General features: G+C 47.7%; 29 protein-coding genes, 2 non-coding genes and 1 pseudogene across 77 annotated transcripts; 9 read left to right on the top strand and 23 right to left on the bottom strand.

The window, feature by feature from the left end:
• Window positions 1-745: 745 nt before the first annotated feature.
• Window positions 746-26,362, bottom strand: CELSR3 (cadherin EGF LAG seven-pass G-type receptor 3). The gene is made up of 35 exons (XM_055557422.1): window positions 22,621-26,362; window positions 20,120-20,770; window positions 19,292-19,517; window positions 18,946-19,061; window positions 18,539-18,627; window positions 18,273-18,430; window positions 17,564-17,727; window positions 17,180-17,305; window positions 16,918-17,087; window positions 16,096-16,281; window positions 15,443-15,559; window positions 14,779-14,950; window positions 14,459-14,600; window positions 14,240-14,360; window positions 13,765-13,948; window positions 13,402-13,503; window positions 11,700-11,794; window positions 11,270-11,479; window positions 10,845-11,040; window positions 10,442-10,597; window positions 9,946-10,120; window positions 9,215-9,382; window positions 8,863-8,989; window positions 8,568-8,774; window positions 8,196-8,370; window positions 7,864-7,976; window positions 6,827-6,906; window positions 6,191-6,314; window positions 5,669-5,785; window positions 5,415-5,563; window positions 5,058-5,167; window positions 4,601-4,759; window positions 3,879-4,079; window positions 2,176-3,064; window positions 746-982 (listed from the first exon to the last, which is right to left on the bottom strand). The coding sequence occupies exons 1-35, from the start codon at window positions 26,360-26,362 to the stop codon at window positions 955-957; spliced, it is 9,945 nt and encodes a 3,314-aa protein (XP_055413397.1). The 3' UTR covers window positions 746-954.
• Window positions 26,363-28,509: 2,147 nt separating this feature from the next.
• Window positions 28,510-46,107, bottom strand: NCKIPSD (NCK interacting protein with SH3 domain). Of its 3 annotated transcripts, none has more exons than XM_055558008.1 (13): window positions 45,846-46,107; window positions 43,242-43,351; window positions 42,824-43,028; window positions 42,557-42,647; window positions 41,849-42,357; window positions 40,330-40,500; window positions 40,113-40,199; window positions 39,877-40,015; window positions 39,711-39,791; window positions 39,410-39,538; window positions 39,215-39,307; window positions 38,921-39,093; window positions 28,510-29,664 (listed from the first exon to the last, which is right to left on the bottom strand). In XM_055558008.1, exons 1-13 carry the CDS (start codon window positions 46,014-46,016, stop codon window positions 29,563-29,565), a joined length of 2,061 nt encoding a protein of 686 aa, XP_055413983.1. In that variant the 5' UTR covers window positions 46,017-46,107; the 3' UTR covers window positions 28,510-29,562. The 3 variants fall into 3 exon arrangements, with proteins under 3 accessions (XP_055413983.1, XP_055413982.1, XP_055413984.1); XM_055558007.1 differs by lacking the exon at window positions 28,510-29,664 and adding an exon at window positions 33,615-34,539; XM_055558009.1 differs by lacking the exons at window positions 28,510-29,664; window positions 40,330-40,500 and adding an exon at window positions 33,615-34,539.
• A 1,835-nt stretch (window positions 46,108-47,942) lies between these two features.
• Window positions 47,943-71,527, bottom strand: IP6K2 (inositol hexakisphosphate kinase 2). Of its 2 annotated transcripts, none has more exons than XM_055557403.1 (6): window positions 71,390-71,527; window positions 55,468-55,798; window positions 53,374-53,596; window positions 52,079-52,254; window positions 49,171-49,346; window positions 47,943-48,714 (listed from the first exon to the last, which is right to left on the bottom strand). In XM_055557403.1, exons 2-6 carry the CDS (start codon window positions 55,667-55,669, stop codon window positions 48,214-48,216), a joined length of 1,278 nt encoding a protein of 425 aa, XP_055413378.1. In that variant the 5' UTR covers window positions 55,670-55,798; window positions 71,390-71,527; the 3' UTR covers window positions 47,943-48,213. The 2 variants fall into 2 exon arrangements, with proteins under 2 accessions (XP_055413378.1, XP_055413377.1); XM_055557402.1 differs by lacking the exon at window positions 71,390-71,527 and adding an exon at window positions 56,284-56,301.
• A 16,760-nt stretch (window positions 71,528-88,287) lies between these two features.
• Window positions 88,288-159,099, bottom strand: PRKAR2A (protein kinase cAMP-dependent type II regulatory subunit alpha). Of its 2 annotated transcripts, XM_055558374.1 has the most exons (12): window positions 158,543-159,099; window positions 132,631-132,666; window positions 120,055-120,107; window positions 117,528-117,611; window positions 111,884-111,990; window positions 108,933-109,086; window positions 102,637-102,738; window positions 101,513-101,587; window positions 94,997-95,062; window positions 92,643-92,784; window positions 92,033-92,166; window positions 88,288-89,481 (listed from the first exon to the last, which is right to left on the bottom strand). In XM_055558374.1, the coding sequence occupies exons 1-11, from the start codon at window positions 158,793-158,795 to the stop codon at window positions 92,033-92,035; spliced, it is 1,206 nt and encodes a 401-aa protein (XP_055414349.1). In that variant the 5' UTR covers window positions 158,796-159,099; the 3' UTR covers window positions 88,288-89,481. The 2 variants fall into 2 exon arrangements, with proteins under 2 accessions (XP_055414349.1, XP_055414348.1); XM_055558373.1 differs by having other exon boundaries at window positions 88,288-92,166; window positions 158,543-159,098.
• On the top strand, window positions 156,110-156,449 carry LOC129635405 (60S ribosomal protein L39-like). The gene has a single exon (XM_055558375.1). It carries the CDS (start codon window positions 156,146-156,148, stop codon window positions 156,299-156,301), a length of 156 nt encoding a protein of 51 aa, XP_055414350.1. The 5' UTR covers window positions 156,110-156,145; the 3' UTR covers window positions 156,302-156,449.
• Window positions 159,100-164,540: 5,441 nt separating the features above from the next.
• SLC25A20 (solute carrier family 25 member 20) lies at window positions 164,541-199,637 on the bottom strand. Its single transcript, XM_055558717.1, has 9 exons — window positions 199,413-199,637; window positions 190,235-190,327; window positions 186,866-186,993; window positions 183,937-184,027; window positions 167,866-167,983; window positions 167,032-167,104; window positions 166,549-166,658; window positions 165,827-165,951; window positions 164,541-165,406 (listed from the first exon to the last, which is right to left on the bottom strand). Exons 1-9 carry the CDS (start codon window positions 199,515-199,517, stop codon window positions 165,344-165,346), a joined length of 906 nt encoding a protein of 301 aa, XP_055414692.1. The 5' UTR covers window positions 199,518-199,637; the 3' UTR covers window positions 164,541-165,343.
• LOC129635580 (adenosine 5'-monophosphoramidase HINT1-like) lies at window positions 193,137-199,368 on the bottom strand (annotated as a pseudogene).
• A 7,029-nt stretch (window positions 199,638-206,666) lies between the features above and the next one.
• Window positions 206,667-244,007, top strand: ARIH2 (ariadne RBR E3 ubiquitin protein ligase 2). 5 transcript variants are annotated; one of them, XM_055558713.1, is made up of 16 exons: window positions 206,667-206,805; window positions 209,487-209,548; window positions 210,921-211,263; window positions 231,451-231,518; window positions 232,018-232,081; window positions 233,279-233,429; window positions 234,335-234,456; window positions 235,610-235,719; window positions 237,032-237,149; window positions 238,090-238,140; window positions 238,231-238,252; window positions 240,266-240,417; window positions 241,252-241,395; window positions 241,991-242,059; window positions 243,193-243,276; window positions 243,496-244,007. In XM_055558713.1, the coding sequence occupies exons 3-16, from the start codon at window positions 211,015-211,017 to the stop codon at window positions 243,565-243,567; spliced, it is 1,476 nt and encodes a 491-aa protein (XP_055414688.1). In that variant the 5' UTR covers window positions 206,667-206,805; window positions 209,487-209,548; window positions 210,921-211,014; the 3' UTR covers window positions 243,568-244,007. The 5 variants fall into 5 exon arrangements, with proteins under 5 accessions (XP_055414688.1, XP_055414686.1, XP_055414687.1 ...); XM_055558711.1 differs by having other exon boundaries at window positions 238,090-238,252; XM_055558712.1 differs by having other exon boundaries at window positions 238,090-238,252; window positions 243,137-243,276.
• On the bottom strand, window positions 217,493-217,565 carry TRNAG-UCC (transfer RNA glycine (anticodon UCC)). The gene has a single exon. It is a non-coding gene; the product is annotated as a tRNA-Gly (tRNA).
• Window positions 244,008-246,973: 2,966 nt separating the features above from the next.
• On the top strand, window positions 246,974-260,730 carry P4HTM (prolyl 4-hydroxylase, transmembrane). The gene is made up of 9 exons (XM_055558716.1): window positions 246,974-247,345; window positions 247,514-247,595; window positions 255,323-255,513; window positions 256,307-256,403; window positions 257,754-257,916; window positions 258,448-258,633; window positions 259,365-259,455; window positions 259,653-259,776; window positions 260,300-260,730. The coding sequence occupies exons 1-9, from the start codon at window positions 247,013-247,015 to the stop codon at window positions 260,518-260,520; spliced, it is 1,488 nt and encodes a 495-aa protein (XP_055414691.1). The 5' UTR covers window positions 246,974-247,012; the 3' UTR covers window positions 260,521-260,730.
• Window positions 260,731-260,762: 32 nt separating this feature from the next.
• WDR6 (WD repeat domain 6) lies at window positions 260,763-269,411 on the top strand. Of its 3 annotated transcripts, none has more exons than XM_055558690.1 (7): window positions 260,763-261,126; window positions 264,949-267,442; window positions 267,523-267,606; window positions 267,868-267,984; window positions 268,073-268,191; window positions 268,283-268,878; window positions 269,010-269,411. In XM_055558690.1, the coding sequence occupies exons 1-6, from the start codon at window positions 260,856-260,858 to the stop codon at window positions 268,741-268,743; spliced, it is 3,546 nt and encodes a 1,181-aa protein (XP_055414665.1). In that variant the 5' UTR covers window positions 260,763-260,855; the 3' UTR covers window positions 268,744-268,878; window positions 269,010-269,411. The 3 variants fall into 3 exon arrangements, with proteins under 3 accessions (XP_055414665.1, XP_055414666.1, XP_055414667.1); XM_055558691.1 differs by having other exon boundaries at window positions 268,988-269,411; XM_055558692.1 differs by having other exon boundaries at window positions 268,968-269,411.
• DALRD3 (DALR anticodon binding domain containing 3) lies at window positions 268,939-274,330 on the bottom strand. 8 transcript variants are annotated; one of them, XM_055558702.1, is made up of 13 exons: window positions 273,684-274,298; window positions 271,724-271,974; window positions 271,349-271,644; window positions 270,963-271,219; window positions 270,779-270,858; window positions 270,567-270,695; window positions 270,251-270,321; window positions 270,097-270,158; window positions 269,912-269,994; window positions 269,628-269,810; window positions 269,432-269,551; window positions 269,261-269,329; window positions 268,939-269,174 (listed from the first exon to the last, which is right to left on the bottom strand). In XM_055558702.1, exons 2-13 carry the CDS (start codon window positions 271,877-271,879, stop codon window positions 269,055-269,057), a joined length of 1,626 nt encoding a protein of 541 aa, XP_055414677.1. In that variant the 5' UTR covers window positions 271,880-271,974; window positions 273,684-274,298; the 3' UTR covers window positions 268,939-269,054. The 8 variants fall into 8 exon arrangements, 6 of the variants coding, with proteins under 6 accessions (XP_055414677.1, XP_055414675.1, XP_055414676.1 ...); XM_055558703.1 differs by having other exon boundaries at window positions 269,036-269,174; window positions 269,432-269,525; window positions 273,684-274,303; XM_055558700.1 differs by having other exon boundaries at window positions 268,939-269,329; window positions 273,684-274,295.
• A 504-nt stretch (window positions 274,331-274,834) lies between these two features.
• NDUFAF3 (NADH:ubiquinone oxidoreductase complex assembly factor 3) lies at window positions 274,835-276,045 on the top strand. Its single transcript, XM_055558718.1, has 5 exons — window positions 274,835-275,011; window positions 275,090-275,282; window positions 275,441-275,507; window positions 275,602-275,702; window positions 275,781-276,045. The coding sequence occupies exons 1-5, from the start codon at window positions 274,935-274,937 to the stop codon at window positions 275,895-275,897; spliced, it is 555 nt and encodes a 184-aa protein (XP_055414693.1). The 5' UTR covers window positions 274,835-274,934; the 3' UTR covers window positions 275,898-276,045.
• Window positions 276,046-276,846: 801 nt separating this feature from the next.
• Window positions 276,847-281,728, bottom strand: IMPDH2 (inosine monophosphate dehydrogenase 2). Of its 4 annotated transcripts, XM_055558707.1 has the most exons (15): window positions 281,522-281,727; window positions 281,037-281,085; window positions 280,719-280,820; window positions 280,526-280,600; window positions 279,981-280,187; window positions 279,412-279,499; window positions 279,140-279,339; window positions 278,968-279,058; window positions 278,774-278,869; window positions 278,451-278,522; window positions 277,659-277,802; window positions 277,429-277,573; window positions 277,190-277,333; window positions 277,025-277,108; window positions 276,848-276,923 (listed from the first exon to the last, which is right to left on the bottom strand). In XM_055558707.1, exons 1-15 carry the CDS (start codon window positions 281,617-281,619, stop codon window positions 276,902-276,904), a joined length of 1,617 nt encoding a protein of 538 aa, XP_055414682.1. In that variant the 5' UTR covers window positions 281,620-281,727; the 3' UTR covers window positions 276,848-276,901. The 4 variants fall into 4 exon arrangements, with proteins under 4 accessions (XP_055414685.1, XP_055414682.1, XP_055414684.1 ...); XM_055558710.1 differs by lacking the exon at window positions 279,981-280,187 and having other exon boundaries at window positions 276,847-276,923; window positions 281,522-281,728; XM_055558708.1 differs by lacking the exon at window positions 278,451-278,522 and having other exon boundaries at window positions 276,849-276,923; window positions 281,522-281,725.
• Window positions 281,729-282,010: 282 nt separating this feature from the next.
• Window positions 282,011-324,497, bottom strand: QRICH1 (glutamine rich 1). 5 transcript variants are annotated; one of them, XM_055558694.1, is made up of 11 exons: window positions 324,322-324,497; window positions 322,775-322,834; window positions 314,657-314,986; window positions 297,746-298,783; window positions 292,556-292,733; window positions 291,816-291,970; window positions 290,565-290,679; window positions 285,268-285,376; window positions 284,760-284,911; window positions 284,339-284,429; window positions 282,011-282,904 (listed from the first exon to the last, which is right to left on the bottom strand). In XM_055558694.1, exons 3-11 carry the CDS (start codon window positions 314,963-314,965, stop codon window positions 282,712-282,714), a joined length of 2,340 nt encoding a protein of 779 aa, XP_055414669.1. In that variant the 5' UTR covers window positions 314,966-314,986; window positions 322,775-322,834; window positions 324,322-324,497; the 3' UTR covers window positions 282,011-282,711. The 5 variants fall into 5 exon arrangements, with proteins under 5 accessions (XP_055414669.1, XP_055414670.1, XP_055414671.1 ...); XM_055558695.1 differs by lacking the exon at window positions 324,322-324,497 and adding an exon at window positions 323,639-324,048; XM_055558696.1 differs by lacking the exon at window positions 324,322-324,497 and adding an exon at window positions 323,679-324,048.
• A 1,169-nt stretch (window positions 324,498-325,666) lies between these two features.
• QARS1 (glutaminyl-tRNA synthetase 1) lies at window positions 325,667-333,184 on the bottom strand. Its single transcript, XM_055558699.1, has 24 exons — window positions 333,028-333,184; window positions 332,736-332,883; window positions 332,257-332,366; window positions 332,039-332,114; window positions 331,762-331,826; window positions 331,157-331,210; window positions 330,971-331,031; window positions 330,559-330,630; window positions 329,555-329,640; window positions 329,292-329,378; window positions 328,751-328,850; window positions 328,558-328,636; window positions 328,374-328,482; window positions 328,144-328,274; window positions 327,945-328,037; window positions 327,699-327,836; window positions 327,524-327,611; window positions 327,291-327,434; window positions 327,076-327,180; window positions 326,819-326,911; window positions 326,577-326,704; window positions 326,417-326,483; window positions 326,217-326,342; window positions 325,667-325,805 (listed from the first exon to the last, which is right to left on the bottom strand). The coding sequence occupies exons 1-24, from the start codon at window positions 333,142-333,144 to the stop codon at window positions 325,755-325,757; spliced, it is 2,328 nt and encodes a 775-aa protein (XP_055414674.1). The 5' UTR covers window positions 333,145-333,184; the 3' UTR covers window positions 325,667-325,754.
• Window positions 333,185-335,396: 2,212 nt separating this feature from the next.
• Window positions 335,397-344,987, bottom strand: USP19 (ubiquitin specific peptidase 19). Of its 15 annotated transcripts, XM_055558675.1 has the most exons (27): window positions 344,857-344,987; window positions 344,549-344,587; window positions 344,238-344,366; window positions 344,019-344,152; window positions 343,636-343,938; window positions 343,293-343,515; window positions 343,010-343,166; window positions 342,851-342,922; window positions 342,630-342,745; window positions 342,308-342,528; window positions 342,029-342,224; window positions 341,819-341,952; window positions 341,563-341,721; window positions 341,368-341,478; window positions 340,804-340,914; window positions 340,618-340,719; window positions 339,766-339,906; window positions 339,546-339,664; window positions 339,204-339,341; window positions 338,795-339,108; window positions 338,585-338,695; window positions 338,276-338,492; window positions 338,042-338,194; window positions 337,785-337,945; window positions 337,526-337,704; window positions 336,289-336,545; window positions 335,397-335,895 (listed from the first exon to the last, which is right to left on the bottom strand). In XM_055558675.1, exons 1-26 carry the CDS (start codon window positions 344,978-344,980, stop codon window positions 336,318-336,320), a joined length of 4,092 nt encoding a protein of 1,363 aa, XP_055414650.1. In that variant the 5' UTR covers window positions 344,981-344,987; the 3' UTR covers window positions 335,397-335,895; window positions 336,289-336,317. The 15 variants fall into 15 exon arrangements, with proteins under 15 accessions (XP_055414650.1, XP_055414658.1, XP_055414661.1 ...); XM_055558683.1 differs by lacking the exon at window positions 336,289-336,545; XM_055558686.1 differs by lacking the exon at window positions 336,289-336,545 and having other exon boundaries at window positions 342,308-342,522.
• Window positions 344,907-361,335, bottom strand: LAMB2 (laminin subunit beta 2). 2 transcript variants are annotated; one of them, XM_055558673.1, is made up of 34 exons: window positions 361,203-361,335; window positions 361,023-361,111; window positions 360,729-360,901; window positions 360,509-360,644; window positions 360,353-360,426; window positions 359,768-359,956; window positions 359,607-359,670; window positions 359,187-359,389; window positions 358,978-359,098; window positions 358,112-358,300; window positions 357,727-357,906; window positions 357,495-357,607; window positions 357,164-357,243; window positions 356,943-357,075; window positions 356,602-356,760; window positions 356,395-356,522; window positions 352,206-352,338; window positions 351,830-352,022; window positions 351,609-351,752; window positions 351,158-351,389; window positions 350,911-351,074; window positions 350,600-350,824; window positions 350,291-350,508; window positions 350,096-350,192; window positions 349,627-349,999; window positions 349,360-349,544; window positions 349,045-349,286; window positions 348,619-348,967; window positions 348,081-348,288; window positions 347,842-347,983; window positions 347,583-347,759; window positions 347,332-347,491; window positions 346,637-347,250; window positions 344,907-345,116 (listed from the first exon to the last, which is right to left on the bottom strand). In XM_055558673.1, the coding sequence occupies exons 2-33, from the start codon at window positions 361,108-361,110 to the stop codon at window positions 347,114-347,116; spliced, it is 5,409 nt and encodes a 1,802-aa protein (XP_055414648.1). In that variant the 5' UTR covers window position 361,111; window positions 361,203-361,335; the 3' UTR covers window positions 344,907-345,116; window positions 346,637-347,113. The 2 variants fall into 2 exon arrangements, with proteins under 2 accessions (XP_055414648.1, XP_055414646.1); XM_055558671.1 differs by having other exon boundaries at window positions 361,023-361,278.
• Window positions 361,336-364,601: 3,266 nt separating this feature from the next.
• LOC129635064 (laminin subunit beta-2-like) lies at window positions 364,602-368,100 on the bottom strand. The gene is made up of 3 exons (XM_055557690.1): window positions 367,645-368,100; window positions 366,994-367,090; window positions 364,602-366,482 (listed from the first exon to the last, which is right to left on the bottom strand). The coding sequence occupies exons 1-3, from the start codon at window positions 368,098-368,100 to the stop codon at window positions 366,079-366,081; spliced, it is 957 nt and encodes a 318-aa protein (XP_055413665.1). The 3' UTR covers window positions 364,602-366,078.
• An 86-nt stretch (window positions 368,101-368,186) lies between these two features.
• Window positions 368,187-377,872, bottom strand: LOC129635063 (laminin subunit beta-2-like). Its single transcript, XM_055557688.1, has 17 exons — window positions 376,385-377,872; window positions 376,112-376,226; window positions 375,958-376,031; window positions 375,660-375,848; window positions 375,528-375,591; window positions 373,987-374,186; window positions 373,779-373,899; window positions 373,508-373,696; window positions 373,230-373,409; window positions 372,995-373,107; window positions 372,327-372,406; window positions 372,083-372,239; window positions 369,521-369,713; window positions 369,284-369,427; window positions 368,969-369,200; window positions 368,718-368,891; window positions 368,187-368,199 (listed from the first exon to the last, which is right to left on the bottom strand). The coding sequence occupies exons 1-17, from the start codon at window positions 376,526-376,528 to the stop codon at window positions 368,187-368,189; spliced, it is 2,382 nt and encodes a 793-aa protein (XP_055413663.1). The 5' UTR covers window positions 376,529-377,872.
• Window positions 377,873-377,987: 115 nt separating this feature from the next.
• On the bottom strand, window positions 377,988-381,760 carry CCDC71 (coiled-coil domain containing 71). Its single transcript, XM_055557806.1, has 2 exons — window positions 381,668-381,760; window positions 377,988-379,698 (listed from the first exon to the last, which is right to left on the bottom strand). The coding sequence occupies exon 2, from the start codon at window positions 379,644-379,646 to the stop codon at window positions 378,261-378,263; it is 1,386 nt and encodes a 461-aa protein (XP_055413781.1). The 5' UTR covers window positions 379,647-379,698; window positions 381,668-381,760; the 3' UTR covers window positions 377,988-378,260.
• Window positions 381,761-385,150: 3,390 nt separating this feature from the next.
• KLHDC8B (kelch domain containing 8B) lies at window positions 385,151-390,244 on the top strand. Of its 2 annotated transcripts, XM_055557358.1 has the most exons (7): window positions 385,245-385,286; window positions 385,698-385,761; window positions 386,219-386,728; window positions 387,788-387,952; window positions 388,282-388,506; window positions 388,608-388,709; window positions 389,140-390,244. In XM_055557358.1, exons 3-7 carry the CDS (start codon window positions 386,353-386,355, stop codon window positions 389,334-389,336), a joined length of 1,065 nt encoding a protein of 354 aa, XP_055413333.1. In that variant the 5' UTR covers window positions 385,245-385,286; window positions 385,698-385,761; window positions 386,219-386,352; the 3' UTR covers window positions 389,337-390,244. The 2 variants fall into 2 exon arrangements, with proteins under 2 accessions (XP_055413332.1, XP_055413333.1); XM_055557357.1 differs by lacking the exon at window positions 385,698-385,761 and having other exon boundaries at window positions 385,151-385,286.
• Window positions 390,245-390,705: 461 nt separating this feature from the next.
• Window positions 390,706-397,954, bottom strand: C20H3orf84 (chromosome 20 C3orf84 homolog). Its single transcript, XM_055557687.1, has 4 exons — window positions 397,940-397,954; window positions 396,630-396,743; window positions 391,536-391,589; window positions 390,706-391,126 (listed from the first exon to the last, which is right to left on the bottom strand). Exons 1-4 carry the CDS (start codon window positions 397,952-397,954, stop codon window positions 390,710-390,712), a joined length of 600 nt encoding a protein of 199 aa, XP_055413662.1. The 3' UTR covers window positions 390,706-390,709.
• Window positions 397,955-403,290: 5,336 nt separating this feature from the next.
• Window positions 403,291-431,505, top strand: IHO1 (interactor of HORMAD1 1). The gene is made up of 8 exons (XM_055558372.1): window positions 403,291-403,324; window positions 407,870-407,940; window positions 413,594-413,768; window positions 415,146-415,309; window positions 424,113-424,161; window positions 424,349-424,436; window positions 429,902-430,005; window positions 430,348-431,505. The coding sequence occupies exons 2-8, from the start codon at window positions 407,885-407,887 to the stop codon at window positions 431,503-431,505; spliced, it is 1,794 nt and encodes a 597-aa protein (XP_055414347.1). The 5' UTR covers window positions 403,291-403,324; window positions 407,870-407,884.
• A 4,205-nt stretch (window positions 431,506-435,710) lies between these two features.
• Window positions 435,711-442,683, bottom strand: C20H3orf62 (chromosome 20 C3orf62 homolog). Its single transcript, XM_055558370.1, has 4 exons — window positions 442,156-442,683; window positions 441,406-441,853; window positions 440,629-440,729; window positions 435,711-439,161 (listed from the first exon to the last, which is right to left on the bottom strand). The coding sequence occupies exons 1-4, from the start codon at window positions 442,157-442,159 to the stop codon at window positions 438,896-438,898; spliced, it is 819 nt and encodes a 272-aa protein (XP_055414345.1). The 5' UTR covers window positions 442,160-442,683; the 3' UTR covers window positions 435,711-438,895.
• Window positions 442,684-442,818: 135 nt separating this feature from the next.
• Window positions 442,819-482,708, bottom strand: USP4 (ubiquitin specific peptidase 4). Of its 3 annotated transcripts, XM_055558367.1 has the most exons (22): window positions 482,447-482,696; window positions 480,549-480,676; window positions 476,186-476,316; window positions 474,697-474,823; window positions 473,960-474,105; window positions 473,768-473,829; window positions 464,264-464,404; window positions 463,130-463,247; window positions 461,837-462,010; window positions 459,945-460,103; window positions 458,566-458,790; window positions 457,539-457,622; window positions 456,563-456,657; window positions 453,830-454,021; window positions 453,086-453,174; window positions 449,881-450,102; window positions 448,283-448,353; window positions 447,913-448,031; window positions 447,430-447,579; window positions 446,298-446,401; window positions 443,799-443,887; window positions 442,819-443,400 (listed from the first exon to the last, which is right to left on the bottom strand). In XM_055558367.1, exons 1-22 carry the CDS (start codon window positions 482,545-482,547, stop codon window positions 443,242-443,244), a joined length of 2,886 nt encoding a protein of 961 aa, XP_055414342.1. In that variant the 5' UTR covers window positions 482,548-482,696; the 3' UTR covers window positions 442,819-443,241. The 3 variants fall into 3 exon arrangements, with proteins under 3 accessions (XP_055414342.1, XP_055414343.1, XP_055414344.1); XM_055558368.1 differs by lacking the exon at window positions 464,264-464,404 and having other exon boundaries at window positions 482,447-482,695; XM_055558369.1 differs by lacking the exon at window positions 446,298-446,401 and having other exon boundaries at window positions 443,262-443,400; window positions 482,447-482,708.
• A 7,779-nt stretch (window positions 482,709-490,487) lies between these two features.
• LOC129635666 (U6 spliceosomal RNA) lies at window positions 490,488-490,590 on the top strand. The gene has a single exon (XR_008706420.1). It is a non-coding gene; the product is annotated as a U6 spliceosomal RNA (small nuclear RNA).
• A 2,050-nt stretch (window positions 490,591-492,640) lies between these two features.
• Window positions 492,641-493,797, bottom strand: GPX1 (glutathione peroxidase 1). Its single transcript, XM_055558308.1, has 2 exons — window positions 493,461-493,797; window positions 492,641-493,199 (listed from the first exon to the last, which is right to left on the bottom strand). The coding sequence occupies exons 1-2, from the start codon at window positions 493,719-493,721 to the stop codon at window positions 492,843-492,845; spliced, it is 618 nt and encodes a 205-aa protein (XP_055414283.1). The 5' UTR covers window positions 493,722-493,797; the 3' UTR covers window positions 492,641-492,842.
• Window positions 493,798-494,875: 1,078 nt separating this feature from the next.
• Window positions 494,876-545,537, bottom strand: RHOA (ras homolog family member A). Of its 3 annotated transcripts, XM_055558310.1 has the most exons (7): window positions 545,293-545,537; window positions 541,303-541,381; window positions 514,051-514,169; window positions 504,822-504,979; window positions 500,527-500,647; window positions 496,640-496,770; window positions 494,876-496,138 (listed from the first exon to the last, which is right to left on the bottom strand). In XM_055558310.1, the coding sequence occupies exons 4-7, from the start codon at window positions 504,975-504,977 to the stop codon at window positions 495,965-495,967; spliced, it is 582 nt and encodes a 193-aa protein (XP_055414285.1). In that variant the 5' UTR covers window positions 504,978-504,979; window positions 514,051-514,169; window positions 541,303-541,381; window positions 545,293-545,537; the 3' UTR covers window positions 494,876-495,964. The 3 variants fall into 3 exon arrangements, with proteins under 3 accessions (XP_055414285.1, XP_055414284.1, XP_055414286.1); XM_055558309.1 differs by lacking the exon at window positions 514,051-514,169 and having other exon boundaries at window positions 545,293-545,524; XM_055558311.1 differs by lacking the exons at window positions 514,051-514,169; window positions 541,303-541,381.
• Window positions 545,538-545,700: 163 nt separating this feature from the next.
• TCTA (T cell leukemia translocation altered) lies at window positions 545,701-547,839 on the top strand. The gene is made up of 3 exons (XM_055558312.1): window positions 545,701-546,120; window positions 546,463-546,517; window positions 547,499-547,839. The coding sequence occupies exons 1-3, from the start codon at window positions 545,898-545,900 to the stop codon at window positions 547,539-547,541; spliced, it is 321 nt and encodes a 106-aa protein (XP_055414287.1). The 5' UTR covers window positions 545,701-545,897; the 3' UTR covers window positions 547,542-547,839.
• Window positions 547,840-549,070: 1,231 nt separating this feature from the next.
• On the bottom strand, window positions 549,071-553,775 carry AMT (aminomethyltransferase). The gene is made up of 9 exons (XM_055558304.1): window positions 553,326-553,775; window positions 553,055-553,222; window positions 552,446-552,526; window positions 552,003-552,134; window positions 551,531-551,609; window positions 551,103-551,248; window positions 550,836-551,016; window positions 550,068-550,223; window positions 549,071-549,966 (listed from the first exon to the last, which is right to left on the bottom strand). Exons 1-9 carry the CDS (start codon window positions 553,413-553,415, stop codon window positions 549,788-549,790), a joined length of 1,212 nt encoding a protein of 403 aa, XP_055414279.1. The 5' UTR covers window positions 553,416-553,775; the 3' UTR covers window positions 549,071-549,787.
• A 144-nt stretch (window positions 553,776-553,919) lies between these two features.
• Window positions 553,920-558,229, bottom strand: NICN1 (nicolin 1, tubulin polyglutamylase complex subunit). 3 transcript variants are annotated; one of them, XM_055558305.1, is made up of 6 exons: window positions 558,013-558,229; window positions 556,606-556,782; window positions 556,217-556,330; window positions 555,712-555,783; window positions 555,291-555,395; window positions 553,920-555,216 (listed from the first exon to the last, which is right to left on the bottom strand). In XM_055558305.1, exons 1-6 carry the CDS (start codon window positions 558,142-558,144, stop codon window positions 555,175-555,177), a joined length of 642 nt encoding a protein of 213 aa, XP_055414280.1. In that variant the 5' UTR covers window positions 558,145-558,229; the 3' UTR covers window positions 553,920-555,174. The 3 variants fall into 3 exon arrangements, with proteins under 3 accessions (XP_055414280.1, XP_055414281.1, XP_055414282.1); XM_055558306.1 differs by having other exon boundaries at window positions 556,606-556,722; XM_055558307.1 differs by lacking the exon at window positions 555,291-555,395.
• Window positions 558,230-560,599: the final 2,370 nt, after the last annotated feature.

The following is a 560,599-nucleotide window of genomic DNA, read 5'->3' as shown; positions in this document are numbered from 1 at the left end:
GGCCAGGGAGGCTCCTGTAAACATGGGAGGCAGTGGCACCTACATTCTGAGTCTTTAATTCCCTTGTTTTTGCTCCCTTTGCTCCCCCTCAGACATCACCCTTCAGAATAAATTCTAGCAGGGGGCAGTGTCAGGGAACCAAATGGCACCACGACATTTGTACACGGCAGGGGCAGGGGTTGCGAGGACTCCATCCACCCTCTGAAGGAATGTCTGAATAGGGGCCTGAGCCCCTCCCCGTGGGAGAAGGGAAGCCTAGATCTGTAAACATGACATCTGCTGATCCACCAGCGCCCCACAGCATCAGTCCTGGGACATAAGGCAGTAAGTGGCAGGGACTCCGCATAATAAACACACACATCCACGGGGAGGGGCAGCATGAGCGAGCCCCTGTGAGGAGGTCAGAGGACCCCTGTTTTTAAGACCAACCCCCCCCCCGAGTCCCCAAAGTGTGCCCTGTGGGACATCCAAGCAAAAGCAAAGATTAATTCTGCACTTGGGGCCCCGACAGTATGCAGATCAACCAGGGAATAGGGGGGTGGGGGTGCATTTACCCCTCCTGTCTGAATCCTCCCCGTTAAGATGAGAGGAAAGAGCCAATAATTTGCCAGGGACCCAAATGGGCCCAAACTCTGTACCTCTTTCCCCTCTGTCCCCCTCCCCCTCCCAGCCCAGCCTCAGAACCCCGGGAGACAGAAAAGCTGAAAAATAACATAAGCATATCTCTCTGGTTACAAAGGTACAAAATGTATAAAAGTCCTTCCCCAGCTCCCTCACTCCCCGCGCCTGTTACACACTTGCACACGCTCACAGATGAGCATGGACAGTCAGCGCTGCAGCAACAGGGAGAGCTGGGGGCGGGGCTGTGGGAGGCCGAGTCCCGAGTCCAGAGTCACTTTTGTTAGCCCAGATCCTCCATTGCCCCCCGCTGGTCCTCTTCTGCTCAGCCGCTCCTCAGGAGTGACCCTCACTTCTGGGAACTCTGCAGAGTTGAATGTGGAGATGGAAGGCGGTTGCTGAGAGTCAGGTCCCCCTGGACACCCCACCATTCCTGACCCGGGCCGCCTCCCCCATCACCTTCGCCTCTCAGACTCCCCAGCCAGGCCCTTTGGCTGCCACCTATGTCTTTTCTCTAAGCACTGAGTGAGCACCTACTATGTACAGGTTCTGTTAAACACCTGACCCCAAAAAAATCTCCCTAATCTCCACACCTCAACAAGTTTGCTACCGCAGGCCTATTTTGCAGATGATGAAACAGGTTCAGAGAGGTCAAGTGTGAGTCCAGAGCCTGAACCCCTGCTCAGTCCTCCCAGCCCTGTCCAACAGTCAGACCCCAAGGCTAGGCTGCAGGAGGGCCCAGGGGGTGCTCCCAGCTCCCTCATCCTCACCCCACCCCCTTCCAGAGCCTTGGGCACCTCAGATCTCCTCCTGCACCCTCTCCTTCCTGTCTTCCCCCCAATCTCTGCTCAGGTTCTGATGGTCTCCTTCCCCAGTCCCAGGGTCTCCTTCCCTCCGAAGGCTTTTGTCACCCTACGGACCTCCACAGAACCTGGCCTAATTGTTCCTCCTCCTTAAAACTCAGCTCCACTTTCGGCTTCCGAGGCCTGGTCCTTTCTGGCTCCTCCCCACTACCTCTCTGACTCCTGTACCCAGTTTAATCCTCTACCCCACAAATGCCCGAGATGCACCAGGTCCCAGCTCAATTCCTGTGTGGCCCACCCCACAGTGCCTCCAGGTAGGAGGAGCTGCACATTGACTGAGTGAGCAAGAGAATGAATGATTTACTCTCAAACTGAAGTTCGAAGCCTGCACCTACGTCTGACTTCTCCTTATCCACACTCCACCCTAAGCAAAGTTCCCAAGCAGAGACTCCTCCCTTCCCCTTCCACGTTCCAGGCTATCTCCTGCCCTCCCCCTCCAGGACCTCAAGCCCTTTGGAAGGTACCTGACTCGCCTCCTGCATCCAGGAGGTGCAGGCCCAGGTCACATAGCCACCCAGTTCCTGCTTATCACCCCACTCACTGCCAGACTTCTGCCCTCTGCCCGTGCCGAGCCCAGGGCAGCCCACGCTCTCTGCCAAACCTCACCCCATCTGGTGGCGGAATATAGGGCAGGGTGCATGGGAGATTGCCCTAAACTGACAGGGGTGTGAGCAGGTGGCTGAATGCCACTTACTCTGAGTCGGGCGACAGCTCCGAGATGCTATGGGAGGTGGCGGAGCGTGGCGTGGAGGGTCCGAGTGCAGAGGCAGTGGCAGAAGGGGTGGGGGTGGTGTGAGGGCCCGAGGGTGTGCCTGAGGACTGCACGGAGGAGGAAAGAGCCGAGGAGGTGAAGGAGGCAAGGATGGAGGAGAGGATGTCTAGCTGCTCTGTGGAGGGTCCGTGGCTAGGGCCACTGGCGGGCGCTTCCCGGACTCTGAGCAGCTGTGGGGGTGGCCCAAGGCCTTCTCGTGAGGGGTGCCGGCTAGGCGCATGGTCCAGCTGCTCCCCTGAGTTCGATCGCTTGGACAGAGAGTCCAAGGGCCGGGATGGCAAGAGGGGGTCCCTTGAGAGTTGCCGCTGGGGAGACAGGGGCAGAGGCGGGGGCTGTGGGTCAAGGTCCCGGGCACCACGGGGCGGGGGCAACGTGCGCAGCCACTCGCAGGGTGCCCCTCGGTCCAGCGCATCCCGTGACCCGAAGCGGCCCGCTGTGGCACCAGGGTGGTCCCTGGGTGGCTGCCGCCGTGGTAGGGTGCTTCCCCGATCCCTGGGCTCCGGGCGGCCTGGCACGGCGTCCAGGCATTCCTGGGAACCCGGCCGGCTCAGGGGACGCAGGACCGGGGCGGGGGCCTCCTCCAGCCGCTCGCGGCTCAGCTGCCGCCGCAGGAGCAAATCCAGCTGTTCTCGGGAAGAGTAGCGGCTGGCGGGCTGCGACAGGCTGCCGGTGCCCCCGCCAGCACAGATGCGACCGTAGGAGGCAGCCGGCACTGCACGATGGCCCAAGGTGGCAGCACGGCACCAGGACAATTCGGGGGCGCCTCGGGTCTGTGGCACCAGCGGGTACTGCAACCGGTTCTTCAAGATGCCTGCGGGAGGAACATGCGGGGGACAGTGTGTGTCTGAGGGCCAGGAACTCCCCTGGGGCTAGGGACGCAGCAGCGTCTGGGATCCCTGGGTCACAGACTTGGGGGCAGAAACCATTTGGGGAAAGGGTACAGAGGCCGCTCCTGGGAATCGCAGAGAGGTTGCAGGACAGGGGTAAGAGTGAGGTGGCAGTAATCCATGGTCTCAGGAGAGGGGTGGTCCCCTTGCTGTGGGGGTAGGGGCAAACCATCCCCCAAGATCAGAGGAGGAGCAGCCCCCAGGTCAGGGTCAAAGGGACAGGGATCCCAGGGTTGGGGCAGGAGCAGTCCCGGAGGTGACGCAGGAGTAGAGGCAGAGACCCCTTGAGCTGAGACAGGGACAACCCCTTGGGACCCCTGGAAAGCACGACCAGGGGGAAGAAACCTTCCAGGGGGACAAGAAGGAATCCCTTGAGGTAAGGCAAGAGTGGCCCCTGGGGTCTCTGTGGGGCAAGCAAGTCTCAGGCCAGAATGGGGCTGTCCTGTGGGACCGTGAAGCAGCATAGAGGAGCAGAACCCCCCACACAAGGGAGATAAGTCCTCAGGGTCCCTGTGAGGCTGTTTGGATTAAGAGGATGAAATCCTCTGGCTCAGGACTTGGCCACTTCCCAGGGTCCCTGGAGCACAGGCTAAAGTCAGTCTTTTGTTCTGTTTTGGTTTTGGCCGGGGCATGTAGGATCTTAGCTCCCCCAACCAGGGATCGAACCGGCACACTCCCTGCATTGGAAGGTGAAGCCTTAACCACTAGACCCCCAGGGAAACCCCGAGGGCTCCATACCTTTTCTCTGGCGCTGGGCCCCACCCAAGGAGGTTTCATCGCCACTGGTCAGGGCCAGGTCAGGCTGGTTGTTGTTGGCTGCGTCCTTGCTGGTGTCCAGCCCCAGGCGCCTTTCAGAGCCCCAGGTCTGCAGAGCACAGGGAGCAGCCTCGCACTCCCCCAGGGCTGGCCAGTAGGACAGGAGGTCATTGCCGTCCACGTCTGCAGAGCCAGGGTCGATTACAAGAGTCACCGCAGGGTCTGGCAACCCCGCAATCCGGACTCCGTAGCCCCCTAACCCTAATGATGCCTGAGATCTGGGCTTCGCTGATGCAGCAGCAGTAGGAATAGGAGGGTGTCTCTCGGAGATCCATGGAACCATCCAGGGATTGATAAGCTCCCCCTACTCTTGACTTGAGACAGACAGAGACTGGCGGTGCGGGAACCTGATGACTGAGGGGTCAGGAAGACCAGGCTGAACCCCAACTCTCAGGGAAGAGGAGGGATGACACATTACCCTGTGATGTCCCTGACCTTGCTCGTCTGTTGCCTGGGCCCCTTCTGGGTTTCTAGCCAGCAGAGCTCTGGTGAGAGGCTGGATGGGGAGAGGTGTGGGGGCACCCCACGATGACCCCAAAGTCAGTCCCAGGAATCTTCAGGGGCTAGCGGGGCTCCTGGGTTCACACCCAAGTGGAATATGGGGTATCTCTTGGTCACCCATGGGGTCAGAGGGGTCCTATTACCTTTGGGGTGGGTAAGGAGCCTCTCGCTCTGGGCTGCCCGGCGGAGTGGACGCTGGAAACGGCCCCGCGTCCGGCCATTGTCCTCACTTTCTGAGGATGGGATGGACAGACTTCTCTCCTCCTCCAAGGACAGGTCACTGTCAGAGTCGGAGTCTGCGCCTGGAGGGGGGAAGGTCAGGAGGAACACACGGCAGTGGCCGGGGAGGTGAGGCCCGTGGGGGGTCTTGAGGGAGGCTCTGGGAACTCGGGGCAAGCTTGGAGTAGGGGGCAGGAACAGGAGGGCTGGGTCATGGCCAGGAGAATTGGGGCTGTCTGGGTAGGTGCTTCCTGGAGCTGCGACCTTGGGGGAGCTTGCCCCAGCCCTGTCAGCTGCTGCTCCCACCTGGGGGCAGAAGAAAGGGGAATGGGGGAGAGACCCTCTGAGTCCCTCCTCCCTGGCCCGGGCCCCCACCTCCACCAGCATCTCGATGGAACATGGCCGCGTCCAGGTCAGTGGGGCCAGCGTGAGCCTGGAGGCCATGGTCAGTGTGGTCAGCAGCCGAGCCATGTCGAACCAGGACGTTGTCCCTAGAAACGCAGGAGCCCCCATCAAAGAGGGATGTGACGGGGTGTTTTGGAAGCAGGGCACCTGTGAGTACCCAGCCAGCCGCACACGGTATGGCTCTGAAGGTGCCCCTGGGTGTGTGGCAGAAGACACTGGGGCAGAGGCAGCAGAGCAGAGGCACAGATGGCCAAGACGGGTGGAGCCAGCCCAAGGACCTGGTAATGCCAGCCCTGGGCCGTATGCCCCCTCACGAGGCGGCCCTGCCCTCACCTGAGGTAGCTGCGTCCCCGCTGGCTGTCTTGGTCCTGGGTCCGGCCGGACCGGGCACTGCTCACCGAGGAGACAGTGGAGGCACCGAGAGTGATGCGGATGAGGCCGCTCTCCTCGAAGAGGGCCGTGTTGTTGTAGGCGCCAGGCCCCTGGGGTGGTGGAGGGGACAGGCGCGTGAGCCAGCCCTGGGGAAGCCTCCAACGCTGGCCTCCCGGGGACCCTACCCCGACTCCTCTGCCCAGAGGGCCCCTCACCGTCCCAGGCGCCGGCCTGGCCTCCTCGGGCGCTGCCTTCCTGCCCAGACAGGCTGGTGTCCAGGCAGCCCGGGTGTCTGCGTTCAGGACACAGAAGAGCAGCAATACCACCAGGCCCTGCGGGTCAGCGAGGATCAGAGAGGGGACAGTGAGGGCCATGAGAGGTCAGAGCAGGGCTGTGAGGGGGTCAGCTAGGGCCAGTGGAAGTCACTGAGGGTCAACAAGTGGGATCAGTCATTGCAGATGAGAGTGAGGCTGTGCGGAGCCCCCGGGGGGTGGTAAGGGAGTGAGGGAAAGGTAACAGAAGTAGTGAGAAGTCATGAGTGACTGGAGTCAGTGAAGGTCATGTGGACCAGCAAGCAGCCAGGAGCCTCAGCACTGATGAAGGGCAGTCCAGGCTCAGCAGCAGTCAGCTGTCAATCATCGGGTGGGCATCAGCTCCAGGCCTGGGGTTAAGGCCCCAGGCCCCACCCTGCCGAAGCCCCATTGGGTCCAGAGTCAGGGGGGCGGTGTCAGGGTTACCTGGAGCCCACAGAGTCCAGCGTGGAGGTAGTGGAAGGCCAGGATGCTGTGGTTGACTGCGAGAAGGCCAAAGAGCCAGGAGGCACTGATCAGTAGAAGGAGCAGAAAGGAGCTGCGAAGGGTCCTGCCAAGGGAACGTGAAAGGACAAGACACGCGAGGGTCACGCAGGGCTCACGTGGGGGACATGGGAGGACACACAGGGACGTGGAGGGAAAGGAACTCACACGGAAACGTGGGGGTCTCAGGAGGGCACTAGGGGAGTCTGGAGGTCACAGGCGGAACCAGGAGAGTACTCAGGGAGCCACGAGGGGACATGGGGAAAGCCGACTGGAATTGGGAGGCGGGGCATGAGAGAAAGCATGGAAGGCACATGGAAACGCAAGGCAAAGGGCAAAGTGAGCCATCCAGGCATCGGGAGACTGGAGAGACAGCAGGGTGGAGACAGACGTGTGGGGCCGAAGTAAGGCAAGGGTACCAGAGAGGGACTGCTGGCTAGGGGATGAAGGGTGACTTCATCCCCTACCCAGAATCTGGAGCCCAGCCTGAACCAGGGGTGCTCCAGGAAGCCCCCCAACCCCACCCAGGAGAGGGCTGCCATTCTGAAAATTCCCCACTCCCCCAACAAGCTAACTCACAGCACAGAGGTCTTCTTGGCCTCCCTCTGCCCAGTGGAGCAGGATGTGCGGGCCGCGAGGAGAAACATGGTCCCATTCATCTGGACCCACAGCCAGACATGTGGATCAGGAGCAGGGCAGAGAGAGACAGAGAGAGTGAGAGACAGACAGAGAGACAGGGACAGAAGACACTGAGACTCACAGACAGAGAGGCAGAACCCGTGAGAAATATACACAGATATACAGACACACACATAATAACCAAGGAGAAACAGAGAGCTTAGAATCATGGAAAAAGTCAGAGATAGGGAAACAGTTCAGTTCAGTCGCTCAGTCATGTCTAACTCTTTGCAACCCCATGGACTGAAGCATGCCAGGCCCCCCTGTCCATCATCAACTCCTGGAGTTTACTCAAACTCATGTCCATTGAGACAGTGATGCCATCCAGCCATCTCATCCTCTGTCATCCCCTTCTCCTCCCACCTTCAATCGTTCCTAGCATCAGGGTCTTTTCAAATGAGTCAGCTCTTCCCATCAGGTGGCCAAAGTATTGGAGTTTCAGCTTCAGCATCAGTCCTTCCAATGAACACCCAGGACTGATCTCCTTTAGGATGGACTGGTTGGATCTCCTTGCAGTCCAAGGGATTCTCAAGAGTCTTCTCCAACACCACAGTTCAAAAGCATCCATTCTTCCGCGCTCAGCTTTCTTTATAGTCCAACTCTCACATCCATACATGACTACTGGAAAAACCATAGCCTTGACTAGACAGACCTTTGTTGGCAAAGTCCAACAAGGGAAGTCCATCAAAGGGAAGCAGAGAGGGATGGAAAAATAGAGATGGAGAGATAGACAGGTAGGGAGAGCAGCCGAGCCTGTGACCCCACATCTCCCATCTCCATGCCAGCTGGGCAGGAACAGAAGAGGAGGCTGAGCCCAGGAAGCCTGCAGACTGCCACCTGGCACCCCTCGGCTGATACCACCACACCGGCTGCAGGGCCACCTCCCATTCCATCCCACTGAGGGGAGCACAAGGTGGGACTGAGTAGAGGGTACTCACCATGAGCACAAGGATGACAGGGCCAGCGAAGCTCCAGATGAGGGGGTCGTGGATGGAGATCCAGCAGAAGTCAGGGTTCCCGTAGCCCTCGGGATCCAGGCCAACGGCCAGGCCTGCAGAGGAGAAGGTACAGGATAGAGGGGGTGTGTTCCAGAGCTGCCATCTCTCACGTACCTGGGGAGAAGCTGGGGTGGGGGCAGGGCAGGCTCCTCCCTGAACAAGTGGCACAGGGGGCTGAGGCTGGGGTCACGATCAGGGGCAGGGGTCAGCCCACGTGATGGATGGAGGTCAGGGGTCACAAGCCTGTACAGGCCAGGGAGCAAGGCCCTCACCCAGCAGCACAGCAGGCACGCCCCAGCCCAGGGCGTGGTAGAAGCGCATGGCGCCGCGGTCCACATTGCGGGGCTCCACCTGCATGCGGTAGAGGTGCAGCCCCTGCACGAGGAGCCACGCAAAGGTGCCCAGGAAGAAGTAGTGCAGGAGGATGGCGACCGCGGTGCACAGCAGCTGGTGGGGGTGGGGGGGACATCAGGACCTCTCCGCCTCACTCCGCCTCTGAACCCCCAACCACCGCACCCTACCCCAGCATCCTGCCCCAAAGTGACTGAGCACCCCTGACCTCTGACCATGCACTCTGGCCCCCTCCACCTTCCTGGGCCATATGAGGTCAGCAGCACACGGGTCCCCCGACCCAGCCCCTGCACCTGGTTTTGGGTCCTGTGGATCCCCAGCAGGAACAGGAGCTCAGCCACCCCCAGGGCGGCAGCCACGTTGGCATGGATCCCCCGCATGTTGGACTTGAGGCTGCGCAGGCTCAGCAGGACAGCCGCGGTCAGCAGCAGCGCAGCCACAGACACCGCCATGACCACGTGGGTGAACACCGCCAGAAGCTCCAGGTCACCCTCCAGCCGCTGCGGGAACAGGGAGGGTCGCGGGGACTGTCAGGCACCCCTGCCCTTTGAGCCTCCCACTCCCTCAGCTCCCTGAACCCAGCCCCACCTCACGGGGGGAGGCATCCATGAGGACCCCGAAGGTGCCCGTCCGGCTGCAGCGACACCGTGCGTGGGACCCGTTCCTGTGCACCAGCTCACAGTCCCGTGCGGTCCACAAGCCATGCTGGTCCGCCCTGTGGCCACAGCGCAGTCAGACCGACCATCCCCTCGGGGGAGAGCCCCGTCGCCAGGCAGGGGTTTATGAGAGGCACTGGGAGGGGCCGCGGGCGCCTGGAGTTCGGGAGCTGCGTTCCTCATGGGTCTGGGTGCACAGGGGCATGGGTGGGGGCCCCAGGGGCAGGCTGGGCCTCCCAGGGGCTACCAGGGGGACCAAGGGTTTCCAGAGTGGAGGTCCTCACGGGCCAGGCGGGTCCCACTGCACACAGATGGCCTTGCTGCGATTCACTGTCTGTAGCAGGCGGAACTCCAGGCTGATTGGGGACTCCAGGACACCTCGTAGGAAGTTGCGTCCGTGGAACACAGCCACACTGACCACCGGGGAGTTCATAACTGGGTTCTGGGGAACCCTGAGGAGACACCCCACCTGAGCTTGGATGCCGCCGGCCTTCCCAAGCTCTGACTGCCCACCTCCCTGTCTTCCCTTGCCCAGAGCTTGGGGCACCCTGGGCTGGGTGTTGTTTCTGAGAACCCCTTCAACCTCTACTGAGTGGCCTCAACACCAGGAGTCCATGGCCTGGTTCTGCAGAATTACAGCTGAGGGGCTTTGGATCCATTGCCCACATTGGAGCCTGCAGCCTAAGCAGCTGTAGACTTTGTGTCTCCCTGCATGCCCCCAGCTGGCCCCTTTCGGTCAGCCCATCTCCATTGGCCAGTCTGCCTGTCTGGCTGGCTCCTGTATCCTTTATGTGACTGGCCCAGCTGTGGCTCTGTGTCTATCTAGTCCCCCAAACACACTGACATGGCGGAGCCCGGCACGGACGAGACTCGCAGAGCAGGAGTGTGGCCAGGCGCATCTCTGGATGATGGTGAACCTGCTTGTCTGTCCACCATAAGTGTGGGGGGGTCTAAGCTGGGTCAGAGCGAGCAGGCAGCCCAGGGTTGAGAGGCCTGGGGGTAACTCTACTCATACCTGGCACCCCGGCGCTCGGCCTGGAACTGGGCAGGGAGCAGCCCCCCAAGGGTGCGGTAAACCAGGAGGATGACAATGGAGATCCCAGGCTCGGGCTCGGGCTCTGGAGGGGCTGGTGGGGGGGCCATGCTCGAGGTGGTGGCATTTTCCATGCTGCTGCCACTGGGGTACAGAACTGCCGGAGGAGGGGGAGGAGCCGCTGTCAGTGACCTCTGACCCCCAAGCACCCACAGACCCAGCTCTGACCCGGAGCCAGCATCAAGCATGGGAATCTCTTCCCTGAGGGTCCAGAACCAGGGAGTGCAGGGAGCAGGTGCCAGTGAAGAACTCACAGGCCCCTGGGGCTGAATCCCGAGTATCCAGGCCTGTGAGAGGTCATTTGCAGTGAGGAGGAGGGTCTGGGCAAGGGGAGAAGTGACAGGAGGGCCATGCGAGGTTCCGCTTTGGGCAGGGGTGGGGCAGGGAAACGGGACCCGGCCCAGGGGTGACCTCTCACCTTCAGCGGGGGACGGCCGTGGGGCCTGGGAAGACAGCAGCACATGCGTGTGAGGGTCCCAGGCATCCTGGCCCCGGAAAAGGTTGCTGTGGTAACGAGGGTAGCGACGGGTCCCCCGGGTGGGACTGGGGTGCTCCATGCGGTCGATGCTGAGCACTGCCCCGGAGGAAGAGGGGTGAGACCCAGCAAGGATCTCCACCCTGTGCTGAGGGATCTCCCCCTCCCGCCTCCCCCGACTCTGGACCCAAGTCCCAGCACCCATATGGCCTCCTGGCTACCAGCGCAGAGCCTGCGTCCCTGCCAAGCACAGTCTCGAGCCACTAATGTTCCACCCAGAGCCCCCGCCCCTCGGACCTCCTGGTCTGAGTTCACAGGCCCCTGCCCCAGCCCACCCTCCACATACTGATGTTGGGTGTCACCAGCCCCACGGGGTTCAGGTACGTGAGTTCCATGTTCCTCGCAAGCGTGGCTGCATACTCTTCCAGGCGCTGCACCAGCCCGGCGCTGCCCGGGGAGCCTCCGGGGGCCCGCTGCCCCAGCGCAGCCCACAAGTCCCCGGTCTCCGGAGCGAGCAGTGCAGAGCCGGCCCACAGCAGATTCTGGGAGGAGGGAGGTAAAAGCGGGCCCAGCCAGGTAAGGACACATGAGGGGGTGCCTGAGGGGTCTGGCCAGGTGCTTAGGGGGGCCCCAGTAGGCAGGGAGTAGGTCTGGAGTGGACAAGGCGGGAGAAAGAGCCCGTGAGCTTCACTTCCCGGGGATCAGGAGGGGCCTGAGCAGGGGGGCGGGGGTCCGGGGCCAGGGGATCGGGAGCCCCGGGCGCGGCCCCACCTCATTGAAGTGGGCGTCCTGTGTGGCTGTTAGCCCGAAGCCCTGCTGGCGGCTCTCAAAGGCCAGCAGGTGGGCCAGCAGGCGGGCAGTGACTCGGACGTCCTGGCTGAAGTAGTGGTCGGTGTGGCCGGTCACCTCCCGCAGCCTCTGAGCCAGCTTCTTGGCCTCCACCGTGTCCAGGACCGTCTTATTCAGCTCCAGGCCATCCAGCTGCCGGATAAAGAAGAAGTGGTCACTCTGTGGTCTCTTGGGCCTTTCTCAAAAGCCTCATGGGAAGAAGGGTTTGGCCAGATTAAAGGGCTACACAGAAAAGCCCAGGATGTCAAGGGCTGGGGCATGATGTGTAGGGCCCATCACGGGCCTGGGGAGACGGGCCAGGGCCACTGCTGGGGCCAGTCTCGTGTGCAGGGCAAGGTGCAGGCAGTCTCACCAGCAGATTGAGTTCTCGGAAGGCCGGGGAGGTACAGTTGAAGAGGTCAGGCTCCAGCCAACCCTGGTCCTCGTCGCACAGCCGCACGGCCGCACCTGAAGGCAGGTGACTCTCAATCAGTCCTGGGGCCTGGACCCCTTCACTGAGGAGGCAACCGCAGCACCCTCCTCTACCCCAGGGGAAGCCCTGATGCAGGGACCAGGGAGTAGGCATCCATGGCTGCACCCCGGGATGGAGAAGACCCAATCCCCAGCAAAGATGGGCCCCAGGCGCTTATCAGTCAGTTCCTAGAGGTCTGGGGACCATTTCAAACAGCCATGACATAAAGGAGAACACAAGGGCGGGACTGTGTGTGTGTGTGCTAGTCGCTCAATCGTGTCTGACTCTTTGCGACCCCATGGACTGCAGGCCACCGGGCTCCTCTGTCCTTGGGGATTTTTCCAGGCCAGAACACTAGAGTTGGCTGCCATGCCCTCCTCCAGAAGATCTCCCCCACCCAGGGATCGAACCCAGGTCTCCCACACTGCAGGTGGATTCTTTACCAACTGAACCACCAGGGAAACCCAAGAATACTGGAGTGGGTAGCTTATCCTTTCTCCGGGGGATCTTGCCGACCCAGAAATCAAACCAGGTCTCTTGCATTGCAGGCGGATTCTTTACCAGCTGAGCTATCAGGGAAACCCTGTGTGTGTGTGTGTGTGTGTGTGTGTGTGTGGGTGCATGCGCACCCAAACACACAAGCCAATGCTCTCACCTACACACAAGTAGATGCTGTGTGACCCAGGACAAACACACAGACACACAATGCTCCCTCTCTCTCTCTCTTTCACACACACACACAGACATCCAGGTTTTCCAGTAGAATTTTGTGACCAAAATAGGGTGGGGATCAAAATTCCCACACAAAATTCAACTGCCCCAAAGACTTTGCTGCCATCTCTCCCTAATCTGTGAGACTGGAATGAAAGTTGAATGAAATTGACCTGGTCCTTAAGAGAGCTTGTCGCCACCAGCAAGAGGAACACTGACTTAAACACAGAGACCCCTTCCCAAAAGACAGACATAGACACGTGCAGAGGCACAGGAAAACACACACAAGAGCATGCACACGCAGACAGCTTTGGTCCAGCCATGGCGGGGACCTCAAGCAGCAGAGAGGGTTCTGTGAGGACCTCAGGCAACGGAGAGGAGTCTGTGGGGTCCTCCAATGGAGGGCAGAGGTCTTTCAAGACCTTGGGCAGTAGAAAGAGGCCTGCAGGAAGCTGAGGAACTGAGCAGGAGTCTACAAGGACCTTAGGAAATGTGTATGTGGGGAAGGGCCTCCAGGGACTTCAAGCAATTGGGAGGAGCTTTTAGAGACCTCAGGCAGTGGGGAGGGGTCTGCAGGGACTTCAGGCAGCAGGAGGGGTCTGCAAAAGCTCTGGCAGTGGGAGGGGGCAGCGCACCTGAGCAAACACGTACCCCTTACCTGCACCCCGCAATCCTGCCCAGAAGCCAAGAGAAACAGACGGAGGCTCAGTGAGGGTCAGGGGGAGGGAGCCAGAGCCACAAAGAGGTAATGAGGAACCAATGTCGCCCCCCACCCAGCTCCCACCTCTTGGCAGGAACAAGGCCAACCACCTCAGGAAAAGAGGTGGCTCTAGCGGTCAGAGGACAGGCCGATCGCCACCCTCAGCAATGTGCCTGTCCCCCACGTACTCACCTAGGGCCCCCCGAGGACAGGGCACTGAGGCTAAGATGCCAAACTTAGTCTGCGGCCACCACACACCAGATCTCAGGGACTTGGGGCAGGCGTCATAGAGCACTAGGGAGGAAGAAGACAGTGAGGTGGGCAGCCAGGGCTTGGGGCCAGGGATGGCCACATCCACTGACCCCTCACCTACCCCAGGCCCACTGCCTACCACTCTGCTGCTGGCCTCAGGGGAGCTGGCCCATCAGATTCTGTGACAGGCCATCAAAATACTTGGGGCCAATGTGGGAGCCCCTGGGCAGCACAAGAAGCCATCTAGAGCCCCTACCCAGAGAGCCAAGCATGCCATGGGACTTGCCCGGGGGGCCTGCTCACCCCGGCAGCCGCTGGCCGTCACCTCTGCAAAAGGGCTGTCACAGCTGTTGCACTGGCGGCCGAGGGCTCCTGGGCGACAGGGGCACTGCCCACTGTGGGGGGCGCAGGAACGTGAGGTGGAGCCCACTGGGTAGCAGTCGCATGGCAGGCATGAGTCGCTGCCCCGCGGTCGGTAGTGGAACTCCTGTTTGAGACAGGGTCAGGGGCCGGAGGTCAGGGGTCAGGGCTTAAGGTGAGGATTTCAGGTCAGGGCTTGGGGGGTGGGTGGAATCAAGGGCAAAGGGTTGGGAGAACAGTGCTCACAGGCCAGAAGGAAGACGGGCCTCAAGGGAATGTAAGGGAGTGGTCAGATGTCAAGGACAAGAGGTGGCAGTTAGGTCACAGGGTAGGGGTAAGGGGTCAGGGGACGCGTCAGAGGTCAGCAAGCCTCACAGAATGGCTACAGCACAGGTGAAAGGTCAGGGGCCAGGCGCACCTTGCAGTGACACTGCCCGTCTGTCTTGTTGCAGTTGGGGTCAAAGCCCTTGTGAACGTCGCAGTTGCAAGGGCCGCACGTCGGGCTCCCCCACCAGCCCCGTGGGCACTGCTGGTCCATCCTGGGGTGGAGAGCCAGGTGAGATGCCTCCGCCATAGCTCAGCGACCCTTCCCAACCCTCTCCAACTCTTTCCATCACCTCAGCCCCCAGCCCCTTACCTGTGTTCACAGTGGTGCCCGAAATAGCCACCTACACAGTCGCAGGTATAGCCATGGGGGGCCCCCGGGAGATGCCGGCATGACCCCTGGTTCTGACAGGGGTTCAAGAGGCAGGCGTCCACACAGCCTGGGCCATAGTAACCTGTGGGTTGGGTCAGGGAGCTGAGGACACTGGCCACAGGCATGGGAGGAAGAAGGCACCTGTCCTTCTCGGCGCCTGCCTCCTCTCCAGGTCCCCCAGTCTTCACCATGAGCCCCAGATCACCCTGCCCCCACCCAGGCCCCACCCAGCCAGCAGGTACACCCCACCCAGGCCCCACCTGGCCAGCAGGTACAGGAAAAGGTTTGCCAGAGGTCTCGGCAGTCAGCATGGGGAGGGCAGGGTCCAGAGGCACAGGCGTTGGTCACGACACAGCCAGGTTCCACGTTCACCCGGTGGCTTGGGGGAAGCAGGGCTGGGGACCCCGAAGGCGTGGAGCCAAACCATACTCCCTGCGGGCATAGGCGGCAAGGTGAGACCCATGTCAGAGCACCTCAGCCCCGAGTCCAGCAGAGCTACCCACATGGTCTCCTGACCCCTGACATGCAATCTCCGTACAAACCCCGGTGTGCTTAGTCGCTCAGTTGTGTCCGACTCTTTGTGACGCCATGCACCGTAGCCCGGCAAGGCCCCTCTGTCCATGGAATTCTCCACAAAAGAATACTGGAGGGGGTACCCTAAACCCTGATCCAATATTCCCATTTTGTGCCCCCATGAGAACCCTAATTATGCTCTCCCTGACATAGGCCTCTAATGGCCCTTGATCATCTAAGCTGGACTCACCTCCAACAGCACAGAAGGGCCTGACCTGTCTCTGATGGCTCTGGTCACCACTACCCCTATACCAACGTCCAGGTGAATGCAGCATCTCGGGTCTCAAGGCACCCCTGATCTCTGACCATTCACCCTAATGCCCCACCTCATATTTGCACGCTGACCCTCACCTGGATACAGCCAACCAGACCCTGAGGAGCCTCCTCTTCAGCGCCATGGGGCAAGCCTCCCACATGGAGTCGCTTTACCTTCAGGCCCTGCAGCTCACTCCCCACTGCCAAAGTGTCCTGGGGGAAGGGGACAGTTAGCATGGTGAAGGGGGGACCGATGAACCCCTGCCTTACCCCAGTGTCAGCCTTGGCCTTATCCTAGCCTTGCACCATGCTCTGGACCTCTGGACCAGAGGGCTGGTCTCGGCATGAGATGCTCCCGAGTACAGAGGACCTGCTGGAGCACAGGGGATAAATGACAGGAAGGTTTAGTCTGGAGCTGGGCTCTGGATTGGGCCCTCTCTCCTGGACTCCGAATAGACCCTGAAATTCCATGATTTTGAGCTGGGACGATCAGGAGACCAGAAGAAGTTTGGCAAAGTGCTAGCTACAGAGGTACCCCAAGACCAGGCCAGAAATCTGCATAGCCTCCCTGACATGAGGAGGGCGGAGCAGGGTGGGCTTAGAGCAAGGACATGAGGAGGGGGACTCGGGACACAACATCAGACTATGTGCAGTGGACGGAAGAAGAGGAGTTGGACTGAGTGGGGTTCTGATGAGGTGGGTCTGGTCGGAAGGCTGAGAATGGACCACCCCAGGGTTAGAAGTCAGACCTGGAAGAGGCTGAAGTCCAATGAGACCATGAGGACATGGTGGCCCCGCCGGCCACCTGGCTCCTCCTGCAGCTCCAGCCGCAGATCGTGCCACCGGCCGTCACTGACTATCACCTGGTCCAGGAGGAGGTGGGCAGCCTGGCCTGAGGCCCTGGTCACTGTTACAGACAGCAATCCCCGATCCAGCTGCGGGCAGAGAGGCACAGCCCTGGGGTCAGAGCCCCACACTGGGCAGGGGCCAGGAGTGTCAGGAGGTGGGGTCACGAAGAGCAGAGGTCAGTACAAGAGGGACAGGCTATATTTGGCATGGAGGGCCCTATGCCAGGGCACTCTATGCTTCTGAGAGTAAAGTTAAGGGGCAGGGGTCATGGATTAGTGCAGGTGGCAGGGGAGAGCTAGTCTGGGATGCTGCACCTGCAGAGGATATGATAAGGAAGAGGGTCAAGGGCCAAGGTCGAGAGCAGGGTCAAGTATGATCAGTGCTCCTAGTAGAGAAGTATGCTGTGTATGTGTGTGTGTGTGTGCACACACGCATGCACGCTTAGTCTCTCAGTCATGTCCTGTTTGCGACCCCATGGACTGTAGCCTGTCAGGCTCCTCTCTCCATGGGGTTCTCCAGGCAAGAATACTAGAGTGGGTTGCAATTGCCTTCTCCAGGGGATCTTCCCAACCCAGGGATCAAATGCAGGTCTCCTGCATTGCAGGCAGATGTTTTATCATCTGAGCCACCAGGGACCAGGCCTGAAACCACAGGAATGGTGCTGGTGGCCTCAAAGATTGAGAGCTGGGGGTCTAGGGAAGGGCTCAGGAGGACAGACACACCTGACAGAGGAGCGTGTTATGTGGCCCAGCCTGGACTTGCATCAGGACCCCCTGCTTCACCCGCGTCCGAAACGCCAGCCCCAGGTACCACGGCACAGACACGGCCACGTCATTTCCAAAGTCCCAGCTCAGTGTGCCATTGCCACGAAAATGGTGGGGATGGGCCATAGCTGGTGGGGTAAAAGAAGCAGAGTCACAGGCCTCACGTTGAGAACAGAAGCTAAACTCCACAGGCCCTTCCTGCCCTGGGCTGCCCACTCACTGAGCCGACAGTCTTTGCCTCCGAAGCCCACCGGGCAGTCGCAGCTGAAGCCACCCCAGCGTTCTGAGCAGATGCCGTTGTTCTTGCAGGGGCCCGAGTCACAAAAGTGCAGCTTGGCCTGGCAGCCTGAGAGAGAAAAGTACGTGGAGGCCATGAGAACACGAGAGAGGGCACGAGCGCTGGACAAAATACAGGGCCTGGGGGGCTGAAAGGGCCCAAGACCTCAGCCCCATGTTCTTGCAGGGGGTGGAATTGGTAGGACTCAGGTCCTAAAGGCCAGACTGCAGCAGAATGCTTGCCAGAAGAGGTGACAAGGAGGAGGTCAGAGTTTGAGTCCATCCATAAAGCCCTCCACCTTTTCCCTATGATAGGGACGTGGCCTACCTGCCACGGTGCCATTGTTTGCGACAAAGGATGCCATGTCCACTCGGCGGCCATCGATATGCAGGTCCCGCATGCAGCCAACGAAGTCCTTGTGGGACACGGGGAAGTTCTCGGGAAGGTTGGGGACACCCCCCAGGAGCAGAGGGCCTGTCAGGTCCAGGGACCTGGGGGTCAGGGGTCCAGGTCATTGGTGGGACTGGGGCCAGGGTAGGCTTGCTCCTGGGTTGGGGGAGGGGATAGGAAATGGAGGGGGTAGGACTCAGAGGGTAAGGTGATTGAATGGGGAGGGTAAGATCAGGCTGAGGAAGGACTAGGGCCTGACTTCAGTTGTGGGGGTGCAAAGGAGAGTTTCTGATGGGCAGATGGTCTGGGGAAAGGTGGAAGGGGCTGGGGTTGAAGATGAGGATGAAAAAGGGAGCCAGAAGGGTGGCTAGGGGGGTGATAGGGGTCAGGTAGACCTGTGGGGCATTAGCGAGACCAAGAGAGTAGAGAATTTGGGAGAGTGGGTGCCTGGCGGAATGTGTACAAGCAGGGAGTCTGGGGTAGAACACAGAGATGGGGGCTAAGGTGAGGTGGAGTTTCAGCATTCGAGTGGGGAAAGGAAAATCTGGTGGTTTGGGCAAGGATGGGGAGTTCGGAGGCAGTATTGGAAAGGTGGGGTGGGCTCTGGCAGGCAGGGGGCTTGGGGCTCAGGGGCTGGGGAGCTCACTTCTTGGAGCTTGTTTGCGTGCCAGCAGCCGCGCAAGAGTAGTTGCCAATCTCAGCCCCAAACTGCAGAGCCACAGCCACATCGCAGTCATCCACGCTCAGCACAGCCACCTTGTCCTTGGAGGGGCCCTGAGCACCCCCCAGGGCATCTGTCCGGGGCTAGAGACCTGGCACGTCACTCAACAGGACCCCCAGGGGTCACCTGGTATCCCAGAACCTGGTATCCCAGCTCCTTCCCCACGCTCCCAGGCCAAGGGCGGTGCCCACCTTGTTGTAGTATCTCAGATGCACTGTGTGCCACTGCCCATCACTGAGGCCCCCTGGAACCATGGGGCTGACCACTGTGTTGGACTCACCTGCAGGGCAGATGTGCATGGAGGCTGGTCTGGAGCTGCGAGGCCTCCCCTCCCCCTACCCAGTCATGCAAGCACAGCTACTCCCAGGGTGACCCTGGATGCATCAGATAACGTCCCCCTGCTGGTGGCCACACTGGCCAGACCAGAGTGCCTCTGGACACGTGGGAGAAGCACAGCCTTCATGGAGAAAGTGGTCTGTTGGGCATGGGTGGAGCTACATGTTCAGGAGGGCCTGGGGGGTTCACACCCCCCCCAGCCAACTTCCCCACACATGCACCCTCTAGCCCCTATACTGACCCACGGGGCGGGGGCACCCACCGGTGGAATATGTGAGCCTCACTTGCCCAGCCACGAGCTCCAGGGCCAGGAAGTCGTGCTTCTCGTTCAGGCGTCCGTTGTAGAAGAGCAGCCCACTGGGCTGCACCGTGGCGAACCTGGGGTCGGGGAGGGGCCCGTCACAAGTAAGACCCCCTCCTCACACCCACCATCCCTGTGACAAGAAGGTCTGAGGGAGCCCACCCAGGCTAGGTGAGGGAGGAAGTGATGAGGGAGGGCGGGGAGGGGGCGGTGTCCCATGGGACGCCAGGATGGGGGCAGTCAGGAACCCGGGTCTTGGAGGTGGTGGGGACCCCGTGCGGGCGCGCAGATGCGGGCGAGCACCTACGAGAGGGACAGCGTGAGGTGGAAGCGCTGTCGCAGGCCGCGGAACATGACGAAAGAGCTGGGCGGGAAGGAGCGCGCCGCCACTTCGCAGCGCGGACCCTCGAAGGCACCGCCCGCCGGGCACTGGCAGCGGAAGCCGCCGTCCGACCCGTTGGCGCAGGTGCCCCCGTTGCGGCAGACGCCCGGGACGCAGCGTCCGGCCTCCGTGTCCAGCTCGCAGTCTTCGCCTAGGGGGTCAAGTTGGCGGCAGAGGCGGGGTCAGACCACGCCCCGCCCCCGGCGCCAGCGGGCCCCGCCCCTCCGAAGGCCACGATCTCCAGGTGAGAGCCAAGAAGACGCAAAAGTCCCGCTCGCTGTGAGCATGCCCCTATTATACCAGACCCTGCCCTCTCTCCCCTTCCGGCCACGCCCCTCCCCAGGGTCACGCCCCCTCCTCTTCCTCCGCCCAGTTAAACTGTTAGATGCTTGCTCAGTGGTGTCTGACTCTGCGACCCCATGGACTGTAGCCTGACAGGCTCCTCTGTCCATGGAATTTCCCAGGCAAGAATACTGGAGTGCGTAGCCATTCCCTTCTCCAGGGGATCTTCCCCACCCAGGTCTCCTGCACTGCAGGCAGATTGTTTACCATCTGAGCCACCAGGGGGTTGGCCCAGCCAAGACCTTTATTTCTTCGCGGCCTTTGGCTCCCTCTCTGCCGGGTTCTACCGCTTCTGGAATAACCGCGCCCAACTTGACCCCGGGTGGCTCAAGAGTGATGCCCAATGCTCACTTGCACTGACTTCCGCCCCCCACTCTGCCTGATGTTCCCCCAGCCCCGCGCCCCGCTCACCCGTGAAGCGCGGCCGGCAAACACAGGTGTAGCCGCCCTCACGCCGCGAGCAGGCGCCGCCGTTGCGGCAGGGGTTGGAGTAGCAGAGGTCGAGCTCCGTCTCGCAGAAGTCTCCCGTGAAACCGGGCGGGCAGCGGCAGCGCAGGCCTGCGATGGGCTGGATGGGTCTAAAGAGCGTAGAGGCGGAGGCCAGGAAGGGCGCAGAGGAGTCAAAGCGCAGCACCGACACGCACTTCATGTAGTTCTCACAGGGCTCGCGCAGGCACACGTTGTCGTCGAAGGGCAGCACGTCCAGCAGCGAGCGGGCGGCCAGGGCGGCGCGGCGCACGTACAGCTGCTCCTGCAGCTCTTCGGAGCTGAACCAGGGGCCCGCAGAGCCGGCTCCAGCCCCGCGGGGCGCCAGCGCCGAGAAGCTCACGTTGAGCACGGTGCCCCCCACGTCCGTGTCGTTCTGGATGTTGAAGATGAAGACGTCCTCGGCGGGGGTGGCAAGTACCGCAGCCACACCTTCCAGGAAGTGGCCCAGTAGTGGCGACAGGAAGCGTTCCTGCCACATATTCTCCAGGCGCACGGTGAGGCTGTTGGCCAGCAGCTCCTCAGTTATGATGACCACGCGAAGCACGCACTGGGCCGTCACACTGTGCAGCCCATCTGCCGGTGGAAGTGGGAAAAGAGGTCAGTCTGGGGTCAGCGCCTGCCCCTCCCAGGGACAGAGGAGGGTTACTAGCCCAGTCCCCCAGCACCTCTGTGTTAGTGGGCTGACCCTACCAGGACACAAGGGGGTCTCAGCTTATGATCACCAACTCTCTGCACCAAGGTGTCAGCAAGGTACTGTTTCCTGTCTCCTCCCTCCGGCATGGGGAATGGCCTGAGCCAGGGATCAACCCACCCACTCTCTGCCGGCCAGTAGTGCCCATGGGTCAGCAGGTCATTCCTCTAAAAGCACACAAGATGGTCCCTAAGTGATCAGTAGCCCACCCTTCCCCAGGTTTATGGTCAGCAGGCCAATCAGGATAGAAAGGGAGCAAAGGCCACTGATGACTGACTTTCTTTCCTCCCATTCCCCAGCACTGCAGAACTAGCAAAACATCCCCTCTGAGAATATCCTCCAGGTGAGGGATCACCTATTCCCTATCTCTGGTTATCCAACTGTCTTCCCAGCTCACTAGAAGGGTCCCTAGGCCTGTGACCACTCAACCGCATCTCCCAGAACCCTGGGTCAGCAAATTCCTTCTCTCCAAGAGAATCTTGGACCCTGACCTCCTCCGCAGCATCCTTGGATCAGCAAGCTGCCCATCACCCCAGACCTGGGTCCTGCAATTTCAGTGGCCACCCTCAGAAATGAGGATGAGGTGCATATATGCCTCGTCTCCACACATTGGGTGGCCGACAGGGTTTGTTGTCCAGGGAATTGAGGGATGAATGAAGATGTGCCTTCTTTGGCAGTGCCAGGAGTCCTATGCCTCAGAATTGGAGAATAAGCACTGGTAAAGCCTGTCCCAACCCCTGCAGCCTCCAGTATTTAGGCCTGCAAGAGCTTTTCCCACCCGCGCTCTCCTTTGAGGGAACAGTTTGTAAAAGCCTTGGTCCACGGCTGCAGAAGAGACAAGTGGATCTCCAGACTTTCTCCCAATGGGCAGGGGCTCAGTCAGCCCCATCGATAGCAGCCAGGCTAATATGGGTCTGCTCTCTGTCTGAAGCTGCCAAAGGAAGATGCTGTTCCTGACCACTAAATGATTGGCCTCCCTCTTCTCCACAGGCTGAGAATCAGAATGGACCCAAAGTAACCCTTCATCTGAACAGGGGTATGATGCTGGCTTTTCCTGGGACATCCAGAGCATTACTCCAGCCTTTCAGAAGGAGGAGAGCAATCCCTAGATTAACAAGCAGACGGTTCTTAGGCTTCCCTGGTGGCTCAGTGGTAAACAATCCTCCTGCCTATGCAGGAGACAAATGGGATTTGATCCCCGATCCAGGAAGAGCCCACGTGCCACAGAGCAACTAAGTGCGTGTGCCACAACTTACTGAGCTGTGCTCTAGAGCCCGGAACCACAACTACTGACCCCCTGTGCTTCAACTACTGAAGTCCAAGTGCTCCAGAGCCCACGCTCTGCAACAAGAGAAACGATTGCAATGGGAAGCCCGCATGCTGAAACTAGTGAGTAGACCCTTCTTGCCACAACTGAAAGAAAGCCAGCACAGCCAGAAAGAAATAAAAAAATAGAATAATTATTTAAATAAAGTAGTTTAAGAGTCTTTATGAGGTCTGCTCATAATGCCCTAGAATCTTTGGGGTTCAGTGGAGACTGTCCAAGACCCTAAGCAGAGACTATATGACCCTAACCTGGGAGGTCTATGGCAGATCCTGTGGGGTGCAGGAACCCAGCACTTAAGGGATTCTTGGAAAGTCTGGAAACCCCTCTTTGAAGTGCCTTGTGGGGGACCCTGAGGACCTGACAGGCTAAGGTCACTGGCTCACTTGCTTAACCCCCGCCCCTCACCTGTGACAGTCACCAACATGGAAGCCACCAGTGGGCGGTTGTTGTCTAGTTTGCGGCTGAGTCGGAGCTCCCCGCTGGTCTGGTTTACCACCAGCAGCTGCAGCTCATTACCCCGCTCAAAGGAGTAGAAGAGGTGGTCAGAGACATCTGGATCATAAGCTGGGATGCGTCCAATGATGCCTGAGGGGAAGGTGTCCGAGCGGTTGGATACGTAGTTGTTGAAGAGGATCTGGAAGTTGTTGAGCACAGGGCTGTTGTCATTCTGGTCAACCAAGCGGACGTGTACAGTGGCCCGACTGACTAGAGGGGCTGATGTGGCCTGCACAACAATTATGTATTCCTGGCGAGCTTCGTAGTCCAGGTCAATGAGCGCTGTCAACTCTCCTGAGAAGATGTCCATTTGGAACAGCTCAGGGATGTTCCCTTCCACGATCTGGTACATTATATGAGCATTGGGGCCTTCATCCGGATCCACTGCAGTGATCTGGGCCACCACCGAGCCCACAATGCTGTTTTCCTTCACTTGCACCTCAAACTCCTCAGCTGGGAAGACCGGTGCATTGTCATTGACATCCTGCACTGTCACCTGGATGCTAACTGGAGTCCGGAGTGGGGGCACACCTCGGTCCACTGCGTAGGCAGTCAGTTCATACACCGGCACTGCCTCCCGATCCAGCCGCCTCACGGTGCGGACAATGCCAGAGGTGGGTTCAATGGTAAAATCTCCATCCCCATCTTCCCCGTTCTGGAAAGTGTACTGGACCCGGCCATTGGCATGAGCATCCCGGTCAGTGGCTGAGATCTGCAGGACGCTGGTGAAAGGCGGAGCATCCTCAGAGACCAGCCCTGTGTAGTGGGAGGCCACAAACTGCGGAGCGTTATCATTCACATCATTGACCATCACCTCCACATAAGTAGTGTCTGCCTTCTGTGGGATGCCATTGTCCCGAGCTGTAATAGCCAGTGTGTAAGTAACCTGGTCTTCATAGTCCAGGGGGGCCTGCAGGGTAATGGCCCCTGAGTCCGCGTCAATGCGGAACTGGGGCAGGTTGTCTTCCAGGAGATAAGTGATGCGAGCGTTCTCACCCACATCATCGTCAGAGGCACTGATGACCACCACGGTGCTACCCACTGGCCGATCCTCATTCACACTCACTGAGTAGTGGGCACTTTGAAACACAGGCCGGTGAGTGTTGGCATCTGTGATGTTGATGTGCACATAGCAGTGATCATGAAGGGCACGGTCAGATGCAGTTAGCACCAGCTTGAAGTAGCGTTCCTGCTTGTAGTCCAGGGGCAGGGCCAGTGTCACCAGACCTACACCCCCCTGGGTGCTGATAGCAAAGCGATTCCGAGTGTTACCTCCTGTGATCTGGTAGCTGATGGCACTGTTGGCATCACGGTCTACAGCAGTCACACTGACCACACTGGTGCCCACGGTCGCATCTTCATTCAGTCGGAGGTGGTACTCTTTCATGGTGAACTCAGGCCGATTGTCATTAACATCCAGCACAGTCACTGTAACGCTGGCTGAGGCTGAGAGTGGGGGCGAGCCATGGTCTCGGGCCTCCACACCAAAGAAGTAATGTTCCACAGACTCACGGTCCAATGGACCGCTCACAGAGACCCAGCCAGTGGCACTGTTTATCACAAAGGGTGTATCGGGTGCTACACCAGTTAGGGAATACTCCAGTCTGGAATTCTCTCCATGGTCTGCATCCACTGCCTGAATGTGGATGACTGAGTGGCCCAGGGGTGCATTTTCCAGGACAGAGACCTGGAAGGGTGTGCTGACAAAGATAGGAGTATGGTCATTGATGTCCACCACCTGGATGCTGGCCAGGCCAGTGTTGTTGGACAGCGGGGGGCGGCCTGCATCCTGAGCCCGGATGCGCAAGGCATACTCTCGCTCTGCTTCAAAATCCAGAGGGGCCACCACCTGGATCTCGCCTGTGAGGCTGTCAATGGCAAAGTGGCCGCGGCTGTTACCACTGATGATGTTGTAGTGCACTAGTCCATTGGCATCCTTATCCCGGTCCGTGGCTGTGACGCGTAGCACCACCGTATGGGGGCGCACATCCTCGCGCACCTGTGCCACGTAGCGTTTCTCGCTAAACTGAGGCGCGTTGTCATTCTCGTCCAGCACGGTTATGTGCACACGCACGGTGGCAGAGCGCGGCCCGGGCTCTTGGCCCTGGTCGCTGGCCTCCACCACCAGCTCGTAACTTTCCATGTGCTCGCGGTCCACACGACCGCTGGTGCTGATGAGGCCCGAGCGCGGATCAATTTCGAAGGCATCAGAGGCGGCGGCGCGCGCAGCTGGCGGCCCCACAAAGCGGTAACGCAGGTTGGCGTTGGGGGGCGCGTCACCATCTGTGGCACGCAGCTGCAGGATGGGGTAGCCCTCTTCCACGTTCTCGCGAAGCGTCTCCCGGTATTGCGCCTGCTCAAATACAGGCGCGTGGTCATTGCGGTCGGCCACTGTAACGGCCACCATGGTGGTGGCAGAGAGGCGCGGTGAGCCATGATCCTGCGCCGTCACGCGCAGGTAGTGGCGATCCATGCTCTCGCGGTCCAGAGCAGCCTCTGTGCGGATAAGGCCGCTCTGCGGATCGATGCTGAACAGCTCTAGAGAGCGGCTGTTCATGAGCGCAGCCAGAGAGTAGACCAGGCGCCCAGCCTCTCCGGTGTCCGGGTCCTGCGCCACTACGCGTAGCACCGCGGTACCCGCCGCCTCATTCTCCGGCACTAGTGCCTGGTAGTTGTACTGCGGAAACTGTGGGTGGCGGTTCGCGGCGCGACGGGGGCGGGCCCGGCCCTCTAAGGGTATTCTCCAGGCTCCAGGCCGGGCCGGGGCCCCAGGGGGGCGCGGCCCGGGGCGCTGCGGGAGGAAGCGGCGGCGGAAGAGACCTCGGGAGCGCATGCGCTCGGGCGTAGGCTCGGGAGCTGTCCGAGACTCGCGCGGTGCTGAACCAGACTCGGGAGCTGTCCTCGCTGTGCGAGGTGCTGAATCCAGTCCGGGGCCAGATCCCACGGCCCCGGGAGGGCGGTCCGACCGGGGGCCTGTCCTCCTCGCTCGGGATATCGCTGTTCTCTCGCTTTGACCCCTGCGCCCTGGTCCCCACAGTTCCCCGCAGCAGCGCGTGGTTCCCACTTTTGGGGAGGAGCCTCTACCAGTATTCCTCCGAGAGGACACGGGCTGAGAACCACGGGGCCGAATCAGAAGGTCCGAAGGGAAGGGAGGGTTGTTCTCCGGGCCTGGGACCCCTGGGGACAAACCCTCTGGTGACAGACTATCTCTTCGCAAAGGCCCTATCCGCCTGCAAGAGGAGACCTCTGGGCGCCAGCATAACAGAGACCCTGGTCCTTGTCCGGTCTCCCGCCCTCGGCTGCCAAATGTCTTGACCCCATATTCCGCTCCCAGCCCCGGCTGCTCCGGGGGCCCTCGACCGCTTTGGGCGCTTTGCCTTCCCCCTCGGAGCCCCACGAAGACAGGTTCCCTGACTCCCAGGCCAGGCTCTCCATCCTCTCGGACCCCGGGAGGCTCGGGACAAAGAGCTAAGGCTCCGTTGCCGATCCGCGCCCCTGGTCCCGTAGCAGCAGCTACCCCCGGATCCCAGCCGTGGCCCCCACCGTCCCCCAGCTCCTCCCGGCTAAGAGGGAACAAAGAGAGGAGGGAAAGGAGCAGGAGTAGCGGGGTCGTCGGCCCCCTGAGATCCCACCACGGCTGCCGCCTCGCCATCACCCCCCACTTCCCCACACTGCCTCCACTGTCCTCCACCCCGGTCCAGGCCTTGGGCCCGCCTCGTTGCTCGGACCCCCACCCGGACCCCTGCCGCCACCCCAGTCCCCTGCCTCTAGGCCTGTCGCTCCACGCCGCCGCCACCCTCTGGGCACCATCTACTTCGCGGCCAGAGGCCCTTTGGCGAGCGGCCCCGGCTTTTGCCGCCCCCACCACAGCATCCCTGACGCTGCTGCCGCCTCCCGCCGCTCCAACATGGCTCCCGGCCGCTGCGATGGTTCATTCCATCCCCGCCCCGGAGCTCAAAATCCGATGGTACAGGCCACCGCGCATGGCAGCTGCCGACTTAGACGTCATGATCGCCATCTTTATTGAGGGCAGAACGCAAGTGCTGCCCACGGTGCTGAACCGGGCAGGGAGATTCACCGCCCCTGGTCCCACCCTCCTCTTCGTGGCCACCGCCCTCACCCGCCTCCCTCCCTCTAGGGCGCTGTCTCAGCTCTGTCTTCGGCCTTCTGCTTGCGGATCTCTTATGCCCCGCCTTCCTGACCACTAGTTCCGAACCCTGTCCCGGATTTTGGTCTGAAATTTTGGTGCCTACGATGTGCAGAGTTTTCTCTCAACTCTTGGGTGGAGATACCATCATGAGGTCGGAAGTGACTTGGGGTGCCAGCTGCCCAAACAGCCTTAACCGTTCGATCAGTGAGTTTTAACTCATGAAACATGTCGCGACCATCTGCTTGTTTGGAGCGCCCCAACCGAGCAGGGACCAGAGGTGACCCGCCCGAAGCCGGAACAGAGGCTAAACTTCCCTGGTTTTTCGGCCGGCTGCTCTTCCACTGGAAATTACACCCCTCTCTTAGGTAGGGGGTCTCCAGTGTTCTGGAATACCACATGAACCCTGCGTTGCCGCAGGACTGAGGCTCGGATTCCTCAGATCCCCTCCCTTGCGCTCTAAGACTGCGTCCCTTAACCCCTTGAAGGAACTAATGGAAAAGCTCAGTTTTGCCCGCGCTGTTCTACTCTAGGCTCAAGTAAGACTCAAGTAAGATCCAATGGGCAGACGCCGGGGAATAAACGTCACCGAAGACGAGCGGGGGCGTGGGGCGTGAACACCGAGCGTTCCAATCAGAAAGTCACTGTTTCTATTGGGACAATGGGTGGCTCCACCCCCACGGCAGACTCATTGTCTGGGGGGAGGAGGCTCCACTGGTTCCAGAATAGCCGGGAGAGACAATCCAGGAGGTGTTCTACGGCCCAGCCTGCAAAGCAGCACCGACAGTGGGCTGCAACGCCACAGTCAGAAGGCATCGGCGTCCCTGGATCGAGGAGAGGTTTAGGGCTAAGTCCCCGAACGCTCCAAGGGGCGCGGCTCCTGCTTGGAACCAGCCGAGAACTCGGGCTACGGCCTCTGGCCCGCCCCAAATGGTACCTATGACATCACCACTAACCAATCAAATGGCGTATTCTTAGGCCCCCTTATTGACTTTTTCGCTTCCAGGAGGCAGGATTCCCCGTTCCAGCACCTCATGTGACTACGGAGAGCCGGTGGGTGGGCTCCAGTGGTGCCCTCTGGTGTCTCAGAATCTGAGGACTTCCTAAGGTCAGAGCAAAGTAAAGTACGGTCTGGGTTACTATGGGCGTTGGAGAGGTGCTGAAGGCAGACCTTGGTTGGATGGGAGCTCGGTGCAGGGGCTGGAGGAGGGAAGCCAAAGACATGGTTTCCATCGCACCTTCGCCCTCAGGGTTCACGATCTAACGAGAGGAAGGCGGAAAGCTTTACACTAACGAAGGTGGTAGATAGGTGGGACGCTAGGGAGAAGGATGCTGGATCCCAGAGGAGGTGCCTGAGCCAGTGTAACCATCTGCCTCAGTAGATCTTTGAATAACCAAAAGATGGAAGAGCCACCTAGGTCTTGGAGGCTGTGTGGGCAAATGTTCTGAGGTTTAAAGGGATCGTGGCCATGTTATGCCCTGCTCCCTGTCCTAGGGCTAGAAGACTGGGACCTTGCCTTAACACCCTTGGTGCCTGCAGAGGACGCTCCGTGTCCTCCCTGAAGTTCTGCCTCCACTGCTGTCCTCTCTTTTCGGCTGCTTTTCCGTGGAAGCCTGTCCCTCTCCCTCTGCCCTCACCTCTATGCCCCACCCCCGGTGACAGCTTCTCATGCTCCCTGTAAAGGCAAAGCAAGTAGAGCTCCTCTTTCCACTGCCCTCTAGGACATTTCAGATCCTCTCCTCATGCCTTTTCCTCTCTACCCTGTATTTGCCCTTGTCACCTGCATTGCAGGGGGATTCTTTTCTCATGAAGCCACCTGGGAAGTCCTTACCTTAACCATTAGCCAGTCTGATAACAATTCTCCTACCCTGGCTCTTCTTAGACAAACTCACTGGGCTAAAATTTAACCCTAGTTAAAACAGACTATTTGTGAATTCCTTACCTCTGGAGCAGCAGAGCATTACTAGAGAAAAACAACACTTTGAATTCTTGACCTTAAGCCTTAATATTATATTGGAGGGCTTCAACAGTGCAGTAAGGTAAAAAAAGAAAAAAAAAATAGTAAAAAGGTATAAGGATTAGAAAGGAAAAAAAAAAAGTATTCACAGGCAACAGGAATGTGTATGCAAAAAAGTGAAAAGAACTTACAGATAAGTTATTAGAGTTTAGCAAAGTCACTGGATGCAAAGTCAATATATAAAAATCAGTTGTAATTTCTATATATCAACAAGTGAAAACTTTTCTTCATGATGCAATTTACAGTAGCATCGTGCAACATAAAATTCCAGGAATAAATATAATGCAGAATGTGCAATGACTCTTCACACATACAATAAAACATTGACGCTGAACACTATCATAATCATTTCATGATGTAAGTCAAATCATTATGTTGTATACCTTAAACTACATAGTCAATTATATCTCAATAAACACTGAAAGAAAAAATAGAAACATAAAGACACAAATGGAATGCAAATCTATGTTCAAAGATTGGAAGATTTAATACAGGCATACCTCAGAGATACTGTGGGTTTGGTTACAGACCACCGCAATAAAGCAAATATCACAGTAAAGTGAATTATACAAATGTTTTGGTTTCCCAGGGAATATAAAATTTGTGTTTAGACTACAGTCTGTTAAGTGTGCAACAGTACTATGTCTAAAAAAAAATGTACATACCTTAATTAAAAATACATTATTGCTAGGACTTCCCTGTTGGTCCGTGGTTAAGACTCTGCCTTTCACTGCAGGAGGCACAGGTTTGATTCCTGCTCAGGGAACTAAGATCCTTCATGACAAATGGCTGAAAAAGAAAAAAAAACCAACAAAACACCTTTTTGCTAAAAAATTCTAACCATCATCTGAGCCGTCAGTGAATCATAATCAATTTTTTTTTTTTTTCATCCTTGGGTGGGCCTAAGCATCATCTTTTTAAAAGTAACATCAAGGAATTCCCTGGCAGTCCAGTGGTTAGGACCCTGCACTTCCACTGCGGAGGGCCAAGTTTGATCCCTGGTTGGGGATCTAAGATCCCACATGCTTCCTGGTACTGCTGCTGCTGCTAAGTCACTTCAGTCGTGTCTGACTCTGTGCGACCCCATAGACAGCAGGCTTCCTGGTACAGCCAAAAATAAATAACATTAGAGATCATTGACCACAGATCAGCATAACAGATATAATAATGATGATAAAGTTTGAAATATTATGAGAATTACCAAAATGTGACACAGAGACATGAAGTAAGAAAATGCTGTTGGAAGACTGGTGACGATAGACTTTCTATCATCTATTATCTATTGAAGGTATGCCACAAACCTTCAAAACCTTTCAATTTGTTGTAAAAGATGCAGTATCAGTGAAGTGCAATAAAATGTGGTATACCTGTATTGTGCAGATGCTAATTCTTCCCAAATGATATATGGATTCAATGCAACTCAGTAAAGACTGTGTAGTGTACGTGCGTGTGTCAACCGACAAACTGGATTCTAAAATGTATGAGGGCCAAGAACACCCAAGACAGTCCAAAGGAAACCCAAGAAGAAGAACAACTTCCTCTACTAGAGATCAGGAAAGCTACAGCGACCAAACCAAGACTGTATGGTGCTGGTACAGGAATAGACAGACAAACAGAACAAAGTCCAGAGAGGGGCCTACAGGTGCATGAAGGCTTGAATGTTTACAAGCATGGCTCTTAAGAGCCAACACAAGCAAAGGATGGGCTTTCCAGTAAATGATGCCACATCAACTGGACATCCATGTAGACAAAAATGAGACCCCCTATTTCATACTACCCACATAATCAATTCTAGATAGATCTGACATCTGAATGTGAAAGGAAAGACAATACATCTTTTAGAAGAGAACATAAAAGTTCATGACTTTTAAGCAAACATTTTTTAAGAGGACACAAAATGGACTAACCATAAAGGAAAATACTGAAAAACTGGATTACATTACAATTAAGAACTTCTTTCATCCAAAGACATTAAGATAAGATAGGTTAAGATAAGGTTAAGACATTAAGATAAGATAGGGAGAAGATAGGTTAAGATATACAATCCAAGGACTCATATCCTGAATACATACTATAAACCAATAAAAGATCCACATCCCAGTCAATGAATGGGCAAGAGACGTGAAGAGGTGCTTCACGAGAGAAGATTTAAATAGCCAGTAAACTGATGAAAAAATGCTCAACCTCTTTAGTCATCAGGGAAATTTAAATGTGAAAGTAGGTATTACTGTACTCCACCGGAATGACTAAAATAAAAATGACTGACAATACCATGTTTAGGGAAAGAGACAGAGGAGCTGGCACTCAGACACCAGTGGAGGCGCATACATTGGTACAACTACTCAGGAAAGCTATTTGGCATTTTCACTGCAACTCCACTTTTGAGAATATACACTCCCCCAATATAATGCATATGAGCAACCAAAAGACGAGTACAACAGTGCTCCTGACAGCATGATTTGTAATAGACAAAAACTGGAAACAACGGAAAGATTGTCAACGTGGATAAATAAACGAGGGTGCACCATACACGACAGTGGGAATGAGCCAACCGCAACCGCGTACTATGGTGGGTGAACTGTGAGATCTGACGGTGAGGGAAGAAGCCAGTACTAACGTGACTCCATTTAGTGAAGCTGGAAAACGGGCAAAACTCCTGAGGAATTACCTCTAGGGAGGAGGTCTGGGGAGAAGGGAGGAGGTGGTGATTCAGGGGGCTGCACGGTGGGCTTGGGGAGCTGGTGACACTGGCTGGTGACGAGATAAGCATCTTGTCATTCATATTCGCGCTCTGCAGTTTCACAGTATGTTCTTCTTCCATTAAACAGGAAAAAAAGAAAAGGTTGTACTCTCGGACTTGGAGCCTGAGTCTGTATCTTTTGGGGGCTGAGCAGGCAGGTGGTCTTCGCCTGACCCCCTTGCCCTGGAGTTGCCTTATGCACGTGTAGCCTGCCGTCCTCAGTTGTGTTGCACGGACGTGTGCCACACCTGTAGGGACCCACTTCTAGCCTAGAGATTGGCCCAAACCCCCAGCCCGCAGGGCCCCTCAAAATTGTGAGTTTTCCTCAGCCCCACCCAAACACCCCTCTTTCCTTGAGTGGCTTGGTTCTCTGTCTCTGCCCTTTCCCCTAACCATATCCATGTCTACCATCAAGCAGGCAGAGCTGTTCTCCCAGATAGTTCCTTCCCTGAGGAATTCTCTGGCTAACTGTTTTCCCTGGTGCTTTTAATTTTGTGCGGTGAGACCACCATCAAGGTGTTTGCTGAGGGGTCCTAGAGTCCTGGCCCCTGTTTGCTGCCTGGAACTGGCATTTCTTTAAATTTGTCCGCTGGGGCTCAAGTAGCCCTGATGAATACGTGCAAGGACCCCTTGGACAGTCACTCACGCAGAAGCAGGCAGGGGCTCCGACCCTCCCACCACAGGGCTGAGCTTTGTTCCTCACGGGGGCCAGCACGGGGACAGATGGCACAGCCTAGCCCTGCTCTTCCCACGAGGTCAGCGTGTGCAGCCTGGCAGTGAACAGAGCAAGGCACGGAGGCCACCGAATGTCCCTGTCCCAGCTTCCTGAGGGCCTGGGCTCATCCCTGATTTACACGCTCTCAGGAGGAGAACCACAGGGCTCTGCCTTCAGCTCTCCGATGAGAAAGGACTTGTACCTGGAAGTCAGCGGTGTTGATTCTGGCTGTGAAAGGGAGGCAGAGGCCTCCAGGATGAAGTGACTGTGCTGTACCACATGGAGCTTTCCTGCAGGCCACTGTGTCAGTTCCTCCTCCGGTCCAGGTGAACCTGTACACCTAACCTTCTAGAAGAGTCAACAGTTCAGGAAGGATGTCTCATTGTCTTCCTGTGCTTTGCACCCACAGATCTGTTTTCCTGGGACCCCCACCCCAGGGGGTTTTCTTTGCTGCATTTCGCTCTGCTGGGAGAGTAACAACCCCCTGCTGTCAGCATCCCATTAAGAAAGGAAAACTCATGGCCAGAAGTCACAGTATCTGATTTTTGAAGTGTGGAATCCTCTGAGAATCATCTTGAGTAACAGAATGAAAGGGACTGTTGGAAACCACTGCAGTCTGGTGTCCGCCTATGGGTTCTGACTTTTCTCCCCGACTTACAGCAACAAGCCCTTGATAACTCAGCAGCCCACAAGGGAAGTTTTTGCCCAACGCTGGCCTCTGATTCCCCTGACAGCAGTGTGCATCTATAACCCCGTATTCGTTGAGATACTCTTTTGGTTCTACGGTAATTACCAAATCCCTGCTAAGGCTGCAAGGTGAGGGGATCTTGCTGGATCCAGTGGAAGACAAATGAGGAATGGAAACAGCTGGGCAGGCCGAGGAGTTCAGGAAGGTTGGGGCGGGGGGGTGGGGGTGGGGGGAGATGCTTCATTTGAGAATAGCTGTAAAGGATTATAGGGGTTTTAATGGGGGAGAGAGACACAGCATTCAAGGCAGAGAGAGATGTAAGTGAAGTCTGCAGGGGCAGTCACCTGCAGATGGACCGCTGGGCTCCCGGTGGCTGTGGCTGTGGCCCAGGAGAAGTGGGAACCCAGGCAAGATGTGGGAACTCAAGGGACCTCGATGGAGGGGCCTGTCAGGGACCACCTGACAGGTGGTCCTCAGGTCCTGACAGACCACCTGGAGGCTGGAGAGGGCAGGGCAAGCTACTGATGAGGTCCTGAGGTTCCCGCACCCCTGCCCACCCTCTCCCAGCACCCCTCAGGATCATACAGGGAGGCCTGTTTCCAGATGCCTTGTGATTTATTTCCAAAGGTGAGCTGCAGCACACAGGAAAATACACATGGCTTCTCAGTCTACGTTTTTCCAGAGAAAATAGATTCTGTCATTGGCTTTATCAGTGCCATCACCCCCGCCCCACCCTGTTCTGTGAGGCTCCAGGAGGGATGGCCTGTCTCTAAGATTCTGCTCTCAAAGCAGCAGCTTGGCCAAGACCTCTGGGGGTCGTAGTGAGGGGCAGCGACTGCCCCCACGGGGCGGGGCTTGGGGGTGGGCAGAGCACACGAGCGGCACTCACTGCGAAGCTAAGGCAAAGAACAGAGCTGGCGGAGGATGCCCCCTCTCACCCCAGGGACACGGCGTGCCGAAGCCCAGGACACAGACCAGGCGGGCGCGGGGGCTGAGGGCTCGGGCCCAGCCTGGAGCAGCAGCAGGACTGTGTGTGTGTATAAGGGCGGGGGTGGGGGCATGCTGAAGAGGCAGCCTACCAGGAGATGGAGGGGCTTCAGTTCACACGCTCCCCGTGCCCCAGCAGAGCTCCTGGCGTGTGGTCCCCAATTCTGTGCTTGGCCCCTGGCGTTAGCTCTATGTCAGGTGGGGGTCCCTGCTCAGGTCCCTTCTACCATCACCTCCCCTCATACTATCTGTGCAAAACATTCTTAGGGCCAAGCCTCTGAGTCCCCTGCACCCTGCCCAGGGCTGCAGGGAAGGGAGGAGAGGAAGGTGCTAGCTGGGGGCCTCGCCCAGCACCGGAAACTCCTTGCACATCTCCTGGACGATCATGCGGTCCATCTGGCACTGGGGCGAGGCTTCCTCCTCAGCCAGGATGCGTCGCAGTGTGGCCTGCAGGTCGGGGAGCCGGTGGCGGTGCTGCAGGTAGGGCGTGGAGCGGACCACGGCATGCATCAGGGAGAGGTACTCCATGCGCAGCTGTGGGGAGAGCAGGCAAGCTCAGGGACCCAGGGAGGTGCTGTGTGCCATTGCCACCAGACAGGGACAGACAGGCCACTACCGCCTTCTGGCGGCCACATGGATGTGACCGCCTGACACCACTGAAGATCAGGGTTGCATCCCAGCACCCAGCATGTAACCTGGCACCGAGCTGGCCTTCGACAGTCACTGCGTGAGTAAATAAGTAAGTCCTCGCAGTCCACACGCAGTCCCAGAACGTGGCTGGCCCAGGAAGTCCTGGCTCAGAGAGGTGGCAGGAGGAAGTGGTGAGCCCCTACCCGTGTCTGATGCTGGGCCCTTGTGGGGCTGCTATCTGTCTGTTGGAGGCCCTTCTGCTTCTCTCCTCTCACCCTGGGAGATCTCATTCACACCCACAGCTTCAAACAGTGACCCACACTCAGACTTCTTTCCTAGATTCTCCAGGGAGCTGCAGATGAGAATTTTCAGCTGCCCACTGGTCATGCCCTGCTTATCTCAGAACTCAAACTCCTGTGTCTACCATCAAACTCACAATCATCCCTATCTGCCCAAAGCTGAAGGCTTTTCCTGTGTTATCTTAATAAAGAGCACTGCTATCTGTTCAAATGCTCAAGTCAAAACTACAGGTGTCCTCTCTGAGTCCTTTCTCCCCACATCCCAAACCCAACCCATCCCTGAGACCAGGCGTCTTACCTTCTACCTGCTCTGAATCCATATCCAACCCTCCTTCCCAACCCACCTTCCCAGCACCTCTGGCTTTAACGGCTCTAACAGTCCCTCCAATGTGACACCCCAGGGGCTCCTTACCTTCACTAGACCCTGATCCGCTGACTTGGCCCCAGTACTTCTTCTCCATCTGCTCCCTTACCATCTCTCACGTCTCCTTAGAGGAGTCAGTACCCAAACCTTTCTTAGGCAGTATCACCCTGCTAACTCCCAACCTTGGTCAGGCCAAAAAGCACCTGCCCATCAAATTTTAGTATAAACAGCTAAGCAGCAGACCATTACGGAGCCGTGCACAAGCCTGGACACCATTCCCCACCACAAACCACACTGCCCAGGACCGCTGCCACTTTTCTCCACCGGGCCCATCGCTCCTTAAAGGGCCACTGCCCACCTTCTCTGCATCTGCCAAATCTAAAGTCCCTGACCAGCTGGCCTTGTGCTTCATGGAGAAAACAAGCACAACTTCAGGAACTCCTGGTCTTCCCTTGGCATCCTCACCTCAACTACTGTCCTGCTACTGAATGGACTGCCCAGGTCCTGCCAGGCGCCATCCCTCTATGCAGGCCTGAACTCTCACCAGCCGCCTGACCTACTTTTGACTCCCACAGTGGCTGACCCTCCCAGCACCTCAGCCTCTTCGCCATACTTGGCTTGCTGGATCAGTCCCTCTGGCTTAGACATCCACCAGCATCTCCCACCTTTAAAAGACCTTCTCTTGGAGTTGGTGTTCTAGTGGTTGGGAATCTGCCTGCCAATGCTGAAGACACAGGTCTGATCCCTGGTCCAGGAAGATCCCATGTGCCTCAGAGCAACTAAGCCCGTGCACCACAACTACTGAGCCTGTTGTGCTCTAGAGCCCGGGAACTGCAACTTCTGAGCCCCCATGCCTAGAGTGCATGCTCTGCAACAAGAGAAGCCACTGCAACGAGAAGCCTGCACACCGCAACTAGGGAAGCCTGTGCGGCAACCAAAGCCTCGCATAGCCCAAAATAAAATACATAAATAAACTTACAAAAAAAAAAGACTTTCCCTTGATCCCATGTCTCCCTCCAGTGATCCCCCACCTTTTCTACTCCCCTTTACATAAACAGAACAGAAGCAAAAGAGATTAAGAAGAGGTGGCAAGAATACACAGAACTATACAAAAAAAGAACTTAATGACCTGGATAGCCATGATGGCGTGGTCCCTCACCTAGAGTCAGACATCCTAGAGTGTGAAGTCAAGAGAGACTTAGGAAGCATTACTATGAACAAAGCTGGTGGAGGTGATGGAATTCCAACTGAGCTATTTAAAATCCTAAAAGGTGATGCAAGGTGCCGCACTCAATATGCCAGCAAATTTGGAAAACTAAGCAGTGGCTACAGGACTGGAAAAGGTCAGTTTTCATTCCAATCCCAAAGAATGCTCAAACTACCGCACAATTGCACTCATTTCACATGCTAGCAAGGAAATGCTCAAAATGCTTCAAGCTAGTCTTCAGCAGTACATGAACTGAGAACTTCCAGATGTACAAACTGGGTTTAGAAAAGAGAGGAATGAGAGATCAAGTTGCCAGCATTCGAGGGATCATAGAGAAAGCAAGGGAATTCCAGAAAAACATCTACTTCTGCCTCATTGACTATGTTAAAGTCTTAGACTGTGTGGATCACACAAACTGGAAAATTCTTAAAGAGATGGGAATACCAGACCACCTGACCTGTCTCTTGAGAAACCTGTACGTGAGTCAAGAAGCAATAGCTAGAACCAGACATGGAACAACAGACTAGTTTCAAATTGGGAAAGGAATACAAGGCTGTGTATTGTCACCCTGTTTATTTAACTTCTATGCAGGGTACATCATGCAAAATGCCAGGCTGGATGAATCACAAGCTGGAATCAAGACTGCCAGGAGAAATATCAACAACCTCAGATATGCAGATGATATCACTCTAATGGCAGAAAGTGAAGAGGAACTAAAGAGACTCTTGATGAGGGTGAAAGAGGAGAGTAAAAAAGCTGAGTTAAAACTCAACAGTCAAAAAACTAGGATCATGGCATTTGGTCCCATCACTTCATGGCAAATAGAAGGGGAGAAAGTGGAAATAGTGATAGTTTTATTTTCTTGAGTTCCAAAATCACTGAGCAAGTCATGAAATTAAAAGACTCTTACTTTTTGGAAGCAAAGCTGTGACAAACCTAGACAGTGTGTTAAAAAGCAGAGACATCACTTTACCAACAAAGGTCCAAAGAGTCAAAGCTCTGGTTTTCCCATAAAGAAAAACCATAAAGGAGGCTGAATGCTGAAGCATTGATGCTTTTGCACTGTGGTGTTGGAGAAGACTCTTGAGAGTCCCTTGGACAGCAACGAGATCAAACCACTCAATCCTAAAGGAAATCAGTCCTGAATATTCATTGGAAGGACTACTGCTGAAGCAGAAGTTCCAATACTTTGGCCACCTGATGCAAAGAGCTGACTCACTGGAAAAGACCCTGATACTGGGAAAGACTGAAGGCAGGAGGAGAAGGGGATGACAGAGGATGAGATGGCTGGATGGCATCACCGACTCAATGGACATGAGTCTGAGCAAGCTCTGGAAGATAGTGAAGGACAGGGATGCCTGATGTGCTACAGTCCATGGGGTCGCAAAAAGTTGGACAGGACTGAGTAACAAGTTCAAGTTTACATAAAAACACATGAGGGTTGTTTCCATTCAGTGCTCCCACCTTCCCTCTCTTTCCACTCCCCTCCAACGTCAAATCTTCTCTTCAACTTCCTACTTGGACTCTCTTCCCTCCACTCCATGGACACTGCTGGTCAGTCACGCCTGACCTCCGTGTGGCAAATTCTGTGTCTCCCTCTCAGGCCTCGTCTCACTCAGGCTCCTAACTGTGGCAACGGCTCATCCCCTCCTCTTTCACACACAAGTCTCTGGGTTCCTGCTCTCCTGGTTTTCCCTCCTGAGTATCTCCTGTGTGCCCCGACTGAAGCCTAAGCTTCCCTCTGACCCATGCATCCTACACCCAAGGTGACCGCACTGTCACGGGCTTCCCAGCACACGTATGCACAGCGCACTCCCAGTGTCTCTTCCCCGTCCCCACTCACACCCCAGCGCCTCGCTGACGTCCTCTGTACCTGGATGTCCAGCAGATACCTTCTCAATCTCGACGCATCAAAACACAACTCTATTCAAAAGGTCTTCCCCACCAGAGGGATCAGCACTTCCTCCACCAGGCTGGTCCAGACCAATTGAGCAGCGAGTCCTGCCAACCCACCTCCAACACATCCAGGCCTGACCTCCTCTCCCACTCCACATGTACCACCTGGAGGGCGGCGGCCGCTTCCGCACCAGCCTCCCGCTTCTGCTGTGATCTCACAGCCTCCGTTTCATTCAGGATGGTAATCAGATCACTTCCCCTACAAGGTAACCACCTCCTGCCGCAGCCCCCAAGGCTTCGAGTAAACTCCACTTGCTCTTCTCACCTCCCACCACTCCTCCTGTCTCCAGACAGCGCATCCCCTGATCACCACACGGCGGGCTCCCCTGGGTCTTGGCACACCTGTCTTGGCTGAGCGGCCTCCCCTACTTACCGGCTCCAGCATGCCCCTCACCCTCGTCTCAGGTCCCCCCCCCAGGCTGTGACAGCTCCCACCCCGCTGCAGCCACGTCCAGGCACCTTGTCTCCGGGCGACAGGTCCGCGATGTGTCGCACGGTGATGTCGATGAGCGCCATCATGTCCGTGTGGTAGAAGATCGCAGCCGTGGTGGGGCTGGCGAACACGTCCTGCAGGAACTTGAGGATGGAGTGCGGCGGCTGTGGCTCGTGCTTGAAAATGCGCACGGGGTCATCTAGAAGGTGGGGAAGAGGGCTCAGGGCAGTCCTCTGGGGAGCGCCAACAGGCATCACGGCAGGGGCGTGGTGGGGAGTCACAGGACCTAAGTGGCCCTGTGCAGATTCCTGGGCACTCACCCCCTCTGTTCAGGAGCAACAGCAGCTTCTCGGAGAAGATCTTGACATTGGCGTGTTTGCTCAGGGCGGCCATTATGACGTTCTGGTCCGGGGCTGAGGAAGGACATGGGTGTGCACGAGGGCACCGGTGCTGAGCCTGGTGGGTCCTCCTCCACCCTTGCAGCGCGAGGCAGCTACCCCAGGCCCCGCCCTCACCTGGCAGGTGCAGGTTGAGAGCCAGAAGTAGATTCACGCAGAGATCCGGCAGCTGCTCCGTGGTGTCCAAGGGCAGCCCATCCTCAACGATGCTCAGCAGGAACTGGGCGAAGGGTGTGCCCAGGTGCTCTAGGAGAGGGGCACACTGAGGTCTGCAGACCAGCCCCACCGCCCACCCCGCCCAGCCTCCCTGGGTTCCCGTGAGCCCTGGGGATGCTCCATGCGACCCCGGTCGGGGGGGTCCCCAGCCCTCAGGCTGTGGGCTCCCTGCAGTCAGCTGGGCCGTGACCTGCCTTCTTACCATAGTGTGCGTAGGGCACTGCCTCGCCCATGGAGAAGACCATGGCCAGGATGAGGGCTGAATAACAGAGCTTCTGGTGGTCTGCAGGGGTGCAGAGCAGGTGGTCAGAGCCCCTGAAGGTGGCGGGAACCCCCAGGGGGCAGGGAGCTGGCCCTCACTCGCTCACCCTGCGTGTCTGTCTGCATGTCCCGTGCCAGCTCCACGGGCAGCACGGACGACACGAGCGTGGAGATGATGGCCGCGTCCAGGCTGCACATGGCACCGAAGCACTTGAGGAGCAGCAGCCGCAGTGACACCCGGTGCTCCTGGCAGGGGACCCCGTGTGCGCTCAGTGCCCGGATGCCCCACCTCTGCCTGGGTCCCTCCGTGTCCCCCCACCCCCCCTCGCTCTCACACACACACCATTTGGTAGTAGGCCACCAAGGCCAGGACAGACTCGAACTCGTTCCGCTTGCACATTTTCTTGCAAACTTCAGGGTCTGCATCCGTCTGCAGGGGGGAGGAGATGTGAAGGAGTCGCTCAGTGTGCGTGGCCGCCCGTGAGCGTGCCGAGGACCAGTAGAGGAGACTCCCGAGCACGGGGGAGGGGTGGGGACACCTGGGGGCCCCCAGCCCGCACCAGAATGTGCAGCAGCTCCTCCAAGTAGCAGCGGATGACGCCCTCATCCTCATACAGGGCCCAGCTGCGCTGCTGGGCATCGTCCTTCCGCCGGGCAAGGTCTGCAAAGATCACCTCCAGCCGCTGCTGGTCATGGCAGACCTGCCCTGAGGGCAGGGCGGTGCTCAGGTCCTGTGGGCAGACGGCGAGGGGGTGCTCAGCACACCTGCCCCGCACCATGTCCAGGAGGCCCTCGAGGCCTGGGTCTCAACCCAGACCCCGAGGTCCAGGTGTGCGCTCCTGGCCTGTGCCAGACCAGGGGCCCTGGGCCTCACCTACAACGGCTGCCTGGAGCCAGCGTCCTCCCAGGACTGGTGAGCGGACCAGCCCCTGGTTTTCTTCCCTCCTCCCTGCTGTTCCCCATCAACTTCCCATAGCCCATCCCTCAACATCGAGGCCCCCAGGGGCACTAGCCCTGTTCTGCACACCCTCTCCAAGGAATTCTACTGCCTCCAAGTCTTCCCCCCCATCCCCCGCCACCTCCCCCAATAAACCAGCAGCTTATGGGATTTTATTTTCCTGACCATCGATTGAACCCTTGGCAGTGAGAGCATGGAGTCGCAACCACTGGACTGACTGCAAGGAATTCCTGCGCCCCCAAGTCTTAATAACCTCCTGAGACAGGATTCTGCACGAGACATGTCTGCGGGGAATTTTCCAACAACCTGCCTCCTGTCCCTGCATAAACATCCTCTGTGAGGAAGGCCATGGACTTCTCACAGCCTGCATGTGACTTGAGATTGTACTCTCTGATTCTACACAAAGTGGGACAGGCCTGTCAACCTGCCTTCCATGTTCTTCTTGAGCCTGCTGGCCACTGCTCCTGCACAGGCAAGCCCATGGCCTCACTGCTCCCCACACCCCGAACCAGAGCTGCAGCTCCCAAGGAAGGAGGCACTTCCGGCCCATCTGGCCCCCAGTCCTGCTCCCTGATCAGTGCCCCCCACCCTTGGCAAGGGATGCCACCCATCCCACGATGCCCACACCCCCCCACCATCTGAGTCAGCATTCAGGCCTCCATCATAGCTCTCGAAGCACCCAGTGCTCTCCACTGCCAAGGCCAGCGTGGCACTGCCCTCTTTCACTCCCTCTGTCCATTCCTTCCCTGCAGCCCGAGAGAACCCCTGGCCACCCACAGCTGTCTCCTCTGTCCCCTGCCCTAGGTCTCACTTCCAACCACACCTCTTGCTCCCTCCCTCCCTCCCTTGTGGTGTTCCAGCCATGCTGGCCTCGTTCCAATCCCTCCTGTGAGCTGAGCATGAGGTGCTGCCTTATGGCCCTCATCCAAGCTGAGCCTCTGTCTGCAGTATTCTTCCTCCCTTTCTTCTTCACGGATTGTCCCCAAAAGTCCCCAACACCCAGCACAAGGAAGCCGAGAGCTCGAGCTCAACAAATACCTGTCAGGTAAAGGCTGGATACATGTGCGGGCGGGGAAGGGGCAGAGGTGGCGGGGCGGCCCCTGGCCCTGGCCCACCCTCACCTTGCCCTCCACCAGCGAGAGGAGGACCTGCTCCATGACAGGTGAGCTGGCCGGCACGGAGGCCTGGATGTGGCCTACCACGACGCCAATGGCCACGCGGCAGAGCTCGTGGCTCAGGCCAGTGTTCCTCCGCACGAGCTCCATCAGCTCTGCCCCGATGGTCCTGGGCACGGCGGGCTCAGCCACTGCCTTCTCCTCTGTGGCCCCCAGGTTCAGTGCCCCCAGGGCCTCCAGCTCATCAAGGGCCGGAGCTGGGGCTGTCTCCACCACTGCCGCCGCTGCCTCCTCCTCTGTAGGGGGCTCGGGGTTTGGCACCTTGCAGGGAGGGGGCTGAGCTTGGGACACAGCGGTAAGCGCGCCTCGGCGGGGCACAGGTGGGGGCGTGGGTGAGCAGCTGGGGCCCAGCTCGGATGAGCTGGAGCCGGTGTAGAGGGTGTCAAGGGAGGTGCTGCTGACAGAGCCGCCGCTGGACACAGAACTGCCCCCGGAGGGCGTGGTGTTGTGGCCACCTGTGGGCAGAGAGGGGATGCTGTGCTGGGGCAGCCCCCCGGGGACCCCTATCCCCCCAAGCCCAGAGCCCCCAGCCATCCAACCCCTGCCCTGTCTTCACCCCCAAGCCTGGAGCCCCCAGTTTTCTGACATAGGCAGAGCAACCGTTCTAAGCACAGGGTGTCCCATCCCCCAACTCCCCCATCCCCGCCTTCTCACCACTCCCCAAGACCATCAGGGCGTCACGGTCTCGGCGCTTCACAGGCGGGGGTGGCGTGGTAGGCGCTGCTCGGCGAGGCTGTGGCGGGATCTGGAGGACAGAAGTGGGATCTGAGGGCAGACTGCCATTTGGGGTGAGGCCTGAGCTCGGCGGGGCAGGACCAAGGCTCCAGGCGGCACTGCTGACCGGGGTGGACGCGTGGAGCCTCCAGACAAAGCCTTAAGCCCCCCGCCATCTCCCTTGCCCAGGCTGCTCTCACCATGTACCTGGTAGAGGCCTCCGTCCGCCCCGAGATACTCAGAACTGGGCAGGCTGTGCTGCCGCTCGAACCCAGCTCGACACATGCCATTGGGCTGCCTGGTGGCGGCGGCATCCAGATGGTGGTCACTGGTGGACGGGGTCATAGCTGCAGGGCTGGGGGCAGAGGGGCCTCTGCGGGACAGGGTCTCTTTCCGGTGGTGGATCAGCTTCCTGAGGCAGGGGCAGGGAGGTTACTGGGGGAGTCACCCTACAACTCCCCAAGTCTGCCCATGCTCCCTGAGGGACACTGCCCACCCTAGCCCAGGGCCCCCATCACCTTCATGCCCCACCCGTCTCTGCACTAGCAACCCTGCCCTTTAGAGTCCCGGAAGGACCCCATCCCCCGGGGCTCACTGGGAGCCCCCCCCACCAACACACACTCACTGGAGGATCCCGCGCTGCTCCAGGCTGTATTTGCCACCATCCCGCATGGCCGCGTTGTGCACAGCCTCAATGGCCCGGTCAATGGCTTGGAGGACATCCTGCTCCAGGCCCTGTGAGGAGGGCAGGAGTGGGGTCTTAGCCCTGGGGGCCAGGTGAGGGCACAGAGGCCAGAGCCAGCCCTGGAGGGAGCCTGGCGCAGCCAGAGGGCCACAACTGCTCTTAAAGCCTGGAATACTAGAGATCAACACAGCAAGATGAACTAGAATATCAATCGGGGTTCTCAAACTGCGTCACTCAGGAAGCTGGGCCACAGGGAGGGGCCCAGGCTGCTGCTTTATATATCGGGTCCCCGCTCGGGATTTTACCTATGGCGAGGCTCTTGGCTAAGTCATCTCTGAAAGTCTGGGCTCTGAAGCAAAAACACAGCCCACGGACCCCCAGTTTGAGGCCAGGAGTGCACACTTAATCTATCGCCAGGCTTGGCTCAGATCCCAGGCTGAGATGCCAAGCAGGGAGCCTCTAGGGTCTGGTGCTCTGAACAAATCCCTCTGGATCTTGCTGACCCGTCACAAAACCAGGACAGACCCATCCTCAGAGAGCCTTCTGCAGGCCCTGGTAGCTGAGGACAGGCCAAAGGGACCTCCTCTTTGCACCCGTGTTGCCAGCCCTCATCCCCTCTAGCTGTGAGAAGGGAATCCTCCAGAGCTGCGCTGGGAAACAGCAGTTCTGGGTTTGTGGCAGAAGATAGACATAAGCGTGGAACCTGGCCCCTGCCCCAGATTTTGTGTCGCCATCCGCAGCAACTCAGGGGTCCCCTTGACCCAGCCTGGCTGGCATGGGGTGGGGGGAGTAAGGGGCTGGCAACTGTGGGACCAGTCACTCCCACCCCTCCTTTGCCCTTGGCACCCATGGTCCATCAGGCACAGGGGCCTCAGAACTAAGGTGAGATCACACCAGAGTGGGTTGGAGAGGCTTCTCGGATGGGGACAGACAGATGGACTCAGAGATCAGCAGAGCCCCAAAGGTAACAGGGGGCGTGTCAGAGTGCAGGAGACAGACAGAAAAGGGGACAGAGACAGAATGGCAGAGGATGCACAGAAAGCAAGAAAGATGGTGAGAGAGAGAGGGAGGGAGAGAGAGAGGAAAAGAGAGAAGCAGAGAGAGAGAACACAGAAAGAAATTAAGATTCGGAGACAGAGAAGGGGAGCGAGTTGGAGGATGTGGACACACACAAGGGGAGAGTCAGGATGACACAGAGACAGCCAGGGAGACGGAGACGGAGGGAGATGTGCAGCAAGAAACCAAGAGACAGAGAAGACGGCACCCTCTCTGCCCTCCCCAAACACCCAGCCCAATAGCCAAGGCAGGCCCTGGGGGGAAGTGGGGGACTCTCCTTGGAGGCCTCCAACAAGCCCCCAGCCCCAGAGAGACTGGCTCTGACATGCTCACTTCCAGACCCAGCAGCCCTCGTGTCCGGGGCTTCCACTCTCACCCAGACACTCCTGGATGCCATGAGGCCAAGGGTCCAGGGCCCCAGGCCCATCCCCTCGAATAAAGGCCACAGATGACATCTCCAAATTTATCCTGTTATTTCTGTCCTGAACTGGGCCGGCTTGGGATGTTTCCTACAGCCAGAGACTAGGATGGGGCGGGGGTGTCTGGCACAGGGCAGGCCTGGAGGCTCTGGGCCCTCCTTCCCCCTGAGATCAGAATAGACCAGCTGGAGACAATGCAGCCCAACCCCCACACCAGGACTATTCTGGGGGAAACAGGAACTGGGGCTGTACCTCCAGTGGAAGGAAACAGGGGGGCTATGGCCACACCAGGGAAGCCGTGGGGAAGTCCCACTTCCTTGCTAAGGGAGCAGCTCCCCACCCCAGGCTGGGGACAAGGAAGGCTCAGGCTCCCTCACTTTCCAAGAAAGGAAGTCTGAAAAGTCAGGGCCTGAGGCTTGTAGTGCCAGGGAGTGTCAGCAGGAGCTGGGAACCCAGGCTCAAAGTAGACTGACAAGGGTGTTTTTGGAAGAGCTTAGGGGCTGACTAAGTACAGGACAATAAAAGATATTGAGGTCTCAGGGCTTGGGGGGTCACTTAGGGGATGGGGGTGTCCACGGCTCCCTGGTCCAAGTGCAGGGGGTGGGATGGGAGGGTGAAGACGTGGAAGATGGCTGGGGAAACAGAAAGTGCCCAGGGGTGCCGGGGGGCTCAGGGGTGGAAGCTGCGGAAGAGGAGGCAAGAGTGTTGGGATCCTGGTGATTCAGGCGAGGGGCCAATTAAGTCAGGGGTCTCAGTGACCGGGGGAACTGCTCAGAATCTGGTGTACTGGAATCTCGGGGCTGACTCTTGAATTGTATTCGGCTGGGGATTCAGATGTTGGGTCTGGGGTCTCTGTCCCAGAGTTAGGCTTTAGGTAGGTCTGGAGTCCTCAAGAGTTGCCTGTCAAGGGCCTGGTCCTCTGTAGGGGGAGCGGGCTCTCAGGGTCCCAGTCCTCGCGGGGTCTCTCGGTCAGGTTCTCAAAGTCCTCATCTGCTGGAGGTCCCGACCGGCCGGTGATGGAGCTCAGTCTAGGGGCGGCGGAGGCCGGGCCGGGGAGGGGCACACTCACCTGCAGGCGGCGCAGGTAGGCGGGCGGCACGTAGCCGGTCTCACCGCTGCGCGCCCGCGCCGCCAACCACCAGTGCGCGCTGCTGCGCTCCAGCACCAGGAAGGTCTCGCCCGCGGCGAACGCCAGCGCGTTGGGCTCCGCCGAGCGGAACGCGTACAGCGCGCGGTACATGAGGCCGAGTCGCGCCGGGGCAGGGGAGACGGCGGGGGGCTGAGGAACCAGGACGCCAGGCCGGCACCTCCTCGCCGCGCTCGCCCTGCCCCGTGACACACGGCGCGTGCGCGCGCGCGCCCGCCCGCCCGCCGCAGTCCCGCCCCGACAGTGTCGGCTCCTGCGCGGAAGCGCGGCGCCCCCTGGCGGCCCCAAGGGGCGCGGCTCTCGAGAGTCCACCGCCCTTTCCGAGGACTTGGTCGTCTCCAAGCTCCAGACTCCCTGACCCGGCACCCCGCCTAGAGCCCCCAGCCCCAGCTGCCCCTGCCCGGCCCTCCACTCCTTTTACCGGCTCAAGCCCTAATACTGCGGCCCACCCTACTTCACGAAGGAGAGTCCGCCCGCAGCCCAAAGGCAGAGCCTGTGTCCTGTGCTGATAAGCCTCTTGCATCTATGCCACCCCAGAGAAGTGGATCCTGACCTACTAAATTAAGGACAGCGACCCCGGGTCTCCTGTGTGTCTCGAGGCGTGCTGAGCTCACTTCTTTAAGCTCCAGCGGTGGGCAACGGGGAGCAAGAGTGGAGAGGGGGCTGCAGAAACAAAAACCAGGTCAGGCCATTTCGCTGTCCATAGTCCTCCCATCCTCAGTCCCCATCTCTTCTCCTCTGCCACTAACTTCTCTCTTCCTCTCTAACGTGGGTTCTTGCATATCCATTCTTCTGCCTGGGACGCTATTCCCCTCCTCACAGCATAAGGTCAGGCTCCCACCCTTATCAGTCACTTTCACATCACTCTCTTCTGTTGTCTTTGGAGACTTACAAATCCCGGTTATTTCTGATGCTTCCTTCTGAGAGCAGATAGAAGGGCTGGTGGATGGGGAGTGGGGTACCATGTGGCGTTAAGAGCCTGTTTGGCCCAACTTCCAGTCAGCCCTGACCTGGTGAGGTCATTTGTAGTCCTATGAAGCAGCAGGGAGCAGGGAAAACCAAGGGGACCTGGGTTTAGGTAAACCCAGTGTCCTTGGGACCTCCTATCACCGTCCAGAGGCTGGTCCAGCCACATTCTTCTCTGGAAGCCTGGACCCAGGCAGCAGGTAGGCACAACCCGGCCAGTGTATGCAGTTGGGTGATTTTGGATATAGTGGATATAGGCATAGTGGATCTGGGAGAGGTGCTGAGAGGTTCAGGTAAGAGGTGGGGCTGCTAGACCTGGACATCCAGATCCTCCTTTCTTGGCACTAGTTCTGTATCCTTCTCCCTCGTGCCTGTGTCAGCAGTTCAAGATCTCGTGCCACACTTCTCCCTGAAACCCTCTGAGAACAGAGCAGAAACAGCTCTCTTGGGGGCTGCCCAGGCTGGAACCACATGAAGGATGGCACTGGCATGGCTGCTGTGGGCTCCAGGGCTGGGTAGGAGTGCTAGCAGATGGTGTGGCCAAGATGCCCACTCGGCCCAGAAGACGCCCTCCCATCAAGCGCCCTACCTCCTGGGACCTTGACCACAGAGCCAATAACCGCCAACAGACCAAAGACTGGTGGCCACCTAAGGTCCCAAGATTGGCTCCAGGATGCCCGACATCACAATGTCCCATCAATTAGCTGCTGCCAGTGGCACAGGAGCTGGACCCAAGATTAGGCACACCTGCTGTCCAACTCTGACTAAACCTACGTGAGGGCAGGGAAAGACCTGTGTCAAGAGTCAAGTGCAGTTCTCTGCATAAGGGTGCTGGGATGGACCCATTTAAGGTTATGCCTGTGGGTGCTTGGTTAGTGGACTGAGGACTTAGCCAAGAGGCTATGGTGACTTCAGGGCCCATGGGGTGGGGGCAGTGGCAAGGGGGACACTGCTGGACCAGGGTGGAGGTTGTGGTACGTTGGAAGCTTCCGAGGGTTGGGAGGGGGGCTGGCTGCCGGCCCCCTATCCCTGGCAAGAACGACAGCAGCACTGTTACAATTAACAAAAAGATTTGTATTAGAACATTTACACTCAGGGAAGAAAGAGGTATCTGCATCATCAAATGTGGAATGTCGAAGAAACAGTTAAAATAAATAAAGACTCCGAGCGCGGCTGGGGCTGGCTCAGGCTGGGACTCCCAGAGGCCTCTGCGCATCAGCTCCAGGCTGCAGGGCCACCGCCTGGCCATACTGGCCGCCTCCCCGACGCAGCACAGCTGTGCCCGGGACACACAGAGTCTCTCAGGTGCTGGTGCAGCCAGAGCTCACTCCCCGCTCTCCTCACTTATCTCTGTGACAATGTCTATCAGGCTCTGGAGCCCAAAGATATAGCCAGCATCCTGGCCTTCGTGGACCACACTGTCCTCACCATATAGCCTGCACGTGGTGTGCGCGAAATCGATCATGCGCACGTCCACCGAGCTGGTGCCGAGGGGCTTGTAGGCATAGGCGCCGGCTGACTCGTCAGCAGACTCCTCCGACAGGTCCTCCAAGTCCTCCGCGTCTGAGTCCAGGGCCACTTCAGGCCGCTCCTTGCCGTCATAGATGATCAGCAGGGAGCTTGAGTAGAAGCGGTAGGATTCTTGTCGCTCCAGCACGCCCTTGAGTTCAGTCAGCTTCCTGAGCACCGGGCCCAGGAGCTCCCGGCGCAGGTACCGGCCATTGTGGAAAAACTGGAAAAGTGCCTCTTTGAAGCCCTGTACGGACAGCTTCCGTCCGTGGTACTTGTTCATGAACATGAGCTGCCCACTGCCTGCCTGGTACACCTGTGGGAGGGAGACCAGCAGGTCAGGGACCGACAGGCATCTCTGGCAGAGATGGCCCAGCCCCAGGAGAGTGGCAGCAAGACGACAGCCCTGGACCCGATCCTTCAACTCATTCAGTATACCAGTCACACAAGGCCCTGTCCTTGCCAGTCAACACCCCTACAGCCCTCTGACTTGGGCGCCGTCGCCAGCCCTCTGTTTAGTGTGTGGCTTGGTGGAGAGTGCCCAATGTCTCCCCTTTCCTCTCTCTCCGGTCCATAGCTTCTGGACTCAGCCAGTTCGGCCAGCCCCAGAGAGCATTACCCACGCACACAGGCTTTCCTTCCTCACCAGAGAGCAACAGGATCAGTCCAATCTGGAATCTTTTGAGAAAATGGGGCTCTGCCATGGTGGGAGAGTGGCAGCTCCCGGCTGCCCAGTCAGCCCACGCCCACCACGTGCCGACACTACTCTCACCTGCATGCCGCACACGCGCACACCGATGACTGCCGACGTGCTCTGCTGGCACTTGCGGATCTGGTTAGCTGCCTTCTCCTCTGAAGCATCGTCACCATGCTGGCGTGTCCCCATTTTGAGGTCCAGGACACAAGGCACCTCATAACAGGAAGTCAGGTTCTCCAGTAAGATAAATTCTGAGTGGTTAAGGATAAGGCCCCTCTAAAGAAAAGGTGCTGCCCCATGGCACTCCCAGGGTGCAGGGCCTACACATGGCGTCCCAGAAATCCTGCTCTACCTCCCAGGCGGGTGGCCCAGGGCTGACCAGAAGGCTAAAGGGAACCTGCAATTCTGGCCAGGGAACTGGCGTGAGAGAAGCATGGGAGACACACACACCATTTCCTGACTCAGCAAGATGTGGACCACAGTCCAACAACAACCTGTCCTAAATCAGACACAGAACATTAGGAAGTTCTGTAATCCCAGTCTTAAACAAGAACTAGAAATGTCACTTAGGAACTCATCAAGTTTTCTCTTTTCAAATAAATATGTATTTCCCAGATGGGGGCACTGAAAAGGCCGAGAAACAATGACCAGATGTATGAGTTCCCCTGGGGCTTCCCAGGTGGCACTAGTGGTAAAGAACTTGCCTGCCAAGTCAGGAGACATAAGAGACGCCGGTTCAATCCCTGCATCAGGAAGGTCCCCTGGAGAAGGGCATGGCAATCCACTCCAGTATTCTTGCCTGGAGAATCCCATGGACAGAGGGGCCTGGCGGGCTCTGATCCACAGAGTTGCAAAGAGTCGGACACGACTGAAGCGACTTAGCACAATGCCCAGACCAGCTCCTACAGCGGGGACTGGTGAACCATGGGCCCCTGCTCACTGTTTTACAGCTGATAAGTTAGGAACAAGTGGTTCTTATAAATCAATTTTTTCTTTTTCTGGTCACATGGCCTGCGGGATCTTAGTTCCCTGGCTAGGGATTGAACCCAGGCCCTCGGCAGTGAGAGCATGGCATCCTAACCACTGGACCACCAGGGAATTTTCAGTTTTTGCATTTTTAAGAGGTCAAAAAGTGTATATAATATTACATGACACATGAAAACGGAATGAAATTCAAGTCTCAGCAACCATAACTAGGAGTTTATCTGGAATACAGCCACGTTCATTTACATCATCTATGGCTGCTTTCATGCTACAGATGACAGAGCTATGATAGTGTATGGCCTGCAAAGTCTAATATATTTACTATCTGGCCCTTTACTGAAAAAGCTTGCAACCCCTGCTTTAAAGGAATGACTGAATGCACATCTGGAGTATGAAACATACCTGACCCTGTACCATCTCTGCATTCCAGAAAAGGAAGGCAGCTGCACAGACAACTGGGCTTGTGTAAAAATGACTCAGGAGCCTAGTTTTTTACAAGACTCCCACTCGCCACGCATAGGACAATTTGAGCATCAGAAATAACTGCAATGAACTGAAACACGTCAAGTATGTTTAGGGAATTCCCTGGCAGTCCAGCGGTTAGGACTTTCTACTTCCACTGCAGGGGGTACAGGTTTGATCCCTGGTCGGGGAACTAAGATCCCACATGCCGCATTCAAAAACTTAAATTCATGGGTTCATGATGATGCAGAAAACCTCACTGGTTACCTTTGGAGGATGTTAAGAAACCATCTCGTTATTTCAAATAGTAAACTAAGGAAAATAAACATTTAACCTGCCTTTCCTATTTGAACTATACTTCATGATAAGCACTTAGTTGATGAGGAAAAGCTTCTCTTTCAGCAGGATTCCAGCTCATGAATGAAAAAGGAATGACAAAAAACCACCTACTTAAAAAACTGATGTAAGGCAATGGCAATACAAAAGAGAAGGACAATGAAACTCCGCTTCCCAATCAACGGGTAAATACCATTTCTGAAGTAGTCTTGCCCTGACTCCCTCAAACTGCCCCTGAATCTAATCAAGCCTGTAGATCAAATTATCAACTTAATGGAAACAGAGGGGAAACAGTAATGTGTAAAAGACACCACAGGATGTAATCAGTAAAAACCAGAGGGTGGGTAACTCTAGAAGACCCAGTTTCTCTGACAAGAAATTTCCAAGAAGAAAAAAACAAAAACGTATTTTACAAGACTTAAACGTTTCAACTGAATGCAACATGTGAACATCATTTGGACCCGCATTCAAGCAAACCATAAATAAAACATTTATGAGACAATTAGGAAAATGGGAAAACAGGTATTTGACAGTAACGAATTACTGTCCACTTTCAAGGAGTAACGATTGTGTTTTAAAATATCTTTATCTTTTAGAGATATACGCTGAAGTGTATACAGATGAATTATCTGACACTTGCTTCACAGCGAGTTCAACTGGGGGTGCTGGGTATAGAGAGACAGGAGACTGACATGAGCGGGTTAACCAGATGCTGGAACTGGGTGACGGTACCATTAGGTTCAGTGCATTCTCTATAGTATGCATCCAGGTTCCCTGATTGAAAAAAAGAAAGGAGCCTTTCCCTTGTGATTTCTTCATGTGGCAGCCTGGTAAACCAGACTGAAAGATCAGTCCAACCCCACCGCAGACCCTGGCATTTAAGCTCTACTTGGGGACTTCTGCAAGTGTGTGAAAACATAAACCAGCTCCTTGCATTCCAGGGTAAAGCACCCCGAATGCAAGTTGGCCCCTCCATGAGGTGACCCTCACCCCTAGGAACCCATCCAACTTCCTCCCCAGCACGTGCATTCCCAGACCAGCGCTCAGCCCAGAGGGAAGTGATGTCTGCCCAGTTATCACACAGGGTGTCCTGGCACAACCATGACTTTAAAAAATCCAATTTCTCTCTCCAAGCCTGAAGGGTCTCCTCCCTTGTGCTCCCCTCTCCCCAATGCAGAGATGCCCTGTGAGCAAAGGATACTGTACTGGTTCCGGTGTTTCGCATTCTCCTTCATTCTCTGTAACTGTTGCTGGTGACACTTCATGCTCCAAGGGTTGTAGTGTTTAAGCTGAGAACTTACATTCCCCTTTTTCTCTACACTGTAGTACAAAACTTCCGACTTCTTCAGCCACTCAAATTCTTCTTCTAACTTATGGCTATAAAGAGACAAGAAGCTGATAAATCATAACATCTCATCAGAAGTCAGGGGCAAAGAGGCATGAAGGAACTTTCTGCAATGATAGGAAGTTTGATGCTCTGATGTGGTGGCTGTTTCAGTGGACACATTAAACATTTCAAATGGGTACATTTTACTGTAGTATACCACACCTCAAGACAGTTGATTTAATAAAAAAATTAAGGGGTTAGCTTGTTGCTTTAGGAAAACCTAAGATGCAAGGACAGCCTCTCCCTCCAGCCCACACCCCACAAGGCAGCCTTCCCTGCTCCCACCTTCTAGGCAGTACCACCCCCTGGCCTCGAGTACATCCAAGTTCCCTAACTCAGGACGCTGGAGACAGAGGCTGAAGTGAAATTCCATGAGAATAAGTCAATCCACTTGGCTACACTAAAAAAAAAAGTATCTTTGGCTGCTCCGTGGGCTTTCCTCTGGTTGTGACAACTGCGCTCCAGCCGCAGCTCACAGGCGCCCCCTTGCGGCGGCTCCTCCTGCTGCGGTGCTGGCTCCAGGGCGAGCAGGCTCAGCAGTTGTGGGCCACTCGGTTCAGCTGCTCCGAGGCCTGTGGGATCTTCCCAGACCAGGGATTGAACCTGTGGCTCCTTCACTGGCAGGCAGATTCTTTATCACGAGCCACCAGGGAAGTCCTTAGCTATGTTTTTAATACATATGCATACACAGTTTATCTTTTCATAAGCTCTGTCAAGGTGTGCCACTTGGGAGGGCTCTGCCTAGGGGGATCCCCCAGATGCATCCATTTTGTCTCCCACTATCAGTGAACACCTGCGGTAACGGGATGGCTTCTGTCTGGGTCACTGCTACATTCCCAGATGCCACGCGGGGCCTGGCACAGGACAGCTGCAGGAGGAATGAGTGACTCAAACTCTCTTACAGCTGCCACGACAGTTGTTTCACCCAAAATGGCACAATCTAACTCAGAGTCAAGCAAAGAGAAGCCGGGCACGCCACGTGGGAACCGACCCGAGTGACACGGCACCTACTGAGTCCATTATGTGAGCCCTCAGCCCCGGGGCACTGGGCTGTAACTGAGACCCCTCCCCTCCTCCCGCGTCCAGTCCCCTCTCAAGTCTATACCCACCTCTTCACTTTTTCCTCTTTCCGGTGTTGCCGTACCCAGTCCTTAGAGGTCTTGTCTGTTTCTAGAACGTGATGCTTTTTGTTTGTCCACCTGAGCAGCTTACTTTTTGGTTCACAGTCTGAATTATCTACACTGTCCACAGTTCCGTGGTCCCCTTTTACTGGATATGCTATTAAACACAAGTTCCTGTCTTCGTCTTCTTCGAAGCTCACGGATACCACACCTAGAAGGAGGGTGAACACGGAGGACTTTCAGTTCCACGGGAACATGTGTTACAAATAACATGATTGGAACATTTGTTTTTTTCTTACCCTGTTCCTTAGTCTCTATGTTGCCAGAGGCCCCAAACTCATCTGCAAACCTAACAAATATCAAAACAGCTAGAAAAGATGACACCATACAAGACAAGCGATTAGGGAGCAAACATGGCCGAGAGTCTTCCTCTATGATTCACTCAACGAGGCAAGAGCCAAAGAATTACAAGACACATTTTTCCATCATTGAAAATGTTTATTAATTTTTATGTAATTCTTCTAATCCTGAGAGAGACATGAGGACATTTGCTTTTTAAATCTTGTGGGATTTTTTTACTACCTTAAACAGAATCTCCGACGGCCTTGAGGCTTGCTTTAAAGCAGAGCCTAAACAGAGATTTGCCTGAGGGGTAAGAAGTGTCCGAGGGTAAGGGAAAACTGGGCAAGCAGAACAAAATAAAGGAGCAAACAAAACAAAGCACACAGCACAAGACACCCGGCAAAGGCTTCTTGCGGCGCCCCCACACGGTGGGCACCCAAGCCTTTCGTCCTTCTCAAATATATTCCTTTATTGGTCTTTGCAGTCTCATGTCACAAGAGAACAAGATGAACACAAGGCAAACGGGGTTGGGCTGGGAGCACAGACGCGTAGTGGCCTTGAAAGCAGCTCTCCCCGAGTCTCTAGAACCTGCCATGTGTAATGAGACAGTCTTTGAGGAGGGGGCTGTCGGGTGGGAGGGTTTCAGCAGGTGCCGACGAGTGCCTTAAAACCGACTGGCTGAACACCTTTCCTCCCAGGCCTCTCTGGCCTGGGATCACTCAATTTGCTCAGTTCTTGCTGCCTGCCCGCTTGCTCGCTCGCTGCAAGGGAATGCGTGCTTAGAGAGACGACGCTTCTGAGGTGGTACCCGGCTCTGGGCACAGAGGAGCTGGGGTGGGGAATTCAGGGGACCACACTTTCCTGTGGTGGGAAAGAACCAGGGAAAAAATGGGGGCAAGGGCAGCCAGCTAACAAGGGACCTTTCGCTCTGTCCTGGAAAAAACAACAGAGAGGACCAAGTGAGGGCCCCAACTCCCCCACCCCCACCAAAGCACCATGCATGTTCAGAGTACAGACGGAGGCGACTGTAACATTCTATCCTCAAAGAATATGTTTCGACAGTCCCAGAAGAACCCAAGTTGTTCAAGAGTCTTTTGCCTAAGCAGGCAATGCAGCTTTACAATTAATTTCCTTAAAGGATTCTTCTTTGATTTACAAAGGATCCCCCCTCCCCAGGAAAGACCACACCATGCTGATTCCCCCCATTAGAAAAAGGGAGAGAGTCACCATATGTGAATCAAAGAGTTGCAGTAATATAGCAATTTCGGGGACATTCCGTAATAGCAAAGGGCTTCAACTAATCAGCACAAGCCTCCCACTCCTGCGCTCCAACTGACTCAACCCTGCTCCCAGCCTACCTAATCACCAGGGCTTCTGGTTTCCTGGAGGACAAAAAGCAGGCGGCAAGTATTCTGGGTAAAATCCTCTCAAAGTCTTCCCCGATGTCCCCTCATGGGGGACTATAGGTTACCGTGATCAAGAGACACCTGAACATAAAACACAACTACACTTCCACCAAAAATAAAACAAACCCACAAAACAGAATTGAGCAATCTTACCAGGGCTTGTAAACTGAGGGTGTGAGGTGCTGGGCGGAGGGCCAAGAGGAGGAGGAGGGAAAACACAGAGCGGGTGGGAGGGGTGAGGGCTCCAAGGGTGGCTGCCCGGACCTCCTCTGGCCGCGGCGCCTCACGTGTCCTCGCCAGGCGCTGGCGACCCCTAAGGCAGCTGCGGGCTCACCTTTGTACTGGGGAGTGAATTTGCGCATCTCAGCTGGGAGAGTCTCGTAGAACTGGTGCTCCCTGGGGACCAGGGGCTTGCACAGGGTCGTCTCGTTGAAGCGGAGCACACACGAGTGCCCCCCGACCTGGTGGACAAAGGGCTCCAGCAGGATGCCCTTGTCGCGGGGCTCCACGTCCATGGCCCTGAAGGCTGGGCTCATCCTCCAGGTGCGGGCAGCAGGGAGAAGGGGGGGCAGCGGGGTCCAGCGGCCAGCGCGTCCTCCGTCTGTCGTCTGTCCGTGCGTCCGTCTCCCTGGCCTCAGCTTCGCGGTCGTGTGGGCCAGGACGCTCTGCGGAGAGTGACAACGGAGTTGTTAACAGCCGGGCACCGCCTTAGAGGCGCTGGCCGTCCTCTTCGAGAAGAAAAGACAAAACAGCCTGAGCTCCCGCGGAGTCCCGCCCACGCCGCCCACTCGGCCCCGCCCCGGTCCCGCCCACTCCCGCAGAAACAAACAGCCGCCGTTGTCCCGGGAGGGGCCGGATGCCGGGCGGGGCCGGATGCCGACTCGCAGGGACTGGCTGCGAAGCCCAAACAGCTCCAATCTCCCCCACCAGGCCTTAGAAAGCCACTACCACGAAGCCACGATGAGGTGAAATCACAATTTTAAACCTAATAGTCGCATTAAATCGTACCATTTTCTACTACAATTGTTAGATTTAAGAGTAATTGACATCCAAGGCTCTCCGTTAATTAATATATTTTAATAGACTTTATATTTTACAGCAGTTTTAGGTTCATGGCAAAACTAAGAAAATACAGAGGTTTCCCACATACCCATCTGCCGCACACATGCATAGACAGCCTTCTCCATTATTAATATCCTCCATCAGAGTGGTACACTGGTTACAGATAATGATGAATCTATACTAACACAGCATGGTTTACATGGTGGTAACAGGGTTCCCTATTGGTCGTTATTTATGTTTTTATAAAATGCATTTAAAGGGAAACCTGCTTATGCACCTAGTAAGATTACCCACCATCCGCCCCCAACAGGTGTGCGCACTGCCCCTGCTCAAGGCCAAAAACAAGGCCCATTAACCTTATTAGCAGTGGAGCTTGGGCCCAGCTTTAATGATTAACCTCTGTATCTAAAAACAACAGATCACGGCTGGCTAACTCTTTTAAAAAAGATACACAGTGTTCTAGGTCACAGACTATTTTTACTGGTTCTCTCCCTATCTCCAAAAGCTGGGGCACACCTTTAAACCAAAGCTGCATTCTTGGGGCCCTTGTCCACTGAGGTCCAGGAACTTCAGATCCCCAAGCACACTGGATCTCAGAAAGCACACCTCCACACGTTAGTGAACCGTTTCAGGGTATGCCATGTTCATTCTGTTTTCCGTCTAGAATTTACAGACTGAGTACACAGGTGCTACTAGCAATACTAACGGGGGGCTTGGGCTATGCTTCAGTATCTGTAAGGGGTTCTTGCTGGGAACTCCTCCAATTCCCACGACTCCAAATGAGACGGTGGTGGTGGTGAGAATGGGTCGGATGGAGGTTTGCCCACTGTCCTCTAAGGTGGGTAAAGCACCCACTCTGTGCTAGGCTCACTGCAGGGACTTAATTTGATCCTCCCGATACTTTCTATGAGACATTATTCTCCCTGTCAGAAACAAGGAAGTTGGTTCGGGGAGCTGAGGAAACTCATCCAGGGCTAGAGCCAAGAAGCCGGAGTTTCCAAACAAACTTCAATTTGTTGTCTGTCCCTCCACAGCTGCCTCTGGGGCCCAGGGTCTCTGGCACATGTGCTTCCGCACTCAGACGTACCTGGGGCACTTAGCTTGTCCTGTGATGGTGTTTTCACCATGTTTTTATATTTTCTATTTATAAAGCAGCCTCTTTCAAAGAGTTTAGTTGGTGTTACTCTTTTCTTTCAGAGAGAACTGACAGTGGGCTCCCTCCCACTGGACTCAGGGATTAAAAATCAATACGCTTTCCTACATGCAAAGAGCAGAAAGTCAAAGGTTCTGATTTCTCACACCCGGCACTACCTTCTCATTACAGCAGCCCTCAGGAGGGTAGGTGCTGAGAAGCGTCCCAAGACACAACACAGGCGATCAGCTAAACGGACGAGTACCTTCCAGCCATTCCAGACTCTCTACAGAAGGTGGAGCTCTGAGATGCGTGGCCACACAAGCCCTTTAGCTTTATAGAGAGCTGTTCACACCAGTTTTTCAGTAATGAAAAAGACCTCTGGAGTAAGAGCCAACCCCAAAGGAAAGCTACTGATTCAAGATCGGTCTGCCAGTACCCAAGAAAGAACTAGGTACCATAATTATTAAATTATGAAAGCACAAGATGTTCTTCATCGGCCAGGCTTTAGAAACACAGTTCAAACCTTTCACAAATGTGAAAACTCCTTTTGTTGCCACAGCAATGCTAACACCAAATGCCTAACACCCTTTCTAATAACTCTGTTCAAGATTCCTTAAATGTATTCAATTAAAAAAAAAATCTCTCTCCAGGCATCTCTCTTACTCCAGTGAAAAATCCCAAACAGTAACTGGCCCTTCATGAAAGCTCTCTGGAGTATGGTTCATGGGTGTGGCTGGAGGCTGAAAAGCCCAGTGAGGGTCTCCACCTTCTCCCAGGTCTCCCATGTGTTCATTAGTGGCTGGAACCTTGGTATGGAACCTTGCCACCCTCCCTCCAGCACCCAACTCTGGCACTTCGCAGAACACTGCTCCCTGGAGAAGAATCATCACCTTACACAGAGGCAAGAAAACTAAGGCCCTTTCCCGCCTGTGCCAAGTCTGATGATGGAGGAAACTCCTAAATGGCAGAATTGGGGAGAAAACTGATCCTGTAGTTAGATGGAACCAGATTCTAGCCCCAGTTCTGCCATTTCATTGCTTGGAGAAAGACTCCCAAGTCACTGGCTCCCTTTGGGTTCCAGTTTTCTGGTCTGTAAGGTGGGAAGGAAAGACCTGAGGTAGACATCTACTCTGAGGGCTTCCCTTTGTGCTCAGTCAGTAAAGAATCTGCCTGCAGTGCAGGAGATGTGGGTTCAACCCCTGGGTCAGGAAGATCCCCTGGAGAAGGAAATGGCAACCCACTCCAGTATTCTTGCCTGGAAAATTCTATGGACAGAGGAGCCTGGTGGGCTGCTGTCCATAGGTCGCACAGAGTTGGACACGACTGAAGTGCCTTAGGATGCATGCGTGCATTGAAGAAGGAAATGGCAACCCACTCCAGTATTCTTGCCTGGAGAATCCCAGGGGCAGAGGAGCCTGGTGGACCGCTGTCTATGGGGTCGCATATAGTTGGACAAGACTGAAGCGACTTGGCATGCATGCATGCATTGGAGAAGGAAATGGCAACCCACTCCAGTATTCTTGCCTGGAGAATCCCAGGGGCAGAGGAGCCTGGTGGGCTGCTGTCTATGGGGTCACACAGAGTCGGACACGACTGAAGCGACTTAGCAGCAGCAGCAGCATATCTCTAGTGGCTTCAGCCTGGTCAGAAGAAAAATGCCCCAAGAACCTGCTGCATTTCACGGCTAATCTTTTCCCACGTGTGGTTTGAGCAGGTGGGCCTCTTAAAGGTTGTTCAACATCTGAGTCGTCTAAGGCCTGGTTTCCCAGGAATCCTAAAACATTAATGGTTGCTAAGAAGTCCATGTGATGGACCCTGAACCTAGTGTGAAAGAGAATAATCGGAAAATACTGACTTCACGTTTAGCATCTGTTTTAGCTTTCCACATTGCCTCACATTTGTCCACGAAACTATCAATCGGTGAGAAATGCAGAACATGATTCATCCTAGGACATGACACATATTTCCCCCACAGCTCATGCCCCTAAGCCTGTTTAAGGTTCTGCTGGAAACAATGCCTTAATAGTTGTATCCTTTAAAATACTGAAAATAAAACAACTAAGATCCTTGGGCCCTTAGCTCACACATCTAGAATTTGGTTAACGTGGGAGGCTACAGACGGGATCTGCTGGGGCCACTTACTCTGCCTCAAGAAAAGCCCCAGGGTTGAGCAGTCACAGGGGACAGCAACAAAACAACCTTTACCAGCTGAACCTCCTCCATGAGCCTCAGAGCCAGTGCCCACATCCATTCACAACCCATGACTATACCACCAGGGTCAGTCAATGTAATTCTCAAACACTGTTGGTAGGAAAAAAGAAGTACAGCCACCATGGAAAACAGTTTGGCAGTTTCTTATGAAGTTAAACATATACTTATTACATGACTCAGTAATCCTACTCATAGGTACTGACCTAAGAGAAATGAAAACAAATGTCCACATAAGCACACTGTACTTGAATGTTCACAGTGGCACTAGTCACAATAACTAAAAGGTGGGGAAAATCCCAGTGTCCATCAAATGGGGGAATGAATAAACCAACTGTAATGTATCCATATAATGGAATATTATTCAGCAATAAAAGGAATGTACTGATATACACAACAAAGATTAATCACAACAACAAAGATTAATCCCAAAAACGTTATGATTAACTGGAAAAAAGCCAATCACAAAAGAATGTCTGCTGTATGATTCCATTTACATGACATTCAAGATAAAGCAATAGCAGAAAGTACATAAGTAGTTGCCAGGGGGCAGAGGGTAGGGGACCAGGACTGACTGCAAAGAGGCCCAAGAGAACATTCAGGGGTAATGAAAATGTTCTATGCTGTGACTGGACAGTGATTATATGGCTGCATAAATTTGTCAAAACTCATCAAATTAGAGATTTAATGTCAATGAATCTTACTGTATATAAATTATATTTCAATAAAGAGCTTGAATTTTTCCTTATACTTTTTTAATTTACAAAAATTTCAGAACAAGTACAAATTAAAACAATCAGAAAGATTGTAGTTAAAAGATCCTATCAGCTGACAAATAGTTTCTACATGCAAACACACTGGCTGGAATTCACCCCCTATTACCCTCCTGTCTATTCTAACTGGGCTCACTTGCCTCCACTGAGCATCTTGAGTCACTCATGCAAGCAAGGTAAGCCTGGGTCGCCATCCTGGTCAAAGTAAGGGCTTTGCCCTTTCTGTGAGAGCGCTCCCTGACGGTAGAGACTTTCAGGGACAGCCATGTTCTCTCTTAAATCCATGACACCCACTGCTAATCCTGAAGCCATCTGCTCACCTTCAAAGCCTAGTTTTTAGCAGGCTTTTACTCTTAATACTAAGAGTGGAGAAGGAAATGGCAACTCACTCCAGTCTTCTTGCCTGGAGCATCCCATGGACAGAGGAGCCCAGCAAGCTACAGTCCATAGAGTCACAAAGAGTTGGACTGGATTGAGCACACATACCCATTTAGCGCGGGCGGCTGCGACCGCATGGACGTGAGTCTGAGTGAACTCCGGGAGTTGGTGACGGACAGGGAGGCCTGGCATGCTGCGATTCATGGGGTCAAAAAGAGTCGGACACGACTGAGCGACTGAACTGAACTGAGCACGCACACACGGCTAATACTAGGAGACCTATACCAGTTGCATAGTTATCTTTTTTAATTCTTGCAAAGTCAAAGCAAAAGCATCCTTTACACACAAATAAGCAGAAGAGACACAAAATGGTCCAATAAGCCTTCCAGTAAAACACCCATCACGAAAGGTCAACAGAAATCTGCTTCAATTATCCTGGCTTTCTTGTTATTTCTCAAACATGCCTGATACACACTTACCTCAGGGCCTCTGTTCTTGCCATTCCCTCTGCATGGTACACTCTTTCCCAGATATCCCTCTGGCCCACTCTCTTACCTCCTTCAGCTCTCTATCCAAACATTACCTCTTTAATGAAGTCTTCCTTAGCCACCCCATCTGAAGGTGCCATATCTCCCCATCCACATGCCTTACACAACTCAGCTTTATCTTCTCCTCAGCACTTATCACCATCTAACATGCTGTATATGTTTTATTTGTCCTGTTCATTTTCTGTCTCCTCCACCCTGCCCCTACCAGAAAACCAAGTCCATAAAGTTGGAGATTCGTGACTGCTCTGTTTACTGCTCAATCTCCATAGCCCAGAAGAGCACCAGCACAGAGTCAGCACCCCATAGGAGGTGCCTCAAATCACCTCTGCGTCGTGAGTATCTGCTGCACACAGATCAACAGAGATCTCGAAAGGCACCCGCTGCAATGATCCAAACCCACCCCAATCATACAGGGAGTACCACCATTAAATAGCCACACCCTTCACCAAATGCATTCTCGGCATCGACTAGGTGTTAATTTTGTATTTATAATCTCCCACTGTATTAAGTCTGCATTAACCGGGGCGTGTAAATGAAGGGCCCTGCACCTGAACACTCATCTGGGACGGGCTGCTGTGGAACCGTTTCATGTCAACAGAGCCTAAGCTCTTAATCTAATAAGAGCCAATCTCTTGGAAAATTCTCTCTGTAGAAAATCAGGCAAAAGCATGGTCACTGAATAAAACTTTAAAATGTGGATACAAGAAGATTAAAATCCTCTCGCCATTTACAAATATACTAATTAGCATTCAGAAATTCTGCGTTAGCATTGAGCTGACATCCCAAAGACCCAGCTTTCAGGTTGCTAAGTTATCACTTAAAAAAGTAACACTGACTCACAGGGGTCATGGCTGTTCATCTCCTTCCAAGGCCCTGGAGTCACTGCATAAAAAAAAATATTAAATTTTTAACCACAGGATCGCCAGGGAAATCCCTATGTGACCTTTTTATAGAAAAATTACGACACTGCTGTCATAAAATGAGGCGGTCAGCACAGTGCCCTGAAAGGCAGGGGCAAAGTACTATAGTATTAGCACTGCCCTAGAGGTCCAGTTGTTAAGACTCCACACTTCCACTCAGGGGGCATGGGTTCGATCCCTGTTCAGGGAACTAAGATCCCACGTGCCACTCACCACAGGAGAAAAAAAAAAGTATTGTAGTACCGATTTTTTAAATGTATGACTTTTTTTTGGTTTCCTTCTTTCAATCCAAATTTACTTTCTTACCTTACTGGTGTTTTTTTCTTTTATTAGCGTATCATTGATTTACAATGTTAGGTTAGTTCCAGATGTACAGCATAGTGAATCAATTCTACATATAGACATATCCACTCTTTTTTAGATTCTTTTACCACATAGACCATTACAGGTTACTATGTAGAGTTCCCTGTGCTATACAGCAGGTCCTTATTACTAACTATCTTATATACAGTAGTGTATATATATATGGCAATCCCAATCTCCCAGTTTATCCCTCCCCTCTTACCCATGGTAACTCTAAGTTTGTTTTCTTCATCTGTAACCCTATTTCTGTTTTGCAGGTAAGTTCATTTTCTTATTTACAGTTTTCATAACTGTAAATTCTTTTGTTTAAAGATGGATGATACTTATATGTTTATATAAATCAATTACATATATTTATGTTACATTATATAAACCTCAGCCACCAGAAAAGCTGGATCTGCCCTGTACTAAGTGGTAAGATCATTATTCCCTTCTCTTCAGTTTCCTGAATGCTTCAAACTTCTTGAAATGTTTTCAAACTCGGAGCATGTCTATTATCTTTATAACTGAGACTGAAAACATTAGGAGGAAGAACAAAAGAATTCACTATGACCGAAACAGAAAAATACAGATGGCTGCTCAGCTCTCGAAGGTTATGAACTCATCCACAAAGACACTGATGCCACCCACACTGCAAGCTCACAGCTCTACTCCACAATGGAGACACTGGGAGACCAACGACATGTAAACAAGTGAGGATAATAATCCCAATAATCCTGCCCCCAGAGTGTGTACAAGGTGCTGAAAGGTCAGAGGAGGAAGTGACCAACTCAACCTTCAGTGACGATGGGATACAACCATGCCAGAGACAAGAGCTACTGTTTACCAAGCCCTTAGTCTGTTCTGTAACTCCTCCCCTCCTCCCACAGCCTTCTGGAGTAAATACTGCGATCACTCCCCTACACACGGCTGCACTGAGGCACCAGACCACCTAGGCCTCATCATGGAAAACAAGATGTTCTCTGAGATGAACGAGGTCACCCTCATGTCACAGCAAGCAGTGGCTCCACCAAAGAACACAGCAGGGCTGGAGAGACAACACAGAAGCCCTGCAACTGACCTGACACAGATGCCTGGGGTCCAACACCAGGTGTTCATTTCCCCCCGCATTAGCATCTTCTTCTAGTTTTAATAAAGGAGAAACTACAAGTTGTAAGTGTATTTCATGATAGTCACAACAATGCAGATCCTTCCACCAATTCTGAGGAACAAATAAAACAGCAGATTCTGTTCCAAAAATGCAGACAAACTTTTCCATAAGGCGAACAGCAGCCTCCCAGAGGATTCTCTGAGGATCACACTGGTCGATCTCTTTGCCTCATCAGACCAGATTTCTGGAATGAAAGACTTGAGGGCCGCAAGATGGAGGGGGGACAAGGAGAAGGAACTTGCCGCCAACCCAGAAATACGTTTATCAGTTACAATGCTTGAATGACAGAGTTTGAGCAATTTAAAAAGTTTTTCAAACTAAAACTGGAGCACTGCTCCTTCAAGAAAATCTAAATTGTTGATTCTAAGTTATCACATGTCCCCTTTACCAGAATATCAAATCTACTTATAAATAGAGATCAGTCCTGGGTGTTCATTGGAAGGACTGATGCTGAAGCTGAAACTCCAATACTTTGGCCACCTCATGCTAAGAGTTGACTCACTGGAAAAGACCCTGATGCTGGGAGGGATTGGGGGCAGGAGGAGAAGGGGACGACAGAGGATGAGATGGCTGGATGGCATCACCCACTCGATGGACATGAGTTTGGGTGAACTCCAGGAGTTGGTGATGGACAGGGAGGCCTGGCGTGCTGTGATTCATGGGGTCGCTAAGAGTCAGACATGACTGAGAGACTGGACTGAACTGAACTGAACCTAAATGTATTCCATACACAGACCAAGAATTCTAAGTCCTCCTTAAAAAGCCTGTTACCGCTCTTCAAGGGCCATTTTCCATCTGGCACCTCTTCCTCCTTGATGCAACTGCAACTCCTACCACTGTGTAGGCAACATACCCAACAGGAACAACAGAAGTGATGCTTGAAGACTGGCCAAAACTGATCTTGATCTATGGGGGACTTTCCTACCCTGACTCATGGTTCTCTCTTGTGCCAGTAAAGCAACAGTCCATTAGCTTCAGGCAAGATCATATGCTCCCTGCCTGCGGTCAGTGTTTACCCTGCTCATTTCTCAGCAGTTCCCAAACCAGATGACACGTGAACCCATTCTCTGAAACAAATGGTGCCAAAAATGATTCAGTCCTCATGGGCAGCCACAGAACCCAAGCAGCCCCAACCTGCGCAGGCCAGCGCAATGAGTGCTATGCCTGCCGGTGGAGGAACCAAGGCATGCCCTGCGCTATACCAGATCCCGTGCTCGGAGGGCAGTTTCCTCCGGGTCTCACAATACCTCGTTCAGGTGAACGCTCCCCTCAAGGGTATGCAAAGCGTCCCATGCTAACAGGACCAATACAGCAGCTTTGGACGTCCCTGGTGGTCCACTGATTAAGAACCTGCCTGCCTATGCAGGTGGCCCGAGTTCGACCCCTGATCCGGGAAGATTTCACACGCCGAGGGGCAGCTAACTCTTACTGAGTAAGTGGGAGTCCTCAACCTCCAATCTCCCATGTGGAAAATGGCAAAATGGTAAAGGGCTACAGCCTCCCTGGTCACAAGGCAACGGTCTCTGGAAGATACCACCACAGCTGACAGCAGGGTCAGCTGGGCAGCGCTGACTTCCTCTCTCCAGTTCTGGTGGGACACAGTGCAGTGGTGTCCTTTCAAACAAGCCAGGGTGCGAGGCCTCTCGGGAAGGTGGATGGGTCAGCGGGGAGGGGGCAACACGGCGGGTGGGGGATACAGGGTTTTTTTTGGGATGAGTCACATGAGATGTGAACTGTATCTTAATAAAGCTATTATTTTAAAATATCAACACAAAAAAGGGCGGCACTGCAGGGGTCACAACCAGCTTGGAGAAAGGTTCCAGTGACAATGTCAACACTGAGAGGAGTGGAAAGTATTTAAGAGGAGAGCACCTCCAATTGTGGCCACGGTAATGGCAGAAATGCACACAGGCAACTCAGAGAACCAATTCATGACCAATCAGTGAAGCTGCTCAGTTGTGTCCGACTCTGTGATCCCACAGACTGTAGCCTACCAGGCTCCTCCATCCACGGAATTTTCCAGGCAAGAGTACTGGAATGGGTTGCCATTTCCTGTGTGGATAAAAAGCGTAACTTCTAAAGGAAGTTATTTATTTATAAAGAGATAATAACTAAACACGTATGTGCAATTAAAAATAAATATTAGAAGAAACCCAACTTTCAATACCTCTCTGTAAGTCTGCACACTTAAATTGTACCAAAAAACTCTTTTACAAATCTTCTCCCTGACATATTGGGCCTGTCTGATGCTTGGGTATAAACGGTGCTTCACGTACTCTCATGTCTCTATCTGTACACCAGGCACGGTAACTTTAAGGAGGTGCCATGAGATGGGAACACAATGAAAAATCCAGCCTCTTGCCTCGTTTACGGGTGGGTAATGCACTCCTCAAACGTGAGCTGTCCTCTGTCCACTGTCCCAGTTCCTACAGAAAGTCCAGCGGGAGATGGAGGTCAGAGGATGGACTTGACAGTGTAAGTGGATAAGGGCGTATTAAGCCTGCCCTGGTGGAGGCGGAGGGTGAAGAAAGGGGTGACAGGTAAAGGAACAGAGCGCCAAAGCACATCCTGTTCACTTCTTACAAAAGAGACTTTTAAACTGGTTACAAGTGTGATAAAATGACCACCATTGTTAGCTTGGGGTCTCTTCATCCTGTCGATTTTCTTCAGTGCACTTTTCTATTCTTTCCAGAAACAGGATCAGGCTATATACGTTGTTTTGCCTTTCTTCCCGCCAGTAAAATCAGCTTTATTTTTCTCACCTAATGTTTAAAAAATACTGATAAAATACACACAATATAAAATTTACCTTTTTAACTATTTTGGGGTAGACAGTTCTCTGGAGTTAAGTACATTCACAATGTTGTACAATAATCACCACCATCTCCAGAACTTTTTCATCATCTCAAACTGAAACTCTATACATGTTAAGTAGTAACTTCCCACTCTGCCAAGCACTGCCCCCTGGAAACCACCATTCAACTTTCTGTCTCTATGATTTTGAGTAAAATTATTCAACATTTGTCTTCTGTTTTGCCACTTTTTCCCCCCAACTAAACTATATGGCTTAGACAGCCTGCTACATCTATCTATACATGATTCCTTTTAAAGGCTGTGTAATAGTCACACAAAATCGTAATGTATTTATCTACTTCCCTACCGACACTATTTCCAACTTTGAAATTACAATAATAATGCAGTGAGCATGCCTGTATCTGTCTTTGCATACCTGTGAAGTATTTCTGTAAGAAAAAGTCCTAGAAGTAGAACTGCCACTGGGACAGAGCATAGATTTTAAAAGATTGCACCTATTCTTTACTCTGACCTGACCCACAAGGTATGTGAGCTACTGCATCCTGGAGCACTAGGGTAACATTTTATATCAGGAAAGTTAACCAGGCAGAAGAGACAAGGAAAAACGTGGCTTCAGAGAGGTCCAGCCGGTCACTACTACAGTGACATGAGTGGAGGGTGGGGGCAGCAGGAACCAGCATTTGCCGGGAGCCTTCTCCATCTGCATTCTTACCTAAGGAACAAAGGAAGAGATACCAATCTTCTTCATATTTATTAGAAGCTCATGTGTAAAAGGGGTTCGAAAGAAGAAAAATCCTTAAGCTTTTAAAGAAAAACTGAGTGCCTTAGAAAACTCTCTCACGCTTCTCTGTCATGTTTCATACCACAGAAATATTTCAGGTAACTTTGTAAGCTTATGAATTTAGTATCTGGTTACTGGAAGATGTCAAAACTAAAGGTAAAATAGAAGGAGCCAACACACCCTCCCAGTCCCAAGTTTGGGAGTTCCCTGGAGGGAGGATATGACAGTAGGAAGAGCCGCCCCCCAACAAACAGGGCTGTGACCCCCAGGAGGCCATCAGGACTGCAACCAAGCTGATCTCTCCATCATCTCACCACCTGGGCTTCCTCCTCTTATGAGTCTCTCTGCATCTGTTTGTCCCAAGAGGGCAGGTGAGAAAACATCCTGACAGCCCCCAGGCTCCAGGACCACTAAGACATCAGAACTGCCATCTCCAGACACCTGTCTCACCTGGAGTGACCTCATTATCGTCTTCTCCCCTACTCAGTGGCACACATGGCAGGGCACAAGGCCTCCTGTCTTCTCCACTGCACCCACAGAGCCCAGCCCACACAGGGGAATTAAGGAGGGAGGGGAGAAGATAGAGAAGGATCTGGTGGAGGGTGAGGTGTAGCACGCTGTAGCCCCCCTAAACCCTTGAGGGGGCAGCTGACCCGAGAGAAAATCTGAGACAACTGTAGGCCTCTGTCCTGAAAATGCATACCCTCCCTGAACTCTGCATAAGATGTGTGGAGCTGGCGAGCACAGACCCTCTCTTCAGAACCCCTAATACATGGAATCAAATTACAGGAATGAGTCAGATACTAAGTCTTCAAAACAAGTCAGAACAAGGATGTTTTGTTCATAAAGTCAGATACAACTGAGAAGATGTGCGTTGACCTGCCAACAATTAAATATAAGGGATGATCAAGCCATCAAGAAGAAATGTACCGCAGGTAATTGGTAAGGTGGGCGTGAAGCCTAAGTGAACCTAACTTGAAAACAGATTTGGAAATTAGCTGCAAAGGAAAGAGCAGATGGCACTCGAAGTAACATGCAAAGAAAGAAGAGCTCTGGGTCAAGATGCCTGTAAATGAACAGCCTGTGGGCAGAGGGTGCAACACTAGTGAGAGGAGGAGGTCTGTGAGGAGACAAGGAGCAAAATCCCTACATTCTCCTGGAGGCCAAGGGTAAGACTCACTGTTCCACATGGAAAATTTGGACCATATGACACAGAGGGAGGAGGAGGGTCTTACACTGTGTGGCCCTACAGGTCCCTGACAGTCCTCAAGAGTTCACGGTTCGGGGCTCACTTTTGATTGAGTCCTGGCTACTCCATCACAACTTCTTCACTAAAAAGATATACAGGTGTTGTGACCCCTTCAAATGTGGCCACCATTGTCAAAAGGTCTCAAACGCAGGGTGTGATCAGTTAAGGCCAGAATGGGGGAACCCCTACAAGATAAATGACAGTTGTTTCAACAGATTAATTACAAAACAGAGTGACCATATACGTATCTCCGGGAGTTGGTGATGGACAGGGAGGCTTGGTGTGCTGCGATTCATGGGGTCGCAGAGTCGGAAACGACTGAGCGACTGAACTTAACTGATATACGTATCTAAGAGACACTTCATCAGATGCAATTGCAGACTTTATTTGGATCCTAGTTTGAACAAACTATTAAAAAAAAAAAAAAAAAAAAAACAATGAAACAATCAGGGCCATCTGACCATGACTAAATATTTGAGAAAAATCAAGAAATTATGGCATCACCAACTCAAGGGACATGAGTTCAAGCAAACTCCAGGAGATAGTAAAGGAGAGGGAAGCCTGGTGTGCTGCAGTTCATGGGATGGCAAATAGTTGGACGTGACTCTGTAAGTGAACAACAACAAACAAAAGGCCTACTGGTGTAGAAACTGTGGGTAGCCCCTTGTCTTGGTGATATGCCATGAAATACTTATGGATATTATAGTTTGGGGACAGGCCTCCTAAAATTTCAACTTTTTTTTTAAGGGGAGGGGAGGAAGGCAGAGTGTAAAGATCGGATAAAAGATCGGATAGGAGTTCCTAACTGCAGAGGCTGGTGATGGATGGATGGTTAACAGACCTAAACCACCTTATCCATCATTTTCGGAGACTCTTTTCCTTCAAATTCTGAGGATTCTGAGGTAAACACTTAACTCAATTTTGGGGGAAAAGGCTTCTTCCTTGCTACCAGAATATACTGCAAACACTAGAACTGCTTATTGCTAGTTGGTATGCAAATAAGCAAAAATATAATTTATTTAAAAAACAAAAATATGCTTTAAAATGTAATCACATGAAAGCAATCATTTACTATACAAAAATGTGTTCAATGTCTTTAAGGTGATTACCCCACGAGGTAAAATAACTTCACTTCAAGGAAAAATTCATCCCCAGCGCATCCTTTTGAGCCAAACAATGGAAAATTTTCACCTCAGCAAGCTGGCCTTGGGGAGGCTCAGTCTTAGCCCTGTTGCCTAGCGACGGGTGACATCTTCAGTGCTTACAGAAGTCTCTGGCACCCCTCTGAAAAAAAGACTGGCTACAGTTCATCAGTCAGTAGTCGTGCCTTCCTCAGACTTTCCACTGCTCAGACAGATATAGGGCTGGTGGATGTCACCTGCAAAGCCTTGAGACGAAAAGAAGTTTATTACATCTGCTAAACTGGCTTTTACAACTGTATCAACCCCAGTCCTAGCTCTCATCTGACTGATTCCTAACAATTCCTGCGAATTCTACTCTAAAGTCTAAAGTTACAAAGCAGGTAAACCAAGTAGAATACCAGCTAACCATTCAACTTTTTCCTCCAGAAAAAAATACCAAGTGATCAACTGGTTTATTACGTCAACATGATAACATATTCATTACGCCAATTTGATAAAAGTATATATCTTGCTCAGGTTTCTAATTTTGGTAGTGGTTAAAGTTAAAACAATAACAATACCAGCCTGAAACTTATCTTTAAATCCTAAACACCACGTTACAGGATGAAATTACACAAACTCCACAAGAGCAATCTATGTAAATAAGCATTTTAGTTCACTTAAAATGTTACCCTGCTAAAAATGCAAATACAGCAAATAATTAAATACTAGAATTCATGAAAACTACTGTAATCATGGTGCTTTATACAAAGTATCATAAAACTTGTGATCTGCAACATTTTTTGTGATCACTTTTCAGAACTTCCACTGCTTAAAACTATTCTTTCACATGATTATATCTTATTCTTGTTCTAGGTACATTTCATTACCAAAATGTTTCATTCCAAGCAGTGATTAGTTTTACTTCCCCAGTATCTAAGAGCACTAGATTTTACTGGTTTCTACATTTTCTTTTCACAACATTTGGACTCATTTTTCTGCAATTCGGCTATAAGAAATTGAATAAAATCCAAAAACGAAACTAATCACTTGGACGCAAGAGACAAAATGCAGTCTGCAATCAACCCAACGTGAAAGATCTGCACGCTCCATCCATGGTGAAGCTTATCACTATGAAGACGTCCTCGGATCCATTTTAGGGCTTTGGGGGATAAGACGGTTAGGTTTGCAAATACCCCCCTCTCCTCCCGCTGACACCAGCTGACAAACCCAACTGACATTCAACACTCAAAATGGCTGCACAGCTGCCAGCCTCAGGTAACCGTACCTGAGGCACTGAGTTCTCCAGAAGACTCAGGGAGACCCCCATCAATAACCCGAGATATTGGACGCCAATGTCCTGGGGAGACCTCCCTCAACGACCCAGAGATCTTGCCCTCTTACAAAGAGCGGAGACTCCAATGACCAACAGAGACCCCGTATCACCAAAATATTCGGGAGACCCCCCCCCCCCCCGTCAATGACCAGGGAAGATTCTGCCTCTCAAAATCAGGGGAGATCTTCTCTCCCCAGTAACCTGAAGAAATAATGCCTCTCTCAAGTGACCGGGGGAAATCTGGCCCCACAGGGACCCTGAGAGATCTCTCTTACACCCTTAACCGGGGAAGAACCCCTCCCACAAAACCTGGGGACACCCCTAATGACCAGAGACTTCGCTCCCTAAAGACCCAGAGAAACCCTCTTCCAAAGTCCCCGGGGCGGCAGGGCCGTAGGCCGAGGAAAGGTGGCATTACCTGCTGCCTCAGCCCGGTCCCTCGGAGCTTCCTTCCTATTGTTTCTCTCCCAGCAAGATGGCGGCCGCCGCGCCGAGCCCCGCCCCCTGCGTCTCACTCCCTGAGCCCCTCACTATTGGCTCGCACCGGGAGCCCAGCTCGCGGACTGGGCGGCCCAAAAAGCGCTGTTGCTAGGGCGCCCGGATTCGCGGTAGCCGCTTCCGGAAGGGGCGGGGAATGGGCGGAGTTAGGGAGAGGGTTGGACTCTTGTCTGCCTTCAAGGGAGAGGGTGGCCAAGGAGGTCAGGGTGGGTGGACAGATGGGCTTCGAGCCCATGGGTGTAATAAGGGATGCCAGGGATACAGATGGATGAGCCAACTGTATCATTTTTCCTAGGACCGAGGAGTTTCCTGGGATGCAGGACTTCACATCGAGAGTGTGTGCAGCAACTTGGGAAGTTGGTCACCCTAGTAGATGGATGGACAGAGGGCTGGATGAGGTTGGATAGAAAGATAGACAAAAGAGTGGCTGTAGACGGGAGATAAAGGGCAGTTGTATGCATAGGCGGACAGATGACCGGATGTAGATGGAAGGACAAATGACTGGGTAATAGAGGGGTGAACAGAGGAAGGGCTGTTTAGTCCCTTTGTGGACTGGTGGGTGAGCCAGGGTTCAACCCAGGTTCCACCAAGCTCCACCCTTCAGTGCTTGTTTGTCCTATGCCCTGTTGTTGGCCAGAAGGGCTCCCACCTGAGTGAATGTCAATGTGGCTGTCAAAGGCAAGGCAGGACAAGGATGCTACTGAGAGTGGGTAGGGCCTCCTACCTGTTCTCTGCTCTTAAGAAAAAAAAAAAAATCAAAATCACCTGTGCTGGGAGCTCACAGAAGTGTGGATTCATGAACATACCCATTCATCCAACAAGTATTTATGGAGCACCTACGCGCCATACTGGAAATACAGCAGTGAGTGAACAAAAGCAGTAGGGGAAAAAAAGAAAAAGCCTGCCCTTATGATGACAGGCTGGAAAGATTTCCTGTGACCAGCTGATCTCTCCTCTCTTGGAAGCACCTTCCCTGTGTGGCTCCCAGGGCTCCATGCTTCTGGTTTCCTCTGCCGTCAGTGGTTTCTCGTCTGCATCTTCTCTCTGTCTACACTATTGCTCTCATAATCTTACCCAGGGTCATGACTTCAAATCCCACCTACATGTCAATCAGTCCCAAAGGTGTATGTCCAGTCAGACCTTTTCTGAGTGCCAGACTCAATCAATGTCCAGCTGTGGACTAGGCATCTCACTCTGACTTTCCTCTTGGCATCTCAAACTCAACTTGTGCCACCCTAGCTCCAGCTCATCCCCCAAAGCTACTCTACCCCAGCTCCACCAGCGCAAGTGATGGCAGCTCTCTCCTTCCTACTGCTCAGGCCAGTCACCTCAGAGTACATGTTGATGACTTTCTTTCCCACTTAGATTCAATGCATCAGAAAGTTTCCATAGAATCATCTACCCACAATGAAACCACTTCTTACCAGGTCCATGGCTTCCACCTAGGTCAAGGCACCACCATCTCTACCCAGGACAATGTCTCAGTCATGTCCCAGTTTCTTCCTGCTGCCCTTGCCACCTTCAGTTTGTTCTTCTCACACCAGCCTGCTGCTGCTGCTTCTGCTAAGTCGCTTCAGTCGTGTCCGACTCTGTGTGACCCCATAGACGGCAGCCCACCAGGCTCCCCCGTCCCTGGGATTCTCCAGGCAAGAACACTGGAGTGGGTTTGCCATTTCCTTCTCCAATGCATGAAAGTGAAAAGTGAAAGTGAAGTCACTCAGTCATATCTGACTCTTAGCGACCCCATGGACTGCAACCTACCAGGCTCCTCCGCCCATGGGATTTTCCCGCCAAGAGTACTGGACTGGGTTGCCATTGCCTTCTCCGCCTCTCGTCAGCCTATGTATATATAAATCAGAACCTCTCCTACCCTGCTCAGAAGCCTGCAGTAGCAACTCCCTCAAAGGAAAGCCAGAGTGGAAGGGGCAACATTGTTCCCTATCACCTCTGCCAGCATCTCCTTTGTTTGCCTCTGGCACCATGGCTCACCTCCTAAAATTTCTAACATCTCACATTCTGTGCACTCTGGTGGCTCAGATGAAAATCTGTTTTGCTCACAGATGTATCCTGTCCCTTCCTCTGCCCACCCAATCTCCCATTCCAGTGCTCCTATGTGTGGGGAGGAGGCTGGACAGGGCGAGGTCTCCCTGGAGGCCATTCAGTTTTAATTCACTCTTCCATTCCTTCCATAAGTGCTTAATGCAGGCTTCCCCAGGTTAGACACTGGGTACCTGGCAAGAATGGACACAGCAGAAATTCAAATGATTTACCAAATCCTCATCCTCTCTTTAGTTAATGCAATGACTGTAAATATATAAAACTACTACATAGCTTTCTTGAAAACTATTACAATAGAGAAGAGAAAATGTTAAGGTGATAAATATAAGAAAATATAATTAAAATAAGAGCATTTACTAAAAATAAGCAAGAAAAACAGTTAACTATAAAATATTTAGGAATAAAATTATCAAGAAAAGTATAGGAACTATATAGGTGAGAAACCTCTAAAATATTATTAAATGACATGAAACTTAAAGAACATTATTAAAGGATAAGATAAGAACAAGTGGAAAAATATTAAATTCCTGATGTGGTGTGTGGTCCAGATCTCAACTCTCAGCTCTCTCTCTGAGAATGGTCCTCAGCAGAAGGCAACCACCTCACCCAAGGTTAATCACCGCCACCCTGAAGGTAACCCCTTGGCATCCTAGTTACTATTTCTCCTGCAAAGGTAACCACTATTCTGATTTTCATTACCATAGACAAATTTTGTCCATCTAAAATTTCATATAGATTGACTTATACAATATGTACTTTTCATAGGGCTTTTTTATTCAACATTATATCTGTGAGTTTCATCCATACTGTTGTGTATTGCTTTAGTCTTTTCTTTTCCATGTCTTCATAGTATTCCACTACATGACTGCATATACCACCATCATCCTTAGCTTATTGACTTTTGTCTTCATGCTTGTGGACCCAGCTTTACAAGGTGGTAATTGTCTCTCCAGACATCACATTAGTATGCAAAGCAGAAGAAAATCCTGCTGTTGGCACCACCCACATCTTTCTCCTTTATCTGGTAAGCAAACACCTTTCCAGAACTCCCAGTAGACTTATATTTATTTCCCAATGATTAAAACTGGGTCATCTGTGGCCATTCCTAGATATAAGGAGATTAAGAGATGAGGGAATGAGGTCAGGGGATCACTTGGGACTGGACACTTGCTGCTCTGGACAAAATTCAGGTTTGTTAGCAAAGATCAAGGGGAAAAGGGTATTGTGAGGCAAGCAACAAAACCTTACAAAGTGAAAAGATGTTCAAATTCATCAGAAAGCAAGGAATGCAAATCAAAGTGAAAACTTTAATAATGGAAAAACTATGGAGACAGTAAAAAGATCAGTGGTTGCCAGGCATTTGATAAGGAGGGAGAGATAGGTAAAGCACAAGTAATTTTCTAGGGCAGTGAAAATACACCCTATGATACTATTGATACAATGGTGCTTGTTGTTTAGTCGCTGTAAGTCGTGTCTGACTCTTTTGCCAGCCCCTGGGGTCCAGGGGGTTCTCCAGGTAAGAATACTGGAGTGGGTTGCCATTTCCTTCTCCAGGGGATCTTCCCGACCCAGGGATCGAACATGCAACTCTTGCATTGCAGGCAGATTCTTTACCTCTGAGCCACCTAGGAAGCCCTGAAATAATGGTAGATACACGTTATTAGACTTTTGTAAAAACCTATGAAATGTACAACACAAAGAACAGACTCTGTAAACTATGGACTTTGGTTGATGATGTGTTACCACTGGGTCACTGACTGGAACAAACTATGATACTAGTGCAGGGTGTCGATGGTGAGCAAAGCTGTGTGTCGCAGGAGAAGGGGTTATATGAGGACTCTTGGTACTTTCCGCTCAATTTTGCTGTGAACCTGAAACTGATCTAAAAAAGTCTATTTTTTTTTTAAGAGTAATAATGAGAATAAGTCACTTTAAACTGCAGGGGGCACAGGTTCAATTCCTGGTCAGGGAACTAACATCCCACATGATGCATGGTGTGGACAATAAGAAAAAACAAAGGAAAAAGAGAAAAAGAGCTACACCAGGTCTGGCTTTCAGGGATGTGAGGAAAAATATTTAGCAAACACTGTTGCTAAAGGTAAGATCAGTTATAGCCTTTTTGGAAAGCAATTGTGTGTGTGTGTGTGTGTGTGTGAGAAAGAGAGAGAGAGAGAGATGCCCAGGCTTAGTTGCTCCATGGCATGTGGGATCTTTCTGGACCAGGAATCGAACCTGTAGCTCCTGCATTGGCAGGTGGATTCTTTACCACTGAACCACCAGGGAAGCCCTGGAAAGAAATTTAACAAGCTCCAATAAAATAAAAATACATATGCTTTTGAACTCTAATCCCAATGTTAAGATTCTCCCTTATAGAAATAAGTATAGTAAAAAGAAAATTGCAAAGTGATGGCCCATCCATGGGCACCGTCGGGACATTTGGTATCTCCATAGTGTTCTGGTTACTAGGTTGTGTAATATATTACCCAAATTTAGTGGCTTAAAACAATATTTCAATTTTGCTCACAAACCTGTCCTTTGTGAAGAATTCAGTAGAGACTGCTCTTCTCTGCTGCATTTTAAAAACTAGGGCTGGAATCATTTGAAGGCTCCTCACTTGAAGTCTGGTGTTTGATGTTGGCTGTCAGCGAAGACTGTTTTCCTCTGGCCACGCTGCATGACTTGTGAAATCTTAGTTCCCTGACCAGGGATGGAACCCGGGCTCTCAGCAGTGAGCACCCCAAGTCCTAACTTCTGGACTACCAGGAAATTCCCTGTGAGTTAAGACTTTACCTGGAGCTGGAACACCCATACGTGGCCCCTCCATGTTCCCTGGGCTTCCCCCACAACAGGGTGGCTAGGTTCCAAGGATGATTGTCCCGAGAGAGAGGAAAGGAAGCCAGACAAAAGCTGTATCATCTTTCTTTCTTTTTTTTTTTTTTGGCAAAAACAAACTTTGTATTGAAATATAGTTGATTTACAATGTTGTGTTAATTTCTGCTATACAGCAAAGTGATTCAGTTAGAGAGTCTTTTTCATATTCTTTTCCATTATGGTTTATCACAGGATATTGAATAAGTTTCTGTGCTATACCATAGAATCTTATTTTTTATCCATCCTATCTATAATAGTTTGTAGTTGTTAATACCAGTAATCCCAAACTCCCAATTTGTCCCTCCCCCTTGACAACCACCAGTCTTTCTGTACATCTGTGAGTCTGCTTCTTTCACCAGTGAACCAGCAAAGTCGCTCAGTCATGTCTGACTCTTTGCGACTCCATGGACTATAGCCTACCAGGCTCCTCCATCCACGGAATTTTCCAGGCAAGAGTACCAGAGTGGGCTGCCATTTCCTTCTCCATGTATCATCTTTCTAACCTAGACTCAGAAGTCACAGAGTCATTTCTGCTTCATTCTCTTCATTAGAGTCAAAGTCACTAAGACCAGGCCTTATCCAAGGAGAGGGAAATTAGACTTCACATTTTGTGGGAGAAGTATCGAAAAGTGTGGGGACCTGTTTTAAGTCACCATCAAAAAGGAGGACTTGGAATAAATAATGCCACTTGATTTAGGGGACCTACCACAAAGTTGAGATGAGAAAAGTAAGATAAAGAAAAATGTATACAAAAATGATCTAAATATGTAAAACAAAGACAAACCACTCTGTAAATGTGTGTATATAGTATGTATATATATATATACACATACTATATGTGTGTATATATGTATAGTGTATATATATATACACACACACACTATATATATGTGTATACATATGATTATATAAGCAAGGAGAGATATAGGGAACATATTCTGGTAACCACAGGTTCTAGAGAGTAGTGATGATAGAAGGGAGAGGCAGAGGAAGCAAAAGAGAGAAAGACAAGACTGTTCAAAACTAGCAGTGAGGATGGCTTCTCCTTTCTGCATTTAATTACAGGTATATATTTCACTGTATGAGGAAAGTGATTCCTTAGATATGTTTAGGTGGTAAAAACGAATCAAGAAAGTGATGACCACCTTACCTTAAAACTCAGGATAGAGCAGGAGGGAATGACTGGTGGGCCACAAGAGGGGCTGCACGGCCCTGACGGTGTCTTCATCTGGGCTGCACTCCAAGTTTCTGGCCTATGGGAAACCATTGAGTGGAATGTCTTTGTCTTGCACAGCTTTGGTATATTCCACATTTTTAAAAATTAAAGGGTGGTGGGAGGGAGGCTCAAGAGGGAGGATACTTAGAGCCAATTCATGTTGTGCAGTGGAAACTCTCATAACACTGAAAAGCAATTATCCTCCAATTAAAAAAAATTTAAAGAATAAAATTTTAAAAAGAAAAAAAAATGAAAGAAAAGCAAACCTTTCAGCAAGTTCCCAGTAGGAAGAGTGGAGAGCCAGGAGAAGGACCCTGACCTGGGGCCACCAGACCCTCAGATCAGCGGATGTCCCAGGTGGAGGTCTAAATCCAAGGTGTTCAACAGGGAGGTAACACCCCAGGGCTGTCCCTGCTGAAACCTCCCAAGGAGGGAGAGAGCAGAACCCAGAGTGGAGCCCTGGGGCATTTCAACCTTTAACTATAACTATATTTAACTACATTATATTTCAACCTTTAACTATAGTCCACACCTGGCAATGGAGGTGGGAAGAAAACCAGGAGACCTGGATGCTCCTGGGAAGGTGGTTCTTGTGGTAGAAGGGAGAAGTCTGCCATGGTGGATCAGGCTGAGACTCCAGAGGGTCGGCTCTGTTCTCAGCTGCTCAGCAGCTCTGTCCGCCCCGTTAGCCACCGGGAAGCGCAGAGCAGGGCTGGGCTGTGAGGGACGGGAGGTAGGGCGCAACTGCAGGCAAGTCTTAGGGCTTTTGCCAGTGAAGGGAGAACAGTGGGGCAGGAGCGAGCAGAGCATGTGGCGATCAGAGGAGGAGCCCGGCGCTTCCAACCCATTGCTTCTCTTTTCTGCCTGAAAATCAGGAGAGGCCATTGCTAGGGGAGGGTGAGCAGGGATTGCAAGAGGCTAGAGGACAGGGCTGGACTGTGAGCAGCGTGAGGGGCCTGGAGGTGAAGGATGGAGGGGAGGTGCTGATCAGAGACCTCATCTCAGGGACGTATAAGTAACCAGGCCCCAGGCAGGAATGGGCTGTGAGGTCAAAGAGGCCGTCCGAAGGTGCAGGGGACCAGCGTTGGACCAGGAGATCAAGGCAGCCCTTCTATGCTGGAGAGGACGGCAGCAGAGAGCTTGAGGTATGTGTGTGAACAGCTGTGGCGCCTTGTCTTCCCGCCAGCCCTGGGCTGGGGCTGTGAGGTAGCGCTCCTCTCTGCCAGGGCCTGGGCCAGGGGAGGGCCGGGGCTGGGAGTACATAGAGTTGTTCTGGAATCAGATGTCTCTTGGAGTTCCTTTCCCTTCTGGTTTCTCAAACTGAGCTGGCCATTCTCACTCAACCCTGTCTCCTCCCGCCTGGAGTCCTCCCAGGACCCCTAGTCCTCAACGGTTGGATGAGCATCTCTGAGTAGGGAACATGATGTTCCCACCCGGGCAGGGGAGGGGCTCAAATCCCAGATGTCTCCCTCTCACCCCTGGCCAGCCCTGGGATTAGGCCATGGTGGGAGGGACTGGCTGCAGATCACTCCTAAGATTTTTCTTTTTTTCCCTCAACACATACATCCTTGACACATACACCCTTGTCACCAGCTCATGCGGGGAGTAGAGAGTCTAGTGAGGCAGCTGGAAGAATTTCCATTGTGCTGGAAGCCAGGCTGGTCGGTCGTGGTGGGCCCTGCATCTCTACTCTTACGGTACTTTCACCAGCATGTTGTCAACCTGGCACTTCAACCTAGTCCGGAATGTGAGGCTCACCCTCCTGTTATAGTTTTACCCATGGATCAGGTATGAGGATAACTCACCCTAGCCTGAAATTTTGAGGTCAGCTCTGTCAGGGAGTAGGGGCTGCTTTTCCTGTGAGCTGGTGATGTCCAGCTTAAAGTGAGCACAGCGGGAGACCGCACCAGCCACCAGGCCCCAGCCCCTGACAGTAATTATGCCTTGGCCCAGCCCAGGCAGATGAGAGGCAAGGCTGGGAACCTCCTGGACTGTTGCCTGTGGGCAAAGCCAAGGGCAGGGGTTGTGTGGATGCCTTCCCATGAGTCTACCTCTTTCTTCACAGTGGAGCAAGCCAAGGCCCTAGATGAGGGCTCCAACTCACCGTTGTCTGGTGGGGCCTCGGGCAGGAGCTGTCAGCTGGGTGGAATCATCCTGAGTTCTCAGGCAGACGCAGTACCTGAGTTTGGGGTCTGTGGGGGTCATATACCCTCTGTCCCCCAGCTCCATCCTGCTTGGGAAAGTGTTCAGGCTTCCAGAGCTGCCAGGGGGCAGAGCCTGTCATCTGGGGTTCAGGCCAATTCCTGGGGGCCTTTCAGCCCATGCATGGCCCCATTTCTCACCCTGGGCCAGCTGCACAGCTCTGGGACAGGACACCCAGGGGCCAAGGGGTCTCCTGCAGGATTCCGACTTGCCTGGAACTAAGGCGCATGTGCCTCAAGAGGCCTCTTCCCCCGCCTGTCCCGCAGGCCTGAGGCTCAGTTGCTCCTTCAGCTGCCTAGGATGGGCTGAGGGCAGGCCTGGGAATGTGTACTAACTACAGGTGTCCCTTCATGCCCAGAAGAAAAACGTCCAATTTAACCATGCTTGAAAGTGCTGTTTTTGCTTATTGGGTGGGCCTGGACTTTAGCTCTCCCTTTTCAGTTGTGTGTTAAAACAAACAAACAAACAAATCCAAGTGCACACCCCTCCTTCCTCTTTCTGGGCGTGGAGGGCCTGGCCAGAGAGGAGATTGCTAGATCCTTGCTCTCAGGAGCACACACAGTAGCCTCTGACCCTTGCCCTGCAGTTCTGCCGAGGGAGGAAGGGCCGTGAAGCCCTGGCCGATACCATCTGTTTCCATTGCCTTCCCCAAGAGTGGACTGGCATGCACCCATTCTTCCGCCTGCGGGGATGGACTGACTGATGAACAGTCAGGTCCTGCTGGCTTCTGAGCGTCGGGACAGCGCCCAGTCCCCCTTTGATTTCATGTTCCAGCCTACTCAGCCTCCAGCATTGTAGTCTTCAGATGGGCTGCACACTGCTTGACCCTGTGTACTTAAAGACAAGCCAGATGACCAGTTTTAGAGGATAGAAAGATTCTCCAGGATGGAGGATTCTGTTGGGGAAGAAGTCAAAGAGGAAGGGGAAGAAATGTCACACACTAAAGACACGGAAGCAACCAGGTCAGCAAGGCATCTCTGGCCAAATTTCATCTGGATATTTAGGGTGACTATGGACGGAGGAGCCTGGTGGGCTGCAGTCCATGGGGTAGCGAAGAGTTGGACACGACTGAGCGAATTCCCTTTCACTTTTCACGTTCATGCATTGGAGAAGGAAATGGCAACCCACTCCAATGTTCTTTTTTTTTTTTTCCACTCCAATGTTCTTGCCTGGAGAATCCCAGGGACGGGGGAGCCTGGTGGGCTGCCGCACCACCAGGGGTCGCACAGAGTTGGACATGACTGAAGTGACTTAGCAGCAGCAGCAGCAGCAGCAGCATGAAGATGACAATTTCTGAGAAGTCCTTACCTGGAGGGAGCCTTGCGTAAAAATCTTAAATCTTGTCTTTCTCTTTGGCCGGCTCCCCAGATGCTTTGGGAACCATAATCATGTGATGCAAGTCAAGGCAGTGAGGGACGCTGTGTGCTTGTGTGTCCAAACTGCTCACTTTAAGAGGCAAAGGGAGGGACTTCTCTGGTGGTCCAATGGCTAAGACTCTACTCTCGCAATGGAGGGGGCCGGGGTTCAATCCCTGGTCGGTGAACGAAATCCCACACGGTAAAACTACTAGTTCACCTGCTGGGACTTCCCTGGTGGTCCAGTGGCTAAGACTTCACACTCCCAATGCTGAGCACCTGGGTTTGATCCCTGGTCAGGGAATTAGATACCACAGGACACAACTAACACTCAGCACAGCCAAACAAGTAAACAAATAAAAGTAAGTATTAAAAAAAAGAGCCCACTTGCTGCAGCAGAGACCTGGTATATATAAATAAATATATAAATAACAATTTTTTAATAAATATTAAAAAAAAAAAAAGAAAAGGCTGTGAGAGTCATATACAGAAGAGGAGCATGACCAAGGGCAACCACAGGCACTGGGAGCGTGATCATCCTTGAGGCAGGAGACTAGAGCTGCTCTCTATGTGAGTCCAGAAACACGAGGATAAGCTCCAGAGCACTGGAGGAAAGGTCCAGGAATGCCCTTCAGACCCCAGTATCATAACTCTTGATAATTTCTGGAATTTAAGCACTGTCAGGAATATCCACGGCAGGTAATCAAGATTTTGTTCCATGAGCAAATGAGCTGAGTCAGACCTAACTGTTGTTTGTTGTTCAGTCACTCAGCTGTGTCCAACTTTGCGACCCTATGGACTGCAGCACACCAGGCTTCCCCGTCCTACACTATCGCCTGGAGTTTGCTCAAACTCATGTCCATTGAGTTGGTGATGCCATCCAACCATCTCATCCTCTGTTGTCCCCTTCTTCTGCCCTCAATCTTTCCCAGCATCACAGTCTTTTCCAGCGACTCAGCTTTTCACATCAGATGGCCAAAGTATTGGAGCTTCAGCTTCAGCATCAGTGCTTCCAATGAATATTCAGGACTGATTTCCTTTAAGATTGATTGGTTTGATCTCCTTGCTGTTCAAGGGGCTCTCAAGAGTCGTTTACAGCACCACAGTTCAAAAGCATCAATGCTTTGGTGCTCGGCCTTCTTTATGGTCCAACTCTCCTGTACATGACTACTGAAAAAACCATAGCTTTGACTAGAAGGACCTTTTTGGCAAAGTGATGTCTTTGCTTTTTCATATGCTGTCTAGGTTTGTCATAGCTTTTCTTTCAAGGAGCAAGTGTCTTTTAATCTCATGGCTTCTGTCACCATCCACAGTGATTTTGGAGCCCAAGAATAAATAGTCTGTCACTGTTTTCGTTTTTCCCCATCTATTTGTCATGAAGTGATGGGACCAGATGCCATGATCTAAGGTTTTTTTTTTTAATATTTATTTTCTTTTGGTTGGGCCAGGTCTTAGTTGCAGCACTTGGGATCTTGGATCTTAGTTGTGGCAGGTAGAATTTTGTTGCAGCATGTGGGATCTAGTTCCCTGACCAGGGATCAAATCCAGTCCCCCTGCACTGGGAGCACACTGTCTTAGTCACTGAACCACCACCAGTTAAGTCCCCATTTTAGTTTTTTTGAATGTTGAGTTTTAAGTCAGCTTTTTGACTCTCCTCTTTCACCTTTATCAAGAGGCTCTTTAGCTCCTCTTCACTTTCTGCCATTAGGGTGGTATCATCTGCATATCTGAGGTTATTGATATTTCTTCTGGCAATCTTGATTCCAGCTTGCGCTTCATCTAGCCTGGTATTTTGCATGATGTACTCTGCACAGAAGTTAAATAAGCAGGGTGACAATATAGTCTTGACATACTCCTTTCCCAAGTTGAAACCAGTCCATTGTTCCATGTCTGGTTCTAACTGCTGCTTATTGACCTACAGGTTTCTCAGGAGGTATGTAAGGTGATCCGGTATTCCTACCTCTTTAAGGATTTTCCATAGTTTGTTGTGATCCACACAGTCAAAGGCTTTAGCATAGTCAATGAGGCAGAAGTAGATATTTTTCTGGAATTCCCTTGCATTTTCTATGATCCAGTGGATGTTGGCAACTTGATCTCTGGTTCTTCTGTCTTTTCCAGACCCAGCTTGTACATCTGGAAGTTCTCAGTTCACATACTATTGAAACCTAGCTTGAAGAATTTTGAGTATCACCTTGCTAAATTGTGCGGCAGTTTGAACATTCTTTTTGGCATTGCATTTCTTTGGGATTAGAATGAAAACTGACATTTTCCAGTTCTGTGGTCACTGCTGTGTTTTCCAAATTTTATTGGCATGTTGAGTGCAGCACTTTAATATCATCTTTTAGGATTTGAAATACCTCAGCTGAAATTTCATCACATTCACTAGCTTTGTTCATAGTGAAACTTCCTAAGGCCCACTTGACTTCACATTCCAGGATGTCTGGCTCTAGATGAGTGATCATACCATCATGGTTATCTGGGTCATTAAGACCTTTTCTGTGTACTCTTGCCAACTCTTAATATCTTCTGCTTCCATTAGGTCCATACCATTTCTGGCCTTTATTTTACCCATCTTTGCCCTTCATATCTCTAATTTTCTAATATATATATTTTCTAATTTTCTTGAAGAGATCTCTAGTCTTTTCCATTCTTTTGTTTTCCTCTATTTCTTTGCACTGTTCACTTAACAAGGCTTTCTTATCTCTCCTTGTTATTCTTTGGAACTCTACATTAGAATGGGTGTATCTTTCCTTTTCTCCTTTGCCTTTTACTTCTTTTCTCAGCTATTTTTAAGTCCACCTCAGAAAACCATTTTGCCTTTTTGCATTTCTTTTTCTTTGGGATGGTTTTGATCACTGACTCCTGTACAATGTTATGAACCTGCATCCATAGTTCTTCAGGTACTCTATCAGATCTAATCCCTTGAATTTGTCACTTCCACTGTATAATCATAAGGGATTTGATGTAGGTCATATCTGAATGACCTAGTGGTTTTCCCTACTATCTTCAATTTAAGTCTGAATTTTGCAATAAGGAGTTCATGATCTGAGTCACAGTCAGCTCCCAGTCTTCTTTTTGCTGACTGTATAAAGCTACTTCCACTGGACATGGAACAACAGACTGGTTCCAAATCAGGAAAGGAGTCCATCAAGGCAGCCTATTGTCACCCTGCTTATTTAACTTATATGCAAAGTACATCATGTGAAATGCCAGGCTGGATGAAGCACAAGCTGGAATCAAGATTGCCAGGAGAAATATCAATAACCTCAGATATGCAGATGACACCAGCCTTATGGCAGAAAGCAAAGAACTAAAGAGCCTCGTGATGAAAGTCAAAGAGGGGAGTCAAAAAGTTGGCTTAAAGCTCAACATTCAGAAAACTAAGATCATGGCATCCAGTCCCATAACGTCATGACAAATAGACGTGGAAACAATGGAAACAGTGACCTTATTTTTTGGGGGCTCCAAAATCACTGCAGATGGTGACTGCAGCCATGAAATTAAGATACTTGCTCCTTGGAAGAAAAGCTATGACCAACCTAGACAGCATATTAAAAAGACATTACTTAAAAAAAAAAAAAAAAAAAAAAAAGACATTACTTTGCCAACAAAGGTCTGTCTAGACAAAGCTATGGTTCTTCCAGTAGTCATTTATGGGTGTGAGAGTTGGACTATAAAGAAAGCTGAGCGCTGAATTGATGCTTTTGAACTATGGTGTTGGAGAAGACTCTTGAGAGTCCCTTGGACTGCAAGGAGATCCAACCAGTCCATCCTAAAGGAGATCAGTCCTGAATATTCAGTGGAAGGACTGATGCTGAAGCTGAAACTCCAGTACTTTGGCCACTTGATTTGAAGTGACTAACTTCCAGTCAACTTTCAGTTGACTCACTTCCAGTGACCCTGATGCTGGGAAAGTTTGAAGGAGCGAGGAGAAGGGGACGACAGAGGATGAGATGGTTGGATGGCATCACTGACTCGATGGCCATGAGTCTGAGCAAGCTCTGGGAGTTGGTGATGGACAGGGAAGCCTGACATGCTGCAGTCCATGAGGTCGCAAAGAGTCGGACATGACTGAGTGACTGAACGTACTAAGAGCTTCTTCATCTTCAGCTTCAATGAATATAATCGATCTGATTTCAGTATTGACCATCTGGTGATGTCCATGTGTTGTTGAAGAGGGTATTTGCTTTGACCAGTGTGTTCTCTTAGCAAAACTCTGTTACCTTTGCCCTGTTTCATTTTGTACTCCAAGGCCAAACTTGCCTGTTACTCCAGGTATCTCTTGACTTCCTACTTCTGCATTCCAGTCCCCTACGAGGAAAAGGACATCTTTTTTGGTGTTAGTTGTAGAAGGTCTTGTAGGTTTTCAATGAACTGTTCAGCTTCTTCGGCATTAGTAATTGGGGCATGGACTTGGATTACTGTTATATTGAATGATTTGCCTTGGAAATGAACCAAAATCATTCTATCATTTTTGAGATTGCAACTAAGTACTGCATTTCAGACTCTTGTTGACTATGAGGACTACTCCATTTCTTTTAGGGGATTCTTGCCCACAGTAGTAGATATAATGGTCATTTGAATGAAATTTGCCCATTCCCATCCATTTTAGTTCACTGATTCCTAAAATGTCCGTGTTCACTCCTGCCATCTTCTGTTTGACCACTTCCAATTTAACCTTCAATCATTGACCTAACATTTTAGGTTTCTCTGCAGTATTGTTTGTTACAGCTTTACTTTCAAACACATCCACAACTGGGTTTTGTTTCTGCTTTGGCTCAGCCTCTTCATCCCTTTTGGATCTGTTTCTCTGCTCTTCTCCAGTAGCATATTGGACACCTACCAACCTGGGGGATTCATCTTTAGGTGTCATTTCTTTTTGCCCTTTCACACTGCTCATTGGATTCCCTGGTGGCTCAGATGGTAAAGAATCTGCCTGCGATGCAGGAGACCCAGATTTGATCCTTGGGTCAGGAGGATCCCCTCCGTGGAAAAGCGAAGGGCTGCCCACTCCAGTATTCTTGCCTGGAGAATTCCATGGACAAAGGAACCTGGTGGGCTATAGTCCATGGGGTCGCAAAGAGTTGGACACAACTGAGCAACTAATACTTTTAGACCTAATTACTGACATTCTAATTCAGAACTTAGATAACACTCATCTGAATTCACAAATGATTATTTAGTATGTTCCTGGCTGATGCTCTGCATTTCTCCAAACAATCAGATAACGGCATGTATTGCTGGCCATCATCTGTGATGGGACATTTGTCTTGAGAGAGAATGTGTAAAGAAAGCAAAATTCATATTTAACATGAATGATGTGAAACAACTCTAATCTCCTTTATCACATTATAAGTAATATAGTTTCAGTTCTGTTGTTAAAAAGTTGATGCACTAAAATCACTAAAGATATATTCAGTTAATTTGATGGCACAACTTTCTAGCTTCCTGTTAGAACATATAATAGAAAGCAAAGTCCTCATATAATGTTCACTTTTCAAGGCAAAGGCTGTGGACCATATGATCCTGTCATTTTCCTGGCACTTCTTAAGTGTTCATAGTAATACCACCACCAAAACCACAAAGGCCAAACCACATTTAATGTTTAAAGCCTCGAAACAAGGCCAGTTTGGCTTTGCATAGCTCAGCAACCAGTTTCTCAGACGCCTATCACGTGGGTGTTTTGTATATTCACCTGTTACTTAGCCCTTTTGTAATGTCAGGTGAAGGCAAGATCGATGTGGAACATGATTTTGTTATAGAATGAGCTTCCTTTGGTCACCAGGAAAGAAACTGTAAATACAGTGGGCTATCACAGAGGCGTTGCTAGTTCTGTTTGTAACAATGCTGTTGTTTAGTCGTTGTGTCTGACTCTTTGTGACCCTGTTGACTGTAACCTGACAGGCTCCTCTGTCTATGGGATTCCACAGCAAGAATAGTGGATTGGGTGCCATTTCCTTCTCTGGGCATCTTCCCAACCCAGGGATAGAAATTGTGTCTCCTGCATTGGCAGGCAGATTCTGTATCTCTGAGCCACTAGGGAAGCCAATAACTACACTACAGAGAAGGAAGTAATTAATATTGTCAGATAGGAGATGTTCTCTACTGGGCTTCATTAGTGAGCATATCATTCCCCAGCAAGAGACATACTGGATGCCCTTGTATACCATCCCCAAATGATTCAAATAGCATGCTGTGGTGGTTTATTTTATGTGTCAACTTATGGGCCATGGGGTGCCCAGGTATTTGGTCCAACACTGTTCTGAGAGTTTCTGTAAAGGTGGTTTTGGATGACATTAACATTGAAATCAGGCTTCCCAGGTGGCGCTAGTGGTAAAGAACCTGCCTGCCAAGGCAGAAGACAGAAGAGACTCAGATTCGATCCCTGGGTTGGGAAGATCCCCTGGAGGAGGGCATGGCAACCCACTCCAGTATTCTTGCCTGGAATATCTCATGGACAGAGGAGCCTGGTGGTCTATAGTCCATAGGGTTGCAAAGAATCAGATACGACTGAAGCAACTTAACATGCATGCACACAACATTCAATCAATGAACTCAGTACAGCAGATTGCCCTCCCTAATGTGGGCAGGCCTCATCCAATCAGTTAAAGGTCTGAACGTAACAAAAAGCCTGGCTCTCCCAAGAAAGAGAGAATTATCCTGCCTGACTGCCTTCATAGTGGGATGTCATCTCTTCCTGAGTCTTTAACCTACTAGTCTTTGGATGAGAACAATGCTATTGACTCTCAGTTCTCAGGTCTTCAGACTCAGCCTGGAATTGAACTATCAGCATTTCTAGGTCTACAACTTGCCAACTCGCCCTGCATATCTAGGGACTTGCCTGTTTCCATAGCTGTGTGAGCCAATTCTCTATAATCTCTCTTTCTACCTGCCTCCCTTTTTGGCTGCAGGATCTTAGTTCCCTGACCAGGGATTGAACCTGTGCCCCCTGCAGTGGAAGCGCAGAGTCCTAACCACTGAACCACAAGGGAAGTCCCCTTTCTAATTTTCAAGAGCTCACACCCAAATCTCAATAATGTATCCGCCAGATGAATGCTGTGATGGCCTAGAGTCCTGAAAGGAGAGGACAAAAACAACACAAGGTTGCACCAAAGATTCAGACGTGATTTGTCAGCCTTTATTAACCAAGAGCAAAGCCGAGCCCTAGAGTTTCCTTTTAAAAAACCCAACCTTCTTTATGGCAAACAATGATTTTAAGTATATGTTCAATACTACAGAGCAAGAATTGATTACTTTCTAATCACTTATTCTTCAGAGATTAAAATACAAGTGTAAAACAGGTTAAAACAAGATTCTCCCCCGTGATTTAAAAATAATTCCAATTGAAAGACATTTCAAACAGTATGTGTAGAACTCAGGACCAAAAAGACCTTACAACATTTTTACCTTTGAGGTAGCACAATAATGCTGAATTAGATTTCTTTTACTACAATGAGCTCAGAAAAACAATGAGGAATCTACCTTTCACTCAAGGTGGCCTAAATGGTTTTTTGCAAATCCCCCATGAGTTTGGTGACAGTTTTCTCCTATTTTTTTTTTCCCTTGAAGTATAAAGATAGCCCTGCAGTGTGTAAAAGGAAACCCACGGGAAGGCTGCTTCCCATAAAATAGACATTAGAATCATTGAGCAACGTCAGCAGTCAAGACAGGAGGAACAAGAGGTAATTGTAGTGAAAAGCCAAAACAACTTGTATCTTGGCGAGATTGGTTTACAAGTGCATGTCAAGAACAAAAATTCCAACATTGGCCAACTGAAAACAAAATATAAAAGATGACATTCATGGGTCTTTTTCCTTTTGCTCTGTGCAAAAATGCTCTTTTAATTTCCATAAATGAGAAGATTGTTTGTACACTATGACAGGACATGGAGATGCTGTGTGTCCAGGGGGTGCTGGGCGCCAGTGGCACCTCACTGACCATTGTGACTAGAGAATCTGGGCAGTAAGAGGATGAACAGTACCTCTCCTGGCTGGAGAATCATCTCTTGACACTTCGCTGCTGAATTCACTCATTAAACCATTCAAAGAAAAGCTCCGCCCGGATTTCTGAGAATCTACTGCAATCATACATAACACATTAACATGTAAGTATGAAGGATTAAGAGGACAGGGAAGATGAAACCTTCCTTCAGAGAATACAACCAAAAGAAGAGGGTGAGGGGGGTGTGATAAAGTGGGGCCAGTTGGAAAAATAATACTGCAGATTAGACCTCAAGGCTCTCAGGAACAAACTCCACCATGCAAAATCAATAGCAAAGCCAGAACGGAGGGCATGAAGCTCTAACCCATCCTAGAAGAGAACGATATAAAACAATGATCAGAAAGATCTCTTCCCAATAGATGCTCCTCCCCGTGAGGCTCAGCTCTCAGCACAGGGCTTGCACAACATGGTGTGGACAGTAGCGTCCAGAGTCAAACTTGGTCTGCTGCCTTCGACTCCCCGTGCTGTAAGGAAAAACTGGAACACTGTCAGGCTCATGGTGCCTTGGTAACAGCTGTGTCCTTTTCACTCACACTGGTCCCTTGACTCCCTTCCTCAAGCCAGACCCTCAAGGGGCCCTAAAGGCAGTGAGGGTTTGGACTGATGATCCATATGTCCATCTGCAGTTAGAGCAGGAAGACTTAAACCTGATGAACTCTACTTTGTAAAACAGAAACCGTCAGTATGCTGGGGGTGTCACAGAGCTCCTATGAAGGGGAAGACTGAACTGGGATGTGAAAGAGGGCAGGACGAGAAGTCCTACCCCTAGCAGCCTGCAGGAGTGACTGGCTCAGAATTCACAGCTGGCCCTAACTAATGCTGGCATGGGGATAGAGTTGGGGGGTGTAAGGGGGCACGTGTTCACAGAGTCCTTACACAGTCTGGGGGGGGCCGAGATCTCTGCGTCACTCCTGAAGCCCAATGTACCTGTTACCTGCGTGAGAGACAGGCATGGCTCTTGTCTGCTAAAGTGCAATGTCTGCTTTCTTAATTTATGTGATAATAAAGCAATGCCATACAAAAGAAGAATGTTGGAAAATCATGGGGAAAAACCACACAGGCTTTCCCGGTGCTAGCTGCCGGTTTTGGAGTATTAGTTACAACCTTTCCCAATTCTGAGAGCTGCAACGCAGGCTGCTGACTGAGAGTCTTTCTGCTTTCAATTTATGGAGAACAAGGAAAAGGGAGAACCGAGCAAGGCGATGATGAGCCGCCGCTCTAAAGATCTCTCAACTATACTGTCTGCGGCAAAAGCAGACAGCCTGGTTTAAGAGGGCAATGGTGACTGCATGGGCTCCATCGCTGTCTACAACAGGGATGACTTGAGCCCCAGCATGTTAATCTCCCAGGGATTCACTGAGATATACAAGTTTAAAAAATTAATATCAGAAAGGGCCTCTTGATTTAATATAAACGTGGCTATAACATCCAAATTTATCTTTAGGTAAATGTCACACTGCTCTTAGGATCTCTTGTAACATCTGATTCTAGGTCATTCTGAAGAAAAAAATTTCATTCTGAAATATATCTAGTTAATTATGATAATTCATCAGAACTCTACCTGATATAATCAAAAGGTTAAAAAGAGCTAAGTTACTTTCCTGTGGGATTAACAACTGGAACCCCAAATATCCCAATATCTTAATTAGAAAGGTCTTTGCAGTAATTTTACGAAATTGTACACTATACCAATTTTTTTAAAACAAAAAGAGTTGATCTTTAGGATGAATGCTTGAGTCAGCTGACAAACTGATATAAAGGAGTATGTGCAAGGGGAATTCTCTAAATAGAGGGGAAAAAAATTTTTTTTTCCATAAAGATAGCTGCTTTTTCTTTAAAGAGTTTAAAAATTGATGGTTCAACAGCAAAGCTACATAACCACTCTGGAGTAGAAGGGAAGGGCTCTGCCAGCACAATGCCATCAGCTGGTAGAAACGACTAGAAACGAGACAGGCAGGAGTGGCCCAGGAACATATTTAAGTCAGATACAGCAATGGCAGTCCCAGACCCTGGCTCTTTATAGATAGACAGCAATCCACTCATGCATACTGCACAGAGATTAAACAAAACGAAAAGTAATGTGCTAAAACAAAAGAAAACACACCCCTCAACCCAGAAAACCTTCCCTGGCTCTCTGCTACCTGAAGAATGTGCCAAACCCCAGTTTTCTGCTCTAACGTGGATTCCGATGACTGATCAGTGAGCTCTGGGGTGCTGACCTGCTGGGCCCTGGGCAGGACCTCTCCCTAAGCATCACTGAGAATTGGGGGACAGCTGTCGTGTGCCACTGTCCGCAGACAGTACAGTGCCACAGGCCCACAGGCCTCCATCACATCTGCCACCACTTTAAACGGTACAATCAAAAAGGCTACAACTGTGAACAAATGTGGACTTTCTCCAAAGACAGATGAGGAGACTGAAGGCTACAACATGTCCCTCCTTGAGAGGGGTTGGGGGAAGGTGTCTACAGTTACACCACAGGTTTGTGCCAACCTGTGGTAACTTTCAAAAGCCATAGTAGCAGCAAGAGAGGAAAGGAAGATGTTTACACTTTGGACTTCGTATCAGGCACTTAAATTGTTGGAGAGACATGCCATTTGGAAACAAAGATGTGAAGACTGGGTTGGAGTGATTGTGACGAGTGGTCTAACAACGGACTTTCAGAAGCAAAGTGGAGGTGTGGGTTGAACCTCTCCCATCCTTTAGTGCTGACTTTCAGGTTTTCTAAGTGCCCACGGCCATGGCAATGGCAGCGGTGGTGGCAACAGCAGGAATGGTTCTGTCATGTCTTCTGTTTGTGTTCTGTGGCTGACCGGAAGTTTCTGGTGTCACACTGAGAAGGCTCTGGGGTGTGGCACACCTACTGCCCGGGATCGATCAGATCCATGCTGGAGCCAAACATCTTCACCAGCTGTTCCTCATAGTGCGAGATGTTCCTCTTCATGATGTCCATGCAGGGTCCCAGCAGCCTCTCGAACGCTTGCACATCCATAACTGTATTGTTAGAAAGAGGTGAGGGAGAGAATGAGTTCTCCACACCAGCAAGTCAAAGTCGCTTCCCTCATGTAAACCTTTCTTAAAATATGTCCATTCCTGTCGGAGGAATCAGACTACTGGATACTGGACATTTGAAAAAGACGGGGTGTTATGTGGACACAGCCCTGCTATTGAGACTTTGCGGAGCATAGCAGCACCCATTCTCTCTGTCCCCGCACAGCCCTGGATACCAGTCTGCGTCTCTGCTCTTTCCACACAGGCTGGGGGCTTCTATGCCAGTCTTATTCACAGGCTATTGTCAGTGCTCACGAATGTTTGCTAAAAGAACACATTCACCCATTTCTGGTTGGTCACACAAACTGTGCAAGCATAGATGTGAGAGCTGGTGGAGTAAGTCAAGGCATGTTGATGGGGAAAAAATACTGCATATTAGGAAAAAAATAAATAAATAAGGCACAAAGCATCTTTCTTACCTAAGCACTTCACATCTCCCACTGCATAAGCTGAAGCAGCTCTGGGTTTGTTGGTGACCAGTGCAAGCTCTCCAAAGTACTGCCCCTTGTGGCAGCGCGCAATCTCGACCTCCTGGTTCTCACCATCCTTGTTGACTTTAGTCTAGAATGGGTAGAGAACACGACTGATTCCAGAATCACAAGTAGGCACGCCCAGTTGCACATCCTTGTGGTCCCTTCTCAGTACACTTACCATGATTACCTAGAGATTCGTGTTGCAGAGACTGACTACACTGTGTAAACTGCATGGGCTACTCCCAGGGGCCTGGTTTAACCAAAGGAGCTGGCTTTTACCAAGAGGTGAGGTGTGTGTGTATATATATAAATATTATTGTAGTATATATTATATACTAATTGACATATTAATGTAATACAGTATATAAACCAACATATAATAGTATGTCAATATACTTTAACATATATTAAATGTATGGAATAGTTAATATATTATATGTACATTTAAATATATATATGAATGCAATCCATTTGGTAGATGCTGACTTCTGAGACACAAGGAAAAAGACAAGGTCTTTTGCTAACTCTTCCTAAATAATGCCAATGCTTCTCTTGGTTAGAGTCACAATTCAGAGCTACTTCTTTTTGACTTAAGGCCCAGCAGGACTCAGACAATACATTACAGAGACCAATTTCATGTTTATGTACTTACATTACAGAGACCAATTTCATGTTTATGTACTGTCTGCATCTTAAACTAGTGGCCCCACTACATTTGTTTAGAAGAGTTAAGTAACTAAAAACTTATAGTAGTTTGAATTTTAAAACAATAGTTTAAGAAATCAAACAGGTTATATTTTGTGCTTTTTGAATTACTGAGAATAATGTACTATATTTTACTTACTATCTAGTTTTTTTTTCCTAACAAATCTATCTGCTAAGCTAAGCAATAACTTGTTTAAATGAAAAAATACTTATTAGTAAGAATTAGTTTCAACCTGTAAGAGCCACTTTATGGCAGGGGCAGATAAATAATTTTTTGAAGGTTAATTTAGCAAAATAAATAAAAGCACCATGCTCACTTACATGGTTGGATCTTCCCTCCTTCCACACTTCTGCCCTGACCTGTTTGCTCTAAAGCTGATCTACCCCTTCCGAGCCAATGCTCTCTCTCCAGTGTCTGTCGTATTCTCTGGGACTGCAGACATGCTCATGTCCGCCTAGTCCCTTCTCTAGAGGAGCACTTATCCCACTGTATTGTGAACACCAGCCCCCTGTAGGTTTTGATATAATGCAGATTCTGATTCGGTAGGTCTGGGCAGAGAACAAGACTGAATCTCTGACAAGCTCCCCTTCTTTCCCAATCCAGTGCCACAGTGCTGTTGGACCTACAAACACAATACTATGCTGTGATCAATAGGTGTCAATAAATACAAGAAATGTACGAACATATATCAGTAGTCCAAAAACTATAAGTAAAAAAATTTTAATTAGGAATCAAGCCATCGTATGGCAGTAATCTTATTTTTCTTTCTCCATTCTTGCTGTTTAGTTGCTCAGTTGTGTCCGACTCTCTGAGACCCCATGGACTGTAGCCTGCCAAGCTCCTCTGTCTACAGGATTTTTCAGGCAAGAATATTGGACTGGGTTGCCATTTCCTTCTCCAGGGGATCTTCCTGATCCAGGGATCCAACCTGCATGTCTTGCAGTGGCCAGCAGATTCTTTACCCCTGAGTCACTGGGGAAGTCCTCTTTCTCCACACTTAACTTTTACAAAAAATATTCTGTAAAAGGTTTCACACTAAGTTGATTTAGTATCATATAGTAAGTCAGTATTTTTTAAAATTCTTTATTCTTAAAAAAAAACTGAAACAATATCTAATGATGATGAATTTATCGTAAGAATCACTCTTTCCACCTATAGGTCATTGTGTTTTCTGGGTCTCCCTATCCATCAAATGGCCAAATAATAACTGCCCTAGAGACTCCCTTCCTAGCATGCTAAAAAGGAAGCTTTTTCATAACTAACACTCACAATGTATTCTTTGTTATATATTCAATAATCTTCCAATTTTCTATTAGGGTACTTACCCTTCTTCTTATTGATTTATAGGTCACTACTTCTCATATCCTTAATTACGTAACAGAGGTAAAAGCAACAAAAAAGATATATATACTAAATATTTATCAATGAAAGGGCTTAAACCCTGGTCTCTGTCAGTCACATATCTCACGTAACAATTATGATTCTGGCACATGAAACACACTTCACACTATTAAAGTAAACAGTTACATTCTGTGCATATACCTGGCATCTGGATCTCCCCTGGAACAACCCACATCATCATACATAAACTCACCTTGCTTTTGATCAAGATGCTCACTTCACCAGACTCTATAATGTAAAAGCTATCAGCCTTTTCACCCTGAAAAGGGAGAGGAGGTGAGGTCAGAGCCATACATATGTACTAAGGGACACAGAAATAGACAATCTTCACATTGCCTGAGTTCCAATTTTATTATTTTCCAAACCTACAAACCAATCGATGGCTAACAATTCAGAACAAAAACAGGAGGATCCTGATCACCAGGGATGTCAGTCCAACTACGACTGACAAACATCTCTCCTTCCTAACATGCAATATTCCCATCTGTCTCTGTGAATATACTCAGGCTGGCAACTGCACAGATCATATTCTTACAGCTCATGTTGGTCAGCTAACGAGACCTATGATAAGGGGTAAGTAGCCAAGTCGGCTGCAGGCAGTATCAAGGTGACTCCTGGCTAACCCTGGGTCATGAAGCCCAGCGATGATCTCCACCATCAAATACAGCCTTCCAGAGGACAGCAAGGAGCTAGAGAAAGCACCGCCTTGGTGAGGCAGGTGTCTTCATGAAGGCTGATGTCACTCTTACAAGCCTCAGGCTTTGCTTTACTTGTTTTGATGTTAAACCACTTAGTTGAACCAGTTATTCAGGTAATTCAACAAATAATTATTATGTGCTAGGCATGAGAGATAAATCAGTGGATAAACAATATCCCTACCCTTGTGAAAATTACAGTCTGGTAGAGTAAACAAACTGTAAATGACCAACATAATGAATCAGTAAATTATGCTGCTGTACTGGAAGACAATAAGGGCCACAGGAAAAAAGTAGAGCAGGGAATGTGGGATCTGGAGTGGTGAGGGAAGAGATGTTATATAGCATACAGGAGCACCTCAGTGAGAAGGTGAGATGCGAGCAAAGCCTGGAAGGAGGTGAGAGGTAGGCAAGCAGATATGGAAGAGGAGGCTCTCAGGCACACATCAGTCTCTGACTTCTCAGTTAACTTCTGAAGCAAAGACCATCTACATTGAATAATCCAATACTAATCATGCGCTCTCATTCCATGTGACAGGTTGTATGTCTTCATAAGACTTCATGTCCTTCATGCATCACACAGGGACCACACACAGCTGAGGCTGACATTCCTGAGTTAATCTAGTCCTAGGTTACCATATAACTATCACTGCTCCATAGCCTTATAAGGGGCTGTCTGTGGATTTCTGTGTTGCTATGTTGGGTAGGTACCCTGCGTCCTTTGGTAGACAGATTAAACCATCCTTTGGTTTGATAGATCACACCAGTCCATCCTAAAGGAAATCAGTCCTAAATATTCATTGGGAGGACTGATGCTGAAGCTGAAGCTCCAATATTTTGGCCACCTGATGGGAAGAACTGACTCCTTGGAAAAGACCTTGATGCTGGAAAAGATTGAAGGCAGGAGGAGAAGGGGACGACTGAGGACAAGATTGTTGGATGCAATCACCGATTTGATGGACATGAGTTTGCGCAAGCTCCAGAAGCTGGTGATAGACAGGGAAGCCTCGCATGCTGCAGGCCACAGGGTTGCAAAGAGTCAGACACGACTGAGCGACTGAATTGACCCTACATCCAGCAGAACCAAATCACCAATAAGTTCTATTCGTGTAACACACATAGCTTTAGGATGTAAGTTGATGAAAGATGGGAAGCCATGAAAGAAACTGAAGAGGAGCCAGACACAGGGCCACCAAGAAGGAAAATCGTTTCTAGGTCCAAGAAGGGAGTTTCATAAAGGAAGATGTGATTACCAGTGTTCAGAGCTGCCAGGAGGTCAAGAGTAATAGTCAAATGTATGGAAACACTCTGGTGATCAAGACGAGAGTAGTGAGCGGTAGAGAACTGGAGAAGTGAGAAGTGGTCAAGGGCGGTGTCTGAGCCCTTTGTTTAGAAAGATATATAACAATCATAATTTAAAGTGCTCATTTCAATGCTGCAGCTTGATGAATTTTTACACTTCCCAGAATTTTTACACTTACAAAGTTCCCAGATGGTTGTTACACCTGTGTGACCACCCCTAGAGCAAATGAAAACTGCCTAGGTGACCCCACTTTTACATTCTTGTGCCCAAATTCCTACTCTTTTGTTTGTGTGTATGTGTTAGTCGCTCAGGCGTTTCTGATTCTTTGTGACCCCATGGACTGTAGCTCGCCAGGCTCCTCTGTCCATGGGATTTTCCAGGCAAGAATACTGGAGTGGGTTGTTGTTTTCTTCTCCAGAGGATCTTCCCAACCCAGGGATCGAACCCAGGTCTCCCGCATTGCACACTCTTTACCGTCTGAGCCACCAGGGAAGATACTCTTCTGTTTGAGGTATACCAGTGAGGAGTAAACCTGAAAAGCCCTGGGCACCACAAGCACCATCATCCCAGTAAAGGCAACTCCAGGTCAGTACATGCGCATGTATGGACTTTCCCCTGTGAACTCACTGTGCGGCTCTGGGCCTGCCCCTCAGGACCTGTGAGTAATAAACCTTGTTTTTTCAAAGTTCCCAGATGGTTGTTGCTCAAGGTGCATCTTGCAATCATAATAAGAACCAGAAGGGCTGGGCCAGCTATGGCGTTGGCTCTGCCAGGGTAAATGTTTGTGAAGGCTCACCGCAAGTATTAACAGCACGGGCAAAGATGAGTACCCCAGGCATTCCTAGCCAACAGCATCACTTTCAATAGGCTGAGGCTGTCCCAAAAGGCTCACTATTAAGATGTCAACTACTCCCCGAACTTATCTATAGATTCAACTTATGTAATCCCAATAAAAAAGCTCAGCAGGTTTTTTTGGTAGAAGTTGATAAGCTGGTTGTAAAATGTATACAGAAATGCACAGACAAAATAATTAAGACAAAGAACAAAAAATTTAGAGGGCTTTAAACTATCTGATTGAAAGATTTACTATATAAAGCTATTATAATCAAGACAACACAGCATTAACTGAGAGACAGGCATAGATCAGTGGAATAAAAGAGACCAGACATAGACCCAAACATATATGGGCGACTGATTCTCATTCCAAGTGTCCAGGCAGTGGAATAGGAAAATGGTGCTGAAGTAACTGGACAGCCATACGAAAAGCTCTAATCTTCTCTATCTTGTAATTAATTCAAAATGGATCACAGATCTAAACGTAAGATCTAAAACTAGGAGACTAGAATTGCATGGTTCAGTTTCGGAGCCACTAGTCACATGTCACTACTGGGCACCTGAACTGTGGCTTGTATAAATTCATAGGTGCTGTAAGCGTAAAATATATGTTGGATTTTAAAGACTGAATATCCTCCAAATGTAAAATATCTCATTATTAAATTGTTATATCACTTAGATGTTGAAATGTAATATTTTAGATACAGTAGGTTAAAATACCCTATTAAAATTAAAGTTCACCTGTTTTTTTTTTAATTTGGCTACTAAAATACTTTAAATTGTTTGTGGCTCACATAATATTTCTACAGAACAGTACTTGCCTAGAAGTTAAATAAGAGAAAATCTTATTGATTATGCAAACTTTTTTTTTTTAAGTAGGACATAAACAGAGTGAATTACAAGAGGAAAAAAATGATAAACTGGACTTGTCAAAATTTAAAACTTTTGCTTTTTAAGGTATTACTAATAAAATGTATTACTAATAAAATGAAGAGACAAGCCTCACAGCCACATTCTGGGAGAAATATTTACAAATCATTTGCCTGGTAAAGGATTTTTTCTCAGAGTACATAAAGAATTCTTACAACTCAGGGGATTCCTTGGTGGCTCAGTGGTAAAAAATTCACTTGCCAATGCAGGGGACACAGGTTCAATCCCTGGTCAGGGAATCCCACAAGTTGCAACTAAGCCCATGGGCCACAACTACCGAGCCAGTGATCCAGAGCCAGTGCTCCACAATGAGAGAAACCACTGCAATGAGAAGCCAGGGCACCACAATTAGAAAGTAGCCTCCGCAACAGCAGAAGGGCTGCGTGCAGCAATGAAGACCCAGCACAGCCATAAGTCAATCAATAAATCTTTTTTTAAGAATTCTTACAACTCAATATATTAAGAAGCCAAATAACCTAATTTAAAATAGGGCAAAAGGTGTACTTCACCAAAGAAAACATATGGATGAAAAGCAATCACAGGAAAAGATGCTCGCCATCATTAGACATTAGGTAGATGTAAAATAAAACCAAAATGAGATATTCACTCTAGGATGGCTAACACTATAAAGACCTGGTACTAACTGCTGATGTAGATGCACAGCAGCTGGAACTCGTGAACACTGCTGGGGGAATGCACAGTGGTGCAGACATCTTAAAAAACATTTTGGCAACCTGTGAAACAAATATTTACCATGTGACTCAGCAATTCCATAAAAGCATATATCCATGCAAAGACTTGTATGTGAATGCTTATTGCAGCTTTATTCATAACTGCCAAAATTTGGAAAGACCCCAAATGGCTCTCAACTGCTGAGTGGAAAGACAAGTTATGGTATAATGGAATACTATTCTCCAACAAAAAGGAATAATCCTCTGAAACATACAACATAGACAAACCTCAAAAACATTATGCTAAGAGAAATAAGTCAGACATGAAAAAACTACGCATTATATGGTTTCATTTGTGTGAAATTCTAGAAAAGGAATTTCTAAAGTGATAGAAAGCAGATCAGTGGTTTTCAGGAATAAGTGGGTGGGTGAGGGGATTTACTTAAAATACAAACAAGCAGCTTTTTGAGGTGATTAGAAAAGCTCTACACTATGATTATAGGGGTGGTTATAAAACTCTCAAATTGTATACTTAAACTTGGTAATTTTATTTTATGTCAAATACAGGGTAACAAAGCTGACCAAACAAACAAGCAGACAAACAAAACAACATAAAGTATGGTTTTTGCAGTTGGTCTGGCGTGGGGCCCAGGAACCATAATTCCTAACAATTTCTAACATTCTGATATAATGCTAATACTGCTAGTCCTTAGAGAAGTCTTGGTCAAGAGACACTGCCAAAAGGGGTCTATCAGGTGGGTATCATCTTAATTTGTGACCATTCTGCACCACCACCTAGCACTCCTAACTTCAAGAACACACATATCCCAGAAGACACTGTGGGTTTTTATACCTCTTGATATACCTCCTGAAGGCCTGGGGCTTTCAGGACAAAGTAGAGGTTCTATGGGGGTAAATTAAAGCGCTGCAGGTTCAGAAACAAATGTGGCCAGTCAACACATTCCATCTTGGCAACTCAGCTGCATGTTCTTCCCATACCAGGACACCTGGCCTGGAACAAAGCTCACACCCACGGCCTTTGCTTACACTGTTCTCTTGCCCTGGAAGATCCTTTCCTGACCTCAACTGCTGAAAATGCACTTGTTCTTTCAGCTTAGTTCAAAGGTTGGTTCCTCTTTAAAACCATATGGAATACTTCCTTTTCTACATTCTCATTGTCATTCTTTTCCCTCTCATTATAGCACTTAAATCTGGTCCTACTTGTCTATCTTAACAAATACTTACTGAATCAAACCAACTTCTAATTAAAGGAATTATTAACAGTGGGGCTATCTGGAAAACAAAGGCATTTGGAGATGCCACTTAGACACCATTTATTCGTTAGTCCTTTCTCTCTGGGAGCATCTCTCTCTCCTTCTGCCATCAGTCTGATTAATTTCTGTGGCATTGGTTGGGTCAACTCCACCTCCAGGCCCCAAGGGTGGTCTGGGGATTTAGGTTTGTTCACTCTGAGTCTTCCTTCTATCCCCAAGTTGAGGTTCAAGGAGGGCACATTCCTCAACCCAGACTAACCAGATATCTCCACAGTGCTCCTTTTGTTTTTTTAATTAAAAAAAATTTTTTGGCTTCAGTGTGTGGCTTGTGAGATCTTAGCTCCCAGCCTGACCAGGGATTTAACTCATGACTCTTGCAGTTGAAGCATGGAGTCCTAACCACTGGACTGCCAGGGAAGTCCCCTTCCCAGTGATCTTGCCAGAACCACTCACAGAGAAGTTTATAATATGGAAACGGAAATATAAAATTATAGATTTGAAAAATCTATAATGCCTTTTACATATAACTTAAAAAGCAAACATAGTAGATAAGGAAAATTATTACACAGCACTCATTATAATGTTCAAGTCCACTGTGTGGCAATCCTTACAGTACCTGAAGTAACAAAGGAAACAATGGAAACACTAAAGGCACCATACACACCTGGTCAGTCACCGAAGCCTGCTGTGTACTGGGTTAGCTAAGAGACACTCTGGGCCAAACAGAGAGAGAAAATACACAACCCTCTGACCTCCAGGTTTTAACAGTGATGAAGGAGGCTTACTCAGGGTTAAAAGAAAGCGATATCCAAAAGAACAAAACCAGAAGCCTAGGAAAGGTGAACAGAGGCCAGAGGTGAACACTGATGGGCTTCAGAAGATCCTGCAGGAAGTGTACCTGAGTACCTCGCAGCATGAGTTCCCCAGGATGAGTGGCAAATGACACACTAGTCCTACAGGAGGTGACTTCCGAGAAAGGAGCTGCCCAAGGTCTCCACTCACCTGAGTGATTATGCGCTCTCCATCCTTATAGACCTTTTCTCCTATTACATCCACGATCTTCATTCGTTCTGACACCTGAAACAATGAACACACAAATTCTAAGGAAGAGACCTTCAATAAAAGTCACAAATACTGACAGTATCCATAAAACATTGAAATGGGCTAGAATAGTATGAATTACCATTTCACGCCAGTCAGAATGGCTGCAATCCAAAAGTCTACAAGCAATAAATGCTGGAGAGGGTGTGGAGAAAAGGGAACCCTCTTCTACTGTTGGTGGGAATGCAAACTAGTACAGCCACTATGAAGAACAGTGTGGAGATTCCTTAAAAAACTGGAAATGGAACTGCCTTATGACTCAGCAATCCCACTGCTGGGCATACACACTGAGGAAACCAGAATTGAAAGAGACACGTGTACCCCAATGTTCATCGCAGCACTGTTTATAATAGCCAGGACATGGAAGCAACCTAGATGTCCATCAGCAGATGAATGGATAAGAAAGCTGTGGTACATATACACAATGAAGTATTACTCAGCCATTAAAAAGAATACATTTGAATCAGTTCTAATGAGGTGGATGAAACTGGAGCCTATTATACAGAGTGAAGTAAGCCAGAAAGAAAAACACCAATACAGTATACTAACGCATATATATGGAATTTAGAAAGATGGTAACAATAACCCTGTATACGAGACAGCAAAAGAGACACTGATGTATAGAACAGTCTTTTGGCCTCTGTGGGAGAGGAAGAGGGTGGGATGATTTGGGAGAATGGCATTGAAACATGTATAATATCATATATGAAACAAGTCGCCAGTCCAGGTTCGATGCACGATACTGGATGCTTGGGGCTGGTGCACTCGGACGACCCAGAGGGATGGTACGGGGAGGGAGGAGGGAGGAGGGTTCAGGATGGGGAACACGTGTATACCTGTGGCGGATTCATGTTGATATATGGCAAAACCAATACAATATTGTAAAGTTAAAAAATAAAATAAAGCTGAAACTCCAGTACTTTGGCCACCTCAAAAAAAAAAAAAAAAAGAAACCTAACAAGAGAATTGTTTTAACAGCTTTTCTTAAGTTCCCATATACAGACTCATGTTAAAATAGGCTTTACCTCTAGTGATTTAAGAAGCGGCACAGATTCAATAAATGATTCAAACATCTTCCTCTTCTTTGCATTGTTTTTCACTATGATTCTTCTAAATGTCACACGGTCCTGTAAGAAAGAATATGAAAATTCTGGTGAGTGCCCGTATAAGAGAGCATCTGTCATTTAATTAATACTATGCCACAGCAAAGATTAGAGGTCTTTGGAAGGTACTGGATCAACTTGAGTGTTTAATGATATTTCAATTTGAGTCATCACTGGAAGAAAAAGATCTGCAGCCTGGACAAGACAGATGTCTCATGTTGTCACTTGCTGTCAAGTACTCAATGAGTGCCACCTATAGGTCAAAAATAAAATAAAAAATTGAAAAAGCTCACAGTCACTATTCAAGGTAAAAAGATACACCTTCAAAAAAAGGAGATAAGACAGTAAGATGGTTCTTGCCCTCAAGGACTTTATAATCTCAATGGGGAAGTAATACAAAATTTATAGGAATTAAAAAAACCACAGTTCAAGACTGCATATGAAATTTGCTAAATGAACTATACAGACAAAGTAAGTCCCATAAGAATTCTGAGGAGACAGTGCATTCACAATAGTCTGGAGTGATCAAGGAAAATTTTGTTGCAAAAATATAAATTTGTTCAGTATCCGAAGGGGAGGTTTTATAAATTAATGGAGAGAGAAAGTAGGAAACTCAAGATGGAAGGCAGGCATGTGAAACATATCTTGACCCCAGCAAGTCAGGGATTCAAACTCGAGACAGCTAACCAGAGTTATGGTCAGGTACTTCTCCAATACATGTATGCGTGTATGGGGAGGGACATGAGCCAGGAGAATGTTAATTGCTTAGGCTCCTCCAAGGTTAGGCAGTTTTTTATACCTAAGTTAATTGCACCTTTCTTCTACCTTGGGCTCTCAGGAATAGAAAAAAAATTTTTTTGAAAGTATACTAATGACATCCTAAAGGCTGAAAGAATGAACAACAGTAAGGGGGTAAGGGCAAATTTAGGTGTAGGTTTGCTATTTTAGTATTCTTGATGACGGGGTGGGAGCTGGGTGGAGGAAACACATAGAAGACAACTGCGAAGAGATGTCTAAATAGATTTCACTGGCTCATACACCATCAGAGTTCCCTGGTCCACTCCCATGCCAAGTTCCATCTGCAGAAGTCACCTCCTGTGCCCTGTGCTCCTAGTGTAAAACGTGGCAGACTCCTACCCTCCCTTCCTAAACTGACGTACAAATGATGTCTGCTCTCTGGCATTAAGCCAGACTCTGCCTTCATTTTCTTTTCCATCTGTCTACTTGCAAAGAGCCATGCAATCCCTGATTGCTCTAATGGGCTGCACCACTCACCACTACTTTTTTGAAGTCCAAGGCTGGAGATGTATTAATATCATTTAAAATGTTACTACTGTACTTTGGAATATCACTCCATTATCTTTAGACTCAGTTTCCATGTGTTTTCTGGGCCAATCGAGGCCAAGGGTACTGTGGAAAGAGAACACTCAAGATTGAGACAAGGGGAGTTATGAAGTTCCCTTCCTTATGTTTGAGTAGACATTGTCAAAAAACTAGTATTTCTAAATCCATTTATAATGTTACAAAGTGAAAGTGTTAGTCGCTCAGTGGTGTCTGCCTCTTTGAGACCCCATGGACCATAGCCTGCCAGGCTCCCCTGTTTATGGGATTTTCCAGGCAAGAATACTGGAGTGGGTAGCCATTCCTTTCTCCAGGGGATCTTCCCAACTCAGGGGTCAAACCTGGGTCTCTTGCACTGCAGGCAGATTCTTAGCCATCTGAGCCACCGATAACATAACAAAGATTACCAAAATTGCAGCAATGAACTGTATTTCCAGCTAAAGAGAAAACAACTGCTATCTCTTAGAGTGACTTATCTGTGTTCCAATCTTTCTGTGTATGCTTTTACACTTCCCAGAGCTCCCATGCTGAACAAGCCCAGCTCCTGTGACTGGAGGGTATAAAAAAGCACCACCCCAGCTTGCAGGGAGCTTCCAATGGAGCTGTGAAGAGGAAACTCCTACTTGTGAAATGGTAGCTCCCTCAGCAAACAGCCTTGAAGTTCAAAGAGAAAAAGAATGCCACCCTTTCCTTTGACTGCAGAAGTTCCCTGATAAAGATTCTACTGACTTTCATGCAAGCAAGACAAAGAGGGAAGAGACTAAGTGTAGCAGTTGCCCCTAGTAAAAGAAAGTGAAGTCATTTAGTCGTGTCTGACTGTTTGCGACTCCATGGACTATAGCCTACCAGGTTCCTCTGTCCATGGGATTTTCCAGGCAAGAGTACTGGAGTGGGGTGCCATTTCCTTCTCCAGGGGATCTTCCTGACCCAGGGATTGAACCCAGGTCTTCCGCCTTGTAGGCAAATGCTTTGCCGTCTGAGCAGTACGGAATCCAATCTGAGAAACTCAGTGGCAACACCAGGTCCTCCCTGCTTTAGCCACAGAAGGCATTTCCAAGACCTTGGGAGGCACAAGTGAGAAGTCACACTGTGGAGGACACTCTGGGGGTCACTCTCCTGAACAAAGTACTGGAGCATTGGAAGGGCTTGGACTGTAAAGCAGGAGAAAAAGACATCTAAAAAGATCACTTAAGGCAGCAGGGAGATGAATCTCACTTAAGATAGCAGGAAGAGGAAGAAAGTCTGCACAGGATAAGGCGAGGAACTAGAAAGGCAGAGCAGGGATCTTAGGAGAGGGAGCTTCAGGAAGAGAGGGGTGGGGAGAAGCCCCACAACCAAGGGGCGCGGGTGTCCCCACTCGGTAGCACCCAACATATGCCAGGCACTAAGGGAATGGCTTGTCTTGTGTCCTTCTGTTTAATTCTCATATCCCAACCAAAAGGCAAGCAGTTTTACAGTTCAGTTTTAATAAATTTCTATTGAGACTTTCAGATTACTTATGAATGGGTTAATTTCCAAGTGTTTGGAGATTTTCCTGTTATCTTTCTGTTACTGATTTCTGGTTTCATCCCATTGTGGTTAGAGAACAGTTCTTTTGAATTTGCTAACTTTTTATATCCCAGGATATATGAAGTTTATCTCAGTAAACATTCACGGGCTTGAAAAGAATGTGTATTCTCTGCTGTTATGCAACGTGTCCTATAAGTTTCAATTAGACCCTTTTGGTTGATGGTGGTGCTAAATCCTATAACCTTCCGATTTTCTTTCTAGTTGTTTTATTCATTGTTGAGAAAGGGGTGTTGAAGTCTGCAAATACAGTTGTGGATTTATCTATTTTTTCTTTCAGTCTATCAGTATTAGCTTTACATATTCTGAAGCTCTGTTGTTTGGTATATACAGCTTTAGGGCTTCTATGTCTTCTTGGTAGATTAACTCTTTCATTATTATGAAAATAATAGGGTTAGAGTTTGTTGCTTCTGGTAATTTTCTCTGCCATGAAATCTACTTATCTGATACTAACTTAATTTCTCCTGACTTCTTCTGGTTAATGTTTGCATAAAGTATATCTATTACTGTCCTTTTACTTTCAACCTACCTATATTATTATATTTGAGTGAGTTTCTTATTAATAGCATATTGTTGGGTCATTTAAGATAATCCATTCTACCAGTCTCTGTCATTTAATTGGCATATTTAGATCATCTATAGTAACAAATCATATGTTAGGGCCTACATCTACCATTTTATTCAATGTTTTCTGTTCTCCCCTCTCTTTTCTGTTCTTCTATTTCACTTTTCTTGCCTTTCCGTAGGTTACCTGAATTACTTTTTAGAATTCCTTTTGATTTGTACAGCTTTTGAGTATATCTCTTTGCACAGGTTAATTTAGCGGTTACTCTAGCAGTTATTCTAGGTATTATATTTACATATGCAACTTACCATGGTCTACTGGTGTCAACATTTTAGAAGTGTGAGTAAAGTGTAGAAGCTTAACTTTCATTTCAGTTCAGTTCAGTCGCTCAGTCGTGTCCGACTTTTTGCGACCCCGTGAATCGCAGCACGCCAGGCCTCCCTGTCCATCACCAACTCCCAGAGTTCGTCCAGACTCACGTCCATCGAGTCAGTGATGCCATCCAGCCATCTCATCCTCTGTCGTCCCCTTCTCCTCCTGCCCCCAATCCCTCCCAGCATCAGAGTCTTTTCCAATGAGTCAACTCTTCGCATGAGGTGGCCAAAGTACTGGAGTTTCAGCTTCAGCATCATTCCCTCCAAGGAAATCCCAGGCCTGATCTCCTTCAGAATGGACTGGTTGGATCTCCTTGCAGCCCAAGGGACTCTAAAGAGTCTTCTCCAACACCACAGTTCAAAAGCATCAATTCTTCGGCGCTCAGCCTTCTTCACAGTCCAACTCTCACATCCATACACGACCACTGGAAAAATCATAGCCTTGACTAGACGGACCTTTTTTGGCAGAGTAATGTCTCTGCTTTTTAATATGGCATCTAGGTTGGTTATAACTTTTCTTCCAAGGAGTAAGCATCTTTTAATTTCATGGCTGCAGTCACCATCTGCAGTGATTAGGACCCTTTGAAATATTTCCTCTACATACAGTGAGAATCACGTAAGAGAATGTTATAACTTTGCTTCAAGCATCTAATCTATTTTAGAAAACTAAAGAGGAGGATAGACTTTTATGTCTATCCATATGTTTACTCTTTTGGTTGTCCTTTCTTCATTCTTGATATTCCAAATCTCCTCTTATCACTTCCTTTCTGTTTATAGAACTTCCTTTAGTCATTCTTTCAAGGTAGGCCTGCTGGTGACAAAGTTTCTGAAGGAAACTTAATTTCTGAAGGATAGTCTCACGAGGTATAGAATTTTCAGTTGACAGTTCTTTTCTTTCAGTTCTTGAAAAATGCTGGGATACATGGCAATTAGTAAGAAAACCTGGGGAACTCACTGTTATATCTTTCCTTAAGCCCTGAAATCCCTCACCAGTCCACCTTCTTGCTTCCCTCTCTCAGGGTCACCTATGTTCGCCTGTTGTATGATATCCAGAGTTTTCTAGCTTTAACAGGGAAGACTAGGGAGGAATGGGGCTATTCTGTCTTGGCCTGGACTAGAAGTTGTCATCTACGTATTTTAAAACTGAGTTTATTTTCCCCCATTATTTCTTGATCTATGTTGAATATTTTAAGTACTGGGTTCCCAAATGTGTGATGTATTTTTCTTAAGCCAGTTTATTACTCATCTCTCAGGACCAATCGTTTTGTTTTGTTTTGTTTTTGTGGCTGTACCACACCACATTCAGGATCCTAGTTCACTGTGGGAACTAGCAATCAAACCTGAGTCCCTGCTGTGGAAGCAAGGAGTTCTAACCAGTGGACTTCCAGGGGAAGTCCTGCTCAGGAGCATTCTTAATTCTGCACTGCTGCTGCTGCTGCTGCTAAGTCGCTTCAGTCGTGTCCGACTCTGTGCGACCCCATGGACTGCAGCCCACCAGGCTCCTCCATCCATGGGATTCTCCAGGCAAGAGCACTGGAGTGGGGTGCCATCGCCTTCTCCACTAGTATAGCACAATAAAGTGCTTCAGTATGTCTTTAAAATGTGATTTCATTTGAGGAAATATGTTGATAATTTTAAGGTATACATTTAATTCTGCTTGTAGGAATTCTGCTTGGACTGGTGAGGGATTTCAGGACTTAAATGGAAACAAATTACCATAGAGGTGAATACGTTAAAAACGAAATCTGGAATTTGAACAAGAGGATGATTCTTTTAAGAAGGAAGAGAGTTTTATATTTTGAAGGCTTGATACTGAAGGATGCAAGGCGGGTCATCTATAATACAGGTTAGGACCTTAGCAGACCATGCCTAAGATATTCTGGGAAAGTTCTGTTTCCCAGAATACGGCTGTCAGCCTTTCTGGTCATCTAAATCTACTGATTATTGGCATGGACCAATGAATAAACAGATGGTCAAACACCATCTGTTAGTGAAAAGTTAGTCCTAGGATAGTTAGAGATGGAAAACACTTTCGGCAGCGCTTTCAACGACACTCATTTTTCTAGACTGGTCTCTTCTGTAGTTATCCTTCCTCTCTCTGCTTGTCTGATGAAAACATAAAGAGAAAATGCAATAAGAGCTGACACAACTGCTAGGCCACAAGACCCAGTCTTTTCCATGTAATTTGTAATAAGCAGTCTGTTGACAAATCACTTCAGGGAAATGGAAAAACACATTGGTCAAGACCTTCCAAAGTGTCTTTCAGATAATCAGCCATGAAACATACCGTGAACCAACAGCCAAGGACAGAGACCCAGAAGTAAGGGAGATTAATACCATGCTATGCAAGGAGGACCATTTCTCTAACTCACCAGTCCCCAAAGGGAGCCTTCTGAAGTGGCAACAATGGTAGCAGCTCTCGGGGTGTTGTACATCAGAGCTAGTTCTCCAAAACTTCCATGGTTGTCATACTGACCAACAGAGCGGGTTTGATTATCTTTTGTTACTAAAATATCATAGGTTCCCCTGGAAATACAATAAGAAACAATTTCATTTATAATGGGCAGGTATATATGAATAGAAGGTACATATGATATACAATATTGTTATTGGGGGAATTCCAACAGATTTTTTGCTGGCATATAGAAACATAATAGATTTTTGCATCTGACTTAGTATTATGTGACCTTGCTAAACTCATTAGTTCTAATGAGTGAACTTGGCATTTTCTAGAGGATCATGTCATCTGCAAACAAAGACAGCTTTATTTTTCTTCCTTTCCAACCTGTATGCCCTTCCTCCCTCCCGTCAGTTCTTCTTTCCTCACTCCCTCTTTCTCTTCGCTTTATTGCATCGGCTAGGACCTGCAGTGTAATACTGCATGAAGAGGTGAAAGCAGACATGCTTCTCTGGTTCTCCATCTTAAAGGGAAAACATTCAGTCTGTCACCATTAAGTATGAGGTTAGCTATAGATTTTTTAAAATAAATGCATTTAATCGGGTTGGATAAAAGTCCCTTCTATTCCTATTTTGCTGAGTTTTTACCATGAAAAGGTGCTAAACTTTGTCAAATGCTTTTCCTGTAGGTATTGAAATGACTGGTTGGGTTTTCTTTTGTAGTCTGTTGAAAACTAGGATGTAGAATTGATGAAAATTTTTTAAAAATACAATTTTCTCTCTATTGATTGTTCATTAACAGTGGCTAAAGAAAAACATTCACAATGGATGGCATTTGGAGAAATAGGCACTCTCAATGTACCACTGAAGCAAATGGAAATTTCCAAATTTCTCCAAGATAATTAACAACAGAACAAATTCCTTGAAGAGACCCTTTTAACAGTAATTTCATTTCTAGGTATTCTAAAGGAGATAATAGAAGATACTGGAAAATATTTAACTGCAAGGATGCTCACCAGGTAATATTTATAACAGCAAAAATCACAATTTAATCTCCTAACAATAAGATAGGTCAAATATATGTCTATATTCATATTATGCAGTCAATATAAATGATGACATAGAATAATATTGTATCCTATGGCAAACCACTTCAAACAGATTTTTAAAATGAAGTCAATGTATATGAAAGCAATATATATAAATTTAATAAAGAGTTAACTACATTTTACATGTTTGATTGTTATCAGCTTTGAAGCCCTACCACTCCAATATTTCCTCCCCTTCTGTCTCACATCTGGGAAAGTTGATAAGAAAACCTAGATGCCCCCTCATTTGGTGTTGATGGGAAATCCAAATCACACAAGAGCCTGCCCGTATACAAGAGTACTCTACCTTCTACACCATGAAATACCAAGCCAGTCACCTCTCTGTGCTGTCTTAAGTCATTTTTGAACCTCTTGGGAACCTACCCTGTTCGCCTTTAAAACACTCATTATGAGAATGATCAATCTTTTCATATCCTCTTAGTCTGTGTGTATGGTATGATCAGTCTTGATATCTGAACCAAATCTGGGGTAATGGATCTGACCTAACTGTAAGGCAAAGGGAGGAAAAAAGAAAGAATATACTCTGGCGATAAAATTAGGGCAAAATTACTTTCTTCTCTGTTTCGCTTGTTTTTTTTTCCTTAAATTTCGTACAAAGAGCCTCCACTTGTCTGATAAAAATCACTAGGTATCACATGTTACACAAGAAGCAAAAAAGTGGTGATATAACTTAAAAATTTTTTCTGCCACTACTTATAGAATTCTATGAAGGAAGCCTAAAGACTCTTTAAGACGATATCATTTGTATCATCTTTCCTCTTTAAATAAAACATTTCCTTCCTAACTCTAATTGGAACCATTTGTCACGGTATCAAGGGCCCAAAGGTTATCCAAGGAATACATTCTTAAACATTTTTCTGAACGAGCAAAAGGCTTTGATAAGGAAAGGGACTAGTTGAATCTAGTACAGCTACTTGGTACAGATAAAAAGACCATTAAAAATCAGGGAAACAATTGGAAAGAATTGAGTAAGGTCTGCACAGTAGATGAGAGTACTGTATAAAATGTTAATATCTGATTTTTATAATTGGTCTCTGCTTATGTAAGAAAATGTCCTATTTTAGGAAATATATACATGTATTTGGAGATAAAAGGGCTTATACCTGCAACTTACTTTCAAACACAAAGCTAATCTGGTAAAACATTAACCCGGGAACCTAGGTTTCTAAGAATTTTTTGTACTGTTTGTGTAACAATTCCATAAGTGTGAAATTAGTTGAAAGGAAAAAATGAAAAATAACTAATGGAAGACACTGGTGAAGAAACATCTTATTGATCCTAAACTCTGGTGAGTGTTCTTTTCAGGACTGAGAGGGAGTCAGAGGGAGTCCCCCAGATATACCAATAGTAATAGCTCAAGAGGTGAGAACACACCAGGGTGAGCAGGTTAAACCCTCACGTTTCATGTCTCCCAACAGACCTAAACCTGGAACAGAGCCAAAAGGGGCCAGCGGTATGGAGGTTGAGGAAATATACCGAAGTGTAAAATCAGGCTAGGATTGAATGATCCAGATGACAATAAAGTGTCATGGAAAGTACTTCTCTTGGACACTTGCAAATAACATGTTTATAAAGCGCATCTTGCACAGCTCACCTAATTGTAGATAGTGGCAACCCAAGTATGCGCTGTACTCAGGACTCAGGACAGCAGAAGATAGAGAAGGGCAGGCTGTGGACAGAGAGCAGCAAACTTTGAGGAGCTTGTTAACCTGGCCCTAAGTCCTGTCTGGGCTGAACAAGGCACAGGGTAAAGCACTTGCCCTGAACCGCGAATCTTACTAAGTACAGGTGTACAAATGCAAAACACCATCTCCTACCGTTCAATGACATAAAAGTTGTCTCCATCATCTCCTTGGTCAATGACATGCTCATCAACTTTTACCGTCCTTTCAAACATGGCATCAAGGACTTGGGATAGCTGTTCCTGCAGGGAACACACAAGGAGAAATGGCCTTTATGTTTATGAGGAAAAAAATTAACTGTGTTTATCTCAGGTGGTGACTACATGGGAGAAGTCCTCACATCAGACTATCCCCCACATCCAAGCAGAAATGCAAGGGTCTGAAACAAATGCCTTCCTGTGGCCATCCAGCTTTGCATGTCCACATACACAGCCCAGTTGCCAAGCTCTCTGGGGCAGTATTGTTTTTGAAAAAAGAAAACAAAAACCCACAACATTCTACAATTTGCGTGAAAACAGCATCTAAACCATGGTGCCTATTCACCCAGCCACACAAGACTGTCACCTGCCTTGATGACGCATGTATAGCCATGATGGCTCTACTGTATCATGTGTAATGTTGTGACGCCACCTTCCTACAGGTGTTGATCTTAACAGGATCGTCGAATCTAACAGGCTGAGATGTTTCAGAGGTTATCTCATGGAGCAGCACAGCTGCCCTTCCTAGTCAAGCACGTCACTTAATCTGAGTCTGTTTCTTTATTACAAAAAAGTGTTTAATAAATAGCTTCCAGCTCATCAACTTTCATGACTAAAGGATAAAAATCTATGGAAAATATTTATCATATAATAGGTACTTAATAAATAAGCTCTATTACCAGGACTTAATATTGCTATAGATATTTATATACAACACATACAATCACTTACCAATATCACCTGCAATAACCAGAAGGTAACTGTACCAACAAATATTAAAATAATCAAAACAGTGCTATTCAATTCTAACAATACAGTGGTCTCAGTCTAGGGCCAGCATCCCTCTGTCAGTGACTGCTGAGCGTATGTGCATGCTAAGTCACTTCAGTTCAGTTCAGTTCAGTCGCTCAGTCGTGTCCGACTCTTTGCGACCCCATGAATCTCAGCACATCAGCCTTCCCTGTCCATCACCAACTCCCGGAGTTCACTCAGACTCACGTCCATCGAGTCAGTGATGCCATCCAGCCATCTCATCCTCTGTCATCCCCTTCTCCTTCTGCCCCCAATCCCTCCCAGCATCAGAGTCTTTTCCAATGAGTCAACTCTTCGCATGAGGTGGCCAAAGTACTGGAGTTTCAGTTTTAGCATCATTCCTTCCAAAGAAATCCCAGGGCTGATCTCCTTAAGTCGCTTCAGTACCGTCCAACTCTGTGTGACCCTATGAACTGCAGCCCACCCAGGCTCCTCTGTCCATGGGATTGCCCAGGCAAGACTACTAGAGTGGGTTGCTGTGCCCTTCTCCAGGGGATCTTGCCACCCAGGGATCAAATCTTCATCTCTTACGTCTCCTGCATTGGCCGGCAGGTTCTTTAACACTAGCACCACCTGGGAAGCCCCAGTGACTGTTAGGGAGCACTAAAGACCAGTTTCAACTCACAGAAAGACTTTCTCTTTGGAGGATTGTGGATTGAAGGCCTGGCAAGGAAATAACTTTATTGCTGCATAATTCCATATGATTTAGCATTCTGCTACTTAAACTAATGTATCACCAACAAGCAGCTCCTTAGTTCCCTAGTTCCATGGGTGGTGAATACTGTACAAGCTGACAGATACCATAAAAGAAGTCCTGCTATTCGTGTGTCCACATTCATGTGGAGTGTGAGCCCAGCATTGCCTGAAAGCTCCTATTTAAATACAGGTAACAAATTCAAATTTTCACATACAACACAGGCCAAACACATACATCTACACCTGGTGTGTCTGGCCTGTGGGCTGTCCATTGGCAGCCTCATGTTCTGAGTAACAAATCTTCTAGCCTAGAAGATCTTCAAAAACATCAGTGTCGTGAGACATAGAATAAGGTACGGGGGGAGCATTCTGGGTTAGAGGGACTAAAGTCATGCCATAACAACCAAAAGCAACATGTGATTCAGGACTGGAAAACAAAACGAAAAAGCTATAGAAAACTTCCCTGGGAAAAGCTTAATATGGACTGTATTTAGGTAATATTATTACAACAGTGTTAAATTTCTTGGGCTTAATAATGATAGTGTGTTAATGGAGGAGAATAGGCATTTAGTGGCTAAGAGCCATGATGTCCTCAATATATTCATAAATGTCTCAGGACCTAAAAAAGCAGTTTATACGTACCTATATATGTGCATACATATACACATAAGAGACAGAGTAAATGTGGCAAAATGTTAACAACTGGTCAATCTAGGTAAAGAATATATGCAAGTTTTGATTTTTCCATAAATTTGAAAATTTAAACACAAAAGTTTGAGAAGCAAATTGTTTTTAAAGTGGAAACAAATACACTCACTGGAATGACTAAAATTTTAAAAGACAGATAATATCAAAAGTTGGTAAGGATATAGAAAAACTGGGAATATCATATATTGTTGGAAGGAATACAAAATGGTAAAACCACTTTGAAAAAGATCCAGCAGTTTTTTATAAAATAAAAAATACATCTACCCTATGACTCAGGAATTTTTGTCCTCGGGTGTTTTACTGAAGAGTACAAAATGTCCACAACATTATTATCAAGAGTTAAAAAACAAGAAATAGACCAGGTACCCAATGTCAGAAAAATGAATGAGCAAACTGGCATCTTCATATAATGGAATACTACTCAGAAATAAAAGGGAATGAACTAACATCATGAACAATGACACATTGAATGGATCCCTCGACTTGATTCTCTGAGAAGGACACAATATAATTTCTATAGTAGTCTGGCCAAGATGTATAACCACATTTCAATCGTGAAGAAAGAGCAAACAAATTCAAATTGAGGTATATTCTATAATGTAACTAACCAGCACTCTTCAAACTGTCAAGATCATGAAATACTAGAAAGGACTGAAAACTATCACAAACTGGAGGAGAGTATGGAAAAATAGCAACCAAGTGCAATAAGGGATTCTGGACTGGATCATTAACTATGGAAAAAAAAACATTAGGGAGAAAACTGATGAAAGCTGAACAATGTTTTTAGTTTAATTAATGATACTGTAATAATGTAAATTCCCCGGTTTTGATAACTGTACCGTGGTTATGTAAGATGCTAACACTGGGGGAAGTTAGATGAGGGCCATATGGGAACTCTTTACTATGTTTACATCTTACTTGTGAGGCTAAAACTAGTTCAAAACAAAAAGTGAAAAAAGAAAATGGAATGCTGAACAACATGAAAGAATCTCAAAAATACTGTGCTGAGCAAAAGGAGTTTCTCACAACGGAGAGAAATATTGTATGATTTATTATGTGAAATCTTATATGATTTCATATCATGTATGATTCCACTTACATGAAATTCTAGAAGGCAAAATGAATTTATGGTAGAATAAATCAAAATAGAAGTTGCCTCTGTGGGGAAGGGAATAAGAGTTGATCATGAAGGGGCATGAGGGAAGTTTCTGAAGTGGTAGTAATATTCTGTGTCTTTTTTCTGGCTGCATACATTGTGTGGCATGCAGAACTTTAGCTCCCTGCTAAGTGCCTGCATTGGGAGTGCAGTCTTAGTGTTAGTCTTAGCCACTGGACCGCCAGGGAAGTCCTAAGTTCTATAATCCTCTTTCTTTTAAAAAAATATTTATTTGTATGTATTTGGCTGTGCTGGGTCTTAACTGTGGCATGAGGGATCTAGTTCCCTGACCAGCGATTGAACCCGGGCCCTCTACACTGGGAGTGCAGAGTCTTAGCCACTGAACTACCAGGGAAGTCCCCGAAATTCTATATTCTTGACAGGGGCTTGGATTACTTAAGTGTATACATTTGTTGAACCTAAGTGAATGTACATTTAAAACTCATGCATGCGTTTCATTACATGAAAACTTTACACTAAAAAGCAACAAACAAATACTGAACTCCAGTTCATGATATGAACACCAAAATATTTAAGGGAACTATACTGAGACTATCCAAAAAAAATAAGATGGGTTAATGAAGGGCAGCAAACAGCTGACTGTAAACATTTTACTGGAACACAGCCATACACTTTCATTTATGCATTGCCTATGGCTGCCTTCCTGCTACAATAATGAAGTTGAGTAGTTGTGACAGAAATGTTTCATATTTGCTATGGGCTTCCCTGGTGGCTCAGATGGTAAAGAATTCGCTTGCAATGAGAGAGACCTGGGTTTGATCCCTAGGTTGGGAAGATACCCTGGAAGAGGGCATGGCAACCCACTCTGGTATTCTTGCCTGGAGAATCCCATGGACAGAGAAGCCTGGTGGGCTACAATCCATGGGGTCCCAAAGAGTAGGACACGACTGAGTGACTAAGCACTGCACACATTTGGTTCTTTAAGCAAAAGGTTGCTAACCCCTCTGTTGAGGGTAGATGGTATATAACACAACAAGCATAGCAAAATGTTAATGTCAGAATCAAGGCAGAGGATAAATACATGTTCTGTAAAACCCTTCTCACTTCATTGTATTTGAATATTTTCATGACAAAATGTCAGAAAAATATAATTAAATCTGAAACTTTTATTTTTCAATACCGAAATGATAAAATGATGTTCTTCATCACTGAGAAAAATCTGAATACTAGACTGACATAGCAACTTCCTTTAGAACATCTGCTAGTATAACATTTGCAGGGGTTTTATTCACAGTCGATAAAGAAGTCCCTTTTCTATTGATACAGATGGGTCTTCCAGGGAAAACAGCACACAGACTAATATTTCTTACAACAGCCTTTCTTTCAACTCACTGTCCTTGTTTTATTCAATCTCAGACTACTAAATTTCTGATTAAAGTTCCAGCTATTCCTATAACCACAAAGCTACCAAACAGTCTGGTTTACAGACTCCAGGAATACATCATGGACTCATGTCTGACCAATCCAATTCCCAGAGGGCTGTGGGAATATCTTCAGAAGATTTTATTTGCAGGAACTGGGTAGTAAGAAAATTCTATTTCCCATCCCTCCTGTCTCTGCACATTCTGGGATTCCCTAGCAGGCCCAGCACTTCCGTCATCCATGGGCCTTCAGCACATGGCCCTCAAAGTACTGAAGAAATAGGAAATTTGAAGCATCTCTGTGCTCAGGAGGCAGCCCTATTCTCCATCTTCACCGAGAGAGGGAAGATAGGCACACACAGATCCTGTGCAGAGCCCTATAGACACATACCATTCTGTGTGTCCCAGGCCTGAGGTCTTCACTGAGAATAATCACAAGAGATGCCTCACACCAAGGAGGTGAGAAGCAGTCACCCATTTCCACTGTGTAACTGCTACCAGTAAGGAGGACACCACACTGGCATCTTTAGAGAAATTACTCTGCAGCATAAATAAAGACCCTCCAAACTAAGCCAGAGTCATGCAAACCTGAGCATTTCCTTTTGACATGACCCAAATGCATGGTTCACAAATGGTACTGCCTTGGAGGAAGTACCAAAGCAGGTCAGAGAAATATTAAAAGTCATCTGTGTTTAACTACAGTGCTAAACACAATGCAAAAGAAGCAGCTAAGGTTTTATTGCCTCATATGGCTGTGGCTAAGATGCTAAAAACTGTTAAAATGATGAAAAGCTAAAAGACAAAAATATTTTAAAAGTCAGTGTTACCGGATCAAGATTTTTGAAAAGAAGAATATCTTTGCAAGCTTCCTGAAGTCTGCACCGCTGTTGATCAGTTTTAGGATGAATCACCTGCCAATCGAAAGAAAACAAGGGAAATTTTAATATTCTATTTTAAAATATTACTTAACTTACAAATTAGAATATTTCTTTCTCCTAAAAATGGGAAAAATTAAGAGCACATTTACCATAATTTTAATTTTATACAAATACCAAGCAGTACCCTGATCGTGGACAGGCAATGGGATGGGGGTATGGCTGGCACCAAGTCAGCTATCTGCTGGGAGCCCCAGAATCCCCATCCATAAAGCAGGAGGTTACATGTTCATTCATTCAATAAACATTTTCATCAACTAGGTGCCAGGCACCATCCCAGCTCTGGGGACAGAGCAGTGAACAGAAGACACAAACACCTGCTCTTACCATCAATAAATACATAAAGGATGGTAGAGAGTGACAGGGCTAAGGAGAAAAATACGGTAGGGAAGGGTGATTAAAAGTGTGTGTGTACGTGCAGGCATGTGTCCAGATGAGGCCTGAGAAGGTGACATTTGTGTCAAGATCCTAAGGAACTGAGGACAACCTGAGGGAATGAGTCATGTGGACATCTCTGTGAAGATGACCTCAAGCAGAAGGAACAGCAAATGAAAACAATATGATGGGTGAACAGCATGTTTGAGAAAAACCAGGAGACAGGTGTGACTGACAAAGAGCGAGGGGAAAAGATCAGGAAGAGACCTGGTTTTGGGCTTAGGTGGAGGGCAATGTAAATCATAGAACTGGAACTTTTCTCTAGTGACATGGGGGCACTGAGGAAGGAAAGAGATCTGACAGATGATTTTAAAGGCTTAAGTTGGTTCCTAAGTGAAGAACAGCCTTGACGGATACAGGAGCGGAAGCCAGGAAGCGTCTGTGATTATCCTAGTGTTAAACTGGGGATTAAGACCAAGGTGGTAGCCATGGAAGTGTTGAGAAGTACTGGAATTTTGGATATGATCTGAAGACCAAGCCCATTGGATTTGCTGAAAAATTAAATGTGGGTATAAAAAATTAAGAGGAGCTGAAGGTGACTTTAAAAGTGTGGACCTGAGCAACAGGAAGGATGGAGCTGCCATTTAATGAGCTGGGGAAGACTGTGAGTGAAAAAGAATGTCTCAGTGGAAATCATCAGGAGCTCACTGTAAACTGTCTGTTGAACTCTAAATGGAGATGGCAAGTAAACAACCACTATATAAGCTGGAGTTCAAACATCAACAAACTTAGTATTACCAGTAATAATACTGGTGCCTACAAAATCAGAGTTGCCATAGAATTAAATGAGCTGATACAGGCAGTGTTTAAAATAGAACCTGGCATTCAGTAGGTGCTCAAAAATTATTACTACTACCACTAATACTATAGATAGTCAATACATGTTTTTTGAACTAAAAAAGAATTATTGCCCAGCATTGCTGTTATAATTGAAAAACCTATTAAGCACCATCCTAAGTATTGTCTTCACCCTAAAAAATCTACATCACTTAATTTAGACCAGAAATAACAAGATGTCAAAAGTGCTAAGTAATTTAAATTTATAATATTAAATAGTCAGTTGAAAACGTTTTAACTTTTAAAAGTCTTTTCAAAATTTTATAACATCAAGAATGAAAAATTTAAAAACCTACATGTCTATTATATTCACACAATGGTAGCATTTTATTATTAGAATAGTTTAGAAATCTTTTCTAGTCTGCTCACTTTAAGACATATTTGAAAGATCATTAAAGCTTCTTTATAACATCAATCTTTTTAAAAAGATGGTTCAAGTTTGCTTTTATGAAAGTAACTTGTTAACTATATAAAAGTTGAAAAATCTGAGTTTTTGAAAAAGCAACCCCCAAATCAACTGTAGTCTTGCAACAACTACTGTCAAAATCTGGGATGTATCCTTCCAGGCATAAATCTTTGTACAAATAAGTAAACAAGTAAATAGGTATGAAGATGGATAGATATTTAAAAATTTTTTACATTATAAAATGCTGTATAAAATGTGCCTCAAATTTACATCATTCCATGTCATTTAAACCCAGTCCTGTACCATCATTTCCAATGGCTTCAGATTTTCTTGATTTGAATGTGCCATAATTCAACCCCTGGAAACCCCTATTTTAGATCATTTATGTTGCTTCCATCTCTCACTATTATAATACTGCAATAACCTCCTCAGAAAGCATCCTTAGGAAGGACGCAACCGGTAGGCATGTTTTTCCTGCAGGTAACTGCTGAGTCAGCTGGCTCGACTAAGTGTAAAGCTGACAGCCACAGCTAGGCACCCCTTCTTACCATATCCTCAACCAATCTTGCTTCCTATTCTTCTTAATAATTGTCAGTCTGTTAGATAAAAGATGGTATCTTGCTGAGATTTTAACCTGTATTCATTTTAAATATCAGCATGATTAGCCTTGGTATATAGAGGAAAAGGGGAGTGAGTGGGGACTGAAATTATTCTACCTAATACCTTTGCTGCAGTTCTTACCCTTGGATCAGTATCTTCCTCTTCCTCATCAGGGTTATAGGTCTCAGCACAGACTAAAGTTGGAGAGAAAAAAATAAAGAGAAAAATGAATAAAACAGATGTGTATTTTACTGGAAAATAGGAAGTAAACATAGTTTCCTTTTGTTCACTGTTTCTAAAGCTATAATTAACTTTGCAACCCCTTCCTTCAATTAACAAATATACTAAGTACCTAGTAATGCCAGGCATTCTGTTTGTGATGAAAAGTCAGCTATCCAGGGGTTGGTAGACCAAATAGGAGAGAAACCATAAAAAACATCACCTACTAAATTCTATGGTAGTGGCAAGGATAAGGAAGGAAGTGCTGTCTCTGCTGAGCTATGAAGCAGGAACAGAAAACCACCAAATACAGTACATGCAATATAGACATATGGATATGGAATTGGAGTACTCACCAAAAAAAGCAAAATATCTCAACCTCCTTATGTATTAGAATGACTTAAAAGAATGAATTTTAACAAAATGAATATAATACTATTTGTCAGGCTCTGTTATAAATACAATATTATATAATTTAAAGCCAACTCGGTTTTCTTTGTAGGTAATCTGTGTTTGCACCAATGGGCTGCAGGACTTGTCTTTATCATAATTCAAAGATTTAAAAAATGTTAACCAAAAAAAAAAAAAAGCTAACCAAACAACTGTTTACAATACCAGAATATCATAAATGATGTAAGTATGCATTTGAATAATTCAGCTATGAGAAAGATTGAGAAAGACCCCCTCTGGCTAATTAACAGCCAGCTCTATGGGAAAAAAGGCAAAAAAAGAAGGTGAAGAATATACTATTAATATGTAGCAGACAGACTGTCCTTCCATAAAGAAGGACTTCCATGAGAAAGAAGGAGAGCTAAAAATGATGGGGAGAGGGAATAAATAAGTATGAATATATATACACACACACACACACATATGAGAGAGATATATACACACACACATACACAAAAGTGAAAGTGAAAGTCACTCAGTCGTGTCTGACTCTTTGCAACCCCATGGACTATACAGTCCATGGTATTCTCCAGGCCAGAACACTGGAGTGCGTAGCCTTTCCCTTCTCCAGGGGATCCTTCCCAACTCAGGGATCAAACCCCGATCTCCCACACTGCACTCTTTACCAGCTTAGCCACCAGGAAAGCCCATATAAAAAATTTTAATGTATTTATTTTTCCAAAAGGAAACAAGAGAAGGATAAACCAAAAAGTAGAAAAATTGCTTCTTAGAAGGTAGGTAGAAACAAAAAAGGGACAAAATTTTACATAGTTTTGACATTTAAGCCCTGTTAAAAGGCAGAAAGTGAAGAGGAACTAAAAAGCCTCTTGATGAAAGTGAAAGTGGAGAGTGAAAAAGTTGGCTTAAAGCTCAACATTCAGAAAACGAAGATCATGGCATCTGGTCCCATCATTTCATGGGAAATACATGGGGAAACAGTGGAAACAGTGTCAGACTTTATTTTTTTTGGTTCCAAAATCACTGCGGATGGTGACTGCAGCCATGAAATTAAAAGACGCTTGCTCCTTGGAAGAAAAGTTATGACCAACCTAGATAGCATATTGAAAAGCAGAGACATTACTTTGCCAACAAAGGTCCGTCTAGTCAAGGCTATGGTTTTTCCTGTGGTCATGTATGGATGTGAGAGTTGGACTGTGAAGAAGGCTGAGCACCGAAGAATTGATGCTTTTGAACTGTGGTGTTGGAGAAGACTCTTGAGAGTCCCTTGGACTGCAAGGAGATCCAACCAGTCCATTCTGAAGGAGATCAGCCCTGGGATTTCTTTGGAAGGAATGATGCTAAAGCTGAAACTCCAGTACTTTGGCCACCTCATGCGAAGAGTTGACTCATTGGAAAAGACTCTGATGCTGGGAGGGATTGGGGGCAGGAGGAGAAGGGGATGACAGAGGATGAGGTGGATGGATGGCATCACTGACTCGATGGACGTGAGTCTTAGTGAACTTCGGGAGTTGGTGATGGACAGGGAGGCCTGGCGTGCTGCGATTCATGGGGTCGCAAAGAGTTGGACACAACTGAGCGACTGAACTGAACTGAACTGAAAATGTTTTATATAGTCTTAACAATAAATTTGATAAGGATGGAGGAACCCAAAATTTGAATACAAAGAGAAACAAATGAATCTAACCACATATCAAGTTGATAACATAACAGAGAAAAGGAAAGGGGGTGATTTTAAGTAGCTTCTGAAAATAATAATCTGACCAGTGGGATGTATCCAATGACAAAAAAGAATTGATGTTGTCAGTGGTTCAATAATTCCAAAACTCCTCTGTGTACTACAGTTTTGAGTAAACAAATATATACTTAGTTTTTCACTGGAGAAAAGGGGAATATTAATACAAATACAGAACACAAGATGAGTTCGAATTGGAGATGTCAATACAAGTCATGCTTTTAAAATCTTACCCTTAGGGATGACAATAGTAGACACAATGAATTATGTAATGCATAAAAAAGTTAGTGTACTCATAGACTATTTTGTCAGGAATGTCTAGATGTGATCACTGGTGTTACCCAGAAAGTAACAAACCTGTTCCTTCCTCACAACAGCTTTAGTATACGTCATTATAGCTAAGGAAAAGTTTTTCTTCTAAAAAATCCTCAATTATTTGCAATAACTGTGTGACCTGGCTTGGTTTACTTCATATCTCCACCTTCTCTTCTGCACACTGGAGCTAACAGCAGTGATTCCCCTCTGAGGACTGTTGCAAGGATTCAAGTAAACAAGTGCCTGGCACACAGTAAGGAGGCAGTAAATGTCAACTCGTTGAACTATTGCTATGATCACATTTCATTTGTTCTGGTTTTCTGGAACTTTAATTACCATTATCTTGGTTCTACTCTCTACGTGAGCTCTTTCAACAACTGTGCTCTCTTCAAGGCTGGCTTGTATTACAGATTTTGCCCTTAAAATTTTTACTTCTCTTGCCCTCTCATGCAACTATGCCAAAGCCTTTGACTGTGTGGATCACAACAAACTGGAAAATTCTTTTTTTTTTTTTTTTTTACACCTGTGCAATGGCTCACATTTTTTTTTTTTTTGCTGTATCAACTTAAATATTAATCATTTGTTTATACATTTAAATTATTTTAAAAAGGTGAACATTTATAGCTCACAAATCAACGGAGTGACATTTCCACCCAGATACATTTTTCCATCTTAGTTCCCAGTTTTAACAACGGACATTCAGAACCAGAGGGACAGCACATCAAAGGTAAGTGGCAGCACCTTCTGTGAGCAGCGCCAGGGTGTCTGAGAGATACACTGAAGGTTTACATTCTTCATTAAATAAAAACAATTTATGCAGGAATATTCTTAGACCTATTTGCTTTGTTTTTACATTCTCTATGAGCTTGAAGTTCGGTGGTGGCATTCTGAGCATTAGACCTCTTACAAACGACATCTCTAAAAAAGTCTTAATTAAAGGTCATTATCACTGTCATATGATATTTTCTTGTATAACAGACACTCAGTCTTTCAGAAAGCAAAATAAGCAATTTTATTTGATTTTTCACCCCACCACTGATTTGCTTAATCCAGATCTTGTTAATCACTGTAGAAACCCTATAAGTCATTAGGAAGATGAACTTTGTTATCTACTAGGGGATTTTACAACGAATGCTGCCAAGTCGCTTCAGTCGTGTCTGACTCTGTGCGACCCCATGGACTGCAGCCTACCAGGCTTCTCTGTCCATGGGATTCTCCAGGCAAGAACACTGGAGTGGGTTGCCATTTCCTTCTCCTGGAAAATTCTTAAAGAAATGGGAATACCAGACCACCTGATCTGCCTCCTGAGAATCTGTACACAGATCAAGAAGCAACAGTTAGAACCGGACATGGAACAACAGACTGGTTCCAAATTGGGAAAGGAGTATGTCAAGGCTATATATTGTCACCCTGGTTATTTAACTTATATGCACAGAGTACATCATGCAAAATGCTGGGGTGGATGAAGCAAAGCTGGAATCAAGACTGCTGGGAGAAATACCAATAACCTCAGATATACAGATGATACTACCCTTATGGCAAAAAGTGAAGAGGAACTAAAGAGCCTCTTGATAAAAGTGAAAGAAGAGAGTTAAAAAGCTGGCTTAAAACTCAACATTCAAAAACTGGGGCATCTGTACCCATCACTTTATGGCAAATAGGTGGATAAATGATGGAAACAGCAACAGACTTTATTTTCTTGGGCTCCAAAATCACTGCAGATGGTGACTGCAGCCATGAAATTAAAAGATGCTTGCTTCTTGGAGGAAGAGCTATGACCAACTTAGATAGCATATTAAGAAGCAGAGACATTACTTTGCTGACAAATGTCCGTCTAGTCAAAGCTATAGTTTTTCCAAAAGCTATGGTTTTTCCAGTAGTCATGTATGGATGTGAGAGTTGCACTGTGAAGAAAGCTGAGCGCCGAAGAATTGATGCTTTGGAACTGTGGTGCTGGAGAAGACTCTTGAGAGTCCCTCAGACTGCAAGATCAAAACAATCAATCCTAAAGGAAATCAACCCTGAATACTCATTGGAAGGACTGATGCTGAAGCTGAAGCTCCAATACTCTGGCCACCTGACGTGAAGAACTGACTCACTGGAAAAGACCGTGATGCTGGGAAACACTGAAGGCAGAAGAAGGGGACAACAGAGGACAAGATGGTTGGATAGTACCACCAACTCAATGGACGTAAGTCTGAGCAAACTCCAGGAAATGGTGAAGGACAGGGAAGCCTGGCGTGCTGCAGTCTATAGGGTCGCAAAGAGTCAGACATGACTGAGTAACTGAACAACAAATCAGCATTTTGTAGTGGACCCTTCTAATCTTCATTCTTCTTATATCCTTAATCCACCAAGTTCATTTACAAGCCTTATGTTGTTTGTTAGGGTTTACGTCTTATTTGTGAGCAGGCAAGGAATATGACTGGTTCTTGACCCTACACTCCATTCTTCTGTATGATGGCTAAAAATCTCTATGTATCTACAATGAAGGGATGAGATGATATGTACCACTCTCAATCCCTGATTTCTGAGAGACATTTACTCCCCGCAGTGCTGGTCTAGCTGCCCTCCAGCTTCCTCCTTCCCACTGATTTTCTGAACTAATGGAATACCTGAGAAATGGTGACTCCCACATGAACTGCAGATAGGATGCCCTTTCTTGACCAGCCTATAGGTGTGGGCCATGCCTTCTGTGCTGTACTGCCATCAATACTCTGCCTAACAGGAAACCAGGATCCTTAAATAGATGGAGAAAAACTCGGGAGAAGGGAGTAAGAGAACAGACATCATTCTAATCCCTAAAACAGCACCAGGTAATGTTCTGTAGAGCGCTGCCGAACCCCTGGTAGCACAGGCTTTTGGAGCTGAGCCAGGTAAGGGATGGAATATAATGACTCCCTATCTTTCGCCAAGCCATTCTTGTTTCCACAAGGAAACACGTTTATCTCAGGTCTGTCCTAAAGATTAAGGCAGACACCTTCCTGAGGTCTTAGATGTTACTGCTGTCACTTTTCACATTTTCATAGGTATTTGGGTAGGGGGCTGAGGAAGCTGTGTTGAAGGCAGCTCTCAGATAGTATGTTAAACTGCAAACCTTTTGGTTCTCTGTGATCTTGATTAACACTGTCATTGTCAGCCCAGTTTTCTAAACTAGAAATTTGGAACTCACCATTACTGCCTTCTTTCCACCTGTTACCCAATGAATACATCAAATTCTGCCTCAGAAATATTCTCATACTTGACCTTTATTCAGTCTACCCTGTTACTCCTTGGTCCAGGATTTCAAAATGTCTTCTTTGAAAAATGCATTTTAAAAACCCTCATTTTGGAGATAGGTGGGTACACGGGGATTATTATACTAACTTTTTCTACTTTTGCATATGTATGGAAATTTTTCATTTAAAAAGTTGAAAATAACAAGTCTTTTAATGATGAGACTGACAGGATTTTACTGATAATGACACTTAGTCTTGAGCTCGCTTATTTTCAGGCTTCTTCTGATTTTGGAGGAAAGTACTGTAGCACTTAGCTCATTTTTGTACTTTTAGACATAAATGTAACTGAGGCAACAAATGTTACATCTTGAAGTCTTAAGACACAGCACTATGATTTAAACAAAAGCAATTATTTTCATTAAAATTATTAATATGTTTCCTATTTGTGAAAAATGGAGAAGGAAGTAGCAACCCACTCCAGTATTCTTGCCTGGGAAATCCCATGGACAGAGAAGCTGGTGGGCTGCAGTCTATGGGGTCGCAGAGAGTTGGACATGACTGAGCCACACAGACATTAGTGGAAAAACAGTGTATCTTTTTTTTTTAACTGGTTTGGATGTTTTCACTTTTTTGAACATCAGACTCAGCTCCTTTTTCTTCTTCCTCTGTTTACCTCAACCTCTCTACTTCTTCCTGGTCCTGATCCCAAATTACTTTTCTCATTTTCTATATAAAAATCTATTTTTAGGTCTCTGTAATTGCTGTCCCTTATGGTTCTAAATATCAGGAAGCTTATCTCAGTGTAAAAGTTACTTGGGGAGTCCCAGGGTCAGTGTGATCCCCTCTGCAGCCTCAAGAACTACACTGAATGTCATGAGATACTCAAAACCTACTGAAGACAAAAGCTAAAAGAGCAGCACAGCCTCTCACTTGAGGGTATTAACTTTGCCACCACTGTCCAGCAGATGTCACTAGTTAGTAATAGGGAAGTGTACAAAGTAACAATAGATTATCCAGCATAACTTCCTCCTCTAGATTTTAACTGCTGCTTTACTCATCCAGAAATGTGAATCACTAAAATGTATTTGTGAGAGAAAACCCCTTCATTTCTACCAGGCCTGGTCACTGGCTTCAGGCCCTATGGTGTCCTGCTGGTTCCTGTGAAGAGGTGATACAGCCTGGTATATTAGAGAGTTAGGGTTGCCATAACAAAACACTACAGACTGGGTGCCTTTTTAAATAGCAGTAATAGCGGAGACATTACTTTGCCAACAAAGGTCTGTCTAGTCAAGGCTATGGTTTTTCCTGTGGTCATGTATGGATGTGAGAGTTGGACTGTGAAGAAGGCTGAGCACTGAAGAATTGATGCTTCTGAACTGTGGTGCTGGAGAAGACTCTTGAGAGTCCCTTGGACTACAAGGAGATCCAACCAGTCCATTCTGAAGGAGATCAGCCCTGGGATTTCTTTGGAAGGAATGATGCTAAAGCTGAAACTCCAGTACTTTGGCCACCTCATGCGAAGAGTTGACTCATTGGAAAAGACTCTGATGCTGGGAGGGATTGGGGGCAGGAGGAGAAGGGTTTTTGGTTTTCCTTTAAGTTTTTAAATTAACAGAATCAAACTAACGTTTCAAACTCAAGGACAGTCAGTGCTAATCTAGGATGAATTCAAGAAATCTGCCTTTAAAGAATTTATGGACTGTCTTCAATTGATGTATTCATCACTTGATGTAGAGGGGCTGTTCTGCTAGAATGTAGGACTTGGAAGCTGCAGGTTTTCAATTCCAGTACTTTGCAGGAGAGAGGAGGCATCAAAGAGGGGAAGGCCTCATCTCGGAAGCTACACACACTACAGTCTGAGAGTGGATCCATTATTCCACATTCACTATTTCTCTACGTCCCCAGTCCTTGGTCTCTTCAACGGTATAAGGGTGTAACAATACTAGAACCTTGTTAAAGGGTTAATAATAGGAGGAGACATTTAAATACAAGGCCTGGCTCAAGAACTGCTAGCTCTCCTCTGCTGCTTTACCTTCCAGGTTATTATTCAGTCAGACATCCTGAGTCATTGAATTCTCTTCTGCAGTGTCTGACAAAGCACATGTATTCACACAAATAGTTTAGCTGAGATCCTTGGATCATATCAGGAGCCCATTCCCTAACTCTCTTTCCAATTTATTTTATTAAAAATTTTTTTTCCTTTGGCTGTACCTCATGGCACATGCCGGAGAAGGCAATGGCACCCCACTCCAGTACTCTTGCCTGGAAAATCCCATGGATGGAGGAGCCTGGTAGGCTGTAGTCCATGGGGTCGCTAAGAGTCGGACACGACTGAGCGACTTCACTTTGACTTTTCACTTTCCTGCATTGGAGAAGGATAATGGCAACCCACTCCAGTGTTCTTGCCTGGAGAATCCCAGGGACAGGGGAGCCTGGTGGGCTGCCATCTATGGGATCACACAGAGTCGGACACGACTGAAGTGACTTAGCAGTAGCAGTAGCAGTAGCATGGCACATGCAGATCTTCCCTGACCAGGGATTGAACCCATGCTCTCTGCAGTGGAAGCAGAGTCTTAACCACTGGACCACCAGAGAAGTTCCTCCAATTTTATCTCCTCTCCTATGGCCAGAGCAGCTGGGTCCCGTTTATCCTCCTTCAAGTTTTAAGACATTCTTCTACCTAGAATGCATCCTTCTTGGTACTAGCCCAACAGTAACCATATTTTTCAACTTCCAGTGCAATTTCCTCCTTCCAAGAAGCACTTCTTGATTTTTTTTCTGCCTACAATAATTTCTCTTCCTGATTCATGATCCTTCCTGATCTGGCCATATTTACTGACACTGTTCCAAATGTTAACTATACACCAGTGAACAAAACAGATGAAATTCCCTGCTTGACTGGCGTTTATACCCTTGCATAGTGAACTAGATGGTAAATGGGATAAGTAAATTAAAAAAGGAAGGGCACTAAGGAGAAAATAAAGTAGGGAGATAGGCTGTGTTTGTGTGCTGGGGAGGGGCGAGGATTTTAGGCCATACTTAAGGCCTGAGAAGGTATCCTTCACATGAGGGTCTGAAGAATGTGAATGAGCAGTCCACAAAGGTAGCTTTGGTGAGATATGGGAACAAAAGTCTGACTAGAACGGGCTCAAGAGAGAACAGAAGAGAAACGGGAAGCATGTATGGACCACTCTTTCAAGAGGTTTTGCTATAAAGATAGGCAGAGAGAAAGAGTGGCAGCTGGAGAGGGAAGAGTGATTTGTAAACGTTTTATTTTAAGAAGGGAGTGCCAATGATATGCTGCTGAGAAAAACCAGCTGAAGGATGAAGATTATGCAGGATAAAGAAGAGGTAACTGCTGCAAGGATGAAGGGTTGAGATCTAGTGTACAGGTGGACAACTGGACTCACAGGCAGGTGGGGAAGGACAGATGTGGGAGTCTATGGAAATTCTCTTCCATTATTTCTGTTTCTTTAGTTAATTTGAGAAGATTATCTGCTAGGAATAGGAGCGGGAGGAGGTGTTGTAGGTTTGGGGAGAAAGAAGGTATGAAAGACTCATCTAGGAGAACAAGAGAGTGAAAGAAGTATAGAAACAATATACTTGTGGTTATCAAGAGCGTACCAGACGTTAATGATCATGAACTGAGGGCAAGATCAGTCAGCAGGGCTGTGTGTTTTCCCTCCACCAAATACAGATGCGGTGCAGACACAGAATATGTGGGGAAGGGGTTTAACCAGAGTGTGGCTTAGCCAAGCAAATATAAAAGGAAAAGAGAACTGAGGGAAGTGGTTATAATCACTGATCAAGAAATTTAAGGTTAGTAAAGAGGAATTGAGAAAGAATGAAAAGGAGACAGGATCAATGAGCTGTGAGAGCTGGGGGAGGACAGCAAAGGAGCTGTGAGAAGGCAGCGGGCAGTGCTGGGAGGCCTGGACCACTGACTGAGAATACGGAGAGCAGTGATGCTGGTCCTACCACAGTACAACCACAGCAGTGAGTGGTTGAAGTAGGTGGAAGACCACAACCCTGGAGGAGAAGAGGTCAAGGAATGGAAGGACCAGACGCTGAAAGGATTATTTATGTGGAAATGAGAAGGAACCTGGGAGTTATTAGAGGACGACAACAAGGAGGGGCTGTGGCTGGGAGAATATAATGTGAGGTTTGAGGCTGAGGGCTTTAGGGAGGAGAGAGAGAAAGGTCTAGAAGCAATGAGGAAAAACAGAGACACTCACATCTGCCATGAGTGTTACAAGGAAAGGGAAAGAGACGTGACCTTGAGGGCAAGCCACGCTTTAGCTAGATTACGAAGATGAAGACCAAACTCAGAGTGTGGGCTAAGAAATTTACGGGATTTAGCTGAAGACTGAGCAAGAGTTCTAGAGGGTACAAGAATGGGTACTTAGGGATGGGAAGGTTACTACTTAGGCTTTAAGCTATCTTTGGGCATTTTATCACCTTGACTGCTTCAAGTTATGTAAGCTCTGCTTTGCCCCAGTTTCCCCACCTGAATAATGGGGTAATCAGAGCATGTAACTCATAGTGTTAGTGTAAGCATTATATTCAACAACACAAGGCAGGCATTTAGCAAGACCTTAAAAATGTGTACTGAGTACGAAGCCGGCACTCAAAAAACCATTAGCTCTTGCTAACAAGCTATTTTCTCTGCTGCATAATCATTTTTGGTTCTGTTAAGAATTCTTTATTTTCATTTAACATTTGAGTGATATTAACAAGTTTTAACTTTGCAGTAAGACTGTAAGAGCTAAGGGTAAGGGATAATACCAAGCACTTGTCTGCGTTCTGCAGAGTTCAAGGACTGAACCACACTGACAAAGAGCCTACGCAGCAATTCATCTGTGACCCTCTGTGACCTCTGGAGGAGGTGTCACTGCACTCTCCACTTCCTAGGCCTGTCCCACAGATGTCAACAGCTATTATTACTAAACTTTGGGTAAAACAAGGTGCAGGGAAGAACAGAAATGGGAGATGGCAGCTCATAAGTCTCATACTAGCCTTAATTCCTACTCTATTTCCTCTCCATAAATGACTTTTTTTTCTTTTTTAGCTGCACCTCGAGGCATAAAGGATCTTAGTCCCTTTTCACCCCCAACCAGGGATCAAACCCGTGCCCCCTGAAGTGAAAGCTCAGTCCTAACCACTGGACCACAAGGGAATTCCTATTTCCGTAAATGACTTTTTATAGTAAACAACACATTCTTCCATCTCCTTTCAACAGACTTTGGTGTACAGTCTTAGCAAAAACTTTCTGAAAACATAAATGAGCAGATTCTCTCAAAGAAAAGGATTAAGAAGTAGAAAAGGGATTTGGAGCCTTACTAGATATTAGGTCACATGACAATTTAAAACCAAGAAACTTTCCAGAACAAGGGGATATGAAAGAATGATGGGACACATATAGCTCGCATAGCAATTTTGAAACACATTAACATCCCAGCTATACGACCAAATAAACTAGATATATTCAGAAGCTTAGCATTTTAATTATAAGAAAAACTTTCAGAAAACATATTTATCAGCTCTGTGAAAAAATGGGGCCCTTCTCAGCTTAAGAACAATCATGAAATAAAGAGAGATGTATATCAGATCAGATCAGATCAGATAAGTCGCTCAGTCGTGTCCGACTCTTTGCGACCCCAGATGTATATAGTCAATACATATTTACTGAGTACTTGCTGTGTGCCAGGAAGTATTCAAGGTACCAGTCACAGATCAAAATTTTTGAGTCAATAAAAAAGAGCAAAATTAAATTATCTAGACCACACCAGTTAAATGGGAAATGTATTATTAAACTAGTTGCATATAAAAAAATAAAAATAGACTTCCTGTATTTGGAAAATATTCATTTTTTGTTAATAATCAAAGGAATGCCAGATAAAACAATCCGAGGCACTATTTTACTTCTAAATTAAAGGAGTACATTTGTAAGTCAAGAATATAAAAATATATTTAAAAAATAAATGAAAGGAGTCAGCACCGCCTATATTAGTGAGATGGAGGTGAAGAACAGGTCTTGGCAGGGCATCTTTCTCCCTGTAGCCTATTTTCTACTGTCTCTTGAAAGTAGTACAAAGAAGCAGCCAAGGCAATGCTCAGTCTCTGACCAGAGACTGCTACTCCCAGAGCTACAACTGAGGAAGTAATTTAAGGGGCTCAACAACATGAGCAAGAAGTTTAGGCTGACTTCCCTGGTGGTTCAGTGGTTAAGAGTTTGCCCACCAATGCAGGAGACATGGATTCAACCCCTGCTCTGGGAAGCTTGCACGTGCCAAGCCTATGCTCCACAACCATCGAGCCCAGGCTCCAGAGCCTGCAAACTGCCACTACTGAAGGCCTGGCACCCTAGAGCCCCTGCCTCACAAGAGAAGCCACCACAGTGAGAGGCCCACGCACCACAACACAGAGCAGCCCCCTCGCCTCAACTAGAGAAAGCCCACGTGCAGCAACGAAGACCCACCACAGCCAAAAAATAAAAATAAATAAACCTTAAAAAAAAAATTAACGGCAAGCATAATCTAGAATGCCAAAAATAGTAATGTGAAAAGTTGTTTTTAGAAGCCATAATTATGAACATGGAAAAATATCAATGACATAAATGAGACAAACTTACTTTAGTAATCTAAAAATAAGCACATATATATTTAAAATAAAATGAAACAGAACAAAGGCATCACAGGTAATTCTGATAATGTTCTATAATGCTATCAACTTACCTTATTAAAAAGATGAACTGATTTTTATTTAAGATAATCCCATCTTAAAATAGCATTTTAGTACTATGTTATGAAAAAGAATACATACCTGACACTCGCCGATCAAATCTGCCAGGAATTGGAACTGCAGAACAAAAAAAATAATGTTTAGTCATCATTATGTCACACGACCCATCTTTATTTCCCCTTTTTGTAAAGATCTTTCATAGGAGAACCAGGAAACTCAATACCAAGTGGTGGATCAATTCATATTCTTTCATCATCAACCACAGACAGTGGTTCAACATGATCACATAAAGACAACCTAAAGAATATATATATGTCTTTGAAAACAAACTCTTTATAACTTTAACATGAGTGGCAATTTTATTTCTACTCACATTCAAGTTCTATCTAATTTGTATCACACCAGATAAGTAAGAAGTCTACTAAATTTACTGGTAATGTCACGATATCAAACATTTAAATTTTCTTCTTTTAAAAATAATTACAAGACCTGCTAACTAATAGTATTTACATTTCCTTTTAAAATAATTTAATGAGTATTACACTAAAATAAAAAAATGAACCATTAAGTTATACTCTCCTTCAAAATGGATGGGTTTTCTCTACCCATGGTCAGTGTATTAATTAGAAAAATGTATCACATGTCTTTAAGTTAAAAAAATTTTTTTCTTTTTGCTAATTTTTCCTGCTTCTCACCTGCATCATTCCTTGTGTTTGATGGTTATCTGAATTCTTACTACTGAACTATATTATTTGAACAAGCTGGGTTTTTCTATAGTTAAAGATTAATCTAATTTTAACAAACATACAGAATATGCCTTATTAATCTCCAAAAAACAGAACTTTGAGGGTTACTGAAAAAGAAATTGAAGATGGCTCTGAGAGCCAAACTCTAATGCAAAGTTTCTGAAACAAATACAGACCCAGGAAGGAGGGAAATGCTCACCTTACTAGGATTAGAATTATCATTTTGCATAGCACAGGGTCAAAGGTATGTTACTGGAACAAATAGGCAAAAATCGAAAGAAAATCCCAGTGGTTCCTGAAAGTACCTACAATAATTTGTCACTACTTCCTCAATAAAAGAGTGGATTAAAAGTATAAGCAGAGTACCTAGCACATGCCATGCAGTGTAGTAGACAATTTAGAAAACATTAGTGAACAAAATGAAGATCCCTGATTTTATGAAGCTTGAGAGAGATGCGGGAGAGTTGACTTTGATCATTTGAAAATACACGTCTCATCACTCAGGTAAACAGATGAAAATACACCAGCATAAGCCCTCAATCCAAGCCTCATGGGGTTTCCATAATTAAAACTCCACCAAATATTAGTATACAATCTGAAATTATAAACCACATAGTGATACAATTTAGCATGGGTGCTATCAGGGGATACCTCAAAGGGCTAGACAGAAAAATTATAGACTTATCATAAAATAAGAACTGTATGTTTAAAACAAAGACATAAAGAAGGAATCCAAATTTTTAAATGTGAACTTAAAATCACTATTTCCATCTATCATGCAAAAAAAGACAAAATTATTTTTTAAAATTCCTAAAGCATTCCCACTAACTGAAAGAGTTCAAAAGTGTTAAAAAAAAAAAAAAAAAAGTTGACTTGCAGTGTAAAATGTAATTAAAAACAAGAGACTTAAGGCATTTAGCTCGAATGGATCACTGTGTGGATGAAAAGGTAAACAAAAGGGGCACAGACATGCTGCCTGATAAATCTATGTGTTATTTCATTTTAAATTAGTACATGTCTTAAAAACTTTTATAGGGTCAGAGGAAACAGCTGCAGTTGGAAGAAGATAACGCCAAGGCACACAGAGGATGCAGTCAATAACCACAGCAGTCAGAGACCACCCATTCTAATTTCACCACTGCTTAGAGAGCTCAAACACAGCAGATCAGACTTTATGTGAATCCAAGTATTCAACCAGTGTAAATCTGAGAAAATCTTCCAGCAGAAAACAATGCCTAAAATGCTCTCCTTTCTATCATAAACAAAGACTGACAGGGAGTAGGAAAACTTAAAATTTAGGTTATCTGATCTGAAAACATGTGCCTCAAAAATATTAACAAATGCAGTCTCAATGGAAACTAAAAATCATTATTACTGATTAAATGAACTCCTAAACACAGACATACTCTGAAAATTAAAACATGGTTTTTTGAGCATGTAGAATATTTTATGTGGCAAATATTAAGAACATTTGGAGAATTTGAAAACATGTCCCAAAGTCTCTCTTAAATTAAAATATGACAGACAAGATAATAGAATTTTCCCATAGCAGGAAATGGCACAAAAGCCTGGAGAACAAAACCCAAGCACGATTAGGTAGCTCAGACGGTAAAGAATCTACGTGTAATGCAGGAGACCTGGGTTCAATCCCTGGGTTGGGAAGATCCTCTGGAGAAGGGCATGGCAACCCACTTCAGTATTCTTGCCTGGAGAATCCCACGGAGAGAGGACCCTGGCAGGCTACAGTCCGTGGGGTCCCAAAGAGTCGGATACGACTAGCGACTAACGCTAGAGCTCAGGATGAAAGATTCTGTGACTCCTGGGAAGGCAAATAGGCACACTCAAAGCCAGGCTGGTAGGATGTTAGCAGCACCAGCTGTGTACAGAGGCAGAGAACAGAAGCAGGACATTAACAAGGGCCTTGTGTCTGGGGGATCTCAGCCTAGTATAACATAGCACAGCATAGCAAATCTCAAAAGTGGAATACAGAGCAGCTGTCAGAGCAGGCCCTTTAGCACGGTTAATCACAACATGGAGACTGCCAGGAAGGGCTGCCACCAAGGGTGACATTGTGCTGGGCCCTCATAGGCCAGGGGGTGAAAGTGCATCTCTGGGCAAAGCTTGAGGAAAGCCCCAAAGGCAAGGTTTTTGGATTGGATAAATATCCCAGGGTGCCTGGAAACAGATGAGGGAGAAGTAGGGTGTCAGGGGAGGACCACTCAGCGAAGCAAGAGAAGCCCAAGAAAAAGTGCTGGGTAATGGCTCAGTGGTAAAGAATCCATCTGCTGTGCAGGAGACACAGGAGACTCAGGTTTGATCCCTGAGTTATGAAGATCCCCTGGAGAAGGAAATGGCAACCCACTCCAGTGTTCTTGCCAGGAAAATCCCATGGACAGGGGAGCCTGGCAGGCTACGGTCAGTGGGGTCGCAAAGAGTCGGACATGACTGAAGCAACTGAGCACAACCCAATTAGAGACCCAATCAGTAAACTGTAGGACTCACTTTGGGTTCACAATTAAGAAAAAAGAGAAAAGAGAAGGAAAAGAGAAAAGATAAAGTATCTTCCATGAGTTCACACACAAATTAATTCTGCTTTCTCTGAGGGTCAGAAGAGGGAAAGAATGCTGCTATCCTTTCTTCACTTTTTCTTCCTAGAATCTTGTGCTGGTTGAACAAGGTACATGGTCACTGAAGTTTAGAGCAAAAACTCCAACAGTATGTTTGCCCTGGTATGGTAGTTTCTGCCAGTACCTGTGACTATATGACGATAATGAAGTCCATCCCATTGAGCTATTTCTCTAGTCTGTCCAACATCTGATATCCATCTTCCCACAAGCTACCCAGAGAGAACTCCTAGCAGACCCTGCTGGGCCTCTAGCTATATCATGCACATAAAGACTTCCCTCCAACATCAAACTTCTCAAATGAGCTGTTTTGTGAGCTGACCACTTTTTTTTTTTTTTTTTGAGGCTTTTGCAACCTGGCTTCCAACTATTATTAAAGTAGCCTCTTCCAAAATCACAATTTTCCTCTATATTATTCTTCTGTATTGATTATTTCCTCTATCCTTGAGCTAAATAAAAATCATTCAATATTGGTTGGTGCCAAATACATATTCATTCATTCAACAAATAATTACTGAGCCCTTCTATGACAGGCACTGTGCGATCTAGTGGGGAAATATGAATAAAAGTGATTCAGATATGGCCCCTGCCCACAAAGATCTTGAAAGTGAAAGTTGCTCAATCATGTCCGACTCTTTTCAATCCCACGGACTATACAGTCCATGGAACTCTCCAGGCCAGAACACTGGAGTGGGTAGCCTTTCCCTTCTCCAGGGTATCTTCCCAACCCAGGGATCGAACCCAGGTCTCCTGCATTGCAGGCGGATTCTTTACCAGCTGAGCACAAGGGAGGCCCAACAAAGATCTTAGGAACTATCTAAAAATGACCAATAATTATCATCATAATGATGTGATATCTACTGATACTACAACAAAGGCAAGTACAGAGTGCTCTGTGAGCACATACGAAGAGTGCCTACAGAAGGCCCAGGAGGGTCTGGGTCTGTAGTCAGGTCTAGGCATGGCTGGGATGGAAGCTGAGTGAACTGAGGATTTGGGGAAATGAAAGACATATGATATGGCATGAGCAGTGTGGGAAAGGAACAGAGATGTGGGAGAAGAGGTGAGCAAGGGTCATTTTGGAAGCCAATCTGTGGCAGAGCCATGTTCAGAAGTAATGAACTATAGTTATTTCTATGTCTTTTCTTTTTTGTTCAGCTGGGGGAGAAGAGCAGGAACAAAGATTTAACCTGATAAAGATTCCCTTGGATATGACTGCAAAACCAGAAGGGAATATATGGAGCAGAGTGACCAAGGCTTAATGAGAGAAGAAGTACCAGTTGAGAGAAGAAGAAAGGATTCCCTATTCCAATACTAGGGAGTGGCAGGAAAGTCTTCTAGTAGAGAATAGCCGTCCCTTTGCTCCACTGATTCCCCACCTGAGGGCTCTCTACTTCCCCCCAGTCTTGAACACCTGTGAGACCAACAGAAAGAGGATGGGGGCTCAGCCACCCCCAGACAAGGTGGAGTTGGAGAAAACCATTTGGAAATGATCCCTGTGAGTGGATCAGCTGTGGATACAGCATTTCTGTTCAATATGAAGAAACTGGAGCAAAGGGAGTCATCACAGACTGGATTTTATAAAGATCACTCTTGACTGCAGCTGGTGGAAGGAGGTAGGGCACTGGTCAGATGTGTCGCTGCAGACAGAAGGAAAATAAAAGGAGTCTAATGATCTACAGAAGATTAAAATTTATAATGTTTAGTGATAAACTCAATGTTTGCTCCATAACAACATCAACTGAAGTTATACACCTACAATTATAAAAGAAAAAGTATTCAATATGTGCTTCAGTCAATCTATAAATAAGGGTGCTGCCATGGATCCCCAAGTTATAAAATGTCAGAGTGGCAAAGCATTTATGAATTCATCTAGTCTGGTCATGGCAAGCAAGTTTCATCTCACATGACAACTCTAATTGATGTCACGGGTGCACCTGAATCATCCTGACTCCTTCCTTTCTTTCATTACTCACATCTGCTTCATTAATAATTCCATCTGTTCTCCCACCCACTTTGTTTCTTGAATCAGTCTACCTTTCTCCATATCCACCCTAGTCTGAAGGGCATCATTTCTTGCCAGGATGATTGCAACAGCCTCCAAACCTGTCTTCCCACAGCCCATTTTGCTCTACATCAATCTATTCCCCACACAGTCATCAAAGTGATCTCAAAATTTTGGAAGAAAATCTGGCAGTTTCTGTCAAAATTTTTACTGTGAACTGCCTTTGACCTAGCAATAATTCCACTTTCAGGAATATGTTTTATATATGTATATAAAATACTATATGTAATACTATAATCACTATAGTATTTTAGGTAATAGAAAAAGTGAAAATAAAAGTTGTCTAGAAAAAGAAGTTAAGGATATACTGGTATAGCTAGAGTATGAACTTCTATGCACACATTAAAATTTAGGATGCTACAGATCTACATGAAGTGCCAGGGAGACCTTCAAGATAGATATACTGTTAAGTAAAAAAAAAGTTTGACAATCATTACATGAAATAACCCTAATTTTCTAAAAATCTTGTCATCAAACTTTAACATGTCATAAATTTAAAAGCCAGTTAATACTATAAGGCTGTAACGAAGAAAACAACGTCAATAAAACAGAGCCCTCTTCTAATCCGTCTCTCCCTACCTGCAATTCCTGCTCCCCAGGGGCAACTGCATCAACTCTTTTGGCTATGTCTCCTGAGATTTATTTTACCTTAACACACTTACACTACGAATTCTATGTGTTTTAATTACCCTTTGTATTGCAGCTCTGGAAAAGAAAAGGAAAAGGCTTGCAAAGTAGCAGGACATGGATCCCTAACCTCATGAAGCCCCCTGTTCTACTGGTCCTGAACTTCAGGCTGCCAATTTTTTGCCACTTACAGACAAACCTAATCTTTTTCAAACTGAAGTATATATAGTTGCTTTACAATATTACATTAGTTTCAGCTGTATAATGGACTTCCCTTGTGGCTCAGCTGGTAAAGAATCCACCTGCAATGAGGGAGACCTGGGTTTGATCCTGGGTTGGGAAGATCTCCTGGAGAAGGGAAAGGCTACCCACTCCAGTATTCTGGCCTGGAGAATTCCACGGACTCGCAAAGAATCAGACACGACTGAGTGACTTTCACTTTCAACTGTATAACACCAAAATGATTCAATAAATTTTATAGACTATATCCATTTAAAGTTGCTGCAAAACATTGGCTATATTCCTTGTGCCACACATTACATCCTCATATCTTATTTACTTTATACCTAGTAGTCTGTACCTCTTAATTCCCTTCCCCTATCTTGCCCTTCTTCCCTCAGCCCTCTCCCCACTGGTAACCACCAATTTTCTATATCTGTGAGTCTGTTTCTGTTTTGTTATATTTATTCATTTGCTTTATTTTTTAGATTTCACATATAAGTTAAAACATATCATATTTCCCTCTCAGTCTGACTTATTTCACTGAGCATAATACCTTCCAGGTCCATCCATGCTACTGCAAATGACAAGATTTCACTCATTTTTATGGCTAATATTCCACTGGGTATGTGTGTGTGTATGTATACATCACATCTGTTTTTTTTTTTTTTAGTCCATGATTCATGTGGGATCTTAGTTCCCCAACCAAAAATGGAACCTGTGTCCCCTACACAAGAGAATGCAGTCTTAACCACTCAACCACCAGAGAAGTCTCTGCACCACATCTTTATCTACATTCATTGGCTGATGGACACTTAGGTTGCTTCTGTATCTTGGCTAATGTAAAGAATGCTGCTGTGAACACAGAGGCGTATGTATCTTTCCAAATTAATGTTTCTGTTTTCTTCAGATATATATCCAAAAAACCTAATCTTAGTCAATACAGAAGCCAAAAGGAAATTCTGCTGATCCAAATAACAAACAATGCTGGAAATTATGGAGATGAAATAAATAAAAACATATAACATTTACGTGCCAGGATGGGACTTCCCTGGAAGTCCAGTGGTTAAGACTCTGCACTCCCAATTTGATCCCTGGTCAGGGAACTAAGATCCCACATGCATCTTGGTCAAGAAAAAAAAAGTTATGTGCCAAGATCTGCCCTGAACACTTCATGGTTATTAAGTCACTTAACTCTAATACAAACTTTATGAGGTACTATCAAACTTACGAAGTCATTAAGTACATAAACTTACATTACACTTAGATAAAGAATCTAAGGCAAGAAAAGTTAAATAACTCATTCTACTAACAAAGGTGGAACCAGACTGAGTGCAGGCACTCAGCTTCATAGCCCATGCTCTCAGCCATGGAAGGACAACATCCAAAATCAGCCCGGGGATGCCAGCAGGGTAACCAGGTTAACAATCACATCAGTGTAACTGTGTGAATGCACCTTCTTTCTTGAAATGTCTAAAATGTCTTTTCAAATGATGTTTAAAGCCTCCGGTAGAAATCTGCATTTGGAATCTTGACATGAGACCAATTCAGTTTATCAAATATTAGTACTTACCAACTAATCAAAATTTACTGATGAACCTGGTCCAAAACTGAGTACTTTTCTAAGATCAGCATTAACAGTTCTTTTAAAAACTTTTTTTTTTTCCCACTTAAGTTCACTTTAAGTACAAAGACTGAGTCAATATAAAGAAAAACAGAAGTAACCATAACTGTACTTAGCCATAGCTTAACCTCTCAGGGGGGCCTGGAATTGCAATAGCTAGAGATAAGATGGGAAGAAGAAAAAAAAAAAGCTTTATTTTTCTTAATGTGATAGCCTTATTGAGATATAATTCACATATCACATAGTTAACCATTTATACTATACAACGGTTGTTAGTATATTCAAAGAATTGTGTCTCCATTACTATAATCAATTTTAGATCTTTTTTCAACACCTCAAAAAGAAACCCTATATCCATCAGCACTCCCTCCCCATTCCCCCCAATCCCCTTGGCCATAGGCAACCAGTAGTTTACTGTCTCTATAGATTTGCCTTTTCTGGACATTTTGTGTAAGTAGAATACAATATGTGGCCTCTCATAGCACCTTTTAGTACTTCATTTCTTTTTGTTGTCAGACAGTTTCATTGTATGGACATACCACATTCATCTATCCATTCATCAGCTGGTGAACACCTGGGCTTTTTCCACTTTTTGGCTATTAAGAATAACATTACTATGAACCTTCATGTATACACATTTTACACATTTTCATTTCTCTTGGGTATACATCTAGGAGTGAAACTGGTGGGCTGTATGGTAACTCCATACTTAAGTTTTTGAGCAACTGCCAGACTTCCATTTTCCACTCCTACTAGCAGGATGCGAGGGTTCCAGTTCTTCCACATCCTGGTCAACACTTGTTAATATTTTTTTATTGTTATAACAGTGGGTATAAAGTAGTATGTCATCATGGTTTTAATTTGCATTTCTAATGACTGATGTAAACAGTTTTATTTATTACTGCTAAAAATCCTTATTTCTGAAAAGCTAATGATTTTATTCACTATCATCTTAAAAAAAAAAATCCTCTCTCCTCTCCTCTGTGACTTGATGCTGAAAAACAGTTCTCACGTCCATGATCAGTAAGCCAGTCTGGACTTCACAATAACTGCTTTCTTGCTGGCCCTGAATCTTTGTTCTTCAAAGGATTATCTGTTACAATTACTGATAATAGGCAGAAGTTACTGTGATCATTTATTTTTCTTTAGAAACACTAAAGTTAAAATGTTTATCTAAATATTTGTGAAAACATCTGCAGGGGCATATTCATTCTCACTGATTAAATAATGGCTTATCCTGAACATCTTCATTTGCTTTGAAAAATGTATCACATATCCAGTAGGAGGAGGTGTGACAAAAACCACCATCCGACAAGAAAATATAATTCATTATTCAACTGTTTCATTAGCTTCCACTCTGCTACCATTTCTTTCCATTCCTTCAAGGTCAAAATTAGTGTGCATGCTACTTAGAACCTCGGAGCAAAATCTGAGATACGGGAAATGTTTAAGACCTGGCTTATAAAACTGTAGCCCAACAGAATCAAATTTGATCCCCCATGCCATTTTTAGTATAATGGTGATGTACCTCTGCTTCTATTTCCTTCTCTCCCCGCATCACCAAATACTCTTCTGGAAGACAAATGTTTAGGGAAACAGCTTTGGAGGAGGAACCCTAAAGAAGGTTTAATTAGATAAAAAATTCTTAATTATATGAAATTGGGCAGTTGATGATTATGTGAAAGCAGAAAGGCACCTTAGTACTCTCAATCTATCCTGTTCAATTTGTTCAAATACCCTATTAAGCAGAATTTCTATATAAGGTCAACAAACACTCCTCCATGAACACTCAAATCTAATTGAGTTGATTCCCAAGCCTACGTGGTGAAGAAATGAAAGCCTGCAGTGAAGGCACAGGACACCCACTCTCTGGCCTGGATGCCCCTGAGATGGACAGTGAAGGAAGTGCTGAGGCTAGGCATGCTGACCAAAATCGGAGCCGGACCAGGGCACATGTGCTCGACCTTTTTACAGACATGCTCCATTTAATCTTTTTTCTTGAAGACTCTCATCCCTAACGACCAGCTTCACTTCTTTTTCATTTGATAGAAAAAAAATTTACATGGAATGAGCTTTTTTAAAAGTATTAACTACTTTATTACTGTTTCTACCACTTTGCCACTTTTGTGATTGAGCTCATCTTGATTTTGTGGGGTGAAATTATAATACATTTAATGAACTAAACTAAAGGAAGTCAACTGGAAAGGAAGCAGGCAAAGTTGGAACACTTGTATTTTTCTACAGCAATGAGAGAAGTCTAAAAAGTATTCATGCTGACCACCTGTAGAAACTAAGTAACATGAAGATGATAACTCTCTGCATAGTGAGACTTTGTAAGATACAAAATAGATGTTTCTAAGCATTTGAGGTCAGCAAATTCAGAAGTAAATGTTCTTCATGATCAAGGCCGTTTGTCTGATAAAGCACTGTGGAGGTATCCACTGGATAGTAAGATTTCCTCCTGAGTAGAACTCAGACACCAGACGCAGCGGGCCGTGCTCCTCACTCCCTGGGAGGCTGGCGGCTCACCTTTCCTGTCTGTCCCTTCCTCATTCCACTGCATCTCCCTGACACCTACCATAGTTGGTGAGGGTAAGACAGTGAGATGGGTGGGGGACAAACCTGAATCTGATCAAGCTGACATAGCAATGGTCCTCAAACTTTAGGATACATCAGAATTATTGAGAAGACTGAAGGCCTCTTCTTCAGAGTTTCTGATTCAACAGGCCTGGAGTGAAGCTAAGAATCTGTACTTCTAATAAGTTTCCCAGATGATGCTGATGTTACTGATCCTGGAACCTCATTTGAAAACTACTGCTCTAGTGCCAATTATGAAATGAGAGGAAAAACAGGGGATGGGGAACTTTGATGCAAACATCATGGGGATGCAATCAGCCAAACTCTACAAAATAAACTTTATTCTACAAATAATCTTCAAAGGAAACAAGAAAGAGATCAAGAAAGATCCTACAGACTAAAAGAGACTTAAGAGATAAGGCAGTCAAATGTAATTCTTGACCTTATCTGAAGATGTGTGGAGAAGTGTGAACAGAGATTGAATATTTGATATTAAGGAATTATTGCTTATTTTAGATATGATGAAAGTTTTGTGGATATATTTTTAGAACTAGTCCTGAGGGACATAAACCTAAATACTTATGGATAAAATTATTTTTGATATTTAAAAAAAGTAATCAAAGAGGAAGGTGGTCTGAGTCACGAGCTGGGGTCAGGAGAGCTGATTCTGAAAATCTTTACCTAACTTCTTGTTCAGTGAAATTGTGTGGTAGCTTGATACTGGTATAGTAAATACATGGGTAAAGACTCCCCAAGAGAAATTAGCAAACATTATAAATCAAGTCACCGCCCAAGAGTTAACAGAGTTGGGGATAAATAGACGATGGGGGTTATTACACTATTCATTTTACTATTGTCCATCGACATTTTCCATCATCAAAAAAAAAGGTAGAAAAGAAATAACCAGCATTCCTGGGAGGGGATGGGGGAACCAGGGGACAGAGAAATTCTGATACAGTGGTCCATTTAACCTCTCTCCAAAAACACTGCCCTAATACACACATCCAGCCAATAAATAGAGTCATTTATTCTGAAACAACCATTGGCACCCACAACCCCCTGTCCCCATCCACTGGACATCTCTCTGGTCCTAAAGTACCCACTGCCTAGAAAACCCATCTCTAACCCAGCCCCAGTGTCCTGCCAAAGAATGAAAATGCCATTCCAAGAGCTGAGATTCCTTCTCTACCACAGAATGCAAAAATTCCATGTGTCTACTACATTACATTAAAAACTCCTAAGGAATAAGTATGGGGACGTTCCTACCACCTTTTGTCTGGCACAGACCTTGTCATATACAGACACTAAATGTAGATGGACTGAATGTATGAGGCCCTAATAAGCCAGAAAGGACTAAAAGCCATGCCCCTCTTCCTGGGTATATCACCTCATCAACTCACATCTGGCCACTAATTTAAGTTGAATTATAACAGAAATATAAAACTACTCTGACACCAACTGGTAAACTTCAATACAATTCTGATGCTAACCCTCAGGGTAGCACCAGAGTCCACGTTTCAGGGACATGGTCCCCAACAAGACTGCCTTTACTCCAGTTGCTAGTTGCACTTTGGTGGTCCTGGGCCACCATCTCTAACCAATTGGCTACAAATTCACAGGTTCCCACAACTCTCAGGTTTGACTTGCTAAAACAACTCACAGGACTTTAGGAGATGGCAACCCACTCTGGTATTCTTGCCTGAAAAACTCCATGGACAGGGGAGCCTGGCAGGCCACAGTTCATGGGGTTGCAAAGAATCAGATACGACTGAGCACGCACTCACACATACCTATTCCTGGGGGTTTCCCTGATAGTTCAGTGGGTAAAGAATCCACCTGAGAATGCAGGAGACACAGGAGATGCGGGTTCTATCCCTGGGTTGGGATGATCCCCTGGAGAAGGAAATGGCAACCCACTCCAGTATTCTTGCCTGGAAAATTCCATGGACAGAGGAGCCTGGCGGGCTACAGTCCACGGGGTCGCAAAGAGTTAGATGACCGAACACACACAAGCAAGCACATACCTATTATTACAGTTTTATTATAAAGGATACAAATCAGTATTGGCTAAATGAAGATACACACAGAGCACAGTCTGGGAGGGCCCTGAACACAGAGTTTCCCTGTCTCTTCTCACAGAATCAGGGTGCTTCACCTTTCCAGCATATCATCAACCAGGAAGTTCTGCCAAGCTCTGATGTTCAGAGCTTTGTTGGGGTTTCATTCCATAACTACGACTGACTGAATCATGGGCTACAACATTAAATTCAATCTCCAGTCCCTCAACTTTCCCCAGAGGTCAGACTGGCTCAAAGCTCCAACGTTCTAATTACATGGTTGATTTTTCTGGTGACCAGGCCCCATCTTGAATCATCTCATTAACATAAATTCAAGTCTGATCCAAGGGGGCTTCAGATCAGATCAGATCAGATCAGTCGCTCAGTCGTGTCCGACTCTTTGTGACCCCATGAATCGCAGCACGCCAGGCCTCCCTGTCCATTACCAACTCCCGGAGTTCACTCAGACTCACGTCCATCGAGTCAGCGATGCCAATCCAGCCATCTCATCCTCTGTCGTCCCCTTCTCCTCCTGCCCCCAATCCCTCCCAGCATCAGGGTCTTTTCCAATGAGTCAACTCTTCCCATGAGGTGGCCAAAGTACTGGAGTTTCAGCTTCAGCATCATTCCCTCCAAGGAAATCCCAGGCCTGATCTCCTTCAGAATGGACTGGTTGGATCTCCTTGCAGTCCAAGGGACTCTCAAGAGTCTTCTCCAACACCACAGTTCAAAAGCATCAATTCTTTGGCGCTCAGCCTTCTTCACAGTCCAACTCTCACATCCATACATGACCACAGGAAAAACCATAGCCTTGACTAGGTGAATCTTTGTTGGCAAAGTAATGTCTCTGCTTTTGAATATGCTATCTAGGTTGGTCATAACTTTCCTTCCAAGGAGTAAGCGTCTTTTAATTTCATGGCTGCAGTCACCATCTGCAGTGATTTTGGAGCCCAGAAAAATAAAGTCTGACACTGTTTCCACTGTTTCCCCATCTATTTCCCATGAAGTGATGGGACCGGATGCCATGATCTTCGTTTTCTGAATGTTGAGCTTTAAGCCAACTTTTTCACTCTCCATTTTCACTTTCATCAAGAGGCTTTTTAGTTCCTCTTCACTTTCTGCCATAAGGGTGGTGTCATCTGCATATCTGAGGTTATTGATATTTCTCCCGGCAATCTTGATTCCAGCTTGTGTTTCTTCCAGTCCAGCATTTCTCATGATGTACTCTGCATAGAAGTTAAATAAGCAGGGTGACAATATACAGCCTTGATGAACTCCTTTTCCTATTTGGAACCAGTCTGTTGTTCCGTGTCCAGTTCTAACTGTTGCTTCCTGACCTGCATACAGATTTCTCAAGAGGCAGATCAGGTGGTCTGGTATTCCCATCTCTTTCAGAATTTTCCACAGTTTATTGTGATCCACACAGTCAAAGGCTTTGGCATAGTCAATAAAGCAGAAATAGATGTTTTTCTGGAACTCTCTTGCTTTTTCCATGATCCAGCGGATGTTGGCAATTTGATCTCTGGGTTCCTCTGCCTTTTCTAAAACCAGCTTGAACATCAGGAAGTTCACGGTTCACATATTGCTGAAGCCTGGCTTGGAGAATTTTGAGCATTACTTTATATTTCCATTACTTGGGAAATTCTAAGAGTTTTAGAAGTTCTGTGCCAGGAATCTGGGACAAAGGCCAGACATGTTCTTTATTATTCAACAAAAACAAACTGTGAAAACTCCCTAGCCAACTTACAGAAATAAAGCAAGCATGAAAAAAGCTATACAAGACCACTCATTTTAGGGTGTTAAATCCCTCTCTCACTTGTCGGCATTTCAGATACCAATCATCTGCTAGACCTACACAACACTTAAAAATATGGTATGCATTAAATTGAACCATACTCTGAGAATTATCTATGGATCACTATGAACAGGAAAAAAAACAAAAACCCGGAGCATCACCAATCAGACATGGCTTCTCTGTGAGTTGAGAAACGAACTCATTAGTTGAACATTGGACTCTTGGTTTGGTAACAGTAAGACAGAGCAGTTGCCCTGTTAATGATCACAGAGTCACCAAAGAAAAAGCTTTAATAATCTTTGTGAAGAGAATCATCAAGCATTCACAGCATGAAGCAAATTCTCCTCTAATGATCATTTTACTTTTGTTTAAAAATAATGGATGTCAAAAAAACACAGAGGTTTAATAATAACATTGCAGAAAAAAAAATAATAACATTGCAAACTGAACAATAATTCTCCAGCCACTGGTTTACCAAAAAAATCTTCATCCAAATCTTGACATCTTTAGTCACTGTCTTCACACACATTATCTTGTGTGTATCACATCTTAAAACGGTTGTTAACAAATTCCCTGGTAGATATCAGGGCTTGGACTAAAAAACTCAAGCCATCTATTTTTTAAACTTAAATTCACTTAAATAAAATCTCAAATGCAAAAGAAATAATATAAGATAAACATGCCTGTTTGTTTTTTTCTCCTGGCCTCACCTGCAGTAGAGGCATGGAGTCTTAACCACTGGATCACCCGGGAAGCCCCATGATTTCCTTTTTTTAATTTCAAACAGTCATACACTAAATTTTACACTAAACAGGAAAAAAATACTTACATGAGAAAAACGTATTGTGACGATACAAAATACCAGAACAGCCCTAGCAGATGTTATCTTTTTTAATTTGAAATATAATTGACTTTCAATATTATATTAGTTTCACATGTATAACATAGTACTTTAATATTTTTATATGCTACAAAATGATCACTATAGTAACTTGCTACCAACTGTCAACATAAAAAATGATTATCATCTTATTACCTATATTCCCTTTGCTGTACGTTACATCCTTGTGACTTACTTGTTTTATTATTAGAAGTGTGAACCTCTTAATCTCCCTCACCAATTTCACTCTTACCCTGACTTCACGCCCCTATGGTAACTACCAGTTTGTTCTCTGTATCTGTTAGTCTGTTTCTGTTTTAACACATTTGTAAATTTGTTTTATTTTTTAAGTTCTACATACAAGTGAAACCATACAGTATTTGTCTTTCTGTGTCTGACCTATTTCATACAGCATAATACCCTCTAGGTCCATCCATGTTGTCATAAATGGCAAGCTGTCATTCTCTTTTTTAGCTGAGTAATATTCCACCTGTAAATATATACCACATCTTTATCTATTCACCTAACAATGGGCACTCAGGTTGCATTCTTATCTTGCTTCTGTAAATAATGCTGCCTTGAGCACAGCGGTGTGTTTATTTTTTTGAATTAGTGTTTTTGTTTTCTTTTGGAAAAAACCCAGAACTGGGATTGCTCAGTCATACAATAGTTCTCTTTAAATTTTTTTGGAAAACCTCCCTACTGTTTCCCCTTAGCTTAGATGTTCACCTCTGAGATTCAAGTAAGTAAAAGACAAAGCCTTGAATTAAGAGTACACAGAAGTAAAACCTTAAATTATCCTTTAAATTAAATAACAGCTAAAGCAAATAACATTCCTCTCCCGTTTCTGAATATGAGATGTCCCCACTTTTCCCCTCCATTCTAATCCACCTCCCCACCCCCGACTCTAGGACCCTGCTGCATCAGACACTAGCTCTCAACGGGCTCCTTTCCCTCTGCATGTGAACATGCTTATGGTGACTCTAATGGAACAAAACAGAATCAGAGACCTGCCTTCATATCTGTACTTCTTCAAGCTACCACCAAGTCCTTTCTTCTTCAAAACATACTCACCATTTTTTATCTCAATCTTCTGCAGGCTCTGTCTTCTTTCCTTCTTTATTCCCTCCTTCATTCCCTCCCTCCCTCTCTCTCTCTCTCACACACACACTCCCTGACCCACTGGCACCTGACCTCTTTCATCACGACCCCACTAGAGCCTCTATCCCCAAGAATCACAGCTGAGTCAATCATTTCAACACTGGCTTTATCCAATTTGACCTCTTCACTGCTTCCAACACCACTGATGCCTGTTTCAGTCACCTTTATTCAGCATAGTACTGAAAGCCCTACCAGAACAATTAAGCAAGATAAATAAATAAAAGAGCATTCAAATCAAAAAGGAACAATAAAACTATTCACAAATTACATGATCGTATATACAGAAAATCCTAAAGAATCCACAAGTTGCAGGGTACAAGATCAACATACAAAAATCAGTTGCAGTTGCATATATTCACAATCAACAAACTGAATATGAAGTTTAGGAAAACAAGTTTTGTGTTTTTGTTTTGCAGAAATGGAAAACCTGATCCTAAAATTCGTATAGAATTGCAAGGAGTCCTGAAAATTCAAAAGAATCTTGAAAAAGAACAAAATAGTGGTGACAGTTACACAAAATAATGAATGTACTGAATGCCCCTGACCTGTATACTTTAAATGGTAACAGTAAATTTTATGTATATTCTACCAAAATAAACAGTATAATGGCATTAAACATAGCCTAAAGTCAAACCCTGCTTATTACATGGTCTTGGATAGTTTCTAGGTCTCAATTTCCATATCTGTAAAATGGAGATAATTATAGTCCCTGCTGCTAAGTCGCTTCAGTCGTGTACAACTCTGTGCGACCCTATAGACAGCAGCCCACTAGGCTCCCCCGTCCCTGGGATTCTCCAGGCAAGAACCTTTTTCAAAAGATTAGGAGGATTCAATGAGATGATGCATAATAAATAATTGAGCACTGAGACTACTAAAGAATAAAGGCTTAATAAACGCAAGCTGTCCTAATCGCAGAACAGTATTTATGGGTAAATTACGTAAAATGTAGAAAAAGAGAAAAAAAAAAAAAGTCTCCTCCAGCTGATATTTCCAGAGCAAGATGAAGGAATACATAGTGTGTACACTTTATGAACAATCACGCTGCACATCTGTGATTTGTGCACCTTTTTGCACATATGTTTTACTTCAGAAAAAGTTTACCTGACTCAAAAAGAAAGGTGGCCGCACAATACTGTGCAGGCACTGTACTGACAGCACTGAACTGTACGCTCACAGTGGTTAAAATGGCAAATTTCACATCACGCACAGTTCACCACGATTCCTTACAGGGAGGTAAAAGGAAAGAATGCTGATTTTGGTGATTTGGTGATTTGATTTGGGTGGGAGACAGATGAGTGGGAGACCTACAGGATGCATCCAGTTAAAAAGCAATATAAGGACTTGCCTGGTGGTGCACTGGCTAAGATGCCATGCTCCCAATGCAGGGGGCCCGGGTTCAATTCCTGGACAATGAACTAGATCCCACGTGCTGCAACTACAAGTTCACATGCCACAACTAAAACCTGGTGCAGTCAAATAATTTTTCTCTTTTAAGAAGTAATAAAAAGCAAACCCAAGGCAGGGAAGGGACAGTAGGGAAGGAGAAGATGGGGGAACCCAGAGATCAAAATAAATGAAAGTGAAAGTGCAAAAGAGAGAAGAAAGTGATGGATTTCTGGGTTTCTTGCTGAAGAAATCAGAAAAAGGTGATCAGACTGCAGAGAAAACAGAGCTGTGTGACAGATAAGTTAACAACATTAGTTTTAGGTATCATGCGTTTGAGAGATGAATGAGAGGTGACCAGCTGACAAGACAATCATAAATAGGGTGTGTGTCTAACAGCAAGTTTTGATTCTGAAAATTCAGGTTCAAGGCAGGTTCAATGCTTAGGAAGAGAACTGTCACTGAGGGAGAAACAGTAAACAAACCAAATTCAGGGGATCATCAACAGACATTTAAAGGACAGAGGTGAGAGAGTCAAGACACAGGGCAATAAAGACACCAATGCCAAGGAGGGAGAAAGTTTCAAAGAGGGCTGGTTCAACTGTGTCAAAATCCTCCTGAGAGACCCAGCTATGTGAACTGTAGAAATATTATTATTAAGCAAGTCTCAAAAAAGTTCCAATAAGGCAATTTAAACCAACTCCAATTGTTATGTGGTATATACTGTGCAATAAAAAATGCTGGGGAAATATACTAAGGAATCCACTAAAAAACTAGAGAACTAATAAACAAGTTCAGCAAGACTGCAAGATACAAGGTCAATATCTTAAAAATTAACTGTATTTCTATACATTTGCAATGATCAATCTGAAAATGAAATTAAGAAAACAATTTCATTTACAATCACTTCACGAGAAATAAATTACTTAGGAATAAATTTAATAAAAGAAGTGAAAACTTTATATTCTAAAAACTACAAGACACTTGTGGTTCTTTAATTTAGAAATTATAGAAAATCTAAATAAATGAAAAGACATTCTATATTCACAGATCTGAAGACTTAACATTGTTAAAAGGCAATACTCGCCAAATTAATCTACAAATTCAATGCAATTTCTGTCAAAATCCCAGTTGGCCTTGTTGCAGAAATTGACAAGTTAATCCTACAATTCATATGGAAATGCAAATAGGCAAAACAACTCTGAAAAAGAACAAGGTTGGAAAATTCACATTTCCTGATTCTAAAACTACTACAAATCTACAGCAGTCAAGGAATGCAGGAGTGGCACACAGGCAGATATACAGATCAATGGAATAGAACTGAGAGTTCAAAACAGACTCTCGCATTTACAGTCAATTGATTTTCAATAAGAGTAGCAAGACAATTAAATGCAGGAAAGAATAGTTTTAATAAGTGGTGCTGGGGACTTTCCTGGTGGCGCAGTGACTAAGACTCTGTGCTCCTAACGCAGCAGGCCTAGGTTCAATCCCTGATCAGGGTACTGGATCCCACACGCCGCAACTAAGTTGCAACATGGTGCAACTAAGATCTGGTGTAGCCAAATAAATAAATACTAAAAAAAAAGTGGTGCTTGAAAAACCACATATAAAAGAATGAAGTACCTTACTTCCTAAACAAAAAATAACAAAAATGTACTACAACATAGGGAGGTCCCTGGTAGTCGAGTGCTTAAGATTCCACACTTAAGGGCACAGGGCACAGGTTTGATCCTTGCTTGGGGAACTAAGATCTCCTATGTTGCACGGCCAAAAAAACCCCCAAACAAACCCCAAAGTACTACAACCTAAATGTAAAGCTAAAACTGTAAAACTCATACAAGAAAACAGAGAGGTTAATCTTCATGACCTTGGGTCTGGCAATGGCTTCCTAAATAAGACACCTATGGCACAAACAACAAAAGACAATGATACACTGGACTTAGTAAAAATTAAAAACCCATGCTTCAAAAGACAATATCAAAAAAGTAAAACGACAACCTGCTAAATGCAGAACATAGTTTTTAGTCATATATCTGATAAAGGACTTGTTTAGAATATACAAAGAACTCTTAGAACTTAACAATAAAAACACAAACCAATTTTATAAAATGGACTAAGGACCTGAATAGACATTTTTTCAAAGGTACACAAATGACCAACACACACATGGAAAGATGCTCAATATCATTCAGTTCACTTCAGTCGCTCAGTCGTGTCCGACTCTTTGCGACCCCATGAACCGCAGCCTGTCAGGCCTCCCTGTCCATCACCAACTCCCGGAGTTCACTCAGACTCACGTCCATCGAGTCAGCGATGCCAATCCAGTCATCTCATCCTCTGTCGTCCCCTTCTCCTCCTGCCCCCAATCCCTCCCAGCATCAGAGTCTTTTCCAATGAGTCAACTCTTCGCATGAGGTGGCCAAAGTACTGGAGTTTCAGCTTCAGCATCATTCCCTCCAAGGAAATCCCAGGCCTGATCTCCTTCAGAATGGACTGGTTGGATCTCCTTGCAGTCCAAGGGACTCTCAAGAGTCTTCTCCAACACCACAGTTCAAAAGCATCAATTCTTCGGTGCTCAGCCTTCTTCACAGTCCAACTCTCACATCCATACATGACCACAGGAAAAACCATAGCCTTGACTAGATGAACCTTTGTTGGCAAAGTAATGTCTCTGCTTTTGAATATGCTATCTAGATTGGTCGTAACTTTCCTTCCAAGGAGTAAGCGTCTTTTAATTTCATGGCTGCAGTCACCATCTGCAGTGATTTTGGAGCCCAAAAAAATAAAGTCTGACACTGTTTCCACTGTTTCCCCATCTATTTCCCATGAAGTGATGGGACCGGATGCCATGATCTTCATTTTCTGAACGTTGAGCTTTAAGCCAACTTTTTCACTCTCCACTTTCACTTTCATCAAGAGGCTTTTGAGTTCCTCTTCACTTTCTGCCATAAGGGTAGTGTCATCTGCATATCTGAGGTTATTGATATTTCTCCCAGCAATCTTGATTCCAGCTTGTGTTTCTTCCAGTCCAGCGTTTCTCATGATGTACTCTGCATATAAGTTAAATAAGCAGGGTGACAATATACAACCTCGACGAACTCCTTTTCCTGTTGTTTCATGTCCAGTTCTAACTGTTGCTTCCTGACCTGCATACAGATTTCTCAAGAGGCAGATCATGTGGTCTGGTATTCCCATCTCTTTCAGAATTTTCCACAGTTTATTATGATCCACACAGTCAAAGGCTTTAGCATAGTCAATAAAGCAGAAATAGATGTTTTTCTGAACTCTCTTGCTTTTTCCATGATCCAGTGGATGTTGGTAATTTGATCTCTGGTTCCTCTGCCTTTTCTAAAACCAGCTGGAACATCTGGAAGTTCATGCTTGGAGAATTTTGAGCATTACTTTACTAGCATGTGAGATGAGTGCAATTGGGCGGTAGTTTGAGCATTTTTTGGCATTGCCTTTCTTTGGGACTGGAATGAAAACTGACCTTTTCCAGTCCTGTGGCCACTGTTGAGTTTTCCAAATTTGCTGGCATATTGAGTGCAGCACTTTCACAGCATCATCTTTCAATAACATTAGGAAACTGCAAAGCAAAGCTACAATGAGGTAGCTACTACTTCCTACCCACTGCTGCTGCTGCTGCTAAGTCACTTCAGTTGTGTCCGACTGTGTGCGACCCCATAGACGGCAGCCCACCAGGCTCCCCCATCCCTGGGATTCTCCAGGCAAGAACACTGGAGTGGGTTGCCATTTCCTTCTCCAATGCATGAAAGTGAAAAGTGAAAGTGAAATTTCTCAGTTGTGTCTGACTCTTAGAGACGCCATGGACTGCAGCCTACCAGGCTCCTCTGCCCATGGGATTTTCCAGGCAAGAGTACCCACTAGGCTGGCTATAATAAAAAAGATAAAAAGCGTTAACAAGGATGGGGAGGAATCAGAATCCTCAATACACTACTGGTTAGAATATGTAAAATGGCACAGCCACTTCTGGAAAACAATTAGTTCCTCAAAATATGAAGTATAAGAGTTACCATATGGTGCAAGAATTCTACTACTGTGTATATACCAGAAAGAAATGAAAACCCGTGTCCACACAGGAACTTATACACAGGAGTGTTCACAACAGCATTATTCGTAATAATAAACAAGTGGAAACAACCTAAGTGGCCATCAACAGCTGAACGGACAAACAAAATGTGGCAGATTCACACAATGGAACAGGATTCAGCAATAAACAGGGATGAAAAACTAATATATGCTACAATATTGATGAAGTTTGAAAATATTATGCTAAGGTGAAGAAGCCAGAAGCAAAAAGACCATATATTTTATGATTCCATTTAAATTAATTGGCCAGGACAGGCGCATTCATAGAGACAGAAATCAAATTAGCAATTGCCTAAAACTGAGGGAACAGAGATGTGGGCAGGGGATGGCTAAAGTGTACGGGGCGTCTTTTGGGGGGGTGATAAAAATGTCCTAAAACTGACTGTGGTGACAGCTGCACGTATCTTGTAGCTACAGTAAACCAATGAACTATACACTTTAAATGGGTTAAGTATGCGGTATGTGGATTATGTCTCCATACACCACAAAAGAAAAAAAATGCTGAGACCCACAAATATAAATGTTTTACTGTAATTACAGAAGTGAATCAAGTCTAGATGCCAAGTTATTATTCTTAGGAGGATGCAGTCAGAGCAACTTATTAATAAGTCAATAAAGTCTGAACTCTTCAGGCTTTCCCAAGAATGAACTATTCATTCTAATACTTCATATTTGATGTGTTGTTTGATATCAAACGGTTGTTAAACTAAACCAATAACAATTAATGAAGCTTTTTGAGTGTTTCTAGTAGCATACAGTTTCATAAACTGAATTGGTAGTTAGCCATTCAGGACCTTACTAAGTAAAGTGAAAGTGAAAGTTGCTCAGTGGTGTCCGATTCTTTGCAGCCCCATGGACTATACAGTCCATGGAATTTTCTAGGCCAGAATACTGGAGTCGGTAGCCTTTCCCTTGTCCAGGGGGATCTTCCAACCCAGGAATCGAACCCAGGTCTCCAGCACTGCAGGTGGATTCACCAGCTGAGCCACTAGGGAAGCCCAGGAATACTGGAGAGGGTAGCCTATCCCTTCTCCAGTGGATCATCCTGACCCAGGAATCGAACAGGAGTCTCCTGCATTGCAGGCGGATTCCTTACCAACTGACATTGCAGGCAGATTCTTTACCAACTGAGCTATCAGGGAAGCCCTACTAAGTAAAGTCTCTCTGATATATTATGGTTCTAAACTATATATATACTATACATATAGTATATATATACTATATATCCTATTTCTAATTTTAGGTACTGTGGACTTATATGTTCCTAATCACTGGATATGCAATGTGTTCTGTATGATGTTACAGAAAAGCCTGAATGAACTTTTCAGTCATCCTAGTATTTCTTGTCTTTTCAAAAACATATGTTTTCTGCATAACATAAAATTTACCATTTCAACCATTGAAGTGTACAATTCATGGCATTAAGTACATTCACAACATTGTGCAACCATCACCCCTATCCAATCTCAAAACTTGGTCATCATTCCAAACAGAAACTCTGCCCTCATTAAAAGGTAAGTCCCCACTGTCCACTCTCCCCAGCTCCTAGTAATCTCTGTTCTGCTGTCTCCATGAATTTGCCTATTCCAGGTACCTCATATAAATGGATTCATACAATATTTGTCCTTTTGTGTCTAGCATATTATACTAGCATAATGTCATCAAGAATCATTCATGCTCCTCCTCTTTTCTCCGCCATCTTATGTGCAGTTGAGTTCTCTCCTCACCATGTCGTCTCACAAGACTTTCAGGATCAAGCGATTCCTGGCCAAGAAACAAAAGCAGAATCGTCCCATTCCTCAATGGATTCGAATGAAAACTGGCAACAAGATCAGGTACAATTCCCAGAGAAGACATTGGAGAAGAACCAAGCTGGGTCTATAAGAAGCCTCACATAAAAAGTGGCACACATGTTAAGACCACTTGTTTAACCAGCCAAATCACAGCGAGAGCATCACTACTGTAATACTTGGCTCCTGATGTTCTTTGTTTCCTCACTATCAGTCTATGAGACTCAGTAATAAATACGAAACGTTGGAAAAAAAAAAAGAATCATCCATGCTGTAGTATATATCAGAATTCCACTCCTTTTTAAGGATGAATAGTGTGCCATTGTACATATATACCACATTTTGTATACATACCACATTTATCCATTTATCTGTCTATAGAACACTTGGGCTATCTTTTGGCTATTGTGAATAATGCAGCAATGAACACCAGCATACAAGTATCTGTTTGACTCCCTGCTTTCAGTTCTTTGGGGGTATACACATAGTGGGATTGCTTGATCACACAGTAATTCTATGTTTAACTTTTTGAGGAAAAGTCAAACAGTCTTCCACAGCAGCCAGGACATTTTACATTCCCACCTGCAGTAAGCAAGAGTTCCAATTTCACTACATCCTCACCAACACTTGCTCTTCTGTTTTGTTTTTTTTTTTTTCCATAATAGTCAACCACATGGGTATGAAGTGGTATCTCACTGTGTGCGGTGTATTTTTAGTCTATTATCTGTAAATAGAAGTTCACCTTGTGTTGACTGCTATAATTATACTTAGCACAGCCACTGAAGAGATATAAACAAAAAAATTAAATACCAGTAAAATAAAGCACAGGGTTACAAAGATTTAAGTCAATCCAACTTTGAAAAAGATATAAAAAGTGACCCCAAAATGAAGATATGAAACAAAACTTGGAAATTCAGTATTACTCACTTGGAACTAATAGCTAAAATAATAACATTTTGGGTAAACAAAGATTGTTGCAAAGCAATTTACAACTTTGTGATTTATTGTTATGACAGTGAAACAAATGCAGAAGTTACTCCTGAAGTAAATCTTTTAAAAACACATTTATTCCTGGGAGATTGTGGTCACTAACCCTATTTTAAAGATAAGCAAATTTGAAATGAGATAAGTTCCATGGTTTGTCTTAGACCACAAAGCAGTTCTGTGGCAGGGGTTTGTGAAATAATTTCTGATTTCCAGGTTTAAGGTGAAAAACCCGTAATTTAATGTGTATTAAAGCCAGGGTAACACGGATGAACAATTTCCATTCTTAGCATGAATAAACTACGGGAAGTTGTCCACAGCACTGAACCTTACAACCTCCAAGAGCAATGACCAATAATTAACTCCCCTGCCAGCCTAACTGACATGCCGATTTAACTCAAAACTAGGTTGTTGGGGTTTTTTTTTCAGTGTGAGCTAGTAAACACTAAGTCTCTAACTTTGTCTCTCAGATGTTTTCATTGTTTTGTTAAATTCTGGCTGTTCAAAACTAGGGTAATTCTATCGTTAAACTGACAAAGTCTATGTTGAAGCCATCAAGGAAAATGGAATTGCTTTTTGACAATCTTGCTTAAATCAGATACAGAAGGGTTACTAGTCTTTCCTGCACCACATATGAGAAAAAATGTATTGCTGACCCTCACCACATTTGATCCAATCATTTTAGGCAAATTAAATATATCTTTATACATATACTGAAGCATCCAAGGCTGAAAGAAAGTGAAATCCTGGGACTTGCTTTAAAATACTTAAGCAAAGGAGAGAAGAAAAAAAGTATAGATGAAACATTTGTGACAGATATTTCAACTGTGTAACGTGGGTGACGGCATATAGGGAGTTCAGGTCACCTTTTCTATTTCTGTCTACGCTTCAAGTTTTGCACGATAACTTTTCACAAAATGAGTTCTTTCCCAAGTTACCGCCCTGGTTAGGAAACCCAAGTCGATGTAGGCGAACGCTCTTGTCTTCGCAACGAAACCGGGCGAAGCTTCTCCAGCCGAGGTAAAGCGGCCGTGGGCTCCACGCCCCTCCGGCCCCGCGCCAGCACGCGGGCCGAAAGCGCGCACGTTTCACTCGAGCTGAATCTGACAACTCGCTCGCTGCTTTCCGGGGCTGGCATGATCGCCGAGCTCAATTTGGAAGTGGTGCACGCGGGGCTCACGCCGGCGGCTTGGGAAACCCGGACGAAGTCCCCGCGCGGGCTCCAAAGTCCCGGCCCAAGGTGGCGGGCCTGGCCCCTCGCAGCCCCTCTCTGGATCTCGAGAGACCCCCGCCCCCCGGCACCGCTCCCTTGGTCCCCGTACCGCGAACCCCCGCCCAGCCCGCCGCCTACCGTCCAAGTCCTCTTCGTCCTCCGACTCGCTGTCCGCCACGGCGTCGGCGACCAGGCCAGCGCCGGGATCGAAATCCTGGGAGCCGGAAGGAGGGGCGGCGGGCGGGGTGGAGGCTCTGGAGCGGGCCTCGCGCAGGCGGGTGAAATAGTCCACCGCGAAGTCGACGAGGTCTGGTGGCCGCTGCCGCAGCACCTCCACGGTGTAGCCCTGAAGCAGCTCCGTGAGCCCGGGCGGGATCTGAATGTGGCTCATGCCGGCGGCGGCAGGCGGGACCGGGCCGCCGGCGGCCACCGCCTAGGCGGGTGCTCCCTCACGCCGGCCTCTCGCCCGGCGCCCCGCGAGGTCTCCTCACGCGCGACCCGGATCGGGCCTTCCTCGCGCCACGCCGCCCTTTGGCCGGGTGTGTGTCTCCAGGCCCCACCACCCTACGCTACTCCGGCCGGCCTGGCGCCGCCGCTGTCACTGGGCAGCCGCCGCCGCCGCCGCCGCCACCGCGGGCACCGACGAGCGGGCGAGCGGGACGGGCGGGGCGGGAGCCCGGGTTGTGACGCACGCGGCTGCGGGCGTGCGCGCTCCCGCCGAGGGCCGGCCCTCAGTGCGCTTGCGCCAAGTGGCCGTCTGCTCGCCGCTACCCTGGCGATCTCCAGTCCAGGGGCAAGGATGAGAGGTCTACCCGCTAAGCGGAGTGTTAGTGCCTCTTATCTTTCATTTCTTCTTTCAGCACACGCTAAGATCCAACCATCTGCCCGCCCTTACTGGGTACCAGGGACATAGCCGAGAGCCAGAGGCAAGAATGCCACCTTACCATCTCGGTGTGGTTCCAGATATGGTGGAGAACAAGGGGACCCTCTTTAGGGGGTGACATTCAAGCTGAGTCCGAGGCTTGGGCTGGATCTAACCACACGAAGAGCCAGAGGAAAGCCATGTGGGCATAGAGGAAAGACCTGGGAAAGTCACAACCACCCTGTTGGGTGGCATGGTGGCATGACCATAGGACCCTCCAAAGTCTGGCAGGAGGTCTGTGAGATGTCAAAGAAAGAAGGCCTTGTAGACAGTAGAAGTTTCGATGATAGAATAATTTGGGAGCCACAGGCAGATAAATCTGGAAGAATGAGTTCGAAATATGTTGAGAAAAGGGAATAAAGCCTAGTCATAAAGCTTTATGACCACTGTGCCTGTTTCTCTGCTTGAGGATTCCCATCAGGATTCCCAGGACTAGGTCTGCACACCTATATTCTCCCCATACTCTGCCCTGGACCCTGGGCCCTGGGCCAGCATTGCTTGATGGTGTTTCAGCAGATGGCAAGGCACTGTTATCCTTTGTCCCTAGGAAGAGGCCTAGGCAAACTGGAGAGGCCATGCTATTTCCCAAGCTGCACTTTCACCTACAGCAGATTGGAAAGGAAGAGAAAAAAGTGGAAACCTTCCCAGTGTGTCCATAACACAGCTCAGGTGCTGACCAAAGTCCCAGTAAGCATGGGACAGCATTCTGTCTCTCTGCTGGGCCAAGTCAGAAAGTGACTAGATATAGCCTTGGGAAGCTGAAAGGCATTTGGGATGGTTAAGCTCTGCCTGGTAATTACGCAGTATTAATTAAAGCCTCACTAGGACCTCTCATTTTGTCTTGGCACACATCCAGGAGCTCAGTGCTGCTGGGAACTGAGCATCTAGAAGCAGGAATACCTGATCCCCACTGGTGCAGAAGCCACCCAGGCCCCAGGCCAGGCAAGCCTGTGATTCCAAAGAGCAGTGTCTCCCTGGACAAGTTTCTTGACTCCTGGGAGAAGTCCTGAACCATCAAATTTGTTAGGGGTGGGGTAGTGTCCAGCTCATTCCCTGCTGGGGTCCTTATTGCACAGTCTTTCAAAAGATTTACTAAATAAATGAATAATAAATTTTCACACAGCAAGAAGAGCCAGTGAGACTGCTCTCCTGACCTCAGTCTCAGAACTAGGATCCTTTGATTCAAAGCTATGTGTCTGATCTCAGAATATAAAGACTTCAGTAAGGATGGGGCAATGAGAAGCTGGGGGGCAGGGTTCCTCAACTCTTCTCTGCTCCTGTGTAGACTGACCCTTCCAAGTTTCCCAGGGGTCAGTCCATACTCAGGAAACCAAGGTGGGACTCCCACTGCCCTGCCACACCTGGGGATATGACCCACTTCAAGAAATCCTACCACTAACCTTTTAGAAAAGCAAATTCGCAACTCCATTCTCTAGTTTGCTCATTTGTCAGGTTTTATACATTTGAAAGGGGGAAAGGCAGCTGTACAATTAGGACTCCAACTTCAGTTGCAAACAGGGTAGGAGGAAGCTACTCCAGGACTGATGACAGAACTGACTGTGGGCAGGTTCTCCCAGTCACCCCAAGGACCCCCTCTCAGCCTCTGCCTGAAGGAGGTTGGTCCTCCTGGCTTAGTCTCAGGTACCCTAGCTTGGCCAGCCAGCCAGCAAACATGGCATTCAAAGGCATCCTCAGACCTGGAGGAAATGAGGACCACAGAAATCGGAAACTGCATAGCTGCTCCTCACCTGTGTCCAAAGCCCAGCTTCAGAGGGAGGATGGAGAGCCAGCCTCCACGTCCAGCTTGACTCTCCTCCCCGTGCACCTGGTCTTCAGAGCAGTGATCCATCTCTGCCCCTCTGGGGAAACCCTTCAATAGCAAAGGGGAGTTCCCAGCACCTTCATGAGGGCCCAGCTGAGCTGGCAAAAGAACAGGGCCTTGGAACAAGAGAGAATACAAAAGGCCCAAGCCCCACATCTTTGATCCTCACCCTTCTGGCATTGCCTTCATTCAAGCCTGTCCACTGGCACCACTGGGGGTTACCATGGCAACTGAACCCACAGGCAGCCAGTAACTGGGAAACAGCTGCCAACAGCCAGTAATGGTGGGTGGGAAAGGTCAAGAGCAGAGACCCTCGAAAGCAAGAGAAATACAGAGACCATGGTAGATAGAAGAGGAGGCCCCAGAGTCCTGCGAGGTGCTCTACTCAACCCAGATATACTCACCACCCAGAAGGTAGTCATCATTTTGCCCGGGCTGCCACACTACCAACCTCAGAACCGACATGGACACCATGGGGCCAGTTCTCAGAATTGTTTACAACTATGCTTACTCAAGTGGGGCACCTGTCTAGTCTAAGAGCAGTGAGTCTGGTGATAATGAACATGGGTAGGGTACCAACTGCTATTTCCAATGGAACAGTTATTTCCTGTGCTCTTGACAGGTTCATGATTTAAAAGGTTTTTTTTTTTTTTTTTCCTGACTCTTTCCAGGAAGAAGGGAGACGCTCATAGTCCCCTAGACTTCTCTGGAGGACACCCTGCTCTTGGCCCAGACCCCCTGGTTAACTCACTGTCTGCCCTCTGATGCCCTCCACCTGCTCTGAGGGACTCACCCCCAGCAGGAACACCTCCCTCTCCTCTGCCCCAAGGGGCTGCTTCTCTAAGCCTAGCCCAACCCCCACATCTCCTGGGACTTGTTCATCTGACCCGCTCTACATACCAGTCCCCTGGCCCAGTCTCCCTGCATACTTAGTATCTACCACCACCTGTTTCTATTTTGCATTAGAAGTGTCCATGAGCCTCCAGTGGCCAGAGGGAAGTAAGGAAGTGCACTGTTTCCTCTGCCCTCACCAAGGCTCCATAGTGCATCCCCCATGAAGCCACTGCCTTTGGTCCAGTTATTTTAATAAGCATCCATGCTCAAGAGAGCAGTTAACTCTTGGGCTGCTTATTTCTGCACTTGTGAGCCATTTATGACCACCACTCCCCCCCCCCACCCCCCGCCACCAACCCCAGATACTGTCCCTAGAAAGTGTCAGTCTCTACAGTGGACCTAGGGTCTGCCTCTGAGACATCTGAGAGCAAGGACAGAACCTGGGAAGCAAAGAAGAGCCCTGGCTGGAGAGCCACAGGCCTGCATGCCAACTAGAGCAAAGAAGGTAGAAAAAAGGAGCCCTCGGGGAGCCCTTGACCTTCCTTGTAGACGTCTGCTGGGACTCTGTGTGCTGTCCCTGGCTTGACTCAGGCCAGCTGCCCAGGCTTTGATCCTGCAGTACAGGCAGGCTCTTGGAGTTTGGGTCAAGCAATCCCAGGACTGCTGATAAGGTCACAAGCCTTTCTTCAGGCCTGTGGACACTGAGACACCACTCTGTCAGCCACACTCTGATATCCACTTGGCGATGATCTTGGTAGATCAGTTTTCCCTATCTGAGCTTTGGCTTCCACATCTGAAAGTGGAGGTATAAATCCCTACCCATTAAACACTGAGTTTGTTGCTGTTTTTAAGTTGCTAAATTGTGTCCGACTCTTTGTGACCCCATGGACAGCAGCCCGCCAGGCTTCTTTGTTCATGGGATTTCCCAGGCAAGAATACTGGAGTGGGTTGCCATTTCCTTCTCCAGGGGATCTTTCCAACCCAGAGATCAAACGTGCATCTCCTGCATTGGCAGGCAGCTTCTTTACCACTGAGCCACTAGGGAAGCCCAAACACTGAGTTACATCAGGTAAAAAGATGAGAATGAATCCCTGAAGAGGTTAGGAAAGGAATAGGGGGCTCTAGCCTAAAAGAATTGTGGGTAGAGATGCTATGACCCTACAGCAGAAATGGTGCTATTGCTTCTAACAGGCTGAGGTTGGAACAACCTCCCCTTTGTCCTTTACCTTTGACCCAGTTATACTCCTCTTTGTGCTTGGATAAGGCTGTTCGCACTGGCTGCTTGTTTTAACCATTACTGGCTTCTACTTAACGCTGTCTGTAGCAGTCTAAGAAATTCCTTAAGGGGGACCCAATCTCTCCCCTACCCTTACCCCCATCAAGGAGAGGAGAGATATATCAGGAACAGGTGGCATTTCAAAGTGCATCATAAACAGGAAGTGCCAGCCAGAAGGGGGTCACTCACCATCTGCTCTGCTCCCTTCACACATATGCCTCCAGGGGCTTCCCTTTTTTGACTTCACATCTCTTGAATCCCCAGAGGGGTAAAAGAATCCACCAGCACTAGCATCAAAAAATCAAAATATTCCACTTTCCAATGGAAGCTGTTTCAAAGGGCAAATTATTCAGAAGCAGGAGACTGTAAAAGTGATCCTGAGCCATGGGAATGGCTGGCATTTAGCTAGAATGCAAATGCACTCCCAGGGCCCCCCGGAAAAGGTTGAGGTCTCAGGACTGTCTCAAGGACTGAGCAGTGCCGAGAAGAGCTTCAGGAGACACCTCGGAGGCCATCTCCTCATCAGTGAGAGATTAAACAAAGATACCCTGCAGCATGAGACAGGAAAGCGTAACACTGAATTAATTAATCTTCCCAGGAAGAGAGCAAACAATTTTTATCCTTGAAGCAATTATTTCTTTTTTTACTTGACCATCATCCAGAAATATCTTCCCAGGAATAAAGCTTCCTTCCTTAAACCCCCAAATCTTCAGCTTCTGGGCAAATTGGCCACACCCACTCCCAGATGGGGGTGGGTCCCCTCCCCTCTCACCCATTTATGCTGAGTGATACCTCTGAAGCCAAAGTCCAAGGATCTCTGTGCAGCTGCAGTGAGGTGGGAAGTGCCAGCGGAAATGTGACTGCCAGATGGGACAAAGCCAGAGAAGCCCAGCTCTGGTAGCTTCTCCCTCCCCCAGCTAAGGACGGACTAGCTAGCCTGTCACTCTCCACTCTGACTCCCTCATCTCCCCTGGCTGCACCCAATCATCATCTTCAGCCTGATAAGTAAGGCCAGACATCAGATCATACAGCGACCCCCAAGTGCTATGGGAACAGTTACCAGTCAGATTGCCTTATCCCACCCCACCGATCTAACCCTCCAGGAGCTGGGGCCGGGGCAGTCAGGGAAGGCCGGGTGGGCCAAGACTTCTTCCTCTTTCTCTTGCTAAAATTGCTGCCTGAATTCCATCCAGGGAAGGTTGCTAGATGCCTAACAGCCTCCACCGAGGCCCCTGGCTGCTTGCTGAAATGACCCAGAATCAAAAGAAAAAAATTTCACACGTTGTGAAAATTAGAAACAATATTTATTATTTCCTGTCCAAATAGGGCGCTCTCATGAGAAAAGAGTGTGCAAAAAGAGTCTTCCTACACCCTGGGCTTTCTCACTTTCTCACTTATCCTAGCAAGCTGGGATGGTCTATTCAAAACTCTCCTCACTGTGTAGGAGGGAAAGCTTTTCACCAACTCCTGGGAAATTAGGCTACTCTAGTTTTAATTCTGATTACTTGTATGCATTAAACAAAACAAAACCCGAGTGTTAACAGGCTCTCCGCCCCTAGGCACATTTGCTCAGTCTGCATAGACAGACAGATGCAGGCCTCAGGTCCACATTCCCATGTGGACCTGGAGCTGTGCAGGCCAGGATTAGAGGATACCCTGGTGGGTGTTCCTGGCTAGGGATCCAGGAAGGCCCCAGCTCCTAGTCAGCTGGCTGAAAACATGCAGAGTGTCTCCAGTGAGAGGCTGACAGTCCCTCTTTGTTGAAGAGTATTCTGGGTGTAGGAGGGCTAGTAGTCAACTGGCAGACAGCACCCTGGCCACAGGTGGTATGTGGTCTAGAAGCTACTTATTCCACCTCCAAGTCCTCATGAGATCCCTTAAATTGACAAGAGAGGATTCAAGTTGCAAAATGGCAAATTACACCAGGTAGAGGGTGTGATTAAGACAATGGTCTCGACAGGTCCATGCACAGAGCTCTCATCCCACCATCCCCCTCTCCCCACACCTCAGGACCACCTAGTCCTGCCCACTGTTCTTCCTGGATGACAGCTTCTGGCATCCTGAAGCCTGGAGCAGCCTTCAGCCTCACAAGTTGGGCACGGCCCAGTTAAGGAACTTCATGGCAACTTCAAAGCCCAGGAAACAGGCCTGAGAAGGGGTTGGAAGGAAGAGAAAAGCCAACAGGAGTTGTGGCTACTCACAGAGACCCCCAGCCTTGTGCTCGGCTGGCCCTGTCAGGACCAAAACCCGTTCCTAATCTTACCCCCTCCTCAACTCACGGAATCAAGCTGTGCTTTCTCATCCCTAATAGGGAAAGAAAATGCATGTCCCACAACTGGCCACTTCTGATGGCCATGCCAGGAAGTCAAAGCTCCTCACCTTGGAGAATCACAAAGGTAATTCATCTGACAGGTTTAGGAAAGGGGACAAATAAGGAGGCTCTGGCTGAGGGTGGGACTCCAGAAAAACTGAGCCCCCAGTTCAATCTCAGAAGCAAGCAAAATCGGACCACCTGCACTCTGCTCTGAGCCCCAAATGGAAAAAGCATAGCCCCCGCCAGTCACTCACCGCGTTGGCTGGGAAGGCTCGGATCATCACTGCATTGAAGCCCTTGTACAAGGATGTGATGCCTTCATCCCGGATCAGCTCCCTCAGCACATCTCTGAAACCATTAGGATATTTCCCAGGAGGCGCTGTGGGCAGAACCCAACCGTTAAGGCTTCAGGAAGCTTTCTGACCTGACCATGGTGACCTACATGGGGACAATTTTGTAGTCAAGTCTTCCTGCAGGGCCACAGCACCAGGGAGAGGCTACTGTGTGGGTCACCCAGGACCAGTCCACAGACAACACAGTTCACCCTGGAACAAACCAATGTCTGGATTATACTAGTGCCGAGGGAACGGGGAAAAGAATGAACAATGAAACAGTCCTTCCGCTCATGTGGGGGAGGAAGGCTGACGTGACTTCTTCTCTCACTTTTTTTGGGTCACATTGCGCAGCATGTGGATCTTCGTTCACCAAGGATTGAACCTGTGTCCCATCTAGTGGAGTATTAACACTGGACCACCAGGGAAGTCCTTCTCTCAGTTACTTTATCTTTAGGCTGACAAGAAAATGAGTCTCACATTCTCAGGACACAAATGACTACATGGGAGAATTCTGGCCAGACACTCGCTGAGGGCTACTGTGGAGAGGGAGTGTGCCTAAGACCTTAAGAGCTCCGTATCCCAGGGGCAGCCAGTTTGGGGGCCCACTCCAACCCCATCCACCCCTCCTCTCCCCTACTAACCAGTCTGGAAGCGGGACTTGAGCACGTCTGGGGGGATTGCCACAGCCCAGTTGAAGATCCCCGCAAAACCCCCAGCCACCAGGATCCGAGGCACGCTGAGCTCATTGACGCTGCAGAATATCAAACACAGCCCTGGTCACACAAAGGCTGTGAGAGTGGCATTCAGATCATCCCTCTCTGTGCAGACCTGGCAGCCACAGAGAAGGAGGAACTGGCTGGAGGGAGGTGGTCCAAGGCCAAGACTCCTGTGACAAGGTAGCTGCCATTCTTTGGAGGAGGTTTTCTGTACTTGTTTCAAACCCTTGCTCCACTGGGTGAGGCACAGAGTAAGAGGTATTGGTATTAGCTGGGGCTCAACAGTAACAAGAGGAAAGCAGACATGGAGACAGAAGCAGGTCCCATTTCTGCCTTCAGACCCACTAATGGGCAAGGGAAACCTACCGGTAATGAGGGAAAGTGGCTTTTAAGCTCTTCTGTTCTCACCTCTTTCCCTCTGGAGTGAAGATATTTTTCAGCCACTCATATGTCATGAAATACATGCCACTGGCTGGAACATCTGTTAGTGGCAAGAAAGATGTAAAATAAATGACAGAAAAGCCTCACAGATTTCTTGATCTTAGGAGAGCCAACCTTGGCATTGGACCCTTGAAGGTTTCCTGAGAAGTTCCTCAGCAGCACTTCCTATCTACAGTGATCAGAGGTGGCTCTGGGGCCAGCACTGGTGTCAGTGAGCACAAACAAACATGACATTATTTCACCTTCAGAGGCCCTCTGAGTGGTCCCCACTAATATGCCCACTCCAAGCAGTTTTAACTGGAGCTAACATCCGGCCTTCCTCCGAGCTGCCATCTCAGGGCTATCTCTGGCGCCTGGTGCAACCCCCGTAGGACATGCCTCTCAAGCCAAATAGAGCTCCACTGTTACTAAGTCATTCTTCTTTTTCTGGCTACACCACATGGCACCAGGGATCAAACCCATGCCCCCTGCATTGGAAGCTTGGAGTCTTAACCACTGGACCACCAGGGAAGCCTCGTATGGTATTCCTTTTTCCCACTCATCCCTCCAGCCATGCTTTCCATCTACTTGCTACTGCCACTGTCATGATTTCCACCCTTGGGGGCCAGCCGACCAGAAGGATGGAAGGTCCCCCCATTCTCATGTGTGTCCATGCTGGCCAGAGGTGAAATGGCCTAAAAGCAGGACACACCGTGCCAGCCCTATCAGGGCTGTGGCATGTACGGTGCCAAGGCTAATCCAGAGATCCAGGCAAGACCTCCCTGTGGCAAATCCACCACAGGTGGAGGGCTCAAAGGTTACCTCGCATGAGCGTGAGTACAGTCCCCTTGTAGATCCCTCGGATCCCAGCCTCCTTGTATAGCTTCTTCGCGCAGTCCAAAGGACCAGTGTACTTGGTCTCCCCTGAGGAAGCCTGAATCTGAGAGGGCGGAAAGAATCGTCAAGTCAGCAAGAGCAACATCCAAGTCAACAGACTCAGCAGGCTACGAAAGAGTGCATAGTGAGTGTGCCAGTGGTCATTATGCATTAGATCAATGACAGACTTCACTGGCACACCGACAGTTGTTTAGAATGTATAATGTTGGTGGAAGTCACTATGAACTAAGGCTAGGTGAAAATATGACAAAATACATACACACTGATTAGGAAAAAATAAAAAACAGCAGAGGAACTGGAAAGTAAGTTGAAAAATAAATTCCCAAGCATCTTTATCCCCAATAAACGTAGTTGGAAGTTCTAGAAAGGACTAGACAAATATTTCAGTCATTTACTTATTCCTTCAACAAATATCCATGGAATACTAAATCCATTCCAAGCTCTAAGTGATCATGAAGCTTGGTTAAGAGACGGTGAGCTGGAAATTGTATTCAGAGCTCTAAGTGCTTGGACAGAGGTCCTGTGCAGAGCCAGGGGAGGGTCAAGGAGAGGCCCTCTGTCCCAGTCTCTTAATTAATTAAGAAAATTAAATGTGTATTAATTTTTTTAAATACCATCCTTGTAGAGAAGGGCGACAAAAGGAAGCAAATGTAGAAAAATATGGGAAACCTATTGAAAATGTGTTCATTTCCCCAAGAACCTGAGGGCAAGCAGGAGGTATTCCAGAAAAGATCTGAAAGAAAGAAAGCCTGTACAGGATCCAAAGCAAGTACAGAGTCAAGAGGAATCTGAACATATGAGGGCATCAACCAAAGAGTAATTAAAGTTGGAAAGGGAGTTCATATTTAAGAGTTCCCAAGGAGAAATGCTTACAAAATAAATATATAAATTTGACAATTTTTGTACATACCAACAACTAGTTGAAGAATAATGGAAAAGAATCTCATTCAAAATAACAAAATATATGTGCATCAAGCCATAGGATTGGCGTAAATAAAACTCTAAAAACTTTCCAAGGGATATAAAAGAAGAGGTGAATAAAAAGAGAGTAAGAGTTTTGTTGGGCTTCCCTGGTGGCGCACTAGTAAAGAATCCATCTGCCAATCCAGGAGACACGGTGTGACGCCTGGGTCAGGAAGATCCCCTGGAGAAGAAAAGAGCAACCCACTCGCATATTCTTGCCTGGAAAATTCCATGGACAGAGGAACCTTGAGGGCTACAGTCCATGGGATCTCAAAAGAGTAAGATGTGACTTAGCAACTGAAGAATAACAACAACAGTTCTGATTAGGAAAAGTTTTCAATCAGGAAGATGTCAATTTATCTAAAAATAATAAACTTAAGACAATATCCGGTTGAGTATCAATGGCTTTTAAAACAAAATATGACTTCCCCAGATGATCCTGCCACAGGTGAACCTGGTATGTCTGAGGGACGGCAGGGTGGCCCATGTTATCAGAAGATGCTAGAGTTGACTCACAGTGACCTGCGGGGACAAAGAGGATGGAGCATGGAGGTGCCATAGGAACAGAATCCATTCACTGTAATGTATGGTATAGACCATAAACAGGAAACAAGTGAGGAGGACCTTACAGTCACCCAGAACAGTGAGGAAGGTGACCTGGGGCCACCGGTTTACAATGGAGGTGGTGGGAAGGAGTAGACTTGGGATACGGTAAAAGCCAGCTTAACTGTTCAACAAACAGGATGTGTTCAATGAGACAAAAAGGAATCTAGGAGGACTCTGGGGTTTTAGGGCTGAACAACTAGACAGATGGTATTGCCCCCAACAGAGCTGTAGAAGGCTGTAAGTGAAGCAAGGACTGAGGAAGGCCAGGAGTTCAGCTTTGCACATGGTGACTTTGAGGCGCCTATTAGTGTCCAGAGGGAATGTTGGATGAACTAGTCCAGAGTGCAGGAAAAATCTGTGCTGGTGATACAAACTGGAAAATCGTCATCATACAGATTGTGTCTAAAAGTCATGAGACAAGAAGAAATCATCGGTGAGATGAGTGTAATAGCACTGAGTCTCGTGCACGTGAACATTAAAAGATTGAGAAGATGATGATGAATCAACAAAGGACATAGAGAAGGAGCAGCCAAGTAGGTAGAAAGTCAGGAGAGAAGCCAAGTGAAGACAGCTCTTCAAGGAAGAGTAGGGGACCAGTTGAGTCCAATTCTGTTGATGAATCAAGATGGATCTATGTCCAGGTTCAAGAACTGAACACTGGACTTAGTGTAAAAGTCACTAGTGACCTTGATAAAAGTAGTTTTGTTAGTGTTGTGAGGCAAAAGCCAGTCTGATGTATGTTTAACTATTAGAGAAGAGGTACTGGAGACAACGAGTGGGGAAAAAAACAACAAAAATGAAAAACTTTTTCCAAGAGTTTCAATGTAAGAGGGAGTATAGACAGAGCTTCCCTGATGAAAGGATAAAGAATCTGCCTGCAATACAGGAGACAAAGGAGATTAGGGTTTGATCCCTGGGTCAGGAAGATGCCCTGGAGGAGGAAATGGAAACCCACTCCAGTATTCTTGCCTAAAGAATCCCATGGACAGATAAGCCTGGCGGGCTATAGTCCATGGGGTCACAGAGTCAGACATGACTGAGTGACTAAGCACCCGTGCACGAACATGCACAGAGCAAAAACAGGAAGCCCAGAAATGGAGGTGGAAGGTAAAAGAGAGAAGTCTGTATTTTTAAGGTGAAAACAGAAGCAGGTTCATGCCTTTATTGCCAAAGAGAACAATCTACTAGAAAGCAAAAACTGATGCTGACCTTTATTGCCAAACAGAACAATCTACTAGAAAGCAAAAACTGATGCTGAAGGAGAGAAAGAAGAACTGCTGAACAAGGTCTCTGAATGGGCAAGAGGGGTTAGGAGATGGGGTCAAGCAGAAGCAGAAGCATGGGCCATTCTTGGTGGAAACAGGCCAGGCAGCCACAGATGTAGTCAGGTGCCAGTGGGGCAGTGGAGGGCATCTGGTAAAGTTCTCTTCTGGCGGTTTCAGTTTTCTCTGTGGAGTAGAAAGCCAGGTCATCTGCTGAGAGGGTTGGGGTTTGAGAAGAGAAGAGAGGTACAAAGTAGCCACCCAGCAGAGTGGAGGAGTGCACAGGGACTGTCTCATCTAGGAGCAGAAATCAGGGGGACTTCCCTGGTGGTCCAATGGTTGAGAGTCCGCCTGCCAATGCGGGGGATACGGGTTCAATCCCCGGTCTGGGAACTAAAACCCCACATGCCACGGAGCAACTGGGCCCATAGGCCATAATTACTGAAGCCCGCGTGCCTAGAGCCTGCGATCTGAAGCAAGAGAAGCCACTGCAACTAGAGAAAGCCCTTGAGCAGCAACAAAGACTAGCACAGCCAAAACTAACTAAATTAATCAAAAAAAAAGAAAAGGACTTCAGGCATAAAAGAAAAGGAAGAAGTCATGATGGAAAAGGCTAATGGACAAGGCTACTGAAAAGAAAATAAATATTCACTAACTCAAAATCAATATACAGACTTCTAGCAAGTCTTTATTCTTCCTGCTAAATACCAAACAAAAAAAAAAGCCCTAACATTATTTGTTTTAAACAAATATAAGAGGGCTCTGAGAATTTGGAGAGGAGACGCAGACTTACTAAGGACTTTCCGCCTTGAGCAATGACATCATGGTAAGTTCGCTGTATATTCTCATTTGGAATATCTCAGACTTGAGGCAGAAGATACTGGTGATCCAAGAATGCCAACAGGCACAGACTAAAAAGAAGGCCCAATGAAAGCCTGCATTCCCTAGACAAAGGATCAGAAAAGGAACAGCCGAGAAAGACAGAACATCTTTATACAAAAAACACTCTACTCCAGCCATACATCATAGAAAAAACTGTAGCCTCACCCTCACCACATGAGCAAAGACCATGTGGGGAGCCCAACTTCCTCCTTCGCAGGGCTGTAACGAGGTACCCAACGGGCTGCCTGGGTGGAGTCAGAGAAGGCCAAAGAGGGAATGAGGACTTTCATCCCTGACAGCTGTAACCAGGGCTCTCCTGTCCTGTGTTGTCAGTGGAGTCACCAGAACTCCCACACCCACCCAACAGCGAAAAGCAGTGCCCCACCCGCAAGCCTCAATAGAGGGCAAGTGGGGCCCCTGCACTTGCACTCACTTGGCAGTAACAAGGCAGCAGCCCTCGCTGCCTACTGGCGTGGTGTCAGAGAACGCCAACAGAAACAGGAAGTTTACATAGGATCCAAAATCTCAATAAAGTATGCAAATATCTGGGTTCCAACTGGAAATTGCACTAACCAGGAAGATCTCAAACGGAAAGAAAAAAGAAGCAGTAGAGGCCAACACCAAGACGACAGAGATATACGAATTCTTTGACAAACATTTTAGAGCAGGCATTGTAAAAATCCTTCAATGACGAATCGTGAATATGCTTGAAATAGATTCAAAAGATTAGAAAGCCACAGCAAAGAAAGAAAATCTTCGCACAGAAATAGAAGATATGAGGAAGAACCAAATGAAAGTTTTAGAACTGAAAAACAGCCAAAATTAAAAACTCAGTGGATGGCTCGCTCAACAGCAGAATACAGGGGAGAGATAAGAAAAAAAAAAAAAAAAACAAACAAACCAGCATTAGAAGACAAAACAGTGGAAAGTATCCAATCTGAACAAGACACAAAACAAACTGAAACAAATTAAACAGAACCTCAGGGACTGTAACCCCATGGGGCTATATCAGAAAATCTTAATATTTGTGTCCTCACAGTCCCAGAAGAGGAGACAACAGGGTAGGACTTAACAAGTATTCAAAGAAGTCACTGCTGAAAACTCCCCAAATCTGGCAAAACATAAACACAGGCAGCTTCCCTGACAGCTCAGCTGGTCAAGGATCCGCCTTAGCCCCAGGCAAATAGCAGGGAGGGAACACAGCTCCATCCATCAACAGAAAATTGGATTAAAGATTTACTGAGCATGGCCCCGCCCATCAGAACAAGACCCAGTTTCCCCCTCAGTCTCAGTCTCTCCCATCAGGAAGCTTCCATAAGCCTCTTATCCTTCTCCATCAGAGGCAGACAGACTGAAAACCACAATCTCAGAAAACTAACCAATCTAATCACATGGACCACAGCCTTATCTAACTCAATGAAATTATGAGCCATGCCATGTATGGCCACCCCAGACGGGCGGGTCATGGTGGAGAAGTCTGACAGAATGTGGTCCACTGGAAAAGGGAATGGCAAACCACTTCAGTGTTTTTGCCTTGAGAACCCCATGAACAGTATGAAAAGGCAAAATGATAGGATACTGAAAGAGGAACTCCCCAGGTCAGTAGGGGCCCAATATGCTACTGGAGATCACTGGAGAAATAACTCCAGAAAGAATGAAGAGACGGAGCCAAAGCAAAAACAAAACCCAGTTGTGGATGTGACTGGTGATAGAAGCAAGGTCCGATGCTGTAAAGAGGAACCTGGAATGCATAGAAACCTGGAATGTTAGGTCCATGGATCAAGGCAAAGTGGAAGTGGTCAAACAGGAGATGGCCAGAGTGAACATTGACATTCTAGGAATCAGCGAACTAAAATGGACTAGAATGGGTGAATATAACTCAGATGACCACTATATCTACTACTGTGGGAAAAAATCCCTTAGAAGAAATGCAGTAGCCATCGTAGTGAACAAGAGAATCCGAAATGAAGTACTTGGATGCAACCTCAAAAATGACAGAATGTTCATTTCCAAGGCAAACCATTCAATATCATGGTAATCCAAGTCTATGCCCCAACCAGTAATGCTGAAGAAGCTGAAGTTGAATGGTTCTATGAAGATCTACAAGGCCTTCTAGAACTAACACCCCCAAAAAATGTCCTTTTCATTATAGGGGACTGGAATGCAAAAGTAGGAAGTCAAGAAACACCTGGAGTAACAGGCAAATTTGGCCTTGGAGTACCGAATGAAGCAGGGCAAAGGCTAATAGAGTTTTGCCAAGAGAAAGCACTGGACATAGTAAACACCCTTTTCCAACAACACAAGAGAAGACTCTACACATGGACATCACCAGGTGGTCAACACTGAAAACAGGTTGATTATATTCTTTGCAGCCAAAGAGGGAGAAGCTCTATACAGTCAGCAAAAACAAGACCGGGAGCTGACTATGACTCAGATCATGACCTCCTTATGGCCAAATTCAGACTTAAATTGAAGAAACCACTAGACCACTCAAAGTGAAAAGTGAAAGTAAAGTCGCTCAGTCGTGTCCGACTCTTTGTGACTCCATGCACTGTAGCCTACCAGGCTCCTCCATCCATGGGATTTTCCAGGCAATAGTACTGGAGTGGGTTGCCATTTCCTTCTCCAGGGGATCTTCCCGACTCAGGGATCGAACCCGGGTCTCCTGCATTGCAGACAGACGCTTTACCTTCTGAGCCATCAGGAAGTCCAAGACCACTCAGGTATGACCTAAATCAAATCCCTAACAATTATACAGTGGAAATGACAAATAGATTCAAGGGACTAGATCTGATAGAGTGCCTGATGAACTATGGACAGAGGTGCGTGACACTGTACAGGAGACAAGGAGCAAGACCATCCCCAAGAAAAAGAAATGCAAAAGAGCAAAATGGCTGTCTGAGGAGGCCTTACAAATAGCTGTGAAAAGAAGAGCAGCAAAAAGCAAAGGAGAAAAGGAAAGATATACCCATTTGAATGCAGAGTTCCAAAGAATAGCAAGGGGAGATAAGAAAGCCTTTCTCAGTGATCAATGCAAAGAAATAGAGGAAAACAGTAGAATGGGAAAGACTAGAGATCTCTTCAAGAAAATTAGAGATAACAAGGGAACATTTCATGCAAAGATGGGCTCAATAAAGGACAGAAATGGTATGGACCTAAAAGAAGCAGAGGATATTAAGAAGAGGTGGCAAGAATACACAGAAGAACTGTACAAAAAAGATCTTCACAACCAAGATAATCACGATGGTGTGATCACTCACCTAGAACCAGACATCCTGGAATGCGAAGTCAAGTGGGCCTTAGGAAGCATCACTAGGAACAAAGCTAGAGGAGGTGATGGAATTCCAGTTGAGCTATTTCAAGTCCTAAAAGATGATGCTGTGAAAGTGCTGCACTCAATATGCCAGCAAATTTGGAAAACTCAGCAGTGGCCACAGGACTGGAAAAGGTCAGTTTTCATTCCAATCCCAAAGAAAGGCAACACCAAAGAATGTTCAAACTACCGCACAAAGGCACTCACCTCACATGCTAGTAAAGTAATGCTCAAAATTCCCCAAGCCAGGCTTCAGCAATACGTGAACCGTGAACTTCCTGATGTTCAAGCTGGTTTTAGAAGAGGCAGAGGAACCAGAGATCAAATTGCCAACATCCGCTGGATCATCAAAAAAGTGTGAGTCCAAGAAAAACATCTATTTCTGCTTTATTGACTATGCCAAAGCCTTTGGCTGTGTGGATCACAATAAATTGTGGAAAATTCTGAAAGAGATGGGAATACCAGACCACCTGATCTGCCTCTTGAGAAACCTATAAGCAGGTCAGGAAGCAACAGTTAGAACTGGACATGGAACAACAGACTGGTTCCAAATTGGAAAAGGAGTACGTCAAGGCTGTATATTGTCACCCTGCTTATTTAACTTATATGCAGAGTACATCATGAGAAACGCTGGGCTGGAGGAAGCACAAGCTGGAATCAAGATTGCCGGGAGAAATATCAATAACCTCAGATATGCAGATGACACCACCCTTATGGCAGAAAGTGAAGAAGAACTAAAGAGCCTCTTGATGAAAGTGAAAGAGGAGAGTGAAAAAGTTGGCTTAAAGCTCAACATTCAGAAAACTAAGACCGTGGCATCTGGTCCCATCACTTCATGGGAAATAGATGGAGAAACAGTGGAAACAGTATCAGACTTTATTTTTTGGGGCTCCAAAATCACTGCAGATGGTGACTGCAGCCATGAAATTAAAAGACACTTGCTCCTTGAAAGAAAAACTATGACCAACCTAGATAGCATATTCAAAAGAAGAGACATTACTTTGTCAACAAAGGTCAGTCTAGTCAAGCCTATGGCTTTTCCAGTAGTCATGTATGGATGTGAGAGTTGGACTATAAAGAAAGCTGAGTACCAAAGAATGGATGCTTTTGAACTGTGGTGTTGGAGAAGACTCTTGAGAGCCCCTTGGACTGCAAGGAGATCCAACCAGTCCATCCTAAAGGAAATCAATCCTGAATATTCACTGGAAGGACTGATGTTGAAGCTGAAACTCCAATACTTTGGCCACCTGATGCAAAGAGCTAACTCATTTGAAAAGACCCTGATGCTGGGAAAGATTGAAGGTGGGAGGAGAAGGGGACGACAGAGAGTGAGATGGTTGAATGGCATCACTAACTCAATGCGCATGAGTTTGAGTAAACTCTGGGAGCTGGTGATGAACAGAGAGGCCTGGTGTGCTGCAGTCCATGGGGTCACAAAGAGTCAGACATGACTGAGCGACTGAACTGAACTGAAACATAGAGATTTAAGAAGCTGACCAAAACCTAAACAGAATGCCCCAAAATAAATCCATGCCAGAGCACATCACAAATGAACTTAGTCGAAAACTGAAAACAAAGAAAGAAGCTTAAGAGTAGCCTGAGAAAAATAACACACATGGATGTGAGTTGGACCATAAAGAAGACTGAGCACCAACGAATTGATGCTTCTGAATTGTGGTGTTGGAGAAGACTCTTGAGAGCCCCTTGGACGGCAAGAAGATCAAACCAGTCAATCCTAAAGTAAAGCAGTCCTGAACATTCACTGGAAGGACTGACGCTGAAGCTGAAGCTCCAATACTTTAGCCACCTGATGTGGAGAGCCAACTCACTGAAAAAGACCTTGATGCTGGGAAAGATTGAAGATAGAAGCAGAAGGGGGCGACAGAGGAGGAGATGTTTGGATAGCATCACTGACTCAATGGACATGAATTTTAACAAACTCTGGGGGATGGTGAAGGACAGGGAAGCCTTGTAGTCCATGGGGTCACAAAGAGTTGGACATGACTTAGCAACCGAAGAACAACACTGAAATATTTAGAATGACAGCAGAAACCGGGGAGAGTAGAAAGGAGTGGCACAGTATCTTTCAGGAGCTGAAAGCAAAGAACTGTCATCCCAGGATCCTATGTCAAGTGAAAATATTCTTCAGGAATAAAAGGAAAAGCAGGCATTCTTAGATGAAAGAAAACTAAGCGACTTTGTCATTCGCAGATATATCCCAAGAGAATGGCTAAAGGAAGTTCTTTAAACAGAAAAGAAAGTTTAAAAGAAGGAACTCTGGAACATCAGGAAGAACACGGTAAGCAAAAATATGGAATATTATATAATGGTAATATGAAGAACATTTACACAATGAGAAAAGGGCCAATCCACCAAGAAGACATAGCAATTCTAATTGTGTATACATTAAACAAAAAACTGCAAACTATGTGAAGGGACACTAATAGAATTGAAAGAAGAAACAAACTCACAGTAACAGCTGGAGATTTCTAATTCCTCCATCAACAAACAGAACAACTGGACAGAAAATCGTCAAGGATAAAGAATTCAACACCATCAATCAACAGGATATAATCGACATTTACAGATTATGCCACCAAACAACAGCAGCACACACGTTCTTTTTAAATGCCCGTGGCACACAAACAAGATAAACCATATCCAAGGCCATAAAGCAACCCTCAAGAAATTTAAAAGAATGTAAATGATACAGAATATGTTCTTCAATCACGATGGACTCAAACCGGAAATCAATACTCTCCAACGCTTGGAAACTGAATAACACTCTTCAAAAGCAATTCAAAAAGGAAGTCCCAAAGGAAACCTGAAAACACACTCAATTGACTGAAAACTGAAATATATTGGAGTTTGTGGGACATAGCTAAAGCAATGCTGAGAGGAAACTTTATAGCACTGCCTGCACACTTCAGAAGAGAGGAAAGGCTTCAAACCAATATTCTAAGCTTGCACTTCAAAAGCTTAAAAAAAAAAGAGAGAGAGAGAGAAAAGAAAAGCAAACTAAACCCAAAAACAAGCAAAAGGAAGGAGATCATAAAAACAGAAGCAGAAACCAATGGAATTGAAAACAGAAAAATAATAAAGAAAATCAAAGAGGGGAGTTCCCTGTTGGCCTAGCGGTTAGGATTCTGGGCTTTCATTGCCATGGCCTGGTTTCAATCCCTGGTCGAGGAACTGAGATCCTACAAGCTGCATTACACAGCTGAAAAAAAAAAAGAGAAAGAAAAATCTTTTTTGAAAAGATCAATAAAAACTGACAAACCTCTAGTGAGTCTGACAAAGAAAAAAGAAAGAGAAGTCACAGATTACTAATACCAGGAATAAAACAGAAGATAATACCACAGACCCTGCAGACATAAAAAAGACAATAAAGGAGTACTACAAACAACTTTACACACACATATTTGACAACTTAGATAAAAAAACAAAAACTATCACAATTTTCCCAATATGAAATAAGTAATTTGAATAGGCCTGTAACTTTAAAGAAAGCTGAATTCATAATTTAAAAATTTCTTCCCCCAAATCTCAAGCCTATATGATTTCACTATAAAACTGTACCAATTCTACCAAATGTTTACAGAAAAATCAACACATATTCTATACAGTAGAAGAGGGAACAATTCCTAATTCATTTTATGAAGCTAGTATTACTCTGATATCAAAACCAGACAAAGACAATATAGAAAAAAAATGACAGACTAATATCTCTCATGACTATAGATGAAAAATCCTTAACAAAATATAAGAAAATAGAACTCAGCAATATATAAAGGGGAGTTTATTCCAGTAATGAGGAATTGGTTCAGTGTTCAAAAATCAATGGAAGTAATTCACTATATTAAGAGTTTAGGAGAAAAATCACACGATCACATTAATAAAGGAAGAAAAAACATTTGACAAAAGTCAATATCCATAAAACTCTCAGAAAAAGAGGAAGAGAAGGTAACCTTCTCAAGTTGACAAAGAGTATCTAGCAATGCGGGAGACCTGGGTTCGATCCCTGGGCTGGGAAGATGCTCTGGAGGAGGGCATGGCAACCCACTCCAAAATTACATCTGTGTCTCTTATACTGGCAGGAGGATTCTTTTCCACTGAGCCACCTGGGCTTCCCTGAGATTATATTTAATGGTGAAATGCTGAACACTTCCCCATAAGATTGGGAACAAGGAAAAAATATCCATTCTCATCAGTCTTATTCAACATGGTACTGGAAGTTCTAGCCAGTGAAATAAGGATATAAAAGGTAAACAGATCAGAAATGAAGAAATAAAACTGTGTCTGTTTGCAAATAACAAGATTATCTACATAGGAAATCCCAAAGAATCTACAAAAAAATTTTTTTTTAGAATTAATAAGAGCGTTCCTGAAGGTTCACAAGATACAAAATTAACATACAAAAATCAATTGTATTTCAGGCTTCCCTGGTGGTCCAGTGGTTAAGAATCTGCCTGCCAATGCAGGGGACACTGGTTCAATCCCTGATCCGGGAAGATCCCACATGCCACAAGGCAACTAAGCCCGTGTGTCACAGCTACTGAGCTCACGTGCTGCAAATACTCAAGTCCAAGTGCCCTCGAGCCTGTACTCCACAACAAGAGAAGTCACCGCAATGAGAAGCCGGCACACTGCAACTAGAGACTAGAACCCACTCACCGTGACTAGAGCAAGCCCTTGAGCAGCAACAAAGACCCAGCACAGACAAAAATAAAAATAAATAAATATTTTTAAAATGAATTGTGTTTCTACAAACTAGCTATAAACATGCAGACAACAAAATTAAAATTATAATACCATTTACAATGCCACTTTACAGAGGACTTAGGTGTGTAAGAAAACACATTAAGAGCTTATATGCTGAAAACTACACAATGCTGATGAAAGAAATTAAAGTTCTAAATAAATGGAGAGGTGTAACATGTCTGGGTATTGGAAGACTCAAAATAATGTGTTAATTCTACCCAAGTTGATCTATAGATTCAACATACTCTCAGCAAGAATTTTCTCAGTTTTCTAAATTATCCTAAAATTAACATGGAAAAAACAAAGAAATTAGAACAGCGAGAACAGTTTTTAAATTTTTTATTTTGCTTGGCTATGTTGAGTCTTAGTTACAGCATTGGGTCTTGGTTGCAGTGCGTGGGTTCCAGGGTGTGTGGCCTCAGTAGTTGTGGTCTTCAGACTTAGCTGCCCCGTGGCATGTGGGATCTTAGTTCCTGCACCAGGGATCGGACCCACACTCCCTTCCTTGGAAGGCAGATTTCCAACCACTAGACCACCAGGGAAGTCCCAGTTTTGTTTTGTTTTTAAAGAATAAATTGGGAGGGATCAGTCTAGACAGTTTCAAGACTTAGCCAATGGCTATACTAATCAAGACTGTGTAATATTAATGAAGGGAAAGTTGCATAAATCAATGAAAGAAAACAGAGTACACAGAAGTAGACCCACACAAATATACTCAACTGATTTTTAACAGAGGTGCAAATTAATTCAGTAGAATAAAGGTAAATCTCCAGGAAATGGTATGGTGCAACTGGATAGCCCCACGGGGGGAAAAAAACCCTCTGACCTAATTCTCATACATGATACAAAACTTAACTCAAAATGGACTCACAAACCTACATGGAAAAGGTAAACTATAAATAAAACTTTCAGAAAAAAGCATATAAGAAAATCTTTGGGATTTCAGGCTAGGAAAAGATTCCTTAAGATCTGATGTCCTAAACATCCAAAACCCTACCTATAAAAGAGAAATGATGAACAAACTGGACTTCATCAAAATGTAAACGTTTGCTCTAAAGACTCTGCTGAGAGGATGAAAAGACAAACTATACACTGGGAGAAAATAATATGCAAACCACATATCTGACAAAGCAATAGTATCTAGAATAAAGGACTCTCAAAACTCAGTAATAATAATAAAAAAATCCCAAATAATCCAATTAGAAAATGGGCAAAACACATGAACAGACATTTCACCAAATAGGATACACTGATAGCAAATGAGCACATGAAAAGATATTCAACACCTTCAGCTATTAGAAGAATACAAATTAAAATGAGGTATCACTATACATCTCTCAGGATGGCTAAAATTAAGAATAGTGACAACACCAAATGTTGGTTAGGATGCACAGAAACTGGATCACTCATACTGTGCTCATGGGAATGTAAAATGATACAGTTACAGTAGAAAAAGATTGGTAGTTTCTTTAAACATGCATGGAATTTCCCTGGAGGTCCAGTGGTTAAGACTCTGCACATCCACTGCAGGGGACATGGGTTTGATCCCTGGTCAGGGAGCTAAGATTACACATGCCATGTGGCGTGGCCATAAGAAACAAAAAAAGAAAACTAAACATGTAACTACCATATGACTCAGCAATTATACCTCTGGGCACTTATCCCAGAGAAACGAAGATTGATTTTCCCAGAAAAATCTCTGTACATGAATGTTTATAGCATCTTTATTTATAACAGCCCTAAGCTGGAAACAACCCAGATGTCCTTCAATGGATAAAAATTAAACATATCTGTAGTACACCCATACTATGGGACTACTAAAAAGGAATGAAATATTCATACATTCCACAATCTGTACAACTCTCCAGAAAATTTACGCTAAGTTGAAAAGGCCAATCTGAAAAGGTTACATACTGTATGATTCCATTTACACATGTCTTGAAGTTACAAATTTATAGCAATGGAGTTCAGATTAGTGATTGCTGGGGTGGTTAAGAACTGGAGTGGAGGGACTTCCCTGGCATTTCAGTGGTTAAGACTCCTCACTTCCAATGTAGGGAGTGTGGATTCCATCTCTGGTCAGGGAACGAAGATCCCACATGCTGTGCAGGCAGCCGAAAGAAAAAAGGACTGGTGTGGGGAAAAGAAAATGAAAGTGGCTATTCAAGGGCTACATGAGGCATCGATGGCATGATAGAATTGTTCTGCATCTTGACTGTATCAAATGTCAGTATTCTGGTTGCGATATTATACTACAGTTTCATAATACGTTACCTCTGTGGAAGAACGAGGTAAAGAGCACGTGGGATGTCTTTGTATATTTATTTCTTTTCTTCCCTTTGTATTATTTCTTACAACTGTAAGTGAACCTTTAATTATCTCAAAATAAAACATTTAATTTAAACAATGCACAAAATTAAATGACTAATGCAAAGCATGAAAAAGATTTGCCACATATGATAAGAAATTAATAACCTTAACATTTCCAAAGTGTTTAGGGGTGGAGGAGTAGGAGGTATTAATTATTGGGTGAAGACAGGCTACAAGGATGTATTGCACAACATGGGGAATAGAGCCAATATTTTGCAATAACTGTAAAAGGAGTGCAACATCTAAAAATTGTATAAAGATTTTTTTAAATCAGGGACTTTCCTGGTGGTCCAATGGTTGACTCCACACTCGCAACGGAGGGGGCACAAGGTTCCATTCCTAGTTGGAGAACTAAGATCCCATGTGTCGCGTTTAATATTATTACGATAATATTAAATCAAAACATGTCTAAAGCTTTTATAAATCAAACAAACTGACAAATGAGCAAAGAATACAAAGAGGTGTTTCATGAAGGATAGATATAAACAGCTAATATGAATCAAAGTAATTAAGCTCACCGACAATAAAAAGCAAGAAAAACTAAAACAATGCAAATTTTTCACACAACACACTAGCAGAGATTGTAAATTAGATGCTGCAGAATCTGCTGGGAAGTGAGAGCTCTTCTTCCACTGATGGGAATAGAAAGTGACAGACCTTTCTAGGAGGGCCACTTAGTAACCTACATTACTAACGCACATACATTATGTGTATGTACTCAGTCACCCAGTCGTGTCTGACTCTTTGCGACCCCACAGGCTCCTGTCCAGGGGATTTTCCCAGGAAGAATACTGGAGTGGATTGTCATTTTCTCCTCCAGGGGATCTTCCCTACCCAGGGTTCGCACCCAAGTCTCCTGCATTGGCAGGCGGATTCTTTACCATTAAACCACCAGGAAACCCCAACGTGTGTTGAAAATTCTTTTAAAACTGCGTATCTTTAAATATACTAATTTCAAGTCTAGACATTTATCCTAAGAAAATAATCAGGAACACATGCAGAGACTTATTCATAAAATCTTCACTATGATATATAATTTGGATTATCCCCGGATAAAGGATTATTGGGTAAATTACAGCCCTGAATTGACATAAAGCACAGAAAATGATGTCTGAGAAAAATAATCACAAAAATATTGTGACAAAGCAAATGAAAAAAGCTGGTTACAAAACTATGGCAGTATGTGACCCCAATTTTATTTCAAAAGATAAATTTTTTTAAATATACATGTTTACTGAAAAGATGAAGAATTCACACAGAAAGTATAATGGTGCTTACCTCATGGGTGATAAATACATTGTTTTCTTTGTGCTTCTCTGCATTACCAAAATTTTTCTAGCAAAGACTATGTACTAAATTGCTTCGGCCGTTAGAAGAAAAAAGCAGTGCTGCTTTTTTTTTAAAGGGAGCCCTGTGTGGTAAGGCAAGCAGCCAGTTCACAGCCTTAGCCTGGGAACAAGCTCAGGCACTCTAAGGGTGCTGAGCCTTTGGGCAGTGGGTGCAGACAGACGATGTTGCCCAAGAGTAGCCTCCCTTCCACCTCTGAAGACACACGACTCACCTTTTGGAGTTCTGAAGTAGCTGCTAACAAGGGTGGATAAGTCTGAGTTGACCCATCACATGAGTGACATTTGGTTCATTTGTTACACTGTCCTGGTTCTTGACTCTAGTACAACTGCTTCCATGTTCCTAAAAACCTTGAAACTGTTTGCACACCTGATCTGAAGCCTTTATAAAGGGTAAAAGGACATACACATCCACCCAAAATTGTATACCCAGTAGAAAAGCTAGCTGCCTGCCTCCAAACAATATCTTCCCCAACCCTGATCACATCCTCACCTGTAGCAAGCACTTGATTCGCTCTCCAGGGGTCATAATTCCTGTGGTGAATACTCCAGACAACATCCCAGCTGCAAATATCTGGGGGTAGCTGTATTGAAAACAAAAACAAAAGGCAAGAACCTGTGACTAACTACTCAGAACAGAGGCAGCCCCAGCAAAGAAAAAAAAAATTAAATAAGTACTCGGACTGGGCGGAAGTCCAGCACAAATAGATTATGTTTCACACCAAAGCCAAGTTCTATGTATATTCTGACGTCAAATTTCCCAGGGCAGGGGTCTCAGTGCCGAGAACAATATGAGCTTGGTCACAAGGCCCACGGGCACACTCAGATGGCCTCAGTCACAGGAGAGGTTCTCCCCTGGCCGGCCATGCAGTGACTATGGATGAGTTTCCAGGCCTCTCTGAGCCTTGATCAGCAAAGTTCAGGGTTGTTGTGCGAAATAGCCTCTAATCCAGGATGTAGACCTCAGTTAACCCCAGATCTCCTCCAATCTCCCCTTCTCTGGATCACCAAGAGCCTGATAACACTTTAAGCCAAGACTCACACAGGACAGCGTCAAGGCCAGGGGAATGGCTGTGGCCATATCCACAGGCCAAGTTGTGAGGTATGTGCTGTAAGCTGCTGGGAAATGCCCTGTCATGGATGGCACCCAATCAGGCGTGATGGGTCCTATGGCTTCTGTGCAGGGAATAGTCCTCCAGTGGCCAGAGATCTGGATCCTCACCGCAGCCCTCACAGAATGAACCACACTGAGTATGTGAAGGAACAGGAGGCTCCTAGCATCACTGCCTGTGCCGCCTCTGACCTCTCCTTTTCTTTCCGAGATTAAGGAAAATCTGGTCTCCAGGCAGACTGGTCTCAGAGGCAATGGAGCACAGAGTTACAATTTTGCATTTCAACAGAGTTCCCACAATTGAGCACAAGTTGATGAAAAACTTCACCCTCTTGCCTGACCCTCAGGCCCCTCCCGACCCCAGGCCTCCAGAAGCCAAGCCTTTAGGACTATCCCACCCCACAAGGAGCCCAAAACCTGGAGAAGAGATGTCAAATGGAAATAGGGAGACATCCACTTCCAGTCCTGACATCAAGTTTCCCAGGGCGGAGGTCTCAGTGCCAAGAGCAATACGAGCTTGGTCACGAGGCAGGGCACTGGTCTCAATGGCTGTTTTTCCTGTGCACTCACCCCAGACAGGCCTCACACAACTACCTCAGGCGTGCAAGCCCAGCACACAGGCTGTTTGCTCAACCATTGAGAGACCTGCTTTCATGGCTGGCCTCCTTCACAGTTTCAGTTCACACTGCTGTCCCTGAGAGGTACCCTTTCAGCAACAGAACTTCCCCTCGTGAGACCAACATCTGTTCTTCCATGGATGCCCAGACCTTAGGCTGCACATATCTCCTGGGACTGGGGACGCTCCTCTGAACAGGGTCTCTGCATGTACACAGGGTACCATGTAGACAGCCTGCATGGATGGCCCATTCCGCCACCCTTCACTCACCCCAGGGAAGCATCTGTGAGGTCTGGACCCTCGAGCTTCCATCCAAGGTCCTGGTAATGTTCCTTTCTGAACTATGCCCAACACTACAGTGGGGAGGAGAAGGTGGCAGGGTTGACATTCAGGATTCAGAACATGGAAGGATTATGGGGCGGGGATTGGAGTGTCTCAACCTTTGCTCAGGCAGGAAGGGTACTTCTTTGAGCACTGAAGTGATGGTACAGGGAATACAACCCACAGCTGAGGCAGTATCAGTCACCCCATGAAAGTTCTTGGGCATGGCCCCGGTTCATGATAGCTGTGAGCTAGCACATGAGCTAAAACCCCAGGTGCTCAGAGAGGACACGTGTCCACAGTCTATTTGGACTATCACAGCCAAACACATGGCCTTCCCTAGTGGCCCAGGGGCTAAGATGCCACATTCCCAAGGCAGGGGGCCCAAGTTTGATCCTTGGTCAGGGGACTAGACTCATCGCAGCCAAATAAATAAAAATATATATTTTAAAAAACAGTCAAACACAGCTTCCAAAGGACCCCGCCCCCTACACTCACATTTGGGGCCACCTATGGCTTTTTATAGAAGCTGGACACATTCAGCAAGTCACGGGGACTCCAGAAATAGTTTCATGTTACGAGCATTTCTATTTACGCCTCGCCCCTTACTCAGCCTGCTGCGGCCTGAAGCAGTGATCGAAATCAACCACAGGGCACCCTGGGCTTCCTCCCTTGAGCTCTAGAATCCAAGCCTAGCCAGCTGCTGTGGGTCCTGTGCTGTATGCAGCCCCACCCAGGAGGTGTCATCCCAGACTGAGTGTGCCTTGTCATCCCGGTGTCAACTCAGAATGCCCCTGCATCCCAAGAAGCCCATTTTCATTCACTGCTTTGTCCGTTCTGAGCCCTAATTCTACCTCATCTGCCTCTCCATACCCAAATCCAACTTCTGAAAGTCTACTGGAAGGAAACATACTAATTTCTTTCACTGCAACAGAGACATCAATACTTGGAAATAATTATAATCATGTTACGAAAATGAAGGAAGACAGAAGCTGAAACCTTTGCTTCTCCCATCCAGGGGATGAGAAACAAGGCTGCTGCCGTCATTACTGTAGCACCAGGTACCTTCGTGGTATCTGACACACACTTTAGCATTCGGACCTCCCAGTGCTGTGGGGCTGGTATTACTAATATCCCCAGTAAGCAAGACTACTTCACGTAAGAAATGACAACAATCTAGTTAGGGGGGTTGGGGGAGGGCTTTGGGTTTATCTTTTCCCCTATTGGTCCACAGGGCAAAGGAAACTCAAGTACCTCCCTGATGTGGAGAAGAGGACAGCCATTGCCGATCTGACAGTTCTTTCCTGAAACCTGCATCAATCACATCACTGGCGAACAGCATCGAGTGCTCCGGGCTGGTAAGTAAGTACTCACCTGAGCACATCCTCTGGGTGTTTCTGTTGCAGTTTCTTCCCCAAACCAAACCCAAAGAAGCAGACAGCAAACATGGGGGTGACCCCAACGATGGGGGCAGCCATGCCCCGATATAGACCCCTGATGCCCTGCAAGGAAGCACAGGAGGGGAAGCTGTTTACAGACACTACTAACACCTACATCACTGAAGCAGGAAAGTAGCCTGTCCTCTGACCTGTGGCCTCCTTTCCCCAAGCAAGGAGAGCTTTAAAAGGAAGAATCTTCCCACACTTATCAGAAATGGCTGTCTTCTTATATACTGCTGGAGAAACTGAAAACAGCTTCTAGTCTGGAAGGCAAACTGGCAACATGCTGCTTACACCTCCATCAGAAAACTACCTGTCTAGAAACATATTCTAAGGGAATACTCAAAGATATAAAAAAGAATGGCCTCACGCATTTATTAAACACCGCATTTTAGAACATTCCCAAATAGGAGATTAATGAGACAAATTACGGAAACCTCATATTGGACTATCACACAGCCATACAATCACATTGTAACATGAGAAGAGATTACTAAATTGGGGAAAAAAAAAAAAAAAGCAGGCTACAAAACAGAATGTACAATATGACTTGCTTGGGGGTGAGACATAGGTGCTTAAGAAATTTTTGTATTTCCCAAGAATTAGGACCTGAGGGGAGTTCCCTAGTGGCCTAGTGGTTAGCATTCTGGGCTTTCACTGTGATGGCCTGGGTTCAGTCCTGGGTTGGGGAACTGAGATCACTCAAACCACCCAGTATGCCCCCTCCCAGAAAAGACATAAGATTCTTATTGTTAAAAACAATAGCAAGACTGCACATCAATTTTCACTAGTACATTTAGATAATGAAACTGACTATGTAGTAGCCAATAAATAGACAGACAAATAGACAATCCAACCGAACAAGTTAGTACAAAAAGGACAAGGAAGATCTGGGACCCAGAGACCAAGGGTTTGGCCCAAGAGAGGGGAGGGGTGTTCCCAGGAAGGTGTTGGGTACAGCAGGCCTGGGAAGAAGCCAGTCAACATGGGAGTATGAGACCCAGGACTCCAGGAGGAGTTTATTTGTTTTCTAAGAAAAACGAAGCAAACAACAAACATCGGAACAACGGATGATAACTGGCAGTCAGTGTGAAAAACCAAACAAAAAGGTATTCTACAGCACATTTAGGACACAGGATGACAGAGGCAGAGATTCAAAGAGACACAAGCAAAAGAAACCGACACAACTGTTCACCCAACCTCAAGAAAAACAAAAAGCTGTACAAGTAATGAAATGCGCCCTGAAGGACATTACTTTGTTAACAGAGAAAAAACATACATAAAGTTGTAATCATGAAAACAGTGAACTGTATTAAACCACAAAGGATGATGAAAATTACTGGGCAGAGCAGAAAGAGGAGCTAAGGAATGCAAGAGTTAAAACCATCTACCACAAACAGGTAGCTAAAACAGTTTTAAATGGATAAAATACGTGCATGCAGCTCGGTAGAAGACAGCATTAATAACTGAGAGAGCTGAGGAACTTCCCTGATGGTTCAGTGGTTAAGACTCGGTGAACTTTCACTGCAGGGGGCAGGGGTGCAATCCTTGGTGGGAGAAGTTCCCAAAAAGGGAGGAGGAAAAACAGTAATTGAGAAAGTAGAAAGTAGCAACTTCTAGAGGATTGGGGTGGGGGGCTACTTTCTTACAAGTCCTTCTGTAACAAACTAAGTGCTTATATCATTTTAATACAAAATAAGGGCTAATTTTTAAAAACATGTTACAGTTGCTCCCCACAGGAACTGGCAGGAGAAATGGGCAGGGGAGGGGGATGCTACTACACGCAGCGGAGGCTCCACAGACCTAGGCTGGAGAACCTGCCTCACTGCAGACTCCAGGCACTCACAACCCATCTTCTTTCTAGAACTAAAGGGCACAACTGTACTTCTCAGCATTCCTCCCAGATCCTGCAAAGGTCTACCACTGCTACAGGCTATAAGCAGACTCTCCAAGTGCAATGTGCACAGAAGGTAAAGAGGGAAGGGTGAATAGGAAGAGAAGGTTCTGAGAAGGATCTGCAAAAGCCCCTCAGGACAAAACCCTCCCAAAGCCCCTCCCACAGCTTCCCACCTGGCTGAGAAGGCTGCCCAAGGCCGGAGGGCCAACAACTCCCAACTTCTCCAGCCTTCCTTTCACTGTCTGGCCCACCCAGTTCCATGCAGTACAACCAAGATCCGTCCAGTAGTACCAGAAAGTGAGCTCAATCTAGCACAGCAAAACCCAGAGACAAGCACAAATATAGACTGAGGAAGCCTTTTTGACGCTGCAGGGAGTTGGGTTTATACAAGCCATTCTCACCAAGCCTCCAGCACCCAGCACATTGCCGAGGCACTAAACAGGTGCTCAATAACATTTGCTGACCAGGGCCATATAATCCTGTCTCTCTGTGAGGGCAGAGAACTCTTAGCAGACTGGAAGCTCAAAGCCTCCACTGGACACTGATCAGACTCCATTCTGGGTTGATGAGAGAAACACAGCCTTACAGAAGAAAAGACGGCACCATCTCCAGCATGGATGATTGGGTAGATTCCACTTCAAAATCTTCCTCCCACACCTAGGTCCTGCAGGAGCCCCGGGGAACAGCTTCTCCTACACTGAGTCCATCACTTACCAGCATCCCCTCTTTGTCTGGGTGATACCTGCTTCTTACTTCTGTATATTTAATAAAAGACTATATATATTTACTATTTATTCACATTGGAGTTATATTTTAGGCAACAAAGGAAAAGTTGTTAACAAGGTGCTGTTACCTATGTGCTAATGAAGTCAGTAATAAGCATCACTAGTCATTAAAACTTTTTTAAAATTCCATGTTTTCACTCTAAGAAATACCTGAAAAATGATTATACAATTCAATAACCTCACACCAATTTAGTTTCCTTGTCTATGGGTTTGAAGACTCTCTCTCTCTTTCACTCTCTCTTTTTCCCTCAGACAGGCTGACCTCTCCTCCAAATTTTATGTGAACTTCTGACACTGATCCCCCAACTTTGCATTTTCTTTTATTTCATGTCTCCAATTATTCCTCATGAACTCCCTGTGGTCTAAATTCTGCCTTCCAAGAGAGACAGAACCATTTTATTAGCTTCATTCATCCACATAAAACAGTAACTGGAACTCTCAAACACTCCGGAGCGATGGCAACAGAGGGACACAGGATGACATGGGGTGAGAGAGCCAGGCGTGTGGGCTGGACCTCCTGCAGAACCATGCAGTCCCCCGGGTCCCCGGGGAAGTAACACGCCAACCCTCTGAAAATGCGTTCCTCTGAATAGGAGAAAAGCCCAGCACCATGATTCTGTACCTCTCTCATCAGAGTCTTCCGGAAACAGTCAAAGGTGCCAGAATACATGGGAGGCTGTCCAGGCAAACTTGGGGGCTGCGTCTGCAGTCGGACCTAAAATCAGAAGTTAAAACACAGTCATTTCCCAGAAGCAGAACTGCCTGATGGGGGCAACGGCCTGACCATCTGCCAAAATCTCAACAGAGAAAGCAGCACCTGTGTGCACGTCTTCAGCATTCCCCTTATCTGCTGGATTCAGACTTCTCTTTCCTCCAGTTTATTCCAACCTTGTACTCACAAGTCATCAGTAGCATGCTTTTGAAGAGCGAGACAGTTCCTCTGATTTCCTCAGCCACTTACTTTTGCTATTTATTTCTTATCTAAAGGATTCCATGGTGACCAAATGGAATAGGTATGACCAGTTTACAAATGAGGAGACTGGGTTCATTGAGGTCCAGTGATGTGCCAGTAACTAGACCTGGCTGATGCAAAGCTCAGCTCAATTCTAGGCACTCTCCACACTCATCTGAAGTGCTTTGTTGGGGGTTAGGTAACATCCTCGACAAAGATGTTTCAGAATGAGGTGGATTTAATATCCTGCTTTCCTTGGTCCTCATCCTTCTCCACCTTTCGGTGGATCCAATGCTTCCAACTTTCTTTAAACATCCCCTCTTAGCACTCCCTCCTTTGTCTCCTTTTCTATTCCAGGTGCCCTCCAAGGCTAAGCAGCCTACTCAGGGGGTCCACTATCCCTTTCAGAAAACACGTTCCAGGGCTTCAACTTATGTTCAGTGATGACTTTTACTCAGCCATCTTCAGACCTTCTCACCTCACCTTTTGGGCTATATTTCACTGCCTGAGGAAGCTCTCCCTACTCAAATCACCTCCAAAATCTCATCCTTTCGATGAATGTCCCATTTGTCCCAGAGCCACCAGTCTACCATTTCTCAGGATTTGAAACTCTAGCATCCAACTACTTCCTGTGTTTCTCCTCTTATTCATGTGGGCACCAAGGCTAATGGAAAGTTCTTTCAAGATGCTTCCAGGATCCTAATTTCTTCCTCTCTCCATCTGAAGTCTTCCTCCAGGCAAAGTGCTTGCCCATTCTTACCCAGTGTGGTAGTTTTCCAAAATGCCCATTAACTCTTTCATACTCTTGCCCTTCAGAAGCTAAACCTAAATCCCCCCCCCCTTGGATGTGATCCAGACTCAGTGACTCACTTCTATCGAACAGAATGTGATGATATTGATGCTATGTGACTTCCAAGGCTAGGTGACAGAAAGGTCAGCTTCTGCCTGTGTCCATCTCAGGTTATTTGCTTTGGGGAGTCCGTCACTATGCTATGAGGATACTTACACAGCCTGAAGAGGCCATGTGTAGAGGAAACAAGGCCTTCTGACAACAGCCAGCACTAAATGCCAGCATGTGAATGAACCACACGGAAGTCAATTCTTTGGATGAGTACAGTCCTGCCCAACATCTTTTTGTTGTTTTTGACTGGAAGGGAGGGTTTTTGATTCAGTATTTTTTTAAAAAAACAAACAAACAAACAGCTTTATTATGATATAACTTGTATACGATAAAATTCACCCGTTTTATACAGTTGGAGGATTTTTAGCAGTTGCAGAGTTGTGCAACCTTCATTATAATCAATTTGAGAACATTTTCATCACCCCAAAAAGAAACACCACACCCATTAGTGGTCACTCTTCTCTTCTCTCAGCCACTGGCAATTACTAAGCTACCTTCTGTCTTCGTGAATTTCCCATAATCAATTTGAGAACATTTTCCTCACCCCAAAAAGAAACACCACACTGATCAGTAGTCACTCTCCTCTTCTCTCAGCCACTGGCAATTACTAAGCTACCTTCTGCCGCCATGAATTTTCCTATTCTCTACATTTCATATAAATGAAATCATACAGTATGTGGTCTTTCATACCTGGTTTCTTTTATTTAGCATAAAGTGTTCAAAGTTCATCTATGTTGCAGAATATATCAGTTCTTCATTCTTTTTATCGGTAAATAATATTCTACTACACAAATGAACTATGTCCTGTTTATCTGCTCATCAGATAATGACAAATTACATTTTTTCCACTTTTATTATTATGAATAATAGTGTTACAAACTTTTGTGTATAGGTTTTTGTGTGGACATACGCTTTTAGTTCTCTCGGGTGTTATATGGGTCAAGATTCTCCAGAGAAACAAAACCAATAAGCTATGGAGAGTTATTTATTTATTTGTTTGTTATAAGGAATTGACTCACACAATTATGGAGGCAGACAAACCGCAAGATCTGCAGTCAGCAAGCTGGAGACCCAGGAAAGTCAATGAGATAGTTCTATTTCAAGTGTTAAGACCAGAGAACCAGGACAGCTGATGGTCTAAGTCCAAGTTCAAAAGCTGGCAGGCTCAAGACCCAAGAGAGCCAACGTTTCAGTTAGAGTTCAAAGGCAGGAAAAGACCAACATCCCAGCTCAATCAGTCAAGAGGAAGGAGTTTTGGCCTTTTGTTCTATTAAGGCCTTCAACTGACTAGATGAGGGTCACCCACATTAGGGAGAGAAATCTGCTTTACTTAGTCTACCTTAAATGCTAATCTCATCCAAAAACATCCTCACAGATATACCCCGAATAACGTCTGACCAACATCTGGACACCCATGGCTCAGTTGACACATAAAATTAACCACAACAGGAGAATTGCTACGTCAGATGCTAACTCTATGTTTATTCAACCTTTTGAGGAACTGCTAGACTGTTTCCCAAAGAGGTTGCACCATTTACACCCCCACAAGCAGTTTATGAGTATTCCAAATTCTCCACATCCTTGCCAACGCTGACTGTCATCTACCTTTTTTTTTTTTTTTTTTAAATTATAGCCAGTGTTAGGTGGATATTAGGTGGTATCTCCCTGGGATTTTGATTTATGTTTTCATGATGGATAATGATGTTGAACATTTTTCATGTGTTTATTGGCCATTTGTGTATCTTCTTTGGAAAAATGTCTATTCAGATTCTTTGCCCATTTTTTCCTTCCCAATTTTTTTTCTGTCATAAAATACACATTAAATTTACCATCTCGATCATTTTTAAGTACACAGTTCAGTGATATTGGGCTTCCCTGGTGACTCAGCTGGTAAAGAATCTGCCTTCAATGCAGGAGACCTGGGTTGGGAAGATCCCCTGGAGAAGGGAAAGGCCGCCCACTCCAGTATTCTGGCCTGGAGAATTCCATGGACTATATAGTCCATGGGGTCACAAAGAGTCAGACACAACTGAGCGACTTTCACTTTCACTTTTCAGTGATATTAAATACGTTCAAAATGTTGTGCAACCATCACCATCATCCACAATTCTTTTTATCTCCTCCCACCAAACAGTAACTTCCCATTCGCCCTACATCCAGACCCTGGCAACCAGTCTACTTTCCGCCTCTAAGATTTTGTGTACTCGAAGTACCTCACATAGGTAGGATCATAAAGTACGTATCTTTCTATGAATGACTTAGTTCATTGAGCCTAATGGTTTCAACATTCATCCATGTGGTTGCAAGTATCAGAATTTCCTTCTTTTTAAGGCTGAATAATATTCTATTATATGTATAGGCCACATTTTGCTTATTCGTTCTTCCACTTGTGGACACTTGGGTTGCACCCATGTTTCGGCTACTGCGAATAATGCTGCTAGGAACAGGGTGTACAAATATCTCTTCAAGACTCTGCTTTCAGTTCTTTGGAGCAAATATCCAGAAGTAGAATTGCTGGATCATACGGTAATTCTATTTTCCCTTTTTTGAGATACTGGTATACTGTTTTCCACAGCGGCTGTACAATTTAACATTCCCAATAATAATGCATGAGGGTTCCAGAGTCTCTGCATCCTCCCTGACCCTTGTTATTTGGTTTTATTGATAGTAGCCATTCTATTGGGTATGAGGTGGTATCTCATTATACTTTTTATTTGGATTTTCCTAATGATTAGTGATACTGAACATTTTTTCATGGTTTTTTCCAATTATATATCTTCTTTGGAGAAATATATATTTAAGTACTTTATTTTTTCCTCAGAGCATGCGACAATGTCTTTTATTATATATGGGTTTTAAAAATTATTTTTGTAATATCTCCATACACAGGCAAAAAAAAAATTGTTTAGCATATTGGAACTTGCAAACCTGATCACTGCAGAGAGAAGGCAAAATTATCCCTACAGCATGCTTAACCAGGCCAGTTCATCTGCCGACCTTCAAGAACATGGAGATGAACATGATAGACAGACTGGCCCCCACCTGAACCTTCATTCACCACCATTTGATAGCCCTTCTTCAGGCCCAGATCAGCAGCACATTTCTTGCCAACAATCATCAAATGACCAAAAAGACTTTTCATCATCATCTGCTGCTGCAGAAATCTGGGATATATGTTTTTTGGGTATCACCAGAAAATGTGTCGGTGCTTGAGGGGAAATGTCAAGGAAAGCAAAACACTGGTCATCCTTATAAATGATTTTGGCTGGGATTTCTTTGTGAATCATCTTCCTGAAGATGGTGTCGCTGCCAGGCCGGGCGACCTGAGCCTTGGTGATCTCATCTGCCATCTCTGCCTCCCTCCCGAGTGGCCGGCTGGGGAGAAGGTTGGGAGGAGGCTTTGCTTATTCTTAAATTGGGTTGTTTTTTGTGTTATTGACTTGTAATAGTTCTTTTATATATTCTGGATCCCAGACAGCATCTGCAACTTCACAAGAAATCCTTGAGCCAGACTACCCACCTAAGCTGCTCCCCAAATCCTATCTCACAAAGATCAAGAGAGTTAATGAATGCTGTTGTTGTTGTTTTGGCTGCACTGTGCAGCATGCAGGATCCTAGTTAACCAACTATGGATCGAGCTGGAACCCATGAACCCTTGCAACATGGAGTTGCAACCATTGGACTGCCAGGGAAGTCCTTATTGTTGTTGTTCTAAGCCACTAAGTTTTGGGGTTAAGTTGTTACATTGCAAGATAACTGATACACCCAGTCATTATATTTCTGCAGTCTTTTTCCTGGTCTGTGTTCTACTTCCTAATCCTTCTCAGTTTGCTATCATACTAACCTTTCCAAGACACCATTTTCATCATGCTGTTTCTCTATTTATTTAGGTTGGTGCAAAAGTAATTTTGGTTTTACTTTGCCATTTGATATTGAAATACATTCTTTTTTATTTTTTTTGTTTTGGAATACATTCTTAAATGTGGTTATGTTACACATCTTTAATGTACATTTGATGCTTTATGTTTTTTGCTAACAAATTGTTACTTGCTGTTTACTTTGTATGTATCTTAGACTATGCAAAAGATGTTAGACAAAAAGCAAATTTGAGTGATTTTCTTATACTAGTTCAACATGGGTCATACAAAAGACGAATCACAACACCAACACTGCATTTGGTCCAGGAACTGCTAATGAACACACAATGCAGTGGTGGCTCAAGAAGCTCTGCAAAGAAGATAAGAGCCTTGAAGATGAGGAGCACAGTGGCCAACCATCGGAAGTTGACAACGACCAACTGATGGGATTTGAGCGCTTAAGAATTGATGCTTCTGAACTGTGGTGTTGGAGAAGGCTCTTGAGAGTCTCTTGGACAGCAAGGAGATCAAGCCAGTCAATCCAAAAGGAAATCAGTCCTGAATATACACTGGAAGGAGTGATGGTGAAGCTGAAGCTCCAATACTTTGGCCACTTGATGTGAAGAACTGACTCATTGGAAAAGACCCTAATGCTGGGAAAGATTGAAGGCAGGAGGAGAAGGGGATGATAGAGGATAAGATGGTTGGATAGCATCACCATCTCGATGGACATGAGTTTGAGCAAGCTCTGGGAACTGGTGTTGGACAGGGAAGCCTGCCATGCTGCAGTCCATGGGGTCACAGAGAGTCGGACACGATTGAGCAACTGAACTATACTGAACTGAATTGAGAGGATCATCAAAGCTGATCCTCTCACAACTACATGAGAATTTTCTCAAAAACTCAAGGTCAACCATCCTACAGTTGTTCAGCACTTGAAGCAAACTGGAAAGGTGAAAAAGCTCAATAAGCAGGTGTCTCATGAGCTCATCACACACACACAAAAAATCATCATTGTGAAGTGTTGTCTTATCCTATGCAACAACAGCAAACCATTTCTCGATTGGATTGTGACATGCGACCAAAAGTGGATAGCATACAACTGGTGATGACCAGCTCAGTGGCCGGACTGAGAAGTTCTAAAGCATTTCCCAAAGCCAGCTTGCACCAAAGAAAGGGCGATGGTCACTGTTTGGTGGTCTGCTGCTGGTCTGATCCACTACAGCTTTCTGAATCCTGGCAAAATCATTATATATGAGAAGTATTCTCAGCAAATCAATGAGATGCACTGAAAACTGCAACACCTGCAGCCAGCATTGGTCAAAAGAAAGGGACCAATTCTCTTTGACAACGCCTGACTGCACATTGCACAAACAAAACTTCAAAAGCTGAATGAACAGGGCTACAAAATTTTGCCTCATTGGCCATATTCACGTGACCTCTTGCCAACCAACTACCACTTCTTCAAGCAACTCAACAACTTTATGCAGGAAAAATGCTTTCATAATCAGCAGGATGCAGAAAATGCTTTTCAAGGGTTCATCGAATCCTGAAGCATAGCTTTTTATGCTACAGGAATCAACAAACTTATTTCTCATTGGCAAAAATGTGTTGCTTGTAATGGTTCTGATTTTGATTAATAAAGATGTGTTTGAGTCTAACTATAATGATTCAAAATTCAGGGTCCGAAACCACAATTACTCTTGCACCAACCTAACAAATTTTTCATTCTTGATTTTGTGAGGGCTTTTGTTAGTCCTGCGCTCTAGGCAATGGAGGTGACATGCAAAGCTAAGAAATTTATGGAACATAACAGTAGACATATCCAGAGGCTCCCACTGCTTTACATCCAATATCCCTTACTTGGCCTTCAGATTCTCCATGGTCAGGCACAAACTCCTCAAGTTAGTAGGAGAGAGAGATGAACCAAAAGTTCTGACTGATACCTTTCTTGTGATTTTGTATAAACTCATACCTGCCTCATCATGACATCCATCATTTAGGCCCAGCAAGAACATTAAAGTCCTCCATGGCTGGTCTTCTTTTACAGCCTGGTTCCCACTGCCAAGCCTATATCCACCTTCACTCCTGCCTTCCCTCTGCCTGGAATATCTGGGTCTCCCTACTTCTCCAGTTAGAACTCAGCCAGCCCTTCACCACCTGCCATAAAATCTTTCCAAGCTGAAGAGCTACAGCTCCTGCCTTTCCAGACCACTGTTAGTCGCCTTGGGTCTCTGAAAGTGTCTCTTGGCCAAGCTTTGACCAGAGCCCACCTGGCTCCCTGAGGTCAAAAGGACAGTAGTCAGCAATTTGTGGGTTTGGCTTAAATCAAAGGGAGAGTTTCTGATTATTAAAAATGCAGTGAGGGTTTCCCTGGTGGTCCAGTAGTTAAGAATCCACCTTGCAATGTAATAGACGACAGTTCGATCCCTGGTGAAGGAAGTTCCCACATGCCATGGAGCAACTAAGCGCTAGTGCCACAGCTACTGAGCCTGGGTGCTGCAACTAGTGAAGCCTACATGCCTGAGAGTCTGTGCTCTGCAACGAGAGGAGCCTCTGCTATAAGAAGCCTGTGCACTGCAACCAGGGAGCAGCCCCCACTCGCTGCACCTAGAGAAACCCACACAAAGTAACAAAGACTCAGCACAGTCAAAAGTAAAATTAATTAATTGATTTTTAAAAGATAAAAGCTTAAAAACAATGCAGTGAGCATTTTCAGTCATTTACATCTCAGTACACAGATCATCCTTCCCTTCCTGGGAGTGACATCTGATGGGGAGGAAGGGCAAAGGATATGGAGGTAGGAGCAACACTTGTATTAGGGAGCAACAGGATTTTGTTTTTCTTTAAAGAGAGGCCCCAGATAACTAGAATTAACAAAATCAAGAGTAGAAAGAGAGGCCAGACAATTCTCCCCTACATCAGTGTTGCTTAAAACGACTACTGTTGGGGAAGCCCTAACACACATGGCATTTATCAACTACTGAATAAACATCTGATTTCATGTTTCACAGTGTTCAAACCAGCCCGATGGCTTTAATCTTAGTCTTGTGATAAAATGACCCCAGATCTTCCTCTAGGTGAAAGGTAGCAAAGAGCCTACTGCCCAAACTTGCTCAGAGAACATCACCAAAGCAATTTTCTTTGCTTTGGTGGAGGAAACCCAATTCAACAATCCAAGAATTCCTCTACACAGGCTTCCCACTCTGCAAGACTCACGTCTGCTCCCCATAGGCTCACCCTGGCCATGAACTGTCAACTTTCTCCAAGTGTGTGCAGAGATAAGGTTAGAAAACTGGGATGAAGCTTTGAATGCTAAGTCATAGGGTATGGACTTTGGTCTCCAGTAAGGCCTTGCTGTAAGTGCTGCAGGGTAAAGAGTTGATGTGCAATATGAGGATAACCAGGGAACAAGCCTTGATGAGTTTCCACCTTCCCAGAGCCTCAATCTGACCATGGCTTCCACACCAAGTTGTTGTGAGATCAGCCTGGCCCTGGGCAAAGCTGATCACTTGATTTCCTTGGAAGGGACTCGGTCACTGAGGGCACTGTCGCTTCCCACAGGAGACCGCTGAGGTTAACATGGGGTGAAAGACTGAAGATGGTTAAGAAAGGTGCAAAAGAGACAGTGGCGGAGCACTCTGGCCCCAGAGAAATGTGTCAAAACACGTATCTAGAGTAACCTGCTTTTAGCTCTCTTCCAGAAGAAGGATTTACAGATGACCTGTTTCAACCTTGCTGATGTTAGGGTTTGCAGAAGTTAGAACTTTGAGCAGGCGCTTTTTCTTTACCATCCCCAAAGTAGGGGCCCCAGATGAAAAAAGGTTGCCGGACAGAGAACTTTTTTAAAATCAAGAGTCTTCGGTGGGCGATTAGAGGCTTCTCACTTTGCGCCGTCTAGCTCCTTGGGGCGCAGGAACAGTTTCCTCCACACCCGAAAGGGTCGAGAGGGAGATTCCCCAGACTTCTCACGGAAGCTCCCCCGGACCCCACTTCTGTCCCGGACCAAGCGTCGCGAGAGACCCTGCTTTCCGCGCCCTGCTCGGTCGGGCCTCCTCCCTCCAGCCCGCGCGCCCCAGCCTCCTCGCACCTTGACAGTGTCCAGCGGGTGTCCCACGAACACCAGGCACATGCCTCCAAAGCCGCCGGCCAGCAGGTTCTTGAGCGGGCTAATGGGCTTCACCTCGTCTGCCATGGTCAGTCAGTCCGTCACAGTGCCTGTGGTTTCCCGGCCGGCTCCGCTCCACTGCTCCAGCAGCGGCGCCGGCGCCGCCGACCTTTCACCCACTTTCGGGTGGGCGGGGCATGAGCCCGGGGCAGGTCGGAAGGAGGGCCTAGACCGCTTGCCCGGCCCCGGCTTCCGCCGGCGGCGCTGCTTCCGGCCATAGCTCCTCCTCGATGGGCGTGGCTTGCGGGAGAAGGGCTGGCCCCTACGCCTTTTGGGCGGTATTTTGGAGTGGCGGTTGGTGGGGGTAGACTTCAGTTCAGTTCAGTCGCTCAGTCGTGTCCGACTCTTTTGAGAATAGACTTAAGAAGCAGGGAGACTTGAGGAGGCTAAAGGTCATAGTTAGAGATGCTGGATTGGATTGGATCAGAGAACAGCAGAGGAGGTGATGAGATGTGTTTGGATTCTGAATATATTCTGAAAGAAGAACCTAAAGAAATTGTTAATAACTATAACAATTAGGAGTTAAGTGAAGCCGCTCAGTCGTGTCCAACTCCTTGCGACCCCATGGACTGTAGCCTACCACGTTCCTCCGTCCATGGGATTTTCCAGGCAAGGGTACTGGAGTGGGTTGCCATAAAGGTGATGTTTATGTTTTTGACTTATTCACTCTCGGTGCATGGTATTCAGGTATCCACTATATAACTTGTCATTTCTGTATGTTTGAAATTTGTCAAATTAAAAATTTGTAAACAATAAGCATACCCCTACTCTGTAGCAGGAACCTCACTGCCCAGCTAACCTGATAGCAATCCTCCTCTGCAGGCACTCCCAAGCTAGGAGGAAGACTAGAATGGGGAGGATGGGCCATGTACACTATGGGTGGAAAGATTAGTGACAGGAACAAAATTGGGATCAGGAAGTGATGGGGCCTGACTGGGGCAGAAGAACCTGTAAAGGGAGTGGAAGGCAAGGAGGCTGGGGCAAGGCTCAAAAGTCTGTTTACCCTATGCTATAGGCTTTTTCTAGATGAGGATGGGGAACCATGGAACAATTTTAAGCACAGCGGTGACATGATCATATTTGTTTTAGAAAATCGATTTGGGATGGATGAATCTGTGTTAGGAGAGAATGGAAGCAAGGAGAACAGTTAAGAGAAAATTACAGTGGTCCAGGCAAGAGGCAGTGAAGGCATTAATTGAACAGGGTGTTCATCACTGGATTGGCCTTATTGGAATGTCCAAGATTCAGGGTTTGGTAATGGGACCATGTTTATTTCACTTGTGACTTCTAACACTCCGGCTGCAGAAGAGGAGCTAACTTAGAGTCAATCTGCATCAGAGCAGCTTCAGGAAGAGGGGCTGTTTGTACAGCCCTCCTGATAAACTCTCCTGGTAGACCCCTCTTGGTAAACTTTGACAGTCCTGAACATGGACTCCACTCAAGCCCACCAAGTTCTATTAAATCTTCATAGGGTAACTGATGATCCCCCAAACAAATGGTCTTCCTGTTTCCTCATCTGATAAGCCTTTACACACTGCTAGAAAACTTACCTGAAATTTAACCCGACTGTCATTCCCTGGCCAAAAAACCTCCTCAGCTCCTCACTGCATCAGAATAGAAGTGGTTCAGGGCAGACAAGGTTTTTCATATTTCATGCTAGCTTACTGCTTCAACCGTGTTTTCCCCTAGACTGTATCTTCCTCTCTGAGCAAACTTAGCTTATACTGGTTTACCACACAGCCAGCCCTGTTATTTAACTGACCTCACCCTCCACCCCCCAGTAGCCAGGCCTTTACATATCCTGTCCCCTTCAGCACAAGGTATCTTTCCTCTCCCCACTCCAGGTAACATACTGATGCAGGAGATCGATACCAAGTTGCCCATATGCTAGACATTGTCCAACCAGTGGTTCTTAGCCATCTGGGAGGTGGAGAATTCCTGGCACCCTCTCCCCAGAAAAATGTACACATGCATATGCTCCTCCAGGTTTGCTATCAGTTCCACAAGCTTCATGTCGGGTGGCATCCCTGACTTGATGGACATGGGTCTGAGCAAGCTCCGGGAGTTGGTGATGGCCAGGGAAGCCTGGCATCCATGGGGTCGCAAAGAGTCTGAGCGACACGACTGTGCGACTGAACTGAACTGAACCACAAGCTTCACAAGGAATGTGAAGCTATCTTTGTGAGGCAAGAGGGCCCTGCCCAGGGTAGATACTGCAAGATGAAAATAGGAGGACAATTGAGGGAGGAGGCTGGGCTCTGCCTCAAGAGGAGAGGCCACTTATTTCTCATTTTTGAAGTAAGGTGACCTCCCTGACTACACATGCACAGAAAGGCTCCTTGGAGGTCAAAAGGGGGAGTGATGCTAGGTGATGCTAACTACCTCTACACCTCTAATGTAGAATCTGCCTTGGCTGAGACGTGTGTGCACATATAAGAGGATCCTAAGGTACACCAATTATGGACTCTGAGCCAGGGAAATCAAAATGGTTGGCCAAAGGAAACCCAGAAACAAATGCTGTATATAAGTGATCATACCACCACGAGGGCATGACTCTGGGACTCTGAGTCCACCCATGTGTCTATCCATACGTACTCTTTTTTTCCTCCTAATAAACACTTGACTTCTCTCACTACTTTCCGTCTTTATGGCAGTTCTTTTTCTGCAAAGCCGAAGAGCCAGGGCCTTGTCACTGACCATTGGTCTGGCAGCTAGGATTTGGTGCTCTCACTGCCCCTCCCCAGCCTCAATGTCCGGCCAGGGAACAAGGCCCAACGTCAAGCTGCTGCAGGCCGAGGCCATCTGAGATCACTTGGCCCTCTCTTGAGAAGCCTTCTTCCTAGACTTTGGGAATCAAACATGAATGAGGGGGACCTTCCCTTAGGTCATACCCTTCCCAAGACTGTCCACACCCTGTGACTGAGCAAAGGAGAGATTTAATGCCTAACCACTCTGGCATAGTATCAGATACTCTGACAGGTAGTATTCACACTCCAGTGCTCTCTGCTGGGTTGGCTTCATTGGGCCTGCATCACAGTTTATCTGCGGCCCCTGCCTAATTCTGCTTCCTGCCCTCTCCCTTTACATACGCTGGTCCCTAATAAGTATCTTATTCCCCAAGCTCCATCTCAGTACTTGCTTCCAAAGAGTCCAACCTGCAACAGTAGTATTCAACATCATTCCTTACCAAAAACAAGATAAAACCAAAAGGAAAAGAACATAAAACTGTAAATTTAAGATTTGAAGCAAACTCCCTTGTAATAGATAAAGAGTAACAACTTTTTTTTTTAAAGCAAACTAGTAACTACCATATTTTTTCTCAGCAAAAAAATTTAATGGTGAACTATTAGAAGCTATCCTATTAATGATAGGAGAACAAATAGAGATTTTTTTAATCATGATTACTGCTTAACGTTTTACTGGACTTAGTAGCTAATGCAAAAATATCAATGGGGGGGAGGGAAAGAAATAACCAACTAAGGAAGAAGTGAAAGAAAGTGAAAGTTGCTCAGTTGTGTTTGACTCTTTGTGACCCCCATGGACTATACAGTTCAGGGAATTCTTCAGCCCAGAATACTGGAGTGAGTAGCCTTTCCCTTCTCCAGGGGATCTTCCCAACCCAGGGATCAAACCCAGGTCTCCCGCATTGCAGGCGTTTTCTTTATCAGCTGAGCCACCAGGAAAGCCCATAAGGAAGAACGAAAGAAGAGTGTGGGTTGCAGGGCGGGGGGGGCAGAGGGAGATAGGAAAAGGAAGGAAAGTAATAAAAATTTTAAATATTAAAAAGTAAGAGTCCTTGGAACTTCCCTGGCAGTCCAGTGGTTACGACTCTGTTTTTCCACCGCAGTGGGTGTGGGTCTGATCTCTGGTCAAACCAAAAAAAAAAAAAAAAAGAGTCCAAAATATTCCTATTTTCAAGTGATCCAAATGTTTACTTTGAAAATTCAAGAGAATCAGTTGAAAACTGAGCAAATTTAAGTAAGGAGACAGATACAAGAACAGTATCAGAAAGCAATCACTTTTTGATCAGTTCAGTTCAGTCACTCAGTCGTGTCTGACTCTTTGCAACCCCATGAACTGCAGCACACCAGGCTTCCCTGTCCATCACCAACTTCCAGAGTCCACCCAAACCCATGTCCATTGAGTCTGTAATGCCATCCAACCATCTCATCCTCTGTCGTCCCCTTCTCCTCCTGCCCTCAATCTTTCCCAGCATCAGGGTCATTTCAAATGAGTCAGCTCTTTGCATAAGGTGGCCAAAGTATTTGAGTTTCAGCTTTAACATCAGTCCTACCAATGAACACCCAGGACTGATCTCCTTTAGGATGGACTGGTTGGATCTCCTTGAAGTCCAAGGGACTCTCAAGAGTCTTCTCCAACACCACAGTTAAAAAGCATCAATTCTTTGGCACTCAGCTTTCTTTATAGTCCAACTCTCACATCCATACATGACCACTGGAAAAACCATAGCCTTGACTAGACAGACCTTTGTTGACAATGTTAAAAATAACAGATCACAAACAGGAAGAATCAATCCTATTCAGAATAACAGCAAAACCCATAATGTATGCAGGACTAAACCAAAGATCCATGTGAATAAAGCTATATAAATTCATATACACAAAAGGCAAACAAAAGAAGTATAAAGAAACAGTAATATTCCTTGGATGCAAAGACTCAATAATAAGGCTATCAGTGCTACCCTTTAAGTTATTCTTAGAAATTCAGTGCTCTCCAGTGGATTTTCAAAAATGAAAACACATCAACCTGAATCTAAGATTTATACAGAAGAAAAGTTGTATGATATTAGTGAAGAAATATGAGTCTTCTAGATGAGGCCCCAGAGTTCAAGGAGCTAAGACCAATCATTCCCACTATAGGGAATGATTCTGTGACACAGAAACTGAGAGACATTGTATTTTGTTTACATATCTTATATGCAAATTTATTTTGAAGACAGAATACTACACATATCATTTCATATCCTATTTTTATCACTTAAGAGTATATTACAGGACTTCCCTGCTGGTAGAGTGGCTAAGAATCAGCTTGCCAATGTAGGGGACACAGAGTCCATCCTGGTCCGGGAAGATTCCACATGCTGCGAGCAACTACTACTGAAGCCCATGCACCTAGACTTTTGCTCCACAAGAGAAGCCACCGCAAAGAGAAACCCGAGCACCAAAATGAGAGTAGTTCCTGCTCCCTGCAACTAGAGAAAGCCCAAGCACAGCAATGAAGGCCCAGTGCCACCAAAAATTTAAAAAAAGAAAATTTTTTTGAAGAGTATATCTCAGACACCCAAGCACAGCCAAAAATAAAAATAAAATAAAAAAAATGGTATTAGCAACAGCTTAATAAACATCTATATAACACAGTAATGTTGAAAACAAGGATGGATATGTGACCCTAAGAAACTCACCTTGGGACTTTCTTGGTAGTCCAGTGGCTAAGACTCTGTTCTCCCAATCCATGGGGCCCAGGTTCAATTCCTGGTCAGGGAAGTATATCCCACATGCTGCAACTACAGATCCTGTGTGCTACAACTAAGACCCAGGGCAGCCAAATAAATATTTTAAAAAAAGAAAAGAAACTCACCTTCAGCAGGCGAGAGACAGAACAAATAAGGATAGTACCTGGGATTCCAATATATTGTACATTTGTATGCTTGATATGTGAATGTCCTCATTCACTATTTTGCAAATGCAATAATTATACAGAAAAACTGATTGTTCCCTTTTATTTATTGGGGAGGATTTATTACCAGTAACCTAGAACGAATGCACCTAATTAAAGAGATTTCATTAGCCGAAAATATAGTTTGGTTCCTTCACTAGTGTCATGATACAAAGGGCTATGTTTTGTTATAACAAATAAGTACATCGAACTACAGGCTTCCCTTGTGGCTCAGAGGACGGTAAAGAGTGTGCCTGCAATGCAGGAGACCTGGGTTAGATCTCTGGCTTGGGAAGATTCATACCAATGTTCTTGCCTGGAGAATATTCTTGTCCATGGGGTCGCAAAGAGTGGCACACGACTGAGCAACTTATAGACAAAGTTTTACGTTGCTAATATATAAAATTCACAACCCTACAACATGTCACTCACTCATTGTTAGTTTTCACTCCAAATTAAGGTGTGTGTGTGGGAGTGGTTTTCTAGTATTTGAATGCACCTGATTTGGGTTGCTGCTAAGTCACTTCAGTCGTGTCCGACTCTGTGTGACCCCACAGACGGCAGCCCACCAGGCTCCCCCGTCCCTAGGATTCTCCAGGGAAGAACACTGGAGTGGGTTGCCATTTGGGTACATACTCCTAATTAAACAGGAAGCTGAAAATCATGTATACAAATACATGCAAGAACTGAAGAGAGTCCATTACACATCAATATCCTGAATATTAGCACATACACGACTCATGCATGGGTGGAAATGGTTTGGGTTATCTATGGACTTGCACAGCGAGGAAGCTCCCTAACATCACTTGCTTCACTCTGGCGTTTCCACGTTGTGCAGCAGCAACTTAAGTGAGGCTTCATGTCTGTCTATCCATAACACTCGACAAAGGCCCCAGAAGGTACTGAAAGGCATAATGGCACTTCCTATACTGTGTGAATACACTGTGCAGCAAGGTAGTTAAGATTCAATCTCGGGTGATTGGGAAGCCAAAGAAATTAGGCAGCGAACTAGGCCACGGAGAGGGAAGCGGAAGCCTGGCGTGGTTCTACGAATCGGCCTAGGTAGAAATTCCCGGCCCGGCTTGCTGACACGAAGACCCAGCTCTCATTCGATCAAACAGCGGCCATGAAATATCAGTCCTTTATCCACTCCACGAACGACTGGAGGTCTTCTTCGCGCCGGACACCGAGTACAGTGAAGTGAGGAGAGTCCGTCAAAAAAACAACAAAAACCCTGGTTGAAAGGATCCAGGCCGGGGGCGCTGGTAGGCGAAAGCCCGCGGCGATGCCGTGACAGCTTTCCAAGAAGCCTCTCCTTTGCTAGCCGTCGGCGCCAGCCGTGCGGCGGGCGTACTCCGGTCGCTGCGCTGGGCTGGAGCGAAGTGTCCGCAGAGAGGCGTTATTACCCAGCGCCTGTCGCGACCCCGGCGACCGCGGGGCGACCCCGGGCGGGAAGTGACGCAACCGCTCCGAGCACTTCCGGAGCTGCGGCGACGGCTCCGCCGGAGGAAGCAGCGCGGGCCTTGACCAGCGTTGGCCCGCCGCCTCCGCCGCCGCCGCGCCTGGGTCCGGTTCTTCTGGCCTGGCCCGACCTGGTCTGGCCCGCCCGGGCTCAGCGGCTGCGGGGCTGCGGCTCCCGGTAAGTGCGCGGCGCCAGTCGCGGCCTTGTTTACCCCGGCGGGCCGGGGGAGGGGGTGGGCTCTCCGCGCACCTCCCTAGCCCTGCCGGGGCTCCGCCTTCGTCGCTGCCTGCGAGGTCCCGGCGCCCCCGGCATCTCGTACTGGGTCTCAGGGCTCTCCGCCATCCCGCTGATGAGCTGCCGGTGGCCGAGGCCAGGGCGCACCGGCGCCTGATGTCTCTCGGTCTTTCCGCCTCCCGCCGCCTGCAGTTCGCCGAGAGGTCGCAGGCCAGCGCCTCTGACCGACTGGTGCCGGGCGCATCTAGGCCCTCCCCGCCGGGCGTGCCTGGGAAACGCGGCGCCTCCGGGGGCTCCCCACTCGGGTCATCATCGGGAGCTCTCGCAGTGCTCCCCTCCCCGCGCGGTTAGTTAACGCCTGCCGGTGAGGGGCCCCCTGCGCGTGGGCTCCGTGTCCTCGCGGATATATTCCGGCGCCTGGGATTGGGACCGGCGGCCCTGGAGCTGCGTCGCCGCCTCACCGGACGCCGCTTGTGGTAGCCGCCGGAGAGGCGATCGGGTTCTCGGATGACTTCACCTCAGTACTGATTGTTACTCTGTCCCATAGAACTTTCTGCCACACTGGTCCTATTCTGTACCTTTGCTGTTCAGTAGGATAGCCACTAGCTGCTACACGTGGCCATTGACTTATGGCTAGTGCGACTGAAAATCCAAGTGTCAGGTTTTATTTAATCTTTGAGTTAAATGTAAATGACCACAAGTGGTTAGTGGCTACCCCATTAGACAGGGTTCATATTTTTGTACCAACGAGTTTTCTTCGGAAATGTGGATTTAGTAAATGACACTTAAGTGCTAAATATATCTGGAGTAAACAATGATATCAAAAAGTCTGTTGTCTTGTTCTTGTCAGCCTTATACTGAGAATTCTTCCGTTTGAATTCCTTAGCCCAGGATGGTTGGCAGCTCTTATGAACACGTGATTTTGATGCGGGGTGGGGGAGCGCAGTAATTTCTGTTACTCCTTGCCTGTTTGGGACGTAAGGCTAATGTTTAACATCCGAAGGAAATCAAAGCGTTATCTATCATCTGTTGTGTTAATGAAGCAATAACATACTGGCCCCTTGAAACAGTGTCAGCACTCTTTCAAACGGAATAGGGATATTTAACTTTGAAAAGATTAGTAATTAAGATTTTATTTAAATCTGGACCTAGAGCACCCAGTAAGTATGAAATGGTTTTCCCCTTTTTGGAGGGGAGCCTGAAGTTTTCCCCTGCTTCTTGAATATTTAGCTGGTGAGAAGCCCCAGTCCTGGCAAGACATCCAGAGAAAGTGAAAACTGTGCTTTTTTTGTTGTGGTTGTAGGTAGCTTTGGATAGTATTCGGCTCTGTGGGAGGGTGAATGGGGCATTGTGAGTCCTCATAGATCATAGATCTGGTGAAAAGTATGATGCTGGATTCTACTGGTTGTCAGCACTGTGGTCCTGGGCAAGTTGCTTAATCTTTTTGAACTCTAGTTTCCTCATGTGTAAGAAGAGGACGATCGCCACTTTGTAGGGTTATAAACATTTAATGAGAATGAGTCTGACCTGAAATTGGCTCTCATTAAATGAAAGCTGTCTTTGGTAGTGATTATTTTATAGATGGGAGCAGTATTTGTAATGCTATTTATGCTTATATGCCTAATAAGCAGTATCTTACGTAAAAATGCAGATAGAAGAAAACAGACTTAAAAAATCAGTTGTTCCTCTACTATTTTGGAAATCGTCTTCCACAATCATTGTTTGGACTTTGGTTTTCATTTAGTTTATATTTGCCTGTCTGTGTTAGAAGTATTTCTTTGAAAGTTATCGCTGGTTTTCCAAGAAATTTAAAAGAATAAAAACATGGACCTAAAATTTTGGATTAAGTAAGTGAGTGGTACTTATTTAGTCTTTGATAGAGGGATCTGTAGCTCTGAGAAAGTCAAGTAGGCCTTGAGCATGTCAGAAGAGTAGTACAAAATGGGTGTTAATATTGCCTATTGGGTATTGTACTAGGAACATTTTTTTTTCCTTTTTTTTAAGCCCTAACCACTAGAAAACTAGGAAATTGCACCCTCCCCCCGTTTTTTGTTTTTTTAATTTTTGTTTTATTTTCTCTTGTGGACTTTTTTTATTTGAAAATAATTTTTCATAAATAAAGTGAGAGCTGAAATATTGACAGTATTCTGTAAGTGTTAGAGTACAACAATGGAGATGACTTTATGATAAAAGCCCAGTTCAAGTCAGTTAAAATTTGCTTTGTCAATCTCTGTCATTTAAGATTGAAATTGTAGTAGTTAACTTAGGAAATCTGAATGATACAAGTGAGGTAGTACACAGCACTCTAAATCAACTACACTCCAATACAAATGAAAGAAAAAAAAGTAAAGTAGTGGACTTTCAAACAGAGGGAATGCATGAGAGGGAACTGGTTACCCGAGGTTAGATTATTATTAGCTGTTTACTTTAAATACTTTCTTTTTTTAGAAGGCCATGTAACTCTTGTCAATATATAATTATGAAGTGGATTTCTGTGGGACTTATAAGAAAATAATTTCTGGTCCTTTGCTGCTTGTTCTTTTAAATGTCTTTATTTTTAAAATTTGTGAACGCAGGCTACCAATTTTACAGTATGTAAATAGATTTATCTTTTTTCATTTTAGATGGAAATTATATGAATGACTATTTAGGTGACATCTTCCTGCAAGATTTTCAAGAATTACAGGTATTTTTAATTTAAAGATTAATTCTTTCTCTTAAAGGAAAAATAGTTAAGTTCAGTTGTGATAGGTGGTTCTAGCATATAACACAATTTGTTAAAAGTCAAACTGAAAATATATTATTGCTCTCTCATTAGTGTGACTTTTTTTTTAATTTAAGCATTTATAGGTAAAATATCAGAGGTAGATTCACTGATATTTTTATAATATTAAAATGTGATTCTGTAGTCCTTTAGACTGGTTTCATATTCAGTAGACATTCATTTTAATCTTTTTTTCATTATTAATTTTTTGGAGAGATTATCTACTTCAAATAGGTTTTAAATTTACTTTGGTATTTCATCCAGATTTGGTTATATAAATTATCTCATTCCATTCAGTCTACATGCTCTTGCATTTTAAGGTCCTCTTAGTTTTAGATTTAAATCACTGTTTGATACTGTTCCTTGGAAATAGTCCCTTGAAATAGTTCTTGTGTAGAGAAGTTAATGGGTATTTGCCAAAATCGTCTCTAAGAGTTAAAATATGTGACTGTTTTACTTTTTCAACTAGTATTTTCTTTTCATTTATATGTAATTGAGTCACATTTTGATCTATGAGGATTTTTCAGTAGCTGTTGCCATTTGATCTTGTTTCTTTACTCTAGTAGATTCTGTTTTTCCCTAGGCTCAATCCTGCCAAAGTAGTATATCTGTAGTTTTCCTTCACTATTGGGTCAGTTTCTTTGCCTCTCAGTACCTCTTTTAGAGGATTAGTAGAACCCTTTAAAGTGGAAAAATCAGTTACCTTTGCAGACAAGAGGAGGATGTTGATGTTGAAGAGCTGTGTGGTTTTTATTTTTTCTTTACTATGCACTTTTTCCCCCATATATCTGAGAGCAATGTCTGTAAAACTCTGGTATTATTTCCCCAGAAATTGTAGTGGGATGGAACTGTGTCCCTATTTATGTTCTGTGTCACCACTCAGTAGGGCACGGTTGGCTGAGAAAATTTAAACATTGGCTCTTTAGCCTCTAGGATACTTCCACTCTGGGCAATCAGCTGTGGGAATGTGCTTCTCTCTTAAGGACCCTGGCAGGAAGGACAACTCTGTGGGAATTTGACTCCTTGACATGGAACAGACAGCCTTACTCTTTCATGCCAGACCCTTCATGTGAAGTTACCATTGTTAACTGCTTCTGCCCCTCCAGGAAAGGGTTTCCCTTTGAAAAGCCTGGGCAGGGAGATGATGGTGAGGTTTCCTGGATGAGAGGAGAGTTGGAATAGGCCATCATAGGGGTAGGACCAGTGCTGTGCCATTTTGGTTCCTGAATGATTTCTGTTACACCTTTTCACAGTGAAAGTAACTAACACATATTTTTTTCTTTTCCTCCCTTAGAAGACAAAAACACTAATGAGTTTGAGAAAGTGGTGAAGTTTGGGGGGAGGGAAAAAAACTGCTTTCCTGATCTGCAACTTGACTGGATGTTAAGATGTCTGTGGACATGAATAGCCAGGGGTCTGACAGCAACGAAGAGGACTATGACCCAAATTGTGAGGAGGAGGAAGAGGACGAGGACCCTGGGGACATAGAGGACTATTACGTGGGAGTGGCCAGCGATGTGGAGCAGCAGGGGGCCGACTCCTTCGACCCTGAGGAGTACCAGTTCACGTGCTTGACCTACAAGGAGTCCGAGGGTGCCCTCAATGAGCACATGACCAGCTTAGCTTCTGTCCTAAAGGTGAGCAGTGTTGTCAGCTCCCAAGTGTAATCCCTGAAATTAAATCTAAATATGAGCTGTTTTAAAGTCTCCTCCGGCCTGGTTAGATGGCCTGTAGCTTGAAACCTAACTGAATTATGTGTTGCATCCTCTGGACACATCTGATATATTTGTGTTGTCTAAGGTACATATCAGAGGACCTCAGCTTCTCAGACTACTAGGAATTAGAAAGGTGGGGTGGAGTGGATTCAGGGGAAATAGACCAGAAATACACAGAAGCAGAGCTGTGTAGATTAACACTTATTTCAGAAAGTCTTATGAAATTTTATGAGATTTTATCCTCATAAAAGAGGATAAGCATCAGAATCACCCAACAAACAGTGTGTGGGCGATTGATAAATATCTTAAGAGAAGCTCCTAGATCTCCCTGTTTGCTGTGAGGAATCAGTGCTTCTAGGCTAATGAGTTCATTTGTTTCATATACTGGTGACTAATGTCTGATGTTGAAAGGAATTTTAGCAGTAACTAAGAATAAAGTAAGTTCTCATAGCTTGTATTTCATTGATTTGAGGGGGTGTGAAATTGTAAGTAACAGAATTGATGATTATTTTTAACACTTAAACTAGCATGGTTTTCAATGTCTTGCACCTTAAGCCAGGTATTATCCTCACAATGGACATTTTGTATTACATAATATCGAACTAGTACAGAGTAAAACACACGGGACACCATTGACTGTGAATTATGATAGTCGTTTAGACAGTGTCCCAGCACGTTTGTCCTCTCACGTGGACCATCATGTGAAAGTGGGAACATTTCTCCTACTTTACTGTTTTCACTGACCTTCCTTTCAGGAGCTGTTGCATGGATTTTGTTGTTCGCTAAAACTGAAGATCAAGAGCACATTGGCATGATTTCAACCAAATAATGTTCGTTTTGGTATTGAAATGGAAATAACGAAGGTGTGCCGTACTGTAAAAGTTGCTTTATCCTACTAGTCTAGGAATTTTTTTTTTTCCAGGTGATCAGCAAATGTTAACTAATACCTTGGATTTGGATACTTAGGCCTTTATTAGCAGCTAGCTAGAAGCTGAAAGCTAAAGATTTTGTGCAACTCACTTCTAGAAATGGGCAGGTTTCTTCTCTCGCGCTCAGCAGAAAACTCGAAGAATGAAGACCCATTGGAACCTCTGGGTTAGGGATTTCTGCTCATAACAATAGCAGAGTTGCTGGGGCATTTCCCTGGGAGAAAAGAGATCTCAGATCTCTTCCTTTGTCATTATTCCCACCTCTCCCTCTCTGGTCAACTAGTTTCTTTTTCTTCAACCATATTTTACATGGTGTTGGTATTTAAAATTAGAGAAGGAATTGTCGGGTATGTGGTTCTGGACAGTATCAGTTGGCAAAGTTCATCAGGATGTTTCCACCTATGCACAGGAACTCTCAGTTTGTTAAGCCCCCGTGCCAACTTTCTTTCTCTGCTGGAGACAGCAGAGGGGCACAGGCCTTTTCCTCCTTTTTTTTTTAATTGTAGTAAAACCCATAAAATATACCATTTTACTGCTTTCCTTTTTATTAGGCTATCTTGTTGTGGGCCTGGGGAGGCCCTCTCCTTAATTGTTCGGACCCTCACGGCTCTTTCAGGCCTACCTTGTGCCCTCCCTGAGTAAGCCTCCTTGCAACCTTCTAGAACACAGTGGTTGGCTCCTGTTGTGGACCCAGGGCCCACATGTTACAACCCAAGTCTATTAACTCATATAGTGCAATCTTCTAACTGCTTGATGTTGTTTTTATGTTTTCACATATTTGGGGATGTTCTCTTCACTGCTTGTCACTTGACAGAGGGCAGAAACTACTTTTTTATCTCGTCTCCCCCGTCATTCCTATCACAGTGTTCATCCATAGCAGGCATTGAATACTTTGGGGGCACTGTGGATTTTGTCAACTGCTGATGATGTCGCTGATTTTATTGGTATGAGCTCGATTCCCTAGTCCGTGCTGCCCATCCTCTACTGTTGTAAAAGGGCATTATTCTTGCCTGCAAGATCAGGAAAAATAGGACAAAAAGAACCGGGAACAGAGATGAAGGAACAAAGAGAGAAGGAAGAAAGTTGAAACCCCAGGAATGGGTTAAAGGGAAAATAATGCAGAGAGGAAAATAATCCATGAAATTCTGGATGATGGTAGAAAAGGAAGCTGGATTTTTTTTCCCCTCCCTCACTGAGGAGTGTATTAACACCATTTCCATTCTGGGCCTGGGCAGCCAAGGTCCTGGCTCTTCTGGTGGCTTGGCTGAGTGTAAGGGGGCTCCGTGGTGTTCTAAGAGGTGCAGGAATTTGACCAAGGAGGACAGGCAGAAACGGCTTGGTCAAGAGTACAGGAAGAAGGAATCACACATTCTTCCTCTTTCAGGCTGGCTAAAACCTAGCATTGGTTTTACTTGTGCATTTGAAATTTTTTGAGGTAAGAGGAAGTCATTGAAGTGTTGAGTTTAGAGAATGGTGTTCACGGGTGCTTTAGCTACTCACACTCCTGTTACATGTGTCTGTGAGAAAGGAGCTCAGTAATCGTCACCCAGATCACTGCTGATTTCCCTCACCAATCACGTGCTGTTTGCACACTCGTGACTTATTGAGATATTTCTTTAACACGGTTTAGGTGTTATTTGGCTAATAGGAAATGTGATGTGTGTGTAGTTTCACGTTAGAGCCTCATGAACAGCTAGCTGTCCATGAGCAAAAGCTGAGTTGGAGAAGTGGCATCAGTTAGCCACTGATCGGTGTTTTTTATTCTGTTGTGTTCTGGCAGTCGCCTGTGGATGAGCTGTAGACTAACTATAGTTAAACCTTCTGTTACCTTTTGGGATTTCCAGTCTCTTAGGCAGAAAATTCCCAGCTGTCTGGGACACTGGGCTTTTGGTTTAGTGAGGGCCCTTGCTATCAGAGGGTAACTTCCTATATGTATTCTGCGACCAGTTCTTAAGTAAGATCATTAATTGAGAAAAGAAAGTGCCCAGAAAAATCAAATTCAGGGCTGAGAATAGACAAAGGAGAAAATGCTTACCTGTTATGGGGTAGAGGGAAAACTGCTGATGTTCAAATAATGGCAAAACAGAAGCCTTGTTTAGAGAATGAGCTGTCATCCTACACGAATGGAATAGTTATGAAAGATGAAATGGTTGCCAGTGAGGTGGATTGTGATATAAGAGGGGGAAATCTCTGACGAATATTTTAGTGATATTCAAGTCTTCAAAAAATGAGCAAAGTTACCTGGTCTTTATATGAAACTTACACAAAAAAGTATTGTTGCTGCAATAGATTTGGGAGGCCTTCTCTAGTAATAACAGGCCCTTTTTATTACAAAATGTGGGCTTCCCTGGTGGCTCAGAGGTTAAAGCGTCTGCCTGCAATGTGGGAGACCTGGGTTTGATCCCTGGGTCGGGAAGATCCCCTGGAGAAGGAAATGGCAACCCACTCCAGTATTCTTGCCTGGAGAATCCCATGGACGGAGGAGCTTGGTGGGCTACAGTCCACGGGGTTGCAAAGAGTCGGACACGACTGAGCGACTTCGTTTTCACTTTAACTTGGAAGAATTTCATCATTCAGTGAATCCTGCTGGTACTTGTTCCCTGAATCTCAGGGGGCATTTGCTGTCAGGCTGCTCAAGAAGGGGCTCAGTCACGGTCCAGCCCCAGACAGAGCCCAGGCTGGCTTTGACTGCTGATGGGCTGGAGGTGCCTCCCGCATTGTGCTCCTTCTCTCAGCAGTTTGTTAGGGCTGTGGGCAGGGAAGGTGGGAAGTTGCTGCTCAGAGCCCCGCCCGGGCTTCAGAAAGGAGAAGAAAGAGTCCATTTTGGACTAGATCTGGTCCATAGAGCTGCCGTGAGCTCTGTGAGCTTTATGTTGTTAAGAGAACCTCAAGATGGGATGTGGCAGGAGTGGGAGTAACAGAATTCCCCGGGTCAGTTAGGCATGGGGCCGGGAAGTTACCTTTTGGGCTGGAGTGGAGACTCAGATGTTTAGGTAAAAAGGAATAAAATAGAAGATCATGAATGCCACCTAAAGTGTCTTTACTGTTGAAGGAAAGAATTAGATTTTTTTAAACTTCAGTCCTGAACTGTGCTGCTCACTTTTCTCAAGCCTGGTTTTCTTCAAATAGGGTTAGAGATATAAACTGATTATTGGGAGTGTTTTTACTATAGTTCTTGCCTCACAAATTGCTGTATTAACTGCAGTAGAGCTGGGGAATGTTCCCCAGAAGACTATTCTGCCACCCTCTTGCTTGAATTTGTTTTAAGATCTAGTGCTTGCTGTTCAGCAAATTGTGGCTGGAAAATCTCTCCAACTTCTTCTGTGGGTCATTTTTCCCTTTTGTGGGTGAATCATGAATTACCTTATATTTATCTTTTCTCTCAAGTAGCACTAAGTTCTTATATAACATCTGGAAAAGACTAATTGTATTTATTAAATTAACTTTCTTGTATCCTGGTATAGCTGAATGTAAGAACATGTGTTAGTTTTATTTATACATTCATTAATTAACCCCAAGTAATGGTTGTTTTCATGTTACTGCTCATGGGAAAGTGTCTTTAAGCTGGGCCCAGTAACACTATAAATGTTTGTGTGCTGAGCGCCCATCTAATTTCTATTTTTATGATCTGATGTCAGGTTCCTTTGCGTGCCTCTATCTCACTAGAATCTAGATTAAATTCTTGTGTTTCAAATAGTTGGTCATTAGTGGATGTGTTGACATACTTCACCATGCTTTTTAGTCTGGAAGTCTGATAAGTGTTTTACTGGTGTGTAAATGTATTTTTTAAAGGGAGATGAGAAATGTCCAGAGTGACACTGAGAATTGCCTAAGAGCGACTAGTGCTAGAGTTATCCCTGTCTGGCCAGCTTAGAAAGGTTATTGTTATCATTGACTTTGTGCCCTCACTGTGTACCTGGCACCACGTACCACATGCTCCCTGCCTTTTGGAAAAGAAGCTCTCCATGAGATTCAAGGCCAGCTTTCATTCTGGTCTTTTGTTGTACTTGCACACTGCCTTAGGAACTGTGTGATCAAGGGGGTGATTCTAATTCCACTAAAGAATACCATTCATAATTTTGTTAGCCTAAAATAAAAGCTTTCCTCCTTGCTTATTATCCCATAGGTCTTGTCCATATTCACAGATAGGTTACTGTTCCGCAATTCATTCATTCAGCTAGTATTTATTGAGCATCTGCTGTGTGTTAGGCACTGGGAAAATAGCTGGGAACAAAATGGAAAAATCTCTACTCTGGGTGACAGTACATTCCAGTATTCATTATGTGCATGTATTTATATATTCTGTCTTTAAAAATGTGAATTTCAAACACTTCCTCTTGTTTATACTTCATCCTCATATGTTGTTTTATGTATAACACATTGTCTTGTTTTTGAACCATAATTTGCTCCGGCTTTCCCCGTCAGGCATTTAGGGGAGTACTTGTGTGTCACAGTTGCGGGGACTGGTTATATTGCTGTGAGCATGTTCATGGGCGCGGCCCGTGTGTTGTTGAGTCTGCGCTACTAGTGGTCAGGCTAGCCTGAGCCCCGCTTCCTCTTCTGCCGTGTAATATAACATGACCATGGGCAAGTTTCTCAACATCTGTAAGCTTCAGTTTCCTCATCTATGAAGTAGTGATCATTAATACCTTCTTCACAGCATTAAGTGAGATAATGCACGTAAAGTGCCTGGCACGTGAGTGTTTAAACATGGTCACGGTAGAAGCAGGGCAAGAGTTGAAGAACGAGAATATTGCTGTCACATGTGTGCTGTGGTTCCTTGGAACACATTCTCAGGATTGTGCGTTTTGAGTCACAGGGTAGGAACCAAATTGCAGAAGGTTCTGGGTGATGTGTTACTGACTGACGCTTCTGAGTGTGCCTGCAGTACTTGGATCATGGACTTGGGGCTCTCTTGCCCTCATCCAAATACTCTGATGTCCTTCTCGTGGGGCCTATGATAAGAAAAGTAAAAATAACACAAACTGAATTTTGAATTGGGACCAGAAAGAGGTTATAGGGGAATATGGTCTTGTCTTTTGTTTCTGCATTTCTAGTTAACTGCAGTGTTGGTCTCGTGCCTGCGTTGATGGCACTCCTTGCTGAAGTGCTTAGCTTGCATAGCTTACTTCATTCTGCGATCCTTTACTAAGGATCCTGTTTTTAAGATGCCACCTTACTTTTTTTTTTCTGCCTTGCCACACACCATGTGGGATCTTTAGTTCCCCAGCCAGGGATCAAACCTGTGGCCCCTGCAGTGGAAGCACAGAGCCCTAACCACTGGACCACCAGGGAATTCCCAAACACCCCCAAGGACTTTAACTTTTGCTCTGCCCCAGTTTTGCTCCCCTGCTGCCCTAGGAAAATGTAAAGGATTTGATTTCTCTGTCTGAAAGAGGGAAGAGTTAGAGCAAAGATTTGAGAAGAGGTATAGACTGAGACAGCAGGAAGCTTTGCATCCTGCTTAACCTGAACTGTGTCCTGCTGTGGCTTGATTACTTAAACTGACATGAATTTCAGAATTCGAAGCTTGTGTTGTGTTCTCTTTTCTCTAGCCTATCATAACCCTTTATAACCATGAAATGGTTTTGCTGTGATAACCACAAGTAATCAATCATAAATAGAGGAAGAAACATGCAGGAAGAGCGAGATGTTTGTTTGGAGAGTTTAACAGGACAACAGAGCTGTTCTTATAGTCGTGAACAAAGAGTGGTCTCTATCTGGGAATGCTGCTCTCTTTGACTAGCAGTTTCTTTCCTGCCCAGTACATGCTCTAACCACACATTTCCTTTTTCCCTTGTTTTAGACTTTTACTGGTCTCTTCAGTGCGCTCACCATCATTTTCCAGTCTTGCTGCCTTTTACAATATTCCAGTGCCATCCAACCTGGCTTTCTGGATTCTCTATCTTTATCAGTGATACCACCATCCACCAGGCTGGAAACTGGGGACTTACCCTTGGCTCCCTTCTCCCGTGAAGCCCTCTCTGATCTCCAGGCAGATTCAGACACTTACTCTGCCCCCCTTTTTGCATGTTTCTTGATATATACTGATACTAGTTGTTTGTATGCCAGGAATTGAACTCTTTGAGATGAAGGTCCGTACTTTTTCTTTGTAAAAACAGCACTGAGCAAAAATGCCTGGTTATGTTTTGATCTCAGTAAGTGTTGCTTGTTATTGATATGACTGTCTAAATAAGCCCAGGCCAATAATTGTAAAAGTTGAGCATCTAACCCCAAGGCTCTACTTCTGTATGTTTCCGTTTGACGATATGCTTGTTTAAGAGCTTCCATGATGCCAGCTGACTTTCAAATATAGATGGTATATACCTGGTAGGTGTATGGTTCCTAGCTTGGTGTGCGTGTCAGATTTAGCTTTGGCAGTTCTTACATGGAAGACGTTTGAACTTCGTGCAGATGTAATAAAACAATCTTCAGAGGTGAGATGAGGTATTTGACATTATATTCCTGTGGAAATACAAAAAAAATTGTGAAACGATCCAGTTGAAATGAGGAGTGAGTAGTACATCCTCTTTTGGCTGCGAAAAGATACATCCAATATTTGGAGTGAGCTGGTTTTGTAACCAGAATGGGAGTAGGATGTAAACTGCCCACCTGTACTCACAAATTGGATAGGATTCCTGTAATATTTTTGATATCTAAATATAACTTCATATTTCCTTATCAAAATAAAAGTGGGTTCTTATGTCCGCATTGATAATGAGTAGCTGTGAAAATGACTAATAGTATCTGCAATCATAAATACAGTGTGAATACTTTAAAGGCTTTTCATTTTATGACACTCTAGTAGAATACAAGTCTTTGCTTCAAGTTGGTTGGCTGCCCTCACATACATTTGTCCCTTCTGCATTTGTTTTTGTTTGGTATTTGGCTCTCTAGAGCAGTTTGATTTGCAGTAGCCAAAAACTGGAAACAACCTAAATATCTACAAACAGATGAATGAACAAATAGTGGCTTACCCGCAGAACAGCACGCTCTCATCAATATAAAGAGAGTGGGCTGCTCATACAAGTACCATTGATAAATCTCAGAATATTCTGCATGAGGGGACTCAGGGGTGGTGGTAGGGGGGAATAAGCAATTTATGATTTCAATCATATAACATGCTAGAAAATACAAACTTATCTGTTTTAAAGGAAAATAAATTAATGATTGCCCAGTGAGCTGAGGAGGGCAGAAAGATTATTAAAGAGCATGAGGTAAATATGGAAGTGCTTCTCCATTTTTAAATACCATGAAAATGAAGGTAAAGGCAAATATATGTTGCTGCTGCTGCTACTAAGTTGCTTCAGTCGTGTCTGACTCTGTGCGACCCCATAGACGGCAGCCCACCAGGCTCCCCCGTCCCTGGGATTCTCCAGGCAAGAACACTGGAGTGGGTTGCCATTTCCTTCTCCAATGCATGAAAGTGAAAAGTGAAAGTGAAGTCGCTCAGTCGTGTCCGACTCTAGCGAGCCCATGGACTACAGCCTACCAGGCTCCTCTGTCCATGGGATTTTCCAGGCAAAAGTACTGGAGTGGGGTGCCATTGCCTTCTCCGAAATATATGTTACAAACACAGAATAACAAAGAGAACATGTAGGGGGAGCATATGGAACATCATTGCACATGGGAGCCGGTTTGTCCAGCATGTCTTTGAAGAGGTTGTGGACTTTGATCTGACTGACTTAGACTGGAGAAGGTAATGTGCTGCAGATGGGAGGATTAATTAAAGGTCTGTATGTGGGACAGTCAGCCCTGCCCCCACTTGGTTTCTATCTTGGCAAAATAATCTGGATAATCTTAGGGACATCAGGCACTTAGAGAAGATCAGATTTAGCTATCTTTATTTGTCATTTTGGGAGCCTTTGAGTCTTGAATAATAGCTGCTTCTGATCGTTCACCCTAAAGAGAAGCCTGGCAGTTGCATGGTTCTGTTCATGTGCATAGAGTTAGGGTTCATTTCCTGAGACTCCCTTTTTACAAATTGTAACATCCACATAAAATTCACTTTTGAAAGTGTACAGTTCAGTGGCATGTTAATACACTCATGGTGTTGGGCAGTCATCTTCTTCATCTAGTTGCAGAACATTTTCATCACCCTCAAACGGAAACTTGATACCCAGTAAGCATGTATACTCTCCACTCCCTGTGTCTCTGGCAACAACAAATCTGCTTTCTGTATCTCTGGATTTACCTATATATGTTATAGAAATGGAATCATGAATATGTGACCTTGTGTGGCTGGTGGCTCTCTTAGCATAAGTTTTTGAGGTTCTTCCAAGTTGTAGCCTGGTATCAGTACTTCATCCCCCTTGTTGCCCTTCATTTTGTTTATTTTGAATGGTGATTCTAACCAAGAATCCCCAGACATTTGAGGAAAACATGCATAATGAAAGAGAAACAGAGAAATTGACTGTAACTGATGTAGACCAATAAGTAATTTTGCTTGTTTTTAAAAGTGCACTATGTAGTATTTCGGAGAAGGCAATGGCACCCCACTCCAGTACCCTTGCCTGGAAAATCCCATGGACGGAGGAGCCTTGTAGGCTCCAGTCCTTGGGGTCACTAAGAGTCGGGCACGACTGAGTGACTTCACTTTCACTTTTCACTTTCATGCATTGGAGAAGGAAATGGCAACCCACTCCAGTATTCTTGCCTGGAGAATCCCAGGGACAGAGGAGCCTAGTGGGCTGCTGTCTATGGGGTCGCACAGAGTCGGACACGACTGAAGCGACTTAGCAGCAGCAGCAGCATGTAGTATTTGCCAAGATACTCAAGAAGATGTGGCTTCTATAAAACAATCAGAGATGCCATCAGGAAGAAAATCAAAGCAGAAAAGAACCTGTGAAGATGAATTATGGGTTTGCCAAGTTAAAAAATATACCATAGATAGATCAGAAGATAAAACCAAGAAAATCTCTCAACATAAAGCCAAAATACAGGCCATATATATATATATATATGTATTTGTGTGTGGGTGTGTGAAAAAACAGAGACATGGAGATCAATCCAGATACCCAGGATTTACCAGAATTTGTGGCAAGTGAGAACAAAAAAAACTGAAGGAAAGAAAAGATGAAAAAAGTAAAAGAAGAAGATTTCCAAGAGCCAGAGGGAGGAACAGTTTTTGTATTGAAAGTGTCTGTCTGTTGCCCAGAAGGGTAAAGAAAGAGCCATTGCCAGAATTGTCCCTATGAAATTTCAGAAAAACAAGAACAGAAAACCTTAAAGGTTTCCATAAAGTTATACCAGGTCTTCTAAAAGACATGGGACTCATGTCTCCAGTCTCCAGCATTGACAAGCAGAAGACAGTGGTGCAATGGTCTTCCAAGTCCTGAGGGAAAAGAGTTTTTAATCTACAATTCTGTCATTGCAAAAATAAACTTATTTTCAGATGAGCAAGGACTCCAAAAATTTACTTCTGTACCTTTGCTGAAGTGATTCAAGATGAAGATCAAAAAAGAAAAATAATAATTCAAGAAATAATTAAACTAACTTGGCAGTCTAATGAGAAATCCCATGTTCTGCTTGTAGCAGGCCTGGAAAATGGTCAGCCCAGATTGGAACAGAAACTTGGTGGGATCCAAGAAAAATTTCTCCTGGAATAGGAGTGAGGTGGATTCCTAGCAATAGATAGAATGAAGAAGTTGGAAGATGGTGAGAAACCATAGAACTCGTCATAAGGGGGAAGGGAATTAGAATTCCCATGGAAAGCAGAAAAACTACACACAAAAATCACAAGTCAAATAAATACAAAGTGAACACACCATGTGGCACAAGTACGCGTGATTGGCAGCTGCTACTAATGTATTTATGCCAGATGTACAAACATTCTTTGAGTGGGCCACGGAGAGTGCCATTAGAAGCTCAGGGGTGGAAATGCAACTCTGGTCCTGTAAACAATGTCTTAAGATTACACAGGCTACAGATAGAGGAACTGAAAATAGTGATTTAAATATTCAGAAGTTGGGGCTGGGATGGGAGTGGGTAGGGAGTGGCATAAGTAGGCTAGGTCTGGTGGAGAATTACGGGCATGCTCAGTGATGTTGGTAACAACCAGAAGAACCCAGACAAGTGACTGGGAGAGATTTGTCCTGGCTAGGAAAACTGGGAGAGGATCAGGATGGGGTGGGATGGAGTGGCAGGTATTGTTCCTTTTCATCAAAATGCTTTTTATGAACATTTATTTTTTGTTCAGTGATAATTGGAGTAGGTTAAGAGTTTGCTGTAATTGGGATAGGTTGAGAATTTGATGATTCTCAATAAAACGTGTTTCTGAGTATCTTCTGTTGTTTTAACTTTTAGATAGATGCTAAGAAAGATGGGGAAAGAACAGTTTAACCTCTACCATAAAATAATTTAAAGGTCTCTTGGCCTTTATTTTCTGCCTCCTCCTTTTTTAGAATGATAAGACAGAAAGCAGGTATGCATAAATAAAACCTTTTCTGCTTCTATTCCATATTTTCTGACACAGCCGCTGAAAACACTATTTTATTTTGCTCTGTTGAGAAACTTGAAGTGGTTTCTCCAGATTCCAGCCTGAACTCTTTCCTGCTCTGCTCCCTAATGTTTGATTTTTGGCTCCTCAAACCTCCTGTCAGCATCTCTGCCATTCCTGTCACATTAAAAGACCTCTCAGTTCACCGTCCTTTTTTTTCCCCCTTTAAACCTTCCTTTCTAGATCCGTATCTGGCCTCTCCTGCTAGATTGTGCACCCCCTGAGGGCTTGGAAGGCTTTGATGCCTGCCTGCCTGCCTGCCGGGGCTCTGGAGAAGGCTGTGGATAGGCAGTGATTTCAGCTGAGACCACAGGAGCCAGGCGGAGGGAAGTGTTAGAATATGGGACCTAGCCCTGGCACAGGCATTGTTCTAGGTCTTAGGTATGACAGAGGAGGGAAGTGGTGTGAAAAACCTCTTCCCCTAGAAAACAACTTCATTCCGATGGAGGTTTATTTACATAAACATATAGGTGTATAGAAACGTGATATGTTTTGAGCATAGTTAACAGCAGCAGTCAGTGGCTCTGTCTTTGAAACATGCTGTTGGAGTTTGCGGCTTTGTCACTAAGATATGCTGGGCTCTGAGGTACCCTCTGGACAAGAGAGGTGATCTGGCTGGAACTCCCTACAAGTGTCTGGTACTCCCTCTCCTTTGCCCTCCTCACAGTCGCCATAGCTGGAAGAGACAGTGCATCATTTGAAATCACATATAGACAAGATGGGCTTGTAGCTACAGGAAGATGGTAGGAGACTTGGCCTTTAGTCCTACTGTGTGTTATTCATTGGCTATGAGCTCCTATCTGCATTTCTTTTGGTTGTGATTAACGGATAGGACTTTGGTTCACTAAAGTAGTAGTCATCCTACCTGTATATGGCTCCTCCCTGAAAAACCATATGGAATTCTAGAAGGGGCTGTAATCTGCCTTTTGTACTAAGTATTTCCCAGAAGATTTTCATTGAAATGCAAACCCGAAAAGATATGCTGGCTGAGATTTACCTTGCAATAATCTCGAGGGTAGTGGGGTAGGTAAGGTATAGCCTGGTTCTGAGTTGATGTTGGAACTAGGTGATGGGTACATGGGTTTCATCATACTCTTCACTTATGTAGATGCCCAGAGTTTTTCATAATAAAGTGCCCTCAAGGTCAAGGAAGGGATGACTTTTGTATTTTTGTTTTATTGTATTTTTCATAAGTAACTGTAGTTAGTCAAGTCTTTAGATGTTTTTGGCATTGATTTTAATGATCAGAGACCATAACAGAACTAAATTAAGGTTAGACTGGAGAGAAATCTTCAAATTAATGTTCATTAATCAGATTTTGTAGAGCATTTATAACATGTGGGTGCCTCAGTTACCAGTCAGCTCTCCCTCCATGGAGAGAAAATGCAAGGAAGCAAAGTTAGAATAAGGCGCCGGAGAGCGGACCTTTTAGAGCCCGAGAGTATGGAGGTGTGAAGTACGGGAGAGGTGAAGGCCCACCGCCGAAATTAGACTCGAGGGCTGGGTCTTGCCACTACCACCAGCACCGCTGATTTGCCCCATTCTGGCCTGGTGTTCACCTTCTCTTTTGTCTCTGTGCTTTAACCTTGCTTCTTTCTCTTATTCCTTCAGTACTTTCTCACCTCACCTTCTACCCTCCAAGACTTGAATCCATCCGTCTTGATCTCTTTCGGATAGTTTTCCCATATTACATCCCTTCCTACCCTAGACCCAGAAGCTGGCCAACAGTTCACTCCTTTCCTTCCTCTCTGCCTTTTGGTGAATGACCACTAGTGTTTGTTAACAAATGTGATTGGACCATGAAGTGGCTTAACAACAGGCTGAGGCATGGAGCCCTATTCGGGTAGCCTTAAAAGATTTCAGGCAGTTGGCAAGTAAGAATTCTAAATAAAAATTGAAACTACCACCTGTATTTTTTCAGGCCGTTGATGCTCTCTGCCATCGGCTGCATCCTCCCTATGGCACTGGTAAGTGTGGGAAGGGCTGGTGACAGTTCTGGTGGGCTGCTGAATTTCTGTTTTCTGGGGGAAAAAAATCTATTTGCAAGCTGTGCTGTTAACTCGTCCCCAAGGACTAGACAGCTTGAACCAACTATAGGAGATGAAGAAGATGAAGAAGCAACTAACAATGCTCAGGGTTTTCCTGGGGAGCTGTTGTCAGGAATGGAGGCTTTCAGTATGTGCCTCGATCCTTACATCAAACTAGCATGTCCTGTGCATTATTTGAACAATAAACGTATACAATCCAAGTGCTCTGGGATGTCAAGTAATAACGGTTAATTTCCTGAACTTCTGAATACGTTTTCCCCAAAGATAGATGCTGGCTGTGGATTAGAAAGGATCCAGAATGTTGTATGTACTGAGCGTCTCCTTCCATGGCAGGATTTATTTCCCTCTGGTATTTTAAGTGCTTTGTGGTCAGGGGATCAAAAACGTTTGTTCCAGTGATTAATTTATAAAATTCTGATACTCGAATTTTTCTGGGGAAAGAGTTTGGTGGAAATCAGAAAAGAAATTTGAGGCTCTCATGTACTAATGAACTTCAGGTGGACTCGGGGTCCTGTGATTTGAAAAACAGATTCACCACAGTCTGCTTTCTGCTTGGGGACCTAACAGAGAAAATACATATAAGAAAATTGAAACATAGAGTGGGGAGGCAAGTCATAGGAAGGCTAAAATGTAAGCCAGTAACCAAATTGCTGCTGGAGTTGTGTTTTCTAAGCTCCTGGAATCCTGCATTTGTCTCCTTGTAATGAGTGGGTCAGAGGCCGCATAGATCCAGAAGTTTTATCTTATCAAGATAGTCTCCATTCCAAGTTGACAGGCCCTAATTCACTATTTACACTGTTTCACTTCTCTAGTCTCTGAAGCCCTTAGATCACAGAAGAAAGTGTGTCCAGAATATCTTCTGAAATGCTGAGGTTGTGGATTTGTGGCTGTTAGCCATGTCAGGAATGGCTTGCTGATAACAGCAGTTAAAATCCTCATGTACACGTCACTGCATCTCTGTGAGAAAATCTTAGCTTCATTGGCTGCTATCCAGGATTTCCCCCTCAGGTCCATCTCCTCCGCACCCACTGCCCCAAACCCTGCTTGTGAAGCTGGAATAGAATTGTATGGACACTGTATATATTCTTTATTAAAAAAAAAAACAGAAAGGAGAACTTGACTCCCCAGCAGTCGTCTACGCCTTTAGGTGTCTGCACAGGTGGTAACTACTGGACATGTTTTGAGGGCCTGTATCTGGGAAGTAGCTTTTTAAAGGTCTCTCCCAAACACAAATTAGGGAGGATGACAGAAGTTTGCCTGCAACCTCTGGGAAATAGTGATGTCTAGTAGCCAAGTCCTTTTTGACATTCATGTAGCCAAGTGCTTCCTGAAATAAAGATCTGAAAACCATCTGAGGGTGTTGAGATTGTAAATGTCATGGCAAAGCCAAGCCAGATTGGATGGGCAATACAGAGCAGAGTCCAGGCTGGATGATGACGGGTGTCCCCACAGTCCTTTCAAGCTTCACGGAATGCTCTCCAGAGCCTTCTGACCCATCGTGGGTCAGGTTTGAAGGCACAGGGAATGAGAGGGAAAGGCAAGGAAGGTGGGCTACACTTGACCATGTTCTGACTCCATCTTTGACTCTGAAAGCCTTCTTTGGACCACCCAGGGACTTCAGGACCCTTTAGTGTTTGATGAACTGTATACCACTACTTTCCCTCCCTCCCTCGAGGCTTGGTGTGGGAGGTTTAGAGGGAGCCGGAGTGTTGTGAAGTTACTGGCATTACAGGCCTACTTATACTAAAATTCACATTGTCTAGTCAGTTCATCTTTGGTCAGAACTATGTATGTTCAAAACTCTTGAGGGGGATGTTTTCATTCTGAGGAGTACGTAAAAGATCAAAATGAACTATTTTGATGCAATGGTGTAAGGGTCAACTCTCTGTTTCTTGTGACATTTGTTTTTTCAGAAGATTGCCATTGAATTAAAGTTGGCAAACTTTCCCTCCAACTTCATGAAAAATTTAAAATATACAAAGACTTTTAAAGCATTGCACAGTAGGTATCCATTTATCTACCATCTAGATTATACAGGTGCTAACTTTTTCCTGCGTTTACTTTATCATGTGTCTGTCCATCGATCAATTTTATTTTTAGCATTTATTGAAGTATTACTTACATTCCATTAAACTCATCCATTTTAGAGTGTACCAGTAGAAGAGTTGTAGTAAATGTAAACGAGGGTACAGCCATCACCACAATCCAAGGTATAGAACATTTTCAGCAGCCAAAACATTCCCTTATATCCATTTGTAGTTAGTCCCCTCTCCCAGCCCCAGGAAACTACTGATCATCTTACTGTCTGCACAGATTTGCCTTTCCTAGAAATTTCATATGAATTGAATCTTATAGTATGTAGTCTTTTGTGTCTGGCTTCTTTCACTTGGCATGTTTTCAAAGTTCATCCATGCTGTATCACATGTCAGTAATGCTTTCCTCTTACTGCCCAGGGAGGATTTTCCATTTTATGGATATGTACCACGTTTTGTTCATTCATTCCTTCATCAGTTGATGAACACTTGGGTTGATTCCAGTTCTTGGCTCTTATGAAATATGCTGCTGTGATGGTTTGTATAACAGAGTTTTGCATGGACATGTTTGCATTTCACTTGGATAAATATCTAGCAGTGGGATCGCGTTTAACATTTTAAGAAACTGCCAAACTGTTTTCTGAGGAGACTCTGCTATCTTACATTCCCACCAGCATTATGTAAGTGTTACAGGTTCTCCACCTGCTTGCTAGCACTTAGGTATTGTCAATTTTCTGTATTTTTCTGTATTTCTAGTGAATGTGAAGTAGTATCTCCTAGTTCTAATTTGCATTTCCCTAATGACTAATAATGTTGAGCTTTTTGAGTTGTGTGAGTTCTTTATATGTTCTGAATTAAGTTCTTTATCAGATATATGATTTGCAATTATTTTTTCTGTTGCAAATCATATATTTTGTGACTCGGCTCGTCCATTTTGTTAATAATATCTTTTGAAGAATGAAATTTAATTTTGATGAGCTCCAGTGTATCATATTTTTTCTTTTAAGGATTGTGCTTTCAGTGTCATAGCTAAGAAATCTTTACCTAAAAAACCAAGATTGCAAAGATTTTCTTCTGAAAGTTTTATAGTTTTCAGTTTCATTTAACATTGTGAACTACCTTGAGGTAATTTTTCTGTGACATGAACTAAGCATTTAAGTTCTGAGTTTTGTATAATGATGTTCAGTTATTCTGGAACCATTTGTTGAAAAGACTGTTTTATCATCTGTTGAATTACATTGGTACCTTAGTAGAAAATTAATCATAAGTGTATGAGTTTACTATTCTGTTACATTGATCTGTATATATGTCTGTCCTTAAGCCAGTACCCCACTGTCTTAAATACTGTAGCTTTATATTAAGTCTTGAAGTCAGATGGTGTAAGTCTCTTCAACTTTGCTCTTTCAAGGTTGCTTTGGATATTTGGGGTCCTCTCCATACATTTTAGGATCAACTATTAATGTATACCCTAACCCCTGCTTTGATTTTGATTAATTGTGATTGCTGTGTTCTGTCTCTAGCTGCGTTGTCCATTATGGTAGCTGTGATCACATGTAGCCACTGGGCATTTGAAATGTGGCCAGTTGTATTGGTATGTGCCATAATTCTGAATACAATGGACTTTGAGCAATTAGATGGAAAAAAAAGATGTTAAATGTAGTTCATTAATAATTTTCAGTGCATTAACATGTTGACATATTTTAGATATATTGGGTTAAATAAAATATATTTATCAATACATTTTAGTTTTATCAGTAAATTTTAATTTTTATTTGCCGCTATGTAGAAACACATTTGTGATTTTTATGTATTGGCATTCTATTTTTTTAACCTTACTAAACTTATTATTAGTTCTACTGGTAGTTTTGTGTCTTTTGTTTGTGTGTCCTTTTTTTTTGCCCTCCATGCCCTATTAGGGCCTTCAGCACAGTGTTAAATGAAATGATGAGAGTGGTCTTCCCTGTCATGTCCCCGATCTTAGCATTCACTGTGTTGTTACAGAGTATAATGTTTTCCTTAGACACCCTGTATTAGATTTAGGCAGTTCTATTTTTCTTCCTAATTTGCAAAGAATTTTTATCTTGAATGATTCCTTGATTTTGTCAAATGAGTTTTCTTGTATCTACTATAATGATCATTTGGGTTTTTTTCTGCCTTTACTTTGTTAATTCAGTGAATTGCCTTAGGCGTTTTCACATGTTAAATCAGCCTTTTATCAGGGTTATGTTAGCTTCATAAAGTGAATTTGGAAGAAGTATTCTTTCCTGCTCTCCTTTCTGAAAGTGTATTCAGAAATGGAAAAAAGCCTCATACATAAATAAGACTTTTAATTTTCTTATTACATGTTGATCTTAATAGAACCGCACATCTGTCTTGAACGTGACATGGTCATGTGTCCTTCCCAAGTCATTAGTCTATTTTGGCTATCAGTGGTTGTTTATCACCCTTTTTGGAAGAGGTTTGACCTCATTATAGGTTCTTCTTGGGGGGTTTCCCTGGTGGCCTAGTGGTTAGAATTCCGGGCTTTCACCACCATGGCCTGGGTTCAGGGAACTGAGATCTCACAAGCTTTGTGGCACAACCAAAAGTGAATGAATGAATGAATACTCCTTCTTGATAATGCATACATACGTACATACATAGATACTTTTAAGTCCTTCTTGGTAATACATAATCCTAACTACTCACAGGTTATTAGTTGCTTGATCAAAACAGTCCAGCAGTAGTTTGTCTTGGTTCTGCTGGAAGACTTTTGTTCTCCGCAGTTGAACACATAAGAGGAGTGGAAGACCTTCCTCAGATACAGAGTGGTAGATACTGTGATAGATTCAGAGTGTGTCCAAGCTCTTTGAGCATTGCGCAGGAAAATGGTATGAGTACTTGGCTAGTTCTTTCCTGAGCTCAGCTGTCTGCACTCTGAGAAGGACAGACTTTTATCTGTAATGTTTTAATATCATATATTTGTCTTGGCCCTCTTGCTAAAGGTAACTTAAGTAGTGCCCCCTCCCCCCACATCACCTGACATCTCTTCCTCTGGGAGACCGCTGCGGGTGACAGTGGGTGGTGAAGTCAGTTCTCTCCTGTGGCCCAGATCAGGGAGGAGGCGGCCTCTCTTCGGAGACTACCTGTTAGCATAAAGTCTTCTAGGTACTCTTCCTTAACCCTGTGCTGCTTTTTGCTCAGAGGGCCCTTTGTATCCTGACTTCCCTGTAGATCTTCCTCGGTGTCCATTACGGGGCAAGGTGCCGTCATTCTACATTTTGCTTTAATTAACGGTCTCAAAATTCCTTCACATTCATAATGGATTAATTGGGGGAAACTGAGTCCTTGGCAGTCTGTGATACACTGTGGCCATACTGTGGGCAATCACAGTGCCTCCTGTAGGAGACTGGTGGGAGGTGCGTGTGCCTACAGTGTTGTATATATTGATGTATCCTCAGCAGTTGGCTTTGAAAGAATAGATGGACATCTATCCACTTAATAAAGTGCTAGACACATTGCTGACTCGATGGACATGAGTTTGAGTAAGCTCCAGGAGTTGGTGATGGACAGGGAAGCCTGGTGTGCTACAGTCCATGGGGTCGCAAAGAGTCGGGCACGACTGAGCGACTGAACTGAACTGAGACACATCCTCTCTTCACATTATCAGTTCTCACCAGAACTCTGCTGGAATATTCTGAGTTGGTCATTAGTGGACTTGTAGTCATCAGTAAAATTTTCAGTTTCAGCGGAGGCCTGTGTCGTATTCCATACATGGAGGGGCTGCACCTGGTATGCTAATTCTGAGGCTTTGTTGCTGTTGCTAGTGCTGTTGAGATCAAGGGATCAGACCAGGTATGGTGTTGAAGTTCTATTTCTTTGGGAAGCTCAAGAAATTTCATTTTGGGAATTGCCTGGCGGTCCATTGGTTAGGACCCCACTCTTCCACTGCAGGGAAGTAAGCTCCCACAAGCGGCGCACTGCAGCCAAAAATAAATAAATAAATAAAATACAACAGTATAATTTTCAGGTTGTAAAAATATAGTTGTAGCCAAAAGCTATTCTCAAGCAAATTTTAACATTTATACCAAATACTTTGTTTGTGTTTTCATGTAGTCTTTATGGATGAATAGTTTTGTTATAGAGTCAGAGGTTTTAACCAGGGGTGAGTTTTGTTTTGTTTTGTTTTTCTGGGTTTATATAAGAAGTTCAAGCCTGGAGAGCTTCTGCAAGTAACATGCCTACCTGGAGGTGCTCATGTATGGCCTCCTACAGCAGCTTCAGCAAACATAAATCACCTTAGGGAACCTACAGCTCTTCTGCTTACTTTGGATTCTAGGTCCTTATTTACTGTAGATAGGATGGTTTTGTGTAAGTTTGAAATCAAACTAATTTCTTTGAAGGGTTGCTAATGAAAACAAAGGTTGAAAAATCGAGAGATCCAGGAAATTGTTTAAGACTCTAAGAGTCTGAACGTAAAAGATAAAACAGAACCAAGAGGAAGATTTAAAAAATCAAGCCTGGACCTGCAGTAGAGAGGAATGTATGCATTTCTCAAAATGTAAGAGCACTCTGAAAAAAAAAATGCATTATAATTTGATTTCTTTTTTTCTTCTTTCTAGGTATCTCATTCAGTTGCTAAACTTATATTAGTTAATTTCCACTGGCAAGTTGCCGAGATACTGGACAGGTAAGGTGTTTTGGGGGAGGAAGAGATGGCACTGTCTGTAACTTCTCTCTGCCTGCCCACCCATTGGTAATAATTGTCTGTGTTATGGAGAATATCCTTACAATGTGCAGAGTACATTTTTAAAACACTGGGTCATATTGTATAGCCTTTTTTCTCTCAGTATATGGTGAACATTTTCCAATGTTTTCAGCATATTCTTTCTGTACCCCCAGTTTTAATGAAGGTACAGTGTTTTACCATATTGATGTTCCATCCTATTCCAAACTCTTGTTGTTGGACAGTGAAGTTAGGTCAGAGTTTTTATGCCGTCATTAATGTTAAATCAGTGCTCTTGTAGATAACACTTGGCAATATCTCCAGTTATTTCTTTCAGACACATCAAGTGGGATTAATACATCATGGCATAGTGCTTATTACCTTCAGAGAGAAAGGTCAGCTCATTTACCACCATACCTCCAGAACCGGAGCTCTGATTCCCTTTATGCTTTTTGTTTTGTAGATACAAGTCTAATTCTGCTCAGCTGCTCGTTGAGGCCCGAGTTCAGCCCAATCCATCAAAACATGTGAGTGTCCCTTCCTGATACACGTGGCTTTTGCTGTGGCTCACACGGTTATTGAGAACCGTCTTACTTTGTTTATCGTGCAGCATCCCCAAGATACTTGTTCCAGTATAGGCCTAAATCTTCTGTTTCCGACGTCATTTGGAAATTTTCCTCATAGGCAAGGAGTGCATCACTGCCTGCGCTCTCCAGCCTCACCCGTCTCCTGCACTTCCATATAGCCTGTACTCTGTCCCTGCCGTGTTCTTGGGGTGCCTGTTCACTGCATGCCACTTTAACTCTGCTGGTGCCTTCCTTGGCGGAAAATGTCCAGATCCTGTCCCCATCTTTGCTCGTGAGAATGGAACACACCTTTAAAGACCCGAATCCAAGCCATCTCTCCCAAAACCTGTCTCCTGGGAACACTTCCCTCCAAACTCCTTTAATTATGTCTTTCAACCTTTACATGTACATTGCAGTGATTCACTCATAGCTTTTAGCTCCCATAGTAGACTGTAAGTGCTTTTTAAGTTTAGGAATCGTATCCCACAGTGTATACCAATTTCCTGTTGCTGAGAGTTCAGTCAGCATTTGTCAAATGAATGGGGGAGAATTAGGGCTCAGATCACCACATAACTTACACAGCCTCTTAGAGAATTTCCAGGAGCATACTAGACAGAGTATGGTCCTTTTCCTCAAATTATTTTCTGTATCCAGTGAACAACAAGAACCTCATGTTGGGTTTTCACTGGTTTATGGCTTTGGCTGGTGTCCCCAGACTGTCTTTGCCAGTTTGTGTAGCAGAGAATGGGTTCTGGAGCTATTAGAGGCTCACACTTCAGCCCCTAAGAACCTATTGGTTGGGTTTATAGTACTTGTTGAGAAGCAACTCTGTGCCATGCTGAATGAGGGCAGTTTTCAAAAGAAACCCAGTAGCCTCCAAAAGAAGGCAGATTGAATGACCTCTCAGGACCTTGACAGTTCAGAAATCCTGGTCTTTTCAGCCTGACCTTATAAACTACTGTAAGATCTCATTTCCATCTTCTCTCTCCCTCTCTAAATCTAGGGGTTCACCAAGCCTAGCTTCACTACCACCTCCTTCGGGAAGCCTTCCTGATAATATTTTTTTCCACTCAGAACTGGCACGCGCAGAGCCCACACATGGCAGTTGAGTTCTGACCCTTGTTGCAGGCGGGCTCACGTCCCTGTACCTCCCTCCAGGTGCCCCCGGCCCACTCCCCTCACCACTGCGCAGTGTGTATGCAGTTTGTGCGGAAGGAAAACCTCCTCTCTCTGGCCTGTCAGCACCAGTTCTGCCGCAGCTGCTGGGAGCAGCACTGCTCCGTGCTCGTCAAGGACGGTGTGGGTGTGGGTGAGTCCGCCGTAGGGTTCATAACCGGCTGGCGGGAACTGTTTAGCTTCAGCCCTGCCCCTTCTGCTACTCAGGTTTTCTTGTGAGCCTAACTGAAGTTTTCCAAATCAGAACCATTGGTTTCCAAAATGTCAGTCTGAACAATGGCAAAGTTTACCCTAGGCCTGAGCAAGATGCAAGAATTAAGGCTAATGTTTGGGCGTTTATGTAAATGCTGGTGTGACAGCAAGGCTACCTTCTCTTGCCTTTTGGGAGAACTGTCCTTTAAGCTGCCTGCCTTGTCTATCTTGATTCTCAAAGTGGTAGCCATACCTCAGAAACTCCTAGAGGGTTTACTGTGATTTAGGTAAGCACAAATCAGACTTAGTGATGAGTTAAAGGAGTCTTTGTTAAATTATGATTCCATGATATTAACATTAGCATTATATCTGTAAAAGCTCACTGTGTTGACGGTAGTCACATGCACATAATAGTAAACATCACAAAACTAAATTGTAAGTCAAGAACCTGCTGGGATTTTTTAAGCAGTTTTTTTTAATTGGTGCTCTTTGTGATATATACTATTTAATTGGTCTTGTTTTTGTTGTTTGGTTGGTTTTGGTTTTTGTGGGGTTTTTTTGTTGTTGTTGTGCTGTGTAACTTACAGGATCTTAGTTCCCTGACCCAGGGCTCTGGCAGTTAGAGTGCCAAGTCTTGACCACTGGACCATCAGGGAATTCCCTATCATTTTAAAATTTGTAATAATATTTTAGTTGCATCACATTGATTTCTCTCTTCTTTGAATAAATTCTGATGCTTCCGGGGTTCCCTATGTAAAACGTGAATTTGTTGGGTGAACTCAGCAGGTGCATTATAGGTGTGTCTTCTGTGATACAGTTGTCCATCCGGTTGTCTTTGTTAAACAGGTGTCTCTTGCATGGCTCAGGACTGCCCACTTCGAACACCAGAGGACTTCGTGTTTCCGTTGCTGCCCAATGAAGAACTGAGAGATAAATACAGGCGCTACCTCTTCAGGGACTATGTGGAGGTATGCCCAGCTGCTGTTGTGCCTGGTCTTCCTGAGCCTCCTTTCGATCAGATGCTCACCAGTTACTGTGCAGAGGAGGCTGCCAGCAGATGCTTTCGATCTGAAGAAAGAGCTGCACAGCTTTTAAAAAGTTTGAAAACTCGAGAGCACTAGTAAATCCCAAGTCTGTTTCTTCCTCACTCTGTATCCTTTGACCTCTTAGATTCCTTCTCTGAGCCTTGGATTCTTTCCTGTGTAGAATGGTCAGGCACACCTGCTTTGTGAAAGTGAAAGTCGCTCAGTCATGTCTGACTCTTTGCAACTCTGTACAGTCCATGGAATTCTCCAGGCCAGAATACTGGACTAGGTAGCCTTTCCCTTCTCTGGGGGATCTTTCCAACCCAGGGATCAAACTAGGTCTCCAGCATTGCAGGCAGATTCTTTACCAGCTGAGCCACAAGGGAAGCCATACCCCCTCTACCTTCCGCAGAGTTACTTAAACAAGCTATTGTATGTCAGGGGGTAAACATAAGTCAGGCATATCTCAGGAGTTGCTGTTCTATTCCCTTCACCTTGTGGTTCAGCCCAAATAAGGGGTGTTGCTTCTTGGGCGATTTGGCAATTTGTTTAAGTTCTCAGAGTGGTCAGTTTTGGAGTCCTTCCCCTTTGTTGGGTTACCTATTCAGGCTTGCTGGCTCCATGCAGCATAATTTTGATCTTTGCCTATTATTCCTAAGCTTATTGGATTGACTGATGGTCTGGGTCGTCTCATGCACAGGCTGCAGGAAAAACAAAAGGCCTTGTTCCGGGTGCTGTTTGCCGCCTTTGGTAGATGCCTGAGGGTTGTTGAGCTCCTCAGAGTCTCATGCACAACTGACTGGGCCGTGTTCCTCTCCAGCCCTAGTCCCTGTGCACTTTCGTCTCAGAGACGCGATTCTGTAGTCCATTCTGTCATCTAAGCTTAGGTCATTCCGGTGAGTTGCTCCCTGGTTTAAGCTAAACATTCAAAGGGCATTTTCAGGACCTGCCTAATGTCTGGTCTTCATGACATCCATCATGAATTCCTGTAGCCCCTTGATGGAAGAACAGGAGGCGTTTGAGTACTCATGGAGGTCTAATTTGGAGGCACCAGCTAGGGGACGTCCTCATTGTTCCCCCCTTGGTGTGTTCACAGAGTCACTACCAGCTCCAGCTATGCCCTGGTGCAGACTGCCCCATGGTTATCCGGGTACAGGAGCCCAGAGCTCGCCGAGTACAGTGCAATCGGTGCAACGAGGTCTTCTGGTAAGAGTGAGTGTGGATGCCGAGCAGCCCTGGCTGGTGCCTTCTCCTCCTCTCGAGCATCACTGCTGTGGCTCTTGTGAGGGCGGGGCTGGGAGAGGCAGGGCCTTTGGGCCAGAAGAGCAGCGCTGTTCCACGTGGGCAGATGTTTGATGATACTCAGTCTGGAGACAAGAAGGAGACACAGACTCTTAGAGGATGTGCTGGGGTTTATGCTACCAAGACTCAGGGCCCAGAGACTGCGTGTCTGTGTGGAGGTAGATCTGTCTGCACAGATAATTCACATATTGCCGTATATGAAAGCTCCAGCCACCAGCACTTTAATCTTTCTCTCTGTTGGCCATTCTGCTAATTTTATAACACTGCAATTCATAAACGTGGTTTACATCTATCTGGGGTTTACTCTATTCAGTGAACATGATGGAACTAGCTGAAGCATACTGAAGGCTTACCAGCGGAGCCACTCTCTCCTGACCACTTTCCCTTCATTGTCAGTGACTGTGTGTGATTGGTACTGCTGTTCCCCTTTCTTATAGGTGAGGAAAGCGAGGTGCAGTAATGGCAGAGCCTTCATTTAGGTCCAGAAGAGTCACAGTGGGGCTTCAAGGAAAGTAGGGAGAAAATGGGGTCCGTGTGCATATGTGCCTGCCTTTCAAGGCACGGTCAAGGGAGTCTGTGACTCAGCAAACGTTAAGAACCACCAGTGTGGTTGCTCCCACCCTTTGTGTCCTACGTTAAGGCTTTCTTTCCCTGGGACATATGGTAGGCTACCTGCCTGAGAGCCTTTAACCAGAAAGTCACATTGGCTTGGACAGAAGGGGAATTAAAAACACAGGAGCCTGGCCTGACGAGTGTCAGGGTTTTTCTTTTCTGATTCTGAGTTTCAGGCATCGTCAGAGGTAACGTGCCCCTCACAGACTGCACAGGTGCCGACAGTGTGCATCCGGTGGGTACCTCGGACTCAGACAAGCCAGGGCTCCCAGGCCTGGATCTCATTCCTGCCTTGGGTTGGAGTTGAGTCCTCTTCTCGGAATACCCTCCCCGAGCCCTTTGAAAAGCTGAGTTCTGAATTTGATATCCTGTTAGGAAGGATTGACATCACCTAAGATATTTAAAACAAATGTCTCATTTGGGTTTATTGAGAGAAGTCCCCCCAAGACTTCAGAATAATCCTGGGTAAGTCAAGGTCTTGGACGCCATGAGAGGTGACATTTTACCTCTTGAAAAAGCTCTTAATTCCAGATCTGTTGGCTTGGACAGAAGGAAAAGGAAAAACACAGGATTTGACCTAACGGTTATCTTTTCTGGTTTTAAGTTTCAAGTGTCGTCAGATGTATCACGCCCCCACAGACTGCGCCACAATCCGGAAATGGCTCACGAAGTGTGCAGACGACTCTGAAACAGCCAACTACATTAGTGCCCACACTAAAGACGTAAGGACTGTATCTTACCTGTCCTGGGTCTGCCCTCCCTAGTGCCACCCAGGGCCATGGGGCTCGTGATGGAGGTGGCAGACCCTTGCCCCGGCACGGCAGAGTTTGCAGCAGTTGATTTTAGCATGCACCAGGCGCTTTTCTTTTAATGAAATGCTGAAATGCTTGGAGAAGTTTGACCTCAGGAAAACTCATTCGAGAAAAACTAGGTTTTACTGAATGCCTCCCCAGCGTTAACAGCCCTGGGAGGGAGGTGGTTGACAGCCACATCAAATAAGTAGCAAAACTCTAATGCAAGCCCAGGCCTGCCCAGTTCTCATTCTGGAAACATCCCACGGGAAAGCATGGCCCGCAGCCCCTAGAGTGGTGCATGACTCAGCACTTGGGGCCCTCGCCGGTGCCAGTCACACACTGAAGCGAGGCACCCTGCAGTGCAGCTGTGACCATGACATCATGAAGTAAGGTCCTCTTCATGGCCATGAAGCACCCGGTGTCAGACTGGTCCCCACTGCTGTCGTCTCTCAGATGGGAGCGAGCTTTAGAGGTGATTTCCGTGCCCTCTTCTGGAAGCCGAAGTTCAGGCAGGCTGAGCGGGCCCCAGCCCAGGGTGGCAGCTCGTAGGCTGCGCTGGTGTTCCTCCCAAGCCAGCCAGTTTTTTACTGACTCAGCTTGAGCTTAATCCAAGCAGCCTCCTGGCAGGGACAGATGGTGGCAGACTTAGCGCGGCTCAGCTTGGAGTGTTTCAGGGCCAAACCTGCTGACCTCATTTCCTTGAATTGCTGTTCCAGCCTCAGCGACCCGCCACATTTAAGTGAGAGGCTCCTCCCCAGAAGTGCTCGCACGATGAGCTGCTGGGCACGGGTGCCAGGAGCTTTGTGTAATTTGTCTTAGAACCGGCCTGATGGTGCGTGAGCCTAACGGCGCCCTTCTGTCTCCTCAGTGTCCCAAGTGCAACATCTGCATTGAGAAGAACGGCGGCTGCAATCACATGGTGAGCAGAGGCCTGTGCGTTTTGCTTGTGTGGCCTGAAGCCTTTGGTCAGCGTGCCCTTAACATGTTCTCTTCTGTTTCCCTCCGACAGCAATGCTCCAAGTGTAAACACGGTGAGTCCCAAGCTTGCTGCACCAGGCCCAACAGCACAGTCTCTGTTTCTTGTGCACGGGTCTCCACTGCTTTTTTTTTCCCCACTGCTTTTATGATACAGTGATCAAACACGGTGGCTTCCGTCACTTACAGTCATGAGGACCAGAGTACAGCAGCTCTAGGTTTGCTGATTTATTATTTCTTGGTCCCTTAAATAATCCCGCTGCCAACTGTGGGATGGCTCTTACACCCACACATATCCTCAGTCATCCAAGAAGAAAGTTTTAGTGTGTTCTTTTGATTTTTGCCAAGGCAGGTAAGTAGCATGGGGCTTTTCTGTGCTGCCTGACGGACACCGTTTAGAGCAGGCTGCCCATGGTTCTCCTGGAAGCAGTCAAATCCTAGTTTGCCTTTGGGGTTTTATAAAAGTTTTCAGAGAGGGTTTCTGGCCTCCTTCATCTGGCCAGTGTTCCACAGAACCGTTGGTTTTGCTTTCCTTCCTGCCAGCTCAAGTAAAGAAATAAAACTCTTTCAGGTAGAATATGTGTCCAGATAGACTTCTTCCACAGCTGCTGACATGCCACCGAGCTGGCCCTGAGGGTTTCTTTTTGTAAGAGCCTGGCCACTGCTGTCCCTGGGTCCTCCCAGGGTCACACTGTAATCAGAGTAGTGAAGGCGAGGTTTTAGACGGGAACTGTGATGCCGAAGTGTAGAATGAAGATAGGCCAAGAGTAGCGGCGTGTTTCCTTGGTGAAATTCCACCCTGTCTTTTCTGCGTGTGTTTGAATGAGAGGGACGTGCACGATCCACTTAGAACAGTGCGTAAGACATGCATACAGTTTAAAGAGAAATGCCCGCATGCACACCCCAGCACCCACCCCAGTCCTGGTACTGAAGAGTCCTCGGTATGTCCTCTCCCCATCCTTTACTGCCCAGGGTTAACTACCATACCTCGCGTTGCTGAATAGTTTACCATCTGGATGGGCAACCCTAAGCAGTGTAGCAGTATTTAAGATAGTAGCAACCACAACTTAACTGACTGAGGCGAAAGCCGTATTGCACTCTTCCGTGAAGCCTTCCAGGAGAAGAGAAGTGAGCGACCTCTGGGTCTCTCGTTTTGGCTCTAGCTTCCCCAAGTTTTACACAAGCCCCTATACAGAAGTCAGTGAGCCAGCTTATGACAGTGAATCATGGGAAACAGTCTTTACTGCTGTCTGGGTCTCTGGCAGAGTCAGAACACACAACCATGATTGGCCCCTGTCCATTAAGGCACAGTAATTGTTCAGATATATGGCGTCCATAGGGGATCTCTGTTTTCCCCCCTTGGCTTCCTCAGTGTGGAAACAGAGTCATAATTCTGGGCATGAGCTATAGGGTAGCAGTGGGCTTGATAAAAATTTGCTTTTTCTCTTTTTTTTGTTGTTTTTTGTTTGGTTGGTTGGCTTTTTTTCCGTCACACTGGCTTGCAGGATCTTAGCTCCCCAACCAGGGATTGAACCTGGGCCCTGGCAGTAAAAGCACTGAGTCTTGACCACTGGGGAATTCCCATAAAAATGTGCTTTTTAAGGAAGAAAAAAAGGGGGGAAAGGCTTCATCCCCAGTTTCATGTACAGCACTTAGGACGGGTGTTGAGAGTGGGAGGTCGACAGGAGGGCAGAGGTGTTCTCTGAATGGCCCGGTGGGCTTCAGTTGGACACGTCATTCTGCTGCTCAGGAGGCACTGACGCAGCAGACCAGCGGCCTTTGTATGGTCAGTGTCTGCCTGCGTTGGATTAAAAAGGCACTAAGCGTATGTGTTCTTGAAACGGAGACCATCTGTAGGCTGTCGTTCGGATCGGCAAGGACCGGCTGCTGGGACCGTGGGCCGTGACAGGCATGAGACGTGTCCACGCCCTCTGGAAAGAGGCGGCCGGGGAGAGCTCTGGTCAGGAGACCCCCTCGGAGCCGGCTCTGTCCGCCTCCTGCTGTGCCTGTGCCTGTGGAGGAACGCGGGCTTGTGTCGTGGGTGTCAGTGCTGCGTTCTGTCCCTGCAGACTTCTGCTGGATGTGTCTAGGAGATTGGAAGACCCATGGCAGCGAGTACTATGAGTGCAGCCGATACAAGGAGAACCCCGACATCGTCAACCAGAGCCAGCAAGCCCAGGCCAGGGAGGCCCTCAAGAAGTACTTGTTCTACTTTGAGAGGGTAGGTGTCCTCTCCTGCACCTGCTTCTCGAGGGTAGGCTTCTTCCACTTGGCCCTGCTGGGCGAAACTCGCAGTGACCGGTGGCCGCAGCGGCGTGTGCACACCGGAGTCAGGGCGTGGAGCGCCGGCCCGGCCCGAGTGCTGCCTCCAGGCGCGGCTCTCGGCTCCCCAGGCACAGCCAACAGGGAAGGACCTGCCAACCTTGTGTGACGCTGAATTGTGAAGGATAAGGAAGGACCATCAGGTGGTCTTTATCCATCCACTGCCACGTTTGTTGTTTGTCTTTAATTGAGGTGTAACTGGCTTACAATGTTCTGTAACTTTCAGATGTACAATGTAGTGATTCAGAATTTTTAAGGGTTATACTCCATTTATCAGCATTATAAAATACTGGTTACATTCCCTGTGCTGTTCAGGATATCCTTGTAGCTTATTTATTTCACACACAGCAGTTTGTATCTCTTAGTCCCCAGCCCCCATCTTGCCATGCCCCCCAATCCAGTTCCGTGTTAATAGTCAGATTCAGAGGGCAGGTTTTCCCAGAAGCCCAGAGAGCATGGGACCTTTGGTTTCTAAGCACAAGAGACCTGGGAGTACCTAGCTTTGCTTTGTCCTCGGGGCTAGAGTCCTGTTGCTCTAAGCGGATAGAATGATCTGGCAGGCAGATAGTGGCTCTAGACAGGGTTGGTAGTGTGGGCTAAGGAAGGCCCCCTTGTGCGCTCCCGAGGACACACAGCCTCCTCAGCTAGATGAGGCTGTGGCCATTCTGAACGGCTTTTGAATCCCTGCACCTTCCTGGATGCCTGCAGCTTTCTCTCTCCTCTGACTCCACAGTGGGAAAACCACAACAAGAGCTTGCAGCTGGAGGCACAGACATACCAGCGGATTCACGAGAAGATCCAGGAGAGGGTCATGAATAACCTGGGGACCTGGATCGACTGGCAGTACCTCCAGAATGCAGCCAAGCTCTTGGCCAAGGTTTGTCCCGCCTCAGTCTTCCCATCCCTGGTTCTCTGTGAGGCCCAGACCTCTGAGGGTGGGAGGCACTGTCGGGGGCAGGGCTCACCCCCTGTGAAGTCCTGCATGTGCCTGCTCATGGGTCCACAGCTTCCTGGGCTGTGCCCACTGAGGACCCTGCCCTCCCCGCACATCCAGGGGACTCAGTATTCTGGTGCCTCTGCCTGTGGGGACAGAACCACAGGGAAAACGAGAGCCCTTCTCTTCTTTTGTCCCATCCATGCATCACTCAGAGGAAAATAAGAGATTGTCTTTGGACAAGTATTGAGATAGATGTGTGGACTCTGAGGTCCGACTCAAGAGGGAAGAGCCATTGAGGCAGCTGCTGGTAATAAATCGCAGTGTGGAGAGGAACCATGGGTGTTCTGTGACCATTTCTGATTCAATTTTTGCCATGTTGTCCCCCAGTTCATCTTTTATTTGCCTTGGCCTCATCTCTTTCAGGCCCATGCCCGTAGAGCCAGGCTGATTTGCATGGTGGGGTAAGACCTGTATCAGCACGTGAGGTCCATGGAGCTAGGAGTCATAGACACAGGTCCCTTGTGTTCTGTTGCAGTGTCGATACACCCTGCAGTACACGTATCCATACGCCTACTACATGGAGTCCGGGCCCAGGAAGAAGCTGGTAAGGGAAGCCGTCCTTCTGCTCTGTTCTCTTAGCTTCAGAGGGGCCTTCTCTGCCCGCATCTTGCAGGCGAGCAGGGACCAGACCCCTGGCAGCTGGGAGGACAAAATCAAAACAAAACTGGCCACTGGAAAATTTTGTTCCTCGGGCCCCGACTAGGCATTTCCAAAGCAGATCTCAGGTGCTGCCATTTTGTGTACTAGGAAGGCAGGTGTACTGAAGCCATTAACAGCTGTATTTTTTAGGGTGGCTGGCTGAAAATATCTGTGACCACTTGGGAACCAGTGCGTATGTTTGGGAGGATACCCAGCATGCGTGTTCCTAAATACTGTGGAGCTCATTTGCATCTTTGTGTACTTTTCATCTTAGATAGGGATTTTTTCCTCTCCAATTAATAAGGTGATTCACACTGATTGTTCAAATGTTGAAAAAAATTAGGAAAACATTTACATCATCCATCATCCCCCCAGAAAGAAATGAGCACTGTTAGAATTTTCCAGCCTTTGAAAAGTAGTACCGTTTCTATAATCATGGTTATATATATGACATTTTTTGTTACAACAGTTTTTGCAGCTGTCATTATTCACCAGGCTGGAAAATGCCATTTTTTAATAGTTGCATAGATGTCCCATTATATGGTCATACCATCATTTGGGGTATTTATTCTTTCTGTTTTTCACTATCACAAATAAGACATTGGAAAACCTCTTTGTGCAAGAGGCATATACTTACTAAGTGAAATGATTTGAAAATTTTGAAGACTCTTGATTTTCAGAAAGGCTGAAAAAAACGAAGTATTCAGGGAGCACAGTGTCAGTGAATGTGCACTTTGACTTGTGTTTGCAGCGGCCATTTCCCCGTATGTTGGGAGCATTCTCCTCCGTGGCTTCGGCCCTTCCCCTTTCTTTGGGGGTGCAGGGCAAGTGCAGCCTGGCCACCTGGCTGCCCTCCGTGGGCAGCCATTGGATCGGCCTCTGGCTCTGGGTACAGGAAGTAGCACTGCCCTCTGAGGACAGCATCCAGCTGTCTGGAGCTCCTGCGAGCCTGAGGTGCTGCCTCTGCCCCTCCCGTCTGCAGGCCCTGCCCTGGCTACCGTCCCCTCTCCTTTTGACCCTCCTGCTCTACCCATACAGTTTGAATACCAGCAGGCTCAGCTGGAGGCTGAGATCGAAAACCTGTCGTGGAAAGTGGAGCGGGCGGACAGCTATGACAGAGGGGTGAGTGACTGCTGTCCTCTAGGACCCTCTGGCAGGCAAGGGAGAGCTGCTGTGGTGATCGGTCCATGGCGGCTGGCCTGGGGGCTGGAGGCTGCCGCTGAGAAGGGTGGGGAGGGCCGTGCTTTTGACACCTCGGAGCCTGTGGCAGGGGGCGGCTTCAGCTAGCCCGTCCTCACGGGGCTGGGCCATGCAAGCCCGTGTCTTGCTTCCCTGGTGCAGGACTTAGAGAACCAGATGCACATAGCAGAGCAGCGGAGGAGAACGCTGCTGAAGGACTTCCATGACACCTAGACTGGGACTCGGGCGTGCCGGCGTGAGGACGATGTGGCTGCGAGGTCTCTCGGCTGCCGTGCTGGATGCTGCAGGCTCCCTGCCTCTCACGACCCCAGGCAACAGCCAGGACCCCACTCCTGAGAGACACTGGCCACACACCTCTTAGTCGATTTCTGGTTGTTTTTTTTTTCCCCTCCTCTTTTTGCTTTTTGTTTCCACCAGGGTAGAGGCCCCGTTGAATTGGCCTCTTCTCAGGACCGTCAGTTCCCCCTGGATAGTTGCTGGGAGGGAAGGAAAGTTTTTCTGAATGACTATTAATAGTATTAGATCATTACAACTTATGTAATTTTCAAAGGTTGTACAATTATACAAAAAAAAAAAAAAAAAACCGGGGGGCAAACAAACCATAGAATGACACAGAACCCTTTTTAAAAATAAACTGGCATTGGAGTGTTTTACCCTCTAGCTATTTTACTTAGAATGCAACATACGCTGTCCACCCCCTTGCCTCAGGATGTCTGCTGCATAAGGGCCCCGGGTGGTACTTGTTTTCCAGATTCACACGCCTTTGGCCACAGCTGGAGCCCCAAGGGAACAGCATGGGTGGCAGATGGTGGAAAATGGGGTTGGCCTGTGTAACACTGTAGTGTGCAGAGAATCACGCCCAGCCTCCTGCCTGGTCCTTGGAGACCCTTCTGTGATCAGGGTACTGCCTCACGTTGGCAGTTAGGAGACATACAGAACAGAATCTTGCCCCCGGTATCATCATGTCCAATGGCACTGCGTGTCTGTGGACTCATTTATCTTGAAAGTGAGCTTTACCTGGGTCTGGCCACTTAGGCCAGAGCCCACAGCAGAGCGCATAGGTGAGCTGTGGTCCTCCGGCCCAGGGGACGTGAGTTCAGCAGAGTTTTCTTTTGTTTGCTGAAGAGAGAGATCCACTTTCAAAGGGAATAATTCCCCCAAAGCCTTGTTTTACCTCGGCCCCTTCTTTTGTGCCAGTGTTCCCGTGGAGGGACCCCGACCAGGTTGACACACAGCTATACCTGATGCTGGCCTGCTGCGCTCTCCTCTGGTGAATGTCGAGGTCAGAGTTCAGCAGAGCCATCCCTAGGGCAATGGTCTGCCTGGCTCAGGGGCTGTGTCTGCACAAACTGTTTTCATGTTAACCGGGAGTGTGTGTCTCCATGACCTGCTCTGGGGGTGGGGTGTGCTCCCCCTCGCCTGGTTTCCAGTGTTGGAGGGCAACACCTCTGGGGTCTGGACTCTGAGGCTGGTGGAGGAGGGGGGGTTCCTAATTTGTTGTCCCCGCTCCTATACCTGGAGGCTGGCCAGGGAAAAGGCCAGTCTTTTCACAGTGCAAAGGAACAAGCGGTTTGCATGGTATCCTACTTGTCCTGAACCTGGTCCTGTGGGCCTTTCAGAAGTTAAATCTGTGATTCCTGGGGTTCCTGCGGCTCTTATTCAGGGCCGCCTCGACCTCCTGGAAGAGTTGCTTGGAAATCTGTGAATAAATATTGTGTTGGGAATTCTTTGATATTCCAACATTTTCACCTCAGTCAGTAATTCCCCCAGGTACCATGTTAGTTGCAAACTGAATCGCTCTTGGAAGACAGAGAACAGTTGTAACTCTTGTGGTCATGGGGTCCATGGTTGGCTGCAGGCCCCCTTTCTCCCCAGTCATGTTTTGCCTCTTCCTGTCATCGCCTGCAAGGAAGGGACCATGGGGTGGAATGAGAGGACAAGTTAGTATAACAGACGAACCCAGAATTGGAAAGCGCTGAGCCAAACGAAGGAGGAGAGTGTCTACCTAGAGGTGGGGTATGCCTGCTCTGTTGGCACATGGAAGGTCCTAGAGTCTGGAATGTTCGCCTCTCCGTTGAGTCCTCTGGTCACCGCCGTGGCAGCAGCAGGACCTGAGTTGCAGCTCTGCACCTTCAGCCCCACCCTGCGCATTGTCTGCACTGTGTGACTGCCACGCAGTGCACTTGCAGCCAGCTGTGACCCCCAGCCTCCGGAGCTGCGAGAGGGTCTGTGCCCAGACCGCAGCCTGCAGCCTTTGACCTGTGGAGAACTTCCTTCCATGCCCCAAGTGGCTGTCTCTATCATCAGGAGCATGGAAAAAGTTCAGGCAGAATGCTTCTGCCCTGCAAAGGAAGGCACAGTGTTTTCACAAATTTACCATATATCTTTGTTTTCTTCAAAGAAAAAGTTGAGGCAATGTCATCTGCTCAAAGTTGAGTGGTTTACTCAAAATAAAGTTTCTGATTATAAAAGTGCGTGTGGCATCTAGAACTTACTTTGTTGGACAGTAGTTTCTCTAGAATCCTAAGGATATTGGTAAGATAGACCCTAAGGGTGACTTGACTGAGTGACTGGATGAAGCCATGTATGGCACAGTGATGAAATCTGCCATGTGAATAGAATCTTCAAGAGAAGGTGGGCCTGCCCCACTGAGAAGCCCAGAAACGGTACACATTACTTTTCTGAGAGGAAGTTGGAGGGGCTGGGGAGCCTAAACAGGGTAAGGAGAAACCACCTGTGGGGACCGTGTGAATGATGTTGCTCTTGTCTGCATATCTCCAGGGTAGGGGGGTGGGGGTGGTGTGGAGCAGAGCACTGGAGAAAAAAAAGACCAAGCTTTGGTATGTCCTCTCACCTCCATATTTGGGCATAAGCTGAGTTTAACTTGCTTCCAAGACGTTTAAGACTCATTTATGGAAAAGTCCCTTTCTCCCTTTCCGAATGTGGCAGCGGTGAGGCAAGGAGTGTTCCCTGTGCACCTGCTGCGTTCCTGCAGGTTACTGTTACCGGTGCCAAGGGTTCCTCCAGGATGCCCCCTGTGGCCGCTCCAGACCGGGTCCCCTAGTCTATGGGACCCCGCACATCAGACAGTTCCTAAAACCTGACTCCTGCAGACCTCCCTGGGAGGTTCACACCTACTGCAGAGTAGACCTTCAAGGCGCTCTTGACCTCCTGCACTGGCGAGCGTCAGTGTCGCCATGGGTCCCACACCATCACTTGAGCAGTAATTGGCCTCCAAGGCGCCCCAACCCGCCGCAGTACTGAGTCATATTTTGGCCCAGCCTCCTTATTGCCACCCGACTCCGGGAGCGAGAAAATGCAGACCATACTTTTCCCGGAAGAGGGAAGTGCGTCTTAAAAAGGAGAAAACTACCACTGGGGTTGCCAGTACCTGTGCATCTGCGTTTGTGGGGGGCGCGGCTTCTGCCCTGGGGAGTGTGCATCTCTGCCTGTCAACAACCCATCTCAGGAAAGAGACACTTTACTGTGGGTCGGGGTCCAGGGCCGGGAGATCTCGAGTGCAGCGCGGGCGCGGCGTCCCCTGGCACCCTCTCCCGGTGACGGCGGCGCGCGCCGGCTCCGCGGCCGTTGTCCTGGCGACGGCGAGGCGCGTGCGACCCGCGGCCCCTCCCCTGGGTGCGCGCGCAGCCTGGGCGCTATGGCGGCGGCGGCGGCAGGCCCGCGGCCTGAAGCGCCGAGTCCACAGTGGCCGGCACGGCATCACAACCCGGCCGAGGCTGCGGCGGGGCTGGGCGACTGCGAGGACGCACCGGTCCGGCCGCTGTGCAAGCCCCGCGGCATCTGCTCGCGCGCCTACTTCCTGGTGCTGATGGTGTTCGTGCACCTGTACCTGGGCAACGTACTGGCGCTGCTGCTCTTCGTGCACTACAGCAACGGCGAAGACAGCAACGACCCCGGGCCCCAGCGCCGCGCCCAGGGCCCCGCGCCCGCGCCCACGTTGGCTCCCCTCACCCGGCTGGAGGGCATCAAGGTGAGGCCCTGCACCACCAAGCCCGAAGCGGCTGGCGCTCTTGCCAGGGGCCGCTCCGTGCGCTGCCCCCGGTCTGCCGCGCGCACCCCCTCACTCGCCCGCCGCCGCTCCCCGGACCCGGGCTCCCTTCCCTCCTCCCTAGCTGCCCGCTGTGCCGCTTTCCCTTAGGTGGGGCATGAGCGCAAGATCCAGCTGGTCGCCGACAGGGATCACTTCATCCGAACCCTCAGCCTCAAGCCGCTGCTCTTCGGTAAGTTCGCCGGGCGCCCCCCGGGAAGGGCCATGGGCTGCGATTCGGTGGCTGCCTTCAGGCTCCTTTGACCACGTGACTTCTGTTTTGAAAATGGCTGCTTCAAAGTAGCCCTGTCTTTTCCACCCAGAGGTCGCCCCCAAGTGAGGTACCCGCCCCCACCTCTAAAATAGGGTGACCACTGACCTTTCTACACTCCCTTCTGTGACTTCTACTTTCTGCCGCTAATCCTTCCATCACAGGGCTGGGCCATGTGACCTAGAAGCTAGTGCCTATAAACCTTTTATTGAAACTGTCTTTGGACCCTCTCTGAGGTGGTTAATGGGGGAAGGGTTGCAGATACTGATAACCAGGTCCTAGCTGATATGAGGGGAAACTCCACTCCCAAAATGGGCCGTCTGGTCTGGTAAGGAGCAGGCTGTCCAAATGTGGATAAGCTGGTGCCCCCAAAACCAGCCTTTGCTTTCTGCGCTCTGGGATTCTTCTTAGGATGGCGTTTTCGTTCAGCCATTACAGTAGGCAGAGCCTTCCAGGGTGACCTCACTGGGAACCGGCACCATAGCTCACATTTTCTGAGCTCTTATGTGCTAGACTTCATGTGATCGTTTGGCTTAATTCTCACAACCCCCCTGTGAGGTGGGTGGAGATCCCACTGTCAGGCTGGTGGGGGTGAAAGCGAGGCACAGCGAGCCCCACTTGCTTGCAGGCTCACACAGCCAGATCAGGGCGAAGCTGGGATTCAAATGAGGCAGGCTACCCCTGGGGTCTGCGCTGTCGAGCCAGCGTGCTAGTTGTGAAGACTCTGAAGTCCTTCAGAGTCTAGTAGTATCAACAAGATGGGGGTCCCTGGACCTATGACCTTGCCCAGGATAGGTTTTCCCAGACCTCATCCTGGGTACCCAGCCTCAGTGACACACTTACCTGCAGATCTGAGGTGTTCCTGGCTCCTGGGGAATGGAGTGGGAAAGGGGTTGTCTGGAGGGAACTGGGGACCGAAGCAGAGCATCTGAGCACCGCTGTTACCCCTGGGACAGAGGGCACTGGTTGGGGATTATCCCAGACCTGTGAGAATGATTTCACACGCTGTTTGAGGGGAAATAGGTTAGGATGTGAGTCCTATGGTGGGAGGGGCTCTCAAAGATTGTTATTGTACAACGCTGAAGTCTGTGCAAAGCACTAGTCGAGCTGCTGGGAACACAACATTGGACAAAATAGGAAAACAAAAAGAACACCTGAAGCTGACATTCCAGCGAGGAGACAGACTAAACAAACACACCTGGTGTGTGTCAGATGGGATAAGTGGTCACAGACAAGTAGGGCAGAATTTCAGCTGGGGTTGAAACCCTGAGTGTGGTGGCCAGGGTGGGCCTTCCTGAGAAAGATATTTGAGCAAAGACCTGCAGGAGCTGTGAGGTGAAGTTGTCAAGGAACAAGTGATCCAGGCAAAGGGAACAACTCTCCCCATTACTGCTACCCTGCTGTGAGACAGACACGATGAGGTGGGTGTGCTTTCTTCTCTCATCCGCCTTTATTGGACCCGTATGTGCTTAATTCAGACGTATGTTTGGTTAAGTGAACCATGAGACATAACCCCTAACCCCCTAACAAAGTTGCGTCCAAGTCCTACAAAGCCGAGAGTGAGAAGCCCAGACCTGAAGTCACCTAGAGTACATGACAGGAAGCAGAAGAGATTTGACCAAAGGTAAACTGATTCTGGTTAAGCCAGCAAATGATGCTGCAGACACATTACAAAGGGCACGATTGGGAGAATCGGGCAGTTGCAGCAAGATCTTCCTGCTTCTGGTCCTCGTGTCCTCCGAATCTCCTACCCTACATCTCAGTCTTGGTGAAAGATGCCCCACATTTTACCCAGAAAGTCTGGGGGCTTTCTGCTTGGTGAAACGAGGCGAGACGAATCAAGAAGAGATCTGTGATCCGTGATTGTAAGAAGTCCAGTTGCGAGACAGGCCAGCCACAGGGGAGAGGGTGTCCAAGGAGAGGCAGTACCTGAACGCAGTGTTGAATGAACCCAAAGAAGGAAGCCTCACCCCAAGAAGGCACAGTGTCCGCTTTCTGGGCCTGTCTGTCTGTCCACTTGCTGTCGCCCTAGAGAAGCAGGCAGGGCCCAAGGAGAAGGGGCCTGCTGTCACCCTCAGGGGCCCAAGATGCTTGGGCTCAAGGGTAGGTGTTCAGGGTGTAAACAGGGGGCTGGGTTTTACCCCAGGGTGCCTCCACCTCTGTGGAGCATTTCCTGTTTCCCACCTCTGTTCTTGGAGACATTTGGCAAATGGGACCTGGGCCACAGAAGGCCCATTCTGAGTTCCTGGCAGATGCCTGCTTGACTGTGGTAGGCATTTCCCAAGGGTTCAGAGCATTGTCCTGTTAAGGGAGGCATTCCAGTTCCGAGTCACCATCAACCTCTCTGCTTTCTCTCACGTGGCTTGCTTCTCCCTCCGCCTCACACTCATTCTGTATTTAAACAGCAGATCGGATCTGCTCCCTTCCTTAAAATCCTCCACGAGGCCCTCACCTCTCATCTCCCACCACCCCCCTTTCCGTCACTCTCTGTCCATTCTCAGACTCTGAGCTCGCTGCTGCCTTGGCGCCCTTGTATGCACTGTTCCCACCACCGGAAGGCTCAGGCTTGGTTCTCATGGAGGGTGCCTTTACCCCCATCAGGCCTCTGCTCAGGCCTCCCCTCCTCAGTGACCTCTCTCCACGTCAGACTGGCCTTAAGAGGTTTCCAGTCTCTCTGTTGCATCAGGCTGCTTGGTCTACTGTATTTATTTGGCAATTGTGTCTGCCCCTAAAGGTGAGCTACACACGTGGGGGGGCCTGATTGGATTTGCTGTGTGTCCAGTGGCCAGAGTCTACGGCCAACAGTTACTGGTCAGCTGGAGGGCTTCACTGGGTGCCCTCAGTCTCTCTGCACAGAGTGGCCGCCGCCACCACCCTGGGGAGGGGCCTCCTGATTCCGCACCCTCTTCGAGAGCAGCAGGGGGCACTCCCAGTGGGCCAGCCAGAGTTTTATTCCACTTTCTTAACCATCTAAGGTAAACGAGTCATTGACAGCCTCCCACAAAGCACTGTGTTTTAAAACCATGGCCTCTTTATTGTAGGGTTTCCAGACATATCCTTTTTTCAGCTTAAAAAAAAATTCAGTAGCTACCTAAGACCACTGTGTTCTCTTGACAAGACACTGGACATGCAGAATTAGAGAAGGGATTTTAGTGTATGTGTATGAGTTCAGGTTAGTGAGGAGCTTAACAGTTTTCTGCATGGACCCCCGCCTCTGCTGTTCCACAGGCCTGTTGCTTGGCAGAACTGTGGACTCGGTAGAGGTCAGGAAGATATAACCGAGTCTATCTGGGGCTTGACAAGCAGCATCGTGCCTGGGTGAGCGTCACCCAGGGCTTCGCGCCTGCCCTCAGGCTCAGCGTGGGGTGCTGGTGGCAGTAGCAGGCGTCAGCCAGGCTGGCATCACAGGGCTGGGAGGTGCAGAAAGCTAGTTGTACCCGCCCGGCACACGCAGCTGCCTGCCTTTTACCCGGCAGAGCACTGCTGGTTCAGGAAGGGGCCCCTCATTCTGACCACAGAAGCGGGCTTCTGCCCTGCTCTTGCTGGTCTGGGCAAGCTTGGAGTGTCTCTGGACCCTGGTGTGCACATATCCCCAGAGGGCAGCAGCAGGAGGGGTCTGTGTGTCCAGGGGAGCACATGGTGTGCGGGGCCCCTGCACAGGCTCCAGCTGTCACGTCCCAGGCCCTCCCCACCTGGGTCGCCTCTGTTCTGGGCACTGACCCTGCTGCCGCCAGCACACGGCCAGCCGTAGATTGCGGCGGTCCCCGCTCCAAGCACAGGCCATGGTGACTGGCCGACGGTGACCCTGCACCTCCCCGCTCAGCACAAAGGTCCCAGCATGCCTTGCGTGCAGGAGGCCGTGCACACGTGGCATCTGGATGCCGCCAGCATCGCAGACCAGGCGCCAGCTCCCCAGGGTGGCTTGGGCAGCAGGCCTACCCTCAGCACCTCTAGCTGAGAGTCTGAGGGTCTTGGGACCCTCACCCTTGCGCTGGGAGAGGCTGACCTTCACAGCTGGAGGGATCAGAGGGGCCATGTGATGAGCCTGGCATTTCTGAGTACCCCCTCCTCCCCTCCACCTGGTGAACTGCCCCCTCTTGTCTGATGATCTGCTCTTGGGATCAGGGTTCTGGCGAACGCCTGTCCTCCTGGATGTGGTTGTGTTTGCAATGCCCCGTACTTAGGAAGAGAGAACCAACTTCTTTGTTCTCAGCAGGCACAACATTTGGGCATGCCCTGTCTCTTTTGTCTTAGTGCCCAGCCAGGCGCTGTAATGAACGCACCTGAAAGGGGTTGGAAGGGGTGCTGGACGCCAGGGTTCACCAAAATCGCTGGTGCAGAGTCTGTCTAGGACCTCCTTGGACCAGCTGGTGTCCTGCAACCCGCAGTCCCTGCAGCCGGCGCGTGATACTGGGGGGAGGGGTTGAGTGAGGCTCCCCTGGGCCCCGGGTGGAGGAGGGGAGCCCTCAGCAGAGGTTCCTCCCACTGTCCTCCCTTCTTCCCACCAGAGACCCGTTTACCTGATCCTGGGGAGTTGTGATTTGAAAGGGTGGGTTGCAGCCCCTGGGGCCGAGCAAGGGTGATACCAGCCAAGAGAAGCAATGCAGAGACTCTGGTGGGCGGCTCGGGTGGGAGCTGTTGGAGATGACAGGCACAGAGGCTGTGGCTGGTGGGGAAGTGTCTGCAGGGCAGGATGGCTGACTGGGGGTGGCCGTGGCAGGCTTTGATGGGCTTGCAGCTGGCTGCGGCATGGGTACATGAACCTGTGGGGCAGAGGCAGTGGGTACTCAGGACCCGGTTCCTGGATTCCAGGCTGAGGCCTCTGGGTGCTCCTGGCTAGAGGCCCAGCCAGACACTCCATGGTTGCTGAGCAACGACACCCTGGTTACCTAGCAACAGCCCTACAGCTGGCCTGGCTCCTTTGCTTGCTGAAGTCTTAGCCCTCAGCCCGTATCTCCCCTCCCAGCCTCACCCCTCCCCTCACCCAAGCTGCTTTCCACCTTTCTAGCATACCCCCACCTCCAGCTCCAGTGGATGCCAAGTGCCTGGGAGAGGGGTGCGGGGGGGTGGGGGACCAGCACTCTGGGCCTTCACTCCTCACCTTGGAGGGAGAAAGCAGGGCCCTCCCTCGCGACCTGAAAGGCCTGCCGGACCCTGCAGTTTCCGGCCAGGACTAGGGTTGGCAAAGAGCAGAGGGGCCCCATCCTCAGGTTCTGAAAGAGCCCATTCTTGCTGCTGAGGCTGCACCCTGAGGCTCTAGGCAGGGCCCTGCTCTGCAGAGAAGAAACTGAGGGGGCTGCTGTTTTCAGGATAGGTGAGACTGGGGAAGGGGAGTCAGTCGTGCAATCTCGGGACTCTGGCAGAGAAAAAGCCACCACATGAGCCGTGGTTCCATCTCTTGGCAGGATCCTGTGGGCAGAGTTTGCACACCTCCCTGGAGAGGGTGGTCAGCCCCACAGCCTAAAGCAGCCTGCTCACTGTCCCGGCCTCAACATTCAAGAGCCCTTGTTGATTTGCAGGTCCAGACCAAGGGTGCTAACCAAGGATAGTCCCCTGCCCATATCTCCTCTGTCCCCTGGGCCTCTGCTCCTTCTCTGCTGGCAACACCCTGACCAAAGAGTCCTTCCTCTGCCTGTCCGCCCCTGGCACTGGTAGGCACACGGCAGTGAGTAGTGAAGAGCTACCAGAACTGGCCCCCGCTGGGGAGACGCCCCCCACCCTTCCCTGGAAGCCTCTGCCCCACCTGTCAAGGCAAAGCAGGGCAAAGATGAGGCAGGAAGAGGCACGTGTCAGGGTGGCACCCCCCCTGGCCAGCAGGGGCAACCAGCTGACTGACTGCTGGACAGCCTTGGCCACCATGTCATGGTCCAGCAAGCTGGGTGCCCGCATCTCTGTGTAGCCAGTGCCCTGGCACAGCACCATGGCTTGAGGAGTGGGCATGCGCTCTGCAGGGCCCCAGGGAGCCCCTGCCCCGCCATCACCACTCAGCATCACCAGTGCCACCGGCAGCCGCAGCCCTCGCTCTGTCACCCAGTTTCTCTGCCTGGGTCTCGGTGGACTGAGGTTGGGAAGTTCATAGTGCTATACCCACCCCCCAGGAGCCAGTGTTTGCCCAGCTCCCATGAGCTTAGACCCTCCTGGTTAGGTCGTATGTGCTGGCCTGAACTGTTTGATTTGATTAGCACATGGCAGGGGACTGTAGAGAGAGTGGCATCTCCTTTGGGCCTGTGAATTACTGGCACCTAATAAACTGAAGAAACCTGGGCTTGTGTTTTCTTTCTCTGGTTTACTTTTCTTGTTCATTTATGTTTTAAAGCCATTGGGAGGTGACTCTGTGGATTAGCAGTTTGGTCTAACCCATTGTCCTGCAGCGCTCCCCCCGCTCCCAGTGCGTGGCTCACACCCTTTCCAGGTTCGCCAGGTTGAGGGGATCAAGCTGGCCAAGGGCGAGGGCTTGTATCCTGTCCTCGGTGTCGTTGGATCTGGGCCCTTCTCCATGGAAGCAGAATCCGGCTGTGAGCCTGGGTTCTGCAGGACAGCAGCCTGTGTCACCCTGGCCAAGTCGCCAGTGTCTCTGCGCTTGGGGCTTCTCTGGGGGAGGAAGGGTGAATTCGTGGGGCCTGGTTTTCTAGGACAAGGATACAGATTACAGAGTTGATGACGTGCTTAGGACAGGACACAGAATCTGTGCTCCCTGAGTGTGATCTGCGGTGATTACTATTAAAAACAGCTCCAGTCCTGGCTGAGTGGCTGTTTTCCATCCCCTTGGCAACAACTGGAACTTCATGCTGAGAGAAAAGCCAGAGGAGCAGCAGGAGTTCTCGGGGGTCACAGCGGCAGCCCAGCTCTTTCTCCAGTTAGTTCCTGGGTGGGCCTCTTGTGACCTGTCCAAGGAAGGCGTCTCTCCCAGGAACAAGAGAATGAAGCGAGGCCCAGGCTCCAGCCTCTGGAAGTGCTGGGATATGGGCTTGCCAGGTGTGAGGTTTGCGATCCAGGCACCACTGAGCTGTTTGAGCCGCTGGGGTGGGGGCATCCAGACACTGGAGCCAGGGCCCCGGCCTGAGTGGCCTTTACTCGGGCTTATAGGCATGGAAGGAGGCGTTCAGTACACGTTTGTTCCCAAAGCAGAGAACACTGGGGCATCTTCTCAGAGCACATGCCAAAAACCCGAGTGACTCCCACTGACCTCCCAGCCCCCTTGTGCAGGAGAGTGGGGTGGGGTGGGGGGTGGCACGGCCAAGAGCACCGGGCGTATTCACTGTGAACACTGCTGAAAAGCATCAAGGAAAGCACACACCTGCCAGCATCCTCTCCCCGCTTAAGGCCTGGAGGTCAGCCCTCTGGCCCTCAGGTTCACCCTGGAGCCTTTGGTCCCACCCCAGGGTGGGTTGGCCCACCCCCGGCATAGCTCTGGCTCCCCTCCCAGGACTCCCCCGGAACACACGTGTTCTCAGCATCCAAGAGAGAGGCCCCGTGTCCCAACGCTGGCCAGCCTTTGCAGGACAACTTGACCTTGGACTCCGAGTCCAGAGCAGATGTAAAGGGGTGTGTGAGGTCCTCCTGGCTGGGTGACCGGCAGGGGACAGGACCTAGCCCGGGCACCCTGCAGACCGGAAGGCCCTTGGCCTCACCCCCTCCTCTCCTGGCAGAGATCCCCGGCTTCCTGAGCGACGAGGAGTGTCGGCTTGTCATCCACCTGGCGCAGATGAAGGGGCTGCAGCGCAGCCAGATCCTGCCCACCGAGGAGTACGAGGAAGCGATGGGCACAATGCAGATCAGCCCGCTGGACCTCTTCCAGCTGCTGGATCAGAACCACGATGGCCGCCTGCAGCTGCGTGAGGTGGGGGGCCTTGAGGAGCCCCCTGCCCCAGGGTGGGAGCGCCCCCAACTTGTCTTTCTAGTGGCCGGGTTACACGTGCTGCTCTGCCCCAACCACAGGAGCCTGATGCCACCTAACCTTGGGCATGAGCAGGGCCAGGGTCCTCCTTCCCTCCCAGAGGGCCCCCTGCTGCCCTGGGAACCCCGGAGGACAAAGGGGGCATCTACTGGGGCCAATGGCACTTACTGCCACAGTGCCTGGGGTGCCATGCTGTCTGCGCTCTGGTTTCCTTGCCACCATTGCTGAGAGCCCCACAGGATTCACTGTCTGTGAGGCGGCAGCAACGAGGAAGCCAGACGTCTGCTTGCCTCTCTACATGCCCCTCACACCCAGGCTTCTGAGAGAGGTCTCGGTGGGGTGTGGGCTCCCTTGCCTATACAGGGCGTCTCACAGAGTCCGATCTTCCTAAGGGGCCCCGTGGACAGTCCTCTCCTGACCGTGCCTCTTCCCTCTTCGTACCAGGCCCTGGCCTCACCCACCTCACCTGGGGTGTGTGGGTGGGACGCCGGCCTGGCCTCCCCTTTGCCTCCAACAAGCCAACATTCCTCCGGGTGGAGCCACAGCTCCCCCAGGGCTGAGGATGCTCATGGCCCTCCCGTGTCTGGACTGGGAGCCCGGGCCCTGGCCTTCGTCCTCACCCACGTCCTGTCACCTGAACCCTCCGCCCTCCAGAAAGAACAGGGCAGCTGTGTGTGCCCTGGCGACTCTCCGTCACCGGAGCCAGCCCCCTGAGGCACCATCTTGTGCTGTGTAGGTCCTGGCCCAGAACCGCCTGGGGAATGGACGGTGGATGACTCCAGAGAACATTCAGGAGATGTACTCTGCCATCAAGGCTGACCCTGACGGGGATGGTGAGCTCATATCTTGTCACTGTTGTGTCCCAGAGCCTCCTCCTGCCCCCAGCCAGGTGGCCCCTAGGCCCAGCTGCTAGAGTAGCCGGAGGTGAGGGGCCAGCCGTGCCCTTACCCCAGAAAGAGGCAGGAGCTAGACCTGCCCGCTCCCCCTTGGTGGCAGTCCAGAGGGCACCCTCTTGGCCTCGTTGGGCAGCATGTGGGGTACAGGAGGTATGGCTGCTGGCTGGCAGAGGGCAGAGCGGTGGAGTGGGAGTGAAGGAACAGTGAGGTCAGCTTGGCATCCGCTTATCCAGCCAGGCACATGGTCCCCGCCAGCTGACTGGTCTAACCAGGGTTCCCCTTGCCTGCCTCTTGCCTGCCTGGAGTCCTCTAACTGCCGGGGGTGGGTGTGGGCAGGAGAGCTGTCCTAGAAGCACCCTCCCCTTTGGTAATAACCCCCAGGAAGTATCTCAGGCGTAGTCATTTCCCTCATGCCCAAGTTCTGCACCAGTTGAGGAAACAGGACTTGGAAGGATGACCTTCCAATTGGTGAGCCCCGAGTGAAGAATCTGGCCCGGACCCGCACCTGGAGAGGCACTAGGCTGCTCCCGCTCCCGCTGTGACACACTCACAGCCCTCGAGTGCCCCCACCCTCAGAGAAGCCCCAGCCAAAGCACGGGAGTGTGTCATTGGAATCAACCAGGGTAACTTGTAGCAAAGACACCAAGCCACTCTTCCGGAACCCCTAGAGGGTAGAGCCCACCTTTGTGGCTTGAGCAGGAACAGGGGAGAGTGTTCTCTTTGGGGAGAGCAGCCTGACTGTCTCTGCTGAGGGAGACTGTCTAGCAGGCAGGACTGGCCTGGGGTGTTCCACCCAGGATGAGACCTGAGGTCATGAGAGAACTCCTGGGGACCGGTTCCAGCTTACATCCTCCAGTGTGGAAGGCCTGGGACAAAATCCAGCACTGAACACTCTCTTTCTTCACCCTCTACAGGACCGGAGGGTGGCCACCACGCTCTACAGAGCCAGGCTGGAGGGCCGAGGGCAGTCCTTGGCCTAGGGTCTTGGCCATATGGCCTAAGCTTCCTATGGAGAGCCCACTCTGGCCAATCTGACGGGGTTGGGCTTCATCCTTTTGGGGGCCAAATCAGGGCTTAAACTGAGGACACGAACTTCTCTGGGTCTTCCTGTAGGGCCTGATGTGACAGAAGCCAACTTCATCTGACCCGAGTCCAGGTTGGGGGACAGGTGCACATGGCCCCCAGTGCCTGAGGCCAGGGGTAGGTAGGAAGGTGCAGCCTCCCCACTCTGCCCTCCCCACACGGGCGTGGTGGGCATTGATGGTGGTGGGGGGATGCCCTGTGCAGGAGTGCTGAGCCTGCAGGAGTTCTCCAACATGGACCTTCGCGACTTCCACAAGTACATGAGGAGCCACAGGGCGGAGTCCAGCCAGCTGGTGCGGAACAGCCACCACACGTGGCTCTACCAGGGCGAAGGCGCCCACCACGTCATGCGCGCCATCCGCCAGAGGTGAGCACCCGAGCCTGGGCTCCCTGATGCAGGGAGGAGACCACGCAGGCCCCCACAGAGGTCCTTGGCTGGGACCAAGAGAACAGAGCTCAGGACTGGAACTCACTGGAGACAGGCAATTAACAAAGGCAAATTAGCCCTAATGGTGGGCAAACAATACACACGTGCGATTAGTACTAGATTGAATATTTGTTTTCTGCTAACTAGAGAAATGATCTCTTAACTCTGTCAACAGGACCCCCTGCCCCTGAGTAGCCAGGGGTTTTAGATAAACAGCATCTTCCTGGAGGGAGTGTCTCCCTCCCCGCTCCTAGGCTTAATGGAAATCTAATTTTTCCCAGCCAGTGGATGTCTCTGGTTCATCAGGAGTTACCCCTTCCTGCTCTTATAGGGCCAGTCCAGGGTGGCTTAGGGAGCTCCCAGGGGAAATAGGGGCAGCACTCATGGTGGGCTCTCGACTCACCTGGCCAGCTCCTTCAGGGTGTCACCCCTGGCATGGGGCCGCCCAGCTGAATGCCTGCTGCCCACCAGGGTGCTGCGCCTCACCCGCCTGTCACCCGAGATCGTGGAGCTCAGTGAGCCGCTTCAGGTCGTGCGGTATGGCGAGGGAGGCCACTACCATGCCCATGTGGACAGCGGGCCCGTGTACCCAGAGACCATCTGCTCCCACACCAAGCTGGTAGCCAATGAATCTGTACCCTTCGAGACCTCCTGCCGGCAAGTACTCCCAACTGGGGGTGGCTCCCAGACCCGGCACCCCCCTGACACCAGCACAGCCCTGCCCTGTGGGTGTTCCCCTTGGTATGGGGCCAGGAGAATGCTGAGCATCCTGCTTGAGAATTCCCCCCACCACATGTCTCCCCCAAGGCTGTTTATCAAGGGCTCCAAAAGGGGTGGTCGTCTGGTCTCAGCGGCCAGACCAAGGTACCCACAGACACTGCAACTTACCCCCAGATCCCTCAGGAAGGGACAAGGCTGGACCCGATTCTTTCCGCCCCCCTCCCCAGGTTGTTAATCCTGCCTGCACTGCTGGAGACCTCAGCTTCTCTTGAAGCTGTGTCCCCCTCTTCCCCTGCCAAGGCATGGTTGAAGGTCCTCCCTCTTCATGCTCTGGCTCAGCCCCCTTCTAGTCGCAGCCAGCCGTCTGCATGATTCTGCTGCTTCTGCTAGCTCAACTTTCCCAGCAGGCCCTCAGGCACGGTCACATAGTTTAGCTAAGTGCATGCACCTGTGATCTTGGCCACACCAAAAAAACTGTGACACACAAAAAGGAACTGGGTCCATGAGAAGTATGGGCTAGGGACATTTGGTACAGACCTCCCCTGTTGTCAGTGATCCCAGCCTGCCCCTCCGGTCCCTGGGAACCTGGGCAGTTTATCCTGCCCACAGGTAAGCCCCTGGGAGCATCCACAGCTGGGGACTTGCTCAACAGCCCCCCTGCCTTACAGCTACATGACAGTGCTGTTTTATTTGAACAACGTCACCGGTGGGGGCGAGACTGTCTTCCCTGTAGCAGACAACAGAACCTATGATGAAATGGTAAGGGCCAACCGGGCTGTTCCTCTGGTGGGATGGCAGGGCCTTGGGCAAACAAAAATAGTACATACGCTGCCAGACCTGGGATGAGGCCTCGACTATCCCCTGGGCACATCCAACTGGTTTCCCTTGAGCCACCTTTGGCTGCCTGGCCCTACAGTTCAGGTGGTTTGAAAACCCCACCACTCTGCCGCCCACAGAGTCTGATTCAAGATGATGTTGACCTCCGTGACACTCGGAGGCACTGTGACAAGGGTAACCTGCGTGTCAAGCCCCGCCAGGGCACAGCTGTCTTCTGGTACAACTACCTGCCTGACGGGCAAGGTGAGGACCTTGGCCAGGCCAGGGATACCTGGAGGGAGCTGCCTTCCTTAACCCAGCCCTGATTGCTACCCTGGTGAGCTGGTTCTGGCAATCCCCCACCCCTTCATATATTTTCTGGGTTTTTTTTGCCCCTACTGCCTCCCAAAGACCATCCTCAGTGACTTCAGCAGGCTGCACCCATGCAGCCTCCTGGGTTATCTGGAACCCTGTGATTCTTTGATGCCCCAGCCTTTCAGCTCACTGGGGCTGAGGACACATGCCCCTTAGTAGCCCAGACTGGGAAGGGCTGTGGACAGGCCCTGCAGCAAGAAAGCTGATTTCAAAGGGCAGTGGTGTTGAAAAGGCATTCGTTGGAGAGAGATGCTGAGCCGCCAAGGAGGCCCTGGGGCCAGATGTTTGCCACGGAAGGTGTGCACAGCTGGGCCTGCCCTAGCCACGCACTTGAGCAATAGGAGGCCAAGCTCAGGCCGGCCAGCCCAGCCTAGATTCCCTCTGGTCCCCTCACACCATCCTCCTCTCCTAGGTTGGGTGGGCGACGTGGACGACTACTCGCTGCACGGGGGCTGCCTGGTCACGCGCGGCACTAAGTGGATCGCCAACAACTGGATCAACGTGGACCCCAGCCGGGCGCGGCAGGCGCTGTTCCAGCAGGAGATGGCGCGCCTGGCCCGCGAAGGTGGCGCCGACTCGCAGCCGGAGTGGGCCTTGGACCGGGCCTACCGCGACACGCGCGTGGAACTCTGAGGGGTGACCATCCCAGTCTCCAGCCGCAGGTCACCCTAAGTCGGGGGCCCTGCTGTCCCCCTGTCCAGCTGCAGGCTGAAGGCCTGGTCGATGTCTAGCCCTACCCCCGCCTCCTGCCGCGATTAGGGCACAGTCCCTACATCCATGTTATTTATTGTGTACAGACCCGTGCTTCCCGGACAAATAAAACTACGCGGCGTTGGAGCTGCAGGGCCGAGAGGCTCGGAGTAGACTGTAGGTACAGTGGGCGGGGCGGGGCGCCGCGGCCGGGGGTGGGGCTTGTTGTACGTCATGTGACGGGGGCGATTCGGCCCGGCCAATCCCAGCCGGACGGCATGGGGCGGAGGGCGGTCGTCATTGGACCTAGGCGGCGGCCGCCCCTGCCTCTGCTACCTGTTGCTACGGGCGCCGTAGAGCTGCAGCGCAGCAGCACGCGGGAAGGCTCGTATCGCGAGAGCTCTGCTCCTTTCTTGGCCGTGGCAGCTGCAGCGGCTCGGGGGACCGCCATGGACGCTCACGAGGACTACGTTTGGCCGCGGGCAACCTCGGAGCTCATACTCCTCCCGGTCACGGGTCTGGAGTGCGTGGGGGAGCGGCTGTTGGCGGGTGAGTTGTGGTTCGAGGCGCGGGCTAGCGGAGAAGAAACAGAACGCTCGCCTGGGGAGGGGCCTTAAGAACAAAGGGATGCCCCGTGTAGGAGGAGGACGGGCGGCGGGCGGGAACCCACGGCATGGCGGGGCTGAAGCGCAGCCTGAGGAGCCCAGGAAACAAAGAGCTGCGGTGGTTCCCGAGGCCTTTCAGAAACTGCAGGTGATGCGGAGAGGGCGGCTGGGGGCGGCAGAAAGGTGCAGGGAAACGCGGTCGGCGGGGGGGGGCGGGGGAAGGGAATAAGAGACGCTTGTGGACGAGTCGGGCAGGGGCTTCATCGTTCCAGCGAGGATGCGGGGGGAGCTCCGTGATAAAGCCCCCAGTGGGCGAGTCCAGGGTCCGGGGCGTGGCCTTTAGGGGGTGGGCCAAGCCCAGAAGGGGGTGTGGCTTCTCGAGTGTGAGAGAGGGGTGAGTGATGCTCTTCCCTAGATGGTGGGGGTGAAGAGCCTCTGAGCAGCATGGAGTCGCGGGAAACCGAGGATGAGACCTTTCTGAGTAGGCCAGTGCTCGGGGAGGCGGAGGCTGAGGCCCCTCCCGAGATGGTTGGAGTCCAGGAAATCCCATGTCAGTGCCTCTTCTGAGGAGGGTCGGCTCGGGTAGCAAAGGACAGGGACCCGAGGCGACAGAGCCCCATAGAGCGGTGGAGTCCGACTGGAAGCTAGTGCTAGTGATTTATGTTAGAGCTGCTGAGTTTAATAAGGGTCGCAAGGCAGGGCACTGGCTGGCAAGCCTTGAGTGAGCTGCTCCGAGTCCTAAGAGGGGTGGATGTATGGGGGTGGGAGATTAGGGCGGGCGATGACCCAGTTTTGATTTGCTGTGAAGGCTCTGGGAGCCCAAGGTTCCTACCGTGAGCTAAACTCCTAAGGCTCCTGGAGGAGGGAATAGGTAGGCAGAAAACTGAAGAACCACAAGAGTAAACTCGGGGAAAACAGAATTTAAGACAGAATTTGCCACTTTATGGAAAAGAGGCCGTTCTTGGGAGGATTTAGCAGGCAGAGCGGAAGGGCTTGTCTAGGTGAAGAGGCTGGAGAAATGAGCAGAGACCAGTCCATTTCAGCCGTCGATCTGACTTACCTTTAGGGGCATAAAGCCCCATTGGTGAAGCCTGACTGAGAAGTTTTAAGCAGGGCAATGGCTTGTGAAATTTAGTTTAGTAAGCTTTTAAAGTGAATTCACCTACTTCCATTATTTCCAAAGTGACTTTTCTATTGACAGTTCTCAAATCCCACCCCTGTGAACCTATAGCCTGAATCCCCAGCCCTGTTCTCATGTGAGTGCCAGGCTCAAGTGCACAAGGGCCTACAAATTGGAATACTCCTGCTGGTGTTCGAGCTCAGGTGGGGGAATATCAGCCATGCAGGTGCCCAAGCCGGAGAATCTGCCTCTCTCACCCGCCAAGCCAGCCTGGTTGATGCTGCACTTCATACATGTAGCATGTGCGTGTCTTTTTCTACCTTTATTGCCATCATTTGAGGCCATGCAGCTATGCCTCCCCAACCCCCTCAGTAGCATTCTCTTGAGCTCATCCTTGAACCTTTTGTTTCCTGTTCTAGCCATGTTCCCCAAAGCTCGAGCTCATCTCAGGGGCCTCAAAATTGATGCTTCCTCTGGAAAGAAAGGTTCAAGCCCTCTCCCTCCTGCCTGTTCGTCCTTTGACTAACAACTGCTGATTCTTGATTGCTGCACCTAAATGTTATGTTCTCAAGTCAGCTTCCCCTGGCAGTCACCCAGTCTGCTTAGATTAGACCAGGGTTTCCCGGTCTCACCTCTAGTGATTTGTTGGATCATGTCATGCTTTGTGTGAAGGGCTGTCTACATTGTAGGATGTAACTGCATCCTGAGGCTCCACTAGATGCCAGTAGCACACACAGCTCCCAGTTGTAACAACCTAAAGTGTCCTCAGACATTGCCATGTGTCTTCTGGAGGGAAAGTGTCCCTCTGTTGAGAACCACTAGAGTAGCTTTCCCATTTTGTTTTTTTGTCTTTTTGTTTTGTTTTTTTAATTTGGCTGCAGCGCATAGAGTGTTTGGTCTTCATTGCAGCTTATGGGATCTAGTTCCCTGACTAGGGATCGAACCCCTCTGCGTGGGGAGCACAGTCTTAGCCACTGAAACACTGGGGAAGTCCCTCCCTCGTTTCATATTCTTAAAGCAACCTATATAGTTCTTTCCTGGAACATATCAAAATGAGAACTATGTAGTGTACCTGTGTGATACTGTTATAGAGCTTAAATATTTGTTTATTTGGCTGTGTCAGGTCTTAGAAACAGACTGTGCTATACAGTAGGTCCTTGTTGGTTACCTGTTTTTTATATAGTAGTGTGTATATGTTAATGCCAAACTCCTAATTTATCCCTTGCCTACCACATTTCCCCTTCAGTAACTACCATGTTTCCCCTTCAGTATCCCTAAGTTGGTTTCTGAAACTTGTCAGTTTCTGTTTTGTAAATAAGCTCATTTGTATCTTTAAAAGCTTTCTGATTGCACCCTATGGCATGTGGGCTCTTAGTGCTCAGCCCAGACCAGGGGTTGAACTCAGGCCCTCGGCATTGAGAGCACAGAGTCATAATTGCTGGATCACCAGGGAATTCCCTGTTTGTAAAACTTTTTGATGATTATTCTGCCTGGTGTAGTGATAACCTCGTTGTAGTTTTGATTTGCATTTCTCCGATAGTGATGTTGAGCTTTTCATGTGGGTTTTTTTTTTTTTTTTGCTATCTGTTGTGTGATAGTGTTTAACATCTGCCTAATCCTCAGAAGCAGGGTTTTATTCACTACTCCAGCATATTGTTCATTGTCTGGTTTATAATCAGACAATTAAATTTAAAAAATTTAAATTAAAAAAACAACAAACACCTTTTTTTTGGCTGGACCACACTGCTTGCGAGATGTTCCCCAATGAGGGATCAAACCCAGGCCCCAGCAGTGAAAGCTCCAAGTCCTAACCACTGGAATGCCAGGAATCTCTCAAATAAATGTTTATTGACTGTCAAAAGATTGAGATTGCAGGCTGGGAATAGCATGAGGGATTGCTACTGTCATCTCTAGTTAAGAGGTATGTCCTGGACCGAAGTCACTGTGGTCGATTGGATTTGCAAGCTCTTTAGAAAGTGAAATCTCCAGAATTTGGAGATTAGAGATGGGCTTCCCAATATGGGGCTGGGGTTGGGCAGAGGATGGTAATATTAGGTCACTGGGGTGAGGAGCATGGAGCGAACTTGAGGATGAGCTAGTAGATGAACAAGCCTGCAGGGCAGCCAGGCGGCAGCTGAGGCTCACAGGAGTGTCTGCTTCCAAACTGCGGGCTGCCTCTCCCCACTGTTATTGAATGTGCTCACATCTTCTGAGATACAGAGAAGCTCCTGGAAATCAGGAGGGGTTCTGCTGTGGTCCAAAGGTGGAATGCTTGACTTATCAGTGTGCCTGTTTCCTAGGGGAGGAGTTAGTGTGAAGAAGGTCAAGTGAGGCCGAGGATTTGAGGACTAAAACTGAGGATTCCCATCTGAAGCATGAGAAGTTCGGTGGGATGAGGAGGAGATGGGAGTTTGACGAATTCATGGTTGAGCTGAGTGTCATGGGTAACTGACAAGGGGCTCAGAGAGAGCGCTGAGAATACAGCTGAAGCTGAGAGCAAACTCTGAGAGCAAGCTCAAGCCTGCAGGATTGAGTGACCTAATACGTTCATAAGCTACCTGCTGAGCAATTCCCTTGCTCCCTGTCTCTTCTTGGCCCATGAGAATTAGAGGAGGGGTTCTGATGTGGCTCTTCGCCTCTGTCCAGGTGAGGGGCCAGATGTCCTGGTATACACCTTGGATTTCGGTGGACATCTGCGGATGATGAAGCGAGTGCAGAACCTGCTTGGCCACTATCTTATCCATGGGTTCCGAGTGCGACCAGAACCCAACGGAGACCTTGACTCGGAGGTCATGGTGGCGGCGTTTGGCAGCAAGGGCCTCCGAATTGTGAAAATTAGCTGGGGACAGGGCCGCTTCCGGGAGCTGTGGCGCTCTGGCCTGTGGAACATGTCCGATTGGATCTGGGATGCCCGTTGGCTCGAGGGGAACATTGCCTTGGCCCTGGGCCACAACTCGGTGGTGCTGTATGACCCCGTGGTAGGGTGCAGCCTGCAGGATGTGCCCTGCACAGATAGGTGCACCCTCTCCTCGGCCTGTCTGATCGGAGACACCTGGAAGGAGCTGACCGTAGTGGCTGGCGCTGTTTCCAACCAGCTCCTGGTCTGGTACCCAGCAGCTGCTCTAAAAGACGATAAGCCCGTAGCCCCCGACCGACGGGTCAGTGGGCACGTGGGGGTCATCTTCAGCATGTCTTACCTAGAAAGCAAGGGCTTACTGGCCACAGCTTCTGAGGATCGAAGCGTTCGCATTTGGAAGGTGGGTGACCTGCGGGTTCCCGGGGGCCGGGTCCAGAATATTGGGCACTGCTTTGGGCACAGCGCCCGTGTCTGGCAGGTCAAGCTCCTCGAGAATTACCTTATCAGTGCAGGAGAAGACTGTGTGTGCTTGGTGTGGAGCCATGAAGGTGAAATCCTCCAGGCCTTTCGGGGCCACCAGGGCCGTGGGATCCGTGCCCTAGCGGCCCATGAGAGGCAGGCCTGGGTGATCACTGGGGGTGATGACTCAGGCATCCGGCTGTGGCACCTGGTAGGGCGTGGGCACCCAGGTTCGGGAGTCTTCGCGCTCTCCTTCAAGTCCCACAGCAGGCCAGGTGTCCTCAAGGCTGTGACGCTGGCTGGCTCGTGGCGAGTACTGGCCGTGACTGACGCAGGGGCCCTGTACCTCTATGACCTCGAGGTCAAGTGCTGGGAGCAGCTGCTGGAGGACAAGCGCTTTCAGTCCTACTGCCTCCTGGAGGCAGCCCCTGGTCCCGAGGGCTTCGGACTGTGTGCCCTGGCCAACGGGGAAGGGCGTGTCAAGGTTGTACCCATCAACACTCCGACTGCAGCTGTGGACCTGACCCTGTTCCCAGGGAAGGTGCACAGCCTGAGCTGGGCCTTGAGAGGCTACGAGGAGCTTCTGTTGCTAGCATCGGGCCCTGGCGGCGTGGTGGCTTGCCTGGAGATCTCTGCGGCGCCCTCTGGCAAGGCCATCTTTGTCAAGGAACGTTGCCGCTACCTCCTGCCTCCAAGCAAGCAGAGGTGGCACACGTGCAGTGCCTTCCTCCCCCCAGGCGACTTCCTGGTGTGTGGGGACCGCCGGGGCTCTGTGTTGCTGTACCCCTCCCGACCAGATCTGCTCAAGGATCTTGGGGTGGTGAGCAAGGTTGGAGCGATCACCTCAGCGCCCAGAGCAGGCAGTGGTGAGGGGGAGCCCTCCTTGGCTGAGTGGGGCCCTGTGTCCACCCTCCCTTCTCTGCACGGGAAACAGGGTGTGACCTCAGTCACCTGCCACGGTGGCTACGTGTACACCACAGGGCGTGACGGTTCCTACTACCAGCTCTTTGTGCGAGGCGGGCAGCTCCAGCCAGTGCTAAGGCAAAAGCCCTGTCGGGGGATGAACTGGGTGGCTGGGGTCCGTATGGTGGCCGATGGGAACATGGTCATCCTGGGTTTCCATGCCAATGAGTTCGTGGTGTGGAGCCCCCGCTCACATGAGAAGCTGCACATCATCAATTGTGGCGGAGGGCACCGCTCCTGGGCCTTCTCTGACACCGAGGCGGCCATGGCCTTCGCCTACCTCAAGGATGGCGACGTGATGCTCTACCGGGCTCTGGGTGGCTGCACGCGGCCACATGTGATTCTCCGGGAGAGCCTGCATGGCCGGGAGATTACTTGTGTAAAGCGTGTGGGCAGCATCACCTTGGGGCCTGAGTCTGGGGTGCCGAGCTTCCTGCAGCCTGACCACCCGGAGCCCGGCGAGCCTGTCGCGCCCGGCAGTGAGGGCCCTGGCCTGATCGACATCGTGATCACGTGCAGTGAGGACACCACCGTCTGTGTCCTGGCGCTCCCCACAGCCACAGGCTCAGCCCATGCGCTCACAGCGGTCTGTAACCACATCTCCTCAGTGCGTGCAGTGGCTGTGTGGGGTGTTGGCACCCCAGGTGGCCCTCAGGATCCTCGGCCAGGCCTGACCGCCCATGTGGTATCTGCGGGGGGCAGGGCTGAGATGCACTGCTTCACAATCATGGTCACCCCAGACCCCAGCCCCCCAAGCCGTCTTGCCTGCCACGTCATGCACCTTTCATCACACCGTCTCGATGAATACTGGGACCGGCAGCGCCACCGGCACCGGATGATCAAGGTGGACCCTGAGACCAGGTGAGGTGCACTCCCGACAGCAGCGAGGGCTGGGCACGCAAGGCCAGGCTCCGAGTGACGTCTGTCTTTTGTCCCCGCAGGTACATGTCCCTAGCTGTGTGTGAGCTGGACCGGCCTGGCCTTGGCCCGCTTGTGGCTGCTGCCTGTAGTGATGGGGCAGTGAGGTGAGTGTAAAGCACTGGTCCCCAACCTTTTTGGCACCAGGGGCCAGTTCATTTTTCCACAGTGGGTGGGGGCAATGGGTGGGGATGAGATAGTTCTGTTCACTTCCTGGTCTGGTTCCTAACAGGTCATAAACCAATACTGGTCTGTGGTGCAGGGGCTGGGGCTTCTTAGTGTATAGGACCCAAGAAACCTGGAGGCAAACGAAAGGGTGTACAGATGTTCAGAGTGGCTTCTGAGCTGGACTACCCCCCGCACCCCAGACTCTTTCACTTGCAGGACTCTGGGCGGCGACTGCAGCTGCTGGCTGAAACCTTCCACCACAAGCGCTGTGTCCTCAAGGTGCACGCCTTCACACACGAGGCACCCAATCAGCGGCGGTGAGAGGGCCTGTGTGGCGGTCCCACATGGGTTGGGGGCCTCCTGTTGCTTTCCGTTTCCCTCACTCAGCTGCTGTCTGGTTTCCAGGAGGCTGTTCCTGTGCAGTGCAGCCACCGACGGCAGCGTGGCCTTCTGGGACCTCACCACCATGCTGGACCAAGGCCCCCCTGCCCTGGAGGCTGCAGCGGACCCTGGGCTGCCCTTCCGTGAGTAGCTGCACTGCCACTGGCTGCGCCCGCACGCACTCAGCCGTGTGGCGGGCTGGGTCCCGACAGCTGTCCTCTCCTCTTCCTCCAGAGCTGGGCAGCCCCTGCCTGACTGTGCAGGCTCACAGCTGTGGTGTCAACAGCCTGCACACCCTGCCCACCCGTGAGGGCCACCTCGTGGCCAGCGGCAGTGAGGACGGCTCCCTCCACGTCTTTGTGCTTGCCGTGGAGATGCCGGAGTTGGAGGCGGCGGTGGGGGGTGCTGAGCTGCTGCCGCAGCTGCAAGTGCTAGAGGAGCACTCCGTCCCCTGTGCGCACGCTGCCCACGTGACAGGCCTCAAGATCTTAAGCCCCAGCCTCATGGTCTCGGCCTCCATCGACCAACGGCTGACCTTCTGGCGTTTGGGGCATGGTGAACCCACCTTTATGAACAGCACAGTGTACCACGTAGCAGATGTGGCCGACATGGACTGCTGGCCCGTGAGCCCCGAGTTTGGCCACCGTTGTGCTCTGGGGGGCCAGGGCCTTGAGGTCTACAACTGGTACGACTAAGACATCCCGCGGTGGCCGGCACGCTGGGCATGGGCCCTGCTCACAGACAGAGTGACTGTCTGTGCCCATGCCTGGTGTGCCCAGAGGGGAGGAAGAGGCAGCCGCGGGTCCCTGACTTCAGAGCAGGAGCTGAAGGTGAGTAGGATGCCACCTGGACAGACCAAGAATACGCCCCACTCCCACCACGGGACAAAACCTTGTCACACAATTTATTTTGGCTCCAGATTGCTAAAAACAAATCCAGATCTGCCCCCCGCCCCTTTCAGTTGCTGACTTGGTGGACATTCCTGGATTCTAAGGCCTCTGTGGCCTTAAATGTGACTCAGCGGAGGGAGACCCAGCATGGCCAGCCCAGCGTGGAGCACTTCTCGCACGGCCCGCAGAAGCTGCAGACGGGCAAACATCTGACCAAACAAGTGTGGCCGAGGCTCCTGGAGAAGAGGAGGAGGCTGCTGGTCTCATCCTTTGCTTTTCCCTGTACCACCCACCCCCATCTGCCCTTTTGCTGTGCACTTACCCCTAAGATGTGTACCCGGTTATAGTATGAGCTGAAGTCCATGCTGAGCTGGACCAGGAACTTGCATACCTAGACACAGAGACCAAATTGAGGCCCTGGCCCACCCCTCCTTTTGTCCCCGGATCAGAATAAAGAACAGTGTGTGCAGTGAGTCTGCTCTTCCGTCCTCACCGTCTCTGTGCGCGCAGTGATGTGAAGCCCTGGGGCGGTGCGGGTCAGGGTCAGGGCTGCCATCTGCCTCAGCAGGTCTGGGAAGGGGAGGATGCTGTTGAAGAGTAGCAACCACTCACCCTGTGGGGGAGAAGGGCGCTGGGAGGGAAAGGCCCGAGCTTCCTACACATGCCAGCTACCCAGGAGGGGTGCTCACCTCATCACGCAGCAGGGAGAAGTCTAGACTGCTCACAGGCGGGAAGGTGGGGTACAGACCTTGTTCCATGCTACACTTGTAACCCTCAAAGAGGGTGGCGAGACGTGCGCAATTATACATGACAAAGGTGCCACTTTTGCTGCCCTTGGTAGAAATGCTGCTGTCAGCCAGGGCCAGGTGAAGCTGAAGAATAAAGGCACAGCTGCACGGGGAGGACTGCCACCGCACAGCCTGTCCCCCAACTCCAACCCCCAGCCCTGGTCTGGCAAGATGCCCAGGCTCACCTGACTCTGGGGGGCTGTGCTGAGCATCTCAAATTTAACGGTGGCCACAGAGAGAACCCTGAAGATATCCGTCCAGGCTGCGTCTGAGAGAGTACGGATCAGTCAGTCTCTGCAGGCAGAGAACAAGGGGCATGTGTGCAAATGACCTCCCCCTACCGGAAGCACAGCAGGTCCCCCAGGTGCACCTTGTTCCAGGTCCTTGCCATGCTTCAGTGATGACGCCTTGCACACCTGGGTGTGCCGGAGCCTGCATTGAGAAGGGAATGAGGAGGACTGGTGGGCAGAGTCCCCCCACCTCCACCGGCCTGGCGCGGTGACCTGCCTTCCAGCCTCACTCACTCGTAGTACTCGGGGGCAGTCAGGGTGCTGGGCGCACCAGCTACTTTCACTGGGCCACAGACCAGGTGCTTCTGTCAGGAAGATAGCAGGGGTCAGCCACTGATGATACCCTCCAAGAACCTAAACGTGTTCCTGGACTCCCCGAGCTTCCAACCTTAAGACTCTGTCTCAAGTCCAGAGCCCTCTCCTAGCGCCTGCTGCATGTGCCTAAGGTCCCCGTCACGGTCAGGTGTCACCTTCTGGACCCATCAGCTAACAAGTGGGTTTTAAGGAGTCCTCTGAGGTTGCTGTGGGAAGGTTACCATCACTAACCTACCTGTGTGAGAGGAGCCTGATGATCCAACTTCCACCAGAGCAGATCCAACTTTTGTTGCTGGAACTCCTCCTCACAGCTCACTACGTGTAGGACCACGTAGCTATCTGCACCAGCATCTGGGGCTGCAGCCTGTGGGGTAGGACAGTCACTGTGGGGGATACACTACACCTGGATTGCCAGAAGCATACCAGGGTGGGGCAGCAGTCACTAACCAGGCCTAGGGAGCTGCCCACGGCCCCAGCCTGCACAGCCTCCTGGAGCTCGGCCAGCAGAGAGAGCAGATCCTCCGTCACTGGGGAGAGAACACACGGCTGAGGCTGGCCCGGGAGTGCGGGGGTGGGGGGGAGGGGGCGGTGGCGGCGTCCCGACTTTCTGGCCCCTAGGTCCCAGGCCTACCCAGACAGCTGTCCACATTGGGGTCATAGCCAGCTGTGCGTCCCCGTTCTTCCATTAGTTCCTTCAGGCACACTAGACCCAGGGTGCCAGGGGGCAGGGCTCCAGCATCACCGGCAGGGGAGAGCTCTGCAATCGCGCGATTCCTCAGGGCTTCGGTCGAGGCTTTCTCTGAGACCTCGGGCCAGTCCACCCGCAGCTGCTGCAGGAAAGTCGTCATGTGCGGGTCCCGCACAGCGGGGACTCGGCGCACACTCACCCTGCGAGAAGCGAGACGGCCGCCTCAACCTGAGCACCTGGCTCAGCCCGCTCCGACTTCCCATTCGCAGAGCGGTGCGGCCTGCCCCCGCCTAAAGCCATCGCGCACCTTCGTTCTGGGCCCCACTCACCTGTGAGTTTGCAGAATTCGCGCCAGGTGGTCCGCCACAAGCACGGCACGGAGCTGGCTCAGGCGGAGGGCGCTGGGGCTGCCGCGCAGCGCCGGGCAGTGCAGGACGATGCGCGGGGTAGGGGCGGTGGGGGCGGCGGGCGCGGCATAGGCGGCCACGGAACAGAGCACGCGCTCGAAGACCACGGACCGCTGCAGCCGAAGAGCCAGCCCCGCGGGGGTCGGCGCGCAGCACAACACTGGGGCCACGCCCGGACCCTGTAGGCCAACGATGGCGTGAACCACGCCCTCGGGCACCTGCGGGAAGCCAGGCAGGTGAGCGGCCGCTGCGCTCCCACCTGTCTCCGGCCCACGTCCCCGCCATGCGCGCGCCTACCTGGTCGTCCCCAAAGCGCGCCTGCAGTGCGCGGCGCGGTGCCAAGAAGTCTCGGGCACGCAGGTGGCGGGCGTGCGTCTCCTTGAACCACACTGGTCCGCCAGGCCCCAAGGCCGAGTTCAAGGCTCCCAGCGTCTCCTCTACCCCGAGGCGCATGGCTACCGGAAGGGGCAGGCGGGACCGGAAACAAAACGTCGAGGCGGGATTTCCGGGAAGGCCAATTGGTTGGGGCGGGGAACTGGCAGGGACTCCTGAGTGGACAGTGGACAGTTGCGCTCACTCCCCTACAGCCGCGTGGTCCACCTGACTAGTCCGGACTAGGGTAAGAAATCTCGGGGTCTACTCCGGACTTAGGGCTCTCTCGCTGTTGCCCGCAGTAGCAACAAGGGAAAGAATCCACGCAATCCGGTGGGGCCCAGGCAAGGTTCTCTCTATTACATTTATGTATTTGTATTACGTTTCATTTCCTCCATGTACACATGATCAATGGGGAAGGAAATAGCAACCCACTCGTTCTCTTGCGTGGAGAATCCCCATGGACAGCGGAGCTAGCGGGCCACAGTCCATGGGGTCACAAAGAGTCGGACACGACTAGTGACTAAGCACACATGATCAAAACGCCTAAAGTTACAAGTGGACTCTGAAATAGGGCAGGTAATATAAAAGCCACGTTCATGACCTACTGAAAAAAAGTCACATTTTAAAGGGAATTTGTGGTCTTCAGTTTCAGGTTATTTGCAAGCATTCCCTCCTTTGAGATAGGGGTTGTCTTACTCCTAATGTGTCCACTCTGATAGAATTGCCGTTTTTCTTCTCTTGAATCTTGAATAATTAGAACCATCATAATAGTTTCCAGAAGCTTTTAATGCTTCTCCTTTAACATGTTGTAGTGTAACAAGGACCCTCCCATTTCCTGGTTTAGACTACCAGCCATTGTGGGTCAAATAAGCAATGTGACCTGAAAAGACCCAGCTGAAGAACAGTTTTCTGAGCGTCCAATTCCTCTACCAACTCTTTCCTCTTTCCCATCAGGGCTGCTCAATGTCTTCACTTAACCCTTGTTCTCTCTTTACTTAATAGGAATGGAACGTGAGGCACTAGAGCACTGCAGCAGAGCACCGACAACCCCCTGACCTCTGCCCTGGAGCAGTGAGTACACAGAGCTCAGAATATAGAGGAACCCAGGGGCAGGAAAAGCCTGGCAAGAACCCCTTCTGCGCTAGGGCTGCAAGGCCCCGCTGGGAAGCTCCGAAAGAGCACTGGGCGGACACGACATTCCCGATGGCTTCTTGGGTGCCCACTCAACGGGAGTGATCGTGTCATTCCAAAGCGCTTTCCATACCTCGTGAGCAAGACCAGGGGATGGCTGCTAACAGGACTAGGGGTCTGGAGGCCAAGCTGGGGACTTCAGCTACTCTAAGTGCATTAAGACCGTTGAGGGTGGTTTTACCCCAGGAAGTGAAGGGCTATCTTTAGCGAGCTGCGGGCTGAGGCGGCCCTGTAGGACTCACCGCCACTGCAGCCCTATCCGGAGGCCCTGGGTCCTCCCTCCCTTGCCAATGCTATCTCGGGCTCCAAAGGTGGCCACCGCCTCGGTTCTCTGACGTCTACGCCTGTCAGTTCCAGCCTGAGGGCTCACCTGAGAAAGAGACGGAAACCAGAGCGACCCAATAAAGTATGTCTGGGGGTCAGGGGCTAGCCCACCCCACCTGAGTCAGGACGCTGCTCAGGCAGGAGAGCAGGGAACGAAATCCAAGCGCAGCTGGAATGCTCTGGAGACAACAGCTGCTTTTGGGATTCCGTTGCCCGCTGTCCAGCCATGGCGGGGCGGGGAGGGCGGGAGAGCAGTTTGAGAGGATTATCCTTCTCCCTAGGAAAATCAAAAGCCCCCATTCCTATCCCAGGAGGCGGACCCAGGAGTAGACGGTGAAACCAAGACGAATGGGAAAAAGCCGCTCACCTAGGCCCCCAAACAACAGGTGTGGTGGTGGGGCCTTCCCTGGGATCAGGTCTCGATTCGGATTAGATCCGCAGGGTACAGTTAGCCCTGTTGGTCCCACGCCGGCAGGGCCACTGTAGTGACGGCGGTGGGGCGGGCTTCGGGATCAGCCAAGAGGGAAGCGCGCCCGTGGGGTCGGAGAGGAAGTAAACCCTCCTTGGGGACTCCCCCGCACCCAGGGCCCTTTGTCCGGTGACGCTGCCAGTACCCGGAGCGCTAGAGGCCCAGTCGGCCCGCACTGCAGCGACGGGACTCCCGGAAACCCCTTGCGACCGCCCTCGGTTGTGCCGAGCCTCCCGCCAGCCCGGCCCAGCGGGTAGGAGACGCGGCAACGTGCCCCTGAGGCCAACACACGGTGGGCGCGCAGAGATGCTGGAACCTGCGCGGGCGCCAGCGATTCTCACGCCAGTAGGCCTTCTGATTCGGCTCAAGAGGCGGGGCACGGGATTCTCGGAGCGCGAGCGAAGTGCGCGACAACAGGACGAGGCTCCAGCCACTGTCTACTTCACCGTCTGGTCCGGTCTGGCCCGGTAGTCACGACGAGCAGCTTAAACTTCCCAAGCAACGCGTCCCCTTCCGCTTGCTCCGGGCGCAGAGTTGGAGCCATTTTAAGGCGAAACCCCCAGCCACGCCCCCTCGGGCTCCGGAGAGGCCAATCCAGGCGCAGCCCCGCCCCGTACGACTCGCGGCCGCGACGCCAACGGTCGCGCGGGTGACGGTTAGGCAGGGGCGGGACTCGGAGGGCGAGCGACGGAAACCTGAGCTGCCCGCCCCGCCCTCGGAACCCGAAGCTCTAAAGCCGAGATTAGAGGCTGGGGGTTGTGGGCGGGCGCCACGCCCAGGCCAGGTGTGCGCGACTCCAACAGGTGCTCGGCCGCCCTCCCCCGGCCCTGGGAGCCCGGCGTAATGGCTGAGAGCTGGGGGCCAGGCAGTGCCCTGCGGCCGGCCGCGCCTCCAGGTGTCCGGCTCCCCCAGGGCGGCCTGCGGGCACCCGGGGCGGGGAGGACGGCAGGTGCTGACACCGGAGCCGCGCTGGGGGACGCGGCCTCTCCTGGGACCGAGGGCGCTGGCCCGCTCCCTCCCTTCTCCCGCGCAGGGCCGGCCGAGCCGCGCGGCGTCCTCCGCGACGCTGGGGGCGCTGCAGCCGCGCTGGGCTGCGGGACGCCGCGACCCCGTTGACCCTGCGCCAGCCTCCCTGCGCGCCGGTCCGCCATGGCCGCAGCGTTTGTGCTTCGGAACCTATACCGCGCGCGACCCGCGCTTCGCAGTCCGCCCTCGGAGCTGCCATGGTGAGCCCGGACGCGGTGTCCCTGACCACCCGCCCCACGGCCGGCCATTCCCGGCCCCCTGACAGTACCTCTCCGCAGGGCCCCGCGGCGGGGACATCGGCTCACGCCGGCGGATGACGAGCTGTATCAACGGACGCGCATCTCACTGCTGCAGCGCGAGTCCCCGCTCGCCATGTACATCGACAGCTACAGCAGCCGCGGCTTCGTGGTCAACGGGAATCGCGTGTTTGGACCCTGCGCGCTCCTCCCACAGTCGGTGGTGCAGTGGAACGTGAGCGCTTCCCTACAGTGAGGAAACCGAGAGCCCGAGTCACGGGCCTGCCTGTCCCTAGCAAACCTGGCTTTTCTTTCATCCCGCTCTGGAGCAGGTACAGGGTCTCTGGGAAAACCTACGTGGGCTTATATTTAACTTGCCGCCTTCCCACACAGGTAGGTTCCTACCAGGACATCACCGAGGAAAGCTTCTCTCTCTTTTGGATGCTGGAGCCCCGGATAGGTATTGGAGGAGGGGAGGGCTGAAGTGCTGAGCCCCAGAAAGGCACCCTCTCGACCGAGCTGGTTGTGGACTAGCCGAGCCTATCCTTTCCTAGAGATTGTTGTGGTGGGCACTGGAGACCGGACTGAGCGGCTGCAGCCCCACGTGCTGCGAGCCATGAGGCAGAGGGGCATCGCGGTGGAGGTGCAGGACACAGTACGTCCGGGACTGGGGATCGTGGAGGGGAGCCCAGGCCGAGCCCTGGCCCGGCTGACGCTAGCTTTCTCTTTGCAGCCCAATGCCTGTGCCACTTTCAACTTCCTCTGTCATGAAGGCCGAGTGACAGGAGCTGCTCTCATTCCCCCACCTGGAGGGACTGCACTCACATCTCAGGCCCAAGCTGCAGAATGAACAACCAGAACTTAACCCGACTTGTTCAGGAGGGCCTTGTCACCTTCTGCAGGATGCAGCGGTGCCCAGAGCTTTCACTAGCCCCTCCCCTTTGGCACTGTAAGACTTGTTTTGCTTACCGGCAAATTAATAACTTAAGCCGCTTGTCTGATTGTCTACTAGCTGTGTTGCTGGCCAGGAGCTGTTGGCTCAATGGGTTCTTGGAGGGGGTTGTGAACCAACCAGGGGGTCATGGCTTGGCCTCTGAGAGGCCAGGGGGCAATACAGGCACCTGTTCTAAACTGTAGGTCTATTTGCTCACATACAGATTTGAGGGGACCTCTGTGCTTCCTCCATGATGTCCCTTAGAGACTTACATTAGAGAATACGTGAAAAGTGAAAGTGTTAGTCACTTAGTCGTGTCCAACTCTTTGTGACCCCATGGACTGCAGCCCACCAGGCTCCTCTGTCCATGGAATTCTCCAGGCAAGAATACTGGAGCGGGTTGTCATTTCCTTCTCCAGGGGATCTTCCCCACCCAGCGATAGAACCTGGGTCTTCCACATTGCAGGCAGACTCTTTACCAACTAAGCCATCAGGGAAGGTTGAGAGAACATATGTGGGTCTAAACCTGGTCCCATGTGGCCAAACTTTGGGCTAGCAGGAGGTCCTGTGGATGCCAGTCCAAAGCCCCATGGACTTTTCCATGACCCTTTGTAAATACCCACAGTCAGATTCTCAGTGTGAGACCAAACTCTTGGGGGCTAGAGCTGGTCTGAACTGCCTTTTGAGTTACCCTAGAAGGAGCTTTTGAATCTAGTTAGCAACCCCCACTTCCAGCTCCTTAGAGCATCCTTATCTCAAGGCTAGAGGCCTTCTGTGGAAGGACAGTGGTGTGTGTGTGTGTGTGTCTGTGACAGAAGCAGCTGCAGAGCCCCCCCTGCTTGTTGACCTCAAAGATCAGGCATCACTTTTTTTCAAACTTTTATTGAAAAATCGACAGGGGTGTGCTGTATAATCGCTTTTCAGAAAAGACGCTTCTCATACCTGTAGGCAGAAGAATCAGCTGTGAAATGAGGGCATGAGGATGGAGGCAGGGGAGAGACCTCTATCCCAAGGACAGAGGAGTAGAGAGGGTTGCCACTTACGAATGGAGGCTGTGGACACCACCTTCCACCTGGGCTGAGGATGTTCTCTTCTCAAACTTGAGCTCCCCAGAATACATCATGGCTCTGAAGAGGGGCAGATGTCAGATGTGGACAGCTGGCCCTGGGCCAGCCCCGCTACCCAAGGTCCCAGCTCCCTAAGCTTACCGAACTTGGGTCAGACTCTTGGCACCAATATCCTGGCAGGAGTGCTGGATGCCAGCAATCAGGTAGGGAACAAATTTGTGGATGGATCCTTTATCCTGAACAGCCCCAGACACCCCCTGGGCCACCTTGATTTTGTCTGCTTCACTGCAGGGAGAACCAGGGAAACATGGGTAAAGTCAAAACATGGATGATGATGCTGGTGCAAGATTAGCAAGGGGTAACTGACCTGCCTGTCCCACCTGAAATATCGGTTCTGGCTGCTGAGATGCTTGTCCATGGCATCAAGAGAACCCATACCACGGTACTTCTTTAGCCGGATTCCATCAGAGAAGAAGTACTCGCCAGGGGCCTCAGTGGTAGCAGCCAGGAGGGAACCCATCATAACTATGGACAGAAGGAGTGCTGGGGGAAGACCCTGAATGGCATTAGGAAAAGAGTCCCACCAGGCTTCCTGAGTGCTGGGTCTCACCTGTGGAGGCTCCAAGGGCCAAAGCTTTGGCAATATGGCCCACATTTTGGATTCCTCCGTCAGCGATGACAGGAACACCAAAACGCCGCGCGTATTCTGACACCTTGTAAACAGCTGTTGCTTGGGGCCGCCCGCAGGCCAGCACTGTTGAGACACGGAGGACAAATGGAGGGCTGGAGTTAGTGGGGACAGACAAGAGGCTCTGGTGCCACAAATCAGCATCCAGGAGCTCTCAGCTCCACCTGCACCAGCCTGGTTGAGAAGAGTCTTGTCTGGGATGGCTGCTGCCCCATCTGCCTTAAATAATACAAATAGCTGTGATGGCCTCCACTCACCCTTGGCATGTGCGCGTGCATGTGTGCATGGCCCAGGGCAGCCTCAGGCACGTGCAGTCAGCAGCCGGGAAAGCCCCACCCAACTGGTATCAGATGGGGTAGGGGTCACCGTGCAGTTAGTACCCAGAGACCCACCCCTTGCTCCCTGCATGGTGGGCTGCTCAGGCAAGATCAGGGCAGTGGTCGTGTGGAAAGGGAAGCCCAGAGTTGGTCCTGAAGCTGTGCCTACTGCAGAAGATGTGGGCAGAGCAGGGCCTACCTGGAGAAGGGCCTGCCCTATAAACACCCCAGAAGAGGAGGGAGCTGTGTTCTTGAGCAGCTCCCAAAACCATGGTCTGTCATTCACTTTGCCTTGCCCACCCGTCAGCACCACAAACCCCGGGAGCTACAGCTACAGTCAACCAAGCAGCCGGGCAGTGGGCAGCTGGGCCGGGCCAGTGGGCCGGGCCGGACTTACTATAGCAGCCCGTGACAGTAGAAGGGCATTTGGGGCTGTGGGACTTTATGTCTGGAGGGATCTTGGGAGCCGCTAAATAAAACAAACAGACCAGAGTTTAGAGAGGGCACGGAGCAGGAGCGAGGAGGCCAGGCGGGGGAAGTGGCAGGTGAAGGACGAGAGCTTGTCTTGCTGTTACCCATCCAAGGGGCCTGTGTGGCCCTGGGGCTGCCCCTACTGGAGGACTCTGTAGCTCCCAAAAGAGCACTTGGCTCTGAGGCATGTGGGGCTAAGGGCCCTGCTAAAGCCTGGTCTTTGAGGCCCTTGCCAAAGCATTTTCTTACCTTCCTGAGTGATGCAGATGGAGCCACTGCCCATTCCCACCCGCAGGGCATCTACGCCAGCATCAATGAGGTTCTTGGCCTGAGCAGCCGTGACCACTATAGGGAGGAACAGGGAAAGGCTCATGTGAAGATCTACATGGGACCTAGCTCCCCAACTCTCGCCTCATATACATCAGTGCCCCCTCTTGTCTCACCATTCCCTCCAATGACTTGGAGACTGGGGTATTTCTCTTTGATGTACTTGATCATGTTGATCTGGAAGATGGAGTTTCCTTGGGAAGAATCCTGGGACAGAAATGTAGCCCCAGTGAGACTGTGGTATGGCAGCTGCACCTACCACCCCACCTTGCCTGTGCTGCAGCTCACCAAAACCACTACGTCCACACCGGCCTGGGACAGCAAGTCTAGCCGATACTTGTCATCCTCATGAGTGCCAATGGCTGCTCCACACAGCAGCTGCTTCTTGGCATCTTTGGAGGCCAGTGGGTAATCTCGGTTTTTCTTCAGGTCTGTCCGGGCAATGATGGCCACCAGCTCATCATTTTCATTTACAATGGGTAACTTTCCTGAGGGTAGGCAAGACATAAATCAGGACATTGGTCTTTGGTTCCTAAACCCTTCCTACCTTGAGGACTCACCCTTCTTGCTACGCTGCAGAATTTCATTTGCTTCTTTCAGTGTGATGCCTGCAGGGGCTACCACCAAGTCTTCCCTCTTTGTCATGATCTATGAGAAAGGAGAGTTATGAGGAGGGACAATAAGAGATCAAGTCTCACAACAAACTCAAGGGTGAGGTTCCAAACACCACCATGTTTAGACACCTGCATCCAGCCTACCCTCGTCAAGTAAACACAACAGTCTGTCTATTGGCAAAAGAGAGAATTTAGTAGAAACGACACCAGGTACATGGAGCACGTGACACAGAAATTGCCATACCAAAGCAATGACAAAGAAGAGGCTTAAGTTGGTCCTTGAACACTGGCCCCCTCTGGGAGTGGCAAAGAACTGGGGTATGCCTGCAAACATTTTGGCAGATTCAAAGCTTTTGGTGGGGAAGGGATGCAGGAGTCCTATTAAAGGGTCAGAAACTTGAGCATTCATCCTTCCTGAACACTAGCACCCTCAGAGATGCCACTTGGGCAACAGAAATAGAAGCCTTCTAATCTTTAGCTCTGGGCTGTCAGGGTTTGGATGTGCTGTTACCCACCTCTCCCAAAAGCCGGTCATGCTCCTCCTCCTTGAGAAAATCAATGTCCCTTGAGGAGATGATGCCCACCAGGTGGCTTCCCATCCGGCCTGTGTCAGTGATGGGGATACCACAGAACCCATGCCGGGCCTTGGCTTCAAACACATCCCTCACGCGATCCCTGGGACTGAGGACCACAGGGTCTGTGATGAATCCCTGCTCATATTTCTGGAAAGGGTGGTGAAAAAAGGTACTTCTGAACCATTTTCATCAAGCTCTTGGTCTGAAGCCTGGGATCTGTGCCAACTCCCCCTTTGGCAGTGCCACAGGATCAAATCACAATCACACAAACACTTCAAACCCAGAGTTAGGAAACATGAGTGGACTGTAGGCACTGTCCACGTGGTCCTCTTCTGCAGCTGTAAGACACAAAGTCTCAGGCTCCTCCTCAGGAAATGAACCCCCACAGTGAGAAAAAAGTGAGGAGAATAGATCACCCATCCCCACCCCACTCCACCACCGTGAAATTCCCAGGAACTCATGATCATGATCCTTGCTGTTCTGACCTTCACTTTCCGAACTTCATTGGCCTGGAATTCTGGTGTACAATTGTGATGAATGAAGCCAATACCACCCGTAAGCTGCAGGATACACAGAAAGAAAACAGGGAAAAAGTGACCAAAAAACTGTGTCATGATTGTATGCCTCTGGGAAAGACAGATGTGGCCCCTGCTTCTGCCCTCACACCGTAGTGCTCACCGCCATTGCTATGGCCATCCCAGCCTCTGTGACTGTGTCCATGGGTGAGGAAACCAGTGGGGTCTTCAGAGTGATCTTTTTAGTCAGAGCAGAGGTCAGGTCCTAAAGAAATAAAACAGACTAATGTGCAACAGCACTTTATATACCTCAAGGCAGTACCATGTTCCCCACAAAACAGGTGCTCTGTATGACCTGCATGCCAGTAAAACCCTTCCATAGGCATCCACCCCCAAACACAATCTACTGAGGTAGCCGAGAGGGGACAACAGCACCTTATCCAACCCTGACACTCAGGATCCTGCTCCTGTCCATACTCACCACTTGGTCTGCAGTGAAGTCGATGTACCCGGGGAGAATGAGAAAGTCACTATGGGAGGGGAATTGGGAATAAGGGTTAGGCTTACGGCAGCCTGCGATGCCATCCTCACAGATCATCTCTGAAGGCATTTGAGCAGAAAGGGCAATGATCTAAACCGAATATCACAAGCAAGGCAGAAGTAGAGAACAAGGTAGAGATGGAGACCGGGGACCTTTTCTGCCACCAGCTGTCATCAGCACCCCTGGCAAACTGACAACTCCATGTGCCCAGAGAACTGAGTTCCTAGGCTGGAAATCCCGGGCGCTACCAAGATGCCTTCTCCATCCCGCCCGCTTCAGACCTGAAAAACCAAACCTCAGATACCAGTGGGAATTTCTGGAACCCTCCCCCCACGCCCAACCTAAGCGGGCTCAATGGAGGCCCCATCCGGCCTCCCTAGCGCGCCGCCCCTCTCCTTGCCCAGGTGAGCCCGCGAGGTCCGCACTTGTAGGTGAGGCCGTCCCCGCAGTTGAACAGCTGCTGTGCCGTGAGCCCGTCGTCCGGCACGTAAGACGTGCCCCCGCTAATCAGGTAGTCGGCCATGGCTAGGCGGGGAAAAGCCGCGTGTCTCCAAGGACTGCGCCGCAGAGGCCTCTGTCTTCTGGGCCGCGCGAATATAAACTCACCGATATCGTCACTGCGCCATGCGCGTCGCTTACGTCAGGACGCAGCACGCAAAGGCGGAGCCCATTGGCCTCTAGGGCGGGGCTGGCAGGGGGAGCGCATGCGCACAGTACGCCCTAACCGAGTCGCCGGGGAGTTCGACTGTTTCCCGTCGCAACCCCCTCCCGGAGGACCTTGCCCTGAGCAATTAAAAGGCAAGGCTTGGCTTCCACTGTCCCGCCAGACTCCTCCCAAATAAAGAGGCGTTGTTCACTAGCATGTTGAAAAGACGTGCTTGTCATTCTTAATAAACAACTAGATTAAGAATACATAAGAGAAACAGAGTGGTATCTTTATATGATACACAAGTGTATGTTACAAGAATTCCATCAGGCACAGAAGCCTCAGGTTTAAGGCCTCAGTGTTAGGCCAGGGTACGGGGGGAAAAAGGCATGGTAAAGTTTTTACTTTAACATCTAAAATGTCACTTGTCATAAAGGAGGGTGTAATAGAAATTGTCTTTAATAAATCATAATTGAAGTTCCCCTCATTTTCCTTCCATTAAGATGCTAGGTTTGTGTCTGAGCATGAAGAAAGAAAAGACCGTGGCTCCCCCGTGGTCAGCGAAGTCTGCCAGTCAGAGTGGAAGCCAGCTGGGGAGATTCCCTGGAGGGTCCATCCATCATTAATTCCATCTTTCTGGAGGAAGGGAAGGGGCCACATTTCTCCTAACAGTCCAAGCCCTTTCCTCAGGCCCCACACACAAAAAAAAGTCAGCCAGCAACTTTCCATGACATCTGGCTCTCAGGAAACCCTGAGCCCCTATGGGCTGAGGAGTCCCCACAGCAGGTTTATGAAGATGCACAAGGGGGCAAAGTTTCCTTTTACATTTGAAACAGAAGCAGTCTGAAAGGCTTCATAACTACACCAATAAAAAAGAAAAGAAAAAAAATGGAGGCCTCTTCTTTAGTGTGAAAGTCTGTCCGTTTTTTTTCCTGGATGGTCTCCCATGCACCATGGCTGAGGGGTCTCTCAGTGCATGGTGCTGGCGCTGGCCACCGCAATGGCCTCCTGAATTTCTCGTATCACCAGGATCCGAGTCAGCATCTGCCCCATCTGCTCTCTGCTGATAGGCTGGACTGAGTACCAGATTGGGCTGTTGGGGGCCACCACCGGCTCGGGCGTCAGGTAAAAGGTGTCATTCCGGCCTTTCACACTCTGGGGGCTGGAGAATATATGGGTAAAAAGCTGGGTAAAAGCGTCATAATCTCAACCTTCCCACCTTGAACCTCCTGGACAGATGCTATCTACAAAAGATGGGAAGTTCTGGAAAGAATGGTGGCATAACTCCTAAGCTCCCCACAGCCAGGGCACACTACCTCTAAGATGTCCCTACTTTCTGCTCCCCACCTCGCACGCTGAGTCTTCTGATTAGGCCTCCCCTGGCTCAGCTACTTGAGTCCAGCCGTATCCAACGCTGAACCAGTTTCACCACCTATCTATCTCCAAGTCTTTGCTTATGCTGTTTCCTCTACCCCATCCATTGATAATTTCTCAACTTCATCTATCTGACTTCTCAGCTTGCTGTGATGCTGTGGCCTCTACCTGGACTCACGCCCACCCCCAATGTTGTGCTGTACTTCTCTTAAGTACTTAGCATATGCCATCCTCTAACAGTTATTCATCCACTGATTCAAAGTTTATCAAGGGCTACTGTGTGCCAGGCCTGCACTAGGTGCTGATGTTAAAAAAAGTGAATAAGACCGAAGAGTTCCCATATAATCAAGTGTAGTTACAGGTAAGAGGGGAGACAGACAGCAATCAAAACAGTTACATAAAGACAAAAGAACAAGCAGTGGTAAGGGCTACAGAAGAAACAGCCAGAGGGAACAGGTAGGCAATCTGGAAATACTTCTCTAATAAAGTTCTTTTAGGAAGAATGGATAGGATGAATAGGAACTAACTGACCAAACGTTGGGGGTGGCATGGTGAGCCCAACAGGGAAAGTTCTGTACACAGGTCTTGAGGAAGGGAGAGTAAGATACCCTTCAGTAGAGGAAAGCAGTGTGACTAGAGAGCCAAGAGCTATGAGGACAAGAGGTTAGCAAGGGAGCGTGCATGAAAGGCCCTGTGGTAATTAGGGCAGTAATTAGGATTACTGTCTTTCTTTGTAGAATAAAAGGAAATCACTGAAGGTTTTCATCTAAGTAACACAGTAAGACCTACCATGTTGAAAGATCTGCTGGCAGTGTTGTGAGGATGATATGCCCAAATGCAGAAGCAAGAAAGAGCAAAAGCCAAGAAGAGGATCTCCCCTAGACCTACGGTGTAGTGACCAAAGGTCAAGACCAGGAAAACACAGGGCTATATGCTCAATATGTGACAGAGGCAGCCTCTCTGTACCTTCCCCCCTTTACCTTCACCCCCCTCCACCAAAGTGGACCAGCAGGGAGCAGCCCTGGGCACATGCTTTGGGAAAACCAGTAAGTGTGCTTCTATATTTAGCCTTTTGAAATCTGCTTTTACTTAGCCTGGGAACTGAGAATGCTTCTGTGAGCACATGTGTGCACACACACCCACACGCAGATACACACATGCACACACACACAGGCGCGCACATACCCACACCCACACCCCCAGTCACACTCAGCTTCCTCACCATTTAAAGAGGTAGAAATCGTAGAGCTTGATTGGGCATCTCAGTGGGTTCTCTGGATTTTCCGTCTGCTCTGCATACATGTCATCTGTAACTATAAAACATACCCCCCACCACAGACACGGCATCAGACTGCCTTTACTTAGGCTCAGATTAGGAACCTCAGGCTTTCAGCCATCCCAACTAGGAAATACTGGGAAGGAAAAGGGTATGAGGCATGGGCGGTGAATATGAAAGGAAAAGGCAGCTATCATTTCTGGGGCATCTCTGCTTCTAGAAGAGTTTGACGTCAGTGACTGGGGAGAAGGGAAGGGAGCATTCCTATCTGCAAATCCCCTAGAGACACTTGTCACTAGCCCCCCAGGCACGAGGACTGGGCAGAACTAGTAGCACCTGTTTCTGCAACCCCTGCCTCCTTCCCTACCTTTCTGGCCAGTCTGGTGTATCCCAAGTGCCTTCAGGTACCGAATACTCGTGCTTTTATCCTTGGGATTAGAGGGGTTCTTCTTTGTCTGTCGTAAGACCTTGGAGAAGGCCAGCTTCATGTGCTGGTCCACTGTCTTCAACAGGAAGTATCTGCACCACAAGCGAAAGCAAGGCAAAGGGAGGGGTGCCAGGAGGAGACCATGACTTACCCTCCGCCATCGGTGCTTCAGAAGAGCCGCTGCCCACATTCCCAGAATCTGGGCAGGCCCACACCCAAATACACTGTCCAGTGGAGGAGTCTCATAAAGACTGATGGTAGGGACCTGGCAAGGCTGTCTGCCTTACTGGTCGCCACACAAAATGTAGCCAAGTGGGGTGGAGGGCTTCACTAGCCCAAAGGCTCTCAAGCATGTCAAAGGATCTCAGAAATCCATCTGGATAGTTTCTACCCTCTTCACTGGGTAGATGCTAGCAGTGGCTAAGCATGGAGCCTCTGGAACACTTACTTGGTGTTAAAGAACATGAGGGTGGTCAGCAGGGTGGAAGGGGAGTGAGCCCCGAGCTGCTTGCACTCCCACAGCATCTCCTCAGTCACGTGGCTGGGCAGGACATAGCCTAGGAGGAACAGAGTACTGCTACAACAAGAGGATGGCAGGATGGGAGGCGTGAGGCACAGCAAGCACCACATGGGAGTACAAGTTTAACTGGAGAAGTCTTCCTGGGATATAGCAGAATCATCTGGAAAGCTTGCTAAAACACAAACAGCTGAGTCCCAACCCAAGTTTCTGGGGGAGGACCGAAAAATGTGTGTTTTCAACAAGTTCCTAACACCACACTCTGAGAACCCCGGCCCTCCATTATCGCTCTCACTGGATGTTAATTCTTCCTCTAATCCCAGGTTAATATCAGGTAAAAGGACATCCCTCAGAGAGCTGGCAAAGTATAAATCAACCTCTGCACATATGCAAACTTCTCTGAAAAGAGCATACAGAGCTTTCATCATAGCTTCCAAGGTGTCCAGACCAGGGCCCAAAGAACTGGTATACATGCCCCTGTTTGTCTTTGTTAAACCTCTATGTCATCCATTCTCATTCCCCTCTGGAAATAGAGGAGAATGATATTCAGATCCCTGATAGGTTTTACTTTCATGAGCTAACTGAAAGCTGGACAGGGACAAAGGCAGTGGTTTGATCAAGGGCTCTGGACACGCAGGTCTATACCAAAGATGACACAGGTTGATCACCAAGCCCCCTTCATGTGTTCATAAAACAGTCAATGTCCAAGTGTGTGTGTACCAGGCACCGAGAACATGGTGAAACAGCAGCAAACACCAGCATTCTCCTACAGGAGTTTCAGGATTCTCCAGGCAGGCACCAAGGGTGGCACTTTCTAGAAGCAGGGGAAAACATGTTCTGCCCAATACATTCCTTCTCTCTGGTCTTGACAAAGCTGGCCCTCTGATTTCATTAGTACCCTTCCACCTCTTTAGGGCTCGTCTGCCTCTACTCTTCCATTCTGTGGCCCAATAGCAATAAGATAAACTTCCTCGCTGCTGCTGTTTAGTTGTGAAGTTGTGTCTGACTCTGCGACCCCAACAACTGTAGCCCGCCAGGTTCCTCTGTCCATGGGATGTCCCAGGCAAGAATACTGGAGAGGATTGCCATTTCCTTCTCCAGGAGATCTCCCTTAGTCTCAGACAAATCTTAAGCAGGATGAGTGACAGAAGACGCTCTCCTTGGGGAAGGCTAGCCCTAGGAATGGTCCAGGCATACATTTAGGATTGCTCTATTTTCTCTGGGTTCTCTCTGCCACCTTGTCACTTCCCTACCTTTAATCACTTCTGAACAGCACAACTTAAAGTGAACTTCAGTATCTGAAAATCAGAACTCCTAGCGTGGGCGACAGGAGTTACAGATAGAAACAACATATAAAAGCCTCATAGTTCTGAATCTGAACTGTAAAGTATCAAAATGTTCTATTTTATATTTGTTTTTGTAGTTCTGCCTAGAAACTATGACCAACCCAAGAAGCAATGAGCACCCCTACCACCCAGATGGTGGTTATGAAATACCATTTAACACTGAAAGGAACCAGCCTCCATGGAGAGCTGATTGATTCCACACTGGGAGACAGAAAATGGCCAAGATAAGCCTGGAACATTTTTGGTGAACCAGAAATCAAGGAATACGTAGGGTCATGCCAAACAGACTTAAGAGCCAATTTAAACAGGCTCCAAATGGCCAGACAGAACAATTTGTACACCATTAAAGAAACCAAGTGCAATGAACTGAATCATTAAATATGTTTAAATTAACTTGCTCACAATGATTCTTTAAACAAACAAAGAAATCCCAGCTGAAGGAAGCTGGTAAACCAACTCATTACTGTCAAAACTGCTAAACAAAAAAAAAAAAAAAAAAAACAAAGGAGAAGAAATAAGCCCTCATCCTGCTTCTTCTATATAATCTCTACTGCTAGGAAATCAAAGAGCTGAAGAGGGAAATTTTCTCTTTGTATTTCAGCTAATAAGGAAGTAATAACATTAGAATACCAATGCTTGCAACTCCTAATGAACCAATGGATCCAGACATCATGGGCACCCACCTATGATGTAACCCTGCCAAGAAGAAAACACACAGAAAAACCAAAACCTGATTTATCAAGTCTTTATATGCAACTACCAATAAACTGTAAATACAGGGGACAGAAGAATATGTTAAATTACAGCATGGAGATATTAATAGCAAAAATTAGACTGTAATAATTTAAAAGCCTCATTTCTTCCATAAATAAACTGTAAGAAAAGTTAAGTTTATTTTTGAATTTAATTAAAAGTTATTAAATTAAGATTAAAACTAAACATTAAAAGGTATCTATGCAATTTCAATGTGTGGACCTTATTTGCACCTTGACTCAAACAAAAAAAAGTGACATTTATGGGACAATTGGAAATGTGAAAAAGGGCAGATTTTGATGACATTGTGGACTATTCTTTTTCTAAAAAAGTAAAATAATGGCACTGTGGTACATCAATTATGCTAAAATATTTATGGATAAAATGTCTGGGATTTACTTCAAAATAATATGGGAGGGAGAAACAGATAATGTATAAATGGAACAAGATTTGCCATGGGTATATGGGAATGCCATTATTCTGTTCTGCTTATTTTTATATGTGCTTGAAATTTCCTTAACAAAACTTTTAAAAAAGCGAATTTTATACAGCCACACTTGGTCTGAAAATCCGCAAATCACGTACAGAAATTCACTTACTCAGGTGTCTGTTCTAATGATATCTGCTTAGAGAGGCTTCCTTCCTAACGCCCTTAACACTTTCCCTTCTCTGTGCTTTGTCCTTTGAAGTACTTAATTATCATAAATTAACTTGATTATTTATACAGTCTCCCCATATTAGACTGCAAAGCTTCATTTTTTCACCACTGAATTGTATAATCTCCACCTGGAACCGCCTGGCACATAGTAGACACTCAAAAGACATTTGTTTAAATGATCCTTTTTTTTTTTTACCAGTTAAGCAGTAATTATGATGACAGATGATAACTAGACTACATCGTTTCACAGTATCACCAACCGTATCAAGTCACTGTTGTACACCTGAAAGTACTACGTCAATTTTATCTCATTTTTAAAAACTTAATCAGTATACATTTTATTAAATGCCAGAGCCAGGATTAAAACTCAGATATTTGTGTGGACCTAAGTTTTTACATCATCTGGGTAAATAATAAGAAGCATGACTGGTGCTTCCTAAGGTAACATAATGTTTGGGAATTCAGCCATTCTAACAGATATATAATGATATATCACTGTATCCATGTATGTATGCACATATGTATCAATATTTATGCCAGCCGCTTGCTGAATCTCAGTTCCCCGACCAGAGACTGAACCCAGGCCACAGCAGTGAAAGCATCGAAATCTAACCATTAGGCCACCAGGGAAGTCCCATCACTGTTGTTTTAATTTGCAACTGACTGATGATATATGATAAGTATCTTTTCAGATACTTATCTGCCACCTTCTTTGGTGAATCATGTGTTCAGATCCTTTACCTATTTTTTAATAGGTAAAGGTTCTTTCTTTGTTTTGTTATTGTTGACTGTTAAAAGTTCTTTATAAATTCTGGATATGAGCCCTTTATCTGGTATGTGTTTTGTCAAGATTTCCTCCCAGTTTGTGGCTTGTCTTTCATTCTCTTAATAATGCCTTTCAGAGAGCATAAGTTTTTGCTTTTTAATTTTTAATCAAGTCCAACTTACCAATTTTTTTCCTTTCATACAGTATTCTTTTTATGTTGTACCTAGAAAATTACCACCAGACCTAACGCCACCTAGAGTTTCTATTTTACCTTCTAGGAGTTTTTTAGTTTTACATTTGGGTCTATGATTATTATTTTTTTTTTCAATGTGGTTGTCCAGCTGTTCCAGCAGTGTTAGTTGAAAAAACCATCCTGGGAATTTCCTGGAGGTTCAGTGGTTAGGACTCGACACTTTCACTACAAGGCCTGGGGTTGAATCCCTGGTCAGGGAACTAAGATCCCATGAGCTGCAAAGTAAAGCCAAAAAACAGAGAAAAAGAAAAAAGGACTATCCTTTCTCCATTTAACTGCCTTTGCCCCTTAGTCAAAGATAAATTGATTATACTCATGTGGCTTTATTTCTGGACTCTGTATTCTGTCCCATGGATCTGTCTATTCTTTCACCAAAGACCTGCACACAATGTTTACAGCTGCTTTATTTATAACTGCCAAAACATGGAAGCAACCAAAATGCCCTTTAATTGGTGAACAGAAAAACAAACTGTGGCACATTCATAAAATGGGATACTATTCAGCAATAAAAAGAAATGAGCTATCAAGCCATGAAAAGACATGCAGGAACATTAAATGTATATTGCTAAGTGAAATACTGAAGTATTAATCAATACTGAAGTATTCTAACTACGTGACATTCTGAACAAGGCAAAACTATGGAGACAGTAAAACAGATCAGAGGTTGCCAGGGATTCAGGGGGATAAAGGGAGGGACGAATTAAGTGGAACCCTGGGGATTTGAGAGCAGCAAAACTTGTATGTGATACTGAATTGTAGGTACATGTCATTATACACTGTCAAAATCCACAGAATATAAAACAGAAAGGTGTGAACTCTAATGTAAACTACAGACTTTAGTTAACAATAAGGTATCAAATGTTGGCTCCTCGATGTTAACAAATATAATACAAGATACTAATAACAGGGGAGACACAGTGTGATGGAATATATGGGATGCCTTGTATATTCCACTCAGTTTTCCTGTAAACCTAAAACTGCTCTTAAATATATTATTAAAAAAAATTATAATAAACAGCTCAAACATTCTCCTGTGAAACTCATGTTCTTTCCAACACAATATGCTGCCTAGGTTATTCATGGGTAAAGCAAAAATTATGTTCTATATATGCAGAGAAAAGCCCTATATGTAATATAATTAATCTACAGATGAAACAGTTCATAATTTGTAACTTTTGCAAGGATTCTAATTTTAATCAATAATTAAATAGAAAAAAATGGAGTAACCACTCCACAGTCCGCATGCCCCTGTGTCTTTGCCACACCACACCAGCCAGGTTCCCTGGTGAGCCATGCCCCTCCATACTGGGCCAAGCAGCACAGAGACCAACGCTGGGGCCTGCAATGTACAGCCTCCTCACCCACATGCTATTATCACAGCAAGCCACACAAGCAGCTCATCTTTTTTAAACCCAGGTTCAAAAGACATCCAAGGACTAGGAAGAGTCTTACCAAGTGGAGTGACTCGGGGCTGAACGTCCTTCAGAACTTCATGCAGCCACTCCGTAAATCGAACATAATAAAGATCGGAGAAAATGTCATCAACCCGTCCATTCTCAAAAAGATACTAAAAGGAAAATAATCAATAAAAGCTGTTGGTAGATTCTTGACAAGATGTTGAGGGAAGCAAATAATTTTCGAGCAGTACCCTCACATGTCCCTACCCATTCGTCCCCCATAAACAAACCAGCACACTGAGTCAAAACCGCCCAGTGCACAGCACTTCCACAGCATACTTCAGGATGGGAACTAACTCTCACAACACTCTTGAAAGTTGGCCAATGGAGCAGATTTCGAGAATGCTACTTCACCCAAGCAAGGCACTGTCTTATGGTAGCAAAAAAACATGATGCAGGCTCCAGGGCCAGTCTCTTACTAGCTATGGTGTAAGTTATGTAACTCACCTGAGTCTTTTAACTTTGGGGGCTCAGTTTCCTTGTTTGTAAATGGAGAGGACTATGCCTGCCTTGCATGAGTAAGAGAGCATGGAATGAGACAAAGCATATACCGTAATTCACCCAGTGCTCCCAGTGACTGCTAAGAAAGAGTAACAAAATGGGAGATGGGTTTTTCTCAGGCCTCAGCAACAGGGTGAGTCCCAGTCAGCAAGTGTTCTTCCATCACACCGTGGGCTTCTCTACAATAGCATTCAAACACTAGGAAATCCCCCTCTGGTCTCTGAAACTGCTGGTCCTAAAATGAATCTCCCTGTCCATCTTTGTCTTAGATATCCTGAAAATCTAACTACAGTTGTATATTCTAGCTAGACTCTTTCAAATAATTATTTTGCATTAATGCAGGAAACAATGAGAAAATGAACTATATGTCAGCACCAGACTGTTCCGGGAGGATTGCTTTTCTGCAAACTAGATGTTTAACAAAAAGTGTTACATAAATGTTTCATGATTTTTTTAAAAAGTCTCTAATGTAATATATCATATATTTTAACAAACATTTCTCCAGATTGAGGGATTATTTTATTATCTGATTTTCTAAAGTGAACATGTAGATCTTTTCCAATCTAAAAAAAAATACATTTAAAAACATTTCCAATTTTTTAAAAATGTACATTTAAAACCTCATTATATAGTTGGAAGAGAGTATCTTTATTGTTACCACTTTTGTCATATTACTAATCTGACTACACAGCAAATACCCAATGGGAACACAAGGCAAATAGGTTCCTATGAAGCTGTTTCCTACCTTTTGAATACACAGGAAAATATAGTACAGCACATCTGGGTCATAGGGTTCACCTTCTCCATTTCGAGCTTCCCGTGTCATCAGACAGAGCCCATAATTCAACTCAGCCACAGCAGAAGAGATGAGATCTTCCTGGAATCGTAGCAACTGACGCCCTACAACATAAGTCCCAAAGGTCAGTGAGGGTCCTGGCAATAGCCATTTCTTTACTGGTTTCTTATATCCCTGGAAAGAGGCTACAGAGCAGACACCACCCATCAAGGCACTGGGGTGAAAACAATCACTTGTATCTGTGATCAAAACTAGCCTACAAAGACAATAATCCTGTTTGCCCTATTACCAAAAGGGTTCCCTTCCCATCTCACATATCCCCCAATTATTAGGGCCAAGAAATGAAAGCAAAAACACAAAACCCACTCTCTGTAATATGAGGAAGTATGAGGATAATGCTAAGTAAGAGGGGCCCTAAGAACACTCACTAGTTCCTGTCTCCTCCCAGAAGTCTCTGCCCCAGAAATACATATGTACAAAAGTGCCTGATCTTGGGCACACCCCACAAATCCCGCTTGTTTATAGCAGGTCCAGCCTGCCTCTTGTCTTGGATTCAGCACACTATTTCAGATGGAGCGCCCAAGTGCCCAGAGCCAAGGGATACACTTTCCTGCCATCTGTCCTCCTGCTGCTTCAGTGCCACTGCATTTCACACAGAGTCCAACCCCCCTGCCCTCCCGAACACTTACTTCCAATGGGTGCCAGTCTGTTCTGAGCATCCTTCTCCAGCTCAGCATTCTTGGTCTGCGCCCAGTTTTTCCACACTTCAAGCCCTTCTTCTGGCTTCAGAGAATTTGGAAGCAGAAGTTCTGGTGAAGGCTGTGGCTGTGACTGCGGTTCAACTTCAGCAACCTGGACAGTCTGAGCCTGTGAGAGAGAAATCATCAAAACGTGTCAATACGTCATTTGACAAAACTGCCAGAAAAATGCTCTCTTTTAACTAAAAACCTACACTTCTGCTTGCTGTCCTAAACTTTGGAGTCCTGTTCTTTATTTCAGAGACAGCAATGGCTAGTGCAAAGCTTCTTAATCTTAACTGTACTTTTGAATCTCTTATTTTAAAACATCAATACCTGAGCTCCACCCCAGAATCTCTTTTTAAAGAGGTATCAGTCTTTTTAAAATCTTCCCATGTAAAAAGGCAATTCTAATCTTTAGTCACTGCCCAGAGCTACTGGCACAAAGCACTGCTCATCAACTACAATGTGCAAATAAATTTTATTAAAATGTGGATTCTGATTAGGAAGAGCTCACGTGGGACCTGAGATTCTGCATTTCTAAGAAACCCCCAAGGAAGGGAGCTAGTCTTCAGACTACACTTTCAGTACCAAGTGTCCAGACTGTTAAACTTAGTTGCACCTTAAAATCATCTGGGAGGCTTTTAAAAAATATCCATGCCTGGGCCTTGTCCCTAGGGATCCTGATTTAATTGGTCTAAGGTGGTGGCCTGCCATCGGTATTTTTAAAAGCTCTCTGGGTTATTCTAATGTCCAGTCATGGTTGAGAATCATCATGTTCCTTCTCAATAATACTGCTTTGGCTCATAAGGACATTTTCTGAAGACAGGAAGCACTGTCTGAGCTTCCCGCCTCCAAATCAAGAACAGTCCCATCCTCAATGGTCTGAGAGCCAAACTGTGCAGACAAAAGGACAGAGAATGTCCATGACCCTCAATCACAGTCCCCATCAGGCAGGATAGACACCAACACAGATACAAAGCACAGGTTCTTGGGTCTCACAAACCTGTCTACATTGTAAAACAAATTCCCTTGAACAATTTTCTATGCCAGGGCCTACCTAAAGGGCTGAAAAATGCCAAATCATTCAACTTAAAGGCTAAACAATGAATATATGACACATACATTTGCTTATCAATCAATAAAAATAAAAACTGTCCTACTAGCTTTGATATAAGATACATTATTAAACAAGGAGATAAACAAGGAGATAAACAAATACCAGTGCCAGACTCTTAAATGTCTGTCAACCCTGGAGGTCCCCTCCAGACACACTTCTCAGTTCAACCACCATTCTTCTTGGTGAGTCTCCAACACTTGCCCCGTTAGGATCTCCATGTTTGTGGAAATGATTGCTAACTACGTGCCTCTAAGCTAGACCACGCCTTAATATACTCAATGGGTACTGTGTATCTCGGACTGAACATCCCAAAGCCACCTCAAACTACTATCTAGGGAGAGAATTCATCACTTTGCCCACCCAGAAGTATTCTCCTCAGACTTTCCTCTCTGTTGCTCAATGGCAACACCATCTACCCAAGTAAGAAATCTAGGAGTCTGACAGGGTTAGTAGGTGAGAACAGTGCTTCTCTACTGTCTTAGCAGCCAGGTTCTCTTCACAGTGTGCCTCCACTCACTACATGTAACACTCCCAATCACCTTGACAACCAGAATTCTTCCACACACATTCAAATGTCTATCAGTGGGTAGGGGAAACACAAGTTTCATCCAGGTTAAAAACTACTGATGCAAGTGCACCCCTGGTGTAGAGTTTTTCCTATTTAAAATGGAGCCCTTAAAGAGTTGGGAAGTGACATAATCTTACATTTTAAGAATATTATTCTTGATCTATAGAAAATGGAATAGTGGAAGTAGGTGCTTGTGGCCAAGACCAGGATGGTGGCAGTGAAATGATTTAAGAGATTCTGAGAAGTTTGGTGGCAGAACCAATGTGGCTTGTTGATGAACTGACTGTGAGGAGGAAGGGAACGCAGACTCAAGGACTCTGGCTTACATAACTAGGTAGATGATGGTATCATCTTTTGAGATGAATAGTTTTTGATAGTGGTAGAGGAGATGCTGATGAGCTGAGATATCTTTACCAAATGTAGGTAAATAATAAGTGGGCTGCTGAAAGTATAGTAAGGGTCTGAAGGGGAAAGGCACAGTCTAGGGATAAAGAGCTATGCGTCACTGCAGTACATGGACTGCACACAGGTTAAGACATGGGCTCAGGAGCCCACCTATCCAAGGCTGAATGTCAACTCTGCCACTTGCTAAAAGGTGACTTTAATCTCTGTACCTCAGTTTCTTCACTTGTAAAATGGAGATAGTAGTTAGTACATACCTCTTAAGGTTGGTGTGAGAATTAAAAGAGTTATTACATGTAACACTATGGACAGTGCCTGGCAGAAGGTGTCAGGGATTATTACCTTCTGCAGCAGTCATCTAGAGGATTCTGAAAATCATGGCAATGGACAGAAATCCCCTGGGGGGGAAAAGAGCATTAGTACTGAGCTCTGAGAAATACCAACGTGTATGGTTCAGACAGAGGAGATAGAGGCTTTAGCAAAGTCTCCTGAGAAGGACAAATAACCAGTAAGGTGGGAAGAAATAACACAGAAGTCCAGAGGAGAGTTTCAAGAAGGCAGGCTTGGCCTGCTCTGCTGTGTGTTGCTGTGAGTGAGATAAAAACAGACATGCCTGCTGGATCTGGCCATGGGGAGGCAGGTCAACAATGACCTTGACAAGAGCAGACCTGGTTGGTTATGAGCTGGAAGAGAAAACTGGTCAGCGAGTAGAGACAGCCTGTGCAGATAATGTTTGTGAAAACTCTGGGAATAAAGCAAAGTGGAGAAACAGGGGAACAGATGGAGGTGGGTGTGAGGTCAAGGGAGGGAGGTTTTGTCACAAATCTGGTTTTAAAGACAAGTTATAAAAAACCTTTCAAAAGGGGTATGCCAGGTGAAGGAACACATCAGCTTTCCCTAGGGTTCAACTCACATCACAGCACAATTATCTTCACATGGGCTATGAGGGCTCCAAAGGCAGAGGCTGTCTTATTTGTCTCTGTTCCCCAAAACCTAGAACAGAGCCTGATAAGGGGAACAGAGGGATATCTGTGGTGTAAATGGGCAAGCTAATCTTTCCTGCATGATGGGCATTCTTCCCAATATTTCTTTTCCTGGCAATAATCCTTGACATATGTCCCTATAAAGGGACATGTGTGTCTCCTTTGCTAAAGGAGATACAGCCTCTGAAGAACATGAAGAGCACAGGCTTACTAAAATGGACTCTAGAAAAAGATTTTCCAGTTGAAGGGCCCAGATGTACAAATTACTAGCAGAGCCCGCTGAGCAACAAAAGAGCCCTGAAATGCAAACTGGATCATCAGGCCCAGGAGAGTGGAAGAGAGGCTAAAGTTCAGCACAGTGCACCATGAGAAGTCTCTGGGTGGTCTCTCCTACACGTGCATCTATTCCACACACCACTATCTGATTCTTCTGAGTACCATCACTCAGGCAGGATTCTGGAAATTTTCCCACCACAGACCATACCAACTCTTCACTTCAGGAAGACAGTCCCTTTGCCCCCTCCACTAACTCCTCTCCCACAGTTTTCCCTCCTCTCATGTTAACCTAGGCATACCCCTTGTGCCCACCCCTAGCTCTGCATTCATGCTGCGCCATTCTGTCAATCTAAGCTATAAACAAGAGATCAAATGCCAGTTTTTCCACAAAGATGCTCCTGTTTTAACCCAGAACAATTTCTGAATTCCCGCCTGACTTTTGTGTGAGTAGTATACATTCACACTTGATTATGTTGCTCTATAAAGAGTTTATAAAGAAACGGAAACCATGCGTTCTTACTTCCACCAGATTATCAGCCACCTGAAGCAATGACTCTGTCCTATTCTACTCCTAGGCCTGACAGCTGGATTTTAACAGGTCCTTAATAAAGTCACCTAAGATTAATACACTGTTGCCTCTATGAAACCACTTGGCCAGCTGTCGCTTATCCAATCATTTACGGCTTGAGTTTCTGAGTGTGGTCCCTGGTCTGACAGTGCTTTGTTGGTGCCAGCTCCCTGAGATGCACTCCCAGAGCACCTGTGCTAAGGCACATTGCCTTCAGCAGTCTCATGAGACCGGAGGTTCTACATCTAGTCTAAATGCCTGCTAGACAGGGGACCAGAAACTTTACTAATAGTCTTAACAGGCGGACCTATGACAGCCTCAAGAAGACTAACAATTAGCAAAAAGAGCCAAGCAATTTTAAAATTAAAATTTCAACAGGTCTATTTTAGCAACTTATCTATAAATCTAAAATCATTTCAAAAGAAAAAGTTAAAAAACTTAGCTCAACATAGATGCCATGACAGAAAACTCATTAACCATGACTTATCTTAGTATTTTTAAGGAACATAAAAATATCGTTGGAAAGTCCCACTTGTAAAGGTTGCTTATTTAAGAGTCCCAAAGATAATCACTTTTTTCTTTTTTTCGGCCATGCTACAAGGCTAGAGGATTTCAGTCGTCTGACCAGAGATCGAACCCATGCCATTTGCAGTGGGAGCACAGAGTCCTAACCACTGGACTACCAGGGAATTCCCCAAAGATAATCACTTTTAACAGGCCCACCAAGAAATCTTTTAGATCTCCTAATTCACCTATACTGTGTCCAGTGTAGTCCATCTTTAGGTGACAACTAAAGAAGGAACAATTTAACAGCTTCTCCACTGTAATGAGTTTACAGCCTGTGTGTTCAACTACAGAGGTTCCACTAGATCTGTTCATTTGCGATGCAGAAAGCAGCTTCTGGGACAAAAATAACACTTGGGGTGACCCATTAGTCTCAATCTAAAACTTTACTTTTCCTAAAAAGAGATCACAAAAAAGCACTCTGAGCATTTACCCCCAAAGCAGTTTCTGGTCATTTACCTCCAGACACCAGGCTAGAATGCCTGCCTATTCCATAGCCTCACCCCGTTCCCTCTCCCCAATCCTAATTAAAACACTAAATACTGTATTACTACTGCAAGGCCAACATCACTCTAGTAAACAAGCCAGAGGTTGCCAGGCAAGTTCGGTGTGGCACTAGGCCCCAGGGAGGCAGGCTGCCCTACAGGTAAGTCTCACTTACTGAACAAGTAACCTGGAGCTGCTGCTGCTGCTGCTGCTGAGGCGGCGGTGGCGTCTGTTCCTGGGGGGTCTGTTGCTGTGGCTGCTGCTGGGGGTCCCATATATGGACAGTCTGAGCTGTATTCTGGTATGTGCCTGCCACGGCTTGCACAGCCACTGGAATGTGGATGTTGCCATTCATGAACTGTGCTGGAAAGAGAGAGTTTGCAAGGGTCTGCACTACCTCTTCATGGGAGTTTTTCACTACAGATGTGGTGCCCACCATCTTCTCCTTGTCATCCTCCAGCTTCACAGCTGCCAGGGCTGTGGGTGAGCCACTGACGTGAACTGCGTTGTAGGCTTCCTGGGGAATGGCAATGTGGGTAATGCTCTGCTGCTGAGGGTCCCCCCGGGGCTGGGCAGAGTAAACAGGTATGGTCCAAGTTTCTCCTGTAGGGCTAGTAATGGTCCCAGTGGCACTGTACAGGTGGGCACTGTCTACCGTCAGTAAGTCGGGCCTCAAAGACACGTAACTCTGCTGCTGGCCCTGTGGAATGGCCAGTACAGTGGCCACTGGCTGCCCTGAGATGGCGTAGGACACAGTGATGGGCATGTCCACTTTGCGCTTCTTCACTGGCTGGAGGACACTGGCTGTGCCAACCCGCCGTTCCCCTTCCCGAGGTGAGCCCTGCTGAGACGGCGGTGGGGAAAGGGCACCCACAGTCTGGATTTGGATCTGCTGACCCCCAGCAAGAGACTGGCCAGCCACCAGCTGAGCCTGGATCTGCTGGTGCGGGATGTGCTCCTCCGGGATCTCTGGAGCCTGGATCTGCTGGGCCGCCTGCATGTGCTGCACCTGGATCTGGGCCGCCTGCAGCTGCGAAGGGCTGGGGCTCTGCAGAGATGGGGTCTGGATGGAGGGGGCTGCCGGCTGTGCTGCTTGGCCTTGGATCTGCACCTGGACGTGGATGGGCTGCTCAGCAGGCTGGTGAACGGTGAGTTGCGGGGAGAGCTGCTGAGCCGAGACCTGCTGCGGAGACTGCTGTACCTGTACCTGTACCTGCAGCAACAAGATGCGGCAGTGAGTGAACCGGACAACACGGAGAACCCAGTCCCGAAGGGCAGAGATCTCAGGCAGGAGCCCTGTGTACTGTGAGGAGGAGGGGTTGCCATACTCCAGCCTTCTGAGGAGGCCGTAATCTCGGAATATGCTGCGTTCAGAGCAACACACAGCCACCTGAGAGCACGCAAGACTAGCACACGAGAAATATCAAAACCCTTGCTCATTTCTTACCTTCTTTTTAAAAGTCAGCCCTTTTGTTTTCGCATACTCATATAATAGTATAAGAATACAATGTATAAATATATACTTAGGTGTATATTCAAAAAATAGTTTATCCATGTGGTTAGTGATTGAAAGTGTGGGGACCTTGTTCTAAAGGGTCAGAAAGAGAAGTACATTCCACAGGCATTCAACTCCCAACTCAGGATCAAAACTACTCCCACCACAGACAAACCACAGTAGAGACAAAATACTTGAAATCCCTTTATGAGACATCTCCAATTTTGCTGCTGTAAGACAGGCACAGATTCTTTAGAGTGCTTATTTACGGTACCTTTATTTTACACGAGAAGCCACTCGATTCCTGATAATTTAATCTAACTAAGGTGACTATATCCCAGACAACACATTTCTGATGATAATGCAGTTCATGTCTTACTGCTGTCCTTCAGCATACAGAAAAGCATGAAAAGATGCTACACATAGTATGTAACTTTAAAATAGACCATATTTTTCCATTAGACATTTATCTAAATTATTCTGAATGCATGTAGGAATTAGGAAGGTAGAAAATAAGAAGGTAGATCAGTGATTGTATACATCACAAAAGATAACCAAAGATGATGCTGGGACAATTGGCTGTCCACATAAAAAGAATGAAGTTGGACTTTTTTCTCACATCACACACAGAAAATGGTAAAGGATCTGAACAATTCTCCCAAGATAAGAAAATGGCTGGCAAGCACATGAAAAGTTGTTCAACATCATTAACTGTCAGGGAAATGCAAAGCAAAAGAAGATACCATTTAAACCCACTAGGACAACTGTAATAAACAGATAACAGGGGTTTCCCTGGCGGTTCAGTGGTCAACACTTTCAATGAGGTGGGCATGGGTTCCATTCCTGGTCTAGGAACTAGGCTCCCACATGCTGTGTGGCACAGTCAAAAAATAAAATTAAAAAAAGAAAAAAAAAAGACCACAATTTTTTTAAGAATAAAAGATACTGTTGGCATGTATGCAAAAAAAAATTGGAATTTTCACACACTGCTGGTGGGAATGTAAAATTGGTATAGCTGCTTTGGAAAAAAAGTCTGGCAGATCATAAAAAAGTTAAACATAGCATATGACAAAGATATGAAAAACAAACCCTATGACCCAGCAGTTGCATTCCTAGGTACATACTCAAGAGAAATAAAAACTATACTCACAAAAAACTTGGACATAAATGTTAATAACAGCATTATTTATAGTAAGTGAAAAGTGGAAACAACCCAAATACCCATCAACTGATGAATAAATAAAATGTAGTACTTCCATACAAAAGAATGTTGTCTAGTAAGAAAAAAATAAAATGCTGATAAAAAGCTACAACACAGATGAACCCTGAAAACATTATGCCAAATGAAGTTAATCGCAAAAGACTACGTATTGTATAATTCCATTTATATAAGTGTCCAAAATAGGCAAATCTCCAGAAATAAAGTAGATTAGTGCCTGTCCAGGAGATAGGGATTGGGGGAAATATGAAGTAATGGCTAAAGCCACAAGCTTTCTTTCTGGGATGATGGGAATGTTCTAAAATTGATGTGATAATGGTTGTACAACTCTGTGAATAGACTAAAAACTATGAAGTTGTACACTTTATATGGAAATGAATGAATTGATATGAGAATTATACATCAAGAAAGCCATGACTAATTAAAAAAAAAAAATCATAGGCAAGGAGGAAGTTATATAAAGAGCATAGACCTTGAGAGCTGACTTGAAATGCTGCTGTACTTTCCTGGCTACAAGTCCCTGAAGCTTCTGTTTCCTGAGGAACAATAAAAAGGGCCTACCTGCTTACCTCCTCACAGAGTGGTCATGAGCATGAAATAATCTTTATTGACATATAGTAGGTGTTCAAACGGAGAAGGCAGTAGCAACTCACTCCAGTACTCTTGCCTGGAAAATCCCATGGATGGAGGAGTCTGGTAGGCTGCAGTCCACGGGGTCACTAAAAGTCGGGCACAACTGAGCAACTTGATTTTCAGTTTTCACTTTCATGCATTGGAGAAGGAAATGGCAACCCACTCCAGTGTTCTTGCCTGGAGAATCCCAGGGACAGAGGAGCCTAGTGGGCTGCCGTCTATGGGGTCACACAGAGTCAGACATGACTGAAGTGACTTAGCAGCTTAGCAGCAGCAGCAGGTTTTCAAAAAGTTGGTTTTCTTCCTCATAAGCAGTATTTCTTTACACCACTGAGTCTCAAAATGTAGTTTCCAGGCCAACATCATCATCACCCATGCAACTTGTCAGAAATATACACTTTTAGGTGGAACAATTAAAACAGAATGGGATCAGCAATCTGATGCATGCTCAAATTTGAGAATCAGTGCTTTACACCAAGGACATAAAGGAAAGTATGAAGCCAATTACTAAAGAAGAGCTGCTTTCAAGTTTTCTGGTCTCAGGACCCTTTTTAAAAAATGACTGAAGACCCCAAAGAGCTTTTCTATAGATAGCAATATTTACTACATTAGAAATTAAAACTAGGAAACTTAGAAAAATATTAATTCATTAAAAATTACCATATAAACCAATAAAAATGTCAACATAAATCACAAATTCTTATGAAGAGTAACTTTATTTGCCAAAACAAAAAATCTGTAAGAGTTGCATAAAATTTACATATTTGCAAACCTCTTTAATGGCTGACTTAATTGAAGACAGCCGAATTCTTTGTATTTGCTTTTGCAATCTGTTGTGCACAGGTCACACATGGTCTCTGCAAAACCCCACTGTACACTCATGAGAGAATGAGAGTGAAAAAGGCAAATAAATATCTTCATATTATAATAATAACAGCTTTAACTTTAAGGAATCACTCTTAACACTGTAAGAGCGATTAAAATTTCAGAGTGCTGGGAACTACCAGTCCCTGAACTACCCTTTAAGAATCACTGTTGTAGAGTTAAATACACAGTATGTTTTTTAACTATATTATTACTGGCTTAGAAACAAAAGTTCAAAATCTGGTTATTATCATTGAATTGTAGTTCATATTCTTAATGATTTTACTCTATCTCTTTACAATGACTTTTCTTAGAAACCATTTATCAATATTCAATCTTCCAACACAAACAAGTTAGCAAAGTACTAAGGAATCGGAACTGAAGGCATTTACCAAAATGAGGCATTTACTCAAATCAGAACAAACAGGTAAAGATAATCTGATGCTACTTTATATCCTAAGTAGTTAGAATTTACAATTAAAAGAGTAAAAGTTAAAGCACTTTCTGACATTTCCTTACCAATGTCAACATACTGTACAGGGTATCAATTATGTTTATAACCTTTACCCATTAAGAATCATGTCAATAAAAAATTAAATATTACTTGTAATACCTTTCATATCTTTATTTATATAAAAATATAACTTTTTATCTGATTAGGTAATTACTACAGAGTCACTGCAAAATCACTGCAGAGGGCAAATGCAACTATGAAATTAAAAAACACTTGCTCCTTGGAAGAAAAGTTATGACCAACCTAGACAGCATATTAAAAAGCAGAGACATTACTTTAGCCAACAAAGGTTCATCTAGTCAAGGCTATGGTTTTTCCAGTAGTCATGTATGGAGGTGAGAGTAGAACTATAAAGAAAGCTGAAAGCCAAAGAATTGATGCTTTAGAACTGTGGTGCTGGAGAAGAATTTTGAGAGTCCCTTGGACTGCAAGGAGATCCAACCGGTCCATCCTCAAGGAAATCAGCCCTGAATATTCATTGGAAGGACCCATGCTGAAGCTGAAACTCCAATACTTTGGCCACCTGATGCAAAGAACTGACTCATTTGAAAAGACCCTGATGCTGGGAAAGATTGAAGGCGGGAGGAGAAGGGGACGACAGAGGATGAGATGGTTGGATGGCATCACCGACTCAATGGACATGAGTCTGAATAAACTCTGGGAGTTGGCAACGAACAGGGAAGCCTGGAGTGCTGCAGTCCGTGGGGTCGCAAAGAGTCGGACACGACTGAGCGACTGAATTGAACAGAGTCCAGTGAAAATCTGTAAAGTCAGTGAAGTAAAAAAAGTTTTTTAATTTTTACTTGAACTTATGAGGAAATGAAATTAAAACTGAAGGAAGAGCTGAACTTTGAATATTTCTTCACACTAAGAAGCTCTGACAAGATTTCTCTTAAAAAGAAAAAAAAAAAAGACAAAAATCTAATACAGATATTCAGAGCTGATACTGTCTTTATTAACTACTTAATTTTCAAGGTAGGTAAACTGTCTCAGAAAACAAACTGACAGACTGAAACCTTAACAAAAAATTAAAGAGAAAAAAAAAGGCAGTTTGAAACTTAAGCCTAGATTTGAAATGATTCTAAAGAAACACAAAAAGAAAAAAGACCATCCCAAAGATATGCATGTACTAGTAAAGTGATATATTGATGGGGGAGAAGGACATTTCCGGAGAAGGTGAATTTGGTTTTATTGTTTTAAAAAGCACTATTTCTTACCTTCTATCAATCCCTCATAAATCACACTATATTTCAGTTCCCTTCACATCTGAATCCGTACTTTTCATTCAGCAACCCCCACCATCTTTCCCAGAGTTTTTCAATTGCTCTTCTTCCCCTCTGTTGATCAGAAGAGATACACTTTATTATCCATCTGGGCTTTTGATGACATAGTATGTACAATGCTAATTACTTTCTTCTTGAGCATTCTGACTTCCTATTTCAACCTGGACAGACTGCATTCTAAGTCTTCTGTACAGACTTAAGATTTAGATTTCAATTCTGAGCTGGTTCTGTTTCTTTTATTCTCATGACTTTTTAAAAAATTTATTTTTTAATTGAAGGAATAATTGCTTTATAGAATTTCATTGGTTTCTGCCAGACATCAACATCTCATGACTTCTTTCCTACATTTTTTTTTTTGATTGAGTATATTAAGTTTTTAAGATATGTTTGAATGTGGTCTTCAGATTAGCAGCATCAGCACCAACCTGGAATTTGTTAGAAATGCACATTTTCTGGAAATGAAAAAACTGCTGGACAGCTATCTGCATTGCCAAATTCACATCAGCATTATTTACAATGGCCAAGACATGGAAACAATCTTAAGTGTCTGTCAATACAATGAATATTATTCAGCCATATAAAGGGGGGAAATGCTGTCATCTGTGACAACATGGATGAATGGTGAGGGCATTATGCTAAGTGAAATAAATCAGAGAGAGAAAGACAAATACCACATGATCTCATTTATATATAAAAACCTAAAAAAAAAAAAAAAAAAACCACCCCAACCAAACTCAGAAAAACAGATCAGATTTGTGGCTACTGAGGCAGAGGCAAAGACAAGAGGAATTGGATGAAGATGGTCAAAAGGTACAAACTTCCTAGATAACTAAGCACTAGGGATTTATTTATTTAGTTGGCTATACCAAGTCTTAGTTGCGGCATGTGGGATTAGTTCCCTGACCAGGGATGGAACCCAGGCACCCTGAGCTGGAAGTACAGAGTCTTTACTGCTGGACCACCAGAGAAGTTCTGTTCTAGGGATATAATGTACTACATGATAACTAGTTAACACTGCTGGATAGTGAACGTGAAAGTTAAGAGAGTAAATCCTAAGTTCTCATTACAAAGGAAAAAATGTTTCTTTCTTACTCTGTATATGAGATGATGGATGTTAACTAAACTTATTGTGGTCACCATTTCATGATATATGTAAATGAAATAATTGAGCTGTACACCTTAAACTTATACACTGCTGTATGTCAACTATATGTCAATAAAACTGGGGGGCAGGGGGATATAAATTCTCAGCAGTGACCCCAGACCAGCTGAATTTGAAGTGGGAGAAGGATGGCCATTTCTGTTTTAAGAAACCCTCCAGGTGATTCTAACGTACCCTGAAGTTTGATAACCAATAGTATAAAAGTTTTATTGGACCTCACTAGCTTAGGTTCTTCGGAGCAAGCAATGGCATCCCACTCCAGTACTCTTGCCTGGAAAATCCCATGGACGGAGGAGCCTGGTAGGCTGGAGTCCATGAGGTCGCTAAGAGTTGGACAGGACTGAGCGACTTCACTTTCACTTTTCACTTTCATGCATTGGAGAAGGAAATGGCAACCCACTCCAGTATTCTTGCCTGGAGAATCCCAGGGACGGGGGAGCCTGGTGGGCTGCCGTCTATGGGGTCACACAGAGTCGGACACAACTGAAGTGACTTAGCAGCAGCAGCTTAGGTTCTTAACCTGTTTGCAGATGAATAATCTATTTCCTTTTCCTCAGTGTCATTCAGAACCTAAGTAATACAGAGCTCAACACAACATAAGGACTAAGTACTCCAACTAAAAAGCAACGAGAAAAACCAAGAAGTAATACATGTATTACCCCGCTTAGGAATCTTTTCTTCCAATCACTGACACTAAAAACAGTAATATTTTTTGTTCTGTTCTGTTTTTGGCTACTTTGAGTATAAAGACAGTATTTTATGTAAGAATAAACCGGCTGAGTGTGCTGGGTCAATTCTGAAATTCCAGCCCATAAACAATTTTAAAAGTTACTTTCTTATTTCCACAAAAAAAAAGAATAAACAATTCTTCTCTCGTATTTCCCTAAAGCTGCATTTGTTACACATTTTTAGCAATCACTTAAAATGTGGTTAGTCCAAATTACAATGTGCTCACAAGTTCAAAACACAAAAAGATTTCAAAGATTTGTGCCAAAAAATGGTAAAATAATTTATCAACAATATACAACTTGAGTAATGCTGAAATAATACATTAGTTTAAATAAAATGTGATTTTATTTTTTTAAACGTGATTTTAAAAAGTCAATTTCACCTCATTCTTCCCTCTTTTTCCATTTAAAAATTTTTTCTTGAAATATAGTTGATATACATCTTTCCCCTCTTGTATAAAACAGGCTACTAAAAATTTTGGAGAAGGAAATGGCAACCCACTCCAGTACTCCTGCCTGGAGAATTCCATGGACAGAGGCGCCTGGTAGGCTACAGTCCATGGGGTTGCAAAAGAGTCAGATACAACTGAGCAACTAACACACACACACACACACACACACTAAAAATTTTAGAATAACAAATGTGACTTACATTCAATTTCATCCTCTGAGTCTCACTGAGGAGGGACTCAGGAGAGGACAGTGCTCAGTGTGGCAGAAGAGATCCCACTAAGTGAGGAATCACAGCACCTGGTATCCAAATACACCTGTGCCTTTTAACAACTAGCCCGCAAATCCTTGGCTGAACTTCACTGTTCAAAAAAACGCTCTTCTGAAAGTGGTAAAAATCTTTATCCAAGTATCAAACATTTACCAAATTCTTATTATACAAATGAATAATCTACATATGGTGAGGGAAGAGATTTAAACATGGGTAAAAGGCTAACATGTCCACTGACAGATAAATGGACAAAGATGAGATATATATATATATTTATATATATATAAATACACACACACACACACCAGTATTACTCAGTCATTACAAAGAATGAAATAATGCCATGTGCAGCAACATGGATGGACCTAGAGATTACCATACTAAGTGAAGTAAGTTAGAGAAAGACAAATATCATATATATCACTTCTATGTGGAATCTAAAAATATGACACGAACTTATCTTCAAAACAGAAACAGATTCACAGATATAAAGAACAGACTTGTGGTTGCCAAGAGGGAGGAGGGGGGGAAGAGGCAAGTATTGGGACTTTGGAACTAGCAAGATGTAAAGTATTATATATAGGATGGATAAACAAGGTCCTACTGGATAGCACAGGGAACTATATTCAATGTCCTGTGATAAACCATAGTGGAAAAGAAAAATATGCATATATATGTATGTGTATGTGTAACTGTGTCACCCTGCTATATAACAAAAACTAACATAACATCATAAATCAACTATACTTCAATAACATTAAAAAAGAAAAGACTGGACATGAAGGGCCAGAAAAGGCAGCAATAAACGGCCCACCAATCTGAAGTGATGATCAGGATCTCCATCAGCTCACAAAATGCCAGTGAGAGAATAGCTGATTTTAGTCCTCTATTTTTGGCTGCAGAATACACATTCTGACTTCTGCCTCCCCCAGGCAGAAACTGGAATCACTCTTTCAACATCTCCCGCAGCTAGAGTGCAGGCCTGTGACCAAGACTTCCCAATTTAGACACAGCATGAAATTTGGACTCAGAAAGGAGCAACATGAGGCAGCAGGAACCACAACCTCCTTTTCTGGTGAGAGCGGAGGACTGTGGCAGAAATGGAACAGATGGCATAAATCCCAATGAGAGACCATGGTAGGACAAGGACCTGTGCCCAAGGGTGTGGCTGCACGTCTTTGGCAAAGCCAGCCAGCAATGTGACCTAAGTCCTTTCCCGGCCCTGCAGCCTCCAAAATCCATTCTCTGACCCTCCTATAAATTTCCTGAGCTAACTACTACCCTTTAGCCAATTCTTCTGAGTAAACTAGGAGGAGGGAGGTGGGGGACTAATTGCCTGATACTTGTAACTAAAAGTCAAAACTCAGATGGATACAGAAAATATAACAAGTTGGAAACTTTAAAACAGTATTCACCTTAGGAGAGGAGGATGTGCAAAGCAGTACTAGAGATCTTAACTGCACCTGCAAAATTTTATGTCTTAAAAAAAAAAAGGCAAACTGCCAACACAGCACAAACACTTGTTAAAAGGTTTGTCTGGATACTTTTCAAATGTCTGAAAAGCAACTAGGGCCCTAGGTAGGAATGGAACTAATGAGGAGAGCAGGAAGAAAAAACAACAGTAGCTATGATTTATTTATTGAAGGCTTACTATGTGCCAGGCGGTGTACTTAAGACGTAGTATTTTATGTAATCCTTAAAATAACTACAATATAAATTATTTTATTCCTATGATATAGATAAGGAAATGGACTCAAAGAGGTTAAATCACCTGCCTGTGACCACATATCTAAAGAATCAGAGGAGGATCAAACTCATCTTTGTCTAAGAGCCAAGCCTGGCTTGTAATTACCTTCTTCCTCACTCTCAGCAACTCTACATGGTGGTGAGGGGTTGCTGCTGCTAAGTCACTTCAGTCGTGTCCAACTCTGTGCGACCCCATAGACAGCAGCCCACCAGGCTCCCCCGTCCCTGGGATTCTCCAGGCAAGAACACTGGAGTGGGTTGCCATTTCCTTCTCCAACACATGCAAGTGAAAAGTGAAAGTGAAGTCGCTCAGTCCGACCCTCAGGGACCCCATGGACTGCAGCCTTCCAGGCTCTTCCGTCCATGGGATTTTCCAGACAAGAGTAATGGAGTGGGGTGCCATTTTCTTCTCCCGGTGATGGGTTAGGGAGTGACTATACCAGCACAGAGGGAATGTGCAACAGCAAAAGAGGAAGAGGGACAGAAGTTGGGATGACAAATGAAGAAGAGCTGCACTTTGATCTATGAACCTTGAGATCTTTACTTTTAACAACAAAAGAGTTGAGTGCTAAGAAATCCCCTTCCTCAAAGCATCCTATATTGAGTAGGACCAGACTGAACCAGCCTTATCTGAAGCCTCAGTTCCTGCCCTGGAGAGAAATGCAGGGAAGAAACAACCAATTCTGTGGGTGCTAAGTAGAATCACTCCTAGAATTCACCAGTGGGTCTTCTCTCTGGCACACAGATTTAATTCCATGCGTACGCTTCAGGAAGTACCCAACTCAAGAGGGTTCTTGAACGTGAAGTTCCAAATGAACCATTTTCACCTAGCTCAGGCAGACCTATCCACAACAGGAAACTTAAACCTTTCCTAGTATTGTACAAACTGTTAAGGTATTTACATGAGAGTGCTACCTTTTGCCTTCAGATAGTACCCCCCTGTCTTAAATAAACATATGCTACTTGATATAATGAGAAATAACAACTTTTGGTCCTTTCTCTGATTCCTCGTCAGAGCTCCTAAGACCTTTGTAATTTTCGAAGTGATAATATAAATGCTAGGACCATATTATGTTCTAAGGAGGTGACTCTTGGTGGGTTCCTGGATGAGGGCTCATCACCTCAAAGACCAAGCTAAGACTAGAAACTTGATACTTTCAGCCCCACCCCCCTTTCTCTGGAAAGGGAAGAGGGGCTAGAAATTGAGTTACTAATCGATCATACCTACATGATGTAGCCTCCACAGAAATCTCCAAAGTAAGAGGTTTAGGGAGCTCCTGGGTTGGTGAATATATCCATGTGCCGAGAAGGTGGTACACCCTACCTCCATGATGAAAGAAGCACCTGTGTTCACAACCCTTCAGAACCTCACCCTATGTGTATCTTTATCTGGTTGTTCATCCATATCCTTTATCATTTCCTTAATTATATAATAAACTGGTAATGTGTTTCCCTGACTTCTGTGAGCTGTTCCAGCAAATCATCAAACCCAAGTAGGGATAGGAAGAACCGCAACTTATAGCCAGTTAGTCAGAAGTACAGCTGAGATAATCTGGGACTGGCAACTCTGAACTGGGGGTGGGGGTGGGGGGGCAGTTGTGTCAAACTGACCCCTTAACTTGTGGGGATCTGACACCAACTCCAAGCAAATCGTGTCAGAACTGAACTGAATTATACACAAGCCAGCTGGTATGGAGAACTGGTCATTGTGGAGGAAACCACATTTGGGGGCCAAAACTGTTGAGGGTGGTAGGAACAGAGACTGAACAGACACAGTGAGTTTTACTCTGACAGCTACTCTAATTAACCTTTGACACACACCTTTCTCTCCCATCAATTCACTGTAACTATTCTAGGGATATAATTACTTTGTCAAATATTATGTGGCTGCTTCTAGACTGGAAAGATGAGAAATTTATGGGGGCAGAACAAACTCTCTGGGATGGTGACAGATGGTTTTAAAAAAGCAATCTAATTTTATCACTTTTTTTTTAAGGTAATCTAGAAAAGTGCCTCTGCCCTCAAAGCAATAAAGTGTTTTGAAATTTCAAATGACGTTAAGATAGGCATAATTTTACATTCTTATCAAAAGGGTTAGGTTGAGACACAATACTATGGGCAAAGAGTCTTAACAACTGAACTGAGAAGGCAGGCCTGCTCAGCTCCGTGTTTCAGTGGACACGTCGCCTCTCTAGTCTCATCCTTTTACTCAGTGCACTCTACTTACACAGCCATTCTGCTGTTTTTTCAAACGAGCAGGCTCCCCGCCTTAGCGCTTTCTGACTTCGAATGCTCTTTCCTCAGATAGCCATATGGCTCATTCACCAACTCTCTTTGGTCTTAACTCACATGTCACCAGCGTATTAAGGATCACCCTGGCCACCTGCATCTGCTCTGTTTCTCTTTTTCATTTATCACTATATAACAAGATTTTTTAAAATCTTATGTATCATCTTACCCCTCCCAGCTATAATACATGTTCCACAAGGTCAGGAAGCTTCATCTTGTTCGATGTTGTCCCTAAGCATCTAGCAAAGGGCTTTACACCTAAACACAAATACATGGAGGTGTCTAGGAAAGAGAAGAAAAGGTTAAAAAACCATAGTCCTACACAAGTTCAAAGCAAAATATTCCCAAGCAACACCTTTTTTTTTAATTACAAAGAAGTTCATGTTTAATCAAATAATTTAATAATTTAAATAATCAAATAATTTAATAATTCAAGAACTCTTTCTTAGTCTCCTACCCCTTCAATTCCTCTCAGGCTTTATTACTACTATTTAAAGACTACCACATTCTACATATGTTAAAAGCCAGTGATACTAAACTGCTTATAACACTCTACAATCTGTTAAACATCCCACTTTGTCAACATACATAGATCCACCTCATTCTTCCAGCTACACAGGACAATATACTACAGATGTATCATTATTTCCCATTTCCTTTACTGAAAGTGACTTGTTCCCAGTAGCACTACTATAAGTAATGCAGCACTGAATATCCTTATACACACATTTATCTGTGAACACAAATGTAAGGCCAAAGGTATGCATACTTAATACATTTGACAAGTATTGCCAAATTAACTGTCAAGAAAATCCCACTAATTTATCCTCTCATACCTTTACTGCCCTGGGTAAACTCTTCATAAATGTTTTCCTATCTAATAAATAAAACATATTTCATTTTAAAAACTTACACTTCCATAGTCACCAGAAGCATGAAGTGTCTTTTCATATGCTTACTAGTACAATCTGTATTTCTTCCTCCATGAACTACCTATTTATATGCTTTGTTCATATTTCTAATTATTTTTTCTATTTTGCATGTTCCTTGTGTAGTAGAACCAGTAGTTAGGAGCACAGACTCGAGTTAAAACAGCTTGAGTGCAAATGCTAGCTACGGGAAGATGAGTTAACCTTCCTATGTCCCATGTGCTTATTTTAGTTTCAAAAATATACTTTAAAGAAAGAATATATAAACCTATAAAAGATATCAAAAAACCAACATGTGTATAAAATAATTTTATAATTGCTAGGCCCATATTTGAGCCTGCTATCACTCAAAAAGAAAATGTTTTTTCAGTCTTACATAAAGTTGTATCTTTAGTCATATATTTATGCAAATCATCTGGTTTAGTTTTTTTTTTTTTTTAAAAAAACAAACAAGTTTTTATCATATTTAAGACACTCAGGGGGTTTTTTTGGCTGCACTGCATAGCTTGTGGGATCTTAATTTCCTGACCAGGGACTGAACTCAGGCCCTTGGCAGTGAAAGTTCAGAGTCCCTAACCACTGGACCTCTAGGGAATTCCCTTAAAAGGTCATTTTTAATTTTAAATATGGGAGGGGGGGACTGCTATTGCACATATCATATACCACAAACCATATCTCAGCAACTTTTACAGTAGAAATTTATAATAAGATTTTTAGGACTACTTGAATAAACAAAAACAAAAACCCCTTCAAATAGAAAAAAAAATTTTTTTTAAGGAAAAAATGAGGTTTACTCTAACTACACAAATAACTTGAATTAAAATCAATGACCTGTGTGAGAAAGGGAACCACACATAAAACGTAGCCTAACAAGTTAGCCAAAATGTAGATACACAGAAAAAAAATACAATTTTTACCAAAAGAGCATTGATAATTATTACTCAATTACTGTATCAACTGCTGATCAAGCTAAGATTCCATGAGCTGTATATACAATTAAGTTTTATGCAGGAGTTCCCTGAGACCTCAGAATTAGTTCAAAGATTCTTTCAGGGTAAAAAAAGACTGAGGAAAACTATTTTAGAGTTTACTTTCTTCCTTAGGAAGGCTTTTCACAACCTAAAAACCACAAAAACTTTCTATACTGCCCTTTCATAATTCATTGCTTTCTTTTTATCTGACTCTTTAACCCACCTGGACCTAATTTGTATTATGAAAGATATCCAACTTTATTTCCAAAAAAGGAGTAGATGCCTTACTCTACTAATAGAATATATCTTTTCCTCACTGATCAGCAGAGCCACTTTCATCCTATACCTGGTAGCTACTCATTATGTATACCAACACATAAACGTGCTTTGAAATCCTTGGTGAAGTTCCAGCTTCTCAGGTTAGGGGACCCTAAGAACTGCTCTATCTTTCGTAAAAGTTTCTCTCCTACATGAATTCCTCTATCACCTGATGCTGTTTGCTTTCTCTCTTGTAGCAATTTCTTAGATTTAGTGGATTAAAAAAAAAAATCATTCCCTATTATTTTTATTGAAGTATCAGATCAGTCGCTCAGTCGTGTCCGACTCTTTGCGACCCCATGAATCGCAGCACGCCAGGCCTCCCTGTCCATCACCAACTCCCGGAGTTCACTCAGACTCACGTCCATCGAGTCAGTGATGCCATCCAGCCATCTCATCCTCTGTCGTCCCCTTCTCCTCCTGCCCCCAATCCCTCCCAGCATCAGAGTCTTTTCCAATGAGTCAACTCTTCGCATGAGGTGGCCAAAGTACTGGAGTTTCAGCTTTAGCATCATTCCTTCCAAAAAAATCCCAGGGCTGATCTCCTTCAGAATGGACTGGTTGGATCTCCTTGCAGTCCAAGGGACTCTCAAGAGTCTTCTCCAACACCACAGTTCAAAAGCATCAATTCTTCAGCGCTCAGCCTTCTTCACAGTCCAACTCTCACATCCATACATGACCACAGGAAAAACCATAGCCTTGACTAGACGAACCTTTGTTGGCAAAGTAACGTCTCTGCTTTTGAATATGCTATCTAGGTTGGATAGCTACTATATAATTTTATAAGATACAGGTGTACAATATAGTGACTCGCAATTTCTAAAAGTTAAGTTTTAGTGGGATTTTTGATGGCATTTTTTGTTTCCAGCACGGATAGAAAAAAAATTTTTAAGTATCTTTGTAGTCACTAAGAATGGGAAAATCTGAGTCCATGATATTGGAACCTCTCTCATGGATTTTATTATTGTATTTCTTCGTCCATTTACAAGAGGTTTGGGTTACAATGATGATGCTAGTAAGTGATCTCAATTAGCCATCTTGAATATAAAGTCTCAAAAAACACATTAAAGTCAAATTCCAAACTATTTTAATCTTATGAAAAAGATCCAAGCTATAGATAACAGAATAATTTTTTTTTTTTAGAATAATTTCTTAAACTGACAAGTCAGCCTTCTCTTTTTACTTTTCCTGTATCCTTCCTTTCTCATAAAGATCAGAATTAACAACTTCATCCCTCCACGTGCCAGATGTTTTCCTGCTATCTCTTTCAGTCTCACTGAATGGTACTATCCCTACCAACACATGAAAAAACTGGAACTGAGAAGATTAAGATCATATTAACAAATAAGAGGTCAGGTCAAATTCAAACCCAGGAATGTAACGCCAGAGCTCAGGTCCTTCCAATACACCCACTTACTTTGCTAAGGAGCAAAGTCTTCTATCTTACCAAACACACATCTTCACACTCGGCCTCTCCATCATGTTCCACTTCCTATGCTATTCTCCTGGTAGAAATCATCGAGGGCAAAGTGATATGGAACCACAGTAGAAAGTAGCAAGAAAGCAGCATTTGTAACTGGAGGAGACTTTCAGTTTCATGTGTGAAAGTGTTAGTCAGTTCACATAAGGACTCCCTAAAGAAGACAACTTGTATCTTCTCAATAAATGTATTAAGTTTCTTCTTCTTCAGTAAGCTTATTATCAATTAGTATTATCTCTTGAGGCGTATATCAAATGCAGGCCTAGAAATCTATAGGTGACCTGAGTCATGGAACTATACAACTAAATGAAGGTCACTAAAATATAATAGCCTTTCCATTAAAAAAAAAAAAAGTTTAAAATATTCTACTTTTAGTAATGAGCTAAGATGAGCCCTCCTATATTCCTGATCGGCTCAGGGTGACACAGACAAGAAGGGAAGCTTTGGTCATATGCCGTTGGGACATATCCAAATCCAGTCCCAGAAGACCTCTTCATGTCTGTACTGCTCAATTCTCCAAAGTAAATGGTAAGTTCAGTTTACAGAAGTGCCAAATATTTTTAGTGTTAACGATGAAAGCCCTCATGTAAAATAATATGTTTTGAAAAATAGAATATTCTTCTTAGTGAAAATAACCTCTGACATTTGTACACAGATGTGATGCTTTACTAACCAAAAACGCAATGGCAAATTCCATTCAATAGGATGCACCTCAACAGTGATTTCCCCTTTACCTGAACCTGCTGTGGCTGTTGAACCTGGATCTGCTGTTCTGGCTGGGTTTGAGGCTGAACACTCGTGGTGACTGGACAGGCAAGTTCAAGCAAAGACCCGGCCACTTCGGTGCTGTCTGTGTAAATGCAGTTCCCACCCTGCTGGTACACCATGGTAGTGGTGGCCGTCTGCTGGAACTCCTGAAGGGCTTCTGGCCCCTTAGAGGCTAGCGAGTCCAGAAATTCCTTCATCCTGTGTTGCGGGACAGACCGCGCCTTCACTCGGATGTATTCTTCAAAGGAGATGGTGTTCTCCAGAGAATTATTCATATTGCAGAGTCCTCAGGGTTCCTAGGAATAAAATAAATGAACAGAAATCAAAACTATGCCATGGTTTTAACATACTGAAATGCACAGAGCAACCATTCTAGCATTGGATGGGAAATATTCAGGGCAGCCGCATACATAAGGAATCCGAAGTACAATTTTATTAAATAACCTTTTTTTTTCAATTATTGGCATCTGAAATTTGTTTCCATTAACACTTCTTAAACTATCATACTGAAAACAAAAAACAAAAGCATTTGTCACAGTACTGGATGAAATGGGCTGAAAACACACTCTCCACCCAGCACTTGGCCAGGCCAATCCCATCTTCTCTGCAGAATCAAGCACTAGACAGTGAAAGCCACAGGCAACACTACTCTGTAACCATCAGAAGACTCCAAGGAAGGTAGGAGCTGGGATTCCTACCAATATGCTCTAGTTCCACTGCCAACTATGTTTTACACTGAAGGGACACGTATGCCACCTAGCTGTGGCATGACCCTAGACACAAGGGATGTGTTCATCTCCCCCACTCCCTTAAACACCACAAAACCTCATTTTGCTATCAACTGCTCACACTCTTTTGTTGCATAGCTTACTGGTTAAGAGCATGGATTTTGGAGCCCAACTTCTTGGGTTTAAAACCCAGCTCAAACTCTCCTTTGCTGTGTTATCTTGGACAAGTCAGTTAACTATGGTTTTGTCTATAAAAGAGGGATTAAAATAATATTTGCACCATAGACATGAAGATTAAATATGTGTAACGCACTTACAAAAGTACCTGACATATAGACAGTGCCATATAAATATCAACTAATACCACTTAAATAAGTAGAAGACGGAAATTGAATAGTACCTTAAGTAACTAGGTCACTTCTAAAACTCAGAAATCAGTTCTGCAAGTTTTTCATCAGGGTGTTTACCTTAAGGTACAGGGGTGGATAATAGCCCTCAAGCAGCTGGGGGACAACCACGCAATCTATCCGTGAATGCTGAGTGTCCTGTACACTTTCATACCATTCTCTCTTGACCACTACCACCTCCCAAACAGAAGCAATGAAAGGGTATGAAAGTAACATAAACCAAGTGAGTCTCTTTGCCCAAAAAAAGACTCTCAGTCAATCTCAAATGTCTAAAAAAGTGATTTGTTCCCTTGAGCCATCAGACTAGAAATATCAGTCTTTCACTGCCCAGATGCTGTCTTCTGTTAACAGATACAAAGTGGGTGGGTAATCCTCTCATTATTATCTTCCACCTGGCTCTAAACTCTAGTAGACAAGACTGTATCCTGGTCCTCTCTGAATGGCTGACACACGTAGGTACTTATCTGTTGCATCTGGAATTCAGTGTGGAACAAGAAGGATTATGACTCTTTGTTCCTGTAACATGTATAACTTACAACAATAAAATTTTCTGCTTTTCCCTAGTAAATGGTTAATCTATACCCTGAAGGGAAAAAAAAACCCACTATATATTCAGGGCAAGAGACCAAAGGAAAAATATGATCCGTACTCCTATTAATTTCCTGACACTGGTAATACTTCTGTGGGATGCTGTTTAAGTATATAGTATACAAATTATATTCAGGTACTTTCAAACAGAACAGACCCCAGCAAGAAATCTTTTATTATGAGGCCCATAATACATTGCAAATATATTTCTCCATAAATAAAGAATACTATGTATACCTTATCCTGTCTAAGATGCCTAGACCACTACTCTCAGGGAAGCCTCCACACAACAGGAGTGAGGAAACCCCAAGCACAACAGAGTACAGAAAATGCCAAGTACAGGTCAGGGGAGTGAAAGGTGAAGCTGTTGCTGATGGCCTCTTATCGTTTGAAACTTAACTCCTATCTGTCCCTTTCTCATCTCTTCTAACTACCTCTCCTGCCCAGGTCTCCCTTCTCCCTGATGCAGAGACTCTCAGTTATCTTTCCCAGAACAGAAAATTAGGAGGTCTGCTACGAGACTTCAAGATTAAACTATCAATAATGCCCATGGCACATAAAACAGGGGCAGCATCAGGGTTTCCCAGGTGGTGCAGCAGTAAAGAACCACCTGCCAGTGCAGGAGACTTAAGAAACATGGGTTTGATCCCTGGGTTGGGAAGATGCCTTGGAGGAGGGCATGGCAACCCATTCCAGTACTTCTGCCTGGAGTATCCCATGGACAGAGGAGCCTGGAAGGCTATAGTCCATTGGGTGGCAGAGCATCAGACCCAACTAAAGCAACGGCATGCACACACTCAAGGCCAAGCACTTCATATTCAGAGCAGGCCACTCCAGCACAGGTGATCCACAGTCACTAACCACATTGGCACAGACAGTGTCAAACCTTCCCTCTGATGAGAGCATCATAACTGAAACTTCCTAACGAAGCATCTCTCATACTATAGATCTAATAACATTACAAAGTTCACAGTATGTGACCCTAATACTCAAGTACATACAACCTTCTGCTCAAAAAGGGATAAAGGAGAGAATTGTGTGAACCACCATTTACCAGTTCTTTACTATGCCGGTACATATTTCAGTTTTTCACCTCCATTACAGAAGACCAGCAGGGGGCAACTGAAATTTACACTTCTCCAAATTCATTTTTTTCAATAATTAGTTGTATTCCTGTAAAATACTTAAGAGATGGCTTGAAATGTGAAGATTGTCTGTGCTAGTATGGTAGCTATTGTTTCAAAGCAATTTTTTAAGAAGTATAGAAAATCATGCCAAAAAAAAAACCCTTTTCTTGCTTCAAATCTGGGAGAAGGTAAGTATGAACAAGCACAAAGAAACAGAGTAAGTTAACTTTACAGAATCGGAAACCTTCACACAAATACCGCTTGGTAAAGGTAGTCCACAAAATCTTCGGAGTGACCTTGTTTCCCTTCACTCTTTCAAGTTTCAGTAATCAAGGAGGCTTAAACCTCATCTGAAGTCTGACATTAAGTACAAGCAGAATTATACCAACTCTTCTTCCCAGAATCAAGCTTTCTTCAGTTTTCAGTGTAGAATTCCATCTGGTTTTGTTTCCTATTTTTTGTCTTTGTTTTTTTGAAAGTGAAAGTGAAGTCGCTCAGTCCCATCCGACTCTGTGCGACCCCATGGACTGCAGCACCCCAGGCTTCTCCGTCCATGGATTTTCCAGGCAAAAGTACAGGAGTGGGTTGCCAACCCAGGAATCGAACCCGGTCTCCCACACTGCAGGCAGACGCTTTAGGGGGGAGGGTTAAAGTAACACACCTATTGTTTTTAGGAAAACTGCTCAAATAGTACAGGAAGGTATAAAATGAAAAGTAAAACCAGCTAAGTATGCTATGACCTCTGCTTTCTGATCTATGAATTTTAAACACTCATCTATCCTCTAGGAAAGGTAAGTTTAGGGCATTTAAAACACCTTCCTCTCACTAACCTCTGCCAGCCATATTTTAGTTTTTGTCACGATCAGTTTCACCACAAGAATAGTCCAAATATAAATGTATTCCCTAAGCAGGACAGCAAATAAAACACTCATCTCTCAGAAAGAATGGGATAAAACCTTGGAAAAGTATCTGCTATAAAGCCTCAAAGTTCATTCTTTAAGTTTCCATCAAAAAAAAGAAAACACCAACAGTTTTAATTAGGAAAAATTCTATAAAACTTAGAAAATGTTGATAAAGGTTCATAAACAAGTTCATTATATTCTTCTCTGTTCTTATGAAAATATTTGAAATAGCCTATGACAAAATCACCTTTTGGTTTATAGCCAGCCATGTATTTTAAGTAGCTGAGACTCTCAAGTATAAAACCCTCTGCAGTGCTTCAAGCTTAGTCTATCGTTGGCTCTAAGCAGAAGCCATTACTTCCAATTCCCATTGCTTTTTCCTTTCACTAAGCTTCCAGAAAGTTCTTCACTGGCTATACAAGTGCACAGAATCATCTGAGAACCACTAAATCAGAGGAAGCTAAAGAATATTAACAAATAATGGATTCGATGCAGAACTTAAAAATTATATAATGGAAAAGCCCAATTTGAAACAACATTTCAATCTGCTCATTTATACACAAGGCTTCATTTCTTGTCCTTTTAACCTGCTCACTTGGCATTATCTACCAGACCAACACATCCCAATAATGAAAGTACACTAAGTCAGCATTTGACCTGATACAAAAGTACTGCTTAGAAGGGGGTGGAGAAAAAGGCTTCAGAAATACATTTAAATATTTGAGACCAGACAGTGATTAAAAACAACACTGAGATAAATTAAGGAAATTCTCAATAGTAGTGATATTTCTTTGTTTTTATGCTCAGAAAAAGTCCACCTTTACCATAAACTTATTCACCTACAATTTTTTAATTTATAGTATATCTTTTATCAAATGCTTTGATTTAGAATTTCTTTTGCATCACCTGAGGTAAAACTCTTAAGTTTATTTTTTTCAAAGACCCAACAACTTGTCCCTGTATCATTTACTAAATTACTGAAATTTCTTTGCCCAATGATTTAAAATGCAACTCTGATTATACACCAAATTCATATAAAGGTCTGTTTGCTTCCAAGCTTTTTGTTGATTCAGCAGATCTTTCTGTAACATAGTAACTTTAAAAAAAATTTTTAAAAGCATATTAATACCTACAAGATCTACTTTCCCACAACCAAAATGTGTGGTTTCAAACTAAGAAAATGTAATGACACAGAAAGTACATTATGTGTGAAAAAGAAGGCTAATACAATTGTATTTATATATCCTGGTATGGCTTAATTATATACCTAAGAAGAAAAACTGGCATAACAGCAGCTATGCCTGGGTGATGTGGAATAACGGAAGACTTAAATTTCTTCCTGTTTAATACACTCCTGCATTTTCCACAACTTGTATTAAATTAAAAAAAAGTTAAAAAAAATAATCCTTTTTGTACAGTGGTTATACCACAGTAAGAGACACACAAAACAATTTTGGTTGATCATAGTTTGATTCCCCCCCCCTCCTCAAAATCTGGAACTCTGAAAGACAAAACCATCAAGCTACATAAGTCTGCATAATAATGAAGACTGTTCACTTCAAGATGTTGCTCACAAGATACAAAAGGCTGAGCCTTGGTAACAGAGAAAGAAAAATGGATAAACTTTATGAAACTTCAACTTATAACTCCCAGAGAAACAAGATTCTTAATTAGCTTCAAGGCAAAGACTTAAGTGAGGAGCAATAAATAAACTGATTAACTAAAATAGTTCTGAAAAACATGAAGCTGGAGGGATAGTTGAGTACTCTCAATTTTTGGAAGTGAGAAATGAAGGGGGAAACACTCTGCAGCTCTTTGAGGTACAGTCTGTAACTAAGCATTTGCTTCTGAATGAATACTTTAAGTACAGCTGCTTTGCAAAACAATAAACAGATGAACCAACCCCCCACCAACAGACCCAGGAAATTTTCCCTATAACCGCACATATTTTTATGGGTTATTTCCCCTGTACTTCCTTCTACAAGAACTAAGAGCAGGTCCTCACTATACCACAGTAATCATCATTCCAATTACTTTACCTCTAGTCCACAAGAGGAAAAAGTCACTCCAAAGCAACAATTCTACATTTCTGTTTGCTGATTTTTTTTTTTTTTTTTTTCTATTTAGGTACCACGGGAAGGCCTACGTGCTCAGGGGAATCACCCCTTCTTGAGTGCCCTCAAATCTGATAGCTCTTCCTGGCTCCCCCATGCAGCTCTGCAGAGTGGGTCTTGAACATGTGATGAACTAAGAGAAGATGCTCAGAGCTGCCTCAGAGCCCTCCTCTTCCTATTTACCCAACGGTCATGCTTCTGGGCTCCCTCTCAAGGCTCACATCTACTAGCAATGGATCCTGATAGCTTGGTTCTGGTTTGAAGAACACATTCCAAAGGAAAAAAAATCAATTTCCATTTTAAGGAGTCAAGAGTCACAGTCACATTTGTCCTAATTAACAACTAAGGAATCATTTCAAAGAAGTAAATTGGGAGACACTGTTCTATTCTTAAAGATATCAATCCACCATAGGGTTTGTGATAGAAATTAGCCCATTAGGACATTCACTAGACAGAGAAACTCCTCATTTAGGGGTATTTTCACTATGGATCTAGTTTTGGACAACACACTTTCAACCAGGAACTTAAATTCACATTCCTACCAACGACTGACGAAATGTAAACTGGTACAACTGTTTGCATTATCTAAGTGAAGCTGAAAATATGACCCAGCAATTCTATCCCTACATGTACACGACACACACCCATACAAAGGTACATAAACAAGAATGTTCATAACAGTATTGTTAACAGCCCCAAACTGGAGGGAATCTACATGTCTATCAATAATAGAATGAATAAATTATGGTTTGTTCGAACAGCAGACTACTACACAGAAATGGGAATGAATGAACCACAGCTGCACACAATGCTGAAAGATACAAAGCACAAGCACAATGCTAAAAGATACAAACAGCATGACTCCATTTATATAAAATTCAAAATTAAATAAAACTATGTTGTCGAGGGATACAAAGGTAGTAAAAAGAAAAACAAAGAACAGGATTATTACAGAAATCAGAATAGTAACTGTCCCTAGGGAGTGAGAAGCTATAACCAAGAAGGGACTCATGAAAGGTTCAAAAGTGCCGGCATTATTCTATTTCTTGAAGAGGTGCTAGTTACACAGTGGTTCACTTTAAATTTTTTCACTAGATTGTACACAGACCAACTGAATTAATATGTATAGATAGATATTTCACATACACATGCCAAAAAAAGAGCTTTCTGACACAGCCTAGCAGCTCTACATACAGTTGTGCACTAGCCTAAAGTGTGACACCAAAGGACCATTCTTGTCCCCTTTTCAGCAAAGCAAGGGGTTAATCTATCATTTCTTCATGCACTTACAATTAGAAAGCACAATGCAATGTGACAGGAAAAAACTAGCTAAGCATTTAAGTGAAGCCTGGACTTAAAACATCTGGAACAAAATGCAGGGCAACTACCTATAATGAAATGGAAAAGAACAGGAGTTCACCTAACATTTCATTCTGAAGCAAAGAAATAAAAAGACCATTACAGAGAGAGGCTGGCCATTTAAAAAGTATACAAGCAAGATGCATGGCACATCAAAAACAAACTAGTATTTGATTCAACTTAAAGAAGGCATGCAAGCCTGAAGGAAGAAATCACTGATTCTGAAGTTGTCATGATGGAGGACAGCCACACCCAAAGCCCCTTAACTTTGGTTACCTTTTGGAGCAATTCAAATTTACATGAAACTTCAATCACTATTTGATCTTTTCTTTAAAATAGCAACATATGTGGAAAGGGGTTGTGGAAAGGCAGAGGTTCATGGAGAGACACACTAATTATGCATCACAGAGGAGTGGAAGTAGGACATCTTGTAATGGGGAAATTTTAGCTAATGAGCTTATGGAAAAGTATTATCTACAGACACCAATTTAAAATGCAGACTTCAAACGTAATGGTTAAAATTTTCAGAAAAAGTAGGCTTAACTGGTATATTAATATTTTTAAGTGTATCCTAGATAAATTTGCTGCTTGTCTTTGAAACATTCTGATCCTTTGAAAAGGTGATGCCTTGTCATGCTAAAGCCTGAAAGTTGCACTGACATAGTTTAAGAGGAAAAAACTGTTCAAGCAGCAAACTGGCTGGATTCGAAGATGCAGTTCTCCCACATACTCAATTTTCTAGCACCAAGTCGTTTCTGGCAGACAGCACCCAGAACGATTGGCAGGATTTGTAATGTTTCAATATTATCAGGAAAAAAACTGCACACATATTCCCAGCATATGAATAATTTTAACTCACCAGTCACCATGGTGCATACATTTCTGCTGCTTGTCCTGAGTTCTTAAGACTTGTAACATTCTGAAGAAGACAGAACAAAGAAGTCCTTCCATCCCCAGCCTCTTTTCAAATTTTAACATGTTCTTAAGATAATATCGTATATTAGGAAAAACTACCCCCATCATTTTCAAATTTGATTGCTAATTTTAGTTCCTCTTAGCTTCTTTTCCCTTAAATTTAATGAAGCAAGACTGTAAAACATAAACTAGCAGATAGTCCGACTTAGAAAAAAGAAGTGTCTATTTCTCTGAACAAACCTAGATTTTCCCTGGAACCAGAACACAGTGCAGGGATTTAAAAAAAAAAAAAAAAAAAAACACGCTGAAAAGGACTGAAATCCTAAAGTGAAATCAAAAGCGACTTTTCCAGGCAGATTTCAGGAATTTCTGCTGAGGATCTTCAGAATTACGAAAGAAGGCAAAACACTGACTCGGGTTGTTCAATTCTGTTCTGGGCAACTTTTTGGCTGAGCAATAGCGGGCCCTTTAACCTAAGAGAGTACAAGTAAGCCCCTCCCAACCACACAGAGGAAAAGGCTGCATTTCAGGATTTAAAGCGGCATTTTAGAGCTCGGGTAGTTTCACAGCGTCCACAGAAGCGGATCCCCTTCCGGAGCGCACAGAGGTGACGTGTAAGAATTGCGCTTTAATGAAGAATTACTTTCTAATGACAAGAAAACAGGTATCACTGACGGGCCTTCTAGGATTTGCCTTCCCTTTCCAACACAAAGCATCAAAACAAGGTGAGAAAAGTCGAGGGGTTTCGCTGCCCTCAGACAAACAGCGATCGGTTTCAGAATCAGGGTAGCACCCTCCAAGCACCCACCCCGCACATGGGCCTCGGGACACCGCATTCTGAAGAGTACCAGCAATCTCGCCCACTTCGCTGAGGAGCGGGGCCGCAAGCTAGCCCGCAAAGCAGGTTGGTTTCTTCTCAGGCCTAGGCCCCGGCGATCCGGGGACGTCACCTGAGCTGCAAGGGTCCAACCCACAACCTTCTTTAAACTGCAAGCCGCCCGTCCGCCCGCCGCCCCTCCCCGCAGCTGGGGTGTCTTGCGCGCCGTCGCACCGGTGCCGCCACCCAACAGCACGGCGCGCGCCTGCCCGCGACCCTCGACTTCTGGGCGCGCGCCCCAGGAAGCCGCTGCGGCCCACGGGCTGCAGCTCCAGGAGCCGAGATATCCGGGCCGGGAACGCGCACGTCAGCGGCCACGCGCACCGGGAGGGCCGCACAGCGCGCGCGCGCCCGAACGTATAAACAGGCCCGGCCGCGCGCGCCCACCAGCGCGCATTCGCGCGCCGCGCCCACCCGAATCCCCGAGCCGCCCCTCCCCCACCCAGGGGGCGGGGGCGCGCGAGCCCAGGGACGTTCTCGGCTCCGGAGCCGCCCCGAGGTCTCCTGGGCCCAGCGGCAGCGGCCCGCCCGCCCCCGCCCGCCGTTGTGTGGGGTGGGCCCGCTGTCTCAGGCCCGCAACCCCGCTGCATCCCTGCCCCCACTGGAGTCCTCACCCGGCGACGTCGCCGCCGCCGCCACCGCCGCCGTTCTACCCGCCGGCCCCGCCGCACCGCTCGGGGCCCCGGTTCTGCCGTCGCCGCTCCAAGACCGACAGGATTTTCCCCTCACAGCTCCCTGGGCGCCATCTTACATTCAACCCTCACAGCCAATGAGTGCCGAAAGCCTCTCTCGCGATAATTGGCGCGTCGAATCCCGCGAGAATTAAGGCTGCCTCCTGGCCAGACTTAAAGGGAACGCTTCTGCCGAGGAGAGAGGCCGAGCGTAGGGCTGCAGTAGCGGCAAGAGCCTGGGGTGTAAGGCGGAGCGCCCCGCCCTCAGACGCCCCTCCACGTGGGGCGGAGCCAGGGCCGGAGATCGGCCTAGCCTTGGAGCCGGGGCAGGCCGGGGCTTGAAGCTTAGTCTCAGGACCCTTCTGCCGCCTGCCCGGGCCTCCTTAGCGCAGCCTCACGCGGTGCGGAGAGCGGCCTCTTACTTAAGGTGGCCCCCACAACCTCTGACCTAGGCCCGGCGCCTCCAGCTGCTCAACCCACCTGGGAAGCCCCAGGTCACTCTCCTCCAGGACTCCCTAGCATCTGGGACCCACGCCTCACCCTCCATCTGCTGTCATCCTACTTGAACCTTCCGCAGCCCAGTCCACCTTAAAGCGGGCCTCGGGTAGTCCGGTGTTTGTATACAGGGAAAATGTGGATGGTGTTAAAGCTGCAGGCACATGTGGGCCTCACCAGTAGCCCACACTGCCCCAGAGGGGAACAGACTGCCATATACTCTTTCTTAAAAAGGCCTCTGGACCTTTGCACTTGTTCCTCCTTCCTGGCAAACCCCTAGTCTTTTGGGGTTCCCCTCAGGAGGCACCTCCTGAGAATAGTCTTCTGAGGCTCAGGCTGGATCAGGAACCCCGGATCAGTGTCACACAGGCCCCAGGGCCACGTCTTCTGCACAATGCCTGGTCACCCTCTGTCTCCCCAACTAGATGGTGGACTTAGAAGGCCACCACACAGGTCTTCCTCATTCTGCTGTGCCTGGCACATAGTAAGTGCTCAATAGTTTTGGATGATTGGACTAGGAGCCAGACCTCTCCATCTGCCTAGGCATGCAGGCAGACACAAACCTTCTAGGTTCCTCTGACACAGGGCTTCTAACGGTGCAGCAGCATCCAGGACCCACGGTTCCCTCAGACTAGGAGCAGAAGGTACCAGTCAGGCCCAGGCCTCTCCCCCAAGTGCACCGGTGATTTCAAAGCTGTCGGTACTGCTCTGTGTGCAGTATACCTTCCCTCCACCCCACGGCATGACTCCAAGGCCCTCGGGTGCTAGGAGAGCAGAGAGATAATACACAGACTCCAGGGGATTTAGCTGTTCTTTATTGACATGGAGTCTGGGTACCCCTAGCCTCCAAAAGGATGAGGTAGGTCCACAGGACTTGCAGTTCACACTTTTCCTGGGTCCTCCTTCAGTGTGACGGTTCGGTTGAAGACAAGCTGGAGGAGAGAGGGGCAAGAATGACCACCAAGCCCGAACCAGGCCAGGAGGCCCGGGTGAGTCTCACCAGACACCCCACTCCAACCCTCACTTCATCCCAGAGGAGCTGAGCGCCAAAGAACTCTAGTTCTCAGTAACTTTTTGACTTTAGTTAAAGGACTGGCTGGCTCTGGGTCTCCATTTTGTAAGAGTTATAACAATCCCTATGCCAGCCTCCTATCTTGAGGAATAAGTAAGGAAGGGTTCATAGAAAATGTTATGCATAGCCTTAACCTCTGAGCCTATTTCCTCAGTGGAACGTGGATTCCACTGCAGGTGGGGAGGATTAAGTAAGGAAATGTCAGCATAGTGCTTGGCGTAGAGAATGGCGGCTACCACCGGCATTGTGGTGGAAAGGTAGATTCAAGCACCTGTCCCTGGTTGCTGTCTGGATCCACAGAAAAGTAACCAAGGCGCTCAAATTGGAACTTGTCGAAGGGCTTTGCCAGGGCCACAGAACAGTCCACTAACGCAGCCTCCACCACTTGTAGCGAGGCCTGTGGGCAGAGAACTCAGGTGGCTATCGAGCCAGAAAGGCCCACCACCCTCACCCCATACCCCATGAGCCTACCGGGTTCAGGTCACTTAACAATCCACCGGGCACCTCAGCAGGATCCTCGGGGTTCTTGTGCTGAAATCTGTAGCCAGAGTGAAGGTCAGACTGCACTGGGCAGCCACAGCAAGCAATGCCCATCTCATAACCTGCCCCAACCCCAGCTCTGCTCACTCACAGTCGCTCGTAGAGGCGGATCTCACATGTCAGAGGCTGTGATACCCAGTGAATAAATGCCTTGGGCTTTTCACCAGCATCTGCGCGCCTGCAGGTCACCTTGAGGCTTTCCACACAGCCACTGGGGCCCTGGGAAGTCACGGGGCCTGTGATCAGACTTGGACCCCACTACCAGGACTGCACGCTGCACCAGATCCTCACCCCAGCAGGCACTGCAGCAGGAAGCCTGCAGCTGGCTCTCACCTTGACAACATGCTGCAGCTCGATGACGTAGCCTGTATGCCTCAGGCCCACGGGCTGGCCCCATGCCAGGCGCTTATAGCCTGGCTCTGGCTCCTAGAGTTAGGAAGGTGGAGAAACACAAGAGGCTACAAAGGTCAGAAACACAAGAGGCTTCTTCCACCCCTATGTCTGGCAGAGATTGGTTTGAAGAAGGGATGATGGGCCCTCAGGACTGAGCTCAGGAGCAAACCAGACCCTTCACCCCACCCCCAACTCACCTCTTTGAAGTCCGTCCTTTCAATGAAGACAGTGGATCCAAAAGGAACCTGATGGAAGCCCTTGGTCTCATCAGCTGGGAAGTTGGGCACCTGGATGTCCAAGGCCTGGCGCAGAAGTGTGAGTCACACTAGGCACTGGGATGCCCACACCCAAATCCAGGTGCACACCCCCTCCCCTGCCCCCCCCCCACACACACACCTTGAAGGAGACTTACCTTGGTGGCAGGAAAATTGGTGATGACCACCTGTAACGGCTCCAGCACAGCCATGGCCCGAGGGGCTGTGTCATTCAGCACATCACGCACACAGGCTTCTAGCAGATGTGGTTCCATTGTGGTCTGTGCCACTGTCACTCCCACCTAGCAGGAAAGGTCAGCTTCAGTCGCAGCCATGACCACACACTGCTGTGCTCAGCCCCCAGCTGCCCACCCAGACCACTGGGCTATACCCGAGCACAGAAGTTGTTGATGGCCTCGGGCGGAAAGCCCCGGCGTCGTAAGGCTGTGAGCGTGAAGAGCCGGGGATCGTCCCAATCCCTGTGGGCAAGGAGGGGATGAGAAGGCCACTGGCAGCACATGCTACTAGTGCCGCCAACCTTCGATAAGCCAAAAAGCCACACGTACCGCACAGCGCCAGCCGCCACGAGCTGGAGAATCTTCCTCTTGGAGACGACAGCATAGTGCAGATTGAGGCGGCCGTACTCCCACTGCACGGGACAGTAGACGTCCAGCGCATTGCACAGCCAGAAGTAGGAGGAGCGTCTGGGGGGGGCAGAGTCAGGGCTGGCCACCTCCAACCCAGGACAGACTGCCGGAAGGGCTGCTGGAATCCCACTGGCCCGCCCCCCCCCACCGGCCCAGCTCCCTCACCGGGCCTGGAATTCCTTGGTGCAGAGTGAGTGGGTGATGTGCTCGATGGAGTCACAGAGGCAATGCGTGTAGTCATAGGTGGGGTAGATGCACCTGCAGGGCACAGGCAGTGGGCCCCACCATCCAGCCCCGCTCTGCCCGACCATGGCCCACCCCGCCACCCCACAACTCCGCAAGCCCACCCCAAGCTCACGCTCACCAGGTGTCCCCTGTGCGGTGGTGCGGCGTGTACTTGACGCGGTAGGCCACGGGGTCCATCTTGCCATCCTCCATCACCAGCTTCATCCGCAATGTAGCCTCACCCTCAGCAAACTTGCCCTTGCGCATTGCCTGAGCGGGAACAAGGGTTCGGGCTGCAACTCAGCCTGACGGCATCTCATTCCCAGCATTCTGGCCCACCCAGACCCAACTGCACCCCCAGATCCCCACCTCGAAGAGCAGCAGCGACTCCTCTATGGGACGGTCTCTCCAGGGTGAGGGCAGTGGGCTGTGGCCTTTGAGCTCCTCTCCTCGCTGGTGGCACACGTAGGCCTGATCCCTACGAGGAAGGGGTGTGAATGCCCGGCATGGCTGCACCCTGGTCAGCCTGTCTGGCTCCATACTGTGGCCTCACCTGCGGATAAGCTCCACAGCCCAGGCATACAGCTGGTCAAAATAATCGGAGGCATATGTCACCTTGTAAGGGGTGTAACCTGGGGGACAATGGGACAGTATTAGCAACCAGGCAGGAGCACCCAATGGCAGGCTGTGGCCCAGTGAGAGGCCCATGGATAATCAGTTTGGCCCAGGCCCTCCCCAGCCCATACCCAGCCAGGCCACCATGTCGTAGATGGCAGTGAAGAACTTTGCTTCCTCTTTCTCAGGGTTGGTGTCATCAAAGCGCAGGAAACAGATCCCATTGTTGGCCTAGGAGAATTGCAGTATCTGTGAGCTCCCATTATCATCAGCTCCTACGATCCAGCTCATTAAACTGGGACCTTCTCAGAGCTCACCCATGTCAGAATTGAAAATATCTTTCACTCACCTTCCTATATCTAAATGCCCTAAACAAGGCATCTCATACGAATGTGAGATACAACACAGTCTCATCCTAACTCCGAGAAGTGGCACTGGGAATTTCCCCAGATTTGAACTTACTGCCTCACCAAGATCTTTTTCTCAATGAGCCCAATTGGGTGGATTCCGAGGTATCTGTCACACATTTCTAGGTATCCCCTTCAAGGCCTCTTTCTGCTCTGGGACACTTTATGGGAACAGCAAGAAAAGTAGGGAAAGACACCCCTCTGGTACCTGCTCATGGGAGCAACAAGCAGTCATCCTGCTTGCCAGGTCCCCAGACACACTCACCTTGGCATAGCCAAAATTGAAATTGATTGCTTTGGCATGTCCAATGTGCAGGATTCCATTGGGTTCTGGCGGGAACCGGGTACGAACCTGAGATTAGGGGAATGGGAGCAGAGGAAGAGGAAGCAGGTCAGAGCTTAGACTACACTAAAGGATAACCCTTCCTGGGGAGGCCATCAGGACAGGTAAGGTGGAGTAGCATGTAGGCAGCCCAAACCGCAGGCAAGTGATGATGGCATAGCCTGCCTGCTAATACTGCCACACACCTGTCCGCCGGTGATCTCCAGGTGCTGCTTCAGTAGATCCATGGTATGAGGAGTGGTCACATAGCCCGGGGTCTTGTAGTTCTCACCTGCCAGGGCCAGAACAAGCCTGATGACACCAGGCTACAGCCCAGGGCTTCCAACCCCAGGGACTTGGCTATAAGAATTGCTACTAAGACCCAGCAATTGGTCTAAGACCTTGGAGGCACAAGAAAAAGAACCTCTCTTACAATATTGAGAATGTCAACTGGTGAAGCCATATGGAAAATAGTATGGCGGTTCCTCAAAAAACTAAAGAGAGTTGCATATGAATTAACAATCTTACTCATGGGCGTGTATCCAGACAAAACTATTATTTGAAAAGATACACACACCACTATACTCAAAGCATTCAATAGCCTTGTCTTGGTTACATTTAATAGCCTTACCCTGGCTACGTTCAATAGCCAAGACATCAAAACAGCCTAGATGTCCATCACCAGATGAATGGATCAAGAGGATGTGGTACATAGATACAATGAAATATTACTCAGCTATCAGAAAGAATGAAATAATGTCATTTGCAGCAAACATGGACAGGCTTGAAGAGATTGTCATATACTAAGTGAAGAAAGTCAGAAAAACAAATACCATATGATACCACTTACATGTGGAATCTAAATAACGACACAAACGAACATACCTACAAAACAGACTCACAGACACAGAGAACAGACTTGTGGTTTCCAAAGGAGAGGAGGGGAAAGGGAGAGAGAGAATGGGAGTCTGGCATGAGCAATGTAAACTGTAATACGTAGGATGACCAAACAACAAGGTCCTATGGGATAGCACAAGGAATTATATTCAACATCCAGTGATAAACCACAATGGGAAAGAACGTGAAAAAGAATATATAACTGAGTTGGTTTGTTGTACAGCAGAAATTACTCATTATAAATCAACTATACTTAATAAAATTGAAAAACAAGATCCAGCCCTCCACAGAGTTTTTCAATCTGCCTGCTCACCAGGTTTGTGGAACTTAAGTGCCTCGCCTCGGAGCTGCTCCATCAGAGACAGGGTCTGAACAACAGCCTCACCTGCAGAGAAGAAACAAGGAAAACTTATTCTCTGGATACAGCTATCACATCCAGCTCCAGGAAGTGCTTGTCAATAATATCCATATCCTGTAACCAGAACAGAACCAAGCAGTCCCCTCTTCCTCCAACCCCAGAAACAAGAGATACATAGCCAGACTCCTCAGGCCTCCTCTGGTTAGTTTCTGAGTAAAGGAAAGGAAGGAAACATCAGAAATTCCAGTCTTGCAGCAGAAGACAGACGAGTAAATGACAGCCTGAGGAGACTGGGCTGTAAGGATCCACCAGGTGGAAAACCCAGAAATCAGGGAGCTGAATGCAACAGGAGCCTCAAGCCTCTCACCATTCTCCACCACATCCTTTGCTGTCCTTTGGTCTGTCTCTTCTGGCCGAGCCTTTGCCACCTGAGAGAAGTTCAAAAGTTGGTCACGGTCTTAGGATTATTGGATTCAGATACCCCCTTCCCCAAACTGAAGTTTCACCCTACCCTACCTCCTCCCCAGGGACCCCAGACCGTGCTCAGTCCCACCTTGGGCTTCTTCTCCAGATCAGTCTCCGTCTTGGGACCCAGAAGATGGAGGACCTGAGCAGAGACCAGAGTCAGAGCTGGGACAGGACGCCATGACTTGTCCCACCCACACACCCACCAAAGGGCTCCTGGGCCTATTTACCGGCACCACCTTGAAAAACCTACCTAGCCCATCCCACCTCTGCTCGTCACATGTTTCTGTGGCCTCAAATACTCTTTCCCTCCTGAGGGTCCATATTAGGCTCAGGTGACAGAAACAGCCATTTACACAGAGGAACTGTGGGGCCAGCATCGAGGTAAGCCATCTACCTCAGCCATCACCCTCCTGTGATTCTCTGCCAGCATCCTGAGATGAAGGCCACATCACCCCTATTTACAAGATGAGGAAACTGAGGTTCAGAGTAAAGCAACTCACCCCAAATTAGGCATAACCCAGGAGCCCGGGTCTTTGATTGTTCGCCAGGTGCTCCTCCCTCTACCCTAGGCACTACTATCCACCATGAGAAGAGGAACAGGCTCTCTTCCCCTCCCAGCCCTGTGTACCCCTCAGTGGACTCGACATTCTGGCAGGGCCTTTGCCTGCTTCAGCTCAAAGAGGCACCCACCTGCATGTCTACTTCATGCTTGATCATTTTGCCATCTGCCCACTTGAGTGCAGCCCGAGCCTCTCCTAGAAACATGGACAGAAGGAGATGCAAAAAGGCAAAGCAGGACATTTCCCATCCTCTTTCCCAAGAAAAGGGCCTGGCTGACCTCAGAAACCAGAGCGAGACCACTTCTAAGGTGCTCCTATTCCTTCTCCCACCTCCCTCTCACTCATCCCCAGAAGAAAAGGCATGTCCATCGAGAAGAACATAGTCCCTTGCCCCAGGCCCTGCTCACCCATCAGCAGCCCCATGCTGAAATGGTAACGCTCTACCAGGAGCTTGGCTCGGTGGCGATTTATGGCAGCCTCCACCTACAGAAAGCCAAACCGTGTGGTTCAGAAATGCTCCAGGAACCCACACTCTCACCCTGGGGTCTTCCTGATTGGAAAAGCTGAGCCACTCCTGTTCAGGGTCAGTCCTAAGGAGGCAACTGATGGCTGGGGAAAGACTCACGGCCTCTTCAATCTGTTCTGGGGTCACCACAACGCCCACACCGCATTCCTGCTCAAAGTCCTCAGTGTTGATGGGATCCAAGGGATGACTCCGCACATACTCAAGGGCAGCTGAAAAAGAAGAGCGAACAAATTTGTGGCATCTCAGCTCCAAGAAATAAGAAGACAAGACCCTAATCCATCCAGGAAACCCCAACAAATTTGGCTCCTGGAAAATTAAGTCGTGCCCCTCTAGAGAAGCTCTGAGGCCTCAGGAAAGAAGCATGTGTTCTGAGGGAAATTCCTCATCAGACCTAGGTTTCTCTAAGTCAGTCTCACCGGAGGTGGCCCTCTCCATCTGTCAGTGCCAGGGCCTCGGTTTAGAGGGGAAGGCAGAACTAGTAATCTAGAGAGACACCGAGGGACTTCTCAGAAGCGACAGAAAGGGGTCTGGGCTGAGAGAAGTTTGAGGTGGAAGCGCAGGTCTGGGAGGGGTCTCACCGCTCAGCTGGGTCTCAGTGTGGATCTTCCTACTGGCTATGTAGCTCACGAGGAAAGAAAGGCGCCGGGGATCCCGAAGTCGGGAGGCCAATCCATAGAGCAGGGTCCCGGTAGCCTTGTCGATGGAGGAGCCCAGAGTCTGCTGCGCCTGGGGTCAGAGGAGTCAGAGATAAGCCCCACTCCCAGTAAGAAAAGCCTGGGCAAGACAAGGTGGGCTGCTTGGGGTTGGGACCCGACCCGGCGCTGCGCTGGGGCACAGTCGGCAGCCGGGGCCAGGGACTTAGGTTGGCACCTGGGTCGCCGCCTCGCGTAGCTGCGCGCTCAGAACCGTGTTCTTGAGCGTTTCGCGGGCCTTCTGCTCGCTTAGGCCGAGGCCAGTGAAGAGCGACAAGGAGTCCAGAGCCGCCATTGCTGGGACGCCGGAAACCGAAAGAAAACTTTGGGGCCAATCTGAACGTTGGCATTAGCCCACGGACCAATAGGAGAGCAATGCTGTCAGGGAGAGCCAATAGTGTCCTTCCTTGGCGGGAGGGGGTGGGGCTCTCTAGGGTTACTAGCTCCATTTAAAGGGCTGAGGGCGGCCTTTCCGGGCGCTTCGCTTCCGTCTTCGTAGTGGCGACCGGACTTTTAGGAGGTGCTTTGCCGCGGATCAGGAAACAAACATAGACACGGGCCTTTGCTCTTCGACTTTTCCCTTTCAGCCCTGGAACCCTCGTGACCATCCCAGTTCTGTTCTTGGGAATATGTGAGTCCCTATCATCTTTCTGACGTCGCAGCTTTGGAGTTGTCATGGAAACAGTTGAACAAAATGAAGCCCGGGAAATCCTGTCAAAGATTCCAGAGAATGTCTGAAATGGCCCATATGATGGGCCCCACTAGTCTGGCACTTCACTTCTTCAGCACCCACCTAACCACACACCTGGCCAGGAGGGACCTCAAAACGTTCTGTGATGATTTGGTTTAAAATCTTCTCTGGGAATTCCCTGGTGATCCAGTGGTTAGGACTCTGCAGCTCACTGGTGAAGGCCTGGGTTTGCGTCCTTGGTCGGGGAACTAAGATCCCACAAACCACGCGGTGAGGCAAAAAAAAAAAAAAAAGTCATACTTAGCACCCTTACCAAAGCATGCATGTCAGGAGGACCACAAGATCAGACCTTGAAATTCATATATAGATGTTGAACAGGATGTTTTATCAAAGCTGAGATAAGGTGGGACAGAGGAGGAAACAAGGAGAATAGCCTGATAATGCAGAAGTGGCAGTGGCCATAGTGCTGAGGCTCACAGAAGCCTTGTGTGGTGGCCCGGCCCGGGGAAGGGTCATGGGGCAGGCTCAGCAGCAGCAGAGCTATGGTCAGAGGGGGACAGAGCCCCTTGAGCAGTGCATCCAGCACATGCAGCCCACCAGGGTCCAGACACTTAGGGCTGCACCCAGTGAAGGCCCAGGACAATCCTGTTGCTGCCCACACCTAGCAGACCCTCCTCCAGCAGCGTGTCAGCACCAACACCCAGCTTAGCAATTCCACCGTTACTGCAGGGCCTCACACCCAGCTCTCCAGGCCCCTCTCCATGACCAGTAACCCCACGTGGTCCTTGTGCTATTATTCCAATAGAAAATAACCAACTCTGGTCACCGAGTTAGCTTTCTTCAGGAGCTCCTGCTCACCACCACCCCTAACTCCAGCCCAGGCTGAGGGGTACTAGCAGGGCCCACATGCTGGGCTTATCGTAACACTGACCCCTCAGGCTTGGGGGCAGGGATGGACCACTGCGGTTGCAGGGCCCTGCCCCACCCTTCCCTACCTTACACTCTTTCTGGCTTGCTTGAACACCTGCCTATGACTATTTTGTTGTTCCCCATCCCCCTCCAGCTGGAGATACCCACTCCTAACCCTGTGCAGTTGGAGACGGAAGTCTCACGAGACTTGCCCTTGCCTTGCAGTATGTGTGCACAAAGGCAAGTGTGCTGGGACAAGCCTGCTGACCCACTGTGGGCAAACAGCCTGGGATACCTGCCAGAAGCCAGTCTCAGGGAATCAAGGGAGGAAATGGCCTGGCAGGGGCCTGCACCCTCCCTTCCACAGGAAGCCAGCCAAGATTAGCTCTGGTCCTCTCTGCCTATCCTTTTGGAGCAGGGTCTCCTTCCCCCAAACCCAGTTTTTTTCCTGCTCTATTCTCCCAAGGGATCCAGATGTTTTGCAAACTACAGCAAAGAAATACCTGAGAAAAGGAGGGACTTCCCTCCACCCACATGTCCTTCCTGTTCCTCAATAAGTCCTTCCTGACCTGCTATCTGGTTGTCAGCCCCAGTGCCTACACCTTTTACTCCATGCTGTCAGCTTCTGGAGTTTCATGGGGTAGAGTCCACCTCTTGGGTCTGAGGTACTGATGTTGCCAACCATAGCTGCCTCCAGGCAGGACTCAGAATCAGTGGACTCAAAGGGCAGAAGTCAGGCCCCAAACATCTGCTGGCGCTGGGGGCTTGGCTTTATGACCCAAAGGGCCTGAACTGGAACCTCATCATCTTTCCTCAGACCAGAGCACTTTACAGGATCTTTGACACACACTCACTCACTCTCTCTCTCTCTCTCTCTCACACACACACACACACAGATGCTGCAAAGGGGAGGTGGCCACAGGACCTAGTGTATCACAGTGACTAAGTCTGCTTATTTGTCATTTATTTTTAAAATATATTTAAACAGCAGCAATCACTTCCAAAATGCCAAAAAAAAAAAAAATTACAGTTTTTTAGAATAAAATTATAACGTTTATAATGCGAGTGAGAAAGAACCGAAGGTACAACTGAGAATCAAACCACGCAGCACTGGGGGTGGCTGGAGAAGCCAAGGCCCACTGGTTGGGGTGGGGGGATGGGTCAAGGTGACAAGAGGTCCCAACTTGTGAGGCTTCCACCCTCAAATCATCCCCCCAACTCCCCATTGACGAAGCCAGTGTCCTCTAGGTTAGAGAAGGAGAAGCGGCAAAGCGCTGGCCCTCTGGGGGAGATCCCACAAACCCAGTCCCCCCACCAGCCAGGGACCTGCTAATCGACCTCCTCCATGTTGCTGTAGGTGGGGGCTGGGCGGTCCACAGGGGGGGCGAAGCGTTCAGGGGCTGTCCGCGTGGGGGCCACCTCGGGGGCCTGGCCAGGGCCTAGTCCCTGCAACAGAATATGAGGACAGGGGTTGGGGGCTGCCCAGTATGCCGCCTGGCATCCCGGGGGTGCTGGCTTGGAGCCCTGGCACCCAGGGGAGGGCCCCAAGGCAGGCGCAGACAGCAGCGGCGTTGAGACAGAGAGACGAGATCGGGCCTGAACAGTCTAGCTTTATTAACACTTTAAATACAAGAAACTGCTTGGATAGGGCTAAGCCCCAGGTCAAGGGTAGGAGCAGCAGGACAAATGGACAGACGGCTGGACGGGATACCCACCCTGGGATGCTCTGCCCCTCCAAGAGCCACAGTCCCCACCCTGTCCCCTCAGAGGCACCCACTGAGCCCCAAGTCAGTCCCCACCACAGAGGCAGGCATGGCCTGGTGGGGAAGGTAGGTGTACCAGCTCACAGCAGCTGCCTGCCGGTGAGCTCATCTCCAAGGGCTCTGGGATACCAGAGGATAGAACACGTTGAGCACAAGGGCCACCAAAGCTGCCACGGTGCCCAGAACAAAGTATCGGAGACAGCCCTCGTCTGGTGTGGTAGGGCCACGTGGCGGGGGGCCCACCCAGTCTTGGGGCCCCCAGGGACCCAGAGGCGCAGGCCCCTCGGGTACCGGCTCTTCCTCGGCCTCCAGCTCCTGCCAAATCCGGGAAGCCTACGGTGTGCGGAAACGGCCATCAGCGCCCAGGGCAGGGGTGAGTGGGGAGGGAGACCCAGTGTCCCTAAGACCCCTGGCCACAACAGTCCCACCCAAGGTAACTGGCACTAACCCCCTACATCCCAGGTCAGGCGGCACAGAGGGCAGGCAGGAGCCAAGTGGGTCACTCGCTGGGTTGTTGAGACAGAGCACCAACCATGACAGGTGAACCCTGAAGGCCCTGTGGCCTCAGGACACCCCCCAGTGGACATGCAGCTTCCCGCTGGGGTGCAGTTAGTGTTGGGGGTTAGCCGGTCAGTGTTTTAGCCCAGGCTCCCCACAGAGGAGACTGGCTCATGGAGGACATAAGTGCCAAGCCCAGAGTCATCTCCCGGCTCACAGTGTGATCACATCCTGATCACAGTCTCAGAGTCTGCGCATAGAGGGCTCAAGGGAGAGCAGCGCCAGGAGGAGACTAGTCCAGGAAAGAGTTGGGGCTGTGCCCACCAACCAGGCCTGGGACCCACGTCAGCAAGAGAGACAGAAGATCCTGAAGGCCCAGCAGGAACAGATGCCCACCTCAGAGAGGGGGACGGCCACACAAGGCTATGGACTGCTGGCGCAGCCCTGGCCTGAGTGCATGTCAGAACTCAGGGACAGTCATAAGGGAGGGTCTGTGGGCCAGCGTGTGGGGAGCAGCAGAGGGAAAGCTGGGAGTGCTGGGTACAGTCCATTCACAGCCCGGTCAAGTCTGTAGCAGCTCCTGGCCTGTATTTGATGCACACACCCCTGGCCACGTGTTGGTGTGTATGTGCCTCTGTAAGTGTCCCTACAGCCAATAATGGCTCTGGCTAAGGCTGCAATGTAAGGGAACCCCATCTGCGGCTTAAAAAGCCAGGGCTTTAGGGGCTGAAGGAGAAGAAGCTGTGCTCTATGCGCCGCCCCCCAACATCTGAGAGTTGGGCCCCCCTAGCCTGCGAAGCCTCCCCGTGCCTCACCTGGCTGGCAGCTGACTCAGCTGCAGGGCCCAGGTCAGGGTGGTGCTCAGAGTGACCTGCCCGGGGGGGCCTCTCCACGGGAGAGTTCCGCCGGCGGTAGAAGAGGACATAGGCGTAACGCGTCACCACCTGGCTCTCGTCTACCGTTGTCACCGTGCTATCGTCGAACAGGCGCCAGCCTACGGCAAGGCGGGGAGAGTGTGAACAGGGCCTGCGCCACCGCCCCTCCCGTCCGTCCTGTCGGCGTGTGTGCCCTCACCCACGTCGCTGCGCTGGCTGCTGCGGTCGTTGGGCAGGCGTGCGCAGGCGGTGTAGTGGCCGCCAATCATGCCCCCGTAGTGGTTGATGACGGCGTACAGGTCATAGCTGGGCAGCTGCTCCTCTTTCTGACCAATACAGAACTTGCCCAGGTCCAGGTTCCTGCGGGGCCAGCCCGAGAGTGGTCAGCCGGTCAGCAGGTGCCCCTCCCAGCCGCCGCCACCAGCCCTGACCGCAGGCAGCAGGGCCCTGGCTCACCGGACGGGGAACTCCACCAGGTCGTTGATCTTGTCGCGCCAGATGAAGCTGCGGAAGGAGAAGCGCTTGAGCTGCACGATGAGCACGCTGGGCAGGCGCCACAGCAGCAGCTGCTTGGAGGCCTCGCGGTGCTGTTTGCACTGCGGGCAGTACCTGAGGGCGGATGGGGCACGGTCAGGGGCGGCAGAGCGCCTGGCGCCCCCGCCCCCCACCTGCCGGCCACCCTGGCCTCACCAAGCCTCCTCGGGTGCCAACACCTCCGGCCGTGTGAAGAGGTTGAGGCACTGGTCCAGCGTGAAGTGGCCGGCGCGGGCAGCCTCGCCGGCAGACCCAGGGTCCTCGGCGCACTCCAGCTCCTTGGAGGCCACCAGCACGAACTCCTGCAGGCGCTCGTTGTTGCGCCAGACCAGGGCCAGGCTGCAGTCGTCTCCCAGCTCCAGTGGGACGTCTCCTGAAAACGGGCAGGGAGGGGAGTCACACTGCTGTGGGGAGCCGCCAGCCCAACCCACGCCAGGGCTCCCCCGCCTGCCGGCCTCAGACAACCTTTGTCCTCTAGCCGCTGCTCTCGGTTGGACGCATCAATTCTGTAGATGAAGAACTGGGGAGTGTGGGCACTCAGGGCTTCACTTGGGTGTTGGTACCCAGGCACAGCAGCTGAGAAAGGACACGATAATCAGAGCTTTCCTGTCTACCAGGGCCTGAACCAGCTCTCCCCTACCTTCCCTACCCCAGAGCCTTTTAGCAGACTTTTACCTTCAGGCCGGGACACCCTCTCACCAACAGTCAAGGCGCCAACTTCAACAGGCCCACTGGCCACCATCTCAGAAGAAATGCCGCTGGTGCTGGGCACAGGGCCCCGATCAGGGGATGCCCATGCCCGGGTGGCCCCAGTGTCCCCCTCAGCCACAGGGGTCACCAACTGGAGCTCTGGTGGCTGAATGGGGTCCCTGTCACTGTCCCCGGCCTCCAGGGAGCTAGTGGAGAGTAGCGTGGTGCAGCCAGGGCCCTGGGACTCCAAGGCCATGCGGCCGGGCTGGAAGGGCGGCTGGAACACACTCACAGAGTACCTGGCGACGGGCCGCAAAAGCCAGTAAGAATCCCGACCAGCATGGCTGGCGCCTCTGCCTTCCACCCCGCCTTAACCCAGGTCCTGGGCACTTACCGGGCATAGCCCTCTAGCAGCTGAGCAAGACGGGCGTAGGTGAGGCGTGAGGCGGGGACACTAACCAGGAAGGGGTAGCCGATGTTCTCGGGGCGGCAGAGGCCCTTGTGGTCAGGCCAGTGAGTTTTCTGACAGAGCCTGGAAGGAAAGTGGAAGGAAGAAAGGGGCTTCAGCCCTACCTCTGCACCAGGGCCAGCCCAGCTTCCCCAGGGGTCTGGGAGAGTGGCGGCAGATGGGGAAGGTAGAGGACTTAAGACACCCAGGTTTTACGTGAAGAAGGAGGATGGCAGGTGGAAGCAGGAGCAGGGACGGGGCAACACGGTTGTGTGTGGGAGTCCTCACTGGTTGCAGTAGCCCACGCGGTAGCACCGGGTACAGCGCTTCAGCTTCTCATCCTCTGACTGCTGCTTCCGCTGGCAGGCTGCACACTTGGAGATGGGGATGCTGGGCACCTGGGGGCGCTGGGGTGGGTGGCCTGGCTCAGCGAGGGCAGGCGGGGCAGGCAGGCCATCCCTGCCCACCCCCCCCAGGACCCTGGGTCAGCGGGGTGGCCCCTACTCACCTGTTGTACCTCTAGCACCACCACCCGCTCCTTGGCCAACTCTGGGGACAGCAACTCGAAGCAGAGGAGTGTGTCGGACGGGGACACGGTGTCCAGTGAGTGGGAGGGCAGGAACACACGGTGGAAGCGATTCTTAATCACCTGGGGATAGAGAACACACAGATCCGATGTGAGGACGAGCGCTTCCCCTAGCCCTGCTCCAAACCACAAGATCTGGCCTTGATCTTGGGTCACTGGGGACTTGTCAGGGATAAGAAATATGTGCCTCCACTGGCAGCAGCCTCAGTGCCCAATGGAGTAAGGAGCCTGGTGCATACAGAGGATGCAAGATCAGGATTGGGACAGCTATGAACTGTACCAGCTTTCCACACCAAGGGCCTCAACCCTGCTGTCACCCCCGTGGGCCCTGTGCAGACTGCAACGTGGTTACTCTGGAGGGGCCACCTTCCAAGAAGTGTGCCCCAACCTCTACCCCGCTGAGAAACAGGACACTGCCAGGCAGCAGCACACAGATCGGGGAAAACAGGAGGGAGAAGCACGATGCAGAAGAACCAGAGCTGGTGGACGGCTAGTCCTGTGGCCCAAGGTCCTTATCTAAAGAAGAGCAGCTGGGGGCCACCACCAAGAGGGGGAATATATTCAGATGATGGCAGGGAACTGAGGGCACCTCACGTGCACCACCCAAGTGCCTGGTTTCAACCACGCCTCATCCTGCAGCACCCCACCTGTCTGTGGTCACATGCACGTCTGCGTGGACACATACAGATGCTAACAACTGCACACATGTTATCTGTGTGCTGCGAACACAGACACACGTCCCTGTGCAGAAGGGGCAGGGAAGGACAGACACACCTCAGCCAGACGCAGGTTCTCAGGCTTCACATGGACACTCTGAGATAGGGAGTCCAACACTTCGCTCGCACTGGAGTTCTCTTTGCTGACGCTCACCAGAAACTGTGGTGACAAGAGGAGAGTGTCCGTCGGGGAGGGAGGCCAGGGTCTAAGGCCGTAGCCCGGAAGTACAGGCCAAGTTCTCACCTTGATGGGCTTGCTGTGGGGCTCCCGGGCGAAATAGAAGACAGGGAGAACCTTTTGCTTCTGGGGCAAGGGCACTGGCAGGTACAGGAACGGGTCAAAAGTGATGGAGACCTGCAAATGCACAGGTACCACTGGGTGGCCGCACAGGGAGTGGAGGGGCAGGCTGCTGGTGCCCAGAGCGCCCGATCCAGGCCCGAGGATGGCTCTCGGGCCTCACCGCCCAGCCTCAGGCTGAGAATGTTGGATAGACCAGGAGAACCGGCAGGAGAGAAGGATCCCTGTTTCTGACACTGGAGGCCTGCTCCGCCAGGCCCCTCCCATGTGCCTTTCCAATTTTTCCCATACCCAGCTCCATCTCAGGTCACCCAAAGAGTGCTTTCCCCTCAGTCAGGAAGCCCTTGCAGCCTGACCTCTGCAGCCCACAGGGCCTGAGGCCTCCCCCAAGCTTCTTTGCCCAAACTGTGCTCTGCAGCACCTAAAGGTACCTGTGCCTCTGAGCCCATTCTGAGTAGGCTAACCAGGACAAGCTGGGGGGTGCCTTTCTTTCTAGGGAGCCTGTCACACCTTTGCACACACGGGGCACACCAACTTCGACTTGTACTGGCCCTGAAACAGGTCCACGATGAAAGAGTCGTTCCTCATCTTGTGCCGCTGCCAGGCTTCCTCAGCCACCACCTGAGGAGCAAAGTGGTGAGGGCCGAGGAGATCCGGGGGCCGGGACGGGCTGGACACAGGCGCACCTCTGCCCCCAACTCTGACCTCATCAGGCCGCCCATCTGAGTCCACAGTCTCCGTGTAGGGCTTATTCTGAATGCGGTTCAAGTCCTCGTGCAGCCCATCCAGCAGGAAAGCCATGAACTCCTGGGCATCGTGCTGGGCATAGCCTGTGAACTGGCTGGCCTTGCTCGCCACGATGGCCTGGATACATGGGCAAGGTGTGAGCCCGGAGCCCCAGCACCGGCTGGCTGGCCCTCCCTGCCCTCTCCAGGAAAGGGGAGGAGTGGCCACAGATCACCTTCAACTTGGAGGGCTGGAAGGCATGGTGGGTGCCCTTCCACAGCGCCCGGAGCAGCACAGCAAAACCGATGGCCAGACGCCCACCAGTCCCCAGCGGGTTGTTGTAGTTGATCTCAGCCTCGAAGGAGCGGTCTAGGGACAGCAGCCCAGCAGAGATGTGAGCGGGGGCAAGTGTCCCCTGTCCCCGGGCTCCAGGTGCTGCTCTCACCATGGAAGAAGTCCCGCAGCTCCCGCGTGTTAGACAGAGACTGAATGACGCTGTTCATGAAGCAGGTGTTGCCTAGGTTGACGAGGCCGGTGAAGCCTGGCAGACACACCTTCTTCTCTTCCTCCTCCTCTTCCTCCACACTGTCTCCACTCACCGGGCTGTGGGGCATTGGAGGCACCATACATGTGGGCTTGGGCTGTGGGAGCAAGAGAAGCATGAGAGAGCAGCCCTGAGCTCTCCAGCCTCCAGCCCTAGCCCTCTGCACCCCAAGATTCTCACCGACGCCAGGTGTGGCTCTGACTTTGGGGCTACATGCTCCATGGGGGTGCGGGTGGCCACCCCATCGAGGCCTGTGTCCTCAGATCGAGCCTTGGGTTTCTCCTTCTCCACGGCCCGGGCTTCCTCCTGGCCTGTCAAGGGATGGGGTGTACCTCCCGGTGGGGCTGAATCCAGGGGGGATGGACCTGTCGGCACGGCGACCTTTGCACCACCCACTGCACCTTAAAAAGGGGGAATGGGGGGCTGGTGGTTAGCAGCATGTGGCAGGGGGTGGGGGTCCAGGTCCCAAGGACCAGGCAATGAAAGGAGCTCGTGGGCAGACCTCGTGCAGCCGGGGCCTCCAGGCCCCCCCAGCGCTGGCTCTGCCGCTTGCGGAGGCAGATGTCGATGCGCGAGGCCGTGAAGCAGAAGGTGCACTGCTCGGGCTCGATCAGGTTCCTGCAGGGGAAGGTTGCACTCAGGGCCTCCGGTGGCCAGACGGCCCAGGGACATGGACTGCAGAGCAGCAGGACAGGCAGAGGGGCGGGGCTGGGCACCACCCACCTGAGCTTCACCTGCCAACGGAAGATGGTGTGGGGTCCACAGCCCGGATGCAGTCTCAGGAAGTTTCCGTCCCTGCAGGGGCAGGGCACGAGAAAGAGCGTGAGGCACACTGCCCTGCCTGAAGCACACTGTCTGCCCCGGGTCTGCCCACCCACCCACCTGGTCTGGAAGATAAGCGTGAAGTCCTGCTCACGGAAGAGCACTCGAGAGGTGTCCCTGCGGATTTCCTTCACGTACACGTGCACCACCACTGAGTCCGGCCCCTTCTCGTACGAATCATTCTTGACAAATGCCAGGTTCACCGTGGACTCGGGCTCTATATTGAGACCACAGCTCAATGCCACCCAGGACAAGTTCCAACCTGTTCCTATTCTACTCCCTGCCCACACACTCACCCACCCACCTTGCAGCTCGAGCTCGGCCTGCCCAACCCCAGCCCCACCTTTACCATCCACCAAGGCTGCAGCATCTGTGGCCACTGCCATCTCCTCCTTGGAACGATCGTCCTTCTCAGGGTCTCTGCTCCGGGCCACAGTAGGGGACACTGGGTCGCTCCTGGGGGCTGCTGCCTTCTTTCCTGTCAAAAGTGCTAGATTCTCCTCTGAGCCCAGGAGGCAGGTCTGGGGGGTCAGTGGTGGTACACGGAGCTGTTCCTCAGCCTCAGCCTATTCATGGCGAGATCATGGGCAGGATCAGCCTTGGGTCTGGCGTGCGGCTCCCTCTCCACTGGAGTCCACACCCTTCCCCCTCACCTCCCAATCCCCAAGCAGGCACCCCACTCTCACCTGGGTGGCCGGCTCAGCCAGGAATTGGGGGGCATCACCCCGAGGCCCAGGGCCATCTCTGGGCCCTTCCCCCTCTGGCCCTCTGCGGAGATGCACGGCCCTCTTGGCGCTGGGCCCTGCCTGGGCCCCAGGACCAGCCCCAGCGCCTACCTCACCACGGCCCTGGGCCCGCTTCTGGTTGCGGGCCTCCTGCTTAGCCCGCCGGGGCTCAGGGCCTGGCTCCAGGGCAACGGGAGATGGCTCCTGCCCATTCTCCTGGCACCGCAACCCTGGCACCAACTCCTGGGTCCCTAGAGGTTTCTTCTGCCAGAGATATAGCAGTCAGGCTCTGTCAACTACACTGGGGATCCCTGCCTCTCCCCTCCCACCACTCTGGGACTTACCAGCAGAGAGGGCCACGTAAGCAGAGGCACCTTCTTGGGCAGTGACAGCTGCAGGAGGCCACCTTTGCGAGCCTGCACTTTGGTGCAAGAACTCTCTATCTCGGCATAGAAAACACCACCCCACTGCCGACCATCTGGCAACAGAGTGGAGGAGTCAGCTGGGGCAGGGGATATCAAGGGGCTCACATACACTGCTGGCCTCGGAGCAGAGGGACGTACCTGGGAGCCGCAGCACACAGTCCGTGTCTGTGAAAGCAGCGTCAACTTCCTCCAGCCGCACGGGACCGGTTCCCACGCGCAGCTTGACAATCACCTCATCAGCACTCTGCCTCCAATCGAGCCCTAAGTCTATACAGGGAGTGACCAAAAGACTGTGAGGGTCTCGGTGAGCTTCTGGTGAGGATCAGCAGGTACCAGACACCAGCCCTAACGGAACTGCTCTAGACAAGGGCTATACCCCCACAGCGCCCACCACCACTCTCCCACCAACCAAAGCACTCTAGCATCCAAAAGGCCTATTCTTTACTCACCCTCTTTGGTCTGCTCCTCCCGAGGAGTGAATGCTGACCCTGACAACAAAGGAAAGAACAGGGAAACGAAGATGGACAGGTAGCCTCCGAGACTCGAACACCCCATCAAACACCATGTTGAGGACTTCAGTCAAGTACTACAAACTTCAAAGCTGATGCTGTACCCAGCCTGCCACTGATCCATCTCTCAGCATCAGATGAGGATGGAAGGAAGAACAAAAAGAGTCGTCTCCCAAACCCCCCATGTGTATGTTCAATAGGAAGGGAGGAGGAGAAGGCCACAAAGGCTCCAGGAATGCCACTCCCACCTCTCCTAGGATCGCCGTCTTTGCTCTCCTGGTTTGCTCGATCCTTCTGCTTTTTCTTACTGGTTGCCTCCTCCAGTCCTGGGGGCCCTCTCCTTGGGCCTGTGGCGCTGGCCCCACCAGACATCTTGAGCCGCTTGGTCGACAGCCAGAGTGCCCCGGGGTCGGCAACGGCGTCTGGGTCAGGGCTACGACGCTTTCTTCCTGGCCCAGCTATCTTGGCAACTCTTTGTGGACAAATTCTCCAGCAAGGAACAGACAGCCTAACGAGAAGGGGACCAGTGATCACTACCAAGGGCCGGAGTTTGCTCCCTGGTTACACCCAGGGCTCGGCAACCTAGGACATTTCTAACCCTCCAGAGCAGTGTCTCTCCAATACCTGAGGCATCCCTGGCTACTCTCAGACGATGCCTAAGGGGGACTAAATAATGCACGTAGGAGCAACCACTTCTGGCTGAGCCTCCTAGATGCTGCCACACAGACCCACAGAGAAAGAAGCCTCACTGAGGAGGAGCCAGGTCAGGGCAGCCATGGCCTGGGACCAGGCTCCTCCATCAATCTGGAGACGAGCCATGGCTCCAGCCCACAGGGCTGGCGCTCTGAACAGGGTGCTCACTTTTCCTTCACTCTCACTGGCTGCTTAGTCACCACCCGAGAAGTAGGAGGTGGAGGAGGAAGCCAGGAAAGGAGACAGACAATTAAACAGCAGGAGGACCAGGCATTGTAGCTGAAAACAGGCCCAGCCCAGGTGCTACCACTGCCCAGGCACGGTCTTCAGGTTAAGGTGCCCCACCTGCCACATGACAGTTTCCACCCTTCTCTGAACCTGGTTCTATGCACTGCTTGCTTTTGTTTTCTTTTTTCCCTACGTCTGAAGAGATTCTGCTCTCCAGCTGCTGTCCTATGCAGAGAGGGTCTTGCAAAAGCTAAGGTGAAAAGGGTATTCGGATGTCACACTTCCCTTTCAGCAATATCTTCACCTCAAGGCGCCCTGAAACAGACATTATCCCCTTCCTTCCCAGGTCCGCCCCCTCATCAGCTCTCAGCCAGAGACTTCTACCCACTTTCCCACAGACCCACAAAGGGATTCTGGGCTGTTTCTCCACCCAATATAAAGTTCTCAAAACTAAGATGAGGGTGGGGATGAAGAAGGCGTGTATCCAGGATCCCTGGCAGCCCCCAGCACGGCCTGAGACAGTGGCAGGACAGATAGTGACCAGTCTGTGTTCCCCAGTGTGAGTGTGGAGGCGGGGGAGGTGAATGGGGGGAAATGTCGGGGGCGGGAAGAGATTCTTCTACGGGTCAGATGTGGACTGGTGGGCTGGATCTCCAATGACGACAGATCCAGAGTCGAGGGATGGACAGCCTCCGCCTCTTTGCTCCCATGCCCCAGCTGAAGGTCGCGTCCCTCCCCTATCCTCTTGGGACGTTGAGGAGAGAAAGGGGCTGCCTAGAGACCCAAGGTAGCCTAATCCGGCCGCGCCGGGTTACTGACCACAGACCAGCGCCCCAGCCGGGCTGCGACCCAGTTCCAGCCTCCGAACCCCGGGCCCACCACCACCTCCTCTAGGAAGCCGCCCTCACTCGCCGCCAGCCCTCTCGGAGACGGCCGGCCGGCCACAGGCTGAGTGTAACGGCCCCGCCTGCAGCAGTGGGCCCTGCAGGCCGCCAGACTCGAGGGGTGGAGACTGGACGGCCCGTGACCTTGAACAGGCCGCCCCGGGCCCGCGTTGCGGCCTCCCCGCTCCGGCGCGACAGGCGAGCAGCGGCCAGCCCCACTCACCGAGCGAGGCCGCCGCCACCGCCGCCAGCCCTCTTCGGGCCTTGGCAACCCGCTCTCGGTTCCGGTTCCGGCGTCAGGTCGGTTCCGGTTCCGGCGCGCCCCTCCCCCGTCCCGGCGCCGCCGCCACCACCTCAGCTGCTTGTTTTGTTTCGACTTCCAGTTACGGCCGCGGGTGGCTGCACGCAGGACCGGTGACGCACATCCGGCGGGAGCGGGCACGCGGCGCCGGGCAGCTCCGGGGGCGGGCCGAGCGGAGGGGGCGGGGCTCCGGTGCCTGGGCCTCGCTGGGGCCCGGTGGGTGGCCGCCTCTACAGACTCCTCCCAGAGACCCCGCCCTCCCCAAATCAGAGTCCAGACCACACCCGGGAATTCACACTGGTTTATTGGGGGGGGCCTTGCCAGGCTGAGGACTGTTCATGCACAGGCGATCATGCGTGCGGGGTAAGGCTAGGGACCGGGGGGCGCCTCGGGCAGGGGTCACTGGCAGGTGTTGTAGATCTGGACCTGCAAGTTGATGGCCTGAAGCACACTGCGCATCCTGGCCTCCAGCCCGTCCAGCTGAGCCGCTTTGCCCTCCAGCGCCCGCTCATTCTCCTCATAAGTGCCTTCCAGCTCTGGCAGAGACGGGTATCAGATGAAGGGTCCTTCTCCCAGAGAGCCTCACCTTTCTGGGGCCCTCCCACCCCCATCCTCACCTTGCAGCCGCTGCAGCTTGTCTTGAGCGGCCTGCAACAAGCCCCGAGCCTCGTCCCGCAGTTGCTCTGCCCGCGCCTGCGCAGCCAGCACACCCTGGGCCTTGCGCTCAGCCAGGGCCCTCACTGTCTGGTACTGGTCCCCCAGGGGGCCCTGCAGCAGCTGTGGATGTAGAAGCCGGGGGCTGGGTGGTGGCCCAGTGGAGGCCCAGCCTCGGTCCCCAGCCCTTCCATCTGGCTCTGCCTCAACGCACCTGTTCAGCTTCCCGGGCACGATCCTGGGCAATGCCAGCCGTTTCTTCGGCACTCGAGGCTGCCAGGCTATTCCCTGCTCGCTTCAGTTTCAGAGCCTCCAGGAGACCATCCAGTTGCTGAGCCCGCTCACCTGCGGAGCTCAGTGCCTGCTCGGCACCTGCCATCCTCTCCTGCACCTGCCGTGGGTGGGCCCAGGATTAAAGGGGTTTACGCGGTGTGCTCCTAACCTGGCCCCACTGGTGTCCAGGGAGGCCACACCTGGTGTAGGGTCTGCTCTGTGTCCTGTGTGTCAACCACTGCCCCCTGGATGGCACCCTGAGCAGCACCCTGTGCCCGCTGGGCCTCCTCCAGTGCTGCCTGGACTGTCTCTGCCTTCTGTTTCTCACCCTCAGCCCGGCTCCTGGGGAAGAGAGGGAGTCAGAACCTGCCAGTATCAGGATCAGGTGTCAAGGAGGGGGCAGCGGGGGTGCAGGAGGGTCCAAGGTTGGGGATCAGACCGTGCCCGCCGCGCATCGTTCAGGAGCTGCTCGGCCCGGCGCACGTCTCCCACAGTGCGCGCCAGGATTGTGTCCACATCTGCCAGGCTCCGGACCCTCTCTGCAATCTCACCCGCCAGCTGCTGGATCTGCTCAGGCGATGCTGGGATGGAGAGTTCTAGCACCCGGGTGGCCACCATCTCAATGCTATCAGGGTCAGCCCCCTCCTCTGTGGGGACACAGGCAAGGACTTAAGGTCAGAGCTTGGGCACAGGGACACGTGGGAGTATGGACTCAGAGACCACACATGGGGTATGGATTTGCTAGCAGGCAGAAGGACAGTAACCAGAAGCTAGTAACCACAAGGACAGGACTCTACATGGGACACAGATTTGGGGCCATGGACTTTGGGATGACATAAAGGCAGGGCTCGGGGTCCACACATCCTGAGTCCCTGCCCAATGGTGGTCACAAACAGAGGTGCTGTGTGGGCTCTGACTCAAGTATGAACACAGACACAAGGGAAACACCACGTGGCCTGGGCCACAGGGAGGCTCACGGCTGAGGAAGTCTTTCACATTCTGGATAAGTTGCCGCAGTTCCTGGTTGGCCTGCTCCACCTGGCCCCTGGACGCATGAGCCTTGTCCAGGGCTGCCTGGGCCCGCTGCTGGGCCTCGCCTGCCTGTCGACGGGTTTCAGCTACCTGGCTGAGGATGCCACCTCCTTCTGCCAACGCCCGCTGCAGCTCTGCCTGTGTGTGGCGGGCCCGACCCAGCGCCAGGTCCGCCATGGCTGCTGCCCCACTGCAGCTGAGGCCCCCACAGCGGGGCTCCCCCTCCTCATCCCGGCAGCCAGCACCCCCGCAGGGGCTCGTAGCACAGGGCGCATCTCCTGGGGACCCACACACCTGCCAGGCACAGAACAAGTCAGGGCTGGGGGAAGGAACAGCCACACCCACATGTCCCACCCCACACTGAGCCTTACCAGTTCGTTGATGCCTGTCAGACTCAGGGCGTGGGTATGGGCAGAGAGCTCGCCCAGGGCCCGCTGGTTGGCTATGTGCCTGCGGTTGAAATCCTCCCTCCGGGCACTCATCAGGGACTCTGTCCGGTGCCGGGTGTCTGCTGAGTTGCTCACAGGGCTGGGCACTATCAGGGCCGACATGTTGGCACGGCGTTCTGCCTCTGCAGACAGGCTGTGGGCCTGGCGGATGGTGTCATAGGCACCTGAGTTGGGCAGAGGCGGGCAGTCAGCTGAAGATCCACCCTGATCCAACTGCCTCGGGGGTCACCAACTCACCCAGGAAGTTTGAATGCTTGAGCAGGTCCAGATGCTGGTCAAGCTGCCGCAGCGTGAGATTAAGTGCAAGCCAGTCTCGCTCTAGACTACTCAGTGCGTGGTTGGCGTTGAAATTGTCATCCTGCACGTCTGTAAGCTCAGCCTCCAGCCGGGTCAGGTGCTCCGTGGCCTCCCCGATTTCGCGCCTGTGTGAAGTGATACAGAATTCAGCCCTGGCGCGTTGGGCCCCTGCCCCATCCCACCACTCATCCTCGGACTCGTCCGCACCGCAGCTCCTCTGTGGCCTCCACGAGCTGTGCAGTGGAGGCGGCGGAGGCATTTCGGGCAGCCACGATGCCCTGCACAGTGCCCAGCTTCTCCTGCAGGTGCCGGAAGCTGCTCTCAAAGGCACCCAGCACGCCCGTCTGCTGCAGCTCTTGCGTCCACTGCTCCAGGCGCCGTGTGCGGGCCGCCAGATCCTGCACCACGCGGTCCCAGTCCCCAAAGCACGCGTGGCAGGGATGGCAGGTGGGAAAGACTCCCGAGAAGCCACGGGCACACTGGTCGCAGCGCACGCCAGACACGCCGGGGCGGCAGCTGCAGTGGCCCGTGGAACGATGACACTGAGGTGTATCTATCCCACGAGGGTCACAGTCACAGGCTGTGTGGGCAAAGGACAGACCACAGGGTCAGGGTGCCAGTGGAGCATCCTGGGAAGCACCCCCCCCATCTACTCTGGCCCCTCTAGCCCCCTCACCTCGGCACTGCAACCCAGGGTCTCCCCAGTGGAGCTCCTGGCACTCAGAACAGGTCCGTCCACCGAAACCAGCACGGCAGTGGCACTGGCCTGTGAACTAGAGTGGGAACAGGCAGAGGTCAATCAGGTGCAGAGCCGAGACCGGAGGCAGACAGCTGGCCTCACCCACCCAGGGGTCCACAGGAAGTGCCCTACCTCGTCGCATGCGGGGCCTCTGGCTCGGCTCGGGTGGCAGGCACAGGGCTGGCAGCCACGGCCACTGGTGAGGTTCCAGAAGTTGGGGGCACAGCGGTCACAGCTCAGGCCCTGGACGTTGGGGAGGCATGGGCACTGCCCACTGCTTGGGTCACAGTTGCAGCGGTCAGTGGATGGGCACTGCCGGGGATCTGTGCCCAGCAGGTTGCAGGTACAGCCTGTGCCAGCCGAGATGGGAACACCAGTCAAGGGGTGCACACCAGTCAAGGGGAGCCCCACCCAGTGGTCCCCTCCCATCCCCACACTCACGGTGACAGCTCTGTCGGGCAGCCTGCCCATGGAAGCCAGGCTTGCAGTGGGCACAGCGCGGCCCCTCCGTGTGGTGTAAGCAGCGCAGGCATTGCCCCGAGTGGGGGTCACAGGCATCCGGGTCCGTGGGGTCAATGTTCCCACTGCACTCGCATGGTTGGCACCCGCCGCCTGGCCTTAATGGGTCCCCAAAGTGCCCGGGGGCACAAGCTTCGCATCGCAGCCCTGCCCACGGTCGGAGGGTGGGGGGAGGCGTGAGTGCTCAGCCCAGCTGCTCCACCCTGGTCCCGCGCCTGAACCTCCTCACTCACCTGTGTAGCCTGCCCGGCAGTGGCACACAACCTGCTGCGAGTACCCATCCCTGTGGCAGGAAGTAGCAAAGTGCCGCCGGCTCCCGGGGCCTTCGGGGCAGGGGCAGGGCCGGCACTGGCCCCCGTAGGGCAGCCGGGGGTCCCCATGGAAGCCAGCAATGCACCTGCAGGGAGGAGAGGGAAACGCTGCATCCTCCCTGAGTGGCATGCCTACCCACCCGCTCGTCCACGGCTGCTCCAGGCTCACCTTTCACAGTGCTCACCCCCAGTGTGGTCCCGGCAGCCCAGGCAAGTGCCAGTGTTGGGGTCGCACTCATCTGCGTGCCCGTGGCAGACACAGGGCCGGCAGCTCGGGAACCCCCACTGGCCTCGTTGGCAGCGGTCACAGCGAAGCCCAAAGGCACCAGCTCGGCAGGGGCACTGCCCACTGGTGGCATCACACAGGCCGCTGAGCGCCCCCTCGGGGCTGCAGTGGCAGGCTGGGGGCAAGGCGGAGACTGAGCCAGGGAGGGGCTTTGAGGGGAAGCTGGGTGAGGTCAGAGTGGAAGGTCAGGGGATGGAAGAGAAGGTCAAGTGATCAGGGCTGAGGATGTGGGGTCCGAAGCCAGAATGAGAAGGAAGAAGTAGCGCCAGAAAAAGGAGGAAGGACAGTAGTGGGGAGGGGGGCAGACAACTGGAGGGATGAGGCCGGTGAATACCTTGACAACCCGTGGGGCCAAAGCCATAGTAGCCAGGGGCACAGAGGTCACAGCGGCGCCCAACCACTGCAGGTTTGCACCGGCACTGACCGCCATGGGGGTTGCACTCGGAGCTCAGGGAGCCCTGGGGGTCACACTGACAGGCTGTTGGGAGAGGGAACAGGGCAGGTCAGGCTGAGCCCCCACACCTCCGCCCCACCAGCCACACCACACACACTCACGCAGGGCTCCGTTGTAGAGCAGCGTGGACAGGCTGATGAGGAGTGGGGCACAGGCCTCAGAAGGAAGGGGCTTGCTGGGCATCAAACCCTCCTCGTGGCAGCGGTAGCGTTCAAAGGTGGCCCGGCGCTCCAGAGAGGCTGCGTCACCCCCGCTAAACATCTCCAGCACCAGGACACGGGGCAGCAGCACCAGCTTGAGAGATGAGAAGGAAGAGTGCGGTTCAGAGCCTGGACCACGTGGGACCACCAGGACACGAAGCTGGGTCCCCCCAGACCTGCCTGTTCCATCCCCAGCCCCATCCATCCGGCCACCACTATGGGACCCAGCCCACAGGCCCCACCATCTTGGTAGGTATGGGAAGAGGGAGGTGTTCACCGAGTCAATGAGTAGGCTGGCTCCGGAATAGGGGGCCTCAGGCTGGGCACTTCCTCCTGTTCGCACCAGCTTGAGATGTAGCTTGTAGGAGATGCCAGGCTCCAGGCAGACAGGTCTGGGAAACACCATGTGCCTGGGGTAGGGGAGGACAGGTATGGGGGTCACCCAGGGTTCCCGTATGCATCTTCTTGGGCCTCCCCATGCCACACCCAGCAACCAAACCACTGGCCAAGAAACAGACTGCACTGGGCCACTGTCTGGGCCACAGCTGACAGCCAGGCAGAGAATCTGTATAGAAGATTCCCATAAACGTGCCTTCACTGGGATCATCGCCTGTGCTGAAAATACTCCATATGGCCTTGCAACCCCACAGCATTTCCCTGGCACAAATATTCAGTTCAGTTCAGTTGCCCAGTTGTGCCCGACTCTTTGTGACCCCAAGGACTGCAGCATGCCAGGCTTCCCTGTTCATCACCAACTCCTGGAGTTTACTCAGACTCATGTCCATCGAGTCGGTGATGCCATCCAACCATCTCATCCTCTGGCATCCCCTTCTCGTCCTGCCTTCGATCTTTCCCAGAATCAAGGTTTTTTTCTGAGTCAGTTCTTCACATCAGGTGGCCAGAGTATTGGAGTTTCAGCTTCACCATCAGTCCTTAATACTTTCCAGTTTTCGCCCCATGTCCTTTTTACGCTTCCTCCAACCACCACCTCCAACCTTTGACCAAGGCTCCTCTTCACCAAGACTGCATCGCCTCCCCCTGCCCCAGGTCATTCCCAGCAGCTTCTAAACGCACCCTAGGGTTCTTCTTCGATTCTCCCTGAAAAAATCTTTACTCAAGATTCAGGTCTCCCTCAGCTGCTGCTCTGTCTTTGTTCTCCTGCCCAACACAGCCCTAAAATGTAACCATAGTCACTGCGTCCACTCTCTAAGCCTCCCACTCCCAGGGAGCCTGTGTCCCAACACGCCATGCAGTCGGCCTGTCCCAAGGTCACCGGTGACCTCCCTGTAGCCAAACCCAGCGGCTACTTCTCTATTCTTATCTGCTGAGGCGTCCAGCAGCATGCAGTGAGAACCGTACGCCTTCCTTCCTCAGACGCTCTTCTCAGTTTCTGGGACCTTGTCCAGACTCCTGACTTCTCCCCATCCCCCAGCTGCTCCCTCTCTACTGGGTTCTAACACTAGAGTACCCCAAAGCTTGCTTCTGCTCCTCCTTCCTTTTTCTGGTCATTTAATTGAGAACCACCTCTTTACAGATAAGTCTTACATCTCCAACGTGAGCCCTCCAGTAATTCCAGACACACAAATCCAACCACCCCTGGCCTTGTCCCCTCATGTCTCAGCATCTCAGAAGTGCTCCCCGCTAGGTCTCCATCTCAGAAAAGAGCCCATGCCACCCAGACGCCCAAGCCCCAAACCCTGGAGTCACCTTTCCACGTTTTCTCCCTTTCCTACATGTCTAACCTGTCAGCTCTGCCACCAGAACCCTATGGAAACGTCCTCTCCTTGCCACCTCAACTGCTACACCTGTGTCCAGCCTGCTGTCACTCGGCTAACTCAGTAACTTCTAGCAGAGCTCCCACCTTCCACCTGGGCCCTTTAGGTCTATCCTCCACTGGGAAACCAGAGGAGTCTTTGTTAAATGTAAAGTTGGCCAAATGTCCATGGTGGGTACAGCCAGGCTCATTATGCTATTCTCTCTGCTTCTATGTATTTCTATTTTTCAGTTCAGTTCAGTCGCTCAGTCATGTCCGACTCTTTGTGACCCCATGAATCGCAGCACGCCAGGCCTCCCTGTCCATCACCAACTCCCGGAGTTCATTCAGACTCACATCCATCGAGTCAGCGATGCCATCCAGCCATCTCATCCTCTGTCGTCCCCTTCTCCTCCTGCCCCCAATCCCTCCCAGCATCAGAGTCTTTTCCAATGAGTCAACTCTTCGCATGAGGTGGCCAAAGTACTGGAGTTTCAGCTTTAGCATCATTCCTTCCAAAGAAATCCCAGGGCTGATCTCCTTCAGAATGGACTGGTTGGATCTCCTTGCAGTCCAAGGGGCCTCTCAAGAGTCTTCTCCAACACCACAGTTCAAAAGCATCAATTCTTCGGCACTCAGCCTTCTTCACAGTCCAACTCTCACATCCATACATGACCACAGGAAAAACTATAGCCTTGACTAGATGAACCTTTGTTGGCAAAGTAATGTCTCTACTTTTGAATATGCTATCTAGGTTGGTCATAACTTTCCTTCCAAGGAGTAAGCGTCTTTTAATTTCATGGCTGCAGTCACCATCTGCAGTGATTTTGGAGCCCCCAAAAATAAAGTCTGACACTGTTTCCACTGTTTCCCTATCTGTTTCCCATGAAGTGATGGGACCGGATGCCATGATCTTCATTTTCTGAATGTTGAGCTTTAAGCCAACTTTTTCACTCTCCACTTTCACTTTCATCAAGAGGCTTTTTAGTTCCTCTTCACTTTCTGCCATAAGGGTGGTGTCATCTGCGTATCTGAGGTTATTGATATTTCTCCTGGCAATCTTGATTCCAGCTTGTGCTTCCTCCAGTCCAGCGTTTCTCATGATGTACTCTGCATAGAAGTTAAATAAGCAGGGTGACAATATACAGCCTTGATGCACTCCTTTTCCTATTTGGAACCAGTCTGTTGTTGCATGTCCAGTTCTAACTGTTGCTTCCTGACCTGCATACAGATTTCTCAAGAGGCAGATCATGTGGTCTGGTATTTCCATCTCTTTCAGAATTTTCCACAGTTTATTGTGATCCACACAGTCAAAGGCTTTGGCATAGTCAACAAAGCAGAAATAGATGTTTTTCTGGAACTCTCTTGCTTTTTCCATGATCCAGTGGATATTGGCAATTTGATCTCTGGTTCCTCTGTCTTTTCTAAAACCAGCTTGAACATCAGGAAGTTCACAGTTCACATATTGCTGAAGCCTGGCTTGGAGAATTTTGAGCATTACTTTACTAGCATGTGAGATGAGTGCAATTGTGCAATAGTTTGAGCATTCTTTGGCATTGCCTTTCTTTGGGATTGGAATGAAAACTGACCTTTTCCAGTCCTGTGGCCACTGCTGAGTTTTCCAAATTTGCTGGCAAATTGAGTGCAGCACTTTCACAGCATCATCTTTCAGGATTTGGAATAGCTCCACTGGAATTCCATCACCTCCACTAGCTTTGTTCATAGTGATGCTTTCTAAGGCCCGCTTGACTTCACATTCCAGGATGTCTGGCTCTAGGTGAGTGATCACACCATCGTGATTATCTGGGTCATGAAGATCTTTTTTGTACAGTTCTTCTGTGTATTCTTGCCATCTCTTTTTAATATCTTCTGCTTCTGTTAGGTCCATACCATTTCTGTCCTTTATCGAGCCCATCTTTGCATGAAATGTTCCCTTGGTATCTCTAATTTTCTTGAAGAGATCTCTAGTCTTTCCCATTCTGTTGTTTTCCTCTATTTCTTTGCATTGATCGCTGAAGAAGGCTTTCTTATCTCTTCTTGCTATTCTTTGGAACTCTGCATTCAGATGCTTATATCTTTCCTTTTCTCCTTTGCTTTTCGCTTCTCTTCTTTTCACAGCTATTTGTAAGGCCTCCCCAGACAGCCATTTTGCTTCTTTGCATTTCTTTTCCATGGGGATGGTCTTGATCCCTGTCTCCTGTACAATGTCACGAACCTCCGTCCATAGTTCATCAGGCACTCTATCTATCAGATCTAGGCCCTTAAATCTATTTCTCACTTCCACTGTATAATCATAAGGGATTTGATTTCTATTTTTACATGATAAAAAGTTTAAAAGAAATAATGATTAAAAAAAAAAGATCCATGAAACAAATACGAACCCCCCAATATAATAAAAACCTTAATCAGGCCAGTTACATCCCTGCTCAGAGCACTCTGACACCCTCCCAAGCCCCTACAGGCACCCCCCATCCTGACACTGAATGGGCTCCCCTCCATTCCTGCCTTGGCCTCTGGAACTTGGGCCCCTGAAGGAGCAGGCCTGGTTCTCTCTACTTCCTTCCTCTGAGCCACACCATGCCCAGCAGCATCGGCAAACAGCAGCCAGGAGGAACAGGCACTCAAAGGAACAGATGAATGAGCAGTGGGAGCGGAGGGCTGACCCACAACCCGCCCTCCAAACAGTGGTAGGTGCTCCCACTAGCGTCCTCACCTGCTGCCTGGCTGCAGGGTCCCTGGGATGTGGTCGTCTTGGGGCAGCACGTGCCCACATGGGCTGCGGGCAGACACAGGCCCTGGACGCTGCACGGTCAGTTCCATCTCCGCCCACTGCTCTGGCACCTGGGGGGACACGGGATGATGGAGGAGGTGCTCCCACGTGCAGAGGGTGAGCTCTGGGTTAGGTGTTGCAGGATCTAACCTGGGGCTCCAAGCGCAGCAGCACGTCGTAGTCCATGGCTCTTGGTACAGAGGCCACCATGAACTCCAGCACCTGGCCTTCCCGCAGCCTAACAAAGCCCGGGCCGGTCCAAGATGGAGTGCCCCCAGGGGTTGCCAGACGCTCCACCACATCGAGCACCTGAGAGGCAATGCAGCCGGGGGTGGGGGGCTCTTCTGCCACAGCCTGTCCCCAGGCCCCAGCTCTCCAGTGGAGGCCCTGCTCAAGGCAGACACCCTCCCTCCACCAGGCGCCACCCATAACCCAGCCTCTCCATCCATAGTGCCATCCATGCCCTGCCCCACAACAGTGCCCCCGCTTACCTGCCCCCGGGGTTCCTCAGCCTCCCAAGTTAGGTGGTCAAGGAAGGGCCGGAAGTAACCAGGCCGCACCTGCTCGCAGCGTCGCCCCACCATGTGCTGGCGGCAGCGGCACTGACCCGTGGCCTCGTTGCACCTGGGGAACACGTGGTTACTCCAGAGGCTCCGCCCTCCTGCCCAGGATTCTCTCCCCGCCCACCCAGGGCCCCTTATACAGCACTCACTGGGGATCCAGGGCACCACCGATGTCGCAGTCACATGGACGGCAGCCGAGCAGGTCGTGGCTCAGCCCCCAGTGGCCAGGCTGCGGGACAAGAGGTTGCTGAGGGCCCGAAACAGACTCCCCTCTCTGCCCAGCAGAGAGTCCGATGATGACTCTCAGCCTCTACACTCCTTGGGGAAAGCATGGCCCCCAGACCACTGGCTCCCACCCTTGGCCTCTCACCCAGGTTCAGGCCCTAAGCCCTCAGCACCCACCCAGGGGGGCATGGACACCACCCCCCAGCCCTGTGCTCTGAGGACAAGCGCAGAACTCCGGCCCCCCTCCAGTCGCACCAGGCAGCGGTTGCAGCCCTGGCCGGTCACCAGACGCTTGCAGAAACAGGCTCCGCTGTTGCGGTCACAAGGGGTACCCCCCGGCACCGTGCCCCGTGGGTCACACTGACATCCTGCAGGGAAGGAGACATCAGCACTGTGGGGAGCTGGGGCAGTGCTCATGTCTGGCTGGGTCAAGGGTAAGAGGTCCAGGGTCAAGGTCAGGACTGGAATCAGGACAGGAGGCACATACGCTGGCAGCCCAGGGGGTTGCTGGCGCTGAGCCCAAAGAAGCCGTCGCGGCACTGCTGGCAGCGAGAGCCCACCACGTGTTCTTTGCAGCGACACTGGCCCGAGACCAGCCCCAGGGCAGGGTCATCGTGGGGATCACAGCGGCCCCCGTCTTGGGAACCCATGGGGTCACAGTCACAGGCTGGGGGCACAAACAAGTGCAGAGTTACCCTAGGCCAATGAGCCCAGCACCAGTCAAGTCTCAAGCCCCACCCTAGATTCCCAGTCTGGCCCCACCACTCCCCCACCCTCCACCCCAAATCTCTGCAACTTGGCCATAGTCTGGCACATCCTCCGCTCTAATCCGGGGACAGCCTTCCTGCTCCAGGGTTCAGTTCCCGCCTTACAGCGGCACACAGCAGGGTCGCGCAGGTCCTTGGTTGGGTCCCGGTAGAAGAAGGGCCGGCAGAGCTCACACTGGCGCCCGGCTGTGTTGTGCTGACACCCATCACACACGCCTCCGCTCACATTGCCGGATGCCAGGTATATGGCCATGTCGAAGTGACAGCTGTGGGCGTGCCCGTGGCACTCGCACTCTTGGGAGAGGGGAAGGAAGAGAGGGCAAAGGTCACTGGAGGGACCGTGCCCTGAGAGGAAGGGACTTAGGGACCCCCAGTGCCACCTTAGGTCCCTGCCACCGGCCAGAATTTGTGGGTGGGGGTTCGGCTTTCTACTGGGCCCCTCATCAGAGCACGCTGTTGAGAAGGGTTGAAGGAGTCCCTGGGGGCATCGAGACCAGGATGAAAAGTGAAAGTGTTAGTTGCTCAGTTGTGTCTGACTCTTTGCAACCCCATGGACCGTAGCCCACCAGGCTTCCCTGCCCATGGAATTCTCCAGCAAGAATACTGGAGTGGGTTGCCATTTCCTTCTCTAAGGGATCTTCCTGACCCAGGGTCAAACCCAGGTCTCCTGCATCACAGGAAGTTTCTTTAACCATCTGAGCCACCAAGGAAGGCCCCTTCACAAATCTTTTTTTTTTTTTTTTGGCCACGCCTCATGGTTTGCAGGATCTTAGTTCCCTGACCAGGGATTGAACCCAGGTCCTGGCAGTGAAAGCGCTGAGTCCTAACCACTGGGCCACCAGGGAATTTCTTCCTGATACCCTTCAGACACAATCTAGGTGTTAGGGACTTAACCAACCATCTCTAGGTTGTACCCAGGGCACAGCCAGGCCACAGAGTTTTGGGGCAGTGGGGGCTGGGGTCTCACTCACTCCTGCAGGCATGACTGTGGCGGTCCTCAGCCGGGTGCCAGGGCAAGTCGTGATAGAAATCCTGACACTGCTCACAGTTAAGGCCGCGAGTGTTGTGTTTGCAGACGCAGGCCCCATGAACCTAGGAGGGTGGGCAGGCGAGTGGTCAGCACGGCCCAGCCGGGCCCGCCCCTGCCCACAGCCCAGCTCAGCCAGCCGAAGGCTCTCACCATGCCCTCAGCGTGGGCTGGTGCCCCCGGGGCGGGCGCACACTGTGAGGCGTGTCCGTAGCAGAAGCAGTTGCCACGCACGACCAGCTCATAGAGGGCGTAATAGTACTTCTCGCGGATCTCCCGCCGGGGGTCAAGCAGGTTGTCCCCAAGTGTGTGTAGCCGTGTCAGGTTTACCCGCAAGTTGGTGATCTTCAGCAGGTCTAAGCAGAGGGAAGAAGACTGGGAACCCACTGGCCCACACCCAGCCAGGGGGCTGAAGCTGCCAAGGTCACCTTGGGAGACCTCCTGTCTCTAGCTGTATGAGCTAAACTGGACTTGGCACCTGCCCTAGGAAACACCCAAAATAGCTCCCGAGGCCCCAGATAGTTAGCAGCCGGACTCTGGGACTGTGCCAGGCTCAGAGAAGGGAGCACTCACTCTGGATCCGTGGGCTGTAGGGGTCTGGAATGGGGATGGCAGGGTCCAGCACCCGATAGATGACCTGGGAGGGCATGGAGGCATTGCAGACACTGGACCTGTGTCCAAGGGCACGCCCACCGTGCCCCCTCTCTGCCCCAAGCCCAGAGGCCAGCCCTCACCTCGCCTTCAGTGGATGGCTCAATCTCTGAGTAGCGGGACTCACAGACAACATCGTCCCAATGCCGTGGTGGGGCTAGCGGGACTCCAGGGAAGTCTGCCGCACAGTCATAGGAGAAATAGCGGTACACGCGCCACGTGCGTCCAAAGTCAGCCGAGCGCTCCACCAGCATGGCAGCGGGGCGAAATGTCTGGGTAGGGAGCACGGCTCATCAGCGGGCACCAGGACCCAAGTCCAGCCCAGGCCTGTCAAGAACCCTGTCCAGCTGGGGCCTGCTCTCAAGCAGCTCATGGAGAGGTAGGGGTGACCAAAGTGAGCCAAGAAAGAATCGGGAAGGAAAGCCACCCTGAGTGGGGAAGTCAGGAGCCCCAGGGAGACAGCGCCTGATCCAGCCTGGGATTGGAGCAGCGTGTACACAGGCCTGGAGGTGGGAGGCAACAGAACTGTGGGAGGTGAAAGGGCCTCCCATCTAGCCAGGGCACAGCGTATGAGTACAGAGAGGCTGGACTGAAGATCTGGGACTCTGTTCATGGGCACTGGGGAGCCAAGCAGGGTGCTTCAAGCAGGCTCCCAGACATGCGGGCACCTTGAAGGTCATGATGAGGTGTGTGAAATGGAACTCAGCCTCCAAGTCCAGCTGGATGGTGACCATGGGGACACCTGGGGCAGGAGTCAGAGGTCAGGGCCTTGAGGCTACTTGGTGGGCAGCCCTGCTCCCCCCATACCCCACCCGCAGCCTCACCATTCTCTGACTGCCACCAGGCTGCCCGGCGCTGTGGTGCAAAGCTGGTAACTACATTCTGGATGCGATGGCTGTTTGGGTTGTCTCTGGCAGAGAAGGGGCGCCGGGAGTCACACAGAAAGCATTTCTTCTCATCCTGGGTCGGATCAGGGTCAGGGTCAATGTCTCAGCCACTGCTAGTCCATCCTGACTCGGCGCCCCACCTCTACCCCAGTCCCACCTGCAGGTGACTGACGATGCAGTAGGGCTGGGGGCCGCGCAAACCACAGGTGGAGGAGGCAGTCAGTCTGTCAGCGCGGCCCACCAGCAGGTCGCCTGTGGCAGGGTAGCAGCTTCCCCGAGAACAGCTTGGCACATCCAGGGCTGGGGCCTGGGCCAGGGTGGTGACCAGCACTGGGAACAGGGGGTCAGCTGGTTCTGCTACACTATCCCACTCCCCGCAGCCCCTGATCCAGCTACCCCAGGACCCACCATCACATCCCATCCCCGCCAGGCCTTCACCAGGCCCTCTCACCGCTCAGCAGCAGGCCCAGCTGAAGCTGCCAGGGCCCAGGCTGTCCCGGCAGGTCCCTCCCTCGTCCCCCTGCTGCGACCCACTCCATCCTGAAGAGGAGAGGAAGAGGATGATGGGGGACGAGAGGCCTGGGGCCCGTGCCCTCCTATCCCCTCCCTTGGGGTCCCATGTTGACTCTGCCTGTGTGGGTCCTTGGCTGATTCCCGACTCGGTCCTCTGTCGGTCCAGCGGTCCCTCCACTAGCGCGGAGTCCAGCGACTTTGAGCAAAGTTGGGAAGTATGGCAGGAAGTAAAGCATGGAGCGGATCTCGGGCGGGAGCGCAGCTTCATACAGAAAACCCCTACCTCTCTGGGAACTCTCACTCTAGAAACTAGACACAGACCAGCTCACCTGGAAACCTTTATTGTGCCCCCAGGCCCAGGTCTGCACAAAGCCAGGGGAACACTGGGGTTTGGGGTCCTAGGCCACTGTAGTTCAGGGACAAACCAAGTAGGGGTTGTGGCATAAGCCAAGGAGAGGAGTGTCATCTTGGAGACCTCAAGGGGCCATGGAGACCGTGTCCCCAGTGTCCTCGGTGCTATGCGCATCTCCATCACTTAGGCTTTTCAGTCCCAGGGCTCCAGCATCAGGGGGGCGGTGGAAAGGCGCACTCAGGGTGCCAAGCTCCCCTCTTCCGGGACTGTGAGAAGCTTTAGGACAGCCTGACCGGAAGGACAGGACAACATGAGGGTTTGGGAGAGGTGGAGAAAGGCCATCCCCTGTCCAGGGTCTCTGCCTCCCCCAGTCACTACAACAAGTAGGCATGAGAAGAACTGTTTCCTGATATGAAAAAGGGAGCTGGGCACCGACAACAGACCAGAGCGGTAGCGAGTGAATCCAGATCTTCCGGCTATTCATCCACTCCGGACGTTTCGGCCCGCCGGGAGCGCCCAGATCCGGGCTTGGAATGCGGGCTGCGGGAGCGCGTGTGCCCCACCCAGGCCCCTGGGACCTCGGCGGGGACCAGACTCCGGGGTCTGTAGGGCCCTGTCGGGACAACTTTGAGCTTGCTACATCTGCGCCTACTGTCTTGAGTCAGCTGGAGAGTACCCTGGAGTGGCAGGCCCAGGGAAAAAAGCTGAGGTTCTTTAGGGGAAACATCAAGGTTCACCAGTTATCTGGAGTGGGGTCACCAGACACCAGGGGGGTCACGTGGTCAATCTAAGGGGCTCAGGGATACTAGAGGGCGCTCAGAATTATGGATCACTCAGAGATAAGGCTCTATCAGGATCTCGGGGAGCACTAGATGGCCTCAGGGAGTTGTACGTGACCCCTTCTATTTGTCAAGATCAGAGGACCACTAAATGACATGCTGTCACATGGATCACTCAGGGTCAGCAGGCACTCTGGTGTCTCTGGGCTCTCAAGGTCAGGGGATTCCTGGGTCACTGTGGGGTCATTTAGAGTCAGACCGAAGTCAGCAGGTGCCGTATGCCCTGGCCCACAGCTGCATGTGGCCCAGTAGCTCTGCTGCCCGCTGCTCAAGGGCCCACAGGGTGGCCACTTTCTTGCCCAGTGCCTCCTCGTTCTGAGCCAGGCGGCGTTCCAACCCTGGGGATTAAGGTCATCTGAGCCAGGCTCTGACCTCTGGCCCTAATCTCTGACCCTGGTCCTCATCTCCATCAAGACCCTGACTCTGATCCCAGCCCTAAATAAGCTCTAACACTAATCAACATTTGACCCCTCTGTTCTGGACTTTGACCCCAGTCTGATCCTCATATGAATATGGACCCAACCTGGATCCAGCCCTGACCCTCCCACACTATCCCTCTAACTCTGACCCTGACCACCCCCTGTACCCACCCATCCTGGCCCAGCCACATACCCTCCAGTCTTCTCCAGCTGTTCTGTACCAGTGTTAGCAGCTCTCGGGCCTCAGCTCGCACCCGGTGTGCCCGCTCTCCTGCATCCTGCACCGTGGCCACAAGGCTGTCCGTGCCCTCCTGCAACTCCATCACACCCAGCTGGGCCACCTGCAGCTCCTAGGGCAGGGCTGGCTCTGAAAGCCCACCCACCTGGACCCTACCATCCCAAACACACTGCCTCCTGAAGTTCCCGGGAGGAAGCGGGGCTTTAGAACTGAGACCCTGCCTCAGCCCAGTGTAGCCCAGTCCCACCTAAACTCCAATTCATGCTACTCCACAGGGGTCCCTGAGACCCTGAAGTCCGCTTTTCCCATCTCACCTGGCCCAGGCTCCTGGCCACGCCCAGGGCATGCGTGGCTTGCTCTTCTGCCTCCCGGGCCTGCTGCTGAGTCAGGGCCAAAAGGGTCCTGAGAGCCGCAGGTCCACTGGACAGATGTCCCAGGACTGGGGTCACATCCCCTGCCAGTGCAACCTGGGCCAGGTGGCTGGCCACCTGGGGTGGAGATCAGGGGATCACAAAGAGGTCACAGCATAGCAGGGTATTTAGCACCGTGTTGTCAGAATAGGTCAAGGATCTCAGGGGAAGAATAGAGATAGCAGCCTCTGAACAAGAGGTGTGAAGGAGCTGAAGGGCATGGGGGTGGGGTGTGGATCACCTCCTGTACACTGGCCTCCAGACCGTGAAGTCTCTGTTTCACCACCTGCAGCTCTTGCTCTGCAGCCCTTGCATGAGTTCCCGCCTCAGCCAGCACTCCCTCCAAATCCAACGCTTGGTGCAGAGCCCTGGCTGTACCCACCCTGAAGGATGCAGGCAATCAGTCTGGCATTCCCTTCCTCCCCACCCTCTGACCTCTACCACCAGCCTCCTGGCCCCTCACCTGGTCTGCTGTGCCCAATGGAGGACACCTTCAGCTTTGGGCAACTCCTGACCCTCGGCATCTGGTGCAGGGAGGGCACCCTGGATCTGATCCAGCAGGAAGGCAAGGCCCGCTGCCCCATCTTGGGGGACGGGCACCACCAGCCCACGCCATGCCACCAGCTCTATGCTCACAGCATCCGCACCTTCAGCTGTGGGGATGGAGGTAAGGATCCTGGACGTGAACTCTGATCCCTGACTCAATGAGCCTTGACCCTAACCTCTCACTGACCCTGCCTCTGATATGACTATACTGTGTGCTAGAGACTGTGTGCATGCTCAGTCATGTCCAGTTCTTTGTGACCCCATGGACTGGAGCCCGCCAGGCTCCTCTGTCCCTGGGATTCCCCAGGCAAGAATACTGGAATGGGTTGCCATTTCCTCCTCCAAGGGATCTTCTCAACTCAGGGACTGAACCCATGTCTCCTGCACTGGCAGGTGAATTCTTTACCACTGAGCCATCTGGGAAGCTCATGCTAGACGCTTCCAACAGCCAATTGTTACATTTTCAGGAATTATATTAAGCACTTGTTAAATAATGTGTGTGTGTGTGTGTGTATGTGTGTGTTCAGTCACTCAGTCTTGCCCAACTCTTTGTGATCCCTATGGACTGTGGCCCACCAGGCTCCTCTGTCCATGGGATTTCCCAGGCAAGAATACTGGAGTGGGCTGCCATTTCCTCCTCCAGTTGTTAAATAATAGGTAGGCTGATATCAGTCATGATGGGAATTACTCATACCATGGAAATTGACAAACGTTACAAATCAAGTCCTCCTGACCCCTAGGTCTAACCTGTTCAAGATTCGCTAGCACACTAATGCTCCCACTGGACCCCTGGTCAGCCCTGACAAGTTTTCCTCATTCTAGGAGTATCCTAGCAGGGTCCTGGAGACCCACCTGCCCCTGCCCTCAGCAGTGAACAGACATATAACCAGCAGACATGTACCCAAGAGGAAATGCTGGATGGTTTGCACAGTTGCTTGCACACGAGCCACGGTGGCCACGCCCCAGGGCCCCCTTGCACGATGCCACGTCTCCCAGGCCTGGATTCCTGTGGAGCTTGCAGTGGCCTGGGTCTGCCGTAGCTGGTAGGGGTGGGCCATATATGGAATGTGTCTCTTGTGAGCCCATGGCCAAGGCATCGTACCCTGTGACTCCCCCAGGCCCCCCTCCACAGACCCCACAGCTCTGTACCAGATGCTGGCACTGCTCCAAGGTGATGAATGCTATGTCCAGGCTATGGGAGGAGTTACGGGAGGCAATGAGAGCCCACTGGGAGGTAGGCAGGGCCCCAGGGCAAGAGGAAACACCAGAGGGCACAGGAACACGGGCCAGCCCAGGTCCCTGACCCCTGCATCCCTGCCAACAAGATCAGGGTCCCAGTGAGGAATTTATGTCCTGGATCTCGAATGGCCCTACATTCAGTTTAGCCCCAGGAGAGAGTCCTCTCCTTGGCAAAACATCCCCCAGTGACCCATATTTCCACCCACCACTCCAGCTTTCTCTAGCAGTCCCAGAAGCCGAGGGCTCAGCCTCTGGACCCTGTCGACCAGCCCCTTCAATTTCAGTCGCAACACAGCTGGCCCTTTGGGCCGGCCCGTTGCCCACAGTAGCTGCTCTGTCCACCGCCGGACCTCCTGGGCCTGTCCCAGGAGGCTTTCTGGTCCTCCAAGTGTGGCCACGACCTGGACTGTACGCAGGGCCTCTTGAGAAAGCAGGGCAGCTGAGGAGACCTGGGCCTTAGCATCTGTAGGGGATGGGAATGACAGAGGGGTGGTTCGGGGCTCCACTGGCTGAGGTGGGGTCCATCAGCCTCCTGGGCCCCCCAGATACATAAGCAAAGGCACCTATTCCCTTCCTCCTGGCCCAGCCTTGCCCCCACCCTCACCTGTGGCTCATCTACCTTGGCCTCACCTTGGGCTCCCATGGCCTTCCTGGGCCAGGCCAGGCCCTTGACACAGTCTAACTCCCGGAATAATTCTTCCAGATGTTCACACTGTCCCCTAACCCATGAGTCTCTCTCTGCCACAACCTGTGCTGTGAACCACAGTGTCTGGGCCAATGTGGTTCTTTCTGTCCTGTGGGACAATGGAATATCAGCCTGGCCAGAGATGCCCTTTTGCCCCTGTCTCCTCACTCCAGCGGACTCACCTCACTCACGAACCCAGGACTCAGATAGCCAGCCAGAGACCGTCTGAGTCCCTGACCCTGGGAGGCCAGCTGGAGCCCTCCTCCCTAATGACCCCAGACCCCTTGCCTGAGTCCGGTGATCCACTCTGTAAGTTGTCGCAGGGGACCTCTGGTGGGGGAAGGCGATTCCAGGAGTGTCTGGGCCTGCTGGAGTTTACCCTCCAGGGCCTGCAGCTGATCTCCCCGGAGCCCAGCACCCCAGCCAGGCATGCCCTGTCGCAGGGCGGCCACCTCATGGACCATGGTGTCCAGATGCAGCTGGAGGGGAGCCAGGCGTTGGTCCCAGGAGGCGAAGCAGGGAGGGCAGGACGTGCAGTGTGGGAAGCCGCCTGTGGAGCCACGGGCACACGCCTGGCACCTCGGCCCTGAGATGCCCTCTCGGCAGCGGCAGGTGCCTGTGTGCGGGTCACAGCTGGGCGAGATGGAGCCCTGGGGGTCACAGGCACAGGCTGTGCCAAGAGACAGGGTCAGCGCAGAGAGCAGGTGGCGCTCACCCCAGCCCCGCCCCCACCAAGCCTGGAAGAGGAAAACTGCCCTGTGTGAGCGTGGTGGTCTCTCCTAAGCCACTGCTCGGACGGCCAAGAGTACTGGCATCTACCCCGGCCAAGGGGCCATCCCAAGTGGCTGCCTTTGGGCAGGAAGACAGCCTGGGGCTCCAAGGGCTCTGCAGCCCAGGCTGGGGTCAGCTCGGGTCAAGACTGGCAGGTGAGGTCAGGAGAGAACCACCCAGCATGTCTGCTCCACAGACCCACCTGACATAGCCTTGCCTACACTCTTTCCCTATAGCTGTTTTCATGACTATTACTTTAAGTTTTGGAGGAAACAGCCATGAACACGTTGTGCACTCCCTCAGGTCAAGCCCAGGGTTCCCCTGCCCCTGCCACCCCACCCCAAGGGCCCTGTCAGGATGGCCTCACCCCTGGTGGTGGTGGAGCGTGTGAACCAGTGCGCCCCGCTCACCTCTGCACTCCTGCTCCGGGTCACCCCAGTACCCATCCCGACACCAGGAGCACGTGCGGCCCCCAAATCCTGCCCGGCAGGGGCACTGACCCGTGACCTGAGGGAAAAGAGTGTGGCCAGTCAGTGAAACAACGAGGGAGGGAGAAGGGCAAGAGGGCCCAGAGCAGCACACTGGTGCCGCCCCTCAGCCCTGTCCCAGCCTGGCAGTATCCACACTTGTGCTTGGCCGCAGGCTCCTCCCCTCCTTCTGCCTCTGGTCTGAGCCCCAGGCCAGCCCCCACTTTCCCACCGTCCCCCGACAGGCCCTCTGGGTTCTCAGCTCCTGACAGGCCCCTGTGTGTCCCGAGTCAAGCGCCCCGCTGTCTGCATGCCCTCTGACTCCCTGACTCCCACCCTGTCCGCACCAGGGACCCGAGAACACACTTCAGACCTTATCTCCTTCAGGCACCAAATGAATGGGGTTGGACCTGTGTGGTCTCAGGTTTGCTCACAGCTCACATCACATGAGAGCACAGACACACAGCTGTTCGCAGCCCTGCACACCTCTGTGTTAACACTCACACTGGCCCTAAATCACACCGTGTCACAGGCATGGACATGCACTCACACCCGGCCACAGCTACGTGCCACGCACAACACGGGCTGACTCACTGGGTGACACCCCGGCTGCAAAGAGTGTCGGGCGTGGCAGCTGCAGGGCTCACAGCCCCGGGGTCCCCCGAGGTTCCAGAAGAGGGGGGCACAGCGGCTACAGTCCCGCCCCAGTGTGTGGGGGCGGCAGGGGCACTGCCCACTGACCGGGTCACAGAAGCAGGCTTCAGCCTCAGGTGGGCACCTCACAGGGCTGGTGCCCCGGGGGTCACAGCTGCAGCCTGGGGACAGGAAGGGCTTGACAGGGGCTGAAGAATGCGAATCCACCCCTCCCCCACCTTGGGACGCCCTCACCCACCCCACCCACAAACTCACGCCGGCAGCCCCCTGGGCGCAGGGCACTGCCGTGGAAGCCAGGCCGGCAGTGGGCACAGCCAGCGCCGTGGCTGTGGTGCAGACAGCGCTGGCAATGTCCGCTGTGGGGGTCACAGGCGGCTGGGTCACGGGGATCAACATTGTTGTTGCACTGGCAGGGCCGGCAGGGACTCCTTCTGGGGTCATCTCCAGGCCAGGGGCGCCCAAAGTAGCCAGGGGAGCAGCGGTCACAGCGGGGTCCTGGAGTGGATGGAAGTGAGAGGGGGTTATATTAGGCGTCTTCCTATACCTTCGGGGCCTCTGGGTCCCACTTAACCAGCCAAAAAGTCTGCCATCCGGCCAGAAGAGCAGAGGATAGGATAGGCACACTGTGGCCCATCTTCTTGGCCTACAAGTTCTCCGCCTCTAATGCATTAAGAATGGGAACTCCTGGGACTTCCCAGGTGGTCCAATGGTAAAGGATTCACCTTCCAATGCAGGGGACGCGGGTTCAATCCCTGATCGGGGAACTAAGATTCTATATGCCCCATGGCAATTAAGCCCACGCGCCACAACTAGAAAAGCCTGCTCACTGCACCTACTGAGCCTGTGCATCACGACAAAGACCCAGCACAGCCAGAAAAAAAGAATGGGAACTCCTTGAAGAGAGGAGCCCAGCCTGTAGCTCAAACACACATGTGGCACTGGCAGAGATTTGCTTTGTGGACCTAACAGGACTGTGAACAAGTGAGCGGGGCCGTGGGTTGGTCACTGCCAACCGTGCCTCACCTGTATAGCCGGGGGCACAGAGGCACAGGACATGTCCACTGGTGCTGTCCACATGGCAGGAGGTCCCATGATAGAGGCCTGAGCCAGGGTGCCCAGGACAGGGGCAGGGCTGGCACCGCTGGCCTGAGCCCAGGGTGGGGTCTCCATAGTAGCCGTCCAAGCACCTGGGGGCAGTGGCATGTGGAGCGGGGACCTAGCCCCTCATCCTGACCCCTCCCCAACCCTTCCAGGGCAGCCTCACCTCTCACAATGCCGGCCTGTGGTGGCTCCGCGGCAGTCCTGGCAGACGCCTGTGAATGGGTGGCACAACTCGGCGTGTCCATTGCAGGCACAGGGCTGGCAGCGTGGGAAGCCCCACCGGCCAGAGAGGCAGCGGTCACAGCGGCGACCAGCGCAGCCTGCCCGACACGTGCACTGCCCACTCGTAGGGTTACAGACGGCACTGGCAGCCCCCTCGGGGTGGCAGCGGCACTCTGGGAAGTGACAGGGCGATCAAGCCACGTAGAGAAATGACATGCTGGTCCCAGACCCCACACCCAGGGCCCTGAAAGCTCACCACGGCATCCGGTGGGCCTGAGGCCAAATGTCCCAGGCAAGCAGCGGTCACAGGTACGACCTGTGATGTTAGGGCGGCAGGGGCACTGCCCCCCCAGTGGGGCACACTCGGTGCTCAGTGAACCCTGCAGGTGGCACTCACACACTGGCAGGAGAAATGGCAAGATCAGATGAACCCTGCGGGGCCCACCGCAACCCCCATCCTCCAGTCCCCCTCCAGCCATGGCCACACGCTCACCGAGGCCACCTCCATGGAGCAGGGCTGAGATGCTGCAGGCGAGGTGGGCGCAGGCCTCAGGCATGCTTTGGGGTGGGCTCACCCTCGCTGCCTCCAGGCAGCCCGCCTCATGGAGCTCCTGCAAGCGCCCCAGGGCCCCCGGGTCCACGGACCTCAGTCCAGGCAACTCTCCAACCCGCGGCAGGAGCACGACCTAGTAGGAGGGTAGAGGGTGGAGGGCAGAGCGCAGTAAACCCCATCCCACTTACTCACACCTGCGCTGGAACTTCCATTTGTACACACGTTGGCCTTCACACCCCCTTCCTGCCGCTTTCCTGTTTCTGAGTCTATTTCTCTTTCCTCTCCAGTGGCCCCAGGGATTCCCTGGTGGCTGAGACAGCAAAGAATCTGCCCACAATGCAAGAGATCAGGGTTCGATCTCTGGGTCAGGAAGATCCCCTGGAGTAGGGAACGGCTACCCACTCCAGTATTCTTGCCTGGAGAATTCCATGGGGTTGCAGAGTTGAATATGACTGAGAGACTCACACACACACACATCAGTGGCCCCAAACCAATCTAGGCAATGCCACCCTCACTCCGAATCACTGCATCAGCCACCCTCTAACAGTGTCTTCCCTGCTCCAATCCCTTCCAGGGCTCCCAGTTCCCCAGGACAAGCCCCTCCTCTGGCCCACAAGGTCCTGTGAGGCCTGGTGCCTGCCTGGCTGACCTGCCCTTGGCACATGCGTTTCCCCCTGCCTGGATCCTCCTCCCTCCCTCTCTCCACCTACCTCAGGCCTCTTGGTGCAACTCTAGGCCTCCATGACTCCCTGTCCCTGGGCCCGCTGCACCCACACTGTCCTGCTATAACTTGTGTCTCCCCCAGATGTGGCGGGGAGCCCCTAGGATCTCACTGAATCCAGGAGAATCGTGCCCCCCTCGGGTCTCCGCCCCTCCTTGGTCCGCCACAGCCGCAGGGTCACGGAGTAGCGTGTTCCAGGTTCAAAGCAGAACGGTCTGGAAAGAACCACGGCTCTGCAAGGACCAGGGAGAGGAGTAAGGGTGGGCTGAGGAGGTCATGATCACGCGGTCCAGGAACGCTCCATTTCCACTGTGCAGACGTGGGGTCCGGTGTTTCATCATACAAGCAGTGAAGAAAGATCAAGGTGGAACTAAACCCTGCCCTGTTTTACATTAGGTCCCTGTTTTGAATGTTCTATGACATGTTAGCTTCCCTGGTGGCTCAGTGGTAAAGAACCTGCATTGGCAGGCGACGCGGGTTTGATCCCTGGACTGGGAAGATCTCCCGGAGGAGGGCATGGCAACCCACTCCAGTATTCTTGCCTGGAGAATTCCACGGACAGAGGAACCTGGCGGGCTACAGTCTATGGGATTGCAAAAGAGTCGGACACGATTTATCAACTAAACATGTAACATGTTGGGTGTTTCCCACTTCGTTTGGGTATTGCTTCAGATGTGTTGGCTACTAATAGAGTCTTGGTTTGGGAGTCACAGGGTTCCCCCTACCTGCGTGCATGGGTCAAGGTCGCCTGGAACAGCTGCTCTGAGGGCAACGGAAGGGCACAGCGGGTACTGCGGGGCTGTGACTGGGCACGGACCCGGACTAATGCCTGCCACACTTCAGGTGCCTAGGATCAGGAGCCAGCAGTCAAGAAGCTGCCCCAACCCACCACCTGGCACCACCCACCTACCTGCCTGGCAACCATGCCACTGACCTCGGTCTCATAGCGTAGGACGATGTCATAGTCCAGGGCGCGAGGCACTGTCGGTGCCAGCAGAGAGAGGCCAGCCCCGTCCACCACACGTGCGAAGCCTGAGCCCCTCCCCAGTGCAAAGCCAGCTCCCTGATGCAGGGGCAGGGGCTTCCCTGGGGTCTGGATGCGAGACACAGACTCCTAGGCCCAGACCATTCCAGGACCGAGAACACTCAGGATTCAGGTTCCCATTCCTCTAAGATCCCAGTGACCCACAGCCCCAGGGCTTGGGCCCCTCCCTACTAAGACCTAGTGACCTATGACCCAACCCTGCCCCTCGGAGTCCTTACCCTGGGCAGCTGGTGGCTGTACCAGGCTTGCCTGGCACGTTGGAGGGCACAGCGAGGGTCACGCTGTCTCCAAAGTCGGGGCCCGAGCCAACCAGAGGAGGTCCCTGGGGCTGGTGTACAGTAGGGGGGAGCAGGCCAGGGGGCTCCCTGGGGGCAAGTCAATTGTCAGTGTCCTCCCATACTGTTCTGGCTGGGGATTTTTTTTTTCTTTTGGCCACAGCTTGCAACTTGTGGAATCTTACTTCCCCGAGCAGGGATTGAACCCACCACCCTCAGCAGTGAGAGCTCAAAGTTCTAACCACTGGACCACCAGGGAAAACCTGTCGTGGGAGTATGTTCCCACTCTGTTCAAGTCACCAAACTTCCAACCATGCTGATTCCACCCCTACCTGGACCTGCCTCACCTTCCTAACCCTGTCCGGCCTCTTATTCCAACTAGCTCTCTCTGGACGTGCTCTCCCTGCCCTGAGCCCCAAGGTGTGAGCTTTGATTTCCCCCTGCCCCTGCTGGACACTCACAGGCAGCCGGGGGTCAGCAGGCTGGAGACTGTGGCCATGCTCTGCTTCAGCAGTGGCCTGGTCGAGGGTGGCACAGAAGTACCCAGACTGGAGTTCCTGGCAGCGGCGGCCATGCAGGTGGGGGCGGCAGAGGCAGAGGCCCTGCCCTGCAGAACACCTGGGCCAGAGTGGGGATGGGGATGGGACACAGTTGACTCCCCAGCCCCCCCCCGCTGGACCCAGACCCCCAGGCCCTGCCCTGTACCTGTTGCTGTAGGCACCCCCAAAGTCACAGTCACAGGGCCGACAGCCTAGAGAGTCACTGCTTAGACCCCAGAACTCAGGCTGTAAAAGAGGAAGGTGGGTGGAGGAAGGAGAGGAAGATGTGGGCAAGGAAAAGACCATCGGGAGCCTGGGGCTAAAAGTATATGGGGACCAGTCATAGGAAGAAGCTGGTGGGGGAGCTCAGGGCTTGAATGCTCTTCTGTGTCCATCTTGGAAGGCTAGAGGGGCCCTTGGTGGACTCCTGCACGGCTCCACAGAGGGGAGGTAAAGGTAAGAGGAGGAGGACACAACCAGGAGTAAAATAAAAGTTAAAGGACTTGTAACGTTCAAGGAGAGGCAAGAAGGGGATGCTCCGAGTGCCCCTTCAACCTCTTTTACTGTGAAACACCTTTAAACTCGGCGCACCATACTTCTGCCACTCCTTTTAACTGCTTTTCTTTCTTCTGTTACCAAAGCTCCCCCGTGCTGGCTCAGCTAGCCAAGGTGGCGCTGACTCTGGTGACCAGGTCAGGAAGTGGCACCGACCCACCTTCAAGGCTCAGTCTGCAGTCACACTTGTTACAGCCTGGTACTTGCCAGCTTCTAGAAGCTCAGCACCCCAATTCAAGGTCAGATCAGAAGCAGGGGGGTGGGGGGGTCAAGCCTCACCAGACAGCGGCTGCAGTCCCGTCCAGAGACAAAGCGTTTGCAGTGACAGGCACCGCTGGATGGATCACAGGCCTGAGTGCTGGGGACCCGGCCCCGGGCGTTGCACCTGCAGGCTAGGGCACACAGCTGTCAGGGTGCTTCGGGACTGCTGTGGGGGCCGGGGTGCTATTAGGGCAGTAACTGGGGACAGAGCAAGGAGGATCTGGGGATGGGGGTCACGCTGAGGGTCACTCACGCTGGCAGCCTTCTGACTGGGTGAGGCTCAGGCCATAGTGACCTGGCCGGCAGGAGTCACAGCGCTGGCCCCAGACGTGAACTTTGCAGCGACACTGCCCAGAGAGGAGACCCCGGGTGGCGTCTGTGTAGGCATCACACAAACCTCCTTCCAGGGCACCCATAGGGTCGCAGTCACAGGCTGGGTCAGGAGTCAGAAGTGGGGACAGAGTCAGGTCAGAGGTCATGTGAAGTTTAAGGATCAGGGTCACAACTGGGATCGGGGATTGGAGGGCTCACGTTTGCAGGAGTGAAGGGAGCGGGGGTCCTCCAGGGGGTCCCGGTGGAAGAAGGGCTGGCAGAGCTCACAGTGGCGCCCAGCCGTGTTGTGTTGACATGCATCGCACACACCTCCACTCACGTTGCCAGATGCGAGATACAGGGCCATGTCAAAGTGACAACTGCGGGCGTGCCCATGGCACTCGCATTCTGGAGCAGGGCAAAGAAGGTGGGCATGGAGTGGGCTGACCCATGGCAGGTGTGGCCAGACAGAGCGGGGCATGGCACCTACCCTGGCAGGTGTGGGGGTACCCAGGCTCTGCTGCCTGCCACGGGCGGTCCTGGTACAGGCCCTGGCAGCGTTCACAGTGGGTACCAGTGGTGTGGTGGCGGCAGACACAATGGCCATGCACCTAACAGGGATGAGGGCAAGATGAGTCGGCCCTGGTCCCCTGGCTTACCCTCCCACCAGCCACTGGTGCCCCTCCGGGAGTACTTACCATGCCTTCCACGCTGGGTGGGGACCCAGGTGCGGGCCTGCACTCGGAGGCATGGCCGTGGCACAGGCAGCTGCCTCCAATCACTAGCTCATAGAGAGCATAGTAGTAGAAGGGGTGGCCCTTGAGGCCCCTCAGGGGCCTATCACCCAGTGTGTGCAGCTTGGAGAAGTTCACACGGAGGTTAGTCACACGCAGGAGTTCTGGAGACAAATGGAGAGCCCTCAGGTGCACAGAGGTTGTGATCCCTCTATGCCCAAGGTGGAGGAGGCATTGTGGGGGGTTTCTCCCCTCTCTACATCACTGAAGCCACCTCCTCCAGCACCTGCACTGTGCGATTCTCCCACCCCAACCCCCTGAGTATACCGTTTTAGGATGACCACATCCCAGTGGCGATTATCCCACCTCTGAGCTGCGTCAGACCTGCCATCACCCCGGGGCTGAGACAGGCACACCCCACTGCTCCCTGGACACCCCTTTCCAGTACTGCTAGATACAGGAAACCTGCTTCCCCAGTGCAGTAAAGGACCCCATTCCCCAGCCTGTCACTAGACTCAGAGATCAGCTCTTCACCCAGCCAAACCACTTGAGGTATGTGTACTTATTGACTGCCCATCTTATTTGTTAAGTGAGCTCCAAGACAGTTACCCTGTTTATCCACTCCACTGAGCACTGCCCAGAAGATGCCAGGCCCACAGTGGGGCTCCACGGGTCCACGGCCCCCTTTCTCTACACAGCTTAACTCAGTTACCAAGCCAAGGCCACCTCCTGTATCTCTTTGCCAGAAGTCCCTTTTCTTCTGATCAGAGGAACACGCTCTAGGCCTTAGAAGGGTGAAAGGTGTGTGTGCACATGCATGCCCAATAGCTGGTAATAATCTAAGTCAAGGTGGGTGGAGATCGTAGAACATAGAGAAAAAGCTACTTTGGGGTTTGTCGTCCTGTTCTGGCCCTCTCCTGGCCTGGTTCTGGGCTGCCCTGCTGGGTTGTTACGTTTCTCTTGTCCTTTAACAAGATTTATTTCACAAGGAAGAGATCCCACCCAGAGACGCGCTGGTGCCACCTGGTGGCAGCTTCCGGAATGCAGTAAACTAAGGCGGGGTGGGAGGGCAGACTGGACCATGAAGGGGCTGTGATGGGGAACAGGACACTGGCTCACAGTTTATGGGGTACAGTGTGATACAAGTAGAGGTGGGGGATAAAGATTGGTCTGGCAGGGCCAGGAGTGATGGGGACCACAGTAGGGCCTCCTCACAAAGGACTTCAGTGATGGGGCAGAAATATAAACTGCTAGCGTGCTGGTCCCTATGCATTGGGCACAGGTATGGGGAGCAGTAACGGGACATGCACGGGGAGCCCTAACAGGGGCCACAGTAAAGGACCAGGATGCGGCAAGGCTGGGAAACAATCGCTGGGGGGCTGAGCTGGTTTGCCTGCCGCTCTGCCCCACTAGTGCACAAACTTGGGCAGGATCTCTCCTCCCACAGGTAGGTTTCTGGTTTTCCTGACACACAAGGAATCCAGGACTGACCGTGGGATAGTTACCCTGAATCTCCGCATTGTTTGTGTTCTCCGCCAGAAAGGTTGGGTCCAGAACTTGGAAAATTACCTGGGAAGAAGCAAGCCTGAGCCTCTGGCTTCATGCCAGGGCCCCACCCTCCTTCCTCTGGGCCTGACCTCTCCCTCAGTGGCAGGCTCGATGTCTGAGTAACGCTGGTCACAGACGAGGTCACTGACTCTGCGGCCAGGGGCAGGAGGGATCCCAGGAAAGAGGCCTGAGCAGTTGTGGGCAAAGTAGCGGAACACATGCCAGGAGTGGCCATGGTCCACTGAGCGCTCAAGGAGCAGAGCTGCTGGGCGGAATGTCTGGGGACAAGAGGGGGTCCTTGGGTCACCAGGGGTACCCATCAGTGGTGGCCATCGGGTCAGGATCAGGAGGCAGAGAATAAGACTTCAGGGTGGGGCACTGGGTCACCTTAAAAGTCATGATGAGGTGGGTAAAGTAAAAGGCATCTTCTAGGTCCAACTGGATGGTGACATTCTCAACACCTGTAACCACAAGGGCTGCTCAGTGGCCAGGCCTTGACCCGAGCCCAGACCTGCACACAGGGGCACACGAGGACCCTCACCACTCTCTGCTTGCCACCAGGTCTTTTTGCCATCAGGGTCACTCCGGGAGACCACATTCTCAATGCCATGGCTTTTCCCGTCCCGAGAATCACAAAAGCAGCAATTCTCCGAGTCCTGGAGAGGCGCCTGAGGAGAGTTACTCGTTGGAAAGTGCATGGTTGGCCTCTACCCTCCTCCAAAACTTCACAGCAATGACCTGAACTCCCGCAGGAGCTGAACTTGTCCAAAAAACCCAAAGATACCACCTCCAGAGGCCATACCCTTCTCCCTACCTGTAGTTTACTGACAACACAGTAGAGTTCAGGGCCATGGAGGCCACAGGTGGATGAGGTTTGAAGGCTCTGGCCACGGCCAATAACCAGATTGCCAGTAGGTGGGTGGCAGTTGCCACCTGAGCAGCCGGGCGGAGGCATCATGTCTGGTACCTCCTGGGCACTTGTTCTGGGAGCTGGGACTTGGAGGTGGCAGGGTCTGAGTAGAGATCCTAGGGGTACCCTCCCCCCACCTCACCCCATCCCCCAGGAAAGCCTGGTGATTTCTCCTCCCCCTCCAAAAGGCTCTCAGGGAAAAAGACCATCTCTCACCCATGGGTGGCAGCAGCAGCAGCAGCAGGGCTAAGAGAAGGGGGCCTAGCCCGGCTGGGGCTCCTGGGCAGTGGGAGCCAGAATCAGGCCTGAGAAAGAGGATGAAGAGTGGGCCCCTAGCTGGGCCGTCCCCAGGATCTGAGTGCAGCCCTCAGTCCCATCCCTGTACTCACATGGTAGCTGAACGCAAGGCTATCAGAGCCAGGGAGCATGCAGGGTGGGGCCACGGCGCAGCTGGGAGCAGGGAGGTCCCCAGAGCCGGAGAAACCAAGGGAGGCCGTGGCTGGGGACAGGATATTAATGGCGGCCACCAGATGCAGACGGAAGGTGGGGAGGGCGAGAGGCACACAGAGCTTCTCCGCCATCCAACGCAGCTGGCGCTAGTGGGGCCACGGTTCAGACTAACCCGCAGGGGCAGAAAAGACCTGATTCTCATTCAAATGAGCTTCCACCCCAGCCCTGAAAGGCTGTTCTCCAGGAGCCTCTGGGGAATGTGTCCCCCTCCCCACCAGCCCCAGACGCTGCCTTTCAGGCTGGGCAGCCAGTGAAGGGCTGGCAGATGGGCAGGGAGCTAGTTTTGTCCAGGGCCCAGGGCCCTGCCCCCTCTCCAAAGCAGACAGAACCAATAATGTCTGAAACACACAAGCCCCTGTTGGAAAACGTGCTCAGACTGGACCTGGAAACGGAGCACTTGGAACCCAGGCAGAGTGCACGGAGAGGCAGTGTGCAAACTCTCCAGGCTCAGCAATCGCAGCACTCCACCCACCCAAGAGTGTCCTGGTCAGTGAGGAGACTCTGGCCCTACAACCCAGAGCCACCCTGACCTCTGACTCAACCCCCAACCCCTTGCCACCAACTGGGGAAATTCAAGCTAGACCCTCTCCAGGAAGGAGCAGAACGGAGAACAGGCAGAAGTACGTCAGCCCATTTAGGCCTGGCCCTGCCCCAGACAAGGCCCGACAAGGCCCCAAGGTTTCAGCCACAGTAGCCAAGGCCAGCTGTCTGCACCGCCCCTTCCCTGGCCTAAAAACCTGTGGCTGCAAGCTGCCCCACGTAGCCACCTGCTGTCCTCCTCCAAGGGACCTATCTGGGCAACACACCAGGGCAGCCCCAAGGGAAGGTGTCCCACTTGAGTGGCTTGGCCGCCCCCCTTTCACTCACACCCACAACGTTCCCCAGGCTACCAGGCTCCTCTCTGGCATCCTTGTTCATGGGGCTACTTTTCCTATCCGCTCAAGCTGGCCTCCCAGCAGCCACATATGCGAAAAAGACCACAAAGGGCAGGCGGGGAGACTGGAAGGTGGAAAGGTATAAAACGTGATAGGTGGACAGCAGACATACAACTTGAAGAATAAATCACAGTGTGCTGCGCCATGAGACCGCCCCTCCCGTCTGCCCGCCCACCCCACCTCCTCCAGTCTCTGCAAGGAGGTCAGTGGCCCTCAGGGCCCTGGAGAGGCACCCGGAGTCCTCGGGCTTGTGGAATCCATGTGCATTGCACACTGTGTCACTGGCCACACACACAACAGGGCTTGGTTTCCCCAAACGTCGCTGTGTCAAGGAGTCAGGGTGCTGAGTGTGGTGGCAAAGGCTGCAGTCGTATTACAGGGGAAAGGTTCACACAGAGGATCTGCTGAGCCTGCTGCCGCACCTCGTCGTCTGAGGCCAGTCTGTCCACCTTGATGGCCCTGAACTTCAGCAGCCTTGCCGTTCCAGGTCCGAGCTGCACCTTAGGGGATCGGGGCCCAAGCCGTGTTCTCTTCCGGGGAGAAAGGTCCTTTGCTTCCTCTGTTCTTTTCCTCTTCTGCCCCACAGTCTCAGGGCAGCTTTTCCGGCTCCTCCTTGCAGTCCTGCCCTGAATAGACCCTTTTGGCCTGCCCCTGCCCCTGGGCTGGGTCCGAGCCACCTTTGCCTTGGCTCGCATGGCCTTGGCCTTGGCCCTGGCCTGCACTGCTTTGGCCTTGGCCCTGGCCTGCACTGCTCTGGCCTTGATCCGAGCTGCCTTAGCCTTGGCCCTGGCCCGCACAGCCTTGGCTTTGGCCCGGGCCTGGGTGGCTGTGGCCTGTGTTTGAGCCACCTTGGCCTGGGCACGGGCAGCTTTGGCCTGAGCTGCTTTGGTGCCCAGAGCACCGCCATCTTTCACTCGTGGGCCACCGAGAGACCCAGTGATTTTGCAGGTCTTGCTCTGGAGCCCAGAGCCTTGTCGGGGTCCAGACCTGGGGCCTCTTCGAGCCAGACACTTGGAGCCCTTGCTTGTGGCTTTTCTGGGAGCTTTGAGCTGGGCATTCCCCAGCCTCTTCCCTGGACCTTTCCTCACCTTCAGGGGGGAGTCCCCGAGTGACAGGTGCAGTGATTGCGCCTTGCGTTTGGCACCCAAGCAGGCCACAGGGGTTTTGATGGGAACTAGGGCCTCAAGGACAACGGAGAGTCGCATGGCAGGGTAAACACCTGGATAGAGGTGGGTGGGAAAGCCCACCGCCGCACCCTGGGCACGGCCGGCACTTGATTGCTTCAGGGAGCTCAGCAGCAGGTTGGTGGTAGCATGCTTGGCGAGGCCTGGGGTAGACGCTTTGGCCAGCCTGCCAGACAGTGGCATGGGGAGCAGCGTGGCCCGGCCCGCAGGCAGCCGCACGGCAGTTTGGGGAGCACTGGCTGGAGGTGATGCGGCAGCTGGGGTGGGGGCACGAGCCTGAAGTTTTGTCTGGCTTGGGGGGTTGGCTGTGCACGAACTATAGCCATAGACATCGCCGCTGCGCAGGATGGTAGGCTGGAAGCCATCATCCCGCAGGCCCTGCAGGAAGGCCACAAGCTGGGCCTCAGTGGCACTGAGATCCTGGCTCATGGGGTTGAAGACAAGCAGCGCTTCCTCCAAGGCCTTCTTCCCCGCCGTGGAGATCCGTGACCAGGAGTGCACAGCTTTCTCCTCCACATGCTGCACCACCACGCTCATGGCATTAGGCACTACAGGTCTGCCTGGGGATCCACAAACAAGCAGCTGGCACCTCCAAGGCAAGAGGAAGAGAGTCAAGAAGGGCACCACGAGAGGGGCCAGGACAGACAGGTCAATCAGGGCCAGCATTCATAATAATATCCATGGACACACAGGGGCCTGGTCAGAGTGAGACAAACACTCAATGGAGCAAAACCTCAAGCTTTTCCACCTACCAAGGTGAAGCGTGTGTTGGGAGGTAGGTGGTGAACTCATATGGGTCAAACAGTTTCTTCAGAATACATGCCCATAATCAGAGCCATCCAACCTACTGCTGGGCCCTTGGAAAGATCTGAGTTTGGCCAAAATCCTAGTACTAAACTCAACACTGGGAATACAGGCAAATACCTCTGTCTGCCAGGAGCCCTGTATAGAAGGCAAGATACAGATACCCTTAAGGTTCTTGGGACACACATCGGCATACAGCTCGGCTTGCCAACGGAAGGATTCCCAAGAGGAATACCCATGTGGCATGTGAGTGATGAACATGAAAGGACCACGTGGAGATGGTACAAAAAGGGGAACAGCCAATGCAATGGCTCCGAAATGAGAAAGAGTAGGGCAAACCTGCTATGACTTGAATCTGTGGTCAGGGCTGGGAGGGTCAGCTGGAAAAAGCAGTGAAAGCAGTGCAGTTCAAGCTTTGAACGCTGCCTGAATGTCAGCCTAAAGGCCCAGACTTACACCCCAAATTCATGACCATTTCTGGCTTTCAGAGTTCCCAGCCAAGGCACTCAGAGGTACAATTCCTAGCACTAGAGCCATGGAGAGCAACCCCAGAGAAACAGCCAGCCTCTCCTTCAACAGAAAGGAAAAAGATGATGAGTAGCAGGTACTAATAAATTATCTCTAGACAATCAAAGGACTTGAGTTTGAGCAAGCTTCTGAAGATGAAGGACAGGGAAGCCCGGCGTGCTGCAGTCCATGAGGTCTCAAAGAATTGGACACGACTGACTGAAAAACATCTAGACAATCAGGCAGCCTGGGGCCAGGCAGCCAGACCAAGAGCACAAAGTCTGACAGTGGGAGCCACAGACTCCAAGTAAGATGCTTAATAAAGTGGGCCCAAGAGATCTGATACTGCCCATTTGGAGCTTCTGGCAAGAACCAAGTTGTCCCAGGCTTCTCTGAAGAAGCTGCAGGCCGTCAATCAGGACTAATAATCTAGCCCAATCCGGCACTGAGGGGTCCCAGAGGCAGCTCCGCAGCTGCATAGGAGCATTAAAAGATCAGCTGGGATCAGGCAGGTCTCTGGAGCCAGGAGGTGCGTCTGTGCAGCTTCCTCCTCCACCCTAATGGAGCAGAAGTTTCAGAACTCCCTGGAGGAAGTGCCCTGGGGCCCTTTGTTTGGAAATATTCTTGGATCCTCAGGTGTCTCAGGCACTTCCCCTCTCCGGAGGCCATTCTCCAAGTACAGTCCTTGCACATGACTTTGGTTCTTTTATTACCCCACCCCCACCCCCGCCAAGGAGGGTAGTTCCCAGAACGGTGAACTGTACAATAAGGATGTTGGGGGTAAATTGGGGTTCTTCCGCCCAGGTTGGCCAGGGCCCTTGGGAGGGGTCTTCTGGGCTTTCCAAGAGGTTCCGGAAAACAGAGGCTGCAGCCCGACCCCTGACTTCTCAACTATCCCTGGGGCCGGCAGGAGAAACTGATGACAATTGCGGGACGAGAGCAGCCCCAACCAAGCGGAACCAGGGTAGGGAAGATCAGGGGCCTCAGGTTGGGAGTCCGCGTTCCTGGTGCCCAAGCCGAGAGTTGACGCGGGGGACCTTGGAGGCAGCGAAATGTACGGGTAGGCAGTGGGAGCCCGACCGGGTCGCACAGCCCGAGGGTGGGGTCTCTGGGCACGGGGTGGGGGGGTGTCTCATCCCGGCCGCCGGAGGGCGCTGGTCCCGAAAGAGCCGGCCACCCGGCCCACCGCCCTGCCGCCTCGTGGACGGCCCCTCCGCGGCGTGGCTAGGCCCACGGCCCCAACCTACCGGCGACGCCGCGGGGACCCAGGACGCGCCTCTGCACCGCCTTCGCTGATCCAACATGGCCGCCTGCTGCGCACCGGAAGTCACCGCGCTTCCGCTTCCGGGACCTGGCCCGCCCTAATGACCCTTGACCCCCCGAGACCCCGTTTCCCCCAAAGTCTAGGGGCCGGAGGAATAGGAACCAGAGACGACTTCCTGGAGGAGGTGGCAGCAGGGACCGCTCTAAACCTTTGGGAGCCTGTGCAGGAGTGTGAGGGGCAGAGGTGCTTTTAGAAGCCTATGGGCAGTCACAGAGGGTGTCTGGATGCTTCATCTGGGCACTGGTTAATAGCCCTCCTCATTCCCCATAAAACCCCAGGATCCTCTGGCTACTCTATGTTTCTCTGCCTATACAGAGGGGTCTGGGCACCCCTAAAGAGAACAACAGTCCATCCTAGGCCTAATCTTGTGCCCCTAAGCACCTCAGGGCCTCAGCCCTGGTGGTTGGGGTCCTTTGTGCCTTTAAGCATAGCCAATATATCCAGCAGGAAATGCAAACTCTCCTGCTCCTCTAGTCAATGCTTCTAGTCCCCTTGTGTTGGTAGAGAGAAGGAAATTGTGGGCTCTCAAAGGCCAGGGTCTCAGAGGGTGCAATCAGGAAGTCCCACCTTAGCACTCTCAGTCCCCAACTGTGGGTAAGCCCCATTTCTGCCCCATCTATGGTTGAGAATTAACTGTTCATTCTTAGGACTAATTCAGCCTCACCTTCTGCCCAAGTTCTCTTCCACAGCTTCTCCAAAGCCAGCAGTGTTGCCCTCTGTATGCAAGTGGGGCCGGGCCTGTGTAAACAGAATCCACTTCCATGAAGAAGCAGAGCCCAGCCTCCAGGGATGGCATGGGCCTAGATGTGTCCCGAAAAGAGGATACATCTTTAGTGATGTCCAGTCTAGAAGTCAGTGCAAAATGGAGGACAAAAAAGGGTAGGTCCATCCCCAGTCTGTATCCCTTCCAGACATTAGAACTAGGAGAATGGTATGGCTGAGGGAAAGTGGTCTGGGGTACCTAGTTCTCTGAGGGGAGGCTGATCCTTCTGTCTCTTGGCACCCAATATATCTGGGATGGAGCTCTCTGGGATCATTCATCAGGACCAAGTCTGACTTGACCTAGACTCTGGTGGATGCTGACTGGGATCAGATGAGATGAGGTTGAAGAGACCTCAGGGTCATCCCAGGATCCAGCCCTTGCTTTCCACTTGGCATCTTTTAGCTATTTATTTGGCTGTGTCAGATCTTAGTTGTGTCTTAGTTGTGTCAGGTCTTAGCTTTGTGTCCGGCGCACAGGATCTTCGTTGTGTCATGCTCTTGTTGTGGCGCATGGACTCTCTGGTTATGGCACATGGGCTTAGTTGCTCTGAGGCATGTGGGATCTTAGTACCCTGAGCAGTGATTGAACCTGTATTCCTTGCTTTGCAAGGCAGATTCTTAACCACTGGACCACGAGGGAAGTCCCTCCATTTGGCATCTTTTCTAGCCCTGAGTGATGGCCCCTAGACCCATATCCACCAAAGCAGAGATCTGGTGAAGATCTAGATGTGAAGGAGGCCACTGGTCTTGAAGGGATCACCCCAGGAGGGAGTCTGTGTGCCAAGGAGGAAAGCTAAGGCTGGGTCTTGAGGAGTCGCTTCCTAGGGTGGGAGAGGAAGCAGGGCCTGTAAAAGACTCCAAGAGGCAGAACAAGAAACAGGAAAAAGCCAAGGTCACAAGGGGTGAAGCTTTGAAGATGCCAGCAAAATTTCAGTTACGAAAAAGATCACAGAGCCCCTCCCCCATTTTTTATGGTGTGCCATGGTGACTTTGGCAAGACCAAGTTTTGAGGACCAGTGGTAGTAGATATAAGGTTGACATTAAGGCAGTGGAACCTGTAAGAGAAGATGACTTCAAGAGTTTGATTGGAAGGAAGGGGACACTGGAGGGACTTCGGGTGCTGGGAGGGAGCTAAAGGTAGGACGCTTTCATGTGCTTAATTGCTGGAAAGGAGAGGGGGAAGAGGCCTGGAAAGGGAATAGTGAGAAATGTTAGAGGGTGTGCAGGAGAGTGTGAATACTCTGAGGAGGAAGGTACCAGTGGTTTGAGTGAGGAGCATGTTGAGAGAATGGAGTGGGAGGATGGAAGCCTTCTAGCCAGGATCTGTAATCAGCCTTGGCACCATTTCCCTGCCGGCCCTCCAACTTCATCTGCCAGGCCCTGAAAGGGACTGAAGACTCTCTGGTCATGGAGAAGGCAGGCTAAGGTATTCATGCCCCGGAGCTCCTCTCAGCCCATTTCTGATGGAGGTTTGAGAATCAGTACCTTAGCAACCCTTGCTCTGATTGGAACAATAATGTGAGGCCCATGTTCTGTGCTGGCTCCCAGAGTCCCCAGCAGGATTTGGTCGCTGTTGCCCAGAGTGGGAACTTGTTTGACACACCCTTAATTGGCTGGTTTCCCTGTCTTCTTGCCACTTCTCTGCTGGCGCTTCCTGTCCTCATTGCCCACATTAACTATGTGCATTTGTGTCTCAGTCTCCAGGTGTGCTTCTGGGGAAAATGAGGCAGACTGTCTATAAAATAGGGACAGGATGGTAGCAAGCACAAACATCCATGAGGACCTCTGCTCTTAGGTGACCACTGACCTGTACAAATGGGCCCCAGCTCACAGACTCAGCCAGTACTTTTAATGCTGAGAAGATAGGATGAGCCAGGGTCTGGGTCTAAGGTAGGTCGGCCTCTGTCACACCAACTTGCTTTGGCCTGACCCCCGAGTTGGCTAGAGGCAGGCACAGGACCGTGAGGATGGACAGTCACAAAGTGCCTTGGGTCCCAGAGTAGCCCAGGCCTTAGGCCCCACGGGATAAGCCCAGAGTGACCTGACTGGGAGGTCCGTGGCCTCTGACTCTTCATCCTTTGCTCAGGTACACTCCCCCACACAAACCGTCCCCACCCAGACCTGTGGAAGGGCCTGTCAAGTACTGAGGCTGGCACCTTCTGCTCCTCCACCCACGGCTAGCCTCGATGTGCATCACACAACCTCTTCTGTGCCCTGTCCGAGCTTGGGGAAGGGAGACCCAGCCATTGCCCCCGCCAAGTCCCAGGCCTTTCCCTAAGAGGCCTCAAGGGGGCGCCGCCGCAAAGCCTGTCGTGGGCTCTTGAGAGCGCAGTAGCGGTGGGCGGGCGCCCGCTCCCTAATTCCCCAGGTTCTCCTGGTCGGACCCTTCACGGGTGCTCCCAGGCTGGGTCCCGCTCAGAACCGCCCGCATTCTACACGTGTCGTGAGGCCCATCGCCGCTTCCTTTCTCCCCGCTGCCCGAGGTCGGACCCCAAATCCTGGGCAGGCCCAGTGTCCACGTGTCCGTCTGTCTGTTCACCCGTGTGTCGGTGACCATAGGTCGGTGCGCCCTGCTCCGGCCACGGCAGGTGCAGGGTTAAAGCAGGGGGAAGGGTTTCCCGAGTCGGGAGGGGGGACGAGGGGCGGACCCCGTCCAGCCCCGCCCCGCGCCGGAGCAGAGCCTGAACCCCGCCGGAGCCCGGCCTCAGCCCCAGCCAGAGCCGGCACCAGCGGAGCCAGAGCCGTGGACCCTGCTCCCGGCGGCGCCGGAGCCCGGGCCGGTGAGTCCCGCGGGAGCCGCGCTCAGGGGAAGTTTGGGGCGCGGGGTGTAGAGCCCCAAACACGCTCGTCAGGACCCGCCCCCCTTCCCCCCCCAAACCGCCCCCGTTACCCGAGCTGGAAGTTTGGGGCCAGGAGGCCCTGGCGCCAGGGGTCCTAGGAATATGGCCCGCCTTGGGAAAGGAGAAGACTGGGAACTTGGGGGTCTGCTGTAAAGTCCAGCTATCCATTCCTGCTGGCAACGCCCTGGACTCTGGGAACCTAGAGTCCAGTGCTCCTAGGTTCCCCAAATCACCCTCCTGCCATTTCCAGACATCAGGTCCCCGGGGACCGGGCATGGGCAGACCCCTGAGGATAGACCTTGAGGTGAAATGTGGGACTCTGGCCTCCAGCCCCTCCCCTCCCGGTTCCAGGACCCTGATCTTGGTCTTTTGTTGAGGAATGGATGGACTCTATGGGATGATTCTCAAACGGGATGTAAGGATACCGAGTCTTTTCTTTGGCAATAGGTGGGAGACCCCAATGGCTGTCCAGAGCACCCTGGAAGCCAGTAAGGGGGAGGGTCCAGTCTAACTCCACCGATGCAGAGCACCAGGGTGTGGACTGTTGAGGGGAAGGGAACGGGGCTAGTGTGTAAAGTCCTATTCTAGTTACTTTACCTCCCGCCTAGACTTAGATTCAACCAGGGAGCAGCTAGGTGAGGGCAAGGTATGGGAGGAGAGTTCCTCAAGCCCCAGAGGAAGCAGGGAAATTGCCTGGGTAATTGGGAGACTGCCCTCCTTCCCACTCCGGGAGGGAATCCACATCAGTGTGGTAGCCAGTGTGGGTGGGTCCTCCCTCTGCTTTTCCCAAGCAGTTTGGGGCCAGGGTGCTCATCAGTATCCTGGGGGGCTGGTCAGTGGCTCTGACTCTTCATTTTCCGTCTCTTCTGTAGGTGAAGACCAAGTCCCTGGACTGGCCCCACACTCCCTTATAGCCCCCTTAGAGTCAAGATGAGGCCCTATCATGCCTTTCACTGAGGCCTGCAGCCTGAGCAGATAGCATGGCCTGCCACTATAGGTGAACACCATGGCTACAGGAGGAGGCCGGGCCTTTGCTTGGCAGGTGTTCCCACCCATGCCCACCTGCCGGGTATATGGCACAGTGGCGTACCAGGATGGGCACCTGCTTGTGTTGGGGGGCTGTGGCCGGGCTGGACTGCCTTTGGACACTGCCGAGACATTGGATATGGCCTCGCACACGTGGGTGGCACTGGCGCCCCTGCCCACTGCCCGGGCTGGCGCGGCTGCTGTGGTATTGGGCAAGCAGGTGCTAGTGGTGGGCGGTGTGGATGAGGGCCAGAGTCCGGTAGCTGCTGTGGAGGCCTTCCTGGCTGACGAGGGCCGTTGGGAGCGTCGGGCCACTCTCCCTCAGGCCGCCATGGGGGTTGCAACTGTGGAGAGAGGTGAGTGGCCTCCCAGGGAAGGTCTGTCAGGTGCCCCAGTAGCCTCCATTCTTTCCTGACTTGGTCCGTTTACCTTCAGAGGCTGAGTGGGAGCTGTACATTTTGCCTAGGTGCCCTGGACATGGATTTGCCTCCTGTAGCCTTCCCTACCTAGCTTTGAGCTGGGCCAGCAGCAGGCCTGACTGAGTTTTCCAGCTGTGAGGTGGGACTCAGAGCCCTGGCTAGCCGCCAGCATGATGGGAGGGCCAGGCCGCCTCCCTGCCCCATTCCTCCTCTCTGAGACCAGAAGGGGTGGCCCAATAGCTCCCATAGTTATAAATAGTCTGGGAGGGGAGGAGGGGACCAGGGCCTTGGCTCAGAGCCCAGCGAGTGCTTACATTCCTCGCGCCACACAAACAAACCTGGGAGATGGAGATGGACAAAAGCCAAGCTGGCCTGGAGGCAGTTGCCATGGAAGCCCTTAGCTGACTGGCCATCTCCCCAAGGCGCTCAGACTTGCCCCCTGCTGACTCTGAGGCTGTCACGGGGCAAGAACCTTCTCTAGTGACAGGACAGGGTACAAAAGTGCTCGCAGGAGGCTCGTGGACAGCACCCTCATCCTGCAGGCCCAGGCTCCTTCTCCCAGTCCCCCAGCTGATCCCACACCCCCTCCCCAGTCTGAGCTCCCTGTTTAACAGATCTCCATTTGGCCCCCACCCCTGGCTTAAACCACTCCCCCCCCTTCCCCCATGATAATTCCCACCTTGTGGCCTCCAGGTCTGACCACGGTCCTGCTTGGATGCCAGACTTGGTTGCCATAGCGTCTCCAGGGAGACGGAGACAGATTATAATTAGATCAACTGCCTCCTGCTCTTCACTTGAAGGGGGCCTGGCCAGAGTGGGGATCCTAGCTCTCCCAGCCCCCACACCACGAAGGCAGGAGGGTTTCTGCTGCTAGAGAGGGTTACTTACCATAAATAGGTGTGCCCCAAGCCACCCCCAGGCCTGACCAGGGCAATTGTCAGGGTGGAGGACTGTGGCCAGGCCCAGGGATAGTCTGTGTTACTCTTTTCTCTGCAGATGGTATGGTGTATGCATTGGGGGGAATGGGCCCTGACACGGCCCCCCAGGCCCAGGTTCGGGTGTATGAACCCCGCCGGGACTGCTGGCTGTCGCTGCCCTCGATGCCCACACCCTGCTATGGGGCCTCTACCTTCCTGCATGGAAACAAGATCTATGTCCTGGGTAAGGACCTGGGGATGTGCCAAAGTGGTTTGAAGTCCAGAAGCTTCAAATTTATCCCTATAGGTTAGTCTGGAATGGTGGGACAAGAGCAGCTTTGTTGGGTTGAGTCAGGGTTGCTCTGAGGCTCTTTCAGTGGCCCTGCTAAGGCTGGAAAACCAAAGCCCAGTGCCTAAGGATCTTTGGGGTTGATCCATTCTCTGGTATGCACACAGCTGGGTATGGGTGGCTGGGGCGGGCAGTGGTAAAGGCTCAGCAACCTGGTAAAAGAAGGGCCTGCCAGGCCCACCCCGACTAGGGCTGCCTCCCAGGTGCCCCAATTCCATTGGCAGGGGGCCGCCAAGGCAAGCTCCCAGTGACTGCTTTTGAGGCCTTTGATCTGGAGGCCCGTACCTGGACCCGACACCCAAGCCTGCCCAGCCGCCGGGCCTTTGCCGGCTGTGCCATGGCCGAAGGCAGCGTCTTTAGCCTGGGTGGCCTGCAGCAGCCCGGGCCCCACAATTTCTACTCCCGCCCACACTTTGTCAACACTGTGGAGATGTTCGACCTGGAGCATGGTGAGCAGTGGTTGGTGTGGGCTACCCTCCCACTCTCCATGGGATGGAGGGGTGCAGAGTGCGTGAGGGGGCTAGCCCTCACCTCCTCACCTCTCCTGCAGGCTCCTGGACCAAGCTGCCCCGCAGCCTGCGCATGAGGGACAAGAGAGCTGACTTTGTGGTTGGCTCGCTTGGGGACCACGTCGTGGCCATTGGGGGCCTTGGTAAGTCTCTGTGGGGCTTGGGATAGGAGGGGAGCCCGAGACAGGAAGCAGTAGCCCTCCACATGAGCACCACCTCCTGCCCTTCTCTAGGTACTACAGGGGTCAGGACTTCATGAGTTTTCCTTTCCCAACCAGTCAGTGGGTAGTCTACCTGGCTCAGCCTTTGGGGTGTCTCTCAGCACCTAACTGTGGGTTCTGTAGTGGCAGGGGCCCAGAAGATAGAAACAGGACAAATGACCACTGAATGAATGGAGAAGTAGGAATGTGAATGAATAGATGAATGAGTAATGAAGTGGGGGCAATGGGTAGCAAGGCCTTGGGTATCCCATCCTGGGGCAGTGTATGCTGGGCCATGCTGTGGGCTTAGGGAGCAAACGAGCTACAGCTGTTGCAGCCTGTGCCCTTTACACGCTCTGTCTCCTTCTGGCAGGAAACCAGCCGTGTCCCCTGGGCTCTGTAGAGGGTTTCAGCCTGGCACGGCGCCGCTGGGAGGCCCTGCCAGCTATGCCCACAGCCCGCTGCTCCTGTTCTAGTCTGCAGGCTGGGCCTCGGCTGTTTGCCATCGGGGGTGTGGCCCAGGGTCCCAGTCAGGCTGTGGAGGCCCTGTGTCTGCGTGATGGGGTCTGAGTGCCTGATGGGACCTGTCCACAGGAGAAGTTCTGTGCCAGGAGCAGGTGTCTGTGGTTCCTTTCGCTGCTCAGAAAGCTCACTGTGGCTCTGTGGGGTGAGGGAGGCACAGGGCGGGGCACTTGAGACGCTGCCCCTGGGACGTGGGGGTGGCCTTCATCTTTAGCACAGGACACACAGACCCTTTGACCCACCTTTACTCCCATCCATTCGTGGACCATGATGCCCAGCTCCACCCTTGCTCTGGAAACTACTGGGCCTCTGACCAACTGGGAAGTGGGAGAGGGCAGAGTTGGCCTCCTGCCCCACGGCTCGGTGCCTGCCTGGAGTTGATCAGGCCCACCCCAATGGCTATTCCTGAAAACTCCTCGCTGTCAGCCTGCCTGGAAGACCCCAGTGGACCCAGAAGAGTTCAGAGAGGGCGGGAACACAGAGGGGTGTAGGCGTCGATGTGGGGACCTCCAGAGGGCCAGAAGAACATTGACTGTGGGCCCTTCACACTGCTGGCTGTGTGACTTCGGGCAAGTCACTTCACCTCTCTGTGCCTCAGCATCCTCATCTGTAAATAGGGACCTCGGGGACCTTCCTGCCCAGCCTACCTCACAGGGCTGTTGTGAGGACCCGGGGGTTCAGATGTGGAAGTAAAAGTGCTGCTAACTCTGGCTTGTGGCCTCTGCTGTGGACTCCTATGTTACCCCTGTGTCCCTGGCTCTCTTCTGGGGACCTCAGATTTCCTAGGGATGGGGGTCTAGAGGAGCCTTTAGGATCTGGCCTCAACCCTCAAAGGGTTCTGGTGTGTGTCTCAGCCCCACCAAAGCCTGCGCTCCTCTTCTGTGACTTGGATGACCACCCTCTCCCACTGCCCTGGGTGTTAGAGCTCACAGAACAAATACCATAGAATTAAGATGACCTCCAGATCCATGTCACACAGCATCACCTCCGTGGTGGTGGTGGGGGTGGGGGTCCAGTGGGGGTTGGGTCCTTCTGTACCAGCTCTGGGGAAGCTGTCTCTTAGGCATGGCAGTGTGGCCACTCACCAGATGCCCTGGAGGCAGTAGCCTCCCAGAAAAAGCAAAGCTGCCAGCCCCGGCCTCCTCCTCCACTCTTTGCTGCCCACCAGTAGGGGCTGCCAACTCTGCTTTCCCTGAAACCATCCTGATTGAGGAAGGTTCACGGTTGGGTTTGTGGCCAGAACGGATTTGGGGTCCTGGAACCCACCTGCTGTGTCCAAGGTAACCCTCATGGACCATTAGCCTGGGCCGTTAGCACAAGGTGCCACGGCACAAGCAACAGAGGAGGCAGCCAGAGGGCCCATCTTACTGTTCTCCAGCCTCTGAGACCTCTCGGGCTGCAAGCACAGACAGGCCTCTGGGTCAGCCATCCTTGTTTAATGTTCTGGACCAGTTTAGACACTCAGACACCCCAGCATGAAGATAATGCTGCAGCAGCTTGGGTCTGGGGATCCCCTGGAGGTCAGGCAGTGTGTTGGTGACTGGGGTCTGGGGGCCCACATTGTCGCTGCCACAGTGGCCACCCCGGGATGGCTGGCAGAAATTCTGCTGGTAGGTGGTGTTAACGTGGAGAGGCTGGATCTGCACAAAGTGGACAAGGCGCTGGGGGAGGTCCCCGAGTCCTGGCCCTGACCGGAATTCGGTCTGGTAGGAGGATTCGAGGGGCCGCGGCTGGCGCAACTCCAGTTCACAGGGTGCCCAGCGCAGGAAGGTATGCTGCTGCCACAGGCGCTCCAAGTCTTTCCGCCTTCCGATTCCCTGCAGCAGGCAATAGGGGCCCTTCTCAACGGTACGGGCCCTTGGCCCACAGTCTTGGCACCAGGTGATGCCTTGGGCCCCTCCTACACCCCAGCAGGCCTGGTGATGCCTGGCCTCCCTGGCCTGTACCCCAGACTCTCTGAACTGCATCCCAGCCATGCCTTCCATTCCAGAGTGAATGGAGCCCCAGAAAGTCAGTGGCCCCTAGGATGTTTGCACATTATCAGGCAAATTGGTGGAGGAAGCCAAAGCAGAGGGACCTCTGTTTGGGGAATGGCTGTTTGCCAGGGGAAAGAGGTTATCAGGCAGACAGACACTCCTCTGGATAAAGGAGCCTGCTCTGCCCACCAGGTCTTATCCCCTCCACCCTACCTCAATTTCAACCTAGGCTGGAGGGCTGCCCATTCTCCTTCCTCTCTCCAGCACTCACCTTGTCAAAGGAAGTGCGGTTGTCATGCTTGGAGAAGAAGTGTTGCTGTGGTGACTGCTTGAAAGACAGAAAGAAAGAGGGTGAATAGGGAAAAATGATGCTTAGCTGTCCCTAATATGCTACCTGAAGGTCCCATAATGGAGAGACGTTGCCAGGAGCCACCACCCCTAAACTGCCAACACCCTGAAAGGGCAGATACAAATTAAAGCAACAGCTTATTCCTGGAACATCTCATCCCAGCACTTGCCCCCAAAGCAGAAGCCTTTGGGGTCTCTGATTGAGAGAGCAGCTGAGGCATCTTACTGGACATCCTTCATCAGTGGGGCAGTGCTTTAAGTTTCACACCGGGCCTCTAACCCTAGATCGTTCACGACTAGGCTCCAGCTCTCTCCTCTTTTACTGTCTCATCAGTGACCCAGGCTCTTGGCCCTAAATATTATACTACCTGGAAACGGACATTTTTCTCGATAGCTTGAGCTCTCTCCTGAACTTCAGACTAATTAGCCAACTGCCTGCTCCATATTTCCATGTAAATGTCTAACAGACATCTCCAAACACGTGTCTTGGTTCTGGATCATTTCGCAAAACCACCCCACTGACAGGCTCCCCAAGCTCAGGTCACGACAGTTAGATCTTGCCAAACACCCCAGAGGCCGCTTGATTCTTTTCTTTCATACCCTGAATCCAGCGTGCCAGGAAATCCTATTGATACTTCCTTCAATATGTACCCAGATCAGACCACTTCTCATCATGGCCACTGCCTTCTCTGGTCTAAGCCACATTCTTCTGATGCCTGAATACTGCAAGAGCTTCCCACTTGGTGTCCCTTCTTCCAGCCTTGCCCCTCCAGCCTACTGTCCTCTTAGCAGGTAAAATAACTCTTAATATGTAAGTCAGATCACACTCCTGGTTTGCCAAAAATCAATAGTTCCTCATGTTTATAAAAGTCAAAGCCATCATAGTGGTCCATGAGACCCACATGATATTGATTTCTTCACTACCTCCAGCCACACTGCATCCTCACTGCTCTTCAAACACTCTAGCTACTTCCACCTCAGACCTTTGAACTACCTCTTACTTCTGCCTGGGACTCTTCTCCTGGCTGGCCATGACTCCCTCTCACCTGTTACTTGGGAGGCCTTCCTTGACCACTAGAGTTCCATCGCCCCAACCCTGCATTTTTCACCTTCTAACATATTGTATGACTATATATGTTGCTATTCATCTGATGCCCCTGCCTAGAACACAAGTGCCTCATGGGTAAGGTCTGTCTTACTCACATCTGTAACTCCAGCACTGAGCTTGGCACTGTGCTCAATACATATTTGCTGTTAAATCAATGAACAAGGAAGGGACTTCCCTGGTGGTTCAGTGGCTAAGATTCTGAGCTCCCAAGGCAGGGGGCCTGGGTTCAATCCGTGGTCAGGGAATGAGATCTCACATGGGAACTAAGAGTTCCCATGCCACAATTAAAGATCCCACATGCTTCAGTGAGGGGCTTCCCTGGTAGCTCAGCTGGTAAAGAATCCACCTGCAACACAGGAGACCCTGGTTCAATTCCTGGGTCAGGAAGATCTGCTGGAGAAGGGATAGGTTACCCACTCTAGTATTCATGGGCTTCCCTGGTGGCTCAGCTGGTAAAGAATCCACCTGCAATGTGGGAGACTCGGGTTCACTCCCTCAGTTGGGAAGATCCCCTGGAGAAGGGAACAGCTACCCACTCCAGTATTCTGGCCGGGAGAATTCCATGGACTGTATGGTTGCAAAGAATCTGACATGACTGAGTGACTTTCACTTTCACATGCTTCAATGAAGATCAAAGGTTTTTTGTTTTTAATAAGATCTTTCATGCTGTAAGACACAGCACAGTCCAATAAATAAATGTTTTTTTTAAATAATATTATTTTAAAAAAGAACCTACTATATAGCACAGGGAACTCTAAGTAATACTCTGTAATGACCTATATGGGAATAGAATCTAAAGAAGAGTGGATATATATACATGTGTAACTGATTCACCATGATGTACAGCAGAAACACAACATTGTAAATCAACTATACTCCAATAAAAATTATTTTTAAAAAAGATTTTATAGATTTTTTTTTGATGCACCACATGGCTTATGGGGTCTTTGCTCTCCAACCAGAGATTGAATCCCGGGCCCTCAGCAGTGACAGGATGGAGTCCTAACCACTGGACCACGAGGGAATTCCAAGACTTTATAGATCTTAATACACACACAAATGGGAAATTTGAATGAGAGAGGTGGATTACATCCGTGTCAATGTCCTCGTGGTGATAGTCTATTATAGATTTGCAAAATGTTACCACTCAGGGAAACTGGGCAAGTCATAAAAGGGATCTCTCTTTACAACTTCTTCCAACTGCCTATGAATCTACAGTCATCTCAATAAAAATTTCAATTAAAAAATCCGGGGGTCTGGGGTATATTCCAACTGCCCCCTCCCCAGATTCTTCCTGCATCTCTATCCTTAGCCACGGAACTGTACACAGCCCTAGAATGTGGATGCCTCGGCTGTTGAAGGCAGCTCTGACTTTGGAAACTCACTAGTCTTACAGTGACAGGATAATCTATCAACTCCCACTGACTTGAGTTTTATTCTCACAACTGTGGGAGCCTGGTGAAAAGTGCAGTCATTTCCTCTCCGCCCAGGCAGTTCAGAGTATTCTTGTCCCCAAGGAGAATTTCATCTGCATCTTTGCTTCTAAACCACCAAGGGCTCCTTTTCCACTCGGGTAGTAAAGCCCATGGCCTCTGAGCAGATAGGGCTTGGGCTAGGATACAAGCTGAAGAGCCCTTGGGGGAGAAGTAGGTTTCCTGGATGGGTCAGTGTTTGCCTGTGGGAGGGCTAGGAGGCCCTGTGGAGGCTGAACAGCATGCAGTTAGGGGGCTACTGAGTTGGGGGGGGCGCTCTGTGGCAGACTGAGGTATGGTGGGGATGGGGCAGAGACAGGGACACACAGCAATCACGGTATGACAGGACCTGCCTCCAACCATAAGGCCCTGGCATTCTGGTCTGACCTGGAGAACAAATAAGCCCAGGATCACATCTCCCAAGAGTCAGGCAGATGAAGGCTAGAAATAAATTAATCTGGTTTAGAAGAAAAAAAGAGTAAAAAGAAAAAAGAATTTTCTTGCATCTGAATGACAAAATTCATATCTGCCCCAAACTAAAGGTAAATGGATGCCACATATTGGAAAGGTTTTCAACAAGAATAGCTGCAGTCAGCTAGCTGACACCTGGTATCTCTCAGCAAATAAGGGGGTATAAAATGTGCATCTTCCCAGAGCAGTTCCACTAATTAAAACAGCTTTAGATCTAGAGTCAGGAGACCTGGCATTTGTACAACCTAAAGCCCAAGACACATAGATCATGCTATTTGGGGTTGATGATAATGCCAGCATATAACAAGTCTTGACTTTAATCAAAACAGGTCCCCAAATATGTCCCCTACTCTGTTCCTGGGGGGACAGGTTGAGAGGACATTCAGGTCTTTGGGATGAGAGCTACCGCTGAGGACTATAACAGACACCAAGCAGGACGTGCCCAGGTTGCCTCTGTCCCTGCGCTGCCCAGATCTCATCATTCTCTCAGGGGAGGTGGCCCCAGACTGGCAGTCTGGAGTCGCATTTGGGCCTGGCTCAGTACACAGTGAAAGACAGCCCTTCCAAATGAGCACGGTGAGGAAGCTCAGGCTCTGCGGCATGGCAGACTCCAAGACCCTGCTCCTGGCCTGGGAAAGCAATTTGTAGCGAATCCAGATGGCGGAGGGAGTAGGACCTGGCTGGAGGCCGGAAGCAAGAAGCTGCAGTGGGCGGGGCAGGTTCCAGGTACACCTCCAGGTCCCTCCTCCACCCTGCTCTTTCCCAGGAGTCTGATGTGAACTCAGTTCTCACCAGGCTGACTTCCCTTGGACCTGAAAGGAAGCCGGAGAGGAGATGGAGGAGAGGAAGGAGATCTTTCTTCTCCTGGCTCCCTTTCAGGACAGCCCTCCCTTGCCTGTGTCTTACCACTTCTCTCAGGATGGCCCTCTCCACACCACTCTCTCCTGGGTTCTAGAAGCCATGCCTTCCACTTGCCCCTTCAGGCCCAGCAGTACTGGCCACTTTGTTGTTACCACCCTGTGAGACTGCCTTCCCCTGAAGCCCCCAGACCTACCCCTATATATGAATGCGCTCCTGAGTGCTCCCGTTTTGAGTTGGCTTTTTGCTGTTGGGCCACTGACTGACGCTCAACGCTCTCTCCTTGTCTCTAGGCCTGGAAGCATGGAGGGCATAGGAGTCCGGCACCCCTCTCCTGTTATCCGGAAGCCTCTTGCAGCCACTCTAGGTCACTTCTGCCATCACTCCTTCCAGTCCTCCTTGATCACACATGGAGGTGAACGTGTGCATGCGTGTGTGCTAACTAAATTGCTTCAGTTGTGTCTGACTCTGTGTGACCCTATGGACTGCAGCCTGCTAGGCCCCTCTGTCCATGGGAGTCTCCAGGCAAGAATACGGGAGTGGGTTGCCATGCCCTTTTCCAGGGAATCTTCTCGACCCAGGGATTAAACTTGGGTCTTCCACCTTGTAAGCAGATTCTTTACCTTTGGAGCCACTAAGGAAGCCCATAGGGGTGGATACCTGCCACTTTCCATGCTGTTCTCCTGATCAGAGGAGGCTTCCTTCTCATTCCTGAGCCCCTGGACTATGAGGCTGACTGTGAGCTAGGCCACTGACTTTTAGGGCATCAGGGAATTCATGCTGAAGGACAGTTGTCTGCAAAACTCAAGGCTTACTTCTTGGGTTCTGGAGGCTCTCACTCCATGATCACCCATCCCACCTTGGCCTTGATCCTTCCTCCATTTAGAAGGAGCAGTGAGCAGCACTGTCCAGCCCGGTACCAGCTCTTATGCACCCTATCTGTCGGGGGAAGATCTGACATTTCAGGGACAAGGGCCCAGGCCTCATGCAAGTCCTGGGGATAGGCTGGCCTTGGGTGTCAGTTCAGCTGTGGTTGGGCTGAGGATGTTGCTCTTGCGGCCTGAGAGCAGCAGAATGTGGCCCAGCTGCTTGCAGGGCTGCTTCCTACCTGACAGCGCTGCAGGAACACTGCTGGAGGCTGGGGCTTGGCTGCAAGGCGGTATTCTCGAGCACTGTCACTCCTGAATTGGCCTCTGTAGTGCCCATAGAAGCCACTGTTGTGCTGTAACAAGGCAGGCTTGAGGGTGAATCCTACCCAAAGCCCCCTCCCAAGTCTTAGACCTCCCAGGCTAGAAGACTTTCCTGGGCTTTCCTGACAGAATAAAAAGAATCAGAGGAGGAGGGACACCCTGGAGAGGAGCCAACAGAGGAATGTCTCCATCCATCATTAGAACAGTTGGCCTCAGCTGTGCTGGGCAACTTGGGAGGGTTATGTGTGTAAGCAAAGGATTCCTTCCTTTCTTCTTCTCACCTCCCTCTCTCCTCTCTCTGTCTCCCTTCCCTCCTTCCTCTCCTTCCTCTCTTCCTTCCTCTGTCTCTCTTTCTTCAGAGCATCCTAATATGGGCTGGCAACTTGCAGCAGTGAAAAGACAGAAAGACCCGGCTCCTGTGAACCTTTCTTTTGGGGAGGAAGTAAGACAAGTGACTAGAGTCAGGAAAGAAAGAACATGATGACTGCATCCAGAGTGACAGGCAGCAGGGGACTGCGTCTCATGACAATGGGGGTGGTACCTGAACGTGAGGAGGAATCAGTCACGTAAGGAGCAAAGAGCATCCTATGTGTGAGAACTGCAAGTGCCAAGATTCAGAAGGCAGAGAGAGACTTGTGTTGGAAGAACCAAAAAAAAAAAAAAGAGAGAGAGAGAGAAACAACAACAAAAAAAGGCCTTATTGACTAAAAAAGACTGTGAGCAAGACGAAGAAAAGTGAGGCGGTCAGGGAGGGACAGGGCCTGGATTGGATTAGGAACATGGATTCTAAGAGCAAGGGAAGACCTCAGTAATGGAGGGAACCAGATGGGTTCTGAGTTGGGGTGACTTAGGAAGCACTGAGCAGAGTTTTGAGAACAGGGACACTATCTAGTGGTGAGGTCCTTTCCTGAGGGATCTGAGAGGAAGTTCCCTTCCTTATTCTCCCTGCATTAATAAAGGTCACAGGTCCCTGAAGAGCAAAGATTAAATTGATCCATATTCTGCACCTGTTGATAAAGTCATGAACACCTGTTTGTCACACACTTTGCTATTCTGGGGCGAACAGTGCGCCATCTGAAACTAGAACGGATGAACTTTCCAAAAGAAGTACTTCACCAAAAGTGGATACTTTTGGAGAGAATTTCAGAGACAAGGACTGGCAGAAGACAGAAATGAGCACCCATCAGGGGTATAAGAAGCTGTATTGTACTGATGTCATGAGGCTTACAACATGGTTGACCATGTCTTGCCAGGGAAGTCCTGTGGCCCGACCTCATTGTTCTCAGCGCTCCCTGGAGAGGATAGTCGGTCTAGCCCACTCCACAATCACAGCCCTGAGCAGAAAGAACCTGTCCCAAGCTGGCCTCTGGCCATCAAAATAGGCTTCTTATCTTTTCATCCCACTGAGGGCTTAGGTCATCCAACTTGTCTGTCCATCCTTCTACTACTGTCAGACCTTCCTCTCTATTCAGTTTATTTCAACAGTATTTACTGGGCCTTGACTGTATTCCAGGCATGGGACATAGGGCTAGAAGGAAAAAGTCTTTACCCTCAAGATGTTCCCGGTCTAGAGAACAGTCAAACTACACAAGTTTTGGAAGATCAAACAAAAGACTGGGAATAAATGGGGTGGCAAGAGGACTAAGAGGATCACCTAATCCAGGCCTGAGACCAGGACACAAGGAAGGGGGCATGGTGTCAGGAAGAATAGGTCAGCTCTAGGGGGCCCACAGAATGGCAGAGCAGGAACGGGCAGTTGGGGGGTCCTCCTCTAGCCTGGAGGCTAGATAAAACCCTTCTCACTTTACTTCCTTGAGTCATTCAAATTTCAGGTACTACCCCAGGGCCAGGGGCTAGGATTAATTGTAAAGTGCATTCTTACCCAGGAGCCTACTAAAGCACTTTGCATCTTTCCAGGAAAGGAGCAGAAAAGATAAACTTTCCTCTTGTCTTTTTCAGGCTACTTCTGGAGAAGGAGCATCTCAGCAGGTCAATTTCTTGTTGCTTAGTGACAAAGGGAGGTTGTGACTACACAATGCTCCTGATTGTTGAGGCAGTGCCCAGCCTGCTACTCTCTTTGTGCTTTCTGCTTTGTTCTTCTCTTTGAGAGAAACCTGCCCCTCAGCACTAAAACCTGCCTCTCAGCTTGGGAGAGTTCTTATATAGAGAAACATATAAGGCTTCACAGTGGAGTCTGATGAACTCACAATGAAATAGCAAAGAACATTTTAGAGGCAAATCCTGTATTTTTAAAACTGTAACCATACTGCCAGGGATATAAATTTAGAATACATTTCATGGAGTCAGAAGAAATGCTAAAAGGACTGGTGGCTTTTAGGATAAAAATGCTGCTTCAGAATAAGGCTCCGTCAAGTTCTCAGGAGTTTGTGGTAACCGAGAACAGTAACTGTTGGCAGGTGAATGTTACAAGGTCCCAAGTGAAGGAGGAGAGAGCATAACAGTGGAGCAAAAAATATCTGCAGCATGAAAATATCTGACACCATGGTTCCATTCCAAGCTAGCCTTAGGCAGATTATTGTCTCTCTCATTTATAACATAGGCATGTGAACATTTCACTCCCTTTTCTGACATGAAGAAGCTAGTGAGGAGCCTCTAAAAATGTGCCGGTGAAAAGTTCAACAACAGGAAACACTCAGTAGGGCTTGTGTCATTGGCACAAGCCCTACTAGCCAGAAAATCCACCCTATTAGTATAGTTACTCTGGAGATCCCCTCCCACATGTATTCACAACTACAGGAAGTTCATTGCTATATCTGTATAGGGGAAGAACTATAAAAAGCCTGAATGGTTATCTAGAGCACAATGAGAAAACTGGCCTATAATTACACAATAAAACATTGGAGTTGCCATAAATCAGCTACAGATACTTGAATCCATAGAGATAAATCTTAAAAATGGTAAGTCAAGTAGTTGTAGAGGGAATTCCCTGGCAGTACAGTGGTTAGGAGTTGGCGCATTCACTGCCAAGGGCCCAGGTTCAATCCCTCATAGGGAACTAAGATCCCATAAAAGGTGAGATATGGCCAAACAAACAAACAAACAAAAAATTGTATCATTTGACACAATTTGATTTATGTATATACCTATGAAACATAACCATGATCAAGAAGCAAACATATCTTTCACCCTCAACTTTATTTTTGCCCATTGGTATTCCTTCTCTAGGGCATTCATTGGCCTCAGGCAACTGCTGAGGCTGTCTTTCTATTATGATAGATTAACTTGCATTTTCTAGAACTTTATGTAAATGGAATCATTCAGTATGTGTTCTTTTGTGAATTTGTCTTCTCACTCAGTATAATTATTTTGAGAACTATCCATGTCATTGTACCTGTCAGCTGTTTATTCCTTTTTATTGCTTAGTAGTTTTCCATTGTGTAGATATGCCAGATCTCTCCTCTTGCTCTTTTTTTTAATAATTTATTTTTTTAAATAGGTTTAATCTTTTAATTTTAGGCTCACTGAAAAATGGAGCAGAATGTCCACAGATTTCTCATATACTTTCTGCTCCCACACATGTGTACATTTATTATAAATGCTGATCCAAGAGCAACACATCATTATCACCCAAAGTCCAAGGATTACCTTAGAGTTCACTTCTGGTGAGGTACCTTCTATGGATTTGGACAAATGTATAATATATAATGATGTGTATGCACCATTATATTAGGTTGGTGCAAAAGTAGTTGAAGTTTTGCATTGCTGAAAGTTGTCATTTGATATTGGAATACATTTTTAAATAAATGTGGTTGTTATACATCATTTTAATATGTATTTCTTCCTTTATGTGTTTTTGCTAATGACTTATTGTCATTTATTTTATATTTATTTTAGACCAGGGAAATGATGTCAGACAAGAAGCAAATTTGAGCAATTTTCTAACTCGAGTTCAAAATGGTTTGTAAAGCAGCAGACACAAGATCAATGATGCATTTGGCCCAGGAACTGCTAATGAACGTACAGTGCAGTGGTGGTTCAAGAAGTTTTGCAAAAGAGACAAGAGCCTTGAAGATGAGGAGCACACTGGTCAGCCATCAGAAGTTGGTAACTACTAATTGAGAGCAATCATCAAAGCTGATCTTCTCACAACTACACGAGAAGTTGCCCAAGAACTCAACATTAACCAGTCTATGGTCGTTTGGCATTTGGCATTTGGCAAATTAGAAAGGTGAAAAAGCTGAATAAGTGGGTGCCTCATGAGTTGACTGAAAATTTAAAAAAAAAAAATCTTCTCTTATGTTACGCAACAACCACGAACCATTTCTCAATCAGATTGTGACATGTGACAAAAGTGGGATTTTATACGACAACTGGCAACAACCTGCTCAGTGACTGGACCGAGAAGAAGCTCCAAAGCACTTTTTAAAGCCAAACTTGCACCAAAAGAAAGGTTATGGTCCCTGTTTTGTGATCTGCTGATGGTTTGATCCACTACAGCTTTCTGAATGCCAGTGAAACCATGACATTTGAGAAGTATTCTCAACAAATCAATGAGATGCACCAAAACCTACAATGCCTGTGGCAATGGTCAACAGAAAGGGCCCAATTCTTCTCCACAACACCTGACTGCACGTCACACAAACAATGCTTCAAAAGCTGAACAAATTGGGCTATGAAATTTTGCCTCATTGGCCATATTTACCCGACCTCTCGCCAACTGACTACCACTTCTTCAAGCATCTCGACAACTTTTTGCAGGGAAAATGCTTCCACAACCAGCAGGAGGCAGAAAATGCTTTCCAAGAGTTCCTCAATTCCTGAAGCATGGATTTTTATGCTACAGGAATAAACAAACATTTCTCATTGGCAAAATTATGTTGATTGTAATGGTTCCTATTTAGATGAATAAAGATGTGCCTGAGCCTAGTTATGACTTAAAGTTCACAGTCCAAAACTGAAGTAACATTTTCACCAACCTAATAGTATTATACACAATAGTTTCACTGCCCTAAAAATCCTCTGTGCTCCTTATTCAACCCTCCCGCCCCCTGTAGGCCCTGGCAACTAGTGATCTTTTTACTATCTTCATAGTTTTGCCTTTTCCAGAACGTCATACAGTTGGAATCCTGCAGTAGGTAGCCTTTTCAAGATTGGTCTCTTTCATTTAGTAAATAAAATGTATTTAAGTTTCCTCCATGTCTTGTCATAGCTTAATGGATAACTCTTTCTTAGTCCTGAATAATATTTCATTGTCTGGATGTACCACAGTTTATTTATCCATTCACCTACTGAAGATGAAATCTCAGTTGCTTCCAAGTTTTGGCAATTATGAATAAAGCTGTTATAAATATCTATGTGCAGGTTTTTCTGCATGCATACATTTTCAACTTTTTTGGGTAAATACCAAAGAGCATGATTGATGGATCATTGGTAATAGTAAGTTTAGTTTTATAAGAAACTGTCAAAACATACTCTGAAGTGGCTGTACATTTAGCATTCCCATCAGCAACGGATGAGACTTCCTGTTCCGCATCCTCACCAGCATTTTGTGTTGCCAACTTCTGGGTTTTGGCAATTCTTTTTGTTGCTGGGAAAGATTGAGGGCAAGAGGAAAAGGGGGTGACAGAGGACAAGATGGCTGGATGGCATCACCAACTCAATGGACCTGAGTTTGAGCAAACTCCAGGAGATAGTGAAGGACAGGGAAACCTGGTGTGCTACAGTCCATGGGGGTCACAAAGAGTCAGACATGACTGAGTACTTGGGCAACTGGTGCACAGTGGTATCTGTTTTATTTTGTTTCTCTAATGACATACACTGTTGAACGTTTTTCCTGTTTGCCATCAGTGTATGTTCTCTGGAGGGGTGTTCTATCTTCAAAGTTTTTTCCTATTGTTGAATATTTTGAAATACATTTTATGTACCAGTCTTTTATCAGCTAAGTCTTTTGAAACCACATACCAATCAGGTTTTTGTCCACACTACATCACTAAAACTGCTCCTGTCAAGGTCACCAATAGTTAATTCTCATTTTCCTTGATTCATTAGCAGCATCTGACACTTAACTTCCTCCTTGATGGATGGTCCCGGAGGCTTCCACAACTCCTCAGTCACTGCTGGTGTTCCTCCCCTATCCCTGACGACTCCTACTCTGACTCCTTTGCTGTTTTTTCCTCATTGAAGCCTCTAAACTTTGCGTGTCTTGGGACTCAATACAATCTGTTTTCCATTCCTACTCCTTCATTGGTGATCTCAAGCCACGTCACGGCTTAGACAGCCATCTATAACTATTGTGCATTAAGTTGAGAGCATCTGAGAGCGTCTGCATCAGCGAGGGGATTCAGGACAAGGTATGGGTGGACAGCAGGGTATGAGTATGCAGGTGTGAGGGTCCATCTCGTCAGGTGTGTGTGGGCTGGGTGTTGCGCAGCAGTATGTGGTGAAATGTAGGTCAGCGGACCTGGCCCAAGATTAAGGGCTTCACAAACTATTAGGACCGTTAAAACCGTTAGCAGCTTGCTGTGGCGGGAGCGGGCCCAGGGGAAGGGAGGTAACTCTCATTGGTCAGAGCGCATCCTGGGGGCGTGGCCAAACAGTTCAGGCAACCTCCTCGGGACCGAGCGGCCTCTGGATCAGGCGCGTGCCCTCAGAGGTGGAGGCAGGAGGGGGTTGGGCAGGGCAGGCTGGAGTGTGGTGGGTGGGGGGTGGGGAGTCGGGGGATGGAGGATGGGGGGGTCGGAGGACGGGGGACTGGGGCAGAGGGGGCGTCAGGGGACGCGGGGAGGTGGGGGGCGGCGGGGGATGGGAGGTGGGTGTGTGGTGTTAGGATTAGGGTTAGCCCTTTCTTTCTCTGTGAGGAAAGACCACCCTGGCTCTTCAAGGGACTTGACTTCAGCTTCCCTGGGGAGCTGTTTTCCTCAGGTTCTTTGGGGACGAAGGCTTCCCGGCCTGCCTCAGAGACCAGGAAGAGAGTCCGCCCCCGAAGTCAGGGTGAACCGGAACCCAGGGAAACCCACTGGGATTGGTCATTGATTATTATGACCAATTATTATGACCAAAAATTATTATTATTGGAGGGGTCTGGAAAGGACAAGGAATGACTTATTTAGTCTACGATCCCAGAGCATGTCTCCTGGTAGAAGAGACTGAAAATGAGAAAGAGCGACTGAACCGAGGTTGAGGCAGGCCTGGTGGAGGCCAGAAAAACAGACTAGTTTTCCCTGTGGCCAAGTAGAGGCACTTGGAGGACCCTGCACTGCGATCTCAGGATTCTCTTAGTTGAAGATGGGGTCAGATGGGAGGGCTCGGAGCCCCTCAGGACACACCCTCTTCAGCCATGCCAAGGCCCTTCTTGTGGAAATGGTCACTTGCACTGAAACCTTTCCCTTCCTTTTCTGCTTCCTTTAATGGGATTGGAGGATGAGAGAGGGAGGGAACTCAGCCCTTGTAAGGTGTTAATATGTGCGTTTCAATTTTCATTTACCTTAAAATAGCTAAGGTCCAACTAAGAATAACTACCTCTTCATTACTAGTGTTATGCTAGTATCTGTGAGGAGAGGGATTTTTGTAGATGGGATTTCTACCCTCTGACAATATAAAAGCGTGTATACAGATAGCATGGTGACAGGTGAATGCACAGAGGACAGGTAAACTGAGACTCTTGGCACATAAAGCACCAGGTGGCCGTTAAGCACAATTGGTATAACCATGGAATTTCTTCAACCATATTTAAGAAACCCCTTAAGAGTAAGTTAGGTCTGGAACCTGGGGAGTAGTTATTCTAAACCACAAACAACAGGTTATATAAATTACTCTATCAGCATAAACAGAAGTGAAAAACAATAGAGGGTTTATCATCTATATGTAGTTTAAGGACCTTGTTAAAAAAAAAATGACCTTGTAGTGATATGTATAAAAGTGTCTAGATTCTAAATCTACACTTTAGATGGAGGAAATTCTGCTAGTGTGGATGGAAGAAAAAAAACACGGACTATCAAAAAAACTCGGACATACAGACCCCATAAACTGTAGCCCGCAAGGCTGCTCTATCCATGGAATTCTCCAGGCAAAAATACTGGAGTGGGTTGCCATTTCCTACTCCAGGAGATCTTCCTGACCCAGGAATCCAACCCAGGTCTCTCCTGCATTGCAGGCAGATTCTTTACCATCTGAGCCACCAGGAACCCCCAAACATGAAGATCAGGAGTCCCATATTTACTTTATCTCCTTTATTAAAATATGTAATAAAGTCTGTGATGATCCAGGGACTTAAATGTAATAATTGAAAACAATGTGTTTTATGGATATTTGGAAAGTTTTGCTCCATTGTCCTAATTTAGTTCCCATTTACTCATTTAATAATATTTTGTATTATTTGCCAGCACTTATTATTTGCTATGCACAATTTGTAGATTCTGAGGGTATAGCAGTGAACAAAACAGACAAAAATTCCTATCTTCGAAGAGCTTAAAACTACATTCTGGTAGGCATGGGTGTGCATGCTGAGAGACAAAATATGATAAATTAATAAAATATATATTAGGATGATAGGGTAGAGAAAAAGCAGGGAAAAGACATAGTGATGATGATGATGATGATGGTTTTGGCCTCACCACTTGGCATTCAGGATCCTAGTTCCCCGACCAGGGATAGAACCTGTGCTCCCTGTAGTGGAAGCTCAGAGTCCTAACCATTGGACGGCCAGGGAATTCCCATATAAGGGCTTTTGTGTTTCTTTTACTGTGAACCATTGGCTCAGATGTCCTGACCATTTTCTGTAAGATTTGTAGTGTGATACAAAATTTTCTTTTTAAAAATGTTATGTAGTCAGATTTGTCAGTTTTTTTCTTCTGGACTTTTTGAGTCAAAGTTTTCCCCACTTCCAGGCTATAGAGAAATTTACGTTTCCTCCACCCCAGTGCTTTTATGGTTTCATATTTATTTTATCTCTGATTCATTTGTAATATTTTGTAACATATGGTGAACAGACTAGATCTGATTTTTTTTTCATGTATCTATTCAGTTATCCCAACTCTACTTTAAAATGTTTATCTCTCCCCAACAAATCTGAGATACTACCTTTATCATAAACATACATTTCCATTTTCAGAAAGATTTATTGCTGTGTTCTATTCTACTGGTTTGTCTATCTAATCCTGTGCCAATTTATGTGATGAGATGTGAGGAAACATCTTGCATTGTTCCTGATTTTAGTGGGAACGTTTTTAGTTTCTGACCATTAAGTGTAATGTTAGCACAATATTGTAAATCAACTATGCCCCAGTGAAAATTTTTTTAAAAAGGATGATGTTAACTTTGGGTTTGGGGGTAGATGTTTTCTATCAACTTGAGGAAATTTCTGTTTTTTTACTTTGCTGAGAGTATTTATCATGAATGGGTGTTGGATTTTATCAAACACTTTTTTGTATCAGTATGGTTGTATACTTTTTCTTCTTTAGCTTGTTGATGCAATCAATTAGCAGTTCAGTTCAGTCTCTCAGTCGTGTCTGACTCTGCGGCCCCATGGACTGCAGTATGCCAGGCCTCCCTGTCCATTACCAACTCCTCGAGTTTACTCACACTCATGTCCATTGAGCCGGTGATGCCATCCAACCATCTCATCCTCTGTCGTCCCCTTCTCCTCCTGCTTTCAATTTTTCCCAGCATCAGGGTCTTTTCCAATGAGTCAGCTCTTTGCATCAGGCGGCCAAAGTATTAGAGTTTCAGCTTCAGTATCAATCCTATAATCCTAATGGATTATATTAATTGATTTTCAAATGCTGAACTAGCCCTGCTTGCATCTCCTGTTGTGTATAATTATTTCTATGCATTGTTGGATTCAATTTGCTAATAATTTGATGACTTTGCATCTATGTTCATGAGAGACACTGGTCTGTAGTCTCCTTTTTTTGTAATGTCTTTGGTTATATTATTAGCATAATGCTGGCCTTATAGAATGAGCTAGAAAGTGTCCCTTCTGCTACCTCTTGGGTGAGGTTATACAGAATTAGTATGGTTTTGTCTATAAATGAATTGGTAGAATTTACCTGTGAACCATCTGGACAATATTGCCAGTTTTTAAAATGAATTTTCTTCAGTTTTCATCTCAATGATCTAGCATAGAACCTATTTATCAAGAATTATTTAGAATTTGAGCTAATTATTTAGCCTATCTGAATCTTCACAAGCTTTTAAATGGGGATAACAAAATCTGCCTCACAAAATCATTAAGCTTATATTCTGCAATTGTCCAGCACTGTGCCTAGCACACAGTAGATACTGTGAAAGTAGTACTACCTTTAGCCCCTTGATTCTGTGGTCTATTGACTTAACTTTCTTGCAAAACAAATGCTTATAAACACACAAATGTGTGTAGTGTTTTAGAAAGTTAGAAAACTTCAGTGTAATAAATTTCTCTAAACAAGGTTGAATTATATTAATGTATACCAAACTACCTGTATTTGTTCAGAACTTATGCTTCATCTTATCTAGATCTATACTGGGGATCTCATATGTGTGGGTATCATTTTCTGATGCTCTCAGTGGTAATATACAATCTGATACATATGAATGTTCTGTGGGATCAAGGAGACAAAATTGAAAATTGGGCTTGTTTCATAAAATCCAGGCTTTATGATCATCATATGAACTGTATTATGTAGTATGTTAGATTGGCAGTGAGCGGAATAGGAAACTGCTGTAAGAGGTGTGGGAAGACACTTTTGCCCAAAGCACTTATTCTTCAACCAGCTTCTTACTGCCCAAATTCCACAGCTTTCTTGGCATTCCAATATCCTATGGACTGAGAAGAACCAGTCTTTTCGGGAAAGGTTATAGATTAAGTCATTCATTGTATCAGGCAATGAAAGAGGGGTTTATTGGTCTTTTTCTAAAAGCAGATTATTAGTAGAGGTGGCAGAACAAGAAACAAGAAAGCAAAGGATGGCAGGCAAATTTACTTTTTTACAGGTGGCTGGGTTTGGGCTCTGGTATTGTGGGGAATTTGCATGCAATTTAACTGCAAGGAAAAAAAACACACAAAACCTATTTCTGGCAGATATGTAATGGGAATTTTCACCAAGTGGATGAGAATAGAACTGCTGAAATGCCCTCATCTACATATAACAGTCACTTTAAAGTAATCTTTGGAAAAGTACTGTATTAACCTTTTAAATGAATGTTCCTCTCTTTTTAAAAGGAATAATCATAAGACATGAATTTTAATGTCTGGAATATCAAAGATATGTTCAGTATCCCCTCAGGCTCTGGGTAAGTTTTCTGGTTATGTATTATTCTACTTGAGAAGATTGATTTCATGAAAACAGGCTCCCCTTCGTATGGGTTTATAGTAATAGAGTTACCCCGTATGGCTTCTTCCCCTCACTTGTCACCACTGTAACCCCCTCATACTGTCTTCTCCCTTTGCCTATTTTCTGATTATAAAATTAATATCAATTCAGCTATGTGTGCTAATTGAACAATGACTGTCCAGCACCAGACCTAAGGACTTATGAGGCCTGTGAGAGTTAGACGTGGTCCAACATCTAGAAACTCTAACCTCATTTGGAGCAATTGCTATTGGAACAGCAAGGAGCAAACTCAAGACACTGTATTCAGCTGTATTGTACAATTTGTAGGTAACCACTCCAACTGCTAACAGGGCTCATTGAAATATTGCTCCCTCTACCACTCTGCTGAAGTACTTAGATTGGTGTCCTCTACCCATGCAGAAGGGCCTGCTATTGCTAGCTTGGTGGGTGTGCCCCAGAAGTGGTAAATATGGAGGGATTTCCAATTGTTTTTGGCATGCTTTAATCTTTGCATAGTTTTTTTTCCTCCTAACACCTTCCTAAAGACAGCAAAAAACCTAAAACATTGTTCTTTTTTCCTTGAAAAGAAAAAAAAGGCTTACAGTTGATACAGAGTAGGGGAAAAAATATATGTTTAATTCCAGATTGTAGCTTGAAGATACAAATCCTACATGACTTCTGTAGGCTCACAGAGCTGTTTCTTTTCCAGCCCAGCTAATTATTCTCCTTGACCTAAGAACGGAGTCACAGAGAGCTATTTAGCTATTTTGAGCAATGATTATGCAAACCATATTATAATATATGTGTGTAGCCCATTACCTTAGCTAATCTTAGAAAATGATTCTATGAGTCAAAATAATTTCTCTTCTCTATTCTGAACAAGTAGGGTTTCTTTCTTTCTTGTATTAATATATAATGATTCCTTTGGCTTAGAATATGTACTTATGTGCTATCTATTTTAAATTTAGCATTTGGAAAAGGAATGATCTGCCTGTGTGTTTTAATGAAAAGGATGTTTTCTTGGGTTATACAACAGCATTAAGTAACATAAACTGTTATTGAGATGTCTTTCAAGTAAAAACTTGACTATGTTTTGTCTATCCACTTATGTGCTATCTCTGTGTAGACTCAGTACACTGTATTCAAGTGTGATTGTATCATTATCAATATCATTATCCCCCTCAAATGTGAGATTTAGACTGGCATAGGTATCCATGGGAAGCAAGTTGGGGGTCCACAACTAGAAGTATTTAAAACAAGCAAGGATAAGACACTAAAGTGTAAAAGGGAATAATACAGGGCTTAATGGATCTTTCTGTGTGCAAATCTGAGTTGATCATATTCTTCAGTCTGTATGAGACCTATATTAGTCTGCTTGGGTTGCCACAACAAAGTACAATAAACTGGATGGCTTAAACAGCAGAAAGTTATTTTCTCACAGTTCTGGAGATTGAAAAGTCTTAGAATTGAAAGTCCTATGCCAGCATGATTGGTTTTTGGTGAAGACTCCCTTCTTGGCTTGCAGACAATTGCCTTTTTCTGTGTCCTCACATGATGGAGAAAGAATGAGGGTAAGCTCTTTGGTGTGTGTTCTTATCAGGACACTAATCTTATCAGGAGGGTCCCATCCTCCTTACTTCAGTCGCTCAGTCGTGTCCGACTCTTTGCGACCCCATGAATCGCAGCACACCAGGCCTCCCTGTCCATCACCAACTCCCGGAGTTCACCCAGACTCACTTCCATCGAGTCAGTGATGCCATCCAGCCATCTCATCCTCCGTCATCCCCTTCTCCTCCTGCCCCCAATCCCTCCCAGCATCAGAGTCTTTTCCAATGAGTCAACTCTTTGCATGAGGTGGCCAAAGTACTGGAGTTTCAGCTTTAGCATCATTCCTTCCAAAGAAATCCCAGGGCTGATCTCCTTCAGAATGGACTGGTTGCATCTCCTTGCAGTTCAAGGGACTCTCAAGAGTCTTCTCCAACACCACAGTTCAAAAGCATCAATTCTTCGGCACTCAGCTTTCTTCACAGTCCAACTCTCATATCCATACATGACCACAGGAAAAACCATAGCCTTGACTAGACGGACTTTTGTTGGCAAAGTAATGTCTCTGCTTTTGAATATGCTATCGAGGTTGGTCATAACTTTCCTTCCAAGGAGTAAGTGTCTTTTAATTTCATGGCTGCAGTCACCATCTGCAATGATTTTGGAGCCCCCAATAATAAAGTCTGACCCTATTTCCACTGTTTCCCCATCTATTTGCCATGAAGTGATGGGACCAGATGCCATAATCTTCGTTTTCTGAATGTTGAGCTTTAAGCCAACTTTTTCACTCTCCTCTTTCACTTTCATCAAGATGCTTTTGAGTTCCTCTTCACATTCTGCCATAAGGGTGGTGTCATCTGCATATCTGAGGTTATTGATATTTCTCCCAGCAATCTTGATTCCAGCTTGTGCTTCTTCCAGTCCAGCGTTTTTCATGATATACTCTGCATAGAAGTTAAATAAGCAGGGTGACAATATACAGCGTTGATGTATTTTCCACAGTTTATTGTGATCCACACAGTCAAAGGCTTTGGCATAGTCAATAAAGCAGAAATAGATGTTTTTCTGGAACTCTCTTGCTTTTTCCATGATCCAGTGGATGTTGGCAATTTGATCTCTGGTTCCTCTGTCTTTTCTAAAACCAGCTTGAACATCTGGAAGTTCACGGTTCACATATTGCTGAAGCCTGGCTAGGAGAATTTTGAGCATTACTTTACTAGCGTCTGAGATGAGTGCAATTGTGCGATAGTTTGAGCATTCTTTGGCATTACCTTTCTTTGGGATTGGAATGAAAACTGACCTTTTCCAGTCCTGTGGCCACTGCTGAGTTTTCCAAATTTGCTGGCATATTGAGTGCAGCACTTTCACAACATCATCTTTCAGGATTTGAAATAGCTCAACTGGAATTCCATCACCTCCACTAGCTTTGTTCATAGAGATGCTTTCTAAGGCCCACTTGACTTCACATTCCAGGATGTCTGGCTCTAGGTGAGTGATCACACCATTGTGATTATCTTGGTCATGAAGATCTTTTTTGTACAGTTCTTCTGTGTATTCCTGCCACCTCTTCTTAATATCTACTGCTTCTGTTAGGTCCATACCATTTCTGTCCTTTATCGAGCTCATCTTTGAATGAAATGTTCCCTTGGTATCTCTGATTTTCTTGAAGAGATCTCTAGTCTTTCCCATTCTGTTGTTTTCCTCTATTTCTTTGCATTGGTTGCTGAGGAAGGCTTTCTTATCTCTCCTTGCTATTCTTTGGAACTCTGCATTCAGATGCTTGTATCTTTCCTTTTCTCCTTTGCTTTTCGCTTCTCTTCTTTTCACAGCTATTTGTAAGGCCTCCTCAGACAGCTGTTTTGCTTTTTTGCATTTCTTTTCCATGGGGATGGTCTTGATCCCTGTCTCCTGTACAATGTCACAAACCTCCGTCCATAGTTCATCAGGCACTCTATCAGATCTAGGCCCTTAAATCTATTTCTCACTTCCACTGTATAATCATAAGGGATTTGATTTAGGTCATACCTGAATGGTCTAGTGGTTTTCCCTACTTTCTTCAATTTAAGTCTGAATTTGGCAATAAGGAGTTCATGATCTGAGCCACAGTCAGCTCCTGGTCTTGTTTTTGTTGACTGTATAGAGCTTCTCCATCTTTGGCTGCAAAGAATATAATCAATCTGATTTGGGTGTTGACCATCTGGTGATGTCCATGTGTAGAGTCTTCTCTTGTGTTGTTGGAAGAGGGTGTTTGCTATGACCAGTGCGTTCTCTTGGCAAAACTCTATTAGCCTTTGACCTGCTTCATTCCGTACTCCAAGGCCAAATCTGCCTGTTACTCCAGGTGTTTCTTGACTTCCTACTTTTGCATTCCAGTCCCCTATAATGAAAAGGACATCTTTTTTGGGTGTTAGTTCTAAAAGGTCTTGTAGGTCTTCATAGAACCGTTCAACTTCAGGTTCTTCAGCGTTACTGGTTGGGACATAGGCTTGGATTACTGTGATATTGAATGGTTTGCCTTGGAAACAAACAGAGATCATTCTGTCGTTTTTGAGATTGCATCCAAGTACTGCATTTCAGACTCTTTTGTTGACCATGATGGCTGCTCCATTTCTTCTAAGGGAGTCCTGCCCACAGTAGTAGATATAATGGTCATCTGAGTCAAATTCACCCATTCCAGTCCATTTTAGTTCGCTGATTCCTAGAATGTCAACATTCACTCTTGCCATCTCCTGTTCGACCACTTCCAATTTGCCTTGATTCCTGGGCCTGACATTCCAGGTTCCTAGGCAATATTGCTCTTTACAGCATCAGACCTTGCTTCTATCACCAGTCACATCCACACCTGGGTATTGTTTTTGCTTTGGCTCCATCCCTTCATTCTTTCTGGAGTTATTTCTCCACTGATCTCCAGTAGCATATTGGGCCCCTAATGACCTGGGGAGTTCCTCTTTCAGTATCCTATCATTTTGCCTTTTCATACTGTTCATGGGGTTCTCAAGGCAAGAATACTGAAGTGGTTTGCCATTCCCTTCTCCAGTGGACCACATTCTGTCAGACCTTTCCACCATGACCCGCCCGTCTTGGGTTGCCCCACGGGCATGGCTTAATTTCATTGAGTTAGACAAGGCTGTGGTCCTAGTGTGATTAGATTGATTAGTTTTCTGTGAGTATGTTTCAGTGTGTCTGCCCTCTGATGCCCTCTTGCAACACCTACCGTCTTGCTTGGGTTTCTCTTACCTTGGACGTGGGGTATCTTTTCATGGCTGCTCCTTACTCCATCTAACCCTAATTACTTCCTAAAGGCCCTATTTCCAAAACTCATCAAAATAGAGATTAGTGTTTCAACATAAATTTTGGGAGGACACACACATTCAGTCCATATCTAGGTCTATATTGTGATTGTGTATTATAGCGTCTTCTCTCCCTCCAGTCCTGCTCCTTTCTTTCCTGACAGACACACATTCTAGGGGAGTTAATGTGTATCCTTCCCATTAATCTTCTACATACTCAATTACATACTTGTTTGATATGTATGATGTAGGCTTATAAATTACATTAATACATGAGAGAGTTCATTACATTTTTATTTTTATTCACTCAAAATTATGTTTCTGAGACTTATCCATGTAGTTATATGTAAATCTAGTTTATTAATTCTGACTACTGAATTGGTTACATGCATAAGCTGTATTTTATTTTTAATCTGTTCCCTTACTGATAAACAAATTCAACCTTTTAAAATGTTCTCTTAATCCCTAAAGATTTTATGACTTTTGATCTCCAAAATGGTGTTAAAGCCCATAATCTTGTTGTACAAGAAATAATGGTGTTAGTCCTTAATGTTTGAATTTCCATCTGATTGTTCCAAGGTTGTTGTAATCAAAATGTCTGGTATTCATAATTTCCTTCTTTCTTTACAGGTAGTACTGGCATGTGCAGGGGACTGGAAGGTCAAAAAAAAGCTAGCATTCTGCCCAGAATATTCTGAAATAATTTTGAATTATGGTTTTCATTTGCTCAGGATGTTTGTCTACTTGATATACTTTTATCTTCTTGCTTAATTTCAGGGCCACTAAGTCATCTAACTGGAATAACAATCAGACTGATTACTCCAGTCTCAGTGATTCCCAGTTCCTTTTTGGATCCCAGTTCTGTCCAGAAGGTTCACAGACCCTGTCAACACCCGTGGACTCTGAAGTCCACTTGAGACATCCAAAACAGTCACAACAGAATTCTCTGGATGTGAGTTTGAATTCCAGAATTTCTCTGCACATGTTCACAGTCACTATGGAGATAAACTGTAAAGATGACTTATTATGCTGCATTATATTTTAGAATTGTACACCTCTAAGGATCACTGCCCTAAATAGATTTGTGTTTGATTGGTGATTCATTTGACTTGGTAGTCTGAAATGGAAAACATTTATATTTGCATTTTCTTCTATTACTAAAGCAACACAGAATATTTCCAGTACTTTGACCACTCCTAGGGAGTGCCAAATATTACATGACATTTTCTAAGGCTTGTCATATTATTGTTTGTAAATATTCAATAAGAAAAAAGAACTTTAGAAAAATAGGGACAAAGTAATATAAGTATTATTCTATATGGACATTTTTTTCCTAAGAAACATCAGATGCTTTGTAGATTTAGTCATTAACTCCTTGAAGGAGGAGATGAGGATACTGAGGCCTAAGTTGATGAATAAGGGCCAGAAAGTGTGAAAGTGAAAGTCACTCAGTCGTGTCTGACTGTTTGCAACCCCATGGGCTATACAGTACATGGAATTCTCCAGGCCAGAATACTGGAGTGGGTAGCCATCTCCTTCTCCAGGGGATCTTCCCAACCTAGGGATCGAACCCAGGTCTCCTGCATTGCAGGTAGATTCTTTATCAGCTGAGCCACAAGGGAAGCCTGAGGGCCAGAATCTCTTGATTTTTTGGAGATCAGCTTGTTTTCTTTTGTGAGTCAGAAATATATTTTTAAAATTTATTTATTTTGGTCTAGAACCAGATTTAACTTTATACACAGACTTAACTGCATCAGATAGACTTAATAAGATTAGGTCACTACTGTAACTTAGTAAGGTATGCTCTGAGATAAGTATTTTAGTACAAAAATTGGTACCCAGTGATATGAAGGAGTAAGTGTACTACCTGAATGTTTCAGAGTAAGTTTTGCTTTGGAATGCAGGAAATGGCTTACCATGTGCCATTTACATTACATGTCAAACTTATCAGTAAGCCTAGTTCATCAGCAACTGAGCAACAACAACTTGAGTTAAACTTATTAATATAAAAACTTTAACACATTATCTCAACACAGCATAATTTTCTGTTGTTCCCTTTAAACTTATATACTTGATTATAAGCCATTTTAGCTGACATTTTAAATATCTCTGGGCCAGTAAGGCAGAAATTATATTAGTAAAAAGAATTGCTTTTCTTTAATATAATTTTCTGGTGCATATGAAATAAAAAGGAAATACTACATGCTGCATTGGATTTTAGTATTATAGTTTGCACTTAAGTGTAACTCTGCTTTGTATAGAAAATAGTGAATGCTATAAATATTTTTATGTGTGAAATGCTATGATGTTTTTCTTTTCCACTGAACAGAGTGAACCTAGTATTTTCACAAAGTACCAAACAAAACCCCAGCTGCTTGGAGGAGATCCAAAAGATGGAGGCTTGTTTCCTCTTCCTTTGTCTCTTGGAAAACCAAAAGGCCTCTTGGAACAGTTTGAGGAGAAAAAGAAAAGTGCAAAAGAGAAATGTGACAGGTACACAAAAACCCTTCAAGTGGATGAGACAGCTTCTCTTTTCTGAGTGAAATAGCAAATGGAATGTCAGTAGTTGAATAATTCAGTTTCAGCATGATAGCATTCTTACTTTTACAGCTCATCTAGTAATTACTCTTTATTTGCTTTCTTAGGCTGCCACAGTTTTGGTGTCTCTGAATATTAAGCTAAAGGACTTCTTAGAGAAATGCAATATTCAAGTAATGTGAGGTTTATTCTGCTTAAAATTCTGTCCTTTTTCTTCAGATCATCAGACTTAGGAAGTTAGTTAACATTTGTTTCAGGGTCAAGAATATAGCACATGAATTCTTAAATCATAGTTCAGGCTGATTTTCTCACTTTGAAATGTTGGTATTTTTAAAGATACAGCCTAAATTTTATACATATTCTTATTTGTTTTATATATATAATATATATATATAAGCAAATTTAGGACTACTACATTAATTTGTAAATAAATAAGTTGCAGTCACTGAGGAAATTAACTTGTTCATTTCTCCATAGTAAGTTATTATGAGGACATCCTTAGTTATCACAGAAATTGTAACACCCAAGCAGAAATATACTTCATTATTTCTGTAACAGTAAAGCTGTGTCATTTAGCATCACCACTAATACTTTTATGTTGATTTTGTTGTTGTTCAGTTGCTCAGTCGTGTCTGACTCTTTGTTTTCCCACAGACTGTAGCCCACCAGGTTCCTCTGTCCATGGGATTTTCCAGGCAAGATTACTGGAGTGGGTTGCCATTTCCTTCTCCAGGGGATCTTCCTGATCCAAGGATAACTCATATCTCTGTGTCTCCTGCATTAGGAGCCAGGATTTCTTAAAGAATTCTAGATTAGGAATTATTTAAAAGATTAGGTATATTCTCCACCGTATATCTATATTCCTTTAGTGAGAAAAGCAAAATACTGTATTTGAAGTGTTTGATTCTGCTGGTAAGTAAACATTTCCCAGATGTTGACAGATTTCTTTCCTCTAGGAATCTAGGCTCTAGGATTCATAACAATGGTACAGTACTACACATGAGCAGGTTCCGCTCATCTTACTGCTTCAAATAAATTAGTCTTAAGTTTTTTGTTTTCTGGGCTTTTGGATTATATTATTTTGTTTGATCACAATTTCTGTAGCTAAAAAACTTTTGGAAACATTAAGTTCTTGATATTTCCTTCTTCCCTCTCTTTCCCTCCCTTCCTTCATTTCTTTATTTCATTTTTCATTTCCTTTGCTGTTTTGGTAGTGAAATGAGTTTGTTTATTTTCTTTTCCTTTTTTTTTTTTTTTGGTTGCATGGCTTGTGGGATGTTAATTCCCAGACCAGGGATTGAATCGAGGCCCTCAGCATTGAGAGCGTGGAGACGTAACCACTGGACCACCAGAGAATTCCCAGAAATGAGTTTCTGTTAACAATTATTTACAAGATGGCAAAAAAAAAAATAGTATTTATACAGAAAGAATAGATGATAAGGACACTGAAGATCCTCTTTTCCATTAAAAAAATTTCAAGTTTATGATATTGATTTAAATGCTAAGCAGAAAATCATAAATTTCATAAATTCTGGCAAAAACAAACCCCATTTTAGATTGCTGTTTTCTGTCAATAAGTGCTTGTCAGAAATGTGATGAAGAGTGAGAAAAGTTTAAATGAGAGAGAGAAAGTATACCATTGTAAATCTGGAAGCAGGAAAGTGATAAGGCATGGTACAGAGTTAACATAAGAGATGCTACTAATCAACAATACATGTATTTACATATTGTGTTTTGAAAGTACATGTTTTCCCAAATGAGTAGAAAGAGCATATGAGGTTAAAAAAAATCTCACAAGAAGCCTTACTTATTCACGTTGCATTTGTTATAACTCTTTTGATAGCAAATAAACTAGCCTGGATAAAAAGGAGGATATATTAGTCCTCTTAACCAATCTGGGAAGGACAGGGAATGAAATGAAATCAAAATCTGTCTCTTTTCTGTGCTTCCCTCCCCATCTATGCTTCATTCTCTCCTACTAGAGACCAGCTTCCTACTAACACAGAAAAAGAGATTCTCACCCCTTAGTTACAATTTGAAAATCCTAGTGAAAGCTTCTGATGGATTTGTTTATTTGGTTATTGAGGGGTGAGTGAAGAGGAGGGTATGACTTGAAGTTCTCATCATAATCACTTTTTGGATGCAAAAAGAAACAATTCTCCATTAGAGGTGGATGCTGGGCATACCAGACAATGGGATGTTCATTACCCAGATTATTATTTTTTAATCAGTCATGTTTGAGAAAACAGATTAGTCTCATAACTAATGAATAACCTAAGGACCACAAGGAAATTATAAAATGAGCCATATTCTTTCAAGATTGGGGATCACCACAGTGAAATCTGTTCATTCACTCACTCAATAAATGCTGTGCTAGGCCCAGTAGGGCACGCTGGGGATCCCAAGGGGAGGAATAATGGTACCTGTCTTTGAAGTTCACAGTCTTGTTAAGGAAACAGGCATGTGATGGATAAATTAACAAGTGAGCCAGAGTTAATAGTTGTGAGCAACAGAAATAACTATTTAAATGAAAAGGTATTTATTAAGAGGGTATTGGAATGGCTTCTGGTTCTGAGTAAGACAGAATAAGCATACAACATCCTATTGCTCCCACTGAATGCAACCAAGCCCTGATGGTGTGCATGTAGTATCTGAGGACTCTGAAAAATAAATAGTAGCAGATAGATTAAGGAAGGGAACTTGAATTTGAAGTATGATAGCCTACCCTTAAGATTTCTGGGGTTTTGTTTTTAACCAAAATGTAAGATGTTTGCTCTGTGACAGACACTGTTAAGAAAATGAAAAGACAAGCTACAGACTGGAAAAAATATTTGCAAACCACATTTTCAACAAAGGACTTGTATCCAGAATATATCAAGAACTCTTAAAACTCAACAGTAAGAAACAAGCAACTGAATAAAAAAATGGGAAAAAATTTTAGCAGACACTTCATCAAAGAAAACATATGGATGGCAAATAAATACATGAAAAGTTTCTCAACACCATTAGCTATTTTAGAAATACAAATTAAAATCACAATGATATTACTAATATGAGCAGATGATATTACTACTCATCTATTAATGTAACTAAAAATAAAACAGACAAAAATTGACAATGCTGGGCAAGAATATAGACCAAATGGAAATCTTGTGGGTGGATATGCAAAATGATACAGCCCCTTTGGAAAAGTTTGTCAGTTTCTTACAAAATTAAACAATTTACTATCTGCCTCTGCAGTTCTACTGCTAGATATATATCCTAGATAAATGAAAACATGTTTTCATAAAAGTCTATACAATAAAGTTTATTGTAGCCTAGTTCATAATCACCAAGAACTGGGCACAACCCAAATGTCCTTCAATGTATGAATGGATAAACTATGCTACGCCCATACAATGGAACACTACTCAACAACAAAAAGGAATAAACTATTGCTACACAGCAACACAGATGAACCTTAAAGGCACTCAGTTCAGTTCAGCTCAGTTGCTCAGTAGTGTCCGGCTCTTTGTGACCCCATGGACTGCAGCACACCAGGCTTCCCTGTCCATCACCAACTCCCGGAGCTTGCTCAAACTCATGTCCATTGAGTCGGAGATGCCATCCAACCATCTCATCCTCTGTCATCCCCTTCTCCCGTGCCTTCAGTCTTTCCCAGCATCAGGGTCTTTTCAAATGAGTCAGCTCTTTGCATCAGGTGGCCAAAGTGTTGGAGCTTTAGCTTCAGCATCAGTCCTTCCAATGAATATTCAGGACTGATTTCCTTGAGGATTGACTGCTTTGATCTCCTAGAAATCCAAGCTGCTCTCAAGAGTCTTTCAAAGTCACTATGCTGAAAGAAACCAGTCCAAAGACTATATACTATATGATTCAATTTATATGACATTCTGAGAAAAGCAAAACTATAGGGATGGGTATTATTAGGTCAGTGATTACCAGGGATTAGGGGTGTGGGCTGGTCTTTACCACAATGAGACAGCCTGAAGGATTTGTTTGGGGGATACTGTCTCATATCCTGGTTGTGGTGGTTGTTACATGAATCCTAAATTTGTGATAAAACTCACAGGACTGTGTACACATACATATACAAATTTCCTATGTTAATTTAAATTTTTTGAAGTGTTAAACATTATTGAAAGATCTTAAGTGGTTCATTTTATTAGGATTATGTTCAACTGCATTGACATACGTACTCTCATTCTCGTAATAATAATAGAAGTATTTAAAAGATGCTTATTTTTCTTTAATGCAAAAAATCAGCCTGAAGTGTATGGTCCAGGGCTAGAATGGTAGCTCCATGGACCTCATGGCTCCTTCTAGCAGTGTGAATCTAGCAGATCCCTAAAGTATGATCCCTCTCCGTCCTCACAGTGCTTGGAGCTTTTATATCAGATTTCCAGACAGTTGATGGATGAAGGAAGGAAGAAGGGTATTTTCTGTTCCCTTTAGGATTTTGTTTTTCTTGGTCATGCCATGTGGCTTGCAAGATCTTAGTTCCTCAACCAGGGATTGAACTTGGGCCAACGGCAGTGAAGGCATGGAGTCATAACCACTGGATTGCCAAGGAATTCCCGAGGATGGAACATCATCTACCTAGGTGGCAGGGCATGGCGGATGGAGATTAGGAATCCAGTTTGCAAGGAAGAAAATGAGGCCAATTTAAGTTTCTGCCACAGTCATACAATTGCCAACAACTACCTACCATGGACAACTTGCCAAACAAAGTCTCAAAATCAGCCCCGTGCAGATTCTGCTGCCTACTAGCCTCTGCCCAGAGCGCGCTGGGCCCTTCACGCCACTGTTGTCCGTGTAGTCCACTTTCATCAGTCCCATGGGCTCCATCTTTCTACCATGAGGGCCACAGCCACCAGAGAAAGAGGCCACGGTATTTTTACCCTGACTCCCAATCTGACAAGGTGTATGTGAAAGGAGAGCCCAAGTTCAGGAAAAGCTCAGAAAGCAAGCCCTGGCACTCTCAGCCTCAAGAGGAGGAAAGGGACTCTGCTTCTTCCCAAGATCCCTGATCTGAGGAACTCCTCAAACAGTAAAGAGGATCAGATGGAGAACAACCTAAAATAAAGAAACTAGACTTTTCACTCTAGGTACAAATTTGTAAATGCTGTAGTAGAGGTTTCATCCAAATGCTTTGGGAGCCCTGAGGACAGGCTTCCAGTTCTGACTGGGGGCGTGAGGAAAAACTCCATCCAAGGGAGCACATCTAAACTGAGTAGGAGTTTTGGGCAGAGATCTTGGGTCTGTCAGATTCTCAAGTCTGCCTCTGAATCAGCTTATTCTGTGAACCACCATTAACACTGTTTTATATAATTCTGCTCTATTTTTGCATACTTTCAAAAAATAAAAATGGAATTGTTTCCTATGTATTATTTTCAATCTGTTTTTTAATTTAATAATATTGAACGGTTATATTTCTATTTCATCTATAAAATCATTTCGGTGGCTGCACTGTGCTCTTTTATATGGATCATTTAGAGGGTTAGGTTTTAAATGTTTAATACATATGAGAAATGCCAAGAATATACAGTGAGGTAATGATAATCTTTCAACAAATGATGTTGGGAAAACTGAATCCCTATGCAAAACAATGGAAAAGGATCTTTAACTTATACCATTCACAAATATCAACTCAAAATGGATTAAAGACGTAAATGTGAGACTTGAAACCACAGAACACCTAGAAGAAAACATAGGGAAAAACATTCTTGACATTGGCCTTGGCAATGATGTCTTGGATATTACACAGGTAACAAAAGCAAGAATAGACAAATGAAATGACATCCAAGTACAAGCATCCCTGAGTATACACAGAAGACTGGTTTCAGGAGTCCCTGCATATACCAAAATCCAATGATGCTCAAGTCCCATAGTCGGCCCTCTATATCTTCAGTTTTGAATGCACAGATTTAACCAATTGAAGATGGAAATTTCTGTCCATGTTTGGCTGAATCTGCAGATGCGAAACCCTGGAACGTAAGGGGCCAACTCTATTTATTGAATGAAAAATCAGCATATAAGTGGACCCATGCATTTCAAACCTATGTTGTATAAGGGTCAACTGTAAAAAGTTTCTGCACAGCAAATGAAATCAACACAGTGAAAAGGCAACCTATGGGACAGAATATACTTGCAAACCATATATCTGATAAAGGGTTAATATAAAACATTAAAGGAATACCTACAACCCAGTCGCAAAAACAAAATAACCCCAAAATATCCTGATTAAAAGATGAGCAAAGGAATTGAATGGACAGTTCTCCAAAGAAGACATTCAAATGGCCATCGGTTATACGAAAAGATGCTCAGCTTCACTAATTATCAGGGGAGTGCTAATCAAAACCACAATTAGGTATCATCTCATACCTATCAGAATGATTATCATTTAAAAAATTAGTAACAACTGTTGGCAAGTATATAGAGAAAAGGGAACCCTTATACACTGTTGATGGGTGTGAAAACTGGTGCAGCTACTTTATTTATTTTAATTTTTTTTGCCAGGTCTAAGGCTTGGGGGATCTCAGTTCCTCGAGGTCACACCTGCGCTCTCGGCAGTGAAAGCTCAGAGTCTTAACCACTGGACCTCCAGGGAATTCCCTAGTGCAGCCACTTTAGAAAACAGTATAGAGGCTTCACAAAACATTAAAAACAGAACTACCACATGATCCAGCAATTCTACTTCTAAGTATATACCCAAAGGAATTGAAATCAGGATCTTGAGGAGATATCTGCACTCTCATGTTCATCACAGCATGGCTATTATTTAAAATAGCCAAGAATGGAAGTAACCTAAATATCTATCAATGGATGAATGGGAAAGAAAAAATGGTATGTACATACAGTGAAATATTCTTTAGCTTTAAAAAAGAAGGAAATCCTGTCACTTGTAACAAATGAATGAACCTGAAAGACATTATGATAAATGAAATAAGCCAGACACAGAAGGAAAAATACTAATTATATGCTACCACTTATACGAGGAGTGTGAAATAGTCAAACTCATAGAAGCAGAGAGTTGAATGGTGGTTGTCGGTGGGGAAGGTGTGGGGGAAACAGGAAGTATTACTCAAAGGGTACAAAACTTCAGTTTATACAAGACGAATAAATTCCAGAGAGCTACTATACAGCATAGTGTCTACAGTTAACAATACTCTATACTTTAAATTTTGTTTAGAGGGTGGATCTTTGTTAAGTGTTCTTATCACTAATAACAATAAAGAAAGAGGGTAGAAGGAAACTTTCTGAGGTGGCAGATGTATTTATGGCATAGATTGTGGAGATGGTTTCATGGTTGTATACTTATCTCCAAACTTGTATATGTTAAATACGTACAGCTCTTTGTGTGTTAATCATAGGCCTCAATGAACTAATTTAAAAGCTGAGTCCTGACCACCGAGAAGAGACGACGACTGCAGGCAACCGGCACAGCTGTCATTGTACAAGACTAGGAGTTCTTTTTGTTCAAGATTTCTAAAGCGTTGCTCCACCACCTTCTAGATTTCTGGGTGCTTTTAAGCGGTCTGCTGCCATGCAGATTCCTGAGCCTGTATCTATCACCTGCTTTTTTTATTTCTGCAAATTTTTAGGACCTCATTATCCTTAGAGTTCTGAAATTTTACCGCACTATGGTTTGATGTGGCTCATCATGAACCCATGGCATGGAGGAATTCCTTTTGCCCTATAAACTTGTGTCTTTTGGTTCTGGGAATTTTTTTTTTATTATACCTTGGAAAACCTCCTATTTTCACTCTTCTTACTGTCTGGATCTCCAATTTTGGTCAAGCATTGAATCTCCTGCATTCATTCTCTAATTTTTTTTTTTTTTTTTTTTTTACTATTTACTTGTTTATCATCTGTCTTTTTTCTGTTTTCTATCACATTTCCATACTGTATCTTCTGGTTAATTCTATTTGTTTAATTTCTGCTATTTTAATTTATAAGTACCTTTTCTTATTCTTATTATCTACTTTAATAATTTAATATCATTCTGTTCTTATCCTTAGTTCACTAAATTTTTCATTTTAGATTTTCATTGTTTTCAGGTCATGTCTTAATCTTATTCATAAAACTGTATGGTTTATAAGACTCTGAAATGGTACTATCAAATTCCTCTTTTAAAGTCAGTCTTATGGAGCATCCATAAGACTGTGGCATGAAGAGCTGTCCTATTGGGGTTCAAAAATTGATATATGCATTGTATAAAGAAACAAAATCTGTAAAAAATTTTAATGATGAGCCTTGTCTGATTTTTTTCAAAAGTGGGATATTTGAGGAATAATTATGGTAATTTATTTTTCATTAAAAATCAATATCATTCCCAGAATTATCTCCATTCTTACAGACAAAATAATAGTCATTAGACTAATATGTGTCCAGGAATTTTTGACTATCCATAGGAAGTCACTATCCTCTGAAGCCATGTTGCCATAAAAATGGAAGCTGGTGTGTTCTACTATAGAAACCACTTGAATTGCTAAAATTCAACCTCATTTAAGATCCATATAGAGTAAATTTTAAAAAACAGAATAAAGTTTTGTTTCACTTTGGAAATGATCACGAAAAGTCAGTGTTCTCCTTTTCTAATCTGGGCACTAAGATTTCTCAGGGTTAAGTCTTCGGCTCTGATCAACCACTGTTTTGATGTTGCACTGGTAGAATCCTGCTTGTTCATGGAATCAGTTTTGTTACCTACTGTTTAAATATTTCGCAAAGGTTCACTTTCTTTTTTTCTTTCCTATTTTAGTGAGACTTTATACAACTTCATTTCCCATATCAAAGAAAGCATTCACAAGGTAAGTATGCCACATTCAAGGTGTTAAAACATCTTACATTTTAAGAAGTTTAATAATTGTATTGGTTTTTGTTCATGTAAAACGGCAGTATTTTAACTACCCTTTTTTTATCATTAAGTGACAGTTTGCCAAGTTAGTAAAATGAGGCAACAGTCTGTGAATTATTTCCTAATTTGGGGTTTCTTAGTTACAGACATCAGTGGAAGAGTCTGAGGAACATCTCAGTTCCAGAAGTCAGTCTATTTTGGATTCTTTGGAAACTGTGGCCAAGACATGTGAGTGTCTCGTGTTTGAGGTTATCGGCAGGGGGCACTGGTGAGCAGTGACCGTGAACTTGCTGACCCTAGTCAGGTTTCTGCCAGTGGTGAGGTTCCACAGAGTGTTTCAGATGAGAGAATGGGTACATAAGATGAGCCCTGAAGGGATGTGGAGCTGAACTGGGTAGCAGGCCCCAGCCCTGTATGGGAATGCCTGGTCCCTCCATGCCTTTTTTGAAGCACCAATCCCCTACCCAGTAACCCAGCTGCTTCAAGGCAGATGGTTCTGCCAGATTTCTAATCTCACCACCTGAAGTGAATCAACGGCATTCCTGAGTCTCAAATGAACTGCTGGCTGTGTTGTCTATAAAGGCTCCCTTGCTCCCTTAGGACTTAGAAATAAAGACACCACTCCTTCAGGAGTCAGAAACATTCCAGTCACCTACTGTTTTGCTTGCTGCCTTCACTTCAATGACAGCTGTTTTGTAGTGAATCACAGCATCTTTCTCAATTTCAGTTACGGTCTGTGGTCTGTAAAGTCCTCTGTTCGGTCAATTAGTGATTTACGTTTAGGTGAAACCATGGTTCAGGCCCTTATTCATCAGAAGGGAGCCATGACACAAGTTTCCTTAGATGAACACTTGCCCTGGAACCAACAGCTTTTCAGCTCAACAGCAAGCTGATGACTGCATCTGCACTTGTTTGCATTTGTCTCTGTGTTTATTTTTTTTTTACTTTAAACAAATTGAAATCAACTTATTCAAATGCCAAGGGATGGATTGCTCATGATTTACAAAAATTAATGCCTTTGTGTAATTTTGAAATTAATCCCCATCTGTCTGCAAAGAAGCACTGTACTGTCTGCTGGCTTCCAACCTGAGTATCCCACACACAGGGCCACTGTGCATTTGCTTAGAAACCAGTTCTGGAAGCCCAGACTGTTACCCTCACAAGAAGATGCAAGACAAAGAGCAGAAGGAAAAAGGCAGCTTCCGGTGTTTAACATGATAAAATAGCTCACTGTAAGTGCTGAAAGGCAGGCATTCTTTTTACTCCTTTTACACTCTTTTTACACGTTTAAAACTGGGTGAAATATTGATACAAAAAGGAGGACTGCAGCAGAGGTGTGGCATTTAAGGCCCAGAACAGGGAATGGAAGTGCTCAAGGCCACAGCACAGGGTCAAGGCAGAGAGAGGAGAACTGAGTCTGCAAAGGGAGACATAGGGATGCCTCGGTAGGCATAGGGATCCTGATTCTGCACTCCTGACAGTTCCTTAACTTTCAGAGCTTAAGACTGACCAGGCAAACAGTAAGACACTGTGGCATTATATTAATTAAAAGCCAGGTCATTTTTAAAAATAGGCACGCAAGTAGCCTGTCCAGAACCATTCCCTTTTTTGGTAGGTAGTCACTGATAGGAACCAGGTAAATCTGCTGTCAAATGGCTAGGCCCAGTCCAGCTCGCCTAGAGCACCGAAGCTGCCAGTCAGTGCATTCTGCAGGCCTTCAGTAGGCACTCACTGTGCTTGGAAGGGGGAAGATTCTATGTGAAAGCACTCTCTTGGTTTATTATGTAATTCCTGCCTTCACAGAATGAGGTCATAAAGTTTTTCCCCAGTCACACTATGCCTGCACAACCAGAAGGATCACTCAAAGCCATCTAATCTAACGCCCCTTCTTCTTCAGTTGAGGACACCAGAAACCAGACGAACAGAATGAATTGCCAAGGCCATCCACAATCCACTTACCTTGGGTTTAGGTGGGGTAATTAGTACACAGCAGTACTTTCAGCTAAGATGTATCAATTCTATTGAAAAGTATGGTCGTTAGGAGAATAAAAAGGAGAGGCCACTATCAAAATCAGGAAATAGCTCTTATGGAAAATAGGTAACTCCACACATCAAAATTCATTCCATAGGAATACACATGCTGTGTGGTGATTAAATCATGAATAGAACTATAAGAAGCATGAGCAACGTTTTTACAATTTTAGAGTGAGAAATGCCTTTCTGAGCAAGGCACAAGAAGAATGAAAGCCATCTATATGAACCATGTTGGAATGGAAATATTTATTACTTGATAAATGAAGATAGCAAGGTGCTTGTGTTCACATGGCTTGCTCCAGGACACATCTTATGGCAGAGAGAGATCAGTCAATGAAAATTGGGAAGTAGGGTACCCTATAAAAAGGGAGGACTGAGCAAACTCCTCTTGTACATGGAGCCTTCCAGACCTTTACTCAGGTGGCTTTCATTAGCACAGCAGGGAGAGCAAAACTATGAAAGGGAATCACTGGCCGTCAGCAGAAAAGCATCAGCATACAACCTCATCTCAGTGGAGCCCTTGTTGAATCTCTAAAATAGAAATAAAATCTTTTTTGAGGATGGCAACAAGGTGATGGGGAGTAGAAGGACCTTCAGTTCACCTCCTTTTACAAGCATGCCAAAATCACAAGTAACTGCTGAACAACCACCAATAAAAAAGACGAATCTACCAAAAAAGGGGGGGTCAAATTTAAAGACATAAAAGAGAAACCATGGGATGGTAGGAGTGGCACACTCACAATATAATCAAATCCCATCCCACCCAGGTGGGCGACCCACAGTCTGGAGAATCATTATGTTGCAGAAATTCTCCCATATGAGTGAGAGCTCTGAGCCCCGTGCCAGGCTCCCCAGCCTGGGAGTCCGGCATGGGGAGGAAGAACCCCCAGAGCATTTGGCTTTGAAGGGCAGTGGGGCTTGACTGCAGGAGCCCCTCAGGACTGGGGGAAACAGAGACTCCATGCTTGGAGGGCAAAAGCAGCGACTCCATAGCAGCGACTCCCTGCTGGTCTTGGAGGGTTTCCTGGAGAGGTGAGGGCAAGGGCGGTGGTGGGGGACTTAGCAGGGTCCTGCATGAACTCTGGCTGGAGGCGGACATTCTGGGTCACTGGTACCAAGACCCGGCCCCACCAACAGCCTGAAAACTCCAGTGCTGGGACGCTCAGACCCCACAGAATCATCTTTATAAGAAAACAGAGAGCTTCCCTGGTGGTCCAGTGGTTAACAATCCGCCTGCCAATGCAAAGGACACAGGTTCAATCCCTGGTCTGGGAAGACTCCACATGCCAAGGGGCAACTAAACCTGTGCAGCACAACTACTAAAGCCAGTGCACCACGCACTGAGAGCCTGTGCTCTGCAGCAAGAAAAGCCACTGCAACGAGAAGCTGTGCACCGCAACGAGAGTAGCCCCCAGCTCATGGCAACTAGAGAAAGCCTTCGAGGCAAGGAAGACCTAGTACAGCCCCAAATAATTGAATAATAAATAAAATTATTTTAAAAGAAAATAGAAATATTGGCTGTATACTGGCAGTGCACTCAGGGGTCCTGCGGATCTGTCTCTTCCTTCAGCAGTATTTGGATGGAACAGACCTAGAGATGCCCTTTGCTCTCGCCTCTGACCACCCTCCAACTTTTTTTCCATTCACAGATTTAGAGTCAGCCACTCAGCTATCCTTGGCCACCAGGCCCAGCCAAGACCATTTTTTGAGATTCACTCCTTATTACCCATCAACCATGTGAGCTCCCAGATTTGTCACAATTATTCCATCAAGGTGGAGGCCGCTGTCAACCTCCCGGTCAACAGGCGTCTGCAGGCCTCGTCTCCTACCTCTCTCTAGAGGGTGCGGCACACTATTTTCCGCATATTGGCTGAGCAGAAGCACCAGGGTGTTAGCGTCTCTGGAAAATGCAAAACCAGTGTGGTGGCCACTCCCTGTTCCAGGACGTGCCGAAGCCATCTCAAGAGAAGTGGGTAAGGCCCATGACGCTTATGGAGAGGGCTATGTTCATGGAGAAGAACCGGAACCAGGCCTGTGTTGACCTTCGCGCCCTGGGCTCTGCCTCGCAGAACCCGCCTGTGGCTTCCGGGAGATCCGCTTCCTGGAGAGGCAGGTGAAGCTCATCAAGAAGATGGCGACCACCTGATTAACCTCTGTGGGCCGGCTGGTCCCCAGGCAGGGCTGGGCGAGCATCTCTTTGGAAGGCTCACCCTCAAGTCTCCCAAGCACAGTGGCCTTTGAGGAGCCCCTGTGGTTTCCGCGCTTCTGCCTGAAGCCCCTCTCTGCAGCCACAAGGCAGCTTTTTAACCACCCTGGAGCCCTCTCCCAAGCCTTGGACCAAGTGTAAACAGGAAACCTTTTTGAAGAAAAAGAGATTGTGCTGAGTATGGAAGTGGACTTTAAATGGCATATTTTTCTAAAAAGCTAAAAATACCTGTTTATAACCAAAGCAGAAATGAAACGAGTCCTCTTCTCTGGAAGACACACACACACACATACACACACACACACGATCTATAACCTATACGTGGGTATGCACATATATTAATACAAAACTCCAGAAAATGTTCATAATGCTAAATCCAGGAAGCGAGATCAAAGTCTACACGGGAGCGATTTGGTCATTTTTCATTGGAAGCATTTTTATAGTGTTACAGTTTTTAATATATGTTTACTGGCTGTGTCAGGTCTTAGTTGCCAGCACTTGGGATCTTTCCTTGCCACAGAATGGACTCTCTGGTTGTGGTGCCTAAGGCTAGTTGCTCCAAGGCATGTGGGATCTTAGTTCCCCAAGTAGGGATTGAACCCGTGTCCCCTGCATTGCAGGGCAGATTCTTAACCACTGGACCATCAGGGAAGTCCCTATGCTGTGATAGTTATTAAAACAAACAAAAAAAATGGATAGATTTTGGAAGTAATGTGCTCAATACAAAAGCTCTTTAAAAGAGAAGACACTAAAAAAAATAAATAAAAAAGTAAAAGAGAAGACCCTGAATGTGTTTCCTAGGAACAAAGAAAGAATATGTGGGACCACAGACTGATGCTTACTGATTACTGAATCTAGACTTGAACACTTTGCTTGCCTTCTTCATTCTCTGCTTTTGTGGCTGGTAATGTTCACTGTTCCTAAGAAACATTGCTATTCATGAACTCATCTAGGGTAGGATAATTACATTTGCTTTCTACTACAAATATCAACATAGATGTCTGGAAAAATACTTCATTAACTGAGTTTAGGAGCAGGGATCCAGTGCTTGAAATAGGAGTAAACAGTCTTTTTCTAATTGGCCAACACATGGAATTTACCATGATCATAACTACATTCTAGGAAGATCACTCTGGTGACAGGGCCAAGAAGGCAGGCCAAAGATGACTTGGTGCCGTCACTGGGGGAGTAGGTTTCAGAGTCCCAGCAGGTGCTGAGGTTGAGTCTGCTTTGGCCAGGATGTCCTCAGGGAGGGAGGGAAGAAGAAACAGTGGGGGAACCATCCTGCTCTTGCTTTATCTCCTCAGCAAGGTTGATCCAGATAGGTGCTGGCAGAACAGGCTCAGGTGGCCCATGCCAGCTTCCAGTTCCTCCTCCTCCCCGCACAGCAGCCTAGGCAGGGTGGAGCATACCACAGTCTTCATGTGGTGAATTGTCATTGTTCTGTATTTAGGGCAGGAGACTGCAAAAGCTCAGAGTGGTCTGATGTTGGAAATAGTGCAGGACAAAGGCAACGTGGACCAGGCCATCCTTGAGTTGCAAAAGAGACTCGAAGCTGTAAGTGTTAGACCCTGACCCCTCTCCCCAAGTGTGTGTTTCTGGCTTTGTTACTAAGACCTAGAGACATCTTTAAAATTGCAAATTTTCAGCCAAGAACAGAGGCCACCACAGGCCCCTTGGTATCAGGCCAGGGGAGAGCCCAGCTTCCTTTCTCAAGATTCTCTGGCATGTGGACCCTAGGGCCCCTGCTCCAGAGTGTTGCCATGCTTCCACTCATAGTACCCAGCAGGGTACAAGGTTCGGTTCTGCTGGCCCATCCTTTGTTTTGTTCACACATTTTATTGTGCCTTCTGAGTTGCACTGTCCATAACTCCTTACTTTTTCACTGCCTTTCTTTAGAGACAAGCAGAGTTTATAGAAATGAAGTCCGACCTGAAGCACCTTGAAGTTTTGGTTACCCAGCAGAGTAAGGACTTTCAGCAGCTGTGTGAGCATCTAGGCCCGCTGAATATGCCCAGTGTTCTAGCAGAGTTAAAGCGAGTGACCTCCATCGCTCTGACACCCAAACACGTGAAAGACAGTGCCTCTCAGACCTCACCACCTCTGGCGCAGAGCCTTAGTTTCCCCGGGCAGGACAAATATACCTCTGAGAAGCCAGTTACGTGGCAGGCCCAGGCCCTCCCTGCTGCATGCAGTCTTAGTGTGGGCTCCCCGAGGCCCAGGGAGTTTGCTGTCTGGGGTGAGGGATCAAAGAGCGATGCTCTCCAAGAAGAGGCTGTGCAGCTGGCAGTTGGAACCGGCAAAAGAAACAGGCAAATCAAGGGCAGGGCCGTGCAGACTAACTGCCAGAACTCTGTTACTAAAACAGGCTCTGAGAACTGTGGCTCTGCCATCCTGGGTCACAAGGTTCCTAAAGATAGGGACCCAGTTTTCCAAGGAGACTCGCAACTTATATCTCGAGGATATAAGGACTTAAACAACTCTGCAACCAGCATTAAGAACACCAGCCAAAAATGGCAAGCTAAAGGCGCATCTTCATGTGACCCTTGTGAGCAAAGGCTGGTGACGGAACAGAAAGGCGTAACTGAAGAAAGAGGGAAAAAAGGCAAGCAGCAGCCCAGGAAAGCCCCCAGGAGGAGGTCCCTACGCAGGAAGCAAGAACAAATGCCCAGCAAAACCTGTGTTTCTAATTCTAAATATCCTAGGCCTCCAGTTTCCAGCCCACAAAGGTCCCCCTGGGGGCAGCAGGAAACTCTAGCTCAGCCCCTGCAACTTTGGGGCCCTAGGAGCCCCACAAATCTAGTCTGCTCTGCTCAGGGAGGAACAGTCATGCCCAGTAAGACCACGAGGGCAGAGCAAGAGAAGCTCGTGCAGCGCAGCGGGCATTCCTCCCAAGACAACAGCCTGCTTTCTCCCAGTTTCCAGGGGGACCAAAAGATTAGCTGGTTCAGTGATCTCAATGCCCTCAACCCCAGGAGAGAGTCACCTCAGTCCCAGGAGTCAGGGAAGAATATACTCTATGACCTGGGTTTTGATAGCAGCGATGATGGCTTCTGACCAGCCCATAATGACTTTGGCTGATGGTTTTTGGTCTCGTTGGAAAAACAAATCACAGAACATTCCGGGTGGCTGATGGCAGAGTTCTCAAAGCCTGCCTGGAGTCTTCAGGGTCAGAGGCTGGACTTGGATGGGGTGGTGGTGGGGGTCAGTGGAGGGCTGGGGAGCAGATCTGGCTTTCTGGGTACCGGGCACTCCCCAAGACAGAGCATAAGGGAAAAGTGCATCCTTATTCATGGGAGTGAAATGTGTGAAGAGGGTGTGAGGAGAGTTGGGGCAGCAGCCCGGGAATCAGCAGGAGGGTATTGGGTCTGGTACAAGGAGAACTGCCCTCCACACGGAACATCCAGTAGAAGGGCTCTCACAAAACTGTTGCTATGGCAGCAGGACTCCCAAACACATCTTTTTGGTCTTCAAAACATTTCCTTCAGATGACTAAGATCTTTCTGGGCCTCAGGGTTTTTTAAAAATTTGTATCCGTTTTTGCTGTGAGAACATGTCCATTTTTTGGGTCAGTGGATGTATTCTGGGGCACACACTAGGTCAGACTTCTTGTGAACAGAGAAATAACAGTGTTAAAGCCACGAAGGAAAGACAGGTGACTCACACTACATGCTGGGAGCCGCACTTGTCACAGCCATGGAGTCCCACTCTTCTCCCCAGCTGTTTTCTCCTGCCCTGTTTTCCACTCCTTTTTAAAAGCTAATGAGAGCTGCTGCAGGCCCTGCATCATTTCTAGAGAACAGTGGGCTTATATGAGACTTTGGCTTTCCATCTGTATCTTGTTAAAGTTTTTGAATTTTTGCAACACATATTTCTTTTGTAATTCAAAATGATCAAATAAAGATAAAACTTTAAAAAGCATATTTAAGTTTATTGATCTCCAGTTTACTCAAGATCATCAAGATTAAGATGCATACCATCTTTTTATTCCTTCTCATAAGTTTTAATAAACCACACCCTACTCAAACTGTTATGAAAGTAAAAATGCTCATGGATGGACAGCTTCCAGAATTTGCCCATTTTCAAGCCAGTACAGGGTTGAAATAGGGCTTTTTTTTTTTTGCGGTGGCGGGGGGGTGCTGTGCCCAGTGGCTTTTGGGGATCTTAGTTCCCCAACCAGGGATTGAACCTGGGCCACTGCAGTGCAAGTCCTAACCACTGGACTGTCAGGGAATTCCTGAAAATGGGGCTTCTAGGTGGATCATAATAGCTCCTGATTTTTATTTTCAGGGGTATGTATCCCACAAAAATTTGGTCGAGTTTAATTTGCCTGTGATACCTTTGGCAGGGCTACCAGGCAACCTAAGCTGCTTTCAGTCTCATTTCCAGACCAACGGCCTCCTGTGTTCTGTGGCCGCAAGCAATGGCAGCAGCCCTCTGTAAGGGCAAGAAAGTGAGACTTGGGCCCTGCCTCCAGCTGCCCTGGACTCTGCGCCCTCTGTGGATCTCTCGGGGCTATCTGTTCACCCCTCTGCTAGCCTCCACTGCCTTCCCTCCTGGTTTTCTTTGCTTATGCCAAGGTGGCAAGGGGAAATGGAACCCAGCCCTTCCCAAACAAGCTACAGCAGCTGTGCAGCAGTTACTCTCAGGCTTGTAGAGCAGAGCAGTCTGCATTTGGAAATGTTTTATTGCTCTAAGTTGAAAAGTTTAATCATTTTACTTCAAAGCTGAGAGCCTGTTGAGAAAACACCACCAACATTTATGACTGTGGCCTTCTCCTTGAAGTTTCCTTCCAACTTTAGAGTGCCAAGGCAGGACCCTCTATTCCTTAATTCTGCTGTGTTATGAAATCTTGTATTTCTTTAGAAGTATTTTATTTTGTTTAAAGTCAAAAGGCCAGAGTGACTCAGTGTTACATGAGCTGGGTGTTTTTGTAGAATAAGCAGTACATTTAACACCTAACAAGGCTGGGCTAATTAAAATTACACTGCCTGTCTCTAGTAATCATCAGGAAAGGATATTATATTTCTTATTTTATTCCTAAGGGTTTTTTTTTTTTTTTTAAAACAAACTATTGTGTTCCTGCCAAATTTGGTGAGCATGACACAGCCCAGCACATCCCTGAAGCAACAACATTTTTGGTTCTTTGGATGCTGATAGAGATGTATGTAGCTACACAGGGGCGGATGTGGTGGGAGGTCTATTGGCCCAGGGCCCACCTAGGGGCTCCTCCCTCTACACAACCCCAGCTCCAGTCTGAGGATAGAAAAGAAGCCACTTGCAGCACCTAACTGTCTTGACAGTCAAGTATCAATTTAAACATCACCTACAGAGAGCCCTCTGAAGGGGCCCGCCCTCCTCATTGCCCATTCCCTTACCCTGTTTTCATTTCTCTCAGGTAGTTCCATCTGAAATGATACTTTAAATCTGTATTTTTGCCCACCTTGCATAGTGGAATATAAACTCCAGAAGCAAGAACAGCAGCTGTAAAAAATAAAAGAACAGCATCCACCTCATCCCTACTGTATTCTCAGCGTCCAGGAGTGGTGTGCCACTAGGAGACACCTGACAAATACGTACTGAGGGCAGGGACAGCTTGCTTTTCAAACAGCTCCTGGCAGCCTGTCCTGAAAGTTGGGTCTCTCCAGTAGCCTTCTGCAACTTCCCTTTTCGTCTCAGATGTTCCAAAGGGCTCCTGACGACAGGTCTCCTGTAAGATGCCCATTCCTCTCTCCCAGGCCAGCTCCCACCCAAAGTACCCAGAAAACCACAGCCTTTTTGCCCTCAAAAAAGATAGCTGCTTCCTACAAGAGCTGATTAGGTTTTAAAATTATTTTTCATGCCAGGCCTTAGGCCAAAACTCTTCATCAAATCAGGCATTTTCCAGCTGGCCTAGCACAGAAAGTCCTTCCCCACTAGGGCTGCAATCCATTGTCAGTAGATTTCCTGAGTAAAACTTTGTTCCCTCTATAAATATTTAGCAGGAACCTAAAATATTAATGTTCTCCCACGTACCCCAGGGAGAAAGCAAATTACCAGAGGCTCAGATTGTCACCGGATGACAAGCCTTTTCAATAACGACCCACAAGCAGGTTCGGTGGCCTCCCCAGTTCCCCTTTCTGGTTCACTGGCCTTCTCTGCCGTATCAAACATCTTGTGCCTTGGTTAAGAGGAGGCTCCCTCTGGAAGCAGGTGAGCCCCTGGCCCGTCATTCAGGAGGAGGGAATCCTTTTCATCAATTTCTTTGACCATTAACAGCTCATGGCTTCTCCTGTGGCAGGATGGTGCTGCCTTACCAGCACATTCCTGGATGCCAAGGTGAGAGGCGCAGATCCCCAGGTGGTCTGTCTCCATCCTCCTGGTCTCCTGACCCCCTTGGAGTCTTCCCTGGGCTTGGAAATGCAGGGTCCAGCAGAATGTTAAGGAGGCAGGGCAGGTGGGCCAAGAGGTGGTTCCCCCACTCCCCTGGTGAGGGGAGCAGGGGGAGGGCAGCCCTGAGACTCAAGAGATGAGAAGGTAGGCTTGTGTGCCTGATTATGCTGGCTGAAGCCACACTGAGGCAGACGCCTACTGACCATCAGTGCCCCCAGGGCTTACCTGGCAAGAATTCAGGCTCTAGTCTTGATCTCTGTGGCTAGACGGCCAGGCCCAGGAATGTAGCGAAACACTGAAATCTGGAAGGGGCTGAGGGCGGGGTCACTGTTTCCAGTCCTTGGCCATGCTTGAATTGTCCTCTTGAAAGAACTGCTGCTCTACTCTCAAGCCTCAGCTGTGGCCTCTGCTCCTTGCTGGACCTTCACTTGGCATTTACTCATCTCTCCTCTTTCCTGCCCCATCTTTTCCTCCAGTTCCCAGCCTCTCCTTGCTTCTGCAGACCACCTCCTGCCCTAAGTTTTGTTACAAAGTTTACCAATACACCCACAGAGCCGGTTTCTAGTGATTTTGGCCTCGACCCTGCAGGCAGGATGCAGCCAGAGGACCTGGAAACCCCTCCTTACAGAACTGGATGGGCCCAGCTTCTCACATGCCTCATGCTGTAAGTTGAACTTGCAGTTGGCGACTAGCCGGTTCCAAAGCTCCTATTTATTCTTGAAGCTGCCTTGTTTCTATTTTGATTCTGCTAATCCAAACTGCAGTTTGGTGTTTCCACGGAAACAATCCAGTGATTGTTTGGCTTGCCAAGATGAACTGCGGGGGAGAGAACCAAATGACGTAAAACATTTTTAGTTTCTCAAATATCAATGTCTCCCCAAGAAGTCTTTGGTCCCAAATTTTATTAAAATAAATGTTCTAGGCGAATTAAAAAAAAAATCTAGGCTCCTGTTATTCCTCCATCTCAATCCCTAGAGACTGGCTCACCAACCCTCTGCTCTGAGCAGATGAGCACGCTTCTGCCTGCTGCCCTGAGGAACGTGACAGAGGCAGGAAGATGTCCCTTGGGCACCTTGGGGAGCCAGAGACAAGAGACGGTGTCACCAAGGCAATGACCATGTGGCCATCCCAGCTACTCTGGGAGTGGCATGCCAGAGGCTCAGGGCTCACCTGCTTTACCCAACAGCTGTTTCTACAGTGAGGAAAAGCTCCTCCTTTAAGGAGTCCAGGCTGGATTAGTTCTTTAGTAAATCTGAATTTTCACACAAAGGCTTTGCTAAGCTAGAGGTATACTTGTCTATCCAGCCAGGAGAATCTAAAGCCTCCCTTCTGCCCCACCCCTAACCGAGGCTCGGCCCTCATTCCCAAGTGCCACAGTCCATGTTGCAGGCAGAAAAAAAGTCCTCTCATTTCAGTCTTGTAGGGTTAGCACTGGATCTCTGCTCCCAGCAGCCACCCCCTCTTGCAAAGCCTCTCCAGGGAGAACTAAGTGCTGAGAAACAGCTCTGTGAGACCTAGAGCTTCTGGCCCTGAGGGTCCAGCACTACAGGGAAGGGTGAGCCACTAGTGAGGGTCCTGCTGAGCCTCCCGTGCCAGCCCTGGACCTGCTGCAGTTCCCGGAAACTGTGAAGGTCACCTCTGGGCAGGTATCTGGTGAGGGATGCCCACGGCTGGCTGGCGGAGGTGAGGGTTTTAAAAACAACTCTAATTTCTTCTTTCTGCAGATGTGATTCAGGTCTACTGCAGCATAGACTTTTCAGCATAACTGAAAAGCATAGATAAAAAAGACTAAAACCCTCCTTGTCTTCCTCAGTAACAATGTCACAAACTTGGGATCAATCGCATTTAAAAAAAAAAATTTGCAAATTTTGGAATAAATTCAGATTTACAGGAAAGGTACAAAGATAGTAAGTTCAAATATATCCTTCACTTAGCTTCTCTTAAAGTTAACCTCTTGCATAACTGTGGTGTACATGCCCAAACTAAGAAACTAACATAAACATATTAACAACTAAACTTGAGCTTGTATTTGATCTGTTTTTCCATGAACGTCCCCTCTCCATTCTAGGACGCAGTCCAGGACACCACTGGATTTAGTCACTGTGTCTCCTCAGTGTCTGCTGCTGTGTGACAGATTTTGAGTTTTTCCTTGCTTCCCTGACATTGACAATCTAGGGTACTGGCCAGGCATCCGTGAGAATACCCCCCAGTCTGGGTTTAAAATGAAGCCCCCATCTTGTTGCATCCTGTCAGGGCTGGGTGAGGGGCACACCTGAGGAACACATGGGTGGGATGCATTCATCTCCTGGTTAAGTGGTGTCTGCCAGGCTTGTCCATGTCTCTGCTCTCTTCCCCAGCTCTCTCCCTGGAAAGTGAGTTACTAAGTCCAGCTCACTCTCCATGGGTAGTGATGGGCAGAGACTGGGGAGGATGGGGATTACTATGCCTCACCTCCTCTGTGGGAGACGATCCACATCAATACATATTATTTGGAACTCACTGTTGGGAGACCTGGTGTTCTGAATATCAAGTCGCCTGACATGTGTCCATCCAGACAGCCCCTTCTCCCGAATGCGGCAGCCAAGAGGCTGTAAGCATTTCTTCTCTCCTGCTCCTGTCCCGCCGGCTCAGGGACTAAAAAGTGAACCCCGACACCACCGTCTGCAAGTGTTTATTATCCACTGCAGGGACTGTCAGGTGGCTTGGGAGGAGCCTCTGGTTAGCCCCTCTGCCCTTCACCCGGCAGTGGAGGCCTGTCCCTGAAGTGGCCAGAGGCTAGTTCTCAGGGTCAGGCAGGTGCCTGGCTTTGCACCACTAGGAACTAGGTGCAAGGTCTCCACCTGTGGGGCGCAGATGAATCTCTAGACCTGTGGTGGTGATGGGGTGTTGCCACCAGCCCTGCAGCCTGCCTCGTGAAAATACAGCCTCGTGGGACGTCTTCGGCCCCCGGGCCTTCCTCCCCAGCTCTTTTGAGTTTTATGTTACAACAAACAGCTCTGCACCAGCCTTGTTGCCCCCATCCTCCCCTATGAGCCAAGAGGGTGAGCAGTTCCCTGACACTCAGCTTCTGGGAGATATCATACCTTACTCAACAGTTAATTAGCCTTCCCGGAAGAACATCATGGTTTTGAGAGATGGGTCCAAATAATCCCTGATGGTGTCCTTTCTCTCAAGTGGTGGGGCTGGAGCCAGCCCTGCTGAGCTGCTGCCACCACGCTGACCTCAGAGGGCAGTGGGTCAGCCCCTCCCTGCCCCCGTCCATCTTATCCCAGTACAGTCACTGTCATGGGAACCACCTGTGGCCTCCCGGAGGCCTGGAACGGGATGGATGAGGTTCAGGTATGAAGTGAGTGAGCAGGACCTGTGTTCATCCCTTCCTTCCCCCGTCAGCTGAGGGCCCAGATGTCTGATGTGAGTGTATGGTGGGCTGGCCTCACGGGAATGTCCTGCCAGAACAGGAGCTGGATGCTGCCAGCTCCCTGGACACAAGTAGGCGGCCTCTGATCTGGGCAGGGGCAAGGATGGAGGGACTGAGGCTCTGGCCATGAGGAGGGCATGATGCCAGTGCAGGGGACAGGCAGCCATGTGTGTGGTGTGTACAAATGTGGCAGAGGGCCTGGGGCCAAGGTCCCTCTTGAGGCCAGTTCCTCCACTGAGCTGGCCTGGGATGGCGGGGTCCCAGGGGATCAGAAAGCCCACACTGCTTGTGGAACTTGTACGTTTTCAGGGGCCCATGGAAAAGAACATCAAGAGACACAGCAGAGGCCCACGACCTGCACCTGCCTTGGGTACTGTGTATATTGAACAGCAATCCAAAAAACAGTCAAGATGTTAGGGGGGGGGGGAAAAGTGAAAAAAGAAACATTTTAAAGCAACAGAGTTAAAAAACAAAACAACCACCACCAAAAAACTGAGCTGTCAGCTGAAAAAGGGACACCACTAGAAGTTAAAAGTTCATGGTAATTTGGATTCTGCTAAGCCTTTGAAGTGGCCCCTGATGATTGTGACTAACCTGCACAGACATCCTAACATCAGTCTCCTACTGTAAAGAATTCAAAGCTGAAGTCAACTGTCCTTACTCAATTTGGTATTTAAAAGAGGTCATCAAATTGTAGTCCTCTTCCAAGTCCAGAACAGTCTCCACGATATTGTGGTCATCGAAAGCCTGCTTGAGGCTGCCAGAGTCTGCATCCGGGGCTTTCTGAGGGCTCTTGTCCACCAGCAAGGCCCAGGCTTCCTCCTTGAAAGGCGAATCTTCGCAATGGCCACACACACGGTTCAACTCATTTTCAAATTCTAGTTTACCAGCCAATTCTTCAATAGTTCGAATGCTTGTATGGTCTTAAAAATAAAAACATTCAGCATTAGAATTCCAGTGGGAGAATTCTGAAGACATTTCGGGCAAAACTTAAAAACCACAAATGGGTGGCCGTCTCCCGGGAGCGTGCAAAGCCGGTGCTCCTGACCCGGGCTGGCAGGCTGTCGCACTGTGATGTGGGCTTGGTGCCCCCCTTTCTAGTGCAGGTATTTACTAAGTCCCAAATATCCACTGGTCTCCAAGGAGGGTGTACGTGGGAGGATACAGAGATGCATGTGTTTATTCTGGCTCTTGGGGAACTATTCCCTGACCTGAGGACACAAGACACCGTGTGGGGTCTTTTGAATAAGTAAAATGCTGCCTATTGGGATTTCCCTGTCGGTCCAGTGGTTAAGACTTCATAACCTCCACTGCACGGGGCGTGGGTTCGATCCCTGGTTGGAGAACTAAGATCTAACCTGTTCAGGTGGCACTGGTGATAAAGAACCCACCTACCAGTGTGGGATAGATAAGACATGTGGATTGGATCCCTGGGTCAGGAATATCCCCTGGAGGAGACCATGGCAATCCACTCCAGTATCCTTGCTTGGAGAAACCCATAGAGAGAGGAGCCCGGCGGGCTACAGTGTATGGGGTGGCAAAGAGTTGGACATGACCAAAGCGACTGAGCACAGCACTTAGCACAGACGGCCATGGACCACAGCCAAAAGGGAGAAAAATGCTCCCTGTAGATGGCAGGGGCCATGGAAGGAGGTAAGCAGAGGCAGTGATGACTTCTGTTCGCCTACTGGGACCATGGGAGGAGGCTCAGGTCACTAGAGCAATGGCAGGGATCTTGCTTTGTGCCCCAGGGCATGCACCACCCCTCACCAGACCGCCTCCTTTCCTGCCCCATAACCTGGTGACCCTTCAGAGCCAACAGCTTTGGGCTGCTCCCAAGGCTACGTATCTCTTAATTAGGAGCTGTCTGGCCACTGTACATTGTGTAAAAATAGGGCGCATGAAGTTCACATACAGAATATACAGATGTGTGTATAGCAAAAGTGTCTACGCCAGGATATACCGCACTATGTCGCCTTTGTGGTGGATGGCAGAATTAAAGGGGAGCTTTGGGCTTCTAACTTTTCTTTCAATCTTGTGTTGCCACCACCCACCCGAGCTGGACTACTCCTCCTCTCTTCATCTCTGCCTATGTCCTGTTTCCGTCACAAATAGACTCATCCACCAACAGCGGCTGCGGTCCTTGGCCTCTGGGGATTCACTCTAACTGTACATTTATGAAACGTTTATGAAATGACTTGATGGATGTGACTCCTCCAGGCTATCAGCTCCATAAAGGCTCTCTGCATGGAGCCTGCTGTAAACCAAACAAATCTACCAAGCCAATGGAAGAGACGTTAAGTATTTTTTATAAGACACTTGCTGACTTGGGGGCTTGGGTGAAGGATCTATCCTTTCAGGGAGAGGATGGAGCAGCCCTCTGAACTCACCAATCATATCAAGCAGATCCTTTGTGACCTCTTGGCTGGAACCACTGAGTGGGATGCCTGTGTCAACTTTCAAATCCTTCTCTGTATCATTCCTGCAGCCCCTGGGAGAAAAGAAAAAGGCAGAGGATTAGATCCTCTTTCAATAAAGTATCGGAGGTGAACTCAGTATTAATCATCTTAAAGGCAAACACTAGTCCTTTAAATTGCCATTTATGTTGTGATTCGAAAACTGGGAACCACTAAGTCAGTGAAGTTGACTAAAAGCATCCTAATGCCCATTAATGTCTGTGAATAAGAGCACAGATATTTGTAATACTGAAACAATTAAATGGCTTCTTCAGTCTCTGCTTCCAGGGCAGCCAAGATGGCAGGAACTGGAAATTTCAGCCCACATGGTCCTCCTTGCTAAGAGATGATGCAAAAATAAACAAATTTTAATTAAGCCTTTAAAAGGTACCTAAGACCGGGCAGTTCGCAACCACCTGGGAGAAGACAAGGTCCAGGGAAGGCTTAGAGCCCCCAGTGAGTGAAGTCGCTCAGTGGTGCCTGACTCTTTGTGACCCCATGGACTGTCTACTACCAGGGTCCTCTGTCCATGGGATTGTCCAGGCAAGAATACTGGTGGGTTGCCATTTCTATCTTCAGTAGAGCCCCCAAGGGGAGGAAAAATCAGTGTTATGGACCCAGCTTAGGATTTTCAACAACTTTCCCCCCCCCCCCCCCAGATAGGAGATTCCCCCTAATTGTAGCTATTTAAACCCATGAGATTGGAATCACCTTAGACTGTCTTTTCTCCAGATCTCCTCATCTCCTGCTGCTCGCCAAAACGGTCTTTCGGGTGCCAAAATGGAGGAACGCATCAGGATGTTTTCCTTGCTGCTCAGAGGTTTTCTTTTGGGGCAGAGCGCCTGGGGCTTTGCATTCACGGGGGCATGGTTTGGTGCAAAAGCCACGTTCTCGTTCTCCGGAGCGCCAGGGACGGGAGAGAATGGAGCCGCAGAGGAGCAGGCTACCAGCGGGTGCCTCCGGCAGAGGAGCCGGTGCACCGGGAGGGGGAAGGAGAGCGGGGCGGCGTCGAGCTCCACCCGCGGGCGGCCCGAGCACTCCTGGGAATGGCTGACTCCTTCAAAGGCCCGGTCAATGGCTGCAGTCAGCTCCTTTCTGCATCTCCTCAGTTTCTCAGACATCTTCCCTACAAGCGACCGTGTCTTTATTACGTAATACACTGGAAATGCACAAAACAATGTGAGAATCGCGGTACAGATGAGGTTGTAAACCGCCCACGAAGGGGTATTTGTCAGTTTCCTTGAGTTTGAGCCACGCCACAGGTCAGAGCCGAGAAACCCACTCTCGGGAGATTTTCTCCTCGCGGGAACAGCTGCGTCCCCACTTCTCCACCGGAGAGGGAGGAACCCGCGATCGATCGATCGAGCCCGGCCCTCCTCCTCGGCTCCCGGCCACCCCCACTCCTCTCGGGCCCCACCCCGCGGCCGCCCAGGGCGGAGATCCAAGGCCGCGCGTCCTCACCCATCAGCCGGAGAAACCGCACCGCCGACCCCGCCAAGCCAACCCCACCAACGGTCGGTCGTCGTGTGCTCTCATCAGCTGATCGCGCGTGTCCGCGACTGACGAGCCCAACCCCCACGGCTCGGGTTAAAGGTCAGACAAGGGACGCGGATGGCCTCTGTTCTTTGAACCCACGCAGCGTGACGGGGAAGCAGAGGGCCCACGCACGCACGGAGGGGACAGCGACAATGGCCGTGAGAGTAGGCCCAGGGAAAGGGTGGGGAAATCAGACCACGGTGGCCGTGGCCGAGGGGCGGGGATCTCACTTCTAACCAAAGTCCCCGGCAGAACGGGAGCCCTTTCCAAGCCCAGGAAAGTTCCTATTCTGAAGCCAACACGGAGAAACGGTTGCAGGAGACCTGGTACCCCGCAGTGTCGTGTCCTGATATAAGTGAGACCTAATACAAGCGCCACACGATATCCAACTGCCTCAATTCATCAAGGATGCTGGGGAACAGAACTGCTAGGTTCCACAGGAGACTGAAGGGCAGGAAACCCTACCACCAAATAGCATTCGGGAGAAGGAAGCTGGAAATTCCTAGGTGACTCAAAGGGAAACAGGAAGGGGCGTCAGTGGCTATTTTTTAGGGTATTATAAACCCATCTCAGTCACAGCAAGGGAAAAGGGGACGACATCAAGTTTACTTGAGGTTGATTTACTGTGGGTAGACCACTGGGAGGACCAGCAACCAGCACCAGAATCCGAAATCCAGGAGGGCAGGGCGGCCCCAAGCTCCATGACAGCGTGTTCCCCTCCACTCTTTGGAATCCGTCAGACATTCTCCACTGTGTGCTCCCCACCGCCAACCCCAACTCTGCAGCTCTACCTGTTTTACAGAAAATTTTTACCACCTGTATAAAAAAAAATAATTCAGCCTCTTGACATAACCCTTCTGAGCAAACAGGGTCTTTTTTTTTTTTTTCTTCTGCTCATAAAAGAAGGAAATTTCCTCATCTGGTTTTTAGACGGAACACTAGCAGTCTTCAGTGTCAAAGGTGTCTCTTGGGGGACGGCACTGGTGCTGTGGTGCAGGGTCACTGGGCAGGTCAGTTGGTGTCCATGCTGTAAGTCTCGTCATCCCCCGTGCCCTGCTGTGAGCTGCTTGGTCTTGCACCTCCATCAGAAGAGCCAGGAAAACTGAGTGACGGCGTCTTATGAAACTCATCGTCTCGACGCTGGTAAAACAGCACATAAGCTGCTTTCGTCTAAACACAAGAGGTACAACATCCATTCACAGGTTCGAACAATCACCCATTCCCCCCAAGCTTTGCTGTCTGTTCAAAACACACCACCCTCAGGGATCCGCCGTCTTGCCCTGTGCATCCACACACTGAAGTGATGGTGAAAACCGTACCACCTACGGCTGGCTCATGCTGACCATGCCCAGGGAGTCGGGAAAGGTAGGAGCCCTGTGACAGACTCAGGAGAGTCAAGTGTCTCATTTAGGAAGGGTCCCGGAAGGAATGGTAGTGAATTCTTTCTCTACCGCACTTAGCTGCCACTGTCCCAGCAGGATGACTCAATAACCAACTAGGCTGGGAGAGTCTTCCCAGCTCTAATCCCTAAAGCTAAGACTGGGAACCAGGTATGAGGGCCTACTCACCACTATCTGATCCTCACAGGCCAGGGACACATTGCTATCATCAAAGTAATACCACTTCCCGTTCAGTTTGTTCTTCGCGTATGCAGTGTCTGCCAAAGCAAGAGAATATGCTAGTTGGTCATCAAGAGAGGTGATCTGGCTAGCTCAGTAGGCTGGCACTCAACAGCTCCAAAACATGACACATATCAAGAGTCTGAAATTAAAGGTAATTTACGCTTGTGTCCTAACAACCGAAAAAGAACTCATCCTTAAAAAAAATAAGATCTTCCCTTCTCAAGAAGGCACTAAAAGGGTAAAAATGGAGCTGCGGGGGACTAAGGCTTTAAACTGTAATTTTGGGGAAAACAGCTATGAGCACTAATTCAGAGTTGGGGGACCCATAAAAGGAGCTGATACATTTTAAGATTTAAGCAAAAGAATAGTTGTCAAAAACATGCCCAGTCAAACATCCCCACTGGATCCAGGAAGGCTGTCTACTGTTGTCTCTCACTGCCTCTGTACCTGTGGGGTTTCCCAGTGAGAGACACTGGGGGCTTGGGCGGGCAGAGCTGGGGTGTGAACGAGAAAACTTAAATTTATCTGTCTTTGAAACTCTGAGGCAAGAATCTGTGGCTCAGTACAATTCCTCACACCAGTCCAAGTATTTTCCAGGGTGAACACTTCCGGTTTTGATTTTACACTTTCCGAGCAAGATGTGTTTACAACAACAGTCCCAGCAGTGATACCCGATTCCTGCTCTACTCAGACTCTCAGAAATGACTGAATCTGATGGAGATCTGGTTTCTGGTCTCGACCTGCTGTGTGGCTCTGGCAAGCTGTTTAACCATTCTTCACTGCAGTGCTTACTGCACCAGGCGGTGGTGAAGAACACAGGACAAAGTGACAGCAAAGGTGCCAAGGGCCTGTCCCTGCTGCCCATGCTTGGCAGAACAGTAACAATGAGTGCTCTCCATCACGGTGTTCCAATTGTGGACCCAAAGTGGGTCTGCACACAACCAGCCTAACCTGGATAAGGAAACTGAAGCATATGGAAGCTAAGTAACCTGCCCAAGCAGTACATTTGTATGTCAAAAGAATTAAAAATGAATACATGGGTCCAGTATGCATGAATACAGATATCAAAATTAATTTGCAGAGAAAAAAAGTGCTATAGGATGCAGTATGATCACAGGTATTGCAAGTAGCCACTCTACAAGAGTCCCAGTTTTTAGACAGGCACAATTTTTCTTTCCCACCCGTTCCTACAGCTAGCTGGTAGTCCTGTGACCAAGCTATAGCCAATGAGATGTATGTAGAGGAGGGGGATTTCTGGGAAGTCTCCTTAAAAGGGAAGGTCATGCCCTTTTTCCCCCTTCTTCCAATGGCCTGGAATGTAGACCTGAGGGCTGGAGAATGAGCAGCCATCCAAAGGCAGGAGGTGATATGGTAAGAATAGAGAGGCAGGAGAACAGACTTGGGCCAACAGAAAAAGCTTACCAGTACAGGGGAGAAGACTGGGGTTTGGGGCAGTTCATAATCCACTGTGAGGGTAAATGGAACCGACACCTCCCATGGTGTCATCTCTTGGGGTCCTGACACGGGGTGTAGTGGCAGTTCTCATGGTGCAGATACAACAGAGGAGACGTGAGGAGACCCAGCTCCTTACTTCAACATCACTAACACCTTTCCATAAGCAAGTAACCAAACAGACTAGTTGAAGTATAAATGTGAAAGCAAACCCACATATTACAGAAATTTCGCAAAATAAAGTAGAGCAAAGTAAAAAAAAAAAAAAAGTAAAATGAACATTTTGGTCCCTCTCTTTCTAGGCTGTCCCCTCTCCGATCACAGTTTGCCTTTTGTTTCAATGTACATAGTTGTGATACTACTTTCTGTAATGATATGATTTTGTGTAGCTGTTTCCCCTGAACACATCATGGGCATTTCCCCACGGTATTAATAACTTTATTTTGCAATGGCTGTGTGCTCTTCCATCAAGCAGATGGACAGTAGTGCCAGCTGCTGATCACCAATGCTGTTACTAATTTTCCACTACTGAAGTTGCTCAGTTGTGTCCGACTCTTTGCGACCCCATGGACTGTAGCCCACCAGGCTCCTCCATCTATGGAATCTTCTAGGCAAGAGTACTGGAGTGGGTTGCCATTTCCTTCTCCAGGGGATCTTCCCAACCCAGGGAGCGAACCCAGGTCTCCCGCATTGTGGGCAGATGCTTTACCGTCTGAGCCACCAGTATAAATGGGTAAATATCTTTGTACATGAAGCTTTTCCCCAAAGTCCAGTAATTTCAGAAGGGTAGATTTACTGGAAGTAGATTATTGGATTAAAGGATATGAACCACCACCCTAGCAAAACAACTGAGGGGCAGCGTGCAACTGGAGGCCTGCAGAGCTGTGTAAGTTAAGTCCTTAGGGCAGTGGCTGGCACACAGGGAAGGCTGGTGACAGATGAGTGGCCAAGGGTGTTTCAACATCTCAGAGGGGAGCAGGTGCCAGTACTCACAGTGGCCAACCCCCATGGCTCCATAGTGATTGGACACAGCGATGAGATCGTACACATACGGCCTCGCTGATGGGTCACAGACAAACTCCGACATGTTCAGACCTCTAAGCACAGAAAACAAAAAGAACCCTTCAATACCTTAAACTGTGAGAAGTCAGAGCGATCTAGCCAGCCCTTTCATGCAACAGGCTAGAACACATGAGGCCCTCAGAGACTGCAGAAAGAACAGATGAAGAGTCCAGACAGAAGGCGCCCTGGGGTCTTGCTCTGACCACTGACATGTTAGGCTGGAGAAGGGAAGCCTCTTGGGGAATTCCAACCCCTGACAAGATGGCAAGGAAGGGCTCTGGGCACAGACATGAGGGCTGTTGCAACTTTGTAGAAATGGCTATTACTGTCAGAATCACAGTGCCATAAAAATGTAAGCTAAATACCAAAACAGGCCCCTCAAAGCATTTTTTCCCCTAATGTTTTATTTCTAAAATTTTAAATATACAGAAAAAAAGGATTTGACAACAAATACCTCTATTTGTTGACTTACTGCCATCTAGGTCCTCCCCCTGATATATCTACACTGCATCTATCTATCTACCCATACACCTGCCCCTGAAGAAAGCATTTTTAAATCTGCATGTTGTGGGCAACACCTACCTTGCTGACCGACTGTGTCACTTACACTCTGTACCCTGGGACCTGAGAGGACCCAAGCAGCCAGCCAGTCCCAGCCCCTGCCCCAAGGACAGGACTGCGGTGGATCTGCACCAACAAGGGCGGCCCCCAGCAATCCAATTCTCCCCAGCAGATTACTCCCTGGTTCCTTGTGCCCCTGCATTACTGTGGTGCAGCATGTTCGTGTGCTGTCCTACTGAGTCTGGGCTCCCAGGAACCAGGGACAGGTAAGAAGACCAGGTTAGTCAAGCTGCATAGGGACTCAAGAGGGGACGTGGTTCTACCAGAGAGACTTCCCCAAACAAGGAGGGGAAATGAGCCTAAAATCCTAACTGCTCCGAGCCCGGCAACACACACATCTTAATGCAGGAAAGCCTTTGGTGGCAAAACACTCTATCAGTGCCCAGATGGTCTGCCTGGTTTTTAATTTTCCCCAAAATACCATTGCAGCCCAGGGACCCACCTGACTGGGAACTCCACGACTGTATCAAGCTTATCCCTCCAGTATCTATTGTAGGAGAAACGTTTGAGGTGGACCACCAGGATCTTCGGCAAGGACCACAGGTCAAACTTCTTTGTGGCCTGCTGGTGCTTCTTACAGTTGGGACAGTACCTGAAACAAAAACCTCTGCTGAGTGGGGAGGCGGGGAGCCAGGGAGCCAGGGCCACCTGGGCACACAAGCATGGGGGCGACCCCGTAACATCCTGTCTTGCAACCATCAGACTGCTTCAGGGCAGCAAGGTCTCTAAGCCACCTTCCCACAGAGGGTGATGGCCTTCTGAGGCTGGAAAGCACAATTCACGCAGAAACACCTGTGTTTCTCTGTCAGCCGTGTACAAAAGTGACAGATCCAAATGAAAAGGTTTGTGTTACACAGATGGCCCCAGCAGATCTCGGAGCCCCAGGGTGCCTGGACGCCCCTGCTCAGAGTGGGGAGCTGCCTACCAGGGGTCATGTTCCCCAAGGGTCTCCATGGTAGTGAAGAGCTCGATGCAGTCCCTCAGGGCCACCGCCGTCTTCTTTTTCTTCTGAGGTTGCAACATGCTGACGTGCTTCTCGTACGTCTGTGAGGAACAAAGTGCTGAGCTGGCTGAGGAAACAAAACCTCACCAGGCTAAGCCACCACCTCATGAGCTCTCGTGCCTGGAATATAATGTACTTTCTGGAGCTGCGAGCATTTAATAACAAAATCTTTCGGTGCTTTTCATTCTCAGTCTACAAGATAAGCTGTGAAGCCGGCTGTGGAACTGGTGAGAGAGACCTCCCCAGAGCAGAAACCAGCACGTCCCCTGACCAAGAGTCCTGAGTGACCTACCTCAGATTCCTGTTCGTTGAAGTAACGGCTCCGGGTCTCACTGTCCCAGTCGATGGCTAGTGTGGACCGAGCTGTGGAGGAGGACCAAAGTGTCACTCGCTACAGAAAGGCCAGCAACAGGAGAGGCTCCGCCAGCGACGGAGGGGAGGAGCAGCACGCTCAGGCTGTGTTCTAATACCTGCCCACCCAGCAGCAGCCACCGCCGAGAGCAGCGCTCTGCCTGGGGCCAGCCAACCCGAAACCCCTGGGCCCCAGAGCCTCTGGCAAAGACTTCCTCCGCATACGCTCTAAAGGCTATGATACGCTCTAAAGGCTGTGATATGCTCTAGACTCATGGAACGACACAGAAAGGACGCAGGTCAAGATGGAAAAACAGTGACTAGGTTTCTCCTCTCTTCTTAAACCACAAGAAAACCTGACAAGACAGATGACACAACTGTTTACAGACACTGAATATTAGGCAAAACAAGAGTGAGATCCCTGAAAGAAGGCAGAAAATAAGGTGATGCCCACATGGCCCACGCTTACTGCCTGGAGGCATCTTCCAGGCCATAGCATAGCAGGAGAGAAAGTAGATTTGATTCCTGGGTTGAGAAGATCCTCTGGAAAAGGGATAGGCTACCCACTCCAGTATTCTTGGGTTTCCCTAGTGGCTCAGCTGGTAAAGAATCCGCCTGCATTGTGGGAGACCTGGGTTCGATCCCTGCATTGGGAAGATTCCCTAGAGAAGCGAACGGCTACCCACTCCAGTATTCTGGCCAGGAAAATTCCATGGACTGTGTGAAGCTGGGACACGACTGAGCGACTTGCACTTCACACTAAACAGAAGAAGCTGCCCAGACACCATGGAGCTACAGAAAGACTGACAGACATAGAGATCCAAAGCGATCTCAATAAAGCTGTTTCAAAAACTCAGTATTTTTAAGTTTTTTTTTTTTTTTTTAAGGGAAGAAAGCAAGGTAGCTAGCTGGAGGACATGTAGCAAATCTCTTCTCTAATGAAGAAAATTAAAGACACGAGATGCTTTTGCAGCTCCCTTCCTGACCCTGGGCAGGCACCTTCATCATCCACCTGCACTTTCAACACACAAAACACACTCCACGTGGATGTCCCTTCTTGTCTATAGATCGAATCAGGCTCCAGGTAACAGCCTGTGAAATCCATGAGCATCCTCTAGATGGGCTGCATCTCTAGAGTATTTATTCTCATGGAACAAAAGAAATCTGCATTTATTCTCCTATGTCCGGGGAAATGCTGCCACCTAAGGAGGGTCACGAGAAGTGTTATCACTGACAGCAAAGGTCCTGAAGGGTGGTGGGACTGAAGGGACAGCGTACTTCATTCTGAAGTCATCAAGGACTGAAGAGAAAAGCCTGACAAGAAGGCCAAAGAAACGGTGGCAGGAAGGGCTAGAGCCAGGTCCCGTCTCTGAAACGGTCTTTGGGGAGCTGCCAGCCAAGGATCACTCAAGTGTGTGTCCCCGGAGTCACACGATGACACTACAGAAGCCCAATGTGGTGAGTGCTGAGTACAAAGGATTTTCCAGTAGACCCTACGTCCCCCAAAGCCGAGTCTGCAAAGTCAGAGAAGGTGCTTACAGTTGAGTTTCAGTAGTTTCCCATCAGTGGCAAGGGAATTTATGTCAGCTGTGCCATAGGAGTTCACAAGGCTGAAGGTAAAAAGCCTTCTGGGGCAAGGCCGGCCTTTGTTCTTTTGGGTGGCCTCGCTGTGGTCACTTCCCGGCTCATCGTCCCCACTGCCCTCTGTTTCTGAGAGCTGCTCTCTGCCTTCTTCCTGATGCTCCATTTCTTCATCTTCACCTAGCACACAAATGAGAAGGAAAAAAAAAAACCAACAGTGTAGGGAATATGCCACTGTTTCAACCCTGAAATTTGTACTTCATGCCTAACTGTGGTGCCTCCTTCCAGGTTCTGTCCTGTGCATGGGAAACTATATACACTTCTCTGCATTTACAAGGCACTTAAATTCACACGGACCCTCTTCACAACCTGGTCAGCAGGCAAGAGGGCACTGCTATTCCACGAGGAGGACGAAGGCGCCCAGAGAGGTTCAAGGGACCAGGCGAAGGTACAAACCTCAGTCAGCAATCCTGCCAGTCCTAAATTTGGGCCTCTTAACACTTGGTTACTTTACTGGGCTTCACCTGACATAGTCTGACTCTTCAACTTGATCATCAGGCCAACAGAGAAAAGGACCAAATATTTTTTTTTTTTTTTGGCCACACAGCATGTGGGATATTAGTTCCCTGACCAGGGATCGAATCTTCGCCCAGTGAAGTGGAAGCACAGAGTCTTAACCACTGGACCACCAAAGAAGTCACCAAAAGACCAAAATTAAACACATACTCAATACTCAGGAAGACAGGCTGGTAAGAAACAATTTAAATGCAAATTTTTAAACATGATAACACAAGTATTAAGTGAAAATCTTCAGTTCCTCCACAGGGAACCTGCTGACTCTCTCAGCAAGTATTTCCTGAATGTCCTCCAGGTGCAGCCGCCATGACAGGTACCAGTAACAGGGCATACAGGATCCTCCCCTCCTTTTTTCTCTTTATTCCTTTGGATTGCCAAGTTTCAGGAGTTTTAAGGGGAATTCCCTGGCGCTTCAGTGGTTAGGACCCAGTGTTTTCACTGCTGTGGATCAGGGTTGAATTCCTCATTAGGGAAGTAAGATTCTGTAAGCCAAGTGGCACTGCACAGCTCTCCCCCACCAAAAACGAGAGAGAGAGAGAGAGAGAATTAAAAAAAGAGAGAGAGAGCTTTAAGAGGCACTGTACAGACACATACTGATGAGTATTTTTCCCAGAAAACTGGCTGGTACATATGGCTGCAATAAAAAGATCCATGATCATATTTTTTGCTGTTGGGCAGCCAAAGGGGAAAGCTTAAGATATCAGGTACGTCATTTCAACAAAGATGGGGACAACTTCAAAAGGTGATGTAAAAGTAACAGGGGAAGAAAAGATTCAAAATAAGAAGTTTATATAATCAGGGAAATAGCAGTAGAAATGGAAACTGATGAAAGGAGGTCAGATGTATATTGTCCGTAAAAATTCACTTTCAAGGACAGTGTGTCTTGGGAGTGTTCATGAGGAAGGAAAAGTCGGGCCCAGGATAATGCAGCACAGTTCCCTGCCAGGCCCCAGGAACAGCAGAGCCATGGATGAGGGTGTGACTTGGGTCCCCATGAACAGTGCTCTGAAATAGCCAGTGTGCACGAGACTGCCAGTCCCAGCTGTCACAGAGATTCCTTCCCTAACCAGCTCACTTCACTCCTGGAGCAGTGGCACTGTGCCGTTTATACCCAGCCCTGCCAGGGACTCAGAGACTCAGCAGGGGACAGCCACCGTGGACCTAACAAGCAGCCATGACAGTAAAGGAGTCAGAATTATTTCAACATTAAACAAGAGTTTGAAGCCTACGCACCAAGACTCACTGCTGGGATTTGAAAGAAGGCAGTAATTCTTCCTAATTAGGAGAATGACAGATGGGATGTCTAAGAAACTAGGCTAAGTGTGTAACAACAGCAAATACTTACATGGTGCTATTATTAACTGAGCATCTAGCATGTGCCAGATACTCTAACCACACTACCTCATTAAACTGTAACTTCAACTCTGTGAAGCTGTTGTCATCATCCCATTTTGCAGATGGATAAACCAAGATTCAAAGGGATACAGTGACTTCTTGAAGTCCACCTCCACACCTCAAGCTGGGAGTCACAGTGCCACAACTTCCAGAGCACCAAGAACCTACAAGTCACCGCAGGACTACCCTCCAACATCTCTGCTTGTGGGATTTCTGCACAAAATACACTCCTCTTTGTCCCTAGTGGGATGAGAACATGATATTCTGGGCAAGAATAGGAGTATGATTATAATAAACACATAAATCACTAGAACAATTTGGAACATCCTGCCAGGACCTAGTCTATGGTTGTTACTTTTTTAATGTCAATTTCTCTTTTCGGGACCGTGCATGTCATGCAGAAATGTGGGCATTTGTAACTGAGAATTTATATATTCAGCTCTTTGCGAAGCATAGGAATTGGAGGACATTTCCAGTTTTATAGGAATAAAGCCACCAAATCAGTCATCTAGGCCCCCCAAAGCAGGAAGACAACCACAATGCTGGTCAGACACAGCTTACTGTTCAGACAAGCTTGTGAGCACAAGGCCACAGGAAGACGGCAGCGAGGGCTCTGGGTTTCCTACGGTATGGTTACCCTACTGCTAATCCAGCTGTGGCTCTTCACTCTCACAGCAGGAGCTGTCCAGAGCTGGCCACCACCCGTGGCTTCCTGGGTAGAAAGAAACACCCAAGAGAGCCTGTCTCTGCCTTCTGACAGGCTGGGAGGACGCCTGGGGCAGCGGCTGCAGCACGGTAACAGGGAAGGGCCAGATAACAGCTCTGCAGACAGAGCCAGGCTGTGGAGGCAGGCAAGTGTGTATTCAGCAATCCCAACAGAGCAGAAGCAGATCCTGGCTCTGCTTCAAGACCATGGGCAAGTCACTCGGTCCTATTAATGCTTATTGGCTCCCTGAGGTGAGACCTAGCCTCCATGTCTAAATTCCACAAGGTGTCAAAGGCAGACGATGGGCTCTGCCAGAGCAAAATGGTGCAGACACGGCTGTCAGGTCTGCTCTCTGGACTCAGCCCCCAGCACCCCCTTCCCCCCGCCTGCCCAGAGCCTCCCTCTCCCAAGTGTACAACACCTTCAGAAGAGGGAGGCCAGGAGGGGTTTGGCTAGTCACAGCCTCACGCCGAGGCGAGCGCTCACCTGCACAGCCGCTCCTGGAGCCATTGCAGGCCCCCAGCTCCAAGGGTGAGCTGCCTGACTCATCAGGCAAAGGCTGTTTTATATAGCGGCTTGAAAGAAGAAAGAAATCGTTAGTTGCAACCGTTCACTATTTTTCTCCTCTCCTCAGCTAGAAGTTGTTCCTATGTATTTGGGCATTATATATTCCCATATATTATATACTGAACTATTCACAAAGCAATATATGTAAATAAAAGGGCCTTAAAAATCATGGAATGGCTTAACACTTCAAGAAATTGAGAGGAATCCAAGAGATAAGATGTCTAACTACCAGGTCACTGAAGACTCTCAGAAAGTCTGTTCCTAATCTTTGATGACTGTTACATGGCACCCTCATGTAAAAAAAAAAAAATTCCCAGTAATGTTAACGATCAGCTTCAGAATGACAGTGGAGTACTTCAGAAACTGTACTCAAATATAAAATACCATCAAAGCACCAGACTTCTCAGGCAGGTGACTGAGAAGTGTGAAGACATGACTCCAGGGACCAGAGGAGCCTGAGGTGCTCGATGTCATGGTGCTTCAGGTATGCCCATGGCCTGTCCCAGAAGCACCTGCCCCTGCCCTCCCAAGGGTCAGCACAATGGTATTTCTGAGAGAAGGGAGCACAGCGGGGCCACACTGGCACTCTGCAGGGGGCAGTCGCTTCAACTACTGGACCTCTCTGATGTTAGAGAACCAGCAAATGGCATTCCCCCCACCAACCTGATGCGCTCACAAACCGCCTGGTACAAAGACTCGAGGGTGAGCTTGTGCTTGGGGACAGAAACCAGCAGTGGCTGCCCGTACAGCACTGCCCCGGTAGAAGTGCTCGACGGCCTAGATTTCCTCTCCCTGAAGTACACGGGAAGCGTGACACACTCAGAGCCGTCCGGGGAGGTGCTGCAGACTTCGTACCTGTGTCAATCACACAAGAGAGCACTTTTAACGGCAGGCTCCGGTGAGCGATGCAGATCCGCACTTCAGCTACATGGCGGCCAGGACTAGGGCTACTAGAACAGAGCGTTCTTCAGTACAGAAGGTGAATAAGGCATTTCCAAGAGGATGCTAGAGGCTGGGTCAGGAATTTCAAGAGGGTCACTGTCTGTCAACACAACGTGAACCTATACCACCGAGGCCCTGGGGCTAACGTGCTCCTCCTTCCCCCAGCCATGGCCTTAAAGTCTGTGCTCCTTCAACTGGGACTCAACACAGACTGCAGCTGGCATCCAGACCATCACCTCAGCCACAAAGGCACATGGGGGGCCTGGCCATCAAGTTCATCTTCCGTCACCCACCAAGGAGCTCAACTTTTAGAAAAGGCATTCTTAGCACCCTGCCCTTTGATCAAACCAAATACTGTACAAGGACGTATACCTAGAATAGAAAGCCAAAGACTCTTCATTTCAAATGAGGAAGCAAATTTATAAATCCGTTTGCCATCTTTGTTCAAAAACACTCAAGTAAAAGACTCAGATTTAATTTTTTCAAAAATCAAGATAACCAACGAAACTGCTAAAAGACCAACCAATGATTTTGAAAAATGTGTCTTACTTAGCGAATACATGGGAGATTTACAGATGTTTTATCCTGGAACAGATGTTACCAAAATTGCTGGCAACCGACTGTAGTCTTTCCCTCTTCCTATAGGGGGAGACACAAACTTACTGATTCAATTCTCGAAAACTAAACACACACATACAACCCTCCCCAGATGCCTGACAAACAGTCCTGACTGCAATATGTGCAGGAGTTCAAAGAAAAACTCACAAAGACGGCTAAGATGTGCTCTAAGGTAAGAACCCTGGGGTCCAGCATAAAGGTCAAGAACGAAGCCTTGAACCGGGAGGCTGGCTCGGGATCCAGTCCACCTTGCCACTCGCTGGCTGTGGGGACCAGGCCAAGCGCCTAAACCTCTGTTTATTCAGGGACAATGGGATCTATCATCTACCGTACAGTGTGGAGGTAGAAACTAAGTAACTCAGTCTCACAGTACCTCACATGCTCATGAAGTATTAAGTGCTCCAACTGTGTTTTCGTAAAACCATTATCAACTTATCATAACAATTTGCTTTCATAATGACTGGCCCTCAAGCCCTTGGAAAAATCCTCTGTGGGTGGTTCGCCAATCTTTCCACAAGGTGATGCCCCAGTTCTTCTCAGTTTAGCTATGTTCGAACATTAGTCTCTGGAGTTGAGGGAGACTGTGTTGAGGACTTGGGGTCAGAAGTGAACAGTCCCAGCTCTGTGGCCCCTCCATCTGTGAAGTACGGGAAGGTGGCTGGGAGTAGGGCAGCAGCCTGTGCTCCTGTGTGGACGGAATTAAGAATCTTGGGTGTGGTTAAGAACGCTTCCTTTTAGAGTGACCAGAAGTTACAGGCCCCAGAAACATAAAGGGAAGGAAATGCCTCCCTTGTGGACTGTATTCCTCAACCCAAACCAAAAACCAAAACCAAAACCAAACCCTGAAAACCTCTCTCAGCAGAGACAAAGTTCTGAGTGAGAGGGACTGAGGAATATGCAACGCGGGTGTGGTCCCCATGCAAACTGCTCTGACAAGCGGCTGCTGGGGGGTGCAGGCAAGCTTCCGCCCCACCCGGAAGAGGGACACACACACACACACACACACACACACACACACACACACACACAGTCACACTGAGCAGCCCTGAGGCAAGAGGACTTGGAAGGGGCCGAGATGGGCTGCAGTTGGAGTGCACTATCCCCAAAGGGATGAGAAAATTCCATCTGCTGCTGCTGCTGCTAAGTCACTTCAGTCGTGTCCGACTCTGTGCGACCCCACAGACGGCAGCCCACCAGGCTCCCCCGTCCCTGGGATTCTCCAGGCAAGAACACTGGAGTGGGTTGCCATTTCCTTCTCCAATGCATGAAAGTGAAAAGTGAAAGTGAAGTCGCTCAGTCCTCCGACCCTCAGCGACCCCATGGACTGCAGCCTTCCAGGCTCCTCCATCCATGGGATTTTCCAGGCAAGAGTACTAGAGTGGGGTGCCACTGCCTTCTCTGACTTAAATCGACTTTCCCTGTTATTCTGAGATGGCACCAGTGTGAGGACCCACTACCTATGGCTCAGAGAAAGAAAAACTCCCTTCCTGTACTGTGTCCCTTCTCCTGTCTTCCCATGACCCCTCACAAAGCTGTGACTCTTCTTGAGAAAAGCATTTCTGACAGCAGGATCATCTGCAGGACCACTGAACGGGCCTTCTTAACAAGGAGCAACTGCTGACAAGAGCCTTGCCCACGCCGAGAAGAGCTATCTGGAATGCCTAGCTCCGAGTGCCCGCAGGCACTTAGCACTGGTGGCTGCCCACAGTTCCCTGAATGTCCATCTCATGCGCCCAGGGGTCAAGGCAAACCCACCAGCTGCCAGATCTTCACCAACTAGGCAAAGCCTCTGGAATTTTTCCGCTGACCCCACAGCAGAAACCCCTAAGTACTCACACAAAAATGTCATCCCGAGGCATGATGTGGTTTAAACCTTCATCCATTTGGAAAATCTTGTGGAACCGGTGATTATACACATCTGTGACCACCATCTAAGAATCAATAGGAATAGCGTACTTAATACTCAGGTGCCGATGAAAAAAAAAAGGTGCTGCAGGGATACTGCTTCCAGAGAGATTACAATGTAGCCAGGCCCAGAGCTCAGGGGTCAAGGTCTAATGGAGAGCAGCAAGGCTGTCGCCAGCAGAGAACATGCCAGTAACACCTGTCCCAAGGTTTATGACAGGATCTGCCCTCCAGTGGTGGGAGTGATGGGAAGTGGGTGCGGACCAGAGACCAGTCGTCATCCAGAGTGCTCTGGGGTGCTCCCTGAGGCTGGAGGTCCCCAGGCCATCCTCACACATAGCGGAAAAGAGCAAACCCCAACCACCAAGACCTACAACTTGACACCAGCAGGAGGTGCAAGGGGAGTGGGGAGAAGGGCATTGACCAGGGCTGGGACAGGGGAGGGGCTGGGGGGTCTCCAGGAGGAGGGGTCCTCATGCATGGAGAGGTCTTCACTTTCCCCACCTCCACGTGGGGCCAGGCTCAGCAGAAAGGCCAGCATGAGCAACTGTTTTAAAATAAAGATTTCCTTTGGGACAGGAAAGAAGGTGAAGCTTCTCACATTACAGATGAGGTCAAGGTCAGGTAAGAAAGGGAGGGGAGGTGACAGCAGAGTCCCACTCCTGGCCCTCTGACCACAGCCAGGTGTCCTCCATGATGGAAAGACTGTTCCAAAGGCCAGAAGGGACAGTCTCAGCCACACTGAGCACAGTGAACGGGGACCAGGATGTCAGAGGCATCCAGATACAATCACATGTGCTGGCCCATAAGAACCAGCCCCCAAAAGTGACTAAAAGTTTGAAAACTAACTCCAAAGGACTATGAAATGCCCCCAATAGGCAGAGAGCCACAAAACACCCCGCCTTACGTTTTCTGCAGCAATGCCAGACAGTTTGGAGAGAGCCTCACACAGGTCAGACACGGCCCCCATCAGTGGCACAACCACACGGTACTGCAGAGGAGAGAGAGGAGGGGTGACGAGGGTGCTCTGGAGAGGGGCGGGGAGATGAGCTGGGAGGAGCAGGCACCATGGAGGGTGGAGGTGCCCGTGGTGAGGACAGGGCCAGATGAGCTGCCAGAAGAGCGAACGTGCAAGTCTTTGGCCTCAATGTCTGTCTCTCTATTCAGGCAGCACCACGTAGAAGCTGGGCCATCTCTCTCTCTGCTACATATGGCTTCGTTTTTTTATCTTTTTGGAGATGTTCACTACTTCCTTTTAAAAAAAATGTTAAAATTCTACAAATTGCCAACCAGTCTTTGTCATCTTTCTTTAGACATAAGAAAATAAAACTAGAAGCATCATGCAGTGAGCCGCCAGCTGGGCTGAACACCTTTCCATCTAGCCTTTTGCTCTGGCCAGGCTCTCCCAGTTGATTCAGGGGTGAACATGACCAAGGAACTGTTTCTAGTTCCCTAACATTCAGATTTAAGTATTTTGTAGCAGATCAGCCAGGTTCCTTTAGACAAATGAATGAAGCATGGGGGAAAGGGTGACAGCAGAGCCCAGAGGACCTCCACAATACACATTAAAAAAAAAAAATTCTGCATTCATTTGGCTGTCCCGGGCCTTAGTTGTGGCACCCAGACTCTACTCGTGGTGCATGAGCTTAGTGGCCCTGTGGTATCTGAGATCACAGTTTCCCAGGCAGGGATTGAACCTGGGAACCACACACTGGAAGGTGGACTCTGGATCACCACCCGGAAGTCCCCATGATGCGCTGGAATGCCACGGGATTACACAGAGGTCTGATGGAGGACACAGGCACACGCTCAAGGCAAGCACCAAGGGGTTTCAGAGGCAGCTGATGGAGCTCCTGTGATAACAGATGGAAGCAGCCCCACTCTGGGTCTGTAGGCCTCTCACAAGGGATACGTGAGGGTGCCGACTCTCTTACCTGGGTAGGCCTGCAGCGAGGGTCGGCAGGAACTAGGAAGATCTCCATAACTCGGTCTTTCTTCAAGGGCAGTGGGAGAGTTAGATAGCAAAATGGGTCAAAGGTCACAGAAACCTTAGCACATTCTGGGCAAACCAATGTAGATTTGAAGAGGCCATGGAACGTGTCCACGATCACAGAATCATTCCTCAACCTATGATTCTCCCAGGCTTCCTTTGCCACCACCTGGAAGAAAGGAAAGCGGATAAATAAAACATTCTCAACATCTCCCAGTTCTTAACCTCTGCATCCGGAATGATTCACAGCAAAATCTGAGATGGACTGTGAGGCAGTCTGTGTAGCCAAGTACTGGGTCCAGGCCAGTGAGGGCCACGACTGCTCTTAGCACACCAGACTCACTGCACATGCCAGCCCAGTCCCACGTGTAACAAAGTGCGAGCGTAGGTTCTGGGACAGAGACGAACTGACAGCACTGTGGACACATGGGCCTGCCGGGGGGGACTGTCTCCTAAAGCTCCCAATAATTCAAAGGCCCTTCAGGGACTTCCCTGGTGTCCTGGCCTTCCAGAGCAGGTGAGTGTGGGTTCAGTCCCTGGTCAGGGAGCTAAGATGCCACATGCCTCTTGGACAAAAAAATAGAAAAACCAAAAACAGAAGCAACAAGTTCAATAAGAATTTTTAAAAAATGGTTCACATTAAAAAACACCGCTTGAATTTAAAAAAAAAAAAAAAAAAAAAAGCTGCTTCATGAGCTAGCTCATGGTTTTTCCTTTTAAGATGTGAATTCTACTTTAAAGTATTCACATTGAGGGGACTTCCCTGGTGGCCCAGTGGTTAAGACTCTACATTTCTACTGCAGGGGTGCTCCAGCCTTGAGCCCTGGTTGGGGAACTAAGATCCCACAGGCTACACAGTGCAGCCAAACATTAAATAAATTAATTAATTAAATAAAAATTTAAAGCATTCATATTGATCATACCAATGTGATAGGATAACTTAAATACTAAATTCCCTCTTTAGAGATCCGAAAACCAAGGCAAAAAAATAAAAAGTGCCCTAAATAATATTATTAACAAAATATTTTAACAATCATAGTTGGATATTAATGAGAGGAGTAATAATCCCAAAGGCCCACACTACAGGCACTGTTTTCAAGGGCTTCCCTGGTGGCTCCAATGGTCTGGTACACCAACAAGGAGCATCAGAGGTAACCAGAGTTAGCCCCTCTGCAACACATTTCTCTATGAGACTGCATGTCCACGTCACCAACAACAGTGAGAGAAAACCAGGGCCCCGTCACCAATACTCCGAGACCAGAAGAAGGCCCCTGGAGGTGGCTTCTGTGGAATACTTTTGTCCAAAAGTCTCCAGTATCATACCGCATCTGGCCGCCCATTGGCATCCTTCAGCTCTAGGTAGGGTTTTTTCTTCACACGGTTCAAATCTTCATGCAATCCATCTAGAAGAAAGGCTAAAAGCTCCTGAGAGTCTTGTTGTTGGTAGCCAGAAAACTGAGGGGCAAAACGTCCCACCTGAGTCTACAATAAAAGCAACCATATTAGAAGGTTTTCAGTTATAAAGAACCAGGGAAGTCAGATGGGAAACTGTCATCAGAAATAACTTTGCAGTCACCTAGGACCAGAAGGAAGAAGACCCTTGGTCCAGTCATCCCATTAACTTCGCAAGGGCCTAAAGGCAGGTAGTTCTCACTGGAGAGAAGAGGGCTAAGATCTGAAATTCAGAATGACTACAGATTGGGAACCTGAGCCACCACCCTACAAGTAGAGTAATCACTGACTCCCTAACTACATCTCCATGAATCCCTCTCCAACCTCCTCCTTTGGTTCAGTCTCCCTAAGAACTTCACAAATGGTACCTGCATCAGCCAGAGGAATCCTCCTGTACGTAAGAGCCCTCCTAAGGGATAGAGAGCTTGGCTAGAGAGCTTGGGATGGACATGTACACACTGCTATATTTATAATGGAAAACAAACAAGGATGTACTGTATAGCACATGTACCATGTTCCATGTTATGTGGCAGCCAGGATGGGAGGGGAGCTTGGGGCAGAATGAATGCATGTATAGGTATGGCTGAGTCCCTCTGCCGTCCACCTGAAACTACCACAACATTGTTAATCGGCTATACGCCAATACAAAATAAAAAGTTTAATTAAAAAAAAAAAAGAGAGAGAGCCCTCCTGGCCATAAATGTCTGCCCTGTACTGTTCTACGTCACTGATCTTCAGAATGCAGTACCCAACCAGTGGCATCAGCAATACCTGAGCACTTGACAGAAATGCACGTTCTCAGGCCCCAGCCCAGACCTATGGAAACAGAAACTCTGGGAATAGTCACTTACACGTGTTGCCCAGGGATTAATGTGCCCAAGAGGATGGAAATAATTTGTTTTCAATTTTAATCAACAATATAAGGTTTTAATTTTCTGCTCGAGCTTAGGTGCTATTTTTTTCCCTCTGTGAATCAGATGCTTCATTAAGTCTCCTTGAACCAAATAGGATTCCCAGATTTCACTACATGGAGGCAAGCCACTTCTCCCTCGGCAGGAACATTCAGAGCAAAGGAAGGAAGAGCTGTTTCAAGTGCCCACTGCAGTTCACCCACCTCCCCATCTCCCTAACTGATGGATCCAAGTGAGAACTGCCCCTCACACCACCTTCCCAGACTGTCAACCGAATTCCCGACTTAAGGGCTCAACTGAAACCACAGCTGGTGTAAGTTCCAGTCTCAGAGAATCTGGAAGAACATCTCAGGTAATACTGGATATTAGGTTGAATTTTTATGGTCTGGCTTAGGGTACCAGCCATTTAAAGTGGCTCAACTAGTAAAGAATCTGCCTGCAATGTGGGAGACCTGGGTTCAATTCCTGGGTTGGGAAGATCCTCTGGAGAAGGGAGCAGTTACCCACTCCAGTATTCTGGCCTGGAGAATTCCATGGACTGTATAGAACCATGCGGTCGCAAAGAGTTAGACACTACCGAGCGACTTTCACTTTCACTTTTTTCACCGTAGAATACCGTATTCTGAGCAAGCAGCTTACAATACAAATGATATCTGAAGAACCCTCATCCCAGAGGTGAGGGTTAAGTCACTTAAGGTAAGTATGTGCTAAATGACTGAACAGAAAAGAAGGATCTGACCATGCAGTCTCAGAGCCCATCTTAATGCCAAAGTGCAAGTAAGGGAATACTTCATTACAACATTAAATCACTCTCTCCAAAATAGGAAAAAGGAAAGACATATATCAACCTACTTTGAACATGCGAGGTGCCACATGAGCATCCCTGCCAGACCACATCTGCTTAATGAGCTCTGCGTAGGCCTCTGCAATTTCCCCTTTCATTCCCAGGGGGTTGTCCCTGTTGATTTCGGCTTCGTATTCATCTTTGAGAAAGTAGTCGGTCAACGGTGCTGTGTTGCTTAAGCACTGAAAGAGAAATGATCACAGCTCACACGCCTTCTGGAAAGCACACAGACACACAGGAAAAACCCAGTTCTAAATGAGCAGTGAAGGTCACTCCACAAAATGAAGGTCACTCCCTTCAGATTCTCTGGAGGGCTCACAACAGGAAGGCACAGTCTCTCAAAGGCCAAGGCTGGTGGCCACATAGTGATGAACCTTCCAGGAACACTGTCTTGAGACAAGCTCACCGCCTAAGAACCGTCTCTGAGACAAGCTGAGGGCAGAGGCCGTTGATCCCAAGTGCCTGATCACACAGTTTACTCCTTCACTGTCAGTATATTTACAGACACTGCTTAATTTTTCAGGTGTTTAAACCAGTCTGGTTTTCCTAACACAAACCCCTCCCGCTTGTTATGTGTTACTTTTACTTAGACCTTACTGATTTTGATTTGCTAAAATGTTATCTACATTACTTGCCGCTATTCTTGTGAGATATGGTCATCTGTATTCTTTCCCTATAATATACTGTAACTGTAAGGAGAATTACTTTCAAGTGAAGTCTATGAGTCTGAGCAAATTAACAAACTGAGGGTCATCTTTAGGGACCCCCAAACTTGCAGTGGTGTCAGAAATGAAGGCAGTTATTAGGGACTGTGCCCTCTTAACTTTGTAGCTGGGCTCTAACTTCAGCCCATGACCCCAACAGTCCCATTACACAGTAAGCGCCCAATAAATATTTGGTGGATGAATAAATGAGGTTTCAACCGGCATGAGCTGAGATAGCTCACTGGTGAAGATGGTCAGCCTCAGGCAAGAATACAGTGGCGTGGCGCCAGCCGCCCTGAGGTCTCACCCCATTAGAGACCAACCAGGCATGTACTCCAGTACTTTTTGACATCATTCTCTAAGGGTCAACAAAAGTCAAAATATTTTCACTATAAAACCAAACCAAACTGAGAAGACATTTTGAAGCCAGGAACACTGATGAGGCCATTCTGTACCACCCAGTGGCTATGCACTGGCAGATTCCTGAAGTACTAACCATGGGTCGTTAGGGACCCTGGAGAGGATCCTCCCAACCCACCCCAGCCTCAAGTACTGTGGAGACCCGGTGTTAACTGAGATGGCAGCTCTCCCCCCTACCTGCAAAGCGGAGTTCATGAAGCAGGTGTTCCCCAGGTTTCCGAGTCCGCAGAGCCCAGGTTGGACGTGAGTCAATGGGGACTCCTGACAATTATACGAAGCAGAGAAGCCAGATCCACTGGAAAACACAACCCAAACCAGCAATCAAGTGAGTGCTGCTCACATGCCCTCAAGATGCCTCTTGGGGCTTCACCTGGGCCTCTAGAATTCTCACTTGATAATGACCCCATGATATAAATTCTTTTTACTCCCCTCCCCAGCCCTCCAGCTCCCCCAACCCCCGCCTTGACCTGACATGCTGCTGCTGCTGCTAAGTCGCTTCAGTCGTGTCTGACTCTGTGCGACCCCATAGACGGCAGCCCACCAGGCTCCGCTGTCCCTGGGATTCTCCAGGCAAGAACACTGGAGTGGGTTGCCATGACCTGACATAATAGGTGGTAAGCAAATCCTTAAGGGGAAGAGATGCTGTTTGAATCCTCTGCTCTCTAGCTTTATTATGGAGAAAAAAATGGCAACCGACTCCAGTATTCTTGCTTTGGAAATCCCATGGACAGAGGCGCTTAGTGGGCTACAGTCCATGGGGTCGCAAAGGCTTCAGCAAATGCTAATTCTATATCCCTCCAGAGGGCTAACTGCCAGGTGATCTTGGGGAAGAGCACTGTGGTTACCAAGATGGAAGCCTGCACCTGCCACTACCCACCCGGCCACGCTTGGTCTTGGCAGTGCCTGAGTGTGTGTGCACTCTCTCTCTCGCCTCACCTTCCTCTACCACTCTATCTGCGCTCTATGGCAGGTGCTCTGACACCTGGAAGAAGGATCACAGCCACACAGAGGAGAAGCAGGCAGTCCACGCCCCACCCCCCTGCAGCTGACAGTCACCCTGATAGCCATTCTGCCAGAAGGCCAGCCCATCCCTTCACAGACAAATGCAGTGATGGGAAAACATCAGCTGGTAGGACGACAAGAACACCAGAACTAGGAAGCACTCTTTACTGGGGGGACGAAATGGAACGAGAAGCCACGTGCAGCGGGTTCTCACGGGGAACCCGAGTCCTGCATGTGCTCAGGGCAGCAGCAGAGGAACTGTCAGGGAGGGCCCGGGAAAGGAAGGCAAGTGAAAGGACCTGCTCTTACCCCCTGCTGACACCGGAGCTGTGCATCCCCGAGGTGTTAGTGCTATCACCATTTGCAATGGGAGAGGCAGACACTGAGGAATAGGGACTTGCTGATGATTTTGGAGAGGTAGTAAAATTTCTGCTAGGCGCAGTGCTTGATCTGGGAGAGAGAAGCAGAAACAACGCTACTGACTTTGTGCACAGAAGCAAGTCCTCTTTAAGGCTTGCTTGAGAAGAAGGTGTCTTCTCAAGAAACACATGTTCTCCACATTCAGTTATTTAAAATTAATTGCAAATAGCCCGTTTTCATGCTACTTCAAGGTAAATTTTTATTGACTTGAGAGTAAAGAAATTAATTGGTCTTCCTGTCTCATTCATCCACATGGTCATACACTGAATCTTTCAGTGAGATAAACCACAAGGCTGACCTTCAGGGCATCCTGGTTTGATTGATAAATCATCAGCTTCCCTGAATTTTAAGAGTTACCAGTGAAAGAGAAAGAAAAATGGTGATAAGAGATGAATTATCTCAAAACTCTAGACCTAAATTAAACAGATGGCTGTAAGTACACCAGAACACGAAAATGGCAATTTAGTGTCACTGTGCTATTCCAGGCAACTGCTTTTGTTTCCTGAAATTTACCAAAGTGGAAAACCTCTCTGTTTCAAACTTCTGTTTCAGTATTTTTCAGTGTCTTATTTTAGATTTATTCCTAATTTTGGACTAATTAACTCAAGGACTAATTGCCCCAAATCTTAAATTGACAACAATTTTATCAAGTTTTCTACCAAAATCCACATAAGACAGGTAGAAGGAAATGAGTTGTCTGCAATGTTTCAAATACCTAGTACAATGATGATTTTCCTTCCAGATTGGGAGTTCTTTTTAGAATAGAGAAAATAATTAAGCTGTGTTGTCCCTGCAGAGAGCCCAGCCTCATGGGATCTGATGTCAACCAGGGCTCCCTGTGAGAAGTGGGGTGTGGCAATAAAGATGAGCAATCCTGTACCCACACTGTAGGCAGATGTCAGGGACTATTGAGGGGCCTCAATGGGTGTCAGGAACTGAGTTCTGCTTCACATTCTGAAGTCACAGCAAGGGAAAGGGAAAGAGGGCTCCCCAGGCTCTCAACCACCCACAGAAATGCACCTTCGCTAATCCTGAAGAGCATTTGCTTCACTGAGCCTCATCTTCATGATGCAGAGAAGTCCAAGAACTATGGCAGCTCCTTAAGTGAGGCCTGACAGAGCCAAGGGACACACTCTTATGGCACACAGGGGACTTCAACGAACATCCAAGGCCTGTCCCGGGTGCTGCCAGAATGCCCAACCTCCTATGCAGACAAGTCGCTACCCAAGGCTGGGCTCATATAGCAGACTCTGTTAACTCAGGTCTGCAGATACTACAAGACAGTGAAATTCAATTTCTGACATACAAACCTCAAGGCACATGGCTTAACACTCCCTTTTTTAGTCATTGTTCACTGGTAACTTATTTTATTCTCTGAACTTAAGAGGGCAAAAATCCATATAAGGCCGTTACACGTATTCAACATCTGTCAACTTCTTAAACAGACAACTCTTCTGGTTGAAATGAAAGAAAGTGAGAAAAATTTTATTTGACATTCATATACAATGTTTCAGAAAATAGTGCCAGTAGTTTTCAGAGTAAACTCAGTCAAAAAGAAATCCAGGGACTTCCCTGGTGGTCTGGTGGTTAAGAATCTGCCTTCCACTTCAGGGGATGCGGGTTCAATACCTGATCAAGGAACTAAAATCCCACATGCCTTGTGGTCACACGCCGCAATGAACGATGACCCAGCTGAGATCCCACACAGCCATAGGTAAATAAATTAAAAGAAAAAAAGAAACCTAATGATGACTATCTAAGGATATATTTTATATGCCTGAAAACTTACATAATACAAAGTGCTCTTTGTTGTTTTTTAAACTCTACCTTTGACAGACAAATCAAAAAGTAAGACCTCTGTACAGAATGACTTGACCTGTACCTGGGAAACGCTTGGGCGCCTGTCACTTGTCAGGCAACTTGCGAGCACACCCGAGGGCGCTGCGAGCTGGGAAGCAGGCAATGGTAGGAAGGAGCTGACACGGGGCAAGACCTCACTACCAACTGTGACCGAGTCTCATGCCACGAACATTCTGAAAACAGAGGCTACGTCTCCAAATAATGGTCCCTCTGCTCCCAAAAGATACTCTGGCCAAGCCTCTGGTCTCCTGGCACCCTTCTCCTGGGGCATCTCCCGATCCCAGGCACGCCAGGTCGTTACCATCACAACGGAAACAGCACTGGCCCATGGCTCTGTAACACTCACGCCTGCCCCCCTGCTCCGTTGCGCTCTGCCTGCCTCTCAGACGCTCTCCAGGCTGAATGCTACGCTGAGGAGGAGTCCACTCTTTAAGTCTACCCTCTGAACCCAGAGCCCAGCATCTGGCATTATCCTCAAGACAACAACCAACTAGTAGCCACAATCCTCACTGCCTTCACAACATGCTAGGCTGTGATCTTCCTCACACACACCAACACTGTTAACCCTCATCTGAGTGCAACTCAAATCTCCATTTCAGGAACACTGGCCTCTTCTAGCTCTGGGCAAGCAGAGCTAGACGATGATGGAAAATAAATAAATAAATAAAGGGGACGGTAGTACAGAGCTAACTAGGCCTTATACATATCAGGCAAGTAAAGTTAGAATTAAGAGAGAGACAAAAAAATTGCGACCAGATCTACAGAAAACCTTGGCAGAACTAACAGAGAGGTTGGAGTAATCCACAGAAAAGGGGAAAAAAAAATAATTGCAGATGCTCACAATTAATCAGGTGGCTCTCACGGGTGAAAAAAAAGCTGAATGGAAACAATTTCATTATGCTTTCCTCTTGCCAGGATACATGGAAAATTGATTTTATGAGTGGGTTGTTTTTCTTTTTAGAAAAAGGATTAAGCCAATCACCGACATTCCCTGGATGATATACTGACTTGACATACTTTTCACATTCCCTCAATTTCATCCTACATCTTCTCTGACAGACAACATGTTACTGAACATGATTTAAAAAAAAAAAATCCAATTTGAGTTTGTCTTTTGAATAAGCTGAACGCATCTATAGGTATTCTAATTACTGTTATAGCTGGACTTAATTCAGTCTCCTGTTTTTTAATTACCATACTTTTCCGTTGTTTTTTCCCCTCATTCTCGCCTTCCATCTCAATTTCCCTTTTAGATGACAGTTTCCTAGCTGCATCCTATGGCACTGTGATTTAGAACAGGAAATACATGCTTTGGTTTGGTGCAAGGTTCTTGGTACACAGCTTCTGAAACTGTTGCAATGTCTCAAGTGGTAAGAGGAATGGGAACATCTTTCGTTACATTTTGGTCTTCTATCTTTGGCTCCTGAAATTGCTCCAAAGTGATAAAGGTGAAAAGTGTCTGTTGTTCCTCCCAACACAGATCTTTCAACATCTCAATTTATGCATATGACTTTTGCAAACTTCCAAAGGATTGGTGGGGGTGGGGGGCGGCTTGCTGCTGGCCAGGGGAATCAACCTTGTGAGGAGAAGGTTGGCTCTTTTGCCCCTACCCCCACACACCCACCTCTGGAGAGGGGAGAGGGGCTGGGGATTGAGTTCTGCCACCAATGGCCAAGCAGTTTAATCAATTCTGCCTGCTTACTTAAGGGTCCACAAAAACCCCTGAAGCATGAGTTCTGCTGAGCCTCTAGGTTGGTGAACACAAGGAGGTACTAAAAGGGTGACTGCCTGGAGAAGGCACACAAGCACCTCACTCTTCTCCTGCATCCTTGCTATCCATCTCTACCACTTCACTGTTCAACAGTTATACCTTTCCATAATAAAGTGGTCAAATAGCAAGCTACCTGAGTTCTGTAAACTTGTTATAGCAAAGTATCAAGCCCAAGAAGAGGGTTGTGGGAACTTCTGATTTACAGCCAGTGGGTCATCAGAAGCACAGGTTAACACCCTGGCTTTGGGAGTGGCATCTGTAGGGGAGGCAACCTTGTGGGACTGAGCCCTGAGCCTGTGGGGTCTAATGCCATCTCCAGAGGAACAGTTGCAGAACTGAGTTAAATTGCAGGACACTCAGCTGGTTTCAGAGAATTGATGAGCATGAGGGAAAACCCTCACATACTGGGTGGCTAGAAGTACTAGTAGAATAAAGTTGTTGTTTTGTTTCTTTTTCCCCTCCCAATAGCTATTCTTCCATTCTTCTTTAGTTTCCAAATCCCGAGTTTTAGCTAGACCCCTTGCAACTGCTGAAAGGCATTTCCCAGCCTCCTTTGAAGCCACGTGTGGTCACGGAATTTGCCAGAGAGATACAAAGGGCCATCTTCTATGTGATTTCTGGGCAATATCCTTACAAGGAAGGGGTATGCCCTTTCTCCTGATTCCTCCTCAGCTACCTGAATGCACATATGATCGGTTCAACTAAAGCGGTCACCCTGGACACTGAGGTGACCACCTTGGAAGCTGAACCCACAAAGCAGTCACACGAGAGAGCAGCCGGGTTTCTAATAGCAGCAGTACTGCACTGTCCTCCTTAGAATTTCTTTTTGGAAAGATGTGTCTACCCTACTTAACAGACTAATTTTCAAGTCCTTCTTCACTGCTAGCAAACCTTTCCTAATCAATACATGTTAAACAAAAGACATAAATTCTACTTTTGTACTTCTGGTAGTTATTCCATTAACTTATTAGGATCTGTTAACTATTTTTCTCTTTTCCCATCAATTACTTCAACTTACTAACTACACTTCCCTGCAAGAGAAGTAGTTCAGGACATTTTCATCTCTCTTTACTGCCTCCTCTCCTCACCTGTCTTCCATGTCAGGATTACTCGGTATTTACTTCTGGATTGTTATTGATGCAGACTGCTTTCTTAAACCTTTCTTCTTAACTATTACTAAACTTTTTATTGAAGTATTATGTACAGAAATATATAAATCATGAGAGTAGAAAAGTGAAGACTTTCTTGGGAATTCCCTGATACTCCAGTGATGAGGACTTGGTGCTTTCACTGCTGAGGCCCGGTCTGATTCCTGGTTAGGGAATGAAAATCCCACAAGCCATCAGTATGGCCAAAAAAAAAAAAACCCTCAAAAGACATTCTTATCGAGTGATGGCAAAAATGTTAATTACTCAGTCATGTCCAACTCTTTGCAACCCCATGGACTGTACAGCCTGCCAGGCTCCTCTGTCCATGGAATTCTCCAGGCAAGCATACTGGAGCCGGTAGTGATGACCTCCTCCAGGGGATCTTCCTGACCCAGGGACTGAACCCGTCTCCTGCACTGCAGGCAGATTCTTTACTGTCTGAGCCACCAGGGAAGCCATGCACCTATATAATCACTACTGCACTATCCCCCAGACCAAGAAGCAGGACAGCACTACCTCCCATGTGTCCTCCTCACGCTCCCTGCAGTCACAATTTTTTCCAAAGCTAACCTCCATGGTGACCTTGAGACGCACAGATCGGTTGTGCCTGTTCTTAAGCTTAATATCAGGGACTCATACAGTAGGCCATGTTTTGGGTCTGGCCGCTCTCATTGAACATCGCTGATGAGCCTCAAGGCTGTCATGGCTGGAGAGAATTCTGTCATTTGCACACACCACAATTCATTCTATTTTGGGTGGCTATTTGGGTTAGCTCCAGTTTGTGACTATGACAAGCTGTGCTGTCATGAACATCTTTGAACGTATCTTTAAGTGAATGCGAGATGTATTTCTGTTGGTTGTAAGCCTAGGAGAGGCTCACTGGGCTGTAGAAGATGCACACAATTATTCATTTAGTGCTTGCTGCTGAATCTTCTAAACTTGCTATACCACTTTATACGCCCCACCAGCAGGGTCCAACACCTCAACCACACTTGCTACTACTCATCGTTTTCATTTAGCCATGCTGGGGATGTGCAGAGGCACCGCATTATGGCTTGAACTCACCATTTCTGGATGCTTGCCAAGGCTGAACGCCTCTCCGCATGCTCACTAGCCACAAGGATAACTTCTTTCTTCAAGTCACTGTTACAGGTTTTCTTGTCCCTTTTTCTAAAAGGGGTGTCTGACTTTTTCTTACTGACCTAAAGGGGTTTCTCTGAAATTCTAGGTATAAACAATCTGTCAGACATACACACTACGAATACTTGTCTCACTCTGTGGCTTGCCTTTTTACTCACGATGAACAGTCCTTAATTTAAAAGTCATCCAACTCGATTTCCTCCTCTACAGTTTGTGGTGCTGTGTCTTGTTTAAGCAATCTTTGTTTCTCCCGAAGTCCTTGCTTTCCAGTCAAGAGCACACTTTACTAGCTGTACTCTAGTAGATCTGTATGCTGGATTTTACTGCCTGCTCCCTACCGCCACTTCTCCCAAGAGGTTTCCAAGAGGACCTCTGTGTAGAAAACCTTCCAAGGTCATCTTCAGCCAGAGAAAAAAATTTATTTTATCCTCACATTTAGATAATAGTGGAGTAGCTTGTAAATTCTAGTTTTAAAGTTATCCTACTTAAACATGAGTTTGAGCAAGCTCCAGGAGATGGTGAAGGACGGGGAAGCCTGGCGTGCTACAGTCCATGGGGTCACAGTCATACATGACTGAGCGACTGAACGACAACAACTTTGATACTGAAAAAGTATTCCTTAGGTCCACAGATGCCACTGGGAAATTTGATATTAATCTGCTTCTCACTCATGACTTTCTCTTTCAAACAGATTTGACATTTTTGCTACATCTCTGTTGTTACATTTCAATCGAACCTGTCTTGGTGTGGGCTTTCTTTTATCTGTCGTGTTTAGCACTCTTTACATTGAAGATGTTTCCTCTTTCATGATTATGAAAAATTCATGGTCGCTCCTTCTAACATTTTCTTTCCCTTGCCCATCATTTCCTCTCTGCTCCTGAAATTCCTATTATCTGGACATGGGCAGTTCTACTCCCAGCCTCCACAGTATGCTTTTTTTAAAAAATTTACGTTTAATTGATTTACAATGTACTGCCAGCACTTTTCTATTATCTTCTACCTCCTTATCCCCTAGAATTCTTCAACCTGAGCTTTCGACTTTTACCTTCAGTCTTCAGCTACATTCCTTCTGCAACTCAACCCCGCCCTGAATTCTTTGTTCCCATGTTACTTCTCTCCTTGTTTCTGTTTCATATACCCATTTCCTCTTTTTCGTGAGAATTTTCAGCATCGACTGCGTCCTCCTAAGCAGCTGGGGCTGTGAATTCTGCTCCAACTAGCACCGCCTGTCAATCTATCACTTTCCTTCTATTCTGACTCTGGTTGTCAGCTTCGCACTGTGGCTCCCTGTCAGCCTTTGGCCAGGTGAGATCCACCCGTTCTCATTCACCACAGCCCTCCAAGGGGCTCCCAGAGGCAGAGGTGGAATCCAGCATCCCACACGGCTCACCTCAGTCCCGTCACTCCTCTGAACCCAGCTACAACGAACTCCGGCTGCTCTTCAACCAGGCCCGCTCGGCCCCAGGTCTCTGCAGCTGCCGTCACCTCGGCCTCACAGAACTGTCAGCTCAGGAAGCACCCCAAGCCCTGCTGATTCCCTTGCCTCCTTCATGACCCTGTTCAAATGGCACCTCAGCGGGGCCTCACTATCATCCCGTTTATACCCAAAGCCTTACACTTGCTCATTTTTCTTCCTTGATGTTCTTCCCACAGTACTTGTAAATCTACAGACATGTGTCTTTCTTATTTTCTGCTTCTTGAGGACAGAAATTTTGTTCCCTTTATTGCTGCATCCCCGGCACCTAGAGCAGTGCCTGGCACTACTGGGGGAGCAGTAAGGTGAGCTGTGCCTTAGGAATTCTGCTCTGAGCTCATTCAGCACTGGACACCCTCTACCAGGAGACTCTAACGTTAGGGTGTCTCAGTGAGGCAGTGCTCTTTCCCAAAAGTGGTTTCCCTTCACTGGAACCTCTTAGGTCTGAGGCTCTGGAAGGAGTAGGGAGACACAACAGGAGGAAGAGAAAAAGACCCAACTGCCAACAGTCTGCCTTGGCCCGTACACTTGGGGTCTTTCACTCCAAGCTGTCAGCCCTACCTCAGAGACTAGAATCCAAGCACCTTCTGTCTCCTAAAGACGTTGTCTCAGTTTTTATGTTATTTTCTCTTAGTTCTGTGGCATTTCCAGTTCCAAGAAGGGAGTGAGAAGGCTGCTGGGCTACTGTTACCTGTTTCTTAGGCTGCTGTCACAAATCACCACAAACTTAGTAGCTTAAACAACACAAGTTTATTATCTTATGGTTTTGGAGGTCCGAAGGTCAAAATGATTGTCACCGAGCTAACTCAAGGTGTGGGCAGAGCTATGTTCCCTGGTGAAGGCTCTAGGGATTTCTAGAGGCTGCCCAGCTTCCCTGGCTCACGGCCAGTCGCCTCTATCTCACGTTTCATTGCTCTGACTCTGCTTCCACCTTCACATCTGACTCTTCTCTGTCTCCCTCTTCTGTTTATAAGGACCTTGTGATTATGCTGGGCCTACCCAGATAATCCAGGATCATCTCCCATCTCAAGATCCTTAATCATATCTGCAAAGTCCCTCCTGCCAGGAACCTAACACATTCACAGGTTCTGGGGATTAGGACATGGACTTTGTTGGAGGGGGTGGGGGGAGACACAGTCACTATTCTGCATAACATAGCTATTCCGTCATCTTTTCAGGAATTGGGGATCAGAGTTTCTTACACTGAAGTAAGTCCATGGCTAAGCTTTGGCGGGGGGTCTATAAAACCCTTGAGATTGTTGGCAAAATGCTGCCTTTTCCTGTGTTTCTCAAGAGAGAGCTCGCAGCTTTTGTAAATTTCATAGAAGAGCTACAAGCCCATTACCACAAAACACTCACTGTCCAAAATCTGACTGAGGAAGACAGCAAAGACCAACATTCTCCCAATAACTACTGGGATACAGACACGATTCCCCAATCTTATACTGTATGAAAAATCCACCACTCCTTTCTGTCCCCTTTTCAGAACATGCATTAACTCCACACCACACAAGAACCTCTCCTGAAGACAGGGGTGCCTGGAGTCCCAGTTTAGTACTAGAGTAATTCCCCCAGGAAGTGACAAGGGCAACTATCAGAAACACTCCCTGGGGTAAAGAGTAGGATGGAATGGAACTATTACCTTTAAGTAGTTAAGACCCTATGTCTGAGCCCTCTCTTCCTCCATCAAAGCCCCTGCCTATAGGCGGAAAAAATAAATGCCCTTGACAGAAACAAAGCCGCATCTTGGCAGGGCAGCATCCCCAGATCCCGGCCCCTCCTCTTCCCCATCTCCTCCTCAAAAGCAGAGGCTCAGTGCCTGGTTGACATGTCTGACAGCTTTCCCTGGGATGGCTGCCCAGCATGCTGGTTACCAAAAGCCAGGATTACAGACTTTGGATACAAAAGCAAATGTTTTCCATCCGGTTTAAAGCATGTTTTTCTCTGGCGTCTCTCTTATGCCCGTGTGCCCGGCCACAAGAGAGGACACGTCCACTTACTTGGATTGCTGGGTCTGCCTTGGCCATGTGCCATCTTCATTTTGGGGCTCAATTACTAGCACCTGAGTGAAAGAGGAAGCCCTATTAGGAACGTGCAAACCATCTCACTTGCTGACATGCTCAGGACCAAAAAGGTATCTGTCCACACATCCTGGTGGAGCTGTCTGCGGGGGCATGCCTGGGCCCTCCTACCTGACCCTGGTACAGCCCGGCATCCTGCACAGTGTTGTCCAGCTTGCTCAGCTGCTCGTAGGTGTTGCTCATGTATTTGTTCCACAGCCGCGTCTCACGCTCTGCAGGGATGTTGAAGAGCTTCCTCATCTCCTTCTCGATGGTTGCTGGGGACAGGGAGAGACATCACTCTGGGCTTTCTCCCGGTGCAAGGACAACAGCCACCACAGCAAGCTGAGGCTCATCTTCCGTCCGAACGGTCATGGGATGCTCAGGATCAAAAGATCTGACTGCCCTCAGCCCCTTGGTGACTCCTAAGGCTAAACATCTTGCATGGGGCATCCTTTTATACTCAAATACCCAAAGACAGCCCCTAGGCTTCTCATTATTTGATGATGTGGGTCCCCATTTACAACACAAAAGCAACATGGTATAGTTAGAAGATGAACCTCTGGAATTAAGACAGATTTGGTTTCAAATACTAGGTCTGCCATTTTCTCACTGAGATTTCTTCACCTTTATTACCATACCATAGGTTAAGTAAGCAGAGAACATGTGCAGTGCTTCTTACAATATGATTGCCAGGCTTAGCTGTCCACAAGAGAGTCCTGGAAAGCAGGCGCCCAGGTCAGGACAGGTCACCATAATCCGAGACTATCTGGCTAACAAGTCTAAAGAGGGTGCCCCACCTGCCCACTCATTAGCCACCATGCCCTGCATGCTCACTAGCTTCCTGGAATGCCAGCCAGGGGACTCACCGATGGTGTCTGCCTTGCTGAAATGGCAGCTCAGCACGTTGGTGGGGTCACTGTTCTCACAAAGCTTCAGTTCCAGCAAATATACCTCCACCTTGCAGTGCTTGACAAACAGGCCATGTTCTACCACCTGCGAACGAGAGCGCGGGTGAAGGAGCACTGGTCCCACACCGGGACAGTCTGGGGAAGCAACATGCCTCATCAGCGACAAAAGGCAGAGTCTATGTGACAATGAGTGTGAGCTTTAAAGTCACCGGCGTGTGTCTCGGGAGTTTAAAAATCTTATTTCCACTGGCCCCAGATAGATGAGGTGCCTAAGAAGAAATATTTTCAGTGAGCCCAGACTCTTGCATATTCCCATACAGAAAAGCATTACATTCCTTCACTTGAGATTATGTGGATTTCCTTTATTTAACAATAATCTTTCGATGTTCAGACTACCTGCCCTTTGTTGCAAAACTTCTCCATAACCTGGCTCCCCAAGCCTCACCTCCTCAGAGCAAGTCTCTCAGGGTCACTTGAGATACTGTCTCCTGAGGGCTTGAAGTTCTAAAAATTTCCACCAAATAAAACATAACTCTCAAAGGAAAAAAAAAGTCTTATTTCCACTCATTAGGACCAACCAAGAGCATCGTGATGGAACCAGAGCTAGCAACAAGAGGGCACAACAGGAAAGTCACTGTTCATCTCTAAGTGGAGATCGTGATGATTCCCCTTGCAGGGTCTGTGGAATCAGGGCCTGGAGAACACAGTTAAATCCTTCGGCAGTATGCTCACCACACAGCGGGACTGTCGGCATTAGGGGACACCTGTGAAAGCTGGCCTGCCCCTCACCATTTGATTCCTAACCCCTCTCAGAGTCCCAGGTTTCAGGTTGGAGAAAGAACGTATTCCAGCCCTGAAGAGCGACACTTAGAAGCTTGACCTCAGCACTGCAGCCCTTCCCTGCTCTGCTAAGAAGGGAAACTGCACACCATGCAGAGTGAGGAACGCACCCACTGCCTACTCCTCCACCAGAGGAGATGTCCCCCACGATGGGACAAGCAAACAACTGTGGCAGTCAGGGTGGTGGTATTCTTGTGAGTTCTGGCCACCAGAGGGGTTGACAAGCTGGGTTTCTCTCCCAGGGCCTGCCTTCCCTTATAGATTGCTCTTCTCTCGGCTATTAACACCTGTTTTCCGAGGTACTCAACAATGTGATCAGAGATTCCTAACTACAGGGGGAAAAGCAGTATCAGAAAAGTTAAGTTAAACAAGAAGCAGCACATTACTGTGTGTCCATATGCCCCCAAGTGAACTTTCCCTCAAAGAAGCTTCCAGAATGCGCTCTCACTGTACTTCTGGACACATCCCAAGCCACTGGGCAGCTGTGATGTTTGGAGGCCTCCATTCAACAGCTTAGGAACGTCTATACCCCAGGAAAGCAAAAGCAGTCAGTGCCAGGGAGCACTCACAGACAATGACCAGCGGGTGGGACAACGCGGGTACTCACTTTTCTGACAATGGGCTGCTGGCCTTCTACGCAGCCATACCAGTTTAGTAACTTATTCCAGGCCTCTGCTGGGACCAAAACATAGTCCAATTCATCAATTAAATGTTCCTTTAAGGTCTGACTCTCAGGATCTGAAAAAGGAAAACAGCACATAGCTCACTGCTCTTCTTCCCAGAAATGCTTGTTTTACATGATTCTCATCTACTTTTCAGAAACAAGAAAAGTATTTATGGGAACAAGTACAAAACTCCAAAATTCTGTCACTGGCTATAACATAGAGCAGACCTGGATGATTGTCTTTAGCTGTGATTTCTGAGCAGTTTGTGAGGAACTTGTATTTCTTCCAAAATTGGAGGGAGAAGGAAAGAGAAAAGAGAAAAACCCCGATTTACATTTTCAAAGTGCGTCCAGCTCCACAATTAAAACTGTTTTAATATTTAACAATATTCTGCTGAATGAAACTGCATTGAAATCAGGTATCACCTTTCTTTGAAAGATTTACTAAGCAAGCAAATGAACACGTCAATGAAGTTATATTTATTTTTACCAAGAGTCATTTACCATTCTTAGTGTCCAAAACTCCAAGACAAAAACTCAGCTGGACACCAGCCATACAGAAAGAGAATTTCTTTAACATGCGAAGCATCCATCTTACACCCCCACATGGAGGCAACTGGGATTCAGAAAAGGACATCCATGGACTTCCTTGGTGGTACACTGCATAGGAATCTGCCTGCCAATGCAGGGGACACGGGTTCGATCCCTGGTCCTGGAAGATTCCACATGCCACCAAGCAACTAAAACCCTCGAGCCACAGTTACTGAGCCTGCGTGCTACAACTACTGAAGCCCGGGTGCCTAGAGCCTGTGCTCTGCAACGAGAGAAGCGACTGCAATGAAAAGCCCGTGCACCGCAACAAAGAGTAGTCTCTGCTCACTGCAATGAGAGAAAGCCCGTGTGCAGCAAAGAGGACCCAGCACAACCAAAAAAGAAAGAAAAGGACATGCATGGTCTGAAATATACTCTCTTAATGGAAGCCCACGGGACTGGATCAAGGGAAGACTGACCACCTCCCACCCAGGGAGTGTCCCTGCTAAGCCTGTGCACATCAACACCCACTCCTGCAACAGTGCCACTATTCTCTCCCAGACAAGTGAAGCCACAAAGCCAGGGAAGCAGACGGTACCCACAATGGTGTAACTCACCTGTACAAGGTAGACAATGTTAAAAATAAAAGCCAAAAACAGCACTCACAAGATGACCAGGGCTTCCTATCTGATTCACCTTTGCCTTTGTCATTTCCAAGGAAAAAGGAAAGACACTAAATAGCCTTGGAGAACAGGAATCCCAAAGTGAGAAGGATGCATGGATAAACAAAATGCCGTATATAAGCACAGTGGTGTATCATTTAAGCTTTAAAAAGAAAGAAATTCTGACAGGCCACAATATGGATAAACCTTGAGGACCTTATGCTGAATGCAAAAAGCTGGTCAGAGACAGACAAATACTGTACGACTCCACTTATACTAGGAATCTAGAGTAATCAGAGACAAAAGTACAACGATGGCTGCCAGGGTCTGGGAGAAAGGAGACTGGAACTACTGTCTAATGGGTATGGAGATTCAGTTGCTGCTATTTTGACATTTGTATTTATTTCTTTAGGACATGCTGGGTCTTCACTGTGGTGTGCGGGCTCTCGCTATTCCATGCGTGCTTGGTTGTGGCATGTGGGATCTGGTTCCCTGGCCAGGGATTTCTCCCAGACCCCTTGCTTTGGGAACGCAGAGTCTTAGGCACTGAACTACCAGGGAAGTTGTGAGATTCAGTTTTACAAAATAAAAAAGTTCTGGAGATTGGCTTCACACCAATGTAAATATACTTTATACTAACTACTCAACACTTAAAAATATTTAGATGGTGGTGTTTCCCTGGTGGTCCAGTGGTTAGGACTACATGCTTCCAATGCAGGGGGTATGGGTTCAATCCCTGGTCAGGGAACTAAGATCCCACATGCATCAAGGCCAAAAAAAAAAAAAAAATTAAAAAAAAAAAAAATATTTAGATGGTACAACTTTCCTGATGGTCTGGTGATTGAGACTCGGCACTTACACTGCAGGGAGCACAGATTCAACTCCTAGTCAAGGAACTAAGTCCCCATATGTCACAAGGCAAGGCCAAAATAATAGTAATAATAAAATAAATTTAGATGGTAAGTTTTATGTGTATTTCGCCATAATTTAAAAGGGAAAAAAAAGTGGCTCCTCACTGATGAGCCAACTGTTTTCCACAGCAGCTCTGGCACAATTATTCACACTGACAGATCATACGTTTTCTATTCAGCAACAGAAGGATGATCCAGGAGAAGTACTTGAAACAAAAGCTTCACACCTCAACTCCAAGGTCTTCTCTGATTTGCAAATTAAAACTCACAAAGGTTCTTCACCAATCTTACTTGGAGACATATACCTTCTTCATTTCTAACACTAAAACTATGCAGGTCTGGCTACCCATGCTGTGCCCAACAGCAGCCACAGACCTTTAAAGGTGGGAAAGGAGCCAAGAGTTTTTAGCGTCATTAACCCCAAGTACATCAGTTCTACAGGGCTTTCTCCTCTGAGGCTCAGTGACGATTTTCTCAAACATGTCATTCTTATGACACTCAAGGCAAACAAAGGAACTTAACTGGAATTTTCAATACAGTTCACCATTTTTCCTTAAAACTGCATCAGTCAAAGGGCATCATAGTAAAAAGCACACAGGGGTTTTGCGATAAGGACTGAGCCTTTGCAAATTTCTTCAACAGAGCAAATAAAGGGGAAAAAAATGAGAGCACAACTTGGTCTTGGCATAAGGATTCCCTCAGATATACAGGAGGGGCAGAAGTGGAAAATGAGAGAGGAAACGAGCAGACTACATTAGTCAGGATATGCCCTACCCACTCCTTCCCACTCGTTCAAGAGCCCCTTCTAGGCAACTCCCATGACCGTAGGCGGCAGGCAGCCAGACTGGGACTGGCAGGTGACTGAGAGTCCAAGAGCTAAGAGGGCGGCCCTCATTGGCTAGAGATAGGCCATTCCTGCTCTGTCAATGTTCCAGGGTCTGAACGGAATGTACTTCTCGCCTCCCAAGCACACAACAAATGTTTCCAGCCTAATCCAGTGACATCAAATTGAAAGACAACAGAAGAAATGCTTGCCCTCAGCTGAAGGTCGTACGAAATGACTTGAGGGTCCCTCCAGCTCTAGGATTCTCAACACCAATACTATTAAGAGCCTTAAGTGGGATGGGAGGTGGGATGGAGGTTCAAAGGGGAGGGGACATATGTATACTTATGGCTGATTCATGCTGATGTATGGTAGAAACCGATACAATATTATAAAGCAGTATCTTTCAATTAAAAAAAAATTTTTTTTAAGCCTTAAGAATTCTCCTTCTCAAATAAAGATGGAAATGAACAAAGTGCAAATACAATACAATGATCCTTTGGGGCAACTTCATGGTATACTTCCACCTACAACAGGAAGAAAAGCCTGTAACATTATTATGTCATTCATATCTCCCCAAAAATAAGGTATACACTAAAGCACTGCTTGTTTTTTTTAAAACACCCAGGATAGTGTTAGGTATCTGAATCAAGCCTCATGCACTGTCTGCCTTCCTGCTGCCTTAACTGTGGGCCCAGGCAACAGATCATCTGTCATGCTTGCACGGGAATCTAAAAGCAAGGCAGAAAAAAGGCCGAGGAAAGGCCAACTGCCGTTTCTATGCATCCAAAGGCGCAAGCCAAGCTCAGCCATGTCATACTTCACTTTTTCAGTCACTTCTTCCATGAGGAGCTGGTCTGTGTTCGTAACTCTACTAAACTTCCACCTCCCCTCACACTACTTCTGTGACAAACATGGCCACCACAGCAATGCCTGATGAATGTTGTCAGGTCAACAATTTGTCCCACTGCAAAGGTAACACAGAAAATTCTGGTTCCTAAATTTCAGATTCCAGATGCAGTTTCAAAATAATATCCTATTTCTTTCCATTCAATATAGTAATCTCAAATTTCTAGCAGAACTTGAAAAAAAGAAACGATAAAGAGGGACAGGCAGACATTCCTCCAGACATTCCTCACTAAGACATTTCTGCTTTTACTAAAAGGAGTTAATTCAGGAAAAAAGAAGCTTCACTTCTCTGTGAGGGCCTGCAAACACTTCTGTTATAGACCCAAGTCAAGGCCCCTTGTTTCTATCCTCTCACAGTAAGAAAGTCAGGTTCATGGTACCTGTGGCAAAGATAAACACAACCTCTGGCCACCATGACCTCAGTTTACCCAAGTGGACATTTCAGTTAGAAAAGCAACAGGATACTGTACCTGAAAAGAGTCCGGAGTTATCTATCGGGCCAGGATACAGATTATGTTCACCCACATTGTACATATCCCAGCTGTCGAAGCCCACATACTTCTTCCACTGCTTGAACCACCGGCTGTCAATAAGATACCTAGAGACAGACAAAAATGGACTGTACCCAAAAACCTGAGGTTATACGTTTCTGCGGCTGCTCCCTAAATTTTTTAGGGTCCTTCCACTTGGGGACAAGCAACCCTGCTAAAAAAACACACTTTCAAGAGCAGGAGCAGGGCCAGGCCCTCTTGGGCCTGGAACAGAAAGCCTGATCCAGGGGATGCACTGACTAAGTGAAACGGCTGTTAAAAGAATAAGTAAAAGGAAGGAAATGGCTAGCTTCAAAAATGCTTGCTTAAAGAAATTCTTTCTATGGGGAAAACCTTATTTGCTAATGACCATGTCATTAATTTCATAATGATCTTTACAGAGGTCCTTGTCTAGGCAGACAGTTTGGATACACTGCTTTGCTTCATGTGAAGAGCATTAAACCAATTTTCTTTCTAAAAATAAGGTAACAACATAACACACTTCAGTTTTCCTTTGAGGACCAAACGTGTGTGTGTGTGTGTGTGTATATAATGTATATATACACATGTGCACATATATACATACAGACTTATATAGATATATACACACATATATGCATACAATATCATGGTGTGTTTATCTTATCAAAAAGCATTATGTTGACCTGGTTATATTTTAAAAGTATCATCATGCTGTTTTATTAATACAATTAAGACAGAAGGAGGGGGAAACCTCTGTAGGGGAACAAAGCGTAACAGTTACATTGTTGAGTCCTTCAAATATTATAACCAACACACTTCAGAGGAGACCAGCCAGCTTCCCAGAGGCCACAAGGATCCATAAATATATCCACATTCTAAAATGCTCTTTTCTCTCCGAACACTTTTACTGTGTGATTTTAGTCTATCTGAAACCTCTCTGCTTCTGCTGACTATTCTTCACGTGTCACCACGATTCGGTATATCAAGTACTTCTGCCTGCTCTGCCTATCACAGCTTGGCCAGCTCAAGGACACTGTAACGACTCAATTCCTAGTTTCTCTTCCCTGTTCGATTTCTCTGTCACTGTAATACAGCCATTATCACCACCACCATCGTTTCTTAAAAAAGGGTTGCTCAACCACATTCAGTGCAACGCCAAGCCCCAGTTTCTGTTTCCACACAATAATACCAGCCAGGAATCTCTTCACTAGCGGAAGTACTGTCCCTGGTACTAGATAATTTATTAAGAAAAACTTACTAAAACTCAGACTTGCTTGACTAGGCTCTAGGCTAACCCGCCTCTTTCACTCTGAAACGCTGCTGTCATTATTTTTAACATTTGCTACCAAAATAACCTGGGACTCTCAGACAATTGTTCAGCCCTGACCTTGACGTCTGTCCAGCAGCTTACAAGTTACAGAGTATCTACTTCTTATCTACACCTCAAGCACCTGAGGGGGAGGGCACCAAATATCGTTATCTTGATCTTAAAAATAAGAAGCCAGGGTCTGTGAGGTGTGGACGCCTTCGCCCAAAATCACAAAGTGAATCCTCAAAGGCAAAGGACTCTCCTCAACCGCAAGGTGCCCGGGAGTACTCCCCTTCTTTCCATCCCGTAGCCCCAGCCTCCGCTGGATACGCCCCCTGGGGCTCCAAGAAGACCGGACGACCCTCAGCTCCACCCACGCTTTCATCCAGTGCTCTCTTCCCTAAGGGGCGGGGAGTCCAGCCACTCTCAGAGTTACCAACATCTCCCCTGCCCAGCCTCTAGCCAAGCCGGGCAAGAGGGGCCGGGCCTGAACACCCGAGCGCCGGCCCCTGGCCCAGTGGGGCAGAAAGGCGGGCCCGGCGCTCACCACTGCGCCCCTCGCTGGAGCGTGGTCCTCATCAAGGCCCCGAGCTCGGATTTCTGGGTCTCCGCATCCGGTCGCTCACGGTACCCTCCGCCTTCCGCCATCTCGTCCGTGGCCCCAGCCCAGCCGGCCCGGACATCCGCCTCGCGCAAAGCGTGCTGTGGACCGCGCCCACGCACGCACGCACACACGCACTCACGTGCGCGCACGCACGCCCCTCCTCGTGTGGCGGCCAGGGGCGCCGGCCCGCCTCTTGCTGTCCCCCACCCCTAACGGCGCACCACCACACCCCCCACCCGCCCTGGCCTCCTCCGCGCGTGCGCGGTGGAGCCGGGAGCGGGGCCGGAAGAGGAGGCGGGCGTCGGGAAAGAGCTGCAGTGTTCACAGCCAGGCAGAAGTCGCGGAGCCAGCGCCGTCTGGCACACCTTTCTGAGTCCAGCCCGGCGATCTCGAGGAGTCACACAACAGGCCCCAAGACCCTTCGGGTACCTCTTCTGGCCTGCGGGGTTATCCTGGTCTTAAATCAACGCAGCGCCAGGTGCGAGGAGTCCTGAAACTACATTTTCTTGTTTTCACTCCAGCCATTCCGCTTTCAGCGGAGACCTCAGGCGAGCTCTTAGCTGCCCAAACGTGAACTCCTGATCCCTGTCCAGCAGGCCCTGCGGGAATATTCGTAATCATCACTGTCTGAACCCCAGAATCACTTGGCCCAGGCCGAATTCCACAAGCCCTCCAATGAGCTACCTACTTTATTGGGCAGGCAAGCAGCCACAGGGGGGCGATAGCAACGGGGGTGGGAGGAGCGGTCAAGGTATATTCTCCACATCAGGTACCCAGGCTGCTGCTTTGTTGTTGCAACAAAGTACAATAGCCTGAACACCTTATGGCTCCCACTCGACCGTGCCTACAAGAAACACAGCCCTCCTTCTGGAGGGCTAGACTATATGTGTCTAGCACCTCCTGCCCTCAGAAAAATTAGACAACTATGACTCAGTACCTGCCCTTATCCAGTAATCCCCATTTTTTTTTTTTTTTTTTTAGTTCTACCAGTTTATTGCTACCAACCCATCACCCTCCACCCTCATGCACACAGGCTCAGTCATGTAACCCCATGGACTGCAGCCCGTCAAGCTCCTCTGTCCATGGACTTTTCCAGGCAAGAATACTGCAGTGGGTTGCCATTTCCTTCTCCAGATCCCCATTTTTTTATGCACCAGGGGCCTATCTCGTGGAAGAACTGTTTTCTTGAGGTGGGGGGCGGAGTGTTGGGTGGCTTTGGGGAAGATTCAAGCGCATTACATTTCTTGTGCCCTTTATTGTTTTTACACCAGCTCCACCTCAGACGGTCAGACATTAGATCGCAGAGGATGAAGACCCCTGCTTTACCCAGTCTAATAGAGAAGAGGAGCGAGTCCACAAAAGCCCAGCACCAAGTCAAGTAGTGTGTGATAACCACCAGTAAAGGGTATAAATCAAAGACTGTAGACCCCGAGCTGTGAAACGGAGCGTTTCACTTGAGTACCTTTTGAGTGTGATCTTAAAAGCATAGAAATGATGGTGCATGTTAAAGGAGAGGAGACTAAAGGGGTTAAAGGAAATTTCTGGAACAAGCAGGGAAACTCATAGAGTGAAGATTAGGCCAGTTGAGCTGGACACAGACTACTGAAAGGGCCTGAGATCTCTGGCTAGAAGGGAGGCTGGTCCCATGTATCCTGCATACAGATATTGTAGGAGGTTTGAGAACAGAAATAGCTGAGGGTACTTTACACAGAGGTACAGCCCACAGACCTACTAAGAACCCTTTGGAAAGATGTCTGTGAGGAAAGAGAAAAAACAGGTGCAGAAGAAAAAACTGGCCTGGTGAAGTTGAGGTAGGTCATTTGAACAGATTTACTACCTTTTTTAGGTTGAGTTTTGGCTAATTGAAATTAATATATTAAGCACTATCTCCTAACAGAGGCCTCTTGGCAGCTGGGTAGATAGTGGGGCAAGGTAATTTGGAATTAAAACTGCCTTGGGGGACTTCCTTTGTGGTCCCGTGGTTAAGACTTTGAACTCCCAATGCAGGGGGACCAGGTTCAGTCCCTAATCAGGGAACTACATGCCACATGCCACAACTAAGACCCATAGCAGCCAAATAAATAAATAATAATTTAAAAAAATGCCTTGAATAACTACATAGCAGTTAATCTTATGTGCATAAGAGTTACCATCAAATGATAATTCTACATCTCGATCCTGACACCCCCAAGTGCCCGTCTATGGAAGTTCTTTTAAATTGTTAAAATTGTGATCGAACCAGAACCACTGCTTTAGTCCTATTTATGGAAAATGAAAGCTGGGTTAATGGGCATGACTGAACCTACATTACAGTGTCTGCTTCCCTCTTCCTTTTTTAGCAGTTCCTCCTATACCATTTATGGCATGGGTCAGATTCTTAAGGAAGTAGGACAAGTCAGCACCACTAGAAAGGGGGACAAAACCTAATTATAAAAATGAAAACTTTGGAAAATCTTTTTTGAGCCTGGATCTCTTCAATGCTATTCAATAGCTGTAAAAAAAAAAAAAAAGTACACTAATTATGAGTAGTTCCTAAAAATTTATGTTCAAATAACCAAGTGTTGTAAGTTAAAATGCAGGGAATAAAGTGACACTTCATAATCAGAAGATCACCATTATTTCTAAAGTTTTCAAACTTTCATAGTGCGTTTGATTATTACACGTTAAAAACAGAACTAGAAACCATGAACATTTGCGTGCATGTTCCTGCTATTGTGGGAGTGACCCACGGATTTGGGAGGAAAGAAGTTGAGTAATTCAACTCAGGACACACCCTGGCCCCAGGACTGGATTCTCTGTTGGGCTGTTTCCCCTAGGGGAGGGGTATAGGCTTGGTAGGCCCCTCTGTTGGCCCGGTAACCAAACCTCAGAACAGAACAACTCACCCATTGCCATGGGACCTTGGAGCACAACAACAGGAAGGAAAGCAGGAAAGGGAACTAGAGGGAACAGGCCTGACTGACTGGTTACATACCCGCGATCTTGGATGGGGATGATCTAATTGAGGGTTTGTAATGTCTGGGTGTGTAAACTTTAAGCTTTATTTGGTTTCAAATCATAAAGTTCTTTCCTTGGCTGGTGCTATGGCTTACTCTAAACCTACTCCCCAGTCACCCTTGGTCTACACCTGCCTAGCAGTCACAGAGCACGTGTGGCTGTATTCACAAATATTGAGCACCTTTTGATTAGAGGTGGCATCAGGAGAGAAATATTTTTTGTTTCCTCGTTGCCTGTGCTTTTTTAGCTTGCCTGGGGACAGTGAAAAAGAGAAAGGCTCTAGAGATACATTTTAGAAGAATTAAATGTCTTATCTGTGACACTATCACCTCTGTGGTATAAGGGGTTGATTTAATGGGGGAGGGTGATGTTTTCAGGGTGGCTCAGTGGTAAAGGATATGCCTGCCAGTACAGGAGATGTGGGAGACATGGGTTCCATCCCTGGGTTGGGAGGATCCCCTGGAAGAGGAAATGGTAACCCCCTTCAGTATTCTTGCCTGGAAAATTCCATGGGAAGAGGAGCTTGGTGGGCTACAGTCCATGGGGGTCACAAATCGCTGGACACAACTGAGCAACTGAACACATACACCAAGGAAGGTAACAGAGGCAAAAAACTGAAGGAATCTCACAGAGAGGATGTGGGGTCATTTTTTCCCATGTTGGAGACTCATGCTGTTGCACAGATTCCATTCTGGTTATGCTCCTGTCAATAGGCAGCCCTGATTGGGCGAGGGAGGTGTTGCACCCCTGGGCCTGGGTGTGGCAGTGCCTTCTCTTCCTGCTTGAATTCTGTTACCATCAATATCTGAACCTTAAAAAAGTATTTAGGTATTAATTGTGTGTGTTTGCCCTTTGCACAGAGCAAATTCTCAGTAGGCATTTCTTGGGTGAATGAATGAAAGAATTATCCAGATAGTAGTCATTTTTTCCTTTGAGTAATAGTCTATTATGTACTAACAGCCCCTACCCTCCAGGGGTTCACAGCCATCATGGCTGGGGAAGATGTTTTCACGTGTAATTATAGTGCATTGTGTGATAAAAGTGCCAGGGGGGGAAAAAGTGCTAGGGGAACATGAAGGGTGATGCTGTAGACACTTGCCTAGGAAGAAAATAATGTAACATAAGCAACTGGTGTAGGAAACAAAGGTATGCTTAACATCCCTCCTGGCCTCTGAGGATGCATAGTGAGTCTGCCAAGAAATCCTCAGGGGCCAGGGCTTCTTTATTTTTCATTTTTTTAAATTTTTTAGAGAGCTTAGGAATAGGCTGTTTTATTTTATTTATTTTTTGAACCATGCCTTGGGGCATGTGGGATCTTAATTCTCTGATCAGTGATGGATCGAACCTACACCGCCTGCATTGGAACAACAGAGTCTTAACCACTAGAGACCGCTAGGGAAGTCCCAGACCAGGGCTTCTTTAGATTCATACACAGGTACCCAGGCACAGTCACAAGCTGGGGACAGAGGCCGGGGCAACAGATACTCAGGACTGTAGGACGCCATCCAAGGTGGGCTGCATGTGTGCCTGGATACTGCCTGACCCTAGGCAGTTGGATTAAGTGAGCCTGTTCTTGGGTCTCCTGTCTTGGCCTTGCTGGCCACTGCTACCCTAGACCTGGCAGGGGTGCTGGGAATAGGATTTCTATCTTCAGGATGAATGATGGCAAGGCTGCTGGACCTCTGCCCAGAACATCACGGTCATGTCCTGTCAGTTTCAATCCTGGATGCAACTTACAGAATGCCCACCACCAAGTGACCCACTGTTGGGGGCCGGCGTGAGGCACTCCGCCCATGGCAAAGGTCATGAGGAAGGAGGCTTGACATACGCAAAGGCGGGATCGAGTCTCAGGAGTCCCCCTGGAAATCCTCGAGCATCTACCCCCATAACCAGAGCCTGCCTACTTTACTACTTTGTGCTCTCACCTACACCTCTGGCTTTACGGGGGGCTGTCCCCCACCACCTCTTTCGGAGAAGGAGTTAACTTCGAGCTCCAGTTAATAATAATTCCTGGGCGTGATAGGAGTGTTTTAACCTACAAACTCCTCTGAAGGCTCTCTAGCCTGCCTGACAGGCTTGTCCGGCCACATGTGATTGCTCACAGCCTCCCAACCGTGAGAGGCACGAGATGCTTTAAACCTTCTAAAAACAGGTTCTTTAGAAAAGTTAGAAAATTATTAGTATAAGTGTAATGGGCTGATTAGAAATTGTATTGGTGAAGGGTTTTTCATTTGTTGAGCCAATGTTTACTGCTAAGTCTCCACATCCCCTGCCCTTACACACATTAATGAATATATAGAAGAAATAAGTATTAACCTTTGATATAAATCACGTTAGACCTTAGGCTAAGTAAATTCTTTCCTTAACTAAAACCCAATACACCCTCACCCTATAGGAATGTAACTTTATTTGGGTGGCGTCTGTTTTAAGAATAATCACCCCTGGAGAAATAAGTGTCCTGGTTGACTGACCGCTGTCACAAGGAGAGGGTCGTAAATTGTCAGCAGGCCCCCTGGCCAGAAGATGATGTAACACCCCTAAGACCTCTGTATACATTTGTATGAAGCACCTGACTTTGATAAAAGTCAGGACTGCTGACCCCGCGTGACTTTTGCATAACATCTCAGTGTATAAAAGTAGACCATGGAAAATAAAGAATTGGGATCAGTTCCTCGAAAGACTGGTCTCCCCATGTCTCTCTCTCTCTCACTCTGGTTGAGTCTCCATCTGGAGCGCGGAACCCACCATGCTTACTAATTATGCCTGGGCTTCTAAGATCCGACCGGGGAGGCCTCAGTGTCTCCTCTCCTTCGGGAGAACGGAAGGACGCCTGCGGCCTACGTAAGTGGTGCAAGCTTCTTGTCTTGAAGTTTTATTGGTCCCCCGCGTAAACCAAGCTACTCAGCCTCTTTTCTCCACTGAATTTTCCTACTGAGCTATCCTCATTCTATTACTCTTTATATCCTTAATTAACGTTTAATTAAGCAGTTGTTCCCTGACCCTCGCCTACGCCGTCTCTCCTTCGAATACCCTGGATCAGCTGGGGCTGGACCCCGGCAACCCACCTCGCTGGTGATTTTGTTTTTGCTTTTTCACGTGACAGGTCTGGAGTTGAGCTCTTGGGTAGGTCAAAGCTGAAGGATGTCCGATCTCAAGTCGGCTTCCCTATTACCCTCAGGGCCAGGGCCCATGAGCCCTCACTCCTCGGGCAAGAACCTCTCTCATCTGAGCTCCCACTTCCCGGTCCAGCAGTTCCCGATGCCCAGTAACTTATTGAGCAGCGCCAGCTGGGTTTTATTTTAGTGCCAGCACAGGTGCATCACACCTCTATGAAAGCACGCTCTTCCAGCCTATTTGGTGACCATAGTAACAAAAACCTGCCAAATTTGGAGTACTCTGACCTGGATCCCTGTCCAGTCTTTATAAATCCATGCCATGGATGGATTTATTTCTCCTGGGGAAATTGTTAGCCAGTATTTTTCACTCAGTATTACCCCAAAGTTAAAACTTATGAGAGGGACTTCCCTGGTGGTCCAGTGGTTAAGACTCTGTGCTTCCAATTCAGGGGACACAGGTTGGACCCCTAATCTGGGAACTAAGATCCTGCATGCTGCAGGGTGCGCCCCCCCCCCAAAAAAAAATAAAATACGAGAAAAGATTGATCAGGCCAGGAATGCCTCTCTGAAAATAAACTTGTTTTAAGTGTTGTCCATTAAACTCCATGGAGACCGAAGAAGGAAGTCATCTGATAAAGGGCTAATTGTGCAAGAAGGGCCTGACCAAATGGGTTGTATCAGATATTGTTTTTTCAGCTTTGCTGGGGTATAGTTGACAAATAAATCTGTAAACTATTTACTATTTAAACTATTTACTCTGTACGTAATGGTGCAATATACACATACGTGATTTACCGGATTTAATGTTTAGAAAAAGTTTAAACTAGCCTTTCTGGAAGAGCTTCTGAAATGGAGGCTTCTGAACCTGTTGCGTAACAGCAGGGCCCAGCCCTTCTCGGAAGACCTGTGGACTCAGTTCTGCTGCCTGCTCCACCTCAGGCAGACTCGCTGGGATTCCTTCCCTTTTACTTGTTAATTCGAGCTGCTGATTCACAATGGGGTGGAGTGGGTGCAGGTCCCAGCCAGTAGCAGTAGGGTGGTGTGTGTTTTCGGGGAAGAGGTCTAGTTTATGCGAAGAAAGATGAACCCTTAGTGGGGCTTTAAACTGAGTCTTCCTGAAAAAGAGAGTTTGAAAAGACAGTTAAAGGAGGCGGGCAACTTCCAAGTCTGAGGAGGAGTAGTCACCAGCCAGCGTCAGCTACATGGGGGGGATCTCAGAAGTTCCTTTCTCTTAGAGCTCAAGGCATAAACTGAAGAAGAAAAAAAAGTGGGTGATGAGGGGTGAGTCACTGGGCACCCAGACTCTCACCCTCTGGGGTGAGACAAGTCACTCACAGATGTCATCGAGTCTTGGTTCCTAAAGGGGCACAGATAGGGTGGGGTCTGAATGGGCAACGGAACTTCGCCTTTGGTCACCTCAGAGGGGACTCAAAAGCTGAGGTGGAGGGGACTTCCCTAGCAGTTTAGTGGTGAAGACTCCGTGCTTCCAATGCCAGGAACGCAGGTTCCATCCCAGGTTGGGCAACTAAGATCCCACACGCTATGTGGAGCAGCCAAAAAGTGAAAAAAAAAAGCTGAGGTGGAGAGGCCTTGAAGCCAGAGGGAGGTGATAGGCCCATTGATGATGAAGGGAGAGGAAGCCAGAACAGTTACTGCCCTTAATGAACTAAGGGCAGACGGAGGGGGAGAACAGCAGCAAAGCTTTCTGCTTAGGGTTGGAAGAGAAGTTCTTCAGAGTTGATTCCAACACAGCAGGGACTTGAGTCACTGATGTGACCATGAAGACTGGGACCCCAGAATCTCTGGACTACATTCTGGAGTGATAACGAAGTATCTGGGTGCTTGTCTGTCCAAACGGAAGCTTCATTGCAATGCTCACTTCGGGAGCAGATATACTCCAATTGCAGTGATAAGAGATTAGCATGACCTCTGTGCAAGGATGACATACAAATTCGAGAAGCGGTCCGTATTTAAAAAAAAAAAAATTGAAAACAATATAGAAGCAGCTTCACTGTGTACACCCCTGCAGAGTCCCTTGTACAGTGATAGGAAGTGGCTCCAGATCTGTCTGTCTCAAGAGATTACTGACAGCAAGGACCACAGATGGAGGGGCTGGAACTGAGCCACACCTGGGAAATGGCAGCTGGCCTCCAAGATATGCCTGGTCCTGAGCCTGGCTTTGAAATTGCAACTGCCTGGCAGGGTCAGAGCAACCAACTGTGTACTCTGTTGACTACCTGAGCGGCAGCAACCAGTAAGCACAGCTTCAGAGCAGACAGAAGCGCTGGGTAGACCTATGCAAAGATCTAGCAGTGTTCTGGGGAAAGTTATGTCACATGAGCTGCCAACTGTGTAGAGTAGACTTATATGGTCCTAATACCTGGAGAAGCTATTACCAAAAACAGGACTGGCTGCCTGATGGGCATAGAAGCACCTACTTCTTTTATGTCTGCACTAGATCTTAGTTGTGGCACATGGGATCCTTAGTTGCAGCACCTGGGTTCTAGTTCCCTGACCAGAGACTGTACACTGGCCCCCAAGTTGGGAGCTTGGAGTCTTAGCCACTGAAACACTGGGGAAGTCTCTGGCATCCAGAAGAAGAGTTTTACTGGGAGGTGACCTTACCTGGGAGGTCAATGGGCAAGGACTCAGGAGGCAAGACTCAAATCCGTGTCCCTAATCCAAAATCACTGCAAATGATGACTGTAGCCATGAAATTAAAAGATGCTTACTCCTTGAAGAAAAGTTATGACCAACCTAGACAGCATATTAAAAAGCAGAGACATTACCTTGTCAACAAAGGTCCGTCTAGTCAAAGCTATGGTTTTTCCAGTAGTCATGTATGGATATGAGAGTTGGACTATAAAGAAAGCTGAGCGCAGAATTGATGCTTTTAAACTGTGGTGTTGGAGAAGACTCTTGAGAGTCCCTTGGACTGCAAGGAGATCCAACCAGTCCATCCTAAAGGAAATCAGTCCTGAATATTCATTGGAAGGACTGATGCTGAAGCTGAAACTCCAATACTTTGGTCACCTGATGCAAAGAACTGACTCACTGGAAAAGACCCTGATGCTGGGAAAGATTGAAGGTGGGAAGAGCAGGGGATGATAGAGGATGAGATGGCTGGATGGCATGACCAACTCGATGGACATGAGTTTGAGTAAACTCTGGCAGTTGGTGATGGACAGAGAGGCCCAGCATGCTGCAGTCCATGGGGTCGCAAAGAGCTGGACACCACTGAACTGAACTGAATCTGGAGTTTGATCAAACTTTATTGAGTTAGGGGAGGATGGGTTAGTATGCAGAAGCGCTAGTGTGGCAGGTTTTGATTGGCGGGCATTAGAACTTGGCCATTTAAGGTATGGTCTTCCTGGACAATGGACCTTTCACTTTTCAAAGTGTTCAGGTTATGGTTATGTCCAGGTTCTTTTGATTCTATGTCAGGGAGGAGGGGTGGAGGTGGAGAAACTTTGATTTCAGGCATTATTAGAGGTTAAAATTTTTCTCCTCTGCACATGCTCTGGGCTGCATTTGTGGTTTTGTTCTGTTGTCTCTGAAGAACAACTCACTATCTTGGTATCAACAGAGGAGGGCCAGTTTGGGCTGGCTCTGCAGTTATAAGGCCACAAACTAAACAAATGTGAATGGGAGCCCAGGGTGTTATTTGTGAAGGTCATTTTGAGCTGAACAGATACTCAGAAAGGAGAGGCATAACTCCAGGGAGGAGGTTAGGCAGTTTCAGCCCTTGACTCATCTTCCTCTTTTTTAAATAAAGACTTTCTTTTGTAACAGGGCCTCAGGATGGCCCTGCTGAATGTCCTGGCAGAGGGAGAAACACTGGGAGAGGAGCCTGGATTCCCACAAAGGAAAGAGTGGATTCCACTGCAGACAGTGTTGGAATATTCATGTTTGGCTAGGTAAGGCCAGCTAAGAAATGGGGGCTTAAGCTCCCAGCCCTAGGACAATGAGATTAGTAGGAAAGGTGTCCCCCGCTGACAATGACACAGGACACACACACACACAGTTCTGCTCACATCTGGCACTTTATTCATTAGAAGCTGTGGTCTGGGAAAGGGGAGGCTGGGATGGATAGGACCAGCGCCCACCTCAGGGGATTTTCCTGGACATCAGGCATTCCTCCACGTAGGTTTAGAGGGAACACCTTCATGGGCAAAATCCCTGGAGAGCAGCGCTGACCGCCAAGCAGCAAGGGTGGGAGGGGCACCCTAGGCAGAGGCCCCCTGGGACAGCAGGGTTTCAATGTCAGGCTCGATGTCGATGGTCAGAAAGCGGCGGCTGTACCTGCGCACGGGCACACCGTCTGGGCCCACCAGGAACTTCTCGAAGTTCCAGGAGACGTCGTTGCGGCACACCGGGGACCAGGTGATGAACTTAGGGTCGGTCATTAGAGCAGTGGCGTCGTCACTTGGCGTGGGCAGAACCTCCCGAAGGAAGGCGAAGAGCGGATGCGCCTTCTCGCCATTCACCTCGCACTTTTCGAAGAGCATGAAGTTGGGCTCGAACCCGCCGCCTGGTCGGACGTACTTCAGGCAATTCAGGATCTCCTCGTTCTTGGCGTTTTCCTGCGAGAGGGGAGAGCAGCTGGGAACCAGGGCTGCGAGGGGGAAGGGAAGCCTAACCGCAAACCTGGAGTTTTCCATGAGTCACCCGACTGTGACCTTTCTTGCGTAACTCCAGGGTGGATTTGAACCTCAGCCGGGAAAAGCGTCGGAGTGCTGCGAGGCGAAAGCCCGCCTCTCCGCGCCCTGGGACCCGGCGGAGCACCAGCGGGCGCTCCTAACCCGGGTAGCACGCCCACCCCCGCTCCGCCCGGTTAGGCGCACCTGATGCCCAAACTGGTTGCAGGGGAAGCCGAGCACGACCAGGCCCCGGGGTCCGAGGCGCCGCTGCAGGTCATTCATCTGGGTGTAGTCCCGCACCGTTGTGCCTCAGAGCGATGCTACGTTCTCAATAAGCAGCACCTTGCCCCGCAGGGAGGACAGGTGGAAGGGCTCCCCGCCGGCCAGAGGGCGCGCGGAGAAGCCGTACACTGTGCGCGGGGCTGCCGCCGCTAGGGCGGCCGCCGAGCGCTGAGCGGCGCACATGGTATCCGTTCCCGAATCGAGAGCAGAGCGCCCCGGACTTGAAGAACAAGAGGGTCAGGAAGCTCCTGCTTTTAAAAGGCGGGCGACCGGGGATCACGTGGTGCAGGCACTTTTCCGGCCGCGGCTCCTCCCCGCCTGGGTCCCGCCTCATCCGGCCTCCGGCCCCCAGCTGCGGGCCCACGGGGCGGGAGGGTGCGGCCGTGCCGGATGCGGACACCGCCCAGACCGTGCGGCGGCGCGGGCGCGTTTGGTCCAGCCCAGGGAGTGCAGCGCGGGCACTGCGGTAGCGACCCGAATGATTCCCGCCCAGGGCCCAGACGGGCTCCGGCTTCTTTCTCAGTGGTTCTTCAGGGATTGGACCTGGCCCCGGGAGGGTGACCAGCAACAGGAGCGTGTGCTGTCTGTGGCTGCACAGTCCACCCCGCATGGGCCGTATCACTACTCCCGAAGAACGAGCCCTATTGGCAGGCGCGGGGATGGTGCAGTTGGCGGCAGCTGCCAACGCAGTCTGGGAGCTTTGAAGGTTAAATTGCAGGAGGGTGGGCAGTGCTGCGGAGAAGGGGGCAGGCAGTCAGGGATGGGACTGCAAAAGCCAACTTTCTCCTATCCTTGCATTCTGGCGCAACCCTAGACTGTGCTCTCATCCTAGCCTCCGGTTTCCCGCCTACTTTGACACCCCCAGCGCAGCACTGCCTTTACACAGGGTTTCTGGGGTCACTGTTAAGGCCCTGCTCCAGACTCCTGGAGGGGAGCCCAAAAGCATGCAGGGCCAAGGAGACTGAAGTGGATTTCAGACCATCCTCGTACCTAGTCAACTTCATCTGGAGCTCAGGCTTGCCAGTAAAAGACACTGGGAATGGATAGGTTGTAAGAAGAGCAAAGTATCACACTACTGAGATTTGTCTGGAAGAATGGCTGCTTGGAATACCTCCTACTCCTCAGTAGGCTGTATTCCCTACTCCACCCCCCTCTGAACTTGAACGTGATAAAATACTCATTTCCACCTCCTTGGCTGAAGTCCAGGTTAGTGCCGGTTTGGGGGAGTGGGTGGGCAAGCTGCTACTTTGCCCCCTGAAGGAAAGGTGAGCTAGGCAGAATTCATCCTCCCATTCCCAGCCCTGGAGAGAGCAACACAAACACCAGGATACAGGAAGTTTAGAAAACTGCCTTTATTCTATTAGTAGTTGGAAAAATTAACTGGTACAGAAAAAAAGTTTAGTCAGCTAGAGAGGAGAGAGAAACTGAGGGCCGCCCAAGAGAACTGGCGGCTCCTCTGGGAGGGAACCTGGATACAGTGAGAAGAAAGAGCACTGTGAACTATAGAGCCAGACCCTGCAGTCCAGGTGAAACAGGTTATGCCACCTGAGTGTCTAAGTGTCTCAGGCAGAAGACTGAATTCTTACTTAGCCCAGCTCTGGGGAAGGGGGTACTGGAACATATGGGGCTGAAATGGGGGGACATGGCCATCTTTTATCCGAGAAACTGACAAAACGGGAATTTAAAAAATGAATTTTCCATCTGACTTTATTTTCAAATACACTTTCTTTAAAAAAAAAAAAAAAAAAACCAATACACTTTCTGTGAAGATGACAAATATCAGTATTAGGAAATCCAATTATACAAAAAATACTACATCTAGTCTGGGGTAGATATATTTATTTTTGGTAACATACATTAAGCGGCACTAATTACACAGTAACTATAAGGTAACTAACATGAAACCACAGAACTGTAACTTTACCACAGCTGCGTGGATTTGGGCCTTTCTGGCTGAGCACATTTTCAAAAAACTGGATAGCCACCCAGAGTGTTGCCAATGAAATTTGTTAAAAGGAGTAAAGCTCTGAAGTGGTGACTCACCAGAGTACCTTGCAGCTGATAGATGACAGACAGGACATGTTAGTTATAAAGTAGTTACAGCCTAATTCACAAAAGTTACCAACGGTTTCTCTTTCTAGAAAGAAGCAAGAAGTTAAGAAATTCCTTGAATTAGCGCCTGGTGTGTCAGGTGGGAGTGCAGAGGAGGGCTGTTAAGAGCAGTGTCAGAAGGACCCTGGTGGGTCAGGTGGGTTGGACATCATTAATAATCATGGTTGGCTTCTAAATACTGGTAGCAAGATGACTTCTGATTTGTAATCTTAGGTAAATTATAGATAAATGAAAAAGGCCAGTAATCATACACTAAGATTAATAAACAGCACTTCAAAATTAACCGCATGAGGGCTGTGCTTGCAGCAGGGGTTTCACAAGACAAGGCACCCAGATTTTTTCTTCCCACGTCTGGCTTGCAGAGCAGCTCTCGTGGCCATTTCAAAAACCTCCCTCACTCCATCTTTGGTCTTTGCTGAACACTCCATGTACCCAAAAGCACCAATCCTGTTTGCCATATCTCTGCCTTCTTCGGGTTTTACTGGCTCCTAGCAAAGAGAAGAGAGCACTTTAGTTAACAGTGTTACATATAGTAAGTTGGTACAGAGCATTTAAACTCCGCGAAAAGACTTCAGAAGCCAAGGTGTCAGCCCCATCACTTTTAAAAGGCTATTAGGGGCTCTCTGTTTGGACTCCCAGGTTGCCTGATCCTTCAGTTGCCACCAATTTATCTCTAGCCTCATGTATACGAAGGTAATAACTGGACAGGGAGACTGAGAGCCTGATAAAGCTCCTGCATCTGACACACTGACTACCGCTGTGCTGGTCCCTTCTCAGGGAGGCAATCTGCACGAGAGAGGCCTCATCCTACAGGACTAGGGAGCCTTAGGGACCCTCTGTGCAGGCCCCAGTCCATGAGGCAGACAGAGGCTTCTGGGACTCTCTGAAACAGCCTGGCCTATGCGGGTTTCTGCCTTGTTCCCTGAATCTCCCATCGTGGGTCCAGCGTCCCCAGTGCTGCAGAAGACAGAGCCCCACCCCAGACCCACCTGCTTCATCTTGGCCAGCTCCCGCCTTGTGTGCTCGTCGTTTCGAAGATCCTTCTTGTTCCCAACCAGGATGATGGGCACGTTGGGACAGAAATGCTTGACTTCCGGAGTCCATTTTTCTGGTATGTTTTCTGAAAGCAGCAAAATGCACATAATTATAATTCTATCATGAAGAATCTCCAGAAGCCCTAGTTAAATTGTGAAGAAACTTCAGCATCATGCTGGACATATGATGGAATTTCACTGGTTTCAAAACCATGAAAAAGGCAAAATCTAACCCCCTTTCTCTTAAGCACAGAATCACCAGCTTTTCTCAGTCATACCAAGGAGCTCATCTCCTCTGGAGGTGGTGCCAGGTGAAGGCTACAGAGGAGCAAAGGATTCAGAACACGGGGTGGCTCCACAACGGTGCCCCCTGCCCCACCGGCCGGCCATCCACGTCACTGTTGGATGATTCTGACCACAGCTTACAGGAGTCCCCATTCTGCGGCTGTGGCTACAGCTAGCCCAGGGTTCACACACTTTCTCTACACCTTACTCATGGGCCTTCAGAATGACCTACCCTTGGGTTACTGGAATTTCAAAGGGCTTCAGTGGCTTCTGAAAATGAATCATAACCAGTTGCAGCTTCTTGCCAATACTATTCTAATTTAGATAAGGTGGCCTGGGTTCAACCTCCCACACCCACCACCTTGAGCATCTCAGAGTCAGGGATGACGTTACAAAATGGAGGTAACTGTAAGACTCCACATGAGGTTATTCTGATTCAATGTGTACAGCATACTTAGTATGATGATCATTTAAATGGTACTGAACATAATCTGACACTATGTTTTAGGTGTAAACTGTTCACTCTCTGACTTCAACACCAAAAGGCAGGAGTTACAATATGGAAAGATGCCCTGCCTTCTGGCTAGAATGTAGAGAAATTATATGAGTAAGGTCAGAAAACTCAATTCAATGCTCCACTCCTCAGCCCACAAGACAGATACTTTCCTCCTTTGCTAGAGCAGCTATAGCAGCTACAGTCAATCACTAATGTTACAACTTAAAACTCAAAGCCTTATTCTAGAACAAAGGGGTCCTTAAGAACCGCAGAGCAATAAAGACACAAGGGCCAGCATATCTGACACTGAAGCCCAACAGCCTGGGTGGTCAATCTTGCTCCTGGCTCTGCAGCCTGTGGTCAGTTTTCAGTGAAGCTGAAACAGTGATCACTTTAAAGAGTAGGTGAGATCACACACATCTCTCTCGTGTTCAAACCATCTGAGAGTTCCCATCTCTCTCATGACCAAAGGCGAGGTCCACACCATTAACCACATGGCTCTGCAACCCTCGCTCTCTGTACAGCACACTGGATTCCTTCCTTCCGCCTGGGGAGTCTTTTGTTGGCCTCCCTCACCTCTGCTCAGAGGTCTCCTTTTCAGTGAGGCTCCTGACTAGCAGCATGTGGTCATCTTCTAACACTACATACTACCACAGCCTATTCCATTTCCACCACCATGAATGTTATTTGTAACCTTTCCTGCTATCAGATTTAGATTTTGGCTCTTCTGTCTCCATCTAGAATATAGGTTCTATAAGTAGGTGCTCAATAATTATTTGCTAAACATACAAAATTATTACTCTAATAGTCTCCCTACCTCCAGAATCCAGGACATGTAAAATAAAATGAACTGCCTCTCTTATGTTCACTTTTCATGAATAATTTTAAAATTTAATTTTTTTACCTTTTAATTCAGTAATGGCAATCACCTATAATTGCTCCTACCCTCAAAGTAATCTGATCATATCAGGACACATCACTTTACACAGATTTACAGTGGAGTGCTTTGGATGTCCTTGTGAATTCCATTAAGCTAGAGAAAAGGAATTCTTATCTAGATCCAGAGTCTACTTTTATAAGTCAAGTTTTACTGGAACAGAGCCAAGCTCATTCATGGATATATTTTTTATGACTGCTTTTGTGTTACAACAGTATAGCTGAGTAGTTATGGCAAATTCAGGAAATGCAACAGAGAACACATGGCTGACAAGCCTAAACTATTTACTATTTGGCCTTTTACACAGGATCGGCCAGCAACAGCGCTGAAACCTGCACACCAACATTCTGATTGCTGATCAAACTTGTTATTCTACACCCAGACTCTGGGCCATGGTCTAACATCTAACCATACATAAAAAGCAAATTGCAATGTTTGGTTGACATTAGCTTTTCATTTTCTTGATATAAACTTTTGAGTTCCCAAGACACATTTTACCGGGGCAAACTACCAGTGGAATTCTCTGCTACTCCCTAGCCAAAATAAGAGAACTTTTAAAAGGCCCTTGGCAAAACTAAGGTAACTCAGGTCAGCAAAGGGGCCCTACCTACCTGATACTCCTGCCAAGACCACCAGTGAAGGCACAGCATCCGCCCCGCCCCACCTCCAGGTGTATCCTGAGAGGGAGCTCAATCTCTCTCTGCTTTCTACCTCTGCGTTCCTCCCTAGAACCTGCCCTCTGGGTGAGGGGATGGCAAAAAACAAGTCATAGTAAACAGACAAGAGGTCAAAAGCCGAAGATTTCCTTGAGACCAGGAGATACAGTGTTCAAAAAAAAAAAGTAAGACAGAATAAGAGTAATATTTTGCTCTGAAGGTATTCTTGTCCCTAAAGGATTATACCCTGGATGAGGCGGCAAAGGATGCACACTCCTCATTCCTACAGGATTTAGGCTAAGTTCATCATGTGTATGTTTGAATGGAAGGTGTCCATTTTCTCTAAAGTTCAGCCTCAAGGGCCTTTGGAGAGTCCCACCAAAGGAAGCCAGATTAATTTGAAAACTGAAACTAAAACACAACTGTTGAACCAAAGTGAGACAATGGCAGGCAGTACCCACAGTCTCAGTCCTGGGAAGTATCACACAGGAGGTTCCATCTCAACTTGGTTCCTTGGGCTGCATGACGCTGAGCAAACGGTTCTAAGTCTCAGGGCACCCCTCAGTATTGTCATTTACGCGAGTACAAGCAGGACACACAAAGGGTCACTCCACCCTAACCCCCCAGGAACAGCCCAGGCCACCAGCCAGCCCTCAACTGTCATTTGTGGTAATAATGACAGTGTCTTTGCCCCATCCACTACCCTGTTAAAACAGGGCACCACAGCACCGAGCAAGACGTTTTATCATCTTTAGCACAAACTGAAAGCAAGTTCTGTTTCAGGCCCCGGTGCTCTGTTTTGCAGAATAAGAGATCAGCATCTTTCACACATTTTTTTTTTCCTTTGGAGGAAAGCAGCTTCTGTAACATGTGACCAGCTGAGCTAGTGTAATGTCAGGTTTAAGTCTCTATCCACTAGCTGAGGGGCTTTATAAAAGGGCTAAAACAGGGGTTTAAAAACACCACTAGGAATCAGCAAATCATCAGTCTAGATGTTGGGAGGCAGCAGGCTCAATATTAAGTACTGAAAAAAGATGTGGACACCCAAAAAAAGCCTTCCCCAAATCTCAGTCCAGAAAATAGCTTTGGGGAATGCCCTGGATATCCAGTGGTTAGGACTCCGTGCTTTCACTGCTGAGGGCACAGGTTCAATGCCCTGGTCAGAGCATGCTGCATGCCCCCCCGCTACCCCTGTCCCCTTTAAAAAAAGAAAGGAGGGCAAAAAATAGCTTTCTATTGGAACCCACCTACTTTACAAGGTGAACATGGCAGTCAAGGGAGACCAAAGCTGAAAAGGGATTCACGGCTCAGGGTCTACAGTCCTGAGACTCTAGGACTCTGGCCACTTATGATCTCCTCTGAAACTCATGTATGCTTTTCAGCCACTTGATGTCCAGAAAGGACCTGAGAAACCAAAAACTGACCACCACACAGGCAGCGACAAACGTCAGGCTGCAGGGCTACTCACCTAAACTATCAGGGCTGTCAATGGAGAAACACATCAGTATAACGTCGGTATCCGGGTAGGAGAGAGGCCTCAAGCGATCATAATCTTCCTGCCCAGCTGTGTCCCACAAAGCCAACTCTACCTATGACAGGAAAAATGAACATAAGAGTGCAGGTTAATCCCACTACTTACTTTCAGAAGAAGTGAAACCACTGTACCTTCAAATGATAGACTGTCCACATAGTAAAATACAAAAATGGTCAGTTTTATTAGTGTCAAGTCAAAAGTAATTCTGTAGCTTATAAGTACTTATAAGTACACAAATAACATTCTACAGAGGAAAGAAAGTGAATGAACCATAGACAACATCCCACCAGGTATACAAGGCAAGACAGGGAAAAACCAGAACAAGTAACTTTTCTTAATACAGTCTCACTCAACCATTTCCTTCCCTTGTCTCATCACTCTGCTCCAATGAGGAAACAAGACTGTATTTGAATTGATGGGTAAGAAAAGTGACCATCCTGGGTGTTGGGCAAGGTCTGAGCTGACAGGAAAGGCCTATGGCTCTGCTTTTACTGCTCAAAAAAAATGTCTCAATGAAAGCATCATACAGGTAGGGGGTACTGCTTTCACCTTGGGAACCTGTTCACTTTTCAGCGGGGGGAGGGCAGACACCTGGACTTAGACAGGACTCCACCACCCCCATGCCCGTCAGGGACTGTACTCAGCCCAGTCACTTCTTACAGTCACAGTGGTTTTTAGCGCTTGTGGCCCAAGGAGTTCTCCCTCCAATGCCTCGAGTAGCCTTCTCCTCCTAACACCTTCAGAGTGTTTCAGTATCTAAATATTATTCCTACCTTAAAGTTGATGGCTAATTATTTCTTCCATCCTCAACCTCTGCCCCAGGATGTGTCACTCACAACTTCCACAAGTCCCACTGTGCCTCTGTCACGCATATTACCGTCAGCTTGGTACAGGAATCCATAATATATCGATGCCCAACCCTCACAACTGGTCTAACCTCAGGATGCTACAGCTCATTCTCTCACAAATCCCACTCCCCTGGCACCCCCACACCTCATGAGCATTCAGTCAGACAGAAGAGCTAACTCTGTCTCCTGATAAATGATTCCAGGGTGCCAAGCCTGTCTCACGTCAGGGCCTTTCCATTTTTGGCACACCTATTCCCTGGCCCATAACCACCTAGAATCCTGGATGGCTCCCTGGGCTCTGTGGGTGCGTACGCTTATGAGAACATTTGCACGAGGCGCCCTCTCTCACCCTGGGGTACTGACTTGCTCTGAGGTAGGTAGCTAGGATATGATACCCTCTTCCAGATCAAGTACCCTTTTTTCAGGGTTCCTCTCCCTGGTTCAAGGGCTTTCATTTTGCCAGGGTCAGGCAGAGCAAGAAAGATATTCACTGATCATTCCTCAAGGTTTGTAAGTCAAAATCCCTATATTTCTTAAGGGTAAAAAGATCCTGGTCATTCCAAGACCCCAAGGCAAAGATGATGCTTCCAAGAGGACAGAAGAGCCAATAGTACCCCCCAAACATATACTGCCACAGACGGAAAAGACTTTCCCAACTTCTGACTGCAGACACATAGCAACCAACAGCTGTCATTCTCTAAATGACAAGATAAACATATAAACAATATACACAATATAAACATATAAACAATATACATTCAGTACACCTTTTGAGAAATGTGCTATGAAAACACCAACCTAAACCTGTTTGTTTCCTTCAAGCCACTGGGTCTTTCTGTGTGTATGTGTGTGTGGCTGTCTAAATTGGGTGAGAGGTCTGGTATGTGACAGCAGGCCCAAATTTTCACCAGCTTGTCAGAATTGGGCCCTGTCTCTACACAAAACCAATCTTCCTACGAAGCCCACAGAAACCTGTACCCAAGCATCCACTCAGAGAACTGACTGAAAGTTGAACTGGCAACACTGATGGGCCACCTGCAGGGTATAGGACCCAGACAAAGTTCTCTTAGGCACGAATTCACTGTGGTTTTTTTCATCCATTCGTGACCAGAACGATGCCATGGGGTTCCTGATAGCCTGAGAGCATCCACTGTGGCCCAAATGGCTACTGGGGACACTATAATAGGGGGTGTTGAGTATGTTCTTGTTCAGTCCAATATGTCAAGTGCTTTGGTGCTTCCAAATGCCTTCAGTCACTTCACAGACCCTTGCTATCAACCGTAAAATGGCTTAAATCACTTTACAAATCAAAGTGGCTCCAAGATTAGACAGCTTACTCATGGTCATAGAAGTATTAAGGCACCCTGTAATGACAAACCCTATAATTCAAAGCAGCTGGCCTAATGTGCTTTCCACACACAGTCCCACAAAATGAGGTTAGGTAGTACCAGGACAGAAAGGGACAGCAGGAAAGCAATAGGAGAAGGAAGGAGACAGAACTGTGGAAGCCAATAAATTAGGTGCGAGCACCATGAGACATGTGACAGAATGCCTAAGAGGACTGTGTAGGAAAGTAGCCCATTGTTCTACTTTTCTTTTCAGCTAACCCATTTGCAATGAGAATTTCATTTCTCTTCAAAAGATGGACAGGGACCTGAATATTATTTTGACAACAAAAGGGAGAAGAGGGAGAGACAATTCTAATTTCAGCAGTTTTGCTCCAGTCTTGCTGGTGGGCTTTCAGGGCAGACAGGAGGAAACACTGTCCTCACCGCCAGTGACAAGTAACTGAAGCAAATGCAGCAGCCTGCTTATGTTAAAGTCAAAAGACATTTAAAAAAAAAAAAAAACAAACAAACCTAAATGTGAGCATGTTGTTTAAATGTCACACTGTTGGTGGTACAGAGCCGTACAACCCTTTGAGAAGCATAATCAGCAAGAACACATTGACCTAGTAATCTCAAACTTCAGCATTTAATGAAATACTATGACAGAACCATCCATACAAAGGTTCATTTTAGTATTAACCATTTGGCAACAAACTAAATTTCAAATATAAATAAAGCTGCAAAGAACAAATATTCTAAGGCTTCCCCATGTGAAATACGCATGAATGTGGACATAATCTAGATGATAATAACTTAAAATGAATAAAATTGGACTAAGCAAGAAAGTTCCAGGAAAACATCTACTTCTGCTTTATTGACTATGCCAAAGCCTTTGACTGTATGGATCACAACAAACTGTTGAAAATTTTTAATGAGATGGGACCACCAGACCTGCCTGCTGAGAAATCTGGATGCAGGTCAGAAAGCAACAGTTAGAACTGGACCTGAACAACAGATTGGTTCCAAATAGGGAAAGGAGCATGTCACGGCTGTATATTGTCACCCTGCTTATTTAACTTATACGCAGAGTACATCATGAGAAACGCTGGGCTGGAAGAAGCACAGGGTGGAATCAAGACTGCCGGGGAAAATATCAATAACCTCAGATACGCAGATGACACCACCTTATGGCAGAAAGTGAAGAACTAAAGAGCCTCGTCATGAAAGTGAAAGAGGAGAGTGGAAAAATTGCCTTAAAGCTCAACATTCAGAAAACTAAATCATGGCATCCAGTCCCATCACTTCATGGCAAATAGATGGGGAAACAACGGAAAGAGCGAGACTTTCTTTTTGGGGGCTCTAAAATCAATGCAGATGGCAACTATAGCCATGAAATTAAAAGACGCTTGGTCCTTGGAAGAAAAGCTATGACCAACCTAGACAGAATATTAAAAATCAACCAAGGTCTGTCTAGTCAAGGCTATGGTTTTTCCAGTAGTCATGTATGGATGTGAGAGTTGGACTGTAAAGAAAGCTGAGCGCCGAAGAATTGATGCTTTTGAACTGTGGTGTTGGAAAAGACTCTTGAGAGTCCATTGGACTGCAAAGAGATCCAACCTGTCCATCCTAAAGGAAATCAGTCCTGAATATTCACTGGGAGGACTGATGCTGAAGCTGAAACTCCAATACTTCGGCTACCTGATGCGAAGAACTGACTCATTTAAAAAGACCCTGATGCTGGGAGGGACTGAAGGCGGCAGAAGGGGACGACAGAGGATGAGATGGTTGAATGGCATCACCAACTCAATGGAAATAAGTTTGAGTAAACTCCAGGAGTTGGTGATGGACAGGGAAGCCTGGCGTGCTGCAGTCCACAGGGTCGCAAATAGTCAGACACAACTGAGCGACTGAACTGAACTGAAAAGGCAAGAACAGATTTCTCATTTTAACTTTTTGTTATGTACTGAAGAGACAAAGAGACCTAATTCTCTCAAGGCTCTATGAATAGCCTAACATAAAAAACAGTAGCAGTTATTCTGAAAAGTATACTCACCTGCTTTCCATCCACTTCAATATCTGCCACATAGTTCTCAAACACCGTAGGGACATACACCTCTGGGAACTGGTCCTTGCTAAAGACAATGAGCAAGCAAGTCTTGCCACAGGCTCCATCTCCAACAATCACCAGTTTCTTCCGGATGGCAGCCATTGCTGAAACAAGACAAAAGTGTTGTCTAAATGCATGAGAATCCATGATAGCTTTAATCTATAGCACATACTTTCTGCCCATGGGGCAGAAGACTCTATTAGCACACTAAAAAAATAAGATAAAATGCTAGTAACACCTTTCCACGTGGCATCAAAAAGTCATACTAAAACCCCATAACTAACATTATACTTGATGGTGAAAATATTGAAAGGTTTCCCTTAAGAACAGGAACAAAACAAGAAAGTCCACTCTTGCCACTTCTAAAGGGGTTGTGGCAATTAGGCAGACGACAACATAAAAGACATCCAGACTGGAAAAGAAGAAGTAAAATTATAAAAAGCTATTAGAAATAATAAATTCAGCAATTTACAGGATACAAGATTAACATATAAAATCAATTGTATTTCTATACCCTAGTAATGAACAACCTGAAACTGAAATTAAGAAAGCAATTTCACTTACAACAGCATCAAAAAGAATAAAACATGAATAAATAACAAAAAAGCATGAAACATACTCTGAAAACTTTAAAAAATATATAGAGAAATAAAAGATCTAAATGGGAAGACATTCATGTTTAAGGACTAAAGGCCAATACTGTTAAATGGCAATACCCTCCAAATCAATCTACAGACTCTTACAATCTATCAAAATCTCAGCCAGCTTCTTTGCAGAAACTGACAACTGATCAGAAAATGCAAAGGGAAATTCAATGGACTCAGAACAGCCAAAGCAATTTTGAAAATGAAGAGCAAAGTTAAAGGACTCAGCAAAGCTAAAGGACTGACACTTCCTGATGTCAAAACTCACTATAAAGGTACAGTAATCAAGGCCGTATTGCACTGTTATAAAGATATAAACAATTCCCTGGTGGCTCAGACAGTAAAGAGCACCTGCAATGCAGGAGACCTGGGTTCGATCCCTGGGACGGAAGATCCTCTGGAGGAGGGAATGACTACCCACTCCAGTATTCTTGCCTAGAGAATTCCATGGATGGAGGAGCCTGGCAGGCTCGAGTCCATGGGATCCCAAAGAGACACGACTGAGCAACTAACACTTTCATAGATCAATAGAGTAGATTTGAGAATCCAAAAATAAGCCCTCCCATTTAGGGTCAAGTAAATTTTCAAAGAGGATGCCAAGACAATCCAATGGAGAAAAAACAGCCTTTTCAACAAATGGCGCTGAGACAACTGAACAGATAACATGCAAAAGAAGGAAGTTAGAACACTACCTCACATCACATACAAAATTAACTCACGATGGATTACAGATCCAAATGTAAGAGCTAAAACTACAAGATATTTTTTAAAATGCAGTAAAATACACAGAAAACTTGTCATTTAAACAATTTGTAAGTAAATACTTTAGTGGCATTACATATATTCAACACTGTTGTACAATTATCACCATCATCCATTTCCAGAACTTTTTTCACCTTCTAAAACTGAAATTCTATATTCATTACACAATTATCGCCCCATCTCCCCTATTTCCACTGTTGGCAACCACCATTCCACTGTCTACCTCTATGCATTTTACTGCTCTAACTACCTCATGTGAGTGGAACCATACAGTATTTGTCATTTTGTGACTGGTTTATTGCACTCAGCATGTCTTAGAGGTTTCCTCTCTTTGTAGCATGCATCAGAATTTCCTTTCTTTTTAGATTGAATAATATTCCATTGTATGTACTGACTGATATATACCACATCTTATTTATCCATCTATCTGCAGACAGACACTTGGGTTGCTTCCATCTTTTGGTTAAAAAATACATTTCTCACAATGTATTGTGAACAGTGTATTCACAAATATATCTATTACCAAGAAACAAAGAAGAAAGATAAATTGGACTTCATAAAAAATTTTAAAGCTTTTGTGGTTCAAGAGATAGCATCAAGAAAATGAGAAGATAATCCACAGAATAGGAGAAAATGATATGGGACCTATATCCAGAATATACAAAGAACTCCTACAACTGAATAACAAAAAAGCAGCTTAGGTTGGTGGTCTGACTTTGGATCTCTCGTTGCAGTCAAGGTTGATGTGGACCCACAATATGTAAAGAACTCCTACAACTCAATAATAACTAGACAGACAATCCGATTTAAAACCGGGCGAAGGATCTGACTATATCTATGACCCAGCAATTCTACTCATAACTCCAAGAGAAATAAAAACGTGTTCACACAAAAAATTTACATGAATGTTCACTGCAGCATTATTCATCACCATCAAAAAGTAGAAACAAACCAAACATCTAACAACTGATGAATGGACGTGATTTATCTACACAATGGAATAGTATTCAACAATGAAGTGGGGGGATACTAACACATGCTACAACATGGATGAACCCTGAAAACATTACAATTTGTGAAAGAAGCTAGTTACAAAGAAACACATGTTGTGTCATTCCATTTATATGAAATGTCCAGAATGGGCAAATGCAGAGATAGTAGACTCGTGACTTCCAGGGGAAGGGAACTAGAGGAGGGAGGAATAGGGAATGACTACCAAAAGAATAGTGAGGTTTTTTATAGGGTGATAAAATTTTCCCAAAATGATTCTCAGATGGTTGCGTAACTTGAATATTCTATATACAACTGAATTGTAAACTTTTAATGGGTGAATTATAATGTGTGTGGATATTACCAAAGCTGTTACCAAAAAAATGAAAAGCATGAAGACTCCCTACCTCCACTTGCTACAGCCTAGAGGTCAACCCGAACTCTCACCATTACCCCAGAACAGCACTCCAATTTTTAATTGTGCACTTTGCTGCCCAGCTAAAAGACATTTCTTAGTTTCCCTTAGTCTAGATACAGCCATGTACAAACTCCTAGCCCCTGAGATGTAATCAGCAGTATTCTGTGGGACTTCCAGAAAATCTTCCTTAAAGTTGGAAGTCCCTGCCCTTCTTCATCTCCTTCCTCCTTCCTGCTGCTTAAAGCTGGAGTCTCTGGCTGCTTTCTAAACAGTCATCCTAGAATATGAGTGCCACACCCTGGAGTTAAAGGAATAAAGGATGGAAGGCACCTAGATCCCAGATATCGTGGGAGCCACCATCTCAGCCCAAGACTGCCTACTTCCATACTTCTTTTATGTGAATGAAAAATAACTGTCTTGTTTAAGGTAGTATTTTTCAGGTCCCCATTATCTATAGTCAAACTAATCCTCAATAATACATTCACTGACAAAACCATACTGTCTCAAGGGAACGTTTCTCAAACTGGAGTGGGTGACACAATCCATTGGGGTACATACATGAAGTAAACATCAGAAACTTTTTTTTTGGTCTGGAAAACATAGGAAATTTAGCTTTAAAATTTAATGCACATAAACTCATAAGGTTCTGTAATGCAAAGGGCTGACGCTGCTGTCGCTCATTTGTGAGTTCTGAGAACATTCGTGGTGTAGTGCAATGAATATGTGGCTGGCTAAGAATATACATATATATTACGAAGTTTTAACCAACTCACAATATTATCTAGTAATAGTTAAAGACTTATTTTCTGTGAAAAAGCAAAATAAGGATTAGGGACAATACTCCTAATGAAAGCACAATAACCAGCATATACATAAAAGGGAAATGTGCTCAATACAATTCTTTAAAACATAGGACCACACAATGAAAACAGTACTGTAGAGAGACTAGCTCTCTAAACCATAACTCAGGGACAGAGGAGCCTGTTGGGCTGCTGTCTGTGGGGTTGCAGAGTTGGACACGAATGACGCGACTTAGCAGCAGCAGTAGCAGCACTTCTGACACCCATTCAGCTCCTATATCCCTCCCTCCATTTTTGTTTTTGATTCCTACTTGATTCACTTGTGTTTTGTCTTCCAACCAGACTGCAAATCACCTCAGAGCAAAGGAAATATCTTCTTGTTTCTTCACAGCCCTATGTGGCTCCATACTTGAGTGGACATGTAGTAGAATTTAAGCAAGTGAAGGGTATAAAGCAAGTGGAAATGTACACCTTTTCTTTGAAACAGACCAGAGAGAGAGGAAGGTTAATAGAGGAAAGCATGGATGTGGGGAGGTTCCTTGTTTTAAAATAGGCACCCTGCACTTTATGGGAGACTCAAAGAAGGAGCCAATAGACAGGAGAGATGAGGGGGGTGTGGGATACCTATTAAGAAAATCCAAAAACAAAACATTTTTTCAATGAAAAAGGAGAGACAGACTACTTCATTTTCAGTCTCCTATGAAATAATCCAGGGCACAGACGCTAATTTACCTTTTTTAAAAAGTCTTTCCTCTATGTTCAGTCTGACTGCTAACATCTTGATAGGATTCACAAATCATTTTCTGTTTTTTTCTTATGTTCTCAAATTCATGTCACAATTTTACCTCCTAGGCCTATCTTGGTATTGGTGTATGCCCAAAGTCCAGCAATCAGGACCTTATAGGATGCAAACAAAATGTATCTGTAATTTCCCTAAATTATTAAAAAAGACTGCCATCTTTGAATAGTATCCTTTCTAGAAAGTACTCAGTTTTTAAGAAGTTAATTCCTCTAAATCAAATACAGTTAAGGACACACAAAATAAAAATGCCAAGGAGCAACCAAAAAGGCTCTTGAATATTTTCCCTTAGGGAATATTCTGCCCAGGAAAAATATAAAACCGTTCAGCTTCTACTGATGATAAAGAAATCACAAGTGATTATGGGACAAAATGAAAATGAAAGCCTATAATTGGTGATTTCTGGGATGCTGGGAGTCTGGCAACACAACCAGAAGTTGTTGACAAGATGTGAAAAGTACAAACATCAGAAAATGAAACTCACTACTTTTTTTCCTGAAATGACCCAGGAATTTTTTTTTACTCTAGTATCTTTCCTTTCCATGTTGTTATAATCCAGCATCTTTTCAAGTAGATGGCTTGCCAGCTTGAGAAGGAAAATCACACTGAGCTCTCTCTGCAGTCGTATTATTTTCTAGACTCTGAATTGTTTCAGATATAATTCTTAAAAGTTTTGAGTAGAGGTTTGTTTTTCCAGTAACAATCAGCTGTAAGATATCTATTTAAGTCACCTGTAATAGCATGCAAGTGAGTATATTTCTTTAGAGGAGTTATGGGGAATATCTGCATCTCTCACAGGGTCTGGCATAAGACAGAGGAATGCAGTGAGCAAGTTACTCCTACTAAGGTCTCTCCTGCCCAGGCCTAACCTTACGGCCTCCAGCACCTTTCAATTTATAGAGTATTGCCACCTGGGGTATCCCACACCCCCCCTTCATCTCTCCTGTCTACTGGTTCCTTCCAGTCCACCATAAGGTGCAGGGTGCCTATTTTAAAACAAGGAACCTCCCTACGTCCGTGCTTTCCTCTATTAACCTTCCTCTGGTCTGTTTCAAAGAAAAGGTATATATTTTCAGTTGCTTCATACCCATTCACTTGCTTAAATTCTACCAATGTGCATTCTGCCCAAACTTCTACTGAAACCTTCTCAAAAGTCACCAATGACCTACCTTCACAAAATCCAGTCCTGATTCTCCTTGATATTTTTTACCACCTTACCTTCCTATCCTTGAACCTCCCTGACAAAATATGCTAAAATAAGCACTGTTTATAATAGCCAAGACATGGAAGCAACTTTAATGTCCATCAACAGAGGAATGGATAAAGATGTGGTACATATATACAATGGAATATCACTCATCCATTAAAAAGAATAATGCCACTTGCCACATCATAGATGGACCTAGGGTGTATCATACTGAGTGAAGTGAGACAGAAGGAGAAATATCATGACATGCCTTATATGTCGAATCTAAAAAGAAATGATACAAATGAACTTACTTAAAAAAAACAGAGAGACTCACAGACTTAGAAAAGGAACTTTATGGTTGCTGGGGTGGGGGTGGGGGTGCGGAGGAATAGTTAGGGATTTGGGGAAGGTCATGTGCACACTGCTATATTTAGAATGGAAAACCAACAGGGACCTATTGCATGGCACATAGAACTATGCTCAACGTTATGTGACAGCCTGGATGGGAGGGGGCTTGGGGGAGAATGAATACACGTATATGTATAGCTGAGTCCCTTCACTGTTCACCCGAAAGTACTTTGTTAATAGGCTATACCCCAAAACAAAATAAAAAGTTTATAAAAGTCTGGAAAAAAAAAAAAAAAAAGCCCCCAATTTTAAGTACATACTTCCTACCACCACTGTATTGCAGTTGGATCCTTCACATCTGAAAAGAGCCCTGTAAAATGCCATCAGAAAGGCAAGTAGCACCACAGCAAAGATACCTGCTGTTAGTGGTTACTATTAACAGGGGACAGTGTACCAAGTATATTGGGCCCAGTCCTGCCCTGTGATTTTTAAGGGCTCGAAAATTCCCAGGATTCGAACTACAGCAGTATCAGTGGTTGCTGCAACCTCTCAACATCAACCACAACAATGACAAATTAAGGTAACCTTGACTTACATGGAGATATTAAGAAGAGGTGGCCAAGAATACACAGAAGAATTATACAAAAAAGATCTTCATGACCCAGATAACCACGATGGTGTGATCACTCACCTAGAGCCAGACATCCTGGAATGCAAAGCCAAGTGGGCCTTAGGAAGCATCACTATGAACAAAGCTAGTGGAGGTGATGGAATTCCAGTTGAGCTCTTCCAAACCCTTAAAGATGATGCTGTGAAAGTGCTGCACTCAATATGCCAGCAAATTTGGAAAACTCAGCAGTGGCCACAGGACTGAAAAAGGTCAGTTTTCATTCCAATCCCAAAGAAAGGCAATGCCAAAGAATGTTCAAACTACTGCACAATTGCACTCATCTCACACACTATCAAAGTAATGCTCAAAATTCTCCAAGCCAGGCTTGAACAGTATGTGAACCATGAACTTTCAGATGTTCAAATTGGATTTAGAAAAGGCAGAGGAACCAGAGATCAAATTGCCAACATCCACTGGATCACAGAAAAAGCGATAGAGTTCCAGAAAAACAAATACTTCTGCTTTGTTGACTATGCCAAAGCCTTTGACTGTGTGGATCACAACAAACTGTAGAAAATTCTTCAAGAGATGGGCATACCAGACCACCTGACCTGCCTCCTGAGAAATCTGGATGCAGGTCAGGAAGCAACAGTCAGAACTGGACATGGAACAACAGACTGTTTCCAAATTAGGAAGGAGTACGCCAAGGTTATATTTTGTCACCCTGCTTATTTAACTTATATGCAGAGTACATCATGAGAAACACTGGGCTGGATGAAGCACAAGGTGGAATCAAGATTGCCGGGGAAAATATCAATAACCTCAGATATGCAGACAACACCGCCTTATGGCAGAAAATGAACTAAAGAGCCTCATCATGAAAGTGAAAGAGGAGCGTGAAAGAGCTGGCTTAAAACTCAACATTCAGAAAACTAAGATCATGGCATCCGGTCCCATCACTTCATGGCAAATAGATGGGAAGCAATGGAAACAGCGAAGAGACTTTATTTTTGGGGGGCTCCAAAATCACTGCAGACGGTGACTGCAGCCATGAAATTTTTAAAAGACGCTTGCTCTTTGGAAGAAAAGCTATGATCAACCTAGACAGCATACTAAAAACCAACAAAGGTCTGTTTAGTCAAGGCTATGGTTTTTCCAGTAGTCATGTATGGATGTGAGAGTTGAACTATAAAAAGAAAGCTGAGTGGCAAAGAATTGATGCTTTTGAACTGTGATGTTGGAGAAGACTCTTCAGAGTCCCTTGGACTGCAAGGAGATCCAATCTGTCCATCTTAAAGGAAATCGGTCCTGAATATTCATTGGGAGGACTGATGCTGAAGCTGAAACTCCAATACTTTGGCCACCTGATGCGAAGAACTAACTCATTTGTAAAGATTCTGATGCTGTGAAAGATTGAAGGCGGGAGGAGAAGGAGACGACAGAGGATGAGAAGGTTGAATGGCATCACCAACACAATGGGCACAAGTTTGAGTAGGCTCCAGGAGTTGGTGATGGACAGGGAAGCCTAGCATGCTAAAGCCCACAGGTTCGCCAACAGTCGGACACGACTGAGTGACTGAACTAAACTGACTTAGATGTGGAGTCTGCCTTGCCTCTGCTGTATTGCTTTTGTTTGGGGAGTTTTCTGTTTACTTTTTTGGCCATGCCAGGTGACTTGTGCGATCTTTGTTCCTCGACCAGGAATCAAACTCAGGGCCCTGGCAGTGAGAGCACCAAGTACTACCCACTGGACATCCCAGGAATCTTCCTGTTGCTTTGCTGTGGTAACAGTTACTATTCTATAGGCAACAGGAAAGAACCACAGTCTTCCACTTATAGTCTCATTCACAAAGTTACTGATAACCACATCAAAAAAGCCAATTAGGCCTTCTGACTGTGTCCAGAGGCTTGATACTTTGAGTTACAGCAACAAGGTGAACTCAACAAGGCCACACAGTAGGGCTGTCTGGGCCTGGCACTCAATGATTTAGTGATTAAAACATAAAATACAACTAAAAAAATATTAATTCCTATTGTAAGGTTTCTATTAGGAAACTTCTGTGTTATTTGTTCAAAGACTCAAAACTTATCAAAGACTGGAACTCCGCACAGGACTGGCTGTGCTGCTGAGCAGCAGTGCTGGGAGTGAATTTCAAGAGGTCACCCTTCTGGGAAACCACCACCTTCCTTCCACAGGAGGAAATAAGGGCTGTCTGCACATAAACATCCTCCCTGAACAGCACTGAGGACAGAGGGCAAGAATATCTTTTTTGTAATGTGCAAATCCTGGCTGGCACAGTCTTAAGTACTTGGACCAATGCCCCATTCAAGGGTGACTCTTCTGCTGGTGCTGATGATGAAGCACTGTCCACGGCAGACTTCACTGGCCCCATCAGAGGCTTGGGCTTTTGGAGGACAACCACTGAAAAACACTTCACTGCCACATGTGACAGTGCTGCCTACCGCTCATCACAAGCTACTCCATTTCTGCCTCACCCCATTACCTGACACACAACTTCTTCAAAAAACACACTATGCTAATCATTCTTCTGGTTCTCCCTTTAATGATACTGTGTTGTAAGTTTCAAAATACACTATACTACAACAGATCTTACACTGTTTGATCAGCCACCATGGTCCTTTTCACTGGTGTATCACAAATCACTTGCTATACATTTGACAGGAACTGATTTGATTCTGAACTTCTCCAGAGGCAGATATATCCTTCATTGTACTAAGGAGAAAAGAAGCTTAGAGTTACTATATTTTACTGAGTAAAAGGCCACTAAGTTATTAAAATACATTTTCAAACCGGAACACTGTTCTAGCACGAGGTACCCAGTTTTTGGAGAGGTTACTGAAATGTAACTTGTGCAACTGGGATCGACAACAAAGGATTTACACTCATTGCTGAAGAGCCTTACAAATCAACCAAACTCCATTAGCCTAAATTTCTGCCAGTAAACATATAAATCAGGCCAGGTCTACTAAGCAAACATGTCACAGAAACCCTGTACTGATACTCAATGAAAGGCATGTGGTATCCAACTGTCAGGGGGCAAGTGGAGAGGGAGAACACGACACATCTGAAATGAGTCTCAAATGAGACACATATTACAGTATGCGTTACATGTGTGCATTATATAGTGGATATGTGTGTGTGCAACACACATATAAAATCTTTCTTAAAAATATCTCAATTGAAATAAAATTCACATACAATTTATCCACTTGAATTCCATAATTCTGGGTATCTAAGGTACAGCATAATGATTATAAATTATGATACTCTAACTTATATGCAGAGTACATCATGAGAAACGCTGGACTAGAAGAAACACAAACTGGAATCAAGATTGCCGGGAGAAATATCAATAACCTCAGATATGCAGATGACACCACCCTTATGGCAGAAAGTGAAGAAGAACTCAAAAGCCTCTTGATGAAAGTGAAAGTGGAGAGTGAAAAAGTTGGCTGAAAGCTCAACATTCAGAAACGAAGATCATGGCATCCGGTCCCATCACTTCATGGGAAATAGATGGGGAAACAGTGGGAACAGTGTCAGACTTTATTTTTCTGGGCTCCAAAATCACTGCAGATGGTGACTGCAGCCATGAAATTAAAAGACGCTTACTCCTTGGAAGGAAAGTTATGACCAACCTAGATAGCATATTCAAAAGCAGAGACATTACTTTGCCAACAAAGGTCCGTCTAGTCAAGGCTATGGTTTTTCCTGTGGTCATGTATGGATGTGAGAGTTGGACTGTGAAGAAGGCTGAGCGCCGAAGAATTGATGCTTTTGAACTGTGGTGTTGGAGAAGACTCTTGAGAGTCCCTTGGACTGCAAGGAGATCCAACCAGTCCATTCTGAAGGAGATCAGCCCTGGGATTTCTTTGGAAGGAATGATGCTAAAGCTGAAACTCCAGTACTTTGGCCACCTCATGCGAAGAGTTGACTCATTGGAAAAGACTCTGATGCTGGGAGGGATTGGGGGCAGAAGGAGAAGGGGACGACAGAGGATGAGATGGCTGGATGGCATCACTGACTCGATGGACGTGAGTCTGAGTGAACTCCGGGAGTTGGTGATGGACAGGGAGGCCTGGCGTGCTGCGATTCATGGGGTCGCAAAGAGTCGGACACGACTGAGCGACTGATCTGATCTGATCATATACTTGAAAGTTGCTAAGGAAATAAATCTTAAATGCTGTCACCTCACACACAAAAAATGGTTGTTATGTGACATGATGCAGTTGTTAGCTAATGCTTTGGTGGTAGTCATTTTGCAGTTTAGGTGTATCAAATTAATAGCATGCACCTTAAGTTTATACAATGTCAATTATATCTCAATTAAGCTTGGAAAAAAGTACAAAATAGTTTTTGGCATTTTACATTATTTTTAGAAGTTGTGATAATATATAGCAAAATTTGCCATTTTAACTATTTTATTTTAAATGCATAACTGTGATATTATGATGATTATAAGAAATACATATATGGTCTTTGTTCTAGCTCCTGGCACATAGATACTAAAACCTTAGTAACTTTCTAAGTGACATGAGCAATGGAGAGTTATTTGTTATAATATTTGGTCTTTTGTCCTCAAATAGCTTCAGTTCCTGAAATAGCTCCAGAATGATCAGGGTGAAGAATGTCTTGTTATTCATAACAAGTGCTTTTTAATCATACCTGAGTTTAAGTTAATGAAGTGACTTTGGAAAATCCCTAAGGATGGGGGCTGATTGCCAGGAGAATTAGATTGCTTTATAAACTCCAAGGGATTAGTGTTGTAACTTTCTGTCCACCTCCCATCGCAAGCAGGAAAGAGCTGCTGGAGGTTGATCAATCAATGCTGTTGTTGATTTAATCAATCATATCAGCATAATGAAGCCCTTCCCAAACCCAAAACGTTTCAGAGAACATCCAGACTGGTGTGAGAGTGACACACCCAAAGAGGATATGGAAGCTGTGCCCCTTCTCTCATATCCTGCCCTATGCATCTGGCTGCTCTTTCGGTAAGAAACTGGTAAGCTAGTAAGTTAAATATTTTCCTGAGCTGTGAGTCACTCTAGCAAATTAACTGAACTCCAAGAGGGGGCTGTGGGAACCTGGGGTTTATAAAGCAATAAAAGCAGAGCTCTTTGGGTGTAAATGACAGATTCTCAAAATTAAAAGTTGACTTGATTCAGTACAAAATCTGAAACTTTAACCCAAACTTTGCCTGCTTTGGTAACTAAGTCAAGTTTCTTTCAAATTAAATTACTCACCCAATAAAATTCTGTTACTGTTTGTTATCTTTAACCTCAAAACATTAGGAACCCAAATCTAACTAACCAGCTTCACCTCCATATGTCTTACAGAGTGATTTACATTTCTTCAAAGAGATGAGATCTATATTTGGCCCAAGTTAAGGTCTCTGGAAGAATAGAAAACCTGCAACTTAAACCATCTCCATGTACACAGGACAAGAGCTATTGAAGGGTGCTGGTGCTTGTAAGTTGCTTCAGTCATGTCCGACTCTGTGCGACCCCATAGACGGCAGCCCACCAGGCTCCCCCGTCCCTGGGATTCTCCAGGCAAGAACACTGGAGTGGGTTGCCATTTCCTTCTCCAATGCATGAAAGTGAAAAGTGAAAGTGAAGTCGCTCAGTCGTGTCCGACTCTTCTCGACCCCATGGACTGCAGCCCACCAGGCTCCTCCGTCCATGGGATTTTCCAGGCAAGAGTACTGGAGTGGGGTGCCATCGCCTTCTCCGTATTGAAGGGTAATGGAAGACTGATTTGGCAACAGCCATTTAATATTACTAGTAGCCTTTAGCAAGAAAAAAAAAAAGCTTTCTTGAAATTCATTTCAGGGCACGATCTATAGAAGTTCTCCCCAAATACAGTAGCCTGAGGTCTTACTGCACAGGACATCCAGGCCAGGGTCTAGCATTCCAACTTTTTTCTGGAAAATCCCATAGGCAGTCATCAAAGTAGCAGCAAGATAATCAGCTTACTCAAGCCACAAGCTAGAATTTTTCAAGCTCCTTGTGAGAGCCCAGATTCGGCAGCAGAAGACATGAAGTGATGCCCAGTAATATCTCTGGGAGATGCGTTCTGCTCAAGGCCTTATAGGTAAGAGTTTTAAATCTTAGTTTAGTTTTAAACCTTATAACCTAGGTTTACTTAGACAATTTAGGCTATTCCAGAGTTCTCTGGCTTGACCAGATTGTCTACGTAAGGACCTTTCCTTATGACACAAATGGAGTCAAGTGGAACCCTTGAATACATACCACAGCCTTTCTCCTGATTCTTTAAAAAACTTTAACAATGAAGTGAGAACCCCTTTACAGAAAGGGAAAGTCATTTTCTCAGAGGGAATGAAAGCAAACACACAAGCCTGCAGGCATTCTGCTTTTCTAAAAAAAATTCTGCCCCCTTCCCCCAAATCAATTCTAATACAAATTTTTGATTCCCTGGGTCATGCTGTCAGCTAGGTGTGAGGAAAACCAAGAGTGTAGTAATAATATATGAAGTGAAAACACAAATAAATACCTAGTAGATGGTTACTTCATGAGAGATGAACCTTCCTTGACTTCCTCAGTAACTCAACTCAAATTGTACATGCAAAAAAAAGGGGGGGGGGGGTTACAAAAAAAAAAAAAGAACAAAAACCAAATCTCAAAAGGTCTTGAGATGTCAGTGGGAGGCAATAAAGAAAACTGAAACAAAGTACAGGGAAAGAAGTTAATTTGGGGGTGGTGGGTAAAAAAAAAATTTTTTTATAAGGAATTTCACAAAGTGAGCACATCCATGTAACCACCACCACAATCAGGAAACAGCACAGCCAGCATCCCAGAAGGTGCCTGTGTCTCCGTCCTCCTAAATCATTCCTGGACTAGTCTGGTTTCTTTCCTTGTGGATTGGTTTTCGCTGGGTTTAAATTTCTTTGCTGGATTTTGAACTTTCTTTGGAGTTATTTGAACAATCTTTCGGAGACTTCATCCAGATTGCTTCAATAGCATTTGGTTTACTTTCACTGCTGTGCTGTATTCTGCTCTTAACTGATGATTTCTGCCTTTTAGGAATAAATATTGTTACGGCAAATCTTGCACATGGCTTAGTATATTTACTAAACAATTTTGTGGGTTTCTACCTAAGAGAAGGTTTTGCTTTAGTACATACTACTAAACAACTTTGCAAAGTAGTTGTACACACCCACAAGCAGTAAGTGCTTTCCACTCAATGATTTTCTTCAAATTTTAGCCAACTTGGTGGGTGTGTAGTGATACCCCATTGTGCTTTAATTTGCACGTCTCTGATGATTAATGGTGTTGAACACCTTTTCCTGAATTGACTGGCCATTTTACAAAGCTGCTTTTGTGAAAAACGATTACTTTGAACTAAGAAATTTAATTTTACTAGGGAAATAAGATAGCTATGAAACATACGAAGATGTAGACTGAATTTTTTTTTTAACAGAAGCCAAGAGTAACAGAGTAGGTCAGACTATCAATCACTGAGAAGCAAATAAAACTATTTCAGACTTAGATTCAGTAAAATTTACTCGGGGGTAACTGGTAAATGGTGCTTCATTTTACTCCTATAGCACATACACTGATTAAGAGGTTCTCAAAATGTACCTTGCACCAGCATCACCTGGAGAGAGGGCTTGTTTAAACCCAGACTAATGGACCCAACTCCCAGAGGTTCAGATTCAGTAGTTCTGTGGTAGGGGCTGAGACTTTGCATTTCTATCAAATTCCATATTATGCTAACACCACTAATCTAGGGACCACTTTGAGAACCACTGAAGGCCGAGACAGTCGCCTTAATAGGATAATTTCATTAATTGAAGGCTAGACAGTCACCTTAATAGGACAATTTCATTAACTGAAGACTAAAGACTAAAAAAAAAAAACCAAGGGAGAACTAAACCAATCATGAGTGCCTTACAATATCTGCCTGCTAACCTTCAGTTAGCAGTTATTTTTAATTTCCAATTCAATTTAATCTAGAAGACTCCAGAATGTTGCATACTAAACTCTAGGCACTAAAACAGCTCCAGAAAGCCTTCAGGAAGCTACTCAGACAAAAGTTGAGTCAACATCATGGTTATACAAACATGAGGAAATCTCGGAAGACCGCTGTGTGAAATGAAGAGAACTGAATGTTAATGCATCGCTGCAGTTTACCTACCCAAGTGCAGGAAGCAGCTGAGAAATGTCTGAAGGACCACTCCCACACTGCAACAAGGTAAGCATGACAGGCAGGAGTGCAAACAGGCTGTGGTAAGCAGAGGGAATCATGAGACTTATAAAAAGAAGTGTGAGAAGAGCTGACCACCACTTATCAGTCTAATTGTAGCAGAGCTTCCTGAAAGTCAGAAAGCTGCTACCCTTGCTTGACATCATCTGTCTCCCAGAGAGTAAACAGACTAAGACATACTAGAACTAAATCGATGACTTTACAGCAACTCAAACGTACTTGACATTTGGTAGCTCTCTTCCTCTGGTGTGTAAACGATAGTCTAAAAAGAATGTGTACAAAAAAATAATAAAAAAGGATAGAAAGATGGTGAAATGTGAACTATAGTGTTTACAACCCCAAGACTTTTGATCAAATATATAAAAAAACTCAGTTAAGGAGAAATGATTCAGAGTGATCAATCCCTCTGAGTTACAGATTAACTGATTCTTTCACAATATCACCAAGATTTGCTTGAAGAGGCAAGAGAAAAGGATACTAAAACCTGCAGGATTGCTTCTTGATGCTTGTGGGGGCAGAGAGGAGGGTGAGAAGAGCGTGTTTAGAAACAGTCTGTGGAACAAATTTGTTTATTAGTTCAGTGCCTTGTTCTGCCCCTTACTGGTTAGCTGTGTGACTCTGGACAAGTTAGCCTTTCTGTGCTTCAATTTGTTTTTCTGTAAAATAAGAATATAGACTCTAACCCGTAGGGCTGTTATGCGAGTTAGATGTGTTCATATAAAGGAAACAGTCTATAAAAGTATTACTTAAGTGCTTCCTATTTCTGGCAATTTTCCTTTTATTTTCTACAAAGTGGTGGAAGACAAGGCTCCTTTACCTTTAACTCAATGCCTATGTTTCTGGGTACAAGTATAGAGAAAAAGAAAGTTGGGAGAGTGGGTTGCAAAAAAGAAAGGTGATTTAGATAAATGGAAAGACATCTGTGATCATGGAACGTAGGTGGCAATACTCCTCAAATTGATCTATAACATTCAATGCATTCCTTATCAAAATCTCAGCAGGGTTCTTTGCCAGAAATTAAGAAGCTGCTCCTAAAATTCATATGGAAATAAGGGACTCAGAATAGCCAAAACAATATTGAAAAAGAAAAATTAAGTTGGAGGATTCCCTACTTTCAAAACTCACCACAAAGCTACAGTAATAAACCAAAAGGCAATTGGTACTAGTATACAGACAGACATAGAAGAGAGATCAGAAGTAAACCTTCACATATATGGTCAGTTGATTTCTAACAAGGGGACATTCTATAAGGAAAGGACAGTCATTCCAATAAATAGTGCTGGAGGAACTGGAATATTCACATGCAAAAGTCCAGACTCTGAGTTTACACAATAAACAAAGTTAACTCAAATAGGTAAAAGAGGAAAACCATAAAAACCTTAAAATACTGGGGAAAAATCTTGTCATTGGATTCAACAATAATTTCTTGGATATGACACCACAGCAAAGTCAGTAAAAAAAAAAAAAGTTAAACTGAACTTCATCAAAAATAAAAACTTTTGTATCTCAAAGAGCACCATCAGAAAGTAAAAAGATGACCCACTTTTCAGGAGAAAGTATTTACAAACCACGTATCTGACATGGGATTAATATCCAGAATATATATAGAACTCCTGCAAAAAAATAAACAACCCAACTCAAAACTGGGCAACAGAAGATATACAAATGGCCAATAAGCTCATGAAAAAGATGGTCAACATTACAAATTATTAAGGAAATACAAATCAAAACTACAATTAAATACCACCTACATCTATTTGGATGGCCAGTATTTTAAAAAAGACAAAGAAAACAAGTGTTAAACAGGGATGTAAAATGCTACAGCCACTACGAAGAACAGTATAGAGGCCTCTCAAAAAATTATAAACAGAATTACCATATGACCCAGCATTCCACTTCTGGGTATATACATCAAATAACTGAAAAGCAGGACCTTGAAGAGATAGTTGCACAATCATGTTCATAGCAATATTATTCACAATAGCTAAAACATGAAAGCAACCCGAGTGCAAGTGGTATATATACATACAAGGAATTATTCAGCTTCAAGGAAGGAAGGAAATTCTGCAGTCTGCTACAACATGGAGGACATCATGCCAACTGAAATAAGTCACAAAAAAATAAATATATGATTCCACTTATGTTTTAGTCAAAATCATAAAGATACAAAGGGGAATGAGTGGTGTTTGCCTAGGTCCAAGGGGACAAGAGAATGAAAGATTAATATTAAATGGGTATAGAGTTTCAGATTTACAAGATGAAAAGAGTTATGGGAATAAATGGTCGTGACGGGTGCACAACAATGTGAGTTTTATTTGGCTGGCAGGATCTTTATTTCCCACCCAGGGACTGAACCTGGGGCAGGGCAATGAAAGCCTGGAATCTTAAGCATGAAGCCACCTTGGAACTCTTGACATGAATGTATTAATATTTAATACCCCTGAACTGTACACTTAAAAATGGCTAAGACAGGGACTTCCCTGGTGGTCCAGGGGCTAAGGCACCGAGCTCCCAATGTAGGGGGCCTGGGTTTGATCCCTGGTCAGGGAACCAGATCCCACAAGCTGCAACTAAGACCCAGAGTTGCCAAGTAAATAAATAAATAAATATTTTTATATTTAAGTTTCCACGATACTCTCTTTCCATACATCTCACCCTCTCCTCCCCTCTCCCCATGTCCATAAGTCTATTCTCTACGTCTGTTTCTTCACTGCTGCCCTATAAATAAATTCTTCAGAACCATTTTCCTAGATTCCATATATGAGTGTTAGAATACAATACATTTATCCTTCTCTTTCTGACTCACTTCACCCTGTATAATAGGTTCTAGGTTCATCCACCTCATCAGAACTGACTCAAATGAGTTCCTTTTTATGGCTGAGTAATACTCCATTGTGTATATGTACCACAACTTCTTCATCCATTCATCTGTCGATGGGCATCTAGGTTGCTTCCCTGTTCTAGCTATTGTAAATAGTGCTGCAGTGAACAATGGGATAAGTGTGTCTTTTTCAACCTAGGGTATATGCCTAGGAGTGGGATTGCTGGGTCATATGGTGGTTTTATTCCTAGTTTTTTAAGGCATCTCCATACTGTCTTCCATAGTGGCTGTATCAATCTACATTCCCACCAACAGTGCAAGAGCGTTCCCTTTTCTCCACACCCTCTCCAGCATTTATTGTTTGTTGACTTTTTGATGATGGTCATTCTGACCGGTGTGAGGTGATATCTCATTGTGGTTTTGATTTGTATTTCTCTAACAATGAGCAATGTTGAGCATCTTTTCATATGTTTGTTAGCCATCTGTATGTCTTCTTTGGAGAAATGTCTATTTAGGTCTTTTCCCCACTTTTTTGATTGGGTTGTTTGTTTTCCTGGTATTGAGTTAACCAATATCAGTAAACAATTAAAAAAAAAAAAAAAAAAGGCTAAGAAGGTAAAGTTTATGTTTTGTGTAATTAAAAAAAAAAAAAAAAAAAAAAAAAGGTGACCAGTAGGCCCCAGTCTTCACACTGATTTAGAAGACAGAAGCAAATCAGTTTTAATTTATTTTTTAAATATAAATTTATTTATTTTAATTGGAGGCTAATAATTTACAATATTGTATTGGTTTTGCCATACATCAACATGAATCTGTCACAGGTATACATGTGTTCCCCAACCTGAACCCCCATCCCACCTCCCTCCCCATACCATCAGAAAAGGAGGCTTCCCTTTCTATCTATAGTGACCACAGGCTGGCTATCAGAGGCAATCAGGCTGAGGGCTCCTGTCAGGATTTAGGAAATCTAATCTGTTTCACTTTGGAACAGGCAACATGTAACAAAAAAATATAGATCAAACAAAAGCTAGACTGGAAAAACATATGGCCTATCCTAGGCTCAGGATTTCAAGGAAGAGTTACAATGGCAGCCTTAGAGAAACTAAATAAAACTCTTTCAGGAATAAATAAAAACAAGTCAAGGTTATTAATATGAAAGAGATAATCAAAGGGGAAAATGGGGAATCAAAGTGAAAATTTTACTTAACAGTGAAAAAGTTACCGAGCAGTTCTTCAAAGAGCCCAAAGTGACAAGTGAGTGCAGCTAGCAACTGTTGCAAATATCACTGATTTGGGATTTTAAGAGACATAGCTTAATTACAGTTTATCTGGAACAATGCTGTCACTAAGTCTCATCAGACTCTTTTGTGACCCCATGGACTGTAGTCTGCCAGGTTCTTATTTACACTTTATCTAGAACTAAGGCAAGTAGAAAGATGCTTGAACTAAGGTACCTTCAGTATTCTTGAGACATTTCAATGACAATATAGTAAGCACCTATATATGTTTATATACCAACAGTTAATTCCGCATAACTTCCTAAAAAGTTGGCTCTACTAAGCAATTGCTACTGCTAAGTCACTTCAGTCGTGTCCGACTCTGTGCGACCCCATAGATGGCAGCCCACCAGGCTCCCCTGTCCCTGGGATTCTCCAGGCAAGAACACTGGAGTGGGTTACTAAGCAATTAAGTTAACAGAACAAGGACTTCATCTAGAATTAGATAAGAAGGGTCATAGGACAGAAAAATCAGTTTATGGATCAAAGTTCAGAAATTTAATCCTGGATCACAAGGTCACCCACAGACACACACTTGGGTTTTAAGGACTGCGCTGCAGAAGCAACGTTCTCCAACAACCTTCTGTCATTAAAGGTGTAAAGGGTCCAATTCACTCTAGGTCTATTCCATTAACATTTGCACCATGATAAAATTCTGTAAACAGTAAAAGCCTATTCTGGTCCTGTATACACTTCCCTTCTGCCCAAGAAGCCTCCCTACCTCTTCTCTATCAAATATTTACCTCTCAAGATGACAAAGTTACTTCTTTCCTGATCTCCTCCTCCATTTCCTTTTCCTTCTCCACAAATCTCCTTTATATATTTATAATATATATCCTCATACCTATTTATCATTCTTACTTAAATAAGGGGCTTCCCAGGTGGCAGAGTGGTGAAGAATCTGCCTGTCAATTTGCAGGAGACAAAAGGAAACGTGCTTGTTGGGAAGATCGCCTAGAGTAGGAAATAGCAACCCATTCCAGTATTCTTGCCTGGAAAATTCCTTGGACAGAGGAACAGAAGAACCTGGCGGCCTATAGTCCATGGGGTCGCAAAGAGTCAGACACAAATAAGACTCCTCCTACTGACTGAAAGCTAACTTAGACCAGGGACAGTTTTATTCATTTTTAGATGACCAAGGCCAAGCCAGACACTAGTAGGCTCTCCAAGTGTTTGCTGAATGAATGAACGAAAGCCACCATATAATTTAGCACATGGGCTGCTACACAAGAGAAATAAAAACTTGACTTCAACCCGACTTTGAAAGGAAGTACTAGTGAAGCTCTCCTCAACATGCTTAAGTAAGACTTCTCTCATATCTAAATTATTCATAAGCAGGAAGGAAGTCAAAGACTTCAACAATAGTTATCAACTGGAATACAAAAACAATGAAAAAATATGTTCAGGGAAGCAGAGTCATTGCCTGAAGCATGAATATGAGACAGAATGTTTGGTTTGCATTTACTCCCAAAACTGGTACTGTTACACTTTCAACACCCAACATGATAGCCACAGTCACATGTGACTAATTTTAATATTTTAATTAAATTGAAAAACTCACTTTGGTCACACTGGCCACATGTCAAACGCTCATCAGCCACATATGAGTACTGTATGAACAGACCAATACACAATATATCCATCATCACAGAAAGTCTACTAGACACAATGATTCTAAACAATTCTCCCATGGCTATTTGGTAGACACAAGATTCTTATTCAGTGTTCTGTATTTTTGCATGCTACAAGGATAATTTCATGTTACAGATTTTTCTGGAAAACATTACAGAAAAAGCATCAGGTCATTTAAAGATAAATTCTAGAAGGCACTCCCATCCAATCCCCAGTTAGTTACTCTTACATCCTTTAGTACCTACACTCTTACTACTGCAGCACAATGGTATCACCTCCCTGCCAGATCCAGTGGCCTTATCTCAATTCTTATTTCCCTTACCTTTGATCAGTCTAACCCAAACCGATAGTTTTCTATGGGCCATTCTCTATTGTAGGTGTTAGAGAGCAGACTTATTGAAAAACACCCTTACAGAAAACAAGACAGTAACTAAACGTTTAAGAGAAGCGTTATGCTCTCTGGTTTAAATGGAGAGAAAAGCAAGCAATTCTGCCAGAGGGCTTCACAAAATGTAACATCTGACCTGACCTGGAAGAATGAGGATTAGTCCCCTGGGAGGAGCTGAGACGAGAGGTGGTGGCTCAGGAATACTTTCTAACATGAGGGAACAGCCTGAGCAAATGACCTTAAACTAAAGCAGTCAGAGAGGAGACAATAAAGCTGCAAAGATGAGTGATGGTTCGACTTAAAGGTCCAGAATGTCATTTACGGCAACCTGACTTCTACTCTGTAAAAAGAGAAAACCAATGGAATGGCACCATCAGATCTGTGACTAACAAAGAGAGCCTTTCAACAGCATGAGAAACAGGTAGGAGGTGAAATGAGGGTAGAAACAAGAAGACCATGGTGAGGGTCTGGAGTGCTTTTTTCCTAACCCTACGCACATTTTCTCCCAACCTGATGAAAATGGTACTCAGACTAAGTTCTAATTACAGGTAAAAACAGCACAGCCTTCAAGTGTGTGCAATAGGGAGAGACAGTGATCTATCTACCCACAGAGATTGCTGCCAACATGAAAGAGGTGGACATGAGGAAGTCAGATTTTTGAGCAGAGAAGTCAGAAAGCTATGACAGAACCAGCACCAAGAGAAAAAGCATTTCAAGGAAATGCTCCATATTATACAACTAGCAAAAAGGGCACAGACACAGCCATTGGGTCTTCAGCAGCAAAGGGGTAAAAACCTCTCAACTGGCCAAAGGTGAGGATTACATTGGCCGCACTGTGGTAGATGGAGATGAGGGCGCTGAGGAAGGTAGGATAAAATGCTCTTTCAAGTTAGAAAATACATGTTACAGTATGGACGAACCTTAAAAACTTTATGCTAAATAAAGGAAGCCAGTCACTAAAGACCAAATATTATGTGGTTCCACTTGAAATGTCCAGGACAGGCAAATCTACAGAGATGTGGTTGCCTAAGGTTGGGGACTAGTGATAGGGGAACTGGAAAATGACAGCTGGAGAGTACAGGAGTTTCTTTTCAGGCTGATGAAAGTGTTCTAAAGTTGACTCCACAAATAAACGAATATACTAAAACACACAGACTTATATACACCTTTAACGGGTAAACTGTATGGCATGTGAATTATATCTCAATAAAACTGTTGCCAGCAAGTGGGAAGAAAAGTCTGCAAAGTGTGGCAGACCCTGCTCAGTGCTTCCCTCAAATCAGTCATTTTCTTTCCTGGTCAAATGGCTACCAACAATAAAAACTACATTCCCCGCCTCTGTGGCTGCTAGGTGGGGTATGAAGGTCTCATCAATAGACTGAATGTAGAACTGATGCAGGGGAGGGGAAAACTACTAAAGCAGAGTTCTGAGGAGATCAGAGGGGACTAGCACACAAGCGGCGGCTAGTCCTGGAAATGAACTATGGACTCCCAAAGGACCACGCCACGGGAACAGAGGAGGAAGCAGCCCCTGACAGCCAAGTGTAGGTAAGTAGGTGTAGTGGTGGACTCTTCTAATTGCTTCCATTTTCTCAATTAAGGAAGAGGCAAGATCACTGGCTGACAGTGAGGCTGGAAAAGGGAAAACAGGTTTGAGCTAAGGAGGTAGTGCCATATTGTCCTGAAAATAAAATAAATGGACTAAGGAATCTTAGTGGGATGGCTAGTCACTGTTTAACTTAGGAAAGAGCCACTTTTGAGGTTATGGATCCTGAGTTCAAAATGAGACCAGTCAGCATATCTTTCTCCTGCTCCTGACAATCAGTGAAAGGGTAGAATAAATGAAGAGGTGGATTCAACCAGGGCCGAGGTTTTGCCAGATAAGATGAAGTGAGAAAGGATATGAGTTAAAAATATATAAAAGGAGGTGACTACAGTGAACTATGAACTCTGAGGAGGAAATTGGGAAGTGAAGAAGATTGAAGGGCAGTAAAAGGGTAGTAAGATCAATGGACTATAAACCCCAGTGGAACTGAAGGATTTCAGTATCTGAGTAGTAAAGGGATTAAGCCATTAAAAGAACACACTATTAATGGAGACAGCAACTTCTCTCTAGGGTTATTGGCAATATTAGAATTTAAACTGCATATATTGGGAATTCCCTGGAAGTTCAGTGGTCAGGACTCCACATTTCCACTGCAGGTGACATGGGTTCGATCTCTGGTCAGAGAACTAAGATCCTGCACACCTCAAGGGGTGGCCAAAATAAGTAAATAATAAACTGCATATACACTGCTTGAACCAGCCAATTCTACTTATAAGAATTTATCTCATAAATATATTCACATGGATGTAAATACTTATGTTCAAGAATGTCTACTTCAGCAATAGCTTTATTATTAATATATTAACAGAATATTAGAAACAACTTAGGGGTCCCTTTTGAGGACTGATTTAAGTATCCATACAATGGCATATGGTATGGACCTAACAGAAGCAGAAGATATTAAGAAGTGATGGCAAGAATACACAGAAGAACTGTACAAAAAAGATCTTCATGACTCAGATAATCACGATGGTGTGATCACTGACCTAGAGCCAGACATTCTGGAATGTGAAGTCAAGTGGGCCTTAGAAAGCATCACTATGAACAAAGCTAGTGGAGGTGATGGAATTCCAGTTGAGCTATTCCAAATCCTGAAAGATGATGCTGTGAAAGTGCTGCACTCAATATGTCAGCAAATTTGGAAAACTCAGCAGTGGCCACAGGACTGAAAAAGGTCAGTTTTCATTCCAATCCCAAAGAAAGGCAATGCCAAAGAATGCTCAAACTACCACACAATTGCACTCATCTCACACGCTAGTAAAGTAATGCTCAAAATTCTCCAAGCCAGGCTTCAGCAATATGTGAACTGTGAACTTCCTGATGTTCAAGCTGGTTTTAGAAAAGGCAGAGGAACCAGAGATCAAATTGCTGGATCATGATCAAACATCCGATGGATCATGGAAAAAGCAAGAGAGTTTCAGAAAAACATCTATTTCTGCTTTATTGACTATGCCAAAGCCTTTGACTGCGTGGATCACAATAAACTGTGGAAAATTCTGAAAGAGATGGGAATACCAGACCACCTGATCTGCCTCTTGAGAAATTTGTATGCAGGTCAGGAAGCAACAGTTAGAACTGGACATGGAACAACAGACTGGTTCCAAATAGGAAAAGGAGTACATCAACGCTGTATATTGTCACCCTGCTTATTTCACTTCTATGCAGAGTACATCATGAGAAACGCTGGACTGGAGGAAGCACAAGCTGGAATCAAGATTGCTGGGAGAAATATCAATAACCTCAGATATGCAGATGACACCACCCTTATGGCAGAAAGTGAAGAGGAACTAAAAAGCCTCTTGATGAAAGTGAAAGTGGAGAGTGAAAAAGTTGGCTTAAAGCTCAACATTCAGAAAACGAAGATCATGGCATCCAGTCCAGTCACTTCATGGGAAACAGATGGGGAAACAGTGGAAACAGTGTCAGACTTTCTTTTTTTGGGCTCCAAAATCACTGCAGATGGTGACTGCAGCCATGAAATTAAAAGACGCTTACTCCCTGGAAGGAAAGTTATGACCAACCTAGATAGCATATTCAAAAGCAGAGACATTACTTTGCCAACAAAGGTCCATCTAGTCAAGGCTATGGTTTTTCCTGTGGTCATGTATGGATGTGAGAGTTGGCCTGTGAAGAAGGCTGAGAGCTGAAGAATTGATGCTTTTGAACTGTGGTGTTGGAGAAGACTCTTGAGAGTCCCTTGGACTGCAAGGAGATCCAACCAGTCCATTCTGAAGGAGATCAGCCCTGGGATTTCTTTGGAAGGAATGATGCTGAAGCTGAAACTCCAGTACTTTGGCTACCTCATGAGAAGAGTTGACTCATTGGAAAAGACTCTGATGCTGGGAGGGATTGGGGGCAGGAGGAGAAGGGGATGACAGAGGATGAGATGACTGGATGGCATCACTGACTCGATGGACCTGAGTCTGAGTGAACTCCGGGAGTTGGTGATGGACAGGGAGGCCTGGCATGCTGCGATTCATGGGGTCACAAAGAGTCGGACACAACTGAGCGACTGAACTGACTGAAGTGACTGAGAATGGCATATTATACAACCATTACTGTTAATGACTGATCTCAAAGATAAGACTAAATTTAAAAAAATAAGATATTAAGTATTTACAGTCATGCCATTGTGTATTAGTGGGATGTACAGATATACAGAACAGAACCTGGCAGAGAGACACAATTAACATTCACCAGAGACAATGAACACTGGTATATACACAGACTTTCTCTCAAAAAATACACAAGAAATTCTTAATGGTTGCTTCTAGTAACTATACATCCTTTTGCATCGTCTCAATCTATAAAATGTATGGTTTTTCCAGTAGTCATGTACAGATGTGAGTTGGACCATAAAGAAGGCTGAGAATTGACGCTTTTCAACTGTGGTGCTGAAGAAGACTCTTTTTTGAAGAAGAAGAAGAAGAAGACTCTTGAGAGAGCAAGGAGATCATATCAGTCAACCCTGAACATTCTTTGGAAGGACTGATGATGAAGCTCCAATACTTTGGCCATCTGTTATGAAGAGCCGACTCACCAGAAAAGACCCTGACGCTGGGAAGTATTGAGGGCAGGAGGAGAACAGGGCGACAGAGGATGAGATAGTTGGATGGCATCACGGACTCAATGGACATGAGTTTGAACAAACTCCAGGAGACAGTGAAGGACGGGGAAGTCTGGCATGCTGCAGTCCATGGGGTTGCAAAGAGTCGGACACAACTTAGCAACTGAACAACATGAAATGTATGTACTATGTTTTTTAAAATGATTAATGAATTTTAGTATTGACTGACTTGGAAAGGTCTAGGTAGTATATTAGGCAAAAAGGGCGGGGGGCAAAGCAGCACATGTGTAAGACACCATCTTGGAATCTGATTTCCTGTATATTGAATCTAACAAGTATATTGCTCCCCTCTCACTTAACTTCCCTAGGCTAACCAACACTGTCCACCCTCTCTTCCCTACAAGGAGGTAAAACAAGATTATCTGTGTTCAAGCAGTTGAACACTGCCAAGGGCTGATTCACACTACTCATAACACTCCTCTTATCTCCTTTTAGGCCAAGTTACGCCCTCCCCAGAGATGACACCCTGGCTACTCCAGCACAAATTCTTCTTTAACTTCAAACTCTTACAGCTATTTCCCAAACGACTGTGTAAGCTTGCATCACTTGATGCGCTGCACTGATAGAGAAGGCTTCTGGAATCAGGTGCCTAGGGTACAAAGCAACTGTCAATCTCTGAGTAAGTTACTCAACTCCTCTGATCTACTTCCTCATCTGGCAATGGGGAAAATAATGGCTCTTACCCTCATAAGATAGTGCTAATTACTCAGTTAACACAAGAAACTACTTAGAATAAACAAGACCTAGCACACAACAGCCAATGCTTCACTATTGGATACTATTATTTGTAAGCTACAATTTAAAAGAAAAAATAAAGACTACATAGTCAGCCCCGCTCTACAGTCCCCCTCTATCTATATGTTCTTCATCTATGGATCCAAAATATTCTGGGGGGGGGGGGGGGGGAATCCAAAAAGTTCCAAAAAGCAAATTTGAATTTGCCATATGCCTCCAACTATTTATACATCATTTACATTGAATTTGTGCTTCCCTCATAGCTCAGTCGGTGATAACACTGAATTTATGTCTACAGCTGACCCTTGAACAACACAAGCTTAAACTCCCCAAGTCCACCTATACTTGGCTCTTCAATAAATACGATACCACCACACGACCTATGGTTGGCTGAATGCAACTAACTGGGACTTAAGTATCCAGATTTTGGTATTCAGGTCAGGTCCTGAAACCAATCCCCATGTAAACTAAGGAACAAGTATTTACACTGTGTTAGGTATTATAAGTATTGGAGAAGGAAATGGCAACCCACTCCAGTGTTCTTGCCTGGAGAATCCCAGGGACAGGGGAGCCTGGTGGGCTTCCGTCTATGGGGTCGCACAGAGTCGGACACGACTGAAGCGACGCAGCAGCAGCAGCAGGTATTATAAGTAATCTACAGATGATTTAGAGTATATGGAAGGATGTGCACAGGTTATATACAGATGCTATACCACTTTATATAAGGGATATAAGCATCTACAGGTTTTGGTATCTGTGAGAAGCCTGGAGTCAAATCTGTGAGGGATAACCATCTTCATTTCTATATTCCCTACAATCCCTAGCAAGGTCAAAAATATTACTGAACAGAAATGTGTTCACCAAATGAATTAATAAGAAACGTAGCCTTCCTAAGTTCATAGATAGAAATGACTTGGTATAAGAAAGGGTTAATTTTCTAACTTTTTGAAAGGAAACTTTCAAAAGCCCAAGTTACTAAAAATAGACATTACGCTTCAAATTTACTTCCTCTTAGTTACTTGCCTGCTTTCCTGAATTAGTCTTAAGTCTCATTCTTTAAGTAGGAAGTTATTTCTTTTCAAACAAGACTTATAATTAACAAACCACTGTATATAAAAACTCTGTAGCTAGCCCCTACATTCGTGCATGAAACAACACCGTAAAAGGAGAAAAAAGGGCTAAATGTCTATCTTACCACATGAGGTATGGCAAAAGGCCTTTAGCAAAAGCCCAATGCTCTGGTAATATTTTAGGGGGCATCAGTGTTCAACCAGGATGAAGAGATTCATTATAGGGGATCAGAAATAATTTGTTAATAATAGCTAAAATACTGAAGATACAAGAAATTTATTTTTTCCATAAATTAAAGCAGAGTCAAGGTTACCTGAATATAGTGGTGTTTTTTCCCCTAAAATGAAAAATTTCCTAATTCAGTACATGTTTTAAGGCCCATAAGCATTCCCTCCTTGCATTCTATTGAGTCCTTCCAAGCAGAAGGGGAAAAGGCCTGGAAACTGTGCATCTCCACTGTTATGTTACCTTATGAATAATCCTGATAATTCACTGTAGTTGGAGGAAGGTGTAATCACTTGCACTTTAACCCTTCCACCATCCACAGATTCAGGAAGGGGACAGCTGACACAAGCTCTCAGCATTCCAGTGATTCTGATCCACCACCCTTCCCAACCCAAAACACTCTCATCAATGTTATTTGATCAAACATTATTTTGGGGGTTCAACATCAGAGTCCCATCCTGGGTGTGTCTCACAAGCATTCAGCATCTACTATATGGACTACTACATAAAATGAGAAATATTCACTACATGGACAGGTCCCACCCAGACTAGCCAAAGAAAAGGTTCTTCGAGAAATTAATTTCCAGTTATGGGAAGCAACTGAGTAGAAAAAAGGCAGTTTACAGTAGCGGTAAAGGAGCTACATTACCTGGAAGTTATCTTACTAGCTTTGTGCCCCTTTACAATTTCCTTATCTGTCAAGTGAAGAATGGAACCTTCCAAACAGGACTATCATAAAGATTAAATAATATATTATACAAAAAGAGCTTCCATATATGGAAAATAGGTCAATGTTCAATAAATGTGTGTCATTATTATTTAGGTCTTATTTTATACAAACGGCAACTCTGTACCTTCAAATTCTATCTGTCCAGAATTTGAAGAACAGTTTATAACATGGCCTGATCTGAAAGGAATATTTTTCCTAAAATGAAACTTTTACCAGCTCAGCAAATAATTATTTTTCCAAAGTGCATATCCCATCCATACTTCATCCTGCATTCTCCTTTCCCATTAAAGAAAAAGACTTAGCTTTTCCCTCACTGCCAAGAACTACAGATCCACAATTCTTCAACCAACAGTCTTGGGGTTAGATATTTCTAGATTCAGAATTGTTCATATTTAGAAAGGCAGTATGGTACAAATGCCAAATATTCTGTAACACACACACTGGGTTAACAGTTCTTCAGTAAAATAAATCAACAATCACACCAAGTTGGATGAAGACTATACAACTTCTCACCAGTTCAGTTTAGGTTTTGCTGTCAAATGAGTCTATGATTTTTATAACTTTCTGAATGGCAATTATGAAATCCTTAACCAATGTCAATCTGCTATAAACACACAATCACATTCCTGTTAATACTTTCTAAGCACCTTTTGTAATGCACTAAAAGTCTGATTTTTCCATGACCAATAACCATGCTGTTATCTCAGGGAAATAGATTGAGCGCCTCCTGATATAAAAACAAAACAGGCTTTAAATTAGTTGAGGAGGGGATTGGCTGAGTTATGACTTCAAGCTAAACTGTAGGGGCAGACAGCAATTTGAATGCTACAATGTAAATTTGCTAAATAATTTTGATAACTTGGTTAGGGACCACACATTTTACAAAATTTTTTTTCTTAGACTCACAGGAAATCTGCCTCTGTGCAGTTTTTAGCAGATAAGGAGCCACCAAAGACTTTTAAGATAATGCTACCAGATTATAATGAATGCATTATATACACAGACATTTATTAGCCAAACATTCATTATAAGCAGGCACAAAACAGTTCTCCAGCCAAGAAAGAGAAGTAGAAATAATTCAACTGAGTAACTGTACTGCTTCTGCTGGATCAAGATCTTTACAATATTTTGGAAAGATAATGAATAAATTTCCATGCAGAGAAAATAATCACAGCTTGAAAAAAAAAATCACTAACTCAGCATACTTGAGAAAATTATTTTACCTCATAATTCTTCAAAGGGATTAGCTGCACAAAAGAAACAGTGATGACTACAGCAAGCTTTCTACAACCTCTCAATCACCCAAGAAATAAAAGCATTTAACACCAGCATAGCTTTGGACATGACTTAATTTTTACTTTTGTACGGCATTCATTATTTTAAACACAGAGGACACAACGGATTAGAAGTTGAGTTCATAAGACTTACCTTGTTAGCATCCCTATGCCTCAATTATGTAATCCAGTTGAAATTTTATATTATTTCTCTAATGAAGTTACAAATCAGTTTTGTACATATTACTATTATAAAACCAAAAACTGTCTAGTCTTTTGGAAACTAAACTTGAAATTTTACAAGGAAAATTTAAGACTCATAGAAATCCTGTGAATTTCATTATGAAGAACAATGATCCTAGTGTACATAATAACTTACCCCCAACTTTATCTAAGTTTTGTCAATGTTAGTTTCTGTAGAAGAGAGTAGTGTCAATTCAAGAGGTGTAAAAAATATTTTGGATGAAATATGGGTACAAAATGTCATATTGCAGATAAGAAAAAACTTCAACTCCCAAACCACTAACATAAAATTATAAAACCCAAAGCATACAACCACCCTCAGCCAAAACAATATCCTGTAATTCAGGATATTAAGCCATGTTTTCTTCACTCTCCCCTGGATGTACATCATCCACCCTTCCCCCACTTAGATAACCTCATACTTAAGGCTAAGTCACTTTCTCTCAGGCCTTCCCTGACCCAATTTAGATCAGGCCCCTTAAGTACTCTGAATCTGTAATATTTCTCTCTACCTCACTCATCACACCCCTCCAAAGTTTCTTCCTGCCAAACTCCAATTAGTTTAAGAATCACATCTCTTATTCATCATTGTTGGACAAGCACAGGCCCAAGCGTGTAATAATTAAGTGTTCAAATAACAAATATGAAAAAATACATTTCACAAAGAAACTTTGTATAACCAATTTGCTGTATGCAAATTTTTAAGAAAATGGTTACAAAAAGATCAGCTGTGTACACCAGTGGTGAGCTACCTTCTAAGACACAGTTGTTGTAATTTAAGAATACAGAAACCCCTCATAAAATCAGGAACTGCAATTATCTATAGAAGGAGTGTTAAAACTCAAATCCTCCCTATGAACTTATTTGTTCTTATTTTAGCCAACTCCGTAATTCTAGCTGGGCAGCAGCTAAGTGCACAGCAGTTTATGAAAATGCATGCGTGAGTGAGAAAGAGGAGTAGCCTATGACAGGGAAGTAGAAAACCCTGTAAATCAGGCTCAGAAATGTAAAATGGGGAGGCAGAGAAGTGTCACTCAAGCCAGGCCAGAGTCCTAAAGCAATTCAACATACTCTAAGGACAGACCTTAAAAATCCTTTAGGAGGAAAGGATTACACAGGAAACCTCATTACACAGGAAAGCGTAAGGCCCAGACACAAAGAGAGAAAAAGATATTCACTATAGGAATAAAACAAGTTGTAAAGCTTAAAGAAGCAAGCTTCAGTTATCCAGAACACGACAATACTATCTTGGTTTAGTATCTCAATTTTTCTATACGAGCCATATTTCCTGTCCTTAAACACACACAAATGAACGTTTACAGGATGCCCTGCAATGCACCATCCTGAAGCAAAGCTATCACAACTATAAAACTGAAAGTAAAAGTCAAAATACAGACTTTCCTTCAGATAGTCCTGAAAGTAACAACCAAACTAGAATCAGATTTTTCTTCAAAGAATAAACCTGGCTGAAAACAAGTGTAGATTTTCATAGTAAGCACTCCCTTCTCCAGTACCCTCCTCCATACTGCTGTTTTGGTCTTTTTGTTAAAATACACATACAAATGAATATAATACAAACTTCTTCCTTAAGTCAGAGGAAGAAACTATGTTTCAATGCAATGGGCAGAAATTGTCTTATCAACAATCTGGTTCACCCATATCTAGGACTGTGCTGAGCACACTGGAAACACCAGTAACTACTTGGGGAAGTAAACTGGAAAACCAGTAACTACTTGGGGAAGTAAACTGAAAACAAATCCATTTATGAACTACACTGGAAACCGGGTGGCAAGGAGGCCCAAACTACCATCTGTCCATTTGCTCAGAATGAGTTTGAGCCTAGTACTATCAGTATTATTTAGCCATCCTGATCAAGCAGTTGCCAAGGGTCAATATCAGTTCAAGAGACCTTGGAGACCAAAAGCAGCAGGCCGAAGGTACATAAGCAGAGAATGACAAAGCCTCCGAAACACTGCCAACAAGGAATCATCCCAGATTTAAATTCTTTGCAGGGTAGGGGGCCAAGAAATACTGGGAGAGAACATACCTCCTGGCTTCCTAATAGGATCATTGTATCACTGACTTCAAAATGTAAATATTTCAGGGTGAACTTTAAATAGATGCACAGAATCAGAATTGGACTTTGTGCAACCTAATTCTCCACTGACATTGTCCCCAAGACAGTGCCTGACTTGAGAAATGACACACAGAGGAAAATGAAGCAAGAGCCCCAAGCTGCTCATGACCTGCTCAGATGTTTCAGCAATGACACTGCATAGCCAGGCACACTGCATTTTGGCCCAAAAATCACTATTCTTCTCAAGTTTCCACAACTAACAAACTGAAAACTCTTCAGGGTCAGGCCTCAACATATATTTTAACAAACAATTTTTTTAGTTGAGGTGAAATTCACATAGTATAAAGTTAACTTTCTAAAAGTGCATAATTCAGTAATGTTTAGTCTATTTGCAATGTTGTGCAACCACCAATTCTATCAAATTCCAAAACATGTTCATTTTCATCACCACCAAAGAAAATCCCATACTCATTAAGAAGTCACTCCTCAGTTTCCCCTCCCTTCAACACCTTACAGCCACCAATTTGCTTTCTGTCTCTATGGATTTATCTATTCTAGACACTTCATATAAATGAAATCATACAATATGTGGCCTTTTGTGTCTGGTTTCTTTTACTTAGCATAATGCTTTCAAGGTTTATCCATACTACAGCATGTATCAGTGCCTCATTTTTAAAAAACAGCTAATAATATTCCATTGTATGTATGTACACTGTTCACCCATTCACCTGTTGATGCACATTTGGATTATTTCCACTCTTTGGCGATTTGAAAAGGACTGCTATGAACATTTATGTACAAGCATTTGTGTACCTGTTTTCAATTCTTTTAGGTATATACCTAGGAATGGAATTGCTGGGTCTCACAGTAATTCTATATTTAGCTATTTAAGGAACTGCCAAACTATTTTCCACAATGTATACTTTCAACTATCTTGTCAAATAATTACCAAGACATATTGTTAAGGGGAAAGAACAGATGTATAACAGTGGGATGTGCATTAGTCTGTATATAAAAAAGGGACAGAGTATGACTAGAAGGATACATATGAAACAGTTACTTGGTTTATATACAGGAAACAGGTACAAAGGTTTTCTCTGAAGTGAGAACCTTGGGAGGCTGAGATGTGAGCAAGGCTTGTTGTTTTCAAGCTCAACCCCTTCTGCTCTGCACTGAACATCCACACTTTACCAACCCGTTTGCCCTAAAATACCTTTAAAGCTCCAACAGAAGCCCGAAGTCTGAGAGAAGGACTGCACAAAGTTTACTATCCTAACCATTTTTCAGCGTACAGTTCAGTGGTATTAAATACTGTCATAATGTTGCACAACCATCACCACAGTGTATCCAGTAACTCTCCATCTTGTAGTCTAAAACTATACCCACTGCACATTAACTGCCCTCCCCCGCTCGACTATTCTTCACCCCTCCCAACCCTTGGCAACCACCATTCCACTTTATCTCTATGGTTCTGACTACTCTAAGTACCTCATATAAGTGGAATCATATAGTATTTGTCTTTTTGTGACTGGCTTATTTCAGTTAGCATGTTCTCAAGGTTCATCTATGTTGTAGCACACTGCAGAATTTCCTTTCATTTTAAGGCTAAATAATACTCCATTGTATGTATATAGCATAGTTTGCTTATCCATTCACTGGCTAGAAGACACTTGTGCTGCTTCCCTGTTTCAGCTCCTATGAATAATGCTACTGTGAACACACCTGTACAAATATCTCAAGACTCTGCTTTTAATTCTTTGGGGTATTAACCCAGAAGTGACATTTCTGGGTCATATGATAATTCTATTTTTTAAGGCCCTTTATACTGTCTTCCCGGAGATGGCAATGGCACCCCACTCCAGTACTCTTGCCTGAAAAATCCCATGGATGGAGGAGCCTGGTAGGCTGCAGTCCATGGGGTCGCTAGGAGTCGGACAGACTGAGTGACTTCACTTTCACTTTTCACTTTCATGCATTGGAGAAGGAAATGGCAACCCACTCCAGTGTTCTTGCCTGGAGAATCCCAGGGACGGGGGAGCCTGGTGGGCTGCCATCTCTGGGGTCGCACAGAGTCGGACACGACTGAAGCGACTTAGCAGTAGCAGCAGCAGCCTTAGGGACTATGGTAAGGATGCAAGGTGAGAACACTTAATTAATGGAAAATAATACTTCTAAAGAGTAAGTATGAAAGATAAATGAAGTTTGCATATAGTTCGTACAGAATAAATGCTTTGCGATTGAAGATTCTTTAGCTACAGTCAGACACATGAATGTGTATGAGTTGGCATGGATTATATATTGTTCAAAACCCCTTCAGTTATAAAAGGCAGTGGCAGCAAGTAATAGAAAAAAATCTCCACCCCATGGATCTACTTTTTTGTCCATTTCTTGGAGAGTGCCATCTCTGCTGCTACTATTTACTGATGCTTAAGAGTAAAACTAAATGATTACATCGTCAGATAAAGGCAGAATCACTACTACAACCCAAGAGTGAATCTAGACAACTTGTGATTAACATGGTTTCATGTTTACCGAACTATTATTCATGATGTCAGTTAACATGTATAAAAATGATGGTGAAACCTAAGTCCAACATACTAACTCCTACAGTTAAACAAACAAAAGACAACAAACGCGTGCTTCTCCTATACGGTCAGGCGGCAGTAAAGAAATTCATATAACTAAGCTTCCTATCAAAATCCTCATCATTTCTGAAAGCAGTCACTATATAAATTCAATGCACTGATATCCTAGAAGAAAAATACACCTGAAGAATCTACCAGAGTTAGAACAAGTATTTCCACCAACGGAGAAAATTAACATGCATTGAGCACTATGCTCTTCACATATTACTTCATCTAAAACTCCTATGAAAGAGAATCTTCATTTCACAGATGTAGGTCCTGAGTTTCAAAGAAATTAAATAATCTGCTTAAAGCCAGATGGATAGCTAGCTAGGCAGGCAGGCAGGTCATCCTTGGCAGAATTCTTTTGTAATTATAGGGCCATCAGCCTTTCCAGTTTAAAAAAAAAAATTCTGATTTAAGCAAACCTACAGAGCAAAAGCATAACCTTACTTTTGTTTTTACCTCAATAATGTAAAAACTGAACTGAGAAAACCCTGAAACATAGTGTGTCCTTTTTTAAAAAGAGGCCATCAATCAAATCACTTTAAAGCATCACTCGAATCTGCTGAAAGGAGAAATTTCAAGCCTCATGGGACTGCAACAGAGCATCATGCCCAGCAGTGCTAGCCTAGCTGTCATCCTACGTCCAGCAGTTGCACTGGCTAATCTCTTGCCATAGGTCATCAGTATTCCCTACTAGAATACAAATGGGCAGTGCTACTAATGTGTTTGTGACCATTAACCCTGGATGTGCTTTCTACTTTCTCATCAGTGATACTGAGAAAAACAGATGAAATGATTCAAAATGTTAACGTTTTTAGGAATAAAGACAGTGTAAAAGAAAGAAAAAACTATCTGAGGGCAAGGACCGCCTTTGTTTTCTTCAAATGTGTCCCAAGACAGCACCTGGCACATAGTAGCTATTGAGGAACTACTTCTTCAATGAATGAAAAATGACAAGCTAGCTTGGCCATTCCTCTTACCATGCTAAGAAGTTCAAAGCCAACCCAAGCCATTACCATTATGTGACTTCCCTGCCAGGTAGCCCATCTCACCAAAAGAGAATATTCATCCTCTTAACAGCTCTCTTCTTTATATATAGAGTTCCCTCCGACCCAAGGAGAACAAGAAGAAGTAGTCAAAATACTACCAAATCAGGATACTTGGTATCAATTAAATTAGATGATTCTATTTCCTTTATTTGTAATCAGTTTAAAATACCTGAATAGCCCCAGGATGGGCTGTTACACCTGCTATTAACACCACTCCCACTCAAACCAGTACTGCTGCTGACTCCTCTGGCAAGAGGAAGAATTATCCTCCAATCTTCATTCTCTGATTGAATTATTTTTTATTGACAATCAGACATACCCACAGCACAGGCTGTGGTAAGATGTGTGTAAGGTGACCAAACTATAAAAAAAATGAAAATGTAAAGACATTAAAAAAAAGAATTAAGATGAGAGTGAAGCAGAAGTGAGAGAAGTATGTGTAAAATGCAGTAAACACATCTTAAAGATTAAGAGGTTAGAAAATATACTGTCAACTAAGGAAGAAATACTGTTAGACTAGAAGAGAAAAACAAAGTTATAGGAGTATCGTATGGAGAGACATAGGGAAATGAGACCAGAGGGGAAAGTTATGGAGTAAGATAAAGATCTCAAGGTTGGTGGAAAAGAAAATCATTAACAGTACTGCACCGACATTTCCCTAGAACTTACGTTAATATGTAATACATAATCATTTCTCTTCCATGGAGAAAGAGGAATGAAAGTTATTTACATACCTTACAAATGTGCTGCAAGACCCACGGCCTGTATGGCAGAAGTTCTACAAAGTGCCCTGAACTTCTCAGATGAAAGGCACTATAAAAACACACACAAAATAAAACGAAATCAGGAATTATGTCTATTCATTTCATGGGGGAGAAAAACAAAGCACAAGATGTAAAACAGGTTTGCCCAAAGACCTGGTAAGTAATTCAGAATCCAGAGGAGGAATAAATGCAGAATTTAATTTTAATTGACATACCATGAAAGTGACCACTTTTAAATGTTTTGGCCTCCTTCACTCAACAAAATGCACAGTATCAACCTTATTTTCTGAATGTTATAATGTTGCCCTTTTAAAAGTTAAAATCAAAAGAAGATGAATTTTATGTAAAATTTCCAAAATTATAAACATGCAACACACAGCACTATAAACACACAGCACAGGTAAAAGAATTTTACACTGAACACCTGTATGCCTACCACCCAGCCTACCATGAACATCTGAATGACCTGCTTTATCAAATTACATTTCCTTTTTAATACAGGCATTACAGAGACATTGCAGGTAAAAGACAACTGTCCAAAAGCCAATGGCTTCAAAAACACAGGTTGAAATTATTAGGCTAAAGACATTAATATGAAATCCTTCTGATACTTTTGTCAGAAATGAGCAGTATTAGTTTACTGTTTTGAAGGCAGAGTGGATTCAGACATATCCCCTACTCTTGGTGAATGATTCTAACTGTTTAATGTAGGATCGTATCATCATCCTCATTTTTAAAAAAAAAATCTGATGACTAAAATAAAAATCCAAAAACTTCCCATGTCCTAAAAGATCCTACATGATGTGGTCCCTGCCCACCTCTCTAATTTCATTTTACCTCCTACTTTTCCCTTCACTACACTGCAAACTTATTTCACTGGCTGCTTATGTTCTCTTTACTGGAATATTAAGATGCTATTATAAATATGCTTAAGCACATTTACTTTACTAATCCTCTTTAAAAAAAACCTCATTCTGCTATCAACTACAAACTGGCTCAGATTTAAGAGTATCTCATGTTTTTGATGATTATTTGCTATAAAAATGTATTCGAATCATGTGGAGGAAGCACCAATAAACTCAGACCAACACCCAGAATGAGCAGCTTCGATGTCTATCTGATTTTTGGTCACATGACTACCATAATTATGAGTATACAAGGCCCTTATTTAATACTACAGCACCACAGATTAAAAATGAGTCACTTGAAATAGGAATTTTACAGTAATTACTAACTTCAAACTGTCTTGAAAATTTTAATTTATTAATCTCACAAGTATTTAACAGTGAGCATGTCCCCAGAGAGCAGACTATAGGAAGATACATTAACACAAGTTTAAAATTTGGTTACATTAAGGTGAAAGTGCAAGCATAAAGGTATAAACTAAGTGGTAAGGGAAGAAGAAATTCCCTTAATTCCTTTTTTCTCCTTTTAATTCCCTTTTAAACTACAAATATGTGATAAAATTCAGTGATTATGTTCAATCCCGTTTAAAATTATCACTACCAGCCACAATGCAATTAAATCTGAGGTGCTATCTATAGAAGCCCAGCAAATCCAAATTAGTGCTCTTAAAAGTTGAAAATATCAGTCTTTCTTCTGGCAAAGTTAACATAAATCTCTCAGCTCCAGGACAAAGTAGCAACCCACCTCCTCGAGTCACTGCCTGGACTCCACCCTCTGAACAAGAAACACCTGAAGATCTACCTTTTTACTCTCCTAATAACTTACACCCCCACATAGCCAGGTTAAACTTTTTTTTTCTGCCACACCATGAAACATATGGGATCTTAATTCCCTGACCAGGAATTGAACCTGTGCCCTCTGCACTGGATCTGCAGTCTTAACTCTGAACCACCAGGGAAGTCTCCCAGGTTAAACTTTTAAAAAGAGTTAACTGACAAACAAGGAATCAGGGCTGAAAACACTCCAGGAAAACCACTACCACATACATATGAAACTATATTCTTGATATATGCTTTTTCTCCCCATCGCACCTCAAATCAAAAGAGCCCACAGTTGCCTATTAGAACTTATCAGGGCATAATTACATTGGATTTGGAACAGGGGAGCCTGGTCCTGCCTCTGGGAGAAGTTGGGTCCCTCGAAAAGGCCATAACATCTAAAACCAGAAACTACACCAGGCAGAAACCCTGTATATTCATTTACCTATTTCAATCAACTGCTATAGGACCATCCAAATTACAGAAAGGAGAGAAAAGCTAAAGAATTGAACTTTGCTTGAAAAAATTTTTAGATTCTCTCATTAAAATAAAAAACAAACCAGCAATACATAAAAGGAGAAGCAATAGAATAAGCTGCAAGTCCTGACTTTTAGCTGACTCTAAGCAAGCTGTTTGGGAGGACATGGAGAAGATCTTACAGAGAAATAGTTCTGGCTGGCACCTGACTAGACATACAACTGTGGGAAATTTACTGAAGTCTCTGGGACTCAGCTTCCCATCTGCAAGTAAGGTTGGTAATACAAGTCCTGAAGATTCCTTTCAGGTCTAAAATTCTTGATCAATGAAAAAAATTAGTGGATTCCTAATCTCTTCTTGCCTCTAGTATGGATTTTTATGAGAACAGAGGCTATAAATCTAGAGCTAGACGTTGACTAAAACCAAATTCCATGTTATATATTTTTTTGTTTTTAATCTTACACATTTTATGTCTCCAAGAGCCACCCACCAGTGCTCTAAAAAAAAAAAAAAAAAAAAACTACCTAAGGCAATTTATCAAAAGAAATCTTTCTTAATTATCCTTTACAATTAAGAACTAATCTTGTATATCAGTCCAAACAATGTCACTTGTGCCAAATGCTCAAAACAACATCTCTCGCAACTGAGCCATGTCTAAAGTGACAATCAAGCACTGGTATATAAACATTACACATCTGGGTGTGCGACACTAAGTGGCAGAAAAACTCTCACCACAAACAACATTTAAAAGAATTTTTTTTAAAGTATTTTCCCCCCTTCAGATCTGGCAGGAATATAATCCCATTACACACCTGCAAGAAAGATTTATTTTAAAAGACTTAAAACACAAAGAGAGTCAAACAAGTTACCAACAGAGGTAAAAATGTTAAATCAGGACTATTAAGAAACACGAGTGAACCAACTCCAGGTAGAAAGAATGCCAATTTTCCATTATAAACTACTAAACATGGTTTTGACCAAACTGACTGCAAATAGTGCCATTTAATGAACTTGTAACTGGATCTAATAGGTAACTAAGCACAGATGTTTAGCTGATTCCTAATCAAGGTAGCAACTTAGACTAAGCAAATTATTACTTTATTGTGATCCCACAGAGTTTAAATCATGAAAAAAAATGTTCCTTTCAACCGGAAAATTCCCTTCAATACCGAAGAATCCTAACCTCTAAGATTTCAACACTATGCTTTACTTACAAAATCTCAAAGAATACTGCATTAAAAAAGAAAATACCCAAAACATAACTGGACTTCACGCAGTATAAAACGGTGATTCATGTTTCATATTAAATGCAAAAGCCAAAATGGAGTTGTAAAGAGTTTCTTTCCCCTTTCAACTCCGACAGCCACGCGCGCTTCACAGGGGCCGGCTGCCCGGCGGGTCGTGGGGCCCGGCTCAGAGCCCCCGCCCTGCCCGGCTCGGCCCTAAGAGAGGAAGCGACGGGGACCGCGGGCGGGCGGCTTGGGCTCTAGCAGGCCTGGCCGGGCGGGGGAAGGGGCGCGGGAGGCCGCGGGGCGCGCTTCCGGGGACTGCGCGGGCGGGGCCGCCGCTTTGGGAAGCCGGGCCTGGGTCCCCGGCCTGGAGTCGGGGTCAGGGGCCAGGGTCCTGGTGCTGGTGCTGCCGGCTAAGAGCAGCAGGTGGGGCGCGGCCGCGGCGGGGCGGCGGCCGGCGGGAGGCCGGAAGAGTGCCGGGCGGGCGGGCCCGCGGCGCCGCGGCGCTAGGAGGGAACCCTCTCACTCACCTCAGGCGACGACTCCGAGTCCGGCCTCTCCGCGCTGAGGACGCTTGTCCTCGAGTCGCAAGCTCGAAGACTAAGGCGGGTGGTTGAGGAGGCGGCGGCTGACTAACAAGACAACCGACGGAGAGCGACGGGCGGGGAGCGCGAGAAACCAAGAGCGGGCGGCGACGGCGGCGGGAGGGCGGGGAGCGACGTGCGCGCCCCCGCGTGCCCAGCGGGCTCGAGCCGGCCCCAGTCGCGGCCCCGCGCACGCGCGCGCACTCCCTGCTCAGCCACGATTGCTCAGGAGCGCGTCCACACCCTAAAGGCAAGGCGCTTAACCAATCATTGCAGCCGCGTGGGGCATCACGGGAACTCCGGGGCTATAAAAGACCTGGTTGCTATTTTATACTCCTCTAGTCACTCATCCTTTAAGTTAGCAGGGTGGGGCTAGGTGCGCGTGCGCGGTTTTGATACTCCGCCCCAAACTGCCAACTCTTCGCGCAAGCGAGGTAGACGCGCCTTGCTTAGGTTTACGCGTGCGCACTAGAGGACCTGGGCCCGGAAGACCAGACGCTTGCGCAGTGGGGACAACAGTGACAGTCCCCCGGGTGAGGCGCCGGCCAGTCATGGCGGAACCTTGGTCTGGGCAGTCCTTGCAGGCTCTACCGGCCACGGTGCTGGGCGCGCTGGGCGCCCTCGGCAGCGAGTTCCTTCGGGAGTGGGAGGCGCAAGACATGCGCGTGACTCTCTTCAAGCTGCTGCTGTTTTGGTTGGTGTTAAGTCTCCTGAGCATCCAGCTGGCGTGGGGGTTCTACGGGAGTACGGTGACCGGGCTGTATCACCGCCCAGGTGAGACTCCCCACCGGCTTCCGTGGGCCGGCCACACCCCCTCCGCCATAGAGTGTACCTTTGGGCTCTCCCGAATCCCCCCCAGACTACCACTGATCCCTTGAGAACCTCATCACAACTTAATGCTGTACCCCGACCCATGTCAACATTCATTTCACACCGGAAACCCCACCAGTCCACCCATCACGTATAAATTCCTTTGAACCCCCCATCAGACAATACCACTAGTCCCTTAGGGCTTCCACTACTCTGTCCAGCAAACAATACCTCTGACCTGGGCTGATAACTGCTCGGATACCCACCTCCAGCCTGTTGCATTTCTGGATGTGTTCCTGCCCCCAGGTCTGGGCGGCCAGAACGGATCCACACCTGATGGCTCCACGCATTTCCCTTCCTGGTGAGTAAATCTATTCTGATTTCTACTCCATGCGCTTAGTAGGCAGAAGCCACTCCTGAGCTGAGGACAGGGGAAGGGAGTTCTCAAGGTAGGAGTCCACCAGCTTAGTGGCATTCGCAGCACATTCCAGGGCCTGCAATAGACCTCAGGCTTCATGACACCAATGTCTTTATAGCCCATCCATAACCTGTTCAGTAACCTGTGGGGCAGATGGTATTATTGTCACAATTTCAGAGATGAAGTGGCAAGTCTGTAGGATCCCACTCCACTGTAAGCCCCTCAGTTGGAAAGGCAGGACCCTCTGTCCTTAGTGCCCCGACTGGCCTCCTCAGGATCAGCTCCTCATGTGTAAAACATGAAATCACTAGTTAGAGCATTCTTTCAGGTGATCTCTGAGCTCCTACCGCATGGCAGGGTCCCCACTGGGTCCAGAGAAGAACAACCCAGGCCCTGCTCAGAGGGGGAGCTAGAGATTTAAAGGAAGGGCGGGCAGCAGTGCAGAGGTGAGGGCTGTCGGAGCAGGTGTCTTCTAAGTCAGACACCTAAACGGAGAGCAAAGGCGAGGCGGTGTACCAAGCAAAGAGAATGGACAGAACAACGCCTGGAGGCAAGAACAAGGGTGACACATTGGAAGGATAGACAAGGCTGTGACGTCTGAGGTCAAACATGAAGGCGTGGAGGGACTTGGAACACCCTATCCAATAGAGAGGGCACAAGGCCAGTTAGGAGGCCTGGCAATGCACAGGTTTCTGTCCCTGGCAACTGGTGAAGGATGGGAGCACCATGCACAAAGTGGAGAAGCAGGAGGAAGAATAAGCCTGCAGGTGAAAGGCGGGACTCCTTCCCACCGCAGTGAGGGCTGTGGAAGTTCAGCAGAGAGGTCTAGGTTATAGTGTGGCCTTACTGAGCCCAGCTCAGCCCCCATAAGTAGACTGTTGTACTGTCCATGGAATAACTCCTCTTCTCTTCTGTCATTTTCAGGGAAACAGCAGCAAATGAACCTCTCAAAACCCACAGAGAATAAAGGAAGCCAGCAGAGGGGTCTCCACAGCTATCACCGGGTCTGCTGGCTCCCACACTGAGTCCTGTTGCCGCCCAGACCCCAGGGACGACGGCAGAAGGGATGGGGTTGGGGGCAGGGTGTACCCCAGTGTTCGCAGGGCTGGGCCTCCACTACCCTTGGCCTTGCCTTCAGCAGCCCCAGGCATTGGGCCAGTAAAGAATTTGCCTCTACCCTGATCTGGGCGCCTTAAGGAGAGAAGACCTCCTCCTCCTTTCAGGGGTCAGCTCAGAAGCCTCTGTGGTTGGGGAGGCCAACAGTCCATTTTCTGTCTTGGCTTCTTCCTGTTCTTCCTCCCATCCCCCCGGGATGTGATCCTGTAGAGATTTGTCCCTGAGAGGAATCTTGAGGTTGATCACCTCTGAGATTTTTCAGGCAGGTCTGTTTTCGCCTGAACCTTGAGGTTGCTGTATTTCCTTGCTTTTGCTTTCCTGGCAGGGAGCCAGGGAATCCTGGCCTGGACACAGCCTTATATTCTGTGGCTACTTAGCTGTCCATTCTAGTATAAGACAAGGGGCAGCTGGCACCCTCCAGACATGGAGGCACCAAACATCCACCTCCTTTGACCTCTCCAGGTGGGAGTCGGGCTGTGTGAGTTCTTTTCCCAAGCATCATACTCATCCACCTCTTAATCCCTCCCGGAAGGAAGCTGGGTACCTGAAAGAGGGTGAGTCTCAGGGGTGACTTCCCACCCCCACTGCCTAAGTGCCCATGGGGTTGTGCATCTGTGCCCTGCCAGTCACAGGGACATACTAAGCAGCTAGTGCAGAGCAGCCCCATTGTGCCCTGCAGCCTCCCCACTTCCCATCTTTACCCAGGAGCAGAGGAGCTTCATCCTGACCGTACACTAGGCAGCCCTGCCACTTCCACAGTGGGCCACACGAGCTCCAGATGAGCAGTGTAGGCCTGGACCTGCCTCCCTCCCCGATGGTCGTACGTCTGCCTGCTTCTGCTGGGCTAGCAGCTATCTCAGTGTCCCACTGCCTGCTTCCTCTATGGTAAATGTCACATTGCCATCTGGCAGACTAGGCCATCTTTGCAGTGTGCACTGGAGTAGGACTGTGCTGAGCTCATGCATGAGGACTGGTGGTGGGATGATGGTTCTGCAGCCCCAGGCCCGCCTACAGACAACAAACACCGCACTCACAGTCGGTCTCACATTTCACCCCAGGCTCAACTGAGGATGTGGCTTATTAAACCTGGAAGTGCATCAAGTGTGTGGTTATTCAGACAGGACGGAGTGCGCATGCACAGCAGAAACTGGGGAGGGAACACCCTGGGGGCCGCTGCCCCTGAGCACCCAGACTTGCAGAGGTGGAGAGGGGATGCCAGCTTCCTACCAGCAGTGATGGTGTCCTACAGGGGCACCCCTTTAGTTCTTACAGAGCTGCTTGCCTCGAGGGGAACCCACCCTGAGCCTCGGCCAGGCAGGCCGGCATTAGACTGGCACCCCCAGGAAGTCTGTGGACAGAGAACAATGAAGCTAGAGACTCTGGAGAACAAGAAGGAAGCTCATTTATTTATTTATTTTTTAGTAGTCTGTGGAGTCCAATAATAAGTCCCAGGGGTGAAGGTCAGCTCAGGATAAGGCAAGCCGGGGAGGAGGCCCAGCCTGTCCACAGCAGCCCTGGGGCTCAGAACAGCTGGTCAGCCTAGCCTGGCGTGGCTGGCTACTGGGCAGCAGACTGGGCCAACTGGAGAATGTGAAAGAGTGGATCCATGCCCGCCTCAGCCATTCCCGAGTTTACACATGGGCCCTGCAGCCCTCCCGGGCCAACCCTCTGTAAGTTGGGAATCACACCCCTGCCCCAGAGAAAGCCAATGGCTTGCCTTCATGGACAGTGAACTAGAGGAGGTAGCCGGCACTGCAGTGTGAGAAACCGTGGTGAGGTAGGTTGGGCAGGCTTTCTCCCCCCTTGAAGTGAGCCTTTTGGAAGGATGAGATACCAGAATCGATCTTCTCCAGCAGGCAAGAGAGGGGTCAATGGCACGTGGGCTGGTCCATCACTCAGAAATGCGCTCTTGAAGATATAGTGGCAACGGGATGAGGCAGCAACGGGTGGTGTGTCCCCACTCACCCAGACAAGAACCAGCATCCACCTAGCCACCCACCTTGGGTGTGTTTTTGCCTTAGCTTCCTGACTAACCCCTGGTAGAATGCCCTCCAGTGTGAGGCTCCTGGAGGGAAGGGCCCCATCCCCCAGTCATCCTCACTTAAGGATGTAGTAGTTTGTAGGCACAAAGGGCATCTTGCTGACCACGGCCGGCTGCTGCTTCCGCCGCACCTCTACCAGCAGCGGGGTGCCTGGCCGACTGTACTCATAGGGTACATAACCCATTGCCACATTCTTTTTCAGGCAGGGTGAGGGGCAGCCACTGGTCACAGCACCTGTCCAGGCAGAGGCCGTGTGTCAATACCCACCTGCCAGCCCAGGGCCGCCGCCCTCCCAGGGGAGGGACAAGGCTCTCTAGCCTCCCTTGTCCACCTACCGATCACAGTACCCTCTGGACTCAGGATGGGATTCTGTGCCCGTACGGGAGCCCCGTCACACATTAACCCCACACGCCTCCGCTGTGCCTTGCTCTTCAGCTGGGGAACAATGACTGAGGCTCCTGGGAAGTCCATAGCAGCTCGGCGGCGCTTCCCTGGAGCATAACACAACAGATTTAAACCATTGTCCATCAGACCTCTGACCACAGAAGGTCCCAGCAACAAGGACCCCAAGTAACATCCCTCCAGGGCTTCCCAGGTGGCACAGTGGTAAAGAAACCACCTGCCAGTGCAGGAGACGTGGGTTTGATCCCAGGGTTGGGAAGATCCCCTGGAGAAGGAGATGGCAATCCACTCCAGTATTCTTGCCTGTAAAATTCCATGGACAGAGGAGCCTGGCGGGCTACAGTCCTTAGGGTCGCAAAGAGTCGGACACAACTGAGCATGCCTGCCTGTACAACATCCATCCAGCATCAAGGCCCCTTCATTCAGGCACCCCCTGGACCTGATTCCTTCCCCTGCAGTGCAGTTAGTCACCCATCTCCTGCCCCCTGGTCTTGAAGGCTCACCTGCCCACCTCACCTCTGTTGAGAGTCCTCAGCATCTACTGGGCAAAGCCCTGTGGCACCTTCAGAGAATGAAGGCTCAGGGAGGCTGTGTCCCTTGCTCTAGACTACACAGCCTTGGAAGCAGTCCTGGACTGGCTGGTCTCAGTGAGGGTCCCTCCAGCCTTCAGGATCCCCTTCCTGAGTGCTAGCCCAGCTCACCAAGTGTCCAGCTCAGGCTGCCTTCCACCGGTGTGGTGTGCTCGTCAATGTCGTTCCCATACAAGCAGAGGCCTGCCTCCAGGCGCAGGCTGTCCCGGGCTGCCAGTCCTGCCAGCTTCACCTCAGGGTTTTTCAACAGAGCTGCTGCCAGGTAGACGGCCTCCGCTGCCGGCACCGAGATCTGCAAGGGACACCAGACAGAGCAGGTGGGCAGCTGGCCCCAGAGTCCAGTGCCCGGCACCGCCCCATGCCCGCTTCTTGACACACCTCCACACCGTCCTCTCCTGTGTAGCCACAGCGGGTCACACGGCAGCCAGACACGCCAAACACCTCCATCACAGCACTGGTCATGAAGGGCAGTTTCTGCAGATCATCAGCCACGCCAGCCTGTAGCACCTGGGCTGCAGTGGGACCTGGGTCCAGGGAGCCAGTAACCAAGTGTCCGGGTCGCAGTGCCCCAGGGAGCTGGATCACAGCCCTCCGGGATAAGAACAAGCCCCGAGAAAGCCCCACCCTGTAGATGGAAGGAGATGCTCCTGCCCACAGAGTCTCATGGCAGGTATAAGGAGGGCATGATACCAAACACAGAATTAGGTTGCAACACCCTCACCTGCCCCCGGCACGGCCTTCATGCCAAGCAGTAGAGGAAACCTGGAAGGCAGAAGTCAACTGCAAGGCCAGCCTGGCCCACTTACCTTGCAGGGCTAGCAGAGCATTATCCATCACCTCCAGGGCCACATCACTGCCCTTGTTCTGAAGCTCCCTAACCTTGTCCTGAAAGGAAAGAAATATCCCATTAGCTCCAGGATCCCTTTCCCTGAGCACCTGCTGTGAGCCAGGTGCCACAGAGCTCAGCACAGCGGGCTCTCATCTTCCAAGGTCATATAACTACTAAATGGTAGGGATGACTCTAGCCCCAGTTTGCAAGCTCTAACACCAGGCTCCAGCCCTCCACCTTCACCAGAGGATGCTCACTTAGGGGCCAGGATCAGCTTCACCTCCCTACTTGCCCCCCACTTCTTCAACACTGGAGGGCCCACTCTGGCCTGCTTTCTTTCATACAGTCACTGTCTGAACCCCTTATCCATTCCAGGTCTGTCCTGGACAAGGATGCAACTCTGTGAATAAGGAGGACAGGGTACCTAGAACACAACAAGAGGGGCTTACCTGCATGAGGGTCAGGTCCTTCTCCCTGCAGCCAGCATTGGACACCACATACAGGTGTCCCTCGGAGGCACTGGTCACAATCAAGTCATCTAAGATGCCTCCAGCCTCGTTGGTAAACAGCGACAGTGTTCCCTAACATCAAAGTGGAGCATCATTGCCTCCAGCTCCAAGAGGCCAAGGTCAAGTGTGAGGCAGACCACCCCTGGCCCCACCCCACCACCAGAGACTCATAAAGCCTCATGTGCAGGGCTGAGGGATGGCGGTGCAGGGAGCAAGCTGGGTCAGCCCAGGCCCCGTAGGGACTCCATCCCCCAGGAATACAGGTCCTGAGAAACTATGTCTGCTCCAGCTCTGTGCCCCCAGGCCTGAAGCCAGGACTCAGATGGGTTTGCTGGCTCATATCTAAGGACGTTCACTGAGCAGAAATAAAAGAGGGGCCCCACCTGGTTTGGCTTCAGCTCTGCAATATCTCCAACCACTAGACTCTCCATCAGCTTCACCCGGTCACAGCCAAGTATCTTGGTCTGGGAAAGAGATCAAAAAGCGTCAGGTCACTGCAGTAGCTACAGTCTGGAAGGCAATGGACAAGGAAGCATCTTCCCTCCCCCCACAGCCCGGTCCAACTCAGCCAAAGTGCCTGACTAGTCTTTTTGTTCTGCAAGAGGCAGAAGCCCCCCCTTTAACTCCCCCACATCCGCAAACTCAAGAGATGCGCTGAGAGAAGTTAGGGAACTTGAAAGGGCCTGGCACCCTCCTAAAATACCCCCTTTTCCAAACCAACACCCAGAAGGTGGATGACAATGAGTGGTAGCCCCAGAAACCCCCGGGATGTTGAGGTACCCCTAAGTGGGAGCAGGCTGGAGAGATGAGATGGGGAGATGAGCAGGAGACCCTCTAAACTGGTCTGGCCATAGTCCATTATTACACCCTTGAGACCTCGAACTGAGAGGGCTGCTCTGGGCATCCAGCTCCCAGCAAAGAAGGCCAGGGGTTGCACTGCTGTGGATGGCAAGGACCCTAGGCTTGGCAGTCGGTGCCCTCCCCCAGCTCACCTGCAGCATGTGGGACACGTCAAAGAGCGAGCAGTGCTGCCGTGTATGCAGGTGTGAATTCACGTGGCTATCCCGGTACTGCATGGGCAGGCTCCAGCCCGCGAACGCCACCATCTTCCCGCCGTGGGCCAGGTGGAAGTCATAGAGCGGTGTCCTGTGGAGCACGTCCTGCGGGCGGCCAGGCTCAGTGCCACCAAGGCCCCAGACCCCAGCCCTCTCCCCTCCCCCACCCTCCAAGATTGGCAACACAACCCAGCAGCCTCCGGCCCACCTGCGCACAACTGAGCGAACGGCATGAGGCCGAGGGCAGAGCTTGCAGACGCGAGCCCAGACGGGACACCATGCTCCTAGCCTGCTGCATGTTTGCCTACAACTGGTACAGCCGACGCACAGAGGCCACCACTCTGCCAGGCACGCTGGGAGATGTAGTCCGGGCCCTGCTTAAATAGGTCTCTCTCCCCCCGCCCTGGGGGAATTACAAGAGAGAGTGGGCAGCCCCAAGGGCAGGCGGGGCTTTAGCACACACAGTGCCTTGACTCTTCTTGCAGAAAATAGCCCTGGGCTCTTCTTCCATCTGATCAGGGCAGATACGGAGCCAGCGAAGCCACTTAGAAATAGAGCTGGGGGCTAGACCTCCCTGGGCTGACCGCCCTGCCTCCAAAGGGCCAAAGTTCTGCAAAGGGCTGAAAGGCCTGAATTACCAGTTTGGGAAAACAGGCCTGTAAGGTCACCTGGGGGGAGGGGAAGGGGTGGAGAGGGCACAGGAGGGTGGAGCCAGACTGGTAAGCGGAATACCACTATAACCTGGCCTCCTGGGAGGGTCTCGTGCTCTCTCCCTGGGCGAACATAGATAGCCAGCACAGGGATGCATTCCACAGGTATTTATTGATCTTGCTGCACACTAGGCCCTGTGCTGGGGACACAGCTGTGCAGGAGGTCTGCCATCCCAGGGACCTCCCCGCTCCCACCCATACACTCTGAGGGCTGCTACTCCTTGAGCACAAGACTGTGATCATTACCCTCTTAGCAAAAGCTGAATGGGGCTAAGTCGATGACCCTGCAGGCAGATTCCACTTGCAAGAACTCTGATGGTGGAGAGCAGAAGGTGACCACAAAAGGTGGCTGACCTTCCCCCAGAAAGCTGTTGAACCACACAGACATCCAGTTGGCCAGGTCCAACACATATTGCCGAACTGCCTCCCAATAGCCGCCAGAAGAAAGCCACGAAAAACCAGAGAGAAGCAGGATTTTCTCATAAGAAAACAGCCTGTCTTTTTCAACTGCTGGCCTGGGGTTGTAGGAAACCTCAGCTTCTCAAAAAGCACCATTGAGAACCCTCACCCAGACCCACCACCCCACCAAGGTTGATCCCTCATCACTCTGAGCATGGCTTGTAGAAGGGGGTGAATGGAGGAGGGGCAACGATATGCTTTGGGCTCCGTCAGATGGCAGCCAAGTCCCAGGACTCATTTTCAGGCCCCAGCCTTGCTGGAGGCACCCGCCCAGACCCAATAGGTGGACAGACCCATTTGAACACACATCCAGGAGCCAGCTCAGGGACCAAGGGACTCAGGCTGCCCCACTTCCCAGCCCTGTGTGGCTCCCAAGGTGAGCAGCAGAAGGGTTTAGACAGGAATTTTTTCTTTTTGTGGGCATAACACAAAGGGAGAGAGACCATTAGGAGGTGCAGAAGGAAGAAATGGGGTTCTTGTTTCTCCCTCAAGCTTCCAAGCTATTAATTTAGCCAACTTCCAAGGTTCTGGGAGGTGACCCTAGCCCGCTGCACTCTGGGGTGAGAGAGCAGACAGAAGACAGGAATGTGCAGCTTGGCAGGGAAACAGAGGGTACAGAGGGATTCTTAGTAACAGAACTGGAGTGTTTTTGGGGAGAAGGAGGAGTTTCGGGTTGCAGTCAGCTGAGGACAGAGTGCATCCCCTCTAGGAGCTCATGCTAAAGCAACACAGTGAGCCCCCAGGAATCTTGACTCTGTGAACGTGGTCCTGACAGAAGGCGCATGCAGGCAACACTTGGAATGCATGGGGACGGCACTTCAGCCTCTGATGGGGGTCCAAACTGGGCCTAGGTGGGCACGGATGGCCAACGTCTTGACGAGCCACGGCTCAAGTGTAGGAGAGCAAGTTCAGGTCGTAACAGCCATCCACCTGCAACACAAAAGACCATCAGACCTGACCCACTCAGGCCAAAGGGAGCCACGCAGAGGGAAGCGATCACTCACGTCAAAGCGGCCGATCCTTGTGGACGGGTGGCTGGCCCGGATCATCTCTGTCAGCGCCCACATCTGCTGGACCTCGGAGGATACCCTGCTGGGGTCTGGGAGACCCTGCTCCAGAAGGAGGGGTCAGTGGCCATGGGTCTCTCCCCAGCAGTGCCCTCAGAACTCCAGAGAGGCCAAGCGGGGCTGTAGGGCCCTCCAGCTGACATTCCCAGATGACTTGTGAAACAGGACGATGGGGCCTGATGTGCAGTAGGTGGCCCAGCCCCACACAGAGATGCCTCAGATCCCAGAAGGGAGGTCCCACAGGGTGAACTAAGGGCCCTGGGTCCAGCCCCAGATTCTTGCAAAAAGGTGTCCCCTTGGGCTTGTACTGGACACCAAAGCTGTTCACACATGGTTCTCACCCAGGGCGAGGGCTTACCTCAAGAAGGGGAGTGGGCTGTTCACAAGGCACTGGATGGGACAGCCACTTGGGGAAGGTCATGGAAGGGCTCTGCAAAGAAAAGAGTACTGCCCTGAGAAGGGCACAGCAGGAGAGCCCTGGAACCAGAGCCCAAGGTCCTGACGACAGAAGAAGGGCCCCTGAGCCCCAGACACTGAGAAAATCCTTTTCAGGACCCAAGGGCACATAAACTACCTAAGTTCTTCTACTGAAGAAGGAAGCCCCATGAAGACAAGGGTCAGAAGCAGATTCTGGTCCATAAAAGTTCCAGATATGAAAGAGGCAAGTAGCCCCCAAAGTCAGGAAATATGAGGGCATGCCCTCACCTCTCATCATGAGCTTCTAGAATTCCTACTTGGCTAATTTCCCTGTGAGTCTCCCCATCCTTACCCATCCACTGCCACCCACACCCCAGGGCCTTCAAGCCATAGCTAGGAGCCCCGTGGAGAAAGGACCAGCCAACAGCTCTGAGCTGGTCACTCACCTTTGGTCCCTGCTGGAAGATCTGAAGCTCCTCCACCGTGAAAGACAACCACAGTGGTGATGGCTGTCGCAGAATCAGGCGCAGTTCCAGTACTTGGGCCATGTCACACAGCATCTGACACATAAACACACAGACACACACACACACGCACACACACAAGGACCCAGAGAGGCCCCAGCTCACTGCCCAGGAGCCAACCAGCAATGAGCCGAGGGGCCTTCTCCCCAGGCCTTGGAGAAGGAAAAGTAGTTCCTCCAAGGCACTTACCAAAGAACCATAACCCAGACCAGCCTTGCCCACCCCTCTTCGCGCATATATCCTGGCCCAGACCCCAGGCCCCTTGGGAGCCCTCATCTGGGCTGCCCTGGTCATGCTGAGTCCCAGCTGACCTGGTGCTTGAACAGCGATACGTACTCCTGGGCTCCCTCCTCACTGTGCGGATCAGGCATCAGGCAGTAGTCCCGCAGGCAGGTCACCCACTTGGCTGGAGTGTGTGTTGAGGTGTGCTGGCGAACACGGATGGTCAAAAAGGCTGTGTAGTAATTCTTAAACATGATCTCCTGCAACTAGGGCACACACAACCCACCAAAACAAATCAGACCAGGGTCCAGGGCAGGAGGGGTTTCAAAAGCACCACCTCTTTTCTACCAATCTAACAGTTTCAATAAGAACCCACAGGGGCTTTGCTTTCCTAGAAGAACTCACAGTATAAATAAGCACATCATGCAAACAAACCATGATCTCAGGTCTTGCTGCACGTCCTTGATGCTGCCAGAAGTCAGAGCCCTACCTAACTCTAGAAGAGTCAGAAAATGTACAGATGAGTTCCTCAAGTGGACGATCAAAGGGTAGAAAATGTAAAAGTAGCATATACAAAGGAGCACCAAGAAACGAACCTGGCACATGCCTGTGCCAGAGAGTGGTTCAGCCTAGTTACAGTAGTTCTCATCACTGCATAGTCATCAGAATTAATCAAGGAGGGGATTCCCTGGTGCTCCAGTGGTTAGAACTCGGCACTTTCACTGCCACGGCTGGGATTCAATCCCTGGTTAGGGAACTAGGATTTCACATGCCACATGATGCAGCCAAAAAAAAAAAATACTGAAGGAAAAATTTTTTAAAGCATAGGTGTACAGGCTCCACCCCAGACCTACTGAATCAGGATTACCAGGGTTGGGCACTTTAATGAAGTCTCCCAGCCTAGAGAAAGGAACAGCTTGAGTAAGAACCATACACTACAGGACAAAGTGGGTGGGGCCGAAAGGCAAGGAGGGCAAAGACACAAAGTGGCTCTGAACGTCAGGCCATTAGAAAGTGGACTTTGTCCTGTGTTGAGGGCCTGCGGTGTCCAGTTACTCATGGAACTGGAGTCTGGAAACTGCAGCCACTGGGAAGATCCTGATGAGGTTTGAGTTGAACAGCAGGGTCTATTGGAATGGGCAGACAGCAGGTATGGGGGTAATTCATTGTCAAATGATACCTAGCCAGTGGCCAGGGACAAAATCACCTCGCACCTCTGTTTGGTTCAAAACTGTTATTTCGAGCACCTAGCCTACTATTCTGGCACTTCCGTGTTTTAACACCGTTCTGGACATGGGGGAGAGATGTTGAAGTGAACAGAAGAGGAAACTGCACTCTAATATGTGTTAACAAAAGGAATAAAGAAATGGTTAACTGACTATTACGGGCGAGATACCGCAAAGGCTTTCAGCAAACGATTCATTGCCTGGGACACGCCCGAGTTCCCAGATAAGCCCCGCCCAGGAGCCCCGGTCGCGCCCACAGGGCTTGCTCACCTCGAAGGGCGCGACGCTGGGGAAGGTGACATCGATGACCAGCACACCAGGCCGGCCTTGGGAGGTCCGCACGTCGCCCACCTGCAGGGCCACTGTACCTTTCACATGGCAGGGGACCGACACGCGGGACATGGTGGCAGCGGTCGCGACTACTCACAACCGCCGCTCCTGGCCTCTGCCCAATGGTTCTTCCCGGCGTCCTCAGCAGGGCCTCAGGAACTACAACTCCCGAGAGGACTCGCGCTAGGCCAGCCCGGCCAGTCACCGATGCTCGGGGCGGGCCGGAATTCGGAAGTGCTTGCGGAAGTGCTCCTTCAGCCAATCACTGAGCGAGCGAGCCGTAGAGGTCAGTCGCAGACCACGCCCAGGAACGGCCTAGCCGTCTGGATAGAATCTGTGCTGAACTCTCTAGGCGCCCGAAGTCTTAGTCCGTTTCTGCCTCTGTGCCGGGCTGACTTAATTTAGCGCGTAAAGTTACAAGCATGAGTGAGCATGTCTGGAAGACATTGATTGCAGAAGTAGATATTACGCCCTTCCCCCCTTTTTTTAAAGGGCAAAGGATTTGAAGAGATAATTCACAAAAGAAGATAAATAGCCAATATGCCCATGAAAAGATGCCTAACATGAGTATTCATCAGGGAAATACAAATTAGAACTTCCCTGCACCCACTGCTGCTGCTGCTGCTAAGTCGCTTCAGTCGTGTCTAACTCTGTGCGACCCCATAGACAGCAGCCCACCAGGCTCCTCTGTCCCTGGGGTTCTCCAGGCAAGAATACTGGAGTGGGTTGCCATTTCCTTCTCCAATCCTGCACCCACTAGACAGGCTACAATTAAAAACTGAGGAGAATGTGGAACTCTTATCCACTGATAATTTCCTGCCACTTTGAAAACAGTTTGGCCATTTTTTTATGGACTAAATTTATACCTAAAATATGATTCAGCCATTGTACTCTTTAAGTATTTACCCAAGAGAAAAGAGTTAAGCGTCCATTCAAGGGCTTTATTCATAATAGCCAAAGTTTGGAAATAATCCAGATGTCCAACAGATGAGCAAATGAACAGATTAGGTAATTGTGGTATAGCCATACAATGAAATACTACTCAACAATAAAAAGAAATGAACAAATCCACTTGTCTATCAACAGATGAATGGGTAAACAGTGTAATTACACAAAATGGAATTATTCAGCCTTGAAATGAAGTTCTGGCATAGGCTTCAACATGGATAAACATTGAAAATATTACACTAAGTAAATAAGCCAGATATAGAAGAGCGAATATTGTATAATTCCGCTGATGTGAGATACCTAGAAGAGGCAAACTCACAGAGACAGAAAGTTAAATAGAGGTTGCAGGGGCTGGGGAGGGAGAAATACAGAGTTGTTGCTTAACAAATACAGAGGTTTAGTTCAAGATGGATGAAAAAAAAAAAAATCTGGAAATAGTGGTGAGAAGTACACAGCACTATGTACATAAGGCCAATGAAGTATGTATACAGTTAAATGAATAAATGGCAAATTTGATGTCATGTATGTTTTACTACAATAAAAAACAAATGAACAACTGATATACACAGTACCACGACTAGATTTCAAATGTCCTATATTCAGCAAAAGAAGTCAGACTCAAGTGAGTTCATATGGTATGGTCCCACTTACGTGAAATTCTAAAAAAGTGACAATTAATCTAGAATAATATAAATCAGAACAGTTTTCCCTAGGGCCAAGGGTGAAGGGAGGAGATTGACTATGAAGAAGTACAGGTGAGTATTTGGGGATGATGAGAAGGTTCTATGACTTGATTGGCTGTGGTTGTATTTCTTTAGACTTTTGTCAAAGTTCATTAAACAATCCTTAAGATATGTGCATTAAAAAAAAGGTTTTTTTTTTTATTTTTTGTCTGCCCCACAGGGCATGTGGGAATCTTAGTTCCCTGACCAGGGATCAAACCTGGCACCCCTGCATTGGAAGCATGGAACCTTAACCACTGGACTGCCAGGGAAGTCTCAATATATGTGCATTTTATTATATATAAATTATACTGCATTTGGGACTTCCTTGGCTTCCAGTGCTTAGGGCGTGAGTTCAATCCCTTGTCAGGAAAGTAGGATCCCACAGGCCACACAGCAGGGCCACAATAAATAAATATTGATTTGTTAAAAAAAAAAAAAAAAGCATGCCTCAATAAAGAAATAAAAAATAAGATAATAATAAGAAAAAAGGGGTGGGGGGGAGGTTCAAGAGGGTGGGGACATAAGTATGCCTATGGCTGACTCATGTTGATGTATGACAGAAACCAATACAAGATTGTAAAGCAATTATCCTTCAATTAAAAATAAACAAATTTACAAACAAACAAAAGTAAGTTATACCTCAAGGAACATAATTCAACAATAAAAAAATTCACCGTCATATTTATCATCATCACCATCCTTCCAGATACCCGTGAAACAATGCCCCAGAAATTGTCAGTTAAGCCTGCTTTATGGAGGCCATAACAAAGCTGAGGCCAGACACAGTTCAGTGATTTCCGAAGCCAAGAAAGCAGTATGGAGTAGAGCTGGAACCAGAGCCTCTTTTGCATTCC

Source organism: Bubalus kerabau, chromosome 20 (genome assembly GCF_029407905.1).
Source record: "Bubalus kerabau isolate K-KA32 ecotype Philippines breed swamp buffalo chromosome 20, PCC_UOA_SB_1v2, whole genome shotgun sequence".
NCBI classification, from domain to species: Eukaryota; Metazoa; Chordata; class Mammalia; order Artiodactyla; family Bovidae; genus Bubalus; species Bubalus kerabau.
Note: the sequence above shows the minus strand (reverse complement) of the source record. Positions and strands in the feature narration are given on the sequence as shown.

Coding starts and splice junctions, on each gene's coding strand:
- CELSR3 (XM_055557422.1), bottom strand. CDS start 26,362: ATGGCGAGGCGGCAGCCGTGGTGGGATCTCAGGGGGCCGACGACCCCG. Junction 6,907..7,863: donor CTGTCATCCTTGTGCTCATG/GTGAGTACCCTC, acceptor CTGTGGGTCCAG/ATGAATGGGACCATGTTTCT. Junction 4,080..4,600: donor GCTCCTTACCCACCCCAAAG/GTAATAGGACCC, acceptor CTGGCTCTGCAG/ACGTGGACGGCAATGACCTC.
- NCKIPSD (XM_055558007.1), bottom strand. CDS start 46,016: ATGTACCGCGCGCTGTACGCGTTCCGCTCGGCGGAGCCCAACGCGCTG. Junction 43,029..43,241: donor GAGCAGCGCGGGATCCTCCA/GTGAGTGTGTGT, acceptor CCCCTGCCTCAG/GAAGCTGATCCACCACCGGA. Junction 40,200..40,329: donor AGGAGCTGCTGCACATTCTG/GTGCGGGCTGGG, acceptor TCCCCCCTGCAG/ACGGATGCAGACCCTGAAGT.
- IP6K2 (XM_055557403.1), bottom strand. CDS start 55,669: ATGAGCCCAGCCTTCAGGGCCATGGACGTGGAGCCCCGCGACAAGGGC. Junction 53,597..55,467: donor ATTCACTCCCCAGTACAAAG/GTGAGCCCGCAG, acceptor CCCTCCTTCTAG/GTGTGGTATCCGTGAGCTTC. Junction 52,255..53,373: donor AAAGAGGAAAAAGTGAAGAG/GTGGGTATAGAC, acceptor GTCTCTTTATAG/CCATAAGTTAGAAGAAGAAT.
- LOC129635405 (XM_055558375.1), top strand. CDS start 156,146: ATGTCGTCTCACAAGACTTTCAGGATCAAGCGATTCCTGGCCAAGAAA.
- PRKAR2A (XM_055558374.1), bottom strand. CDS start 158,795: ATGAGCCACATTCAGATCCCGCCCGGGCTCACGGAGCTGCTTCAGGGC. Junction 117,612..120,054: donor AGGAAGATACTGATCCAAGG/GTAAGAACTGCA, acceptor TTCGATTGGCAG/GTGATTCATCCTAAAACTGA. Junction 111,991..117,527: donor TTTTCAAAAATCTTGATCCG/GTAACACTGACT, acceptor TGTTCCCTGCAG/GAACAGCTATCCCAAGTCCT.
- SLC25A20 (XM_055558717.1), bottom strand. CDS start 199,517: ATGGCAGACGAGGTGAAGCCCATTAGCCCGCTCAAGAACCTGCTGGCC. Junction 167,984..183,936: donor GAATCAAGTGCTTGCTACAG/GTGAGGATGTGA, acceptor CCGCCCTCTCAG/ATTCAGGCTTCCTCAGGGGA. Junction 165,407..165,826: donor GAGCCTTCCCAGCCAACGCG/GTGAGTGACTGG, acceptor ACCCCTTCTCAG/GCCTGTTTCCTGGGCTTTGA.
- ARIH2 (XM_055558711.1), top strand. CDS start 211,015: ATGTCTGTGGACATGAATAGCCAGGGGTCTGACAGCAACGAAGAGGAC. Junction 233,430..234,334: donor CAAGGACGGTGTGGGTGTGG/GTGAGTCCGCCG, acceptor TTTGTTAAACAG/GTGTCTCTTGCATGGCTCAG. Junction 242,060..243,192: donor CCGGGCCCAGGAAGAAGCTG/GTAAGGGAAGCC, acceptor CTACCCATACAG/TTTGAATACCAGCAGGCTCA.
- P4HTM (XM_055558716.1), top strand. CDS start 247,013: ATGGCGGCGGCGGCGGCAGGCCCGCGGCCTGAAGCGCCGAGTCCACAG. Junction 257,917..258,447: donor ATGCGCGCCATCCGCCAGAG/GTGAGCACCCGA, acceptor GCTGCCCACCAG/GGTGCTGCGCCTCACCCGCC. Junction 258,634..259,364: donor CCCTTCGAGACCTCCTGCCG/GCAAGTACTCCC, acceptor CCTGCCTTACAG/CTACATGACAGTGCTGTTTT.
- WDR6 (XM_055558690.1), top strand. CDS start 260,856: ATGGGGCGGAGGGCGGTCGTCATTGGACCTAGGCGGCGGCCGCCCCTG. Junction 267,443..267,522: donor AAGGTGGACCCTGAGACCAG/GTGAGGTGCACT, acceptor TTGTCCCCGCAG/GTACATGTCCCTAGCTGTGT. Junction 268,192..268,282: donor GGACCCTGGGCTGCCCTTCC/GTGAGTAGCTGC, acceptor CTCTTCCTCCAG/AGCTGGGCAGCCCCTGCCTG.
- DALRD3 (XM_055558700.1), bottom strand. CDS start 271,879: ATGCGCCTCGGGGTAGAGGAGACGCTGGGAGCCTTGAACTCGGCCTTG. Junction 271,220..271,348: donor CGAATTCTGCAAACTCACAG/GTGAGTGGGGCC, acceptor CGCTTCTCGCAG/GGTGAGTGTGCGCCGAGTCC. Junction 270,159..270,250: donor ACTGCCCCCGAGTACTACGA/GTGAGTGAGGCT, acceptor TTCTCAATGCAG/GCTCCGGCACACCCAGGTGT.
- NDUFAF3 (XM_055558718.1), top strand. CDS start 274,935: ATGGCCGCAGCGTTTGTGCTTCGGAACCTATACCGCGCGCGACCCGCG. Junction 275,012..275,089: donor CCGCCCTCGGAGCTGCCATG/GTGAGCCCGGAC, acceptor ACCTCTCCGCAG/GGCCCCGCGGCGGGGACATC. Junction 275,283..275,440: donor AGTCGGTGGTGCAGTGGAAC/GTGAGCGCTTCC, acceptor CTTCCCACACAG/GTAGGTTCCTACCAGGACAT.
- IMPDH2 (XM_055558707.1), bottom strand. CDS start 281,619: ATGGCCGACTACCTGATTAGCGGGGGCACGTCTTACGTGCCGGACGAC. Junction 280,821..281,036: donor ACTTCACTGCAGACCAAGTG/GTGAGTATGGAC, acceptor TTATTTCTTTAG/GACCTGACCTCTGCTCTGAC. Junction 277,109..277,189: donor AAGAGTCTGACCCAAGTTCG/GTAAGCTTAGGG, acceptor GCCCCTCTTCAG/AGCCATGATGTATTCTGGGG.
- QRICH1 (XM_055558694.1), bottom strand. CDS start 314,965: ATGAATAATTCTCTGGAGAACACCATCTCCTTTGAAGAATACATCCGA. Junction 291,971..292,555: donor CAGACTGGCACCCATTGGAA/GTAAGTGTTCGG, acceptor CTTATGTTGTAG/GGCGTCAGTTGCTACGATTC. Junction 290,680..291,815: donor TTTTCCTGTGTATTCAAAAG/GTAGGAAACAGC, acceptor TTTTCCTTTTAG/TATCTTTTTGAGAATGGACG.
- QARS1 (XM_055558699.1), bottom strand. CDS start 333,144: ATGGCGGCTCTGGACTCCTTGTCGCTCTTCACTGGCCTCGGCCTAAGC. Junction 327,181..327,290: donor CCAATTTTCCTGCCACCAAG/GTAAGTCTCCTT, acceptor CTTCTGCGCCAG/GCCTTGGACATCCAGGTGCC. Junction 326,484..326,576: donor ATCCGCCTCTACGAGCGACT/GTGAGTGAGCAG, acceptor CTCTGGCTACAG/ATTTCAGCACAAGAACCCCG.
- USP19 (XM_055558675.1), bottom strand. CDS start 344,980: ATGTCTGGTGGGGCCAGCGCCACAGGCCCAAGGAGAGGGCCCCCAGGA. Junction 343,516..343,635: donor TGGCTGAGCCGGCCACCCAG/GTGAGAGTGGGG, acceptor CGCCATGAATAG/GCTGAGGCTGAGGAACAGCT. Junction 341,722..341,818: donor TCCAGCCCTCCAAGTTGAAG/GTGATCTGTGGC, acceptor CCATGTATCCAG/GCCATCGTGGCGAGCAAGGC.
- LAMB2 (XM_055558673.1), bottom strand. CDS start 361,110: ATGGAGTGGGTCGCAGCAGGGGGACGAGGGAGGGACCTGCCGGGACAG. Junction 360,902..361,022: donor GCTGGGCCTGCTGCTGAGCG/GTGAGAGGGCCT, acceptor CCCTGTTCCCAG/TGCTGGTCACCACCCTGGCC. Junction 356,761..356,942: donor CTGAGGAACCCCGGGGGCAG/GTAAGCGGGGGC, acceptor ATTGCCTCTCAG/GTGCTCGATGTGGTGGAGCG.
- LOC129635064 (XM_055557690.1), bottom strand. CDS start 368,100: ATGTTGATCCCCGTGACCCAGCCGCCTGTGACCCCCACAGCGGACATT. Junction 367,091..367,644: donor TGCAGCCGGGGTGTCACCCA/GTGAGTCAGCCC, acceptor CTTTTCCCTCAG/GTCACGGGTCAGTGCCCCTG. Junction 366,483..366,993: donor CCCGGAGCAGGAGTGCAGAG/GTGAGCGGGGCG, acceptor CTCTTGGCACAG/CCTGTGCCTGTGACCCCCAG.
- LOC129635063 (XM_055557688.1), bottom strand. CDS start 376,528: ATGATGCCTCCGCCCGGCTGCTCAGGTGGCAACTGCCACCCACCTACT. Junction 376,227..376,384: donor GTGTTGTCAGTAAACTACAG/GTAGGGAGAAGG, acceptor GCGCCTCTCCAG/GACTCGGAGAATTGCTGCTT. Junction 374,187..375,527: donor AAACAATGCGGAGATTCAGG/GTAACTATCCCA, acceptor ATTTGTCTCCAG/AACTCCTGCGTGTGACTAAC.
- CCDC71 (XM_055557806.1), bottom strand. CDS start 379,646: ATGAGCGTGGTGGTGCAGCATGTGGAGGAGAAAGCTGTGCACTCCTGG.
- KLHDC8B (XM_055557357.1), top strand. CDS start 386,353: ATGGCTACAGGAGGAGGCCGGGCCTTTGCTTGGCAGGTGTTCCCACCC. Junction 386,729..387,787: donor GGTTGCAACTGTGGAGAGAG/GTGAGTGGCCTC, acceptor TTTTCTCTGCAG/ATGGTATGGTGTATGCATTG. Junction 388,710..389,139: donor CGTGGCCATTGGGGGCCTTG/GTAAGTCTCTGT, acceptor TCCTTCTGGCAG/GAAACCAGCCGTGTCCCCTG.
- C20H3orf84 (XM_055557687.1), bottom strand. Junction 391,590..396,629: donor TGTTCCTGCAGCGCTGTCAG/GTAGGAAGCAGC, acceptor TCTTTCAAGCAG/TCACCACAGCAACACTTCTT. Junction 391,127..391,535: donor ACCGCACTTCCTTTGACAAG/GTGAGTGCTGGA, acceptor ACCGTTGAGAAG/GGCCCCTATTGCCTGCTGCA.
- IHO1 (XM_055558372.1), top strand. CDS start 407,885: ATGAATTTTAATGTCTGGAATATCAAAGATATGTTCAGTATCCCCTCA. Junction 407,941..413,593: donor AGTATCCCCTCAGGCTCTGG/GTAAGTTTTCTG, acceptor GCTTAATTTCAG/GGCCACTAAGTCATCTAACT. Junction 430,006..430,347: donor TGCAAAAGAGACTCGAAGCT/GTAAGTGTTAGA, acceptor GCCTTTCTTTAG/AGACAAGCAGAGTTTATAGA.
- C20H3orf62 (XM_055558370.1), bottom strand. Junction 440,730..441,405: donor TGGAGAAAAGACAGTCTAAG/GTGATTCCAATC, acceptor CTTTTCTCCCAG/GGGCTGCAGGAATGATACAG. Junction 439,162..440,628: donor GGATCTGCTTGATATGATTG/GTGAGTTCAGAG, acceptor TTTATTTTTAAG/ACCATACAAGCATTCGAACT.
- USP4 (XM_055558367.1), bottom strand. CDS start 482,547: ATGGCGGAAGGCGGAGGGTACCGTGAGCGACCGGATGCGGAGACCCAG. Junction 458,791..459,944: donor CCAATGGGCGGCCAGATGCG/GTATGATACTGG, acceptor CCTTTCTTCCAG/GTGGTGGCAAAGGAAGCCTG. Junction 456,658..457,538: donor CTGGCATTGCTGCAGAAAAC/GTAAGGCGGGGT, acceptor ATTGATTCTTAG/ATGGTGGTCACAGATGTGTA.
- RHOA (XM_055558310.1), bottom strand. CDS start 504,977: ATGGCTGCCATCCGGAAGAAACTGGTGATTGTTGGAGATGGAGCCTGT. Junction 500,648..504,821: donor TTGAAGTGGATGGAAAGCAG/GTGAGTATACTT, acceptor TTCCTGTCATAG/GTAGAGTTGGCTTTGTGGGA. Junction 496,771..500,526: donor TGACAGCCCTGATAGTTTAG/GTGAGTAGCCCT, acceptor TGCTGCTTTCAG/AAAACATACCAGAAAAATGG.
- TCTA (XM_055558312.1), top strand. CDS start 545,898: ATGGCGGAACCTTGGTCTGGGCAGTCCTTGCAGGCTCTACCGGCCACG. Junction 546,121..546,462: donor CGGGCTGTATCACCGCCCAG/GTGAGACTCCCC, acceptor TCCTGCCCCCAG/GTCTGGGCGGCCAGAACGGA. Junction 546,518..547,498: donor TCCACGCATTTCCCTTCCTG/GTGAGTAAATCT, acceptor TGTCATTTTCAG/GGAAACAGCAGCAAATGAAC.
- AMT (XM_055558304.1), bottom strand. CDS start 553,415: ATGCAGCAGGCTAGGAGCATGGTGTCCCGTCTGGGCTCGCGTCTGCAA. Junction 553,223..553,325: donor GTTCGCTCAGTTGTGCGCAG/GTGGGCCGGAGG, acceptor GGCCGCCCGCAG/GACGTGCTCCACAGGACACC. Junction 552,527..553,054: donor ACGTGTCCCACATGCTGCAG/GTGAGCTGGGGG, acceptor TCTCTTTCCCAG/ACCAAGATACTTGGCTGTGA.
- NICN1 (XM_055558305.1), bottom strand. CDS start 558,144: ATGTCCCGCGTGTCGGTCCCCTGCCATGTGAAAGGTACAGTGGCCCTG. Junction 555,784..556,216: donor TCTTCCAGCAGGGACCAAAG/GTGAGTGACCAG, acceptor TTTTCTTTGCAG/AGCCCTTCCATGACCTTCCC. Junction 555,396..555,711: donor AGCCCACTCCCCTTCTTGAG/GTAAGCCCTCGC, acceptor CTTCTGGAGCAG/GGTCTCCCAGACCCCAGCAG.